The sequence below is a fragment of the Lissotriton vulgaris genome, chromosome 5 (assembly GCF_964263255.1).
Source record: "Lissotriton vulgaris chromosome 5, aLisVul1.2, whole genome shotgun sequence".
NCBI lineage: Eukaryota > Metazoa > Chordata > Amphibia > Caudata > Salamandridae > Lissotriton > Lissotriton vulgaris.
In genome coordinates, this window is record NC_141693.1 from 76,603,873 (window position 1) to 77,180,588 (window position 576,716).

A 576,716-nucleotide genomic window follows, 5' to 3' on the forward strand; every position below is an offset into this window, starting at 1 on the left:
CAGTAATCTGTGTTCATATAATGCATGGCTAAACACTTATCCCAAAGGCAAGACCGATTGCATTGCAAATGCTTGTTTAAATCTACTCGTGTCTTTTCCCTTTCTCACTGTTTGTTTTAAGTCTTCCTCCTTCCTATTATGTTTTATTTCTCAAGCAGCAAAGAACACAACGTGAAGTAATGAACTATGGCCCATTTGTGCGGGAAATTTGAGACGATATTTCCATATTCACTATCAAACAATGGGGACCAGAAGATTGTCAACCAACCCGAGCCTTCGCTGCCCTCAGCAGCAAATAATAGGAATAGAGAGGCTGTCAGCAAATCCGAGTCTGCACTGAGCTTAACCAACCAAATGAAACTCAGCAAACTCTCAACTAATTATAGTCTAGAACTCGATTGTCCTCAGCAGAGTCTAGCAGATTCAGCCAATCCACACTGGTGCTGTCCATCGCGACAACCAATCGGAGCATGCAGACTGTCAGCTACCCAGCCTACAGTGCGTCGTCACACCCACTTTTCAAAAAGGAAGAGAAACAGTTTAACTGTTATATTTCTGAATCATGGCGGCAGCAGCTCAGCTCGGGAACCTCCAGGAAGAGGCCACTTGTTCCATCTGTTTAGAATATTTTACTGATCCGGTGATGATTATTGATTGTGGACACAACTACTGCCGCTCCTGCATCACCCAGAGCTGGGAGGGAAGAGATGAAAACTTCCCCTGTCCACAGTGCAGAGCAACATCTTCTGGGAAAAACCTCCGGCCCAACGGACTTTTGGGGGACGTGGTGGAAATGTTAAAACAGCTTCATCTGTCTTCAGTGAAGCCCAAAGGGGAGAATCTGTGTGGGAAACATAACCAGGCACAGCTGCTGTTCTGTGCAGAGGATCACAGGATGATATGCTGGGTCTGCCGGGAGTCCAAGGAGCATAAAACTCACTCAGCAAGTCCTATAGAGGAGGCTGCAGAGGAGCACACGGTACGTCTCTGGGTGTGCTGGAATCACAAAGTCAGACTGTGAGGAACCAGCAGAGGAGTAGAAGGTTTGTGAGTGTTCTTCTGTAACCACAAGCGAAGAGCACAAGGTGTCTCTGAGGAAATTAAAGGTCATTAAGCCACCCGGCGAGCCACATCAATGTGCAGCCGGAGAGCACCAGCTGTGTGTGCAGATGCTCAGAGGTCACCTCGTGCGTCCCATAGAAGAGTGGAGCAGAGCACAAGCAATGCTTGTGCATTTCAAGGGGTCACAAGGCACCCCTTAGGAGTTTAGGTCCACATAGGCGGCTGCTGAAGGGCATTATGTATGTATGTGTGTGTGTCGATGTTTCCGGATCATAGTGCACCCCGTGGGCCCCAAAGAGAAGGCTGTAAAATGTATGTGTATTCTACAGAGGAAGAAGCTGCAGAGGAGCACAATGTATATGTGTAGGAGTTCAGGGTTCAAAGGTGAATTCACTTGTTAAGTCTTTAAAAGGATACAGAGAATGGGATTTTAATTTCACCCTGCGGGTCCCATAGAGAAGGGTGCCTAAGAGCACATGGTGTGTGTGTGGGGGGGGGGGGGGGGGGGGGGGGGGGAGGGGGTCAGGATTCCGAAGTTTAGACACCGAGACTCACAGAGGCAAACGGCACATGTATGTCCACTTTCATGGATATCCGGTTGTTCACTATGAGCCCATAGAAGAGGCAGCACAGAAGCGCAAGATGTCTAGGTATCCATGGTTCACGACGAAGCCTGTGGATCTCCGAGAGAAGACTGCCCTAAAGCACAAGGCATGCTTGGGGGTGTTTAGGGATCGTAAGTGAATACACCCTGTGAGAGCTATATACGAAGGTGCAAAAGAGCACAACATGTGGGTGTCCGAGCGCTGAGACCACAGGAGTATACCAAGAGCCACAGAGGCGGCTGCAAGAGATCATAAGGGAGGTGTGTGTGGGGGTGTTTTGGAATCTCAAGATATACACAAAGGATTCAGTGTGGCAGGGCAGTGTGTAGTTCATGAGCTCAAACATTCCGTGTCAGAAGACTTGATGTCACAATTCAGGGTGTAGCACGCAGGCTCATGTGGTCACCGGACATAGTGGAAGAGGTGCAGAAAAGCAGGTTGTGGCACATGGGTTGACATGGACATGGTACAGATCAGAAGAGCTGCAGGCAAGGAGGGGCAGACATGCTGCATGTAGCACATGGCTCTCATTGTGATTGGACACAGCAGAAGATGTAGCAATGCAGGTTGTGGCACATGGGCTCACATGGACTTGGTACGCAGCAGAAGAGGCGCTGACAAAAATGTGCAGCGACCGTGCATGTGGCACATCGGTTCACATAGTCATCGGACAAGACAACGTGGTGCTGCAACAAAGGGTGTGGAGCACACATTCATATGGTTGTGGTACACAGCAGAAGAGGTGCAGTGATGCAGAGTGTTGTCCCAGGTTCACATGGTCCCTGGTGACCGCAGCAGACGTAGCCATGCAGGGTATATCACACCGGTTCACATGGCCATTGTACAAGGCAAAGTGGTGCTGCAACAAAGGGTGTGGAACACACATTCATATGGTTGTGGTACACAGCAGAAGAGGGCAGTGATGCAGAGTGTTGTCCCAGGTTCACATGGTCCCTGGTGATAGCAGCAGACGTGTAACAATGGAGGGTGTAGCACACAAGCTCAAATGGGCTTTGGTGCATATGACTCACCAACATTGCACAGTGCCTCAGATACAAAGGGAAGTACAGGGTACATGTGCTACAGATACACATCTTCTTTACTGGGCAGAGTGAAGTTCTCCTGTAACATTTTCTACATGAGTTACGCTGACTCCTGTGGACTTGTTCACAGGAGGAATGAACGTTGGGTTGTGTGTGCTATTCCATGTTGGAATTGTTATTGTACATCCTCACTGTAACATTCTCTGTGTGCCAGTGAATACAGGCTCCTGAAGCTCGGAGTCTCTGGTCCTCTTACCTCCAGTTGCTGTACACTGAACTTGAGCTCTGTGAGAGAATCCTCTCGTGACAGGCAGGCCAGCTCATTGGCCCTTTAGCAGCAGGACAGAGTTTATTCTTCTGTCCTGGGATCTAGCGCTTACCTGTAGAAGTGAGACAGCCAAGAGTCACATCTTTGGCATTTGCCTTCTCTCCAGTGTCGTACAGAGCTCCTTTGAGTAAAAAGGGTGAGCACTAAATTTGCACAGGGGTTCAGCCTATGTCCAGTTTAAGGTAGATGGCTTCAGTGTAGTTTTCCAGTCAGATTCATATTTTACCCCAGACTTTTGGAGGGAAATAGTGAAATTTCTAGTGAACCACAAATAATCTCTCCTTCCATCAAGATAAATATTCACGACAGAATGCTGTACTTGGCCCTAAACACATTCTAACGAGAGGGGGTGAGAGGAGCAGTGAAGGCCGTGTGCAAAGAGCAGGGAGTCATTTGGCACTGACTGCAACTAAGAATCTGAAACACTACAAAACAAGGGGATCCACACACACTGAGGCACCATCCCCACTCTTAAGGGGTGCCTCGCATGTTCCCAAGCAGTGACTACAACTAAGAATCTGAAACACTACAAAACAAGGGGATCTAGATATACTAGGGCACCATCACCACATGCCCTCACCTCGCATGTTCCCAAGCACGGACTACTACAAAGAATCTGAAACACACATAACAAGGGGATCCACACACGCTGAGACACCATCACCACTCTTAAGGGGTGCCTCACCTCGCATGTTCCCAAGCACTCACTACAACGAAGAATCTAAAACACTACAAAACAAGGGGATCCACTGAAACTGAGGCACCATCACCACACACGGGAGCCTCGCTGGTTCCCAAGCACTGACTACAACTAAGAATCTGGAACACTACAAAACAAGGGGATCTAGATATCCAGGGGCACCATCACAACACGCCCTCACCTCTCATGTTCCCAAGCACAGACTAAACCGAATAATCTGAAACACTACAAAACCAGGGGATCCACAGAAACTGAGGCACCATCACCACACACGGGAGCCTCGCATGTTCCCAAGCACGGACTACAACTAAGAATCTAAAAACCCTCTACAACAAGCATTGGCATAGCCGAAAGGTCTCGCTTTCGGGACCTTATAAGGTTTTAGTTATGCAGCACAATATCCTTGGTGCAACAACATCAACTGTTGCATGGCTAAACACTTATAAGGTCCCAAAGGCGAGACTTATTGGCTATGCCAATGCATGTTTATCCATGCTTCTACGTTTTGTCCTTCCTTTTCACCAGTCATAACTCCATTCCCTACTCTTTTCCTTCCTTCTCCCCTCCATTAACAGAATGCAGAACATTGTAAAGAGTTGCTGCTTTTAAAACATTTAAGCCCACTACAAAGATCCGTCAGTCATCAGAGACTGGGGCTCAAACCCCATTTAAGTCATACTGATCTTGTGCGCCTGTTAAAAAGTAAAAGTAGGGCCAGGCATAATATATATTTTAGTGTGCACATAAAGCAAAGGCATGTGTGTTCTTAAAACTACACGAAGCCAACGGTAGAGTGTGATATTTTACAATTTGAGGAATCTTCAACTAAAACCATCCCCCGTATGTTTGGAAAGGAAGACTAGATGGAGGGTCGTCTTTCTTCAGCGTCATTATAAAAAGTAGCTTCCATTAGGAACCTTATAGCCCAAAATGTGCCTCTAGGTTTCTCAAAACGTGCCTCTTTGATAACAGATGTACATATGTTGCACAAATAGCACTTGCTTTAGGTAGAAATCTCAAAACTCAAGCCCAACAGTTGTCATCTAGTCCTGAAGACTTTGCATTATCACTTCATGACATTTGTGCTACATTGCCCAAAAGCAAAGGAGTTCAACAGCATCTTTTCTAATTGATAGGTCATTACATTTCAAACAGACAAGAGGCGGTTTCTTGGCAGTTAAAGTGAAACAAACACGCCAATGCGAACAACACACTTGACAATCTGTAAATGAAAAGCACTGGGCTGCAAACGTGGTGTGCTACCCACAAGCATCATCTAGTAATAGCAATACATAAAATCAAGAAACTGTTTGCCCCTGACAGGAGGGCACACATAAAAAGCACCCCATAACAAAATCTGAGAAAACACGCTTTGGCAAAAGTTAGCAGAGAACTTTTGCCGGATGAACTTTTCCTCAGTCATACATATAAAGAAGCATACATGTATCTAGAAAACATCATTTGGAGTTGACACAACAGGGTCGCCTCCGGTCGCATGCTCACTGCTGTCCACGTGACTCTTGTCATGGTGAGCGCGCAATGCTTTGATCTTGGTCTGCTGGTCTAAGAGAAACCTCTCGAGCTTGCCCTGTACCCCTTTGGGTAACTTGGCGAGCTCTACGCGATCCAGGACCTGCTGCAGCACAGCCGCCATTTTTGCTTGAAACCGGACAGGAAGTAAATTGCAGTGAGTGGGAGGAACAGAAATAAGCTAGTACGCTGCATGTCAGGGATGTTTGGGTGCATCGCTGTACCATGTTCCTATCGATGCATGATGCTTACTGTTGTGTTTAATGAAATCTGCATTTTGCGTTTTGTGCATGTTTCTACTGTCTCAGGCCGGTCAAAAGCAGCTGTCGTTTGGCATGTTTGCACTATACAGATGCATAACCAAATAAAAAGCACGAGGTAATTTAGTGATCAGACATAGGTGGGAGGTAGATAGGTGTGTAGTCGGTTAATGGATCAGCAGGCTGCAGTTGATTAATGCTTCATTTTTGTTGGCACTAATGCCCGTTCTCTAGAATGCAAACACGAAGCACTTTCTCTGCAAGCTTGTTCTAAAGCAGACACCTATGTATTCCCCCAGTGAGAAACCTGTGATGACACCTACGCAAAACTTATAAGAAAATCAAGTTATGCTGTTCCTCAGTGATACGATGTCTGTGCAAGGGAAATGACACCAACCTGACCATTTGGTTCAGAGTTGAAAATCCATTTGTTGGATTGTAATGCCCTCACACACCCGATTGGATATCATGCTTCATCATATGGGCTGCTACTCGTTGGGTCAACGGTGGAAAACCCAACGGGCTCCCTGTAGTAGGGGCACTTTAGTGGAGATCTTTTTCCAACTGCCGTATGGGGAAGTGCGGGAGTGGGGCCAGAACTGTGTAGATGTGTGATTTTAAAATAAGGCTCGGAGTACCCATGTGAACAAATTTTTATCAATGAGTCTCCGACCCTAGCTAAAATGAACAATGCGGCCCTTAGCCAAGTATAATGTCTCGGATCAAAGCGTCTCTATTAATGTAATGTGGTCAACATGTTTCTTGCTCAACGTAAAATTCTACATGCGATTCATCAGGACCTCTATCGTGAAGACATCTACACTCTATGGTTGGCGACATGGCAACACACTCACATCAGCCAAACAAATACCTATATGTGTACTTGTAAGACCTGGAACTACCCAATGTTGTGAGTTAACCAGGCGTCCTCAGCACCAGGTAGGTCAAACGAGAGGAGTTCTTCTAGTATTGGACAAGCTTGATGCAATGTTGTCATGTTCCTAATCGACCTACCCATGTCTACCGGGTCCGGGAGGTCAAAACTGTTGCAAACAGAGTGAGGTCATTACGGCTTTAGAACTTGTCAGCAAAAACTCGATGTCTCAAAAGAAACAATGAATATTCAGTTCTAAAGCATACACCTACACATTCCCCCAGTGAGAAACCAGTGATGACACCTATGCAAAACTGTTGCAAACAGAGTGAGGTCATTACAGCTTTAGAACCCATCAGCAAAAACTCGAGGGCTCGAAAGGAACAACGAATATTCAGCAATCACAACATTGCCAGCTGTAGGTTTCATAACAAAAAGGGCAAAGTATAGGCGAGATTTGAAGTCTCTGGGACAAATGACGCAATTGGCGTTGGCTCATGAGCTTGATTGATAAACCAAGCAGTTGTTTTGTGCTCAGCTTGGCATCAATAATGGACCCAATAAACAGACTACTGTGTAAGCAGGGTGTGGAACCGGATGGATGACTACGAAAAATATCAGGGAGGAGGAGGAGAAGGCGGCATCTGTTTGCAAGTTAATTACAAACAGATGGTTTTGAAAGCTCGCTCCCTCAAGGGAATCGCCAAACGTGCACCGTTGCCATTGATCGCCAAATGTGCACGCATTGCCATTGAAGGCAATGCAACGCGTGCACGTTTTGGGGCAAAAAAGCGAACCGATTACTAAAGGTCTCTCCTAAGCAGCGCATGCGGGATGCGTAGGCGAGACCTAAAAAGGGGATCTACACATACTGAGGCATCCAGTGGCAGCTGTTATTTAGCGGTGGTAGGAGGGCGGTCTGCGGGGCTGAGTGAATGAAGAAAAAAAATACTCTCCTGTCTGCCGCCTCCTCTCCTCTTCGCCTGTTTCCAGGGCACGAAGGACCTGGCTCCCAGCCTCCCGAAAGCCAATTACAACGTTGTAGTGCAGCGTGGTGATTGGTCTGAGCGCCGTGGATCAGCACTAAGCCAAAGAATAGGAGGCTGGGCATGTTCTCCATGCAGGCTGTAATGTGGCCTGCTCCGAAAACATGCAAAGTGCGCATGGTGGTTTGACCGGCCCGAGAAGGCAGGCCAAAGCGTCCTGTGCACTTAGAGTGGGCAAACCGCTTCTGCCCTGCTGTGTGAGCAGAGTAGCCCCGCCCCTAATTGGCTGAGCAAGGGGAAAAATAAAATAATAACAATGTTATCATTTTATTTTTTCCTCTTTAACCTGCTCAGTGGGGTGACACTCTTTTGCCTAGTGGAGGAGCTGCCACTGGAGGCATCATCACCACCCACGGGAGCCTCACCTGGCATGTTCATAAGCACGGACTACAACTCAGAATCTGAAACACTACAAAACAAGGGAATGCACACATACTGAGGCACCATCACTACCAGTCCTAATCTCGCATGTTCCCAAGCACTGACTACATCAAATAATCTGAAACACTACAAAACAAGGAGATCCACACCACCAAGCACTGAATCCAAAATACCTGGGCCTGAAGGTACCTGAGCCTGATAGCTCATAAGACCATGCTGTTGGCAATACAAAATTTTTACAAATCTGTCAAAAACACATGGGCTGCACATACAACCAGGGAAAAAATGGAGCCCAGATATGACGTACACAGATTCAGAAGGTAGTGTGATTCTCTTTGCTGTCTGGGTCTCTGGTAACAACTACCCCACTACTACAATGAACCATCCCAAACCGTTAGTAGTGCCATTGGTAGGTCATGTTAAAAGCAGTACCACTGTGGGTGGACCTCAATTCCCCAACCTTGTCTTGCGCTCTGCTGGGACCCAACCCACCATATACAAAGTACTTCAAGCACGAGTTGAAGCCCAGCTTCCTTGGTCTTTTCAAAGTGTTCCTGAATGAGAGGTCTGTGTCAAAGGTAGGGGTAAAGCCTGATAGGTTTAGGTTGGAGAGCCAGCCCTGCAGTGGGATTGGTGTGAGCTGTTGGCATACAGGAGGAATTGAGTCTTTGGGCGGTTTAGCTTTAGTACATTAGTTGACATCTGTGGTGGGCTGAAGGGCTCTTGAAATTTCTTGATTTTTTTTCAGATGGATGGTTAATGATATGGATGGTTATTTTTCCAATTTTCAGCTGTACTTGATGTCGAGGTGTAGAATATTCGATGGTGAAGGGGGTGGCGAGGTGCTCAGTCCAGCCGAGATCCGTAGGAGTCCAGCAGCAGATATGAGGAGATGCTGATAGAATGAGTTCTCGTGTGTGGTCATTGGAGGAGGGAGTGAACCAGGCTTCAGTGATGGAGAGTGATCCTAGGTTGTGTTGGGTGAAGACATCAGTGATGTTTGAAGTGTGTGTAACTGCACAGTGTGCATTGATGAGCATCAACCGAGTATGAGGTTATGATGCTAACACAGTATGAACTGACAAATTCACTGACAGTGTTCCCTTGTTCATGCTTACTGTCCCAAAATATTCTCTGTTTATTGTTGGTATGGGCAGCATACATGGTTATTACACTTATAAAACCTGTGTTGTGTGTATAAGTTGCTGGTCAAGTGAGCTTTGGATTGCAGTATTCAGAGTAACGACAGTGCTTTGCAGGCTCTTGTTTCCTGCGGAAAGGATGAGTAGTGTGCTTTTCAAATAGGGTGCACGCGGATGTAGGTTAATTTATTAGCAAGTGTAGGTTGTGTCCGTCCACCGACAGTGTCCAAGTCTATACAGATGCCACCGGGGAATACATCTCCTTTCTTAGTTTCCCCAACCCTCTTTTTAGGCTTTGGACTGGCCGTAGCACTGCAAAGCAGTGCTCCGCCCAGGGCGAAATCTAATGTGAGAGACAGTATGGGGCTTCGTCCCGCCTCTGTCTTCCATTGGCTAGCTCCATAAATGGAGGCAAGCCATTGGAAGAGAGTGGCTGTCAATCATTCTTTCCCCGTCGGAACGCGATTCAGGGGCGTTTCCGTGTCTTTTTTTAAGTCCCGCCCTCTCCTCTTCCCATTGGCTGGAATTTTACCTTCCAGCCAATGGGAAGGGGAGAGCACGAAAAACACGCCCCCGAATCTGCCGGCCCGGGACACCTCCGTGACGTCATTCCCCGCTAATGTACTTTGAGCTTTATAATTACCGAGCATGTTTGTCAGAAGGGAACAACTCTTGTTAAGTGCTAATCGGGACGGCAGACAAGTCTAGCGACCTCCCAAGAAAGAATTTACTTAACTGATGTTAACTAGAAGAACATCTTCGGCAAGGGTTAATGGTTTGCGTGGCCTGTAATGGTTCAGCAGGGAGCAGTTTGCTGATTCAGCCCCATTACATCAGGCACTTTAAAAATGTCTGTGGTAAACTAGAGAATCAGGCCTGGATCCCGTCAAACACTAATCATTGTGCAGGCACGTGACTCATTCTCCCTCAAGCGGAACTTCCGCCTGACGTCCAACGCAGCGAGCTCCTTTTCGGCCGCTGTTTATAAGGGGTTTCTTTCTTGGGGAGGGGGCACTTTGGGAAATGTGCAAGGTTTCTAACCTTACGAATGAGCCTGCATGTCTGCCAAGTTGTGAACAGCAGGCAGACGACGGATTGAGTTAAATAGGTACTTGTCTTCACACCGCAGAAGTGTGGCAAATCGTCTGAGTTAGGCAACGGGCAGGATTTAGAATATCGGATGCTCTTCACATAAAATGTAAACTGAAACAATGTGCATTCTTTGCCATTCTACTTTATATTTCCAAGGAGAGTATGTTACATTAAATCTCCAGACAGACTATATAGCAAATGCTCGGATCAGAAATGGATTTATTTGCCAACCTCTGATTTTGTTCACAGATATCTCCACCCAATCAGAACGTTGCACCCGGGTTCATTCTTTGCAATGCGGAATAACTCATGCCCTTCAACGTGGCTTAACAAGACCTCGCTGTTGCACTAGTGGCAGCTACCATGGGCCAGGGTCACGAGGCGGGTTAATAACAGCCAGTCTATGGTATATCAGTACAATGGCATTATTGTACCTCTCCCTCAGGAAATTGGCGCCAACGAAAACTCGAAAAGTAATGCGATTCCGGTTTACTTTCTGGGTCACTAACAAATGGCATTTTAAGGTAGCTTAGGGGTTGAGGTACCTGCTGTAAACATCTACGTCACATAGTCTACGTGTATACAGCTCATCTCATAGTTTACTATGAGTGGGGTAGTTCAGCTGGGAAATGCACTTGCTACAGAGATCTGTGCGCGGTCGCAGGTCTGAATCATCATAAAATAACTGAGTGGCAATGCACCAGGACACTGCATGTAACCTGCAGTAGTCCATGCAAGACCGATCAGTGGGTTAGTGTGATACTTGCAGAGACCCTTGCGTTAAGCCCAGATCACAAGTTTCCGGTTGGTAAAATAATTCATGGATTTAAGCGGGGCCTGCAAATAGCCCTACCTTTCAGTCACAGAATGTTTTTAACGAGTCGTTATTTAACAGTTGATCACATTGGTGCAGGTACCATAGACGTGATGCTTCAACAGGCCCAGCCCAGAACCCAGCTCCCGCATAAGAAAAGCTAATGGAACCCGGGTTCTGACGGTTCCCACTCTAAGCCAGTATTAACAGTAAGACCCTTCGTTGCGTCTTGTTTTGAGAGTCGCTTGGATTAATGTTCGTGTTAATATCGCAACAACAACAAAAAAAACATTTAAATTAACACGCTCATGGTTGCGTGGTTAATGCACAGATCATAGCTCCCTGCTGACATCTGCTGTCACAAGTAAAAAATCGCAGCAAGCTGCTTAGCTTTCTATTATTCCGACGCTGGGAACTTAGAACCTCTAAGTTAGATAATAGATCACCCATGGTGGTGTCTGCAGCAAATACAAACTGCAAAAGCCACGTCAGAGAGTGCTGTCTAAAAACCGGTATTATCAAGTTTGCAAAGGTTTTAATCTAATATTCTACAAAACCTGCATCATTTTTCCTCAAAGTGGACACCACAAATACAATTATAGGAATAGCGGACATTTAGGACTAGCTCACGATCTGGGCCAGCTCCACTTCTATGACAGTGAAGACAGATAATAGGTGCATAACATGACAGGCAGCATGCAAACCCTGGGCGGTTATTTTATGTGCTTCTATTCGTTGTACAGTTTAGGACTAACCATATTAGAAGTGAAAACAATGACTCCTCTTGGTGAGCAAAAGAAAGGCACTTTATTTGACATCATTTCTACAGTATGGGATACCGGATGTATATCAATCAATCAATCAAGCGTTTGTTGAGCGCGACTACTCACCTGTAAGGGTCTCAAGGCGCTGGGGGTGCAGGTTCCAGTTCATCAAGGAGGGGATCTGTCGAAGAGCCAGCGTTTGAGGTTATTGGGAAGATGGGGAGCGATGTCTGTCTGGGGTGGAGCGGAAGGGCGTTTCAGGCTCTGGCCGCGAGGAAGAAGGAGCGTCCTCCCGAACTGGTCTTTCTGGTGCGGGGAACCACAGAGTAGGGGAGCTGGGCTGATCATAGGGTCCTTTGGGGTGCGTGGAATTTGAGTTGGCTGTTCAGGTATGCTGGTCTGGTGTCGTGGAGGGCCTTGTGTACGTGGGTGAGCATCTTGAAGGTGACTCTAACATCCATGGGGAGCCAGTGGAGCGTGCGCAGATGCTGGGAGATGTGGCAGTGTCCTGGCAGGTTAAGGACCAGTCGCAGCGGCGTTCTGGATGTTCTGTAGCTTGCGGTGAGGTTTTTGTTTATTCCGGCGTAGTGTGTTGCTATAGCCGAGTCTACTGGTGACCAGGGTGTGAGTGACAGTCTTTCTGTGTTCGAGGGGGATCCATTTGAAGGTCTTACGTAGGAGGCGGAGGGTGTGGAAGCAGGAGGACGAGACGGAGTTGATCTGGCGGTCCATTTTAAGCTCTGAGTCCAGTATGATTCCCAGGCTGCGTGCGTGGTCCGTGGGGTTTGGCGGGCTTCCGAAGGCAGGGGGCCACCCTGCAGAGTGCTAGGGAGTGCAGAGTGACTAGGGAGTGCAGAGTGACTAGGGAGTGCTAGGGAGTGCAGAGTGACTAGGGAGTGCTAGGGAGTGCAGAGTGACTGCAGAGTGCTAGGGAATGGTAGGGAGTGCAGAGTGACTAGGGAGTACTAGGGAGTGCAGAGTGACTAGGGAGTGCTAGGGAGTGCAGAGTGACTAGGGAGTGCAGAGTGCTAGAGAGTGACTAGAGAGTGCAGAGTGACTAGGGAGTGCAGAGTGACTAGGGAGTGCAGAGTGCTAGGGAGTGCAGAGTGACTAGGGAGTGCTAGGGAGTGCAGAGTGACTAGGGAGAGCTAGGGGGTGCTGAGTGACTAGGGAGTGCTAGGGAGTGCTAGGGACTGCAGAGTGACTGCAGAGTGCTAGGGTGTGCTAGGGAGTGCAGAGTGACTGTAGAGTGCTAGGGAGTGCAGAGTGACTGTAGAGTGCTAGGGAGTGCTAGGGAGTGCAGAGTGACTGCAGAGTGCTAGGGAGTGCAGAGTGACTGCAGAGTGCTAGGGAGTGCAGAGTGACTAGGGAGTGCTAGAGAGTGCAGAGTGACTGCAGAGTGCTAGGGAGTGCAGAGTGACTAGGGAGTGCTAGGGAGTGCAGAGTGACTAGGGAGTGCAGAGTGACTAGGGAGTGCAGAGTGACTAGGGAGTGCAGAGTGACTAGGGAGTGCAGAGTGACTAGAGAGTGCAGAGTGACTAGGGAGTGCTAGGGAGTGCAGAGTGACTAGGGAATGGAAAGTGACTAGAGAGTGCTAGGGAGTGGAGAGTGACTGGGGAGTGCTAGGGAGTGACTAGGGAGTGCAGAGTGACTAGGGAGTGCAGAGTGACTAGGGAGTGCAGAGTGACTAGGGAGTGCAGAGTGACTAGGGAGTGCAGAGTGACTAGGGTGTGCAGAGTGACTAGGCAGTGCTAGGGAGTGCAGAGTGACTAGGGAGTGCTAGGGAGTGCAGAGTGACTAGGGAGTGCAGAGTGACTAGGGAGTGCAGAGTGACTAGGGAGTGCAGAGTGCTAGTGAGTGCAGAGTGAGTAGGGAGAGCTAGGGAGTGCTGAGTGACTAGGGGGTGCTAGGGACTGCAGAGTGACTGCAGAGTGCTAGGGTGTGCAGAGTGACTAGAGTGCTAGGGAGGGCTGGGGAGTGCAGAGTGACTGCAGAGTGCTAGGGAGTGCAGAGTGATTGCAGAGTGCTAGGGAGTGCAGAGTGACTAGGGAGTGCTAGAGAGTGCAGAGTGACACCAGAGTGACTAGGGAGTGCAGAGTGACTAGGGAGTGCAGAGTGACTAGGGAGTGCTAGGGAGTGCAGAGTGACTAGGGAGTGCAGAGTGACTGGGGAGTGCTAGGGAGTGGAGAGTGACTGCAGAGTGCTAGGGACTGCAGAGTGACTGCTAGGGAGTGCTAGGGAGTGCAGAGTGACTGCAGAATGCTAGGGAGTGCTAGGGAGTGCAGAGTGACTAGGGAGTGCAGAGTGACTAGGGACTGCTAGGGAGTGCGAGGGAGTGCAGAGTGACTAGTGAGTGCTAGGGAGTGCAGAGTGACTAGGGAGTGCAGAGTGACTAGGGAGTGCTAGGGAGTGCAGAGTGACTAGGGAGTGCTAGGGAGTGCAGAGTGACTAGGGAGTGCTAGGGAGTGCAGAGTGACTGCAGAGGCTAATGGCAATGTAAATGACAATGCCATGTATTTATCTGTTTTCAAAACCAACACATAAATACAAATGTTGTCATTTACAATGCCAATAGCTCTAACTTTTCCAAAGGCGAAACCATTGCGTTGTAAATACTTGTTCTTTTGAGGGTCTGCCTGTCCGCCGTGAGTGAGTAAAGCAGGTGGTAAGACTGGGATTGATCTGCGGCACACAGTTCAGGGAAGGCTGAGCGTTTTCTGATGCACTTCCAGGACCGTTGTTGTGCTCTTGAGTGAGTTCATTTCAGTAGGGCCCCATCAAATGTGCCCTCCCAGTCGGGGCACTCAAGGGTATTGTATGGGTTGTGTCTCTCTCTTTATTGCTAAGTGTACCATATATGGCAGGGGGTGTCTCCAATAGTGTGTATGCTGTGCCCGTGCACAGTACAGGTCAAAGTCTGGTGCTTCTAATTCCCCTCGTCATACGGCAAAGTGAGTGTTTCCCAGTTTATTCTGGGCTGACCTCCCGCCCAGGCTAGGGTGATAGGTACTCCCACTTAGTGTTTTGAAAATGTCACTAGGACAAAGTTTATTCTTTAAAGTAGGGCAACACTTAATGTTATTATGGGTTTAGTTGTGAAAGACGAATGTCTTTATCGAGTAGAAGTAAGTGCCAGTGATGAAGCTAGTTTACTTTGAGCAGGAATTCTGGCCTAGTCCTACCAGATTCAAAAAGGTCCAAATAGGTGACACCCCTGTCTGTGTCCTTGTTTGTGATACTTGGGGCTGGTACTTAGGGGCTAATTATGCTTGCGGTTTTCCCGCATCCTCCGGGCCGGCGGAAGCCACCGCCGGCCCGGATGATGCGGGGAAACCGCTGCGGAGCCTCCACAGACCCACTGCAGACCCACCTATGGTACCCCCCTGCATTTGCGTGCACAGAGCAGCAGGCACCGCGCGGTGCCTGCCGCTTTCTGCACGCAAATGCTGTGCATGGATTTTTAACATTGCGGCGGGTGCAGCTTGAAGCTGCACCCGCCGCAATATTAAAGATAGAGGATGTGACCGCCACCCTGGCGGTCACATCCTAATCTGCACTTGAGTCCGTCCGCGATCATAATGACCTCCTGAGTCTGGATATGTACAACTGATATATACCATCTGTGTGGTTGGTACTTATAGTCTTGATTTGTGGGGCTGGTACTTAGTCTGGATATGTGGGGCTGGTACTTACAGTCTGGAAATGTACAACTCAGGGGTCTAAAAGTCTTAAAAGTTTTACTAGACCTGCAGGTCTAGTAACTTGAAAAATCTACTCGACCTAACTGTAATGTACTTGACCTCTGTCTCTGAAAGCTGAGTAAATGTGACCAGAAAACAAGATTTAAAGGCATCTTTATTGCTCATTCACTTTGTGACCAATAAAGATGCCTTTAATTCTTATTTTGTCACATTTGCTCCGCTTTCAGATACACAGGTCAAAATCAGTGTGTCTTCCTTCTCAACAGAAAGGGCGAGTAGGCCCTAGAAGTAGCTTGTTATGATTAAATTTTGCTCGCCATAGCGAGCAGGCGAGTGGACTTCGAGCCCTGCAACTGATGAACACAATCTGTGTAATTGTGGCTGGCACTTACTGTCTGGGCAGCTATGTTTGGTAATGTAATGATTTTGTTTTGTAAGTAAGACTTCACTCTACGGATCTACACTTATTTCTTGTACTTTCGTCTCTGCAGGTAAAGCTTCAAGAGTGGCTGCGTCTTCTGAAGAAAGAGGAGGAATATATTCTGGAGTCTAAAGTCAAGGAAGAGGAGCAATATAAAGCCATGAGGGTGAGTGGCTGCAGTCAGTACTGTGTGTCTGTATTTGCCTATGTCTTTGTGTGTACCTTTTTAAAGTTTAAGACACACAGAAGCTGATATAACACCAATAGATTGATTTGTGGTACACACTGGGTAACCAAAATCACTGTTGTTGGACATTGGAGCTGAAATCAGCCAAGGATGCGCCTTAACATAAACAGGTTATGTAAGAAAAGGGTTAACCCAATAGAGTCGCTGGGACCTGGGTAGCTATCGTTAAGAGTAAAGGGGTCCCAGTGAAGGAGAGAGCATGTTATTTAAGAATCATTAGAATAATTCTAGTCAACAAAAAAGTACGTCTATAATGTTTTAATCACATTATAGGAAAAGAGCAATGTTAAGCATTCACAAAGCATATACAATTGTAATGGTACAGGTGCCCCTGGGGATGGAAGGGAAGCGATATAGTGAAGGTAAGGTGGGGGGGTATTTTGTGACAGTAAAAACACGATATTGATCGAATAATATTATGATTCCAATGTTCAATAGTAAGCAAAATAAACGATTAATCAATGCCAAAGTTTCAAAGAACATGCCCCAATGTCCATCATATACACGAATGGTGGGTTGAACGGGGCTGTTGGAGGGACGTATGTCGACGTTTCGACCCTAAGGAAGCAGGATTGGTAAGATTCCTTGCACGTGGGTCTTCTTCAGGACGGGCGGTATAGTAGGGGCAGCCAACCTGAGTACATCAGTTTGGGGATGAAATTAATCCAGAAAAGGGTCCATGACATTAGTTCAAAGCCTAATGAAGTAAAGTCCGGATTTCCCGGGGTGGATCCAACTGCTGGACGGGGAGCCACTCGAACAATCGAGTGGGTTGAAAGTCCGCTGGTATATTCTGTGATTGAGGAGAGTTGCTGATTAAATCAGGCGCGGTTTCGGTCGGCAAGCAGCTCGGCGTCTAACTCGGGTTCCCGAGTTAGACGCCGAGCTGCTTGCCGACCGAAACCGCGCCTGATTTAATCAGCAACTCTCCTCAATCACAGAATATACCAGCGGACTTTCAACCCACTCGATTGTTCGAGTGGCTCCCCGTCCAGCAGTTGGATCCACCCCGGGAAATCCGGACTTTACTTCATTAGGCTTTGAACTAATGTCATTGACCCTTTTCTGGATTAATTTCATCCCCAAACTGATGTACTCAGGTTGGCTGCCCCTACTATACCGCCCGTCCTGAAGAAGACCCACGTGCAAGGAATTTTACCAATCCTGCTTCCTTAGGGTCGAAACGTCGACATACGTCCCTCCAACAGCCCCGTTCAACCCACCATTCGTGTATATGATGGACATTGGGGCATGTTCTTTGAAACTTTGGCATTGATTAATCGTTTATTTTGCTTACTATTGAACATTGGAATCATAATATTATACGATCAATTTCGTGTTTTTATTGTCACAAAATACCCCCCCCCACCTTACCTTCACTATATCGCTTCCCTTCCATCCCCAGGGGCACCTGTACCATTACAATTGTATATGCTTTGTGAATGCTTAACATTGCTCTTTTCCTATAATGTGATTAAAACATTATAGAGGTACTTTTTTGTTGACTAGAATTATTCTAATGATTCTTAAATAACATGCTCTCTCCTTCACTGGGACCCCTTTACTCTTAACCTTAACATAAACAAACATAAAAATGTCTCTGCTCACCCGAACGTAATACTTACATTCTTAAATAGTGTGCATTAGTGTACGTATGTACATGTGTGGCATTATCTGCCAATGAGTATATACCAGTCTGTTTTTACATATTCACACGTATGTGTTAAAGTATGTGTTTATGTATGGATGCTTCTGGAGCGCATGCATGCCTGTGTATCTCTATAGTTGTGTATTTTTGTGGGCTTTGTTGAGTGTTTGTGTGTGTCTTTGTATGTATGTATTTTGAGCCACAGAATCTGCCAACACGTGAACGTGTGTTTGGGGGATCTGTATGCTTTAGTCAGAATGTATTGGCTGCAAGTTTCTACTTCCATATGTGAATGTCTGTGAATTTGCATATCACAAGGTCTGGTGGTATTTGTAGGTGTGCAAATACGTGTGTTTGGGGGGGGGGGAGCCTTGGTGAGTTTGTCTATGCAGAGGTTTGGAGTTGTACATCTTTGAGATTATAAGTGTGCATCTGTTTGTGAATATGTGTATGCATGGGTGCACCTGGAAAGGGGACATTTGCAAGATTGTGTATGCACTTCTGGAGATATCTGCAAGTTTGTACAAACATATACATATATATATGTGTGTGTGTGTGTGCACATTAATGTGTGCGTCTGTATAAATGTGTACCTCATTGGAGTTGTGTATGTATGGATCTGCAGCTATCTTTCCATCCATCAGACTGACCCTTCCTAAAGGTGTTAGTAATGTAATCATGTCCTCCTGCATTGCATATACATAATTGAACCACATAACATTCGATAGAGTTCATCTAGATCAGCGGTTCTTAACCTGTGCCCCGGGGACCCTTTGAGGTCTGCAACATTTACTGAAAGGGGGGAGGGGCGGGGGGGTCAGTGAAAGTATAGAAATTAAAAAATATATATAATATTAATAAATTGAGCATGAAGCAGAATATGTATTTGTTTAATGAATGCATGTTTCCATATTTGTGTATAATTTTGCACAAATCTTCGAAATTGCTTAGGCTGGGGTCCCTTGATTTCAGTGATTGTAACGGGGGTCCCTGGATTCCAGGACTCCCCCCTTATGTTTGAAAGGCTCCCTTGAGCTAATGAGCTGAAGAGCTCATCTGGGATGCACCTGTGTTCCTGTGGAGCGGTACGGTGATCTGTGAAGACTTGGGCACAATTTCAGCAACTCCCAGAGACTTTTCTCTGCTCTCTACTTCTTTTGATCTCTACTTATGAAGGGCTAAGCCCAGTAACACATGTCTAGAGATAACTGCACTACCTGCACTAACTTTGGTGAACAACTACAGCAACTTTGAAAGTAAGTGGACAGCATTTACCAGGATGCAATGGGGGTAATTGATCTGGGAGTAGAGGCGGTGTGCTCCCTCCTCCCTTGTGTTTGAAAGGCTCTCCTTGAGCTGACGAGCTCTCCTGGGATGCTCCTTGTGTGCTCCCTCCCCCCTTGTGTTTGAAAGGCTCTCTTCAGCCAATGAGCTGACGAGCTCTCCTGGGATGCGCCATGTGTGCTCCCTCCCCCCTTGTGTTTGAAAGGCTCTCTTGAGCCAATGAGCTGTGAAGCTCTCCTGGGATGCGCCATGTGTGCTCCCTCCCCCTTGTGTTTGAAAGGCTCTCTTGAGCCAATGAGCTGTCCAGCTCTCCTGTGATGCCCCATGTGTGCTTCCTCCCCCTTGGGTCCCTGGATTCCAGTAATGGTTAACTGGAGGTACGCAGAAATTAAAAGGTTAAGAACCATTGATCTATATTCTAAATTGAGCACGGATGCTCTAGCATTGTGTTGGTGATCCCTGACCTTGTCATATGAGTGGCATGTCCAACCCCATGACTTCTGACAAACCCGTGGGTACTGAGAAACTGACATGTCATGGACATATTTTAGCTTCTAGAGTGCACACATTCCACATAATCTTCTGTTTCAAAGCAAAGGCCTTTTTATAGTGAATTGTAACCCACAAATTGTTTATTAGTTTTAAATTGAATGCCCTTTAATCTTGACAAGATTAGGGACATGGACATTCCCTTCTTCAGGACATATGCATTTCTAAGCCTGGAAACAACAAGGGACAACTCCGCTTTAGCCACGGATCTCAGACATTCTCTGTTCAGCTCTATCCTCGTTGCAAGCTTTTCTTCAACAGTCTCATATATGGGCCAGAGTTCCATGTGTCATATTTTATGCGTACACTAAACTGCTGTTACAAGGATGGGGCATACCTGAACGTAGCACCCCAAGACAACTAGAACCCATGGCCCTGACTCAGAATGGAAGTAAGGACTTTCCTGTAACGCAACATGGCTGTCCAGAAATGGATCGGCAATAGCGCACATTTACACCAAACAGAAACCACGGTTGTGATATTTAAGAGTTCATCAGGTGTGTCTGTGGTGATTAAGTTAAAGAAGGTATCATTGGCATACACAGCTCATGGTATTTGCTAAGCTCTCCCACTATTTTCGTGAAGTGTTTTTCCTAATGTACACTCTTTGTTCTGTAGTGGTTGTTACCTCACTTGTGGCTATGCTGCATGATTGTATTCTCACCTGAGTACCAAGTTATTGCTGTAAGACACCAGATTACAGCTCTGCACAGTCAGACCGCGTTGGGGGAGGGGGAGGGAGGAGGGTTGGGGAACAGGACAGAGAGAGGCGAGTGATCCCCCAATCGTGGCGGTTGAGGCTATTTGCTTCTTGTGTCCAGGGGTCTGTCCTTATGGCTTTGTAGGGTGGGCCAAAGATGTCCTTTTCTGCACTTGACTCGCAGGACAGCGAGATCGAGCAGTCAAAAGCTTCTCATAAAGATAGAAAGCGGGGCAAGCACTCAGAACTCAACAGTCAACCAACTGGCACAATAATTTTATGTCTGGCCTGTAGGAGAGTAGGGTCTGCAATCCCATGATCACCCGGATTTTTCGCTTTTGTTTCACTGGTTTACGACTTTCTCTGGCTGTGGGCCTGCCAATCAGACCCACAGCCTGGCTGTTCTCTCTCTAAATTACAAGATGTACCCTAGGTGCATATACCAATTGGTACTGGGCCACCTTATCAGACCCTGTAACCCAGGGCGTAGGTGTATCCAGGGCCGCCAGGGGCTGCAGCATGTATTATGCCACCCCTGACTGGCCTCCTAAATTTGACACAACTGGCTGCATGACAGCTGGGGCAAAGTCGTGTAATCACCCTTTGCTGTAGATATAGTAGCCCTATATCTAACCCTCCAATGGACACCCGAGTCCCTATCAGTCACTCCTATGGCAGGCCTTGACAATCCTGAAGGCAGAGTGCATGGGCTCGCGTGAACTAAGCTCTGGCCCGAGCCGAGCCCGGTTGCAGCTTGCGGAATCAAGACCCAATGGCTGTTCCATGATAACGCGTACCATATCGGTAACTTCGGTGTCGCGTTATCAAGACATGTCGAGTAAGGTGTCATACGAATCGGGATGCTGTCCTCTCACCAACTCTGGCGACGAGGTTAGCATTCCGCCCTTCTAGAGGGACACGACATGTACGTAACTGTGAACCCCGGTTAAAGTTAACGAAGGCCTCAGTTCCACAAAATGGATGCTGCCACCACAGACACAAGTCTGACCTCCTGCTGCTGGGAGTCCTTCCAGCGAGGAGCACTTGGACAAAGGGTTTCCTGTCGAGGGCGGTGTTCGCACCGTCCCAGACAGGGTTTGTGTATTCTGGGTAGGTAGGGCTTTTGCGAGAAGGTGACTGCGGAGTGGCACCCCGGTGCTCACTACGCATCTGCCGGTTAGAACCAGTTCCAGGGGCGACAGCCCTGGCCTGGGGAAAGTCCGGCAGGGGAGAGGGGTGTAACTACCCCCCTTCCTGGTCCCACCCTTAGGGCAGGACCTAGTCATGTTCCCACCCCTTTCTTTAGGATAAAAGCCGGAGCGGGGACCCTTCCAAATTAGATCATCTTTGAATCAAGAATACTTTCTACGAAAGGACTTCAAGACTCTTCTTAAGATTTCTCCCTTGTGACTAAGGAGTAGTCACCCTGCATCAGCGGGCACCATCTAAGAACTCTGCGGTTTGCTGTAAGTCCTTCCTCAAGGAATCCGACGGCCCAGCTCGACGAGAACCGGCTTCCCTGGCACCTCTGACCTCTACCCACGTCATCAGCTCAGCTGTGATCTGTGGGTGCGACGAGACCTCGAGGGACCGGCCATCATCAGAACCTGCACGCTCTTAAAAACCAGCACGACCATCGAGATAACTCTCTGGTGAGTGCTCTGGGGTCCGAGAAGCCCCGACCCTGAGCCGCTCTAGCACCGAAGTGCAGCCTCCCCGTATCTCCACGATCTGCGTGGGGCCCTTCTGCTCGCTGCTCAGCACGTTGTCTGGTCACTAGCCGCTGGCTTGTGCCCTTCTGTGACGACGACCAAGAATCAACACTGCCGGTCTGGTTGCTCCAGACTGGCCCTTGCTTCCATCTTTTGAGAAGCACCCCGGACCCTCCTGGTCCACTCAAGACGCCGACAGCGACATCCGTCGTGGGACAGCTCGCACCTCCACCGTGGTCGCCGACAACGCCTCCTGGTCCGTGAGACTGCAGAGCCTAGCGTCGCCCACTCACCTGGTCGAGGTGACGGCCAACTGGTGCCTTCCTGGTACCCTCTGACTACTGGCTAGTAGTACGAACTTGGTCCCCTCTGCTTTCAGGTTTCATCGATCTCCGATCCAGGCTTGGATCTCTACGAACTATTCATCACTGGTCGCCGGCCAGCAACTCCTTTTCTTCCGGCTCCTGGCTCGTCAGCGAAGACCCCGACGCCTGTAAGACTTGTGCAGCCGCAGCCCTCGTGGCTAGGTAACTCGGCATTTCGGTGCCTGCATAGCCTCCTTACTCTAGGGTCCCGAGTCCCTCGCTTCCGACTTGCCTTAACCTTTCCGTGTCCTCGGACACTTGTCTTTAAACTGTGCACTTGAAGTATTTGCTAAAGAGATTTGGTTTGTGCTTAGTACCCTGTCCTCATAAAGAGTACAGGGCTGTTGTGATTCTTAATAAATATACTGTTTATTTTCATAACACTTGTGTGGTGTCCTTTCACTGGGTGTTCAAGGGGTACATGTGTGGTAAACAGCTGGCTTAACGCGCCCTCTCGAGTCTTTAGCCTTAGACTGCTCGTATCCACGCTACTAGGATAGCTGGTCTATAGGTTGACTTACAACCAAACACCATAAGGGTCGTTGGAACGATACATAGCGGTCGCTAGAATAGCGAACGTTGCATATCGGGCCAACTTCTCACATTGGTGAGCAGCGGTTGGGATTTGAGCTTGCTGTTGTTTTACCACACGTATCCTAAGAATATCTTGTTGAAAGATCGCACAAGTACTGTTAGTACATATAACTAAAGCTTAGAATACTCTGAGTTCTACTGAACCAGCTGTTGTAGCTCCTCAAGGCTTAGCACACCTTGGCTACAGCTCTTAGCAAGGGAAAAGTAGGAAAACACGTAGTGTAGGTAGGTGCATCACTTACACCACACTAGAAACAGTATGTCGGGCCAAGGAGGAAACCCCGAGTCTCCCCTTGTGTCAGTTGACCCTCCACAGGTCATCCCTTCAGGATATACTGTGCTGAGCTTCAAGGAGTTAAGACGATTGTGTCACTCCCGGAAGATTCAGCAGGGGTCTAACCCCACAACGTCCTTTCTGATTGGTCTCTTGGAGACTTATGATGCCAGGAGAGCTGAGAAACTTCGTAGCTCTTCTAATCCAGAAGGAGACATGCCTCCCCTCGAGGGAACCCGGGACGATCCTGACCTCATTCACCTCGCAACCGAGAACGAGGATGTGGAGGAGGATGAGGATGAGGATCTCTCAGGGGACGAGGCAGATAAGGGACAGGTAGAAGTCGGCAGACTAAGCAGGTCCAACTTAAGCAGACATGATAGCGGTACTGGGGGACCCCTGGGGCCACTATCAGGTCAGCTTAACATGGGGAATGGACGAGCCAGATCTCTATCAAGAGGCTCTGGCAGATCCCTTCATACCAACGGCTCTCACAACTCTTCTCAAAGAGGGATGACGTCCCCTCAGAGGAGAGTGTACGAAGCGAAAGAAAGGGCAGCTAATCTGCGGATCGAAAGGGAAGAACTTGCCCTGGCCAAGGAAAAGCTTGCTTTCGCTAGAGAGCAACAGTTAAGTGGGACAGTCCCCACTGGTGGCAGCAATGTACCTAGTAATAGGGAAAAGAGTTTCGATACGAAACACCTTGGGAAGATAGTGCCCCCCTTTAAACAAGGGGACGACATCCACAAATGGATTACTGCTTTGGAGAGGGCCTGCACTGTGCAAGGCGTTCCCCAGAGTCAGTGGGCAGCTATCTTGTGGCTCTCCTTTGAAGGTAAAGGAAGAGACAAGCTCCTCACCACAAGGGTAGAGGACGCCAACAATTACCAAGTCTTGAAGAATACACTCGTTGAAGGGTTCGGCCTAACCACTGAACAGTACAGGGTGCTGTTCAGGGATACCCAGAAAACGCAGTCTCAAGATTGGTCTGATTTTGTCGATTGTGCCACTAAGGCTTTTGAGGGCTGGTTGCTGGGCAGTAAGGTTACTGATTACAAAGGATTGTATAATTTGATGATGAGAGAACAAATTTTAAACAATTGTCAGAACCAGTTGTTGCATCAGCATCTTGTCGACTCGGATCTGACCTCTCCTCAAGAATTGGGGCAGAAGGCAGACAAATGGGTTCGTACGAGAGTTAAACAGAACCAGGGCCAGAATCAAGGTGGTCAGAAGAAAGCAGACCAGAAGGGTAAAGATTCTAAGGGGGAACAAAATGACCAGAAGTCTTCGACAGGTCCCCAACAACCCAAAGAGGGTGGGGGTCAGGCTCCCCAAAAGAAGAAAGAAGGCCAATCCAAACGATGGTGCCAGTACTGTAAAAGTAAGTCTCACTGGTTTAGTGAGTGCACCAAGAAAGGAGGAGGGCAGACTCCTGCCACTGCAGCCCCTAAGGCACCTGTGCCCCCTAGTACAGTCAGCAGTGGTAGTGCGCCTCCCAAGGGTTTAGTAGGGTTAACCCTGGGTTCTGAGGGGCGTGACAACTTAGTTGGCACACTCACTCAGGCTGTCCTTGTCAGTACCGGGGACGCGGACGTGTCCCCTGACGTAAGCCCCAATACGTTGGGCAAATACAGACAGACGCCTTTTATCAATGGAAAGATGGCTCAGGCCTATAGGGACACTTGTGCCAGCGTCACCATGGTGACGCCTAACTTCGTGGACCCTGGACAGATCATGCCAGGTACAGAATTCCTGGTGACCAATGCAAGCAATGTCACTACCAATCACAGTATGGCAATTGTAGCTTTCTCCTGGGGAGGGGTAACTGGCCAAAAGAAGGTTGTAGTTAGTCCAGACCTCCCAGTGGATTGTTTGTTGGGCAATGATTTGGAGTCGTCACAATGGTCAGAAGTGGAGCACCGGACTCACATGGAAATGTTAGGTTTGCCAGCACATGCGTTCGCTGTGACTAGGTCACAGGTCAGGAAATGCCCCACTGAACAGGTGCTGGATCCTGGAACAACGGACCAGACACCTCCCAAGAAAAAGAGCAGTAGGGTTAAGGCTGCGCCTTCCCCCTTGCCCCAGGTCGAGGATCAAGTCTCAGAGGAGGCTGACCTACAGGAATTGAGGGAAACTGAGCCGAGAGAGTTCGAACTTGATCAAGTTGAATTCTTGGGCTCAGGGGGACCCTCAAGGGAAGATCTGGGGAAGGACCAATTAGACTGCCCTTCTCTTGAACCCCTCAGACAGCAGGCTGCTGCTGAGGCTGCTGGGAACGCCACAGGTACCCACAAGGTATACTGGGAAGATGGACTCCTGTACACTGAGGCAAGAGACCCCAAGCCTGGCATGACCAGGAGGCTGGTCGTCCCCTTGTCTCAGCGTGGTTTCCTACTTACCTTGGCCCACGAGATTCCCTTAGCAGGTCACTTAGGCCAGACGAAAACGTGGGACAGGCTTGTCTCGCACTTTCACTGGCCGCACATGAACGAAGATACCAAGGAGTTTTGCCGCTCCTGTGTCACTTGCCAAGCCAGTGGTAAGTCAGGTGGCACGACAAAGGCCCCCCTTATACCAATGCCTGTGGTGGGGGTGCCCTTTGAACGGGTGGGGATCGACATCGTCGGTCCCATGGAACCACCGACAGCATCAGGGCACAAGTTTATACTGGTGGTAGTGGATCATGCCACCAGGTATCCTGAAGCTATTCCCCTTAGGACCACTACAGCACCTGTTGTGGCAAGAGCCCTAGTTGGAGTATTCTCCAGAGTGGGCTTCCCTAAGGAGGTCGTCTCCGACAGAGGTGCAAACTTTATGTCGAGCTATTTAACTGCTATGTGGAAGGAATGTGGTGTAAACTACAAGTTCACCACACCCTATCATCCACAATGCAATGGGCTTGTTGAGAGATTCAACAGGACCCTAAAAGGGATGATTCATGGACTACCGGAAAAGCTTCGGCGTAGATGGGACGTCCTGATCCCCTGCCTCTTGTTCGCCTACAGAGAAGTCCCACAGAAGGGGGTTGGCTACAGCCCTTTTGAACTTTTGTACGGGCATCCTGTAAGAGGACCCCTGTGTTTGGTGAAGGAAGGATGGGAGAGACCTCTCAAAAAGCCTGCAACCAACATAGTGGACTATGTGCTTGGCCTCCGCTCGCGGATGGCTGAGTACATGGAAAAGGCATCTGAAAACCTTAAGGCCAGCCAAGAACTCCAAAAAGCTTGGCATGACCAAAAGGCTGTCTTGACTGTTTACCAGCCCGGACAGAAGGTGTGGGTGTTGGAGCCAGTGGCCCCAGCAGCACTCAAGGACAAATGGTCCGGGCCCCACACAATCCTGGAGAAAAAGGGAGAGGTCACCTACCTGGTCGACCTAGGAACTCCCCGGAGCCCCCGCAGGGTGCTTCATGTCAACAGGCTAAAAGCATATGTCGACAGGAAGGACATGAGTTTGCTCATGGCCATAGATGAGGGACAGGAGGAGGAGAGTGACCCTCTCCCCGACCTGCTCTCTCAGAATCCTGACGATGGCTCGGTAGATGGTGTTGTCTTTTGCGGCAGCCTCTCCGACCATCAACAGAGCGACTGTAAACAGGTTCTTCAGTCGTTCCGACATCTGTTTTCTCTGACACCCAGTCAGACCGATTGGTGCACCCACGAGGTCGACACTGGTGACAGCCTGCCCGTAAAGAGTAAAATCTACAGGCAGCCTGATCACGTCAGAGACTGCATCAAAAGTGAGGTGCAGAAAATGTTGGAGCTGGGAGTCATTGAACCCTCGGATAGCCCTTGGGCTAGTCCCGTAGTTCTAGTGCCGAAACCTCACACCCAGGGTGGTAAGAGAGAGATGAGGTTTTGCGTAGACTACAGGGGTCTCAATGCAGTCACTAAGACTGACGCCCACCCAATACCAAGGGCAGACGAGCTTATTGATAGGCTGGCTTCGGCCAACTACTTAAGTACGTTTGACCTGACAGCTGGGTATTGGCAAATCAGGTTAGCTGAGGACGCCAAGCCTAAAACAGCATTTTCAACCCCTGGTGGGCATTATCAGTTCGTGGTGATGCCCTTTGGTCTGAAAAATGCACCTGCCACCTTCCAACGGTTGGTGAATCATGTCCTTACTGGGCTGGATGACTTCTGTGCGGCGTATCTTGACGATATCGCTGTCTTTAGCTCCACCTGGGAGGATCACCTGGTCCACCTGCGGAAGACATTAGAGGCACTGCAAGCAGCAGGTCTCACTATCAAGGCCACCAAGTGCCAGATAGGGCAGACACAGGTTGTGTACCTGGGCCACCTTGTCGGTGGAGGTCAGGTTCAGCCACTGGAGAGCAAGATACAGTCAATCAGGGACTGGGCTCCTCCAACCACCCAGACTCAGGTTCGAGCTTTCTTGGGCCTGACTGGATACTACAGGAAGTTTGTCAGGAACTATGGGTCCATTGTGACACCATTAAATGAACTGACAAGTAAGAAAATGCCAAAAAAGGTTCAGTGGACAGCGAGCTGTCAAAAAGCATTCGATGACCTAAAGCAGGCCATGTGCACGGCGCCTATCCTCAAGAGTCCGGACTACTCCAAACCATTCATTGTCCAAACAGATGCTTCTGAGTTGGGTGTGGGAGCTGTTCTTTCTCAACTGAATTTTGATGGTCAAGACCAGCCCATTGCTTTTATAAGTAGACGGCTGACCCCTAGAGAGAAGAATTGGTCAGCTATTGAGAGGGAGGCCTTTGCTGTGGTTTGGGCCCTGAAGAAGCTGAGGCCATACTTGTTTGGCACTCACTTCAAGATTCAGACCGACCATAAGCCCCTCTTGTGGCTAAATCAGATGAAGGGTGAAAACCCCAAACTGCTTAGGTGGTCCATTTCCCTACAGGGGATGGACTTCACAGTGGAACATAGACCTGGTACTGATCACGGCAATGCCGATGGGCTCTCCAGATATTTCCACTTAGAACAAGAAGACTTACCTGGTCAAGGTTAGTTAGTTGTTCCGACGTTTGGGGGGGGGTCATGTAGGAGAGTAGGGTCTGCAATCCCATGATCACCCGGATTTTTCGCTTTTGTTTCACTGGTTTACGACTTTCTCTGGCTGTGGGCCTGCCAATCAGACCCACAGCCTGGCTGTTCTCTCTCTAAATTACAAGATGTACCCTAGGTGCATATACCAATTGGTACTGGGCCACCTTATCAGACCCTGTAACCCAGGGCGTAGGTGTATCCAGGGCCGCCAGGGGCTGCAGCATGTATTATGCCACCCCTGACTGGCCTCCTAAATTTGACACAACTGGCTGCATGACAGCTGGGGCAAAGTCGTGTAATCACCCTTTGCTGTAGATATAGTAGCCCTATATCTAACCCTCCAATGGACACCCGAGTCCCTATCAGTCACTCCTATGGCAGGCCTTGACAATCCTGAAGGCAGAGTGCATGGGCTCGCGTGAACTAAGCTCTGGCCCGAGCCGAGCCCGGTTGCAGCTTGCGGAATCAAGACCCAATGGCTGTTCCATGATAACGCGTACCATATCGGTAACTTCGGTGTCGCGTTATCAAGACATGTCGAGTAAGGTGTCATACGAATCGGGATGCTGTCCTCTCACCAACTCTGGCGACGAGGTTAGCATTCCGCCCTTCTAGAGGGACACGACATGTACGTAACTGTGAACCCCGGTTAAAGTTAACGAAGGCCTCAGTTCCACAAAATGGATGCTGCCACCACAGACACAAGTCTGACCTCCTGCTGCTGGGAGTCCTTCCAGCGAGGAGCACTTGGACAAAGGGTTTCCTGTCGAGGGCGGTGTTCGCACCGTCCCAGACAGGGTTTGTGTATTCTGGGTAGGTAGGGCTTTTGCGAGAAGGTGACTGCGGAGTGGCACCCCGGTGCTCACTACGCATCTGCCGGTTAGAACCAGTTCCAGGGGCGACAGCCCTGGCCTGGGGAAAGTCCGGCAGGGGAGAGGGGTGTAACTACCCCCCTTCCTGGTCCCACCCTTAGGGCAGGACCTAGTCATGTTCCCACCCCTTTCTTTAGGATAAAAGCCGGAGCGGGGACCCTTCCAAATTAGATCATCTTTGAATCAAGAATACTTTCTACGAAAGGACTTCAAGACTCTTCTTAAGATTTCTCCCTTGTGACTAAGGAGTAGTCACCCTGCATCAGCGGGCACCATCTAAGAACTCTGCGGTTTGCTGTAAGTCCTTCCTCAAGGAATCCGACGGCCCAGCTCGACGAGAACCGGCTTCCCTGGCACCTCTGACCTCTACCCACGTCATCAGCTCAGCTGTGATCTGTGGGTGCGACGAGACCTCGAGGGACCGGCCATCATCAGAACCTGCACGCTCTTAAAAACCAGCACGACCATCGAGATAACTCTCTGGTGAGTGCTCTGGGGTCCGAGAAGCCCCGACCCTGAGCCGCTCTAGCACCGAAGTGCAGCCTCCCCGTATCTCCACGATCTGCGTGGGGCCCTTCTGCTCGCTGCTCAGCACGTTGTCTGGTCACTAGCCGCTGGCTTGTGCCCTTCTGTGACGACGACCAAGAATCAACACTGCCGGTCTGGTTGCTCCAGACTGGCCCTTGCTTCCATCTTTTGAGAAGCACCCCGGACCCTCCTGGTCCACTCAAGACGCCGACAGCGACATCCGTCGTGGGACAGCTCGCACCTCCACCGTGGTCGCCGACAACGCCTCCTGGTCCGTGAGACTGCAGAGCCTAGCGTCGCCCACTCACCTGGTCGAGGTGACGGCCAACTGGTGCCTTCCTGGTACCCTCTGACTACTGGCTAGTAGTACGAACTTGGTCCCCTCTGCTTTCAGGTTTCATCGATCTCCGATCCAGGCTTGGATCTCTACGAACTATTCATCACTGGTCGCCGGCCAGCAACTCCTTTTCTTCCGGCTCCTGGCTCGTCAGCGAAGACCCCGACGCCTGTAAGACTTGTGCAGCCGCAGCCCTCGTGGCTAGGTAACTCGGCATTTCGGTGCCTGCATAGCCTCCTTACTCTAGGGTCCCGAGTCCCTCGCTTCCGACTTGCCTTAACCTTTCCGTGTCCTCGGACACTTGTCTTTAAACTGTGCACTTGAAGTATTTGCTAAAGAGATTTGGTTTGTGCTTAGTACCCTGTCCTCATAAAGAGTACAGGGCTGTTGTGATTCTTAATAAATATACTGTTTATTTTCATAACACTTGTGTGGTGTCCTTTCACTGGGTGTTCAAGGGGTACATGTGTGGTAAACAGCTGGCTTAACGCGCCCTCTCGAGTCTTTAGCCTTAGACTGCTCGTATCCACGCTACTAGGATAGCTGGTCTATAGGTTGACTTACAACCAAACACCATAAGGGTCGTTGGAACGATACATAGCGGTCGCTAGAATAGCGAACGTTGCATATCGGGCCAACTTCTCACATGGCCCATTCCTTGATTTTAGTTAGAAAGAAAGACCTTTAAGCTCACAGAAAAATTAAATATCAAATAGTTCAATAAGGGGGCAATTACATAGTGGCATTGTACGAACTCCGGAAAGGCGCAACACCCCCTCTGGTTCCCATTTCCCCCTCTAGGGCTTTTAATGTATATGGGCCACGGGATGTCATATGGGCGTGGAGCTTATTCGAGCATAGGTGCCGTTTGCTCTAGATAACCAAACAGGCTCATGTCGAGATTTTTGGGCGATCCTTCTCTGGAAATGTGCCTAAAATCTGGAAATCCATCCCAGTTCATATCCGGACCAACCCTTCCTTTCCTAAGTTCAAAAGGCAGCTCAAAGAGCTCTTCCTCAAGAGCACTCTCCCAAATGGATAGAATGCCACTAAAACTCATGAGCGTGCACACTCTGGCACAATGACACTTTGAAACTAAGTCCTCTGCCTCCAGCCTAGCCTGACTCCTTCCCACTATCCCGTTGTTCGGAAGGATGTGAGGATTGAAATACTGTGCTTTCTATTACGGGACTATGCAACTTCACTCAGTCGTGCTAAATCCCCCTCTGCACTTTGAGGGTTTGTTGTGTGACCACCGCTATAACATTTGTTTGTTTAAATAAATAGATCGGTTCAGTCGCTTTTGCCTCTGAGTTTACGTGGACTAACTGCTCAGATTGTAGATTTGTCTCTGCCTTTTGTTATGTTATGTTATGTAAAAGCTTTTGTAAAGCGCAGCTAACACCTGACGGTTTTAAGAAGAGACCTAAAGTGGGTGTAGGAAACAGTAAGCCTAAATTCTGGGGGGAGTACATTCCAGAAGGACGGGGCTAGGAAGGAAAATCTGAGCCCTCCGTGTTTCTTGCGTTTAAAAACAGGGATCTTAAGTAGGGGTAAGTCAGAGGAACTAAGATTGCGGGAGGGAGCATAATGGTGAAGTAAAGAAGAGATGAATAACGGGCCAAGGCCAGCTAGGGCTTTAAAGATGGTGTAGCCTGGTTTAAAATAGCAGCATTCCGTTACAGGGAGCCAGTGGAGGGTCTTCAACAGGGGACGCACATGCTGGTGCCTGGGCTGGTGGAAAATTAAACGTGCAGCCTGATTCTGGACCAACTGTAGTCGGTTCAGTTGATAGACAGGAATACCAACATAACGGGAGTTGGCGTAGTCTATTCTAGAAATGACCAAAGCCAATAGGGTCAAGGTGAGGGCGTCAGTAGTAAGGAAATGGGCAATTTTACGTAAATGAAAAAAACTGGAAGAAACTACAGCATTAATCTGGGGCTTCATCGAAAGATCGTTACTGATGATCACCCCAAGACTTTTAGCTGAGTTAGTAGGGAGAGGGGGAAGACACAAACTTGTAGGCCAAAAATTAGGCCTCCACGGGTTGGTTGCACCCCGATAAGAACCAACTCGGTCTTATCGGGGTTAAGTTTGAGGTGGTTTGCCCCCATCCAGTCACTGATGTGACACAGGGTAGACTGAAAATTATAAATAGATTGGTCTGATGAATCGATGTCAAAGACCAGCTGAATGTCATCCGCATAATTAAATGCGGTGACCTTGCTGCTTCGTAAAGACCAGATGAGGGGGGTAAGGTACAAATTAAAAAGAAGAGGGGAAAGGGAAGAGCCCTGTGGGACACCACATGTCATCCCAACTTTCTCAGCAGAGAACTGGGAGAGAACTGGTTACGGTTGCTCAAAAAAGAGCAAACCCAATTAAGGGCAGATCCCTGGATGCCGGCCTCCCTGACACGGCTGACCAAAATATCATGGTCGACCGTGTCAAAGGCGGCCGACAGATCCAGGAGCACCAAGGCCTGACTGATGTTAGAGTCTGCTCCCTTCCGCAGCTCCTCCATCACTGAGAGAATGACCGACTCAGTTGAATGGGCGGGTCTAAAACCGGCCTGTTGGGAGTCGAGGAACTGCGAACGCCCGATAAAAGAGTTCAGAGAGTTGGTGACGTGGGACTCAAGGACTTTACTGAGATAGGGAAGTAAGGAGATGGGGCGAAAATTGCTCATAACAGACGGATCAGCGTTGGGCTTTTTAAGAATAGGCACCACCTTGGCGACTTTAAAAGAGCTGGGAACCAGACCAATTTTAAGTGAGTTATTCAGAAGTGTCAAAGCCTCACGCAGGACGTGGGGGGGGGGGCAACAGTCAGTGGGGGAACCAGAAGCAACCTTGTTCAATAGAGCCGGGAACTCATCCTCTGAGATCGGGGGTATCTGAGTAATCAGCTGAGGGTTGGGAGTAACCAGAGTAACAACAGGAGCGATAGGGTCGGGGATGTCAGAAGAGCAAATACTGTTTTTAATTTTTATGATTTTGTCGATGAAAAACTGATTGAGGGAATCACAGAGCTCCTGGGAGGGGAGGGGTTTAATAGTAACCCTATCTGGGTGTGACAGTTCCTCAACAATGGAGATGTCTTTGGCTTTAGAGGCTGAGTCTACAATCTTCTTAGAGAAATAAGAGTGTGATCCGGTCCCTGTATCACCCCCGCCCGGACTGTGCCCCCCTGAAGTCTTACCGCTGTCAAGAACTCCACGCTCAAGCACTTTTAGACAACCCCCTCGGGTCCGTAACGTTGACAGAGCGAAAACCATGACCCACAGTGCCCCGCCCCTCTCTCTATTCCAGGAACCTATCACCGGTCCTCAGGCACCGGAAGTCCGTCACCGTGAACCCGGAAGTCCCACCCCGGAGGCAGCGACAGCACCAGTGAAAAGCGAACGCCACTGTGAGGACGAGGTCGGAGCATTGTGGCAGGATACTCAGACTGGCGTTGGAGAGCGAGAGGAAGAGCAAGCCGAAGAAGACGAGTGGTCGGAGGACTGGTGGAGCCCTTGAGGAGGTGGCTGAAGAGCGGCCGTGGCTCACTGGAGAGCTACGGCGGACCGCGTGAGTAGCGTAAACCTCCCCGTGAGCACGCTAGGTGCTCTGTGTATATATTGTATAGTTCTCTTACCTTTAGACACTTGTTGCACGTTAAGAGCACTGTGAATATTGTAAAGCACTTCACCTTGAAACCCCCACCTTCCCGTCACCGTCACCCCGACACCCTTTCCTTTGATCTACTTCCCTAACTTTCGGTACGTTCCTCTTCCCCATAGAACCCTCCCTCACTAGTCATTTCTTTTCCTCCCACGCACGCCCCGGTGTCGGTGTCAGCATACGTTTGGAGACCCTGTTCGGTCTAACGGTCCCTTCTTTCTCTTATTGCCCTCCGAGGTACCTCCCCAGCAACGGAGCCAGAGCACATCCCTGGACCCTGCGAGAGGAAGATAGTCGACCAGGAAGAAACACCCGACCTTGCCGGACTACCTTTACCATCCTGTCTGTTGACTCTTGTACCAATAAAACCCAAGTATAGCCCACTACATTCGGCCTCCTTGCCTGATTTTCCGGCCCGCGACACCCCCACGATCACATCTGGTGTCAGAAGTGGGATCCGCTGGAAGCATGGAGGCCGTCATGAAGAGAATGGCCGACTCCCAAGAACAACTGGGGAAACTTATGGAGCAGTTCATGAAAACCGCCGAGGACGACAGAGGGCAGCTACATGACGTTTTGAAGGGTCAAGGAACCGCGCATGACCAAGCCATGGGCAAATTGACTGACGTCTTAGGACAACCACGAGCCATGGCTTCTCTCCCCTCCGTGGTTTTGCAGAAGTATGTCCCGGGGGAAGACCCGGACTACTTCTTTACTAACTTTGAAAGATTGGCTCAAGCGGCGAACTGGCCCGTGGATCGGTGGGGCCAATACCTGGGTCCCCTACTCACCGGAGACCTTCAGGCGGCCTATCAGCAAGCCAACATCCAGGGCAACAACCCCTATGCAGACATAAAGAAATGCATCCTAGAGCGTCTGGGGGTGGACGATGACACGTACCGAATGAAGCTTAGACAAGCTAAGGAAGGGCCGCAAGAAAATCCGCGTGCTCTATCCTTCCGCATCAAGGACCTCGCCAACCGGTGGCTCAGACCGGAAAACTCCACCAAAGACGAGATATTAGAGAAAATCTATCTTGAACAATTTTTGAACTCTTTGCATCCCGCCACTCAAAGGTGGGTCCGACAACATACCAGACTGACTTTGGAGACCGCAGTAGAAATAGCTTGTGCGTATGGCCGAGCTCAAGAGCTGCAACGCGGTAAGGAAGAAAACCCGCACCGACCACACAACCCCACAGCCAACCGGCCAACTCGGCCCTTGCTCTCTCGAAGACCAGAACCTCCTCCTCTCTTACACTCTCCAGTCCTGTATCGTCCCCCCAATCCCGGACCCCAGTGCTACCATTGTGGGAACTTTGGACACATAGCCCGCATGTGTCCTCAGAAGGAGGTACCCATGGAAATTGGACTGGTTCGGAACTATGTTTGCAACACGCCGAGGGACACTCCCCCTCCGTTTCATTGTCCCGTGTCCATTGAAGGACAGGAAGTGCTGGCCCTCGCAGATACTGGGTGCCGACAAAGCGTCCTTCGCCCTCAAGACTTGGCTCTCTCCCAGGGTTCGCCAACAGGAGTAGTGGCCATCCAGTGTGTACATGGCGATACCAAACACTACCCCACCACTCAAGTCTGGGTACAACATCCCGGGGATCCGGGAACCCACCTCACGGTCGGTCTGGTACCGGCATTGCCCGAACAAGCCATTCTAGGAAGCGATTATCCCGGACTCCCTGCTCTTCTCCAGGACACCACGGACTCCCTGACCCAATGGTGGAAAGAAGCCCCTTACCCTCAGGGTCCGTCCTCCCCTTCTAAAGCACCGAAACCTCACAAATCGAAGAACCAGAAAAGACAGGAGAAGAAACACCCTACCTTTGCTTATCCAGTGAATGTGGATGACCCACCCTGGCAAACCGACCAGGAGTTCCGAGCAGCCCAACAGGAGGACCCGCTCCTGCAAGAAGCATGGGGAAGGGCCTTAGAACAGGAAGACCCCACACAAGTAGGTCCTTATTTCTTTAAGAAGCGGGGGTTGTTATACCGAAAGGGAGGCCCCTTACAACCCGCACAACTATTGATTCCCGGTCCCTTCCAGGATAAAGTCCTCTTTCTAGCCCACAGTCACCTGTTAGGGGGTCACTTTGGGGACGAAAAAACGAGTCAGACCGTCCTTGACAAATTCTACTGGCCCGGGGTCCATCAGCGCGTCAAAACTTACTGTCGCGAATGCGTTGTATGCCAAAAACACAGCCGATACCGACCCCCTAAGGTACCTCTACAACCTCTTCCTCTCATAGATATTCCATTCAGTCGGGTGGGGATGGATATAATAGGGCCCCTGTTACCCTCCCGAACAGGTTGCCGTTACGCCCTTGTCATAGTAGACTATGCTACCCGCTTCCCTGAGGCCTTCCCCTTACGCCAGCCCACAGCGCAGAACATAGCCAAGGCGCTAATCACACTTTTCTCCCGAGTAGGCTTTCCCCGGGAAATCCTTACGGATCAGGGCACCCCATTTGTTTCCTCCCTGCTTAAACAAGTCTGCTCTATGTTAGGAATAAAACAAATCCGTACTTCGGCATACCATCCCCAGACGGATGGGCTGGTCGAGTGTTATAACGCCACCTTGAAACAGACACTGAAAAAACTGTTAGGCCTGGAGGCCAAACGGTGGGAGGAAATCCTGCCTTTTGGCTCTGTTTGCCATACGATGTAAGCCCCAGAGCAGTACGGGCTACTCCCCGTATGAGTTGCTGTATGGGAGACCCCCGCGCACCTTACTGGATATGGCCCAGGAAGCCTGGGAAGCCGAGCCTGACCGCACCCGCCCTTTACCAGAGTACATCAACAACCTAAAAACTCATCTAGCAGAGATAAGGGAGATAGTGAAACAGAATATGGAAAAGGCCCAAAACACCCAGAAAAGACAATATGACAAGGGTACCAATGACAGGGTGTTCGCCGTGGGCGACCTGGTCCTCTTGATGATGCCCTCCTCCGACCAAAAACTCTTGGGCCAGTGGCAAGGGCCCTATGCCATCCAACGTCAGGTAACCCCAGTTACTTATGAGATAGAACTCGACCCCACAAGAGGCACGTCCCAGATCTATCATGTAAATCACTTAAAAAAATGGGAGGGACCCCGTCCTGTCCTCATGGGGAGCCGACCCCCTTCTTCCTTTCCCTTCGACCCCTGCCTGGACCCTGCTTTGACTCGGGTACAAGTCCAGGCCCTCCAAGCAGCCCTGACCCCTGTAATGAAGGTCTTTTCCTCCTGTCCGGGACGTACTACTGTCACCGAACACTCGATTGAAACAGAACCTGGGAAAGTGGTTAGACTGCGTCCCTATAGAGTCCCTGAGGCTCGCAGAGCAGTTATTAAGAGGGAGACCGAGGACATGTTAAAGATGGGAATTATAGAGCCCTCGGTCAGTGAGTGGAACTCCCCTATAGTCCTGGTGCCGAAACCCGACGGGTCTGTCTGCTTTTGTATAGACTTCCGAGAGGTAAACAAGGTGTCCCGATTCGATACATATCCTCTACCCCGAGTAGACGAAATGGTCGAAAGGATAGGGAAGGCCAAATATATTTCAACGCTTGATCTCTGCAAGGGTTATTGGCAGATCCCCCTCCGAGAACAAGATAAGAAGAAGACCGCCTTCTCTACCCCTGAGGGTTTGTTTCAGTTCATTGTCATGGCCTTTGGGTTACACGGTGCCCCTGCAACCTTCCAGCGGGCCATGAATCAGGTACTACGTCCCCACACAGCATATGCAGGTGCCTATTTGGATGATATAGTCATCTACAGCGATAGCTGGGAACAACACCTAGTCCATTTGCATGCGGTTGTCTCTTCCTTGGGCTCCTTTGGGTTTTCCATAAATCCCGCCAAAATCACCCTGGCCGCCCAAACCGTCCAATACCTCGGTTTCCTCTTGGGCGAAGGGCTAATCAGACCCCAGGAATCCAAAACTAAAGCCATTGAGACCCTTCCGTTCCCCCGGACAAAGAAAGATCTCCGGGCGTTTCTAGGGCTCCTTGGTTATTATAGGAGATTTGTCCCCAACTTTTCTCAAAGAGCAGCCCCTCTTACATACCTGTTAAAAAAGGCTACACACACAGAGCTTGCCCTAAAACACCCCAGTCCCCTTGTATGGCAGGCATTCAACGACCTGAAAGACGCCCTAACCTCCAGTCCTGTCCTTGTAAGCCCTGATTATTCCCGGCCTTTTGTACTCCAAACGGATGCATCCGATCAGGGTTTGGGAGCAGGTTGCAAGTTGACTTACAAGGAAACGAAAAGCCAATATTGTATCTCAGTCGAAAACTCTTTCCCAGAGAACTTAACTATGCTGTTGTTGAGAAAGAAGCCCTCGCCATCAAGTGGGCAATCGAAAGCCTGAGATACTACCTAGAGGGTAGAGACTTCACCATTTACACCGACCATGCCCCCTTGGAATGGATGGCCCGGAATAAGGGGCATAACGACCGGGTCCTCCGGTGGTTCCTGTCTCTCCAACCCTTTCGGTTCCATACACGTCACCGAAAAGGATCTGAACAAGGCAATGCAGACTTTCTATCCCGTTACCCCAGTTCTCCCACCTGTACAAGAAAGACAGCCAGGGGAAGGGAATGTGATCCGGTCCCTGTATCACCCCCGCCCGGACTGTGCCCCCCTGAAGTCTTACCGCTGTCAAGAACTCCACGCTCACGCACTTTTAGACAACCCCCTCGGGTCCGTAACGTTGACAGAGCGAAAACCATGACCCACAGTGCCCCGCCCCTCTCTCTATTCCAGGAACCTATCACCGGTCCTCAGGCACCGGAAGTACGTCACCGTGAACCCGGAAGTCCCACCCCGGAGGCAGCGACAGCACCAGTGAAAAGCGAACGCCACTGTGAGGACGAGGTCAGAGCATTGTGGCAGGATACTCAGACTGGCGTTGGAGAGCGAGAGGAAGAGCAAGCCGAAGAAGACGAGTGGTCGGAGGACTGGTGGAGCCCTTGAGGAGGTGGCTGAAGAGCGGCCGTGGCTCACTGGAGAGCTACGGCGGACCGCGTGAGTAGCGTAAACCTCCCCGTGAGCACGCTAGGTGCTCTGTGTATATATTGTATAGTTCTCTTACCTTTAGACACTTGTTGCACGTTAAGAGCACTGTGAATATTGTAAAGCACTTCACCTTGAAACCCCCACCTTCCCGTCACCGTCACCCCGACACCCTTTCCTTTGATCTACTTCCCTAACTTTCGGTACGTTCCTCTTCCCCATAGAACCCTCCCTCACTAGTCATTTCTTTTCCTCCCAGGCACGCCCCGGTGTCGGTGTCAGCATACGTTTGGAGACCCTGTTCGGTCTAACGGTCCCTTCTTTCTCTTATTGCCCTCCGAGGTACCTCCCCAGCAACGGAGCCAGAGCACATCCCTGGACCCTGCGAGAGGAAGATAGTCGACCAGGAAGAACCACCCGACCTTGCCGGACTACCTTTACCATCCTGTCTGTTGACTCTTGTACCAATAAAACCCAAGTATAGCCCACTACATTCGGCCTCCTTGCCTGATTTTCCGGCCCGCGACACCCCCACGATCACAAAGAGGTTTTAGCTTACAGAATGGCTAGCTTATACTCTTTGAACTGAGTCGTAAATACCAACTTTTTATCAAATGCGTAATCTCGTCGCCAGCAGCGCTCAGCCTGCCTAAGTCTAAGCTTCTTGCCTTTGAGTTCCTCAGAGAACCATCTTTGTGCGTCGTGAGGGCGTTTTAGTCTGACCTGTTTGAGGGGAGCTACGATATCGCAAGCTGATTCAAACCAACTATTTAGGCCTAAGGCTTGAGTGTCTAAAGAATCATAGTCGGGAGGAGGAGAGGCTCTGAGTAAAGATACAAATTCGCTAAGGTCGGCTCTGTTCCAGTTCCTGGCTGGAAGATTACCCTCCAGCGTCCGACTGGTATGAGGAATACCAATAAAAGAAAAAGTGATGATAAAATGATCCGACCAAGGACAGAGGAGGATAAGAGGAGTAGAAATATCTAGATTAACAGTCCATACCTGATCCAGGATTTGGCCTTTCACATGGGTTGCCGATTTGACATGTTGGGAGCAATTCATGCCCGTTAAAAAGTCAGAAAAAGTCAAAGAGCACACACTCTCTCTATCATCGGAGGGCCAATAATTAAAATTCCCTAAGATTAGTATTTTAGAATTATTAATGACCAACTGAGAGAGCATGTCACCAAACATGGACGGAAAGTTGGGCATGTGCTGATGGGGTTATGGCTTTGATATCACTTGCACGCATGCTCGACGGACCTGTTACCTTTTAGCAGCAGCTTCAGTTGTGTGGAGCTGTAGGGACAGCTTCACCCAGGCCAAGGACTGCTGGCAATAATAAGTTCAGGAGGCCTGCATTGCGAAGCTCTTCTTTGATAGTTGTGGTCTCCTAGGGCGGATCAGTGATTTCACAGCAACATTGATGGCGGTTCTTCTTGGGGCTGTTCTGATGTCAGGCAGCAGCCAACACATATCAGGGAACCAGACAACACAATGTTGGTTCTCTCCTGAATGGTTTGGCACCGCTCTTAATGGGAACTACTGAGAGAGACTGGAAGACCTTGCAAAGCACAGATTTCTCCTGGCTGTTCTCCGAATGGCAGTCTGCTTTCTCTGAGTGTTTCTCAGACTGACATATTCTGGGCTTCTGTCCTGGGCAGGATGCATTACTATTGTGCCTGGCACTCTCGTTCCCTCTGGCTCTAGGTGCTAGGCACATTAGCTCTCCTATCAAGAAGTATAGACTTCAGGTGATGTTTCCTCGCGTCTGGGAGCCTGTCTGTTATGCAGACTCCATCGATGGGGATGCAGCAGTCTTTCGTATACTATATGTAGCATTCCTAGGTCAAGAAGAACTTGGAATTGGAAGAAAGTGGGAGGTTTGAGTCCTACTTTTATTTATATTATTTTTGCAAAGAGGGGGTGCAGATCGGCTCTCTCAGGCCTTAAAACTTGTTTGGTTTGATTCTCTTGACATGTTCTGGATGTCTCTCAGGCACAGCCTTTACACAAGGTGATGGTACTCTCAGGAGGCAGCAATGATGCTGCCTTCAGCAGGAGTGTCCAAAACAGGGGAACAAGGAAGTGTAAGACCCCTGCACCTGGCTGTCATCAGCCTTCCTGAAGCAGTAATGAGGGACAGACAAAATGAGACTGGGCCCCAAATCTTCCTCTCCTTCTAATAACAGAAACTGCCCTGCCACCCATCAATCCTGCCATCAACTAAAGGGAAGTGTTTTGAAAGGACTAATCAGCAGCCCTCTGCTGAGAAGGACATATCTGAATTTCTATGGGTAGCCCTGTCTCCATACTCACTCACTTTAGTGTCTGGGTCTCCAACCCTCCAGTTTTGGAATTCAGTCAATACACTTCCATTGGGAAGCTGTATCCACTCTCAATCTTGTGCCATGCTAAAATGGGCCATCTAACATGGATCCCACTGTCCTAGAACTAAAATCCTCACCATACGGAGTGTTCTTAACACATCTGTGCTACACATCTTCAGTACATATATGCACTGGACATTCACCCAAAAGGTTAGCGCAAGAGATTGGGGCTCACATTAAACCAGAATTTTACAGTAGACTACACTCTGATCTCCCACAGGAAATAGGTCTGGTCTTCACTAATGATATACAATACTTGTTGCACAGCCACTACCACTTTAGTAAGTGTAATCTCATTATGAGGGCACGCTTCATCTGCCTCTCCAGCTTTCACAACAGGTTCTGAGCTTTGCGTTACCAGGGGTAGGACTAGGCCTCTGTTCCACGTTATATTAGCATGATTACCTGGCCACACAAAAGGTCAGATCAGTTTCTCGTGCAATACAACACTCAGTGCAGGAATATACACCTGCTTACCATTCTCAAGACATTTTCATCACAACATACTCTGTTATACAGTTCATTGACTACCTTCTGTGCTTTTGCCCTGGCACAGGACATAAGTTACCCAATCACTCTCTGCCAGGCAGAGGGTAGATGTTTCACATTGTCAACATGTCCCTGAAACTAGGAACCCTGTCCTGATGAAGACCACTACAGAGGGCAGAAACACACTGTATTGACTACACAAAGGAGAACTATGAATTCAATTTTGAATATGAAAGGGGTTTCCTTTACATCATTCCAATCAGTGAAGCATATTTTTCATAACCCCATGCTGTCCGTTTTGAAAAGCTACCTTGATCGGCCCGACCGTATGGTCTGGAGCCGTTTGACGAGGTGGGTTGTGATCCGGGTGTAGAGTGCATTTCTGTAATCCAGTCGGTTGGGGAGAAGGGCTTGGGTGACTGTCTTCTTGGTGCTGACGGGGATCCAACCGGAAATCGTACAAAGCATGCAGAGGGTGTGGAAGCAGGAGGAAGCTACTGTGTTGACCTTTCTTTTCATGGAGAATTGGTTATCCAGGATGATTCAGAGGTTGCGGGCGTGGTAACACGATAAAGTGCAGGGGGCCAATATGTGTCGTCCCAAGGGCAGGTGTTGTTTCTAAAGATCAGAACCTCTGTCTTGTCTGTGTTGAGTTTCAGGCAGTTGGATTTCATCCAGTTGGCGACTTTGGTCATGGCAGGTCAAGTTGTGTCTGGTGGTGACTTTGTCCTCCATGAGGGAGAGGATGAGTTTGGTGTTGTCAGCGTTTGGAATTGATGTTGATTCTGTGCGGTCGATGTCAGCCAAAGGGGTCATGTAGGCATTGAGGAGGGTGGGTCTCGGGGATGATCTCTGGGAGACTCCGCAGAGGATGATCTTCGGTCCGGAGGTGAACAGTGGGAGGTGGATTCTTTGTGTGTCCTGTGAGGAAGGAGGAGATTCACTTGAGGGTGTTTCCTCTGATACCAATGTGGTGGAGTCTGGTGATGAGGGTGTGGTAGGATACAGTCTCCAACGCTGTTTAGAGGTCGAGGAGGATCAGGGCACCTGACTTGCCACAGTCAAGGTGGCTTTGATATCGTTGGTTGTGGCAGTTTCTATAATGTGGTTGGAGCGGAAGTCTGACTTAGTGGGATCAAATAGGTTGTTACCTTCCAGGTCGTCGGTCAGTTGGCGGTTGATGGCTCTTTCCAGGACCTTGGATGGAAAGAGAGCAGTGCAGTGGGCCAGTACTTCTTCAGGTCGTTGGGGTTGGCGGAAGGCTTCTCTAGGAGAGTTTCACCTCTGTGTGTTTTCAGGCATCTGGAAAGTTGGTGGTAGTGAAGGAGGAGTTCAGGGTGATGGTGAGTATGTCGCAGATTTCCTTCTCTGCTAGGTTGAAGATGTGGTGGGGCAGGGGTCAGTCAGTGCTCTGGAGTGAGTGGAGGTCATGATCGCTGTGTTGGTGGTCATGGTGAGAGGGGTCCATGTGGTGAGATGGCTGTGGTTGTCTGTGAAGAGGTGGTTGAGGTTGGAGGGTTGATCGTAGAAGTTGCTGTAGATGTCTGTTATCTTGTTGTGGGAGTGGTCAGCCAGGGAGTCACAGAGGGCTTGGGTCTGGGAGATTGCAGTCTCTGTGGCAGCAGGGCAGGTGAATTATTTGATGCTAAAGTTATTTCATGTAGAGGATGTCGGAGGTGTGGGTTCTGTGGGCAGCGAGGGCGGCTGTCCAGGTTGGTTTGGTAACATTGTTCCAATTGCGGTGAGTAGGAGTGGGAGCAATGTCTTGTGGTGGGACTGCTATGGTAAAGTAGGTGATGCTGTGATCTGACCAGGTGAGTTCAGTGACTGAATTTGATTCTGTCGCTTCCTGTAAAGATGGGGTCGAGTATGTATCCTGTGCAGTGTGTGGGGTTGGTGGCTCGTTGCGTGAGTCCGATGTTGTTGGCACTCTCGCAGAGGTTAGCGGAGTTGGGCTCGTTGGTGTAATTTAGGTGCAAGTTCAGGTCACTGAGGAAGATATCATTTCTGGAGTCGCTAGCTAGGGGGGTGGATGATCTCGGCGAGGGTGTTGCAAAAGCTGTGGCGGCGACCCAGTGGTCTATATGTGAGGGTTCCTCTGATGTTAGTGTTTGCGTCAGCCTTGATCTGAAAGTTTAGGTGTTCCATGATCGATGAGATGTCGTCTTCGGTGGTGGTGCAGCGGAGGGTCTCCTTGTGAGTGATGGTGACGTACCCTCCTTGTTTATTTTTCACGGGTCTTGTGTAACATCTTGTTGCCGTGGTGCTTTGCGATGTCGGGGGCTGAGGAAGATGTGAGCCAGGTCTTGATGAATAGTACATCGGGACTGAGGGCGGAGGTGGGGTCCCAGATTTTGGTGGCATGTTTGCTGTGGGATCTGTCGTTGAGCAGCATGCACTGTAGCAGTTATGTAGGGCTAGATGTTGGCTGAGTGGGTGCGGGGGTGTCGGTGCCGCAGGAGAATCGGCAGCGAAGGGTCACTCTGCGCATCTAGGTGAGGAAGTGCAGCAGTTGTTAGCTTGGTGCTTTGTACCAGGGCGAGGAGATCTGCGGCGGTGTAGTGACGTATGGTTCCTGGAGCTGGGTGCGGATGGGCGCAGGAGGCCTTGCCCTTGGCACGCGAATCGGCCTGCATAAGTAGTAGTCCTGAAAGGAGACAGGTCTGTGGGGGAGGCGGGAGGTTGGGCGAAATGGCGGGAAGCACAGGGAAGGCGCAGAAGATGCACAGAATGCCTAAGATTTATAATAGTAATTAGTAGCAGTACAATGAAGTAACAATAAGCTATCCATCTGAACTAAAACTGAAAACTAACCAAAATAGCGAGAGCACAGTAGGATTGTACCCAGGTCTCGGGGACTTTCAGCGACTGGAGCGCTAGGCAGAGGCTGCAAAAAGTGGTGCGCAGACCAGAAGGTCAGGGGCTGAATCGCAGAGGCCATGAAGCGGCCTGCATAAGTAGTAGTTCTGGGAAGGGGTGGGTCTGTGGGGGAGGCGGAGTCTGGGTAAAACGGCGGAAGGGATTGAGTGAGCTCACAAGGTTCACAGAATGCCAAGGCGTTATAATAATAATAATTAGTAGCAGTGCAATGATTTTCAAATGGGGGGGAAAAATCTGTGCATTTCACTCCTGCAAAGTATTAACATTGTGGTCAATGAGGAAAATGGGCTAGTGTGAAATGGTCACTTGAAGGTTCAATTTCATGGAAAACACTGGGGGTTATGGTGAGGCGGGTCATAGGAAAAAGCTCAGGCAGTCGGTTGAATTATACCTGACTCAAAGGGCCCGGGTGCAGAGCAGTCCTGGATGTCGTGGGTGCTGAAGAACAGAATTGCGGGTGCTGCCTTATTATTTATTTATTTAATTTCTTATGTCTTCCATGGATGCTGACTTTGCCGCTTAGACAGTGCTGTGAGAATGGGGATGGAATCTCTCGACAGCTGGGGCATAGAGTTGAAGATGCTGCAGTGTTCCCTCGAAGCATGGCATCCGGTAAAGGTTGTTGTAGCCTACCTGGCCACTAACAAGCCTTGATAAAAGCAAGGACATCTTTTGGTTGTTTCGAGATCCTAGAGTCTGAGGGAAAATGGTAGCCACCTGAATGTTGCTGGAGGTCAGCACTGGTTCCAACCATGCTCTAGACCATTTGCCTTTGGCCGATTACCTTGACAGGTCCGATGGCCAGTGATTCTTTGGATCCAGAAGTGCGGTTCTTGCCTGCAGGCTGCAGTGGTCTAGTACCGTTGGGGCCAAGGAGGTTCTGGAGTTGCCTTTGGCTTGCAGAGGGTTTCCTCTCTCCTTTGGTATTTGTGTCTGCTGTGGGACCAGTCACAGGTGTGCAGTTGCAGGGTGGTTGCCACTGGTGCAGTCTTTGGCGCCTTTTCTTTCTGCAGGTCCTGAAGTCGCAGACTCGGGTCTCTTCTTTCTCCTTTGTTGCAAGTCTATCAGACCTGAAGTATTAGTGCCTGGGGAGCTCCGTAAATCCACAAATGTAGGGATGTGGGAGCTAGTTGCCAATGGTCTCTAGCCGCAGTGGCTTTTCTGCCCCTGAAGTGACCATTTCTGAGGAAGTGTGGCACCTTTTCCACCCAGATGCCTCTATTCTGCCACTTTTAAAAATGTCGGGATTCTACTTTGTCTGTACAGTCCAGGTAGCCCACTCTAGGGGTGTGGGTAACCTACTGGGAGTGTACACCTCCTGACTACCCAATTTTCCTGCCTGTCCGGGTTGTAAGTGTGCCTTGGGCAGGTGGTTGGCTTTTTCTCCTCTGGGAGGAAGCCTTCTTGCATTTTTGAGGTGGTGAGAGCTTTGAAGCTCATAGCCTTGACATGCCACGTCACTAGCTATCCAGCTATGGGGGTGACACCTCCTGCCCAGGCAGGTCTTTGTTTTCGGCTCCTCTGAGCCTTCACACCTCCTGGCAGGGGTTCAGGTTCCTGTCTTCAGCAGCTGCAGTCTGTCAGCAATGGCACAGGATAGACAGGGGCAACCAGGAGGGCAACCTATTAAGGTAGCCACCTGGGTGCATGTTACAATAAATCCTACCTTAGGAAAAAGACTGGTTTGATGACACCAGTTGTTTGATACCAAATGTGGCGCTTTTCAGTGGAGCTTGTAACCTATGAATGCCCATGTTATCCTATGCCCCCCCCTTAACACCTATAGTAGCCTCTAATGGAGGGAGGCTACTTCAGGGTCATATAAGCTTGAACTTACATATCCACACCTTTAATATAATGCACGGTTCCTCCTGGGCCTAGGAGCCATGCATTAAGGGTGACTGGCATATATTAAAAATAGTGATGTGACCTTGCCACTCCTGGTGAGGGCAAAGTCGAGGTGGAGGATTTGGCACTGCTAATGCAGCCTGCAATGGCAAGATGCCTGTCATCTGTTTACTGTTTTTGCGCTAGCTGAGCGCGCTGCGCTGTTGTTATCCATATAGCTGCCTGATCGTAGGCTTTTAATTAACCCCGTTTTTGTATCTTTGTTGGATTTTGCTTTTTATTCGACCCCTTTTCAATACCAGCTATTCTGTAGCTCACCTTGCATTGCCCACTTACCTGCAATCTAATCGGATAAATACACCGCTGTTTGGCGGGTCCCTTTCCCTTTCCCGGCTCTCCCGACGTGGTTGCTATTTGGCGGCCATCTTGGGTGGGTAAAGTCAAGCCCGGCGGCGGAAACGGTCTAGTTGTCACTAGGACACTAGGGGCTACTTAAGCAGGGTAAATTGAGGTAAAAAGTTGTTTGCGCTAGCTGAGCCCGCTGCGCTGTTGTTATCCATATAGCTGCCTGATCGTAGGCTTTTAATTAACCCCGTTTTTGTATCTTTGTTGGATTTTGCTTTTTATTCGACCCCTTTTTAATACCAGCTATTCTGTAGCTCACCTTGCCCACTTACCTGCAATCTAATTGGATAAATACACCGCTGTTTGGCGGGTCCCTTTCCCGGCTCTCCCGACGTGGTTGCTATTTGGCGGCCATCTTGGGTGGGTAAAGGCAAGCCCGGCGGCGGAAACGGTCTAGCTGTCACTAGGACGCTAGGCGGCTACTTAAGCAGGGTAAATTGAGGTAAAAAGTTGTTTGCGCTAGCTGAGCGCGCTGCGCTGGTATTCATATAGCTGCCTGATCGTAGGCTTTTAATTAACCCCGTTTTTGTATCTTTGTTGGATTTTGCTTTTTATTCGACCCCTTTTTAATACCAGCTATCCTGTAGCTCACCTTAGATTGCCCACTTACCTGCAATCTAATCGGATAAATACACCACTGTTTGGCGGGTCCCTCTCCCGACGTGGTTGCTATTTGGCGGCCATCTTGGGTGGGTAAAGGCAAGCCTGGCGGCGGAAACAGTCTAGTTGTCACTAGGACGCTAGGCGGCTACTTAAGCAGGGTAAATTGAGGTAAAAAGTTGTTTGCGCTAGCTGAGCGCACTGCGCTGTTGTTATCCATATAGCTGCCTGATCGTAGGCTTTTAATTAACCCCGTTTTTGTATCTTTGTTGGATTTTGCTTTTTATTCGACCCCTTTTTAATACCAGCTATTCTGTAGCTCACTTTGCATTGCCCACTTACCTGCAATCTAATCGGATAAATCCACCGCTGTTTGGTGGGTCCCTTTCCCTTTCTCAGCTCTCCCGACGTGGTTGCTATTTGGCGGCCATCTTGGGTGGGTAAAGGCAAGCCCGGCGGCGGAAACGGTCTAGTTGTCACTAGGACGCTAGGCGGCCACTTAAGCAGGTCACTCTGACGCGCAGCGGAATCGTGCAGCGGGGTAGCCGGACCTCTGCCGGAGTTATGCCAGAGTTCTGCCCGTCTGCGCCCGTCCGCGCTGAGGACGCGATGCAGGACCAGCCCAGTGGTATTGTAGAAGTTTCTTCGGTACCTAGTCAGGTAACTCGTTTCTACTCCTTTGGTGATTTGACTAGTTTGAAACCATCTTTCCTATCATGCCATTACAAATGTACCCCTGAGAACCTGGTAGGTTATATCCTTTGTCGTTCCTGCCATACAGATCCCTCTTCTATTACTGCACTAGGAAATTTTTCAGTCCCCTCCTTGGATCGGGCTCCCTCTCATGCGGAAGGGTTTTTTAAATTAATGCACGCTCGCTTATCAAGAATAATATCTCCTTCCATGACTTTGTTACGGCTAGAAATCCGTCTTGGGTTTTCGTAACTGAAACGTGGGCTTCGGACTCATCGGGTCCAGACCTCCTCCTCGCCATCCCGGTAGGTTATGCGTTACACAGATTGGACAGAGTGAAACGTAGGGTAGGAGGATTGGCGATTCTTTATAAAACTTCTTTCTCATGTCACATAAAAGCTCTCTCTGGGCCGTCTGATTCATTTCAGGCTTTATATTTCGTTATTTCTTCTTCTCCTTTGTCTTCCTTTACCAGCCTTCTTATTTATAGACCCCCGGGCCCTAGATCAAGTTTTTGTCATGATTTATTTAGAATCATGGAGCCCTACTTCGGTAAACCCTATCTCACTATTCTAGGAGACCTAAATTTCCATCTTGATGATTTGAGCTCTAAAGACACTCTCTCTTTAACTGACCCTCTCACGGCATGTGGTTTCCCCCAGTTGGTGTCCAGCCCCACCCATCAGGCAGGACACATCCTGGACGGGGTGTTCTCAAATGACCCTAGGTTATCCTCTGGTCCCCCCGTACCTCTAACCTGGTCTGATCATCTAGCTGTGCCTTTGGAGTTGATCACCCCTTTGGGTCCCATGACTTCCCAACCTTCCGCCAATAGAATTCTCAAGTGATGCCTTAGGAATATTACCAACGAGGCTCTTGCCCCTATAATAGGTTCTATGGCCGATCTGGCTTCCAGAGATGCCGGTGCTGCTGCACTTGAATTTGACACCTCCATCGCGAGAGCTGTTGATGTATTAGCCCCAGCCTCGCTTTGTTATTCAGCTAGGGCAAAACCCTTGGCTCCCTGGTTCTCAGAGCCCTTGAGACTCTTGAGACAGAAGTGCAGGAGTCAGGAGAGGAAATGGCGGAAATCTTGGGAGCCTACAGACAGAGATTGCCATAAACGGCTACTGGGAGAATACAAGGCCGCGATCATTAAGGAAAAACAGGAGTTTGTCTCTAAACGCACAATGTCCCTTACCTCTCCCAGGGAGCTCCTCAAGATCGTCGATACTCTGTGCACTCTACAGGAACCGGATCCAGTCGTAGCTTCTCAAGATCTCTGCGACAGGATCTCTGATTTCTTCCACTCTAAAATAGTGGATATTTACACCATGTTAGAAGCACAGAAAAAGACTCTGGACGACGATCCTAGCCTTACCCAAGACAGCCCAGAGCCCTGGTTTAGGGACTCAGTTAAGGATCTTACAGTCTTCCCCCTCCTCTCTCTTGAAGGCCTGGACTCTTTGCTGAATGAAATGAAGTCGGGCTCTCCTCTGGACCCTTGCCCCTTAAAGACTCTGAGGGAGTGTAAGGATACATTACTACCACCATTATTGGAGATAATGAATGGTGCTATCCTTCAGGGCACTTTTCCGGTAGCCTGGAAAAAGGCCATTGTTAAGCCCCTTTTAAAAAAACCTACCCTGGACCCAGATAATCTTAAAAACTTCAGTCCCATTTCCCTGTTCCCAGCTCCCGCTACCACTTTTCTTGATTCCTCTTGCTACCTGGACCAATCCCAACATGGGTTCAGGAAATCACACAGCACGGAATCTGCACTTACCGTGGTGATGAACAATATCCGAACTAAGGTTGACCAAGGACAGACCACCCTGCTAGTCCTTTTAGATCTGACAGCAGCATTTGATACCCTGTCCCCCTCGACTTTAACAACTCGTCTGAGGGAAGTAGGACTGCAGGGCCCAGCGTTGAGCTTGCTGTCTTCCTTCTTAGAACTTAGGGAGCAGAGGGTTAAGCTTGGAAAGTTCCTCTCCCCTGCTAAACCGATGCAATGTGGGGTCCAACAAGGGTCAGCGTTAAGTCCGACCCTGTTCAATATCTATGTGGCCCCCCTTGCTAGGTTAGTTAAATCGCAGGGGATGGAGGTTGTATCATATGCAGATGATACACAGATTATGGTGTCCTTGACCCACTCGGTCAGCACCACCGCGGCCAGCTTCAGGGAGTGCATGCAATCAGTTGCAGAATGGATGATCCGCAACTCCCTGAAGCTGAATGGCGATAAAACCGAGGTGCTGATCTTTGGCAAGGACAAAGATGTCTGGTCCAGTGAGTGGTGGCCTCCATCATTGGGAGCCTGTCCTACAACTTCGCTTTCTGCCAGGAACCTTGGAGTCATCTTCGATACTTCCTTGGCTATGAACCTGCAGGTAAATCGAACGGTGGCTACCTGTTGGGGAGTCATTAGGACTCTAGGGAGAATCGCTCACTACCTCTCCCCTCAGGCACGTAAACAGACTGTAGTCGCGTTGGTATCTTCACGTTTAGACTACTGCAACGCTCTGTACGCAGACATGTAAATGTAAATGTAAATGTATTTGAGCTTATATAGCGCACAGCTACCCACAAAGGGTTTCCCGGCGCTTGCTTAGGGAACCCGTCCTGGTATTCCCCTGTGAGATAACCCCCGGCAGGGTATCCACAAGGTGAAAGCCAGGCATCCCGCCGCGAGGGGCCGTTGTGGAGATTAAGCAAGCTATTGCCCAGAGTCGCAGAGTGTGAACCAGTGAGTCGAGAAGGCACCAGAGCGAGAATTATCGAGTCCGTGGAATTTTTGAGCCCAAGACCCGCCGAGGCGGGGAATTGAACCCTGGTCCAGGGCCGATCTCAGCTTCCGGGTCTGCCGCCTCTAACCCCTGAGCCACACTTCTCCACAGAGCCTTATTCAACGCCTCCAGAGCGTGCAGAATGCTGCGGCGAGATTTGTGTTGGATGCTCCTAGGTCCTTTTCTGCTACCTTAGCCAGGAAGAACCTCCATTGGCTCCCGATCCAGCAGAGAATTGTGTTCAAAATTCTCTGCTTGGTTTTTGGAGCACTTGCGGTAGGACCATCTGATGCCCTAGGATCTCTATTAACCTCCTACTCTCCAAGTAGGATCCTTCGGTCCTCGAACAAGAATCTTCTGTACATCCCGCGTAGCAAGAAAGTCAGATGGGGAAGCAGGGCCTTTGCTACTGTGGCCCCCGTCTGTGGAATACCCTCCCCTCAGACATAAAGATTCAGCCTTCGTTGCCTCTTTTTAGGAAAGCTTTAAAAACATGGTGCTTTATTGAGGCCTATCAATAAGCTTGTTATGTGGATCTCTCCTTTAATTAGGCGCCTTGACGCCCCTTGGGCTAAGTAGCGCAGTATAAGATGAAATTCATTCATTCATTCATACTTGGGCCACTCAGTATAGCACAATCAATGCTTCAGGCCCTGATGACCCCTTTAATTCCCATTTCCTGGGTACCAATGGTACCACTTACCAAGGACTTATAAGGGGAGTTAAAGTTCTTGCCAATTGGGGTTACCAATTCACATGCGTCATATTTTTGGGAGAGAACACTGGCACTGGGGCCTGATTAGCAGGTTCCAGTGCACTTTCAGCATCAAAACCATCAGCATTGGAGGAAAGTGTGGGGGTGACCACACAAAAAGGGCATTTTCTTACAAACCGTCTACCAGCATGCTAGATGGAGCACAGCCCTTTACCTGTATACTACTGACACATTACAGGAGCACAACCCTCTCCCCTTGTATACTAGTGACTCAGCAGAGGTGACCCACTTTCGTTCTGCATATTAGTGACACATCACGAGAGCACACCCCTCTACCTGAATACTAGTACCCAGAACAGGAGCACAGCCCTCTATCTGTAAACTAATGACGCATCACAGGAGTGCGCACCCGTATTCTAGTGACACATCACAGGAGCACAACCTCCCACCTGTATATTAGTGACGCATCACAGGAGGAAAACCTTACCTGGAGCGACCCTTGACCCTACCTGGTAGGTCGCACCCCCTCCGCACAGCACCGCCTGTGTCTCCCTGCCCCAGCAGCCGCCGCTGAGGAAGTTCGAGGCCCTTGATGAAGCAAGGTGAAGAGCAAAATTTTGTTCAAACTTGCGAAGTTAATCTCCTATAATTATAATAAAACTAATAGTCTGTGGTGAAAATTACTAATCAACTTAGTTTAAAAGTGCATCCATCAGTACACACGCGGGATAAACTAATGTGCTTTATGTTGCAAACGCAAAGAAAAATTATAAATTAACTTTGTCCTGGGAGTGGGCGATGTACCTGGTGCCTTTCTCTAGGTCCTGCCAGGCTCCGCTTTGCTTCATCAACTCCCTCATCTGGTGACCAAACAATACCCAAAATTTATAAATTTTCAACCTTTGAACATGTTTTGGACTTTCTTAATGTTAGTACTTCTAAACTTTAGTTTCATCTGTTTTTCTGCAACTTTCATATTGAATTCTTCAAAACTCTTCTAATTCTATTTCCTTTTCTTTTTCTTTTCTCAGCTTGTAAATTCTTTTCTTTTCTATAAGATGTTTTCTTCTCCTGTGTAACATACAACTAATTTTTAACAAAAGTATCACCATAGCTATGACTATTAAGGAAAAACTATTTTACCTATGATTGAACTACCAATCTCTAAAAACCAGTGTTTGATTGCTGAAAATCTTTTTCTTAAACGTTCTGAAAAACTTTCATCTTCTAAAGGTTCAATCTCACTATGTAATTCAGTAATATTCTTAATATACATTTCTATATTCTGATTTTTGACAGGTATATATGTAGAGCAAGGATCTATGACGTTACAACGCGTTATTTTACAACGCAGACCGTCACAACGCAATTTTTACAACGCAGGTACCATTACAATGCATGCCATTACAACGCATGGCATTACATAGCAGATACTATTACAACGCATGCCATTACATCGTAAGTATAGGTAAGTATATCTTTTTAAAAAAAATGTAATAAAGTTAATTTAATTAATTTAAATTAATAAATATAATTAAAAAAAATTTAAAACAGTAATTAATTTAATTATAGTAATTTAATTAATATTAAAATTGTAATTAATTTAATATATTTAATATAATATAATTAATGAAATATAATAAATGTATAAATAGTAAATAATATAATGTAATTTATTACAATAAATATAATTTAATTAAATTTAAAATAATACTTAATATAATTTAATTTAATATAATTAAAGAAATTAAATTAATTTAAAAATTGTAAATAATATTATTTAATTATAATAAATTAAATAAATAAAAAAGTAATTAATTTAATTAATTTTATAATTGTAAATATTGTAATTAATTTAATTACATGTAATTAAATTAATTTAATTTATTTAGTCGTAATACCCCTGTACCCCAAAAACCAAACCTAGCCCTAAAACCTAAAAATACCCCTGTACCCCAAAAACCAAACCCAGCCCTAAAACCTAAAAATACCCCTGTACCCCAAAAACCAAAAGCAGCCCTAAAACCTAAAAATACCCCTTTACCCCAAAAACCAAACCCAGCCCTAAAACCTAAAAATACCCCTGTACCCCAAAAACCAAACCCAGCCCTAAAACCTAAAAATACCCCTGTACCCCAAAAACCAAACCTAGCCCTAAAACCTAAAAATACCCCTGTACCCCAAAAACCAAACCTAGCCCTAAAACCTAAAAATTCTCCTGTACCCCAAAAACCAAACACAGCCCTAAAACCTAAAAATACCCCTGTACCCCAAAAACCAAACCTAGCCCTAAAACCTAAAAATACCCCTGTACCCCAAAAACCAAACCTAGCCCTAAAACCTAAAAATACCCCTGTACCCCAAAAACCAAACCCAGCCCTAAAACCTAAAAATACCCCTGTACCCCAAAAACCAAACCCAGCCCTAAAACCTAAAAATACCCCTGTACCCCAAAAACCAAACCTAGCCCTAAAACCTAAAAATACCCCTGTACCCCAAAAAGCAAACCCAGCCCTAAAACCTAAAAATACCCCTGTACCCCAAAAAGCAAACCCAGCCCTAAAACCTAAAAATACCCCTGTACCCCAAAAACCAAACCCAGCCCTAAAACCTAAAAATACCCCTGTACCCCAAAAACCAAACCCAGCCCTAAAACCTAAAAATACCCCTGTACCCCAAAAACCAAACCTAGCCCTAAAACCTAAAAATACCACTGTACCCCAAAAACCAAACCTAGCCCTAAAACCTAAAAATACCCCTGTACCCCAAAAACCAAACCCAGCCCTAAAACCTAAAAATACCCCTGTACCCCAAAAACTAAACCTAGCCCTAAAACCTAAAAATACCCCTGTACCCCAAAAACCAAACCCAGCCCTAAAACCTAATACCCCTGTACCCCAAAAACCAAACCCAGCCCTAAAACCTAAAAATACCCCTGTACCCCAAAAACCAAACCTAGCCCTAAAACCTAAAAATACCCCAAAATTACTTAAATTAATATAATATTTTATTTTAATTTTAATATTAAATTAATAAAATAATGTAAAATAAAATTAAATAAAAATTATATACTTACCTATACTTACGATGTAATGGCATGCGTTGTAATAGTATCTGCTATGTAATGACATGCGTTGTAATGGCATGCATTGTAATGGTATTTGCGTTGTAAAAGTTGCGATGTAATGGTAGTGCGTTGTAAAAGTTGCGTTGTAACGGTGCAATACCGTAGAGCAATGTTGAACATGTAAGATTCCACAAACTCCTCCCTCCTTAGCTAGCAAGACGATTCTGCATCACCATATTTCTCATAGCAGTAAGCTCTGTGTTCACTAATTGAAATCCACTAGCAGTGTCTGACAGTCTATCAACAATTGTAGACATTTTTCTGATTTTGTTTGCATTCAGGGTTATTCCTACCATAGGTATTATTGCACCAAATATGTCTCCCATTATATCTGAAAAGCTTTCCCTTCTAAATCTACTCAGATGATTGCCAATTTCAAATGAACCCTTTACATTTCTATCTACATGAAAAATCTTTGGAAAAACTAAACCTACATAACAGGTCCCATACCAGTGGTCGGGAAGTTTATAATAAGCTTTATTCCCACAAATAAAATAAATTCCAGGAAAAATTGTATCTCTGCCTCCTTTAAATCCCCAACCTCCTAAAATTCGATAAGTGTCTTCACATTGACTTGCACCTACAAAATAATTGTCAAATAAAGTATTATCTCTTCTTATACAGAATTTTCCACTAACAGGATTATCTATAAGAATTGCATCATTCTCATTTCTGCCATTAAGCTTTTCATCTTCAATTTGCCAAAATTTAGACTTGGTATGTTTCAGCATTTCATTTTGCTTGTAAATTGCTCTTATCTCTTCCACCATAATTAAGAATGTTTTCTCTTCTGTTCTCAATTTACATGTTAAATTATTTCTAAAAGCATACTCATAAGTGAGTTCACTAGTCACTAAAAAAATCCCTCATCTGTTTAGCATGTTTCAATTTATTCAAGCTATTTACAACTTTTAAATTTGCAAAAATCTCATCAAAATCAGAATAGTAATATTCTAAACGACCTGTTTGATAGAACAAACTAGCTATTACACTACAGGTTATGCCATAAGTAAGAGGAAGCATGTTATAGGTCATTCCTTCAGACACAGAAGTCAGTAATTTCACACAAATGTAGCAATCTTTTACATCCATCACCTTAACATATTCAGATAAAAGTCTTGAAAAAGTATTACCAGAAAAATCACCTACAGATCTATCTTGATGAATCTCTGGTTTATGTACAATGATTTTATTTGACTCACCAACTTTATCATTAACCACAACTTTACTAGTCATGTTAGTCTTATACATCTCTTTATCTATTCCAAAAGGAACAAGCATTTACAATCCAACGGTTTCGCCTTTGGAAAAGTTTGAGCTATTGGCATTGTGAATGACAAACTTTTTATTTATGTGTTGGTTTTGAAAACAGATAAATAAATGGCATTGTCATTTACAATGGCAATAGGTTAATCTCTTGCAAATGCAATTTGTATTGCATTTTCAATGCAATAGGTCACGTATTTACGCAAGTTTGTGCTATTGACATTGCAAATAATTCGTTTTATTTATGTTTCAAAAACCAAAACCTAAATAAAAAGTCTCACACTGCTGTCTCTCTCACACTGCTGACTCTGCCTTGAACACACCCACTGCTGTCTCTCACACACACTGCTGTTTCTCACACACTGCTGTCTTTCTTACACACACTGCTGTCTCTCATACACACTGTCTCTCACACTGCAGGTGTGGGCTGTTTCCAGCTCATCCCGGCTCTCACAGGCACCGCCTCTGGGGATTGATAAACATGCAGGGACGCGCCTGCTTCGTGGGAGAGCAGACCAGTGGGATGTGCTAGCGCTGAGAAGTCATGTGACGAAAGATGCGCCTACCATGTAATCAAAGGTCGAAGTGCATTAAAAAGAACGGGAAGTGTGGGGGGGTGGGGGGGTGGGTGCAGGGTCAAAGGCGTGGGTAAAAACACAAACTAGTGGGACCCTCGTGCAAAAAAAGGACAGTCTCCGCCACGGTGCCACTGAACCTGCCGCACATTAATAGCTTCGCTCCTGAACACAGGACTTGTGATGCTGGTATAAAACACATAGAATGAAGTGGAGGCGAAAGCAGGCCGTGGGCTTGTATTTACGAAAAATGGGGCCGTGATGTGTTTGCAGGGATGTGTCAGTGTCATTAACAACAAACAACCAGAACCCGGTCTGCCAAATTGACATAAAAGATGGATAACACTTTCCGTAATGACCACAGAATATGACAGGGTTCCTGGGGGCCTGCTGCTGCCACAGACGCTTTCTTTGACTGCCTGATGAAGACATCACAGGCCAAGGAGAACATTAGCACGCTTTGCATCACTTAGTCTGCGTGCTACTCCCTCCAGCTCATCTGTTCTGCTTTTAATATGAGGTTTAAAGATCCTGCGCAGTGACAGAACTTGTATACCAAAAACCCTTATGACCACAAAATGCCAATACCTTCTTCACCAAAACAGTGTTTTCGACTCGAGCCCGGCAGATTTGCATATCCACAAATGCTGCATGTTTCTAATCTGGGATGAATGTTTTTACGTGAATGGATACTGGAATGCTTTGTGGTTCAGATTGCATCGGCAGTGTGCACATTTTACTTTTTAAATATATGTGAAATTAATAAATATCATTACAATAAAATAATCAATACCTTTAACATTTTGGGTGTCACACATTTTCAAAAAAAAGCCAGAGGAGTCTGCCTTAATGTTCAACGACTTTATTTAAAATACACTTCGTAGACGTAATTGAGAGTATGTTTGTGCTGCTGAGCAGTTGGTGGCTTGCACATTGCACGGGGGAGTTTTTCTATAATTACTTGTAAGCCATCCAGCTTCACTAATCTATCGCATCATACAGATGAACCCCATATAGGGCAAACCCCAACTGTGGTTACAGAACATCGTTTATTCACGTTTGTCTCCGTGTGATAGCATAGTTTCCTGTTCATCATGATGCTGTCTCGTACAGAGGTGCAAGCCCCTCGACCCCAGCTGCCGCCGCTGATAGACAAAGGCTAACCTGTGAGTTAGAAATAACATCTTGGCGGCCAGGAGGGGAGCGCGCGGGGACATGAATGCTTGCCTTTGAGAGCAGGCCGCGAGCAACAGTCTGAGTGCTCAATGTGTGCAGTATGCATAGACGGAGACAAAGAAAGAAACAATCTTTAATCCTGTCATCACATCCTAACAGGGGTATTTACTTGCATGTAGTGGGGGCATCCACCCCCGGAGTCGGTGCTGTGCAAGGGGCGCAAGAGCGCGTCAATAAACCCACATTCTCCTCCCGACACTGAGCAATGGTAATAAACAAATTTTAACAGGAGGGGGGAGAGAGAGAGTCAGTGGATTCAGTCTCCCTAGTCATACGCATAAACAAAGTGGAATCCACTCAAAGTGATAGTGATCCCTAGAGTGATGGGGAACACACAGTGTTGTTTAAATGCCCCTCACACACCAACAGGCCCCTTGGTGTCATGCTTCATCATCGGGGCCTTCGCACCCCTCTACGGGATGCGGCGTGCTACGACTCGCGAATACGCAGGAGCACTTGAAGTGAACTATGTGTGGGGGGTGTGTGTTTATTACAAAAGTGTGAGTGAGGTGAGGTGAAAAAGTGAGTGGTTAAAAAATACCTGGCACGTGGGAGAAAAAAACTTTATTAAATCCCCGGCTGGTATTATTAAAATAAAAGTGCAGGGCGTGGTTATGATAGATACGTGTTAGGGTATCAAACCACTGTCTTAAAAGTCAACATGTTTCGGAGGTCAAAGCCCCCTTCTTCAGGACAAGGGTTAATGCACTTACCCTCCCCTTACTCACATGTAAAATGTAAAAGTGTAAATAAAAATTACCACAATGTGTAATGTTCCTCACAGTGTTAAATGTTAGTGAGTGTCGTTGCGCCCAATTGGCGTAAGAACCTGTGGAGACAAAATCATAGATAAACATACAGATCTATATGACACAGGTTAAAGGAGAAGAATCATGCTTCTCTGAAAAAACATCAGGTAGAACCAAAAAAATAATTGGACCCTGGGAAGGAAAAAGAAAAAAGAGACACTACAAACATACATACACACAACACCACAATTACTCTCTGCTCAGATGGAAGGAGAGCAAACCAGAAAGGAATAGAAATCTTACTTAAAGTTCCCAAATACAGGACTTCATGAGCCTTTAGCGTATATTGGGGAATCCTTCCTTTCTATTCAGAAAACCTAAGAAATCAATATCAGGGGTTCAGTAGGAAGACTATGTCATCAATGCGCCACAAGTACAGTGAACAACTGCTTCTCTTGGATGGTCTAAAACTCACAGTTACTGCAACAGCTAATCGCCTGCCTTCCCTCAACGCGGCTCCGATGAAGTGAGCTACGAAGGAATCGAGGCCCTTATATATCGTGCCTGTAGGTAATTAAAGATGATTAATTGAATAATGTAACCGGGGGATGCCCAAATACGGAGATAACAACCTCCGAGCGTCCGGTAATGCGCAGCGCCTTTCACTCCTCTGTCGCGCATGCGTATTAACGCTCCAGGGGAACGCATGCGCGGTAGGCGAGGCTACCGCGCATGCGTCAAGGGAGACACTCCGTTCAGACACGGAGCAATCGGCTTTGCAGGTAAATGCCGGTTGGTGAATGGCATTTCAACTGCAAAAGGATGATGAAATATGCGCATATAAGGCAGAGCATTTAAGGCAATTGTTATAGCTAGAGGCCAAGCAATATATAATAAGTAACCATGACAGTAGTGGTAAATTAAACTGCTTCTTAGGAGGATATACGAATCAGCAATTAGTTGGACTGCCTCCCAATTCGGATTCAACAGACGGTGATTCTTATTTTGAACTTAGTTGTGAAGAGGGGAAACTCATAAAACATGGTCCCTATCAAAAAGGGATACATCCTCAATCACAATTTAACCCAAATGAGCCCCGCAGATACAATTGTTGAATGTAACCACACGTATACAACAACAAATTGTGATGGATAGTCAGATTGAGTTTTTATCTGAGAAGGTTCCAAGGAATGGAATCGTTCAGCCCAGTGGTGTCGGTTCCCAACCGAAACACCCACCGTTGCTCTTTTTCTAGGAGACCTATCTCTGAGGGCAGTTGTTCAATTATTGTCCACTGTATCTCATTCACACAATGTTGGTATTCAATATAATGGGTTGACATCTTAGTCGTTAGTTTCTTGCACCTGATGTTGCTTTTGTGTTCATTTAACCTGACCCTTACAGGTCTGGTGGTCATCCCCACATATTCCTTTCCACATGGGCAGGTAATTAGGTAAACAACATTTTTACTGTTGCAGTTCGTAAAAGCACGTTGTTCCCATGTTGTCCCATTGGTAAAGGTTAGATTCTGGCTCTTTTTTGTGAGGTGGCAGTTATTGCAGTTGCCACACGGGTAGTGCCCATGTACGCCTTGTAACCTCGTCTGATCCTTGGCAGGAGGGGGTGGTCTAGTATGAACGAGTATATCTCTAAGGTTCCTACCCCTTCTGTGTGCAAAGAGAGGTTTCTCCAGAGTCAAGCCACCACTCGTTAAGGTGCGCCAATGTTTGTGGACCAATTTTGTCACTTGGTTGCTGACCGGACTGTATGTGGTAACACAAACCGTCCTGTTTGCGGCATCCTCCCTACGTGGATTGTCCTCCAGAAGGGTGTCACGGTTATTATTTCGTGCTCTTGTAAAAGCTTTTTTGATCACAGTTTCCGGATATTTCCTTTGTCTTAGTTTTGCACTAAGATCCTTGGCCTGAGTTTTGTATCTAGCCACATCGCTACAGTTCCGCCGGAGGCGTAGGAACTGTCCATAGGGCAGGTTCTCTCTCAGATGACGAGGGTGAAAACTGTCAAATCTGAGGAGACAGTTCCTCGCCGTTGGTTTGAAATGTGTTTCAGTTTTTAACATGCTGGCTTCATGGTAGATATTCAAATCTAAGAAAACCATGTTGGTATTAGATGTCTGGTGAGTGAATTTCAAAAAAGCATTTTGATTGTTCAGCCAGTCGATGAATTCAGTTATCATGGTTACATCTCCATCCCAGATGACCAGGATATCATCAATGTACCTCCGCCAGGTGCGAATCCTCGCCCTGTAAGGATTGTCTGGGTGCAGGATTTTCGTAGACTCCAAATGGTGGACATATAGTCCAGCCAGACTTGGGGCAAATGTGCTGCCCATACTGGTCCCATGCCTCTGCCAGAAAAGAGTGCCCTCATATTCGAAAAAGTTTTTCGTGAGTGCCAAAGAGATGCACTCCATCACTACATTCCGTGGGGTGTGGTATTCCCAATTCGTAGAATGTAGTACCTCCTCAATAATTTGGATGGTCTCATCATGGGGGAGACTCGTATAGAGGCTCTCCACATCCAGACTTAGCAGCATCTGTGAAGTTGGATCAAAAGTTTGATTATTCAACAGTTGTAGTACTGCTTTGGTATCCCGTAGATAGGTATCAGTAGCCTGTACAAGTGGCCTCAAGAAAGCATCCGCAAACTTGGATAATGGTTCCAGGATGGATGAGATTCCAGAAACTATGGGGCGACCAGGGGGGTTATCCAGGTTCTTGTGCACCTTAGGAATAGTATAGAAGTAAGGGATGCGAGGGATCCTCTGTGTCAGGAACTCAGACTCCTTTTTAGTAATCCAGTCATGTGCAAGTGCCTCTTCCACCATACCACCTATCTGGACTCTTAAAGATTCAGTGGGATCTTCCGTAAGTATTTGATAGTTCCTGTTATCAGAAAGAAGCCGTCTGCATTCTTTATCATAGGCTGTGGTTGTCTGAATTACCACTGCACCACCCTTGTCTGCTGGTAATAAACAGCATGCGTGTTTAGTGCGCACGTCTAGAAAGAGGTTGTAGGCGCGCGGCTCGCCAGAGGTTGTGACTTGTGAGCGGCATTTATAGGCGAGAAAATAGCAGATGGGAATGGCTTTAAAATAATCGAGATTGCTCGAACTGTATTTGCTACGTTACCCATGTACTGCGTCTTTGTTTCCGTCCAAGAATCCCAGTCATGAGAGCGAAAAAAAATCGCCAGAACGCAGACGAATCTGCTCCGACAATGACGGACAGATCTCTCTTCCAATGGCTAGCCTCCATTTATGGAGCTAGCCAATGGAAGAGAGGCGGGACAAAGCCCCGTACTAGTAAACATAAGATTTTGCCTGCGCGAGCACTGCTGCACAGTGCTACGCCAGGCGAAACCTAAAAATGACAGCTAAAATTAACCAAACTAAAATTATCAAAATTACACATATAGAAGACAATTTACAATATCTTCTGAGAATTGAGCATCTCGAATTATTATTAGTAGATGGCATCTTTACTAGAAATAAAAATAAAAAATTGAAAAATTACAATAAATATACTCCCCTCTTTTTTTTTTTTAACAGATCACTATATTTTCTAACAGTTTTTCTTCGACCTCATGTCATACATCAATGTGTCTTTATCAGCTAACAGTTTCTTGGACCTTGTGTTACCTAACACAATTTCTTCAACCTTGTGTCATCTAACATACAAAATCAATCATTATCATTATCACTGGTATCATCTAAATTTATTTGACTACTATTCACTTCTACTACTGGTGGGATAATAATATAAGTCCACTCAGGTGACTTATACTTTTGATTTGGCTTTATTATTCTTTTTGCTCTACTGTTTATCACTTCAATTTTCTTTCCTGCCTGCTTTCGCTTATCTGAGTCTTCTTCTTTTTGACTTGAAATCTCATTAACCTGCTCTTTTGCTTTATTTACTAATTTAAATTTTAGGCCTTCATTTTCATCTGGCCAATTATCTCCTTTGCTTGATAATTTCCTTCTTGGTTCAGCTAGATTAAACTCCACTCTCCAAACTCGTTTTCTTGATCTTTTCACTTTTGATTCATCTCCACTTTCATCTGTTTCACTTTCTGTGTTATCAGTTTTAGATCCAGGTACTTCTTTACTCAGCAGTTTCACTCTGTTAGGAACATCATCTTTATAGCTGGTACTTGGAATTTCTTTTTCTTCTTCTTCTTCTTCTTCAATTACGTCCAATTCACCAGTTTCGGAATTTTCGTTCCTTCTTCCAGAGCTTCCAATCTGCTTTTCAATACTCTCCTGATCTTGATTTTGAATCACTCCTTGTTCAGTTTCTTTTTCTGCTACTTGATCTAGCAGATCGTCATCAGAATCTTGCATTACAATTTCTTCATTTTCTTCATTCAATGCCTCATTTGCATTTGAATTTTCCAGATGTCGACTTTCTTGTTGATCTTCAGGATCTGGATTTCTTTCAGGTTCTTCTTCTGAATCTGAATCAGCTGTTGTATCACCTTCGTCAGGATTTTCAGGTGCTGGCACACGTATGGTGTGGCTAGCATGAATCCATCTCTTCAATCCCCTACACTTTACTGCATTTGTTGTGATTAATATCACTTGTCGTGCCTTTTGCCACCTTGGTACTAGGCAATTTCTTCTTCGATGTACTTTTGTTCTTACCCAGCCTCCTGGTAACAGATCATGAGCTTGTTCTTTCTCTTTTGTAATTACTTCAGTTCCCACCTGATGGAACACAGAAGTTACCACATCAGATAGATTTTTGCAGTAATCCATAATGACGCTATCATTAATGCTCAACAGTTTATCAACTGGAACAAATGCTTGCCTCATCACCCTGCCGATAAGGATCTCATGAGGGCTCAAACCTGTTTTTCTATCTGGAGTGCTTCTTAAAGACATCAAAACAAGTGGAAGTGCATCAGTCCACTTCATTCCTGTCGTTATTCTGTTTTTTATCGTACTGTTCACTTGCTCAACAACACCTGATGCTTCTGGTCTGTAAGCACAATGTAATTTTTTTTAGTTATTCTGTTTTTTATCGTACTATTCACTTGCTCAACAACACCTGATGCTTCTGGTCTGTAAGCACAATGTAATTTTTGCTTTATAGCCAGTGCTTCACAAATCAATTTTTGGAATCTGTTTTCAAAATGTGTACCCCGATCAGTCTCAACCGTCACTGGACATAGCCCTAACAATCTATGGCTGCATCTCCACAAAGCCTAGGCACAATCATGGCGCCATCCCATATCCTTGAACCAGCATAATGGTTCAGTTGTCCGATGCAAGTGCAGCCACTGTGAAGGTAATCAGTGACCATCCTCAGTGCCATTATTTTTTTATTTAAAGTATTTGTATAGCGCGGCTAACACCTTGCAGGTTTCCTGGCGCTGGAGAATACTCTTTAACTGAGGAGACTGAGAGCAAGTAGCAGGCGAATATAGTTAAGGAAATAACCAGGTTTTGATACGTTTCCTAAAGGGGAGGAGTTGTGATATTTGGCGGATGTCGAAGGGCAGACTGTTCCACAATTTAGCCGCTGCGACTCTAAAGGATCTGCCCCCAGTTCTGACTTTGTTGTATCTAGGAACTGTTACCAGACAGGCTGAGGCAGAGCAAAGGGTTCTGTTGGGGATGTACCAGGAGAACAAGGCTTGCAGAGGTCTGGGCCCGACTCCATGCAGAGCCTTAAAGACAAGGCAAAGGGCCTTGAATGCCACACGCTGCTTCAGAGGGAGCCAGTGTAGCTCGGCTAAGGCCGCTGTGGCAGAGTATCTCCTGGTCCAGCCAAGAGCTAGCTTGGCGGCGGCCGACTGAATTCTTTGGAGTCGATCCAGCAGCATGATGCCATGGAGCCATGAACCCCGAATGCATTTCTTGATTCTGTGACAAGTCATGGGTGACAGACGGTGTAAGCCTTCTAGGAAACAGTTGTTACCTGAAGAACACTTTATAAGAGAGAAATCATGGTATATGAGAGTTTTTAAGAGGGCATAGCCAATAGGTCTAGCCTTTGGGACCTTATAAGTGTTTAGACATGCAACAGTTAATGTTGTTGCAGTTAGGATATTGTGCTGCATAACTAAATACTTAAAGGTCCCAAAGGCGAGACCTATTGGCTATGCCAATGCTTTTTTTATCTGAGCTGTGCTCGGTGCCTGTGGTGTACTGTAACATAGGCCCGTATCTCAGAGCATTACGTTTTATGGCCGATTAAGTAAAACGTGCATTCTATTCCTCATAGTTATAGACTTTCATGCAGGTTTTCCAATATAGAACGCTTACTCCCTGCAATGTGACAGATACGCAGGTAAACCTCGTAGCTGCAGCACGGCCATGGCCATGGCCCAGGCAACCTTGGCCAGCGGAAAATACACAGAGATGAATGTTATTGGGCCCAGACGGCTACATTGTGACTAAAGTTACTTCATTTTCTTCTTAGTTGAACAAGTCCCACGTTAGCACTTGACCTTATCTTTAGTATACTAGTTAGAATATATTTTAATAATTGCCCTATCTTATCTACGCAGATTTGCCACATTAAAAACATTTTAGAAACGTGATCAGATTCGGTGCTGTGTGCTGATTGCAGCATCGTGTATTAATTATGAATGTTTTCTGTTCTAATACTTATGTTTGATTACACGGAATTGATGGTTACCAAGAAACCGTGCTTTTTTCTGCTTTTTATTAGCCTTTAATTATTTGACTTCTGCTCGTTGTAGACAGACAGACACAGACAGACAGATAGATACTAAACCTGTAACTTTTGTGGAGAAAATGCAAATGTCAGATTTCATACTCCCACATTGGTGATATTGTAATACTGCTGAATATTCTGTTAGTGTATCAGGGGCCTCTTGTAGATCTGACCCTGTACATAGGCCATTGTGATAGGTAAGGTTGATGCTGAACCCCAGATTACCGTTTGTGTTGTGGTGTTTTTAAGAGGTACGGCGGTGTGGATACCTAATTTCCATGTCCTAAAAATCCCCATCTGTCGTACACAAGGCCCACTCACCACTGCCTCCCTTTCTAATTTGTCCTCTGTCACCTTCTACTGATATGTTCTACTCTTCCCCTTACGCAGATCTTCTACGCACAAAGCCCCATTAGGTGACTGCATCTGATTATTTGACAAGCGCTTACACAGTGATACATTTATAGCCACGAAGATCTACCTTGCACTAATGTGCGATAAAATGCTACATCACTAAATTCTTATAAAGGTCCCAAAGGCGAGACCGATTTGCATTGCAAATGCTTGTTCCTTCTGTTACCTTTGTTGTCACTCACAGCCCTCGCTGCTGCGCCCCCTGCGGTCCTGCCCCCCTGACTGCCCACTGCCCCCCGACTGCACATTCGCTGCTCCTGCCTTCCAGCTGCTCCTCCCTCCCACCTCTCCATAAATGCCGGCCGCGCAGCGGACATGCCTAAGTCAAGCCTGTCTGCGCCCGTCTGCTCCTGGACCGCACCCAGCGCCAGAACCCCTGGCCCCGCAACCACCACGACGACCGCCGGCACTACGACGCCAGCACTCTGCACGCTCTCAACTCTAAACGGAGCCACACCTGCTTCAAAGCCGCCCCGAAATGCGCACATGGCACCTTCACCTGCCGGAACTGCAGCTACACCAGCCTCAGAGCCGACGAACCACACGCCAAGAAAGACCCCAACCACCTCCGATGCATTGTGCGAACCTAACGAGCCATCTGCATCTGATATGCTGTTATATTACCAACTCAGAGCATCATGTAAGGCACGCTACCCACAGTTTCGGCCACGCTGCCAGCCTTAGCGGCCGTACTCTCTAATAACTCCCCCTGTAATTTGATCTCACGGATTTATAATGCCACACAGAGCACATCACCGGCAGAAACATGTAGGTCTAAAAGCGAGTGGGAACGGGAAGCAGGCTTAACTATAACTGACAAGCAATGGGAATTTCGTTGCACACAACTTGAGAAACTGTCACCTAACTATAGACTGAGGCTAATACACTTCAACTATTTACACAGGACTTATCGCATACCTAAACTGCTGCAGCGAATGGGACTTCAACCGGATGCTAACTGTTGGAGGTGTGGTGCACGGGAAGCGAACTTCTTCCATTTGACCTGGGAATGTAGACAGGTGGCAAAATATTGGGGAGAAATACTAGGATACATAGGGCGCATGATTGAAGTGGAGTTGAGAGCTGACCCGCTACTAGCGCTTCTGGGGTTTGTCATGGAAGTGCCTACTAATTCACGCAAGTTGGTTGCGATGTTGCTATTATTGGCCTAACGCCAGATTGCGCTACACTGGAAGAAAGTGGCACCACCCCCAATAGCGGAATGGGTTAGATCGGCCGTTTATTGTAAAGACCAACTAACACACTATTGGGACCTTTTGCCGAGTAGATCTAGACCACTTGATATTTGGGAACCATTTACACTATGGTTAGGCCGAACTGGCGCCGATTCAGGTAACCGCTAGTCTGATGCACGCGGTAGAGAGAATTTCTGTTTTTTTAAATGGGAGTGGGGAAGTGAGGGTGGTGTGCGGGCGCTGATGCAGAAGGGATGTGAAATGTGACTTTACTGCTTCTAGGCGAGATGCATGTGACACGTGTGGAATAGATTGGGCATTGAGGTGTGGCATTCACAGGTATAAGTTAGTCAAAAGGGGGAATCCCTGGAGTCAACTGGTCGACCAATAACTATTGGCCTTTCCTATTTGAGAAGAAAAGGTCACTAAGTGCAGTGGGTATTTAAACGAATATAAAAATAGGTTTCCACAAAGAAATAGAATCGTTAACAATCTATATTTATTAAAAGTACAATCAATCAAGCAATAAAAAGCAAAGCAAATTCATACAATTTTTGCAATACAGTTTAAAATCCAAGGAAAAGGTACCTTGGAGGGATAAAAATTAAATATTCAACAATGTTACACAAACACAATATTACGGTACACGATAAATAGAGACACAGTTAAAGCATATTGACAGTAAATAGACGGCAAACTACATATAAACACAAAAACCCCTAATACATATGTGGCTGTAATGGCTGACCTTTTCTGGCTCCTTTAAGAGGGAGAATGATGGAGAGTGACTCCAGTCTATCAACCTTATAGTATAGGGATTAGGACTATAGATAGGATCTCTGCCTTTTATATAGTAGAGTATTTTCGTGTCCCTTTCTTTAGAGTAGGGCTTATGAATTCAAGCTAGGGGATAGATATATAAGTATTAATCATGATTTGCCCTTTTTGCTAACGTGTTAGGATATTTTCCATGGAGTTATGCGTATTGTGGGTCCTGTAGGCCTTAAACGAGACAGACTCCATCTTGCTCTCTGCCTGGTAGCTCGAGAGGCCTTCTAGGTCAAGTGTAATGTTTTAGTTTCAAGCTGTTGTTCGCTTGGGGAGAACCGGCTCAGGCTGGCCCTTATCGAAGGAATGTATTTTTCTCCACTCCGAAGACACAACTTCAGGCCGGCCGGCTGGGAACGTGTCCTTGGTACGGGGAGGTACAAGAATTTGGTGGGCGGCAGGTTACTGGCCGTAGCTTTCCATGAAGGAACAGGCTTTGATATTAGCGAAGGTGTTAGTCGACAGTCAGTCCGTAGGCGGCATCTAGCCGTTAGCATCTCTGCCATTAATCATTTCATGGCGGACAGTCGCCATCTTTGAAGTCCAAGAAAGATTTAAGACCGAAACTCTCTGAGAAGGACCGAAGGAGAATTGGCGTGGAGCGCACTGAAACAGAGAGAGAGAGAGATACGGTAGCTAATAACCAGCAAGGTTCCAGTGGCCTGGAGGGAAGCAGACGAGGTTGAGCCTAGCGGTGCAGACGTGTACTTGTGACGGCTGGGGTGTGACTGCAAGACGAGCCAGGACACAGAGACGAGAAGGGAACCTAGATGACTGCCGAGTCCCGACTTCACATTAATAAGGTGATATCCGCCCTCTTTATAATAAGCGCGCATTCTAATCTTTACCTTTTCTTTGCATAATCCATGTTGCATAGTATTGTGTTATATGTTTATTGACAATAAATACCCTAGTTCTTAGTGAACGGATGTGTGCCGAGTATTCTTGTTCAATCTTGGTAAACGTGGCTTCTAGGTGGTTGTTGTTTATGTGAATGGATGAGTAACCCCAATCAGGTAAGTGGTATTTGTATTTGTATTTATTTATTTGTAAAGCGCTAACATTCATCCTGAAAGGACATCACGGCGCTGAAGAAAGTTGCAAGTGATTTGACATCAGCTCTGATTGAACATTATTGATCTAGCCTGGGAAAAAGGAATTTTTCAGTTGTTTCTTAAATGAGACAAAGCAGTCATTTGTTCTAATTTTAGGGGGTAGCTCGTTCCACTTTGTTTCCGCAATGTGAGAGAAGGCCCGCTCTCCCATCCTGACAGTACGAGCTCGGGTGATAACTGCTCTTCCTAACGTCATAGATCGTAGGTGTCTAGAGGGTTTATGAAATCTGACCCTGTCGTGTAGGATGGTGGGGCCTGAGCCGTGGAGTACCTTATGAGAAATACACAACAGCTTAAAAATGGCTCGTTGCCGCATTGGGAGCCAATGAAGCTCACGCATGCAACTTTTAGCTGAATCATATTTTCTTTTATTGCAGATGGCTTTGGCAGCGGCATTCTGAACCAACTGTAATTTAGAAAAGAGATAATCCGCCATTCCTACAAACAGAGAGTTACCGTAGTCCAGCCTACTCATCAGTAGTGACTGGACTAAGGTTTTCCTGCAATCCGTTGGCACCCAGGGGAAGACACGTCTAAGCAACTTCAAAAGTCCAAAGCTCCTTCCACAAGTTATAGAAACATGGGATTTCATGGATAAGTCCCTATCCAGTGTTATTCCTAAGTTTTTTGCTTTAGCAGTGGGATTGGGAGGCAAACCCAAGTCACTTGGCCACCAGCTGTTGTCCCAGGCCTGTGTACCTCTGCCGAACAGTAGGATTTCGGATTTGTCGGCGTTTAGTCTAAGACAGTGGTCCTGCATCCAAGTTGCCAATTCAGTCAAACAGTTCGTCAATCTAGTTTTGGAGTCATCATTTCCATCAATGGTGACCATCAGCTGAGTGTCATCAGCATAGGAGCACATTTCGACACCCCACTTTTTGCCAATGGTTGCCAGCGAGGAGACGAATACATTAAACAAAGTTGGGCTCAATAACACCCCCTGGGGAACTCCGTATTTTATGAGTCGTGGAGGGGATGTGTAGTCACCCAAACGTACTGATTGGGTTCGATCCGCTAGGAACGATTGTAGCCATCCTAATGCTTTGCCCAGTATTCCTTTCTCTGCCAGGATGTTCAATAGTTGATTGTGGGGTACGGTATCAAAAGCCGCTGATAGATCAAGGAGTATCAGTGCGACTGTTCTACCCTGAGTAGTGATCACATAAATAGGGAGCGAAGTGGACCTTTGATGCCAAGGATAAGGGGCACATTATACTATTTGGAAACCGTACTAAATTCTATTATTATAGTTTTATCCCAAGTAGACAAAGGAGAAATTGTTCCGATAGGTGCTCATAGGAATGTGGTCGTCGTTGATATACGGCGTTAGTGAGAGCGCTGGGGTGGATTACCAGCGTGTATACCCACAGGATTGTGGCTTGTGTAAGTGAGAGCGCTGGGGTGGATTACCAGCGTGTAGGTTTGCCGGATTGTAAACTGTTTGGAAAAGAGAGCATTGGGTTCTGCAGGCCCATGTGTAGACACACCGGATTGTGTGTCATATCTGCCCTGGGGTAGATCAGTCTGGGTCGGAGTGGCCGCGAGACTAACTGATGTGAATAAGATATGGTAGAAAACCTATGCATGTTTATTGCTATTTCCCCATCCTTAGGTACGACTTATATATATATATATATATATATATATATATATATATATATATATATATATATATCCATATCCATTGTGAATACGCTCTAAGGAGGGAGGTGAGTACGTTCTGGCTGGGTTATAGGGGCCCCTAGGGGCTGATCCCATCTAAGCGGAAAATCCGGCCATTACATCTGGCGTCACGAACTGTTTACGAAGCCTGTGTGCGCTGTATTGTTTTGATCTTGTTGGTTTGCGCTCGGTTCGTACGTATAATATTTTGTGTATAATTGTGTATATAATTTTTGTGTGTCAATATGTTTGCGAAAAAATCTCCGTCGGTTTTTAAGCTGCCTATTCAGATTCCCGGCTGGGAGTCTACGCCTTACGAGGCTTTGGCCCGTGAGTGGGCCGATTCTACTGGTTTGAGTGAAAATTGGTCTTCTTGTTTGGAGCAGGCGGAGCCTGCTGATGTGGTATCGTGCTTGCAGAAAGTGCCAGTAGTGAAAGGTGATGAGCTTCCTATTTTAGGACGCAGAGGTTGGATTGTTCTTAATGCATACAGAATTCTTCATGAGAAGTTTGTTCAGCTGCAGAAGCAGTTCAAGGACATGGAAGGACAGTCTGTTGAGTTGCAAAATGCGCATACTCTTTTGCGCTGTCAAAATAAATTGCTTGCCGACAAACTTGAAACATATCGGACCATAGCCGAAAGAGCTGCGGTCTGCATTGCACGATATAAGTACAAACATCGCCGTGGTCGTGTATCTACACGGAAAGTGCGTCTGGTCGTAGCAAAGGCCGGAATGGACTGGAACCCTGATGAGTGGGATGGTAATATCTGGGATTCAAATGCTTCAGACTCCTCGGCTGAGGAGGGTGATAAGCGTGAATCTTCTCGCTCCGGACGTGATTGTAAATCTGCTTTTTATACTGATACTGTTATTCACAGCGACTGTGCTCGCTCTTCCCATTCGGATGATATATCTTGCCCCGATTGTTCTGCTAAATCTAAGATGCGGGCTTCCTCGGAAGCTCTTCCTGAGGTTTCTGCTCATCCCGTGTTTCGTCGCAAATTACAACAAGCTCCTGGTAATCCGGGTGGTGTTGCTCTGGATAGTATTGAAGACTTTACTCAACAGGAGGTTAGTGACATTTTACAACGATTTCGTCAACGACCTGGTGAGCCCTTGCTTACTTGGATGGTGCGCCTTTATGAACTCGGCGCTGCCGGTATTTTGCTTGATGCTGTTGATTGCTTGCGCTTTTGCTCTTTGAGTTCTGATTCCACTATTCTAGATCATTTTCGGAACTATAATGGTGCTGGTCAAATTACTTTGCTCCAGCTTGCGTCTGACGGCTGTAATCATAAATATCCTACTGAATCGGATTGGCCTGTTAATGACAAGCCATGGTACACTTTGCGCGATGCGTCGCAACGTTTGAAGGAGGAAGTCATGAAAACTGCTATCTTTCTTAGTACTTCTGACAGATTGCTGGATGGTCTTTTAACATCTTCGGTGCGTAATCGCATTATCCGTTCTTCGCCTGTTGCTTATAACCAGGTCATGATGACTTTGTTGATTAATCAAACTGGCAATCCTTTGTCTACTGTGCTTGAATCTGTTCGTCAGCTTGGTGAGCTGGGTGAGTGGTTTAAACCTGAAAGACAATCTCGACCTGAGGGTCGTGCTGCTGGGGACTATAAGTTCTCTAGACGTGACATGTTTCTTGCTCTTATTGCTGATGGTGTCAAAAGGGAGGACATTGACGGTGAGCCTAACAATCGCTTATGGGATATGTTTCGTAAGCGTGGCTTAGATCGGAAGGAGGGTGCCCGTCGTGTGCGAAAGAATGATTATGACCGTGGTTCTGATGACAGTGGTGATGAGACGACGTGTGGATTCTGATCGCCGTGATGATCGGCGTTATGAACGTGATGTATCTCCTCATCGTAATTGCGAGAGAGGGAGAGAGGGTGACCATGAAAGGGGGAGAGATGATCGTGTTTCCAACCGACATAGAGAGGAGAGGAGTTATTCCCCTGAAGTGAGGAGAAGGGAGGATCGTAACAGACTTTCTGACCGTAATTCACAGTATTTTGAAAATGACAAAAATCCGTTTCGTAATGGAGACGGATATGAACATGACATTTTGATACCTAAGAAGACAGAGAGCATTTACCCTGATTTGTCCTGGTTGACAGAACGCAGGAAAAATGACTAGGAAATAGGTCAAGCTCCAGTACACAAGTGGGCTCACAGAGACAACAGACCCTATGTAGATATTGAGATTTTTTGGAAACATCGTAATATCCAAAGGGCCCGAGCACTAGTTGATACGGGAGCGGAGGCCGCTTTAATTCATGGAAAATCAAAGAAATTTAAAGGACAGTTTTTCACAATTACTGGTTTAGGTGGAAAAGAAACCCCCGCAGTACAAACTACACTTGAAATTCAAATTGGTAGGATTCCTCGTAGAGAATACTCTGTGTTGGTTGTACCACTTTTGGAGTATATAATTGGAATTGATATTTTAAAAGGAATGACTTTGCATCTGGATGATGGTTGTTATCAATTTGGAACTAGACAATACATTTCGACCAGACCTTACGGGTTGGCCGTTTACGGATGCCCCCTATTAAAATTCCTTTAGCCACGAAAGTGGTTTCTCAGAAGCAGTATCGTATCCCAGGTGGTCATGAAGAAATTAATGCTACAATTCAGGATTTGGTTGACGCAGGAGTTATTACTCCGGTCACGTCTGCTTGGAATAACCCTGTCTGGCCCGTGCGCAAAAGTGATAATTCTTGGCGCATGACTGTTGATTATCGAGAATTGAATAGACATACACCTAAATTGGCTGTTGCAGTACCAGATATTGTCACTTTGATTCAGAGAATTCAAAAGCATCCGGGTACATGGTATGCTTCTATTGATATTGCTAATGCTTTCTTTTCAATTCCGATTGCCCCCGAGTGTCAGGAACAATTCAGTTTTACATGGAATGGACGTCAAATGACGTTCCGGAGTCTTCCTCAAGGTTATGTACATAGTCCCAAGATCTGTCACCGGCTGGTGGCAGAGCATTTGTCTGAAGTGCCCGCTAATCCACAAATACAGGTGTGTCATTATATTGATGACATTTTGATTCAAGGTGAGACGCAAGATCAGGTACAGTCCCATTTAGATCAGATCCTTGATTGTTTGCGAGCAAAAGGTTGGGAAATCAATCTTGATAAACTACAAGGTCCATCCCAAAATGTAAAATTTTTAGGAATTAATTGGCATGAAGGTCACAGAGAAGTGATCCCGCAGGTGAAGCGAAAAATCCTAGATTTTGCAGTTCCGAAGAACAGGAAAGAGGCTCAGTGTTTCATTGGTTTGTTTGGCTTTTGGCGTCAGCATATTCCCCATTTGAGTCAGATTTTAGCTCCGTTATATCGAGTCACTCGTAAGAAGAATGAATGGGGTGAACCACAACAGAATGCTTTTAATTTGGCGAAAGAAGCAATTCAGTATGCTTTGGATTTGTGGCCGGTGGGTGAAGGTGATGTGGACTTGAATGTGTCCGTGGAAGGTCTGTATGCCAATTGGAGTCTGTGGCAACAGCAGGGCAGACAAAAAGTGCCATTAGGTTTTTGGACTAAAAAGTTACCTGAGGCTGGTGAGCGTTACTCACCTTTTGAGAAACAATTACTTGCATGTTACTGGGCTCTGGTGGATACCGAGCAATTAACCCTAGGCCATGCTGTTGTTTTGAGACCTGAAATTCCTATTATGCAGTGGGTTTTGAGTTCGCCGAAATCTCATCGAATTGGACATGCTCAAGAGGCGAGCGTGATTAAATGGAAGTGGTACATTCAGGACAGGGCACGTGTGGGTCCGAAAGGTGTGGCAGTTTTACATGAGCGAGTGGCGCAGAAGCCCTCCAATGAGACTGGAAGTGATTGTTCCGTACCCGTACTGCAGGAATCTCCCGTCAAGTGGGGTAAATCATTTGATGATCTGTCCGTGGAGGATAGAAATGGTGATGGTAAGAGTAGTCAATATGCTGAACTTTATGCAGTTTACCAAGTTTTGAAACAAGAATTGCCTGGCACATGTCATATTTTTACTGATTCCTGGTCCACTGCTAATGGACTGGCGGTGTGGTTACCAACATGGCATTCTCATAATTAGGAATTGCATTCAAAAGAACTGTGGGGAAAAGAATTATGGCAAGAAATTTGGGGGTTGCTCCCACAGAGTACTGTAACGATCTTTCACGTGGATGCTCATACTCCGATAGACTCCCTTGATAAGTTCTTTCATAATATTGCAGATGAGAAATCTAAAATTGCTGAGGCAGTGGTGGACATGCAAGATTCTGATTTGGCGGGACTGGCGAAATGGGCCCACCAGAAAGCAGGACATTTTGGAGAGAAAGCCACTAGCAGGTGGGCTGCCGATCGAGGAATTCATATTCCTTTTTCTTTGATTAAAGATGTCATTATGCATTGTCCCATTTGCCAGCATTCTAGAAAGAAGCAGGTGCCTCAAATTGTTCGAGGCCAGTTACATCGAGGAAAATTGCCCGCTCAAATTTGGCAGATTGATTATATTGGCCCGCTCCCTATGAGCAAAAATTGTCAATATGTCTGTACAGTTGTTGATACTTATAGTGGCCTTTTGGTCGCTTTCCCTTGCAAGAACGCTACCCAAGTGAATACCATTAAGACCCTGGAGTTGCTTATTTTGTATTATGGTGTTCCATTCCAAATTCAATCTGATAACGCATCCCACTTTCGTGGAAGATTGGTACAGGAATTCTGTGTGGAAAATAACATTGATTGGGTGTTTCACATTCCATATTATCCACAGGCTTCGGGACTGATTGAGAGAATGAATGGTTTGTTAAAAGAACAATTGCGTAAATTGACGGATGACCATTATAAAAATTGGAGAGATGTGTTGTTTCAGGCATTATTAATTTTAAATAATCGCCCTTTGTTACATGCTGAATCCCCTTTGATGCGTTTGTTTCCTCCAAATGTTGATGTGAAGCCTAATTCCTTGTCCAACACTGTCATGTATTGGGAAATTACCCCCGGTGCTTTGGCTCCATGTAGAGCGACCCCAGGTTCCGCAGGCCTAGACCTGCATGCTTTAAATGATGCAAAATTACATGGAAGAGACCGAATCATTGTTGAAACTGGCATTGGTGTCTGTATACCTGCCGGTAGTTTTGGATTAATTGCCCCCAGATCAGGCCTTGCCCTGAAAGGTATTCAAGTACTCGGAGGAGTAATTGACAGTGACTATCAGGGAGAGATTAAGGTTCTCTTGCTTAATAGCAGTGAGACTGACTTATTGATCAAAAAGTCTGACCGTGTTGCTCAGTTACTGATTATGCCTGTCTTCAGTGGTGAGATCAAGAAAGGCTCTGCCCCAACGTTGCTAACTGTGCGAGGACAAAAAGGCTTCGGATCGTCTGATCTTCCTGGAGCTAAAATATGGGTGCAATCGCCTAAAAATTACCCCTGAACAGGCTGATATTATTGCGACCGGTCATGACAACACCGTTTTGGTGATGAAGCCAGGGAAAGATAGCTGGGAAGCTGTCCCAGCTGATAAATGTTACCTACGAGAATGATTAAGGCCTGTGTTTGTGTTTTTTCAGATCATTCTCTGGACTGCTGCTGCAGGATGTGTCGCCGTTGGACTCCTTTTGGCCTGCTACGCCGGGAGAGGAGAGGATCCACCGACTTCGGTTGATTGGAAATCCCGAGTTCCGCGTTCTTTTTCTGCATGGTCCTCCTCTTCCAATTTCTGGATAACTTTGGCTAAGAGAGTGACGAACTCCTTCTGTCTTACCCCCATGAGGTCTGTGACTGACATTTTGGCGGCCTGCCTGGTTGCCGTCCCAGCGTCTACTGAGACTTTACGGCATATTTTTAATATTTCGAATGCCCGACCAAATGTTATTCTGGGCGATTTCGCGGCCCATGAATTTTGTCCCTTATGTACTGTTCTTCCTGACCTCGATACCCCTATTCATTCCCGAATTACTACTTTCAATATCACACCAGGTGATTTATGTTTTATGATGACATATGATCCCAAAGCCATCACCGAATGCCTTAGGTTAAAGATACAGGCTGCAACTTCTTTTTCAGCTCAACAACAATTGCTGTGTTTAAAAAGACTTCCTAATTCGTGTGTTTCTGTTAAGAATAATATGACCTGTAAACGTTTATTGGTTGCCCCTAGTTATTATCGTTCCCTGTTATTACCTTCTGGCTGGCTCTTCTCCTGCGGGAATTCGTCTTGGCCATATATTCCTGCAAATATTTCCGGTGGTCCTTGTGCCATCACTAGATTGAGTTTATTAATGTTTTCTTCACATCCTAGTTCACATTCCCGTATGGTACGAGATTCAATGTCATTACATGAGGACTGTGATTCCTCCGTTCACCTTTACTCCAAATCGGAATACCTTGGTTTAGCTTTTTCTATTATTGGAGTCCCTGCATTGGCTGTTTATAATGCCAAAACAATTGGCAAGATGGCCTGCTGGATGGTTCAATCCATCAACCAAACCTCTACTGTTTTGTCTGATCTGTTATTAGATGCCCAGGGTGAACGTAGAGCTATTTTACAGAATCGCGCAGCTATTGATTATCTTTTGTTAAAACATGGACATGAATGTTCTGATTTTGAGGGCCTATGCTGTTTTAATTTGTCCGACCATTCCAAATCAATCCAAGCCCATATTGACAAACTCCACGACTTGACTGCAGAAATTAGACAACACATTGATCAGGGCTTATTTGACTGGCTCTTTAATTGGTTACCTGACTTGCATTCTTTACAACAGATTTTAGGGGGAGTTATTCTTGCCATTTGTGTTTTAATAGCTGTTTGTTGCTTTATTCAGTGCATTCCTTCCCTGCTCCAGTTTTGTAGACTTGACAAGAGACATAGGTCAGTTAATTTTGTTTCCTATTATTCTTCTACTGATGTGAGTTCTATATAGATTGTAGTTAATAGACTGGAGTCAAGGGGTGTAATGTAATGGCTGACCTTTTCTGGCTCCTTTAAGAGGGAGAATGATGGAGAGTGACTCCAGTCTATCAACCTTATAGTATAGGGATTAGGACTATAGATAGGATCTCTGCCTTTTATATAGTAGAGTATTTTCGTGTCCCTTTCTTTAGAGTAGGGCTTATGAATTCAAGCTAGGGGATAGATATATAAGTATTAATCATGATTTGCCCTTTTTGCTAACGTGTTAGGATATTTTCCATGGAGTTATGCGTATTGTGGGTCCTGTAGGCCTTAAACGAGACAGACTCCATCTTGCTCTCTGCCTGGTAGCTCGAGAGGCCTTCTAGGTCAAGTGTAATGTTTTAGTTTCAAGCTGTTGTTCGCTTGGGGAGAACCGGCTCAGGCTGGCCCTTATCGAAGGAATGTATTTTTCTCCACTCCGAAGACACAACTTCAGGCCGGCCGGCTGGGAACGTGTCCTTGGTACGGGGAGGTACAAGAATTTGGTGGGCGGCAGGTTACTGGCCGTAGCTTTCCATGAAGGAACAGGCTTTGATATTAGCGAAGGTGTTAGTTAGTCGACAGTCAGTCCGTAGGCGGCATCTAGCCGTTAGCATCTCTGCCATTAATCATTTCATGGCGGACAGTCGCCATCTTTGAAGTCCAAGAAAGATTTAAGACCGAAACTCTCTGAGAAGGACTGAAGGAGAATTGGCGCGGAGCGCACTGAAACAGAGAGAGAGAGAGAGATACGGTAGCTAATAACCAGCAAGGTTCCAGTGGCCTGGAGGGAAGCAGACGAGGTTGAGCCTAGCGGTGCAGACGTGTACTTGTGACGGCTGGGGTGTGACTGCAAGACGAGCCAGGACACAGAGACGAGAAGGGAACCTAGATGACTGCCGAGTCCCGACTTCACATTAATAAGGTGATATCCGCCCTCTTTATAATAAGCGCGCATTCTAATCTTTACCTTTTCTTTGCATAATCCATGTTGCATAGTATTGTGTTATATGTTTATTGACAATAAATACCCTAGTTCTTAGTGAACGGATGTGTGCCGAGTATTCTTGTTCAATCTTGGTAAACGTGGCTTCTAGGTGGTTGTTGTTTATGTGAATGGATGAGTAACCCCAATCAGGTAAGTGGTGATCACATAAATAGGGAGCGAAGTGGACCTTTGATGCCAAGGATAAGGGGCACATTATACTATTTGGAAACCGTACTAAATTCTATTATTATAGTTTTATCCCAAGTAGACAAAGGAGAAATTGTTCCGATAGGTGCTCATAGGAATGTGGTCGTCGTTGATATACGGCGTTAGTGAGAGCGCTGGGGTGGATTACCAGCGTGTATACCCACAGGATTGTGGCTTGTGTAAGTGAGAGCGCTGGGGTAGATTACCAGCGTGTAGGTTTGCCGGATTGTAAACCGTTTGGAAAAGAGAGCATTGGGTTCTGCAGGCCCATGTGTAGACACACCGGATTGTGTGTCATATCTGCCCTGGGGTAGATCAGTCTGGGTCGGAGTGGCCGCGAGACTAACTGATGTGAATAAGATATGGTAGAAAACCTATGCATGTTTATTGCTATTTCCCCATCCTTAGGTACGACTTATATATATATATACTAGCAGCCCGCCCCGGCTTTGCCCGGGGCAGAAGGGGGCTGGGGGCAGCATTTGAAGCCTCTGTGCACCCCCCACTCCCCACCCCCCGAACTTTGCCCAGACCGCATCCCTCCCGCTTCCGCCCCGACATTGGCCATGCCGCCTCCCGCCTTGAGCCTTCAGTCTTGAGCCTCCCGCCCGCCGCCCGCCCCGAGATTGGCCATACCGCCTCGCGCCTTGCGCCTTGAGCCGCCCGCCTCCCGCCTCCCGCCTGCATTTGCCTTACCGCAACTCCTCGCCGCAAGTCCACTCTTCGCCGCAAGTCCACTCCTTGCCGCAAGTCTCCGATCCTACCCGCATATCGTCATTACGTTACGTGTCGGTTGCGATCAGCGCTACGTCGCGGCCGGCGCTTGTTTTAGGGGACTACTTTGTTTACAAATTAAATTTGTTTAATTTACGTTTTTCTTTTAATTTAATGTCTCCTATGTCCATCTACACACCCTGACATTTTCATAGATGTATCGGGTGTGTAGATTGGCGCTGTGGTTCCCGAGTTTACCTGGCCAAAAGGTGGAAGTTCTCTCTTTATAATAGTAGTATAGATTAATTATTTAAAAAAATTAAAAGCCATTGTTATTTGTAATATCAATACATCTAAGTCACGTAAATACAAAACATGTTGCATTACAAATGCTATAGGTGTCACATTTGCAAAAGATAAAAGTATTGGCATTGGAAATGACAAAGCTATTAATTTCGCTATTTTTAAAACCAACACATAAATAAACAAATTGTCATTTACAAGACCAATAGCTCAAACTTTCCTAATGCTAGACCTATTGCATTGCAAATGCTTGTTTGTTTAAAAGATGACATTTTATTTTCCACCCACGGGTTGTTTCTTGCAGTGCATTATGGCATCTTGAGGTCACCTAAACGCGCTGGGAGTTCTGGGGTTAGTTTTCATGGTAGAGTGCTTCTTCCGTATGGGAGGGTGCTCGTGCCCTGCTCTCCACAAGCGGCCTAAGCAGCATATTGCTTGTGAGTCTTGAAACAGACGCTTTAATTAAGCACCAGGCTCGGGCTATGTAGGAAATGCCTCGGGCTATTTCTCAGGTCTTTTCGTGAAGCTCAGCAGGTATGAGGAGGGTGCTGTGTTGCTAAAACAATACATATCCTTGCTGTTCCGATAAATCATTCTTTAAATATAAGCATGTCCGCCGTGATGCGGTTCTTCTGTTTGCAAGTACTACATACTATGTGGGCTGTAGCAGGGATTAGCCCGTCCGACTCTTTAAAAAAAAAAAAACGTTCTAGAGGAGGCAAGCACTGAAATATTCTAGTAGATACCATTTTCGAAATCTTTACCCCACCTCTTCTGCATTTTTTTACACCCCCTCATCACAGCTGCTATTGTGCTTTCACTCCTCATCTTTGTTTTTTCTCTTCGCTGTTCACTCTACCGCCAACTCTCGACTATTTCTCTTACAAAGTTCTCCTTTCCTCCTTATCTCTTCTCCTTCACCCTCACCCCCTTCATCTGATTCTTCTTTCAACACTCACAAGCCTTTGTACCTCTCTGCCGTTTTACCCCTTGCACTCTTCCGTTCCTCTTTATCTCTCCTGCTTTTTGCTTTCACTTATTTCGAACACCTTTTTGCGTCTCTTAACTTCATTTCAATCTTTTCTTCCTTCTTCTACTCTTCACCTCCTCCTTTCCCAAATCACTTTCTCCCTTTCTTTCATCTTCCCCGCACCCTGCAGCCCCTTAACCTTTACCCCATATTTCTTGCCACCCTGTTCGCTCCTCTTCTGCCTACCCCCTCCCTCTCCCCGTATCCTGGAAATCACCAAATTGAGGGACGATTTCCAGCCTCTCATGCTAGAGGAAGAGGAGGCTAAGGGGCTGGGTAGCCCCCGCTGCCCCCTCAGTAGTATTAGCTGCGTCCCCACCCTCACCTCCAATCAGGCGCGCAGCACCCATTGGACTGAAAGGGCTATGAAAGATCTATGCACAAGGAAGGGACTGACATCACGAGCCGGCAGAACTACAAAAATGGCCGCTGTGATGTCATTTTGTAGTCCCGCGGGCCGTTTTTTCACCGGTGGTCAGTGTTGCCAGCTCCAAGGGCAGTGAGCTATAAAATACGAATAAACAGACTCTCGCTAGTAAGAGCGATAGTTTCCTTGCAGGCCTCAGCCATTACCTTATAAAAACGGGGCAGATATAAAACGAAGAAAAAGTAGTCCCCTTTGCTGAAACGCCCAGGTTCTTTCCCGATGTCATCACGCAGACGTCGCGGCCGGCGCTACTTGCAAGGGACTACTTTATTTTTATTCCTAATTTTTTAAACAAAGTATATTTTTTATTTTTATATAGCCTATGTCCTTCTGCTTGCCCTGAGGTTTTCAAAGATGTCTTGGGTGTTTGGATTGGTGGTATACTTTTCGAGTTTACCTGGCTCAAAGGACACAGTTCTCTCTTTATAATAGTAGTATAGATATATATATATATATATATATATATATATATATATATATATATATATATATCCATATCCATTGTGAATACGCTCTAAGGAGGGAGGTGAGTACGTTCTGGCTGGGTTATAGGGGCCCCTAGGGGCTGATCCCATCTAAGCGGAAAATCCGGCCATTACAGTGGCTCACCAGATATCTCTGCCACTGAATTCAACCAGATCCAATGGCCTGAACCAATTCTATTACTATAAAGATTTAGTGGAAAAATGAAATACCCATCTAAAGTTTTACCCGGCCCTGACTGGATTCTTTTAAACAAAAAACAGTGCGTCGACGCGTTTCGGTGCTGTACAGTTGATTTTGTGGCACCTTCCTCAGGACTTCTCTTTTCTGGGGTTTCGAGGAACGGATGGTTACACCGTATCCTTAGAGTCGTGTGGGAGACGTTCCAGGATGGGGTCTGCTTAATATCGCACTTTGCTTCTGCAAATTTTGTTCTTGAAGCCTTCTCTCTCCTGACCTAGGAGCTCCTTGTCTTGGGGTTTCTTACTTTGAAGTTGTCAGGCGTCCTCCCGATTTTCGTGTATCTCATATAGTTTTAAAACGTTCTTTGAACGGGCATGCAATGTCGCTGGTCTATTCCAGAACTGGATATGTTCAGAATTACGCTGTGGTCGTGCTTCTGCCTCGTTCCTTCACTCGCTCATCTGGGTTAGATCGGCCGTTTATTGTAAAGACCAACTAACACACTATTGGGACCTTTTGCTGAGTAGATCTAGACCACTTGATATTTGGGAACCATTTACACTATGGTTAGGCCGAACTGGCGCCGATTCAGGTAACCGCTAGTCTGATGCACGGGGTAGAGAGAATTTCTGGTTTTTTAAATGGGAGTGGGGAAGTGAGGGTGGTGGGAGGGCGCTGATGCAGAAGGGGTGTGAAATGTGACTTTACTGCTTCTAGGCGAGATGCATGTGACACGTGTGGAATAGATTGGGCATTGAGGTGTGGCATTCACAGGTATAATACAGTCTGGGGCAGGGGCAGGGAGTTGGGTTAGGGTACTGTTGATATGGTTTCAGAGACAATAAGGTAAGAGTTTTATAAATGTGACTGGATACGACTCACACAGATATAGATCACTACTGTTCGAGTATCAAAAACGCCGCTGGACCTATGGGATGTCGGCTAACCGGCTGTGTTATTCCAACTGAAATGTTGTTATGAAGCGCTGCCGGCCTCCGAGTTGTGGAATCACAGCTGTGTACTCTGTGTGATGTGGAATAAAGGTTTTTGAAATTTAAAAAAATAAAAACACCTCCGATGCATAATACTGAACACCCGCTCCGCACGCAAGCATGCTGCCTATCTATGGGAGCTGCTCGACACAACCTCCCCGGACGTCGTCTTCCTGACAGACCTGGTTTAACGACTCCTCCGCATCCGACATCGCCATAGCCATCCCAGACGGCTACAAGATCACCCGCAGAGACCGCACCAACGGAGTCGGAGGAGGAATTGCCATCGTCCACAAGAACAGCATCAGGGTCTCGACTAGCACTGACGACCCGCTCAGCACCGCCGAACACATGCATTTCCAGATCCACACAGACCCTAACTCCACCCTCAGAGGCACCCTCATCTACTGACCCCCCGTACCCCACCCCCAGTTCAGCGACTCCATGGCCAACTTGATCAGCACGCACGCCCGACCTCCATCGACTTCACCTTAAGAACAACGACAACAACTCCACAATCCTGATCGATAACCTCGCCAACCTCGGACTGAAGCAACTCGTCACAACAACGCCCACCCACTCCGCCGGCCACACGATCACCCCCGTCTTCTCCTCAAGCCTGAACGTCTCCGTCAGCCACACCACTAAACTCCTCTGGACCGACCACCGCTGCATCCACTTCGTCTTCCAGAATCCCACCACACACCACCGCACCCAACAAATCCCCTGCCGCTGCTGGAGCAAAATCACTGAAGACCAACTACATGCAAACCTCGCTCTCAGACCACCCACTGAACCCTCAACACAGACGACGCTGCCCACAGCCTTAGACGCTGGATCGAGGACTGCGCCAACACCCTCGCCCCGCTGAAGAAACACCCCCTCCCACAGAGACACCAGCAAGAGAGCCAGCTGGTTCACCCCAGAACTCCTCCTCCAAGCAAGCCTGCCAGAAACTAGAGAAGAAATGGCACAGTGAACAAACTCCGGACAGCCACACAGCACACAAGGACGCTATCCACCACCACCACCACCTCATCAGGGCGGCCAAGAGGACCTCCTTCAACGACTGCCTCGACAACAACGCACACAATAGCAAGGAGCTCTCCAACATCGTGAAGTAACTCTCCAAACCCAGCTCCAACACCAACGGCATCCCACCTTCACAAGCCCTGTGCGACTCCCTCGCCACCTTCTTCCACCGCAAGATAGCAGACATCTACGGCGGCTTCAACACCCAGACAGCCCCAACAGTCCGCAACACAACAGACCCTTCGCACACCATCGACCACGACCCCCTGCTAGCCTGGGCCAGCTTGAGCATCGATGACACCATCAAGACCATGCGCACAATCCACTCTGGCTCTCCGTCAGACCCGTTCCCGCACCAAGTCTTCAACAGAGCAAGCAGCTCCATCGCACCCCACCTGCGCAACGTCCTCAATCTCTCCTTCGAAACCGCGACCTTCCCAGAGATCTGGAAACACGCAGAGATCAACTCCCTACTCAAAAAACCTAAGGCAGACCCATGAGACCTCAAGAACTTCCGGCCCATCTCTCTGCTCCCCTTCCCGGCCAATGTCATCGAGAAAACTGTCAACAGACAGCTAACCCAATACCTCAAAGAAAACATAGTCCTGGACCCTTCCCAGTCAGGGTTCCGCAGCAACCACAGCACTGAGACTGCCCTCATCGCCGCCACGACGACATCAGGACTCTGCTGGACAACGGTGAGACCGCAACACTCATCCTCCTAGACCTCTCCGCCACCTTAGACACCGTCTGCCACCGCACACTACGTGCACGCCTCCACGCCGCAGGGATCCGAGACAAGGCTCTGGATTGGACCACCTCCTTCCTCTCCGGCAGAACCCAGAGCTTCCGCCTCCCCCTATTCCGTTCCAAAGACTCCGAGATCATCTGCGGCGTACCCCAGGGATCCTCCCTCAGCCCGACGCTGTTCAACATTCACATAGCCCGCTCGCACACGCAGCCCGACAGCACGACCTCAACATAATCTCCTATGCCGACGACACTCTTCTGATCCTCTTCCTCACCAAGGACCCCCATCACCGCCAAAGCCAACCTCCACAAAGGAATGAAGGCTGTCGCCGACTGGATGAAGACCAGCCGCCTGAAGCTGAACTAGGACAAGACGGAGGTCCTCATCCTCGGCTCCAACCCTTTAGCCTGGGACGACTCCTGGTGGCCGACAGCACTGGGGACAGCCCCGACACCCACCGACCACGCACGCAACCTGGGAATCATCCTCGACTCAACGCTCTCAATGACCAAGCAAGTCAACGCCATCTCCTCCTCCTGCTTCAACAGCCTCCACATGCTCCGCAAGATCTACAGATGAATCCCGACAGCTACAAGAAAGACAGTCACCCAGGCCCTTGTCACCAGCAGACTCGATTACGGAAATGCCCTCTACGCGGGAGCCCCGACCAAACTCATCATACGACTACAGCGTATCCAAAACCCCTCTGCACGACTGATCCTCGACGTACCACGCCACGGCCACATCACCCCCCACCTGAGAAACCTGCTCTGGCTCCCCATCAACAAGAGGATATCCTTCAAGCTCCTCATCCACGCACACAAGGCACTTCACAAGACTGGCCTAGCCTACCTCAACAGATGGCTCTCCTACAACCACAACCGCCAGCTACACCGACCTCTCACTCGCCACCGTCCCGCGCATCCAAAGAACAACCACCGGTGGGAGATCCTTCTCCTACCTCACCGCCAAGACATGGAACACACTCCCACTGAGCCTACGACAGACCCAAGACCTGCTGACCTCCAAGAGGATACTCAAGACCTGGCTGTTCGATCAGTAGCGCCTCCCGCGCCTTGAAACCCTCGCGGGTATGTAGTGCGCTTTAAAAATGATTGAGTGATTGATTGAGCCTCCCACCTGTATATTAGTGACACATCACAGGAACACAACCTCTCAACTGTAAATTAGTGATACACCACAGGAGCGCAACCTCCCACCTGTATACTAGTGACACATCACTGGAGCAGAACCCTCCAACTGTATTCTAATGACACATACAGGAGCACAACCCTCTACCAGGAGTGGAGACATACCTACTCCACAGTATTTCTGAGTCCAGCTCTTCATGGTGTAGCCAGAGAGACATACTATGGAGTCTTCTCAATAGTAAGGAGTTAAGGAGTGCAGGGTTGTGGAATGTATTAAAATATCCACTTGTCCATGGGGCAGATGCTTCATGAATGTACTTGTCTTGTAACAAAATCCACTTGTCCCTCTGAAGCCAAGTAGACATATTTTATACTTGACCCAGTGTCACTAGTGCAATCAGAACTTACATTTACTTAGAGCGCTCACCATAATAATAAAGGCTTTCAATTAATGAACCATGAATACAAGTTTGAACAGCATTAATGTATGCACACAAGCATTAACTTAACTGCAGGCAGTGCCCTTCCCTGACCCTTAATGTGGTTCTGCAAACTGGCAGCCAAAGGGTTTGTGCGGCAGGGGGTCGGGCCTACTTGTCCCAAGGACAAACTACACATTAAAACTTGTTGCCCTTGACCCCAAACAATATGTCCTGGGCGTCGGGCTATAGGAATTTCACATCCCTGGAGTGCTATGCGTGCGCAAGAAGTGGTAAAACAAAGATTGTAAGGCAACCTCCCCTTGCATGTGTGAAGTTTACCAAGCATCCATTGGAAAGGGTGGCAATTGATTTTGTTGGTCCTCTTTCCAAACTTGGTTCGCGTAGTACGTTTTTGATGGTTCCTGTGGACTACCACATTAAATGGTTTGTTGTTGAAACTACTGACTGCATTGAAACTGGAAAAGAAATCGGGTTCATGGAAAGACGGTTCATGAATGAAGGAATACCTAAGACACTTGTCGGAAATGGAGTTCAACTAGTCTCCAAAAGAATGAAAGAGTTTCTCTGTAAATTGGGAGGTAATCTGGGTTACCATGTTCAAGCCTCAGGCTAATAGTTTGGTTGAAAGAATTAACCGCCTGATAGAGGAAAATATTCAGCTCTCAATTTCTAATGCCCTTTCCTGGTCTGAGGAACTTAAAAAATGGGTGTGGTTGTATGGTGACGCCACATTCAGTGACTGGAGTATCCCCATTCGTCTCTCGTGGGCGTGAAGCTGGTGTAAAAGAAGTCCCTGGATGGCTTAAAAACAAGGAGTGTGTGTGGGTTAATCGTGCTGCAGTGGAGGATGATGTTGTAAAACAGAAAGAGGCCGCTACAAACTATTACAATACTAAACAAGCATTGGCATAGCCAATAGGTCTCGCTTTTAAGACCCTGGAAGTATTTAGTTATGCAGCAGAATATCCTTAGGGTGACCAACCGTCCATAAATTTCACGGACAGTCCGTAATTTGGACCTCACGTCCGTTGTCCGTGAGGATACCTTTTACGGACGCCTTTTGTCTGTAATTTTGGCCATCACACAGAGCAGCACTGCTCCCCTGTGAGAGTTCTCACCTTCCTGATGGGGCCGCCTCGCGCTCCTCCTGGAGCACAAGAGCAGCCCCTCCCCGCACATTATCATTCTGTGTGCGGCTGATTGCCACATACAGAATGACAATGGGGCAGTCTGGGCTGGTAAAGCATGTGGCTGCCTCCTCCTGCCTCAGTGTACAGCAGGACATTCTGTAAAATGAAAGGTAAAACGCTAATACTGCAACATTAGAAAACAGTTTATATAAAGAAGCCTATAAAATAAGTTAAAAAGAACGGGTTATCGTTCTTTCACTGTCTCGTCATTTTTAACGGAAGTATTTTCAATATTACATTCAACAAAGCCATGGTTGCTGCTTTTTTATTTTAAGCAACTAGCAACCATTGACAAAGCCAATAGTCCTGTTTTTTGTTGGTGTAATGATACTTGCTGCTGTATTAAATATATATCTGGATGCAATGACAAACAACATAATACCAGTCGGGTGGAACACTATGCTAGCGCTGATTTTTAGCCTAGGTGTTTTAAACTACGCCCTTAATTACATCAAACACCCCTTTGAAGAGACCCCCCAGTTTTTTTACACCACTTAAAGCCCTGGAAACAACACCATGTCACAGTCACCTCACATCCTGGCACTGTGCACCATGCATGACTCATGACTTCTACGTTTTCAGACTGCCTATGTGCAGGGGCATAGTGAACTTTCCCCCACCGCTCCCTACCCCTTGCTTTAGGAACTATAGCTAGGTGAATTTCTTGATGGGCCTCTTCTGTCTGCAACTCTGCAGACAAAGGCTCAGCTCATAATGTGAAAAGGTGGGTGAGTAAATTAGTGAAGGAATGTGTGAATGGCTAGATGGATTACTGAAAGGATGAATGGACGAATGAAAGGGTGAATGGATAGATAAAAGAAAGGATGGATGGATGAGTGGAGGTATGGATGAGGGAAAAGGTAAATGGATGGATGTATGGGTGGAAGGGTAGATGGATGGGTAAAAGGGTGGTTGGGTGTATGAAAGGATGGATGGATGAGTCAAAGCTTAGATGATGGGCGAGTGAATGGGTGGATAGATTGACTTGATAAGTGAAAGGGTGAATGGATGGATGAGTGATAGGGGTAGATGGACAAAGGGATGAATGGATGAGTGAAGAATTGAAAGGGTGGATGGATGAGAGAACGGATGGATGGATGAGTCAAAGGATGGATGAGTAATCGGATCAATGGATGGAATAAATGAATGGATGAGTAGATGGATGGGTGGATGATGGATGGACGGATAAGTGAAAGTGGGATGGAGAGAGAAAGGGAGGATAAATGACTGAAAGGGTGAATGGGTGGAAGGATAAGTGATTGAGTGGATGGATGAGTAAGTGAATGAATGAATGTCTGGATGGGTGAAAGGGTAAATGGCTGGATGGATGAGTGAATAGATGGATGGGTAAAAGAGTGGATGGATGACTGCAAGGATGGATGGAGGGATGGATGAGTGAAATGATGGATGGAAGGATATATGGTGGATAGGTTTACAAATTGTTGAATATGTTTGGATATACATGGGCACATAGATGGAAGGACAGAATAAATGGTGAAAGACTGAATAATAGATAAAAGAATGATTACACCTTGTAGCACCCATTAGCTTAAGTAACATTTCCTATACGTTGACTTTCACGTTAATATGAGTCATTGTCTCTATATAATGTGTGTGAAGTAACGCACGCTGACACCCTGCCCTACATAATTGGGATGAGTAACACTATAAGAGAAATTAAATACACATGAGAGACGGTCTAAGACAAGTGAAGATGAGGGGCACCATTGAAGTGTGGTAGCAAGGCAGGACTGGCCGGACCAGGCATCGGGTGTTTCCCTGGGAGGCTGGAAAGGAGGTGGGGGGTGAGGGGGGGTTATTACTGGGGGCTGGCATTGCAAAGTTCCTTTTATATCCAGTAGTTTTCAATCAACAATAAAAGCGGCCTCACTTATATTCAGGTGTGGTTCACCATTGTCTGGTGACTAATGTACCTGCTGGAACGAGATGCAAATTTTGAATTGTCTAAGGCAGCAAGCTGCGGCCATACTGAAAAACCATGAAATGCATGATTGTCTCAACCTAATATAAACTTATTTTGACTTGTACTTAGATGGTTGTCTATTTACTGACTTATATACTATTGTGCGACCACCTCTGACGTTTCTGTAAAACTTACCTTTTGTCCCAAAGTTTTGTCCTGAATTTTGACCTTTTGTCCTGAATTTTTGTCCTGAATTTTGACCCTTTGTCCTGAATTTTTACACTCACCATCCTGAACTTGCACCTATGCCAGTTGGTCACCCTAAATATCCTTGGTGCAACAACACCAACTGTTGCATGGCTAAACACTTATAAGGTCTCAATTGCGAGACCTATTAGCTATGCCAGTGCTTGTTTATCTTTTTTTGTTAGGCGCAAAGAGATTTACCCAGGATCACAGGATGTTTCGGTCGATGCAGAGACTTTAACATGGTTCTGCAGCTCCAACGTTGGGAGCTCTGGCTGTTATGCCACTTCCTCTCCTGCTGCACACTTTAGAATGTAGGTACCAATTATGAGATATGACAGGCCCAGCGTTGAGTCATAGCTCTTAAATAGCTCATTTTAACTTATTTATACCCACTCCCAGTTTAATCTTTCCTCCCACCCGCCCTCCTGCTTTTGCTGCTCTGTGCATTCCTCGAAGTTGACTGAACTTTTGTTTAATTTTATGTTCCCTCCTTTATCTCCTGTTGCTACACATATACTGTGAAAACGTGGTAAATTGTGCAGCTTCCCATACTTTCAGCAGCATGACCATCTGCGTTACAGTTTTAACGTCGATTGTGCTGAAACATGGGGAATATGTTATTTACAGATGTTTGTGATCAGTATTAAGATCAGACTGAGTGGGTGCTCGCTATGGTTGTACAGGTTTCCTAACACCATTAATCTCACACAACCCCGGGAAGGCACATTTGTATACCTGAAGCAAAAATTGGACCTGTGGCACCTTCTGCTACTCTGCTTATGATTTCAGCTTGGAAATATATTAATTTAAAAATAGTTCACTTCTGTGCGGACGACAAGGTTACTCGCCGACCCAACACTTTGGAAAAATATCAAAAGTTATTCTACTTAATTAAATCTTTGCAACTTTTCTCCCAGAGGGAGGATGTGTGTCACATATCTTGAGATGCCACTGCTGTGATGACACGTGGTTGAAAGAGCTGGTAATGCCTTACTTCACAAACTCTGCGCCTATCCTTTTTTGCAGTTTTATATTGTATTTATATAGGTTTTACTACCCCTGGCAAGGCGCTGAAATAGAGCAAGCGTGACCCAAAAGTATTGTAACACTTTATATGAGCAGCATTTACAGCACACACAGAAACATACATCTTTTTGGCAAAGGGAGATTAAGTGATTGGCACAGAATCACAGGATGCTGAGGCGAAGCAGAGACTGGAACTCTGTTCTCCAGGTCCGAAGTCAGCAGCTCTGGTCGTTATGCTACATCCTCCCAAGTTAAATAGTAGCGTAAGCAGTAGCCACTGGCATGTTGGTTTAACTAAGGGGAAAACAAAATGCACAATTCTTTAAGGGCAAGCAAACTGGTATTGAGCCACATCATTTCTGTAGGAGGCCTGAAGCACCAGAGCAATAAATAGTATGTCGCTTATGGACTTGCCTACAGAAAGCATACCCACAGTTCGCTGCTTGTAGGCACACTGCAGCCTTTCTCACCTTTAGGAAAAGCTGCTTGTATGCAGATTCTTTGATTTTCAAGAACTTCTGTCTCTGATAAAGTTGTACATGATAAGCAGCAAAATGACACGGATCACACTTGCTCCACTACAGAGTCTGAGGTGCAGCAGTCTTTGCCGGAACATCCTATATTGGGCTTGTAGGTCAGCGGCAGCTTTCTTCAATCATGCATTTGTTTCCTGCTCAAATGTAGCCTGCAAGTGAATAAAAGCTTCCCGCTTGTGTCTTAGTTTATGGTGCACTTCTTTCAACTGTATGTCTGAACAAAGCGCACAGCTTTCTTCAGACTCTGCGATTATGCCATCCTTGCCTCATCCTCACATTGGCCAGCACTTTTGTGATGGCACGTGTCAACTGTTGGAACTTTTGCCTGGTTACGTAGGTACATTCAAAGGACTGAATTGTTACTGCAGATTTTAACATACGCGCTTCTTTCTTGGAGCGCATACTTCTGTAAGCAGTTTGTCAGCACCACAACAGCAGAATATGTTCTGTTGTAAACTAGCACTGCTTGTTTCGCAGCAAGGTGCCCTTTGTATCGAGCTTGGGTCACTGGCAGCATTTCTACATTTCCTGGTTGCGCGCTGCTGCCACTTCCTTCCATGGGCCAGTAATGAGAAACCGCAGGTAAGGAGCATTGCCTTGCTCGCGACTTCCGCCATAGTGACTCAAGTGGACAGGCTGCTCTGCTTGCTTTTGCTGTTGGCGTGCTTCATTGCTCTCCGTTCCGAAAGCAAACCAGTGAGCACATCAGGCCCGACCTTCTTTGACCGATCTGGGAAATTGGCGTTCGCCATGATCTGTAAATATTTGTCTCTCCAAGCAGCGCGGCAGCGAAGCAAACCAGGAATCAATGCGCTTTTTAAAGAGGTTGGATTTAATTCAGCCTGCGTGGGATTCAAATAATGCCTGGGGCCTTTGATTAAAAACTGAAATTGCCTCTTGAAATAATTTAAATGGAAAAGATATTGATGAAAAAAGAAAGGCATCTGTCAAGGGACCCTGGCGAGCCCGCAGTTTACAGCTTCCGTGCCTGTCCGATCGACTGCTTCTATTTCAGGAGTCAAAATAAGCTCGCGCTGCAGCAGGAGGAGGGGCGGCAGCAGGTGGGAGGAGAGAGGCTGCGAGATTCACTTGCGGGAGTGATAATTGCCATCATATGGTAGCGCGCGCTCCCGCAAGTGAATCTCCTGACGTGCATGCGTTGCCATTAAAGGCCATGGAACGCGTGCACGTGCTTGGCTGAAAAGCCAAAGCGATCCCAAAAGGTCTTTTTGCCTTTGCAACGCATGCGCGCTGCACAGGCAATACCTGAAAAGGAGTCAAGATTTCAGACATAAAAGAGGGGGATTGGGATGTTTTAAGGCGAGGAGGAATTGTCATCAAAGGTGGGAGCAAATTTACACAACCTATACAAGTTAAGGCGATGAAGAACATTCTCATTTTAATGGATGGGTCTGCTTGGAGCACTAGGAATGTTTCTAAATGCCATGCTCCTTAGGTGGTCATACATGATTAATGTTACTTCTGTACATTTATGTCTTCCAGCACTATTAAGTAGCAATGTTTTGTATTATGATGTTCTTTTTTTTTCTTATTTATTTTATTGTTACTACATGTAAGGGGGAAGATATGTGGAGTCTACTCAATGATAGAATGTAAGGCTTGTTGCTATGATGGAAAGTTGCTCTTTAAAGTAAGAGTAGTTGGTGCTGGAAGAGTAAGCTGGAGGTACATGTACCTGCATACTACCAATAAAGACAACCCACTTTACTTCTGTGTTGGAGTGGATCTTTACACACCTCTCTCAACAGCTGAAACCCTCCTGTACCAGGCTGAGGTGAAACGTAACTCACCTGATAACTCTCATCGTCCTATCCTAGGATAGGACGGGATATCTGACCAGCCTTTTCACCCATCTTCTATATGAATTTGTGAACCACCTGCAGAAATTGGTGCAATAACGGTGATGTATATAGTAATTCTCCATTGTACAGCAGAATACTTGTATGTCGGGTATAATTGTAGATGTCAAATTACCCCAATATAATTCTAATTGAGGGACATAGTAGTAGGTTAATAGTGTCTTCTTCTGTACATCCAGTGACCTGGCAATATGGCTTATTCCCCAGCCCCTCAAATCTCCTATCTTCCATCCCAAGCACTGAATGTTCTGGCTCCACCTCATTTACATGTTAACGTGTCACTCACACTCACTCACACTTGACTTCAGTCAGTCTCTCCACTCAGTATGTCTCTGGGTCTTTAACAGCCTCTGCCTGCAGTGGGTTCTCTCCCTTGTGCCTTCTCCATGGATCGAACTTCCCCACAGGTCTACAACTTCTGACCTCTCTGCGGTTATGATGGGTCTATGGGGAGATGGCATGAGTTTGAGAAAGACGTAAAATTGTAGAATGGAAGATACTTAGATAGACTGCCTTTCAGAAATGAGTTTAAAAGCATGTTAGTGTTCTGAAATTTAAAAGAACCTCAGCCCTCCCCTCAAGACTCCACCCAAAGGATGTCCGTGCTAGTTCAATCAATCAATGCATTTATAGAGCGTGCTATTCACTCGTGAGGGTCTCAAGGCGCTGATGGGGGGTGGTGCTCGAATAGCCAGGTCTTGAGGTGTTTCCTGAAGGTGAGGTGGTCCTTGGTCAGTCGTAGGTGTGCAGGGAGGGAGTTCCATGTTTTGGCTGCCAGGTAGGAGAACGATCTTCCTCCGGTGGTGGATCTGCGAATCCGTGGGACGGTGGCGAGGGCGAGGCTGGCAGAGCGAAACTGGCGGGTGGGAGTGTGGAACGAGAGGCAGTTGTTGAGGTATTCGGGGCGCATGTCGTGGAGCGCTTTGTGTGCGTGGGTGAGTAGCCTGAACGTGATCCTCTTGCTGACGGGGAGCCAGTGCAGGTTTCTCAGGTGGGCGGATATGTGGCTGTGGCGAGGGATGCCGAAGATGAGTCATGCAGAGGCGTTCTGAATGCGTTGTCGTTGTTTCTGGAGTTTGGCGGTGGTTCCTGCATATAGGGCGTTTCCGTAGTCCAGTCGGCTGGTGGCGAGGGCCTGGGTGACGGTCTTTCTGGTTTCGGTGGGGATCCACTTGAAGATTTTTCGGAGCATGCGCAGGGTGTTAAAGCAAGAGGACGAGATGGCGTTGACTTGCTTGGTCTTTGAGAGGGAGGAGTCCAGGATGAATCCCAGGTTGCGAGCGTGGTCCGAGGGTGTCGGCGCGGAGCCCAGCGCCGTGGGCCACCAGGAGTCGTCCCAGGCGGATGGGGATTGTCCGAGGATGAGGACTTCCGTCTTGTCTGAGTTCAGCTTCAGGCGGCTGAGCTTCATCCTTTCTGTGACGTCTTTCATTCCTTCCTGGAGGTTGTTTTTGGCGGTGACTGGGTCTTTGGTGAGAGAGAGTATCAGCTGGGTGTCGTCGGGGTAGGAGATGATGTTCATGTTGTGTTTGCGTGCAATGGCGTCGAGGGGGGTCATGTAGATATTGAAGAGGGTTGGGCTGAGTGAGGAGCCTTGGGGGACGCCGCAGATGATCTCGGTGGCCTCTGAGCAGAAGGGAGGGAGGCGGACTCTCTGGGTTATGCCGGAGCGGAATGAGGTGATCCAGTCCAGGGTCTTTCCTTGGACCCCAGTCTTGAAGAGGCGGGTTATTAGCGTGCGGTGGCATACGATATCAAAGGCTGCCGAGAGGTCCAGGAGGATGAGAGCGGTTGTTTCTCCGTTGTCCATCATGGTCCTGATGTCATCGGTGGCCGCGATGAGGGCAGTCTCGGTGCTGTGGTTGGCTCGAAATCCAGACTGGGACGGGTCGAGCGAGTTGTTTGCCTCGAGGAATGCAGTCAGCTCTTTATTGACAGTCTTCTCGAGGACTTTAGCCGGGAAGGGAAGAAGAGAAATGGGGCAGAAGTTTTTGAGGTCTTTGGGGTCTGCCGTGGGTTTCTTCAGAAGGGGGTTGATTTCTGCGTGCTTCCAGCTCTCTGGGAAGGTGGCTGACGTGAAGGAGTTGTTAATGACGTTCCGGAGGTGGGGTGCGATGATGATGTAGGGGGAGCCGGAGTGGATGGTGTTCATAACGTGGGTGGTGTCTTCGGTGCTGATGGGGGTCCTGCGCTGAGGGTGATGGCGGAGTCGGGGGTCCGAAGCTGTCGTGTATAACTGTGATCTTGCGGTGAAAGAATGTGACGAGGGAGTTGCATAGGTCTTGTGATGGTGTGATGTCGCTGTTGCTGGCCCTGGGGTTGGAGAGCTCTTTGACGATGCTGAAGAGTTCCTTACTGTTGTGGGTGTTGTTGTCTAGTCGCTCTTTGAGCAATGCCATTTTGGTGCTGCAGATCAGCTGGTGGTGTTCGCGAGTGGCGTTCTTGAGGGCTGTCAGGTTTTCTGTTGTCTGTTCGTGGCGCCAGGTTTTTTCGAGGGTTCGGCAGGATTTCTTTGATTCTTTGAGGGCGTCTATGAACCATGATGTTTTCCTGTTGCCGGTCTTGTTTGGGGAGTTCTTTAGTGGGGCGAGGTCGTCGGCGCAGTAGGTGATCCACCATGCGAGGTTGTGGGCTGCTTCGTTGGTGTTCGTGGTGTCGGGTTCTGGTTTAGTGATGAGGAGCTGGTCTGTGTTGATTTTGCTCTAGCATCTTCGGGGGATTTGTCGTGTGCAGTGGTGCGATGTATTCTTTTCGAAGGTGAAGTGGATGCATCTGTGGTCGGTCCAGTGTAGTATGGTGGAGTGGGTAAAGGAGACGTGGTTGCTGGCGGTGAAGGTGGGTGGGGGTGTTCACCAGTTGTTTGAGTCCGAGGTTGGCAAGGTTGTCGACCATGGTGGAGGTGCTGCTGTCGTTGTTTTTCTCCAGGTGGAAGTTCAGGTCCCCTAGGAGGATGTATTTTGGTGAGGCTAGGGCGTGCGGGCTGATGAATGGGCGATGGTTTCGCTGAATTGTGTGCGCGGGCCCGGGGGTCTGTAGATGAGCGTTCCTCTAATGGTGGTCTTGGGGTCGGTGTGAATCTGGAAGTGTAGGTGTTCGGCGGTGGAGAGTGTGTCTTCGATGTTGGTCGTGATGTTGATTGTGTTCCTGTAGACAATGGCGATTCCTCCTCCGGATTGGTTGACGCGGTCCTTCCGGGTGATTTTGTAGCCGTCCGGGATAGCTATGGCGATGTCGGGGGCCGAGGAAGCGTTCATCCAAGTTTCCGTGAGGAAGGCGACGTTCGGTGCTGTTGTGTCGAGGAGGTCCCAGAGTTCGACGGCGTGTTTGTGGACGGAGCGGGTGTTGAGGAGGATGCATTTGAGGTTTTTGTTGCTTTTGCTGCTGTTTGGTTGGCGGGGGCAGGTTCGAAGGTATGTAAATTTGCAGGCTTTGCAGATGAAGGGTCCGTGGGTTTGTTTCGGGGTGGCAGGCGGGTGGGTGTCCGGTGTTGAGTGCGTTGAGGGTGGCGGAGTCATATCTCAGTCGGGTACTCTGGGTGCGGTGGGGGTCAGGGGTTCTGGCGTTGGGCATGTTCCAGGCGCGGATGGGCGCAGACGGGCTTGCCTTTGGCGCGCCCTCCATATGAGGGGCTGTGGGAGGGTGGAGCAGCTGGGAGGCGGGAGCGGGGTGGCGAATCGGACAGCGGGGGGCAGGGACGCAGCGGCGGGAAAAGGAGGCACGGAGGGGTAGGGGGCAGGGAGGCACAGAAAAACGAAGGGGGACAACAGTGATCAGGGGCATAGAATGCAAAAAACGGGGGAGATGGCGCACAAGGGCACAGAAAACCGAAGGGAAACAAGTGATCAGGGGCACAGAATGCAAAAAACGGGGGAGATGGGGCACAAGGGCACAGAAAAACGAAGGGAAACAAGTGATCAGGGGCACAGAATGCAAAAAACGGGGGAGATGGGGCACAGGGGCACAGAAAAACGAAGGGAAACAGTGATCAGGGGCACAGAATGCAAAAAACGGGGGAGATGGGGCACAAGGGCACAGAAAAATGAAGGGAGACAACAGTGATCAGGCACAGAAGGACTTACTCAGGCAGCAGCAAGAGCACTTGCGGGGCAGCGCCACAGGAGGACCGTGTGGCGGCTGGGGGGGCGACCTACCTGCTGGCAGGGTTAAGGGTCACTCCCTTCAGCGCTGTGCGGCCTCCATATGAGGCGCTGTTGGAGGGAGGAGCAGCTGGGAGGCGGGAGCAGGGTGGCGAATGGGACAGCGTGGGCAGGGCTGCAGGGACGCGGCGGCAGGAAAAGGTGGCACGGAGGGGAAACGGGGGAGGGGGGCAGGGAGGCACAGAAAAACGAAGGGGGACAACAGTGATCAGGGGCACAGAATGCAAAAAACGGGGGAGATGGGGCACAAGGGCACAGAAAAACGAAGGGAAACAACAGTGATATGGGGCACAGAATGCAAAAAACGGGGGAGATGGGCTACAAGGGCACAGAAAAACGAAGGGAGACAACAGTGATATGGGGCACAGAATGCAAAAAACGGGGGAGATGGGCTACAAGGGTACAGAAAAACGAAGGGAGACAACAGTGATATGGGGCACAGAATGCAAAAAACGGGGGAGATGGGCTACAAGGGCACAGAAAAACGAAGGGAGACAACAGTGATCAGGCACAGAAGGACTTACTCAGGCAGCAGCGAGAGCACTAGAGGGGCAGCGCCTCAGGAGGACCGTGTGGCGTCTGGGGGGCGACCTACCTGCTGGCAGGGTCAAGTTGGAAGCTTCATAATATCTAACCAGCATTTCTTTGCTTCGAACAGGACAAGTTAAGAACCGAGAAGCAGAAAATTGAATCTGAGTTTGAAAAACTGCGGCAGCTGCTGGGAGAAAATGAGCAAACACTGCACAGAAGACTGGAGGAGATGGAGAAGAAACTCAACATGGTAGAAAATGCAAATATCACCAAATTGTCCAATCAAATCACCTCTCTCAGTGTCCTGAGAACAGAGATAGAAAAAAAGTGTGAGGAGCCAGCGTGGGAACTCCTGAAGGTGAGGTATATTTTGATGAATTCAAGGATGAGAAGAAATATTCATACTTTGCATGTAGGGTTAAATGTGTGAGGGTAACACAAACGATCTCCTGATAGGGTCAATGCACAGTGACGCCATACACTATGACAGCCGCCTTAAACAAACCGATGGGGGGTTATTAACACTGCCCCCTTTTTTGTAAGCCCAATACAATATACAGAAAGGGGGAAATTAATGTGACTTCCTACAGTGTCGCACATTGTCTTTAACCCATTGTTACACCCTCCTATGTTTCATGGGTTACGTCGCCGTTGGACACAACAGTAACATACCGCACTCGGTTCCAGTGGTTTGTCCCTGACTTTGGAATGCTGACCCCGCTGTGACTAACACCCGTTGGTTGGATCGCCGGCAGATGTTCCTGGATGAATATAAAGACTACTTATTTTTATGCATTTTTTTTTTGTTAGGGAGGTTGCAACATACCAAGCAATTATAGTGACAGTAATTAACACGTGGAGACTAAAGAGCAAATCGTGATAGAACAAGATAAAAATAGATAACCTAATGAGATAATGAGAGGCGTAATCCTGAGTGACAGGGAAAGAACCATCTTACTCACTTGTCTCAGAAGTTTGAAAACATTTCTGCGCCACAGCACTAAGTTTACTCCGAATGAAGGTGGCCAAATATTTTCTCTTACACCAACCTTTTGTAACGGTTAACAGTGAGCTATATAATTGGCCATTTAGAACGGGTAAGCTCACTGGGGTTTTTTGTGCCCTTCGATTAAGATAAAGATTGGTGCATAAAGAACAAAGTGGTCATAAATTGGGCAAGTAACTGAAAGGTGTATACATTTGCATAAATATATAATACTTACCATGTGGGACCACAAAGTGAATGAAACAAGAACATCCTGGTAGCATCTGTACGACCCTAGTTTGAAGGACAGTGACTGGCCAGGACTAGAGTCACCCTCAGATATATTACTGAATGTGCGAAGTGAATTCCCCAAATTGCTGCCTGGAAGCAAGAAAAAAATCATTTATAACTGTTTATTCTCGAGATCCTGTAGTGTAACCAAATTCTTCACCAATATGGCCTAGGATGGACTTAGAGAAATAAACGTTCTTATCATGGTCATACGCTGTCCCTTTAACAGTGATGATCTGCGCAAGGGGGATAATTAGTTCCAAAGCCAATGAGCTTCCTGAGAAATAGCCACGTGCAAAGGGCACTAGGTGAGGGCGAAGGGAGCATCCCTATCTGGTTCCACAGACAATTCTGAAAAAGTCTAAGTTGAATTTGTTGATAATGACCATGGCCTGTCAATGTTTGTACAGAAATCTACTTCACCTACTAATTTTACCCTAAACACAGATTCAGGTGCCATTTCTGTTTCCAGGAAAATGATAGAGAAGTGTTTGTACAGCCCTTGAGCCCACTCGAGGAGGGGCTTTCCCAAGTTATAGTGCAACTTGGGCCCTTCCCAAAAAATAAATCCATTTTGCCCCAGATCACCAGTTTGGGGCTCAAGCCACCACCCATACGGATACAAATTTAGAATTTTGTTGCATGTCAAAATTTGCAAGACAAAATGGGGCAGAACGACCTACAATCCGAGAGGTTTTTGCTTTTTAAAGAAGAGGCCCTCTTCTGCCTCGTGTTAGAATGACGAACTCTGATCTCTTGATATGACCTTGTGTCACTCTAGAGTGAATACTCCTGACTTGTTGATGTGACCTCTCGTGTCATTCTAGGTTGATGGACCAGGCCTTATGATGTGACCTCTTGAAGAAAGTTTATAAACACTGGATCAAACGCACTGGCAGTTTCTTGCACTGCTTTCCCGGAAGGCCACCTGGCCCAGCAGCCTGAACATTCCAAAGGGACCTCGCAGCCTTATTGTATATCTTTAATTTTGAATCTGAATTTAAGATACAAGACGGTGTCTGGATCCAGGACCACAAGATTAACACCCATAAAAAGCAAAGATTTTGGTATCCGATTTGTAGGCTATAATTTCTAGCTGAGTTTTAATGCTTTTAATAATAATGCACAAATGCCACTCCTGGCCAAAAGTGAGTTTTATCTCCAAGTTCAGTTGGGCGCATCCTTGCAGGTTAGTTCTGCCTACAGGACTCCTTCAGGCTAATGACACTTTCACAATATCCTGATGTATTCTGCTTACAGTGTCACAGGGACACCACTCACCCATCCCAATATGCAGGTTAGTTCTTCCAGCAGTGTTGCATGCACGTTAGTTACCCATCCCATAATAAAAGTCAGTTTTTCCTGCAGTGTTGCATGTATGCCAGTAAAAATAATAGTAGTAATAGTAATAGAACAGAATGCAGAACAATGTCACACATTCACCCCAGTACAGAGATCTGGGCCTAAATCCATAGTTTTTTGCTCCCCATGCCATTCCAGTTTGAACCCAGCCATATGCAAATCAGTCTTGACCCTGCGCCCATGGCATTAACACATCCCAGAATAAAGGTCAGTTCAGCCTCCGGTGTTGCTTACATGTAGTTCAGCCTATGGTGTTGCATGAATGCCAGTAGCCCATCCCAGAATAATGGTCAGTTCTGCCTCCGGTGTTGCTTGCAAGCCAGTAACCCATCCCAGTATAAAGGTCAGTTCACCCTATGGTATGCATGCCCAAGTAACCCATCCCAATATAAAGGTCACTTCAACCTAGGGAGTTGAACGCATGTCAGTAACCCATCCCAGAATAAAGGTCCGTTCACCCTACGATATGCATGCCAGTAACTCGTTCCAGAATAAAGGTCAGTTCAGCCTATGGTGGTTCATGCATGCCACTAACCCATCCCATTATAAAGGTCCTTTCTGCCTACGGTGTTGCATGCATGTGACTCACCAATCCCATTATAAAGGTCCTTTCTGCCTACGGTGTTGCATGCATGTGACTCACCCATCCCATTATAAAGGTCCTTTCTGCCTACGGTGTTGCATGCATGTGACTCACCCATCCCATTATAAAGGTCCTTTCTGCCTACGGTGTTGCATGCATGTGACTCACCCATCCCATTATAAAGGTCCTTTCTGCCTACGGTGTTGCATGCATGCCACCAACCCATCCCAGTATAAAGTTCAGTTCACCCTACGGTATGCATGAATGCCAGTAACCCATCCCAGAATAATGGTCAGTTCTGCCTCCGGTGTTGCATGCCAGTAACCCATCCCAGTATAAAGGTCAGTTCAGCCTATGGTGTTTTATTTATGCCAGTAAAAGCATCAAATGATGGAGAGAATGCAGAACAATGTCATACTTTCACCCCAGTACTGAGATCTGGGCCTAAATCCATTGTTTTTGTTGCTCCCCATGCCATTTCAGCTTGAACCCAGCCATATGCAAATCAGTCTTGACCCTGCGCCCTTAGCATTAACACATCCCAATATAAAGGTCAGTTCATCCTATGGTGTGGCATGCATGATCGTAACCTATAGCAGTATAAAGGTCCGTTCAGCCTACGGTGTAGTATGCTTGACATTAACCCATCCCAATATAAAGGTCAGTTCCGACTACAGTGTAGCATACACACCAGAAAACCACCCAATCTAAAGTTCAGTTTACCCTACGGTATGCATGCCAGTAACCCATCCCAGAATAAAGGTCTGTTTAGCCTGCGGTGTTGCATTCATGTTAGTAACCCATCCCAGTATAAAGGTCACTTCAACCTACGGAGTTGCAGGCATGCCAGTACCCTTCCCAGTATAAAGGTCAGTTCAGCCTATGGTGTTGCATGTATGCCAGTAAAAGCAACAAATGATGGAAAGAATGCAGAACAATGTCATACATTCACCCCAGTACTGAGATCTGGACCTAAATCCATTGTTTATGTTGCTCCCCATACCATACCAGTTTGAACCCAGCCATATTGTATTGTATTGTAATTGCATTTATATAGCGCTTACTACCCACTGACAAGGCGTCAAAGAGCTTTTTCGGCGAGTAGCTCGCTACTCCGGGACCCATAGAGAATTAGTATAGTAAAACATGCAAGTACATTTTAAGTGGTGGATAGGTTAGTCAGTTATTTAGATTTGGAATGATAGCAGAAGGATAAAGGAGGAAAAAAGGTTTGTATTTATATAGCACTTGTTAGCCCAGATGGGGTGTTGAAGCATGCTACCCCGGAAGCTCATAAAGGATTAGTGGTGAATTAATATGGTGAAATATGAAAGTAATAATAGGTGGTGGATATTAGTCAGTTATTTGGAGTGAGAAGGCTAGTGGAGGGATAAAAAGGGAAGAAAGGTTTGCATTCATATAGTACTTGTTACCCCTGATGGGTGTTGAAGCGCTTTTCTGGCGAGTAGCACGCCACTCCGGAACCCATAAAGGATTAGTGTTGAAAATTAGTATAGTAAAATATGAAGTCATTTGAGTAGTGGCTATGTTATTCAGTTATTTTGGTAGAGAAGGGTAGGTGGCGGGATAAAAGAGGGAAAGAGGTTTGTACTTGTATAGCGCTTGCTACCCCTGATGGGGTTTTGAAGTGCAAGTAGCATGCTACTCTGGAACCCATAAGTATTTTTTTTTATTTTTTAAAATTTTTGAAAACCTTTATTGTGCATCGAATCAGAACAAATACGGGCCTACAACCTGCCAGCCGGCCACGAAAACAGTGAAGCACCAATGCAGCGTTACGGCGACACAGTAATATCTCTCATTGAAGCAAGCATTAAAAAGGTTACTCTGTAATTACCATATTACCATGTCCCAGAATCAGTGAAGGTTAATTTTTAAAAGTTTTCATCGCAACCATTAAGAGCAGGTCGTATTACTCCGTACTTATACAAATAAGAGAAAAGAAACTAGGTCCATGTAGGTGGGACTCGACAATAGACACCCTTACCAATCAGTACAGTTCGCAACATGCAGGTTCCAGCCAGAGGATGGCCACAAATTATGCACACCTCTGGAGAGGGCGCAACATCCCAACTAATACCGCGCTATCACCCATCCCCCAATATGCCTAACACGGGCCAAGAAAAAAGGAAGAAATTATATAATAGCAAAAAGGCACCATAGAAAGAAACACGAACAAAAATTTACCCCCCCACCCTACACACATGCAGAGGCTACGGCCTACCCCCCCCCCCCCCTAGCAGAGTGTTTGTCACCCCATAACCCGAAATATAGCGAGAGAAGAGAAAATTGAGAAGGAGAAAAAGAAAAGGAAAAAGGGAGAGAGAAGAAAGAATACAATTCACTTGGAGAAAGAGTTCCGTTAGGAAAGAAAAAGAAGGAGTATGAATCACATAAGACCGGGGGAGGGCCGTAAGAACATGTCCAAAACCGCCAAAGTACGTTATTCCGGCCACCCTTACCCCGACCCCACCACCAATACAGTACCAACATATGAAATCCACCGGCAGTCCATCAGTGTCCCAGCATTACAAGGAAGACAGCTCCGAAGGGAAAGGGGACACCCTCAACCTTGCCCCTTACGGTAAAATGCAGCGACGCAGTCCAACTGGATCGAAAACGGAGCAGATGAAATAAGGGGATGAGAAGACCTCGTCAGGATAGGAGAATGGTCACAAACGTTCATCCAGTCCGCTGCCGAGAAGACGTTAATGATACAGGAAGAGGCATCGCAAGGTAATGGTCCAACGAGTGCAGCCAGTCCCAACATTCGCCACCGCCCCAAGAAAGGGAAGTGCATTCCGCTAGCCGCCCGATGCCGTCTCTCCAGCCGTAAAACAGTCCCAGACATTCCGGTTCTACCCAGGGGTGTTCCCGCCAGTTCACATGTAGGATTGGAGTCCCGCGCCGCCTCCACTTCAGCGGCGACCGGGGCAGAGGAGCCACGAGGATGCATCACCGGGTGTGGCGTAGCGGCCAGATGCTGCGGACTTTCACGGACAGATAGGGGGGCCGCGGACAGTATCGCGTCCATCCGATCCCCCAATTCCCCAGCGACGGTACGCAGGTCAGCCCTCAAGGCAGACAGGGCGCTCAGGATGTCACATAGCCGCATTGGCTCCATGGGGAGAGAGGGCGCAGCATTGTCCTCCAGTTGGGGCAGATGTGCACAGAGCCGCTCTGTCGGTCGATAGCCTTTATTGCCAGCATTCCCTAATAACTCCAGCTGGTTCATAGCAAAGCGAGGCCGGACGGGGGGCGCAGGGGCAACAGTCTCTATCACCCACGCCGCAAAGCTTTCCCAGACCCAGTCCCGGGTGTTCACCTTCGGAGGATGAAGGCAGGCGAGAAGATGGCGCCCGTCCCTGCACTGCAGTGAAACAAAGTAGCGGCGGAGCCGATTCGGGTCCGAGGGAGTGCTACAGTGTAGCTTCTGCAGCTTCGGTGCACAGGTCAGAGGGAGCGGCAGGCAGGGCTCCAGGATCGAACCACAGCTTCGGTGACACGGCAGCCAGCCCCGTCCAGCAGTCCCAGGCGATCGTCGTTTCACACGGGGCTGGGCTCACACTGAGGACAAAGACCCCGAGCCAGCCTCGCCGAGTCCGGAGAAGGTGAGGGCGTCGCGGCGCTTCCACTGCCGGGAGCAGGCTTCAAAGCACAGCGGCAGGATCAGGCTCTCCTCCCGGTTCCGCCAGCGCCATGTAGTCCGAGGAGTGCGTGCAGGATATCGCGGAAACCGGGAAAGCAGTAAGAAGGCGAGCGGAGCCGAGGAGTCAGGCGGCCATCATGGTTGCTGGCCAGGCTCCTCCCCCCCGAGCCCATAAGTATTAGTGTTGAATTAGTATGGTGAAACATGAAAGTAATTTTAGTGGTGGATATGTTAGTCAGTTGTTTGGCTTGAGAAGGCTTGGGGAGGGGTAGAAAAGGGAAAAGGTTTGCACATATATAGCGCTTGTAACCCTGATTGGGTGTTGAGACGCTTTATTGGCGAGTAGCACGCTACTCTGGAACCCATGAAGGAATAGTGGTGAATTAATATAGTTCAACATGGAATTTGAGATGTGAACATGTTAGTCTGTTAATTTTTATTGAAAAGGCTAGTGGAGGGATAAAAGAATGAAGGATGACAAAAATGATTTTTAAGGTCTTAGCAGTAGGAGGAAGCTTTTGGATGAGTAAAAAGGAGTTTTGGGGGGGGGGGGGAGTCGGAGGGAAGAGTTTAGAAAGGTTTGTTTTAGGGGACCGATATAGTAAGAGGTGTCAGATGATGCAAGGAGGGGTAGAGTAGGAGATAGTCTAGAAAGGGTTATTTTGGGAATCAGTGGTATGGCGTTTGGGATAAACGAGAGAGTGGATGTAGAGGATATATTGATAAATGTATAGGATGAGAGATAGGGTAGTGCATTGGAAAGAGTAGTAGAAAGAAGTTTGAGATGAATCAGAAGGTTGGGTTTGAAGATATATTGAGAGAAGTATAGGCTGAGAAATGGGGTCGTGCTTTGGAAATGCTAAATTAGAAGAAAGTGATAACTATATAGATCCATAAGTACATTGAAAGTATATAGATACATAAAGGAGGTAAGTATATGTAGATTAAAGATATTGATAGAGGCACAAGATGAGAAATAGGCTAGTGCATTGGATATGCTTTTTCAGGAGAAAAGTAACAGACACACATATCCAAGTACATGGAAGGTATAGATGCAAAATGGAAGTAAGTACATGTAGACCAAAGATTATTAATTTTTTTTCTCTTAACATAATTATTCTACATGTTTATACAAAGCAATGCACAAAGATAGGTACATATCTATAGTGAAAACAAATGCTTATATACAGACAGATATGCTGTAAATTTCTGTTTGCGTATGATGCTTATGTGGGGAAGAGCCATTCTTGAGCAGTTTTCTGAAGATAAGGTGGTTGTCGGTGGATCTTATAAGTTGGGGGGTAAAGAGTTCCATAGTTTGGCTGCTTGAACAGAGAAGGATGTGCCACCCATGGTTTTTTCTTGTATCTTATGATTTTGAGGCGGGATGCTCCTTTATAGCGGAGGTTCCTCTGTTGAATGTGTTTGGTGATTTTATTTGTGATGAACAACGGTCCCATTCCATGTATTGCTCTGTGGGTGATACAAAGCAGCTTGAACGTGGATCTTCTGGCAACCGGTAACCAATGCAGGGCTTTCAAGGCAGGGGAGATGTGGTCTTGCTGTTTGATATGCAAGAGTAGTCTGGCAGCCGAGTTCTGAATCCGTTGTAGTCTTTTGATGGTCGTTAAAGGTGATCCGTGGTAGAGGCTATTGGTGTAATCTAGTTTGGACAGAACAATGGAGATGGTAGCTTGGACCTTGTGCGGAAATCCCAAATGAGGGGAAATTAGTCGCAGCGTTTTTATAGTGACAAAGCTTGCTCTTGCTAGTTTGTCCACTTGGGCATGCATCGACAGCTTGGAGTTCTTGGTCATTCCGAGGTTTTTTACTTCCTTCGATCCTAAAGGCGGTGATTCCAGTTCATTAGGCCATGCAGCATTGTAATGTTTTCAATCACCACACGTGAGTATTTCTGTTTTTGAAGCATTCAATTTGAGATGGCTCCAAGTCATCCACTGATCCACGGCTCTGAGACAGCTGAAAATTAGTGATTTTCCTATGTCTTTGGGGCATTCCAGTTGAAGGAGTAGTTGCATATCATCTGTATAGTTATCAAGGCTGCATCTCACTCCTGTGAGGATGTTCCCCTCGGCACAATCCGGGTCACATGACCTAAATTCCAATTTTATACTTTACTTAGGTTCATGCAAACTTTTCAAAAGTAGACTTCATCAGTGTATCATTGATTTTATTGTGAGCAAGTTCAATTCACTTATCCATAATCATTCAGTTCTTCAATTTGTTGCTAAATCCCATTCCAATAATCTAATGCATTTCGGGTTTTGCAACCCTTTGTCAGGGAAAATCTACAATAACAATAGTATTTGTAAGAGAACATAAACATCTTGAACATACTCAAATATAGGTGCGATCTGTGCCAGCATGCTATGTCTGTGAATCTAGAGATGTCAGAAATTAAGTTTACACAAGGTGGTTGTGCATACCTGTTTTAATGACTGCAAGCGGTAATATTCATGCGAGATTGGTGGCTCATAGAGGTAATATTCATGCTGGGTTTGTTGAGTGCTATTGAACCAGTAAATAATTGTGTGCAGTTCGGAAAAAACGGTTTGTAGTGTAAAGTTAGTAACCATGTGTGATTTAAAGAGCGATCCGTTGTAGGTCTTAGGCTTCAACACTCACTGGACTATTTTTAAAGGTGGCAAACACTCATATGCAGCGCCTACAGAATTGAAACAAGAAAATGCGCAACCGGTCGATTTACAAGGTTGCCAATAGATTAACATGTATGAAAATATATGCATGGTGTTAGCTTACTGTTTGCAAGTTTATGCGGTTGAGAATACGATGCAACGTCGTGCGCTGTGTCTGGAAAGTGAAGATGAAAAATGGGCAACAGGTTGGTATATGAGTTACCGATACATTGAATGCGCTTGAAAACACGTGTAGGCTGTTAACTTACTTGTGGTACTTCTGTATGATGTTGTGCCGATGTTCCAAATGTCAGTGCTCCAAGGTTTGTGTTGTGAATGATTGGCGAACTCGATAAAGTTTATGTGTACTGAAAATAAATGACGGACTGGCTTGCAGTGTAATTGCAGCCATATTGTAATGGTGATATGTACGCGAATTAGAAAGGACCTGTGCTAGTAAGGACATCAATGCACTTATAGTGCGATAGTTAATCAGAAAGTTGAATGTTGAAATGCTAAACCTAATTCGTCACGTTGCGTTTGATGCTATATCAACATATTAGGATAATTCAATGCTAGTGTATTAAATGCAACAGAAATAAGGTAAAAAAAGTACAAGAATATGACAAACAGTCTAGTACAGTGGGCAAGATATTATAGGTAACATTGATATTCGATTCGATCGTTCATGCCATATGGTTTGAGTGATTCCATGCGTTTGATCCAGTAGTTTTCTCTTTGCAATAGGTACTTGTGGTTGTCTCTGCCTTCTGTCTTCTGTACAGTTTCAGAAACTTGAGCTGACTGATATTATGTTGGTGTTCTTGAAAGTGAGTTGTGACTGTGGATTTGGTATTCCTCATTCGTATATTAGACTTGTGTTCATTGATTCTTGTCTTCATTTTGCATTCGCTCTTACCAATGTATACCTGTCCGCATGGGCATTTTAATAAGTAGATTACATTCATGGTATCGCATGTGGCGGTCACTTGTAGTCTTATTTGAAATCCTTTACGTGGGTGTGTAACGGTTGTCCCTGTGATTATGTTGATGTGTTGATGCTACACCTTTATCCTATCCTTAATAAACCTGATGCAGTCCTTTTGCGAGAGCAGAAAAAGGCATAAGACGCAGCTGCACAAACATCTCAGACCGGCGTGGCACAAGCTTCTATCTTCGGAACAGGGAAGCCGCACCTTTGTATGTTCCTCCTCTGCTTCAATTCAGGAAGAATTTGAAGACTTGGCTTTTTAATCATTCTGTTTAGGTGGGTTTTCTTTCCGTCTTTTTTTCTCTGGGGTTCTGTCTTATTTGTTATGTTGATTTGACACTGTAAGTTGCCTGTTGAAAGCGCCGGGACACTCTTTTAGAGTAGCCGTGCGCTATAAAAATGCACTGTAACATAACATAACATAACATAAAGGAGCAGGTACGGATGATAAGGCTTCCACTGATGCAAAGGGTTATTTTATTTATAATTGGGTTTACACTCCTTGGAATAGAGCGGATGTTATGGCTCTTAAAAATGATTTACCTGATCCAGCAGCTTTTTATGAGGAAGTTGAGGGTGCTATTAGCTCTTGTACTATGACTCTGCCTAATATTGACCTGTTTTTCGGATTGATATTACCCCTTGATATGTGGAGAACTGTTCGTAAGGTTGATGATCGTGCAACTTTTGGGGCATTATAGAAAGATTTAGAACAAATGGACGTAGAGAGGGAACCCGCTCAGAAACCATGTCAGTTAATTTTAGATCTTCCCGCAGCTATATTAGTTAAGTTAAAGACAAATATTCCTCCTAAAAAGATAGATTGGACTATGTTAGCTGTAGGAAGGTGGATATCTGACTACATGGTTACCCCAACTTTTTGTCTAGTGTTTAGCTGGTTTTCGACTTATTTGGCCTGGGATCCTGCTAGTCAGGGCTCCAGGCTATCTGCTCTCAATGTAAAATGGACACTATGTACTTTAGGTACATACCTATTTGGAAAGTGGGTCACCTTTGTGAGCCCCTGTACAGTGTACCTTAGGTACCCAGGGCATAGGTGCATCCAAGGCCTACCAGGGGCTGAAGCATGTATTATGCCACCCCTGGCTCGCCCTCCAAACTGACGCCACTGGCTGATCACTCAGCTGGGGTAAGATGGTGTAATCACCCCCTACTTAGATATAGTATACCTATATCTACCTTATAATCTTGGTTTTATGTGAGATGGTGCTCTAGCATGAGCTGAGCCTGTCTGCAGCTTTCGGAATCATGTCCTGATAGCTGTTCTATGATATAGCCATACCATATACTCTTAAGTGCATTATAATCCTCGCGGTTAATGCTAACTTTGGTTTGGCTTTATCGAAACATGTCGTGTAAGGTATCAAACACTTTGGAATACTACCCCCTTGCTAGTTCTGGCGACGGGGGTAGCATTCCACCCTTCTAGAGGGAGAAGACATGTAGTAACTGCTATCCCGGTTAAAGTTAAATAGAGCCTCAGCATCACAAAATGGATGCTGCTGCCACAGACACAAGTCTGACCTCCTGCTGCTGGTAGCCCTTCCAGTGAGGGAGTCCTGGACAATAGGTTTCCTGCCTTGGGAGGTGCTAGCACCTCCCCAGTCAGGCTATAGTGTATTGGGGCAGGGTGGGTTGAAAGAAATGAGACACTGCCTGGGGCACACAAGGTGCTCCACCCCCTTCCCAGGTTCCACCCATAGGAGGGACCTAGCTGGTAATCCAGCCCCTTCAATCAGTATAAAGCTAGGAGCTGAGTCTAGAGACTTTAGATTATCCTGAACTGAAACTCTGAAACGAAACTCTGGACCTTCGACATTCTAGTGCAACTAGAAGACTGAAGAATCTTCCTTGTGGTCAAGGAGTGACCAACCTGTGCAACAGGCACCATCAGTGACATGCCGGTTTGCTTTGTCAACACTCCCTCCGGAACCTGAAGACTGAGCGACGCAGCCTCTGGACTTCCAGACTTCTCTGCCTCCTGTCCACATCCACAGCAAAGCTGAGACCCGTGGAGGACACGAGAGACGTGGGACCGGATACCCTGCAGTACCTGCTTTTTGTTAACGGTGCAGCTTCTGAGGCGTCCTCGACGTTGTGCATTGGGGATTGAGAAACCCCAACCCCGAGCAGTAAGTGCACCGAAGCTCAGCCCTCCACACTCCATGAGTGCCGCGTGGGGCCTGTGCCTGCATTTCTCCTCGATGCGTTTTCGCGGTTGCTAGCCCGTTGGCTAGTGGCCCTCCTGAAGACATCCTTTTGAAACAACATTGCTTGCCTGGTTTCTCTGGGCTTGCTCTGGCTTTACTGTAAAGGGGAAGCTCCACAGACCTTGCTGGTCTAAACAAGAAGCCGATCTGCCATTCCTTCGTAGGTTGCCTTTGCCAAGGCTTGTTGACTCCAATCCGGAAGCAGATGCCGCCAACAGCAAGATCCTTCGTGAGACAGTCGGTATCCAGCTCCTGGTCGTCGTCAACGCCTCCTGGTCCACGTGGCTGCAGAGACAAGCTTCACCTCTTCACCTGGTTGCATCCCGACATCAATATCTGCTACATATATAATGTCATGCAATACAATTATCGAGCTAGCAGAAAACAAGGATTTTCTTATATCATGCGACGTTTTCCATTTGTGACGAAATTCACTTTTATCATTCAGAACACACAGGTTACCCCGTAGCTTGTATTCTGCTTGTTCTGATACTGCCACCATTGAAATAGAGCTGCACGCGCATGCGCACTGTGGTCTAATGAGGGACACTACCATGCATTGCTCGGCATTGAACGTCTCGGCGAGACGCGGCCGCTTTTAATTAAGAAATGCATTACGTTCGACACATACTACTTGTTGTGCTGATTTTGTAACATTTTAGCCTGATGCTTGAACAGAATAGCGCGTTGAGTCTAGATTTGCCGATTTCTTTTGAGTAAGACGCTACTCTATGAGTAGAACATTAGCTTTCTACTATGTCTATGAACAAACATGCCGAGGCCACAATTTAACATCGCGGCTGCATATTGACCCACTAATTAATGAGGCCTTGTTAAGCCAATCTGGGTCACTATAAATAGAGACACTTCCCTTCCTCAGTACCTCCCACACTGCTTGCAGACTGCAAGGGGGTACCGATGGACAGGTAAGGGAACTTCATGTTCTGGCTCTATTTTTTCACTGTTTTTTTTCACTAGCCTTTGTTTTCCTGTTGAGATCTCTTGTTGTAGGTAATTCTCATGACATGGGCCATCAGGAGACCACTGTTTTCATTTTGAGAAATGCCTCAGTATCATACCAGGCTTTAACTTTTTTTTACAAAATGCATGGAATGAGATTGTTTCCAGGCTTATTTATAATTTTTTACCCAATAAATATAAGACCTAGCACATTATTGAGTATTATTTGTCTAGCCACAGAGTATAGGGATCCTGTATTAAACATTTAATATCAATAAAATACAGGTCAAACTATACTCTATTAAAGATAGACTATGTTAATTGAACCAACCTCGTCTTGATGTAGGGACCAGCCTGCAGCCCCTCATGGTAAAAATGCAATGATTCTACGTTTATGATTTAGGTTTTAAATTCATTTGTGATTCTATAAGTAAAACGGTGGGAATAAGATGGATAATGACATTACCTTCTGCTCCCTTGTTTTACTTACAAATAGAGCTGGGGACTCAACCACCGAGCAGTTGCCGGGTGAGGTGAGGCATACTCCCACAGCAAGTTGGGCGAGTACTAAAGTGTTCTAGAAACTTCACATTGCCTAGTGGAAGCCACGTAATGGGCTGGCTAGGTCGATTTAATAATTATAATCGATTATTTGACTTTTTTAAACCTCTATGTTTGGAGTATTTTGTTTCACCATTATAAGTTTGACCCCCTTTTTTTGTTCACAAAATCTTTTTTGTTCTAGGAAAGAAGAGATCGATCCTACCTACATTCACACAGGATTCATGTCTGGTAGGGTGGTAATACACCACTGATCTCCTCATTCTTCTATGTGAATCGTTTTCATATAGTATATATTTCACTAATAATATTTTTACTGCAGTAGCACATTACATCAACTAGGTCCTGAAGAAAGCCAGGCTAGTTAGCCTTAAACGGCTGAAACATGTCGACCTCACCTTTTGCCAGGAGATAGTAAATTCGTTCCACACTATCAGGCGGTTTTTTATTTATGGCATTTGGACAATATTTAATAACATATTTTTTGTCCTTTTAGTCATTTTTATCTCACACTTTCACTAGCACTGCACTCCATTGGTTGTACTATATTTTGACAAGCATTCTAGCTGAGATCATCGGGAGTATGAGATCAAGTATTTCATCTTGATAGCCGTTGAGCAACATTGGCTACTTTGACTCTACCCCTGTAGATTTCCAGATAACGAGGCTCCGCCAAATGGGTGGGCTGATGGAGATCACACTCATGCTAGAGGCTGGGCAAACTATTTGCACCTGGTGAACATTTTTCTTTTGAGCATATAGAGGTTTATTTGTCTTATTCATAGACTGACTATCTCCCAGTAGTTGTTCATGCATCCTGACATCGCCTGGTTCCTTCCTGGTACCTACCTGGACACTGGCTAGTGACCCAGACTCTGTACCCTCTGCTTTCAGGTTCTCCTCTTCTCTGATCCACACTTGGATCCACCCGGACATCTTCATCCTGGTCACCTGCAGCATCTTCTTGCAGCTCTCCGTAGGATTCAACGACGAAACCCGACACGAAAGAAGATCTATGCACCTGGCTTCCCTGGGTGAGGTAATCCGAGTACTCCGGTGGATATTAACTATCCAATTGTCCTACTTTAACTGGGTTTTCTCTTAGTGCACCCGGAAGTGTCCGAAAACAAGTACTTTGTAAACTTTACATTCCCATTGAAAGTCTATGGGAACCCACGTGTGTGTTTAGACACTGCACACGCCTCCTGTGGGACTCCTATTTTCTAACCTGTGGTTTAGTGTAGCCCCACCGATTTCCAAGGCCCTAGGCCTACTCACCTTTTCTGAAGTGGTTCTTATACCACTTAGTATATGGTTCGCAAGGCCCTTAGGGCAGAATTGTATTTGTGCAACTTATAGTATGCTAATTAAGTAACATGTGCTGTATCTCAAACTCTGACCTCATAAAGAGCGCAGAGGGGTTCTGTTAGAAATAAATACATATATATTTTATATATACCTTGCGTGGTGTCCTTTCATCTGGTATTCAAGGGATTATTATTGGTAAAACAATTGGCTTCACATGCTCTCCGAAGTATTAGCCTAAGACTGCTTTGTCCATGCTACCACTAGGATAGCTGGTCTATAAGGTTGACTTTACAACCATCACCATAAGGGTTGTTTGGACTGATACAGGGTGCCCACTAGAATAGTGGACATCACATATCAGGCCAACTTCTCACATTAGCGTCTTGTAAGCAAAAAGCAGATGAATCGGTTTCTGACTTCTTTACACGTTTTGAGGAGGCATTCCACGATTTTAGTGGCCAGTCATTGACAGATGACACAGGCAGGCATCTGTTCGTCGATAAATATATCGCAAACCTGTGGCCAGGAATAGCTAGTCACCTAAAGGCCAGTGAGAGTTCATGGACTACCTTTTCTCCGGTTTCCCTTTTGATTATGGCTCAGTATTATGAACGGCAGGAATTAGAAGCGAAGGATAATGAGAATAAGAAGACTGAGGAGTTAAAAACGAAGGTTATGTTGGCTCAGGCTTATGGTCCGCCTTCTAGAGGTAGTGATAGAGGTGAACGTGGATCTTATGGTTCGTCTTTTCCTTCTACTCGTTCGAATTTGTCTGTTGACCAGTGTGCGTACTGTAGGAAATTTGGACATTGGGCTTCTGATTGTCCAGCATTGTGTGTTCAGCAGTATCCGCATGGACGGGGACAAATGAGAAATCGTTCAGGATATTCAGGGCCTAGAGGAAGCACGGATGATCGTTCTAGGTTTGATTCTAATACACGTGGACAGGATGAGTTTAACACTTTTGATAGACAAAATCAATATCAAATGTCTGATTATGTGCCGTCTGATTTGAAAGATTCTGCTTATGCATAGGATTGCCTAGGATGGGGTAAGGAATCAGTTGAAGTTCTAGTAGATCAGAAGGGTCCCTATGTTACAGCACATGTTTTGGGTTCTACTGATCAGTTTCTGGTTGATACAGGAGCTACTCGTAGCGCCTTATCTAAACAATTTGTTCCAAGTGCTCCCCTGTCTGGCTTAACCATTACATCGATAGGTTTCGATGGAACAACTTCCCTTAGCCCACTGTCGCAACCGCTTGCATTCCATGTTGATAAATTTACTGCTCCTTGTCCGTTTTTGCTTTCTCCGAACACACCAGACAATATTGTGGTTCTTGATATGCTCAAATATTTCAGGGCTACGATACGATGTTTTCCTGAAGGGGTACGTGTTATTTTAAATGATAACTACCCCGTGATTGAGAGATCTTGTCTTGTTAAAGAGGACATTGCATTAGCTACACTCCCTAGTACTTTGTGGGCTACTTTGGACACAGATGTAGGGCAAATGGTTATTCCACCAGTACCAATTAGTGTCAAGGAGGGTGCTTCATTGCAACGATTGCCTCAATATAACATTTCTCAAGAAGGCGAAGAAGCACTTATACGCATTGTCCATGATTTGATTAAAGTGGGAGTTGTGGAAGAAGTTCCTTACAATATTTGTAACAGTCCTATTCTTCCTATTTTGAAAAAAGACACTGACACTAGGATTTACAGATTTATCATGTATTTGCGAGAAGTTAACAAGATTGTAGTACCACAATACCCTGTGGTTTCTGATAACACTTCTTACTCTGGTTCCTCCGACAGCGACCACATTTGCTGTGATTGACCTGAAGAACGCTTTCTTTTCGATTCCTATTCATCCTGATAGCGATATTTGTTTGGCTTCACTTTGAATAATAAATCGTCTGGATTTTGTAGAATTCCTCACTGAGAGTCCTAGCATTTACAGTCAAGCCTTGAAAAGACAACTTGATTCTTTCATTTTTCCTAAAGGAGTGGTTCTCATACAATATGTCGATGACATCTTGTTGGCAGCCGATACGCCCGAACAATGTGAAAAATGTACTTTGTCTTTACTTTCTTTTCTTGCTACACTCCAACACAAAGTGTCACAGAAGAAATTTCAATATTGTATATCGAAGGCTACCTACTTAGGTCACCTTTTGGCTAAGGATGGCGGTGCACTTACACCAGATTGTATTCAAGCTATTTTTAGACACACCAATGCCTTCTACTCAGAAAGATGTCCGTGCAGTCATTGGTTTGACTTCGTTTTGCAGGCAATGGATATTAGGGTTTTCACACATTGTTAAACTCCTGCTAGCGCTTTTGACAAAAGACACTCCAATGCCCCTTCCATGGACAGATGAATGCCAGAAGGCTTTTCATCAGTTACGTCGAGCTCTTTGTTCTGCACCAGAGTTAGGCACTCCAGATTACACAAAGGCTTTTGCACTCTATGTACATGAGAAAGATGAGTGTGCATTGTCAGTTTTAGTACAGACACATGGTGACAAACAGCGCCCCTGTGCATATTTTTTTGCGGTTCTTGATCCTGTTGCTCGTGCATTGCCTGGGTGCTTCGGTTCAGTTGCAGCCGCAGCTGTTTCCATACGCCAGAGTTAAGGGATAGTTTTGTCACGTAAACTGTTGGTGCTAGATCCCCATGCAGTAGATGCCCTTTTGAACCAGACTAAAACGCAGCACTTGACTAGTGCTCGCCTGACAGATACGAATTTACACTTTTGGCCCCTCACATTACCTTGAAGAGGTGTGCGACTTTAAACCCAGCTACTTTGTTACCATATCCAGTGACTCCGACTCAATCATAGAAGTCTCATGATTGTATATTCCTTACTGAAGAATAGACAAAGGGTCGCGTTGATTTGCAAGATACGCCCCTTTCAGATGTAGATCGGGAACTGTGGGTTGATCGGTCCTGTTTGAAGTTACTAGATGGCACGACATCAGCTGCATATGCAATTACAACACTTCAGACAGTAGTGGAGACAGCTCGTATACCTCAGACCGAAAACCCGGTTATGCCATACTTTTACACACTTCCAAAAGTGCATAAACAACAGAGGCCACCACCTGGAAGACCTATCATTTCAGGCATCGGATCGATCCTGGAACCACTATCTACGTTTGTAGATCATTTCTTGAGGCCGATTGTCCAAAAGATCCCGACATACCTTCAGGACACTAAAGATGTCCTTAGAGCTCTCCCAGAAATCGACTTCGACTCAGAAATAGACCTCTTGGTATCATTCGACGTAGAGTCTCTCTACACGTCCATCCCCCAGGATGAGACTCTGGAAGTGGTTACCTCTATTCTTGAAGAGAGCAATTTAGACACTATAACACCAGTGCCCTTCATTATGGCTTGGCCATGAAGGAAATTACTTTTTCGCTATGAAGAGACTATCTACTTGCAGAGGGGCGTGGCTTGGATGCCGAGGAGGTAGGCAGCGTGAGCTCGGAGCTCCGTGCCCGATCCCGGAAAATATCCTGAAAATCCATTCGAACCCCAAGATAAAGGACATAATCCGGTACTGGACGGTACTGCGGAAGGTCCGGGACCCGCGGAGGACGACACCGAGCATTCCCGCAGCAGTATAGTAACTTCGAAAGCTGAACTCGGCCGAGAAGTCGCGGACCCCAAAATGGCGGCGATGGCATGAGATCGCTGGTGACGGAGACATCTGCCCGGAGACCCACTGAAGATCGTTCCGGACACGCAAGAGGTGCTGGCGGCCGCGTCGCGCCTCTCCCCCGGCACTGGCAGAACTTTGGGCACACCCTTGGGCGGTGGTTGAGGACCGTCCCCTGACTGGGGCGACAACGGAGCGACAGTGACTCGGAGACGAGAACCCCGGATCTCAGGTGCAACTGGCGCTGGCCGGGCCACGACTGCTCGGTGCTTCCTGCCTCTTGGTGATACTTCTGGACCTAAGGACCCGACCGGAGGAAGGTGCCCGGCGACGCTTGGAGGACGACCAGGAACATATTCTGAGGACCACCGCCCATCCCGGCCCAGATGGGGAAACCGAAGGGGAAGGGAGATGGCGCGACCGACACTGAGGCGGCGGAAGGAGCGGAGAGAGACCAGGCGGCGTTACAACGGATGCAGGATCGTATCCTGGAAGCCATCGCCACCACAAAGGATGCCCTGCAGCAAGATATAGCTCAGGTGGCGACGGGCTTGGGCCTCCTGAAGGCCGACCACGACAAACTGAAGGACAGGGTGAAATCCGTGGAGACCACGGTTAAGGATTTAGCCCCGGCCCAGGCAACGGTGAAGGCCCAGATGGCAGATGTGATGGACCGTCTGAAGGTGCTGGAAAGGAGGGCCGAGGATGCAGAAAACAGGAATAGGCGCAACAACGTACGCCTAGTGGGCCTGCCGGAGAAAATTGAAGGCGACGACATGGTGGGCTACTTGGATAACTGGCTGCGGACGGAGGTGGCACCTGAAGGTCTGTCCCCCTTCTTCTCACTGGAACGAGCGCATAGAGTTCCGGCGCGTCCGCCAGCCTTGGGCCTTCCTCCTCGCCCGGTGGTGTTCAAGTTGCTCCATTACCGGGACAGAGACTGGCTTTTGCAGAGGGCGAGAGAGGCAGGGCCCTTCCAAGTTGAAAACAACAGAGTCACCATGTTCCCGGACTACACGTTTGAGACTCAGCGGCTTCGGGCAAACTTCTTGTCCCTCAAGCGTGAGCTCCGCCAGGAAGGCATCAAGTACTCCCTGTTGTTTCCTGCCAAACTGCGAGTGGTGATGGACGAAAAGTCTTTATTCTTCACGACCTCCGCGGAAGCATGGGACTGGTGGGACACTTATAAGGCAGGAACGGACGGTGCCAAGGTCAGGGAGGAAGAGGCCAGGGCGGAGAGGCCGATCAGACAGTCCCAACGGATCAGGAAGAATCGCAGGAGGACCGGGAAACCCTCGATGTCACAGACGGAGGCGGAGAGGCAGGCGGCCCTACAGGCGGTGGTGGACTTATCTAGAGCCGCCAGGACTCAATCTGGGAAGGGCACGGACTCGGAGGCCCCGGGAACGGGCTCAGAGACAGGACAATCGGAGTTTGGTGGAGCCCGGGGCCCTATTGTGACGCCGCAGACCTCGGGAGAGATACTGGAGGCGTGCTGAACTGGTTTGGCGGAATGGACTCGCTGGTTGGCCACCGGGGCGATGGACCCACAGCAGTGGAAAGACATTGATTGAGGTTTTGGGGAACTGTAATGTGGGGATTGTGGGGTGGAGCACGCGGGGCTGATTTGTTGGAGGTCTTATAGCATTGAGCCGCGCCTTACTGGCCCCTAAGGTCATCGCAGTGGGGACTGCGTATATTACCACCTTTCCTTGAGGGGTGGTCGGGAGTGTTGGTTTGGATGGGGGTACTTCCAGTTGCGGGGGGGCCTGTCCTGGGGGGGTGGGTGTTGTGGGCCGTTGGGGTTGTTCGAGGGGTTGTAGTTGCTGGAGGGGTTTGGCTTCCTGTTTGGAGTGGGTGGGGGGGAGGGCCCGTGGTCGCGGGACTTAGGCGAACACTGTTCTTTGTTGTATGGTCCGGTTGTGTAGGGGGGAATGGATAGTACTGGAGCTTTGAAATGTGTTACCTGGAATGTGCGGGGCATGCAGTCCATGACGCGCAGACATAAGGTTCAGGCATACCTCAAGCGAAGGGGGGTTCACATAGCGTTCCTGCAGGAGACGCACCTAAATAAGCAGGAAGGGGCGGCTCTACAAAGGCGCTGGAGGGGGCAGTTATTCTACACGACGTTTTCGGCATTTGCGAGGGGGACATTGATTTGGATACGGGCGGGGGTCCCCTTCCAAGTCTCGAAATCGTCGATAGACCCAGAGGGCAGATATGTGGCTGTGGAAGGAAGGCTGAGAGGCAGGATGATATCGCTATGCAATGTGTATGCTCCTAATGTAGACCTGCCCGCTTTCTTATCTAACGTTTCGGGCAAATTGGCGGGTTACTTGGCAGGGCCGGTCCTCCTGGGGGGGGACTTCAACTCGGTTGAGGATGTACTACTAGATAGGTCCCATCCCCCGCTTCGCGCATCCCCAGCACATAGGATCGCCAAGCGTAGATTAGAGTGGCAGGAGAGTTGGGCCCTCACGGATGCATGGAGGGTGTTGCACCCCACCACTAGGGATTACTCTTTTCACTCGCACCTGCATGATTTACATGTGAGACTGGATGCGTTTCTTTGTTCGGAATGTGTGCTCCCTGCGGTGGGTGGGGCGGAATACTTGGCAAGGACGATATCGGACCACAACCCCTTGTTGATGTCTCTGGAATGGATGGTGACTGTTAACAGCGTACCGACATGGCGCCTGCAACCTGACACCCTGGACGACTTGTTGTTCAGGGAGGCCCTGAGTGACCGTATTGAGAGATATTTTGAAGAGAACAGTGGCTCGGCTTCCACGAGGGCGGTTGAATGGGATGCTTTCAAGGTGGTGGTGCGGGGACACTGTATTGGGCACACGGCAGGGGCACGGAAGACTTTGTTGGATGACTTAGATAAGGCTGAGACACGGCTGAGGGATCTTGAGCAGAGGCGCCCAAATCACCCAGAATTGCAGGAGGGGCTTAGCGGGGCGCGGGAGGGGCTGGCGGTAGAGCTAGAGCGGCTGCGTAGCTTCGACCACAAGGCGTACGTGACGAGGGCGCATGCGGAAGGTGATAAGGCGGGGGCGATGTTGGCTTGGCTTGCTAATCCTATCCGGGGGGGAGGGCCGATCATGAGGATCCAGGTGCCAGGGGAGGAGCCTTGCCACTCCCAACCCGGGATCCTGAACAAGTTCCGAGCCTATTATGAAGGGCTCTATCTGAGTGGTGATACTGGAGGGACGGAGGAGCTTGAGGAGTTCTTGGACGGGCTGGAGTTGCCGCGAGTGGAGGACTCGGAGGCAGAGGAGTTAGGGCGGCCCATCTCCCTTGGAGAAATAGGTTGCGCTGTAAAACAGATGGCTAGGAACAAGACCCCGGGCCTTGACGGTCTCCCGATCGAATTTTATGGCAAATACCTGGAGCATCTTGCTCCGCGGCTGCGCGAGGTGTACAATGAGGCGCAGGAGAAGGGCCGACTCCCGGGCTCCATGTGCGAGGCCCTTATGATTCCACTCTTAAAGCCGGGCAGGGAGGGTACGGCGCTGTCCTCGTACCGTCCGTTGTCTATGTTGACGACGGATTACAAAATCCTCAGTAAGATTCTAGCCAACAGATTGCTAGTGCATATGACGAGCCTGGTTCATGGTGACCAGTGCGGTTTTATACCGACACGCAACACCACTCATAACATCCGCAGACTCACGAGATTGATGGGTGTGGACTGGCCAGACACCACCTCCCCATTTGTCCTGTCCATCGACATTGAAAAGGCGTTTGACAGCCTCGAATGGGGATACCTGTATGAGGTGATGCGTCGCTTTGGACTGGGAGACGGTTACATACAGTGGACCAAGGTCCTCTATACTGGGGCGGTAGCAAGGGTCCGGGTGGGTGCGCTGATCTCGAGACAATACCCGATCAGGCGTGGCACTAGACAGGGTTGTTCCCTATCCCCGCTACTGTTTGCGTTAGCAATGGAACCCTTCGCTGCGGTAGCCAGACTGGGCCGCCACTACGCAGGTTTGCCCTTTAGGGGGAGGCCACACATCATCTCCCTTTATGCGGATGACCTGTTAATGTTTTTGGCTGATGCCGGCGCTGAACTCCAGGGGGCACGGAGGCTACTGGAGCAGTTCGGTAGGTTATCGGGCCTGAGGGTCAACTGGCCCAAATCCTGTCTGTTCCCCCTGAGGCCGGGAGAGCCGTGCCCACTCACTGCTCAGGAACTCCGGTGGGAACCGCGCTGCCTACATTATCTAGGGGTTTATGTTTACCACACCCCATCCGACCTGCTAGATGGCAACGTAACTCGTTGTATTAACGCTCTGCGTGGATCCATGGACTTCTGGGCGACTCTGCCGCTATCTCTGGCTGGCAGAATTTCCCTGCTGAAAATGATAGCCCTGCCCAGGCTTTTGTACTATTTTAGGACACTGCCGGTATGGATCCCGAGTTCGATTTTCAAACGCCTAAGGTCACTGATCATAATGTTCCTGTGGGGCACGGGCAGGAGACGCATAGCGCTCGACACGCTGTTGCGCCCCAAAGATGAGGGAGGTATGGCAGTGCCGGACTTCGAAGGATATTACCTCGCTGCCCAGCTGCAGACTTTTACTCAGGAGGTGGCGAGAGTATATAGAGGTCCCGAGGATGCGAGAATCGAAGGCACCCCGCGACACGTTCTGGCGTATGTCACGCTGCACCAGAAACTCCGAGTGGGAGACCTGACGGTCGAGGAGCAGACTTTCCGTCTGTGCTGGGACCGGGCCCGTAAGCGGGCGGGTGTCCGCCTTATGTACGCCCCCGAAATACCGCTGGGAATGATCACTGCCCTCCCACATGGAGGTGACTGGTCGCGCTTGCTCGGGTGGGAGGAGGCAGGAGTACAGGTGCTGGGTGACCTCTACGAAGATGGGGTGTTGCTGCCGTTTCGGGACCTACAAGAGAGATTTGACCTACCGAGGGGTGACTATCTGTTGCACGCGGCAGTCACAGGCGCCATGCGAGCCCATTGGGGGGAAGGGCAGCAGGAACCAGGTACCTCAATGGCATGCCAATACGCCATGATGGCGGCGGGAACCTTTAAGGCCGTCACGTGCTTGTACTCGAGAATGCAGCGGGAGGCCCTGCAACCTTTGGCAGCCCTGAAGGCCAAGTGGGAGTTGGACCTCCAGGTGGAGATACCAGACACGACCTGGGGCCAACTGCTGAGGAGGGCGCGGAAGAGCTCGAGGAACGCCAGGTTCCAACTGATCCACTTTTATGTTGTCCACAGGGCGTACCTCACGCCCGGGAAAATCCAACAATACTTTGGGGCGGCCGACGCTGCTTGCCCCAGATGTAGTACAGCGGGGGCGGATCTATGTCACATGCTGTGGGATTGCCCCTCTCTGGGCGACTATTGGCAGGAAGTTGGGCGGGCCCTTAACGAGGCGACGGATAGAGATATTCAGTACACTAAGGCAGTTGGCATCCTTCACTGGTTCCCACATACACCTAGAAATACGATGTCAAGTAAATTTATAGATTTAGGGCTTATCTTGGCCAAGCGGGAGATCACACGAAACTGGAAGTCCAGAGTGGGGCCCACGTATAAGAGATGGTATGGGGAGTGTCTGAGGTGGGCCGCGTGTGATAGCACCCTGCGATACCAGATGGCCTGGAGGTCGAATGACGAGAAAGCACTGGAAAGGGCGACTGCATGGGAGGTGATGGTGCAGGCGCTCAGGGATGTGGGCGATGAGGAGCAGGAAGGCGAGAGCGAACTAGCAGGAGCAGACCCTCACACTATACAGGTGAACACGCCGTAGCGATTGTTTGCTTCCTCCTGCAACACACCAGGCACTGACACATGGTTACTCAAGCGCAGCGCGACCACGGGGGAGGGTGGGTAGGAAGCTGATTTGGAGGGATGTTGGGGCACCAAAATTTGGGGAGGGGGAGGGGCGTAAACTACAAAAGCATTCCAAGGTTATGGGCACAATAAAGCGGTCAGACACTGTGAGAAGCACGAGACCAAGACGGAAGATGAAACAGCCCGCATCACAAGCGGGGAGAGCCCCCCGGAAGGAAGATGTGACATTCCTCAATCGAATTGGTCTATGTTTATACTGATGTTGATGAATATCTTGCCTGTACTTTTATATTGGTGATGCAATAAAAATGATGTTAAAAAAAAAAAGAGACTATCTACTTGCAAACGTCGAGCACCAGCATGGGCAGCGTTTTCGCGCCCAGCTTGGCATGCTTATATGTCCACCAATTTGAACAGCAACACGTGCTCACCCCGGAAAATCCATTATACTCATCTATCAGATGGTGGAAAAGATACATCGATTATGTATTAGTGGTGTGGAGAGGCGATAAGAACTCAGTTGTGCCTTTTCATGAATGGCTCAATGGCAAGAATGAATTCCTGAAGTTCACTTTCGAGTGTGACAAAGAAAGATTGTCCTTTTTAGATCTCTCGATATATGCCACTCCTGCAGGCTTGCAGAGCGAACTCTATAGAAAGCCAATGGCAAGGAATTCGTTACTCTTGTATGACAGCCATCATCCTAAGGCTTTGCTAGACAATTTGCCCTACGGGCAGTTTCTCTGGATACGGAGAAACTGCTCGAGTAAGAGGGATTTTGAGACACATGCCAGTAAATTGACCACACAATTGCTTGATAGACATTATCCACGATCATTGATCAAGCGTTCACGAAAAAGACCGAGTAATAACAATCGAGACTCGCTTCTGGACCCCTCGGCAGAAAAAGCCCCCCTAGAAAGACTCACACTGGTAAGCACATTTAACACCAGGAGTAACCAGATCCAGAAGATTATCCGCTACCACTGGCAGATCTTGAATCATACGACAGAGAAGATTGCTCAACCATTATTCGCCTTCAGAAAATCTAGTAGCATCCGAGATCGCCTGGTGCATACTCGCCGGAAAGACTCTATGAGAAGGACAGTCGGGACTCTATGGGATCTGCCACCAGTTGTGGGGCATCACCCTTGTGGAAATTGCACTGTTTTCTCGCAAACAAAACATTCTGACCAAATAGACATTGGCACTAACCGCCCTTGGGTACAGACTCATTTCACAAACTGTAACAGTGACCATCTTATTTATCTTCTGAGATGCCCGTGTTCCACCCGATACGTTGGCATGACCACGCGAAAAGTGAGAGTACGCATGGTGGAGCATAAAAGCTCATTCCGATGTAGGAAATCGTTAACCAGATTGACCAAACATTATCTGGAGAAGCAACATGAAGCAGATGAATTCTATTGGACAGTCCTTGAGAAACCTCGGATCCCATCGCATAACAGCGATGTCTCAAGTTATCTATTCAGGAAAGAACAGAAATGGATCTATAAACTTCGAACGAACATAGACGGACTCAACGACAAAATACCGTGGGTCTCACTGTGAAGTCTCAAATTGTTATTGGTACTTACATCTCAGTAAACCAACTAGAATCCTCATTCTTTGAATGAGCACTTAGACAACGGAATGGTAATCTGATTTGGAGGTGTACGGCGGCCTTGTAATGACCATAAAATCTGAGGCGATAGGAAAGGACTGTCATTCCTTCGCATGTATACACATGTATCAAGTCAGAGGTAAGCAGGGCCTTCTTAGCCTAACAAGTGCTGATCTTACATAATGTACATTAAATGTAGTCACTCCATTTGGCATGAATGCGATATGTTGATCAAGACGTATCACACTGCTATGAGTTACACCATTGCCATGATAACGAACAGTACGGGTATTCCCGGGTACTGATGCATTGTGTGGGAGCAAAGATACTTAGACACCCAGTCTTTGCCATCCTGTTAGAATAGCGATTTTTAGATCGGTACTATTAGGACTACGGCACAATTTAGATCAAGTTTCAGGGACTTCCAGTCTAACAAGTGCTGATTTGATATAATGAACATTAAATACAATCACTTCATCTGGCATGGAGGCGATATGTTGATCAAGCGTATCACACTACTATGAGCTACATCATTGCCATTATAACGAACCGTACGGGTATTTCCTGGTACTGATGCACTCTGTGGGCGCAAAGATACTGAAACACTGTCATTGTTATCCTGTTAGTATAACGATTGATGGATCGGTACTATTAGGACTACGGCATAATTCAGATAATTTTTCAAACCCCTGTATGACTTGATCCAGTGTGCATTACTAATGAACCTTTTGAACTACCTTTTATGACGTTATGACGTCAGTTCGTAGTTCTATACACGTGTAGTCCAATTCAATTGGATGAACACGACGTTTGAACTACTCATTATGACGCTATGACGTCATCCTGTAGTTTCAAACGCGAACAGCTTTCCAGGCATAATGGCGATTACGAAGGATATCTACCAACAAAAAGTAGCAATGGGTCAAAGAGAACAAACAAACTAACTATGTATCTGTAAGAACGTGACCTCAACTGTAGATATAAAACAGCGAAATCAAACCTAGGGTACTTTCTCATTGACCCAATATCTATTTTAGTAGTCATTTGTTTACACTACTATTTGCACTGTTTTTATTAACTTGGGAGTGAATAGGTACTCAATAAAATACATTTTTACCCCTTCACTACCCAATTTTATGTGGTTTCACATCATTCACTTATTATTTTCACTTTTTCAGCACTGCTAGTCAATTGCCACTTGACACCTAGATGCATCACACCAATACTGGGACATATATGTGAGATTAGGCTGAGTTTTGCCAAATCTACTGAGGGTACAACAATCTACCTTCATGGTGAAGGATCCCATATGATTTAGGGTGGTACAGGTAGGTAATGTGATGGGAATATTTTTCTCAATGAGAACGTACCCTAGGTTTGATTTCACTGTTTTATATCTACAGTTGAGGTCACGTTCTTACAGATATATAGTTAGTTTGTTGGTTCTCTTTGACCCATTGCTACTTTTTGTTGGTAGATATATATGTATAGGGCTAGTAGCAATGCCTGGTCGGTAAACATCCCCTAGGACCCCCTTTCCCTCCTTTTTGTATTTATGATTACGAAGGATAGCCACCTCTCAGTGATGTATTCTATGAAAGGGTTCTTTGAAGAAGGAGTGGACCTAGACGACACTGTTTTGGGTAAGGCTAGCCACTTAGAGCTTCTGAAATGGGTCTGTCTGAGCGCCAATCGCGCGTGAGAAATCAAAATAGTGCTTAACACGGTAGTCCTTAAATAAGCCCGTCCCCTTCCGTCGGGGCCTCCCCCTAAAGACTCACGCTTGAGCTTTGAGGCACCGACGGACAGGTAAGACTGGGATGTTTGGGACAATGGGAAGGTCGCTTAAAGACATTCTAGGTGTAGAAGCACTGATATGGACATACTTTTGGGATACACTATCTATAAGATGCTGTGCACATAGCATGTGACTCTCAAATATTCCGTGCTAGCAACTTGGTAGTGAAACAGAGGATGCCAGACTTATTTTGTATTTGACCTCTGATGTAAAAGGATCAATTATTTTGCTGGCTTGCAATAAAAGTTAAAAAAAACAAATTGTAAATAAATACATAACACTAAATTTTATAGGATGTGTGTTGGGATTGAGAGAGGGACGCCTTATGGGCATACTCGAATATAGTCAAGGGACTAACATGGTTAATCATGAGGGGCTCTGATGCAGTCACTAGCATGAATATCACAGTCTCTCTGGTTATTGCCTCTTGATTTTTAGAGCGGGGCCTCGGTATACCTGAGCACGGACCAGGTGAGGTGAGGTCCAGTCCCCGGTCAAGCTGGGTGAGATAAAATTATTTTACTTTCTATTAATGTGGTAGGGGAATGGTGCATGATTGGATTGTACATATAGTAGAATTATCACATGAATGTTTATAGTTTGTTATTGTTTCTTTGCATCTCTTTCTAGATGCGCCTGAGCATCCACTGGCTTGGAGGATTAGCTTGTCACAGGTTGTATCTGTTCCAACCTATCTTGTGCTATATTATTATTCACTTTACACTTCAGCAGTAGCAATACACCTAGAACAGAGGCCCTGATGAAAGCCGGGGGACTATATGCCCCGTTAGGCAATAACATGTTGGCCTTGTTTTACGACAGATATTTGTTTTCACTGTCGCCTGCACTGTTCTGTTTTTAATTTAGGGGATGTGTCCTTTGTCGAATAAAGTTTTTTTCAGGACATGCCACTCTATTTTACTATCACCACCTATCTTGCTTTGCACTGCACCTTTGAGACATTATTTGTAACCATCCTTGATCAGCTGTAGCATGGTCGTCCAAGAGTGCCTATGGACTCGATCTTGCTCCACTAGCATATTCGTGGTCAAATGGTCTCGATGATCAAGGGACCGATCACCTGTTATGGGAGAACCAAATGATAGGACCGATCACTAAGTTCATATTTGATGGTTATCCACTTTTGAGCAATTGGGATTGAGTACTGTGGTACTGTATGTACGTGTTTTTCATGCACACTGACCCGTCACATTTTTTCACACTTTTTGTATTTTTCTTAGCTACCCAGGGTAACTATGGTACCCCCTTACATACTAGTATTGAATGTAGGATAATCAGCCACATTTAGTGTTGCCTTAGACCCCGTGTTTTCTCTTTGTGTATTACGTATACCTCAGATGTCAGCTCAAGCAGCTGAGCTAATAGCTTTGTCACGAGCATCTGAACTTAGTACTGGCTTGTGTGTGAACTTTTATACAGATAGCCGCTATGCTTTTGGAGTGGCCCATGATTTTGGCCTGCTTTGAAAGGAAAAAGGCTTTCTTACATCCCACGGGATGCAGATAATGCTTGGAGAACTAGTGCATAATCTTTTGACTGCATTGACATACCCGAAGAAAATAGCTATTGTTAAGTGTAGCGCACCCAAGAAAGTGACTGACAAGACAGGACAAGGCAATGCCTTTGCAGATCACGTAGCTCATGAGACTGCGATGCAACGAAGCACTACGTCTATGTATGAAGTAAAATCACAAGCTGAACGTTGGCATGATGCTAGACAAGAAGTACTAGACATACAAAGATCTGCTTCTGTGGATGAACTTGAGCATTGGGCTAAAGAGGGAATATTGGATGATGAGGGATGTTGGCGCAATAAAGAGATGAATAAATGGAATTTGCCCATAGCTCATTTACAGCCTAAGGTTCAGATGGCACATGGTGTGGTACTGAAAATTCTGGACCCTGCTATTGTATGGTACCGAGGCTCTACACTCGTGTCAGAAAATATCATCGTATCATGACGAATTTGGTATTGGCAGACCGGTAATGATTGATGGGGTGGTTCTGGGAACTGATATCTGCCTGGGGATGGAAAATTCTGATATTCATTGGAATGATCTTAGCCATTCTGTTCCTGTTCTGCCTGTGTGTACAGTGCGCTCCTGCAATATGTGGCCTCTGTGCTACATCATGTGTAAGGAAGCCTGTGTCAAGGGACGAACTAAGTAACAGGATGATGCTACAGCAGCATCTCAATGACTTCATGAATACAGATTTGGACTCAGATTAGCATGACTATAAGTTATTGCGTATATAAGGGCAAAAGGAGGGCCTGTGGTACTGAAAATTCTGGACCCTGCTATTGTATGGTACCAAGGCTCTACACTCGTGTCAGAAAATATCATCGTATCATGACGAATTTGGTATCGGCAGACCGGTAATGATTGAGATATAATCCCTGTGCATTTGCGTCATGATTGAGTGACGAAATCACCCTTAATCGTAGTTTCTGTCTTGAACCCTCGGGTTCCAGTTTGTGAGCGGCATCCATCTTGTGGTTGCCCTTACATAGTCAATTGACCAAGGCCGAATTCGAGCTGAAAGGACACGTACACCTTTGCTGACTTCTCTGTGACCTGGGCGAGCTGACTCCACTGCCTCAAGCCAAACCTGTTCAGGCAGTCCCCATCCCAATGGCCGAGCGAGATTAGCATCAAGGCACAACATGTCATAAACCGTTTACCGCATACAAGCTACGCCTAATCACACACACACACACACACACACACACACCTGTCCCTGTTTCTTCTTTATGGCTAGTTTTACAAGGAGGAGGTGCCCGATTTTATTCGGGTTTCATCAATATCTGATGGAAGTTCTGGACCTTGCTGGGTAATCTATCACAAACTGGACAAACCAAAATATGGGCTTGCCATCATGACTCTGCTTTTTCTTTGTTGTAAAAATATGTATATGGTTGAACCGTAAAACAAAGAATTCTTGCCTGAAGCTTATATTTTTGTATAAAAAGGGAAGGCTGGTTCTGTAAAAACGAGCAGTCTCCTGAAAACATACATGCGCTCTATGCTGTTGTACTTCTAGGACACCTGTTACTGGTTGCAGCCAATGAACTCGATCCTTGACATCACCTAGAAGACTCTGTGTTTCTGTGGTCCAAAACAGGAAGAACTCAAGAGGTCTTTGGGTGTCCCCCTGGCACCGCCGGGTCCCTAAAAACCCGGTACCTCAGCCGCCACATGTTGGAGCTTCTGCAATAACAAAATTGCTTAGGCAAGTTTGGGAGCATCCTGAAATTGCCAGTACAGCTAAACGAGTAGTACAGTCCGGTTTGATTTGTTGGCAGTATAATCCTGATAAAGGGACACTAACTCCTACAGGAGGGTTTGACACACCAACCGGACCTTTTGAAGTTTTGCAGATGGATTACATCCAACTTGAACGCTGCAACAACTTAAAGTATGTTTTCGTGGTGGTGTGTGCCTTCAGTAAATGGATAGAGGCATACCCTATGAAGGATAATACGGCTCTCACCACAGCAAAGGTGCTTTTAAAAGAATTCTTGCCTAGATTTAGTGTTTGTAAACTTTTGTGGAGTGACAACGGACCTCATTTTATTGGGCAAGTTGTTGAGTTTGTCCTGAAAGGATTAGGGATCAAACAGAAATTCCATGCAGTTTTCTACCCACAATCAGCAGGATTAGTGGAGAGATATAACGCTACTTTGAAATTGAAATAAGAGAAAATACTGCCTTCCACGCCTTTCAAATGGCCTGATGCGTTACCTTTGGCATTGTTGTCTATAAGATCGGTGCCACATTAATGATCTGGGCATACACCACATGAAGTGGTATTTGGGAGACCGATGAACATTTGGGGAGTTCCTAAGCCACGCCCCATACATGATGTACCATGTGTTCTGATGAGTGACTATCTATCACAGTTGACTGGCAGTTTGATTTCTATTCATCAGCAGGTTCGAGAAGCTCTTCCTGGCAGATCCACAGGTGAGGCCCACAAACTCCAGCCTGGTGACCATGTGATGGTCAAGATATTCGAGAGGTCGAACAGCTTGGAACCCAGGTGGTGAGGACCGGAACAAGTGCTCCTAGCCACGAGGACAGCAGTTCGAGTGACGAACAGGAAGAACTGGATCCACAGCACTCACTGTAAGCGAGTGTCGTCTGCTTTGGTGGAACCTGCTGTGCTGACCGACCATCGAGAGATCTTGGATACTGAGAAAAAACAAGCCATATCACCTGACGAATCTGAGGAAGTCTTCCAGGAGCACACAATCACTGGTGTATCCTGATACCAACTGAGGCCACGGAAAGTATCTGCTGTGTTGAAAAAGACTGGTTAGCTAATGTCTTCTGTTAGTGAAACGGAGTGCAGATGTGGCGGGGGGGGGTCAGTCCTGCGTAGTGATACCCGTCTTGACACTCAGTGAAGAAATCTACGACTGCCCAGGGCAAAGAGATCCAACGATAGTTTCAACGACAAACTGATCATGTCTGTAGAGAGATCAACTGTTGCTAAGATCTGTAATAAGACCATTTGTGCTGTAGGATTTGTTGTTGCTATGGTGGCTATAGCAGTAATAACCTGGTTTGTTGAAATAGTGGCTCCTGCTCGACAGCTTTTGAACGCCACTACTCCAGTACTAGCTGAGCATCATTATTTACGCCTCCCTATCATGAGCAGAAGCATTGACAATTCTACTTGAACAACACGTTCATTCAGATGCTGCATCACACTCACAATGCCACAAATACTACAGACTGTTGGGTGTGTGGGATGATACCTGCTCACCAAAAGAAAGGAGGAACACCTTTTATTCCTCTTCCTTTCTTGCGTAATGGATCTTGCCAAGCCTGGTTTGCGCTTTTGTTTGCTTCTGAAAGGGCTAATTTCACAAGGATGACAGTAGGATGGATTAATTATCACCTCCATAAAGTGTGTTATCCCGATGAACATGGTTACCCTCAAGCTAAAGGGACTAAATGGGAATGGGAGGAGTACTAACCTGACAATATTTCTGCACCATATGTTTTTACAAATACGAGGACTATAAAGAACAATGGACCTTTTGTGATTTCAGTTACCAGGGCTAAAGAAGATTTATGTATAAGTAGTATTGGGAGAATTGCAGTAGGAAGGAGTGAGTGTACTGTAATTCTGACCATTGAAGGTGCTAAAAACAGTTTACGTCTTCCCATAGAACCTATTTTGTATGCCGTAACAAGGGATATTACCAACTCCCGGTTGGTTGGTTGGTCGGTCAGGACTATGTTATGTGTCCTTTCTGTTGCCCCCTGTGTTTCTGGCACCTGCATCATATCATTGTGATTTTAAGCTCTATTATGATGTTTCCAAGAACAGAAATAAGAGGACAATAAGTATGGTGAAGTGGACCAGACTGACACCACTTTGCAACAATATGTTGATTTCAATTTGGGCTTGTTTTTCTTTGTGGGTGCTGCATTAAACAGCCGAAAGATAAGACGGTTGACTCGTGTTGTAGAAGCTGTTACCAATCCGACAGCTATGGCACTTGGGAACATTACAGAAGAACTGCAAGTTGCAAGGATTGTGGCACTCCAAAATCGTATGGTTCTAGATGTGATTTTGGCTGATCGAGGTGGTGCATGTTGCATCATCGGTAGCAGCTGTTCTGTTTACATTCCGGATCACTCTCCTTCAGTATCTGATGTAATCTCTAAACTGCATAAGATTGCTGCAGAGATTCAACCAGAGACTGGCACCTGGACTTTTCCAAGTTGGATGTGGACACTCTTTGTCACTTTGGGCTTGAAGCTGTTGACTATCCTGTGTATAGTACTAGAGATACTATTTACATGTTGTGTATGTCTACAATGTGGTCCTATGCTTTGCTCCATTTGCATCACTGTTGTGCACCTGCTAAGAGAAATGTTGCAGAGTTAAGAGCCCAACAAATGATAAATAAAGACGTCACTGAGATGATGAACATCAATGTACAGGATGCATATTTAGATTATCCTAACTGAACGAATGTCTTCAGCTTATGCTAAAAAGGTCATCTGTTGTAATTTGGTAGCGATCGGGGTTAGCATCGGCTGAAGCCATCTTGTATTTTGACAGCCATCTTGCCTGCCATGTGCTACCACGTGCTCCCCATGTGCTCAGTCCTACCTTTCTGTTGTCTGCTCTTGTATTCTGCCTAGGAACAAAACTATATTTAGCTTCTTCCACTTTGCACATGCTCAGTTGAGCTGGCAGCTGTCCATGCAGCTGTTGTTAGTTTGTAACTGTCAGGATGTGTTAACTAGAATTAGCAACTGTTAGCTCCTTCCACTTGTTGACTGTACATTTTCTGTATGACCTTATATATACCTAAAACCTTCTTCTTGTACTTGTACAGCCTTCTTTTGAGCCCCTGTGTGGGTTTAAAAGGACCATGCTCCTTCTGTTCAGTGTGCTACTTCATACATTACCGAAGGGTGTTGTGTGAATGTAGTTCCACCTCATGAGGTAAATGAACTTTATATTTTATATTCCAGTTTCCGTGCCAACTTCTTTCCAATTGGTCTGAGGATTTGTGCAGAGAAGGACGAACCCCTAGCACTAGTTGGCCTTGCTGAGGCCCACCACCACAGGGGGACATACTCTGGAGTGAGATGCAGCCTTGATTCTTACGGAATGTAGTTGACCCCTATACGTTACCCCAGGAGCACGTCTTTACACAATCACCCTTTGAAACCTCCATAGAAACACAGGTTGTAGCACGTACTACAATACCTTATTAGTAATGTGCATAGTTATAGCACGTGAGGTGAAATCTATTGATCAGTACTGGTAATTACTTCATGGTAATGTTGAAAAGCATGGGCGAGATGATAGAACTTTGAGGGACCTCTGCTTTTGTGGAGTACGGTTTGGACGAGAAAGGTGGGGTATGGATGACATTAGTTCTGTTTCGAAGGTAGAACGCAATCCAGTCTAGAGAAGTTCCCTCTATGCCGGCTTCATAGAGTCTTTGTTTCAGAGTGTCATGCTCAACGATATCAAAGGCAGCTGTGCGGTGCAAGAGGAGTAGCGCAGCAACCCTGTTGCAGTCAACTGTATTCTTCAGGTCATCCCAGATGGCAAGGAGGACAGATTCAGTGCCTCTTTCCGGACGGAATCCTGTTTGGAAGTTTGAAAGTATGTCATTGTCTTAAATGAATTGTCATCTGGGCGAATGCTGCTCTTTTCTATCAGTTTGGCCAGGAAAGGTCTATTTGTAATGGGTCTGTTGTTGTCAGGGTTCAGCTGGACCAAGTTTGTTTTCTTCAGTAAAGGGCGTATGTGTGATTTTTTTTTTTAGTTCTTCAGGAAATATTCCGGTAGTGAAGGAATAGTTTATGATTCTACTTACTGGTGTGGCAGCAGAGGTTGTTAAAAGAATTGTCTTGCAAGTTTGTGGTGGACAAGGGTCCGAAGGGCTGGCGGCAGGCCTACTTGCTTTTGACCAGGCCCATGAATGAGAATTTGCCTAGCTTTAGTGCTGGTAAGTTCCAATTCTATTAAGGACTTGGAGGCGAGGATTATGCCTTACTTTCTTCACTTTATTTTTACAGCAGCAAGAAAAAACGTATAAAACTACTTTTCCCATGAACACTTGAGAAAGAAACAGGAAACTGAACCATAAGTCCTTCGTTAGTCTCTATACTCCAGCAGCACCCATCATGCTTTGTAGCTGCTTCCTCTTCCTTCGCACAAAGCCCATGTTCCGGTAGTCTCACGCATCCTGTTTAGGAACATTAGTCCCTGCAAGATTCCTCACAGTCAGACTCCGATCGACTTAAGAATAACAAGGTACGTAACATCGAATCAATACAGATCAATAGCATTTTCAACATCTTGAATTCCGTGAACAGGTTACTTACATTCTGTACGGGGAGGGTCCACTTCGAGGAAGTCCTTGGGGGGATAATCCTCGCCTCCGAGTCCTTAATAGAATTGGAACTTACCAGCACTAAAGCTAGGCAAATTCTCATTCTATGGCAGGACCGGAGGCTTCAGATTACGCCAGTTCAAAGCTTATCGACGACTAGCCGAGCCACTTCTGTTACTGGCTTGAAATAGAACCTCTTAAATGTGGAGTCCGCGGACCAATCTGCGGCCCTCATCAGGTCCTCCAACTGAGCTCCTAGGGCAAAAGCTTTCGAGGCCGTAGCTCCCCATGCTGAGTGAGCACCACATTTCTTTGTATCAATCCCCGCCTCCTGCATCACCCAACGCACCCATCTGGCGATTGTTGGGGATGAAACAGCCTTGTACGGTTTCCGTAGGGCAATAAGAAGTTGTCTCTCACCCGGAGGGCAAGTGTCATCAGTCATTTCCTCATATGCACGGAGGCACTGCACTACACACAGCTTGGGGGAATCTGGGAAGGCCGGATATGAAATAACCCTTGTAAGAGTCTAAGTTCTCCTGCTCACTGTAAAGGACACCCCTTCCGGCGAAAACACCCTGGCCGTAACATCATGAGCTCGTACATCCGAGACCTGCCTGCAGGAAATCAACACTGTAGCATCGCTCATTAAGCCGTAAGCTCTTTTTGAGACACAAACCTGTTCGGCTGCCAAGAAAGAAACAAATTCAGAACCCTGTTCACGTCCCACAGGACGGAATACCGCGGCTCGGGTGGCAGCGAGAGGCGAATCCCCCTCAAAAGCTTGCAAACCAAAGGGTGCTCTCCAATCAGGGAACCCTGCACCAGGTCATGCCCCGCCGAGATGGCCGAGCGGAAGGTATTGACCGACCGATAGGCTAAGCCCTCTTCCGCCAAGGAAGCCAGGAAGTTGAGGACATGGATTACATCCGCTCCCACGGGATTGAAACTCCGCCGCACACACCAGCGACGCCATCTGTGCCACGCTGAACGGTATCTCCTGGTGGTGCTATCCGCCCAGGCCTTAGAGAGCAGGTCTTCTGCTTTTCCCGAAAGGTCTGGGAGAGACCAGCGACGCCACAGATCCTCCATGCCATCAGTCTCAACGAGCCCTCCTGAACCAACCGGTGGGGATTCCCGTCGGATTCAGGAGAATGTGAGGAGAGTGAGGGAGTAGGATTGGAAAATTCCAGGAAAGTTCCAGAAGAACCGGAAACCAAACTTGAGACCTCCACCATGGCGTGATCATCACCACCTGCGCCGATTGGCGGCGCAGCAACGCTGATACCCGCGTTATCATTGAAAATGGTGGAAACGCATAACCTTGCTCGCCCGACCAGTCCTGGAGGAACGCATCCGTCGCCTCCGCCGACGGGTCTGGGCGCCAACTGAAGTACCTCCGTAACTGGTGGTCCAGCCGGGAGGCGAACAGGTCCACCGAAAACGGACCCCAACGGTCCATCGGCTGGGAGAACACTAGCGGATCCAGCTTTCATACGCTGGCATCCAGGAGGTGCCGGGAGTGCCAGTCGGCCACCTCGTTCTGACGGCCCGGCAAATACTCCGCCGTGACTGAAACCTGACGGTCCAGGCAGAAGTGCCAAAATTCCCTCGCAAGATCCGCCAACCTCTTGGATCTGGTGCCGCCCAGATGGTTGATGTAGCGGACCGGGGATACGTTGTCTATCTGCAGGAGGACACACGACTGGACACGATCCTTGGTCCAACACTGGATCGCAAAGGAACCCGCCAGCAACTCCAAGCAGTTGATAAGTAACGACTGCTCGAGGGCAGACCAGGCGCCGCCCGTGGAGAACTCTCCGCACCTGGCTCCCCAACCCGAACGACTGGCGTCCGACTCTTTCACGATGTCTGGGGTGGAGCCAAATATCGCACGACCATTCCAGGCCTCCATGTGCGTCAGCCACCAACGCATTTCGTCCCTCACTTCTTCCGACAGCGGAATCAGCTGAGAGTACGTCAGACCTTTCCTGAGATGATACGCTTTTAAGCGTTGCATAGCCCGGTAGTGTAGCGGGCCCGGGAAGATGGCCTGAATCGAGGAAGACAACAGGCCCACCAACCTCGCCAGATGATGCAGCGATATCAGCGGTTTCGCCAGGGTTTGGGGCAACTCGTGCCGAATTTTCGACATCTTCCTGGCTGGAAGACTTAATTAGGCTGAGACCGAGTCGATGCTGAACCCGAGAAAGGTTGCGCACTGAGTCGGAAGTAGGAGAGACTTCTTCTCGTTGATAACCAATTTTAGACCCTGCAACAGCTTCACCGCAATCTGCAGCTGGGATGCTAGGCGCTTCGGACACTGGTCCATGAAGAGCATATCGTCCAAGTACACTATCATTCGGTCACCGCGCGCCCGCAAAGCCTCCACTGCCGGGCGCAGCACCTTTGTGAAACACCACGGCGCTGAGGAGAGCCCGTAGGGCAGCGTGGTGAACTCGTATACTTGCCCGTCCCACCTGAACTGGAGGAAACGACTGTGCGGAGGGAAGATCGGGACTGCCAGATAGGCGTCTTTTAAGTCGAGCCTGGCCATCCAGTCGGACGGTCTTAGCACATCCCTCAGGAGATGAATTCCCTCCATCTTGAAGTGGCGGTAAACCAGCCACTCATTGAATTCCTTCAGATTGCTAACCGGACGGCGGCCTCCGTCGACCTTGTCGACCAAAAAGATATTGCTGAGGAAGCCGTCTGGATGCTCGCATGCGCAACAAATCGCCCCTCTGTGAAGGAGGGCGGAAACCTCTTCGCGCACCAATTCTGCATCGCGCTGGGAGAACGTAATGGGATGCGGACGCTGGGGCTGCTGCGGACGGCCATGGAACTCCAGCTGGAAGCCCTGAACCGTCTGTAGTACCCAGGCGTCGTTGGTAAGGGAAATCCATGCTGGGAGAAACTGCGCCAGGTGCCCTCCTACCCGCAAACTCGCAGAGGGTAACACACTCACCTCGTCCACCCTGTTGCTGACCTCGGTGTCCCCCACGGCCTCGGAACTTCTGACCTCTCGTGGGGTAGAAATTATTGAAGCAGGAGTTGTCCTGTCCATGCCCGCGTCCGGAGCCTTGTCCTCTGTCGGAGGGGTTGCCTCGACTGAACGAGCGGCCCCTGCCTCGTCCGGCCCCTTCAAAAACCCGAGGGGCAAAAACTTTCTTAATATTGGACTGTGCCCTGTCCCAGGACGTGAACGTTGCCACAAATTTACGGAGCTCCTTAATAAAAGGATCCCCGAATAAACCGCCCTGCGCCACCGCGCCAACCTCCGAAGAGGCGAGGTCACCCAATTTAGGATCAATTTTAATTAGCAGTGACCTCCTTCTCTCCATTGAGAGGGCACAGTTGGCGTTGCCTAGGAAGATAATGGCGCGCTGCGCCCAGTTAGACAAGACTTCCGGGGAAATTAGGTCCCCCGACACCTTGGCCTCCGCCATGTCGAGGATTTTGGTCATGGGGCCCACTGCGTCCAAAAGTTTGTCCTGGCAAGTGCGCCAGGACCGATCTATACCCTTTCGGGTATCTTTAAAAAACTTAGCTAGGAAAGTGGCCATTTTCGGGTCAATGTCTGGGGTCATCGCCACCTTCCCTTCCAGGGAGGGGCGGGGGCACTCCGCCCTAAGGCGGCTACACGCGTCCTTGTCCACCGGTCTCCGGAGACGGTTCGCCACATAGAGGGCCACCTTATCTCCCGGGACCCATTCTGAGGACCGGGGGTGGACAATGTCATCCGGGTCCAAAATGTCCGAAGGACCCGCGGAGGTGGAAGGCTGGGACGGAAGCCACGACCTAGGAGAGCAGGCCTCTTCCTCCGAATCCGGCGAGTCGTCATCCTGCTGTGGCTCCGGGGACATAGTGCGGGAGTAGGAGGTGGGACTCCTCCAGGGAGGGCGGGAGCTGGTAAAGGTTCCTCAATCGCCTTAAAGGGGTGCCTAACCCTATCAAAGGCCACCGGGTCAATCCCCTCAGTACATGGTTTCTTAGGTGGGGGGGACCGCTGACGGGGAAGGATCCGAGGCCGGGGCAGGCGCTGGAATAAGGGCCGCGATCTTTGTGTACGCCTCCTCCAAATGCGCCGAGAGGCGTTGCTCCAGGGGCGCTAGCGCCTGATCCACCGCCTTGTAGATGGAATCATCCACCGCCTGGTAGAAATCGTCATCCCAGGAGGCATAATTTAGAGGATCCTCCTCCGTGTACTGGCCTGACTCCCCCTGCATACTGAGGTAAGTTGGGCTCTACAGGTAAGGGAGGTACAGCACAGCACAGCCGTTTGCAAAAACCCCAAGGGGTACACTGTGGGACTGGGGCAACCCAGAGGATATGGTGGCACAGAGGCATTAATGTCGGGACTAGCCCAGGAGACGCAGCAGCCCTCTATGTACTAGGGCACCACCCGGTCAAGCGTCCCCTTGCGCCACACACCAGCGCTTATTTCGACCCCTTCGGGGTGTTCGCCACGTAATACAACCCACTCTGGGCGTCACACAAAATGGGGAAACCTAAATTACGACCCCGCAGGGTGTCAACACCGGGTGGCCAGGGTCAGTGTTCAAAACTGCGCAAACGCAGTAAAAAACGCGTTTAAAAACGCGAATTCTAGCGCACCTACAGACAGAGATAACACTGCCCCCTTGCGGCGCCAGAGGCACACCGCACTCTGCTGGGTCAAAAATTGCGTTAGGATCGCAAAAGCGTCCCGCGATTATCAGGGGAACCTGTAGGGGTGTAAAATCACCAGTGCTAAACAGCAATGCCAAACGCTACCCACAGACACCCCCAAAACACAGGAGAGAATGGAAAAAAGCACTTAACTTGCTGCTGAGCAGCGAAGGAAGAGGAAGCAGCTGCAAAGCATGATGGGTGCTGCCGGAGTATAGAGACTAACGAAGGACTTATGGTTCAGTTTCCTGTTTCTTTCCCAAGTGTTCATGGGAAAAGTAGTTTTATACGTTTTTTCTTGCTGCTGTAAAAATAAAGTGAAGAAAGTAAGGCATAATCTGAAGCCTCCGGTCCTGCCGTAGAATTCCATGTGAGCGATGTGTTGAAAGTAATGGACAGGCTTGTTGGAGTATTCTTGGATTGTTTTGTACAAGAGTTAGTGCTGGTGCTTTGTTTCTGTGTTAAGTACGAGTCCAATGTGTCTGCTTTGTCCGTGTAATGATTTGCCAGTTTGTCTGTGAAATCTTGAGTAACAGGATGAGTTCCTTCTAGGCAATTTGGTTTGCGAAATTCATTGAGTATTTTATAGAATTCTTTATTTGCACATTTAGCGTTTTGAATTCTGTCTGAATAGTACCTTTGCTTTGATTTATTTATTTTTTTACATTTTTAAAACCTTTATTTTGAAAAAGTGCACACAGCTATTCAGCCTGACATCCCGGAGACAAGGCAGCAGAATCGAACAGGAGAATAATAGTGCAAGAATCAATGTTACAGTACAATGAAGGTTGATTTTATTGTTTTATAGAGTTATAAAGGAACATAAAGAAAAAGGAAAAAAGAGGCGCCAGAAGGCGCAGATTGAGTGGCAGTGGAATAGAAGAAACCAGAGAAGCGTTGGTGTTGGGCAGGGGGGGAACATAGGGACCACAAGCATGAAGACAGGAGAATAGATCAGGAAATAGGAAGGGGGAGAGGAGAAAACAGGATAAAATGCATAACGTGGTACAGTTGGTGTCACAGGCTATGGCGACAAGTGTTCCAAAAGGGAGACAGGTTCCGGGGGCACACAAATGTCTCCCCTGTACGCATTCCAGGCCCCCCACACCTTCAGCCACTTTTTGGGCTTACCCCTGGCAACATAGACCGTCTTCTCCCTGAACATGCACCAGTCCATGTTAGCTTTCCATTGCACCACCATGGGAGCTACCGAGGCCCCCCACTTCTGAGCGATATCACGTTTAGCCACCATGTTGCCAAGGGTCACCCACTGTGTCTGAGCCACATTGTGGTCCGTCTGTCCCCAAATGTTGAGGAGGCATCTCCTAGCTTCCGCATCCACCACCACCCCAGTCACCTCGCCCATAATCAGATGCACTCGTCTCCAGTAGGAGGCTATGGCGGGGCATTCCCAGAGAATGTGCATAAAAGTGGCAAGGGCACCACAGCCGCGGCGACAGAGCCCATCGACCGAGTAGCCCATATGCACTACACCCTATGCAGGATCTTAAGCTGTACCAGCCGGAGACGGGAAGAGATGGCGACCTCCTTAGGGGAGGAAACCGCACTCTGCCAGTCTTCGTCATCTATTTCCAACCCGTCACGTAACCACTGATCACGTACGCCCAGGAGGAGGTCAGTGCGAACATTAATAAGCTTCTTATAAGACAGCGAAATGGCGCTGTCTGGCATATGGCCATCCAGCACCCTGTCTTCCAACGGGGAGCTTTCCGGGATCGCCCCCTCCTCAGGCTTAGCAGAAAGTAGTGCGTGTCGCAACTGGGCATACCGGAAAAATTCCGAGGAACCCAGCTGGTATTCAGTCTGCAGTTGGGAGAAGGTCTTCAACTCGCCTCTCGACAACATGTCATCAACCCTGGAGATACCTATGAGGTCCCACTTATGAAAACCTTTGGTGTGCCACAACTTGCCCAGGATGTCCGAGTCGTATAATGGGGTGAATCTAGTCAGCCTGCCCTGCCAGCCCTGCGCCTTGGTGATTGCCCTCCAAATGTGGACCGCCGTTTTCGTTGGGCCCAACATCCGTCTGTCCAGAGACCTCGAGTAGAGCGCTCTGTAGTAATTACCGCCACTCAAGAGCCACTTGTCCATTGCGTATCCAGGGTTATTTTCCGGACCATAGAAACCATGATTAATGGCCGCCAATTGGGAGGCCCAGTAATATCTACGCACGTCCGGTAGCGCTATACCCCCATCGTACCACGGGAGCGAGAGCTTCGTGATAGCGATGCGGGGCCGGCCATCCCAAAGCAGGGCACGTTGAAGGCCTTCAATCTCCCGGAAATATCGGGCAGGAACCGCATCTTGGGTATTCTGCAGGGCGTACAAGAACCTAGGCAAGGACATCATCTTAAATAATGCCGCGCGCCCGAGTAAAGAAAGCGGTAGCTTGCGCCAACCCTCCACATCCCGCCGGAGGCGGAGAAGAGGGGGAAGCAGGTTGTGTTCATAGCGCGCCTTCGCATTACAGGAGATATAGATCCCCAAGTATTTAAAGCCCTGTCTGGCCACCTGAATGCCACAGCCTCTGGGGAGGCGCGGTGTGTCCCCTTTCAGTACATACAGAGAAGATTTGGCCCAGTTAATAACAAGGCCAGAGTAACGACCAAAAAGTCTCAGTACATCGCATGCCACAATAAGTGACGCGCTGGGGGAAGTGAGGTAAAGCAGAATATCATCCGCGTAAAGGGAGACTCTGTCCTCGAAGCCAGGGGCCCAGCTGATGCCATGTAGATCCGGGTGAGTCCGTAACAAGGCTGCGAGCGGCTCGAGTGCGAGCGCAAACAAAAGAGGCGACAAGGGGCAGCCCTGCCTGGTGCCCCTGTGAAGAGCGAAGGTCGCCGAGACACGGCCATTGACGGCAACGTTAGCCAGCGGGCCAGCGTACAAGAGCTTCACCCATCCCACAAACACCGGGCCGAAACCGAGCTTCGCCAACACCGCCCAAAGGTAACTCCATTCGAGAGAGTCAAAAGCCATCGTGGCGTCTAGGGACGCAAGAACAGCCGGCTCTTCAAGGGTGTGGGCCCTGGCCAGGGCGCCGTGGAGTCTACGCAAGTTAAGGGCAGTGTTGCGGTGTGGAATAAAGCCCGACTGGTCCGGATGCACCAAGTCGCCGATGACACCAACCAGGCGATTGGCGAGAATCTTGGGCTCAGCATTTAGGAGGGAAATGGGACGGTACGACCGACACAAGTCCCTCGGCTTCCCTTCCTTATGGATGACCACAATGGTGGCCAACCTCTGGTCAAGGGGAAGTAGGCCATTCTCCCGCGCCTCCAGAAACATGTTACGCAGGTGTGGGGAAACCACATCCGGCCGGATCTTATACAACTCAACTGGGATACCATTGGGACCAGGTGCCTTGCCCGATCGCAAGGAACGGATCGCAAGTGCAACCTCATCTACAGAGATGTCCCTGTCTAAGTCATTGCGTTCCTCGTCCGACAGGCACGGGAGATCAACTGCTGAAAGGAACACAGTCGAATCGGTCTCAGACCGGTCCGAGACAGAGGTGTAGACGCCTCGAAAGTAGTCAGCGAAGGACTCAGCGATGGCACTTGGATCAGTGACAACAACTCCGTCCTCTCCCAGTATCTCAGGTACAACACGGCTAGCCATCTCTCTCCTATCCAGCCAGGCCAGCAATTTCCCAGCCTTATCGCCGACGTCGTATATCCGACCCTGCTGTTCTTTAGCTAGGGCGAGGGCCGCATTAGTGGCAAGATCACGGTATTCCGATTGCTTGAGTGAGAGATCATGTAGGAGAGCGGGATCGGGCTCAGCATCCAGCTGGGAGTCAATCTCCACGATCTCTGCCTCAATGCTCTCCAAAGCAGCATCTCTAACCCTACGAGCTTCCGCTATAAGAGCAAAAGCCTCGCCCCTCAAAACTGTCTTAAACGCCTCCCATAAAGTGGAGGCCGACCCAACCGACCCCTCATTTTCAGTAAAATAGAGTTCAATGGCCTTGGCTAGGAGATTACGAGTTTTGGGAGTACGGAAATACCACGGGTTAACATTCGCTGGTCGTTCCGACATAACAATATCAAAGTCAAAGGAGACCCACAGCAGGGAATGATCGGAAACACCCCGTGCCAGAAAACGAGCCTCAGAAACAGCAGGCGCATGGGCCGCCAGTGTAAGAACGTAGTCGATCCTAGAAAGACTACCATGGGCGCCAGAGTGGAAGGAGTAATGACATTGTGTGGGATGCAGAAGTCGTCAACTATCTACCAGCCCCAGCGTCTCGAGAAAAGTTGGCAGCCACAATTGGGAGCTACGGAGGTCTCTAGGCGGATGACGGTCCAAGGAGCCGGAACAAACCGAGTTGAAATCACCCCCCACTATCAACAACCCAGCAGGCAAGTTCAAAATGGCGCCACCAAGATCCTGGAAAGTGCTAGACTGTAGGCCTGGGGGAATGTAAACTGAAAGTAATGTCAGGGCACGCCCTTCCCATCGTCCCGCCACGGCGGCGTACCGCCCCCTCTCATCGATCACAGTGTTGTCAATCTCAAGCGGAAGGGATGCACGAATAAGAACACCCGCCCCACGAGACCCAGAAGAGAACCCTGAATGAGCCACCATTTTGTACCCTTTTCGGTTAAGCGCTTTACATGTATTTCCCACCAGATGCGTCTCCTGTAGGAGAACGACATCTGGCATGTGACGTTTAATCAAGTGAAGCACAACCCCTCTCTTAATACGGTCACCCAACCCGTTAACATTCCAACTGAGAACACGTAGTTTCCTACCCCCCATCATCGTGACCCAGGCCCCACCCCACCCCAGCAAGCCTCAACAACAAGTGAAACAGAGCAGTATACACAACCCATTGCCTAAGAGATAGAACAATAGAGTAAAGAAAGAACAAACAACCTCCCCCACCACCACCCCCCACCCTGCACCCCTGCAGCAGACTAAAAAGCCCCCCCAACCAGCAGTGTGCCTGTCGCCCCATAAACTAATCTACAAAAAGACCCTAGAGGAGTAAGGAATCTCTGCAATCCCCTCCCGCCACCCTCCATGGAAAGACAGAAGAAACATCAAAAACGGAAAAGCATTGGTATCAGCAGTCGCAGACATCAGGGACACCAACCGCCATATTCGGCACAGCAGAGCCTAGTCCTAGAGATCAGAACCACCAGTCGCGCCACCGGATTGTTCATCATGTTCTTCTCGACGTTGCGGCAAAGTGTCCAACCAATCGCTCACGTTCTCTGGCACATCGAAGAACAGAGCTCGGCCCTCATGTTCAATCCGTAGTTTAGCAGGAAACAGCATAGAGTACTTAAAGCCCATGTCCCTCAGGCGCTGTTTCACCCCTGTAAAGCTCTGACGTTGTCTCTGAACGGCCCTAGTAAAGTCCGGGTAGAAGTTCACCTCGGAGTTCTGAAATTTAAGTGGCCCATGTCTCCTGGAGGCTTGAAGGATCACGTCACGGTCTCTAAAGTTGAAGAGCCGGGCAATGATAGGCCTAGGTGCGACACCCGACTTCGGAGGGCCGCCAGATATCCGATGAGCCCGCTCCACAGAAAAGAAAGAACTCAGTCCAGATGGCGCGAGATGTGTCTGCACCAAGTCTTCCACAAAAAGGTCCACCGCCACCTCCTCCGCACCCTCCAGCACACCAATGATGCGAACGTTCTGTCGCCTTGCACGCCCTTCGAAATCCTCCAGCCGTTTAGAGAATTGGTCATTGACCGATCGCAGAGTCCGGACCTCCGCTTGCAGGTCCGAGACATCGGTAGTCAAACTGGAGGTCTTAATATCAAGGGATTTCACCCGATCATTGGTCTTTCCCAGGTCTGCCCTGATCAGGTTGAGATCCACTGCCAGGGTGTCTACCTTATGAGTTAGGACCTCATGCTGCTTTTGCATTTCAGTTCGAATGCCCGCGATGGCCCCCATGATATCACTTAAGGTGGGCTCAGAGCCATCAGGCGAGCCCGCACGTTGCGAGTCTTTAGAAGAGGCCACCACAGAGGGCGAGGTCCGCTGCTGGGCATAGCGGTCGATCTTGTTCAACTGCGTCTGAGTAGTCCTTCGAACGCCTCTGTTCGACGTCTTGTCGGGGTCCCCTCTTCCGGCCATGATGGATCCAGGGAGAACAAAGGCTACACCGCCCGGACAAGGAAGGCAGATGCGCAGAACAGAGGCGAGGCCAACAATTAGAACAGGCCAACAACAGGCGACTTCGCAGTGGCACGCACTCCACCAGCAGGGATCGGATTTCCACTTCGCACTCCAATCGTACGGAGCGGTGGCACGATCATCGGCCACCCATGAGACAATGGCGCATCCCTGGCACGAAGTTTAGCTCGACATAACTTCGCCTAGGAGCAATGGATTTGAAAGCGGAAAGCAGTTCCTGTGTCCGCGACCTCTCACCAATCGATATCCACTGACGTGTAGCAGGATAGTCAGCAGTATATTTGCGGAGGGTCCACGGAGCTCCGAGCTTACGCGGCCATCTTGGTCGCCCGCGAAGCTCCTCCCCTTGATTTTTTTTTTTTGATAGCCGACTTGTATAATCTGTTAATTTTTTTGTAGGTAAAGTTTGTCTTGTTTGGTGTTCGTTTTGAGCCAGATACAGTGCAGCTTTCTAATTTGTTGTTTTATGTCTTTTATTTCTATGTTTCTCCAAAGAGCTTTTTAGGTCTCAGCCTGATCCAGCACATGCGCTGGTCTCGGCTGAGACATTTAGTAGGGCTCTGAGAAATGCTACTTTGCCACCGATCAGCTTGCTAGAACGCGCACAAGAGCGCGCGCGTGCATGCGCGTTATAGCAAGCTGATCGCCGGCAAGGTGCACTTGCGGTGACGCACATGCACACCACGCGTGTCACCCCTCGCTTTTTTTTTATTTCAATTTGCGGCAGCTGCATATTGTGTTCCTCACCATTTTGTCTCCTTGCTTACAAAGACGCCGTACATGTCATTTACTTCTTTTCTGTGTCTGTGCTGAAGAGACAACATGTTATGCCTATGGCCCTTTTTGTGCCCTTCGCGAGAAAGAAGCAGTATGTTGTATAATTCTTCTTGTGCACTTCTTTAGGCAGCACCAGTATTTTATTGACCTCACTTTGTTTTCTGCCCATCCCAAGGAAAATGGGATATGTTGTTTCACCCTTACTCTGACTGTGCTGAGCCAATGTTATGTTGTGCCTCTTGGCTTTCTTGAGCCCGGGTCGAGGAGACACTAGTGTATTTTGAGCCTATCACTGCCATTTGCAAGAATCTTGAAATGCATTTCACCAGACAAGCAAGTTCCTGGTTGCTGACCTCTCAAGGATTGTTTTAAATAGTTTGGATCCTTAAAGTCTATTTTGTAATGTTTACGTTTGAATGAATAAATAAAATAAACATGCACGAACAACTCCTATTTTTCTTCAGACAGTAAGCCGTATATTTTGGTAAATTTGACCACATGGTGGCGTTAGTACATGTTTACATCCCTAACTCCGTTTTGCAGTGGGCTACATTTTTTAAATCAATTTTATATAGCGCCAACTCGACTCGACCCGATTGGTGCGCTCTTCATGAGCACCGTTTACATTACACAAGGACACGTTCGTTTTGGTTGATAGCGGGAAATTAAGTGATTTACCCAGAATCACAGGATGTTGAGCTGACGCCGAGACACGAATCTGGTTCGCCAGTGCCTACATCCGCCGCTCTGGCCGTTAAGCCATATCCATGCTTAGCATTGTTTTAGAACTGGGCAAAGTGCCAATGGCTTTTTAGGTAACAGAGGAGCAAAAAACATTTTTACTCGCCTTCAAAACTCCCGAAACGCACTGGAGAAAAGGCAGGCCTGGCTGCAGCTCTTGCTTGCTGGTGTAGTATGGGGAAGTAAGCAATTTGTTTTTTACCAGGGAGGATCCGAGCCTTGAACGGCCCATTGAACGCTGATAATTTCTATGTATTTTACTGCTTGAACCAGGGCCCATGACATCCTTACGCTATGCCACTAACAGGGAGCTTGTCCAGCTGTGACCTGCGGCATCTTGAGCGCCTGCTGCTTGGGTTGTGCCTATATATCACCCCGCAGCTGTGGGTGGCAGGACACAGAGGATCGATTCGCTCGGTGAGTGCACTGGAGCGCTTCTTGACTCGCACAAGTGAATTATTGACATATTTCACAGGCAGCGAGAACAGCAATCCACCTGTTGCCCTCACAGAAGGATCACAGGCACTATGCGCCTGCCGGCCTCCCTTCTCTTGTTTGACATGAGGCATTTTTATTTATTTGACTGTCCAAGTGGCCCCAAGTCTTGACAAATGAGGATTCTTTTCCACTTTGTATGTCACTGCTTTTGCACAAATCGACACATTACAGCGTAAAACAAACACACACTTTTCTTGCAGTTATCAACCTTTTAGCATACATGCAATTTCTTGTCATTTATTCCACCAGTACGCCCCGTGTCCATTAACGTGAATCGTTCTTATTAAGACACTTACACGAACCACACTACTTCAATGAAAAATATTTCATTTGTATTTACATTTAAAGATTGTATTTCTTTCGAGTTCAAGTGCACTCACATAGTATGACAATAAAATTGTTTGTAGGTTCCCAGATTTACCATATTTTAATACACTCCTGTCACTATTAAAATGATTTATTGCAAGATAATGGTATATTAAGTTAGACCCACATTGACAATAACATTATAGGCTATTGGTAGGTCATTCAACGCCCCCACAAGTTATACCCCCGAGTTGTAGGCATAGGCATGTTATGTTAACTGTTTTTTGCAGAGTGCACATACACCCCAGGGTCTCTTGGCGCTAAGACAAGTGAGACTTTGCTAAGGGAGACTTTTTTTGTAATTAATGGTATAGCCTGAGGCAGGATTGGACACTAATTCCATTAGAACATGGTCCCAATTGAGAATAAAATGTTTTAAAAGAAATGTTGGAATGTTGGAGCAGAAGGCTGGTGTAGCCATTATAGGCCACTCCTGAGTGTTTAGTCCATTGTTAACTGCCCTCTCCCAAAGCCGTTAGTGCAAGACTAAAGGTCAGAGCTGCGGACTTGGAGCTGGGGAATGGGGTTTGAGCCTCGGCATTGGCTCAGCATCCTGTGATTATGGGCAAATCACGTAATCTCCCCTTGCCTACTAACAAATGTGTCCTTGTGTAACTGGTGCTCATGTATGGCGCTTCAATGCCTTCGGGTCGAGTTTGCGCTATATAAAATCTGCAACAACAAATACAAGCATTGGCATAGCCAATAGGTCTCGCCTTAGGGACCTTATACGATTTTAGCCATGCAATAGTTAATGTTGTTGCAGTAAGGATATTGTGCTGCATAACTAAATACTTATAAGGTCCCAAAGGCGAGACCTATTGGCTATGCCAATGCTTGTTTTCTTTTGTTCTGTTGTGTTGTTTTGAGTGGTAAAAGCTTCCTGTAGCCACTCATATAGATTTTGAATAGAATTTATTGATTCCAGATTTGTACTTGATGTTGTTTGTGTTTCTAAGTGTTCTAAATTGAGTTTGTTTCACGGCCGATAGGTGGATGGATGTAAGGTAGTTTTAGGTGAGTCGCTTAGTGTTGTTTTATGTTGGAAATCAAGCAAGTGGTGGTCTGACCATGTGACTAGAGTTATAGTTTGAAAGGTAACTAGATCAGTATTAGCAAAAATTACATCTAGGATATGTCCAGCGGTGTCTGTGGGTTTGTGGAAATATTGATGCAGGTTCAGTGCGTTGAGGCCAGTGATTGTTTTTGGATGGGTCATATTGGGTTTTTGAAACCAAATGTTGAGGTCACTCAGAACGCATAGGTTGGAGTGTATTGTTATCAGGTTTGAAACTGTCTAGAAGTGCCTCTAGGAATGCCTCCTTGCTAGGTGGAGGTCTGTAAAGGAGCAGGAAGTTACAGGAGGAAGACGGTGTAGGATTGCATCTTGTTAGAAGAGCCTCACAATTCTTTATGGAGATGTTGTCAATTTTATTGATATGTATTGTTTGCCTGAATACAACAGCTAGACCACCTCTTTTTTTTGGGTGATTGTTTTATAGCCTAGAGGAATGACTTCATGCAGGACTGGATCCATATCCTCTCCCAAACATGATTAGGTTATGAATAGTATGTCTGGTTTTGCATCTGTGAGAAGGTCGTAGATGTGATGCTTGTGTTTAGAGAGGGATAGAGCTTTTATTAGTAGAAGGTTTAGAGAGTGGTCTTTGGTGACAGTGAGACTTTGTTTTGTAGAAGAGTGATCAGTATTGTGTGGGTTTGTAGTAGGTGTGTTTTTAGAGCTGACATTAGCTGTATTAGGATAGCAATCTTGTAGCTGTTCCTCATCCAGCATGCTAAGAACGCATGTTGAGGGGTCTGCGTGTGTATGTGTTGGAGATGATGTTTGAGAGTGAGTTGGAGTGCTGTGTTTTCGTGGTGTAACATTGTTGTGAAGTAGACATGGGGAAGCGAAGTTGTGAGGTATGGCCTGTTGCTGATATTGTTTGCATGTGTTTAATGCGGAAGGTGTACGAGTCAGGGGTGGTGGTGGTGGTGCAGCATGTGGGTCATGTAGTAAGGTTCAACATTGTCCAATGGATGAGCGCGGTTAGAAGAGAGCTGCTGTGTTGCTGTATCTGTGTTAGGTTTGGTGGAAGAGAGAAAGCTTGGCATTGGAGTTTGTTCCTTTTTGTGGTTTGATAGGTGGTTGTATGTTTGTATTTTGTGATGGTAAGTATTATGAGGTGTTTGTTGCACTTTGAAGATCTTGTGCTGGTGTGTGGGATATGTTTTGTTTTTGAGGAGTAGTGAAAAGGGGTGCTCGTGTACTTGTTTCATTCAATGGATTTGGTTGTATAGTATTGTTTGTGGGAGGAGGTTGTACGGTAGAGGGGGTAGTGATGTGTTTATGAGTAGAGTGTATGTTGTGTGTAGGAAGAAATGAAGTAGAGGTAAGAGAGTTTGTCTTAGACTGGTTTGTTGCAAGAGTTACAAAGTGTGGTGGTCTGCAGTGTGTGTGTTGTGTGTTAGTGTTATTATGGTAGAAGGGAGAAGAGGGTGTTTGCTGGGCAAATGATGGAAGGCTGATTATAAGTTTTTTAGTAATAAAAGGTGGTCTGTTAAGTGTAATTACAGCAGGCAGCGTGTGTCTGGATGGGATGTAGTTATATGTGGTGTTGGTTGACGTTGTATTAGTGATGAGTGTATTGATTAGTGGTATAGGATAGAGTTGTGTACTGTTTGTAGGTGATGGTGGATATGTGTGGTAGTTGGGATATTAGGGTGTATAGATGGGGTTTTGTTGGGTTTGTAGTGCATGCTGGTACATTCATCTGTGCATAGTGTTGTGTGTGGTGTACATTTGGTGTTAGTGTGTTGCTCTGTTTGTTGATGTGGATGGTGTGGGCTGGGTATTGCTAATGGGAAAATGGGCATTTCTGGCCCTGGCCCTGGTCAGTCTCGAACAGGCTCAAACAGGCAACTGCCCTTGCCCTCTCCGCCCTTGCCCTCTCTGCGGTTGCCCTCTCTGCCCTTGCCCTCTCCACCCAGGCTGAGACACCCTAACACTGGCCTTTCATAGCCCTAGTAATAAGTTGTGACCCCGTCAGCCAATGGATACCCTAACCCTAACATATCCAATCACACTAGCCCTAAAAATCTATAACCAATAGGAGACCAGGATACTACAGCCAATCGTAACCCTAGTCCAAGCAGCCAATGAGTTCAAAAACCTTGGTCTCTACGTCCAATAGAGGCCCTAGCCCTACTAGTAGTCCCAATCCAAGTCCAAGCTACCAATGGGACAGGAAGCCCTAGTCTCTATTTCCAATAGAAAGCCTAACCCTAGTCCAGCAACCAATCACACCAGAAGCCCTAATTGCCGCTTCCAATTAAAGGCCTAACCCTACCCCTAGTTCCACCCTAGTCCCAATAACACAGGAAGCTCTAGTCCCTACTTCCAATTGAAAACATAACCCTAGTCCCAACCCGACATTGATTGAATCACAGACCCAGAAACCAATCAGAACATTCAAATACCCAACCAATGAGGACACTAACCCAATCCAATAGAAACATCAGGTACAACCACCAATCAGTGTATACATGTACCAACCACTAGAAGACTATATAAGGTCCCAGCAACCTCAGACAAGGTTTGCTATCCAGGGAGTTGGAAGCTGCTTCTCCTGTTCAGAATCTCCTAGGAGACAGACAGGCTCAATCCACACTTTGAACTTCTGCAGGTAAAGGCCTCACAAACTTCCTGTACAGAATCTCCTAGGAGACAGACAGGCTCATTCCACGCTTTGGACTTCTGCAGGTAAAGACCTCACAAACTTGAACTCTAACAATACTGTTTGAATAAAACTATACTCCCTCTCCTGGCCAAAAAACGAAGTGCATAGTCCCTATAAAACACAGTAGGTCACAGAAGCCCCCTCTGATGTAGAATATCCCTGTTGCTGGGGGGAGGGGGGAGGAAGGGAGGCTGGTTTCACTGGTTTATTAACACAAAATGGTGGCTGGGGGTGCACTGTTTAACATACAGTTCTTAGCACAGAGCTAATGAGAAATTTGGAGGCAAAACTGAATAGTCAACAGGAATGAGAGGGAAAAACTACAGAGTTTGGACTGCAAATCCCACAATTCATCACGTTAAATGGAAGCAATCATGGGCAGGAAAACCATAAGTTTAAAACCCAAAACAGGTGATAAAATATGCAATCACAGGCAGGTTAAAACTACAATTTTAAACGGTAACAACCACAGGCAAAGACAGTAATCACAGAAAGGGAAAATCGTTTTTTAATAAACTTTTTTTGGGGGAAGAGACAGCACTAGTCTGCCACTTCCTGGACTCTGCTCACTGCAATCTGGGGCACAGGTAGGCTGCAACTCACAAGATGGATGATCTGCAAATAAGTCTTGACCCTGCGCCCATGGCATTAACATATCCCAGTATAAAGGTCAGTGCAGCCTACGGTGTTGTATGCATGACATAACCCATCCCAGTATAAAGGTCAGTTCAGCCAATGGTGTTGCATGCATGCCATTAACCCATCTCAGTATAAAGGTCAATTCACCCTACGGTATGCATGCATGCCATTAACCCATACCAGAATAAAGGTCAGTTCTTCCTGCAGTGTTGCGTGCATGCCAGTAACCCATCCCAGAATAGAGGTCTGTTCATGCATGCCAGTAATCCATAGCAGAATAAAGGTCAGTTCTTCCTGCAGTGTTGCATGCATGTCAGTAACCCATCTCAATAAAAAGGTCAGTTCAGCCTACGGTGTTGCATGTATGCCAGTAACCCATCCCAGTATAAAGGGAAGTTCTTTTTTTTTCTTTTTTTTGCAGGTTTTTTTTGTTTTTGTTTTATTTATCGTTTTGTAACCACAACAAAGTACAGCAGTCACAGGTGCATATATTCAATAAAGTACACATTACATCAGGTGTGAGATTGTTACATTACATATACCAGTGCATAGTCAAAGTGCAAAAAAGGAGACACATCCAGTAGATCCAGACAATACTTTCTTAACAATATAATAATAATAATAATAATACGGCGTTTTATAAAGCGCGATCAGCTACCTCACGAGGAGGTGTCCCGGCGCTGTAGGAACAATGCTGTGACCGTGGGGAGAAAGCTGGGGAGGGTGACATCTAGCGTGGCTGGGCAAACAGCCAGGTTTTCAGCAAACGCTTGAAGCAGGCTTCAGATGGGGCCTGTTGGAGAGCAGGGGGCAGCGAGTTCCATAATGTCGCCACATTGGCCGAGAAAGTTTGTCCACCTAACCTGGCTCTTTTCGCTCTAGGGACTGCAATACGGACGCAGTTGTTGGATCTAAGGGAGCGGGCTTGAGTGTACCTTGGTAGTCGGGCTTTCAAGTAATTTGGGCAGTTACCGAATAGCGATCTAAAGGCCAAGGTGAGTGCTTTAAATTTTATTCTGCTTGCAACTGGTAACCAGTAAAGGGAGAGGAGGTGCGGAGAGACTGAGTGCTTGAAGGGAATCCTCATTAAGAGTCTCGCAGCCGCATTTTGGACCAGTTGCTGTTGTTGTATAAGATACTTCGGTAAGCCCAAATACGAACCGTTAGTGTAATCCAGCCTAGATGTAACTGTGGCGTGGATTACAGTTTTACCGCAGCTGGCTGGTAAAAGTCAAAGAATCTTACGAAGATTCCTCAACTTACTCATGCAGCAACCAGCCACTTGCTGAATGTGTGATACAAAGGACAGCTTGTCGTCCCACCGTACCCTTAGATTTCTTGCTGAATGGCTGGGCGAGGGGGCTTGTCCCATCTCTGCCGGCCACCATAGATCAGATGGTGGAGGGGGGCCTTTGCCGAAAAAGATCACCTCTGTCTTGCTAGCATTAAGTTTTAGTTTATTGGTGTTCATCCAGCAGGCCACATCTTGTAGGCACCCCTTAAAGCTCATAAAGGATGCCTCTGACACTTCTGAGTATGGGAACACCAACTGGGTGTCATCGGCGTATGAGATTGCCTTGATCCCCCAGTTGGCAATCAGCGTGAAGAGTGGAGCAAGGTAAACATTAAATAAGAGTGGGCTCAGGGCCGAGCCCTGGGGGACACCACAGCTAAGGGCTTTAGGTGAAGAAGAGACATCCCTTAGCGCCACCTTCTGAGTCTTTTGGGTCAGGTACGATTGTAGCCACTCCAAAGCCTGGCCCTGGATGCCTATCTCCGCCAATCGTAACAGCAGTATATCGTGGTCGACCGTATCAAAGGCGGCCGACAGATCCAGGAGCACCAGCATAGCTGAATCTCCCGAATCCATCGACCACCTCACTGACTCGGCCACCTGAATTAGTGCTGTTTCAGTGCTAAATCCGGGTCTAAAGCCTGATTGCGTCTCGTGTAATATTTTGTTGTGCTCGATAAATTGATTTAATTGGCGCTGGATAACTTTCTCAAGCATTTTGCCTGGTGCTGCCAAGAGAGAGATCGGTCGGAGATTATTGAGGTCCATGGGGTCCCCATTAGGTTTTTTCTTTAAGGGGAGGAGAGTAGCATGCTTCCAGATATTCGGGAACCTCCCAGAAGAAATGGACAGATTCCATATATGCTGAATAGTGGGGGCCACAAAGTCAGCTATGCAACTCCAAATCAGGTACTATGCATTTATTCATCCTCAGAATGGAACAACATATATGTAGTGTAAGGGCCCCATATATCTTGTGGTCTAGTTGCCCTTGGTAACTCCTCAGCGTAACATGTGAGTGGATCCCTACAATAAGCTAGATCATGGAGCCATTGCTTCAACAAAGGTGCCGGTCTGCCATCCCAACTCATCGCAACACGAAGTTTAGCTAGCTGCATAGCCAACACTACCAGTTTGCGAACACCTGCTGGCACTGTAGAAACAATTCTTCATAAGCATATCTTTACATCCTGCATGATCTGTACTTCTGTCATTTCCATCAGTGCGTCAGTCACGTCGGCCCAAAAGGTAGATACATTTGGACAGTCCCATGCCAGATGAACAAACTCAGCATTGTCAGCCCCACATCTCCTACAACAGTGGGATTCTTGCAGGCCATATTTATGAAATTGGGCAGGGGTATAATACGTTTGATGAATGTACTTATAATGAATAAGTTTAAAATTGCCATTTACCGCAAAGCTCCCAGTCATGCCACAACTCTCTTCCCATTCCACGCCAGTCAGCGGTTGCCTCAAACATGTATCCGACTTGGCCCTAGAGCTGCTTGGCACCGCACCCTCATCCAATTGGGAGGCAGGATACATTCGCGAAACTAATTTAGCCTTATTCTGCGTGGTATATAGCAACTGCAATGCCCCCAGCGTGGGAGGTTCCTCAGGAAAGTCAGAATACAAGCTGTGCATGGCCGCGCGGAGTCTAGTGTATATGAATGTGGCCATTTCTTCGCTCGCCCCCTCCTTCACAAACTCCTGCACTGAAATAAATGTCCCATGTATAAAAGCATCTCCCATTGTGCGTATCCCAGCAGCATGTAAAACCTTGAGTGCCCCTGTGTCCCCTGACACCGATATCACCGCAAGATGCAGCAAAGGCATAGCCGGTGCATACAGTGGGAGACGTCGCGCCCTCCTCCCAAGTTCTTCCAGGCTCGCGCCGTACATTTAACCGTATCAACCTCTCCACACTCATATACAGAAAATGGAATAACAATCATCGCTTTCAGGGGCAATGGGTGAACCGCGCCAGCCTCCACCGCCACATGCGGCGTAAACGGCGCGCATTCTACCAATAATATGCAAACTGCGCCTGAGCACATAAATAATATAAGTGCATGTCAGGCACCGTAAAAGCACCCATAGCATAAGGCTTAGTCAGGGTTTCCCAGCCTACAGGGGACTTCCTGGCCCCCCATGTAAGTGTGATTAACAAGGTGCGTAGCGTATTAAAAAACTGCTGAGTCAGCTTGACAGGTACATTGACAAACAAATACAAAAATTTTGGAAGTACCACCATTTTAAATATCGCCACCCTGTCCGCAAAAGTGAGTGGTAACTGAATCCACCGAGCCACCTGGTCTTAAAGCTTCAAGATTGCCACCCCATAATTGGCCCTGATAACCTCCTGCCGGTCCCCATGTATCCAAATACCAAGATATTTTATGGGGTCCTCAGCCCAAGGGTAATTTAGCACAAAGGGGACCGTACTCTGCGTAGTATGATAGATTTGTTCCAATTAATAGCTAGTCCCGAGTACCATTCAAAACGTATGTACTCTCTAATAACCTGCTCTAGGTATTGTGCAGGTTCCCTCACGTACAGAACCATGTCATCAGCGTACATGGATACTGCAAATGGACGCTGATAGAACCTCAAGGCTGAGTCAGCATGCCTCTGCCTCAGCACGCAAACCAGGGGCTCCAACTTAAGTGCAAAAACCAAGGGGGAAAGCGGACATCCCTATTGTGTACCCCGTTCAATCGGGAACAAATCAGAGACATGTCCATTCATACACACCCTAGCCACCAAGTCCGTATACAGCAACCTGATCCAATTTGTAAAAAAGAATGTCACTCCCATATGATGGAGTACAGTAAACATGTAAGTCCAGGCATCTGAATCAAACGCTTTAGCGGCGTCTAATAAAACTGCCACTGCTGGTAAGTCCGGTTTTAAAAGATGCAGGACGGCAAACAATGCCCTCAGATTATGCACCGAGGAGCGAGTAGGGACAAAGCCTGACTGGTCTGGGAGAACCATCACATTTAACAGTAGGCGTAATCGTGTCGCAATGATGACTTTTGCTAGAATCTTAACATCAGTGTTCATAAGTGATAACGGCCTATACGAGTCACAGCGATCAAGCGGCTTGTCCGGTTTCAATAACACGACAATCAAGGCTTCCCTAAGAGAGTCAGGCAGGCGCTGCTGCTCAAACGCCTCTGCATACATGGCTGTTAAATGAGGCAATATTATATCAGCGTATTCTTTATAAAATTCAGATGTAAGTCCGTTTGACCCCGCAGCTTTCCCGTTAGGCAGTGCAGCGACAGCTTCCCTGAGCTCCTCAGCAGTGAGTGAGTGCATCAGGAAATCCTGTTGTCCCTTAGACAGCCATACAAGGGCCACATCATCCAAATACTGTGCTATTTCGTCTTCACTAGGCATCTGCCTGTTCCCATACATCTCCTTATAATGTCTGACAAATTGCTCCAGTATCCTAGCAGTGTCAGAGAAAGTCTCATCCCCCTCTGTAATACTCTGTACAGTACAATGCCTAGCCCATGGCTCCGCTATCCTCTCAGCCAACACCCGTCCCGGCCGGCCACCCTCCCCGTAATATCAGGCCCTACATCTAAGCGACAGTTGCCTTACCTCCTGATTCGTTAGTTCGTTATACTCCGACATCTGCGCCCTTATAGCAGCCAGTGTTGCCACATCAGGTGCCTCCTCATAGGTCCGTTCCAGTCTTATCAATTCACGCTCTATTTTCCCCATGAAGTCGCGCAGGGTCTGGAGCACACCTGCCTGCAGGCCAATACAGGCCCCTCGAATAGTTACTTTGAACACCTCCCAGATGGAACCCATACTTTGCACCGATCCAAGATTTTCGGCAAAGTAGTTTTCAATAGCCTCTCTTAGACCTTCTTTAAAAACAGGGTTCAACAAAGCCGACGGCTGCAGCTTCCATTGAAACGGGGCTGGCGCATAGGCAGGCAGTTGCATCTCAAGCAACACAGGAGCATGATTGGACAATGTTCGAGGGAGATGGGCCACCCGTGACAACCCAAGTGTTGACATCATGTGTCGCCAACCATTAGTCCAAGCAAGACTATGTGTTTTGTGTATATGAGTAGCATGTTCCCTCCCGCAACCCAGGATGTCGCAGGCTCCAAACATCATCCAGCCCCAAATCTGACATTCCATCATGTACTGCCTGCAACACCCTCTTCACAGTAGTGTTTGTGTTTGAATGCCTTTCCATGTCATGATCCAACATCACATTAAAATCCCCTCCACAGATTATAGCCGACATCGGCAGCTTATAACCTTTATTCCACAACAGGTTATAGAACTCCGGATCATCTATGTACGGACCATAGACATTCACCAAGCGTGATCATGGTGCCACAGATCCTTCCCTGCACTATGATATACCGTCCGTCGGTATCGATTTCTTCATGTGTACTCTCAAATGGGACACCTTTTTAATTGATACCATCACCCTCCTCGCATAGGATGAGTATGAAGAGGCAAGACGAACACTAGCCCACCTTTTGCCTACGCATGACGCAGTACACTCTATAAGACGTGTCTCTCGGAGAAGCGAAATTTGGACACTATGACGGTCCAGATACGCCAGCACCTGTCTTGTTTTTTTTGGGCTATTCAACCCTCTGACATTCCAAGTGATCCACTTAATTTTACCTGTCCCCTCCATCACGTACCAAAGTTAGGCAGCCCACAATCCAATTGACCAGCCCCGTCCCTGGCAACTGAATGCAACCTTGTAGTGACAAGGAAATACACATTGCTGTACATAAAAAACAATTCAACAACATTCCCCCCTCTCCCATCCCATCCCAACCCCACAACCTAACCCAGACACACCCTGAGCTCCCCTCCCCCCCCCCCCACTCAAACAGATGAGAAGACCCCACAAGTGGTCGCATACTGGGTAGCACCCTACAGTGTTCACTGCCAAACAGAGCAATGATACTCCTCAACAGGCCCCAAGGACAGTCCCCACTTCCCTCTTCAAACGCCCCCAACCCCCCTCCCACTTTAGCACCCCAATCATGCCAAAGCCATCCCGACACCCAACCAAACATCCCCCCCCCCGCATAGCAGAACCCAACATATTTGGAGAACACCCATATTTTGGGGGGTGCGGAGCCGAAACACTCCCACATAGTAGGAGTTGACCGGGCACTATAAAGTACCACAACACATCATAGAACCATTGTCTCACATATATCAGTACGATGATGGTGGTCTTACCATAAGAGTAAGCAATAAGTTTAAGTGCATTGCCACATGTTCATACCACAGATCCAGAAGAAAAACAGAATCTTGTGCATTAAAGTGAGCAGAACTCACAACAGCAAAACACGGTATCAAGCAAACAAAATGGCTTAGAGGGTACATAGCCGATCTGGCTACCTGTGATCAGGCAAATGGGTAATGTCCTCAGTCCGGGCATCTTAATGCTAATAATAAGAAAACATACCAACAGTGTGACCCCTCAGGTAACCTGTGATTGCAACACAAGAGGATAAAAATGCCAACAATAGTGCAACTGTACTGAGTTCCTCCCTACTCAGCCTCATCAGACATTGCCAGAGTGTCTCGCTTCTTGAGCTTCAAAGCTTTAGCATGGTCCATTGCGGCCTTAGGAGAGTTGAAAATCGTGCCATCACCCATCGCACCCACTCAAAGCTGTGCTGGATATAACAAGGCGTATCGGACCCCCTCTGCCCTCAGAATCTGCTTCACTGCACCAAATTCCCTTCTCGCAGCTTGTTCAGCAACCGTGAAGTCAGGAAAAAAAGCCAAAGCATTGCCCTGATGCACTTTACTGCATTTCTCTCTGGCTAGGCGCAAAATAGTATCACGGTCCCTATAATTCAACAGTTTGGCAATAATAGGCCGTGGGGGTGGTACCGGCCAGGCAGCCAGGGAGCGATGGGCGCGTTCCACAATTAATACATTGGACAATTGTTCTGATGGATACATCTGCCAGTGGATTCCTCACCTTGTGAATATCCCCTGCGCAGCAGCCAATTCGGATATTTTTTTGTAGCTCTCCACGCCGGCGAGGTCATGGACGACGTAACAGAGGGTACGACTCCGCTCGCGACCCCACTGACATCACTGGATCCATAATAGGGCCTCGTCCGCGTGATGACCTCAGTTCCCTTTTTTTCAAGCAGTCGACACCAACGGTTTCTTTGGGACTCTCCGTAGTTACTTCGTATTTCTGGCTGTTTTGCTGTGTTTCGCTTGTTTCCTTCAAAGATGTCTGCAAGGAAATCTGGTTTTAAGCCCTGCAGGGAGTGACGAAAACAGATGTCCATCACTGACCCGCACGAAGATTGTGTTTGGTGTTTGTCTTCTCAACATGACGTCGATGGATGTCCATGCTGCAGGAAGATGAATCCGAAGGCTTTAAAAGAGAGAGAGGCGAAGCTTTTTATGGCCAAAATGAGAAAGGAAAAGGAGAGGTAGGAGGTGGTCGAGGTCGGGCTCGAAGTCGACGTCGGGACATTCGAAGTCGAAGAGACATAAGAAGAAGAAGCACTCTTCCAAGCATCGTTCGGATAAAGAAGCGGCGCCGAGATCGACCTCGCCTCGACGTCGCAGAAAAGATGTGTATCCTGTGTTATCGAATCCAGCTTCGCCAGAAAGGTCGGCTTCGCATGAAGCCTCTCCACGTCTTTCGCCGACGCCGGCTCCGTCCCCGGATTCGATTCATTCTCCGGTTCCAGGTTAAGAACACCTTGTGCTCGAAGAGCAGGTAACTCCGGAAGATGTTTCGACGTTGGCGCTGTATGGCCTGAATTCAGGAACTCCTGCTTCGGAGTCAGTCCCGGGAGCTTATCCTCCATTTCCAGCTCCAGGACAAGACCCAACGCATTATCTCAATGCTATGTTTGGTGTCTTTCACAGAGCTATAAACCCCTCTGGTGCACCTGCGGGTCCCATGGGTCCATTAGCTTTCAATTTGGGGGTTCCTCAGGCCTATGCCCAGGCCCCTTTCGTGCCCTTTCTTCCGACGGCGCCGTCTTGGAGTTTCCCGGCGCTGAGGGCTCCAACGCCATTTCCATCTTCCACGGCACCTTCTATTTGGCCTCGTTCGGCGCAGGCGGCGCCGTCTGATTCGTGCAGGACGCCGGCTCAGAATCAGAGTGTGGATCCATCGACGAAGGTGCCACGGATAAGATCCAGGAGAAGATCCAGGAGAAGAGCCCAGAGGGTCTTGGAAGAGGAGAGGTATCGTGAAGAAATGGAGGAAGGTGAACTGCATGATTCAGATGAGTGCTTTGCTGAATTGAGGGAGGCCAGTTGCCTAGGCATTTCTCCTGAATATGAGTTTTCCCCTGATTCTGATACACCTTCTAAAGATGTTGCACCATATCATGTGGTATTTAGGAAAGCAGCTGAGTTATTGGACATTCAACTACCTACTACTGAGTTTAAATCAAATCTGTTAACGGAGGTTCTCCATTCACCTTCATCAGTTGTTGAGCCTCTATTGCCTTTCAATGAGGCAATTCTTGAGCCTGTGCTGGAGGTTTGGCAAAAACCTTTGTCTGCGCCTGCAGTTTCCAGGTTTATGCGAGAAGATACAGGGTGGCTCCTGGGGACCCAGAGTTTTTATCGGCTCATCCTTCTCCAGAGAGCTTGGTAGTTCAAGCTGCATGTTCAAAGAGATCTTCTGGAGCATTCCCTCAGGTTCCAGCTGACAGGAAGTCAAAGAGGCTTGATCAATCTGCCAAAAAGGTGTTCTCCTCTGCAAGCATGGCATTTAAATCAACGAATGCTACATGTCTGATGGGTAGATACATCCATGCTTTGATGGACTCATCTAAACAATTGCTGCCTAAGCTGTCTGAGGGGGACCGTAAGAATTTTGAGGAGGGTTTACATGAAACCCAGGCTTCTGCATGTCAAGTCATTCAGAGTGGATTAGACACGGCTGACACGGTAGCGAGGATCAAGGTTCTACTGTGGGTTCCATGATGAAATATCGATTACAAAAACATCGACCTACAAAAATATCATCACAAATACATCGTCTACAAAAATATCGTCACCATATACTTAAACAAGGATTTACACAAATATCGATTTTTTTTATCGACTACTCTAATATCGTTAACAATTATATCGACTACATAAATATCGACGACTACATTATCGACAATCTTTAAAATAACATTACCTTCTACACTAATATCGACAACACTAATATCGACTATCTCTCTACTTACATAAAAATATACAAAAATTATCGTCAATTTGTTTATAACCTTATATACACAAAACCTTTCAGTTATTCACTTTTTCATAGTTATTTAAATGAAAAAAAAGCTTTTCTAACATATATGTATATACAATATGTATTATTTATTTATATATAATAATAAAAAATACATTAGTAATATAAACATTACCAAACACTATCATACACTCTTATCGGGTTACTTTAAAATCACATTTCACTAATTTTAACATTGCAATAATTATTTACCATTAAACTAAAACACATATAATACATTTTGTAATATAAAATCGAAAACGATTACTGATGCTACAAACTCTTTACAAAATCACGGCTTTCAAATTCAAACTAATGTTCTCAGCCAATGAATTTAAAAAATATTTATTTGAACCAATCAAATACAACCATTAATTAACTCACTACTTTAAATACAATTACAGACTTACCTTAAATTACCATGTTTGGCCCAAAACTTGGAGAAAAACGGTTACCTTGCTGAAGAGAAGAGAATACACACCTACTACAACGACTACAACACAGCATACTACAACTCAAGTAAGTGAAGTCCCATTTCATATATCATACAAACCTGTTGAAAACTAGCTAAACTCCCTAAACTAAAAACATGGTCTTTATTTTTTTTTTAAATATAACTACAACATCCTATCAACAACCACCACAAGATAATAATTAAATGAAATTATGAACTGCCTTTCCATGTCTACTTAGAAAGCTTTTAAATATTTAAAAAAGTAGCAAAGTAAAGTTGCAAAAGACTTGATATGTTATTACCTACTAATATATCGTAATACAATAAATAACACAAATTAACTTTCTTTTACAGAATATACAAAATTCATCTACCAATCTACAAATACACTAACAACATCTTCTACTACATTAAGTAAGTATACCCATTGTGTCTATTAATAATCAGAAAGTAAAAACAAACTACTATAAAACTAAATAATTTTTTTGTATTATTCTTTACCACAACTACAGAACATTAAAGAGTGAAACTCTACATAGAAGAACAGAAATCATATAATTAGCAGGAAAACAACATTGTAAGTACGTTTTTGCACTTTTTCCTTTTAACGTAGACATCTCAAGAAATGTTTATCACTTTTACTAAAAAAACATATTCACAGATCTACCTTAGACATGGCAACAGGAGCTACTTTTATTACTTCTCAAAAAGGGAAAATAATGCTGAGCTACATGGGTTACACCTACACCCAAGAAAGAATCAAAGGGAATAAAACCCATTGGAAATGTAGTAAATATTACTCAACTGCATGCTATGGTAGAGCAACTACTGTTGATAACAATGTTGTAAATGTACGTGAGCATAACCACCTACCCAATGTAACAGAAGTCGAAGTACGAGAAGCACCAGAGACATTGAGAGAAGCTAGTACAGGCTCACAAGAAACAAGCACCAGTATTTTGAAAAATGTTTTAAGCAAGGTGCCAGAACATGTAACAGGACAGTTACCTTCAATCCCCAACTTGAAAAGATTAATAGCTAAAACAAAACGAGCTTCTGATCCAACTCTACCAGCACCTGAAACTTTTCAAGACATTAAAATATATCCTGAATATATTATTACACACAATGAAGATAAATTCTTAATGTATGATAACCACAGTCATGATAAAAGAATTTTACTTTTTGCAACAAATAGCAATTTGCAAAACCTAAAATCGTGTGAAACCTGGATGATGGACGGAACTTTTAAAGTATGTCCCAAACCTTTCTATCAACTTTACACCATCCATGGTGAATACCAAGAAACAAATATCCCTTTAATTTATACACTGCTGCCAAATAAAACAAATGCTACCTACGTAGAAATTTTAACAACTATCAAAGATTTTACTGATAATTACTATCCATAAAGAATCATAATAGACTTTGAAATAGCCATGATTCAAGCTATACCTAAAATATATCCTCATACCTCAATACAAGGGTGTTATTATCACTACAACCAAAGTATATGGAGGCACTTACAAAAATCTACTTTAAGCATTGGATATTCAACAAACAGTAACTTTGCTTATCAGATTAAAAAGTTAATTTCATTGGCATGTGTGCCAACAACAGAAGTTGCTAACTATTACAATTTACTACTTGACAGTCCTTTCTACCGCACCAATGAGAAAAAATTAACTCCCTTCTTAGACTATTTTGAAGATACTTGGGTGGGAAGATTTCATCGTTCTGGCCACCGCAGACAACCTAAATTCCAAATTCCATGGTGGAATGTGTATGCTAGTACTATAGCACAGAAAGCCAAAACCAACAACGCGGTCGAAGGATGGCATAATGCCTTCCAAGCCACAACAGGAAGAACACAACCCACACTTCATAAACTAATTCAAAGCATCAAAAAAGAGCAAAGCTACCAAGAACTATGAATAGAGCAATCTCTATCTAAAATCGGCCCTAAACTAAGTAAACAAACATTAAATATGTACGAATGCCTACAGCAAAAAAACAGAATGTACCCAAGTATCGAAGGTCTTGAATACTTAGACCTAATAGCAAAATCTATCCTTTAACAAGCAACACATAAAAACGTTTCAAACAATAAATTAAACAGACCTTTTTTGTTAATGTAGTTAAATTATGTCATGTAAAAATAAATGTAATCTATTATTACAAGACATAATAAAACGACATTGAACAAAATTGCACAATATAGCACAATCCACCCCAAACTAAAAAATAATAATAACTTACAGTTCTGCAGCTGTAGAATGTGTTCCAAGAAGATGGTTTCCACACCAATAGAACCAAAATCAATCCACATGGTTTAAAAAAATCCCCCCAAAATGCAACAAATACAACTGTTTTATAAGGGTCCCATGTAGCAATCGTCTGGAGAACAAAACCATAAAAAACCCGAAAATTTATCACGATAAAAACACTCCAAAATCCCGAAAAATCAGGAAATGTAGTTAAACATTTACCTGTATTTTACAAAAAATACGAGATAAAATCCATCTGCTCACCAAAACGAACACCTGTAAATAAATACAAACAAAACCCACCCACAATAAATACGAAACCCACAAAACCTAAACATAACATATAAAACATAGGAAAACACCTGAACTAATTCATTTATACAATACATAAACCTTAATTTCATAAGAAATATCTAACAAAGTACGTTATCAATAACGACCTTAAATAACACGTACTTTTCACATAAACTGTAAAGTACAACACATAGCAACACGTACACACTACAACTAGCTCTATAATGTCTTAAAATGTAGTGAAAATTAATGTAAAATAAACTTACCTTCACCAACACGAAGCAGCTCCCAACCGCGAGGTTCCGTTTTCTGAAATGACCCAAACAACGATGCCGATAGACTAAAAAGTGAAGTTCCAAAAACAAAATGGCAGCAGAATAAAAACAAAAATAGGACTAAATCCCCATTAATAAAAATAAAAAATTGTGATAAATAGCATTTTTTTCCCCATGTTTTGTAATAATGCTCTTATTGTTTTGAAGAAACATCTGATTAATGTAAAATATACAATAATATTTTTAATATAATTATATATTAATTATTGTATATTAAAAATATGTTTTTGATTGTTAAATAATTTTTTTATATGTATAAAAATAAGCACTATTTTATGTACATACTTTAAAAAAATACAATTACATGTAAATTAATTAACATTAAAAAATACAATTACATGTAAATTAATTAACATATTAAATTTTAATAAATAAATGTAAAATGTAATATACTAATTAATGTAATATAACAATGTATATATGACTAAAATTGCAATGTAAAATGTGAACAAATAATTGTAAATTGTGTATTAAAATTATGTAAACGTTTGTATCAACAAATGAAAGTATGAATAAAAAAAGTGGACAAAACTATATTACTATTTACTTAATAAATGTTGAAACTTGTGATATGTTTGTAAAAATGTTGAAAATATTCATATATGTTTATTTATAAAAATAATATTGCAACATTATATATAATACTATTTCAAAAATATAAAAAACATTTTTTATTATAAATTATTTTTTTAATTAAAAACAATTTATAAAAACAAAAAAAATATAAAACATAACTCATAGAAAATACTTAACAGTAAGCAACAATAAATCTCCAATCCAACATAACTCAGAGAAAGTGCTGGACATTAAACCATAATAATTTACTATTCTAACTCCAAATCTAACATTATTCAGGGAAAGTGCTGGACAGTAAATCATAATAATTTACTATTCTAACTCCAAATATAACATAACTCTGAGAAAGTGCTGGACAGTAAACCATAATAATTTACTATTCTAACTCCAATCCAACATAAGTCAGGGAAAGTGCTGGACAGTAAACCATAATAATTTACTATTCTAACTCCAATCCAACATAAGTCAGGGAAAGTGCTGGACAGTAAACCATAATAAATTACTATTCTAACTCCAATCCAACAAAACTCAGGGAAAGTGCTGGACAGTAAACCATAATATTTTACTATTCTAACTCCAATCCAACATAAGTCAGGAAAGTGCTGGACAGTAAACCATAATAATTACTATTCTAACTCCAATCCAACATAAGTCAGGGAAAGTGCTGGACAGTAAAACATAATAATTTACTATTCTAACTCTAAATATAACATTACTTGGGGAAAATGCTGGACAGTAAACCATAATAAATTACTATTCTAACTCCAATCCAACATAACTCAGGGAAAGTGCTGGACAGTAAACCATAATAATTTACTATTCTAACTCCAATCCAACATAAGTCAGGGAAAGTGCTGGACAGTAAACCATAATAATTTACTATTCTAACTCCATTCCAACATAAGTCAGGGAAAGTGCTGGACAGTAAACCATAATAATTTACTATTCTAACTCCAAATATAACATTACTCAGGGAAAATGCTGGACAGTAAACCATAATAATTTACTATTCCAACTCCAAATATAACATTACTCATGGAAAGTGCTGGACAGTAAACCATAATACATTACTATTGTATCTCCAATCCAACAAAACTCAAGGAAAGTGCTGGACAGTACACCATAATAATTTACTATTCTAAATCCAATCCAACATAAGTCAGGGAAAGTGCTGGACAGTAAACCATAATAAATTACTATTCTAACTCCAAATATAACATTACTCAGGGAAAATGCTGGACAGTAAACCATAATAATTTACTATTCTAACTCCAATCCAACATTACTCAGGGAAAGTGCTGGACAGTAAACCCTAATAATTTACTATTCTAACTCCAAATATAGCATTACTCAGGGAAAGTGCTGGACATTAAACCATAATAATTTACTATTCTAACTCCAAATCTAACATTATTCAGGGAAAGTGCTGGACAGTAAATCATAATAATTTACTATTCTAACTCCAAATATAACATAACTCTGAGAAAGTGCTGGACAGTAAACCGTAATAATTTACTATTCTAACTCCAATCCAACATAAGTCAGGGAAAGTGCTGGACAGTAAACCATAATAATTTACTATTCTAACTCCAATCCAACATAAGTCAGGGAAAGTGCTGGACAGTAAACCATAATAAATTACTATTCTAACTCCAATCCAACAAAACTCAGGGAAAGTGCTGGACAGTAAACCATAATATTTTACTGTTCTAACTCCAATCCAACATAAGTCAGGAAAGTGCTGGACAGTAAACCATAATAATTACTATTCTAACTCCAATCCAACATAAGTCAGGGAAAGTGCTGGACAGTAAAACATAATAATTTACTATTCTAACTCTAAATATAACATTACTTGGGGAAAATGCTGGACAGTAAACCATAATAAATTACTATTCTAACTCCAATCCAACATAACTCAGGGAAAGTGCTGGACAGTAAACCATAATAATTTACTATTCTAACTCCAATCCAACATAAGTCAGGGAAAGTGCTGGACAGTAAACCATAATAATTTACTATTCTAACTCCATTCCAACATAAGTCAGGGAAAGTGCTGGACAGTAAACCATAATCATTTACTATTCTAACTCCAAATATAACATTACTCAGGGAAAATGCTGGACAGTAAACCGTAATAATTTACTATTCTAACTCCAATCCAACATAAGTCAGGGAAAGTGCTGGACAGTAAACCATAATAATTTACTATTCTAACTCCAATCCAACATAAGTCAGGGAAAGTGCTGGACAGTAAACCATAATAAATTACTATTCTAACTCCAATCCAACAAAACTCAGGGAAAGTGCTGGACAGTAAACCATAATATTTTACTGTTCTAACTCCAATCCAACATAAGTCAGGAAAGTGCTGGACAGTAAACCATAATAATTACTATTCTAACTCCAATCCAACATAAGTCAGGGAAAGTGCTGGACAGTAAAACATAATAATTTACTATTCTAACTCTAAATATAACATTACTTGGGGAAAATGCTGGACAGTAAACCATAATAAATTACTATTCTAACTCCAATCCAACATAACTCAGGGAAAGTGCTGGACAGTAAACCATAATAATTTACTATTCTAACTCCAATCCAACATAAGTCAGGGAAAGTGCTGGACAGTAAACCATAATAATTTACTATTCTAACTCCATTCCAACATAAGTCAGGGAAAGTGCTGGACAGTAAACCATAATCATTTACTATTCTAACTCCAAATATAACATTACTCAGGGAAAATGCTGGACAGTAAACCATAATAATTTACTATTCCAACTCCAAATATAACATTACTCATGGAAAGTGCTGGACAGTAAACCATAATACATTACTATTGTATCTCCAATCCAACAAAACTCAAGGAAAGTGCTGGACAGTAAACCATAATAATTTACTATTCTAACTCCAATCCAACATAAGTCAGGGAAAGTGCTTGACTGTAAACCATAATAATTTACTATTCTAACTCCAATCCAACATAAGTCAGGGAAAGTGCTTGACTGTAAACCATAATAATTTACTATTCTAACTCCAATCCAACATAAGTCAGGAAAAGTGCTGGACAGTAAACCATAATAAATTACTATTCTAACTCCAATCCAACAAAACTCAGGGAAAGTGCTGGACAGTAAACCATAATAATTTACTATCCTAACTCTAAATATAACATTACTCGGGGAAAATGCTGGACAGTAAACCATAATAATTTACTATTCTAACTCCAATCCAACATAAGTCAGGAAAGTGCTGGACAGTAAACCATAATAATTACTATTCTAACTCCAATCCAACATAAGTCAGGGAAAGTGCTGGACAGTAAACCATAATACATTACTATTCTAACTCCAATCCAACAAAACTCAGGGAAAGTGCTGGACATTAAACCATAATAATTTACTATTCTAACTCGAAATTTAACATTATTCAGGGAAAGTGCTGGACAGTAAACCATAATAATTTACTATTCTAACTCCAAATATACCATAACTCTGAGTAAGTGCTGGACAGTAAACCATAATAATTTACTATTCTAACTCCAATCCAACATAAATCAGGGAAAGTGCTGGACAGTAAACCATAATAATTTACTATTCTAACTCCAATCCAACATAAGTCAGGGAAAGTGCTGGACAGTAAACCATAATCATTTACTATTCTAACTCCAATCCAACATAAGTCAGGGAAAGTGCTGGACAGTAAACCATAATAATTTACTATTCCAACTCCAAATATAACATACTCATGGAAAGTGCTGGACAGTAAACCATAATAAATTACTATTCTAACTCGAATCCAACAAAACTCAGGGAAAGTGCTGGACAGTAAACCATAATAATTTACTATTCTAACTCCAATCCAACATAAGTCAGGGAAAGTGCTGGACAGTAAACCATAATAATTTACTATTCTAACTCCAATCCAACATAAGTCAGGGAAAGCATAATAATTTACTATTCTAACTCCAAATATAACATTACTCAGGGAAAATGCTGGACAGTAAACCATAATAATTTACTATTCTAACTCCAATCCAACATTACTCAGAGAAAGTGCTGGACAGTAAACCATAATAATTTACTATTCTAACTCCAGTCCAACATAAGTCAGGGAAAGTGCTGGACAGTAAACCATAATAATTTACTATTCGAACTCCAAATATAACATTACTCAGGGAAAATGCTGGACAGTAAACCATAATAATTTACTATTCTAACTCCAATCCAACATTACTCAGGGAAAGTGCTGGACAGTAAACCCTAATAATTTACTATTCTAACTCCAAATATAGCATTACTCAGGGAAAGTGCTGGACATTAAACCATAATAATTTACTATTCTAACTCGAAATTTAACATTATTCAGGGAAAGTGCTGGACAGTAAACCATCATAATTTACTATTTTAACTCCAAATATAACATAACTCTGAGTAAGTGCTCGACAGTAAACCATAATAATTTACTATTCTAACTCCAATCCAACATTACTCAGGGAAAGTGCTGGACAGTAAACCCTAATAATTTACTATTCTAACTCCAAATATAGCATTACTCAGGGAAAGTGCTGGACATTAAACCATAATAATTTACTATTCTAACTCGAAATTTAACATTATTCAGGGAAAGTGCTGGACAGTAAACCATAATAATTTACTATTCTAACTCCAAATATACCATAACTCTGAGTAAGTGCTGGACAGTAAACCATAATAATTTACTATTCCAACTCCAAATATAACATACTCATGGAAAGTGCTGGACAGTAAACCATAATAAATTACTATTCTAACTCGAATCCAACAAAACTCAGGGAAAGTGCTGGACAGTAAACCATAATAATTTACTATTCTAACTCCAATCCAACATAAGTCAGGGAAAGTGCTGGACAGTAAACCATAATAATTTACTATTCTAACTCCAATCCAACATAAGTCAGGGAAAGCATAATAATTTACTATTCTAACTCCAAATATAACATTACTCAGGGAAAATGCTGGACAGTAAACCATAATAATTTACTATTCTAACTCCAATCCAACATTACTCAGAGAAAGTGCTGGACAGTAAACCATAATAATTTACTATTCTAACTCCAGTCCAACATAAGTCAGGGAAAGTGCTGGACAGTAAACCATAATAATTTACTATTCGAACTCCAAATATAACATTACTCAGGGAAAATGCTGGACAGTAAACCATAATAATTTACTATTCTAACTCCAATCCAACATTACTCAGGGAAAGTGCTGGACAGTAAACCCTAATAATTTACTATTCTAACTCCAAATATAGCATTACTCAGGGAAAGTGCTGGACATTAAACCATAATAATTTACTATTCTAACTCGAAATTTAACATTATTCAGGGAAAGTGCTGGACAGTAAACCATCATAATTTACTATTCTAACTCCAAATATAACATAACTCTGAGTAAGTGCTCGACAGTAAACCATAATAATTTACTATTCTAACTCCAATCCAACATTACTCAGGGAAAGTGCTGGACAGTAAACCCTAATAATTTACTATTCTAACTCCAAATATAGCATTACTCAGGGAAAGTGCTGGACATTAAACCATAATAATTTACTATTCTAACTCGAAATTTAACATTATTCAGGGAAAGTGCTGGACAGTAAACCATAATAATTTACTATTCTAACTCCAAATATACCATAACTCTGAGTAAGTGCTGGACAGTAAACCATAATAATTTACTATTCTAACTCCAATCCAACATAAATCAGGGAAAGTGCTGGACAGTAAACCATAATAATTTACTATTCTAACTCCAATCCAACATAAGTCAGGGAAAGTGCTGGACAGTAAACCATAATAATTTACTATTCTAACTCCAATCCAACATAAGTCAGGGAAAGTGCTGGACAGTAAACCATAATAATTTACTATTCCAACTCCAAATATAACATACTCATGGAAAGTGCTGGACAGTAAACCATAATAAATTACTATTCTAACTCGAATCCAACAAAACTCAGGGAAAGTGCTGGACAGTAAACCATAATAATTTACTATTCTAACTCCAATCCAACATAAGTCAGGGAAAGTGCTGGACAGTAAACCATAATAATTTACTATTCTAACTCCAATCCAACATAAGTCAGGGAAAGCATAATAATTTACTATTCGAACTCCAAATATAACATTACTCAGGGAAAATGCTGGACAGTAAACCATAATAATTTACTATTCTAACTCCAATCCAACATTACTCAGAGAAAGTGCTGGACAGTATACCATAATAATTTACTATTCTAACTCCAGTCCAACATAAGTCAGGGAAAGTGCTGCACAGTAAACCATAATAATTTACTATTCTAACTCCAAATATAACATTACTCAGGGAAAATGCTGGACAGTAAACCATAATAATTTACTATTCTAACTCCAATCCAACATTACTCAGGGAAAGTGCTGGACAGTAAACCCTAATAATTTACTATTCTAACTCCAAATATAGCATTACTCAGGGAAAGTCCTGGACATTAAACCATAATAATTTACTATTCTAACTCGAAATTTAACATTATTCAGGGAAAGTGCTGGACAGTAAACCATCATAATTTACTATTCTAACTCCAAATATAACATAACTCTGAGTAAGTGCTCGACAGTAAACCATAATAATTTACTATTCTAACTCCAATCCAACATAAGTCAGGGAAAGTGCTTGACTGTAAACCATAATAATTTACTATTCTAACTCCAATCCAACATAAGTCAGGAAAAGTGCTGGACAGTAAACCATAATAAATTACTATTCTAACTCCAATCCAACAAAACTCAGGGAAAGTGCTGGACAGTAAACCATAATAATTTACTATCCTAACTCTAAATATAACATTACTCGGGGAAAATGCTGGACAGTAAACCATAATAATTTACTATTCTAACTCCAATCCAACATAAGTCAGGAAAGTGCTGGACAGTAAACCATAATAATTACTATTCTAACTCCAATCCAACATAAGTCAGGGAAAGTGCTGGACAGTAAACCATAATACATTACTATTCTAACTCCAATCCAACAAAACTCAGGGAAAGTGCTGGACATTAAACCATAATAATTTACTATTCTAACTCGAAATTTAACATTATTCAGGGAAAGTGCTGGACAGTAAACCATAATAATTTACTATTCTAACTCCAAATATACCATAACTCTGAGTAAGTGCTGGACAGTAAACCATAATAATTTACTATTCTAACTCCAATCCAACATAAATCAGGGAAAGTGCTGGACAGTAAACCATAATAATTTACTATTCTAACTCCAATCCAACATAAGTCAGGGAAAGTGCTGGACAGTAAACCATAATAATTTACTATTCTAACTCCAATCCAACATAAGTCAGGGAAAGTGCTGGACAGTAAACCATAATAATTTACTATTCCAACTCCAAATATAACATACTCATGGAAAGTGCTGGACAGTAAACCATAATAAATTACTATTCTAACTCGAATCCAACAAAACTCAGGGAAAGTGCTGGACAGTAAACCATAATAATTTACTATTCTAACTCCAATCCAACATAAGTCAGGGAAAGTGCTGGACAGTAAACCATAATAATTTACTATTCTAACTCCAATCCAACATAAGTCAGGGAAAGCATAATAATTTACTATTCTAACTCCAAATATAACATTACTCAGGGAAAATGCTGGACAGTAAACCATAATAATTTACTATTCTAACTCCAATCCAACATTACTCAGAGAAAGTGCTGGACAGTAAACCATAATAATTTACTATTCTAACTCCAGTCCAACATAAGTCAGGGAAAGTGCTGGACAGTAAACCATAATAATTTACTATTCTAACTCCAAATATAACATTACTCAGGGAAAATGCTGGACAGTAAACCATAATAATTTACTATTCTAACTCCAATCCAACATTACTCAGGGAAAGTGCTGGACAGTAAACCCTAATAATTTACTATTCTAACTCCAAATATAGCATTACTCCGGGAAAGTGCTGGACATTAAACCATAATAATTTACTATTCTAACTCGAAATTTAACATTATTCAGGGAAAGTGCTGGACAGTAAACCATCATAATTTACTATTCTAACTCCAAATATAACATAACTCTGAGTAAGTGCTCGACAGTAAACCATAATAATTTACTATTCTAACTCCAATCCAACATAAGTCAGGGAAAGTGCTTGACTGTAAACCATAATAATTTACTATTCTAACTCCAATCCAACATAAGTCAGGGAAAGTGCTTGACTGTAAACCATAATAATTTACTATTCTAACTCCAATCCAACATAAGTCAGGAAAAGTGCTGGACAGTAAACCATAATAAATTACTATTCTAACTCCAATCCAACAAAACTCAGGGAAAGTGCTGGACAGTAAACCATAATAATTTACTATTCTAACTCTAAATATAACATTACTCGGGGAAAATGCTGGACAGTAAACCATAATAATTTACTATTCTAACTCCAATCCAACATAAGTCAGGAAAGTGCTGGACAGTAAACCATAATAAATACTATTCTAACTCCAATCCAACATAAGTCAGGGAAAGTGCTGGACAGTAAACCATAATACATTACTATTCTAACTCCAATCCAACAAAACTCAGGGAAAGTGCTGGACAGTAAACCATAATAAATTACTATTTTAACACCAATCCAACAAAACTCAGGGAAAGTGCTGGACAGTAAACAATAATAATTCACTATTCTAACTCCAATCCAACATAAGTCAGGGAAAGTGCTGGACAGTAATCCATAATATTTGTTATATTATAATACATAAACATATATATTAATAACCACTCTTATCTATGATACTACAAAATAGACTATTAAATTACAATCACACAATATAATATGTGTAACATAACAATAACAACATTTTTAACCAAAATTTTATTTTCAAATTTCGATTTTTCCCCAAAAAATTTTACATATTTTTCACAAATTTATAGTTATTAACAAAAATTTTGGAATTCTTTTTTAGTCATTCTTAGCATATATTATAACAAAAACACAGACATAAAATATTACACACTTGAGTTATTCTAATGTGATTTAAACATTTAATTTCTAATTTGAAATTTCGAATTTCGTTTTTTAATAGCAATTTTTTATGTTTTTTAAACACTATATAAAATAAATCACACACTTAATTACAACATTAAATTTCTATTAAATATACATTTTTTTCCAATTTAATTTTATAATTATTTTAAATTAAATTTAAATTTTATTAAACATATTTTAGCATACTACCCACCCTTATCCCCTATATCACCAACAACCCGCTACTAAATATTTTTAAAAAATCATTAAATAAATTATTCTATAATTTAAACAAAATTCTAATTTCGCCATTCAAATTAAAAAATGTCTTTAAATTTCTGTTTTTTTAACATTCTATTCAAATTATTTACACTACTTTTTTAAATTACTACCCACCCTTATCCCCTATAATACCAATAACCCGCTCCTAAAATATTTACTAATATTTAATTTTTTAAACATTTTGATCCATATAATAATAAAAGTAATCCTTTAATTAATCATATTTAAAAATAAAACATAATTTTCTACACTTATATAACACATTAAATTATTTTGTCGATATTATATACAGCGATATTTCTCTTAACGATATTCTATACAACGATATTTTATTTTGACGATATTTTTGTCATTCTACAAAATCGATATTTACAACGATATTTACTTCAACTATATGTTTTTTAAGTCGATATTCTTACCTCGATATTTATGCTAGTCGATATTATCCCGTCGATATTCCTGCTTTATACCCTACTGTGGCTACTAGAAGGAGTGCATGACTGAAGTCCATAGATTTCTATGCAGATGTTCAGGCCACATTGTTAGACCTTCCCTTTGACGGTTCAGGACTCTGGTGAGAAGGTGGACACTGCCTTAGAGAGATTCAAAGACAGCAAGGCGACAGCTAAATCTCTTGGCTTGCAAGCTCAACCTAGAGGCTCTTTCAGAAAATACAGAGGATTTGGGAGGTCGTTCTTTCGTTCATATGGCCAGCCTCGCCAGCAGCAACAACAACAGAATACTCTATACAAATTGTTTAGAGGACGTCCCCAAGGCCGTCAACCCTCCTCCTCCTCCTCTTCCTCTACCTCCCCTCCTATCACCGCAGCAAAGTAGCCCGAGATTCCCCATTCCGGATCATGTTGGTCCTGTAGGGGGTCGGCTTGCTCATTTTATGCAAGATTGGGAATCGGTCACTACAGACCTATGGGTTCTCAATCTTGTAGAGAATGGGTATGCTCTTCACTTTCGAGAATTCCCACCAAATTATCCTCCTTGCCAAGGTGCTTGCTCGGAAGAACATCTTTCTTCTGCAGGAGGAGGTTCTGACTTTGCTTAAAAAAAAGGTGCGATAGAGGTGGTTTCAGAGCAGGAAAGGGGTCAGGGATGCTACTCCCGGTATTTCCAAGTAGGATGGCAGACTTCATCCAATCCTGGATCTCAGGGTCTTGAATCTTTATCTGAAGCAAGAGAAGTTCAAGATGCTTACCCTGGCGCAGGTTCTTCAGGCCCTGCTGGAAGAAGACTGGATGGTGTCTATCGACTTGCAGGATGCATATTTTCACATCCCCATCCTGAAGTCTCACAGGAAGTATCTCCGTTTCACGGTGGGATAGCAACATTATCATTTTGCGGTCCTTCCGTTTGGTCTTACTACTGCACCTCAGGTCTTCACCAAGGTGACGGCGGTGGTGGCAGCCCATCACAGAAGATCGGGATTCCAGTTTTCCCCTATCTGGACGACTGGCTGATCAAAGCAGAGTCGCCGGAGAAGGTTTGTCATCATCTGCAAGTGACAACCCAGCTGTTGTACAAATTGGGGTTTTCGATAAACGTTCCCAAATTGCACCTGGTACCCTCACAGCGCAACCTGTTTATAGGGGCGGTACTGGACACTACTGTATGTCGAGCATTCCCTCCACCTCAAAGGATTCTCGACATTCAGGAAAGGATTCCCTGTTTTACAATGGAGCGGTTGTTCCAGTCCTGAAGGTCCTTCGTCTGCTCGGTCTGTTTGCTTCCTGCATTCTGTTGGTCAACAATGGACGCTGGCACATGAGGGCACTCCAGTGGTGCCTCCGCATGCAGTGGTATCAGCACAACGGAGATCTCAGGAAGCCAGTCAGGATCTCCAGAGAAACTGCGGCGGACCTGTCTTGGTGGAGCGTAGAGGGCAATCTGTCTCAAGGAAAGTCCTTCCATCTGCCTCCATCGGTTGCCACAGTGATTTTGGATGCATCCACTCTAGGGTGGGGTGCTCATCTGGGAGATCCGGAGATCAAGTGTCTTTGGTCTCCAGAGGAAAGGTTGCTTCACATCAACCTTCTAGAGTTACGGGCGATCCGTCTAGCGCTCAAGGCCTTTCTCCCTTCCCTTCGCGGTCAGTCGGTTCAAGTCCTAAAGGACAATGCGACCGCGATGTGGTATGTCAACAAGCAGGGAGGAGTAGGGTTGCATTGTCTCTGCAGAGGATCTGCGTCTTTGGTCCTGGGTTCAGGACCATCAGATTTGTCTTGTGGCAAATCATCTGGCCGGAGTTATGAACGTGCGTGCAGACAGTCTCAGTCGGCAATTCTTTGCCGACCACGAGTGGAGGCTTCATCCGGAGGTGGTTCGTCATGTCTTTCGGATGTGGGGAACTCCTCAGGTGGACCTGTTTGCCACTCACAAGAATGCGCACTGCCCGTCATTCTGCAGTCTCCAGTATCCGGTGCAGGGAGCTTTAGGGGACACGTTTCAGTTGAGTTGGGGCTCACAACTCCTTTACCTATTTCCTCCCATACCCTTGATTCCTCAGGTTCTGAGGAAGATTTGGCAAGACCGGGCCCAAGTCATATTGATCGCCCCGGATTGGCCGAGAAGGGTGTGGTACACGGATCTTCTCCACCTCTCCTCGTGCCCTCCGCTCCGTCTCCCTCTCAGGGCAGACATCCTCTCTCAGATGGAGGGGCAGGTTCTACACCCCCACCTCCAGAGCTTACACCTTCATGCCTGGAGATTGAACGGGGCAACCTGAATTCTTTTTCTCTCCCACCTGACATGGTGGATGTTATTCTTTCAGCCAGGCGGCCTTCCACCAAGTCAATTTATTCATATAGATGGTCCAAATTTGTTTCGTATGTTGGAGAGAAATTTATTGACCCTTTAAGGGCCCGTTAATCCAACATACTCCAGTTTGCTCTTTCTCTGGCCCAGTAAGGTTTTGCTGCGGCAACTGTAAAAGGTTATTTGTCGGCATTCCTTTGCTTGCCGGACCAGCTGTCTTTCTTTAAGTCACCTATTGTATTACGTTTCATTCACTTTCGCGAAGCATTACTGCTTAGATTCCGAAGTGAGGAGGGATGGTCACTTTGCGCGTTCTGTCCCACAAGATTTTCAGGTACAGAAGAGTGGACACCCTCCAGGAGTGGGGACTGCTGTGGGATTCTATTCACAGGTGAGGAATCCACTGGCAGATGTATCCAGGGGTGGAACTGATGTCATCACGCCGACGAGGCCCTATTATGGATCCAGTGACGTCAGTGGGGTCGCGAGCAGAGTCGTACCCTCTGTGACGTTGTCCATGACCTCGCCGGTGTGAAGAGCTACAAAAAAAAAATCGGATTGGCTGCTGCGCAGGGGATATTCACAAGGTGAGGAATCCACAGGCAGATACTGTATCCACCAGAAAACGTGTTACCGAAGGTAAGTAACTTGTTCTTCTGTTCCAAAAAGATCCGTGATCAGGCGTTCGATAAAGGTCTCCATGCGGCCCACATTGGTCGACTCCGGCAGTCCCGTAATACGTATATTATTGCGCCAGGACCGCACTTCTAAATCCTCATTTTTAGCTTGTATTACTGAGAGGACCTTTTCGATGCCTGTGGTTCTGTCCGAGACTGTTGTCAATCCGTCTTCAGCCGCAGAGACCCTTTGTTCCACCTCCCCCATACGCGCATTTTGCTTCTCCAATTGAGAGGACATATGGTCAAGACGATGTTTGATCGCCGCCATCGCTTCCTCAATTGACTGTAGCATGCGTTGCATTGCCACCAAGGTGGATTCCAGCGTGGGAAGAGTGTCGGTATGTGCCTCCGCTTCAGAATCAGAGGCAGCTTTCTGTGGTGTCTTGGGGGCCCTTTTTGATTCAAAGGTAAGGCGAGGTTGAGAATTATCCGTCCTACCCATAATGATGACTGCAACTCAATTTTATCAAAGGAAAATGTACCACAGTTGTAACTAGGCAAACCGCTTTCACTCAGGTGAAAATGTAATGAGGGGTCATCTAAAAGCGCCAGGCTTAGGTATCTGGTATCTGTCCTTTATCAAGGTGCCCCCCCCCCCCCCCCAGGGTCACCTTACAAGTCAAGCAACTATCACGTCTCACAGGCCCTGGAACAATTCATCAGGACTATAAAGCCTGACCCAGTGTATCACAGCCAACTATGATAGGAGAGGATGTCAGTCTATTCGCCTCCAAATTAATAGCCCAAGAGCAGAAGACCCACAGCTCACATTTGGGGAAGGGTCTGCAGCAGGACACAAAATGCGCAGAGAAGCAGGTATTCCCTCAGTGGCCTGTTGAACACAAGCCAGTGGACACCTTCACCAGAACGTCGATAATATAATTTGCCTCTCAGCTCCTTCATAGCCTCAGCATTCTGTCAAGAGCAGGCCCACTGCGCACTATACCTCGGCAGTCTTCCTCACAGTCCATTAGAAGCAAGCAGGCACAGCTCGCACCCTCAATTCAGCCCTCCAGTTTCCCAGGCCGGTAGCAGCAACATGAAAGCGCCCACAGCGCAATCCAGACTTAGCAAAGACCACCAGTGGACCCAGTGCTCCCCCTCCAGCCTCCGGACCTCTTCTAGGCCCCGCGCCAGCCACAGCAAGCGGGACACAGGCTCAGCTCGCGGCCCGATCCTGCCTCCTCGGCCCATACCGAGAAAAAAACGTTGCCCCACCTACTGCCACCAGCGCAGACGGGCACCAGCTCTTCAAGAAGATCTTCACGGGAGGCACGGGCTGCCACTTAAAAAGGCACCGCTCGAGACCGCAGCTGTCAGTGCTTCGCCCCGTCACCACGCAGAATCAGCCGCACACACGGCGGTACTTCAAGCAGGCCGCTCCACAGCATCAGCAGCCTCCGTCAGCCGCTCGACGTTTCAGGCAGGTCACCCTGTATCCACCACACTGCGCGGCCCCCAGGTGCAACGGGGGTCGCGTACGATGATGTATCGGGCCCAGGTCCGGCCAGCAGACAATCTGCTTAACACGCCATCTCAGCTGCCATTTACCTCAACGTCTTCCCAGTGCAATGGAGTCCGTTTCGTCCGTTCTTGCAACCTAAAGTCGATCTCCACTGCCACCAATGGACGCTGGCACATGAGGGCACTCCAGTGGTGCCTCCGCATGCAGTGGTATCAGCACAACGGAGATCTCAGGAAGCCAGTCAGGATCTCCAGAGAAACTGCGGCGGACCTGTCTTGGTGGAGCGTAGAGGGCAATCTGTCTCAAGGAAAGTCCTTCCATCTGCCTCCATCGGTTGCCACAGTGATTTTGGATGCATCCACTCTAGGGTGGGGTGCTCATCTGGGAGATCCGGAGATCAAGTGTCTTTGGTCTCCAGAGGAAAGGTTGCTTCACATCAACCTTCTAGAGTTACGGGCGATGCGTCTAGCGCTCAAGGCCTTTCTCCCTTCCCTTCGCGGTCAGTCGGTTCAAGTCCTAAAGGACAATGCGACCGCGATGTGGTATGTCAACAAGCAGGGAGGAGTAGGGTTGCATTGTCTCTGCAGAGGATCTGCGTCTTTGGTCCTGGGTTCAGGACCATCAGATTTGTCTTGTGGCAAATCATCTGGCCGGAGTTATGAACGTGCGTGCAGACAGTCTCAGTCGGCAATTCTTTGCCGACCACGAGTGGAGGCTTCATCCGGAGGTGGTTCGTCATGTCTTTCGGATGTGGGGAACTCCTCAGGTGGACCTGTTTGCCACTCAAAAGAATGCGCACTGCCCGTCATTCTGCAGTCTCCAGTATCCGGTGCAGGGAGCTTTAGGGGACACGTTTCAGTTGAGTTGGGGCTCACAACTCCTTTACCTATTTCCTCCCATACCCTTGATTCCTCAGGTTCTGAGGAAGATTTGGCAAGACCGGGCCCAAGTCATATTGATCGCCCCGGATTGGCCAAGAAGGGTGTGGTACACGGATCTTCTCCACCTCTCCTCGTGCCCTCCGCTCCGTCTCCCTCTCAGGGCAGACATCCTCTCTCAGATGGAGGGGCAGGTTCTACACCCCCACCTCCAGAGCTTACACCTTCATGCCTGGAGATTGAACGGGGCAACCTGAATTCTTTTTCTCTCCCACCTGACATGGTGGATGTTATTCTTTCAGCCAGGCGGCCTTCCACCAAGTCAATTTATTCATATAGATGGTCCAAATTTGTTTTGTATGTTGGAGAGAAATTTATTGACCCTTTAAGGGCCCGTTAATCCAACATACTCCAGTTTGCTCTTTCTCTGGCCCAGTAAGGTTTTGCTGCGGCAACTGTAAAAGGTTATTTGTCGGCATTCCTTTGCTTGCCGGACCAGCTGTCTTTCTTTAAGTCACCTATTGTATTACGTTTCATTAAGGGTCTTACCAATAAATTCCCTCCTACTCCATTTATTGTGCCTCAGTGGGACTTAAATCTTGTCTTAACTTACCTGATGGGTTCCCCCTTTGAACCTTTGCACAAGATTCCATGAGACTACTGTCTTACAAGACTGTTTTTCTTGTGGCAATTACCTCGGCAAGGAGGGTAAGTGAGCTTCAAGCTCTTAGTCAAAAGCCCCATTCTTGACATTCATGCTGCAAGAATGGTACTCAGGACCAGGGCTGCTTTTCTGCCTAAGGTGGTAACTCCTTTCCATCTGGGGCAGTCCATTACCCTTCCTACCTTCTATCCTCCCCCTCACCCTTCCAAGGAGGAGGAGCGGCTTCACCGTCTGGATCCTAAGAGGGCGGTGAGTTTTTATCTCGATAGAACTAAAGACTATCGTGTGGACGACCAGCTCTTTGTGGGGTTTGCTGGCTGCAGGTAAGGAAAAGCGGTGCACAAGCGCACACTTTCCAGATGGATCATCTTGTGTATCAAGATTTGCTATGCCCTGGTTGGTAAAGAACTTCCAGAGGGTATAAGAGCTCACTCTACTAGAGCAAAGTCTTCTACATCTGCTTTGTCTAGGGGTGTATCTGTAGAGTACATTTGTAGAGCTGCAACTTGGGCCTCCCTCCACACTTTCGCGAAGCATTACTGCTTAGATTCCGAAGTGAGGAGGGATGGTCACTTTGCGCGTTCTGTCCCACAAGATTTTCAGGTACAGAAGAGTGGACACCCTCCAGGAGTGGGGACTGCTGTGGGATTCTATTCACAGGTGAGGAATCCACTGGCAGATGTATCCATCAGAAGAACAAGTTACTTACCTTCGGTAACGCTTTTTCTGGTGGATACAGTATCTGCCTGTGGATTCCTCACATGCCCACCCGCCTCCCCGTTGTCCACTCTTCTATACCTGCAAATGTTTGTTTGTATTTTCAATGGAAAGGTTTAATTGTTTTTACCTTTTTAATTGTTGTCACACTGTGTGTGGGTTAAAATATTGTGTACTGTGTATACTGCACTTGTTTATGTTGGTCCGTCCGTAGGCATCGGGGGCACGGAAAAAAGGGGTGGAACTGATGTCATCACGCCGACGAGGCCCTATTATGGATCCAGTGACGTCAGTGGGGTCGCGAGCAGAGTCGTACCCTCTGTGACGTTGTCCATGACCTCGCCGGTGTGAAGAGCTACAAAAAAAAAATCGGATTGGCTGCTGCGCAGGGGATATTCACAAGGTGAGGAATCCACAGGCAGATACTGTATCCACCAGAAAACGTGTTACCGAAGGTAAGTAACTTGTTCTTCTGTTCCAAAAAGATCCGTGATCAGGCGTTCGATAAAGGTCTCCATGCGGCCCACATTGGTCGACTCCGGCAGTCCCGTAATACGTATATTATTGCGCCAGGACCGCACTTCTAAATCCTCATTTTAGCTTGTATTACTGAGAGGACCTTTTCGATGCCTGTGGTTCTGTCCGAGACTGTTGTCAATCCGTCTTCAGCCGCAGAGACCCTTTGTTCCACCTCCCCCATACGCGCATTTTGCTTCTCCAATTGAGAGGACATATGGTCAAGACGATGTTTGATCGCCGCCATCGCTTCCTCAATTGACTGTAGCATGCGTTGCATTGCCACCAAGGTGGATTCCAGCGTGGGAAGAGTGTCGGTATGTGCCTCCGCTTCAGAATCAGAGGCAGCTTTCTGTGGTGTCTTGGGGGCCCTTTTTGATTCACAGGTAAGGCGAGGTTGAGAATTATCCGTCCTACCCATAATGATGACTGCAACTCAATTTTATCAAAGGAAAATGTACCACAGTTGTAACTAGGCAAACCGCTTTCACTCAGGTGAAAATGTAATGAGGGGTCATCTAAAAGCGCCAGGCTTAGGTATCTGGTATCTGTCCTTTATCAAGGTGCCCCCCCCCCCCAGGGTCACCTTACAAGTCAAGCAACTATCACGTCTCACAGGCCCTGGAACAATTCATCAGGACTATAAAGCCTGACCCAGTGTATCACAGCCAACTATGATAGGAGAGGATGTCAGTCTATTCGCCTCCAAATTAATAGCCCAAGAGCAGAAGACCCACAGCTCACATTTGGGGAAGGGTCTGCAGCAGGACACAAAATGCGCAGAGAAGCAGGTATTCCCTCAGTGGCCTGTTGAACACAAGCCAGTGGACACCTTCACCAGAACGTCGATAATATAATTTGCCTCTCAGCTCCTTCATAGCCTCAGCATTCTGTCAAGAGCAGGCCCACTGCGCACTATACCTCGGCAGTCTTCCTCACAGTCCATTAGAAGCAAGCAGGCACAGCTCGCACCCTCAATTCAGCCCTCCAGTTTCCCAGGCCGGTAGCAGCAACATGAAAGCGCCCACAGCGCAATCCAGACTTAGCAAAGACCACCAGTGGACCCAGTGCTCCCCCTCCAGCCTCCGGACCTCTTCTAGGCCCCGCGCCAGCCACAGCAAGCGGGACACAGGCTCAGCTCGCGGCCCGATCCTGCCTCCTCGGCCCATACCGAGAAAAAACCGTTGCCCCACCTACTGCGACCAGCGCAGACGGGCACCAGCTCTTCAAGAAGATCTTCACGGGAGGCACGGGCTGCCACTTAAAAAGGCACCGCCCGAGACCGCAGCTGTCAGTGCTTCGCCCCGTCACCACGCAGAATCAGCCGCACACACGGCGGTACTTCAAGCAGGCCGCTCCACAGCATCAGCAGCCTCCGTCAGCCGCTCGACGTTTCAGGTAGGTCGCCCTGTATCCACCACACTGCGCGGCCCCCAGGTGCAACGGGGGTCGCGTACGATGATGTATCGGGCCCAGGTCCGGCCAGCAGACAATCTGCTTAACACGCCATCTCAGCTGCCATTTACCTCAACGTCTTCCCAGTGCAATGGAGTCCGTTTCGTCCGTTCTTGCAACCTAAAGTCGATCTCCACTGCCACCAATGTGAATGAATGAATTTATTGTATAGTTAATAAAAACCATTACAAAAATAAAAATGCATTAGTTTAAAATTGGTCAGTATACATGCCTGTTTTAAAAAAAACATTAATAACTATTTATATTCATAAAATATCAGATGTAAGAATATTACTGAACTACATTATACAATTTCCTATTCGTTCTATACAAAATAGCTCTTATTTCAGGAGCTCAATATCAAATTACATCGATCCATTTGCTAGTGTAAAACGGATCGCACAGCTCTTCCTACTCAAGATCAAAGTTGATTTGGGTCGATCTACTGCGAGTTATGTGAAGCCATTGAATGGCGTGTGACGGCGGGTGCAATTACTTGCGTGAGAGTAGCAAAAGTTCTTATAGCCTCTTAACGTTACGCCTTGATCTGAATTTTTAACGACCCTTTACAATGACACCTCTTTTGCTCTCAAAGTTCATAACAAACTTGACTGATCTGCAGATAAATTGTGGATCCGCTGTACACAAAACTTGTATAATGGCAGTTCGACAAGTTCACTGCCACCAATGGATTCAGCAGATACGTGCTGTTTCATTCAGCCTCCTATCATGGTAAAGGATGTTGTGATGCACCAGATTTTTGGCGGATTGTGTCCCGGTCAGGCAGAGCCTTACGTTAGTGCGGCCATCTTGCCAAGCGCCCTCTAGCGCCCCCCAGTATAAAGGTAAGTTCAGCCTACGGTGTTGCATGCATGCCAGTAACCCATCCCAGAATAAAGGTCAGTTCTTCCTGCGGTGTTGCATGCATGTCACTAACCCATCCCTGTATAAAGGTCAGTTCAGCTCACGGTGTTGCATGTGTGCCAGTAATTCACATAAATATGCAGGTTATTTCAGCCTACAGTAACTCTCCTTCCCAGCACCAAGGACGCCTTCAAAAACGCCACCCGCATTCACCACCAACTAATCCGAAAGGCCAAAAGAACAGCATTCAAGGATCGACTTGACAACAACGCTCACAACAGCAAGGAACTTTTCAACATCGTCAAGGAATTTTCCAATCCCTCGGCCAACTCCAACGACATCACCCCCTCTCAAACCCTCTGCGACTCCCTAGCCTCATTTTTCCACAACAAAATTGCAGACATCCACAACAGCTTTGACAACCAACCCGGAAACCAACCCACCCTACCAGTTGCTGATCATCCTCCCCCGGCGAACACCCTTAACGATTGGAACCCAATCTCCACTGAAGACACCATCCGCCTAATGAACTCCATCCACTCAGGATCTCCCACAGACCCATGTCCTCACCACATCTTCAACAAAGCAGACTCCGTCATAGCACCGCACCTCCGAGACGTCATCAACTGCTCCTTCATCTCCGCCACCTTTCCGGCAGACTGGAAACACGCTGAACTCACCGCCCTTCTGAAAAAACCCACAGCGGACCCCACCGAACTCAAAAACTACCGCCCCATCTCGCTCCTACCTTTCCCGGCCAAAGTCATCGAGAAAGCTGTCAACAACCAGCTCGCCGCCTTCCTCGAAGCCAACAAATCCCTCGACCCCTCACAATCCGGATTCAGAGCAAAACACAGCACTGAGACCGCCCTCATCGCAGCTACAGACGACATTCGAACTCTACTGGACAATGGTGACACCGTCGCCCTCATCCTCCTTGACCTCTCTGCAGCATTCGACACAGTTTGCCACAAAACACTGTTACAACGCCTCAATAACATCGGAATCCAAGGAAAAGCACTTGAATGGATCACCTCATTCCTCACCGGAAGATCCCAGAGAGTCCGTCTTCCACCATTCACGTCAGAGGCCTCTGAAGTCATCTGCGGCGTACCACAAGGATCCTCTCTCAGTCCCACCCTCTTCAACGTATACATGAGCCCCCTCGCGGCCATCGCACGCCAACACAACCTCAACATCATCTCCTACGCGGATGACACGCAACTGATCCTTTCTCTCACCAATGACCCCAGCACCGCCAAAACTAACCTACACGAAGGAATGAAAGAAGTTGCCGAATGGATGAAACTAAGCCGTCTGAAACTGAACTCAGACAAAACAGAAGTCCTCATCTTAGGTACTTCCCCCTCTGCATGGGACAACTCTTGGTGGCCGGAAGCCCTTGGAAAAGCACCCATCCCGACAGACCACGCACGGAACCTAGGCGTCATCCTGGATTCTTCACTTTCAATGAACAGACAAGTCAGCGCCGTATCCTCTTCCTGCTTCAACATTCTTCGCATGCTCAAAAAAACTTTTCGCTGGATCCCCTCCGACACAAGGAAAACAGTCACCCACGCTCTGGTCACGAGCCGACTGGACTATGGAAACACCCTCTACGCAGGTACTACCGCAAAACTCCAGAAGAAACTCCAACGAATCCAAAACGCCTCAGCCAGACTCATATTAGACATCCCACGCAACGAACACATCTCTGGCCACCTTAAAGACCTCCACTGGCTTCCCGTCAATAAGAGAATCACTTTCAGACTGCTTACCCACGCACACAAATCACTCTACGACACCGGTCCAGAAGGCCTCAACTCACGACTGTCCTTCTACACCCCCTCCCGCCAACTACGCTCTTCCAACCAAGCCCTCGCCACTGTACCTCGCATCAACAAGACCACCATGGGAGGCAGATCCTTTTCATACCTAGCTGCTAGAACATGGAACTCACTCCCCGCATACCTTCGCCTTACCCAGAACCACCTAGCATTCAGAAAGCAACTTAAAACTTGGATATTTGACAAGTAATCCCCCCCCTTCCTAAGCGCCTTGAAACCCTCTGGGTATGTAGTGCGCTATACAAATTCTTTGACTTGACTTGACTTGACTAGTGATGGATTTATAATATACTGACCAGTGCTGCTGAGAATGCCCTATGTGTGCTAGTGATGGATTCATAATATACTGACCAGTGCTCAGACTTCCCTGTGTGTGCTAGTGATGGATTCATAATCTACTGACTAGTGCTGCTGAGACTGCCCTATGTGTGCTAGTGATGGATTCATAATATATCGACCAGTGCTGCTAAGACTGCCCTATGTGTACTAGTGATGGATTCATAAGATTCCGATAAATGCTGCTTAGACTGCCCTGTGTGTGCTATTGATGGATTCATAATATACTGACCAGTGCTCAGACTTCCCTGTGTGTGCTAGTGATGGATTCATAATCTACTGACTAGTGCTGCTGAGACTGCCCTATGTGTGCTAGTGATGGATTCATAATATACTGACCAGTGCTCAGACTTCCCTGTGTGTGCTAGTGATGGATTCATAATCTACTGACTAGTGCTGCTGAGACTGCCCTATGTGTGCTAGTGATGGGTTCATAATATACTGGCAGTGCTGCTGAGACTGCCCTATGTGTGCTAGTGATGGATTCATAAGATTCCGATAAATGCTGCTTAGACTGCCCTGTGTGTGCTAGTGATGGATTCATAATATACCAGCAAGTTCTGCGGAGACTGCCCTATGTGTGCTAGTTATGGATTCATAATATATCGACCAGTGCTGCTAAGACTGCCCTATGTGTGCTAGTGATGGATTCATAATATACTTACAAGTGCTGCAGAGACTGCCCTGTGTGTGTTAGGGATGGATTCATAATAATACTGACCAGTGATGCTGAGACTGCTCTATGTGTGCTAGTGATAAATTCATAATATACTAACAAGTGCTGCTGAGACTGCCCTATGTGTGCTAGTGATGGATTCATAACATACGGACAAGTGCTGCTGAGACTGCCCTATGTGTGCTGGCGATGGATTCAAAATAAACTGACCAGTGCTACTGAGACTGCCCTATGTGTGCTGGTGATGGACTCCTAATATACTGACTGGTGCTGCTGAGACTGCCCTATGTGTGCTAGGGATGGATTCATAATATACTGACCAGTGCTGTTGAGACTGTCCTATGTGTGCTAGTAATGGGTTCATAATATACCGACTAGTGCAGGCGAGAGTGCTCTAGGTCTGCTAGTGATGGACTCATAATATACCGACGAGTGCTACTGAGACTGCCCTGTGTGTGCTAGGGATGGATTCATAATAAACTGACCAGTGCTGCTAAGACTGCCCTATGTGTGCTGGTGGGTATACAACGTTTAGCACGCATTTTGTACCACGCACTACCATTACAACGCAGGCATTACCACGCATACGCTGGAGGGCGCTCTAGGATAGGGAATAAGTTTAATTTTATATCCAACACCTTCCCTAGTGTCCACGGGGACTGGAGTTGGAATATAAAATTATACTTACCACTATCCAGCACCTCAAAGCGCTATGTGTTGTAACGGTATTCGTTGTAAATACCGCGTTGTAAAGGTATGCGTGGTAATAGTATGCGTGCTAACGTCATACATCCGTGCTGGTGATGGACTCCTAATATACTGACTGGTGCTGCTGAGACTGCCCTATGTGTGCTAGGGATGGATTCATAATATACTGACCAGTGCTGTTGAGACTGCCCTTTGTGTGCTAATGAATATACCATCTGAAAGAGACACGTTTGTGATAGATTCCTTACCTTAGAATATCCCCAGGCATCAGACTGGATCCGGAAGGTTTTGCTTAGCAGTACTCCTGCGCGTCAGTAGGTGGCGTCCTGCGGCTCCACGTCCATCACTGGCGTCGTCAGTGTCGAGATGACGTCACGGAGAGTACTTAGGCGCCACCATACGCGCTGACGTCAGTTCTTTCTTTTCCGCGACAGCAAGCGCAGATCCGGATTGAGCACCTACCTTATTCACTTTTTGACTTTTATTTTGAGACTTTGTCTCCCCCTTTTTAGGTCTCGCCTGATCCAGCGCAGGTGGTGCTCTGCGAGACCACAGTAAGCAGCTTTTGAAAATGCCACCACAGGCTTTTGGTGGCCTAAAGCTTGTGTTCACGCGTGCTTGCACGCATGCAGCCGCCATCTGTTTTTTTCTCCGTCACACAACTCCCGCTTCTCCCCCACCCCAGATCGCTTCTCGTGGCCGCGCGCGGCCAATGCTTGTTTTCTCTTCTTCTTGCGTGCTTGTTCCGGCTTGCTGCCTGCATATTACATGGCTGCTGATGTCAGCCTTGTGCAGGCTCCGGCTCCCTCGGCACTCTGTACCGTAACCCAGCTCCTCTGTCTCTCTGACTCGCTCTATAGTCCGTGACTAAATGACTTTATCCTTCGCCCTGCAGCACGTGCCATCACGTGATCGGAGAACCTCGCAAGCAATTGGTTCAGGTTTGTTTGGAATTGTAATTGTTTCATTGCTTCGTGAATTTCTGTTCGGTGGGACTCAATGGTACGCCGTGTGGGTAACACGTTTCAAATATAACTCCATGTCCTGTAAGCATTCTACATTAGAACATCGACTGTAATGTTTAGATTTTTGGCTTAACTTTGTGTAATCGTACCCCGGTTCTTACATTATTTATTTTTAACAAAAAATTCAGTACTCCTGTTAGTCAAGGCATTATGTATTTTAACGACTTTTTAAGGACTCTTGCCTAATTGGATTACTGTTAATCAACCATTGACAAAGCTGCTGGCTTTTAGTTTGTTAAAGAAAGTGGTGTTGCACAAAAACGCACTTCTTAATAGGCGCCATCTAGTGCTTAAGAAAATTCAGTGGTTTATGGCTGTTGCTCCTAGGGCTCCAAGTATTCGCCTTTGGATCTCGGTAAGCGACGCCATAAAAAGAAGTCGAAGAAGCGTGTTCACTCTCCGACGCCCCCGTCGCTCCTCTGAGGCGGACGAGGGGGACAAGGGCTCTGCCCCAGCGGCTTCTCTGGAGCCTGGGAGTTACGCGGCCTACCCGCCATACCCGGGTCCGTCGACTACTCCCGAACAGAAGAGTTCCTTGCTGCCATGGACCGCCTTTTTAGGCCTCGGGCTCCCGCTGGCATGCCTTCGGGCCCCGCGGTCCCGTTTCCAGATCCTGTTGCCCCGGCGCCTCCTCCACCGGCTCCAGCCCCGGCGCCACAGGATCCTACGCCGTTGGCTCTGGCCCCGGCGCCACTAGGGGCAGCGCTGCCAGCTCCGGCCCCGGCGCAGCCCTCGGCTCCGCCACCGCACTGGGTGGCGTTTATCCCACCCTTGCCCTGGTTCCAGGACTATTTTGTTCCAACCTGGGATCTGCATTGGGAGGTGGCGCCGGTCCGGCCCAGGCCGGCGCCGTTCACGGTGCTGTTCCCGGCGCCGTTCGTCCGTTCTCCGGCTTGGGCTCTTCCGCCGCGACCGGCCCCCTCTACACCAGAGGCGGGCGAAGACTGGGAAGGGTCCGAGGACCCTCTTGCCTGGCAATGTGACTCCGAACAAGATTGGGTGGACGACCTGGAGGATGCAGGCGACCTCGATGTCTCCTCTGACCCGGGGTTCGCCTCTCTCTCACCTACGATGGAGGAGGGTGCCTCCTACACAATGGTACTCTGTCGGGCTGCTGAGGCCCTCAACCTTGACCTCCTGCTCCAGACGGCGTCTACTTCTTTGGAGCCATTGCTTCCCTTCAATGACGCCCTTACAGAGGTCCTCTTGGGCACTTGATCGAGGCCAGCCTCGGGTGCGCCTGTGGATAAAAACGTCACCAGACGCCGGTGACCCCGCCTTCTTGACCACTCACCCTACGCCTGAGAGTCGACGAGACCTACTATCAGAAGAGATAAAAGTCCATTCTCCACTAACTGATATTCAGCCACTTGGAATAACTGTAAATATAGATGATATCTCGGACTCTATAGACATATCAAATAGTTTTTAATGTTATTTGCTATTTTTTTACAACAATCTGCAAAACACGTGACCGCATTGCTTATATAATTATGGTACCAAATAGGATACCTTTAAAGACATAGGGATATATGAAAGAACTTTGGCAATACCTATTTTCTTTTTCTTGTAATTACAGATACTACAGATCTGATTTAACAATGTCGGCGGTAAGGTAACCACGATAATTAAGGGCTGTAATAAGCTATTTAAGCACTTTGGTCCTGAAGAAAGCTTCTTGAATTTACAAGAAGGCTGAAACATATTGACCCAATAGTGCGGAAGACTAGTAACTGGGTCAATAACCGCACCACAACCGTTTTTACTTTCTCACTTCACTACTTTTGGAATAAAATTACGGCGCTGTATAGTGAAGTAGAACATTTTGACTCACTGCACATGGCGTTGGACTTGCAGGATGCTTATTTTCACATCCCTGTCCTGCCAGCCCATCGGCGCTACCTGCGGTACACGGTACGCCTGGAGCATTTTCAGTTTGCCATGCTCCCTTTTGGCCTTACCAGTGCCCCTCGGGTGTTCACGAAGGTGATGGCGGTGGTTGCAGCTGATCTGCGCAGGTCTGGGGTGTCAGTCTTCCCCTACCTCAACGACTGGTTGTTGAAGGCGGGCTCGCCCCAGGCAGTCGTCAGCCACCTCCAGACTACAGCCGACCTCCTGCACTTGCTGGGGTTTTCCATCAACATGCCAAAGTCGCACCTGAGTCCCTCTCAGAAGCTCCCCTTCATCGGAGCCGTTCTGGATTCGGCATTGTTTCGTGTTTATCCTACTGAACAAGGAGTCCAAGACATTCAGGCAATGATTCCGATCTTTCAGCCTCTATCGGTTTCGGTCAGGATGATCCTCCGGCTTCTGGGTCTGAAGGCCTCCGGCATCCTGCTGGTGACACATGCTAGATGGCATATGCAGGCTCTGCAGTGGGACCTGAAGTTCCTGTGGGCGCAACATCAGGGCAACCTGTCTGATCATGTTCAGATCTCGGAGGGCACTGCACAACAGTTGCAGTGGTGGCTCACGAATCGCGATTGGGTCAATGGCAGAACCCTCTCCCTCCCCCAACCGGACCACACGTTGGTGATGGATGCGTCACTCCTGGGGTGGGGAGGCCACTTGGGAGAGGCCGAGATCAGAGGCCTCTGGTCTCCGGCGGAGTTCCGGCTCCATATCAACCTTTTGGAGCTGCGGGCGATCCGGCTTGCACTGAAGGCATTCCTTCCCTCTGTCCGGGGAAGTGTAGTGCAGGTGGTCACGGACAACACCACCGCCATGTGGTATTGCAACAAACAGGGTGTGGTGGGGGTCCTGGACCCTCTGCCAGGAGGCTCTGTGACTCTGGACATGGCTGGAACATCAAGGCGTTACCTTGGTGGTTCAACACCTGGCAGGTTCTCTGAACGCCAGGGCGGACAAACTCTGCTGCAGGTGCTTGATTACGAATGGCGTCTGAACTCTGAAGTGGCGCAAGGTCTCTTTCTGCAGTGGAGAGTGCCTTGCTTAGATCTATAGTAGCCACCGAAGAGAACGCGCAATGTCATCAGTTCTGCGCTGTGGAATTTCCAAGGCGGGACTCGCTCGGAGGCGCTTTTCGTCACGATTGGAGCTACAGTCTGTTGTACGCCTTTCTGCCTACACCACTTTTGCCAGGAGTGCTGAAGAAGATTAGGGGCGACCAGGCCCAAGTCATTCTGGTGGCTCAGGACTGGGCTTGAAGAGTATGTTATGCCTAGCTACTAAGTATGAGCATCGATCACCCGATCCATCTGCCTCTTTGGGAAGATCATCTGTCGCAGCAGCAGGGGACGGTCCTGCACCTGAACCTGTCCAGCCTCCACCTCCATGCGTGGAGATTGAGCGGCGACAGTTGACGGCTTTCGACCTTCCTCCTGAAGTCTGTAGTGTCATTCTGATAGCCAGGCGTCCCTCCACTAAAACGGTACTCGCCTGCCGATGGAACACATTTGTGGTATGGTGCTCAGCAAAGGCTGTGGATCCCCTTTCTGCCCCTCTTTCTGAGGTTCTTCTGTTTCTTTTGTCTTTTGCCCAGCAGGGCTCTGCTCTGGGTACTCTCAAAGGTTATCTTTCTGCCATCTCTGCCTTTTTACGACTTCCTGATCAGCCTTCTCTTTTTAAGTCCCCGGTTGTTAACCATTTCCTCAAAGGCATTTCACACACATTTCCTCCCGTGCCTTTCATAATACCTCAGTGGGACTTGAATCTTGTCTTGACTTATTTGATGTGCGCTCTCTTTGAGCCCCTTCATAACTGTCTCTTATGTCTTTTCACTTTAAAGACAGCTTTCCTGGTAGCTATCACCTCTGCCAGAAGAGTGAGTGAGCTCCAGGCTCTTTCTTCCAAGCCTCCTTTCCTTTTAGTTCATCCGGACAAGGTTCTAAGGACTCGTCCATCTTTCTTGACAAAGTTTGTTACGCCCTTCCACATCGGGCACCCCATCACTTTGCCCACCTTCTTTCTGCCTCCGCATCCTTCCCGGAAGGAGGAGAGGCTCCACCGTCTGGCCCTAAAACGTGCGCTCTCCTTCTAATCTGCAGCGTACACAACAGTTCTCGGTGGATGACCAGCTCTTTGTTGGCTACATGGGTGCACAAACGGACCATCTCCCAGTGGGTCGTTCTGTGCATCAAAGCATGTTACACCTTGGCCAAGAAGGAGCCTCCTGTGGGGCTGCGTGCCCATTCGACCAGGGCAACTGCAGCCACTACTGCCTTGAGAAGCAGTGTTCCCTTGCAGGACATTTGCTACGTGGGCCTTGCTGCACATGTTTACAAAGCACTACTGCCTTCACAGTCCGGTCCGGAGAGACAGCTTCTTTGGCCGTTCTGTGCTCCATGACTTTCTGGTGTGATCCTGTTCGCAGACCCACCTCCGGGGTTGGTATGGCTAGGGTATCTTTTCTAAGGTAAAAAATCTATCACTAACGTGTCTCTTTCAGATGCACAAGTTACTACTTGTGTAACAATATATCTGTAAGAGACATTAGTTAGTGATAGATTCCTTACCGCCCCACCCATCCTCCCCGTTCTGCGAACTGATTACTAGGGTTAAGGTCATCCCCTTGTAGGGCCCTAGTTTTATGCACCAATGGTCAGTATCTTGCATGGCTCTGCGTTCCTGGCTCAGAAAGTCGTGTACAGAACTGACGTCAGCGCGCATGGGTGGCGCCTAAGTACTCTCCGTGACGTCATCTCGGTGCTGACGACGCCAGTGACTGATGCAGAGCCGCAGGACGCCACCTACTGACGTGCAGGGGTACTGGTAAGCAAAACTTTCTGCACCCAGTCTGACGCCTGGGAATATTCTAAGGTAAGGAATCTATCACTAATTAATGTCTCTTACTGATATATCGTTACACAAGTAGTAACCTGTGCAACAAGTGCTGCTGAGACTGCTATGTGTGTGCTAGGGATGGATTCATAACATACAGACAAGTGCTGCTGAGACAGCCCGTTGTGTGCTTTTGAATATACCAACAAGTGCTGCTGAGACTGCCCTATGTGTGCTAATGATGGATTCATAACATACCGACAAGTGCTGCAGAGACTGCCTTATGTGTGCAAGTACCTGTTGTATTAATCGGGTATCAGCGCTCCTGCGTGTGTTGGAGACAACCAGCGTAGGGGCTCCAAAGCGTGGCTTTAGAAAAATCTGCAAATTGCCTATGGCGCGAAAAGAAAACAACTAATGCGCTCCTGCGCGTACGTGATGTGGCCTTAACAAAATCAGCAAGGTAAGTTAAACAAAACAATGCGCTCTGGCACGTAGGTTATGTGGCTTTAACAAAATCAGCAAGGTAAGGTAAACAAAACAATGCGCTCCTGCGCGTAGGTGATGTGGCCTTAACAAAATCAGCAAGGTAAGGTAAAACAAACAATGCGCTCCGGCGCGTAGTGGTAAACACAGAATAATGTTTACACAGGTGAGTGTAGCAGAATCAGCAGGGCGCATTTAGCGTGGAATGTAAACAAAAACAGGCGCTCCAGTGAGCTACAGTGTCACAGGAACACCGGTAGGGGTAGAGTGTTCTAATTGGGCTGTAAATCCAAGAAAAGCTGTCTAGCACGAGAGCAACTCAGAGCAGTCGGGTACTCACGCTTCTTATGATGAAGAGTCCAAGAAAGCCAGGCGCAACAGCGCTAGAGACATCAGAAAGGTATCCGGCCACGAATGGCAGAATACAGGCAGGAACACTCGCTTCGGGACTCAGACGCAGAGGAATCCAGAATCCAAAGAGCAGAGCGGGCGGAAACCACGGGTCTTAAGTGGTTTCCCCCGGAAGCGCTTCGGTGATGCTGGCAGCCTCCGGAGTACAGCTAGACTGCTGACTCCCTCAAACTGGAAGTGAGGAAAGCGTACATCGCCCAAAGTAAGGAGTAGCGTCCTCTCTATATGTACGCTGGAAACGCTGCCTGAAGGTAATGTCACCCACGCGAAACATGACAGTCTGCTAGCGATGGACTCATAATATACTGACAGGTGCTGCTGAGACTGCCCTATGTGTGCTAGGGATGGATTATTAACATACCGACAAGTGCTGCTGAGACTGCCCAATGTGTGCTAGTGATGGATTCATAATATACTGACCAGTGCTTCTGAAACTGCCCTATGTATGCTAGGGATGGATTCATAATGTACAGACAAGTGCTGCTGAGACTGCCCTATGTGTGCTAGGGTTGGATTCATAATATACTGACAGGTGCTGCTGAGACTCCAATGTGTGCTAGCGATGGATTCATAATATACCAACCAGTGCTGCCAAGACTGCCCTTTGTGTGCTAGTGATGGATTAATAATATACCAACAAGTGAAGCTGAGACTGCCCTATGTGTGCTAGTGATGGACTCATAATATACTGACAGGTGCTGGTGAGACTGCCATTTGTGTGCTAGTGATGGATTCATAACATACCGACAAGTGTTGCTGAGACTGCCCTATGTGTGCTAGCGAATGATTAAAAATACACAGACCAGTGCTGCTGAGACTGCCCTATGTGTGCTAGGGATGGATTTATAACATACCAACAAATGTTGCTGAGACTGCCCTATGTGTGCTAGTGATGGACTCATAATATACTGACAGGTGCTGCTGAGACTGCCCTTTGTGTGCTAGTGATGGATTCATAACATACCGACAAGTGTTGCTGAGACTGCCCTATGTGTGATAGCGAATGATTAAAAATACACAGACCAGTGCTGCTGAGACTGCCCTATGTGTGCTAGTGATGGACTCATAATATACTGACCGGTGCTGCTGAGACTGCCCTATGGGTGCTAGGGATGGATTCATAATATACTGACCAGTTCTGCTGAGACTGCCCTTTTTGTGCTAGTGAGTATGCCAACAAGTGCTGCTGAGACTGCTCTGTGTGCTAGTGATGGATTCATAACATACAGACAAGTGCTGCAGAGACTGGCCTACATGTGCTAGCGATGGATTCATCATATACTGACCAGTGCTGCTGAGACTGCCCTATGTGTGCTAGTGATGGATTCATAACATACCGACAAGTGCTGCTGAGACTGCCCTATATGTGCAAGTGATTGATTCATAACATACCGACAAGTGTTGCTGAGACTGCCCTATGTGTGCTAGCGGTGGATTCAAAATGAACTGACCAGTGCTACTGAGACTGCCCTCTGTGTGCTAGTGATGGATTCATGACATACCGACAAGTACTGCTGAGACTGCCCTATGTGTGCTAGGGATGGATTCTTAATATACTGATCAGTGCTGAGACTGCCCTGTTAAAAATGAGGGTCTCTAGTTGGTAAAATAGGTACCTTTGTCCAAATAGGGACCATTGCTTCTAGTCAGGATAAGGGGATACACTCCTAAAATAACCCCTGCTCACCTCCTAGGTAGCTTGGCACGAGCAGACAGGCTTATCTCAGAGGCAGTGTGATAAGCATTTGTGAACACATACAATAATACAGTGTAAACACAACAAATGGACACCACACCAGTTTAGAAAAATAAATAATCTTTATCTAAACCAAAACAAGACCAAACGATAAAAATCCACAATACAGTATCAAAAATAAGGCTCTTAAATGGTAGAAATTGTTCGGTTCAATGCAAGTTGTAAATGCAACACTTTTCCCACAAAGTACCTTAGATGTGTCACGCCAAACAAACAAAAGGGTCGCAGGGAAGGTTATGCGTCAGTTCCTTGCTTCGGGGGAGGCGATGCGTGGGTTCCTTACTTCAGCGGAGGTGATGGGTCTGTTCCTTACCGGAGAGGAGGGGATGCGTCTGTTTCATACTACGTTCCGGTTACGATGCAACAAGATGACGCCTCGATGCGTGGTGATGATCCGGTGCGATGCGACAAAATGGCGACTCGATTTGGTAGTACGATGCATGAACGTTTGCAGCCGCACTGTAGGTGCTGAGACAGTTTTCTCTGCGATGCATCGGCACCCTATGTGGATGCGACACACTTCCTCTCCGTGGCTCAGCAATGAGTCTGGACCAGCTGCGGGACGCGTCTTCTCCGTAGCTCAGCGATTCGTCCGGAATCGGTACAGATGTAACACACTTCTTCCTCCTTGTGACAGTCTTCCAGCTCTAAGCAAACAAACAGTCTCTAGAGGTCATAAACAGCAGCAGGCACCTCTTTGCAGGTTGGAATTCCCAGCAAGGAAATTCAGGGGAGGTGTGGGTGAAGTCTTTGTGTCCCTGAGACTTCAGAACAGGAGGCAAGCTCAGTTTCAAGCCCTTGGAGATCTTTTCTTCTAGCAGGTGACAAAGCAAACAGGAAAGTCCTTTTTCTCCTTTCCTTGGCAACAAGTAATCGCTGCAGGCCAACCCCAAAGAGCAAACAGCATAGGAGCAGTAATCTTCCTCCGCTTCTCCGGTTCTTCACCTTGGCAAAGGTTCCTCTTGATTTCCCCGAAGAGATCTAAAGTTCTGGGGTCTATGTCCCACTGTTTATAAACCCAAATCCTTTGTTCTCTGGAGGGAGAGAGGGTCTGTACCCAGCGAAAACCAGTTATTTGCTCTCTGGTGCAGCTTCCTGTCAGGATGTTGAGACCGCATTATTGAAAGCAGACCTGGCCCAGGCAGGTGAAAGGAAATCTCCTCCCCCTACTCTAAATTCAACCCAGGTCCATTCAGCCCTGCCTTGACTCATCAGACTGCAAGAGCCGCTACCCTCTCCCAGCCACTGTCACTTACAAGCCAGATATGCAATACAAAAACCTAGCAGAGGCACACTAGATGTTTAGGCATGAAAATACCTACTTTCTAAAAGTGGTATTTTTAAACACAGAATGTAAAAATCAACCACGCTAAAAGATGCACTTAAAAATTCTGAGTTCAGGCATACTAAACTTTATTTTCCCATCTTGTTTCCAGGGTCAGTTATGTTTATAGGATGTTGTAAGCAAACTGCCCAGTCTGGCGTATGGGAACAGATAGCCTTGCAATAGTGAAAAACAAAATTGGCAGTATTTCACTATCAGGACATGTCACACACATGAGCGCATGTCCTACTTTCGCATACAATGTACCCTGCCCACAGTGGTACCTTGGGCCTACCTTAGGGTTTACTAATATGCAGAAAAGGAAAGGTTTGGGGACTGGGAAGTGTGTGAACTTGCCACGTGGACATGGCAGTCCCAGACTGCACACAGGCTTTGCAATGGCAGGCCTGAACCACATTTTACAAGCTGCTTCTGTGGGTGGCACAATCAGTGCTGCAGCCCACCAGCAGCATTTGATTTACAGGCCATGGGGCCCCACGGTGCACTATACTAGAGTCTCATAAGTAAATCAAATAACCAGTCATGGTTATTCCCTAGAACAGAACACATATCACACCATCTGGATACCTTACATTGGCTCCCACTGGCAAAACAAATACGGTTCAAATCTCTATGTCTAACATATAAGGCACTCCAGGGTAAGGGACCCTTGTTTCTCAGAACCCACCTAAAGTCTTATACCCCCTAAAGAGAACTAAGATCAAGCCAGGCCAAACTGGTACATGTCCCTAGGTTCAAACAGGCAAGATGGGGGGGGGGGGGCAGAAGCTTTATACTGCATGCTGCTAAAGACTGGAATCGTCTTCCCCTTGCTATCAAGAACTGCACCTCCCTGATGTCATTTAGGAAATCAGTAAAGACATGGCTCTTCAACCTCCGCTAAATCCAGCTCCCGCGACACCAGGACTAGGTCTCTTTCTTCAGCGCCAAGACGCCCAAGGGCATACGCGCGCTTTACAAAACCACAAATCAAATCAAATCAAATCAAATGGAATCACTAATCCATAACAACAATTTACAAAAGGGAGCACTTGCACTTTCGCACTGAACAGCAGTGGCAAAGTGTCCAAAGCATCTAGACCAGCAAAAACACAGAAGGCAACAGCAAAAAATGTAAGGGCATCCCACACCAATGGTGCCAAGTCTAACACTCCCTATGTGTGCTAGTGATGGATTAATATTATACTGCCAGTGCTGCTGAGACTGATATGTGTGCTAGTGATGGATTCATAATATAGGGCCAGATGTAGGTGGCTAAATGCCGGTCGGTAATGCAGACATTCGCTGAATGTCTGCGTTACCGACTGGTATTTAGCCATGTACAATGTAGGTAACACCAAACGCCATCGCAAAAAGGGAATCTGTGAAAATAAAGAAAACCAGTTACTGATTCCTTAATTTGCGATTAGCAGGCACCGAAACCCCAAATACTGAATCAGTAAATAAGAATTCCTTAAAAACTCGCAAATTGATGTACCAAAATTCGTTAATACAGATTTTTCCATTTTTCGGTATTTAGGAGTTGCTAATTACCACTGACTCAAAGCAGGTGGTAATCAGGTGCGCTGCATTTAAACAGCTCCAAAAAGCAACAGTGTGAATACAATGGCGGCCCTCTACGTCATTGCAAGGCGGCTTCACATGCAAGCAGCAGGACTGAGGATCTGGAGACGGGAGGAACACGTGTACAGACTGCGCGTTACACTGTTCCAACTGACTGAGGCTGAAATCCATGAGAGGTAAAGGCTAGACCCCCAAACCATCCTAGACCTGATACGGGACCTGCACCCACTCCTGGAGCATCAGACACCAAGGGCGGACGCTATAACAACAAATGTTCAGGTGCACTGTAGCCTGCACCTACTTGCATCAGGTAGTTACCAAGGGGTGATAGCTGTGGCAGGTGGTATGTCACAGAGTTACCTGTCCCGTTTCTTCAACACCTTTGTGGATGCCTTGATGCAAAGAATGCATCACTACATATGCTTCCCTAGCACACAGGTGGAACTGCAGAAAACCAAGATGGATTTTCTATCAAAAGGCACAGGTCCCACATGTTATAAGGTGCATTGATGGGACACACATACCAATCTGCCCACCTGCAGCTACAGAGTACATATATCGGAACCGCAAATCAACACATTCTATCAACGTGCAGGTAATATGCGATGCGGACCACATCATCACTGACATTGAAGCCAAATTTCCAGGGAATACCCATGACTCCTACATATTCAGGATCAGTGGGATCTACACACGTCTGACTGGGGGCGAATTTGGAGAAGGATATCTGCTAGGTAAATCAATGTGACACACCCTGATGTACACCTTGGATGTATGTGTTGGTGACTGTTTTTAATGGCACTTCCTTTCTCACGCAGGTGATAGCGCATATGCCTTGCGGACATTTATCCTGACTCCATATCTCAACCCATCCACCCCAAGTGAGAGAAGATACAATGTGGCACATAGATCTTTGCACAGTGTTATCAAGCGCTGTAAGACCTGGCACCATTGGCGTGGGTCTCCCTTCCATTTTTTGCTAATGCCTCATGTGTTTTAGCTGGTGTTAGATGCTTTGGGCACTATGCCACTGCTATCCAGTGACACAGTGCAAGTGCTCCCTACTGTAAATGAATGTATTGATTGGTAATTTCATGTTTGGCTATTTGGTTTACTTGTCAGACCCTAGTCTAGTGCACTGAGTGTGCCAGGGCGTGTAAATCCAAATCCTGCTGGTGGGCCTGCAGCACTGGTTGTGCCACCCACAGAAGCGGTCTTGTAAAGTGTGTCTAAGGTCTGCCATTGCATAGCCTGATTGCAGTCTGGTACTGTCATGCTGACTGAGCAAGTGCACCCACTTGCCAGTCCCTAAATCTTCCCTTTTCTTCATATCAGTCACCCCTATGGTAGGCACAAGGGCAGGGTGCATTGTAAGTATAAGGTAGGACAAGCCATGATGTGTGTGGCATGTCCTAATAGTGAATTACAGCCATTTTCATATTTCACTATTGCAAGGCTACCTGTTCTCCATAGGCCAGAATGGACTGTTAGAATTGTTACATTTTATAATCCTAACAGGCTCAGAGAACATGGTAGAAATTCGAGTTTAGTATGCCTGAACTCAGAATAATAAAATACATCTTTTAGTGAAGTTTATTTTAATAATCTGTGTTTGCAAATAACACTTCTAGAAAGTAGGTATTTGCTTGCCTAACCTTTCAAACCTGCCTCTGCTAGGTTGTGTATTCCTATGTCTGGTTTCTGTGAGTGACAGTCTGGGGAATTCCAGGAGACAGGCCGGGTCGCCCAGTGGTGAATAGAGAGAGCTGCATCTTCATGGGAGGGAGGAGTGCACCTGAACTCTGAATAGGGCTGTGCCTGCCTTCCACAATGCTGGCTCCACCTCATGGGGAGTGACTGATGTCTCTGCCCTGCACACTGAAAGAAGCGAAGGAAGACTGTCAACAGAGTGCTCCAGGACTGTACTTGCCTTCCCCAATGCTGGCTCCGACTCCTCTGGGGCGTCTGATGTTTCTGCCTTGCACTGTGAAAGGAGAGGAGCAGTCTGGAAAACAAAGTGCTCAGGAACTGGTTTGGACTAGGCAAAGGCCCCTCTCCCCTACAAGAACAAAGGATTTCTGGGTATAAATATTGGGACCCTGCTCCCATGAAAATAGATCACTCTGAACAACAAGAAGAAACCTTGACTGAGGAGAGGAACCTGAAGAAACTGAGGAGAGGATATTCCCAAGCTGAAGTGCTGCTTGGGGGATTGGCCTGCAGTGGTTGCCTTACTGCCAAAGGAAGGAGAAAGGAATTTTTGAGTAACTTTGCTTTCAACTTGTGAAGGATTTCCAAGGGCTTGGAAAAGAGCTTGCCTCCTGCTGAAATCTCAGGGACAACAGACTTCACCCCCCAGCTCCCCAGAGTTCTTGTGGAAGTGCCTGCTGCCAAGCGCGACTCAACGAGAAGAAGCGTGTCGCCGTCACTGTGCCTGCCGTCGCAACTCCGGAGAAAGGAGAGTGTCGCCGCTGGAACTGTCGCACTGCACCGCATTGGAGAGAAGCGTGCCGCAACGAACAGGAAGTGCGTCGCCGTCGCTGCTGCTGCCGTCGCAACTCCGAAGGAGGGTGTCGCCACTGTGGGTGTCACACTGCACCGCATCAGAAGAAGAATCTCGCAATGAGGTCGGAGCGTGTCGCCATCGCTGTGCCTGCTGTCGCTACTCTGAAGGAGGATGTCGCCGCTGGAACTGTCGCTTTGCACTGCATCGACCACGAGCATCTCGCATCCGGCGAGAAGCGCGCCGCCGTCGGAGCTGCTGCCGTCGCATCTTGGATGTCGCCGCTGTAGTTGTCGCATCGTGCAGAAGCTTCACGCATCGTGGGAGAAGAGCGTCTCCGCTGGAGCTGCAGCCATCGCATCTTGGATGTCGCAGCTGTAGTCCACGCATCGAACCGAGAACTTCTCGCATCCCCGAGAAGCGTGCCGCATCTAGAAGATCTTCACGTCTTTATTTCTTTGCACCTGAACTTTGCCGCATTCCCCATCGCTGCGGCATTGCTTGTCGTGGAAGTGCAGCGCACCTTAAGGTACATTGACGCAGAGTGTCGCATCTAAGAACTGAACTGAACTAAGCTTAAATCTACCATCTTAAAGTAATCATAGTGTGTAGTTTTGTCGTTTATGGTCTTGTGGTAACTCTATATAAAGTCTACTTATTTTTTATATAAAACCTGTGTGGTGTCCATTTGTAGTGTTGTCACTGGGTTACTGTATGTGGTCACAACTGCTTAACTTACACCGCCTCGCACGTCAGTACCGCCCCATCATCTGCTGTAAAATATTAGCAACATGTGCCATGCTGCATAACCTTGCCACAAAGAAAGGAACAGCAGTGGAACTGACGGACTCGGAGGATGAGGGTGAGGATTGTCCACAGCCAGAGCACAGTGCAGCAGGTGTGGCAGCAGCACCAGATGGGAGACACAGACGGCCTGAGATCACACGCACCTTTTTCTGAGTAAGTAAGGAGACGCATCCAGTTACTGTAATTGAGTAACGGTGTTTTATTAGCATAGCACACCACCACAACACGAAGGCCTCAACATGCCAGGCCAAGATGCAATGGACTTTCAAAAGGCGAAATGGGTTACATCACCCATTTCGCAATACCAGGTGATGGCTGGCATTACTTCCTGCGCCCACGAGCAGCACTGCTGTGTTCCCTGGGAACACTGTCCTCACTGGCATTCTGTCCTGTGGCAGTGCTATGCCGCTGCGCCTCCTGGACTCGGCTATCGGGGGCGTGATGCTACTGCGGCTAGTTGCCTCTTCACTATCCCCCCATCACATGCACTTGTGGTGGCTATCTGGTTTGTTTGTAGCACTTCCAGTTAACTGGTCACTGTGACCAGCCCCCTTGCCACATCACGACTGCAGTGGCTCATTTCCTCTTGCATGGCCACCGAGCGCCTGCAGAGCAGAGTGGTGGCAGTGGAGAGGCGGTTCACCGCCTTAGTGTAGTTGTCCAATTTCTGCCTGTCCCTGCGCATCACCAAACGATCCTCATCCATTTTTCTGCACAGCAGCCTCACTGCCTCTGACATGTCCCTCATGCCCTCAGCCACAGTATTGTTTATGCTGTTAATGGCCTCCTTGATTTGCAGCATGTGTCTATTCATGTGTGACATCCGCCATTGGACTGACCTGATTGCTTTGCCTTGCAGGCGCTGCACCGTGAGCATGTTCCCCTCAAGACTCGTAAATACACTTAAATCCTCGCCCTGTGAAACTGGACTGGCTGCCCTTGCTCTGCGGCGTCTGACATCATTGTTGGCACGCTCTGTGGGGGACTGTGTGCCTGCACTGTTGTCATCCTCTGCCACCGTGGACTGTTGGCCTCCCATGCTGTCCTCCTCGGACACCTCCATCTGCTGGAGGCTAGCCACTGTATGCCTCCTGGCTCTCTGTGGTGGTGGCGGTGATGGTGGAGGTGATGATGGTGGTGGTGGTGGTGGTGTGGTGTGGTGTGCTCTGCAGGCAACAAGACCTCCTCCTCCTGTGTTCTTTCTCTCCTGGCTGCCTTTCCCTTGTCCCCTTCTGCAGCCCTGCGCAATTGCTTGCATGTGGAGACAGAATGTACAGTTGCTCACTTGTCTGGCAGCATTTGCGTAATAATAGATTCCATGACTGCCAATCCAACTGACTGTCCTCTGCCTGCTAATTGCTGATGTGTGTCACATGCCTTTGGGTTCAGTGGACTGACTGTTATGATTTTACTTCTGACAACATCTCCCATAATGCATTGCTGGTTTTGAGTAAAACATGTACTGGAGTGGGAATCATACTGCCTCATTGGGGATTGGGGTTAGGGAGTGGAGGCACATCATGCTGTGCATGCATCTTACCTTGCCTGTTGCCAGCTCTGGCTGAGCTGTCTGCATCCCCAATCCCACTCAAACTCTCCGGATGGAGGGTGGACTCCACCAGGAGAATGGGCATTTAGTGCAGGTGCTGTGTTTCTCCCTCCACCTGTCTGCTTGGATTGCTTCATTTTCTCTGCCAACCTCTCCTTTGCACACTTCCTGAAGTCATACCAGCATTTTTTCAGTTCTTCAATGGAGTGCTGGGTTACACGAATGGCATTAATCCTTTCCTGGATAACCAGCCATATCTGCCTCTTCTGTGATTCAGGCACGTGCAGGGAATTTCTCCCAAACAGTTTGTCATGGTCCTTTGTAACCTCCTCAATAAGGACCTCCAGCTCCCTCTCACTAAATTTGTTTCCTTTTGCACTCTCCTGCCTCCTTTTCCATCTCCTGGTTCTCCATATCTGCTCTGGGATGTCAACAAAAACTTGGAAAAGTTGCTCTTGGGTTGTTTGCTGTGCTCCCTGCCTCTCAAACAGCTTCAGGATCAGTGCAGCAGCATGGGTGTGGCCATTTCCTGGGTGTGAGGTCATGAAGAAGCACATGATTGGCTGATTCAACAATTTGCGATTTATTTAAAATACCGATTCGGTAATTACCGAATCTGTATTAAGCTATCGGTGATACTGAATCGGTAATGGGGAATCGGAAATTTTTTTTGCGCTTTTTTACCTAGTCGCTAAATATTACCGATCTTTACTGATTTGGTCATTTTTACAGATTTCTTTTTTTTTTTTAAATTCAAATCGGTAAAATGCACTGTTAAGGACTCAGTATTTTGGATTTACCTACATCTGGCCCATAGTGACGTGCTGCTTAGACTGCCGAATGTGTGCTAGTGATGCAGTCATAGTATACCGAAGGGCGCTGCTGAGAATGCCTATGTGTGCTAGTGATGTATTCATAAGATAATGACATGTGCTGCTGAAACTTCCTTATGTGTGCTATTGATGGATTCAGAATATACCAACGAGTGCGGCTGAGACTGCCCTACGTGTGCTAGTGATGGATCCATAATACACTGCCAGTACTGCTGAGACTGATATATGTGTGCTAGTGATGGAATATAGTGACAAGTGCTGCTGAGACTGCAGTATTTGTGCTAGTGATGGATTCATAATATGCCTGCTGGCATGGCCAGAATATTCACACAGTACAAGAAAGTCCTACTGCTCTTGACAAGAATGTATCAATCATTGAGCCTAGGCCACCGTGCTTTGTCATACATGCAGGCATAAATCAGTAGCTAAAAGTCGTTCATCAGTATTAGACCCTGTGTGGGGGTTCAGAGGCAGACAGGGGCCACTCGGGCACAACTGTTGTGGTTGAGGTCATTTGCCGCTGGTGTCCTTGGATCCTTCCTGATACAACTCTGCAGACTGGACCAAGTTCACACTTTCCGTACTTTCTCTTGAGGGCAGCGAGCTTGAGCACTCTAAGGCTACCCGGGGAGGTAGTGTGGATCAACATACAGCCACAATAACTTATTGTTCAACCCAGTTAACATGTTTAGGGAAAAAAGTACTTTAGTCCAGCAGCTGTTCCTTTATTGAGTGTGGGGCATTGCCCCCCTTTCTATTTTGATGCCCCTGGACCCTGTAATAAATGTTTCCTATCACAGCAGTTCAGCGCGCAGTGTGTGCACATTGCTCTGCAAAGTTTGCCTTTGAAGGCGGACGTCGATGGGGAGCTTGTGATAGACCGGTTTAGCTGCCAGCCTGCATGGGGTGAAATGTGCATGTCAGGTCAGACGGGTGCCGTTCTGACCATCCTGACATGCCAACTTGAACCCCCCCTTCCTGTGCAATGCAGGAGCCCAGGAGGTTACAGGCACAGCATTCATGTCTCCAAAGGAGAGGTGGCAGTGCCTGACCGAGCCAATCCTCATGATGCTTTCTCATGCTGTTTAACAGCAAGTGAGCAGCGTCTACATTGGCTCAGAGGCTGGAATGAGCTGGTCACAATCTCGGAGAGAGAGAGAGATTTAGAGAGAGGGAGAGATTTAGAGAGAGATATTGAGAGAGAGCCTGAGAGAGATATTGATTTAGAGAGAGAGAGCAAGGGAGATATTGATTTAGAGAGAGAGAGATTGACTTAGAGAGATTGACTTAGAGAGAGAGATTGACTGACTGACTCCCTGCCTTCCAGCACATCCCAGGCAGAAAATGCAATGATCGGGTTTCTTCTCCCTGAAGCTCCCCCCCACCTCCCCCACCCCCAGGCGTGAGTTTGTGCTTCAACTCGCCGTGGTGGGGCCCTGAGAACAGTGCAGACCTCCTGGCGCAGTGGTCGAAGTGGGGGGAAAAAAGTAGGGGAACTGTGGGTGGAGAATCAGGGGACGGGAATAACCGAAGAATGAATCATTGGGCGGAGTCAGGGGTGTGGCTAGAAATAGCAAAACATACCAATTTTTTGTACGTTTAGCATTTCACTGACCAGTTACAGCTTATAACGTTATTTAATTAAAACAATGGATAAACATGTTTACTTTTTTTTTTTTTGGTGTAAGACGTTTATTAAGTACTGTCAGGTGTACACTGCGTCACGCCAACAACCCGGAGGCAGGCCGCTATTCGAGTATTTCATCAGGCAATTACAGGACATCAAATATAGCTATACACATGCAAACTCACAGCTGCAAAGGATAACATCATGACAGTACGCTGATTCAGTTATCAAATCTAAGCGTCTCACTTTCTAAAAAATTTTTTGAGTGTGTTAACTTCAATTTGTGCGGTATCTGAACTGTATATGGGGTGTTTGTCCATCTGTCAGTTCTGAGCCTATATCAAGCCTGGTGCGCCACACATAAGACACTGCCGTGTTGCTTAGCTGACCTGGAACAAGCCATGGTGTCTGGAAATGGGAACAGTCTGGTCCAGCATATGCTCAGCCTTCAAGAACAGCCACATAGCGCCCCTTCAAAACAATAGAGTCTCACGTTGATGGCCATGTTGGCCCATATAGGGACAAAAGGAGGACATCAATACCAGCAACTGAGGCCACATCCATTGTCCCCCTCCCCTGACCCGTGGGCACAATAACTTGCATTAGTACAACAGCAATGTGAAGTGCATACCATCAATCTCAGGGCCCTTCAGCGGGCATCTCTAGCAGATAACATTGTAGTGGAGCCCATATAACAGTGGGTCTGGAGGCGACAGGCAACAGCTCCGAGTAGGTATGCAATTGTTCCTGGCAGTAAACGAAATCATTCACCCAATCCTTGAACTTGGGGGCTCTCCCTCTCCCCCATCTGCATGCCACTCTTCGCTTAGCCAACAACATAGCTAGTGCTACATATTTGCGATGGGCCGCCTGAAGCGGTTCCACATAACCCAGCAGTGCCATCACCGGAGACGGTTCCACCAGTGTATGTATCATTTTGGAGATGGCTGTAAAAACCTGTACCCAATAGCGGTGAACCTGGTCACAACCCCATGCAAGGTGTAAGAAATCCGCTTCCGGAGCCCCACATCTGTCAGTCAGCAGTAGCTCGCAATTGAAATCTGTGCAGCCTTGCAGGTGTGTAATAAAGCCTGTGTATAAATTTGTAGTGAATGATCCTGTATCGACTACTAGATGATATGCGCTCCGTCTGCTGCAAACAGAAAGTCCACTGTCTGTCTGTGAGGGTCGTGTCTAACTCCTGATCCCACCTCTCCCTGGCAGGTAAGTCTGCATATTCTACATTGGCACGGACGGATCTGTAAAGCGTGGAAACCAATTTGCTGGGATTGTCATTGAGGAGAATGTGTTGTAGCGGGGCAAGGGCAGGTGGTTCGTGTGGAAAGTCAGGTGTTACCGCCTGCAAACTGCACCGGAGTCTGAGATAATAAAAGACATCTAATGGTGTGGGATGGAGGCCATCGTAGAGCTGGTCCCTTGAGCGAAATTTGCCATCATGATACAGATCCCCCCCATGTACTAACATGTATTTTCTTTAGCAGTTTCTGAAAGCCTGGTTCTTGTAAAAGCGGCATTTGTGGGTGATAAACTAACGGCAATAGGGGGGCGTATAGCATCTTCAGGTCTAGTTTTGAGCTGATATACTGCCATGCAGTAACAGTGCTTAACACAGTGTTGGGGGTTTTATCTCTGCCTTCCACAGCGGAGTAAAGCACACCCTCGATTGGAATAGGATGTGCCAGCCAGTGTTCAGCCGCTAATTGGGGCATATATCTAGGCTGCCGTATCCAAAAATAAGCAAAATGGGCCTGGGCTGCGCGGTAATACAGCTCAAAATCTGGGATTCCAAAGCCCCCCAGCGAGTAAGGCCGAATGAGGACTTCCCATTTGAGTCTCTGTGACTTCCCGCCCCACACTAGTCGCAGTAATTCAGTACGTAACAGTCAAAAAAAATAACTCCCCGGGTGGAACGGTATGTTTAAAAAGAGATATAGTAATTGAGGGAGTATCACCATCTTAATAAGCGATACCCTGCCAGCCAGGGACAGCGGAAGGGTAATCCATGTTATCACTGATCTTGTCCATGACAGTGCCATAATTGGCACGCATCAGTGCCTCCCTGTCTTTCTCAATTCGTATCCCCAAGTACTTGAAATCTCCCTCACACCAGGCAAGCGGGTAGTCCAAGGCGAACTTTTGCGTTGAAGCTGTAAGTGGGAATATACATGACTTGCTCCAGTTAATCTGGACACCGGAGAGGACCCCAAAGCGCACAAACTCTCTAAGGATAGGATTCAAGTTCCCACCAGGGTGACGGACATAGAGCGTGATGTCGTCGGCATACATTGAAACTAGTATTTGCCTCTGAAAGCACCGCAATGCACTATCTCGGTGATGTTGACGCAATTTGGCTGCTAGGGGCTCGGTGGCTATGGCAAATAGTAGCGGGGAAAGGGGGCAGCCTTGCCTAGTTTTTCTGGAAATAGTAAATTCGGAGGACAGTTTGCCGTTAATGAGGACCTTGGCCACCGGATCCGTATACAATAATCTAATCCAGGATATGGAGATTAGTGGAAACCCCATACGTCCAAGGACCCGGAAGACATAGTCCCACTCCAGCGAATCAAACGCCTTTGTGGCATCCAGAAAAATGGCAAGTCTTCATGAACCGAATCATAGATTGAAAAAAAGGTGCAGAGGTTATGTGATGTCGCCCTACCCGGAACAAACCCAGCCTGATCCGGGAGTATCAAATCAGGCAACAGAAGGCTAATGCGCGCAGCTATTAATTTGGCGAGAATTTTCACATCACAATTCAATAGTGACAGGGTCCTATACGAATCACATCGGGTAGCTGGTTTCCCAGGCTTGAGAAGGGAGGGTATTAGGGCGATCCTCATGGATGCGGGCAGGTGACCAACCTCCAGAGCGTCCTCATACACTTCGCGCAAAACCAGTGCCATGAAGTCTATATATGTCTTGTAGAATTCAATAGGAATGCCATCCAGGCCAGTGGCCTTTCCGGAGCTCATATGTATAATAGCCTCCCTCACTTCGTCGAGTTCAAATGGGGCACTAAGGAAGGCACGCTGTGAATCACTCAGCCATCCCAGCGACACATCCTCCAGGTAGTCGTCCAGTGATAGTTCTCCCGACCGGGTTGAGGAGTACAAAGCACTATAATGCCCTACGAATTCGTTTAATATGTGTGTGGTGTCCCTGAGGAGAACCCCCTCTGCCGTTTCCAATTCAAGAATGATATTGGGCGAGCGCATAAATTTAATCGTCGCAGCCAAGGCCCTCCCTGGTCTCTCGCCCTCCCCATACCTCCTGGCCACCCAGTGCTTGTTCCTGAATTTCATTTCCCGCGCAGCTTCATCAGCGTATTCCGACAGTTTATCTCGTATGGCAGCTAGTGTGTCGCTCCCAGGTTCTACACGAAGAGTAGCCTCCTCCACTCTAAGTTCTGACTCTAGAGTTTTCAGCCTGCTCCTTATAGCCTTAAGTACCCCTGACCCTTCCGAGATGCAAAGACCCCTGAGTGTAACTTTAAACGCATCCCAAATGGTCTCAACATTATTTACAGAGTCTTTATTGCGCTGAAAAAAATCCAGACATTCGCTTCTAAGCTCTTCCTGAAATTCAGTGTCTAGCAGCATCTTGGGTTGCATACGCCATGCCGTGACAGGGGGGCCCAATTCAGCACCTCGCAATGTGATGAGGACAGGGGAGTGGTCTGAATACGTTCTGGGGAGATGCGCTGAGCATAGCAGTGATGTGTAAAGCTGCGGTGTTAAGAGAATGTAATCCAATCTAGCCCATGACCTCGCCTGCGCAGTAAAATGTGTACCTTCCCCTGTCGACCCATGCATAGCTCTCCATGCATCTAAAAGGTTATAGTCTTCAATCGTGGCCCGGAGAAATTCCCTCCCAGTAGTATAGTGATGGGGGGCCGGATGCGAGCTGTCTAAGGCGGGATTCAGGGTGATGTTGAAATCTCCCCCCCAAATTAAGTGTTGTGGCCCAGTTTCCACAATTGCCGCCCATAGATCAGCGAAATATTGCGGATCATCCACATTAGGCCCGTAACAACAGGCCAGAGTTACAGCCATGCGCCCCAGTCTACCCCACATTAAGCAAAATCTCCCTTGTGTGTCTGCCTTCGTGCCCGCCAAATGGAAGGGCGTGTTTCTTTTTACTAAAATAGCCGTACCCCGTGCATATGACGAGTATGAGGAGAAGACTGTGTGTGAGGCCCATTTCTTTCCAAAGGGGTGCAATCCATGCGGTTTGAAATGTGTCTCCTGGAGAAAGGCAATATGTATCTTATGGCGGTCAAGGTAGCCCAGAATCTGCCTCTTCTTCCTAGGATCGCCCAGCCCTCTCACGTTCCACGTAAGTACATTCAAGTCAGTGTCCCCCATACAGGCAGTTGGAAATATGGACTATAGGCCGCAGCCCATGTCTTGGCACCTCTGATACCGACAGGCCGCAGAGTACATTCGTGTTGTGAACATATCATCTCCCCCATGAAGAGTAAAGGACCAGACCTACAGAAGACGGTGCTGCCCCCCGTAGCAAACTGTTGTAAGGTAGTGCCTACAAAGCGCTCACAGGCTAAGTCACAGATCCGGTGTAATCCAAAACGCCCAAATCAAAGCGTAAAAGTAGCTCGCCGATACCTATCGCACATGTAACAAACATAAACCAAACCATTCCCCAACGTATGCAATCATCCCACCCTACCCAAAGAGCCCACAGCAGGCACATATTTGGCACTATAGCACCAGCAAAAAACACTCTCCCTCCCACCATTGGTACTCCAACCAAAGCTGCAAAGAGGGTCCATGTCCCGTTACCTGCATACATCCCATATCGTACAACTTCCCCACCTCCCCCCGCCCACTGAAGCATCCCCAACTTGCCAGCACCTGAAGCCCTCCCCCCTCCCATAGTTCTACCCAAACATTCCAACATGAATAGAAACGATTTCAAGTCACATGGGGTACACCCATTAGGAGACATCTGAGGTGCACTTTCTTCCACCCCCATTTCTCCCGCTCCGTGCAAGCACGCCCCATATGTCACTGTCCGGAGGGGAAGGGGAAGAGGGGGGTGGGTGCCTGGCATACGTTACCACCTGTAGTCCGTGCCCGTCCGTGACATCCCCTGGAATCGTTGAAGTCTTCATAGTCAGTAGTGACACCGGGTGTGGCCCCGGGGCAGAGACAATGACGCAGTGGCATGTATAAATCCATGTAGCAAAAACAAATCAGTTATCTGTCTATTCGGTGCTTGAGTCTTTCTGGTTCTCAGCGCCCGCAGCTGGCCTTCCTCGGTTCGGCAACGTTTTGATGTAATCCTCGACCTGTTGTGGGTTGACAAAAAAGTATTGCGTACCTTGGTGTGTCACTCGCAGTCTGGCAGGGTACAAAAGGGCATAGTCAATTTGTAGGTCTCTAAGCTTCTTTTTTACTACCAGAAATTTCCGTCTTTGTTCTTGCACCACCCGGGGTGAAATCAGGATAGATGGAAAACGTCACTCCATCATGCGTGAGGGTCTGAAATCGCCCGAGCTGCTCGCAAGGCCGCATCACGATCTCTATAGTTGAGTAAGCGTGCTATGATGGGTCTCGGCGTGGCTCCAGGTTTGGGCCGGGGCCCAAGGGATCGATGAGCACGTTCCACTATGAATTGGTTGGAAAAGGCCTCCGCCCCCACCGCAGCGATAAGTATCTTTTCAATGTAGAGCTCCATCTTTCCTGTGTTGGTCGTCTCCGGTATGCCCGTGACGCGAATGTTGTTCCGTCGGCTCCTCGCTTCCAATTCCTCATCTTGGCGGCAATTACTCTCAGCACGTTATCCATACGCGACAGTCTCGATGTGTGAGATGCAGTGGTGTCATCACTATCAGATATTCGGCGCTCCACTTCAGTGAGACGCTCCTCGTGAACATCCATTCTCTGGACAATGCCATCCATCCTGGCCGTGAGCCTGTCCACTTTGTACACAACTGTGGCGAATCCCTGGCGCATCTCCTGTAGCATATTGGCAATGTCTGGCGCCGCCTGGGCCGGCGTGGATATCTCCGCAGACGGGCTCCGAGGTAGTCCGCTATCCACCGTGTGCCGCGTGCTCTTTTTTTGCACTGCAGGTTCAAACTGTAGTTTGGGCTGCCTGCCGTCAGGTTTCCCCATTGCGCCACAAGTATGTCCTGGCCAAGCTGAGTGCTGGCCTTGGCAGTCGCAGCCTTCAGTGGGTGACGTCCCTTCTTGCAAAACACGGCCACTCTCTGCTTATCCAGCCCTCGCCTTGCCACGAGCCAGCAAGTAGGGGCTTGATAGTAGTAAAAGCGGTATCAGGCAGGGGAGAATGGTCACTATTCCCAGCAGGTGTGTAGAAAAGCCCTTGAATCACTGGCGCCACCACAGCCGTGTGCTGCCTCGTGGTGCAATGCAGCCGGCAGTGTCCCAGGCCCGCTTCGGCCCCGTGGAGAGTGGCAGAGCCCCACGCTCTCAACTCGGTCCCGGCGTTGCACAGGAAGGGGAGTCCACGGCTCAGGCCTCTGCCCAGCAGGGGTGCCGTAGGCCGGGGGGGTGAGGCGCCCAATCCGCCCAAGAATACGCGCGTCGCTGCAGTTCTCTCAAACACCGCCGCAGAGTCAATGGCGGATCAGAGCGCCTCCCGCCAGCAAGCCCGCGTCAATCTTCCACACCCTCCGTTCTCGTTACGGGCAGTCTCCTTACCAGAGGCAGGAACTCGGGAAATAGGTTCCGGGAGGCAGCGGGAGGAGCCGCGGTCCGCCCTCGCAGATGCACCTGGGAGCGCCGCCCGTGAACGGCGCCCAGGCCTATGTACCTCGTGGTGCGCCCCGGTGTCAAGTGTCCTCAAGCGCCGCCTCAGGGCTCCGCAGCGGCCAGGCGTCTTCAGGGCGAAAACTTCAACTCGCTCCAATTTCGAAGCCACCAAACTCCGAAGCACCAAACTTTCACCGAGTGCGTAGCAGCACTCACTCAGCAATCGCAGGGGGTTTTCGGACGGGCCGGTTCAGGTCAACCAGGATAAATAACGGATTTCAGCGCCAGGCTGCTGGAGCCTCACGGGAGTGCGGCCATTCAGCTCGTGCGCCCTCTAGCGCCCCCATAAATAAACATGTTTACTTGAGGTTTAATTAAGGAAAAAGCAAACACTCATAGGGAATACAGATTTATGTAAAGCGTGTGAAATATGAGCAGGAAGAACATGTTACCTTAATTCTTTTACTCTCATAATCCATGATTATTTTTTGTCTCCAAAATTGAAGTCATGAATACAGGGCTTCTCCTGTACACATGTGTTAAGCAGGGCTCAGAAGAGAAAGGGACTCTTCAGGAAAATCTAGACTCACGGAAACCCACAAAAGCTCCTTCATATTCATGTCAGCCAGCTAGCTGCTCAATCATAATATAGCAAAAAGAACAACTGGTAGACAGAATGCAGAACAATATCATACATTCACCCCAGTACAGAGATCTGGGCCTAAATCCATTGTTTCTTTGCTCACCATGCCATTCCAGTTTGGACCCAGCCATATGCAAATCAGTCTTGATCTTGCACCCAATGGTAACAGTCCAGCCCGAAGTGCCAGGCCAGGTCCTCCCTGCCTGGACTGGAAACAAGTATCCTAGGACCGGTTTCGGCCCTCATCAGCCAGGATAGCTTGACTCCAGTGGCATGGAGAGCACAGGACTCATGTCTGAGCATACCCGTCCCACTTGGGGTGAAAAATGCAAAAAGAACAATTGATGGACAGAATGCAGAACAATGTCATACATTCACCCCAGTTCAGAGATCTGGGCTTAAATCCATCGTTTTTTGCTCACCATGCCATTCCAGTTTGGACCCAGCCGTATGCAAATCAGTTTAGATCCTGCGCCCAATGTGAACAGTCCAGCCCGAACTGCCAGGCCATATGTATTCAAGTGTCCTTTCATTCGGGAAGTGAAAACAATGCAGTACCCACTGAACTATGCACATAACATATTGCTCTTTGATATGCATGGTACATGTTCTTTGCAGCAGGCATATTACCCCTCTGCACTACCTTAGATGAGTAAAACAGCCACTAGACAAAACATGCTCCCATCTCTCTCCAGCAGGTACATTGATCACCAAAGTTATCTTGGCACTTGTAGTGTTGACAAAACCTGCTGAATATACAAAGAACTTTAAAGTGTTTTTAAAACTCCGGCACTTGTACAAAACCGGTCCCCCAAACTACACAGCCCCCCTATCCTTCCATTTGCCCTGGGAAACGCCTGCTCCTGCCCTTTCACTGCTCCTGTCCAGTCAGTACTCCTGCTCATGCTCGAGCAACACTCCTGCTTCGTCAATTCTCCTGCCCCGTCACTTCTCCTGCCCGTCACTGCTCCTGCCCTGTTCACTGCTCCTTCCCTGTTCACTGCTCCTGCCCTGTTCAATGCTCCTGCCCTGTTCACTGCTCCTGCCCTGTTCACCGCTCCTGCCCTGTTCACCGCTCCTGCCCCGTTCACTGCTCCTGCCCCGTTTACTGCTCCTGCCCCGTTCACTGCTCCTGCCCCGTTCACTGCTCCTGCCCAGTTCACTGCTCCTGCCCCATTCACTGCTCCTGCCCCGTTCACTGCTCCTGCCCTGTTTACTGCTCCTGCCCCGTTTACTGCTCCTGCCCCGTTCACCATTCCTGTCCTTTCATCGCTCCTGTCCTTTCACCGCTCCCGCCCGGTTACCGCTCTAGCTCATGCCCCGTCACCTCTCCTGCCCTGTCACCTCTCCTGCCCTGTCACCTCTCCTGCTATGTCACCTCTCCTGCCCGTCACCTCTCCTGCCCCGTCACCTCTCCTGCCCCGTCACCTCTCCTGCCCCGTCACCTCTCCTGCCCCGTCACCTCTCCTGCCCCGTCACCTCTCCTGCCCCGTCACTTCTCTTGCCCCGTCACTTCTCTTGCCCCGTCACTTCTCCTGTCCCGTCACTTCTCCTGCCCCGTCACTTCTCCTGCCCCGTCACTTCTCCTGCCCGGTCACCTCTCCTGCCCGGTCACCTCTCCTTCCCCCTCTCCTTTCCCAATCACTGCTCCTGACCCGTCACAGCTCCTGACCCGTCACTTGGCCAGTCTTGGCCGGGTATGCACTGCATCCACGTTATCCAACAGTCCCTATAGCTGAGTTACGACTACTCTATACCTCCATTGCTGGGGTACATAGGGCTTTAGTGCAATACGTTTCACAAAACATCCAGGTGGGGGCACCTGGTGCTGCGGGGCAACCAGTTGGGCTGGCCGGGATGAAAATTTGTCCGGTCATGGTTAATTCGGTAATGGGCAAGCGCCACCCCCCAGGATAAGGAAGAGATGCCTTTTTGGCTTGCTGATAAATTTGACCAACTGAAAGCAGTTTTTCCTACGACTCCTGTGGAAAAACACAGGATTCTGACCATTAATGCCTGAGGCAACCGATTGTGAGAACTGGGGTACAGTATTTGCGGCAGTCTATGCGAAGTGCTTCAGCACACCGTCAATGACTATTCTACCCTCCGTGATCAACCGTGTTCAGGATTAACACGGTCCGGAGGTGGCTGTCGAGTTGGGAATGGGGCTTGTCGGAGTGTTTGACGTAGTTCATCTTTACTAACTTCAAGGGAGAAGCGGTTAACTTTCAGGTGTCCAATGCTTTGCGTCTGGTCCCCGAAACCGATAAGCCCCGGCAGTTGCCGAAAATTATTGCGGAGACTTATAAGACCATTGGCCAAAATAGTTTAGGTGTTAAGCCTTTTGCTAGAACAGCAGCTCAACCGCAAACTCAGACAGCTAAGTCTAATAAGGACAACGGCCCAGTTTTTTCAAAGCAGAATTGGAAAAATAAAAAACAGGGGAAGCAGCAGCAGAAACAAGGGTCGTGCATTGCTTCACCGTTACCTGTGTCTACTGAGCGCACATATAATTTGCGCGACAGCGTGAGAATTAGGTCTCCTGATAGATTTCAGGTTCCTGATCAACGTTCTCCTCGTTCTTCACAGGAAACATCGGTCTCACAAGCCGGTGGAGGAGAACACAGCAGAGTTCGGGGTGCCCCACAAGGACATAAGCAGCCTCGCGCGGCTGAAAGTAAAGGCAAGCAGGATGACTTTCGACGTCAACGCCCTCAGACATGGACACTAATCTGCTAGACAGCGCAGCGGAGATTACAGTAGTGCGGCAAGCACTGGGTCCGTATCTGAAGGCAACAGCAACTGACACGTTCATCACCGTTGAGACAGCTGACACTAGAGTGGCTCCCCCTGACAGACTATATGAAATGGTCCTTTTAATTGAAGGTGACATACAACGTAAAATAAAAGTTTTTTTGGGGGGGGGAAAATCTGACTCCCACATATGGCATTTTGTTAGCGGAGGCAGACTGGCCCCCACCTTTCATTTTGGCCGCTCCGAGAGGGGAGGAGGTAATCCTCCCTAGTTCCGCGCACACAGTGCCCAGGGAGCAGGTGCAGAACTTTGCAGAAGTGTGGGCTCTGGCGCCAGCTTTGTACCATACTCCGGTTAGTTGGGATAAGCTTTCGCCCAGACATGAGATACCATTGCGGTCTGTGCCACAGCCACAACCCCAATATCCCATGCGTCGAGAAGCCAAAGCTTCCATTGCGGAAATCCTTGAATAATCCTTGAACAATTGGAATATCAATGTGTAATTGAAACATGTGTGTCTACCATGAATAATCCTCTGTTCCCTGTGACCAAGCCTGATAGGTCGTCCCGCCTAGTTTTGGATTATCGACATTTGAACTCTCATTGTCGGACGTGTGCAGTACCGAATACCCACAGTTCTGCCCTGGTCGATAGTCTCGTGAGAAAAAGGTTTAAAACCGCACTTGACATTCCAATGGCTTTTATAGTCATAATATGTCCTCGATTACTTGTCAATGGAGAGCATTTACTTCGGGCGGAAAGCAAAAACAGTTCAAGAGATTAGCCATGAGCTACAAAAACAGCCCGGGCATCTTTGCCACTGGTGTAGTCTCTGTTAGAGAAACTTGACCCTGATGAGTACTCGTACATTGATGATATATATCTCACTGACGATGAATTATGGCGGCATCTGTGTCACGTTGACCGCATAATTTTCATGTTTGCGGACTTCGGTTACAAATTTTACTTTGCGAAATCACACACTGCAGCATACATAGTGTTGTTTTTGGGCTATGAGCTCAACAATGAAGGGCGAGGTTTAGCTCTTCACTTTCTGGAGAAATGCACATGTTTGCGAGCTCCATCAACCCTGAAAAAGCTACAATTTTTGCTGGGTTTTTTGAATTCCGGGCATACTTACATTCCCGATTATGCCCAGCGTATCAAGCCACTGAGCATACAGCTATACTGCAATCTTTGCAGGCTGTTCTTCTTGAATCTAAGTTCTTACTGACACATGATAACCACACAAACCTGGTGATAAGAATTGTGCCAGGCCAGTGGATTTCATGTACTTGACGTTTAATGAAAGAGACGCTGTCCCTATTGCTTACAAGTCACACTTGAAATGCGATTTTCTACTTTCGAGAAAGTTTTGACAGCTGTGCAGATGGCAATTCTTAAAGAGAGCGCTGTCGCTAGGGAAGGCATGTTGGTTGTTACCCCGTATTCTGCCCTTGAGGCAGTGACAAAAGCCAGCGTACCCAATTCTAAAGCTTTACATCCACGTTGGATAGAATGGGCCACTTCACTGACGTCTCCGGATGTCACGTTTATATTTGACCCCTCATTGCAGACACAGGAGTTCTTACAGTATGAATATGTTCATCCTGCTCCTTTGTCCTTGCGCCCGCTTGAGGATTACCATTGTATCATTTACCCTGACGGTTCGTTGCAACCGGCGACGGGATCTAAGCATGCTTATTCAGCGGCCTGCGCAATAGTGGTTGGTACCATGGTGAATGGAGAATTCAAGTCCGATGTTGTGCACACGCAGACATTCGGGGACTGTACTGCCCAGTTGGCAGAGCTGCGCGCTCTGGTGCTTACACTAGAGTTTGCTGATCACTGTGTGACTCATACTACTGTGTTCAGTCTTTCAATGACCATTTGTTCTTTAGGACTCACAATGACTAGTGTGATTCCAAAGGTAGCACAATCAAACACAAAATGCCTTGGGTTCGAGTTGCAGAACTTAAAGAGTGTCTGCCTCTCGTGAATGTAATTCATACTTTTGGTCACCAGCGTGTAGGAGTACACTCTGTTGGTAACAGTCTAGTTGACGAAGCAGCAAAGACAGCAGTGGCAACATGTTTAGTAGCAGCAGGTACAAGATCCTAATGTTTTTTTTTTTTTTTGGAAGACCTTTATTATCTGAATTACAGTTACACAGCTCCTGGCCTACAACCCAACGGGCCGGCCGCAATCGTTGAATTCAGAAGCACACATGGGTCATAGTACACAGCCAGAGTACCGGCCCGGTGGCGTACCAAGCAGCATCTAGCAATACAGAGCTCGGAGTCGAATATGGGGAGCATTTAGGAATCCATCTGAGGTCTCATTTTTGCTTTTTCTTTAAGAAACAATAGAAAACAACAGTAACCCCCCCCAACCCTCCCCCCGGGTGTAGTACAGCAATTGTGCAAACATCGCATGGGACACCAGACACGATGCGAGGGGACCGCCCTCCACTGGAGAGTGTCACAGCAGGATGATAGCCAAGCCAGACATTAAGGGAACCGAGGAAGTGCAATAATATGGAAGGGTCAACCACAGGCAGAAGCTACGCAATCAACGGCAGGACACCGGCCAGGCGACCAGCGTCAGTCCAGAGGCATCAATACAAAGCAGCAGTTAAGAGAACAGGAATGGCCTGCAGCATGCCATCTCCAATTTGGCATCCCCCCTTACAACAACTCTCACACAGAGATATGGGCAGAGCTAGTCATCATCAGACAATTGCGCCAACATATAGGTGGTGTACGGTCCCCAGATGTCGCGGGGGCGGGAGCCCGCTGGTAGTTCCTCATAATAGCATGTCAATTGATCTCGACAATATGCCATGTCCTTCAGCCAAGTCTTTACCTCCGGCGCCCGTCTCCCCCCCCCCCCCCCAGCAGGTCGCCACTCGGCGCTTGGCCAGCTGCAGCGCCAGTGCCAGCAACAACTTCACGCCCAAAGGAACTACAGACACCATACCCAGCAAACATACACGTGGTGTTGCCTCAATGGTCACCGAGGTCATAGCAGACAATGCCTCAATCACTGCTATCCAGAATCTAGACACACGCGGGCACGTCCAAGCCAGATGTAAAAAATCAGCCACAGGGGGCGTGGCCAAGATGGCGGCGGAGTAGGACATGTTTCGGGTCCCCTCCGGCGCCAGGCCCTGTAAAGCTTCGTACAGCATCGGCCCCGGGGGTCCCCTTGGGCTACCGGCTGCTCCGGAAACATTTGGAGGCTGTGGTCGGCGGTGGCGAGCTTTCCGGCGGCATCAGAGCCGTTCCTAGCCGCGTCGCGGCTGACGAGGGGACCTGAGGCCGGACGGGCCGCTACGCGAGGCGGCGGCTCTGAGGGCCCTGCGGAGGACGGAGCGAGATCTTTGGTGCGCCCGCCAGGGCACAGTGGCTGGGGTTACCGGGGGCTGCCGGTGTAGGAGCGGAGCCGATTTGCTGCGGCAGCCTCCGCGACTCGGGCGGAGGAGGAGCCTGGAGTGTGGGAGCGCCGGATGTCGCGGCGCGGCCAACTGCCTACTCGAGGCCGGGGTCTGCGGCCTGGTCGAAGTGCGGATAGAGCGGCCCCGGGACCAGCATAACTGCCTGGAGCTCTGAGGCGGGGACAGCACAAGCAGGTGCACGCAGCGACCGGGGCGCAACAGTGAGTGCGGCGGCTCCCGTTGGGGCCCGAACACGCTTGGTGAGCTCCCTTGGTTCTGGGCGAGGCCACAGGGCGAAGAGAACGGCCGAAGTGGGCCACTTTTGGGGAGGCCCCAGGACAGGACTCAGGGGTTCGTGCTCTTGCCAAGGACTTGGAGGGGGCTGCGAGGGCCTGGTGGCAGGATAGTTGCCCAGGAGGGCTGCATTGGACACATTTGGCCACATAGCGGGGACTCCCGACGCGGGTTGGGTCTTCCCCTCCCCCATCCGTGGCGGGAGCAGAGCGCATGTTGGCATTCTGGACTGACCGGTACGGTCTGCAGGAAGGACGGCCGAGGAGTGGACGCCGAGGCCCGAGGAGCCTGCAGGTTTCGCAGGGATTGGGGGACAGATGATCACCAGCCCTGGTAGTATTCACGCAGCCCTCCGAAGCCCTTCTAGGAGGACTGGACCTGTGGTGCGACCCCCACTGTAAGCAATCTACCTGCACCACTGACCTTGGGCCTCCAGCAACAGTGGAGCGCCGGACAGTAGTGGCGGAATTGGACCGGGTGTGTGCTGCCTCTGCAGGGACGCAGTATTGACTGGTGACGGTGCGCTTCCTGGTGAGAAAGCCCGCAGCGCCATTTTGATCGGGGTGCTCGGCTGGCCCTGCGGCCCGACCTCGCTCATCCGTGAACTGGGCTGCTAAAGAAGGGGGCCCTGCATTGCCTTTGCACTCGCTAGCTTGCCCTGGCTGGGTAGTGGGGATTGCCTCCGCCACGTGCTACGAACGAAGCTTAGTGATGTCTAACACATTGCGCAAGGGGCGGCCGGGGAAGGACGGTGCACCTAAATCTTCACAGCAGCCGGCCTCTCCGGGAGCCAGTGGCTCGTCAAAGCAATCGGATGATGAGGCGCCTGCCACCAAGGCCTTTATGTCCGAGCTCTTCGCCTCCATTAAAGAGGACATCTCTGAACTACGGGTGCAATTGGCTTCCGATTTACGGGAGGTGCGGAGAGACGTGGATGGACTTGGGGAGCGGGTGGCGACTCTGGAAGATCATGATCTGAGTGTGGCGAACGATGTGCACCAACTACAACAAGACATCATCCGCCTCACGGAACAGAACCTGGATTTGCAGACCCACACGGAGGACTTGGAGAATCGTTCCCGGAGGAACAACATTCGTATCCGAGCTGTGTCATGGGATGGAGAAGCGGGGGATTTGCGTGGATATGTCCAGGCCCTGTTTCTGCAGATTCTGGACGAAGAGGACCTGCAGGAAATAAGAATGGACAGAGTGCATAGGGTGGGGTTGCCCAGGCGAGGGGGTCCCCCGCCAGACATCCTTGTATGTGTCCACGATTTTCAAGTGAAGGAGCGCATCCTGCGGAAGGCCAGAGCTATCTCATCTCTACAATTCAGGGACCATCGTCCACAGCTCTTCCAGGATCTTGCGGCCTCCACACTCCAGAAGAGACGAGAGTTCCGCCCGGTGACCTCCTTCCTGCGGGAACGCAATATTTCCTATTCATGGGGGCATCCCTTCCGCGTCATCTTTCGCTGGCAGAACAGGCTGGCAGAGATACGCTCCCTCCAGGTGGCAAAGGACCTTTTGGGCATAGAGGATGTCGCGCCTTCCCAGGGAGCAAACGCCTCGCCATCGAGGAGGCTTCATCGTTCGTCCTCCTGGCACAGAGTTGGTTCGTCTCCGGGCCGGCGGCGGCCGGACCGTACTGCTAGCCTACAGGAAAGGGGAGATGCGGTGGCCTCAGCAACACTAGCAGATTCTCAGCAAAGCTCTGGAGCGGCCTGATTCCTGACTCATTGATGGTCTGGCGTCGGAGGGGCACTGGCCTAAAGGTGCCGGGGGTTTGGTTGTAGTTTTGGAGAAGACACCCCGGTTCCTGGCCAAGGGGATCGCCGAGATGGTACCCCTGCCCCGTTTTCAGTCCAGATGGGGCCTCACGAACTACGGTCTGCTGTAACTGCTGGGTACTCTGTTCAGGTTCAGTGCTCTGAGTTTTTTTTTCTCTATTGTTCCTTTGGTTGTGGGGGGGTTGGGGGGAGGGGGATCCTGGGTTGGGGGTTCATGAGGGGTCAATGGTGGCGCACGGTATGTACTGAGGCATGTGTGGCTGGGATGTGTGCAGTCAGTTGGGATGGGTGTGGGGCGAGAGGGGATGTCTCCAAGGTGCGGGATGGCTTGTGGTTTGGCGGGTAGCGTCCGGGGGGTATCATGGGTGGTTCCTAGGCGTTCCTACTGACTGGTGGGGTCTCGGGCGCGGGAGGGGGGATTCATGAGATGACTGTAGAGGGGGTAGGTGTGGTATTCCATTATGCCGGTTAGTATAGGGACTTGGAATGTTAAAGGCCTCAACTCCCCGCAGAAGCGGCAGAAGGTGTGGAAATACGTGACGGATCACCAGCTGGATGTTGTGGGACTTCAAGAGACACATCTAGCGCGCAAGGATGAGATGCGCCTCAGGCACAGGGCGTATCCCCTTATATATAGGTCTTCTGCATCTACGAAACATAGAGGGGTGGCTCTCCTTTTCCGCGCTGCGTTGCACTTCCAGCCTATGGAGGTGCGCAATGACAAGGATGGCCGCTGGCTGATGGTAAAAGGGCTCGTTCAGGGACGACTGTGTACTTTTGTAGTAGTGTATCTCCCTAATGCTGGTCAAAATAAGTATTTACAAGACATACTACAGAAGGTGGGTGACTTTGCTGATGGGCATTTGTTCCTCTTAGGGGATTTCAATTTGGTGTGGGATAAGACAGTGGATAGCTCTGGGGCCCACAGGGCTGATACGGGTGTGTTTTTGGCATCAACGCATCAGATAGTGGGGGATTTAGGATTGGTTGATGGCTGGCACTTTTATCACCCTACCTCCCGGGATTACACATATTTCTCTCACGTACACCACTCTTACTCCCGATTGGATCACATTTTCGTCAGTCAGGCTCTTAGGGGAGATGTCCTCGATTCCAGCATTCTTCCGCTTTCAGTCTCCGACCACAGTTTGCTGGTGCTTAGCCTCCGTTGGTCATCGACCGGCGGTGGGCAGAGGAAGTGGTTCTTCCCGGCCTCGGTGGTCAGGGACGATAACTCCAACAAGACACTGTGGGCAGCCATTAGGGAGTTTTTCGAGCTTAATCCAGCATCCGATACCTCGGTCGCCAACACCTGGGATGCCTTTAAGGCGTCCATCAGGGGCACGTGCCTGGGTCTAAATGCTCATCTTAATATGTTGTGGCGAAAGGACCGGGAGGCCCTGGAGGCCGAGGTGACACGCCTCGAACAGGCCCACAAACTCAATCCCTCGAGAGTGACCCTTCGACCACTAACAGCGGTACGGGGGAAATTGAGAGCTCACAACAATAATAGGGCCAAGCTTACGATGCTGAGGTTGGGGCGACAGTCTTACTCCTGTGGGAATAAGGTGGGTAGGCACTTGGCGCGTCAACTACGTGACAGGAGAGAACGCAAATATATCGGGGGATTCATGATGAGACAGGTGAGGTGCAACATAGGGACGAAGCTAAAGCGGCCATTTTTGGCCGCTTTTATGCAGATCTCTACGCGGGGGACAGGCTCGATATCGGAGCCCAGAGAGAGTACTTGAGGCGCCTGCCCCTCCCCCAGATATCTAAAGAGTGGAATGGGCTGTTGGAGGCTCCGATTACCAGGGAGGAGGTGCTCGAAGCCATTAAGAATCTGAAACTACACAAGGCTCCTGGGCCGGATGGATATACGGCGGTCTTTTACAAATCCTACGCCACGGAACTTTGTGATTTCCTAACATCCCTCTTTAATGACATGGCCGTGTCCGGCTCCTCGGCCGGCTCCTTGGTGGAGGCGGTGATTACGGTTCTGCCGAAGCCCAGAAAGGACCTCTCCCAGTGTGCCTCATTCCGCCCCATAGCGCTACTTAACATCGACGTTAAATTATACTTGGCGATCTTGGCACATAGATTGCAAGATTTGTTGCCTGCCTTCATACACCCGGATCAATCCGGATTCATCAAGGGGCGCCAGACTCATCATAATACGCGCAGGGTGGTTCATCTAATTGAAAAAGCTGATAGGTTCCGCATCCCGGCGGTACTGGTGGGGTTGGACGCCGAAAAGGCTTTCGATCGAGTAGATTGGAGCTTCCTGTTTAATACGATGTCAGCCTTTGGTTTTTCGGAAAAATTTATTACCATGGTGAAGGCCAACTTTTGCAGTCCCAGATCCCGAGTAGCGGTGAATGGCCATCTGTCGGCATTCTTCCCACACTCCAGGGGCACCAGGCAGGGATGCCCCCTTTCCCCGCTCCTGTTCGCACTGAGTATTGAGCCCTTGGCGACGGCGGTGCGAGAACATGAAGGGGTTCGGGGTGTACCGTTCACGGGAGAGCAACACAAAATCACGCTCTTCGCGGCCGATATTTTACTATCGGTGGCGGAACCGGAGCACTCACTGCCTTGCGTCGAGGAGGTCTTGCTGCAGTATGAAGCGGTGGCAGGATTCAGGATCAATTACAGCAAGTCGTATATCTTGAATCTTACGCTCTCGCAGGAGGGGGTAGAACGCGTGAGGCCCTTGACACCTTTGGCCTGGGCAGCTGGTTCACTGGTCTACCTGGGGGTCCATCTAACTCCAACAGTGGGCAAGCTGTTTTCGGCCAACTTCCCGCCCTTACTAGCTAAGACTCGAGCTGAACTGGATAGGTGGAAACCTAAATGTATATCGTGGCTGGGCAGAATCCATGCTGTAAAGATGGTTCTCCTTCCTAAATACTTATATTTCTTTCAAGCCCTGCCCATTCCCCTAGACAGCGAATTTTTTTGACGTTTCAGAACTCAAATACTGCGATTTGTGTGGCAGGGGGGCCGGGCACGGTTTTCGTTTGCAGTCTTGCGTCGGCCGAAATCCGAGGGCGGAGTGGGTCTTCCTGACTTGCAGCTTTATTACAAAGCGGCGCAACTGAGGGTGCTGGTGGAGTGGTCGCAGCAGATGTCGGAAAAACACTGGCTGCACATGGACCGGAGCGTTGCTGGCAGATCGGTCTGGGACCTGGCGTGGAAACCCAAAAAGGACCGCCCGCTGAACGCCTACATCAGTACCCCTACGGGTACCACACTGAAGGTGTGGGACACCTTAGCTACGGATGAGCGTTGGACAACGTTCCCTTCCCCGTTTACGCCCTTGCACTTCAATCCGGCTTTCCCGCCGGCGCCTCGAGAGGGGGCCTTTGATGCTTGGAGGTAGGGAGGCTGCAGGGCTTTGACTCATCTCTTTCATGGGCAGGATCTCCTCACCTTTGCTAACTGTATGAGGGACTACGGGATCCCCCATTCCAAACGATATCGTCATGTACAACTGCTTCATTTGGGCCACAAAAGTACTGGAGGCAGCAACGAGACCTCCGTCACCATTCGAGGCTTTCATATTGCGGACGTCTGCCGTGAAGGGAGTCATTTCCTTTTTATACCAGCTTTTGCTTAAATCAGCGGTGACGCCTAGACCGCGTTACATGGAGCAATGGGAGGTAATGATAGGGAGAGATATCTCCGATTCTGAGTGGCCGGCAATGTGGCGGGACCTGACGGCATTTACTCATTTGCTGCACCTAAGGGAAGCTCATCTCAAGACGCTCATGCAATGGTATCTCTGCCCAACTAGGCTCCACCGCATCTATCCGGCCACCTCCGACCAATGTTGGAGGGGGTGTGGGCTCCTCGGGGACTTCCGCCACATCTGGTGGGACTGTCCAGTAATCCGACCATATTGGGAGAAGATTCTCTCACATATCAGGGATATACTTCATTATCCTATAGAGGACTCTATTGCCTCTGTTCTGTTGGGCTTGCGTGAATCAGGTCTTGAACACCAGACCCGGGCTGACAAGAAGATCCTATGGCTATGCTTGGGTGCAGCCAAACTTACGTTGGCCGCTGCTTGGATACGGAAGGAGGCTCCGGCAATCTCTCTGTGGCACGCACGGCTCTGGAAGCTTCTAAGCTTGGAAAGAATGGCGGACATCTTCCTTGGTAAATTCAAGAACTTTCAGTTCCAATGGGGTCCTTTGGTAGCCTTCCTCTCTAAAGGGCTGCCCTCCGCTGTCTGTCATGCATCCTTACGATCACTGCACCTCTTTCAAGTCTAGTCTGGATGATTGAATGTATGTGAGTATGTCTGGAGTCGCCACCATAGGGGGGGGGGGAGTTTTACTTTCTTGTTCTGGGCGTACTGGGGTGCTTATACTGGACCCGTAGCCATCTGGCTTGGATGTGAAGGAACATGGGTTTGACGGCCCCTCTACTCAGCTTCCACATCATACAATGCCGTTAATAGATTTAACGAACTGTTACTCTAAAGACTTATGGCTTCGCTCGCGTAGCTTCGGACTTGATGTGCCTATGTTCCGTTAAGATGACATTGCACCTGATTTTGATTGTGCCCCCTGCGTGGGGAAATGAGCAACACCTCAGTAGCCTTTCTTGTGTTACCTGTTTTACTCAAACTGCAAAATAAAAAAAATAAAAAAAAAAAAATCAGCCACAGCAGCCCCGCAGCGCACACACATAGATGAGTCACGCAGACCAAATTTAAAGAGTTGCTCCGGAGAGTTATACCATTGTTGCAAGAATTTATAATGCAAGAGCCTAAAATTCCCATTAGCAGCGAATTTCCTGGTCATAGCACAGCACTCCACCCATTCATCCTCCAGAAGCGGCTCCAGCAAACACGCATCCCACCTAGCCATCGCAGCCACATCCATACCACACTCCTCATCTTGTGAAATTTTGTATAGCCTCGAAACCATTTTAACTCTAGAAGTAGCTGTATACATGAACTGCAGCGCAGCCAGCGCGGGCGGTTCCAACGGAAAGGTCGGAAAATGATCCTGCACTGCGGCTCTCAACCGGACATACATGAAGGTAGCCATAGTGACATTGTTTGTTTGGTCCAATATTGACGGTAAAGCCAGAAAGCGGCCTGCCGGGAAGATATCCCCCATTGTAGTTATACCAACATCCTGTAGTAGGTGGAGAGCCCCTATCTCGCTCGAGACTGAGATATGCTCATGATGAAGCAGTGGCATGGCCGGCGCATAGAGCGGCAAGGAACCAGCGCCTGCCCAACTCCCGCCACGCTCTCACCGCGCTCTGCACCGTGTCCACCTCGCCCCTTTCATATACAGAGTGTGAGTTTACAATCATCGCTTTCAATGGCAATGGATGCGTTGCCGCCGCCTCGATCGCCACGTGCGGCGTATATGGCGCCGCCGAAATCCAGTACGAGGCAAAATGCGCCTGCACACATAGATAGTATAGTTTCACGTCAGGCACCGCAAAGCCGCCTCTGTCATATGGTTTGGTCAGGGTTTCCCATTTCACTCGCGGTTTCTTCACTCCCCAAGCCAAGGTAATTAGCAGGGACTGCAACGTTGTGAAAAAACTAGATGTCAAGCGGAGCGGGATGTTGACGAAATAATATAAAAATTTGGGAAGCACCACCATTTTGATCAAAGCTACGCGGTCCGCGAACGAAAGTGGCAACCGAATCCAGCGCGCTACTTGGTCTTCTAATTTGGAAATGGCCACCCCGTAGTTAGCCCGAATCATTTCTTGGGTATCTCGATGTATCCATATGCCCAAATAGCGGACAGGTTCCTCAGCCCATTCCAAAGGAAATTCTAACGGAAATGGGCACGTAATATCTGTCAGTGGCAGCACTACGGACTTCCCCCAATTTATCGACAAGCCGGAGAAATGTTCAAACCGCACATATTCCCTGAGCACCCCATCTAGGTATCTGTCTGGCTCTCGAATATAAAGCACCATGTCATCCGCGTACATGGACACCGCCAGGGAGCGGAGACGGAAACACAGAGCCGAAGATGGGTGCCATTGACGCAAAATAGAGGCTAGCGGTTCCAGAATGATGGCAAACAATAAAGGCGATAGTGGGCACCCCTGTCTCGTGCCCCTCTGTATTGCAAACGGTTCCGACGCCCGCCCGTTCACTCGCACTCGAGCCACAGGATTAGTGTACAACAGAGCTATCAACGACGTGAAAAAGAACGGCACCCCCATGCGATGCAGTATGGCCATCATGTATCTCCAGGCCACAGAGTCGAATGCTTTGGCAGCGTCCAATAGGACCGCCACCGCAGCTAAGTCAGGTTTGAGTAGGTGTAGGACAGCGAAAAGTGCTCTTAGGTTATGCGTGGTGGAGCGCGCCGGTACAAATCCAGATTGGTCCGGCAACACCATTACCGGTAATAATAGTTGCAATCGCGTGGCTAACACCTTGGCAATGATCTTAACATCTGTGTTCATTAACGACAACGGCCGGTATGACTCACAGCTGTCCAAAGGTTTACCCGGTTTCGGGAGTACCACCAGCAGAGCCTCCCTCAACGTCGCAGGTAGTTGCCCACTGTCAAAGGCCTCTTCCAGCACCATCGCCAGATGCGGCAGCAATAAATCCACATACTCCTTATAGAATTCAGGCGGTAGGCCATCCGTACCGGCAGCCTTGCCGTTGGGCAGAGCCGCAATCGCATCTCTCAGTTCACCCTCCATGACATGATGCATCAGAAAGTCCTGCTGCCCCTTCGAGAGCCAGACTAGCGCGATGTCTTCTAGATATTCGGAGATTTCCCCTTCGTCTGCCGTGTCTTTATGTGCATGCATGTTAGTATAGTACCGAGTGAAACAATCCAAGATACCCTCCGCATCGGTCACAGTCCTATCGCCCTCCCTGATCTCCTGTACTGCACAATGTTTAGCCCAGTGGTCCTTTAGCTTATCCGCCAGTCCCCGCCCAGGCCTGCCACCCTCTCCATAGTGCCGAGCTCTAGCTCGCTTGGATAGATATTGAACTTCCTGATCTGCAAGTTCATTGTACTCAGAGACCTTCAAGCGTACGTCGGCCAGTAGGCGATCAGAGGGCTGCTGCTCGCATTGTCGCTCCAGACATAACACCTCACGCTCTAGCCGCTCCATAGAGTCCCTGAGCGATTTAAGTACCCCAGCCTGCATACCGATACATGTGCCCCGCATTGTCACCTTAAACGCCTCCCAAATTACGCCCGCACTGGACACTGATCCAACATTCTTATCGAAAAACAATTCAATCGCTTCACGCAAACTCTCTCGCAGTACCTGATCTTTCAACACACCAGGAGGCAACCACCATGCAAACGGTACATGCGCATGCGTCGGGAGCTGAACTGCCATCAGCACTGGGGCATGATCGGATAATGTGCGAGCCAAATGCGCAGTCCTCGCTACCCAGCCACTCACATCTTTCGTCACCAGCCAGTAATCCAATCTCGACCAAGTGTCATGGGCGGAAGTATAGCAGGTGCCCTCCCTCACTCCAGGATGTCCCAGCCTCCACATATCCACCAGCACCAGCACCTCCATCCCATCCCTGACAGCTCCACACGCACGCTTCATGGATGATTGACGCATTTCATTTTTATCCAACCCTTGATCCAGCGTCACATTCAGACCCCCCGCAAATAATCGCCGAGGGAGGCAGCTGACAAACCTTATTCCACAACGTGACATAAAAATCCGGATCGTCAATGTTGGGCCCATATACATTAACCATCGTGACTAGCGTACCACACAGTTTTCCATGTAAAATGATATAGCGACCTTCCTGATCAATCTCCTCATGCAAACTCACAAATGGGACATCTTTTTTAATGAGGATCATGACACCTCGGGCATAGGAGGAGTACGAGGTGGCCACTCTGGTACCAGCCCAACGGCATGCAACCGCGTCAGCTGCCTGCCCGCTGAGATGCGTCTCCTGCAGGAAGGCCACCTGCACTGCATGCCTATTCAAATACGCAAGCATCTGCCTAGTCTTTGTGGTCTGTTAAGACCCCGCACATTCCACGTTATCCAATTCAGCGTTCCCCCCCCCTAGAAAGAATGATAGTTAATATATATACCTATCCGTCTGGTCTTGAATGTACGTTCCGGCAGTAAACATTGACAATTGCGTTCATTCCCATGTCCCACCCGAGGCAGCCCCCAACACCACATAACAGACCCTCCTTGCGTGTACCCCAAGAGTCAAACTCCCTCCCCAGAACTGAAACCCCTGGTAACCAGATCCCCACCCCCGCCCACTTCAGCACCCCCAACCTGCCAAAGCCATCCCAAACCCCTCAGTGCCCAAACCCCGAACTTTGAACAAAACAAATTGTGGGGAGCTCCGATACGTGGGGGCGTAGAGGTGCCCAACTCCCACTAGCGAGCTAAGCAGGAGAGGATCGCGCAAACCGTCTAATCGTCCATCCCCGTCCTCCCCGCGCTGCGTCATATACCAGAACATTCCAGCAGCACCCAGTGGAGGAGGCAGCAGTACATCTATCAGCATGTGCCAGCATACAACTTTGAACAGGCAAATCAACAGTGCAACATAAACATTCCCAGAAAATAGCTATCCCCTAGACCTCATCTGTAAGTCTGGTGCATCCCTTTCATATAAGACAGCACAGAGGTCTAGGAGCCAAACCTCAATAGACAATATATCAAACAGTAGTGCAGCATGAATCCCACTCCAGGGCTGCGGCGTCACCATTGTATCTGCATAGGTGTCCCGGCCCACCACCCGACAGCAACCGTGAAAGGGGTCCGTGCGCCGAACCCCAACATATAGGAAATAAACAGCACATTAGTCACAGATCCTTAGCCAGGTCACTGGCAGTATCGTTGAGAATGCAAAGTCGCATAGACCCATCAACCTTCAGCAGTAATGAAAAAGCACTAACTAGTCAGCTATAAGAGTGGAGCGTTATCGTGCAGAAATGCCCTAACGAGTATGACCAGGATCAACGATCATATTGAATAAGTACGTAGATCTATGCAACCTCATCACGCATCTCCTCCTCCCTGTCCTGCTCTGCATTAGAGTCTCGTTCCCTTTTTTTCTGCTTCTTCGCATAATCCATGGCTGCCTTGGGAGATGTAAAGATTTTATTATCTGCCGGTGGCCCAATCCGGAGGCGGGCCGGGTAGAGCATGGCATATGGAATGTCCTCTGCCCTGAGCAGTTACTTAACCACATGAAATTCCTTCCTCGCTGTTTGCATCGCCACTGTGAAATCAGGATAGAATTCGAGTTTGTTGCCCTGGTAGTCTATGGTGCCCTTCTCCCGGGCCAGGCGCAGAATCACATCCCTGTCTTTATAATTGAGTATGCGGGCGATGATGGGACGGGGCGCCGCTCCAGGCACTGGACGTTTCGCCAATGAGCGGTGTGCCCGCTCCGCGATGAACACTCGGGATAACTGATCCGCTCCAAAAATATCAAGCAACAAGCGTTCCATGAAATCTTCCATCCGACCCACATTGGTAGACTCCGGCAGCCCCGTGACGCGGATGTTGTTGCGTCGGGACCGCCCTTCCAACTCCTCATTCTTAGCCTGGATGACCTCCAAAACACGCTCCATGTTGAATACCTTGGTGGATACGGTAGCCAGACCATCCTCAGTGGCAGACACTCTCTGTTCAACCTCTCCCATCCGTTCATTCTGTCTCTCAAATTGCGTAGTCATATGGTCCAGTCTGTGATTCACTGCCTCCATGGTGCCTTCTATGGACTGCAATGTTTTTTGCATCGCCACCAGCACAGCCTCTAAATTCGGCGTACCCCCAGACGCCCCAGCGGGCTCCGTGTCTGGCGGCGCCTGCGAGGTCGACATCGCAGACTTCCTAGCGTCAAAAGTTAATTTGGGCTGATTCCTTTCAGGCCTGCCCATAGTACCGGTAAACCGTCACCACCAGCCCACAAAGTCGCAGTAGTTACCACCAGCTGATCGGGGCAGTATTCACAATTATAAGGATGGGCAAGCAAGTTCAACATCCAGGGAGAAGGAACTCCAGAAGTCAAACAGGCAGCACTACGAGCCTGAGATGCACGATCAAGCAAGGCCCAGCTTGTGTCCCTCTCGGTGCCAATTCCACCTCCATAGGCCTCCAGCAGACCGAATCACCAAATCAGTTCACAGGCACCTCAAAGCCTCCTGGCGCTGGTACGTGCAGTCACAAAGCAATGCAGCAATGTCGGTAGAGCAGCACCGCGGCCCCATGGGACGCCGATGGCCGGTAAAACAGAGCAGCAGGAGCCCGGGAGGCCCCACCACCTGGTAGCAAACTATAGGGCAGTCAGTCCTCAGCCACTTTCCCACGGCTAGTGCTCAGCCGCAAACCCGGGCAGTACACTTCAACATTCCTCCAGGCACCGCGGAGCGGTCACTGACCCGATCGGCCCCCGCAGCCGCGCCTGAGCGCACCCTGCCCTCACCAGCCGCAGCTCGCGCGGAGCGGTCCAGTGCAGCCTTGCGCCACCTCCGCAGCCCCAGGCTTTCCCAGGCCGCCTCCCCACTCACCGCAACCAGCAGAAGCCGGGACCGGCCCAGGCAACGACCGATCGCCTCCGCCGCTGTACAGAGCCTCTCCCTTGGCCTCGACAAGGCCGTCCAGCCGCTCGAGCCGCTCCCGGCAGCCACGCCAGGCGCCGCAGGATTCCCCCACAGTAGGCAGGTCTCGGACGCGGGGCCGTCCCGGATTGCCACGTTGTCAGGGCCCAGCCGGCAGTTCAAACGGCGGCAGTCACCACCGGAGTCGGCTAGAAAGCTAAAAGCAGAGCCAATCGACGCCGCCTCGCTCCTTGCAGGTATGTCCGCAACGCTGGGGAGTTACAAGGACAGGATATTAAGGATTTTAAAAAGGATTATGGCTCGATCTGGCGGAGCCTCACATTCGTGCGGCCATCTTGCCTGGCGCCCTCTAGCGCCCCCTGTACAAGATCCTAATGTAAGATTGATGATGACATCTTGGCAGTTATTGCTGCAACAGAGAAGGGAGGTAATTACCCTACAGGTTTCCCTTCTAATTACTCTTATCATTTAAGTCCTGATAAAGTTTCCTATGTGAGAATTAACGACGTTGGTGACAGATTGATTACCAACACGGACCGCAGGCTTTCCTTCATTCATTCATAACTCTTTATTGCGATTCTTCATCATAAAAGACAATAAATAACAGGATAGTACATTATTACATATTTCATCCATTAAGAATACTCCAAAGTATGAAAGTCTAAAATTCACAAATATTGCAACGACACAAATAATACATATACATTAACATTATTAAAACCAATTCTAAAAAAGTATTAAATATTTAACCCAGGAAAAGACTTAGATCATATATTAAGTATCATAGATATAAATTCTATAAAAAGGCGCTATGAATTACAATATCAAAATAGAGACCGGAGCCATACATGATTATTTTGCCCCCCCCCCTATTTTTGGCACGCAACACCCATGCCCAGCTCAAGAACTTAGCTTCTCCTATAACAGCAAAATTGGAGGAGTCAGATTTCAACAATCTCTTTGCCACCATTGCTGATCTAGTTCCCATGAGCATACAGACAGGTCTCAACCAGGTACTCGACATATCCGTCTGGACTTCCATTCCGACCTTGAAAGCAGAGTTCAACAAGATGAGTAGAATAAGGATTCTATTGTCCCGAAGAGAAGTCGTCCTTACTTCTTCCCGAGAAACATTTGTCCTTCACGTGGCAAACACCCGCACTGAGGCGCATGCTTTTTTATATACTGATCTCTCACTTCATTTTGGTGCTTTGATTCACACAATATTCAATGCCTCGTCAACAACTGGCTTGGTGCATTTTTCAAAGTTGTGAGCTCCGGCCTTGTGACCTCATTCCAAACAGTATTTAGTGTGATACCGGCATTTTTTCATTCTATTTTTTCCAGCATCTTTGGCGGGTTACCATTAATTCTTGCCTTGGCTGCCGGTGTGCTGCTGTTGATTTGCTTGCTCAGAAATGGCTGCACAATCTGTGTGACAAGACAGCCTGCCCCGGGTGCATCAGCTTTGCAAACGGATGCTTGAATATTATGGAACAGTACCTCTGGCCACCTTGAGTGTAGCCTTTGGATTATCCTTCTGATTCTCATACTTTACTTACATGCAACCCGTTTTCCATTGCCTGGATTGCTGTTTTGAATGGTCTTTGGATTTGTGTCTCTGCAATACAGTGTCTCCTGGCCCGGATTATGATCGACTGATGAGTCCCTTAGTGGCTCATGAGTTGGACTGTTCTGGCATCGGGATTATGGCCTGCCTGCGAAGCGGCGCATGTAGTTCTAGGGAATTGGAATATATGCGCGGCTGCACATGACTTCCTGACACAAAGTTATCTCGAAGAACACACAAGTTGTCCTCTGATGGTGCTAGAGGCTCCAGCTATGAAAGAACATGTATGTTCATTCTCTTTATTAAATTGGATGGATGAATTGTTGGCTGATGATAACAAGGACTTCCTTTTAAATGCAGTTGCAACGTACTGTGCCTATATGCTGATCGATTGAATTGGCACTTGTCCATCACAAAAACGTACTGTCATCAACATTTTTTTAAACAATTTTTCCTCTCCATGATGGGTAGTATACCGCCCCTTCTTGTTTTTTTGCTTTTTACCTAACAATTTCGAACTTATCACTTCCAATTATCCAATATGTCAAATTATGAACTTGGTTCTGTCTCACGTGAACTTGAACTCTGCATTCCTAAATTGCTTCCCTTTTTTGTTCGTGGTCCGATCAGAGGAGGGTGTAGTGAAGACCGGGTTCTGCTTGCACACATTGCTATGCTAGCAGAAGCGAATTATAAGTTTAAACGCCATTTTACCACTTTGCAGCTTTTGCAGACGACAATATATTTAACTGTTGTTGTAAGTTAGCCTGCTTGATTTTCTTCGCATGAGAACCGTCTGTTTTTCACATCTCTAGACTTACACTGCGACCTTAGTCTGTACACTGCGTGCAGAACTCTTCAAGGTCATAATAACAATGTATTCTGTGATTCAGGTTGATCGGCCCATGCTCTAGACACAACACACACACAGCTGCAACCAACTGAAATTCTAGTGCATTTAATATTGCATTGCATGCATGATTCGGGCACTTAGAGAAAAAAACCCTTCCAGAGACCGAGAGCTTTGCTGATCCTGAGAAGTGATTCACCTCTGCTGATCTTGGAGGTATGGGGTTTCCTGTTTAAGCCTAGAGACCTTCTATTATTATAAAACTAGCTATTAGCCAGGGGAGGGTGGTTCACAAGGCGCTATATGACCTGTTTCCACTATCATTGTAACATGATTTCTCCCTTTGTGTTTTATGGAAGTGTAACAATGCTGATTGTTTTATTTCTAATCATATGCCTGCTTATGTTAGCCAAAATACTGCATCTTAAAGCAAGTAGTTAAAAATAAACATTTTAAACTTTTCCATGTCTCTGATTACTCACGTTGTGAACTGGTACGAGAATATAAACAAAAGAGTGTTCTTGATTCCCACTATTCCTGAGAGTACCCTAAGTCGCATGTTCTGGGTTGTCTAATCATTGGTAGCTTCGCTGTAGGACGGGGAGTTAATGAGACACTGATGCTAGTCGGATAGGGGTTCTGAAGTGAGTTTTTGGTACACCACAATTCACTGAGGTCCTGGTTTCCTGTGCATAGTTCTGTGCATGAGCAGAATCCCCGCAACAGGTGTGCCTTGATGGAATCTGAGACACATAAGAGGGAGAGGCCTTACAACTCCGCTGCTGCACAAACCTGTCCACAGCAACTCTTCTGGAGAAGAAAGAAGCAGGAAGGGGTCAGGGACTGCCCCTGTACTTCAAAGTGGCTCCTGTCTCCCTCCTTCATTTCAGAGGAGCCTGGTCAGCTTCAAAGGACTTTAATATACTCATAAACTACCTTCTTGTTTGGCGGGCTCTTTCCATCTTCCATCTTGGGTTGCATTGACACTCAGCAGATACAAAATGATGTCCCCTTAGGTTAATGCACAACAGACACGTTCCACCCCCACCCTATTCCACACATGCAAAATGCACAGTACACACATAGTCTTTATACATGTCGTCTGCAACTTACTCAGAGACCCTTGCACTAACTGCTCAACTAGAGCTGGCCATATATTAAAAAGCAGCTCTATAGTTAGCAGCTCATAATTCCATTGTAACAGCGATTACAGTGGGTGAGATGTCTTTTGGAAGGCTTATATCACTGGAGAAGTCCAAATACCAGTGGTGGAAAAGTGAAAACTTGGGGGTTTCAGGGGGTAGAGACTCTTCTTAAATTACTCCTAGAGCTGCGCTCTTAGTTTTTGTGTTATCGCCGATGAGGTCTTGTTAAATGGCACGTTTATGGGAGGAGGTTATTTATCATTTGTAATATTATGTGAGAGTCTCCATGTGCTGAGTCATGTGATACAGACTAGAATGTAACAAACAATTCAGTTTCATGTGACCCATGCCAAAATATCACAGACTGTCCTGGTTCATATATTACCATTCCGAATATTGCAGCCATGTGACAGTTTCAGAATATCAGACTGTGTAATATGAACTCATTCATAGCATATATCACAAAACGGAAGAGGGATGAAGATAAATCTTAAAAAGTTTCTAAGAGTAAGTGGAGGAAAAAGCACCTTATTTTTTAAAACTGCCCTCATACACAGCAAGCTGTGTCATGCTTCATCATGGGGCTGCTAACACACCTCCGTGTTCACCCAACACTGGAGGTCGAGCAATAGGGAGGGGAAGACAATACAACATACAGTGAGAGGTTAGTGAAAACTCAAAAGGTGAAAAAGTGGTGCAGAATCAGTAGTGGTGAAAACTGGTACCCTGGGATGCTAGGTAGAGGAACTATTTATGAAATTCCACCTGCTCCACACTGCATCTATTATGCAGGAAGGATCGCTAAGGCTAACAATAATAGCAAAGAAAATGTTTCCATCGTTAAGAGTTTTCTCTCTCCGTGTGCTGAGCAACCTCTGTTGCCTTCCTCTGAACAGTGGTGCGAGGATCTGTCCTCTTTCTTTACAGATAAAATTGTGAAGATTCAGGACAGCCTGCGCATTGCATGTCATAATCAGAGGACCTTGCCTTCTTAGCCTTCCCCTAAAGTCTCCAATTGTCAGTTTGGGGAATTTTCTCCCTCTGCTGAAGCGGACATACTGGCCGTTCTGAGGTCCATGACATCTGGGTCTCCTACCGATCCGTGTCCGGCTCGTGTGCTAGGAGGGGTGGCAGTAACGGTATGTGCAGAGGTTACCCAGATTGTTAACCTCTCCTTTACAACTGCTACAGTTCCGATTTGCTGGAAGCAAGCTAAATTATTGCCGCTCCTAAAGAAATCAGGCCTGGATCCATCTGCTCCGTCTAGCTATCGACCTATTTCCTTGCTACCGGTACTAATGGCGTTTTGTCAGCTGGACCCTTTTGTGGAGGCCTCCAATGTCCTGCACCCGGCTCAGTCAGGGTTCCATGCTGCTTATAGCACTGAAGCAGCACTGGTAGAGATGTCAGAGGCTATTCGGAAATGCCTGGACGGAGGCGGCAGAGCGGCACTGGTCTTTTTAGATTTATCTGCCGCCTTCGACACGGTGCCCCATCAGCTTCTTCTTGCCAGGCTGTCTGGTATCGGCATTACTGGTTCCGCTTTAGAGTGGATGACGTAATTCCGGAATAATCAGACCCAGCAGGTGTGGATGCCGCCGCATGCGTCCTCTGCCAGGACACTTTCTACTGGGGTGCCTCAGGGGTCCACCCTTAGCCCCCTGTTGTTTAATATTTACTTGACCCCTTTGATTTTCCTGGCCGAGCAATTAGGTGCAAAAATAATTGCCTATGCTGATGACACCCAGCTTTTGTTTACATGGCCAGATGATAATCTGGGCACTTCTGCTGTACAGCTCTGTCTCTCATCTGTCTTCCGTTGGCTCGCACTTGCCCAACTGAAGTGCAATGACAACTACTATGGCCACCGGACGATCCCTGCCCCAATTCAATGGGCAGCCCGGCAAAAAACTTGGGAGTGTGGTTTAGTGAAAATCTCAAATTTGATGACCACATAAAAAAATTAACAGGCATCTGCTTTGGCACTCTCAAAGCCCTACGCAGATTCTTTCCTTTGCTCCCAAGGGAAGCCAAAAAGACAGTGTCACGTGCCCTTATTCTCTCTCGGTTAGACTACGTGAACACTTTGTTCATTGGTATTCCAGCTTACCTGATCAAGCGACTTCAGATCATCCAGAATGTTGTGGCTAGACTGCTTTTTAACATCTCGAGGAAGTCTAGCGTTCGGCATCATTTGCGTAGTGTACACTGGCTGCCTGTGACACAACGGATTCTGTTCAAATCTCTGGTTCTCTCCTTCAGAGCCACGCATGGTCAAGGGCCTCATTACCTGAGAAAGCGTTTTTCAATGTATGTTTCTAACCACTGCCTTAGGTCGGCCAACCAGTGTCGGATGGTCCTCCCACGATTTCAGCGCGCTTGGCTAGGCGGACGGTCTTTCTCCGTAAAAGCAGCTAGAGCTTGGAACGCACTTCCCCTGCAACTCCGCGCTATTCAAGATATTCTTTCCTTTAAAAAACCATTAAAAACACATCTCTTCAACATAACAATCTGATTTCCATCTCCCCCCATTCTGCCTCTCTGCACGAGCTCGCGCCAGGATACTCTAGAGTAATTGAGCGCGCTACAAAACTCTCTATAACATAACATAACATAAGTGCCGACATGTTTCAGCCGGCTATTGACAGTGCCCGGCTTTCTTCAGGACTCTCACCTCTGTGACCCTGAGTGACAACCCTTATCTTTCAACCAATACAGAAGTGAAAAAGGGAAATATCACCTTATAATAAGAGCCCTTTGCTTTGTGAAGGGGAACCGACTTTATTATAATCAAAAACTCGAAATGGCGGGGAGGGGAACAGCTTCCTATTAGCAATCTTGCTTGCAAGGTAAGCTGTACACAGACCTGGTAGGCTCTCCTTACCGCCGCGAAGTACCATTCATAGCATCACAGACTGCTGAGTCATGAAACCTTGTTCAGAATGTAACAGTGTGTTATGTGAACCCATTCCGAATATCAGAATGTGCCATGTCATGAGAGTCCCATTCAGAATATCACAGCCTCTGCCTTGTCATGTGACCCCATTCAGAATATTACAGATTATGCTGTGTCATGGGATTTCCATCCAGGATATCACCGCCTGTGCCGACAGAATATCAGAGTTTGTACGAGGATGTGGGGGCAGCTCCCGTCCCAATGTCATCTAACTAGAGATAGTTATTAGTGTTCAATGAAACTTATTGTTCAAAACACATTTAACTCCTAAATTTAATGTCAACATTTATTCTCTTTTGTGGAAACTAATGTTATTACATTTCTTTCTCTGTTTTGCAGGATATCAGAAGCACCCTGAGCAGGTAAGGCTGGGTTATTATCCTCCTCTCAGTGTGTAAGGAGCAGGTCTCACTGCTGCAGTGTGTAAAGGCCACTGCTGAGTTCACTCAAGTCCCTATCCTGCAAAAGAAATATGTCTAAGGATCTCAGATTGTAAAAAATACAACACACCTGTGGCCCACTTAAACTTATGCCCAGTACTTTGAAAGGTCCAAACTGTACCGGCTCTATTCTCCTTAGTCTCAAAATCCACAATATATTCACAAGTTCTTTCAAACCGTTGATTTTGAGATCCTCATAAAACTTAATTGAGGAAGCTTGTTTCCGGTCCAGGGAAGCCATGGCTTGGCAGTTCGGGCTGGACTGTTCCCATGAGGCACGGGGTCAGACTGATTTGCATATGGCCATAGTGGTGGAGTGAGATAAAGAATGGTGATGGTTTAAACCCAGATCAGTTGACTGGGGGTGAGTGTTTCATTTGCTCAAGCGCTCCGTCCATCATCCCCTTTGGTATCGTCATCATAAACAAGCCTAATACTACGAAAGGAGAGAGGCAGACAGAGAAGGAGAGTGAGAGTGATAGAGAGGGTGATGGAAGTTCCAAAGTACAGACAGAAATGGAGGGAATTAGCCATAAGAAGACAGAGAAACTGTGATGGAGAGAAATACAGAAAGTGAGAGTGGAAAGACACCGAAATAGACATAAAGGGACAGAGAGAAAACGAGAGATAGGGAGAACAGAGTGGAAGAATAAGAGGGTGGGTGTGTGGAGTAAAGACAAACCAGGGGAGATAGAGCAGGGGGTTGTGGGTGAGTGAGAGATGTGTATAGAGGGATAGGTAAAGTACATGGCCAAATAGAGAGGGAAGAGAATTCTGGGAGAGATAGAGTGAGGCAGAAAAACAGCAAAGGAAAGGGTTAGGCAGAACTAAAGGGAGCAGGAAATATGTAGGGTGAAATGGAGGGAACAAGAGAAAGAGTCCGGGCCAAAGATGAGAGTGAAGGAGGGAAGGAAAAAGGGAGACAGAGTGATAGAGAGAGAGAGAGATGGAAAAGATACAGCAAGCAAGACAATGAAAGATGTAAAGCGAGATCAAGAGTAAGATTTAGAGAGCGAGATACAGAGGAGAGAATAAGATACTCCCTCTTGTATGGCGCTATAGTTGGGTGGATAGCTGCTTGTCGATTGAGAGTCATCTGTAAGTAGTTGCCGGTTACAGCAGAGGGGTCACCTACCCCGTATTACGTCATAGGAGAGTGAATGGGAGGAGTTTGTTGCTTCATGTTAGAATGCTTGCAAATGGGAAAGAAAAAGTCAAGGAATTACTGGATTGAGGTATTAGACAAAGCATCGAGGAAGTCAGATGGATCGAGGCCAAATTACAAAACTTGTAATGAGATAACCAGAAAATAATTACTACTCAGCAGAGAAATCAGAACAGAAAAATGCAGATATTATAGTAAGCACCACCTCATGGATTCCAGGTGCAGAACTTCAGATATTCTGTGTACAGTGACATGTACCAGACCATATGATTAACTCCAGGTCAGCACCCTGACATTTAGAGCAGGCATTCAGGGACTCAAAAGTGCAGGAAAACACAGATTTCAAGCATCAGGACTTGGGAGATTCCCAGGTGCAGGACTACAGAGATGCCAAGGTCCAGTACCACAGAGGTTCCAATATGCAGTACTTGAGCCATTCCAAGGTGCATGACTTTGAAAAAACTCCAGGGACTCCAAGGTGCAAGGATTTAGAGATTCCCAGGTGCCGGAAACTAGAGATTAATAACAAGATACACAATTAAAGATATTTAAAAGTACTACTAGTATATTCCCCAGTGATGTGAACTTTCTTTTCATCTTTCCTTTTCTTTCGTCTGCCGCATGCACTGGACATAGTCTCAGGAAGCCTTCCAGTGCACCGAGGCAACTTTCTCTCCAACTCAGACCAGTATGTCTGTTCTGAAGGACAGTGCCACCTCATACTCATAAAGTCAGCTGTTTCATGGCATCTTGGGTATTGTAGAGAACTCCCTGTATCCTCCTCGTTTATTTTAAGTGGAGTCAGGCGGTCATGTGGCAGTAATGAACTTGGACCACTTTAAATCGAGAGTTGTTGAATGGTCTTTTTATCCATTGACAGGATGTATTGGGACCCACTCTGTGTCCCTTCATCATTGGAAGCAGCGTGGCCTTGGTTTATGGTGTCTTGCACTTTTAGTTGGTTTTTCACCTGTTATCCTCACCCAGTCACTGCCCAGCAGGTTGTAACTGGGTTCCCATGTATCGCTGGTGCTTCAATTGTTGTGTGTAATAGTAACACACGCTGTGCTCTGGTCCATAGGACTGCCTATGATTACAGCATTTCTAATAACTGGGTGTAAGTGGGGCTCCTTATATTATCCTGTAAACAGTGTGTTTTGTTAGACCAACGTAATTTGTGTGTTTCAGGTGTAATGATGTGAAGCCTCACTGCCCAGAGGTGGTCAAGATTCATAAAGGTAAATACATTTGGGTTTATTATGGATATTTGATACTATTTGATGAAAATGACATTGTTTGTTATAGTTATGCTTGCTATACTGCTCACACATGCTAACAGTTTCTAAAACTTATAAGGGAGGTCTAAGGCTCCCCTACAAAACACCCATGGGGTCAAGGTAGTCCAACCCTGACCCCTTCTATGCTGTCAAACATTTAAAACATTTCCCCATACCTGCTCCACTTCATGAAATGGCGGGAGCAACATTTTGCCGCAGCTTGAGGCCTGCCAATTGGAGCACTCCTCCTGCTGCTTGGGGTTGCTTAGCTCCACATCAGAGAATCGTCCCTCTGCATCCCTATATACACAATTGAAAACATTTTTAAACAAATCTGCAACTATTGAACAGATTTACTCCAAATTACAAAAAGGTCGCTTTCTAACCAATAGCTACATTTCTGCCAAATTTGTTGTAATTCCGTGCAGCAGTTCGAGGTGTAGCCGTGCCTACAGTTCCTACGGAAATTAATATGGGAAAAACACATTTTGAGACCCATCCTATTTCTCAGCTTCACTTGACAGATCCCCCTGAAACTGTCAAAACAGTAGCTGAGGTGAGTGGCAAATTCGTTTTGAAAATGTCATTAGGATACATAAAAAATGGCAAAGGTATTGGCATCTGAAAAACACTCTTCCTGTGGAAACTGCATCCTAACTATAATTCCCTACTGATAAGCGCCAGTATATTATTTATTTGAATCTACCTATATATATCGTGCCCAAAGATTGCCACCGCTGTTGCCACCTACTTCCACCACTAGTGGCACCCCAGTGCTGGACTGACATTCAATGGAGAGCACTGGCAGTGCCTTTTGTCATTGGCTGTTAGTAGCCAACACTTTAGGGGAGGGGTCGCTTGCAGATGTTCCTGCAACCAGTGATGACTGGTAATCTTTTAAAGTGGAGTCTCAAGGTTGAGGTGGGTGCATTCACAAAACTAATGTGATATAATAATGCATTTTAAAGTATATTTTGCTATAAAGCCATCTAGTCACAGTACATCCTGTTTGCTGACAAAAATGACTATCAGTGCATGGCCTGCAGTACCAATGCAGTTCCATTGTATGCTGTGCACTACCAATGCAGTGCATGCCCTGCAGTAGATCTGTTACTTTGTACCAGATTGCAGTGTACTGACTAGTACTGTATACCTTCTAGTAGCCTGGTTACTCTGCACCATCTAATGCATTGTACCTACTAGTACTGCATACCTTGGAGTAGCTCTGTTACTTTGTACCTTCAAATATAGTGTACTGACTAGTACAGTATCTTTCTAGTAGCTCTGTCACTTTGTATAATCTAATACAGTGTAGGGGAGGGGGATTGGGATGGGGAGAGGGAGAGGGGGAGTGAAGGGGAGGGAAAGGGGAAGGGGGAGGAGAGGGAAAGGGGGAGGGGAAGAGAGGGGGAAGGAGAGAGAGGGAAAGAGGGAGAAAGTGAAAGAGGGAGGGGGAGAGAGGGGGAGGGGAGAGAGGGAAAGGGGGAGAGATGGAAAGGGGGAGAGAGGGAAAGGGGGAGGGAGAGAGAGGGTGAGGGGGAGAGAGGGCAAGGGGGAGGGGGAGAGGGAGCAAGGGAGAGATATCCGAAGCTGTGGCGCCAGGATCACGTAAGGGACTACAAGCCCTGCATCAGCCTGTAGCTGTCAATAGTGGCCAGTGGGGAGCGCAAAGGTGCATGTGGTGTGAACCGCCCGGCCCATTGGTCCAAGATTCACTGCCCCTGTGGGGAGGCAGATGTTAGCGGACACCCCTGAGACTGCTGGGAGCTCCACCCCCCCTCACACCCCACCTCGATGTTCACTGCCTCCGCAGCCACACTAGGCTGTGGCAGACAACGAGCAACAACCAGTTCTCTTCCAGGAGATCCTCATCAAAGTCACAAGCATTAGAATATTCTCGCCCATGCGTGGGACCCCGGAAACACTATATTTTATGTGCCCCACATATATATATATATATACATATAAAAATAAGCAATAGCAGCCTACTAAACACCAGAGCTGAATCATGCTGTAAAGAATTTCCACCATACATGAAAAAACATGCATTAGAAACAAGAGAAACAACAATAAAGCTTGTTTTAGAACTGTTTTAATGCTCAGAAAGCAGTAGAAATTCTTATAAAACACTGAAAGCATAGGAAGCTCCCAGGCTGCATTGCAAATCCCCAGTCTAAAAAGACTGAAAAGCTAACCTGCAGCTGAATGCAATAAACTGACACTGCCTCAAGGTCTAGAAGCCCTGCCCGCAATTCACCTTTGCGAGACCCTTCTTCTGCAGATGTGAGGTTGTCCCCTAGATGGAATCTGCCATTAGATCATTGGCGAGATTCAGGGGCTACGAGGCGGATGCAAGATTACGCCAGTCCTACACATAGGTCTCCGCTTCAGAGACTAGTTGAAGAAGTGGACCCTCCCAGGCACAGAGTTGAAGCTGAAAGATCGCCTGTGAGGAGGCCTACTAGATCTTGTTCCCCCAGAAGGGAGGAACGTTCAGGAAGATCACGAGAAAGAAGGCACAGTGCTCATCGCAGGAGTAGGAGGACGCCATCGACTTCTTCTACCTCCTCTACCCAATCTTCTAAGAGGGATTATTCTCCCACACTTTCGGATAGCCCTATCTCTAGGGTCTCACCGGTTGATGACATCAACACTTTCCATGATGTCCTGCAAAGAGGAGCTCAGAAGCTCAACATTGAACTGTCTATTCCACAAGTCAGTACGACAGTGATTTTTGAGACACTTCACCAGAAGTCTGCTTCACGTCCGTTGCTGCCATTGGTTCCATGGATTATGGACCCTGTCAAAGACATATTCCTGGCTCCTGCGACCATTAAAGCGGTACCGGCTCGCATCCAGAAAAAGTACAAGCCAGCTACCTCTGACCCAGTCTTTGTCAAGACTGACCCTCCTGCAGACTCAGTGATCGTAGCAGCAGCACGAAAAACACACTTGGTCACTGCTACCTCCTCGGTCCCTCCAGATAAGGACAGCAGATCACAGGACTCGTGGGGTCGTAAGGTCTGCAACTCTGCCTCTTCTACACTGAAGGTCTCCAGTGCAGCTGCACTGTTGGGTAGATATGATAGAGCCTTATGGGACTCCATGGAGCATTTCAAGTCCAAACTGCCGAAAGAAGATCAGAAGGACTTTGAAGAGACAATGACGGAAGGCTGTCTGGTGGCGAACCAGATGATTAGCACAGCTGCAGACGGCGCAGCTCTTGCGGCGCATTCTTATGCCCATGGAATTTGTGCCAGAAGGTCGTCTTGGTTGCACCTGACAGGCCTCAAGCCCGATGCACAACAACACATCCTGAATCTTCCTTTTTCTGGTTCCTCTCTCTTCGGTGAACACACTGACGAAGAGATGAGTAGAATGAAAGCCGAGCAAGAAACAGTCAAAGCAGTCGGTTTGGAAAAGAAAAAGGAGTTCAAGCGCCGTTTTAAGACCAACAAGGGCAGAGGGGCCCAACAGATGGTTCAAACCCCTCAGTGGTCCCAAAACAAGAATCAGGGCAAGACCCAGTTTCGTGGTGGAAAACAACAACAGCAATCCTCTACATCAACGAGAGGGGGGAAGTCATGAGCAGTGGCTTCCTCCGGCGCCGTTGCCCACTCCAGTGGGAGGAAGTGCTTCACAACATCTGGCAGAGTGGTGCAGCATCACAAAAGATCGTTGGGTGCTGAATATACTCCGCAATGGATACACGCTTCGTTTCGGTGCGCCCCCAAAGAACATTCCTCCAAAGAAATCTCATCCTCACCAGTTAGATCTGCTCCGAAGAGAGGTGAAGGTTCTTCTTCAAAAACAAGCTATAGTAGAAGTAGCTCCCTCGCAAAGAGGAAAGGGAGTCTACTCCAGATATTGTCTTGTTCCCAAAAAGGATCAGGAGAACAAGTTCCGTCCCATCCTAGACCTTCGTCTGCTAAACAAGGTCATAGTCAACGAAAAGTTCCGCATGTTGGCTCTTCACCAAATATGTCCACATCTGCAGGAAGGCATTGGATGTGTTTGGTGGATCTGCAAGATGCATACTTTCATATTCCAATTGCAATGCATCATCGCAAGTATCTGAGGTTTGTGGTCGGCAACAAACACTACAAGTACAAGGTGCTACCCTTCGGGCTCAAATCAGCACCGCAAGTCTTCACCAAATGCATGGCAGTGGTGTCAGCTTTTCTTCACAAAAAAGGGATCTTCGTCTATCCGTACCTAGACAACTGGCTCATAAAAGGTCCATCTCCTCTTCAAGTAGAGAGAGACCTGCAGCAATTGCACAATCTCGGCCTCCATGTCAACATGGAAAAGTCAGTCCAGCAGCCAACCCAGTCCATCCACTACCTAGGCTCCGTTCTTGACACAAGTTTGGGAAGAGTGTTTACTTCGGAGGAGAGACTTTTTTCGATGCAGCAGAAGTGCAGGATTCTGCTCGAGACCCGAAGTCCAACAGTCCGTCAGGTAGCCTCCCTGCTGGGTTCCATGGCGTCCTGCATCTTTCTCATACCGCACGCCAGGCTGAGGATGCGTCCTTTGCAACAGTCTCTGGAGGACCAGTGGGACCAATCGACAGGACGCTGGGAAGACCGGATCAGTCTTTCCCAGGCAGCGAAGATTTCCATCAAGTGGTGGACTCGACCTCAAAATCTGTTGGTGGGAGTTCCTTTTCACCAACCTCTCCCGACTCAGTCAATAGTGACGGACGCGTCTCTTCAAGGCTGGGGGGCACACATGGGGTGCCTTCAAATACAAGGTCGGTGGTCAGTTCAAGAACAGACCTACCACATCAACATGCTGGAGCTCCGAGCGGTGCATCTCGCTCTCAAAGCCTTTCTCCCTGCAATCAAAGCCAACTCGGTCTTGGTGCAGACAGACAACTCGACCACCATGTTCTACCTGAACAAACAAGGCGGGACACGATCACACCCTCTCTCTCTGGAGTCCCAGGCGATCTGGCACTGGCTTCTCGCTCGGAACCTCTCGCTGGTAGCAGTGCACCTTCCAGGCGAGCTAAACTTCAAGGCAGACGCACTCAGCAGGCACTTCGAAGATCAACAAGACTGGGTGCTCAACGACGAGGTAGTGTTTGAGAAGAAAAAGTGCCCCCCACTTGTATTTCAAAAATGCTCTTAATTACGAGCAACACATCCACTCGGATTAGATATGTTCGGTATGTTTATTTATACCATGGATTCAACAATTAATTTAGAAAATTCTGTACATTTCATGTCAGACAAAGAACACCAAAGAATTAACTCAATTTTTAAACGTACAAAAAGAAAAAATCACAGATACATCTACTGTACACAACAAAGCATGACATTAATTTTAGAAAAAGTCACAAAAATCAAAGAATGAAAACTTCTTTCCACAGTAATAAACAAAGTCACAAATGAAAGGAGATATCACGATGCATCAATTGTTGCACAACACTCGTTTTTTTTAAGGTCGTGTTAGTTATATGTTATGAATGCCTGTTATTTCTATCCCCTTTCTTGCCGACGCGTTTCGAACTTCGTACATCAGTTACGAGTTCTCTTCAGGGCCTTGTTATTACTATATGCCTGTGTGTAAAAAGGAAACGCTATTTAAAATCCAATCTTGGGTCTCATCTCCTAAGATCACTTAGGGTCTACTGCAGTATTTAAAAGAAGCCGATTTACCTGGGCAGTGGCCGGGTTTATCCTATGTCTTGTTCTGGGTCATTGAAATTTCAGTCTACAGGACGTTAAAAAACCAGTTTTAGAGTCAAATACCAGTATTCACCCTGCAATCACATCGCGCAGACGTTACAAGACATACCTTTAAAGTAGTTTTTGGTACGGCGGGGCATCTCCCTATGGCTCGGGGAAGCTTCGATCACCTGGGGGATGGGCGAGGATGGAGTCAGTACAGACAGAGTGAATCTATGCGGAAGCCAAAGCAAGTGGTTACGAGGCTTCTCTTACCTCGTAAGGTGCCCCCTGGGCTTCGGGAGTATTTCACTTTGTGCCTTAGTGGATCGGTTGGTTTTCGTCACTGATCAACCGTGCCGCGTAATGACTCACAATTATTCTCCGGTCACATAAGCTGTTGGGAAGAGGAAGGGTTGGTTTTACATATTGTTCCCTCTGCAAAGCAACCCGTCTCAGTTGGGCATGTAGTATCTTCGCTCACCTCTCGCTCAGCGGTTCGCTTTTCAAATGACCCAATGTCGAGGGCGGCGGTGAGACTGCCCCGAGACTAAATATGGTCACATGACCTTGAGTATTCTGGGAGTTGTAGTTCTAGTTACTCGCGTGTATCATCCTCTAATCCCCTTTCTTCAAGGTGGGACCATGTGGCCTCATGGAGTCCTATTCAACTTGTGCTTCATAATCTGGACACCTCGGACAGAGTGTTCAATCCGTTTTGAGCGCTATTGAATTTTAAGATCAGATACGCCTCTTTTCTTAACAGGGTCTCTTCTATGTCAATTGGGCCTTTGTTGCCTGATGGCGCTACTGTACAAAGTACGGTCCATTTGAAATCCGTTTCACTGTGCTCTAGGTCGAGAAAGTGTTGGACCATGGGGGCACTTAACACCTTCTTTTTGATGCGTGACCTGTGTTGGGTAATGCGACTATTGATCTGTTGTGTCGTTTTCCCTATGTAGAGTTTCTGGCAAGCGCAGGTGATAGCATATATCACGTTGCGTGTCCTGCAGTTAGAGAATCCATTGTTTTGATATTTGACACCCCTATGTTCGAATTCAGACCCTTCGATTGTGGACTCACATGATATACAATTTCCACATCTATGGTGGCCTACTATTGGCTGGAGGCCCCATATTGAAATGAGATCGCTTTTGGGCTTGGGGGTCAATACATCGGCTCTAATGATACTTTGGCCAATACTCTTGTTCTTCTTATAGGCGAATAACGGTCGCGGAAACGGACATTCAAGTCCCTCCAATAGATGCCAATTTTTCAATACCATTTGCCTTACTCTATGTGTGTCTGGCCCGAAGGTTGACACACATACCAGTTTATCCATCTCTGGCTTAACTGTTCGTTCAAGTAAGCACTCCCTAGGAGTATGGCGTGCCCTTTTCTTTGAGTTATTCAGTAATTTCTTTGGGTACCCTCTGTTCTTCATTTCTTCACAAAACCTGGTTGCATGTCTCTCGTACTCGCCCACTTCCGAGCAATTTCTTCGAATCCGAAGAAGTTGCCCGTAGGGCAAGTTGTCCCTCAGGCTTCTTGGGTGTGCACTTCGGTGGTGAAGAATGGTATTGGTGTCTGTCTTTTTTCGAAAAAGGCTAGATCTCAGGTGTCCATCCACACATGTTATTTCTAAATCTAGAAACGTCATTCTTTGATTGCTGGACTCCAGTGAGAACTTAATGTCACGGTGTTTTTCATTAATCCACGTGTGGAAGGACATCAACTCTGTGTGGCTCCCCTGCCACAGGAGCCACACGTCGTCGATGTATCTCCACCATTGTTTGATGTGTTTGTCGTATGGATTATTAGAGTAGATAAATTTGTTCTCATACTCCGCCATGTAGAGTATGGCCATCTCCGGCGCATAGGGACAGCCCATGGCCGTACCTTTAACCTGCATGTAGAATCGATCATTGAACCTAAAGTAGTTCTTTTTGAGAGTGATTTCTGCCAGTTTCAAGATGAACGAGGTTGGGACCTGGTGTGGCCTGTCCCTCTTATCAAGATATAGTTCCAACACTTCAAGAGCCTCATCTTGAGGTATCTGGGTGTACAAAGACGTAACGTCCATTGTCACCATTAGTTCTGTTAGTGGGTTGAACGGTGTATCCTCAATTTTCACCAAAAAGTCAGTGGTGTCTTTCAAATATGATTTGACACCACTGATAAACGGCTTCAAGAAGAAGTCAATATACTTCGAGAGTGATTCCAAACAAGATTCACAACCGGAGACGATTGGTCGTCCTGGGGGTTCTTTCGGGTTTTTGTGGATTTTGGGCAAAAAATAGAGAATAGGGGTTCTTGGAAATTTCTTTACCAAGAACTCACCTTCTTTCTGGCCCACAAATCCTTCATCCACACCGCTTTTTATTATTTCACAGATTTGGCCCTGAATCGCCCGGACCGGGTCCTCAGGGAGTTGTCTGTACCATTCTGTATTGTTCACCTGTGTTAGTCCTTCTTTCAGATAATTTTCTTTTGACCAAACCACGACTGCTCCGCCTTTATCCGCGGGTTTAATGACGACCGATGGATCATTCGTCAGATTTTTAATTGCTAGCCTTTGGCCTTTGGTAATGTTTGGTTTGACATATTTTTTACTCTTTTCAAGTTTGTTAATTGACGATAGCATGATTTGCTCAAACGCCACAACCTGTTTTGGGATGTTTTGATATGGAATAAAAGTGGATTTGTTTCTTAATCCTGTTACTTCAATGTCAGGGGCTGGTGGTTTATTGGCAAAAAATGCTCGTAGGCGGATTTTCCTACAAAAGGCAATAGTTTCCATTTTCAATCTGGTGAATTCAGTTTGTTGGCTTGGGACAAATTTTAGACCTAAGTTGAGGACGGATTCCTCTTCCTTGGTTAGTATTTTAGTGGAAAGATTCACTATTGTGGACGGAGTGGGCTCTAGGACTTGTAAAAGTTTCTGCGCGTGCGCATTTCCCATTGGGGTTTGAGCCGGGTTTTGGGCTGTTGACCTTTCTCTAAAAAAGGCCCTTTCTTGTTTGGATTGTTGCCTCTGTCCTCGGGTCCAGATGAATTAGAGGAGGACGATGTATCAGAAAAGGTTTTAAAACGATTCCTGGAGCGTCCCTGAAAGTTGTATAGGGCTCCACGCGACTCTGTCTGAGTGTAATAGTCCTCCTTGAGGAATGTGTAGGCCCTCTCTAATGTAAATGATTTGGAGTCTCTTTCGTATTGGGCAGATTTGGAATTGATCGTAATGTCTCTAAAGGTTTGAATGTCTTTTTCGATTTTTTCAAGTAACGTCTTAGCGTCTGTGATTGCTGGGCTCTCCTGAAGACTCTTTGTTAAGACCTCAATTTCTTCCAGTTCTTTTACACATAGTCGTTGAGCTGTTTCAATGGTGTGGACCATTAGGTCCCGGCTACACTTAGTATTTATGCAGCTGAAGCCTTTTTTGTACTCACTATCCTCCGTAAATATCACAGGGACATTTTTAACCTGAAGCCCCCATGGGATGGTACCACCCCTGAGGTGTCTCAGGAGGAAATGCCCGTGGAGTTCAGTCCGGATGTGTTTTTTCTTTAGTCTAATGAGTTTATCCGACTCGTTCTGTTGTTGTGCGGAGTTACTGAGAGTGATGTTGTCAAAGGCAGATGAGGCACATAGGTTTTGGATATGTGCTTCTGAGAAGGAAAGTGTATCTTTCTCTGCCATTAGCTCGGGAGGACCTAAGGACCCCCCGCGTTTATGATGATAGGTAGTTGGGGCTCAATTTACAATGCCCGTGTTCTACTCTCGCGAGTATGTACTCGCCCTGAAACTTGTTAAAGTGAAGGAGTTAGGTCCTTAGAAAGTGGAGAGGCTGGACCTTAATTGTAATGTTTGAGAAGAAAAAGTGCCCCCCACTTGTATTTCAAAAATGCTCTTAATTACGAGCAACACATCCACTCGGATTAGATATGTTCGGTATGTTTATTTATACCATGGATTCAACAATTAATTTAGAAAATTCTGTACATTTCATGTCAGACAAAGAACACCAAAGAATTAACTCAATTTTTAAACGTACAAAAAGAAAAAATCACAGATACATCTACTGTACACAACAAAGCATGACATTAATTTTAGAAAAAGTCACAAAAATCAAAGAATGAAAACTTCTTTCCACAGTAATAAACAAAGTCACAAATGAAAGGAGATATCACGATGCATCAATTGTTGCACAACACTCGTTTTTTTTAAGGTCGTGTTAGTTATATGTTATGAATGCCTGTTATTTCTATCCCCTTTCTTGCCGACGCGTTTCGAACTTCGTACATCAGTTACGAGTTCTCTTCAGGGCCTTGTTATTACTATATGCCTGTGTGTAAAAAGGAAACGCTATTTAAAATCCAATCTTGGGTCTCATCTCCTAAGATCACTTAGGGTCTACTGCAGTATTTAAAAGAAGCCGATTTACCTGGGCAGTGGCCGGGTTTATCCTATGTCTTGTTCTGGGTCATTGAAATTTCAGTCTACAGGACGTTAAAAAAACAGTTTTAGAGTCAAATACCAGTATTCACCCTGCAATCACATCGCGCAGACGTTACAAGACATACCTTTAAAGTAGTTTTTGGTACGGCGGGGCATCTCCCTATGGCTCGGGGAAGCTTCGATCACCTGGGGGATGGGCGAGGATGGAGTCAGTACAGACAGAGTGAATCTATGCGGAAGCCAAAGCAAGTGGTTACGAGGCTTCTCTTACCTCGTAAGGTGCCCCCTGGGCTTCGGGAGTATTTCACTTTGTGCCTTAGTGGATCGGTTGGTTTTCGTCACTGATCAACCGTGCCGCGTAATGACTCACAATTATTCTCCGGTCACGTAAGCTGTTGGGAAGAGGAAGGGTTGGTTTTACATATTGTTCCCTCTGCAAAGCAACCCGTCTCAGTTGGGCATGTAGTATCTTCGCTCACCTCTCGCTCAGCGGTTTGCTTTCCAAATGACTCAATGTCGAGGGCGGCGGTGAGACTGCCCCGAGACTAAATATGGTCACATGACCTTGAGTATTCTGGGAGTTGTAGTTCTAGTTACTCGCGTGTATCATCCTCTAATCCCCTTTCTTCAAGGTGGGACCATGTGGCCTCATGGAGTCCTATTCAACTTGTGCTTCATAATCTGGACACCTCGGACAGAGTGTTCAATCCGTTTTGAGCGCTATTGAATTTTAAGATCAGATACGCCTCTTTTCTTAACAGGGTCTCTTCTATGTCAATTGGGCCTTTGTTGCCTGATGGCGCTACTGTACAAAGTACGGTCCATTTGAAATCCGTTTCACTGTGCTCTAGGTCGAGAAAGTGTTGGACCATGGGGGCACTTAACACCTTCTTTTTGATGCGTGACCTGTGTTGGGTAATGCGACTATTGATCTGTTGTGTCGTTTTCCCTATGTAGAGTTTCTGGCAAGCGCAGGTGATAGCATATATCACGTTGCGTGTCCTGCAGTTAGAGAATCCATTGTTTTGATATTTGACACCCCTATGTTCGAATTCAGACCCTTCGATTGTGGACTCACATGATATACAATTTCCACATCTATGGTGGCCTACTATTGGCTGGAGGCCCCATATTGAAATGAGATCGCTTTTGGGCTTGGGGGTCAATACATCGGCTCTAATGATACTTTGGCCAATACTCTTGTTCTTCTTATAGGCGAATAACGGTCGCGGAAACGGACATTCAAGTCCCTCCAATAGATGCCAATTTTTCAATACCATTTGCCTTACTCTATGTGTGTCTGGCCCGAAGGTTGACACACATACCAGTTTATCCATCTCTGGCTTAACTGTTCGTTCAAGTAAGCACTCCCTAGGAGTATGGCGTGCCCTTTTCTTTGAGTTATTCAGTAATTTCTTTGGGTACCCTCTGTTCTTCATTTCTTCACAAAACCTGGTTGCATGTCTCTCGTACTCGCCCACTTCCGAGCAATTTCTTCGAATCCGAAGAAGTTGCCCGTAGGGCAAGTTGTCCCTCAGGCTTCTTGGGTGTGCACTTCGGTGGTGAAGAATGGTATTGGTGTCTGTCTTTTTTCGAAAAAGGCTAGATCTCAGGTGTCCATCCACACATGTTATTTCTAAATCTAGAAACGTCATTCTTTGATTGCTGGACTCCAGTGAGAACTTAATGTCACTGTGTTTTTCATTAATCCACGTGTGGAAGGACATCAACTCTGTGTGGCTCCCCTGCCACAGGAGCCACACGTCGTCGATGTATCTCCACCATTGTTTGATGTGTTTGTCGTATGGATTATTAGAGTAGATTATGAAGCACAAGTTGAATAGGACTCCATGAGGCCACATGGTCCCACCTTGAAGAAAGGGGATTAGAGGATGATACACGCGATTAACTAGAACTACAACTCCCAGAATACTCAAGGTCATGTGATCATATTTAGTCTCGGGGCAGTCTCACCGCCGCCCTCGACATTGAGTCATTTGGAAAGCGAACCGCTGAGCGAGAGGTGAGCGAAGATACTACATGCCCAACTGAGACGGGTTGCTTTGCAGAGAGAACAATATGTAAAACCAACCCTTCCTCTTCCCAACAGCTTACGTGACCGGAGAATAATTGTGAGTCATTACGCGGCACGGTTGATCAGTGACGAAAACCAACCGATCCACTAAGGCACAAAGTGAAATACTCCCGAAGCCCAGGGGGCACCTTACGAGGTAAGAGAAGCCTCGTAACCACTTGCTTTGGCTTCCGCATAGATTCACTCTGTCTGTACTGACTCCATCCTCGCCCATCCCCCAGGTGATCGAAGCTTCCCCGAGCCATAGGGAGATGCCCCGCCGTACCAAAAACTACTTTAAAGGTATGTCTTGTAACGTCTGCGCGATGTGATTGCAGGGTGAATACTGGTATTTGACTCTAAAACTGTTTTTTTAACGTCCTGTAGACTGAAATTTCAATGACCCAGAACAAGACATAGGATAAACCCGGCCACTGCCCAGGTAAATCGGCTTCTTTTAAATACTGCAGTAGACCCTAAGTGATCTTAGGAGATGAGACCCAAGATTGGATTTTAAATAGCGTTTCCTTTTTACACACAGGCATATAGTAATAACAAGGCCCTGAAGAGAACTCGTAACTGATGTACGAAGTTCGAAACGCGTCGGCAAGAAAGGGGATAGAAATAACAGGCATTCATAATATATAACTAACACGACCTTAAAAAAAACGAGTGTTGTGCAACAATTGATGCATCGTGATATCTCCTTTCATTTGTGACTTTGTTTATTACTGTGGAAAGAAGTTTTCATTCTTTGATTTTTGTGACTTTTTCTAAAATTAATGTCATGCTTTGTTGTGTACAGTAGATGTATCTGTGATTTTTTTCTTTTTGTACGTTTAAAAATTGAGTTAATTCTTTGGTGTTCTTTGTCTGACATGAAATGTACAGAATTTTCTAAATTAATTGTTGAATCCATGGTATAAATAAACATACCGAACATATCTAATCCGAGTGGATGTGTTGCTCGTAATTAAGAGCATTTTTGAAATACAAGTGGGGGGCACTTTTTCTTCTCAAACATTACAATTAAGGTCCAGCCTCTCCACTTTCTAAGGACCTAACTCCTTCACTTTAACAAGTTTCAGGGCGAGTACATACTCGCGAGAGTAGAACACGGGCATTGTAAATTGAGCCCCAACTACCTATCATCATAAACGCGGGGGGTCCTTAGGTCCTCCCGAGCTAATGGCAGAGAAAGATACACTTTCCTTCTCAGAAGCACATATCCAAAACCTATGTGCCTCATCTGCCTTTGACAACATCACTCTCAGTAACTCCGCACAACAACAGAACGAGTCGGATAAACTCATTAGACTAAAGAAAAAACACATCCGGACTGAACTCCACGGGCATTTCCTCCTGAGACACCTCAGGGGTGGTACCATCCCATGGGGGCTTCAGGTTAAAAATGTCCCTGTGATATTTACGGAGGATAGTGAGTACAAAAAAGGCTTCAGCTGCATAAATACTAAGTGTAGCCGGGACCTAATGGTCCACACCATTGAAACAGCTCAACGACTATGTGTAAAAGAACTGGAAGAAATTGAGGTCTTAACAAAGAGTCTTCAGGAGAGCCCAGCAATCACAGACGCTAAGACGTTACTTGAAAAAATCGAAAAAGACATTCAAACCTTTAGAGACATTACGATCAATTCCAAATCTGCCCAATACGAAAGAGACTCCAAATCATTTACATTAGAGAGGGCCTACACATTCCTCAAGGAGGACTATTACACTCAGACAGAGTCGCGTGGAGCCCTATACAACTTTCAGGGACGCTCCAGGAATCGTTTTAAAACCTTTTCTGATACATCGTCCTCCTCTAATTCATCTGGACCCGAGGACAGAGGCAACAATCCAAACAAGAAAGGGCCTTTTTTAGAGAAAGGTCAACAGCCCAAAACCCGGTTCAAACCCCAATGGGAAATGCGCACACGCAGAAACTTTTACAAGTCCTAGAGCCCACTCCGTCCACAATAGTGAATCTTTCCACTAAAATACTAACCAAGGAAGAGGAATCCGTCCTCAACTTAGGTCTAAAATTTGTCCCAAGCCAACGAACTGATTTCACCAGATTGAAAATGGAAACTATTGCCTTTTGTAGGAAAATCCGCCTACGAGCATTTTTTGCCAATAAACCACCAGCCCCTGACATTGAAGTAACAGGATTAAGAAACAAATCCACTTTTATTCCATATCAAAACATCCCAAAACAGGTTGTGGCGTTTGAGCAAATCATGCTATCGTCAATTAACAAACTTGAAAAGAGTAAAAAATATGTCAAACCAAACATTACCAAAGGCCAAAGGCTAGCAATTAAAAATCTGACGAATGATCCATCGGTCGTCATTAAACCCGCGGATAAAGGCGGAGCAGTCGTGGTTTGGTCAAAAGAAAATTATCTGAAAGAAGGACTAACACAGGTGAACAATACAGAATGGTACAGACAACTCCCTGAGGACCCGGTCCGGGCGATTCAGGGCCAAATCCGTGAAATAATAAAAAGCGGTGTGGATGAAGGATTTGTGGGCCAGAAAGAAGGTGAGTTCTTGGTAAAGAAATTTCCAAGAACCCCTATTCTCTATTTTTTGCCCAAAATCCACAAAAACCCGAAAGAACCCCCAGGACGACCAATCGTCTCCGGTTGTGAATCTTGTTTGGAATCACTCTCGAAGTATATTGGCTTCTTCTTGAAGCCGTTTATCAGTGGTGTCAAATCATATTTGAAAGACACCACTGACTTTTTGGTGAAAATTGAGGATACACCGTTCAACCCACTAACAGAACTAATGGTGACAATGGACGTTACGTCTTTGTACACCCAGATACCTCAAGATGAGGCTCTTGAAGTGTTGGAACTATATCTTGATAAGAGGGACAGGCCACACCAGGTCCCAACCTCGTTCATCTTGAAACTGGCAGAAATCACTCTCAAAAAGAACTACTTTAGGTTCAATGATCGATTCTACATGCAGGTTAAAGGTACGGCCATGGGCTGTCCCTATGCGCCGGAGATGGCCATACTCTACATGGCGGAGTATGAGAACAAATTTATCTACTCTAATAATCCATACGACAAACACATCAAACAATGGTGGAGATACATCGACGACGTGTGGCTCCTGTGGCAGGGGAGCCACACAGAGTTGATGTCCTTCCACACGTGGATTAATGAAAAACACTGTGACATTAAGTTCTCACTGGAGTCCAGCAATCAAAGAATGACGTTTCTAGATTTAGAAATAACATGTGTGGATGGACACCTGAGATCTAGCCTTTTTCGAAAAAAGACAGACACCAATACCATTCTTCACCACCGAAGTGCACACCCAAGAAGCCTGAGGGACAACTTGCCCTACGGGCAACTTCTTCGGATTCGAAGAAATTGCTCGGAAGTGGGCGAGTACGAGAGACATGCAACCAGGTTTTGTGAAGAAATGAAGAACAGAGGGTACCCAAAGAAATTACTGAATAACTCAAAGAAAAGGGCACGCCATACTCCTAGGGAGTGCTTACTTGAACGAACAGTTAAGCCAGAGATGGATAAACTGGTATGTGTGTCAACCTTCGGGCCAGACACACATAGAGTAAGGCAAATGGTATTGAAAAATTGGCATCTATTGGAGGGACTTGAATGTCCGTTTCCGCGACCGTTATTCGCCTATAAGAAGAACAAGAGTATTGGCCAAAGTATCATTAGAGCCAATGTATTGACCCCCAAGCCCAAAAGCGATCTCATTTCAATATGGGGCCTCCAGCCAATAGTAGGCCACCATAGATGTGGAAATTGTATATCATGTGAGTCCACAATCGAAGGGTCTGAATTCGAACATAGGGGTGTCAAATATCAAAACAATGGATTCTCAAACTGCAGGACACGCAACGTGATATATGCTATCACCTGCGCTTGCCAGAAACTCTACATAGGGAAAACGACACAACAGATCAATAGTCGCATTACCCAACACAGGTCACGCATCAAAACGAAGGTGTTAACTGCCCCCATGGTCCAACACTTTCTCGACCTAGAGCACAGTGAAACGGATTTCAAATGGACCGTACTTTGTACAGTAGCGCCATCAGGCAACAAAGGCCCAATTGACATAGAAGAGACCCTGTTAAGAAAAGAGGCGTATCTGATCTTAAAATTCAATAGCGCTCAAAACGGATTGAACACTCTGTCCGAGGTGTCCAGATTATGAAGCACAAGTTGAATAGGACTCCATGAGGCCACATGGTCCCACCTTGAAGAAAGGGGATTAGAGGATGATACACGCGAGTAACTAGAACTACAACTCCCAGAATACTCAAGGTCATGTGACCATATTTAGTCTCGGGGCAGTCTCACCGCCGCCCTCGACATTGAGTCATTTGGAAAGCGAACCGCTGAGCGAGAGGTGAGCGAAGATACTACATGCCCAACTGAGACGGGTTGCTTTGCAGAGGGAACAATATGTAAAACCAACCCTTCCTCTTCCCAACAGCTTACGTGACCGGAGAATAATTGTGAGTCATTACGCGGCACGGTTGATCAGTGACGAAAACCAACCGATCCACTAAGGCACAAAGTGAAATACTCCCGAAGCCCAGGGGGCACCTTACGAGGTAAGAGAAGCCTCGTAACCACTTGCTTTGGCTTCCGCATAGATTCACTCTGTCTGTACTGACTCCATCCTCGCCCATCCCCCAGGTGATCGAAGCTTCCCCGAGCCATAGGGAGATGCCCCGCCGTACCAAAAACTACTTTAAAGGTATGTCTTGTAACGTCTGCGCGATGTGATTGCAGGGTGAATACTGGTATTTGACTCTAAAACTGGTTTTTTAACGTCCTGTAGACTGAAATTTCAATGACCCAGAACAAGACATAGGATAAACCCGGCCACTGCCCAGGTAAATCGGCTTCTTTTAAATACTGCAGTAGACCCTAAGTGATCTTAGGAGATGAGACCCAAGATTGGATTTTAAATAGCGTTTCCTTTTTACACACAGGCATATAGTAATAACAAGGCCCTGAAGAGAACTCGTAACTGATGTACGAAGTTCGAAACGCGTCGGCAAGAAAGGGGATAGAAATAACAGGCATTCATAACATATAACTAACACGACCTTAAAAAAAACGAGTGTTGTGCAACTATTGATGCATCGTGATATCTCCTTTCATTTGTGACTTTGTTTATTACTGTGGAAAGAAGTTTTCATTCTTTGATTTTTGTGACTTTTTCTAAAATTAATGTCATGCTTTGTTGTGTACAGTAGATGTATCTGTGATTTTTTATTTTTGTACGTTTAAAAATTGAGTTAATTCTTTGGTGTTCTTTGTCTGACATGAAATGTACAGAATTTTCTAAATTAATTGTTGAATCCATGGTATAAATAAACATACCGAACATATCTAATCCGAGTGGATGTGTTGCTCGTAATTAAGAGCATTTTTGAAATACAAGTGGGGGGCACTTTTTCTTCTCAAACATTACAATTAAGGTCCAGCCTCTCCACTTTCTAAGGACCTAACTCCTTCACTTTAACAACGACGAGGTAGTGGCAGAACTTTTTAGTTGCTGGGGTCGTCCAAATATAGACTTGTTTGCAGGCGACGAAAACTGAAAATGCCACGCCTACGCATCCAGATTCCACCGCCCAGGGACGCAGGGGAATGCTCTCTTGATGGATTGGTCAGGGACATTTGCCTACGCATTTCCTCCCCTGTCTCTGATTCCGAAGGTGGTTTCCAAGCTCCTCAGATCGGACATGGAGATGATCCTAATAGCTCCGGACTGGCCGCGGCAGTGGTGGTACCCGGATCTTCTTCATCTGTCTGTGTGTCCACACAGACATCTACCTTGCAGGCCAGACCTGTTGAGCGGGAGGATTCTACATCCCAACCTCCCCTCTCTGAACTTGACGGCATGGCTCCTAAAGTCCTGCAGTATGGACATCTGAATTTGCCTCCTGATTGTATGCGCATTTTAAAGGAAGCTAAGAGGCCCTCCACAAGAGCGTCATATGCGTTCAAGTGGAAGAGGTTCTATATTTGGTGTTAGGAGCATCATCTTGACCTTATTAAAGGGCAGGAGGATGTTATTCTTCCATACCTTCTTTTCTTAGCAACATCTGGTTTGAAGTATGCTTCCATTAGAGTGCACTTGTCAGCCATTGTGGCGTATAGGAAATCGCCAATCCAAAAGTCTTTCTTCCATATGCAAGTGGTCAAGGACTTCCTTCAGGGGTTAAAGAAAGTCTATCTCCCTGTTCGAAATCCTTCTCCTCCCTGGGAGTTGAACCTTGTATTATCCAAGTTGATGGGAGCTCCTTTTGAGCCCATCCACAAAGCAACGTTACAACATTTATCTTGGAAGACCGCTTTCTTTTTTTTTTAACCTTTATTTGCATCACATGTAGTTACAAGTATGGGCCTACAACCATCCTGGCCGGCCGCTAAACAAAACAAGAATACTGCAAGCAATATGCATAGTTATAGCATTTCGAAACCCGGGGTCAGAAAATAACGGTACATAACTTGTAATCAGACACAACAGACAGAAATCAGGATTTAAGAGGTTCATTTTCAAATAAGAAACTAAGGAAGAAGTGTCGCACAGTCGTACACAGTCCCACAATAGTGTGCAAATCAGGATATCTACAAACAGTACTAATACGAAGGAATATCGGGGGTAAGATATACAAAGCACAAGAAATGCAGGCGCAACCCCAGCGTGTAGCAAATCTAACTCCCGCCCCCCATCACCAAACATACCGCAAAGAGCCTGAGCGACGACGACACGAAAAGAGAAGAAAGACTAAAGGGCCACAGAAACAAATATCGCTCAACCACCCATCCCGCAACCCCCCACCCTGCACACCCGCAGAAGGCCATGGCCTACCCCCCCAGCCGCGTGCCTGTCGCCCTAATAGAACCCGAAATATAGAAAGATACAGAAAGGAGGAAAAGAAAATAAGCGGAGGAGGGCCCTCGTCTTGCCGCCCGGCCCCGCCCTTCGCCCCCACACCTTGGAAATCCCTGAAAGGAAGTAACACTGTAATGAAGAATAACAAATCCCAAGCACATTAGCGATGAAATATCGATCGAAAATGCCCACTTCACCGTCTGTCAACAATAAAGCCAATAGACCATAAACCCCGTCATCCCTGACCCTGTCTGGCAGGAGCACCACCAGAAGTCCATTAGTTATTCAATTTAAAGCACAGTCCTGAGGGTCCAAACAATATGGGCGGATCCGGGTGGGGTGCAGACCCAGAAAAGCACAACAGTCCAAGTCCATCTGAGTACCGACAGCAAAGATCAGACAGTATCAACTCCGGTCTCGGGAACCTCCAAAAGCTCACAGATAATAACACCATCCAGGAGAGGAGAGTCACACAAGTTGGCCACCGCTGCGACATAACCAGGCCAGTCCAAAAGGGAAAACAGCGTTCCATCCCCAGCCGCCAGTTAGACATGTGTCCCAAGGAGACATCCATACGAGCAATCAGGTCGGTCCGCGCGGGCATGAGAGCCCGGACCTCGAGCTGCTCCCGGTGCCTCTGCGGAGCTGGAACTTCCTCCATGGTCTCAACTGCGAGTTCCTCGGCAGCTCTCTGGAGTCGGATCGTGTCCATTAGAGACGGCGAGACCGCAATGACGTCCATTCTTTCACCCAGGTCCCAGGTCCCAGGCATGGCAAATCATGGTCTCATGCAAAACTGTTAGGGCAGCCAACACGTCCCAGGATGTAAACTCCTGCGTATGTTGCGAGCATCCCGGCCCCGTACGTGCAACAGCCACCGGACGTGGACGCGGGCTGTAGGGGAGAGCGCCAGCCGCCATCTAAATCCAGTCGGCCCGTCCCTCTTCACCACTGTCAGGGACCAGCCCTCACCTCAAGGGCGCCACGGGATGCGACCCCGGGGCAAAAGGCTGTGCGGCAGGCTCCTGAAAGGAGAGCCACCAAAAGGCTAAAATCCCTGCCGGGCCCCGGGAGCCGCCTGCCTATGTCAGGGGCAGTCCTTGGCTATACCCGGGCAACAAAGTTTGGGGAGGGGGCAGAGGCATGCACCCCTTCCGATCCTGTGCCACCACACTGCCCCTCAAGGGTCACCGCCCAGCGGACCGGGCCTTCCCCGCTAGCAGCGGTCCATCGTGTCAACGGCTCTCACCGACCGGCTCCAACCGCCGTCGACGGCCGCCGATGCTGCAGCTTCGGCCGGAGGCCCCACCAAATCAACGCTCCGGTCTCATCGCCTCGTGAGCAGTCGGGGACGATTCTCAGGATCTGCTGCACGCAGGAGCTTCAGGAGCAAACGGTAGGTGCTCATTTTCTTTCTCCTATTAAAGTATGCCTTCGTGGCTCAGGATAGACGTCAGGATAGGCGTGTGGGGCGAAAGGGCTCACAGAGCCGAGCGACTATGCGGCCATTTTGAATGCCTGCTTGGCTCCTCCCCCGAAGACCGCTTTCTTAGTTGCTATCACATCAGCACGCAGAGTAAGCGAAAGCCAAGCGTTATGTACAAAAGAGCCTTACACTGTTTTCCACCACAATAGAGTAGTATTAAGGACTCATCCATCCTTTCTACCAAAGGTTGTGTCTGATTTTCATATTAATCAGTCTATTTCTCTTCCATCCTTTTTTCCAAACCCTGCGACCCCTGCTGAGCTGTCGCTGCATTCTTTAGATCTCAAAAGAGTGCTTAAATTCTATTTGGAAAATACTAAGAGTATTAGGAAGATGGATCAGCTTTTTGTCAATTATGGTTTCATGAGAACGGGTTTTACAGCTGCCAAACGATCCATCTCCAGATGGATCGTCTCCTGTATCAAATTGGCTTATCAGCTAGCGGGCAAGCCCTTGCTGTTGACACCTAAGGCACACTCTACTAGTGGGAAAGCGGCCACAGTAGCTTTCCTACATGATGTCCCTATGTCAGAGATTTGCAAGGCTGCAACCTGGAGATCAGTTCATATACCTTTACAAGGCATTACTGCCTAGAATATGATTCCAGGACTGATACTCAAGTAGGGCAGGCCTCTTTGAGGAATCTATTTGGGTAGCCTGCGGCCTGTTCGAGCTTATTTTTGTCTAGGCTTATAAATGATATACTGTTTTATTGATCCTTTGCCCGCAGGGAGATGAGGTGAGGCTCGCTATTCTATTCTAATGCTTATGACTATTGATGAGGATCCCCTGGAAGAGAAGGATTAGTTACTTACCTGTAATCCTAGTTCTCTTCCAGGGGTATCCTCATCAAAGTCATAAGCAATCCTCCCGCCTCCCCGTGCAAAGGACTACTTTAACTTGGAGATATTGTTAACCTATTGTTTCATGGTTTTTTTCAGTCACCGCAAAGAACAACTGACCTAACTGTCACCCCTGAGGCATGCTGGGAAGCTGGGGTCATGGGTGCCATAAAGGCACAGTGTCAGTTTATTGCATTCAGCTGCAGGTTAGCTTTTCAGTCTTTTTAGTCTGGGGATTTGCAATGCAGCCTGGGAGCTTCCTATGCTTTCAGTGTTTTATAAGAATTTCTACTGCTTTCTTGTTGTTCTAAAACAAGCTTTATTGTTGTTTCTCATGTGTCTAATGCATGTTTTTTCATGTATGGTGGAAATTCTTTACAGCATGATTCAGCTCTGGTGTTTAGTAGGCTGCTGTAGCTTATTTATTTTATATATATATCAATTCAAGTTCTCTTCCATTTAGAAGTGACTGTGAGACGCACACTGGTATTCAGGTTGCAGACAGCAGTTTATTCACAGTGTGAGGCACCTGACGTGTTTAGTTTCTGGCTCAAAACTTTTTCAAAGGTATTGCCTCTGACAACAAGCTCTCTTTCTCCACTCAGGCCACCAGGCTGTCTGCCACCTGTTTTGGCTTACTTAGATCACTAAGGAAGGTTCTTCCACTTCTGCCCCTTGATGCCAAGAAGGTGGCAGTACAAGGCCTCATTCAGTCCCGTCTGGACTCAAATAATGCTCTTTACCTAGGGGCACCCGAGATGACTCTTCGGAAGCTTCAGGTGGTACAAAATTGCGCGGCACGTACCATACTCCAGATTCCACGATCCCAGTCGGCCAGACATGGCCTGAAAAGCTTACACTGGTTGCCAGTAAGGCAGAGAGTGGCCTTCAAGGCACTGTGCATTACGCACCGGGCCTTTTGGAAGACTGGTTCAGCAATTAACAACAGTCTGGTCACCCCCTACCACCCTAACAGGAACCTGCGGTCCACGGGTGCCTTTCTGGCAGTTGTCCCTAGAGTGAAGAGAGCTAGGTCGGGGGGCAGGCTGTTCTCGCTGAACGCCGCCAAGCTCTGGAATGCCCTCCCCCTCACTCTTCGATCTACATCCGACCTGCTCTCATTCCGTAAGAAGCTGAAAACAGCCTTATTTGCCAAATCCCTCTAAGTTCCTGCACCCTCGGCCCTGTCAGATCTCTGTTTAATCTCAGCGCTTGGACGCCTCTGGGCAGCAATCGCGCTCAACAAATCGATAATAATATATATATATATATATATATATATATATATATATATATATATATATATATATATATATATATATATTATATTTATATATATATATATATATATATATATATATATATATATATATATATATTATATATATATATATATATATATATATATATATATATATATATATATATATATATATATATATATATATATATATATATATATTGCAAGAAAACACCTCCATTTTGCTGGGGGCCCCCGGTCCTGCAGGGCGAGCTCAAAGACAGGAATGGAGATCCTGGAACCATGCGGTTTAGCCACTTGCACAAAAAAGAGCCCAACATCGAACTTAGGAAGCAACTGACTTTTATTCGTCACGTCATTGGCAGTGCGCGCTCAAAGTCCTTACGCGTTTCGGCGTCCTCACGCCTTGATCACAGGTGAGCGTAAATGTACTCCTAGTGGTCACATGCCAGCAATATAGTCCTACTGGCCCCAGAATGCACCACCACAGTCATTGTGAATATGCCATGAAATTTTCATCTTTGCTTAATAGCGTGATATTTTTCATATTTGCAGTGTTATTCATTGGCGATGCATCCTTTGTTACATACTGCGAGTGCAGGATACTGTGCAACAACGTTATTGGTGTGGCTTCTGCGATGTTACCCGAGAGAGGGATCTGCCTCTCTCATCTCCCTTTCACTCCGTGATAGCCATATTGCCGCGGAAGTCCTAACAGCTGGCAAACAACGGAGAGCGGTCCATGCCCCCTCGATAAGTATTGCAAGAAAACACCTCCATTTTGCTGGGGGCCCCCGGTCCTGCAGGGCGAGCTCAAAGACAGGAATGGAGATCCTGGAACCATGCGGTTTAGCCACTTGCACAAAAAAGAGCCCAACATCGAACTTAGGAAGCAACTGACTTTTATTCGTCACGTCATTGGCAGTGCGCGCTCAAAGTCCTTACGCGTTTCGGCGTCCTCACGCCTTGATCACAGGTGAGCGTAAATGTACTCCTAGTGGTCACATGCCAGCAATATAGTCCTACTGGCCCCAGAATGCACCACCACAGTCATTGTGAATATGCCATGAAATTTTCATCTTTGCTTAATAGCGTGATATTTTTCATATTTGCAGTGTTATTCATTGGCGATGCATCCTTTGTTACATACTGCGAGTGCAGGATACTGTGCAACAACGTTATTGGTGTGGCTTCTGCGATGTTACCCGAGAGAGGGATCTGCCTCTCTCATCTCCCTTTCACTCCGTGATAGCCATATTGCCGCGGAAGTCCTAACAGCTGGCAAACAACGGAGAGCGGTCCATGCCCCCTCGATAAGTATTGCAAGAAAACACCTCCATTTTGCTGGGGGCCCCCGGTCCTGCAGGGCGAGCTCAAAGACAGGAATGGAGATCCTGGAACCATGCGGTTTAGCCACTTGCACAAAAAAGAGCCCAACATCGAACTTAGGAAGCAACTGACTTTTATTCGTCACGTCATTGGCAGTGCGCGCTCAAAGTCCATACGCGTTTCGGCGTCCTCACGCCTTGATCACAGGTGAGCGTAAATGTACTCCTAGTGGTCACATGCCAGCAATATAGTCCTACTGGCCCCAGAATGCACCACCACAGTCATTGTGAATATGCCATGAAATTTTCATCTTTGCTTAATAGCGTGATATTTTTCATATTTGCAGTGTTATTCATTGGCGATGCATCCTTTGTTACATACTGCGAGTGCAGGATACTGTGCAACGACGTTATTGGTGTGGCTTCTGCGATGTTACCCGAGAGAGGGATCTGCCTCTCTCATCTCCCTTTCACTCCGTGATAGCCATATTGCCGCGGAAGTCCTAACAGCTGGCAAACAACGGAGAGCGGTCCATGCCCCCTCGATAAGTATTGCAAGAAAACACCTCCATTTTGCTGGGGGCCCCCGGTCCTGCAGGGCGAGCTCAAAGACAGGAATGGAGATCCTGGAACCATGCGGTTTAGCCACTTGCACAAAAAAGAGCCCAACATCGAACTTAGGAAGCAACTGACTTTTATTCGTCACGTCATTGGCAGTGCGCGCTCAAAGTCCTTACGCGTTTCGGCGTCCTCACGCCTTGATCACAGGTGAGCGTAAATGTACTCCTAGTGGTCACATGCCAGCAATATAGTCCTACTGGCCCCAGAATGCACCACCACAGTCATTGTGAATATGCCATGAAATTTTCATCTTTGCTTAATAGCGTGATATTTTTCATATTTGCAGTGTTATTCATTGGCGATGCATCCTTTGTTACATACTGCGAGTGCAGGATACTGTGCAACGACGTTATTGGTGTGGCTTCTGCGATGTTACCCGAGAGAGGGATCTGCCTCTCTCATCTCCCTTTCACTCCGTGATAGCCATATTGCCGCGGAAGTCCTAACAGCTGGCAAACAACGGAGAGCGGTCCATGCCCCCTCAATAAGTATTGCAAGAAAACACCTCCATTTTGCTGGGGGCCCCCGGTCCTGCAGGGCGAGCTCAAAGACAGGAATGGAGATCCTGGAACCATGCGGTTTAGCCACTTGCACAAAAAGGAGCCCAACATCGAACTTAGGAAGCAACTGACTTTTATTCGTCACGTCATTGGCAGTGCGCGCTCAAAGTCCTTACGCGTTTCGGCGTCCTCACGCCTTGATCACAGGTGAGCGTAAATGTACTCCTAGTGGTCACATGCCAGCAATATAGTCCTACTGGCCCCAGAATGCACCACCACAGTCATTGTGAATATGCCATGAAATTTTCATCTTTGCTTAATAGCGTGATATTTTTCATATTTGCAGTGTTATTCATTGGCGATGCATCCTTTGTTACATATATAAATATATATAAAAGGCCCTACAGGTTCTGATGAACGACACAAAAATCATAATAAAACCCTCGGATAAGGGAGGTAATGCCGTCCTGCTATCTAGAGAATACTGCCAACAAGAGGCCTTAGGCAACTCTCAGACAATAAATACTATACCATCACTACAAGGGAAGCCTATGAATCCAGCATCAGGGAATATGATGACCTGATTCGGAAATGGTATAATCTTAGCATGTTAGGTAAGGACAAACATTTCTTTCTACGCAGCAGTAATCCAATGACGCCGACATTCTACCATTTGCCCAAGCTGCACAAGGACAGTATTTCTCCGCCAGGCCGTTCCATCGTTGCCTCGAATGATAAATTAACCGAGTACATGTCCAGATTTATTGACATTATCATTTTCCCCTTGGTCATGAACTTGGAATCTTATATTCAAGACACTAAAGACTTCCTGAATAAAGTGGCAGATATGGGCTGGAAGTCGGATTATCTATTCTTGGTGATGGATATCACCAGCCTATACACACCATCACAGACCACAAACACGGCTTAGCTGCCGTTAAACATTACTTGGACAACCGTCAGATCCGCTTTGCACAACATAATGTGATGATCCTTGAGTTTATACAATTCTGTTTAACTCACAACATATTCCTCTTTGAGGACAAACTTTACAGGCAGACCTCTGGCACGGCGATGGGCACCTGCTTTGCCCCCAGCTACGCGAACTTGTTTGTTGGCTGGTGGGAGGAGCAGGTGCCCAGGAGCTGTAAGATTGACCTCGAGAACATGAGGGTGGTACACTGGTACCTCTACATTGATGACTTATTCATCGTGTGGCAGGGTACTAGGGACACGGCAGAGAAGTATTTTGAATGCCTTAACAACCATTTCAATGTGAACCTATCAGGGACAATTAGTGGGGTGGCAGTCAACTACTTGGACCTACGGGTGTACATTGAAAATGGACAAGTCCACACTTCGCTGTACAGGAAGGAGACAGCGGGCAACTCCATCCTTTTCGCTAAAAGCGGTCACCCACCCAAGCTCATCAAGAGCATTCCCTATGGGGAACTCGTAAGGATCAAAAGAAACAGCACACAGGACCGGGAATTCGAGGCGGCTGCCTCAGAATGCCTGGCCCGTTTCTGCCTCAGAGGCTATGAGGAACCACTTCTGCAGAATACTTTGAGGAGAGTTAAGAGGATCCCAAGGGTGGACCTACTTAAAAAGAAGCTTGTCGTTACCAACACTGAAGAGGAGGGCAAATTTCGAATGATAACACCATACTCTCTGGGAGCCAGCAACCTAAAGGCAATGATGTGCAAAAATTGGCACATCTTGCTGACGGATGGTGTGCTCAGAGAAGACCTGCCACCATACCCGCTAGTGACCTTTAGCAAGGCTAGATCACTGGGGGATATGCTGGGACGGAGCCACCTAGAGGTACCTACGTCCAAGCCTAAAAATCTTAAGGAAATGAGTGGGTTTCATCCCTGTGGGAACTGTAAGGCGTGTGCAACTAGCCGGAGGGTATTGCATTATGACATCCCAGATGCAGGGAGGACCAATAAAATACTCAAATTCATCACATGCAGTACCACCTATGCAGTGTATTGTCTAGTGTGCCCATGTGGTCTGCGCTACATTGGTAGTACCATCAACCAGCTCAAGCTGAGATTGTTAGAACATCTCCGGGCCATAGATAGGGTAGACCCCTCTTACCCAGTAGCCTGGCACTTCGCAGAACACCACAAGAAAGATAGGAACAAACTACAATTCTTTGGGCTGGATCATGTTCCACACAATCCATGAGGTGGTGACAGATTAAGGCTGTTGAGACGCCTAGAATCTAGGTATATCATTGATTTATCCACCAAGTACCCGAAGGGTCTAAATAGTGAGGAGGATATGGCAGCCCACTTAGGAAAATGAATTCCATTTACTACACTAGGTCTAGACCACTGCCTACTCAGCCCTGTGATCTGACTTATCACTGTGATTCATTACTGTGACTTTTTACTGTGATTTATTGCTTTGATTAATTACTCGGATTGATTATGTCTTAAAAAAGTGCTTTTATGATTACTCTTAGGATTACTCCGTATTTACTGTATGAACTCTCTCCCTACTCTGATTTGCCTGTTTTAGTTTATTGTATTCTAATTTCTACTTTTCTTGTGGCAGGGGCGAAGTTGCTTTGCTAACGTGGTTTCTCTTTTTGCAATCGATGCTGGGAAACATGTAATTATGTATCGCATCTATATAGCGCTTTCCTGTTTATGATTATAACACCAGCATGCATGTTGGTATCCTTCGCATGGCACATGTTTTCCAAGGGATATATGCCGATCCATGGCTTTATGTCATGAAATTGCACATTTTATTTAGGAATGCCCAATTTATTTTCGCCATTTCACCGATCCACGGTATCATTTTGGGAACCTGTGCGAAGATGCCGTCATTATTAGCTATGGTAGGGCTGGTCCCTTGTCCATGATTACCATCGTAACACAACTTTATTAGAAGTTCTGTGTTTGTGTGGTCAGTAACACTGACGAAGGCTAACGCCGAAACGCGTCTTGTTTATTTGTAATAAAACCGTTTTCACTGCTACCCCCGGAGTGCTGTGTTCCTTTCCGACGGAGAGGATTTTGAGCATCATATATATATATATATATATATATATATATATATATATATATATATATATATATATATATATATAGTTATATATATGGTTATATATATGTGGGGCACATATAATATAGAGTTTCTGGGGTCCCGCGCATGGGCGGGAATATTCTAGTGCTTATGACTTTGATGAGGATACCCCTGGAAGAGAACTAGGATTACAGGTGAGTAACTAATCCTTCAGAGCCCTCACCAGTGTGAGTAGCCAGCCCCAGCATCAAGTGCAGCCTCTGGTGGCAGTAATAGGTAGGCATGGGCGCTAAATTCCGTTCCGCTCGCGGAATTTGCGGATTTTGAGTAATTTCACGTTTCGCGGAGAACGCGAAATTGCCCAAAATTGTGTTTGTAAGATATTTCCCCCCGAGCGCGCAAACAGCGATCGCGAACAGGAAAAAACATTGCGAACAAGCACTACCGCGTGTTTGCAGAATATCAGCGTGTTCGCGGAGATTTCTTACCGTTTCACGGAGCTTTGCGTAGCACGACTACACAAATTCCGCCCACCCCTAGTAATAGGAAGGACCCAAAGGCCCTAAAGATCCTCTGGCGGCCCGAGGAAGATCCCAGAAACACAAGTGACTTCCCGGAGATGAGACAAGCGGAGGCAGCCCAGAGAAAGAAGGTTGCAGGACCGGCTGGTGGAAGCTAGGGTCCCAAGGCTCCAATATAAAGAGAGTAGAGGGAGAGTCTCCAAGGCCGTCGCATCAAAGTTGCTAAATTAAAGGTAACCCTCCTGACATCCTGGACTTGGAGGCCAAAATAGAGCTAAGGGCCACGAATTAGCACAGAGCAAGCCGAAGGTGGAAGGAAACGCCTGTAGAGGTTCCCCCAGCCACTCACAACTTAAGACCTCCTAATTGAAGGATTACCAAAAAGAAGCAACCCCTGCGCCCTAAAATTGACGAGGGCAAAACTCCTGCGACCCAAGTGCCATATAAGAAGTACACGAAAAGTAGCCCAGGGATCCCCTGCCCCAAAGTCGTATCAAAGACTTCTACAGCAGGCCTCATAACTCAGTTTCTACTCAAATACTCTCCTAATGGTGGGAATCCTCACATCTCTACAGTATCATTATCATTAGTACGTGCCAAGACCAGCAACGCGTAGGAGCCCCTCTCATGTAGCTTCCCCAACTGCAAAACTTACGCAACACTATACCCTCAATCACAGACAGGGAGACGTCCGCCTCAATCCTGCCCCAGGCAGAGCAGCCCCCCTAGTAAAAAAAAAAAAGCACACACACACACCACCAAAACAGATTTTATGTGTCACAGGTCACATATATTGCATAGCTCCGCAACCCGGAGACTGTTGCACACATCAATGGATCAACAATAATGCAGTTGACTTTTTATAACAAAACAAAACCCCCTCCCGCCCTCCCCCGATTGCGTTTATGCCACCACAAACAAAGGATTACATTTCCGAAATCGCACAGTGAGTCCATCCAACTTACTGCAAATCCCAGACTCCATCTCCCTATCAGACTGGCACGAGAGCGACCCCTTCCGGCGGCGGATCAAGCTCCAGCCCCCGGTAGTCCGCCCATCTTTTCCAAATCTAAAAATGTTTACGGGGGCATCCCCTGGCAATAAAGAATGGCAGCTTGAGCCCCATAAAAAGTCCATCCCATTCCACCATGCAGCCAATGGCGGAGCCCGGGGCGCCTTCCATGCCCTATCTATGTCCCTCTTTGCCAGCGTGAGGCCTAGCAACAAAAGATGACGTTTATATCTATTGCCCCCAATACCCTCCATCACATGCAGCAAGGCCAATCGCGGCGTGCGTGGAAGCTCCCATGCCAACACCTCCAACAGACAGGAGAACACCCCCTCTCCAAAATCTATGAAGCGCAAGGCAATCCCAGATTGTATGTATGTGTGCCCTCGTCTGTCCCACAACGGAGACACTCAGGGAAGCCGATCATTCATGCCCTCCACAGTCGCACTCTAGTAAAATATACACGATGTAAGTATTTCAATTGTACCAGTCGTAGGCATGTGGATATTGCTGCCCCTGGCGGACTTGTCAGTGCCTTCGCCCAGTCCTCTTCCTCCAGGTCGCCCACGTCCCCTTCCCATGCCGTCCCGAGCCACTGTAGGTCAGTGGAACAATGATGAACTAGCGTCTGAAAATGCGAGCGATCTTGTGATCAGGTAGTTCCCCCATAAACACCTTCACCTCTATTGGACTAAAGTCGGGAAGGGACCCCAGACCTTCCAGGTGAGGTGTCAGCGCGTGTCTAAACTGCAAGTATTTGAAGAACTGGGACCGCGGCATCTCATATTCGTTTCGAAAATCTTGAAAGGAGTTGAGTGTCAGGTCTCTGATCACGTCTCCTAGGGATGAGATTCCTATAGAGTCCCAACCCTGGAAGCCCTGTAGCTCTGCTAGATGGGGCAACCGCCCATTTCCCCAAAGAGGAGTCTCCCGGGTCAGAACATTCCACCACCCCATCCTACTCTGAGCCCGCCTTCAGACGTGGAACACCACCTGTGTGGCCGAGGGAAGGCACTTTCGTAATGGCGCGGAGTACAGTAGCATGTGTAAGGACCTAGTACCCATCAGGTGCCGCTCAACCGCATAAGCCGGGTCCCCTCTACGTACCACCACTCGTTAAGAACAAGCAAGTGTGCCGCTTGATAGTAGGAGAGGACATCCGACGTACCAAGCCCCCCAGTGTACGTGGATATGAAACAGGTGCACAGGGCCACCTGAACTGCACCCCCTCCCATAGAAACCCACCCAGTGCCGAATCAACCTGCTGAAACCAGCGGGGCGAAATCTGGTAGGGGTGGTTCTGCGATTGGTAAAGAAGACTGGGAAGCGCCACCATTTTGAAAATGGCCGATCTGCCATAAATCGTATGGGGCATGCGGGACCACGCCTTGAGATCATCCTGTGTGCGTTACGATCTCTAGATAAGACTGTTGTATCAAATAGATAGACCCCCAGGTATTTCAGCCCCCCGGACGCCAGTTGAAGGGCCGAGGCCCAGTCTCCCACCCTCTATCCACCGCCCAGGACCCACAGTGTGGATTTGCCAGGATTCATGTAGAGCCCGGAGGTCTCACCGAAAATCTGCAAGATACGTAATAATCTCGGCCCAACCTATCTAGATCCATAAGAAAGAACAAGACATTGTCCGCATAGAGTGCTATCTTATCAGTGAGGCCCAGTGTCCATCTGAACCCCCTGAGCTGAGCATCAATGCTCACCCATGCCGCCAATGGCTCCATGGCGAGAGGGAAAAGGTAGGGGGAGAGGGCGCAGGCCTGATGCGTGCCCCGCTGGATCCGGAAGGAGTGAGAAATCGCCCCACCCTCACCGACGCTGTAAGATCCGTATATAACAGCTGCAGATAGGCCAAAAACGCGGGCCGAGGTTAAAGCGCTGCAGCAAAGCGAACAGGTACACCCAACTCAGGGAATCGAAAGTCCTATCTATGTTCGCTAACAATAATGCTGCCGGCTCCCCAAGCTGCCGCCATGCCGATATCGCCAAGTGCGTAGTCTAATGTTATGGCGGGTCGCCCTCTGAGGCATGAATCCGGCCTGATCCGGATGTACCAGGTCGGTAATATGCATCTTGAGCCGGTTGGCCAAAGCCTTGGCCAGAACCTTGGCCTCTATATTGAGAAGGGATATAGGACGGTACAACACATGCCTCTCTGGAGGTCTGCCCGGCTTGAGAAACACTACCACCTCTGCGTGTCTCCAGTCCGGGGGAAGCGAGCTGCTCTCACGCGCCGCCTCCACCACCGGTCGAAAGTTGGGGCCCAGCTGCACAAAAAACCGGTAAAAAATTTTGCAAGGTAAGCCATTCGGGCCTGGAGTCTTCCCGGGATTCAGCTCCCCTAGGGCCGTACCCAATTCATCATCTGGCTGGGGTCTATCTAACTGCTCACGCACGTCATCCGAGACAGTCCAGGGGGAAGGTCATCTATAAACGTTTGAATAGTCTCCTCTGCGAGACATTCCTTGGGTGCATACAAATCCCCATAATACGCCACAAAACTCTGCGCAAGTGCTGGGGGCTCAAGAATAGGCGCCCCCTCCGGGTCAAGGACTCGGGGCAATGGCTGGGCGTGCTGGGTACCTTGGCACAAGCGGTGGAGCATCTTGCTTGATTTAAGCCCCCATTGAAATACCAGACTACGTGTAGCAAGCCAGGCCTGACGTGCCTCATCCATCAGTATAGCAGTGTATTACTGCTGAGCCAGCACTAGCTGTCTTCTTGCTGAGCCACCGTCTGCCTCTCGACCCCTGCGTTCCAATGCCTCCATGTCGGCCTCCCGACGCAGCAAGTCCTGTTGCTGCTCCTTCCACGCTGCAAAGCACCAAGAGATATCAATGCCCCGCAGCGTAGGTTTTAAAGCCTCCCAACGAGTCCCTGGAGAGTCTTCTGACCCTACGTTAGTCACTAGGTAGTTATCTATTTTCTTAGTCAAGTGCTCCCTGTACTCCTCCCTCTGAAGTTGCCACCCCGACATTCGCCACCTGTGGCTGCCGACCCGGGCCTATCCGGATTGTAAGAGCCACAGGCGAGTGATCTGACAAAGCTCTGAGCAGAATAGTTGCCGACCTTATCCTGTGTGTGAGTCCCCTGGGAACAAAGATGTAGTCCAACCTAGAAAAGAAATCATGCACTCTAGAGAAGTAAGTGTATTCCCGACGAGGTCCATGCATGTGTCTCCACACATCTATCCAATCAAGGCCCATAACCAGGGTGTGAAGTTTTGTAGATGGGCCACCCACCTCCGTAACCTCCCCACTCCTCCACCTGTCCTGTCCAAGCTCCATCACATCGTTCCAGTCCCCTCCCACCACGAAAAGAGTATCCGGCATGTCTCCCCAGAGCGTTGACTTGTACCACCAGGGACCACTGTAGAGGCGGTGGAGCATAAACACTGCCCAGTGTCAAGATGTCGCCCCCAACCCTACCTTGTACAATATTATATCTACCTTGTGTATCCGACCAGAGTTTCTCATGTACGTATGGGACCCTACGATGAATCAGGATCGCCCCGCGAGCCCCATGTAAGCCCCAAATGGAACACTTGGTGATACTCAAACCGCTGCAGACATAAAGCTTTCGTACCCAGTAAATGTGTTTCCTGGAGCAGAAGCGCATCAGCCCCGGCCCTCTTGGAATACTGAAGGATGGCCCCTCGCTTCACTTTATCCAGTGCCGTGCACATTCCAACTGACCACGCGCAGGGAGCCAGGGGCTATATCGCCACACCCCAACCCCCCCCCCCCTCTGTGCCAGGCATATTAAAGAAACTCTGCCCTCCCCACGAGTGCCTCCATGTCCCAGCGTGCGCAAATCTTGGCAAGGAGCCAGCATAAGTACGCAATCAAACAAACTCCCCAACCTCCGTCCCCCCGCCACAACTCCCCCCACCCCACCCACCCCATACCTCACAAACATGGAAGTACCTGTTGCGGTCGGGTTGTAGCCAAGTCCCCAACCGGGGGACAAGAACCACCCCCTCCAATGGATCCCCAAGTAAATACCCACAACTTTTGGGACCTCACCTCTTCCCGTCGACCACTGCGTGACCGGGTTCCCAGCCCTGAGAAAGAACAAGCCTAACTAGACATCCAGTCACAAAATTGAGAGTCCCATATTCCGTTGGGCCCATGAGTCATTCTGCCAAGTACAGCCTCCCCGGCGACGGGCCCTTCTGCCGGAGAGCGGAGCCAGACCGAGATCTACGCCAGGACCGTGACCTCCTATTGCCTCCTCGCTGGCCCCGGAGGCCCCCTCGGGCCACCTCACTCGATGAGGAATCAGAATCTCTGCCCGATGGCGTGTGGGGTCGCACCCTCACAGTTTCATCTGTCTATTTAAATACTTCCTCTGAAGACTCAAAGAACAGTGTACGAGACCGGTAGATAACCCTCAGCCGGGCCGGATCGCATACTGAAGCTTAAGGTCCCGGAGGCGCGACTTGGCCGCCAGAAAGGATTGTCGCTGCTGCTGCACCAGGCGTGTGTAATCCGGGAAGATAAGGATATTCGCATTATCACAGGTGAGGCAAGTCTTGGCCCTGGCCTGCTCCAATATGGTGTCGCGGTCCATATAGTTCAGGAATTTGACGATGATTGGCCGTGGGCGAGCTCCCTGGGGAGGTTTCTGAATAAGAGCTCTGTGGGCCCGCTCCACCACAAAACAGCGAGAGAGCGCATCCGGGGGGAGCCAACCCTCCAGCCACTGAGTCAGGAATCGCTCCACGTTGTCTCCCTCGCATCCCTCCGGGAATCCCACGAAGCGTAGGTTGTTTCGCCGAGCCCGCCCTTCGGCATCCTCGACATGCATTGCCAGACCTTTCTGTATCTTCTCCATGGCTGCGAATTTCTTTTTTAGGGTCGTGACGTCGTCTTCTACCTCCAAGATGCGGGTCTCCATCCCTGTGATACGCTCAACCGCATTCCACAAGTCCTGTCACAACAACATGACATCGGTTTCCACGGCCTCGATCTTGGCGTCCAGCATGTCCCTGGACTGGGTAATGGCTGCCATGAGCGCCGCATTGTCAAGGACCTGGCTCTATGACCCCGCTGTCCCGGCTGCAGCCCGCGCCCCTATAAACTTATCAATAGTGCCCTGCTTGGTGTTACCTCCACCTCCTTTGTCTCGCGTCACCTTAAAGCAGTGGGTGTCCCCGAGCTCTGAGGCCAACAACCCAGTGGGCCAAACGTGAAAAGCAGCGCAGGGACCAAGCGGCATGTCCTCCAGACCAGTAGTCTCTTCCTTGAGGGCCTCAGATGGGCTGTGTCTTTCACGGGGAGCCCCAGGTAACCACCAGATCACTTCTACCTCAGTTCCGGAGGGCCGCACCTCACTCTGCTATGGCCCGATCTGACCACTGACGTGTGTGGATGACCCCAGCAAGGACCATGCACAGCCCGCTGCCCCAAGCTCTCCGTCTAAAGGCTTGACTGCAACCAATAGCTGGGCCCCTTCCTCCTCGGCCACCACCAGAGTTGCTGTCACACAGTAGGCACCACTATAACCTGGGGCCGACCGACCATAGGACCCTGGGGCCCCTTCGCTCCCCACCACCACCACGGCCCAAACTGGCCGCCGAGCTCATATAGGTCAGGGGCTGATGCTGTCTAGGAGAGGAAGTTACCGTGGGGGGGGGCTCCCTCTCCGCACTGGCTCCCCCCTGCCCACACCAGGGTCCAGTAGACTCACAGTGGCCGCCCGAAACTCCACAAAATGGCTGGCGCTTCCCCCAAGGCCTCCTTGTTGTATTTCTATCTAGGACCCTAATTCGATATTCCCGATTCATGCCCTTATGCGGTTATAATCAATAATATCCTTATAAAGGCATACGAATCATATCCATATTCAGTAATAGCCCATGCAGTCCAAAGCACAGCACGGCTACTCCTATCAACTCCTAGAAAGCACAACACGTTCTTTAAACAAACCAAGCCTCCAGCAGCCCGGGAAATCCCCCCCTGCTTTTGTTTTGATTTGAACAAGAACTCCTGGAGTCCAGCAAGAACTGTTAGTTCTTAGTGACGTCTTGTGTCCAACCTTACGTCAAACCCGGCACCTTTCAGGTATAAAATACCAACAGTTGCCTTAAGCAAACACGGTGGTTTGGAGCAGAGCGGCTATCTACTTGCCCGAGAGCTCAGCTGATGCGAGAGCCCACGGAAGCCACCCCTCCTCTTTGACGCGCTGGAGAAGCTACTTTTTCTCACGCCGAGAAAATCCAGCTCCGGTGTTCCCGAGTCCCCCTTGCGGGTTACTGGGAGATCGAGTCCTGAAGAAAGAGATACCAGACCTCCCACATTCTATTACCAAGGTACGGAGCTGACTAAACCCTTAAGAGAATTCTTGATTCAGATTCTTGGCAAAACCAACTTAACCAACTTAACTTAAACTGCTACTTATGTACTCCTTCCCAAGTATTAGGCTTAGGTCAGGTACACTGGGGTAGGCGTAGTTAGAAGCACCAGTTGAGTACGTTAGTCAAAGTTTTTATGTATGTATATATTTTATCTATTTTAAAGTATCACATGGCTAAGAAACCATATAAATGCTTTTACAGTAATATTTCATAATACTACTTTTACTGTACGCACTTTACTTCATGATAAGTACTGCAATTGTGGCAATTCATTTCCCTTGCATGATAAAGAAGACTGTTCAATAAATACCACCTTTTTATTGAAAATGCCCGTCTCTATTTCTCTGCACTCTGGTGAAACTAAGTATGCACGATTGACTGAGTGAAATAGCTGCCTATTGTTTTCACACGACTCTAGAGATACACTCTATTCTGAGGGAGCAAAGTTGTCATGTTTATATGGTTGTCAGAAGCTAATCCCTTCTTGTCTAAATCCGGAGAGTTAACTCTTTCCTGAACATTTGAGAAAGTTTCTAATGACCTCTGAGCTAGCTGGCAAAACTATTTAAGTCTAATATAGTCAGTAGAGACCTAGTCGACCTCAGTCCTACGTCTACACTACTGTTTATATTATTCCAATGCGCAGAGCCTATTGGGAATATAGGAACTACACTACATGGTGCCCAACGTTTGGTAAGGCGATAATCTAACGGAAGACACTAGAGTAACTCAGTCGTGCTTTTTCACACAGAACCCTTTTTCTGTAAAAACTCCAAAAGACGTCTGGAGTGGATGAAAGGTTAATATCCGCCGGAACTTAGTAGGAAGAGATTCCTATGTATTAGTTTTGGTTTAGTCAACGTTGAAGGATACAGTGTTCCAAAATATTGTGCACCTAATCTTTGTTTCCTTGAAACTTGATCTGCAACAAAAGCTTTCTGTCAGTAAAAATGGTGGAAAGTGACGATGAAGCAGAGAGAGCTAGAATAGCAGCTCAACTCATAGAGGATGACACAACCACCCAAGACAAGTGGAGAAGTGTGGCTCAATGGTTAGAGCGGCAGACCCTGAAGCAGAGGTCTAGCCCGGGACCAGGGTTCGATTCCCCGCCTTGGCGGGTCTTGGGCTCAAAATTCCACGGACCTGATAATTCTCGCCTCGGTGCCTATTCCAATCATGGAGTCCCACTCTGCAACTCTGGGCAATAGCTTGCTTAATCTCCACAACGGCCCCCACAACGCTAAGGATGCCTGGCCTCCACCTTGGGGGTGCCCAGGAGTGGACACCTCACAGGGAAAGCCAGGATGGGTTCCACAGCGGTATTCGTACAAGCGCCTTGAGACCCTTGCGGGTGAGTAGTGCGCTATACAAGTATCAATTTACATTTACATTTACAATGACCCGAATGCTATAATCATTCCAGTAAATGTAAGAAGAACTATAACTCTTAAACTTATAGAGAATGGACTATCACCAAGAGGTGGTACAGTCATATTCGTGGTAGAAGCCCATGAATATCGGCAGACAGAGGTATTCTATCTATGGATACATTTTCCAGCAGCACACGCTGTAACAAAAGAATTCCACTATTACAAAATAGAGGAACCTCCGGATGAATACACTCCTTTCGAGGACGTTGAAATCCCACTAAATTACCAAGAGCACCTGCTCTGGTTTAAAGACGCCCTAAAACAACAAAATCACACCACAGAACATACAATCATGTCTTGGTAAAGTACCCACAAAACGGGAACAAATTCCATTCTGGTTGGCACAGAAAATTACTCAAATAGAAGCAGTATTTCCAGATACTACTACTACTGAAAAACACAGAATTCTGACTATCTGTCTTCCAATGGGGATCACACCACATGTGGAAGACTGTGACACTTGGGGCACAGTCTTTGCTTCAATATGCACAAAAACACATGGTGTTCCGTCTATGGCGGTTATACCGGATGTACTAAGACAGATTCAAAATGAATACGGTCCAGAACCTGCTTTAACTCTGGGTATGAAATTACTGAAAGATTTCAAGCAGGTCTCGGCTATATTATTAGCCAACATAAAAGGAGAAGCAGCATCTGTGGCGATCCGCCAGAAATTGAAAGAAACGGATATAGCAGACCAACCATTTGAACTTGCCAGAATCATAGAAAAATCCTATGAGGAACTAGGAAGAGATAGTTTGGGTGGCAAACCAGTAAAACCCCATCTAACTGAAAATCCTGAAAAAACCTTTATTAAAAATAATCTAATTACTCCAAAAAAGAGCTGGGAGGGTAATAAACAGTCCACTCCCAGGGAAAAACGATTCCAGTCCAGAGGAAGGTCTCATGAACGGAGAGAAAAATCTCCAGACCGAGGAAACAAGTCTCCCCAAAGGGTGCCCTCTGAAAAAAGATACAACCTTAGAAATAGGGATAAATTAAGAAAACCTGATAGATATCAAGATATTGATACACGTCCCTCTCGATCCCTCTCACTCAATCTTTCTCGATCTCCCTCACAGAAATCGGAAAGGAGAGGACGATCAGAACACAAAGAAGAGCGCGTCAAGTCCAAAGACAAGGAACCTGCTCATCAAAGTAAAAAATTACAATATCCAAGAAAGAAGGTAGCTAGTATTAAAATTAAACATGCAGAGGATACTGAGGACACAACTGAAAAACGGAGAGTGGGCCCAGACAATGCTAGACAGCGCAGCAGAAGTGACCATAGCTCGCAAGATCCTGATGAATCATCTGGAGACAGTGGACACGAATGAATACATTCAGGAGGAAACTGCAGATACCAGAGTTAGCAAACCTCATGAAATATACGAAATAACATTGCGTATAGAGGGGAACAAGACGAGGAAAGTAAGGGGTCTCTTTTGGGATAACCTTTCGAAAGGCTATGACATCCTGTTAGCCACCAGAGTTTGTCAGGGAGTGCCCTCATGGCGAAGAAATAATTATGCCTGTTTTCTCTAATCATATTCCAATTCATAACAAATATACACTTGCAAGAAAGTGGGCAGTAGCCCAAGCTCCTGCATTATATAAAAATCATGTAGGATGGGATGAGGATTCGCCTCACCACAAAATCCAGTTAAAAAATCAGCCCACTGCACAGAGGCAGTACCCAGTTAAACAAGAAGCTAAAAAGCAAGTCAGGGAGATCTTAGATCAACTTGAATATCAAGGGGTGATTGAATGAACAATCCTTTGTTTCCTGTCTCCAAACCAGATGATTCATATCGTCTAGTTTTGCACTACAGACACCTAAACTCCTGTTGTAAAACATTTGCAGTTCCAAACTCACACAGTGCAGCACAAATCAATAACATTGTGCGCAAAAAATATAAAACAACATTAGACATCGCTAATGGATTCTTTTGTCAAAACATTGCACCTGAAAGCAGGTATTTGACCGCTTTCTCAATAATGGGGTCACAAAAACACTTCTGTCGACTCCCACAGGGATTCAAGAATAGCCCAGGATTATTCTCAGCAAGAGTAACAGAGTTACTACAAATATATGATGATGAGGCATTATCATATGTCGATGACATCTATCTCACAGATGATGACCTGGAGACTCACTTGAAAAGAGTGAACACCATAATACTTGGGTTCGCTACAGAGGGTTACAAATTCAACTTTAAAAAATCGCGAATTGCCCATCAAACTGTCCTGTTTTTAGGATATGAGTTATCAAGTGAAGGCAAGAGCCTTGCAGACAATTTCTTAGAGAAATGTGCTGTTCTCCAAGCACCAAAAACGCTGAAGAATTTACAATCAATACTAGGTTTCCTGAATTTCAGAAGAACATACATACTAAATTATGCAGAGAGAGTTAAACTTCTCTATGAATTAGTAAGATCTGATTTCAAACCAATAAATTGGACTCAGAAACACGCAGAGATCTTGAGATCTTTGCAAACAGACATGTTAACTAAAACAAAATTGCAAACACGCGAAAACACCCGCAATCTTGTAATCCGAGTCATCCCAGGAAGATGCGGATTCACATACCTAATCTCTAATGAGGGAGAAACGGTACCTATAGCTTACAAATCTCATTTGTACACACAAGCTGAAATGAAATTCAGTTCATCAGAAAAAATTCTAATAGCGATTCAAACTGCTGTAGCAAAAGAAAGAGCCCACGCCCAAGGCAGAAGGATAACTATTTTAACAGCAGAATCAGCCCTTGAGGCATTAACAAGCCCACGCAATTTAAATGCTGTGGCATTACATCCGAAATGGATACAATGGGAAAATTCTCTTGCTGCAGAAGACGTGAAATACTATTTTGATCCGAAACTGAAAAAACAAGATGATCTAGAATACGAACAAGAATATCCTCTGCCAATCGAAATTCTGCCTCTAGAACAGTACACATGTGTAATCTACATGGACAGATTTGCACAACACTACGATGTAGAGAAAAAATCCTACAACGCTGCGTGCGCGATTGTTAAAGGTTGCTGGCGCTTTGGTAAATTCAGACCAAAAATAACCAAAACTGAATCACTCAGAAACTGTTCAGCTCAGCGAGCTGAAATAAGATCTTTAAAGATGGCTCTTGAAAATGCCAATCGTGAATTCCCAACACTAATAGTGTGCGATTTGCATTTCTGCATCAAGTCTTACAATAATGACTTGTAGAACTGGGTTCAAAACAATTACAAAGATGACACAGGTGCCACAATAAAGCATAAAACGCTTTGGGAACAAGTAGTTCTTCTAAAAAGAGAACTACAGAAGACTCACGTGATACACGCACTGAGTCATCAACGTGATGGCGTTTCCGGTTGCAGGGAATTCATTGGCTAACACAGCCTCAGCGGAAGCGGTTCAACCGGCTTCAGTAGCCACTGAAAAGCGTTCAGAAAAACACATAGATGGGGAAACCATGCTGGCGGTAAAAGCCTCATTAAAAGGCAATTACGCAGCATTACCTCTCAACTATCCACTCAGTAATACATACATAATTGATGCAAACTCCGTTCCTTTTGCTCAAATCCCTGGAGTGGGGGATAGAGTAATTCCAAACACGAACAGGAGAGTCTTCTTGATTGTAGACGCACACATGGGACTGGGCCCGAGGCACCAACAGATCTTGACATCTTTAATAGAATTACAATCAGAGTACTGGTGGCCGGGAATGAGCGTGCAAATTTACAAATTTGCAAGGGATTGTCCAGACTGCAACAAAGATCGCAGCTGTGAACCGGACCAGACTATTTCCCGGACATCTTTGTTAGAAAGCTTCAGGCTATCTATAATACAGAAAACCAACCAGAGAAATGCGTCCCAATAAGTATTAAGACTAGATTCACTTAAAATGTGGCCCCAGCGCTCGGCTGACGCCAGAACTGTTATAAAAGATTTGCGAGTCTTTATCGGCACATACGCAATTGGCATGCTACATTCTGATCAGGGTCCTGCGTTTAGCTCTAGGGCTTACAAGGAGGCCATGAACAGCATGGAAATTGCATTGCAGTACTCTTCTCCCTTCCATCGTGACGGAAATGCAGTAGTGGAAAGAAAAAACCGGGACATAAAGCAATCTATAACGGCGAGGGTATTAGGTTCGGGTGATGGGTGGGTCAAACATTTAACAAGTGTCCAACGTAGTCTTAACAATCTGCCAAGAAATTCTCTAAAAGGTTTCACTCCCTACGAACTATTGTTCGGTACTAGAATGAACATTCAGGATCTTGATAGTCACACTTCAGTGGTAGAAGAAAAAGCCTTTGATATCAAAGACTGTTTGGCTGTTTTACAGGACTTAAATTCAAACAAGAAAAAGCCTGAGTAACATAAAATTGAATCAACAGCCGACAACCACTGAAGAAAAACCACCTGTCCCAGCAAGACCTGTCTGGATTCCAAAGATTGGGGGTCTGGTCAGAGAGAAGATCGCGGTGAAGAAGGAATTTGGGCCTTCTTTCAGAAAAGCAGTACCTGTCTTAGCCATCAGCGGAACGAGATCAGTTGTACTACCGCCCCTTGCTGGTAAAAAGGAGAACCGAGTTGTATCCATCGACCTGGTAAAACCACAATCATGTGGCCAATAATAAGTAGTAGGCCCAGTGGACTCCCAAGAAATAGCAGAATACCGAAATTTGCTACAATCCAAGAGGTTCAAACTGAGAGACTAATCACATTTGATAAACCTGCAGTGGATAAAAAAGGACTATGCGATAATGCCATGGAACTTGTGCCTCTTGAAACCCAAATTACAACAGTTCGTCAAGAAACACCAATCTACAATGATGTAGCATCTGACTATTCTAATGAAACAAAGAAAAATGCAAAAGCAAATGAAAATGAAAATCTGGAACAAATTCCAACAATTGACAGAACTGCATCTGGCTACTTCATCAATTTCGATGACTTTTCTGAAGATCCAAGCGAGCATGAAGAAACGCCAGCAAAAAAAACTTTCAAAGACAAAGTAATTGAACTCTTTCACCAACTAAAAGAAACATCTGATTTCACCATGGATTGAATTTTGGATTGTGTTAGGTGTACTTTTCCTCCTGCTTTGGCTCATCATGGTTCTATGTTTGGGAAAATTCATTGATGGAAAATATAGTACAATGGACACAGCAAGTCAGAACATCAACTTGGGCCTAAAGCCTCACACATCCTCTCACATCGAGAAAAGAGAACTGTCGTCAGTGAACATCACAGCCAATCCAATACCTGGTGGGGTAGCATGGGACAGAACTGATTATGACATTTTTGGCCCGGTTGAGCTCTTGAAATATCCACACCAGTTCAAGGTTTCATTAAGTGACTTTGTGACACCAAGTACTTTCTCTGATGATTGGGACTTTGAGGACATTAATAATATGATGTCAGATTTAGTAATGTCAGCAAAATGTACTGAACATGATTACTTACAGGGTTCATCGAATTATGAAGAGTTATACTGTTATAACCACTTTGGTGATCACTATTTGCATAAAACTGCACAGCCTAGAAATGTTTTATCTTATAACCAATGGGAACACTGTCCGACACCACCAAAAGGCAGCTCGAAAACATTTTATGAGAAATTCCAGTACTTCTCAGGGTTTAACAACAGTGATCCAAAGACGTTTTATTTTAAAATGTTAAATAGGACAGGTATGAAAAGAATGTTGACAAATACTAAATTGATTTATTCTGAAACTTTTTATGACAAAATGTCTACATTTGGTTTCGAATTTTGGAAAAACAACATTGAAACAAAAACGATCTGGGGTACCAAAGAATGGCAAGTACAAGGCCTAGAAGCATTATTTTGGGCCTGCATGATCCCAGAACAAATGATATTCTTGAATGACACAATTCAACAAACTACTTGTCTTGGCCTAGCTAAGATAAAAGACTTAAATACACCGTCTATTCCAAAACCCATAACTGATAGTAATAGCACTATAGATATGGAGATAGAGGTATCCCATATTTTTCATCAAAACAGAACACATCCTGATTGGAAAAAGTGGTTGATCTGGCCAACAGACACAAATAACTGTCAAGATAGATTCCTGGAAAAAACACAGGGGTTCAAAATGACCAGGCCAGACCCAAGATACTCCCAGAGACAACATCCAGGGATAGTTACAATATACAGTGTAGGTAAACTATGCCTTGAATGGCTACAAAAATTAAGCAACACTTGACTTTACTTAAACACGGTGCTGACTTGCGCGATTTCATACTGGGACCACGCAAACAGCGTCAGAAACGTTTCATAGCCGCCGGTATATACGCTGCATACAACGAAGCTTGGAAAGTAATGCAAATTGAAACAGCAGAAAAAATACGAGAAATTGATTGTATAAATTTGGAAAAATCAGTTTCTGTAGTGGACAATGGGTTAACGACTCTGTCCTCCAGAATATATTCACTGGACAGCATAGTATTGCTATTGATATAATAGAGCAAGACTTACTAATGTTACAACATGGTCAGTCCCAATTACGTTCTATTGTACAGCTTGGCTGGACGTTGCAAAATCTGCGTTCAGGCTACGTGCCATGGCGTTTAATCAACACAACGTCATTATTCTGTATCTTTAACCTTACTAATAAACAAATCAGTTTGGCACAACAAGGAGCAGACTATACGATTCTGAGCATTGAAAAACTTGAGAGATTACCATTGACAATGTCAGAAAGACCTGTCATTGAATGGATAATACACGGAACAATTTCAATTCCAATAACAACTTTCCAGTTTAAATACTGCCAAGAGTATATACCTGCGGGCCAGTATTAAAGGTTGGGTAAAGAATACATCAAATCAACCTGGGATTTACCTTATACACATAAACGTTATAGTGAAGGGAAAAGGAGGTATTCCTTAGTGGTAAAAATTGCAAAAAATCACTAAGCGGTACACTTCTGTGTCAAGGTATTAACTTGCATGGAGCCTGCGAAGGGTCTTCAAATAACCTTTCATGTCACCTGCATGGCACGCCTGCAAAACAGATAGAGCAATTTTTCAGACAACTTTCTAACGGGAGTTACTTTCTAATAAGTGACCACAGCTGTTGTGACAACTTTCTAACGGGAGTTACTTTCTAATAAGTGACCACAGCTGTTGTGGAATGGTGCCAGGAAAAGCCTATCTCGTGACCGATACTTCCATGGTTGTTTGCTGTATGCAAGTATTGTATCCACACAGCAATCCAGATATGGGGGCTGTGTTATGGCCTTCGTTGAATATCTCTTCTATTCAAATTGATACTTTAAGCAGAATGAAGTCTATTCTTTTACAGACAACTGTGCCTCTAACGTCATCCAAAGAAACGTATGATCTGCAAGTGGCAAGGACATCGGCAGAGATACATTCTCTTTTATCGACAAATTGCCCCGTACATTTCATATAAATGTTAAGCCAAATCTTAAACATGTCTGATACCAGTGGCCTCGCACATGTATTTAAGACAATTTTTTCGGGACTGTTAGCACCCTTTGAAACAGTTCTGTATTTTGGGGTGGGTTGGAAAACACACATGCATCGTTATATGTTTACTATTGCTTAGTTTTTAGTAATGATGGACATTAACCCGTGGAGTGGGTGTTGTATTTCTATCTAGGACCCTAATTCGATATTCCCGATTCATGACCTTATGCGGTTTTAAGCCTAAAAAAACAAAAATTGTGTGATATTTACTTTTGAATGGCTCAGAAAGATATGAATGTTCTATAGGCTTCTTTGTAAATCAAAGTGATTACATTGTAGAAGCAATTTATATATTCTTTTGTATTGTTTGTATATATGTAAATAGTGTGGTATGAGAGTGGTATGATTGAATGTATGTACTATATGTTGTTGAAAAAAGTCTAAAACGTTTTTCTATCTGCGAAAAAAAGTTTTGTTCCTTCTGAGTAATGATCATTTGTTTGTTGTACATAAGGTCTTAAATTTTTTATTGAAAATCTTTAAATTGTTCTTTGAGATTCAAAAAATAAGAAAGAATCATGTTTCAAAATAAAATATAAATAAAACGACACATTTTGGTCACCAGTAACATTTGTTCCATGGTCAGATGTTAAAACTCAAAATAAGAGGGTAAAAGAATTGGCAGCACAAGCAATCTCTTTTGTTGTTCCTTATGCGGTTATAATCAATAATATCCTTATAAAGGCATACGAATCATATCCATATTCAGTAATAGCCCATGCAGTCCAAAACACAGCACGGCTACTCCCATCGACTGCTAGAAAGCACAACGGGTTCTTTAAAGAAACCAAGCCTCCAGCAGCCCGGGAAATCCCCCCCTGCTTTTGTTTTGATTTGAACAAGAACTCCTGGAGTCCAGCAAGAACTGTTAGTTCTTAGTGACGTCTTATGTCCAACCTTACGTCAAACCCGGCACCTTTCACGTATAAAATACCAACAGTTGCCTTAAGCAAACACACGGCGGGTTTGGAGCACGCCGAGAAAATCCAGCTCCGGTGTTCCCGAGTCACCTTTGCGGGTTACTGGGAGATCGAGTCCTGAAGAAAGAGATTCCAGACCTCACACATTCTATTACCAAGGTACGGAGCTGACTAAACCCTTAAGAGAATTCTTGATTCAGATTCTTGGCAAAGCCAACTTAACCAACTTAACTTAAACTGCTACTTACGTACTCCTTCCCAAGTATTAGGCTTAGGTCAGGTACACCGGGGTAGGCGTAGTTAGAAGCACCAGTTGAGTACGTTAGTCAATGTTTTTATGTATGTATATATTTTATCTATTTTAATGTATCATATGGCTAAGAAACCATATAAATGCTTTTACAGTCTTATTTCATAATACTACTTTTACTGTACGCTCTTTACTTCATGATAAGTATTGCAATTTTGGCAATTCATTTCTCTTGCATGGGAAAGAAGACTGTTCAATAAATACCACCTTTTTATTGAAAACGCCCGTCTCTCTATTTCTCTGCACTCTGGTGAAACTAGGTATGCACGATTGACTGAGTGAAATAGCTGCCTATTGTTTTCACACAACTCTAGAGATACACTCTATTCTGAGGGAGCAAAGTTGTCATGCTTATATGGTTGTCAGAAGCTAATCCCTTCTTGTCTAAATCCGGAGAGTTAACTCTTTCCTGAACATTCGAGAAAGTTTCTAGTGACATCTGAGCTAGCTGGCAAAACTAATTAAGTCTAATATAGTCAGTAGAGACCTAGTCGACCTCAGTCCTACGTCTACACTACTGTTTATATTATTCCAATGCGCAGAGCCTATTGGGAATATAGGAACTACACTACAGAGAAGCAGTCACTGCTGCCTGGCCGTCACCAGTCCACTTGTCCTCGGCCCTCCGGCGGCCGCAGCACAGCCCCCTCCAGCGCGCCGCCGTCTCGGGAGGGGGGGAGAAAACCAACTCCGGTGCTCGAAAATAGAGAGCTCCGCCCTCAACTGCCGCACCTTCCAAGGTGCGCCGACCGCAAGGCACACGTTGCCGGCCAGGCAAAGTATGGGAGGCCCCGGCTCTATCACTGCCGTCTCCCGCTAGGCCGCCTCTCCGCAGCTGGCTTCACCAGCGCCTAGCTGCACTCTTCGGGCTCCAAGCGTTGTCGGAGAACCACCTAGATGATCGGTGGTCTCTCCAGTGGTGGCCCGCTGATCAGGATGTCTAGAGGCGGGATAAATGCAGAGGATATTAGATGGCTGGTCGGAGCGCACCTACAACGCAACCGCCATCATCGCTGGCCAAGCCACGACCCTATCACCATTATTTTTACAAAATCTGGAGACCAAAATAGAAAGAACACTGCAGCTTACCACAAAGCAATTTAGATTGGCCTGGGAAATTAGGTCTACACCCTACTTAGCCAAAGATCTCAAAACATTAACCCTTCCAACGACCCGTGATTAACATCAACCAGTGAAATAAATCACTCTACGGCAAGGGCACTACTCTGGCAATCAATCAAAATGGAGCTGCAAATTGACCTCTTATCAACCATTGCACAATGCCTAGTAGAACTGAGCATCAAGGTGGACTATATCTAAAACAATCTTAGCAAAATGAAGGATACCTGGTCCTGCACCTGTTCATGCACAGCAATCATTGACAAATGGGCAAGTCTTCCTAATTTTTTTTACGGATTTGGTAGCCTGGTTCAAGGGGTCAACAGGGAGTACCATTAATCCGCTGTTTAATAGTAGCTCCAAGCTAACCACAACACAAGCTGGCTCCCAAACCAACTCCACAGCAACCCATCCCGGCAGCCCTACATTGAAGCCCGGAATTCATGTCCACTTGGCCATTAACCCTTTCACCGGCCCATCGAGACAAAAACTCAGCCCTTGCATTCTACAACTAAGTGAGGAAATCGAGGACAATTCCCCCTAACCAAAACAACCAAGAGGAACCCCTCTCGAGGAGGGCCAAGAGAAATCTTATACTGCAGAAAAAGGCCAAAGCTCTCAAAAGAGTTGCCTTCCTACAAATAACCCAGAATCAAACATCACAAGCTAACAATGATAAAGCTCGGACCTACCCAATTTTTGCCAAAAAGACCGTCCCAAACAAACCAACCTTAACAGTACCAACTACAACCGATGTAAAAGATGTGACATACACCTTATCTTACCCAATACCCCGAAAAGGGGAATTGGACAGCCTAAAATGTCAGGCAACAGAAATCCAACTAGCTTCTTCACCAACTAACACGAAGCCTGAGCAAACCATTCAATTAAATTCAGACAAACTTTATTCAGTTTTCACATATGAAAACATAAAAGTGCTCTAAAAAAGACATACATGGTATAAAAAGGCTAAAATATGTATACAGACATCGCACAGGAAATAAAGCTACCCTAAAAATCTCATACAATACTAGTAATCCATTATAAAATGCATATATCCTACATCATAAAAAGTGAAAAGACAGTTAAAAAGATAATTCCGAGGTCCTCCTCTAGACTGTATGTGTCATCTGGGTAGCTAGAGTAAAATAAACATACCTTTATAACTACACTCATTCACTGCAGATTTTTGGAAATTGAGGACAAAGAAAATAGAATCTCCATACAACAATTGTAGGTGAATAAATGCTGAATGCACCGGCTTGAATTTCAAACTCCTTAAAATAGAGCCATTAAAGGTTTTCTGGGAGGTTGTATAATGATTACAAAATATTTAAAAATTAAGCATATCCTGTGAAGACATAGCCACAGGATTCTAAAATCTGACCTCTACTGCTTCCCTATGGCACATGAGGTGAAACAGATCTAATCAGAACCTTGTCAATAAAAAAGTTCATAGCTGCTAAAAGGTGCCAGTGGATATGGCTCAGTTATTGAAGGTGTTTTCAAAATGACAAATTTGCAGACACGGAGATTCCTCAGTTCCAGCTCTTCCCTCTCCAGTTTCCTTTGGCTGCAAAAGAACTCCCTGACCCACCCCAGATCATTCTTAGTCACTGATTCTGGGTTTGTTAATAGTTCCACTCTTCCCAAGCTTTCAAAGCTGCTTTTGATATATCTGATGCAAAAACAACAGTTGATGGACAGAATGCAGAACAATGTCATACATTCACCCCAGTACAGAGATCTGGGTCTAAATCCATTGTTTTTTTACTCACCATGCCATTCCAGTTTGAACCCAGCCATATGCAAATCAGTCTTGACCCTGTGCCCCCTGGGAACAGTCCAGCCCGAACTGCCAAGCCAGGTCCTCCCTGGACTGGAAACAAGCATCCTAGGACCGTTAAGAAGGATTAAACCCAGATCTGTGACTGGGGGTGAATGTTTTGCCAATGTGCAACATTTCGTCCATCCTCTTGTGTGTATTGCTGTTCGCCCTATGTGGGAAGGGTATGCCCAGGCTTGGGTCCCGTGCTCACTACGACACTGGAGTCAAGCTATCCCGGCTGATGACGGCTGATAGCCTGAAACCGGTCCTAGGATGCTTGATTCCGGTCCAGGGAAGACATGGCTTGGCAGTTCGGGCTGGACTGTTCCCATGAGGCAGAGGGTCAAGACTGATTTGCATATGGCCATGTCTGAACTGGGGTGGAGTGGTGAGCAAAATTACAATGGATTAAACCCAGATCTGTGACTGGGGGTGAATGTTTTGCCAATGTGCAACATTCCGTCCATCTTCTTGTGTGTTTTGCTGTTCGCCCTATGTGGGAATGGTATGCCCAGACGTGGGTCCCTTGCTCACTACGCCACTGGAGTCAAGCTATCCTAGCTGATGACGGCTGATAGCCAGAAACCGGTCCTAGGATGCTTGATTCCGGTCCAGGAAAGACATGGCTTGGCAGTTCGGGCTGGACTGTTCCCATGAGGCACAGGGTCAAGACTGATTTGCATATGGCTATGTCTGAACTGGGGTGGGGTGGTGAGCAAAATAACCATGGATTAAACCCATATCTGTGACTGGGGGTGAATGTTTTGCCAATGTGCAACATTCCGTCCATCATCTTGTTTGTTTTGCTTTGATATATCTGAGCCAAGGAATATAATGGGCATAATCAAGGGACATGCACTCCTTCAGGATCGCACTACTCAAAGTCGATCCTTCATTCAGCCAAATCTTTTGCCAAAATAATAGTGGGTGTAATGCCAATAAATCACAGAAATTGGGCACCCCCAGTTCTTCGCATACCACCAAATTCGATGTTTCCCGTGGCACACCTAACAGGCGCTTTAGGAATGAGTTCTCAGTTACTTGTAACTCATTCATGGGGAAATAGGTCTCCTACCTAGTTTGGAGGCAAAGTTTAAAACAGCCGTATTTGCACACACTAGATCTCCCCTTTTCCTCTGTTTTAGTGAGGCCCATTTTATTTTCTCGTCCATTAGGACCCCCAGGTACGAGAAGACATTGGTGCGGGCATCTTGAGCAGATCCTACCATAAATTGAAAGAGCTTTCTCGGGCGAGGACTCACCTGCATCATATTAGATTTGGAGTTCCTTATTGACACGTCCAGATTCGCCATAAAAGAGGAGGAGTCAAGTAGTGGTTGTAACGCGTCATCTGCATATAATAAGACAAGCAGGACATGTCTGGATAATCAACCCTGGTCTCCGTTAAAACGTTATCCAAATTAATAATGTATAAATTAAACAGAAAGAGGGCTAAAATTCACCCTTGACGTACTCCTTTTCTTATTACAAACTTAAGAGAAACCCTCAGATCTTGGGAAAATCTAACCTGCGCCTTGGTTAATAGGCGATGGTCTTCCAGAAAACGAACAATGTTGCCATCTACCTCAATAGTCAACATCACGCGATCGAACGCGGATGATAGGTCCATGAAAGCTAGATAAATGGTTCTGGGGCTGGCCACTGTATATTTATTCAGAATCATAGGTAGATTAAGGCACTGGGCCACAGTGGACCACCCAAGGTGAAACCCGTACCGGAAGTCCGATAGGATAGCGGGTTCCTCTGCCCAGCTAGTCAATCTTTCCAAAAGTACTCAGTCTGCCACCTTTACTACAGAGTCCAGCAGTGAGATTGGTCTACAGTAATGGGTGCTATCCCAGTTGCCCTTTATAAAATTAGGCACTATTGTGGAAATGGTCCATGACTCAGGGCAACTGTTTTTACAGCAGCATTCACAACTTCTGTAAGGACCGGTGCCCAAAAGGTTGGATCTGATTTGTAAAGATCCGACGTGATGCCATCGGGACCCAGGGCTTTGTTGCTTGACAGTCCAACTACGCCACCTTTGACCTCATCGATGTTAAGAACCAAATCAGTGGTATCTGCGTTGCGACCAGAGGGGCAGTTTGTCAGGGGGACACTGGAACATGGCTTCAAAATGAAGCACCCACTCCTCTTCAATAATATGAGCACCCACCACACTTCCTTCCTCATGGTTCAAGAAGGGACTATTAATTATACTCCAGGTCCTGGAACTGTCCCTCAGAGTTCTGGCCCCAGTTAACTCCCTCCAAGCTTCCTCCTTTAAAATGGACTTGTGTCTTGCCAGTTCCAACTTATACTCCCTTTGGCAGGTTCTAACTCATGTCGAATATCTTGGGCTCTTATTCAAAGCTTCCCTCAACTTCCTGGCTGCCCATGAACAATGAGAATCAAACCATCTGGGTGCCCTAGTAGACAATCGCCGAGCCAGGGCACTTTAAAAAAATCACTTATTTTCGCAGAAATATTTACAAAGGCACTAATGACCTCGCCCGGGGGCGTTGACGGAGTAATGCACAGGGCTAATTCATTAGTACACTTGTCAGTTGGTTCATAAAATACATCTGGGGATATCTGGGCCATGGTAGCCACCTTCCACCATCTGTTGGCCTCACCACCCAACTCTGCATTCCCCCCACCTCTATGTGTCAGTAGAGGCCTGCTAAGGTATACACAGTGGGTTGTGGTCACTGTATGCTCTAGCTTGAATAATGAATCCCCTAAATGCCTCAAGTAGAGGCATAGAAACCAGTATGAAGTCAATAAATGACCCACCGTACCGGATGGTATGAGGACCTTGCTACGGGGATCAATTAAGCACATAAGGGAAGATAGATAAAATTCATGTAAAAAAAAAACGTTCAGCGTGTCACTTTGTGAGGTGTGTTCAAGATGGATTCCTCACATGTGGACAACCCAAATCTGCCAGGCTATAGGTCCTAGGGTCACCACATGGGTGAATATTAAAATCCCCGGCAATCATAAAACTATTAAAAAGCAACGTTAAGATGTTTCCTTTGAAAGGATCCCAACAAGGAGATATTGCATGCACCTTTTGCACCAGACACTGAATTGTAAAAGTTTATAATACCAATTTATGGCACCCCTTACTCAATACCAGGGACTGTAAACATGGATTCTCTGTCAACAGGGCCAATAGCTTAGACTCTACTGTCAAAGAGATATAAATAGCAAGACCTCCTCTTGATCTTCCTGCAGGTGAGGGGGAGACCGGAACAAAAAAAGGACTTCTAGCCCTCCAGTGGTAAACTGCTTTCAGACCACCATGTTTCCTGCAAGCAAATCACACTAAACTGCTTTATAAATAAAATCCATAAGAGGCCAATAAGCTTGTTAGTTAAGCCCGCTATGTTCCAGGATATAAAATTACAGTCAATATCGCCCAAGGTCCCATTGTTTTGCCGTGAAGTTTCCTGCTGAGTATTAAGAGTCACAGAAGCCACAGGGGCTGGCCCGCTAAGTAAGTCACTCATATTAATGGCGTCCAGGGCTGCAAAGCAGTTTAATAGATCATTTAAGGGTAAAACTGGCTACTGCCCACCTTGTGGGAACCAATGCGTATGATGATTTAAATTAGAGTTTGAGTTTATGTACCAGGGGGTAGATAGGCTGGATATAATGAAGTCTGCCTTTTCAATGGGGCTCTGATGGTATTAGGTAGATGATTCTGCTCAAATATGTTCAAGCCTGTAAAAAAATCCTTTCTGCAATATGAGGTCTGTTAAAATTAATAATAATGCAATCACCTTTGCAGAACTTGGGGGAGCTGCCAAACCAGTAAACTCTTCGCATTTGGCGTGGTCTCCGATGGAAGATGTATAACAGGGAGATTCCACATAAAGCCCTCCCCTTCCCCCTGTTGTGGTTCTCTAGCTGTATATTTTCAGAGTTGGGTTGATCACGTGTAGAAGGTCTATCCTCAAGGCCCCTGTTCGAACCAGGGGTTAACACTGTGTGATTCAAAAACGGTTGTGGAGGGCCCATTAATAGCTTTGAAGAAGAAAGTGAGTTTTCCTAGTGTTTGAGGGAGGGGCTGTCAAGGTGGATCCTTTTGTTGCTATGGCGTCAATAGGACACATTGGTTTAAAGGTAACAGTTTCCCACTTGCGGGCATACAGCATTTAAAATCAAAAAGTCTCATTTTGATTGACAACAAACATTGGAATAAGGACCCCAGTTGAGAGTCCATCATGGCCTTCAAAGAGACCTGGAAGGATTCTAATACGGAGATCATATCTGCCTTTTGTAATCGCTTTAGGGTTTCTGGGTTCTCAGCTCGGCTCTCAGTCTTGTGGCCTTTCCCCAGGCAGTTGCCCCTTTCTTTTTGTGCCTGACCCTTGCCCGACCAACTCTACTCCTCCCGGTCTCCCTCGCGTGGCCAATCCAGTAATTGGCAGTTGCTTAACCTGATACTTTGTAGGTGTGCACCCCACATGCCCTTGGCTAAGAGGTACAACAACCCCCGTAGAATTATTGAGCAGAATAATGGGTGTAGCTTATGGCCCGTTGTGCGACTGTCCAGACCATCCAATCTTTGCGGCTAGGAGTTGTTTAATGATCTATCAGCACTGACCATGGCCATAAGGGCCCCTGATGACATGGGGGGGATGGAGTTTTCACAGTGGACCTGGAGAGATGCCATATCGCCAGCTCTAGCTTCCTTGTCAAGCACTCCTGCTGCCCGCTGGAGATCAGAGTCCATAGTCACTACTGTGCCAGGCATGGCTCTCCCAAGATCCGTGGTCACCTTGCGTTTTCCCATTGCAAACTCTGACCAGTATGCCTTAGCACGTTTCAGCACAAATAAAAGCAGTCTCTGGCTCTACTTGCATACACAGGATGTTAGCTTTGCAGACCCCGATATCCAAAACACAATGTCCATGAACACCCAAACACCTCAGCCCTCTAACCGACCTCAGATAGATATTTACCACTGATACCAACTAACCCTGGGCGTAGGACTACGCTACGCTTGCATAGTTTGCGTAACTACGCGATATTGCACGTAGCATAAGTGCAAAAGCGCTTAACGTAGCAGGCATTTTTTGCTTGCTCGCGGTCCTCAACGTCAAGTTGGCGACCGCGAGTGAGCAAAATGACATCCCAGCAAGACTTTTTCCTCGTTCGCGATCAGCAGAATCAAGTTGCCGATCGAGAGCGTGGAAAGTAAACCTCCCGGCAAGGTCAGCCTTCTCATTGCGGGCGGCCGCGTATGCTCGCGACCTCTCGTGATGAGAAACTACCACTCTGCGTTGAAAAAGCTGCAGCTAGAGTACAAATCTACTCAAGCGACAGAAAATGACCGCTTGCACTGTGCAAGATGCCATTTGCAATGATTGCACAGTGCGGACAAGCATCCAGCACTGTGCAATTAGTGCAAACAGCATTTTCCCTTCCGCACTACGCAGTTCGCGTAACTACGCAGTGTGAAGTGCACTTCGTATAGCTACGCGTAGCGTGACTACGCGAACTACGCCCAGGGTTAATACCAACAATTACAAGGAGTGCTGCCTCCAACATCCTTCTCTACCACTACCACCGGAGCTGAAGGATGACCAGACTTGTTGTGACGAGGTCCCAAAGGTGGAAATAGAGGGAGCCAAGAGGGTAGGCCCAGCCTCCACCTGTCTCGGACAGGCGCAGACTGGTCCGCTCTTGGCCCGTGCTTCACCCGCGCGCTTCCCGCGGGAGACCTGCCACTGTTTTAAGTGCCTCCTGGCGCTCTGTGATGGAGTGCTTGGCCCCAAAGGATCCTGGGCGCTATAGTCCGAGCCCGGTTGCTGCAGTGGTGATGCTGGTAAACAAAACTCCAATCGGGCGTCTTGCGCTGCGGGAGCCCTGCCGCTGTTTTAAGCGCCTCCTGGTGCTCTGTGATGGCGTGTTTGGCCCCAAAGGATCCTGGGCACTATAGTCTGAGCCCGGCTGCTGTAGTGGTGATGCCGGTAAATAAAACTCCAATCGAGCATCCCATTCAATCATGCCTGTCCCGGGAACAAGATCTAAATATTAGGACACGCATTAATCGGAGTCCATCATCTCCAACCTCCCAGCTGCTCTGCGATGCAACTGGCCTACCATGTCAAAGCCCCACTCGCAGCCCAGGAATCAGTTATCAAGACATTGGTTCGAGTCCCAACTCACGTTTTGCTCAGAATGGACCCAGAGCTACACTCAAGAAGAATCAAGCAAGCAAACCTGCTCACGAGGTAATCTTCACCCCCAGATATCGCATCAAGGGCCGCTATGACATTTTAAACTGGGCAGTATACTTTGCTTATTTAAGCATAGCCCCACATTAGCCCAAATACAATCTGATAATCTAGCATGGGTCAAGTTCCCGAGCCTACTTGGCTATACCCATGGGGAATCGACCTCTTAGAATCAAATCAAATCATAGAATATTTATTAAGCGCGCAAATCACTCGAAAGTCTCATTGTGCTGGTGGATGACTCTGAGATGAACTTGATTTGGTGCATTAGATGTCAAACAGCCATGTCTTTAAGTTCTTACGAAAACAGGTGAGGTCACTAGTGGTGCGAAGAGATAAGGGCAGTTCTGTAGTAGGGGATCTCTGTGTATAGTCATAATCTTGTGAATAGTCCCGACCATGTGCGGGGACCCCGGAGCAATCGAAATAGTCTCTTAAGTTGTCTTCTTCTGCAGTCCTGCATAGACACTTAAGAGAAAATCAAAGACAAATAATGCAGCCTAAAATTACAAGGCTACATTGGCCAGCACTTCATCTTGAAGTGAAAAGGATAGCCAAATAATGTCAAAATTGATTCATTTTGCCAAGTTTCACACATAGAGAAACTCCTCTTCACAAAAATCCTTTGAAATGATAGAGAGGAAGGGTTGGACAGACAAGCCCCCATAGGCTGCCATTATGTGTCTGGAAAAAGGATCCCATGCCTTTAAGGAACTCTCCAGAGGCCCTCGGTATCCCAGGATGCACAGCCAAAGGCCTTTTACTTTCAGTTCTTTTTTCCGGCTCCTGCTAGCAGGACCCTGGAGCATTGAGACCTCCTTTTTGGGTATTACTGCAATTTTGGGCACTTTTCCAGTGTTTTGAGTGTTTCACTCAACGTCTCGGGTCTTCCTCTTCCAGTTGCTATGACTTTTAGCCAGTTTTGCCACCTCTTTCTGTCGAAAATGCCAGCTTTATTTGACAAGTGCCCTGAGTGTGGTAGGAAGAAGGCTAAATCTGACCCCTACAGAATATGCATACTCTGTCTCCCTTCTACCCATGTCCCTGACTCCTGTGATATCTGTCACTCTTTCTCCAGGAGGACCCTGTGTGACAGGGAGAAGATTCGTCTCCAAGGCCTGGAGCAGAGGAGACATCAAGGACCAGGTGGGACTTCTGGGCATGGAGGGACTCTGCCATCGTCCTATGCCCGTGCATCAGCCTCTGGGGGGCTCCCCAGTTAAGAAAAGGCCCAGAAACGGCGCCGGTCCCGGTTGACGTCGATAGAGTCGACGTCGGCGTGGAGCGGTATGACCACCATAGGCTCCCCGTTGACCCAGGGCTCTGGTCCAAGCGGCGTTGCTGTTTGATGTCGAGGGGGAGGACGTCAAGACCTCGGACAAGGTCGACGTCGAGGACTTCACCGGTGTCGACACACCATCGACGTTGTGATGTGTCCCGGAGGCGAAGGCGCTCGCCGTCGAGGCGACATCGCCGTTCGCCTTCAACGTCGACGTGAAGGTCGACGTCAAGGAGAGACAAGTCGCCATCGAGGAGAAGGCATTTGACGTCGAGGAGTTCGTCGCCCTCTGGAAGATCCCTGCAACAGTTCTTTGAGCTTCTTCCGAGGGACAGGCGAGAAGACTTTCAGGAGATATTGAACGAGGGAATGATGGTCTCCAATCAAGTCATCAGCTCGGCGGCGGACGCCTCTCTCCTGTCTGTCCATGGGCACTGCCATGGCATCAACTTGAGACGTCATGCATGGTTGCGCCTTACCTCTCTTAAGCCAGAGGCGCAACTGAGGGTCGCAAACTTACCATTTTCGGGATCGACCCTCTTTGGGACACATGCGGATGAAGAAATGGCCCGCATGAAGGCGGAAGTAGAGATGCTGAAGGCTGTTGGTTTGGAGAAACCAAAGAAGCAGCGGAAGTCCTTCCGTCCTTTCCAGAGACGGTTCTCTTCTCAGAGGTGAGGGTAAGGTCGTCAAACTGGTCAGCAGCAACAACAGCAGCAGCAGCACCAGCGACAACCCTTCCAGAGGCGTCAGAGGGGCAGAGGCGGCCAGCAGTCCTCCTTGGCGTACAAGGGTCCGGCCGGGTCTAAGCCCTGAGAAGTTACTTCCCCCTCGTCCGTTACCCGCTTCGGTGGGGGGAAACATATAAAATTACTTGGCAGAGTGGAGAAAAATTACTCCGGACAAGTGGGTGCTGAATATTGTTTGCAACGGATACAGTCTTTGTTTTGTCAGCCCTCCTCCAGCATTTCCACCGGTTTGTTCGCAGTACTAGCTGCGCGAACTTCAAGCGGAGGCCAAAACCCTGTTACGAAAAAGGGCGATAGAAGACATCCCTCTGTCTCAAAGGGGAAAGGGTCTATACTCAAGGTTCTTTCTGGTACGCAAGAAGGACAAACACGAGTTCAGGCCCATTCTGGATTTGCGACAAGCAAACAAATGGATTCGCAGGGAGAAATTTCACATGCTGTCCTTGCACCAGATTTATCCTTAGCTGCAACGAGGAGACTGGCTTTGCGCAATAGATCTGCAAGATGCGTACTTCCATGTGCCCATTGCACTGAAACACTGGAAGTTCCTGCGCTTCCTAGTAGTCACCAATCACTATCAATACACCGTACTACCGTTTGGACTGAAGTCTGCCCCCAGGACATTTTCAAAATTCATGGCAGTGGTGGCAGCGTACCTGAGAAAGATCAAGGAATTTGTCTAACCGTACCTAGACGACTGGTTGATCAAAGCCTCCACCTTCCAGGAAGCGCGATTGCATTTCAGCAGGACGGCCGTTCTGCTGAACCAGCTGGGGTTGCACATCAACATGTCCAAGTCTGTCCCTACTCCTGTTCAGTGCCAGCAGTACTTGGGAGCCTCCATCAATACTCTCTTAGCAAGCGTGTCCCCTTCATAGGAGCGCCGCTTGTCGATCCTTCGGAAGGCTCAGGCTCCCATGTCCCTTCCATCTACGACAGTGAAGACTGTGTCTTCTCTTCTGGAGTCGATGGCCTCTTGCATCTTCCTCACTCCGCATGAGTGCCTCCACATGAAGCCGCTGCAGGAATGTCTGGAGGATCAGTGGGACCAGAAATGAGGGAACTGGGGCGACAAGATCTGTCTGTCTCTACACGCTCAACAGTCCCTGAGATGGTGGTGCTCAGCAGAGAATCTCCTCAAGGGTGTTCCATTCCACAAGGACATTCCAATTCAGACTATCGTGATGGATGCTTCTCTCTGCGGCTGGGCAGCGCATACGGAACATTTACAGATTCAAGGAACGTGGTCCACGTATCACATCAATTTTCTGGAGCTCAGAGCTGTTCACTTGACACTGAAGGCCTTTCATCCATCCTTCCAGACCAACTCCTTGCTTGTACAGACGGACAATACGACCACAGTGTATTACCTCAACAAGCAGGGGGGCTCAAGATCGCGCACACTGTCACGGGAAGCGCAGGTGATCTGGCACTTGTTGCTAGCAGAGGACTGACAATAACGGCTACCCATCTGCCAGGTGTGCAAAATGCTCAGGCGGACGCACTCAGCGGGCTGGTCCAAGAAAACCACGAGTGGGTTCTAAACGACGAGGTGCTAAGAAGCATCTTTGGCAGATGGGGCACTCCAGAAATAGAGCTGTTTGCCACTGCCAAAAACAGAAAATGCCGAGACTTCTCCTCCAGGTCTACCAACCGGGGACTCTGGGGAATGCGTTATGGATAAGCTGGTCGAACAGCTTTCTGTACGTTTTTCCACCCATTCCCCTCATTCCAGCAGTAATCATCAAGCTGTCTGTCCAGCGCACAAATGATCCTCATTGCTCCGGAGTGGCCTCAACAGTGGTGGTTCACGGACCTGCTCCCCGGTCTCTCCAACCCCACCTGCGACTGCCGTGTCGGCCGGACCTTCTTACGATATTCGGGGGGCAGATGGTGCACCCCAACCTCTCATCGTTGAGTTTGGCGGCATGGCTCCTGAGATAGTGCAATATGGACACCTGAATTTGCCTGACAATTGCATGGAAATACTCAAGAAGGCTAAGAGACCTTCCACAAGGACTTCCTATGCCTACAAGTGGAAGAGGTTCTGCATCTAGTGCACGTCCAAGAACTATGATCCTACTACCTGCAAGGAATATGTCATTCTTCCATACCTCTTGCATTTGGCTCAATCTGGCCTTAATTTTCATTCTATTAAGGTTCACCTCGCAGCATTAACTGCGTATAGGAAATGCCCTTCACAAACATCCTTCTTCCAGATTCCTGTGATTAAAGATTTTTTGGAGGGATTGAAGAAAGTGTTTACCCCTGTCCAGGTTAATGAAGGAACCTTTTGAACCTATTCATAAGGCTTCACTACAGCACTTGTCCCGGAAGGCGGCCTTCTTTGTGGCTATCACATCGGCCCTCAGGGTGAGGGAAATCCAGGCATTGTGTTGCCAAGAACCTTATACTGTATTTCATGCTTCTAAGGTTGTGATTTCCATGTTAATCAGACGATAACTTTGCCTACGTTTTTTCAACAACCTTCCACTGCAGCGGAGAGGTCTCTTCATTCCCTGGATGTCAGAAGAGTGTTGAAATTTTACTTGGATAAGACCAAGGACATTCATAGGTCAGACCAATTGTTTGTCAACTACGGATCAGTCAGGACTGGTCTTGCCTTCTCAAAACAGTCCATTTCTAGGTGGATTGTGTCCTGTATTCAGTTATGTAACCAGAAGGTTAACAAAACCTTAGGGGGTAGGCCTAAGGCTCATTCTACCAGGGGCAAAGCGGCTACAACGGCTTTGCTACGTAATGTTCCCATTGCAGATATCTGTAGGGCTGCCACTTGGAAGTCGGTCCATACCTTTGCTAAACACTACTGTCTGGACTCTGATGCCAGAGCAGACGCTCAGGTTGGGCAGGCTTTGTTGAGATATCTGTTTGCACAGTAGTGGTGTTGTCTGTTTTCCTCCACCGCCGGTTGGTTTGTTGGGATGGGCTTTCCATTCTATTCACAACATTATGACTATATACAGAGATCCCCTACTACAGAAGGAGTAGTTTCTTACCTGTAACTCCAGTTCTGTAGTAGGGGTATCTCTGTTATAGTCATAAGCGCCCGCCCTCCTCCCCGGTGGAGAAAATGATAATGTACTGTATGCTACAGGCCTGGCTTTATACGCCTTCAAAAAGAACTGAAAGTAAAAGGCCTTTGGCTGTGCATCCTGGGATACCGAGGGTCTCTGGAGAGTTACTTCAAGGCACGGTATCACTTTTCCAGTAACATAATGGCAGCCTATGGGGGTTTGTCTGTCCAACCCTTCCTCTCTATCATTTCATAGGATTTTTGTGAAGGGGAGTTTCTCTATGTGTGAAACTTGGCAAAATGTATACATTTTGACATTATTTGGCTATCCTTTTCACTTCAAGATGAAGTACTGGCCAATGTAGCCTTGTCGTTTTAGGCTGCATTATTTGTCTTTGATTTTCTCTTAAGTGTCTATGCAGGAGAAGACAACTTAAGAGACTATTTTGATTGCTCCGGGGTCCCCGCACATGGGTGGGACTATTCACAAGATTATGTCTATAACAGAGATACCCCTACTACAGAACTGGAGTTACAGGTAAGAAACTACTCCTTTGTTCCAAAGGGACGCATCAAGGAACGAGAACGATTTCCCTCCACAAGTGGTGGTACGAATTCTGGGAGATGAGAGGAGTGCTTGGTTGCAGGATCTGGTTGATATCAGCTTAACTTTTTGGCCCAAAAATCAGGACAAAAATCTGACAGAGCCGCAATATCTGGGAAGGGCTAACACCAGAAGAGAGACCCCTCATGGTGAAATGAGCCATAGACCCCACACTCACCGCACCAGAGAAATATTCTTATGTGTTAAAAGTACTCCTGCCAGCGAACGTAGTTTACTCAGTTCTAAGGAGGACAGCCGGTAGCTATCAAGGGAACAATTTGACAGCAACGGGAACATCCTACAACGGATACAGGATAACAAGCACACATGATTATAGGACAGTTTCTTCCCATGAGCCAACACAAACTCTTGGACAGTGAACTCTGACCCAACCTCAAGGCCTGCTCTCACGACAGTAACATTAAAATCACAAAGGCCAACTGCATCTGGATCAGCACCAGATCTCTCGGAATCAAATCACAACTATCAGTCATATCCTGGAACGTAGCTGGTCTTAAAAAAACTCCTCCGTACCAACTCAGCAATTAAATACCTTAAAAAAAAACAACATCCTTTGTTTACAAGAGACCTGGGCTACTGAATTTTTAATTCTTCTAGGTTTTTTTTAACTTCACACCGCAGCCATGAAGCGCAATATCTTTGGGCGAGCATCTGGCTGCCTTTCACTTTACATAAACCAAGCTTGCAGAATAGATTCTACTTCAATTGCAACCAACTCTATAGATCTGCAAGCAACCCTAATCAGCTGGCTAAAAAGCAACAACAACTCAATCCATCTCCTGTTAATTAACTGTTATGTGAACCCTGCCACTCATTAAAAAAACAGGCATTGGCAAAAAAAATTGATCACTTGTTAAACAAATACCTTTCACATTTCCCAGTTATTGTCATTGACCTTAATACTCTGGAGCTGGGGAACGCGTAAACCCACCCCCTATCTTCCACAGAGGCTTCCGTCTTGCAGCGCCTCTTTCAAAGTAAGAGATTGGTCTCTGTGCATGCCGTTAAAGCGGTTGAGGATCCCCTCTAGCTCCCACTCACCTCTTTCAGGGGCAAGTCACAATTGATTATATCTTCATTTCAGATCGCTTGGCATCTTTCCTCAACTATTTTGAAGTGGACAACAGGGACGAGAGTGACCACAGACTGCTGCGGGCCTCCAATTAGAAGGGAAAGTCACTTCACAACTGCAAATTTTAGGGGCTCCAACCAGGGAAGAGCGCCCCAAAGTACAGAGTAGAATAAAATGGTCTGCTGAGCTCAGCCTAAAACTCGCAGAGTGAATTACATCCAAAGAGTTGAACTCAACAGAAATATGTACAGTCCCCCTCCCAGGGCATTGGGAAGCACTCCTAGCGGATCTAAAGCAAGTCCTACGGGGCGGACCTGGAATCATCCACACGCAGGCCGCCCACTAACATACATATCAAACCAAGGGTATTATACCTAAACAAACATAGCCTTTTAAAGGCCCGGAAGGGAATGAAAAAAGGGAACAAAAACTAGCAAATCCACACAATCTCAGCTCTCTGTGCGGAGCACAGAAAGAAAGTTTGGCAGAAAAAATCCAAGAAGGCAGAATGGCTGAAAATCATCTCTCCTCAAAGAAAGGGGACATATTCAATGTTGGAAATGAGGGGGGAGGAGCCAAGCAGGCATTCGAAATGGCCGCATAGTCGCTCGGCTCCGCGAGCCCTTTCGCCCCACACGTCTATCCTGACGTCTATCCTGAGCCACGAAGGCATACTTTGATAGGAGAAAGGAAACGAGCACCTACCGTTTGCTCCTGGAGCTCCCGCGTGCAGCGGATCCTGAGAACTGGCCCAGACTGCTCCGCGGCCCACGCGGTGATGAGACAGGGGCGTTGATTCGGCGGGGCCTCCGGCCGCAGCTGCAGCACCAACGGCCGTTGATGGCGGTAAGGGGCCTGCCGGTGGGTGCCGTTGACATGAAAGACCGCTGCTAGCGGTGAAGACCCGGTCCGCTTGTCGGCGACCCTTGAGGGGCAGTGTGGTGGCACAGGATCGGAGGGGGCGCATGACTCCTTCCCCCTCCCCAAACTTTGTTGCCCGGGCATAGCCAAGGACTGCCCCCGACATAGGCGGGCGACTCCCGGGGCCCGGCAGGGACTTTAGCCTTTTGGTGGCTTTCCTTTCTGGAACCTGCCCCACAGTTTGTTTGCCCTGGAGACGCATCCCGTGGCGCCCTCACGGTGAGGCCCGGTCCCTGAATGTGGTGAAGAGGGACGGGGCCGACTGGATCAAGATGGCGGCTGGTGCCCTCCTCTACGGCCCGCGTCCAAGTCGGACGGCTGTTGCACGTATGGGGCCGGGATGCTCGCAACACACGAAGGAGTTCACATCCCGGGACGTGTTGGCTGCCCTAACAGTTTTGCACGAGACTATGCTTTGCCATGCCCGAGACCTGGGCGAAAGAATGGACGCCATTGCTTTTTCGCCGTCTCTAGCGGCCACGGTCCGATTCCAGGGGACTGCCGGTGAACTTGCTGCTGAGCCCAAGGAGGAAGTTTCGGCTCCGCGGGGGTGCCGGGGACCGCTTGAGGAACGGGCTCCCGTGCCCGCGCGGGCCGACTCGATTGCTCGTATGGATGTCTCCTTGGGACACATGTCCAGCTGGCGGCTGAGGGTGGAGCGCTGTTTTCCCTCTTGGACTGGCCTGGTTGTGTCGCGGCGGTGGCCGGACTGTGTGACTTTCCTCTCCTGGATGGTGTTATTATTTGTGAGCTTTGAGAAGTTCCCGGGACCGGCGTTGATATTGCCTGATCTTTGCTGTCTATACTTAGATGGACTTGGATTATTGTGCTCTTCTATGGCTGCGCCCCAGCCGGACCCGCCCATACAGTTTGGACCCTCAGGACTGTGCTTTAAATTGATTAACGAGAGGACTTCTGGCGGTACCATTGCCAGACAGGGTCAGGGATGATGTGGTTAATGGTCTATTGGTTTTATTATTGACAGACGGTGCAGTGGGTATGTTCGATCGATATTTCATCGTTCTTGTGCTCGGGATTTATTATTCTTCATTACAGTATTACTTCCTTTCTGGGATTTCCGTGGTGTAGGGGTGAAGGGCGGGGCCGGGCGGCACGATGAGGGCCCTCCTCCGCTTAATTTCTTTTCTTCTTTCTCCTATCTTTCTATATTTCGGGTCTCTATTAGGGCGACAGGCACGCTGCTGGGGGGGTAGGCCATGGCTTCTGCGGGTGTGCAGGGTGGGGGGTTGTGGGATGGGTGTTTGATCGGTATTTGTTTCTATGGCCCTTTAGTCTTTCTTTCCTTTTTAGTGTCGTCGTCGCTCATGCTCTTTGCGGTATGTTTGGTGTTGAGGGGCGGGGGTTAGGCTTGCTACCCGATGGGGTTGTGCCTGCATTTCTCCTGCTTTGTATATCTTACCCCCGATATTTCCTTCGTATTATTATTGTTTGCAGATATCCTGATTCGCACATTATTGCGGGACCGTGTACGATTGTGCGACACCTCTCCTTAGTTCCTTATTTGAAAACGAACCTCTCAAATCCTGATTTTAAGCTGTTGTGTCTGATTACAAGCTACGTACTGTTCTTTTATTACCCCGGGTTTCGAACTGCTATAACTATGCATATTGCTTGCTTTACTCTAGCTCTGTTTAGCGGCCGGCCGGGATGGTTGTAGGCCCATACCTGTAACTGCATGTACTACAAATAAAGGTTCAAAAAAAAAAAAACATTTTGGAAATGCATCAATTAATACAGCAACGCCGGTCCGACAAAAGAGATTGGAGTGGCAGCCGATGAGTGGGTCAAATACACAAAAAAGCTATCCTTTAAAAATCAGGTTACATCCTACACCAACCCACAACAATCTTCCTCAGTAACACGCCAGGTCCCCAAAACACCTAACTGATTTAATTAAAAAAATGAGGACAGATGGAGCCCCAGGACCTAACTGGGTTCCTGCATCAGTGTTCAATGCCTCACATGAATACTGGTCGGGACAGCTTACACCATTCTTCAAGCACGCCTACACCACCTCAATAATTCCATCATCATGAAAAGATTCCATCCTATTCCTAATTCATAAAAAAGGGGACTGCACGAAACCAGGAAACTAGTGCTTTATCAGACCTAGAAGCTAAAGCGCATGCAAGAATACAACTGAAAGAACTAGAAGCCTGGGCAAATGATAACCTCATCCTTCCCCTCTTTCATTCAGGATTTAGGCCCGAAAGTTTTACCCAGGATAACCTCCTGGCACTGGGTACCCGGCACATCGAGCTACACAACTGACGCAACCACCTCTTTTTTGCTGTTTTGTGGACTACAGTGCAGCATTTGACCGGGTGGATCGAGGGAAACTGGGAAAACCTAGACTCCTGAGGAATCCCCCAACCGTTACTAAAGGCAATAACAGCACTACATCAGGGAACCAGACAATCTACTGCAACAGAAAGGTGCTAATCAACAATGGTCTGAAACAAGGCTGTTCCTACGTTTTAATCTTTATACAGCAGACTTTGGCAAAGCCCTGGAAAGTGCATGTCTACTAACACCAACGTTAGGGAAAATGCAGCTCCAAATTCTCCATCATGCCGATAACATCGTAATAACGGACCATACGCGGACCGGCCTACAAAAAGCCCTTAATGCACTCCACAGGTACAACAAAAGAAAAATCTCATGGTGAACCAGGAGAAGACTAAGATAGTCATCTTTGGGAAGAACCCTCGAAGTAAACTGCCCAATGGCGCCTAGGTGATCAGCAAATAAAAACATGCACAAGTTACAACTATCTTGGCGGCAGGCTATCAGACTGGGCAAAACCAGTGGCCCATCTAATGCATCTAAGAAGCAAGTGGGCCGGCATCATTTGCAGCTTAAAACGTCTAAACTAGCTGTTATAAAGTCCAACTGCAGTACCCATCCTGAAAATCTTAAAAGCCAAACTCGTCCCCTCCCTTAACTATGGTCATCTAGCATTTCCCGGCGCACTCAACAGGTTCTCCATGTATTTCCATATTGCAGCTTACAATAAGATTCTAATTCTCCCCCGACAGGCCAGGAGAGCCAGAGTGAGACTGGAACTGGGACTCGCTCGTACGGATCTTATAAGTTTAGGGGATTCAATAAAACTTTACATCAGCACTTCGCATGCCTCAGCACCCTCATTGAAAGCTCAAAACAATCTTCGAAGAGGCAGGCTCCCAATGTCAGGCCCAATTGGCAGCAGCCACAAGTTTACTTGAAATAAAAGATCAAAACCTGCAAAACCAGGACATCCTCATCACAGCCTGGAAAATTCAGTGAATGCACAGGTTGAGAAAATGTAGTTAAAAAGGGACCTGGAAAGCTTACGCTGCCAAACCAATTTCTCTAAACTGGATGCCTCCTATATCCTGCGAAAACCCCTGCCTTATTTTGAGCTAGCCCTGGCAGTTCAAGCTCAAAAGAGAATCTCATACATGAGACTTCTTGCACTACCAATCGTGGACTTCAGCCCATCCTGGTCCCGATGGGACAACTCCATCGCCTGTCGTCTATGTAGCTACCAAAGCGAATCCTGGCTTCACCTACTGTGCTGTTCTCCAAAAATGGCTAGTGAGCGACATTGCTTGGTAATCCCAATTTGAAGGACTTATGGCCTTAGACACTACAGAGAAGTCTCAGACCTGTGTTTCTCTGCCAACACAGCACTAACCATGGCCTGACTAGAGAAATTCACTAACGCAATTATGGTCGCTCTTACAAATACTACTAAAACCACCAGCACAACTAGCTTGCCTCCAAGCCAGAGCTACAACGATTTAATGGCCTTCACAGCAAAGAAGGAAACCCAATCGACCAAGACTAGAAGACCAACAGTGCACATCAAACTAGCCAACTCATGCATCCCATACCGAATCGAGGAAAATACCTGAAAATGCTGTTTTTAACTGTTTTTACTCACAATTAATGCTGGGACAGTAACACAAAGTTTTTACCCTAGCACCGTAAAGGAACATTAATCTACTGGGTTAAAGGGCTCACTCAAAGGATGAGAAAATTGGGTCCATAGAGGCAGTTGTATTCCCTATGCAATAGCACTTTAGAGTCAGCCTGGACTGTTGCTTTTATGATTTCATAGATTTTATTTTGTGAACCCAGATATTCCAGCTAGAACACCTACTTTGTCTACGAACTTAAAATCTTAATTTTATCCTCCTTTTCCTCTTTTCATTTTTCTTACTCGATACATGAAACTGAAGCATATTGTAAAGATCTTAACTAAACAATAAAGAACCACTAAGTTACTGGCTAGTACAGTTTGCCTTTGTGTAGCTCTGTGACTCTGTACCATCTAATGCAGTGTACTACTAGTTTCTATATATCTTATAGCATTGCCGTTACTTTGTACTATATAATACAGTGTACTGACTAGTGCAGTATACCTTCTAGTAGCTCTGTGACTCCTTACAATCTAATATAGTGTACTGACTATTACAGGATACATTCCAGTAGCTCTGTCAAGCTCTTTGATTCTCTTCCAGGGGATCCTCATCAATAGTCATAAGCATTAGAATATTCCCGCCCATGTGCGGGACCCCGGAAACACTATATTATATGTGCCCCACATATATTTATCCATATATATATATATATATATATATATATATATATATATATATATATATATATATATATATATATATATATATATATATATATTATTTATATATAGATATATAGATATATATATATAGATATATAAGCAATTGCAGCCTAATAAACACCAGAGCTGAATCATGCTGTAAGGAATTTCCACCGTACATGACAAACATGCATTAGAAATATAGATGTTGTGCTCACCACCTAGTAGTGAGAGCATCCCCTGACGCATAACTGAAAGTTCTCCTGGGATTACCAGAATTCCTCCTCAAATAATCCACAAGCGAGATTTAACTTTTCAACTGACTTATTTTACTTCATAAATCCTTCAAAGTTTTCATTTCAAATATTCTTAACGTTCTTAGTCATCATTTCATCTCAAATCAAAATCCATTAATCCAATGCATTTCGGCATTTCGGCCCTTCATCAGTGATAATTAACTGAAACAAGGTACAATAATAACATTGTCAATATCCGAACACGTTATGGTCCAATACATGATCAATTCATTGTTATAACAAATATAGTGAGCATGCGTGCTATATCCCAAGTGACTGTGTGTGATAATGATAATAAGAAAACGTTGTCTTGCGACACTCACATGAATTCATAACGGTTAAATGTGCAATTTCGCTCATCCTAAAAATATAAGATTATGATGCGTCTGCTCATAGCGGTATCAATGCGCAAAATCTACAAACTAGTATACACACTGATATATAAAGATTTATGAACTTACTGGTACGACGCGAAGCGTCTCCTTCAAATCATTCTCCATATGTTTGGCGTAAATCCGGCATTCGCGCACGGCCGCCTATCACATTATATGACTGTCAAACGGTCTATGCATTCAGTGTGTCGCATGTTTCGATAGGCCCATCTCCCGATCACGTGATTGGGGGTTCGGACAATCGGATCAGTCACACGATTGTGATAACGCTCAATGTTCAAAAGAATAAAACAAACAAAAAGACTCCTAGAAGGAAGACTTCATGAAAAAAACTAAGCTTCAAGTTGCATATGATTAAGTAAACATAAATGTCAATAATGAATAAATTACTGTGCAATGCGAAAAGACCTCATACCGACTGGCATAGGTTCAAGGCTAGCCAAATGTAATAATATTCCAAAGTTCAAAAAACAGTCAGTTATATAGTTCATAGGTAACATGGAAATTCAGTCCGGTCATTCAGACCAAATGGCTTATGTGAATTTAACAAGTATATCCAGTTGTTCTCTCTTTGTAATAGAAAACAGTTATTGTCCCTTCCTTCTTTTTTTTCAATCACTTCGAGGATCAAAAATTGCAACTGAGATACGTTGTGATGAAATTCTTTAAAGTGCATTACTATGGAAGATTTTTCATTACCTGTTCTGATATTGGGACTTGTGTTCATTCAATCTTATTTTTATTTTTCGTGTTATTTTGCCAACATATACCTTACCACACAGGCACTTTAGCATGTATACGGCATTCATGGTGTCATAGGTGGCATTAACTCGTAGTTTGATTTGATGTCCTTTCATCGGATGTGTCAAACGATTTCCTCTGATGATAATAATACAATGACCACACTGTAGCCATGGTCTAGTTCCATGAAAAGTTTCCTCCGTGGTCGCTTTCATCTTTAGTAGTTCCCCTAGATTTTTGCCTCTAGTGAAAGCAAAGATAGGTTGCTCATCGAATGCATTCTTGAAATCCTGTTCTGCTTTAAGAATTTTCCAATGGCTTCTAATGATTTTCTTGAATCTGTAACTCACAGTGGAGTATTTGGACACAATGGTCATGCTATTTTCTTTATCTTTTGTGCGTGTTTTTAATAAATCTGCTCTCTGTAAATTGATGACTTTGTCTTCTTATTGTTTGATTAAAGAGTCAGGATAGCCTCTATTCAGGAACCTGTCTCCCATTTCTTTGAGCTTGATTTTTGTTTTCTCCGGATCAGAAATGATTCTTTTAGCCCTCATCATTTGGGATTTTGGTAAGTGAAGTTTCAATGGCTCTTGGTGGAAACTCTGAAAATGTAGAGTGTTATTCCTGTCTGTATCTTTCCTGTACATTTCGGTTTCTATCCCCCCTGGGCCTAGTTTAACTCGTACGTCCAGGAAGGTAATGGTCGTATCTGATATTTCCCATGTTAGTTGTCCGCATGGACAGACAACCTAAAAATGTTGGTTCGTTATATTGACGACATTTTTATCCTACGGAAAGACACCAAGGAATCATTAGAAATTGCACTTACAATATTGAACACAAGAAATGAACGGATACAACTAACATGGGAAATGTACAGGAAAGATACAGACAGGAATAACACTCTACATTTTCAGAGTTTCCACCAAGAGCCATTGAAACATCACTTACCAACATCCCAAATGATGAGGGCTAAAAGAATCATTTCTGATCCGGAGAAAACAAAAATCAAGCTCAAAGAAATGGGAGACAGGTTCCTGAACAAAGGCTATCCTGACTCTTTAATCAAACAATCAGAAGATAAAGTCATCAATTTACAGAGAGCAGATTTATTAAAAACACGAACAAAAGATAAAGAAAATAGAATGACCATTGTGTCCAAATACTCCACTGTGAGTTACAGATTCAAGAAAATCATTAGAAGCCATTGAAAAATTCTTAAAGCAGAACCGGATTTCAAGAATGCATTCGATGAGCAACCTATCTTTGCTTTCACTAGAAGCAAAAATCTAGCGGAACTACTAAAGATGAAAGCGACCACGGAGGAAACTTTTCGTGGAACTAGACCATGCCTACAGTGTGGTCATTGTAATAATATCATCAGAGGAAATCGTTTGACTCATCCAATGAAAGAACATCAAATCAAACTACGAGTTAATGCCACCTGTGACACCATGAATGCCATATACATGCTAAAGTGCCCGTGTGGTAAGGTATATGTTGGCAAAACTACACGAAAAATAAAAATAAGATTGAATGAACACAAGTCCAATATCAGAACAGGTAATGAAAAATCTTCCATAGCAATGCACTTTAAAGAATTTCATCACAACGTATCTCAGTTGCAATTTTTGATCCTCGAAGTGATTGAAAATAAAATAAGGAAGGGACAATAACTGTTTTCTATTACAAAGAGAGAACAATTGGATATACTTGTTAAATTCACATAAGCCGTTTGGTCTGAATGACCGGACTGAATTTACATGTTACCTATGAACTATATAACTGACTGTTTTTTGAACTTTGGAATATTATTACATTTGCCTAGCCTTGAACCTATGCCAGTGGGTATGAGGTCTTTTCGCATTGCAAAGTAATTTATTCATTTTTGACATTTATATTTTCTTAATCATATGCAACTTGAAGCTTAGTTTCTTACATGAAGTCTTCCTTTTAGGAGTCTTTTTGTTTGTTTTATTCTTTTGAACATTGAGCGTTATCACGATCGTGTGACTGATCCAATTGGCCGAACCCCCGATCACGTGATCGGGAGATGGGCCAATCGAAACATGCGACACACTGAATGCATAGACCGTTTGACAGTCATATAATGGGATAGGCGGCCGTGCGCGAATGCCGGATTTACGCCAAACATATGGAGAATGATTTGAAGGAGACGCTTCTCGTCGTACCAGTAAGTTCATAAATCTTTATATATCATGTGAATTGGCCAGTTTGTAGATTATGTGCATTGATACTGCTATGAGCAGACGCTCATCATAATCTTTTATTTTTAGGATCAGCGAAATTGCACATTTAACCGTTATGAATTCATGTGAGTGTCGTAAGACAACGTTTTCTTATTGTCATTATCACACACAGTCACTTGGGATATAGCACGCATGCTCACTATATTTGTTATAACAATGAATTGATCATGTATTGGACCATAACGTGTTCGGATATTGACAATGTTATTATTGTACCTTGTTTCAGTTAATCATCCCTGATGAAGGGCCGAAATGCATTGGATTAATTGATTTTGATTTGACATGAAATGATGACTAAGAACGTTAAGAATATTTGAAAGGAAAACTTTGAAGGATTTATGAAGTAAAATGAGTCCGTTGAAAAGTTAAATCTCGCTTGTGGATTATTTGAGGAGGAATTCTGGTAATCCCAGGAGAACTTACAGTTGTGTGTCAGGGGATGCTCTCACTACTAGTTGGTGAGCACAACATCTATATTTCTAAACTAGATGCCTAAGACAAGAGGCAGAAAAGGAGGTGGTGATGGACAGAGTATCTGAATTAAGCAGAACACTCCTACCCAGTCCAAAGATTAGGGCTTGATCCATCACCGTTTTTTAGCTCACTGCACCATCCCAGCTCAGAACCTGGCTACATGCAAATTAGTCCGTCCCTGGCCGTGTGCATCATGGGAACAGGGCAGACCAAACTACCAAGCCAATTCTTTTACTGGAAAGGAAACAAGCTTCCGAGGACCGGTTTCTGGCATTACAGCCGTCTTCGGCCCGGCTTGCTTGAATCCTGATGGTGCAGTGAGCAAGGGACTCACATCTGAGCATACCCTTCCACGCTTATGGTGGACAAAACGATTCAGAAAAGGGGGTGGTGATGGACAGAGTATCTGAATTAAGCAGAACACTCCTACCCAGTCCAAAGATCAGGGCTTGATCCATCACCGTTTTTTAGCTCACTGCACCATCCCAGCTCAGAACCTGGCTACATGCAAATTAGTCTGTCCCTGGCCCAGTGCATCATGGGAACAGGGCAGATCAAACTACCAAGCCAATTCTTTTACTGGAAAGGAAACAAGCTTCCGGGGACCAGTTTCTGGCATTACAGCCGTCTTCGGCCCGGCTTGCTTGAATCCTGATGGTGCAGTGAGCAAGGGACTCACATCTGAGCATACCCTTCCACGCTTATGGTGGACAAAACGATTCAGAAAAGGGGGTGGTGATGGACAGAGTATCTGAATTAAGCAGAACACTCCTACCCAGTCCAAAGATCAGGGCTTGATCCATCACCGTTCTTTAGCTCACTGCACAATCCCAGCTCAGAACCTGGCTACATGCATATTAGTCTGTCCCTGGCCCAGTGCATCATGGGAACAGGGCAGACCAAACTACCAAGCCAATTCTTTTACTGTAAAGGAAACAAGCTTCGGGGGACCGGTTTCTGGCATTACAGCCGTCTTCGGCCCGGCTTGCTTGAATCCTGATGGTGCAGTGAGCAAGGGACTCACATCTGAGCATACCCTTCCACGCTTATGGTGGACAAAACGATTCAGAAAAGGCGGTGGTGATGGACAGATTATCTGAATTAAGCAGAACACTCCTACCCAGTACAAAGATCAGGGCTTGATCCATCACCGTTTTTTAGCTCACTGCACCATCCCAGCTCAGAACCTGGCTACATGCAAATTAGTCTGTCCCTGGCCCAGTGCATCATGGGAACAGGGCAGGCCAAACTACCAAGCCAATTCTTTTACTGGAAAGGAAACAAGCTTCCGGGGACCGGTTTCTGGCATTACAGCCGTCTTCGGCCCGGCTTGCTTGAATCCTGATGGTGCAGTGAGCGAGGGACTCATGTCTGAGCATACCCTTCCACGCTTATGGTGGACAAAACGATTCAGAAAAGGGGGTGGTGATGGACAGAGTATCTGAATTAAGCAGAACACTCCTACCCAGTCTAAAGATCAGGGCTTGATCCATCACCGTTTTTTGGCTCACTGCACCATCCCAGCTCAGAACCTGGCTACATGCAAATTAGGCTGTCCCTGGCCCAGTGCATCATGGGAACAGGGCAGACCAAACTACCAAGCGAATTCTTTTACTGGAAAGGAAACAAGCTTCCGGGGACCGATTTCTGGCATTACAGCCGTCTTTGGCCCGGCTTGCTTGAATCCTGATGGTGCAGTGAGCGAGGGACTCATGTCTGAGCATACCCTTCCACGCTTATGGTGGACAAAACGATTCAGAAAAGGGGGTAGTGATGGACAGAGCATCTGAATTAAACAGAATACTCGTACCCAGTCAACAGATCAGGGCTGGATCCAGCACCGTTTTTTAGCTCACTGCACCATCCCAGCTCAGAACCTGGCTACATGCAAATTAGTTTGTCCTTGACCTAGTGCATCATGGGAACAGGGCAGACCAAACTACCAAGCCAATTCTTTTACTGGAAAGGAAACAAGCTTCCGGGGACCGGTTTCTGGCATTACAGCCGTCTTCGGCCCGGCTTGCTTCAATCATGATGGTGCAGTGAGCGAGGGACTCATGTCTGAGCATACCCTTCCACGCTTATGGTGCACAAAACGATTCAGAAAAGGGGGTAGTGATGGACAAAGCATCTGAATTAAACAGAATACTTGTACCCAGTCAACAGATCAGGGCTTGATCCATCACCGTTTTTTAGCTCACTGCACCATCCCAGCTCAGAACCTGGCTACATGCCCGGTCCACCACGGTAAATTAATTACCGATTGAGTGGAGGGACGTGATTCTGCCCCTGATCCGCCGACACCCATCTTGCATTGTCAGCTGACCCAGCCACTCTACTTTAGCGCCATGTGTGAGCGGGCGCGCTTCCGGTGCGCCAAAGGCAAGCCCATCTGCCCCCATCCACGGCCATCCTGGGGCCACTTACTATGCCCGTTTAAAACCTGCACAGACCTTGAGGTATTCTAGCAGCGCCCTCCGTATTATGGAGAGGTCTCTGGCTATTCAGTGCTACAGTGCAAGTGTTCCCTATATTAAATTGATGTTTTGATTAGTGACTCCACAATTGACTTATTTGGATTACTGTCAGACCTTCGTATTGTGCACCGCGTGTCCCCGGGGCTTGTAACTCAAATGTGACTGGTGGACTTGCAGCACCGATTGTGCCACCTACCGAAGCCGCCCGTAAAGAGAAACTCTTGCCTGCCACTGCAGAGCACCGCACGCAGTCTGGGACTGCCATGTCGACTTTGCGAGTGTATTCACTTGCCAGTCCTTGAATCTTCCATTTTCCACATATCAGTCACCGCTACAGTAGGTCTACGGGCAGGGTGCGTTAAAAGTAAAAGGTAGGTCATGCCCTGGTGTGTGTGGCATGACCTGATAGTGAATTACAACCTATTTCGTTTTTCACTACTGCAAGGCTACCTGTTCCCATAGGCCAGAATGGGCAGTTTGATTACAACATCTTATGATTATAACATCTTATAATCCTAACTGACTCAGGGAACTAGGTAGAGTTTCGAGTGTAGTATGTCTGAACTCAGAATGATAAAATGCATCCGTTAGTGAAGTTTCTTTTACTATTCTGTGTTTGAAAATACCACTTTTAGAAAGTTGGTATTTTCTTATCTAACCATCCAGCCTGCCTCTGCTAGAGTGTGTATTGTATGTCTGGTTTTGTGAGTGACAGGGACTGGGGGGCTCTAGGAGACAGGGTGAGTCAGCGCTAGGTTGAATAGGCCGATCTACCTGAGAAGTGGTGGGCGGAGTAGCACCTGGGCCTGAATAGAGCTGTGCCTGACTTCCACAATGCTGGCTCCACCTCCTGTGGTGCGTCTGATGACCATGACCTACTCTGACAAAGGAAGAAGTTGTGCACTGGGAGAATGCACCCTGAACTGGTTTGGACTAGGTACAGGACCCTCTGCCTTCAGAGGACAAAGGATTTCGGAGTATTAATACAGGGGCCCAGACCTCAAGAATTTAGCTAATTTCTGGGAACACACAAAGACCCTCTGCAGAGGAGAGGCACTGAAGGAAGCTGTAGGAGTTGTACTGCCCCTCTGCCAGTGTGCTGTAGTTGGTTGGCCTGCAGTGGTGCCTTTATTGCCGAGGAGAAGAATCCACTTAAAAGGAACTTCATTATCTTGCAGAATATTACTCCAAGGGCTTGAATCAAGCTTGCCTCCTGTCTGAAGTCCCAGGACTACAAAAGACTTCACCCCTTCTGTTTGCGTGCTGCTGGAACTTGCTGTTTCAGTCGCTACGGAAGAACTCTGCAACACCAAGAGCCAGCGTACGTCGCGGCCATCTTCATCGAAGTCGTGAGCGCTGGTCTGACTTGAACTGTAGACCGACACCTGCTGCTATGCCATAACGACTCCAGGACCGACATCTGTACAGAGCCGATCATCGACAAAGGTGACCAAGAACCCATCGACCTAGCGACATCGTAAGGAACCGTGGGGCCAGCGCCGCCGCAGCGTCACCTCCTCTCCGGTCAGGACCGACGCCTCCCCTGCCTGCCTGCACAAGCATCCAGGACAAGGACTGATCGCTTCACCTCTCCCTCCCCCCTCTACATTCCCGCCCCCCCCCCCCCCCCCCCCCGAAGCATGGAACCGATGCGGCAACGCACCAATGGCATCGCATCTCCCCGATGCCGTGAACGGCCTTTCTTTCTTTTCTTCAGGTACTGTTCTGTGGGGGCCTAGTTTGACTCCGGGTCCGACGCTTCGCACCTTGCAGTCGGTGCCGTACCTTGCGGACACTTTTGCTTTGTTGGGGCACAACCCCAGTTGGGGTTATCTGTTGCTAGAGACTATTGAATTGAAGAACCTATTTTTGAATTACTTCTACCATCATGAAGTATTACTTGTAAGTACAGTTTCGTGGATTTTTGTCATTTATGGTCTTGTGATAAGTCTATATAAAGAATACTTATTTGTATACATCCCGGTGTGGTGTCTGTTTGTAGTGTTTTCACTGTATTACTGTATGTGTTCACAAATGCTTAACACACTGCCTCTGAGATAAGCAGCCTGTCTGCTCGAGCCAAGCTACCAAGGGGGTGAGCAGGGGTTATCCAGTAGTGTAATCCCTTTTCCCTGACTTAGACGCAAGAGTCCCTATTTGGACAAAGGTGCATAACATTGCCAACTAGAGACCCCAAGTTGTAACAGGTGCCAATTGTTGAAACTAAAGGTACAGTTTAGGGAAGGAGATTGGCACAGGGGAACTGGTTGGCAGGGACCATGTGCACTTCCAGTTGACACTGCATGATTTTCCAGGCAAAAAGTGGGGGCTAACCATATCTAAAAGAGCCACTTTTCTACGCTTGGAGTAGGTCTGTCACTCTGTACCCTTCGATGTAGTGTATTGACCAGTACTGTATACCTTATAGTAAGTCTGTCATCTAATGCTGTGTACTGACTAGTACTGTATCTTTTCTAGTAACTATCACTCTGTATCATCCTGCCCTCTCACTCTTTATCATCTAACCTTGTCACTCTGTACCTTCTATTGCAGTGTACTGACTAGTAATGTATACCTTATAGTGGCTCCGTCACTCTGTACCATCTAATACAGTGTACTGACTGGTACATTATACGTTCTAGTATCTGTTACTCTGTACCATGCAATGTAGTGTACAGACTAGTAAAGTATGCCTTCTTATAACTCAGTCATTCTGTACGTCTAATTCAGTGTACTGACTAGTGCAGTATACTTTGCAGTAGCCCTGTCACTCTGTACTATCCAATGCAGCGTACTGATGTCCTGTCTATGTAGTGCAGTGTGCTCTTTGGTGTAGTGTGCGCTTTAGATGAATGCACGCTTTAGTGTAGTGAGCAGTCTAGTGCAGTGTGCTCTCTAGCACAGCGTCCTCCTGCCAGATGTGGTGTAAATTAATCAAATATAAAACAGGAAGCAGTAATTACATTCTTTATTTGTGTCATTAAATCTCTAACTCTGAATCTCTTCTCTGCAGTGATGGTGACTCTGGATCCTGACACAGCTCATCCTTGGCTCCTCCTGTCTGAGGGGGGGAGACGTGTGAGAGGCACATACACAGCACAGCCACTGCTGGACACCCCCAAGAGATTCACCTTCTACCGCTGTGTGCTGGGGAGTGAGGGGTTCACCTCCGGCAGACATTACTGGGAGGTGCAGCTGCTGCAGGAGGGAGAAGGGTTTCATGTGGGGGTCGCAGCAGAGTCTGTGAACAGGAAGGGAGAGATCACACGGTCACCTGAGAGGGGAGTCTGGGCTGTGCGTGGGTTTAGTGGTCAGTACAAGGCTCTCACCTCTCCAGAGACCTCTCTATCACCGCGTGAGAAGCCCCAGAAGCTGGGAGTGTTTCTGGACTACGAGGGGGGCCTGCTGTCCCTGTACAATGCTGACTCCATGGAGCTTCTCTACACCTTCTCGCAGGCCCCCTTCATGGAGAGGCTCTTCCCATACTTTGGTCTCTGGAGTAGAATGGAGCTGAGGCTGGTGTGAGCTGCAGGGAGCTTTAGCCCCTCATCCTTCCCTCCCACCCCCCTACAGTGGAGGAGCGGAGCTGAGGCTGGTGTGAGAGCTGCAGGGAGCTTCAGCCCCTCATCCTCCCCCCCCTACAGGGGAGAAGCGGAGCTGAGGCTGGTGTGAGAGTTGCAGGAAGCTTCAGCCCCTCATCCTTCTCTCGCACCCCCCCCCCTCCACAGGGGAGGAGCGGTGCTGAGGCTGGTGTGAGAGCTGCAGGGAGCTTCAGCCCCTCATCCTTCCCTCGCACCCCCCCCCTCTACAGGGGAGGAACGGTGCTGAGGCTGGTGTGAGAGCTGCAGTGAGCTTCAGCCCCTCATCCATCCCTCACACCCCCATACAGGGGAGAAGCGGAGCTGAGGCTGGTGTGAGAGTTGCAGGAAGCTTCAGCCCCTCATCCTTCCCTCGCACCCCCCCCCCCTCCACAGGGGAGGAGCGGAGCTGAGGCTGGTGTGAGAGCTGCAGGGAGCTTCAGCCCCTCATCCTTCCCTCGCACCCCCCCCCCCCTACAGGGGAGAAGCGGAGCTGAGGCTGGTGTGAGAGTTGCAGGAAGCTTCAGCCCCTCATCCTTCTCTCGCACCCCCCCCCTCCACAGGGGAGGAGCGGTGCTGAGGCTGGTGTGAGAGCTGCAGGGAGCTTCAGCCCCTCATCCTTCCCTCGCACCCCCCCCCCCCTCTACAGGGGAGGAACGGTGCTGAGGCTGGTGTGAGAGCTGCAGTGAGCTTCAGACCCTCATCCTTCTCTTGCACCCGCCCACAGGGGAGGAGCGGAGCTGAGGCTGGTATGAAAGCTACAGGGAGCTTCAACCCCTCATCCTTCCCTCACACCCCCTACAGGGGAGGAACGGACCGGAGCTGAGGCTTGTGTGAGAGCTGCAGGGAGCTTCAGCCCCTCATCCTCCTCCCCCCCCCCAACCCTCCCGCGCAGTGATAACAATGTGACCAGGAGTACAAGCAGAGGCGCTTTTAAATAATAAAACACTCCCTTTGGCGATAATTCTCTTTGGAGGGGGTAGTAATTCAAGTTTCTGGAAAAGGTTTCTTTCATGTAGATTTATTCATGTATAGATGTCAGCCCACCCAATGTGAAGAGCCCACGCCTCGACTGTTGATCCCTAGTTTAAACACCAACTTTCCAAAGAATCTTCTTCACAATTATGGTATTTTAGTACCAGCACCTTGGTAACATGAGGCCACCTGTTCTAGAATGGAATGGGATCTGGGAGCAACAGTTGGAATGTTGTTTGTTTGTGTGATTACACCATACAGTTGGTTCTAATAAATGCCTATCACCCAAATACCTGCTTGTGTCCTCTTTTACAAGCTGGCGACGACCCAGAGCCTGCAATTTCATTCCTATTCTGGACGCCCTGGATGCCTGCAGCATTGAGCGTTGAGGGTAAGCAGTATTGAGACATTGCGGGTATCAGAAAAGAGGACCCCTCTGTGCGTTCCGGTTGGGAACATCCTTGGCATAGTGTAGCAGGACATCTACAAGCAGGAAAAGTTCACATGGTGCATAATTGAAGGAGTGCAGGAACAGAGTGAAGACTCGTGCAGCTCAATGGTGCATGCTCTGTGCACGTGGCACTGAACTGCTGCCTCCGTAGTGCAGTTTGCGGGCGAGTCAATGACGCACGTGCTGCGTGCGCACGCACGGTCCATTAATGCATCATGATCTTGGGAAGGCCTGATGCTGAGGAGGCGGCGGCGGCAGCTGAGCCATGAGTAAAGAAGTGTGCATCATCACTGATTCGCACTTTGTGAACTACCAGCGGCATGTTTTGAAAAGTGTGTACACCATGCGGGTCAGAGATATATGCTAAAGTGCGCGTCACAGTGATTTGCACACCTTTTGACTGCATAATTACAGTGCCATAGTTAGATTCCAGCATACGGCTAGTGCGCATCCAAGGTGTCTTGCACACCTTGTTAGATGTTATAAGTTAACTGGATTGCATATAATAACTGGATTTTTTAAGTCATTGGGGAACATTAACCCTCTCATTCCTCAGCTCTGCTATATTATTAGGTAGTAGTAAGTGTCTGGCTGGGAGTCACTTTGAAGGTTACACTGCAGGAGTATTTTAGTGCAGTGTTTCCCAAACTGTGGTCCGCGGACCCCCAGGGGTCCGTGACACATTCCCAGGGGGTCCGTAGGCAACAGTTTTAAAAGCACAGAAACATTTCATGTACAATTAGCAGCTTTCCAGCAACAATAAAAGTGTCAAGAGAATGCCTGTGATTAATGTACCTGCTGGAGTAGAGGAAAGTTTTGTGCAGTTGCAGCTTTGATTGAACTAATGTAGCACAGAGGGTTAATATGCCTACTGCAAAGAACGTGTATCATGCATCTTAATAAGCAGTATTTTATGTGCATAGGTTCGTGGTTACTGCTTTTATCACAGAGATTATTTTGTTACTGTGTACTTCATAAGTGACAATCGTAATCTAGCAGAGGGACCTATAAACTGTCATCAAAGAGCTGCTTGCAAACAGCATGGACCAGTTAGTAACTTATTTTTTTTCACAGGTATTCATTATCCTGGTGCTGCTAAAAAGATTTATTTGGGTGGAAATACATTTTTAATGTTAAAGTCCGTGCTAGCCACTTTGTTATGTTCTGAACCCTGAGTTTGTGCTTTTCCAGACCGGGCACTCTTTAAACATTTTATATACACACTGATTTACTTGTATGATTCAAAGTCTCTATATGTGTGTGTGATGTAAAGTGCTCTGACATCCTACAATGGTATGAGAGATACATGTGACAGAGGGGCTATTACTTCAATATAAAATACTAAGCGCCAGATGTACGATCTGTTTTTATATGTGCAAACGGGTTCGCGAACCCGTTTCTGCATGCAAAAACCTATTGAGCCATGTACATAGCCTATTTCGCGAGTCGCACTTTGTTTGCGACTCGCTAAATAGGTTTTGCAACTTGCTATTTGGAAGGGGCATTCCCTTCCAAATAGGGAGTCTCAAAACCATGTACAAATGTTATGCGGTCGCAAACCAATCGCAATTACCACCTACTTCAAGTAGATGGTAATGCATTCGCAAATGGGAAGGGGTCCCCAGGGGACCCCTTCCCCTTTGCAAATGCATGTAAAATTATTTTTTAAGGGCAGGCAGTGGTCCAAGGGACCTCTGCCTGCCCTTAGAAAATGAAACGAAAACGTTTCATTCTCTCTTTTTTTTTTATGTATGGTAAACAGGCTGCATTTTTTTTAACTGCTTTATTTAAAAGCAGTCCTAAACATGGTGGCCTGCATAGCCCAGCAGGCCACCATCCCTGGGAGGGCTGGCATTCCCAATGGGCTCGAAAATTGAGAGGCTCATTAATATTAATGAACCTCGCAATTTGCGACCCCATTGGGAATCCCAAACAGTGTTAAACACAATGTTGCACACTTCATTTAGCGACTCGCAATTTGCCACCGCAATGTGTCGCCAATTGCGAGGCGCTAAATTAAATGGCCGTACATCTACCCCCAAAATCCTTAGTACTTTGAGCTTTGAGTATTTGTTTTGTGTGCACACGTGTGTATGTTTTTCGAATTACTGTTTTAATTTTGAAATTTAACTCATACAAATTGCTTGGGGGGTCCCCGGCTTCTAGTGGTGACTCAATGGGGGTCCTCAGGAGTCAAAAGTTTGGGAACCACTGTTTTAGTGCATTTAGTTGTAAGCGGGAATTTCTTGCTCCTAATAAATAACTATCACCAATACCTGCATGTGACATCTATAACAATGACCCTCCAACATATTGCCATGACAACCAGAAGCCTCTTGTGAAACTGACCCCTACATATCTTTCCCTATACCATTTTTTATAGAAGCCCAGAAAATATGTGCCATGTGAATCACACACCAAATGTCATGTAGGATATAATAAAGTCTCTGCAGAATTAAAAAATGTGTATTTCTTTCAAACGTGGAGCTTTGACATTAATATGTCACATTATTGCACTGCATTGAGAAGTACTTACTAAAAGTGATTGTTTGTATACATGACTTTAGAAACCATTCCTGCCCCTGTGACATTGCTATTATTAGTGAACTAAGAGACAAGACAGTTGTTAAATGAACCATGTATGTAACCCAGATTCAGGGCAGCTTTAGGACAGTGCGACCAGTGCAGTCGCACCTACGCTGACCCGAGAGAAGCGGTGTGTTCAGAAATAACTTTCTATTTTAAAAGCATCTGCTCTTTCCTTGTGTCCAGCAGGTTCCATGCAACAAAAACAATACAAGATAACGCAGGTGATTAATGTTTCTACTGGAGAGAGATGGGAGTTTTGTCTTGTCATAGTTTTGACTCATCATAAAGTAACACAGATGGTTTAAATACCTGCTGCAAAGAAAGTGTACATGCTGATCACAGAACAGTAATCCTCATTGGTTTGTGTAACATTTCCTGTAGACTGATTTTTTCACAAGATTCATTGCCTCTCTTGGACTTGGCCCTTTTTGCAGGGTCATCCCTGAACTTTTTGCCTTCCTCCTTTATTTTGTCTGACCGGTTGTTATTGGTTTTATGACTCTAGGCACTTTACCACTGCTGATCAGTGCTAAAGTGCATATGCTCTCCCTATTGTAAATTGATGTATTGTTTAGTGATTCCATGATTGGCTGATTTGGTTTACTTGTCAGACCCTAGTACAGTGCACTGAGTGTACCCAGGGCTTGTATATCAAATGCTGCTGGTGGGCTTGCAGCACTGGTTGTGCCACCCACAGAAGCAGCCTGTAAAAGTGTGTCTCAGGTCTGCCATTGCAGAGCCTGTGTGCAGTCTGGTACTGCCATGCTGACTGGGCAAGTGCACCCACTTGCCAGTCCCTAAACTTCCCCTTTTCTGCATATTAATCACCTCTATGGTAGGCCCAGGGGCAGGGTGCATGGTAGGTAAAAGGTAGGACATGCCCTGGTGTGTGTGTGTGTCATGTCCTAATAGTAAATTACAGCCGTATTCGTTTTTCACTATTGCAAGGCTATCTGTTCCCCATAGGCCAGAATGGGCAGTTTTGATTATTACATTTATAATCCTAACTGACGCAGGAAACTAGGTAGAAATTCGAGTTAAGTATGTCTGAATGATAAGATACATGTTAATGAAGTTTTGAACATTATGGGCCCCATTCCGATATCGGGCGAATTGCCTCCGCCAGGGTGGCGGTGGCCACCGCCACCCAGGCGGAGGCAATCCGCCCGACAACCACTCTCGTGTTCCCCTCCGCCTGATTAGGATGGCGGAGGGGACAGCGGCGGACGGAAAGACCGTCCGCCACTTTACCGCCGCGGTCGGCTTGCGACCACGGCGGTAACAGATTAATATGGTGGTGGTGTCCAATGGACACCGCCAGCCATATTACAATGGCATAAAGCAGAGGCCTTTCCGCGGCGGCAATGCCGCCACAGAAAGGCATGCGGTGATTGCTGCGGGGCCCCCTGCAGGGCCCCCAGGTTGGCGCCACTGTCTGGGGGGCATATGGGGGGTACCTATGGTACCCCCCACATTTGCATATGCAAAGCTGCAGGCACCGCGCGGTGCTTGCCGCTTTGCATATGCAAATGCAAAACAGCATTTTTTACATTGTGGCGGGCGGTGCAGAGTCCACCGCCCGCCACAATGCAAAAACTACAGGATGTGCCTGCCACTGTGGCGGGCACATCCTAATTCCCCCCACGGGACCCCCGCCCTTATGGCGGACGGTCCTGTTCTACGATAGGGTGGCGGGCGGACAATCTAATGGGGCCCTAAGTGTTTGAAAATACCAATTTTTTAAAAAAATTAGGTATTTTCTTGCCTGACTATCCAAGCCTGCCTCTGCTAGGTTGTGTATTCCTGGTCTGGCGTTTGAGTGACAGGGGCTGGGGGATTCCAGGAGAAAGGGTGAGTCAGCACAGGGCTGAATAGAGAGATCTGCACGTAGATGGGTGCGGGGAGTTGCACCTGGGACCTGAATATGGCCTTCACAATGCTGGCTCCACCTCCTGTGGTGCGTCTGATGTCCCTGGCCTACACTGTGAAAAGAAAGAAGGAATCTTGTCAACAAAGTGTTCCAGGACTGACCAGAACTGGTTTGGACTAGGCAAAGGCCTCTCCGCCTTCAGAGAACAAAGGGAAAATGAGTATAAAAGACCCAAACCCCAGAACTTTAGATCACTTTTGGGAAACAAGAAGAACCTTTGCTGAGGAGAGGATCCAGAGAAACTAGGAGTAGACTATCCCTAAGCTGAGTACTGTTTGGGGGATTGGCTTGCAGTGGTTGCCTGACTGCCAAAGAAAGGAGAAAGGACTTGGTGCTACTTTCAAAACAACTTGTAAAGGACCTACAAGGGCTTGAGATAGCTTACCTCCTGCTGAAGTCTCAGGGACAACAGACTTCACCAACCAGCTCCCCAGATTTCTTTTGAAGTGCCTGCTGTTGTGCTGGGATTTCTGAGGGACTGTATGTCGCAAGGAGCTGGAAGCGCGACTCATGAAAAACACGCGTGTCTCCGCCACAGCCGCTGTTGTTCCATCACTAAATAAGGGTGTCGCCACTGTCGCTTTGCCTCGCTGAAGCGCCTCGCATCTCCGGAGAAGAGTGTTGCCATCGCAGCAGACGCCGTTGCAGCACCGGAGAAGCGTGTCGCCGCCGCAGCCGCTGTTGTTGCATCACTGAAGAAGGGTGTCGCCGCTGTTGCATCGCCGAAGCACCTCGCATCACCGGAGAAAAGTTTAGCCGTCACAGCAAACGCCGTCGCATCACCGGAGAAGCGTGTCGCAGGGCCTTTCCGGCTCAGAAGAATCGTTGAGTCGCTGCACGGCCATCGGGCTTGCACGCATCGTGTCACATCAAGAAGACGCCATTTTTGTTTAATTGCACCGGATCTTCACCGCATCACTGTGTTGCTTGCTGCATCGCCACAGAAATGCAGTATGAAACAGACGCATCACCTCCCCTTGCAGAGAAGAACCGACGCATCCCCTACGCAGCAGTAGGGACCTGACGCATAACAGTTCTTGCGTGTACGGAACCGACGCATCACCTTCCCTGCAACACTTTCGTTGTATGGCGTTACGCATCCAAAGGTACATTGAACTCAGTGTTGCATTTACCATCTTAAGCGAACCAACCTATTTCTACCATTTTTAAAGTACAGTATTGTGAATTTTTGTCGTTTTTTGTGTCTTGTATTAAGTCTATATAAAAATACTTATTTTCATACTACATCTTGTGTGATGTTCATCTGTAGTGTTGTCACTGCGTTACTGTATGTGTTCACAAATGCTGTACACACTGAGATGAGCCTGCCTGCTCTTGCCAAGCTACCAAGGGGGTGAGCTGGGGTTATTTTAGGAGTGTACCCCCTTACCCTGACTAAACGCAAATGTCCCTATTTATACAAAGGTACCTACCTCTGCCAACTAGAGACCCCCAAATCTAACATCCTCTGTATAATATGTGAGTGATGTAAAGTGCTTGGACACCCTAGCGATGGCATGAGTAGCGCTATAAAACAAAAGCAATGTGTGTGAGACCAGGGCTGTGTAGAGAGGAGTGCCTCTGTTGGAAGGTGATCGCGAGTGAATATTTCGAGAAGGCAGTCATGGAAGGGAGGGGCACCAAAAACATCTATCTCTGTCTTATCCTTATTAAGCTTATAGCCTGATACTTCTGCAAAGTCTGTAATGGAGGACATCAAAGCCGGGATTGCTAGGTCTGCGTTCTCCGAAACCACCAAAACGTCGTCAGCATACGCCGAAATGTTGACATTGAGATTTTCAAAACAAATACCTTTGATTGAATCATTATTCCGTAGAGAATAAAGTAAGGGTTCAGTTGCTAAGAGAAAAAGGGAGGGAGAGAGGGGACAGCCCTGTCTCGTGCCTTGTTTCAGCTCGAATGAAGCCGACAGACATCCGCCTGCTCTTACTCTCGCCGATGGGTTAGAGTATAAGGCCACCACCATACGAATGTAATTGGTCCCCAAGTTGAATTTCTGTAAAGTGGCTTCCAAGTAAGACCAGTCGACCTTGTCAAAGGCCTTCTCGGCATCTAAGGTCACAGCCACCGTAGGGGAGGTAGGCAACTTCTCTTTTTCTAATAAGTGCGCAAGTGTTGGTGTGTTATCGCTGGATAATCTATTTTTGAGGAACCCTACCTGCGATGGATGAACAAGTTGGGGCAAGACCTTTTGAATCATCTTGGCCAGTATCATGGTATAAATCTTACAGTTGAGGTTGATCAAAGATATCGGTCTGTAGTACTTCAGGGACGTCGAGTCTTTCCCGTCTTTAGAGAGAACTGCAATGATAGCCTCTGCACGGGTGCCTTTAACTTGGGCACTTAATGTGAAGTGTTCATATAGGTCCTTAAGAGGCTCCTTCAGGGCAAAGGACACGTTTTTATAGAATGTAGCGCTGAACCCGTCAGGGCCAGGTGCTTTCCCGGTTTTTAGAGATTTAATGGCTTGGTCGATGTCATCAGAAGATATGGGACGGTTGAGTTCGATCTGATCTTCCGTCGAGAGAGAAGGGAGCTCACAGGTGTCTAAATATTTCCCTAGTTTGGAACTATCGATCTCCGGCTATAAGCTTAATAAGGATAAGACAGAGGTTAAACTACTTAATAATATAGGTGACAAGAGCGTCTTAGGGAGTTCGGGCTTATGCTGGCAACCGAAGAGTTTTAAATACCTAGGTATAGAGTTTGAGAAAGATTTAATTAGCACTCTCAAAATCAATGAGCTTTCCCTCCATAAAAAGATATCTTCCCTATTGGATGGCTGGTCCCCAAAATTTCTATCTTGGTGGGGCAGAGTGGAAACTCTGAAAATGATGATCACGCCCCTTGTCAATTATTTGATAAGTATGCTACCTATGTTACTTTCCGATGGTTTCCTCACCAACATATATAAACTTTTTAATACCTTTTTGTGGAAGGGAAAGAAACCAAGAATCTCCTTGGGGAAACTCCAACTTCCAAAAGACAAAGGGGGGTGTGGGTCTACCAAATTTCAGATGCTATCAGACGGCTTACCTATGTAAGCAAGGGGCAAACTGGTTCCAAGCACAACAGGACTACACTCCTATATGGGTCCAAGTCGAGAAATCCATTATTGACAATCTTCCGCTCTCCGACATCATGTCTATGGATGTCATGGTGTTCCCTCACTCCAAGTATATCTTTCTTAACACTAAACGGGCTCTTCTTAACCTAGAGAGGCATTGCAAAGTTAAAACCAAATTCTCCAAGTCCAACTTAACTTCGTTTTGTTTAATCCGGCCTTTAAGGATGAAGGCAAGTATCTCTTCTGGGAGGAGTGGTCTAAGAAAGGGCTGAACTTGTTGAAGGATATTTACGATGGGTCTTCACCTCTAACTTTTGCCTCCTTACAGACACAGTTTGATCTCCAGCCACTTGATTTTTATAGGTTTCTACGTCTCAAAGCCCTTGTCTCTGCCAGAGCCATCTTGCCACACGCACCTACACTCTGCAGTAAACTATCACTGCTCATGTCTCTAGGTCATATGGTATTGATAGTTTATAAAATTCTTTCCCCCATGCCTCAGAAAGCTCATAGGAAGTGCGAACTAGACTGGGAGAATGAAACTAACTCCCCTAATATTGTGTTCGATTGGGACAGGATTCACCTCACACCTTTTACCAGCAAAATATCCCTGATACTCTCCCAAACCAAATTTATGCTGATCAATAGATCGTATTGGACCCCGGCCAAACTTTTTAAGCTTAAACTCCTTGATAGCCTTCTTTGCTGGAATTGCAAATCCCATTCTGGTAACCTGGCCCACATGTTCTTTCATTGTCCAATTCTCCAAACGTTCTGGGATAAGATCTTTAACTATATTCAACGAATATTCCACTATCGGCCGCCCAGAGATTTCGCATATGTTCTACTGGGGGCTATTGATCCGAGAATACCAAGTGAACACAATAGACACCTACTAGGTCTCATGCTCACACTTGTGTGTAAAATCATTTTGAGCAAATGGAAAAGTGCTCTGATGTCTCTTTCAAAATATGGCAGGAATGGCTGACCTCCTTGAGAGGTGCGGATAATGACGTCCTCCACTCTTCACCTTGGCGAAAACCTCACACCAAACTCTGGAGTTCACTTGACTCAAGGAAGACATGTTACGATCCGCCCTGAACTCGTTTTGGGTATATCCCCTGAATCACACCTCGTCTATGTCCATTATTGGTATTTTGTCTTGGCTCTGTATTCTGTTAATTTGACCCAAGTTTATTGTAGTCCGTTATGCTGATGCTGTTTAACGTAATGTAATATTCCTTTTCCTTTCCTCTCTTTCTTCCTTTCCTTTCCTTCTTTCTTTCTTTCTCTTTCTTTTTCACAGGAGTAACATTTAACACATGGATAACCTGTTCATTGTATATCGAATGTGTGTTTTGCTGACCATGACTTGTTATATTTTATTTCCCCATGATATGTAATTCAGGCCAGATTAACCTCACGTAGGTATCCTTTGTGTACATCTGTACATTATTCCATGTCTCCTTCTTGTTTATTTTTGTACTCTTTGCATTCTTTAATAAAAAAGTTTTGAAATAAAAAAACAGCTATCTCTATATTACAAGAGCGCAAAGTGATTGACTGATGCTGCTCGTCCTCCTCATGACCGCATTACACGTGTGAAGTCGTTGCACTCTTGTGATCAGAAGGAAGAGACACCGCATCACATTCAAAGTGATTGAAAGTGATCCTAGCGCTGCTTTTGTTCTATTCCCTGTTAGACCCGTGTAGAAAAGCAGCTTCTTGCCTCCACTGTCCTGCCTTTTCCATAATAACGTTTCCAGTGGTGCCCTTTTGCACAGTTACATGCGTGACAAATGTCGATTACTTTCTCCGAAACTAGCCTTATTTATTATGCATGAGGATTCTTGCAACCCTGTCTTAATCCTCCTCTGTACATGACGTACAAGAATTACCATCCAATGTACACGTCATCACTATCTTCATCCCCAAGCGGCAGGGCTGTGTGCCCGGGGATGAAGACAGCGATGTTTATAGAAGCAACAGAATCACCACAGCCAGAATAATCCTTGAGCACAGACTGTGTCACCTTTTCAGAGCTGCCAAGCATCTGAATGTCATGGGCTCCACCATCAGACGCCTCTCACTGTTTAGGCAACAGTGAGGCTCATTCTGAGACTTTGTTAAAATTAGAAAGTTAAAAATGTTATCAATCTCAGCATGCAAAGTTCACAACTGATAGGTCCACAAGTGTCATCAGTGACACCTTGAGCCAACGTCCTATCTGCCTTTTTACCCACCAGGACTTTGCATGGTAGCATTTTTTGACAAAAGCAACATCGAAAAAAGAAAACTACGTGTCCCACAAAGCACTTTGCTTTCCTAAGGAGAATACTGATTACCACAGAGATATATTCCTAGCAGTTATTATTATTATTATTAAAACAGTTTTGTATAGCGCATGGTTACCCTGGAGCATCCCAGAGCTTCACCAAACAAAGTAACAAATTAAGATAGAGATAGACACAGTGGTTTAACAAAAGAGAAAAGTTTTCAGTTGTTTACGAAAACACAGAAGGCATTGCTCTGAGCGCAAACCTAGGGGGAGAGAGTTCCAGGGGGTTGCAACCTTTACGGAAAAAAGTGATGATTGGCCTGAGCACAGCAAGGATTCGGGTAAGACATGAAGACAAAGGAAGCCCTGGAACTCTGGAGCCCTAGACTCAGTCTGAATGCATCATCACAGTGTCTTTCTCAGTATCCCCATCCTCAGTGATGCTCATAAATCCTTTTGTCTACGTTGTCCATATCACTCATCGACAAACAAGTAGTACTGTGTGTCTTATAAATGTAATTACTCATTTACTTACTAATAGATCTCATGTTGTCACCTGGGAGGTGATACAAGTATTGAGTCCAAAGTTCACTCCGAGGCATCTTAGCCCAAATGAAGTCACGGGAAGTGGAGAATAGAAGAAAAGTGAACGGACTTATTAAGCCAGCATTAGCACTGCCAATAGGTCACTAATGCCTGTAGACCCAATAATTCACCATACATGCACTCTGTTGCTATTCTTTGCACTCAAGCATCCATCCATCAATCCACGGACTCATCCTTCCATCCACCCTATTACACAACCACAAACTCAAGAACATCTGATATACAAGATAAATTAAAAGAATAAAAGTAGAAACAATAAAACGAAATGCCTTCTATATACGGTGGGCGTATGTTTGTAATAGCAAAAGTAAACATAGCAACAGGTGTCCATCCTGAAAAGGTATTGTGAATAGTATTTCATTGTTTTAAAGTTTATGCGTGGCTGTCACACTTAGAACCGATACATTGGCCACATTGGAATGTTAAAATAATATGATGTAGGCAGCATCATTCCATAATGAACTAGTTTAGTAAAGGTGGTTGCGTGGAATGTGGCGCTCAGCATATAAAATGAGCGGCAAACAAGCAACTTGTTAGCACTGCCCGGAGAGCTGTAATGTCCTCTTAAGAAACAATGAAATGAAAAGAGGGAAAGTAAAGAAGTGAACATTAAACTATAAAAGGAAAACATTCAAAACCAAAGGACTGAACAACCAGCCCTGATACTGATGGGCACTCATTTCCAGGCGGATGTGTACGCATGATAACCAAATACCATCAGTCACAGGACAAAAGAGCCAATGACTGAAACCGGCCAATCCATTACCCCATGCAGTACGCTGTCATGGATGGAAGCAGAGTCTAAATGACTGACAGACCAGCGGCAGAACAGAGCTGACCCAATGTATCTATATGGATATATATTTATATTAATGGATGTATTATGTAATGTCTTTTTATTGTAAGATCCTGTCAGACATCTAAGAAGAGATTATAGCAAGAATTATTACAGTGCAAATCTTCTCCCCCTAGCGTTTGTCAGAGGTAGTAACCAGCAGCAAAATCATCCCTGTAAAATTAATCTGACATATTGATTGTCAAAATCCCTGTCTGTAGCTTTAATACAGAGAAATAGCAGTCCACTCTTGAATGCCTTTTGATTTCAATGTATGCTTTGTACAATCAGTATGTCAGGCCTATTGTGTTTATCTTAACTTTTCATAATACACAGATAATACCTGTGGTGGCCAATTTTTTTTTACCTAGTGAACCAATCCGGCCAATAGCGGTTATCAATGAATTATCACCGTAAACAACTGAGGCCTTCTTCAGAGCAGAGGTTTTCCCACCAGGCAACCATCGGACGTACAGTCCTAAAATGACATCCTTAGCTCCTAAGAGAGCCTCATAAGGATTATTCTTAAAGTGCATATCTTCTATCCCCATTGTTTGTCCATGTAGATCACTAGCACAAGTCCTTGCCTACTACAGTAACCTCTGAATTACATATAACAAGTACTTGCCTACAGGCTTGAGCGCAATGTAATAACAATCCATCCTTAAAAGCCTATTGTCTTTAACTGATGCTTTCTACAATAAGTAGGTCAGTCCTACTGGCTTTCTCATAACGCTATCTCAGAAAATGGGAAACCCAATAGACCCTTGGAGGCTAGGGCATTCAAGTGAGCGGGTAAGTGTGCCTACAAGGGATTTGTTCAAATGTATATTTTTGACATATACAAAATTACATTCAGGTAAGCTCTATGAAAGACTCTTCCAGTTGGAGTAATCCAAAAACAATTCTGTTAATTAATCAATGAATCAACCATTTGTGTAAGGATATAAAAGTTAGAGAACAGATAAGCGAAACATAGGTGTGTATGTTCAAAAAATCTGATTTTTTATATTGATTAAAAATCATTGATTATCAAGGGTACAAACTTGAAAATCAACACAATGTAACCAGAAGTAAAACTTACACAAGATTAGATAGTCTTCATGGTTACAATGGTAAACACCTTTTTTCGCAAAATATTTGTAGGCAATCTGAAAAGTTTACACAAAGCCAAAATTGCCTGTGGTACAATCATTCGGAAAATAGGTGTAATAGTCGACCGAAATGTCAAGCCAAACCTGAAAATCCATGTAGGTTAATGACAGCCCTCCTCCAGCCTGTGCTGCTGCCAGAGAAAAACACCACAAATTATCTAGTTATCTAAGACACTTGAATAGCATTACAGTGTCATGTGTGTACCCCTCAAAAGTTCAAGTCTAAGCAGATTTATTTATTTATTTATTTATTTATTTATTTATTTATTTAGTGTGTCTTGTATAACGCACGGCTACCCCAACGGGGTGTCCCGGCGCTCGTTGTGTGGGAGTATGCTGATTTTATGGCTCTTAATGGAGTTTAACAGAATAGGAATGATTTCAAGGTTTTTCGGAATGGAAGTTCTTCTTGAATCAGTCGAATGGATTGATGGAGTTTGTTCCAGAGGGTAGTGGCACCTACTTGAAACGTTCTGCCTCTTGAGCGTACTTTTTTGAATTTAGGGATAACAAGGAATTTTTGGGAACTGGAGTGGAGGAGTCTGGTGTTGCTGTAGGGGCGGAGGGAGGAGGAGAGATATGTAGAACCCTTGCCCCTAACAGCTCGATGGGTCAAGGTTAAAGCCTTGAATTCTGCTCTTTGTTTAATCGGAAGCCAGTGAAGACGTCGTCTATGAGGGGAAATGTGATCACGCAAGGAGATGCCGCAGACCAGGCGGACTGCAGCATTTTGTACCATCTGAAGTCGCTAGCAAAGACCGGAGGCGAGTCCAATATAGAGGCCGTTGGCATAGTCCAAATGGGACATAATCAGTGCTTGGATGATTGTTCTTCTGGTGTTATTGGGTAGAAAATTAATGAATTTTTTGATCATTCTGATTTTAGAAAAGCATGCAGCAGATACCATTTGTATTTGTTTATGAAATGAAAGACTGGTGTCCCATCTAACTTCAAGATTTTTCACGGATTCTTTTGGCAAGGGGGGTGTATTTAATTCGGGGGGCCACCAAAGGTTGGAGTCAAGGGGGGAGGATTGGTAGAAGAAGAGGACCTCAGTTTTATCGGCGTTAAGCCGTAGGAAGTTGTCATCCATCCAACGGGCTATGTTGTTGAGGCAGTTCTTTAAGGGGTCGAAGGTGGACTGATTAGGGTTATTGTAAGCAAACAGTAGCTGAATATCGTCAGCATAAGAAGTAGATTTTATACCTGATTGGGCGATGATCTCAGCCAAAGGGGAGAAGTAGACATTAAATAGGAGGGGGCTAAGTGAGGAGCTCTGTGGAACGCCCCACTTCCAAGGGTTGTTAGCCGAGGTGTAAGGGGGGGTGAATACCGCTTGAGTCCGGTTTTTTAAAAAGGAGGTAAGCCATTCCAGTGCCTTACCTTGAATGCCCTTAGATCGAAGTCGGTCGAGAAGGACTGGGTGGGAGACGATGTCGAATGCTGCCGACAAGTCGAGCAGCACCAACACCGCTCTAGATCCTTCATCCAGTCTCCATCTTACAGAGTCGGCCATTTCTATTAATGCTGACTCGGTACTGTAACCGGTTCTGAACCCATGTTGGGAGTCGTGAAAAGTGTATGACAAAAAACAACCTAGGCAACTCACATCTAAACATTATATTATATTGATGGACAACATGGCTACAATTACTTAGGAAAATATATGTCTTTTTATTATAAATCATGTAAAAACACAACATACAGATAATTTAAAACAAGGTGAACATTAAACATCAGTAAAATCTTGTCTTATCTATTGAATGTAAGACACACATATATTTGTGACAATAAATGACAACACATATGAAAACAATTAAAAAACTGGAAGTGGCAATTAGTGTCTCTACGCGCGTTTCGGCGAACCAGCGCCTTCTTCTGGAGTAGCCACACAAGCTAACTACTATTCAAGATTATGACATCATAGTTGATTAGACGCTTAGTTGATGCCCAGATGAGTTCTGGTTAGGTGATGTTATCCTTATATTCTATAGAAATGGGTTAATAAATCCCGCCTGCCGGATAGCTCATATAGATCAGTATTTGGTGGGTCTTCAACTTTCTTCGTTATTCCTAGATTTTTCGATGTATTTAAAAGATCTCTCTGCCCAAAATTATTTAGCAGAGCTCTTTAGCGGTGAAAAATTGATAAGGAAAATTCCCTTAAATTTTAAGGGGATGTTCAGATAAAGATGGTTGGTTTTTTGAATACTCCAAAGATGATTGGTAGTATGGTTAAAAGATCTCCCTGCCCGAAAGGTTCGGCAGGGCTCGTTGTAGATAGTAGGGTAAACGTCCCTATCGATGAAACATTAAAAGATCTCCCTGCCCGAAAAATACAGCAGGGCGCATAGTAAATGATGAAATGAAATCGGCGTCCCTGTCTAAATAGTCCAGCAGGGCGCGTTGTAAATGATGAAATGAGAAGGGCGTCCCTGTCTTGATGTAGACAGGGGACTCAGGACGTCCAGAGGCGGGATGGCGGCTCAGCAGCAGCGAGTGGCGTCTTGCTCGTAGGATAGCTATCCTACGAGCAAGACGCTCGGGCAGGTTAAAAGATCTCCCTGCCCGAAAGGTTCGGCAGGGCTCGTTGTAGATAGTAGGGTAAACGTCCCTATCGATGAAACATTAAAAGATCTCCCTGCCCGAAAAATACAGCAGGGCGCGTAGTAAATGATGAAATGAAATCGGCGTCCCTGTCTAAATAGTCCAGCAGGGCGCGTTGTAAATGATGAAATGAGAAGGGCGTCCCTGTCTTGATGTAGACAGGGGACTCAGGACGTCCAGAGGCGGGATGGCGGCTCAGCAGCAGCGAGTGGCGTCTTGCTCGTAGGATAGCTATCCTACGAGCAAGACGCCACTCGCTGCTGCTGAGCCGCCATCCCGCCTCTGGACGTCCTGAGTCCCCTGTCTACATCAAGACAGGGACGCCCTTCTCATTTCATCATTTACAACGCGCCCTGCTGGACTATTTAGACAGGGACGCCGATTTCATTTCATCATTTACTACGCGCCCTGCTGTATTTTTCGGGCAGGGAGATCTTTTAATGTTTCATCGATAGGGACGTTTACCCTACTATCTACAACGAGCCCTGCCGAACCTTTCGGGCAGGGAGATCTTTTAACCATACTACCAATCATCTTTGGAGTATTCAAAAAACCAACCATCTTTATCTGAACATCCCCTTAAAATTTAAGGGAATTTTCCTTATCAATTTTTCACCGCTAAAGAGCTCTGCTAAATAATTTTGGGCAGAGAGATCTTTTAAATACATCGAAAAATCTAGGAATAACGAAGAAAGTTGAAGACCCACCAAATACTGATCTATATGAGCTATCCGGCAGGCGGGATTTATTAACCCATTTCTATAGAATATAAGGATAACATCACCTAACCAGAACTCATCTGGGCATCAACTAAGCGTCTAATCAACTATGATGTCATAATCTTGAATAGTAGTTAGCTTGTGTGGCTACTCCAGAAGAAGGCGCTGGTTCGCCGAAACGCGCGTAGAGACACTAATTGCCACTTCCAGTTTTTTAATTGTTTTCATATGTGTTGTCATTTATTGTCACAAATATATGTGTGTCTTACATTCAATAGATAAGACAAGATTTTACTGATGTTTAATGTTCACCTTGTTTTAAATTATCTGTATGTTGTGTTTTTACATGATTTATAATAAAAAGACATATATTTTCCTAAGTAATTGTAGCCATGTTGTCCATCAATATAATATAATGTTTAGATGTGAGTTGCCTAGGTTGTTTTTTGTCATACAGTTTATTTCCCTGGCCTAGGAACTATTGTATCCGAATCTTCAGGGGGTCCTTGTTGAATACACGTGGGAGTCGTGAAAAGCGCAGTTGGAGCAGATGGTAAACAAAATGATCACTCATCCTCTGTCTTTCCAAACGGGACCAGCCCCCCCACCCCCTCCACCTCCCACCCCCAACTCAAGAAACTCCACTGGATCCCCATTCAGAAGGGATACTAATTGAAGATGCTGATCCACACCCACAATGCCCTTCACAAACAAGGACCAATGTACATCAGCCACTGCATGAACTTCCACCACCCTCCAGACACCTGTGTTCCCCATCCCTCTCCCTCGCACACACCTCCCCCATCCGCCAAAGCAACAGTAAACAGCCTTTACCCTGATGGCCAAACCACACGTCGCAGTTACAATGCGGACGTTACAATGAATGTGTCTTTACCACACATTCCTTTATGGCGCATATCGTTAAAATGACATGCCTTAGGGAATGCGATGTTGGACTGCAAAGTCCAACGCTTTCCCTATTGTTGCGCAGACTGGAGTCGTAATAGTAAATTATACCGCTCCAAAGTCCAGAATTTTACCTAAGTATGCCGCTGTAATGAAATGCATGGTTAAGGAATGTGTGGCAAAGACTCATTTGTTGTAAAGACTACGGAGTAATGGCATGGGTGGTAAAAGCATGCCTTGTTCTGCCATACAACCCCTCACTGCTAAGTCCTGGAACAACGTACCTTTTCACCTCGGAAGAAGAAATTATTTTATTTGATTTGTTAAAATCATAAAATTGTGGAACATACCACCGTGTGGTAAACAACAACATATAGAGTAAAACATGCCCCCCACGTGCTGGTCAGCATTGCACAAATGTACATGGGTAAAAACAGGAAAAGCACTTTTTAAATGTACAAGATGAGTAAAAACAGGAAAAGCACTTTAAAAAGGCGAGACATGCCTACGTGTGCAGGACAGCATTACGCAGGTGTACATGCTAGGTAAAAACCAGAAAAACAGTTCTAAAAAGGGGAAGGATGGCCCTCACATTAGAAGATTGGGGCCAACCAATGACTGTTATAACAAGGATGCAGCACGCGTTAGAACTTGTGCTTGATTAAGTGTGTTGGTCCCCCCTGTCTCAAAGCACTGAAAGTGACTTAGAATAAAAGGGAAGAGGGAGGAGATGAGGCTGCAAGGAGCATCAAGAAAGATCTGGGTCCGGCTGCAAAATATCCACATGTCCCTGGGACTCTAACTTTGGTCTGAAGCATCTAGGACGGAGCCTTTCATCCACAGCACTTGAAGCCCTCATCCCTTCCTACTTCTTGCGGAACCCGCTCCGCGGGTCCCGCTGCGTGTGGGGGATCTTACCTGCGTTGGAAGAACTTTCACCGGGAGCAACAGCAGGCGAGTGACAGGCGGGGCTGCGAGCGAGTGCAGGCGCTGCGCAGGGACTACGGTTCCCAGGAGCGCCTGCCAGACCCAATTGTGAACACCTGGGCCGCTCTCCCTGTCTGCTCCTCCCCCTCCCTTGCGCACAAGACTCGTGTGCTGGAGGCAGCATTTGGGACTCTAACTTTGGTCTGAAGCATCTAGGACGGAGCCTTTCATCCACAGCACTTGAAGCCCTCATCCCTTCCTACTTCTTGCGGAACCCGCTCCGCGGGTCCCGCTGCGTGTGGGGGGATCTTACCGGCGTTGGAAGAACTTTCACCGGGAGCAACAGCAGGCGAGTGACAGGCGGGGCTGCGAGCGAGTGCAGGCGCTGCGCAGGGACTACGGTTCCCAGGAGCGCCTGCCAGACCCAATTGTGAACACCTGGGCCGCTCTCCCTGTCTGCTCCTCCCCCTCCCTTGCGCACAAGACTCGTGTGCTGGAGGCAGCATTTGGGACTCTAACTTTGGTCTGAAGCATCTAGGACGGAGCCTTTCATCCACAGCACTTGAAGCCCTCATCCCTTCCTACTTCTTGCGGAACCCGCTCCGCGGGTCCCGCTGCGTGTGGGGGGATCTTACCGGCGTTGGAAGAACTTTCACCGGGAGCAACAGCAGGCGAGTGACAGGCGGGGCTGCGAGCGAGTGCAGGCGCTGCGCAGGGACTACGGTTCCCAGGAGCGCCTGCCAGACCCAATTGTGAACACCTGGGCCGCTCTCCCTGTCTGCTCCTCCCCCTCCCTTGCGCACAAGACTCGTGTGCTGGAGGCAGCATTTGGGACTCTAACTTTGGTCTGAAGCATCTAGGACGGAGCCTTTCATCCACAGCACTTGAAGCCCTCATCCCTTCCTACTTCTTGCGGAACCCGCTCCGCGGGTCCCGCTGCGTGTGGGGGGATCTTACCGGCGTTGGAAGAACTTTCACCGGGAGCAACAGCAGGCGAGTGACAGGCGGGGCTGCGAGCGAGTGCAGGCGCTGCGCAGGGACTACGGTTCCCAGGAGCGCCTGCCAGACCCAATTGTGAACACCTGGGCCGCTCTCCCTGTCTGCTCCTCCCCCTTCCCTATAGTCAGATAAAGCGACACTGCTATTACCGCTGCGCGGTAGCGCCGGGAGAAGCCCGGGACAAGGGCGGGACCGTTTGAGGCCGTTCGAGGCCTAAGAGGACTGGACTGGCCTACCCCTCTTGGTTCAATATTGTTAGTTCGTATGGGTAGATAAATCACTATTTGAGGGTAAATAGATCTATCTTTGCGACAGCGCTCTAATATCATGGATCCAAGGGTAACTCGTAGTAAATCTTCTAAACGTGGTTCACTAGTCAGTGGCCCCATGGATGACTTTATAACCCGCACTAATATAGCTATAGACAAGGAAATATCTAAGCTTCAGTCCCGGGTCTCATTAGAACTAGATGCCGCAAGAAGAGTGTCTCAGGTAATTGCACTTTCCAAAAAATCCTCCCTTGGTCACATAGCCACCTCTGTTACCCCTGAGTGACCAGCCCGCCCTAATTGTATAGTCGCCCAGGTAGACATCCACAATTCACCTACCCCGGCCATCCCCACACTTGATACAGGAAGCAAGGTTGAGGATACCCCATTAACACCTCGTAGTGTGCCCATCCCTGCTCCCATTGTATCTCTCCCGAATTTGACTCACAATATCCCTAGTGGCAAACAGCCAAAGAGGAAACGCAATTCTCGCTCAGCTTATTCTCGTAAGAAAGCGAAAATTGCAGTTCCAAAAAATCTGCCCACGAATAACATCACAGATTTTAATGCGGGAGCTGAGTTTACCATTAATACTCAGCCATGTAGTGAGGGACAGGGAGAAAATCCATCTATTTCCCTCCTGAATACCACAACAGACGAGGTCCCTGAAGCAGACGGGCTAACCAAGAACAATAAAGAATTTATAGAGGTGGTTTGGGACACACTCAAAAAACTTTTGTCTCCTTTGGACCTCAGATTATCAAGGATAGAAAACAGCTTGTTAGAAATGGAGAAGAGCATTATTGCGCTGGCCACTCTTGGGTTGAAAAGTCTGGAAAACCAGGGCATTATTGCAGCTGACCCAATTCCACAACCCACCGCACTACAAACTAATCCAGCTTCCTCCTTAGTACCACTTACAATAAAACCTGTTCCTAAACCAAGGACAGTTACGGTGGAACAAGCTCGTGTCAAACCAAAGCCTTCCACACGAGGCTCCACCTGTAACTCGCAACGTCCTAAACACGAAACAGTAATTAGACCGGTTCCTATTGAAACTCAGGCCCTCCCAGCCAAAGACAACTTTAGAGGTGGCTACATTGACCTTCCCCCAGAGGCAAACGACTATGTTGTTGTCTTGACGGGTGTTCCTACGTTAGGCAACGGCCAATTCGAAAATCACTGGTCGCTTAAAAATAAAATAATGCACTGGTTGAATGTCAATAGACCAATCCCCAATGGTAGAAGAAGTAGGGTATTGATGGTTCGCAGAACCCCCTGGGTAGGGCCTACGCTGAAATCCAGTCCGGGGGACTGTATAGTAGTGACTTTCGAGGATCCCCACACGGCGCATCACATTTGCAGTTGGCCCAGCAATGATGACTCTTTAGTCAAACCTAAGCAACTATCCTTTTTCTATCCTCCCCGACCTAGCTATAACCAGGGGGACAATTGGACATTGGTTCAGCATCACCAACGGCCGAATAACTCCAGGGGCCACAGGGAGACCCTGCTACATTGGAATGGCCTCTCCACTTATAACAGATTCGGCGGTCTGGAGGAGGTGGATTGACTCCCTGTGCAAGTAGCCAAGCAAACGCGAAGGGTATCCCTAACTTCGCAAAGGCATTATTCCACCGATTGTACTGCTCCTGATTCTGCATCAAGCGAAACAGGACGATTTAACAACGCAAGGGTTGATGGGGTGGAAATGTCATTGGATTTAACAGCAAATTGCAAAAGGGAAGATCGGCCAACCCCGCCTTGTGTGACCCTTTCTGTACCTACTACTCCTGAGCAGTCGGATATCACCTGCCTCGCCCCTTATGTGTCTTTCGATCTCCCTAAAATTGAGCCACTTGTGATGCCTTCAAAACCAGGGGGTGCTATTGTTTCCCCATTGCCTATGCCTACTGACCCCACCAGAGTCTTCGCACCATCCGACTCTGTCCTAAAAATTTTATCTTGGAATGTGGCTGGACTTGGCCGCAATTTCGACATCCCCGAATGGAACGACTTTCTAGCACCCTTCCATATCTGCCTTCTACAGGAGACCTGGTGCTTGGAGCCAAGACACCGAGTGGGATTTACTACCTTTTTTATCCCCGCAGTCCAGGAACAAGGGTCCAAAGGTCGCCCGTCAGGTGGACTTATTATATGGATCAGTATTGCTTTAGGCTACAGGGTAAAAGAAAGAAACACCCAATCCTCGGACCTCCAGTGGCTAACGGTAATACACAAAGGGGGAAGAAGTATGGAAATCTTCAACATCTACTTGAGGGGTGCCAAAGGCGGTGCATCCCATTTACCATCTACAGGTTTAAACGGCAACCTGGCTGCCTGCGATGCAGATTCCCATATAATGCTTGCAGGGGATTTCAACTGCTGTTTTGAGCCTTTGGCTAGCGAAGACATCTTGGACACTTTTGAGGAGGATAACAGGAGAGGTATTCCGATTCTGAATCTTGACCCGATTCCCAAATGGTCGCAAAACGCAATAGAGATCAATGCCTTGTGCATGGAGCACAACTTGCGACCGACAAATGGCCGATCCAAATCTGACCATATGGGTGCCCACACTTATAATAGACAAGACCACACGTCTAGGATTGATTACATCATGCTCAATTACAATCTTTGGCAATACCATCTAGATATGGAGGTTATAGTGTCGGTCGATAGCGATCACAACCCCTTATCGCTATCTATTCTATCCCCTTGGCAGGCTGGAAAGCAAGGATTAACCGGCCACAAGTGGAAATCCTCTCATGAAGTGGTCCCCACAAATTGTAGCAGGCGCTTAAAATGGGCAAAAGTTTCAGCCGACGAGACAAGGATGGCCCATGCCGGGGCAATCTTGGAAGAGGTGGAGCCCCGGATGAGCCCTTCAAGCCAAAACGATAATAAGATCCTACCTCTATTCACTGAAACTGTACTGGCACTAAGTGACTTATTTATTGTTCCCCAAACCACTCGAAGGGGTCCCCCAAAATCTTTGCCTAAACAGTCAGAGAAATGGTACACTCAAAAATGTCGTGAGGCCAAGAAGGATCTTGTTGAGACATTAAAGACTAAAGATGCGGTTGCTATTAGAGCTGCCAGGAAACTTTATAAAAAAATCATAACTGAAGCTAAACAGACTTATGATTTTAACTTCTGGGGAGATCTAGTAGAGGCCAGTACCAGGAAGGATGCCAAGAGGTTTTGGGACCTACTAAGATCTAGGGAAAAGCCCATTGACCAGCAGCTAACTTGTAATATTGCAGGGGGGGCATGGTTTGACCACTTTTCGCAATTGTACTCTGCTCCCTCGGGTCCATCCAAGGTAGCTTGCCCGCCCACGGGCTTTACAATTAACCCCCCATGCTATGATGGCCTATTTACTAACTCAGAAGTAGTAAGAGCAATCCAATCCATTGTCCCGAACAAGGCAGCAGGACCAGACGGAATCCCAGGAGACCTAATTAAAAACTATCCATCTCCTTGGAGTAGATTAATTTCCTCGCTTTTGAACGAAGTGATGTTGGGTGGAGTCTTTCCCGACTCATGGAGGGGCGCTGAGGTCGTACCTATTTTTAAAAAAGGCTCCAGGGACGACCCAGCAAACTACCGCCCAATTAGTTTACTAGATTCTTCTCAAAAGGTAGCAGGAAAGGTGGTATTGGGTAGGATCATCGAGTGGGCAGACGATAACCATATCCTATCAGATCTCCAAGCAGGTTTCAGAACAGGTACGGGTACAATCGAGCAGACGTTCCGCCTTCTAATGATCTATTGGAAAGTGGTGGTGCTGGGAGGGGGCAGTCTGTATTTAGTCTTCATTGACCTGCGGACTGCCTTCGACCTGGTACCACGCACGCTTCTATGGAACGTCCTCGATGGGTTAGGCCTCCCCCCCTATCTGCTGTCACTGCTTGTAAAATTCCATGATAGGAACTTCGCCCAAATTAGATGGGGTGCACAGGGAGAGAAAACATCTCGTATCCCCGTGGACAGAGGCGTCCGCCAGGGATGTGTGCTTGCCCCCACTCTGTTCTCTCTCTATATCAACGGAGTGGTGGAGCATCTTTTGCAACAACCATCAGATGCACCCACCCTGGCTGGTAGGAAGATCCCAACGCTTCTGTTCGCGGACGATACCCTCCTAATTTCGAAATCACCAATGGGCATCCAATCGTTGCTCTCCAGCTTTCAAACCTTCTGCAATGAAAGGGGCTTGGCCATAAATATAGGTAAAACTAAGTTCTTAGTTCTTAACCCGCCAAAAAAATCTGTTTATCCCCCGGTCCTGGATTCTGTCCCACTTGATCGTGTGAAAGAATTTGATTATCTGGGCATACGCATCAGTGATACCATGAGCTGGAAGGCACACCATCAAAAAGTCTTCCTTACCCACAAAAGGGTGGTAGGTGCGCTGCTCAAGGAGCAGCGAGCATCACCATCAAAACCTATTGGGGCTCCCCTAGATATCTATAGGGCAAGGGTTGTAAGCGCGGCACTCTACGGTGCTGAGTTGTGGGGCACTCAAAAAGTTGACACTCTGGCCCATCTTGAGAACAACTTCCATAAAGACCTAATGGGTTTGCCCCACAGCACGCCAACAATCCCATTACTGATAGATGCAGGTACCCGGGCAATCTGCGACCAAGCGAAACTACGCCCACTCCTGTTATGGTCCAGAATTTGGAACAAGCAGGAATTAAGTAGTTACGCAGACGCCTTGAATGACATTTTGTCATTATCAGGTTCCCATAAGATCATCTGGCTCAGGGAGGTCAAAAAGCTGCTATACAATCTGGGCCTAGGCGAGGCTTGGTCCAACAAATCTGCACCCTCAAAACAATATCTAAAGAAGGTTTATTGGGCATGGGTGGACGGTGAGAGGGCCCGAAGTACAAACCATTGTAAATCTGTAGCCCTGTTTCTGTCAGTCAAGGAGTTGCCGTTAAGGGAACCTTATCTAGACACCATTCAGAGCCCAAGGGACAGAGCATTGTACATCAAGTTTAGGTTGGGGGTACTTCCACTATGTGAGTTCACGTCCACTTGGAAACTGCCCGCTCAAACTGTACCCTATTGCCCCTTTTGCGATTTAAGGGTAGAGTCTGTGCCCCATATGTTGTTCGAATGTAGTGTCTATGTAGCCCCGAGATGTAGGTGGTTGAAGCCTATTTGCAGAAGCTTGGGAGCTCGCTCTCACTTAGAAGCCCTGCGTATTCTACGTACAGATCCTAGACCCCTCTTTTCAACCTGTATGGCAAAATTTTTGGGTTGGGCTTGGCGCCTAAGAACTGCAAGAAAAATGTTAATCCAGTGACCGAGTGTAGCCACCCAATTTGCTGTTTTGTATATGAAATGTTTTTATGTGATGATTGTCGTCAAAAATGTTTTTTAAAGATGTGTAAATGCTTTTATGATATGTTTTTATCGAATAAAGCTATTACTTACTTACACATGTCCCTGTTCCTGTTTTGCTGCAGGCTTTTTTTCGAGCTCTTGAGCTGCAAATGTCAGGAATGTTATCGTTTTGCAGGAAAGTTGGATCGAAGACCTACTGAGGCATTTTATCACGGCAGCTCTGCATGTCCTGACTTGTGTTTCCCTTAAGACTGGCCTCAGGGGATCTTCCTTAAATTGTGTAAGGCCGGGCAGATACATAATAGGTGTAATAGCGACTTTTCTCCCTTGTCACAGTATCGACAATCCAGAGATGGCCAAGTCTGTAACCATTTTGGGGTGAGGACTTTGATTGGAACCACCCCAATCTCAGTAAACTTAGTTTCCTCTTATAGTGATCTCTGAAGCATTCTTGTAAATAGGATTGTTATTTCAGTTGTTTGTACGTTGGCATCACAATCCAGGCATGATTTTTGCCAGCCACTAATGCTTTATCTGTTTGCAACGATGTTTGTTTAATGGCTTTGCTAGTAATTTGTTTAAAAGCGAGGTATGACATTGGTGAAGGCCAAGTTTCCTCCAGATCTAGCGATAGAAGCGCTTGCCTAAGAGTCTTACATGTGGAATTGGTCTGCCTAACTCGTTTTTCGACCTCCTCCAAACAGTCATGGGATAGCGTGTTGTCTTCAGCTGCCCTCATTCGCCAGTAATATTTGGCCAAGACATCTTGTCTGTCCTGTATCTGGTTTGTTAATCCGTATTCCAGGTGTATTTGCGCTTGGGAAATATGGCGCGGAATTAAGAACAGTTTTTTTAAGAATCTTGATTGGGCGAGATTTATTATTTTAGAATCCTTGGTGTTCATCATTTCCGAGCCATATGTAATAGAGAGCAGACATTTTGCTGCTACCACCTTTAGTAGGTGAATGGTTGAACTTCCACTTCGTTTTTTTTCTGTATGGTTTTGAAGGCGAATTGTAGTTGTTTTGATTTAGTTTTACCGAGATCTAAATGATGTTTTACTTTAATGCCGATCTAGTAGAACACCCAAGTATTTATATTCATCCACCTATTTAGAGTACAGGAATTTATCCTCCAAACAAATTTTGGTTGTTTTTTACGAGTGCTGGAGAAGCATAGGACATTGGATTTTTTTAGGTTTATTGTTAAATTAGCATGCGAGATATACAGCGCGAGTTGGGAAATCAGCCGTTGTAAGCCAAGTGGAGTTTGAGAAAGAAGCATCATATGGTCCGCATATTGCAGGCTCGCTATAGATGTTTTTCCCAATTTCGGTGGGTCACCGTGGATTATACGTAGGTTGTTCTCTAGGTTGGCAGTATAGATGTTGAACAGGCTTGGAGCCAACACACATCCTTGTTGTAACCCATTTACTGCTGGAAATTTCTTTGTTAGGCGCTGACCGTCCCTTTTTTTAATTTGGACCCAGGTATGCGAATCAAAGTTTATGATTGCTCCCAATAGGTTAGGGGGCACCCCAAGCTTTCATTTTGGCCCATAGTTTGGCTCTTGGCACCTTATCAAAAGCTGCTGTAAGATCTAGAAAGCATGTATAGAGGATGTTAGAGTTGTCAAAATCTAGAAGTGTTAGTGCTGATAAATTTGTTAGGGTGGCCATGCGGGCACGGAATCCTGTTTGTATCTTTGGAATCAGGTTTTTGCTCTTGACCCAGGTCTCCAGGTCTACCAGTAGGTTGAATGCATAGATCTTGGCCTCAACGTCTATTAGGGCTATTAACCTTTAATTGTTTGGGTCTGAGCGTGTCCCTGATTTGTGAATCGGTTGAAGGATGCTACCCCTCCAGGAATCGGGGATATTCCCGGTCCTTAAGCTGTTGCAAAACAAGGCGGATAAGAAGCTAAACCAAAACGTGTGATCTTGCCTAAACAAAGCGTTCTGTAGACCCGTCTGATCTCAAGTGGTTTATTGTGGTTAGAACCTGCTTTGGAGTTATCTGCTCTGTTTCATCTATTTGCTCCAGAATAGCTAGCTCACTTTTTTCTTTATAGGTTTCTCTGTTTGTAAGTTGTGGTTTAATTTGTGATGGCTTTTTAGGATCCACGGCTGAGGCTTCCACTGAGGCAGACTGAAGGTGGGAGGTGATCCTTTTTTCTTGCTAGGACTCCCGGCTTCTGGTATTGTTCTCCAACTGAAAGTCAGTTTGAGCTCTGTTGAGATGTCAGTTATACTATCTGTGCGCAGGTCCATTTTGGTGTTGTATGTTGCATCAATGTGGGCACTCCAGGTTTGATCTGTCATATCGGAGTTAAACTGCAGATGTTTGCCTTTTAGCATGAGATTTATTTTTGCCCAAAACGGTTTAGGATTTTTCAGCTTAATAGCATGGAGTATGATGGTCTAAAGGTATTCCTTATATATTTGCTTGGCCACCCTGATTTCATGTTTTAGGTCCTTTTTAAAATGTTCTAATATGAGAGTCTGTTGCGACAGTTGGGGGTCCTTTGTTCGAAACTGACCTTAAATGAGTGTTAAGCCGCGTTTTTATTGCCCTTAATTTTTGGCATATACCACATCCCTCTTCCCTTTTTTTTTTTTTGTGGCCTCTGTACTTGATTTGGTATGTTTTGTTGATGTTGTCTACGAAGGACTCCCAAGCCTTTTCTGTGTATTAAACTTCTACTGGCTGTGCTAGCAGTGAGCGGCATGTCTCCATTAAATTGGTGATGTTTTTTTCGTTCCAATTTAATCATTGTAAGTTGAAGAGTTATGTTATGTTATGTTATGTTATGTTATGTTATGTTATTTTATGTTATGTTAATAATGATTTATTAAGCGCACTGACACCGATTAGTTTCCTGGCGCTATCGAAGGACAGAGGGCGTGACCAGGGTTTTAAAGCGTGCAGGATTGTTAGTATGCTTGTTGATAAAGCCAGGTCTTTAGAGCTTTCCTGAATGATATAAGATCCGGGCAAAACCAGATCTCGAGAGGGATTCCACAACCGTGGGGCCAACGTTCCGAATCTGCAGCCGCAGAGCGCTTGCGTTTAAAAGATGGTGTCTGTAAGAGGCCTTGGTGGGCTGAGCGCAGATTACGGGATTGGACATGCTTCGTAATTAGTTTTTCGATAAATTTGGGGCTTTTGCAGTGCAACGCTTTAAATATCTTGCAACCCGTTTTGAAGATGCAGCGCTGAGCTACAGGGAGCCAAAATTCGTGTTCAATTTTAGAGGATTTGCCTGCTCCAACTCTTTTGGGGGGATAGATAATGTGAAGATCTGGGGGTAATAATCGCTTTCAACCCATTCCAGGGTGTGGAAATCTGTTATGTGGGGAAACAGATCGGGGTCTGCTAACGTAAAGTCTATCGTGAGCCTGTATTCCTGGTGACACTCGTAAAAGCTGCTGGTCTGTCCAAGGGGCCCCTGCCGCTTAACGTGTGCAGAAAGAGGTCTTCCAATGTTGCTGTGCATTTCTTCCCCATGGTATCTTCTCTGCTTCGATTGTCATGTCTGGGCTGTATAAAGCTCACTAAGTTTCCCTCCTGTCCTTGGATTACGTTCATACTGAAGTCACCTGTTATTATCATGTTGTCACTTGGGTAGGTGCTTTTCAGCATTGTAATTGCTGATATTAGTTGCTTAATTCTTTGCCCCTTATGTTTTCCAGCTGGATGCATATATAGATTCAGAATTAATAGGCCCATGGAAGGTGAAATATCGACTTCAATACATTGCATCCATGTGGAGTCTAAGTCGATGTCAATATCTCTCCAAAGAAAGCCAGTAGATATAAAGGTCGATAGCCCTCCTTTTGCCTACCATGCTGTGCCTCCTTTTGAGCTGGAATAAAATGTTCTTCATAACCCACGAGTGACAAGTTTTTTGCCTGCCAGGTTTCCTGAAAGAGAAGTATGTTGTGTTGTGTAATGAACTCTATGAAATCATCTTCTTGTAGCTTTGAGCTTAGCCCGTTGACATTCCAAGAGCAGATCTTACAACCCTGCACTTATCCTGATGTTTGTCTTGGATTAATTCACCCCTCTGTTTTGATGCCAAGGTGCTTGTAGGTGCCCCTCAAATGTGACTTCTTCGTGTTGGGCAATTGTGATTGTAATTTGCCTGGACCTCACGAGTTACACCTTGCTCTTCATGCCATCCAGGTCAACAATCAGTTACCACCACTGGAATCTTCCCCAGACTCATCTGTGATTTCAGTAGCATTTCTTTACTCCCTTCGTGTGCCTGCGAATTGCCGGGAAATCCAACTCTGCATGGGGAGACATATGCCAATGCAATACAGGCCCATGCAGAGGAGCCTGACGAGCGTTCTACTTTGCAGGTGTTTCGACCCTGTCCCCGACTACAATTTTAATTATCTTTAATTAATTAAATGGAATTTTCAATGTTAATAGTATCTGTTTTTATTGATTTGTAGTAAGAGAAGCTGCACTTTCACCCCTGGACAGGAATTCTGCATCTAGGTGATAGATACATTTTTATTGCACAATTAATTAAAATCATTGCAATTTATACAAAAAAGCTTAAAAGCAATTTCCGTTCTATATTAAAATAGGAGTTCATATTAAAAGAGGGTTCATGACTGGCATGGCTGAATTCATGGCGGTCGTCTACTGATAAAATAGATTTAATCTCAGAAATGTATTTTACAAAACGGAAGCCCATCTGAGCTGAGTCACTCTTCTTACACTCCTCTAGGGCCTCTTGACATGTCTCCACATTGAGGATCCGCCAAATTGGACGCAACCAAAATGTTCGCAAGGGGAGTAAGATCCTGCAAACGCACACAACTTGAATTCAATTTTCTTACCCAGTGCCGCAAAAACGGCATTGAGAGGGCATATCTACCTTATACCTCTGGCCATACTTGTAGGCCATTAGGGGGATTAGGCCAAAACGTAATCTCATTAGGAGATGTTTCACTGATGGTTTCATGGGGGTTGACAGTGTGGTAGAGTTTCATGATCATGGAGTTTTTACACCCAGCTAACATGAGAGAGATTTTTCACGGCATGTGCATCATGTTCCGCTGACAAGATTTTAGCTTGTTTGGTCCGTACTTTTGCGACCACCCCTGTGGGCAGCGAACGAGCCCATATATCATGAGCTTCTAGTGATTCCAAGCAGTATGTTAAAAATTGACCCCAAGAGGTCTAGGGTTGTTTAGCAGGGACCAGATACAACTCTTTAGGGTAAGATCACAGGCCTTTTTAGTTTTTGAGCAGTAGGCAATACATCTTGCTTTCATAAATCAGTGTTGGGATGACAAGCTAAAGTCCATACGGATTTGGGCTTGAGAGGTCGAGTTAGGTAGATGGAACAATCTGCGAAAACAGGCTGATTGCGCTCTGTCTATCCAGGTGAACATTTTATCTTTGAAGGTTATGGCGCCAAAGGCTAAGGTCCGTAAATGTTTGGCACCTATAACTCTGACTAACAGCGAGAAATCTGGAGAAAAGAGGGCTTTTGTGGTTCTTAAGAAGGCCCCATCCAGGCAGCGAGCCACTCCTTGCATTACAGCAACGTGCGGAGCCGGTCTTCCTCTGTGATCTATCCAGACTCCCAGGTACTTGTATGCGGCAACTACCTCTATTGATTTCCCTTCAATATACCAGGAACACTTTCTTGCTCATTGTCTCGAGACTATCATCACCTTGGCTTTGGCGGTGTTAATCTCTAAAACGTTTGTTTTGCAGTACAATTTCAAGGAATTGAAGAGTCTTTGGAAGCCCGCCTGGGTTTGATCGAGGAGAATCGTATCGTCTGCATTTTGCATTGATTGAATTTTAATATATGCGGTTCTAGGCAGAAATGCTAGAGGGAGAGCTAGCTACTTGGGCAGGTCTGCTAGGTACAAACTAAAGAGTAGAGGGGCCAATATGCATCTCTGCTTTAACACTCTGTTGGTCATGATTTTTTTGGTTGTTGACCATCCAGAGGAGACTCTTATTTCTACCCAGGTGTCAGTGTACAGGTCGATGAGAGCATTCAGTAGGGATTGCGCAATGCCCCATTTAATTATTTTTTGTCAGAGTGAGGGACGAACAACGCTATGAAAAGATTTTTGGAGATTGAGGAACCCCAAATATAGGGATTTTCCTTTTGTAGCGAGTGTGCCCTCAATCATGAGGGCGAGACAGATCAAATTGTCTTCAATGGGGCAGTCCTTTTGGAAGCAAATTTGCGTAAAGGGTATTAATTTATGGTCTTCCACCCACGTATTCAGTTCTTGAAGTAGAGCATTTGCATAGGCCTTCCCTTTAACATCGAGGAGGGCATTCATCCGGTATTTATCAGGACTGGCCCCGGGGCCTTTTATATGGATGGTACGAGGAGAGAGCCTCGCCAGGAGTCAGGATTAGGCCCACCCATTCTGCTTGCCTCAAACAGGGTGGCCAAGAGTGTGGCCCACTTGTGAGTAGATGCTTTGTACACCTTTGTTGGTATGCCAGTTGGTCCTGGCGCCCCTCTGGGGTGCATTTGTTTCGTATAATGAGTGTGACTTGGGTAGGTGTGAACTTGATGGTGGGCTCTGGTTCGATGTAGGAGTTAATATGGCTAGAGCTGGGATGGATAGGCCAGTTGTTTCTATTGGGCTCTACGTAGAGTGCTACAATGTGGGCCTCCCATTCGGCAGGAGAGATGTTTGTTACGGTAGGTGGTTGGACAGGTCTGGCACCCTTGTTTACACGAGCCTCCATATCATGATTATGGAATGAATGGAGTCCATGTCACCCGTGGCGGCCTTGAACTATCACAATATCATGCTTCCAAAGATTGGTTGTCTGCAGTCGTCTGTGGGGGTTTCATGGCTGTCTGCGCTCATCTGTGGGGTTCTCATGGCTGTCTCTGCTCTTCTGTGGTGGTCTCATGGCTGTCTGCACTTATCCATTGTGGTCTTATAGCTGTCTGCACTCCTCTGTGAGGTCTCATGGTTGTCTGCACTCATCTGTGGGATCTCATGGCTCTCTGCAGTCATGTGTAGGGGTCTCATTGGTGTCTGTAATCATCTGTGGTGGTCTCATAGCTGTTGGCACTCATCTGTGGGGTCTCACGGCTGTCCACACTCTTTTATGGGGGTCTCGGGGCTGTCCGCATTCGTCTGTGGGTGTCTAATGGCAGTCTGCACACATCTGTGAGGGTCTCGTGGCTGTCTGCACTGATCTGTGGGGGTATGCGCTCATCTGTGGGAGTCTCATTGCTGTCTGCACTCTTCTGTGGGGGTCTCATTGTCATTGCTGTCCTCACTCTTCTGTGGGGGTCTCACTGCTGTCTACATTAATCAGTGGGGTTCTCAATGCTGTCTGCAGTCATCTCTGGGGGTCTCATGGTTGTCTGCACTCATCTGGGGGGGGGGTCGCATGGTTGTCTGCACTTCTCTGTAGGGGTCCCATAGCTGGCTGCACTCATCTGTGGGGATGCCATGGCTATCTGCATTCACTCATCTTGGGGGTGTCATGGCTATCTGCATTCACTCATCTTGGGGGTGTCATGGCTGTCTGCACTCATGTGTGGAGGTCTCATGGTTGTCTATACTAATCTGTGGGGGTCTCATGGAGGCCCGTACTCATTTGTGGGGGTCTCTTTGCTGTCTGCATTCACTCATCTGTGGGCGGGGGGGAATGGCTGTCTGCACTCATGTGTGGGGGTTTCAATGCTGTCTGCATTCTTCTGTGGTTGGTCTCATAGTTGTCGTCCACTGTTCAGGGCTCTGATGGTGGTGTTCAGCCCTGTAAGCGATTCTCCATCCCTCTTGCCAGAGAGCAGCAAACAAGACAGACATTCTTCAGGCACATATTGTAATTTCATGGTAAACAACAAAGTTTAATTTGCCATTAACGCTAAGTTTTCTCAAAGCACTAGGTGGTCAGGTGGGGACGCAAAGCAGCATCTTTCATTCCTCTTTTACTCCTGTGGCACTCTAGTGTATACACGTGTTCCTTCTCTCCATTGGGGTTCACAAGTGCCCTTAGCAGCCAGCTTCTCACATACTCAAACCTTTGTATATAACTGATCACTCAGTGCTGGAAGAAAGAACTGCTGGTCAGTCAGTGCTGAAAGGAGCGCTGCTAGTCACTCTGCTAGAAGAAAGCACTGCTGGTCACTCAGTGCTGTAAGGAAGCACTGCTGGTCACTCAGTGCTGTAAGGAAGCACTGCTGGTCGCTCAGTGCTGAAGAGAGTACAGCTGGTCACTCACTGCTTGAAGAAATCACTGTTGGTCACTAAGTGCTGAAGAAAGCACCGCTGGTCACTCACTGCTTGAAGAAATCACTGTTGGTCACTAAGTGCTGAAGAAAGCACCGCTGGTCACTCAGTGCTGTAAGAAAGCACAGTTGATCACAGTACTGAGGAAAGCACTGCTGTTGACTCAGTGCTGGGAGAAAGCACTGCTGGTCACTCGTTGCTAGAAGAAAGCACTGATGGTCACCCAGTGATTAAGAAAGCACTGATGGTCACCCAGTGATTAAGAAAGCACTTCTGGTCACTCGGTGCTAGAGGATGTACTACTGGTCACTTAGTGCTAGAAGAAAGCACTGTTGGTCCTTCACTGCTAGAATGAAATTAAATGAAATTAAGAATTTGTATAGCGCTGCATATGCCCGGAGGTGTCTAGGCGCTTAATGAGGCTGAGGTATTACATTAAAGGTGCCTTAGTATAGCCAGGTTTTTAAACCCTTCCTGTATTTAAGCAAATTGGATACTATTTTTAGGGATACAGGAAGGGAATTCCAGAGTTTGGTGGTGGTGTAGGCAAAGCTTTTTTCTCCCCATTTTACTTTGTGTGCCTTAGGGATAATCTAATTACCACTATCTGACGATCTGAGTGCTCTGCCTGGAGTTTATGATTTGAAAAATGGTGACAGTTGCCACGGACCAAGGCCATGTCTAGCTTTAAACGCTGTGCATAACGCTTTGAATTGAATGCGTTTGCTGATGGGCAACCAGTGTAGCTCTGTGAGAGCCCTGGAGACCGAATCATAGCGAGAGAGCCCAATCAGGACTCTTGCTGCAGCATTTTGAGTCATCTGAAGTTTGTGTTTGCTGCGCTTGCTAGCACTGGTAAATAGGGCATTACAGTAGTCCAGCCTAGATGCAATTAACCCTGTGACCAATGTTTTCCTTAACTCAAATGGAATAAACGGAAGTACTTGTTTGAGGCATATGGGCTGCAGATCACACACTAGTGTATAGATCGAAATCTGGTGGTGGGCCCGAATGATTACACTTTGTTGTTGTCTTGGAAGTGTCTTTGTTTGGTAGAGGACTCCTCCTGTGGAGCATAGTGTGTATGGGCATCGACTCAATCTTCAGATTGTTTTTTTCCGCCATCAGGCTCGGATGTGCTCATCATTCGGTCCTGTTACTGATTTCCTTTCGACTTCCAGTCCTTCATCATACCATCGATATCGTCTTCGATTGCGATTTCCCTGTTACTCACATCAAAAAACTTTGCGCTTCTCGATTCTAGCACTAGTCGGCCGTTGAGCACAACTGCGCCACTGGGCCTTTGGCTCATGGAAAGAACACCCTTCAAGAAATCCCCTCAGTGTGGACACAAATTTCCCCACACTGATCTACATGAGGTGTGCAATCTGTGCTTGTCCCCCGAGCATGAGAACCGAGATTGCCAGGCCTGCGCTTCATTCCGGTCCAAGAAGACTATCAGAGACCGTCGAGCTCGAATAGTCATGGTGCAGTCCTCATCATCTACACCAGATCTCATCATAGATGAAGCTCCAATCGATCTAGAGTCCAAAGAACAACAGAAGGACGACGTTGTCTCCGAAGCAGAGGATTCAGCTTCCAGAGCGGAAGGACAATCAGACAATGACTGTCTTCTACCAGCTGATCAACAGTTCGTGAGTACAAGCGTCAACCCTGTTCACACCCCCATACCGGGACAGGCTTTGGTTCCACCCCCACCCCCACCTCCAGGTCCAGGTGGACACCGACCAAAAACGTCCAACACCTTCCTGCTCGGCAAGTAAGAATACCAAAAAGCCTCTAGGCGACTCCAGCTCGATTCAGCCTCTCGGTCCCGACAAACAAAAAGAGCTTAAACTGCTCCATACCGAGAAATATCGAACCAAAGCCAAATCCAGTACTGAAAAAGGTCGACTCTAAGTCCACTTCAGCACCTAAAGTTGTGGACCTCAAACATGGTTCGGAACCAAAAATTACGGATCCGAAAACATCCGATCCGAACACAAGACACAACACCAAGAAGGATTCTGACCGCAAGTCTTCGGAACCGAAACCAAAATCCACTCAAAGGACACTGCTAAACCTTCTAAACCACAAGACACGTTGGTGCAGGGGAGGGATACTTCCACAGAAGAGCTTTTCAGGCCGGATCCAAAACAAAAGACCCTTCTTATCAATCCAAACACTGGACATGTCATTGCAGTGCCTGAAAAAAGGGAGCTGGACCCTCCCAAAAGACATCCAGTTCCTCTTAAAAAACATGCTCAAACTTCTCCTATAAGAATACCTTCACCATTGAAACTACCAGATTTAGACATTTCCAATCCACACTCACCATCCACCACACACAGCCCTGCACCAGCAAATGATGGTGGGGATGAAGATGATTATTCAAGCGGGATAGAGGATGAGCAACATATTAATGACCCAGATGATATTCCTGGTCCATCAGATAATCCCTGGGAAGGTTATAATGCGCCAGATGCCCCAGATCTGCCACAAGATGACGCATAACCTTCTAGGCCATCTCCTCCAGATGACACTATAGGGTTTACGCAACTCATTCATAGGGCAGCCACCTTTCATGGGGTAGGTCTACACACAGATCCAGCAGAAGAAGACTTCCTTATGGACACACTATTGCCATCACATAAAACCACAACCATATTACCAATGCTTAAAGGAGTGGTAAAACATACACCAGAGGTATTCAAATACCCTGTTAGAGCCAGGGTAATTAATCCCAGACTGGAGAAAAAGTATAAAGCAGCTCCAACTGACCCAGCATACATCAAAGGCCAGTTGCCATTAGACTCATTAGTAGTCTCAGATGCCAGGAAAAGAGCTAATTCACAGACAACAGGGGATGCTCCACCCCCTGCTAAGGAATCCAAACTTTTAGATGCTTCAGGCAAACGCACCATCTCGCAAGCAGCCAATGTTTGGAGAATTGCTAATATTCAAGCCCTATTAGCAAGGTATGATCGAGCTCACTACGATGAGCTTGAAACCCTTATACAACATTTGCCAGACAAATATAAGACCAGGGCTTCTGATTTAATACAAGAGGGTAAGGTCATTACTAATACCTCAATACGTTGTGCCTTAGATACTGCTGACACAGACTCAAGAGCAGAGATAGATCTGTTTGCCACACACCTCATCTCCAAATGCCCAAGCTTCGCCGCCAGGTATCTACACCCACTGTCCAAAGGCAATGCGATATGGATGAGTTGATCAAACAACACTCCCTCACATTGATTCTCATTGCACCAACGTAGGCAAGACAACCGTGGTACACCACGCCACTGGAGCTCTCAGTAGTACCACATCAAAAATGAAAACTCTTTCAATCAATCAATCAAGAAATTTGTATAGCGCACTACTCACCCGGAGGGTCTCAAGGCGCTTGGGGGGGGTGGGGGAGGGTCCGCTACTGCTCGAACAGCCAGGTCTTGAGTTGCTTCCTGAAGGAGAGGTGGTCTTGGGTAAGCCGGAGGTGGATGGGGAGGGAGTTCCACGTGCCAGGTAGGAGAAGGATCTTCCTCCCATGGTGGCTCTGCGAATGCGAGGAACGGCGGCGAGGGCGTGGCTGGTTGATCGTAGCTGACGGGTGGGAGTGTAGGTCAGGCGGTTGTTGAGGTATCTTGGGCCCAGGTCGTGGAGGGCCTTGTGTGCGTGGGTAAGGAGGCGGAACGTGATTCTCTTGCTGACGGGGAGCCAGTGCAGGTCTCTCAGGTATCCGGAGATGTGGCTGTGTCGGGGGATGTCCAAGATGAGTCGTGCGGAGGCGTTCTGGATGCGTTGGAGTCTTTTCTGCAGTTTGGCTGTGGTTCCAGTGTAGAGGGTGTTTCCGTAGTCCAGTCGGCTGGTGACGAGTGCCTGGGTGACCGTCTTCCTGGTTTCGGTGAGGATCCAACGGAAGATATTTCGGAGCATGCGTAGGATGTTGAAACACAATGATGAGACGGCGTTGACTTGTCTGGTCATCGAGAGGGAAGAGTCCAGGATGAATCCCAGTTTGCGTGCGGGGTCCGTTGGTTTGGGTGCGCTGCCCAGGGCTGGGGGCCACCAGGAGTCGTCCCAGGCAGAGGGTGATGATCCCAGGATGAGGACTTCCGTCTTGTCTGAGTTCAGTTTCAGGCGGCTGTTCTTCATCCATTCGGTTACGTCTTTCATCCCTTCGTGTAGGTTGGTTCTGACTGTGGCGGGGTCGTTGGTGAGGGAGAGGATCAGCTGGGTGTCGAAGGCGTAGGAGATGATGTTGAGGTTGTGTGGGCGTGCGATGGCCGCGAGGGGGCTCATGTAGACGTTGAAGAGGGTGGGGCTGAGTGATGATCCCTGTGGTATGCCGCAGATGACTTCGGTGGCCTCGGATCTGAACGGGGGAGGCGGACTCTCTGGGTTCTTCCGGCGAGGAGCGAGATGATCCACTTCAGTGCTTTCTCTTGGATTCCGACGTTGCTGAGGCGTTGTACTAGGGTGCGGTGGCAGACAGTATCAAACGCTGCGGAGAGGTGCAGGAGGATGAGGGCCGCTGTTTCTCCGTTGTCGAGCAGGGCTCGGATGTCGTCAGTGGCTGCGATGAGGGCGGTTTCGGTGCTGTGGTTGGCTCGGAAGCCGGACTGTGAGTGGTCGAGGGATCCGTTCGTCTCGAGGAAGGCAGCAAGCTGTCTGTTGACGGTCTTCTCGATGACTTTGGCAGGGAACGGGAGGAGCGAGATGGGTCGGTAGTTCTTGAGGTCGGTGGGGTCTGCTGATGGTTTCTTCAGGAGGGCGCTCAGTTCGGCATGCTTCCAGCTCTCCGGGAAGGTGGCGGTGTTGAAGGAGCAGTTGATGATGTCCCGGAGTTGGGGTGCGATGACGGAGTCGGCTTTGTTGAAGACGTGGTGGGGGCATGCATCCCAACCCCATGCAGCTCAACCTCGCGATTTGGCTCCTGAGGTCTTAGAATTTGGATATCTCAATCTGCCGCCTGATTGCATGAATGATATAAAAGAAGCTAGGCGTCCCACCACTAGGACATGTTATGCGGCCAAGTGGAAAAGGTTTGTTGTGTATTGCACGAATAACAACATTAACCCACTACACGTTTCCATCCAAAACACCTTCTCCATTGACAAAGATGTAGTTTGGCATACTCCTCAATCAGGTTACATCTTGCTGCTATAGCAGCTTACCTTCAAAACAGACAACATTTGTCATTATTCAGAGTACCTGCCATTAAAGCCTTCATGGAAGGATGAAAAAGAATAATTCCTCCCAGTGTACCACTCTCCCCTGTATGGAATCTAAACATTGTTCTCACTAGACTTATGGGTCCTCCATTTAAACCCCTGCATAAGTGTGAATTACAGTTCCTTTCATGGAAAGTTGCCTTTTTAATTGCTATTACCTCACTCAGAAGAGTAAGTGAGATCCAGGCATTAACAATTCAAGAGCCAATCTTAGAACTCCATCATAACAAAGTGGTTCTAAAGACAAACCACAAATTCCTTCCAAAATTCATTTCCCCGTTTCATCTCAGTCTATTGAGTTGAAAGTATTCTTTTCTCAACCCCAGACAGTTGCTGAAAGAGCTCTCCATAGGTTGGATGTGAAAATAACTATTCTCTACTATATTGATAGGACAAAGCCATTTCATAAGTCAAAACAATTGTTTGTGTCCTTTTCTCCTCCACATAAAGGTAATCCTATGTCAAAAACTGTGTGTGGGCGGGATTTAGGGCGGGCCGGAATAACAGGCGTGGAGGCCGTATGAAGTGCGCTATGATTAGCGAAAACTTTATTGTTCACATAAACGAAACATAGGTCGTGGAATGAAAGGGTCCGGGGTCGTAGAGATGAGGTATCCGGGGTCCGGGAGGGTTCCGTGGGGATGGTTACGGCTGGGCTGTGGTCGTCTTTTCGTCGTCGTGTAGAAGTGGTGCGTTCCTCGGAGGAAAAAGAGAACGAAAACAGGGCGGTTAGTTCAGAGGTAACAAAACTTCTCTCAGTTCTATCACCAGCACCTGGGTCGTGAATGGAAGGGATTGGATAGGACGTGACGGGGTTGGGGTTGCGGGAAGAGGTGAAAGGGTAGGGGTGAGCGTAGGCGTGAACGAGACGGGAAATAGTGCGAAGTACTATACAGGGTCGGTGCACGTTTATACAGTGAAAGTGCTTCAGGGCGCTATTTACACTATGTACACCTCTACCAGTGGAAATAGGGGAAAATGGTAACGAGTTACTCACATGCCCCGCCGTAACTCTCCTGTGAGTTACGGCCGCTCTCCAGCCACCTCCTGAGGACGCCACCAGTCCTCACACCAAACGTCTTCCTCGTCTGCTTCTTCGTTCCGGTCCTTCGGTCCTTCCGCTGCTGGTTCTCCGGGGTCTGCTAACTCCTGCCACGAGCTCGCTGTTGGGAACCCCGAGTCGTTTGGGTCGTCGGCTTTTCTACTCTCTTGCCTGTATCCGGTTGAAGGACTTCCGGGGTTAGGCGGGTTCACTTCCGGTCCTTCGCTAGTGACCCAACTTCCGGGGTCATGGAGGGACGTTTCCAATCTGTCCCGATTCGGAGTTATCGGTGGAGCCTGTGGGAAGACAGAGAGAGGAGTAGTTCCGGAGGGGTAAGAGTCCATAGCGCTCCGTTGTGCCCCCGATGTAGGGACCAACCCTTCACATTCCCTTCCCCTAGGAGTGTTTCTTGTAGGGCTGGTAGGTGACAAATAGTCTGCGTTGCCCTGTTCCAGGCCTTTCCGGTGTAGTGTTCGGAAACGAAAAGGCTGGAGGGAAAGAAACCAACGAAGCACTCGGTCATTGTGTCCTCTATTGCGAGCCATCCATTCAAGGGGAGCGTGATCAGTATACAAAATGAATTCTCTACCATCAAGGTAGTAGCGAAGGCTTTCCACGGCCCACTTGATAGCGAGTGCTTCCTTTTCGACAACGGAGTAGTTGATTTCTCTGGGAAATAGCTTTCTGCTAAGATACAGAATGGGTTTCTCTGCACCTTCTGAGTCCTTTTGGGACAGACAGCCCCTAAACCTTGGTCCGATGCATCAGTTTGCAAAATAAAAGGCTGACTATAGTCGGGGCTCATCAATACAGGCTCAGAAGTCAAAGCATTCTTTAGAACATTGAAGGCTTGCTGAAGTACAGGAGACGGTTGTTGGAGGATTTCTTCTGTTTTTGCAGTCTTTTTGAGGAGGTCTGTAAGGGGAGCTGCTACTTGGGAAAAGTTGGGGATAAACCTCCTGTAATAGCCCAACATACCCAAGAAGGCACGGAGATCTTTTCGTGTTTTTGGAAATGGTATAGCCTGTATTGTTTTGACTTTGCTCTCTTGGGGCCGAATATGTCCTTCACCCAACAAATAACCAAGATATTTAACACTCTGTGCTGCTAATGTGGTTTTGGCTGGGTTAATGGTAAACCCGTACTTGCCCAAAGAGGAGACCACTGAATATAAGTGAGAAAGGTGTTGCTCCCAAGTGTCACTATAAATGACGATGTCATCAAGATAGGCGCCCGCATACGCAACATGAGGACGTAGGACTTGATTCATGGCCCTTTGAAAGGTCGCCGGGGCGCCGTGTAAGCCGAAGGGCATTACTTTGAACTGAAACAAGCCTTCAGGGGTGGAGAAGGCGGTCTTGTGCTTGTCCTCAGCTTTCAGTGGGATCTGCCGATAGCCTTTGCAGAGGTCAAGAGTGCTAATGTACTTTGCTTTGCCTATACGCTCAATCATCTCGTCCACACGGGGAAGAGGATAGGAATCAAAGGCGGAGATCTTATTCACCTCCCGGAAATCAATGCAAAATCGTGTAGAACCATCGGGTTTAGGGACCAAAACAATGGGCGAATTCCAGCTACTACTCGATGGTTCAATGATATTCATTTTAAGCATTTGATTCGTTTCTTCTTTGATGACAGCCCTACGGGCTTCTGGAATACGGTACGGTCGTTGTCGGACCGTTTTCCCTGGCTCAGTGTGAATGGCGTGTTCCACCACAGTGGTATGCCCCGGCAGGGTTGAAAAGACTGATTGTAGGGGTACAAGTGAATGACAAAGTTCCCGTTTTTGGCGTTCCATCAAACCAGTATCGAAACAACCTTCAAACAGGAAGGGTTCGTGACCCGCTAAAACAGGGCGCGGTCCCTCCCACTTCTTGAGGAGGTTGATGTGATAGATTTGATTGATTCCCCTAGTGGCATCTGTTTCCACCTCGTAAGTGACTGGGGTCACTTGTCTCAGTACCGTAAACGGACCCTGCCACTGACCTAATAGCTTATGGTCTGAAGAGGGAATTAGTAGGAGTACCTGGTCTCCTGGGACAAACGTTCTGGGTTTGGTCCCCTTATCGTACTGGGTTTTCTGAGTGGACTGTGCGGCTACAAGATTCTGTTTGACAATTTCACGGATCTCACCCAAATGAGTCTTTAAATTTTCAATGTACTCGGGAAGAGGGCGGGTCCGATCCGGCTCGGCTTCCCAAGCTTCACGAGCCATGTCCAATAGCGTTCGGGGCGCCCTGCCATACAAGAGTTCATATGGGGAGTAGCCTGTACTACTTTGTACTTTACAGCGAATAGCGAAAAGAGCAAGGGGCAGCATTTCCTCCCATCGTTTACTCTCCAAGCCCAACAGTTTTTTTAGAGTGGTTTTTAAGGTGGCATTATAACGCTCGACTAAACCGTCGGTTTGTGGATGGTAAGCCGAAGTTCTTATCTGCTTGATTCCCAAGGTAGAACAGACCTGGCGCATTAGCGAGGAAACAAAGGGGGTGCCCTGGTCGGTTAAAATCTCTCGGGGAAAACCTACTCTAGAAAAAATGGCAATAAGGGCTTTGGCTATATTCTGTGTTGTGGGTTGTCTGAGGGGAACTGCTTCGGGAAAGCGAGTGGCGTAGTCCACTAGCACTAGAGCGTACCTGCACCCACTTTTGGACGGCAACAGGGGTCCTATAAGATCCATTCCCACTCTAGAGAAAGGAACATCAATCAATGGTAGGGGTTAGAGAGGAACTCTTGGGGGTCGATACCGACTAGTCTTTTGGCATACCGGGCATTCCCTACAGTATCTTTTAATTTCGGCATATACTCCAGGCCAATAAAACTTCTCTAGAATAGCTTCCCCCGTTTTCTCGTCACTGAAGTGCCCTCCCAGTAAATGACTATGGGCCAAAAAGAGTACCTTCTCTCTAAATAGTCCTGGAATGATTAACTGGGCATTTTTCTGAGGACCCCCTTTTCTATACAGCAGTCCATTCTTTATGAAAAAATAAGGACCTACTTGTAATGGATCCTCGTTGGGAAGAGCCCGACCCCATGCATCTTGGAGAACCGGATCTTCCTGTTGAGCGGCCCGGAATTCTCTGTCGGTCTCCCAGGGGTGGGTTTCCGGTTGTGCAGGACAAGCCAAGGAATATTCCCTTCTCTCTTTTTAGGTCTCGCCTAGACGAAAGCAAAAGCGAAGCTTTTGCTGTCTATGCGAGACAACTTATGTTGCCACTTTTCTGGGAATATTGTGGACATCAGACTGTTACGAGCTTTTTCTGCTGTAGTCAGGCTGTCACGAGCTTCTCCTTTGGAGATTTGACCTCGTGAGCGCGCCTTGACTGCTTCTAATGGGCCGTGCGCTTCCTTTAGTCAGTTTCACTTTGACGCCTGCACTTTCAAAGTGAAATGAAACAATGTGTCTGGTAGTTGTTCATGTGGAGTGCCTTCTGACCTCGTGAGCTGACTGCATCTAATGTGTGTGGCTTTTTTTTTTCAACGTGGCCCTGGCGCTTGCTTCAGTCAGTTTCACTTTTAAGGTGCAGGCGTCAATGGGTCTGGTACTTGTTTTATTTCCATTTAATGCTCTTTGGAACAACAATTTTATATTACTTCTGTGTATTACCACTGGCCAGAATTTCAAAGACTTATATTCACGCAGGTGAAATAATACTATTGTGATTAGGGCCGATTTTTGGAGTCTGACCGTTCAGAGTGGAGCTTCAGAGTGGAGCTTCAGAGTGCAGAGTGGAGCTTCAGAGTTGAGCTTCAGAGAGCAGAGTGGAGCTTCAGAGTGGAGCTTCAGAGTGCAGAGTGGAGCTTCAGAGTGCAGAGTGGAGCTTCAGAGTGGAGCTTCAGAGTGGAGCTTCAGAGTGCAGAGTGGAGCTTCAGAGTGGAGCTTCAGAGTGGAGCTTCAGAGTGGAGCTTCCGAGTGGAGCTTCCGAGTGCAGAGTGGAGCTTCAGAGTGGAGCTTCCGAGTGCAGAGTGGAGCTTCAGAGTGGAGCTTCAGAGTGGAGCTTCAGAGTGGAGCTTCCGAGTGGAGCTTCAGAGTGCAGAGTGGAGCTTCCGAGTGGAGCTTCCGAGTGGAGCTTCTGAGTGGAGCTTCCGAGTGGAGCTTCCGAGTGCAGAGTGGAGCTTCAGAGTGGAGCTTCAGAGTGGAGCTTCAGAGTGGAGCTTCAGAGTGGAGCTTCAGAGTGGAGCTTCAGAGTGGAGCTTCAGAGTGCAGAGTGGAGCTTCAGAGTGGAGCTTCAGAGTGCAGAGTGGAGCTTCAGAGTAGAGCTTCAGAGTGGAGCTTCAGAGTGCAGAGTGGAGCTTCAGAGTAGAGCTTCAGAGTGGAGCTTCAGAGTGCAGAGTGGAGCTTCAGAGTAGAGCTTCAGAGTGGAGCTTCAGAGTGCAGAGTGGAGCTTCAGAGTAGAGCTTCAGAGTGGAGCTTCAGAGTGCAGAGTGGAGCTTCAGGGTGGAGCTTCAGGGTGGAGCTTCAGAGTGGAGCTTCAGAGTGGAGCTTCAGAGTGGAGCTTCAGAGTGGAGCTTCAGAGTGCAGAGTGGAGCTTCAGAGTGGAGCTTCAGAGTGGAGCTTCAGAGTGGAGCTTCAGAGTGCAGAGTGGAGCTTCAGAGTGCAGAGTGGAGCTTCAGAGTGGAGCTTCAGAGTGGAGCTTCAGAGTGGAGCTTCAGAGTGGAGCTTCCGAGTGGAGCTTCCGAGTGGAGCTTCAGAGTGGAGCTTCAGAGTGGAGCTTCCGAGTGGAGCTTCAGAGTGGAGCTTCAGAGTGGAGCTTCCGAGTGGAGCTTCCGAGTGGAGCTTCAGAGTGGAGCTTCCGAGTGGAGCTTCAGAGTGGAGCTTCAGAGTGGAGCTTCAGAGTGGAGCTTCCGAGTGGAGCTTCAGAGTGCAGAGTGGAGCTTCAGAGTGGAGCTTCAGAGTGGAGCTTCAGAGTGGAGCTTCCGAGTGGAGCTTCCGAGTGGAGCTTCAGAGTGGAGCTTCAGAGTGGAGCTTCCGAGTGGAGCTTCCGAGTGGAGCTTCAGAGTGCAGAGTGGAGCTTCAGAGTGGAGCTTCAGAGTGGAGCTTCAGAGTGGAGCTTCAGAGTGGAGCTTCCGAATGGAGCTTCCGAGTGGAGCTTCAGAGTGCAGAGTGGAGCTTCAGAGTGGAGCTTCAGAGTGGAGCTTCAGAGTGGAGCTTCCGAGTGGAGCTTCCGAGTGGAGCTTCAGAGTGGAGCTTCAGAGTGGAGCTTCAGAGTGGAGCTTCCGAGTGGAGCTTCCGAGTGGAGCTTCCGAGTGGAGCTTCCGAGTGCAGAGTGGAGCTTCCGAGTGGAGCTTCAGAGTGCAGAGTGGAGCTTCAGAGAAGAGCTTCAGAGTGGAGCTTCAGAGTGCAGAGTGGAGCTTCAGAGTAGAGCTTCAGAGTGGAGCTTCAGAGTGCAGAGTGGAGCTTCAGAGTGGAGCTTCAGAGTGCAGAGTGGAGCTTCAGAGTGGAGCTTCAGAGTGCAGAGTGGAGCTTCAGAGTAGAGCTTCAGAGTGCAGAGTGGAGCTTCAGAGTAGAGCTTCAGAGTGCAGAGTGGAGCTTCAGAGTGGAGCTTCAGAGTGGAGCTTCAGAGTGGAGCTTCAGAGTGGAGCTTCAGAGTGGAGCTTCAGAGTGGAGCTTCAGAGTGGAGCTTCAGAGTGCAGAGTGGAGCTTCAGAGTGCAGAGTGGAGCTTCAGAGTGGAGCTTCAGAGTGCAGAGTGGAGCTTCAGAGTGCAGCTTCAGAGTGCAGAGTGGAGCTTCAGAGTAGAGCTTCAGAGTGCAGAGTGGAGCTTCAGAGTAGAGCTTCAGAGTGCAGAGTGGAGCTTCAGAGTGGAGCTTCAGAGTGGAGCTTCAGAGTGGAGCTTCAGAGTGGAGCTTCAGAGTGGAGCTTCAGAGTGGAGCTTCAGAGTGGAGCTTCAGAGTGCAGAGTGGAGCTTCAGAGTGCAGCTTCAGAGTGCAGAGTGGAGCTTCAGAGTGGAGCTTCAGAGTGCAGAGTGGAGCTTCAGAGTGCAGCTTCAGAGTGGAGCTTCAGAGTGGAGCTTCAGAGTGGAGCTTCAGAGTGGAGCTTCAGAGTGGAGCTTCAGAGTGGAGCTTCCGAGTGGAGCTTCAGAGTGGAGCTTCAGAGTGGAGCTTCCGAGTGGAGCTTCCGAGTGGAGCTTCAGAGTGGAGCTTCAGAGTGGAGCTTCAGAGTGGAGCTTCCGAGTGGAGCTTCAGAGTGCAGAGTGGAGCTTCAGAGTGGAGCTTCAGAGTGGAGCTTCAGAGTGGAGCTTCCGAGTGGAGCTTCCGAGTGGAGCTTCAGAGTGGAGCTTCAGAGTGGAGCTTCCGAGTGGAGCTTCCGAGTGGAGCTTCAGAGTGCAGAGTGGAGCTTCAGAGTGGAGCTTCAGAGTGGAGCTTCAGAGTGGAGCTTCCGAGTGGAGCTTCCGAGTGGAGCTTCAGAGTGGAGCTTCAGAGTGGAGCTTCAGAGTGGAGCTTCCGAGTGGAGCTTCCGAGTGGAGCTTCCGAGTGCAGAGTGGAGCTTCCGAGTGGAGCTTCAGAGTGGAGCTTCAGAGTGGAGCTTCCGAGTGGAGCTTCAGAGTGGAGCTTCAGAGTGGAGCTTCCGAGTGGAGCTTCCGAGTGGAGCTTCAGAGTGGAGCTTCAGAGTGGAGCTTCAGAGTGGAGCTTCCGAGTGGAGCTTCAGAGTGCAGAGTGGAGCTTCAGAGTGGAGCTTCAGAGTGGAGCTTCAGAGTGGAGCTTCCGAGTGGAGCTTCCGAGTGGAGCTTCAGAGTGGAGCTTCAGAGTGGAGCTTCCGAGTGGAGCTTCCGAGTGGAGCTTCAGAGTGCAGAGTGGAGCTTCAGAGTGGAGCTTCAGAGTGGAGCTTCAGAGTGGAGCTTCCGAGTGGAGCTTCCGAGTGGAGCTTCAGAGTGGAGCTTCAGAGTGGAGCTTCAGAGTGGAGCTTCCGAGTGGAGCTTCCGAGTGGAGCTTCCGAGTGCAGAGTGGAGCTTCCGAGTGGAGCTTCAGAGTGCAGAGTGGAGCTTCAGAGAAGAGCTTCAGAGTGGAGCTTCAGAGTGCAGAGTGGAGCTTCAGAGTAGAGCTTCAGAGTGGAGCTTCAGAGTGCAGAGTGGAGCTTCAGAGTGGAGCTTCAGAGTGCAGAGTGGAGCTTCAGAGTGGAGCTTCAGAGTGCAGAGTGGAGCTTCAGAGTAGAGCTTCAGAGTGCAGAGTGGAGCTTCAGAGTAGAGCTTCAGAGTGCAGAGTGGAGCTTCAGAGTGGAGCTTCAGAGTGGAGCTTCAGAGTGGAGCTTCAGAGTGGAGCTTCAGAGTGGAGCTTCAGAGTGGAGCTTCAGAGTGCAGAGTGGAGCTTCAGAGTGCAGCTTCAGAGTGCAGAGTGGAGCTTCAGAGTGGAGCTTCAGAGTGCAGAGTGGAGCTTCAGAGTGCAGCTTCAGAGTGCAGAGTGGAGCTTCAGAGTAGAGCTTCAGAGTGCAGAGTGGAGCTTCAGAGTAGAGCTTCAGAGTGCAGAGTGGAGCTTCAGAGTGGAGCTTCAGAGTGGAGCTTCAGAGTGGAGCTTCAGAGTGGAGCTTCAGAGTGGAGCTTCAGAGTGGAGCTTCAGAGTGGAGCTTCAGAGTGCAGAGTGGAGCTTCAGAGTGCAGCTTCAGAGTGCAGAGTGGAGCTTCAGAGTGGAGCTTCAGAGTGCAGAGTGGAGCTTCAGAGTGCAGCTTCAGAGTGGAGCTTCAGAGTGGAGCTTCAGAGTGGAGCTTCAGAGTGGAGCTTCAGAGTGGAGCTTCAGAGTGGAGAGTGGAGCTTCAGAGTGGAGATTCAGAGTGGAGAGTGGAGCTTCAGAGTAGAGCTTCAGAGTGGAGCTTCAGAGTGCAGAGTGGAGCTTCAGAGTGGAGCTTCAGAGTGCAGCTTCAGAGTGCAGCTTCAGAGTGCAGCTTCAGAGTGCAGCTTCAGAGTGGAGCTTCAGAGTGGAGCTTCAGAGTGGAGCTTCAGAGTGCAGCTTCAGAGTGGAGCTTCAGAGTGGAGCTTCAGAGTGGAGCTTCAGAGTGGAGCTTCCGAGTGGAGCTTCCGAGTGGAGCTTCCGAGTGGAGCTTCAGAGTGCAGAGTGGAGCTTCCGAGTGGAGCTTCAGAGTGCAGAGTGGAGCTTCAGAGAAGAGCTTCAGAGTGGAGCTTCAGAGTGCAGAGTGGAGCTTCAGAGTAGAGCTTCAGAGTGGAGCTTCAGAGTGCAGAGTGGAGCTTCAGAGTGGAGCTTCAGAGTGGAGCTTCAGAGTGCAGCTTCAGAGTGCAGCTTCAGAGTGCAGCTTCAGAGTGCAGCTTCAGAGTGGAGCTTCAGAGTGGAGCTTCAGAGTGGAGCTTCAGAGTGGAGCTTCAGAGTGGAGCTTCAGAGTGGAGCTTCCGAGTGGAGCTTCCGAGTGGAGCTTCCGAGTGGAGCTTCAGAGTGCAGAGTGGAGCTTCCGAGTGGAGCTTCAGAGTGCAGAGTGGAGCTTCAGAGAAGAGCTTCAGAGTGGAGCTTCAGAGTGCAGAGTGGAGCTTCAGAGTAGAGCTTCAGAGTGGAGCTTCAGAGTGCAGAGTGGAGCTTCAGAGTGGAGCTTCAGAGTGCAGAGTGGAGCTTCAGAGTGGAGCTTCAGAGTGCAGAGTGGAGCTTCAGAGTAGAGCTTCAGAGTGCAGAGTGGAGCTTCAGAGTAGAGCTTCAGAGTGCAGAGTGGAGCTTCAGAGTGGAGCTTCAGAGTGGAGCTTCAGAGTGGAGCTTCAGAGTGGAGCTTCAGAGTGGAGCTTCAGAGTAGAGCTTCAGAGTGGAGCTTCAGAGTGGAGCTTCAGAGTGGAGCTTCAGAGTGGAGCTTCAGAGTGCAGAGTGGAGCTTCAGAGTGCAGCTTCAGAGTGCAGAGTGGAGCTTCAGAGTGGAGCTTCAGAGTGCAGAGTGGAGCTTCAGAGTGGAGCTTCAGAGTGCAGAGTGGAGCTTCAGAGTAGAGCTTCAGAGTGCAGAGTGGAGCTTCAGAGTAGAGCTTCAGAGTGCAGAGTGGAGCTTCAGAGTGGAGCTTCAGAGTGGAGCTTCAGAGAGGAGCTTCAGAGTGGAGCTTCAGAGTGGAGCTTCAGAGTAGAGCTTCAGAGAGGAGCTTCAGAGTGGAGCTTCAGAGTGGAGCTTCAGAGTGGAGCTTCAGAGTGCAGAGTGGAGCTTCAGAGTGCAGCTTCAGAGTGCAGAGTGGAGCTTCAGAGTGGAGCTTCAGAGTGCAGAGTGGAGCTTCAGAGTGCAGCTTCAGAGTGCAGAGTGGAGCTTCAGAGTGCAGAGTGGAGCTTCAGAGTGCAGAGTGGAGCTTCAGAGTGCAGAGTGGAGCTTCAGAGTGCAGAGTGGAGCTTCAGAGTGGAGCTTCAGAGTGGAGCTTCAGAGTGCAGCTTCAGAGTGCAGCTTCAGAGTGCAGCTTCAGGGTGCAGCTTCAGAGTGCAGCTTCAGAGTGGAGCTTCAGAGTGGAGCTTCAGAGTGCAGAGTGGAGCTTCAGAGTGCAGAGTGGAGCTTCAGAGTGCAGAGTGGAGCTTCAGAGTGCAGAGTGGAGCTTCAGAATGCAGAGTGGAGCTTCAGAGTGTCAAGAGCAATGCCAATAGCTCTAACTTTAACAAAGGCAAAACCATTGCATTGTAAATGCTTGTTATTTTACCGAATCACATGCTCATGCTGCTGCCTGGTTTGTCTACATGCACACAGGCAGAATCACTCGGTACAAAATGGCTCCTGTTCACTCGTCAGTACGGTCTTGCGCCGCCCCACCTTCCCCCTGCCAAATACATTCATTCCAAATACTGCTTATTTTCATATCAGACTGACTTCTCACATCTGGGATAGCAGGGGCACCTTCCACAGTGATTAGTGCTTCACAAAAAATAATTCTCGGCTAGCGCTCAGAAGCCTTGAAGCTTTGATTGAATGACACTGCAGTTTGATGCCCCGCTCGTTTTTTGATGCTATGCGTTCCAGACACTGATTTTATTAAGACTCACTTGGAGCTCTAAACTGTCACTTGATCTTTCTTTGGGTCATTTCGTTTGCCCGGAAGGACTAACATATCTGTGAAACCCTCTTCTTTTATAGTTTGAGCATCGTCTTCGTTTAGCAGGATAACATTATACATTTGAAAATACAAATATCCGGGAAGAGCAGAGAGCAAATCTCCGCGATGTTGGGCATTCTCCTATCATAAAGGAAGCGTGTTGGTGGGACCTGTGGCATCTAACGCATCATTTAACCCTATATGCGTGGGCACCTACCACAATAATGTATAGGATGAGTTTGTTCCGTTCCCGTTTTTAATTTGATGTAAAACTCAAATCACTGCACACTCTCTACTACACACTCTCTACTACACACTCTCTACTACAGTCACTACTCTCTACTACACACTCCCTACTACAGTCACTACTCTACTACACATTCTGCTACACACTCTCTACTACAGTCACTACTCTCTGCTACGCACTCTACTCTCTACTACACTCTACTACACACTCTCTACTACACACTCTACTACACACTCTCTACTACAGTCACTACTCTCTGCTACGCACTCTACTCTCTACTACACACTCTACTATACACTCTCTACTACACACTCTCTACTACAGTCGCTACTCTCTACTACACACTGTACTACACACTCTACTACAGTCACTACTCTCTACTACACACTACTACACACTCTCTACTACAGTCACTACTCTCTACTACACACTCACTACACACTCACTACTACAGCCACTACTCTCTTCGACACACTCTATACTAGACACTCTCTACTACACACTATCTACTACAGTCACTACTCTCTACTACACACTGTACTACACACTCTACTACAGTCACTACTCTCTACTACACACTACTACACACTCTCTACTACAGTCACTACTCTCTACTACACACTCTACTACACACTCACTACACACTCACTACTACAGCCACTACTCTCTTCGACACACTCTATACTACACACTATCTACTACAGTCACTACTTACTACACTCTCTACTACACTCTCTACTACACACTCTACATTACACACTCTACATTACACACTCTACATTACACACTCTACATTACACTCTACATTACACACTCTACATTACACACTCTACATTACACACTCTCTACTACACACTCTACACTACACACTCTACTACACTCTACTACACACTCTGCTACACACACGCTCTACTACACACTCTACTACACACCCTCTACTACTCTCTACTACTCTACTACACATTCTCTACTACTCTACTACACACTCACTACTTTCTACTACACTCTACTACAGACTCTCCACTCTCTACTCCACACTCTCTACTTCAATCTCTCTACCTCAATCTCTCTAATTCAATCTCTCTACCTCAATCTCTCTACTTCAATCTCTCTACTTCAATCTCTCTACTTCACATTCTGTATTACACACTCTCTACTACACACTCACTACTCTCTAGTACACACTCTCTACTACACACTCTACTACACTCCCTACTACACATTCTCCTACACACTCTACTACACACTCTACTACACACTCACCACTCTACTACACACTCACCACTCTACTACACACTCACTAGTCTCTACTGCTCACTCTCTACTACACACTCTCTACTACACACTCTCTACTACACACTCTCTACTACACACTCACTACTCTCTACTACACACTCACTACTCTCTACTACACACTCTACTACTCACTTACTACTCTCTACTCTCTACTACTCACTACTACTCTCTCTCTACTACTCACTACTACTCTCTCTACTACTCTCTCTACTACTCACTCTCTACTACTCACTCTCTACTGCTCATGACAATGCCATTTATTTATCTGTTTCCAAAACCAACACATAAATAAAACATTTGTCATTTACAATGCCAAAAGCGCTAACTTTTGCAAAGGCGAGACCGTTGCATTGTAAATGCTTGTTTCTTTTGGGTTTTGGACTTCAAAGGTTTTCCTGACTGTTCGATAGCAGGGGAGACTCCGGAAAAAGGTGCTTCAGCCCACCACTTCTTTAGGGAGTCCGTGGTATCCTGTAACAGGTGAGGCAGACCACTATAATCACTGCCTAATATCGCTTCCTCAGGAAGATTTGGAACCAGACCAACAGTCAAAGAGCTACCACTATTACTGGGGTGTTGTACATATACTTTGGCGGTTGGATAGCATTTCGTGTCTCCGTGGACACACTTGATGGCTACAGTTCCTGTCACCGGTTCCGGGGAGTGAGGGAGATCTTGAGGTCTTAATACGCTATGTCTGCATCCTGTATCAGCAAGTGCCATCATTTTGTGTCCATTGATTTGTACAGGACAATGAAAGGGCGGGGGAGCGGAATCAGCACTGAAACACACATAGTTTTTAGCCACACCTATTTCCATCGGCTCTTCTTTTTGGGGGCATATACGAGCAATATGACCGTACCCTCCACAATGATAACACTGTGGACCGGGAGGTGGCGCTCTCGGCATCACGGGATATGGCATTGGAGGTATCGTCTCCGGTTTACGAGTTACAGGTGAAGGTCTTGGTGGCCGTACATGGTTGCCATGACTCGGCCTGGCAGGATGTTCTTCTTTTGCTCGTTGAGATTCTTGTGCTCGGTTGTACGCACTAGCAATTTCGACTGCGGTGTCCAGGGTAAGTCGGGCGTGTTGCCGAACCCACTTTTGTGTAGCAGGGTGTAGGGAGGTAAGGAACTGTTCCAAATAAATTTTGGCCATTATCTCGTCTTTACTGGACGTGGCTGGTTTTAGCCAACGGTTAGCCAAATCTTTTATTCGGAAAGACAACGCCCGGGGATTCTCTTGTGGACCTTCCTTAGCTTGACGAAGACGAAGTCTATACGTCTCATCGTCAATTCCAAGCCGTTCTAGTATACAAGTCTTAATATCGTCGTATGGGGTCGCACCCTGAACGTTTGCCTGTTGATACGCTGCTTGTAACTCCCCAGTGAGCAGGGGACCAAGGTAATGACCCCACCGGTCAGCGGGCCATGCGGCGGCCAGAGCCAAGCGTTCAAAGTTTGTGAAGAAGAAGTCTGGGTCTTCTCCAGCTACGTATTTCTGTAGTACAACAGAGGGAAGAGAGGCTAGTGGTTTTTGTTGGCCCATGACTGTTGCAAGTTTTTCAAGAGTCTTATCCTGAGCAGTACCCTGGCCTTTTAGAACATCATACAATTGTCCTCGTCGTCTTCGGCGGTTTTCAGGAATTGTTCCATCAGTTTTCCTAGGTGTTCCTGGCCCTCCGCCAGTTGTTTGACCGCGGCCTCCATGCTTCCGGACAATCCCACTTCTGACACCACCTGTGGAGCGGGATTTAGGGCGGGCCGGAATAACAGGCGTGGAGGCCGTATGAAGTGCGCTATGATTAGCGAAAACTTTATTGTTCACATAAACGAAACATAGGTCGTGGAATGAAAGGGTCCGGGGTCGTAGAGATGAGGTATCCGGGGTCCGGGAGGGTTCCGTGGGGATGGTTACGGCTGGGCTGTGGTCGTCTTTTCGTCGTCGTGTAGAAGTGGTGCGTTCCTCGGAGGAAAAAGAGAACGAAAACAGGGCGGTTAGTTCAGAGGTAACAAAACTTCTCTCAGTTCTATCACCAGCACCTGGGTCGTGAATGGAAGGGATTGGATAGGACGTGACGGGGTTGGGGTTGCGGGAAGAGGTGAAAGGGTAGGGGTGAGCGTAGGCGTGAACGAGACGGGAAATAGTGCGAAGTACTATACAGGGTCGGTGCACGTTTATACAGTGAAAGTGCTTCAGGGCGCTATTTACACTATGTACACCTCTACCAGTGGAAATAGGGGAAAATGGTAACGAGTTACTCACATGCCCCGCCGTAACTCTCCTGTGAGTTACGGCCGCTCTCCAGCCACCTCCTGAGGACGCCACCAGTCCTCACACCAAACGTCTTCCTCGTCTGCTTCTTCGTTCCGGTCCTTCGGTCCTTCCGCTGCTGGTTCTCCGGGGTCTGCTAACTCCTGCCACGAGCTCGCTGTTGGGAACCCCGAGTCGGTTGGGTCGTCGGCTTTTCTACTCTCTTGCCTGTATCCGGTTGAAGGACTTCCGAGGTTAGGCGGGTTCACTTCCGGTCCTTCGCTAGTGACCCAACTTCCGGGGTCATGGAGGGACGTTTCCAATCTGTCCCGATTCGGAGTTATCGGTGGAGCCTGTGGGAAGACAGAGAGAGGAGTAGTTCCGGAGGGGTAAGAGTCCATAGCGCTCCGTTGTGCCCCCGATGTAGGGACCAACCCTTCACACTGTGATTGCAAGGTGGATCGTAAAGTGCATTCAAATTTGTTACCAAAAAGCAAAACGCACTCCATCCATTCCCCCTAGGGCTCATTCCACCTGTAAACTAGGGTCATCTATGGCATTTTTAGGAAATATTCCCTTAGATGGTATATGCAAAGCAGCTACATGGTCTACACCGCACACATTCACAAATCACTACTGTGTAGATGTGCAAGCAAAACAACAAGCTAGTGTGGGCCAGGCTGTACTCAAAACACTATTTCAAACTACTGCAACAGATATTGGTGGTCGCCGCTAAGGAAGAGAAATGCTATGCAATCAATGCACAAGTGTGTGATCTGCAGCCCATATGCCTCAAACAGAAAATGCTACTTACCAGTATGCATCTGTTTTTGGCTTGTAGGGCTGCAGAGTCACACACGCCCACCCGCCTCCCCGGCTACCTTTATCTGTTCCAGTAATATCTTAATTAGATACACTAAACATGGACATCTTTTTCTGTTCTCATAACTCCATCATTTTCCCAATGGCGAAAAACAATCTGAAGATGGAGTCGATGCCCATGCGCACTATGCTCCACGGGAGGAGCCATCTACCAAACAAAGACTCTTCCAAGACAACAACAAAGTGTAATCATCCGGGCCCGCCACCAGATGGCGATCTATGCACTAGTGTGTGACTCTGCAGCCCTACATGCCAAGAACAGATGCATACTGGTACGTAGCATTTTCCTTTTCAATATTTTGAGAATAAAAAAGCATGCCGCTGTAGTATGATTGATCTGAGTTTTAAAGGACAGCTGCTTAGTGTCGAAGAAAACCCCGAGATGTTTTACTATGTTAGCCGATGTCGGAAGAGGCCCATGTGATTGGGCCACCAACTATCTGACCAAATCAGGGATGGGTTGCCAAAGAGCATAACTTCCGTTTTGGATGAATTAAGTTTTAAACAGTTATCCTGAATCCATTTCCCTATGTGGCCCATGCAGTCTTTGAAGCTGGACGCAGTATCAGTGGACGAGCTGTTGATTGATACAATGATCTGCATGTCATCCGCATAAAACACCAGGGTGAAACCGTTGTTTCTTATTAGCTTAGCCGGGGAGTGACATACAGGTTACAAAGCGTGGGGCTTAACGATGAACCCTGCGGGACTCCACATGGGAGTGAAAAAGGGGGGGGAAACAAATGCATTGTGAGCCACCATTTGAAACCTTTTAGACGAGGAGCACTGCATCCCTGAATCCCAGCGAAGCGAGGCGGTCAACCTACACATCGTGGTTGACTGTGTCAAAAGACGCTGAGAGATCTAACAGGATAAGTGCGGCGCTCCCCCCGGCCCCCTTATCAAGCTTTTCTGTGGCCGTTATTAGTGCTAGTTCGGTGCTGTGATGGGCCCGGAATCCATATTGTGAAGGGTCCAAGATGCCACCATTCAAAAGAAAAGTGGATAATTCTTCATTTAGAAACCTTTCTATTATCTTTGCTGAGAAAGGCAACCTAGAGATGTGTCTATAATTAAAGTGGTCCTTAGGATCCAGATTGGATTTCTTCCAAAGTGTCAGAATGGGAGCTTTCTTGCATTCAGTGGGGGAGTGCCCTAAGAAGACCATAAGATTAAAGATAGGCCAGAGTGAAGAGGCTATGAACTCTGGGACTGAATGAAGAATTTTCGGTGGGCAGGGGTGGAGGGGAGATAAGGATTATACTAAGAGAATTAGTTCGGTAATCTGGTCAAGAGTGAGTGATCGGCATGAAAGGATGAGAAAGTAGGTATGGAGAAGCTAACCCAGTTTGAGTGGGATCCAAAACTGTCACCTGAGTTCTTATGGGGAAATGAGGATTGGTTTGATTGGGGCAAAAATGCATCGAAGACCTGTTTAACCTTTTGTTGTTAAGAGTCTGCTGGCTTATTGCCAAATTGTTGGCTTCTTTTATGATCTAGGGATTCTGTTTTTAATAGTAGAAACTAGTATTTTAGAACAGCCATTGGCTGCTTCTATTTTTTCCTTGTAGTAAGCTTACATTGCCTTCAGGATAATTTTTTTTATGTTTTTGGGTGGCTAGTCTGTAGTCTGTTTTGGTCTGAGCTGTTGGTCGCTCAGTACTAGAAGAAAGCTTGGTTGGTCATTCAGTGCTGGAAGAAAGTACTGCTGGTCTACCAGGGCTGGAGAAAGCATTGCTGGTCACTCAGTGCTGGAGAAAGCATTGCTGGTCACTCAGTGTTAGAAGAAAGCACTGCTGGTCACTCAATGCTGGAGAAAGCACTGCTGGTCAATCAGTGCTGGAGAAAGCACTGCTGGTCACTCAGTGCTGGAAGAAAGCACTGCTGGTCACTCAGTGCTGGAGAAAGCATTGCTGGTCACTCAGTGCTGGAAGAAAGCGCTCCTGGTCACTCAGTGCTGGAGAAAGCACTGTTTGTCACTCGGTGCTGGAGAAAACGCTGCTGGTCACTCAGTGCTGGAGAAAGCACTGCTGGTCACTCAGTGCTGAATAAAGCACTGCTTGTCACTCAGTGCTGGAGAAAGCATTGCTGGTCACTCAGTGCTGGAAGAAAGGACTGTTGGTCACTCAGTGCTGGAGAAAGCATTGCTGGTCACTCAGTGCTGGAGAAAGCATTGCTGGTCACTCAGTGCTGGAGAAAGCATTGCTGGTCACTCAGTGCTGGAGAAAGCACTGCTGGTCACTCAGTGCTGGAGAAAACACTGCTGGTCACTCAGTGCTGGAGAAAGCACTGCTGGTCACTCAGTGCTGGAGAAAGCACTGCTGGTCACTCAGTGCTGGAGAAAGCACTGCTGGTCACTCAGTGCTGGAGAAAGCACTGCTGGTCACTCAGTGCTGGAGAAAGCAGTGCTGATCACTCAGTGCTGGAGAAAGCAGTGATGGTCACTCAGTGCTGGAGAAAGCACTGCTGGTCACTCAGTGCTGAATAAAGCACTGCTGGTCACTCAGTGCTGAATAAAGCACTGCTGGTCACTCAGTGCTGGAGAAAGCATTGCTGGTCACTCAGTGCTGGAGAAAGCATTGCTGGTCACTCAGTGCTGGAGAAAGCATTCCTGGTCACTCAGTGCTGGAAGAAAGCACTGTTGCCGCTATTCCAGACTACAAATCCTGTGATCCTTTGCGGACCCGGAACTACACATTACTCGTGTCCAAACCATGAAATATCGGGAAAGCTACAGACAAATGACACATTAACTATCAGGATGCGTTCTTTTCAACCAAATACACGTTCTATGGATATTAATACCGAAGAAAATATGTTGCTTTGCGGATCAATATGTGACCATAACCTCTGAATACCAAGGATTATTAAACCAAATTTAACAACACCACACATAAGAGACTGGACAGAGGGCAATATGTACACCCATAGTTCAAAAAGAGCGAGCTCATAGCATATAACGGGCTACAGTTACTCCAAACTACAACTCCCGTGATCCTTTGCGGACCCAGAAGCTCGCCACTATCATTGTATACGCGGCGGCTTTGACGAAGGAAAGCACTACGGGCTCCCTGCCAAGAATCAAACAGGTAAACACTCGGGAACTGCTAAGGAAACAACCTTGATTCGGTAGCAATAGAAGAGGATCTTTGAGTAACAGACGTCCCCTTGGTCTCTTTCAGGCAGCAGCGCGTGAATTTTGCATGCAACAACCTGAGCCTGCGAGGCAGGTAAGATTAGTCATTACCTCTACGTCCCTCGTCCTCGACCCAGTCATCACACATGAGGTATTCCACACGACAGGAAACAAAACAGGAAACGCTTTCTGACTCCACCCACCCTCCTGTCAGGTGCTATAACACACCTCACCACCAGAAGCAAATCCTGTTTTGTTTCCTGTCGGTTGGACTTCTGATGGGTGACGCTTGGGTGAGTGCCGGGCACTTACCGGCTACGACTGTCCTGTGGTTTCCTCCTTTGCTGGGGCTTGAGGGTGCTCGTGGACCTTCGTGGGACTTTGGTAGACGGGCTGCTGGGCTTCCTGTGCTTTCCTCGTGGCGGGGACCCTGGGTTGCGGGGCTTCTCGGGTCCCTGTGATTTCTGCGTGCTCCTGGATTCCTGGACTCTTTGCTGGTTTGAGCGCTGGTGGGGCGCCCCGGGGCTTTATGTTTGTTTTGCTGTCACTGTTTTGGTGGCTTGCCCCAGTGGCCTGGCTGCTGCTTGGACGAGCGCGCTGCTGCCCCACGCGTCCTGCCCTTGCCGGTTCTGGTTGGCGGGGCGCACTCACCTCCGTGGCTCCGGGGACGTCCTCCCTTCCGTTTTGGTTGCCCCTGGTTTTCGGGTGCCGTTTCTTCAGTGGTTCCCGGGGGCTGTGTTGTCGGACGTCGGCAGGATGCCGTTCCCGGCTTCAGTTCCTCATTTTTGCCTGTGCGGGCACCCGGGTGGACTCCGGGTTCCCTGCCTTCCTCTCCTGATTGGCTGGCCGGCTCGTGGCGATGACGTCATCATCTTCTTTCAGCATTGGTGACTCGAGGTGTTTCCTTCGACGGCTGCTCCTGGGAGGCTCGTTTTCTGCCCCTCCTTCATCCTGATTGGTTTCGAGGGGCTGCAGCTGTGGGGTGAGTGTTTTCCTTATATATATGGCGGGAATCAGGTGTTCTTCGCTCCTGTGTCTCTTGTGGAGTTGCTGTGCGTACCGTGTTGCTTTGCTGGTTTGCTGTGTCTGGATTGCTGTTCGTAATGGGGAAACACCACAGGAAGAGAAAGCATGTCTCTCCTGTTGGGTCGTCCTCCTCCTCTTCCGACAGTAGTGATTCTGCCCCTGCTGGTCGGAGTGCTGGTCTGGGTGGCTCTAAGCGGCTGAAGCGCCTGCTTTTGGAGACGCTGTCCAGTCTCAAGGCTTCCAAGAAGGGTGCGGGGGTCGCTCTGAGTCGGCTGCCCCCCTATATTCGGATATTTCTTCCGCCGCTTCCTCTGATGAATCCACTTTGGGTGCGGTGGATCTGCAGGGCAAGTACATTTCGAGGGACCTGATGCCTGATCTTCTTTGCCATGTTCGGGAGAATATGGGTTTCCCTGTGGATTCTGTGCCCAGTACCTCCCAGGACACTGTTCTGCCGCAGTTTCGGAAGCCTGTGTCTTCTTCCATGCCCATCCACCCCTTTGTCATGGATGTCCTCCTCAAGGAGTGGAAGGACCCGGACCATATTTCTATGCCCAGGTTTATGTCTAAACTGTATCCCTTACAGGATATGGAGGTTTCCCTGCCTGATTCGGTGCAGGTGGATTCTGTGGTTGCTTCTCTGGTTGGTAGGACTTCCGTGGCGGATGTTAATATCCTGAGGGATGGAGTTGATAAAAAGATTGGCTCTGAAGAAATCTTATGCGGGCTCTCACCTCGCTCTGTGGTCTGGGGTGTATGGTGCGTATGTTGCTCAGTCCTTACTGGCAAACTTCAAGACTCTATTTTCTACTATGCAGGAGGGGGGCTCTTGTCCTGAGTTGCTGGAGTCTATGGAACGTCAATCGGAGTTCCTTTCGGACATTGCCTTTGACTCCGTCAGGGCTTCAGCTCTTTCTGGTGGTTCCTCTGTTGCTGCTTGTCGGAACTTGCTGCTGCGGGGTTGGAAGACGGATGCTGCACAGCGTTCTATGGCCTTGCGGTTGCCGTTTTCTGGTACTCATCTTTTTGGGGACGTCCTGGAGGACAAGCTCCATAAAGTCTTCAAGGAGAGGAAGCATTCAATGTCTTTCCGTCATACTGCTGCTGTTAAGGGGTCCTCCTTCTCGACTGCCAGGTCCTTTCGCCAGGTTCCAGCAGTCCTCGTTTAAGGGCCAGCGTGGTGCACGTGGGTCCTTTTCTGGGAGATTCCAGAAGAAGCCCCAGCCGGATGGTGGTTCGGGCGCTCCTCGTTCCTGACTACGCCATTCCAGTACCCGGTCTCGCTGGTGGTCAGCCTGCGGTTGGTGGGAGACTGAGGCTGTTCCTCCCTGCTTGGCTGCTGACGACCTCCGACCAGTGGGTGCTCGATGTTGTTTCCAGGGGATGTACGGCTTCACGTTGCGTACTTTTACACCGCCGTGCCGTTACAACGTGGTTTTTTCAACGCAAGTCGTTACCATGACCTGCGTTGGAGGGGGTGCGGACTTAGGAATTTTTTAATTTACTATTCCAACACCAGCCTACGTACAGTAGGGAAGGTGTTGGATAGTAAATTAAAAAATTCCTTGTCCTGCAGCGCCCTCCAGCGCAAGTCGTGGTAACCACTTGCATTGAAAAGACCGCGTTGTAACGGCTGTTCCCCTTTCCAGGGGTTACCGGATAGAGTTCCTGTCTCCTCCGCCTCCCTCAGGTGTTGTGGTGACCCCTTTGCCTTCGGACCCGTCTCGACGTCTGGCGTTGTTGGAGGGTGTTCAAGTTCTGTTCAGCAAGCTGGCGATTGTCCCGGTACCCCCCTGGAACGTCGGCTGGGGAATTATTCCATTGTCTTTGTGGTCCCGAAGATCACGAAAGGTTTCCGTGTTGTCATCAATCTTCGGGCCCTGAACTTATTTGTGCGCAAAATCACTTTCAAGATGGATACTTTGCAGAAGGTGATCCCATTGATCCAGGAGGGCTGGGTGTTCACCTCTCTGGATCTCCAGGATGCGTACCTCCATGTTCCGATGGCGTTGGGGGATCAGCAGTTCCTGCGCTTCTGCCTGGGCGGTCTTCACTGACAGTTCTGCGTCCTCCCCTTTGGTCTCCGTTCCGCCCCCAGGGTGTTCACCAAGGTGGCGGCTCCCTTGGTGGCTCGTCTTCATCTCCTGGGGGTGTCTGTCTTTCCTTACTTGGATGACTGGCTGCTGCAAGCTCCATCTCCGGGGGTCATGTCTCGCCACCTTTCCTTGACCCTGCGTACGCTCGAGGATCATGGGTTCCTGGTCAATCTACCGAAGAGTCACCTGGAGCCTGCAACTCGGCGGACTTTCATTGGGGCTGTGTTCGACTCGATTCTGGACAAGGTCTTTCTCCCGGAGTCCAGGATTCTGCGTCTTCAGTTGTTGCTGAGGAGATTACTTTCCCGGGATTCGGCTCCTCTCCTGCAGTAGCTGGTGGTTCGGGGCCACATGTCTGTCACTGTGTTCACGGTGCCCTGGGCCAGGGCTCATCTTCGGCCTCTGTTGTGGCATGTTCAGAGTTGGGTGCCCTTTCCTGTCCAGGACTTCTCGATTCCTGTGCCTGTGTCTCCAGAGTTGGTGTCTGCTCTCCAGTGGTGGCTGGATTCTTCGAATCTGTCACGGGGCATGTGGTTCCATCCTCCGGCCCCCTTGGTGTTGACGACGGATGCCAGCGCTTTCGGATGGGGTGCGACTGGGTCCTTGGGCGGTTCAGGCGCGTTGGCTTCCTTCGGAGTCGCACCGTTCTTCGAATTGGAGGGAACTGTCTGCAGTGGAGAGGGCTCTTTGCCTTTTCAAGGATCGTCTTCTGGGGTGCAACGTGTTGGTGAGGTCGGACAACACTGTGACCGTGGCCTACATCAACCACCAGGGCAGTACCCGCTGCCTTTCCCTAAAACTTGGTGGCGTGCACGATTGTGAGTTGGGCCGAGTGTCATATGGTGGCCCTCTCTGCTCTGCACATTCGGGGTGTGGACAACGTGGTTGCGGATTCCTTGAGTCGAAGGTTCCCGTCCTCTCTCTCCCTGTGTCTGGCCCCTTGGATTTTCCGGTTGCTCTGCCGGAGGTTCGGGACTCCGGTGCTGGACCTGTTTGCCTCCCGGACCGATGCCCTGCTTCCCCTGTTCTGTTCCAGGACTCCGGAGTCGGGGGCTTGGGGAGTGGATGCCTTGTCTGTCCTTTGGCCTCCTTGGTTACTCTGTGTGTTTCCCCCCTTTCCTCTAATCCCTACTTTCTTTTTTTTTTGGAAAACCTTTATTTGTAGGAAAAAGTACACCGCTATTCAGCCATACATCCCGGAGGCCAGGCAGCATTAAGGCAACAGGATAGGTCATGTACCATACCAGAAGCAGGAGCAATCAGGTTTAATTTTTAAATAACATCAAAATCTGAAACAAGTAAACCATAGGGTAAAAGGGCCCAGAAGGCCAAGAAAAAGAAGTGTGCAATAAGCACGGGAGAAAAAGAAGGGAAGAGAGGGTAGGCTGAGGACAATACAGATACAGCGGACTTGCGTGGCGGTAGGAGGTCTGGGGCTGCACACCCAAGGTAACACACTGACAATGGCAACAATGAGGCATGTGGGAAGTAGTGCCGCAGGATAGACAATCTGGAACCACAGGTAGGGGGCACTACGGGGAAAGCTGGATCTCGGGATCAAGTTCAACGGGGGGGTCGCAAATATCACCTCTATAAGAGTTCCAGGCACCCCAAACAGATCTCCACATTTTAGGTTTACCCCTGGCTACATACACCGTCTTTTCACGCAGCATGCACCAGTCCATATTAGTTTCCCATAGGCTGAGCGAGGGAGGAGCAGGCGCACCCCATTTCTGGGCGATGTCTCTCTTAGCCACCATATTGCCCAGGGTGATCCAACGGGTCTGTGCAACATTGTAATCGGTCGGGCCCCAGATGTTGAGGAGGCATCTCCGGGCCTCTGCCGGCAGGGCCACACCAGTCACTTCTTCCATAACCTCATGCACACGCTTCCAATAGCGGGCCACATCCGGACACTCCCATATGATGTGCAGGAAGGTCCCAAGCATACCACACCCCCGCCGGCACATAATCCCTACTTTCTTGCTGAAAGTTCAGAGGGTGGGGGCTCAGGTGGTGGCTGTTCTCCCTTATTGGCCTCGCCGCTCCTGGTTTCCTTTGCTGCTGAGTCTGGCGGTTGGCCCTCTGTGGATCCTGCCCCGCTACCCGTCCCCTCTGGGTTCCCCGTCTTCCTCCCTGCTGGTTCCTCTCACCTTGGCGGTCTGGAGGTTGAACGGCTGTCTCTTGGAGTCCGGGGTTTGCCCGACCACCTCATCACTGTGATGCAGGCTTCTCGTCGGAAGTCGACTCTTTCCTCCTATTCCAAGCACTGGGTTTCCTTTTCTTCTTGGTGTGTTGCCCTGGGCTGTCCCCTGCCTCCTGTGAAGTTTCTTCTGTTCTTCAGTTTTTTTTGGATGGCTTTCAAAAACACTATGCTTTGTCCACTTTGAAGGGTCAGTGGTCTGCTATCCGGGCCTTTCGGGATCCGGCTTCTCTTCTGCCTTCGGATGGGTTATTGGTTTCCCGTCTGTTTCGGAGTTTCTCTCTTTCTGCTCCTTCTGTCCGTTCTCCGGTTCCTCCTTGGGATCTTTCTTTGGTTTTGGGTGCCTTGCAGTCCCCTCCATTTGAGCCTTTGGAGTCCGTGGAATTGAAATTCCTGTCTTTCAAGGTGGCCTTTTTGGTGGCTGTTACTTCTGCTCGGAGGTTGGGCGAGCTTACGGCATTGCGCTGTTCTCCCCCCTTTTTGAGGTTTATGGATGACGCTGTGGTCCTTTCTTTTGACCCCGGGTTTTTGCCTAAAGTTCGTTCCCGTTTCCATTCCTCCCAGGAATTGATTCTTCCTTCTCTCTGTCCTTCTCCTTCCTCGCCTTCTGACATCTTGCTCCATTCTTTGGATGTGAGGCGTGCTTTGTCTGTTTATGTTGCACATTCTGCTGGGTTTTGATCTTCTGACTCCCTCTTCGTGATATTTGGTTTGGCTGGTAGGGGTAAAGCTGCCTCTCGCCTTACTTTGGATCGTTGGATCAAGGCTGTGATCTCTTTGGCTTACCAGGGCTCTGGTTTGCCTTGCCCGTCTGGTGTTCAGGCGAGATCTACCGGGGGTGTGTCTGCTTCTTGGGCTGCTTTCCATGGTGTTCCCCTTGCGGAGATTTGTAGGGCGGGGACCTGGGCGTCCGAGTCCACTTTTGTGCGACATTACCGCTTGAATTGTGCTGTGTCTGGCCGCCCTAATTTTGGTTTTGGAGTGTTGCAAGCTGTGGGGGTCCCCGCCCCTGTTTGATTCTGTTTGTTTCTGTTTATTATTAAACTCTGTCTTGCTGCACTCCTTGGTGTCTGATCTGTTTTGTTTGTGGTGTGCCAAAGGCCTTTGTGGGGTTGCTTTGGTATACCTCATGTGTGATGACTGGGTCGAGGACGAGGGACGTAGCGGTAATGCTTTGATTACTGGGGGTAATACCCATTACTCTTAGTCCTACTCGTCCTCGACCCAGTCATACATCCCGCCCGCCCTCCCTTTCCAGGCCTTTGGTGCTTGGTACATCAGGATTTGCTTCTGGTGGTGAGGTGTGTTATAGCACCTGACAGGAGGGTGAGTGGAGTCAGAAAGTGTTTCCTGTTTTGTTTCCTGTCGTGTGGAATACCTCATGTGTGATGACTGGGTCGAGGACGAGTAGGACTAAGAGTAATGGGGATTACCCCCAGTAATCAAAGCATTCCATAACACACCGACCATTATGGCAATCTTAAAATGATAAGAGAATTCAAACAAATGGTCTCTTCCTTCCCATAGAGCCAGGCCGTCCATGGGGTAGCTGACCAACTAGAGCACATATAAAAGTAAGTGCATCAGATTGAAGCATTAGATAGAGCATGTCAGTGGAGTATCTGAATATTAATGAGTCCTTGTACATGTTTTTCTTGCAATTAGAGTTGATTGTTCGTCGGGGACAATTTATTGAAAACCACCAGAAGAGCTCTGAGAACCAGAGGTAAGATAAGGTAGCTAGTAGTGATGGAGGTAGTAGCTAGAACACACAATAATGAGATAAATCTCCTAAAGAATGGTTTCTTTCCTTACTTCACAGATTTTGGTCCTGATGAGAACTCCTTAACAACGTGAGTTCGAAACGCGTAGACTATCAGTGCCATAAGAGTGAAAGAAGTTACACATAATTGAAACAAACTAATTTTTTTTTTAAAACATGGCTTTTCTGTGAATAAAGTTATTCCAGTGTAAATGTATGATTATATGTTGTCTGTGATTGTATGAGATGTGAATGACTGAATGATGTTTGAAAATGTATATAATGTCTTGAAAATTGTTGTTGTGATTAATGTAATTATCGTGTACATAAGGTCTTAGAAAATGTAAATTTGGTGTAATAATAAACCAAACCCATGAATAAAAAAATCATTGGATAAAAATAAAAAGATTGAATTCAAAACATAGACGTGAGTTCAAAGCATATTGTTTAGTTCAGATGTTTTGAGAAAATAGTTTTTTTCAATCTCAATGTACGGCGGCATTCCCACAACACGCTGCACTATGCTGATATCTCCGGGCAGACCTGCGCAGCTCCTCGTCAGTGCCCCTGGCAGTGTCAGCAGACGCCCTCGCCTGGACCCGGTGTCCCAGCCGCTTCGATCTGCCCATTCTCAGCAGCCCAGGGAATGAACGCGGGTGTCTATGTCGGCTCTCAGGCCCCGCATTACATCACCGTCTCCTCGCTCAGGGCTGCAGGTAATATTTGCGATGCGAGGCTGCGCCCGCATCGCGACCGCCAGGCACCTTACCTCCGATGGTATCTCCAGTTGGTATGGCTTCTAATGTGTAACCTCACGGTCCGGCACAGTATTGCGCCGCGTTCGCCAGTTGAAGGTCTTGCTCCAGCCATCATAGGTCTGCTCCGTGGGACGATTGCACAGAGATATTGAGCCTCAGCAACGGTTGGTACCTTCTTCTATGGCGGCGATGCCAGATTTAGCTCTGGGGTCAGGATATATGGCGGATGTTGGCTAGGGCGGACTGAGCTTCTCTATGGCACGTCTGCCATGTTAGGCTACCAAGCCACGCCCTATGATGTAGAGTTTTGATCTTGGTGCCATCACTACTTTGGCAAAATTGCCTTATCTTTCTGTAGATCAGGACAAGAGGACTCAGACTGTGCAAAATGGTGTGAGACTCAATGAGAGAGACCAAGACATGAAACTCGCACCCAGCGATCAAAACAGTACTTTAGAATGTAAAAAAACACATTCAGTGAGTGACATTGTGCTCTGTGAAGTGAAACTGAAATCCAGTGAATGAGACTGTCCTCAAGGAAGTGAGACTCACGCACCAGGAGGGAGTTTAGGCGTCTGAGTACAGGACGCACAGCAGATGAGTGAAACTATTCACTTTGCCATGGGAATTACTTCAGATGGTTGAGGCTGTTCTCCAGGAAGTGAGAGGTGCAATTACTAAGCTCGAAGATGTGAAACTATAACCGAATGATCGTGTCAGTCAGTCCTCCAAGGCATTTTGTGAGCCCGGCTCCCAGTTTGGGAGATGGTGCAGCAAGGTGTGGCTTGCACCGAGTGAGAGTGAGACAGACTATGCCCTAAGCTATGGGCTCACACCAAGTGAGTGAGGCTGTTCCAGAACAAGCACGTTCATTAGAAAAAGGTCCCTCTCTCTCAAAATACACTAACAAGGTAGTTTGGGTCATTCGATGCCTGTGAATGTGAGCGCCATCTTTCAATGCGAGGCCCTCGGTTCACAGGAGAAGCGGTGCTTGGAAATCTAGACCTTTCTATCAATTCAAATAGAACACTTTTTTAAATCACAATCTGAAAATAAGCAGATTAATTTGAAACTAACCTTTCATTGTATTTGAAGCTAACATACAGTGCAGTGCAACTCATTTCATATTTCTCGATTTTCTTTTCTACATTCGATATTTATTTTTTGCTAATGCAAATGTAAGTGGCATTTTTTGGCACACTTCCGTCAATTCTTTTAATAAACCGCACAGTCCAACAGAGCTCTTCATGTATTTCCACAAGGGACAACGCAGTCAGTTTTGGGACATATGGCATCGCCAAAATAGGAGATGTACTTGAGAATGGCACACTCATGCCGTTCCCCTTAATACAAACGGAATACCAACTACAACCTACCCAATTTTGGAGATATGTGCAACTAATAATGCCTCCTGAGGGTGTAGAGGAGGAGGGACCTTGTGGCAGTCGGAGGGACTGGATAATGAGGATATCCCTGAATCCGCTCCTCTTGAGGGACGTTCCAAAAGGAAGCACTAGAGATGGGCACCATATCTCAAACATACAGGAACATAAACAAGAGTATGCCAGACACACTAATATATCTGCGGGAAAGATGGGTATGAGCTCTGGGTATGTTAGAGGGCATAGATTGGGAGGCAGGGTAGATGCATCCCCAGAAGTTGCTATTAAATCACGCTTATGCCTTATTTCAATCAATCAGGGGATTGGAAGCACCCTACTCACCCGTGAGAGTCTCAAGGTGCTGATGGGGGGTGGGGGGTGGGGAGGCAGATCTGTTAGCTGAAGAGCCAGGTCTTGAGGGTCTTCCTGAAGGTGTTCAGGGAGGGGTCGCGTCTGATGTCTGCCGGGAGCACGTTCCAGGTTTTGGCCGCGATGTGCGAGAAGGATCTTCTGCCTGTCCTGGCTCTGTGGATGCACAGGGTTTCAGCAAGTGCGAGGTTGGAGGATCAGAGGTTTCTTTTGGGTATGTGGAAGTGGATTCTTTCATTAAGATATTTCGATCCGGTGTTGTGTAGGCATATGTAGGTGTAGGTGAGGATTTTGAAGGTGACTCTTTTCTCCACAGCGAGCCAGTGGAGCCTTTGTAGGGTGTTGGCTGATGTGCTTGTGCGGGGGGATGCTGAGGACGAGTCTGGCGGTGGTGTTCTGTATCATCTGGAGTTTACGGAGTAGGGACTTGTTTATGCGGGCCTCGAGTGTGTTTCCATACTCCAGTCTGCTGGTGATGAATGGGTGAGTGATCGACTTCTTTGACTCTGGGGAGGGCGAGGGGATCCATTTGAATGTCTTGCGGAGAATGCAGAGGGTGTTGAAGCAGCTAGAGGAGACAGTATTGACATGTCGGTTCATGGTGAGAGATGAGTCGAGTTCGATGCTGAGGTTTCTGGCGTGGTCCGATTGGACCGTGGACTTCCGGGGGTGGTCGGCCACCAGGTGTTGCCCCATGCTGATGGGGTGGTTCTGAGGACGAGGACTTCTGTCTTCTTGGCATTGAGCTTTAGGCAGCTATTGGTCATCCAGACTGCAACGTCCTGCATTCCTTTATGGAAGTTCAGTCTGGCGGTGGTGGGGTCTCTGGTGAGGGACAGGATGAGCTGGGTGTCGTCAGCGTAGGATAATGTGTTGAGACCACTGTTCCCAGGAACTCACGCGTGCACTTCCCTGCCCCCGAGCGCGCAGTCCCAAGTGGAGCGCGCACAGAGGGCACATCCCGCGGAAGTATTCACGCCGCCGCCGCTTTTAAAAGGCGCGCGCCGCGAAAAAATGGACCTTTCCTGATTGTGACCACTTTGGAGTGACTGAATACTCGGGAGCGGAGGTATGTGTTCTAATGTGGCCACTTGCTGGCCTTTTGTTTTTGCTGGGTTTGCTTTTGTTTTGCCACCCTGTAGTGCGCGCACTGTTGGTTTTATATTATTTTATTTGTAAAGCGAGGCTGCGGGCAGATTGAGTACTTTTGTTAAAGTATCCATGTTAATCGCAGCCCCTTCACGAGCTGCGATTAACATGGATACTTTAACAAAAGCACTCAATCTGCCCGCAGCCTATCAGCAACAGACCGCACTGCGGTCAGTGGCTCTACTACACTGAAGGTAATCTATCAAGAAGAAACCAGTAGGGATGGACTAAGGGCCAGACTGGCTACTAAACAAATGCAAGGTGCGATAAGGAGTGTTTTGAAAGCCTGTACTGTTATTGGAGAGAGTATCACAGCTGTTGAAAGTAGGACTGTGACGCTAGAGACAGACCTTGGGGAGCTGTTAGGTCAAGCAGAAACTCAAGTCTACCAAATCTCAGATATCCAATGGAAATTAGAGGGCGTTGAGAACAGACAGAGGCACAATGATCAGAATGCCAGTATTTTTTTCACGTATCTTTAAGAAAGCCACTGTTCTGACATGACCCCAAAAAGACATAAACCCATCATGTTACCACGACAGAAGTGCAACAACTGGAAGTGCAACAAAAGTTTGTGAAAAGTACTCACTTAAAGAGAAGCTAAATTATCCAAACTGTAAGCACTTATCTCTCTCTCTCTCTCTCTCTCTCTCTCTCTCTTTTTTAAGATGTACACCGTGCGTGTTTGTGACGATGAAGTAGGCAATAACTAATTGTTGCAATTAACAGCGTGTATCCTCAATTTACCATTGAGTGACTTAAATAATCTACTCTACCTAACTATAATGCTCTTGACCCATAAACTAGTTTCAAATGATGAGATCATTGGCAAATATTTTTTAATTTACTGAGCCACCTTTTTCTCTATATCAAATATGAGAGCTCCTTCAAATACACAAGTGCAGCGTGCCTGCTGTCAAAAAACAAGACTAACTCATGTTTGATTTTTATTAGACTAAACGTTTGCCCCATATATAATACAAATCTAATCACATAAACGTTACACAACAGCTGACTTGCCTCTTAGTTTATTAACCTCATTGTCATCGGAGCAGGAATGTTTCTCATATGTTTAAAAAAATATCACTTTTAAACATACTGAAGGATAAAGTTGAAGCACTCTTATTCGCAATCAGCAGATTTTCCATTGACATGGCCATAACATTTCCCACTGACGTGGTTTTACTAATAAAACTATATAGTGTTTCATGTTAATTGCAGCTCATGAAGGGCGCTGCCATTAACATGAAAACGTTAACAAAGGCGCACAATAACCCCGCAGCCCAGCTCTTTTAAGGGAAGAAAAACAGCAAGCATACAAACACATCATTTGCTTCCAGGGACCAGGTGACATATTCGCAGACCAACAACCTGGGCAATGTACATGTAAATAGAAATAAAGTGATTATCGTGATGCGCAGTGTGCCCCTATCGGCAAATTGTGGCGTGAGCCTCGAACTTGACATCTGTGTTTTGTAGTTGCTTGATCTTGCAACCTGCCTGAGGAAGACATGGCCCTCACTAGGAGCACAAGACGAGGGGGTAACCAATGCATCCTGATATCTGGCATGGTGCTTGAAGAGGAGAGCGGAGGAGGCTCTAGTCTAGTGGCAACAGGTGCGCCGAAGCTCGGATCCCGATGTGGCTCTTGCCACTCCTACGCCCTTCAGGGAGGACCTATCAGCCACCAATGAGTTCCCCTAGCCCGTCGCCGCACCCTCCCGTGGAAAGAGGTGGCCAGCGAGACTACTGTCACTGTTAATACAACTAACACCAATGTCGATAGTTTGAAGTAAGTATTCATTGAATTAATAAGGCCCGTCAGCAGCGGGAGGGAAAGGATATAAAGAGGATGAACAGCTGACAAAATGACATGAGCGTCATGTGACGTGCACTAAATAGTGTGAACATTCCATATGACGTAAGGGATAGGAGTTAGGATGACACTGCGATGGCAAGCCTTCTGCAACCAAGCTTATAAATGACATCAATTACAACATGTTGCTTGATACTTGTGGCTGGTCTGGCCTTCATTCTGAGCTGCCGTCCGAGAAGACAAAGAATGAAGATAGAATGGAAACTCATTTGTTGGGCTTCTGGAGTCTGCTGGTGCTGACAGCCTGACTCATGTTGCAGCTTCTCTGGGACCTTTGAGCCCGGAATGTTTCCACCAACACCTCTGTCGCTGGCAAGGTTCAGGCAAATGACAGGACATTCTTTTCACATGGGCTATAGCATGGCACTTCTCAATGGCATCGTGGCAGCTCTTACAGTAGTATGGAGTTTGATATGATTCTGTGCTTTGCGATTTGTGGGACATTCCAAGGAAATACTCAAGGATTTGACCGGAAACTGCAGTATGGACTGTTTTTTGTCCCGCTTTGGAACGGTATTTAGTCTTTCACATAAGAATGTGAATTCTTCACACAACTTGCAACTTATCGTGAAACTTGTTAGGAGGAGGGTGTTGTTGCAACTCGTTTCCCAAACCACCTAATTTGACTCTTTAATGGACGAGTGACCGTTGACTCTTTTGTTACCCATAATTTTACAAAATAAAAATTCATAGAAAAGTTGTAACCAAGATCCACAATGTTAGTATAGGGGTGTTTGCGCTTTTGTCATTGGGAATGTATTCAAACTGTTTGAAAAAATGGACATAGCCTTTAAGAAATAGTTTAGTTTGAATGAGGACGGATGGCTTGGTATTGGGAAGGGAGGAAGCGCCACTCTCCCCGCAGCAAGAAAAGTGGAAAATGACAGAGCCTCTGGATATTGTATTACTCCTGCCCAGCCCTGTTTCCAATCCGGGGGAGGGGGGTGTATTCACCTGTGTAGACATTTATACTGAGGAAGAACTGTGCCCTGTGTTATGCAAGCAGCATAACGGGGCCGGGGGAGGAATGTGCACATCATCAAGAACTCCATTCAAGAGAAAATGTGCACGGCTGTAAAATGCTAACACTGGGAAGAAAGGCACACCTCTAACTATTACATACTGAGATAGACAATCATGAATCCGATAGCAATACTGCACACAAATTGGGCAGCTCTCTAAGACAGCACTAATGGGGAGACAAGCATATCTGTAGAACAGTAAAAATGGAGATAACGTGCACTGCTGTCAAATTAATGCCGAAAAACATATCGACATCTGTAAGACATACTGGGAGAGAAATAGGCTCACTGGAAAGACAGATACTGAAGGACATTTGCAGATCTGTAAAACATTGATATTATGGGGGAAATGAGCATAGCCGTGTAAAGTTAATGATGGCACACATTTGTGCACAACTATCATTCACAAACAAGTGAGTCAAGTGATATGCCCTAGAATAGATAGTTAAAGCCTTGCTTTTACTTCCTCCCCTTATCTCCAAAGGCTCAGGATCCTGCCGTGTCAGAAGGGAAGGGAGGCATCCAGTTTGCAGGAGATATGCATTCTCTACCCCTTAACTTGCACTTCTGAGGAGTAGCCATCAGCGTGGACTCCCAAACTCCTGCAACCCAAATGTTCCTCTGAGGGCCTACACAACAACAACCCTTACCAACACACCACAGGAAGAGCACTTGGCTGGACTGGAGCTACAACCTTGGGGCCTCTGTGTGCGTGCAGGGTGAATATAGAGTAATGTGACTATGAATGCAGGGTGAGTGAAGTGCCTGTGTGACTGCAAAGTAAGATATGTGACGGTACGAGTGAAGGGTGAGTTGTGTGCTTTTGTGCCTGCAGAGTGAATTATGCAAGTCCACTGTATGAGCGCAAGGCGAAGGATTTCCCTTTGTGAGTGAGTGTGTGGAGGTTCATTAGTGTGCCTCTGTAAGAGCTGGGGTGAGTGCTGGGGTGCATGGTGAGCGATGTGTCTGTGTGAGTGTACAGTGAGTTGTGTTACTATGAGTATACTGTACGAGGGATGTGAATGCACTCAGTGAATGGTGTACACTAGTGAGAGCAGGGAGAAGGGTATGCTTATGTGAGTGTAGGCTAAGCAAAGCGTTGTGCATCTGTGAACACAGGGTGAGAGGAGCGATGTGTCTGCACTTTGTGAAGTCATTTGCATATTTTTAATACATTTTTGCAAGATTTCGTGAAATATATGGGGAAAATGCACCATTTGCACCCATTTTTTCTATATTTTTCTTGTGAAATAGTACCAAACTAATAATTAGTCTCATTGTAACCCCGTCTCCATAGTTGTTTCAAGTTCAATCGGTGCGCTCTCGCACTTTTTCACACTTTAAATTCAACTCAAAGTTTTCTGCCTCACCAATTATTAAAAGCACCAGCCGCCATTGTATAAGCTTAAAAGTGGAAGCACAAACCATTTGTCTCCGAGCCCTAGATTTTCTGTCATCAGCACTTGTCCTTCGTATTTCAACAAGAGCAGTTCAAGCATGAATGGCAAATGTTTTCTACGTAATTCTGGTTCTGCAATATTTACTGCATAATGCATCATCTGCTGCATAAATTGATTATTTTAACAAAAAAATTGTTTGTAGCTCAAACGGATCAAATGTTACTAAAACATTTGACTAGTGTTTCTGCGAAGTGGACAGCCCTTTGCAAAGGTTGACTGATCACCTTGCCACTGCTGGATTAGTATGTCATTGGTGTAGCTACCACCCACCGGTGTGTCCAATCTTCAAGCATGTGTATGCTTCTGGTCACCAAAAGGGTGGTGTGGTTGTGGGGAAAAAGCAGGCAAGACCCGCTCCATGGATCACCCACGTGATGGCTGGTAACCCCTAGTAGACTCACAGGAAGGCTGGTTGGGGAATGGCTAATTGATCTGTTAAATTCTGGCCTGCCTGCTCCGCGCTGTCCATGAATATTCTGTCTCTGATGTATAGCATTTTAAATTTGATGGCGCCGTTGCATGCTCATATATGTTAGACAATTTTAACCTGCTGGTGCTGCCTCATTGGCAGTGTGCCTCAATTGGAGTATTGTCAAGAGGGGCGCGAGAATGCCTGACTAATGCATTTTAATGCGGTGATGCGGACACTAGCATTAAAATGCGTTAGTCGAGAGCCTGATGCAGCGCTATCCTAACCCAGCCCTGAAACTGCGAAAAGCAAAATTGTAATAACATTATTATAACTTTATTTTTCCTGCTCAAAGAGAGCATTTGTTAAAGTTTTCATGTTAATCGCAGCACCCATCATGAGCTGAAATTAACATGTAAACTTGAAAAAATGCACACAATCACCCCGTAGCCAAGCTCTATTAAGAAAAGAAATGAAGCAACATAGCTGCCAAGATTTCAAATTGCTATTTGGGATGGTTTCAAACCTGCCTTAACACCATTCACGTGGATCTGTATGTGTGGAAATGCAGTCTTTTCACTTTTTTAAGCAAAAGTTTGGAGTTATATTTGGCACTGCACCCACACGCACGTCTGGTTATTGGGGTACATAGCCTTGGTTGCAGCGCACATAGACCTTACACTGCCGCACACAGAGGAAAGAAATTAGAGGGAACATTTGTTGAGACCATGTTGTCGGACGATGGCGGTGAGGGGGGCCATGTAGATGTTGAAGAGGGTCGGGCTTAATGATGACCCCTGTGAGACTCCGTAGGTGATATCTGTGGGATCGGAGAAGAAGGGTGGTAGGCTTATTCTTAGGCTTCTTCCGGTGAGGAATGATCGCATCCAGTCTAGGCCTGTTCCTTGTATGCCGGCGTCGTGTAGTCTGGCGACGAGTGTGTGGTGGGAGACAGTGTGGAAGGTCGAGTAGGATGAGTGCTGCGGAGTGGCCTTGGTCCAGGAGGGTGCGGACGTCATCTTTGGCGGCGAGTAGGGCCGTCTCGGTGCTCTGGTTGCTTTGCAATCTGAATTGGGATGGGTTGAGGACGGCGTTGTCTTTGATGAATCGTGTCAGTTCTCTATTGACTGTTTTCTCTGCAACTTTGGCCGTGTAGGGAAGGAGCGAGATGGGCCGATAGTTCTTGAGGTCAGTGGGGTCAGCTGTGGGCTTCTTGAGCAGGGGCCTGACTTGTGTGCATTTCCAGTCATCTGGGAAGGTGCAAGTTTCAAAGATGGTGTTGATGGTGCGTTGTAGTTCGGTTGCGATGGCAGCTCTGTGGATGATGTGTGGAGGGCAGGGGTCGGTGGGGGCCCCTGAGGGTATGCCTTTCATGGTCAAGGTGGTGTCTTTGGCCATGATTGGCGTTCATGTGGAGATGGTGGGCTGGCTGGTTTGTCTGGGGGGGGCGGACCGGCTGTGGCATCTGGTGGATGGTCGACGACGTTGTCGTAGAGGTTTTTGATCTTGAGGTGGAAGTAGGTTACGAGCTAATCTCAGAGGTCTTGGGACGGGTTGATGTCTGTGGCTTTGCTGCGGGGGTTGGTGAATTCCTGAATGACACTGAAAAGTTCCTTGGAGTTGGTGAGGATTTTGTTGTGGATGAAAGTCCTCTTGGTGGTTCTAATTCAGTTGTGGTAGTCCGTCATGGCGTCCTTGTAGGTGGTTTCGGGTGTCTTGGTGTTTCTCCATATCTTCAGGCGTCTGCAGGTGCGTCTGGCTTCTTGGATATCGGTGGTGAACCAGGCGGCTTTCCTGGGGCGCTGTTTGTCGGGGTTGGACAGCGGGCGAGCTCGTCTGTGCAGTTGGAGATCCAGGTGTGGAGTTCCCTGGTTGCTGTGTTGGCATAGGATGCCGAGGTGTGGTTGTCTCGGGTGAGTGTGGAGTTCAGATGCTCGTCTGTGATCTTACTCCATTTGCTTTGTGGTGGGCGTGGGCAGGTTTGGTTGTCTTGGGTTTGTGGACGGTGAAGTGTACGTATTGGTGGTCGGTCCATGGGGGTTGCGTTGTGTGGCTGAAGTGTACGCTGTTTCCTCTTGCGAAGATGGAGTTGAGGGTGTGCCCTTCCCTATGGGTTGGTGTGGTGACGAGTTGTTTAAGTCCGATGTTGGCGAGGTTGTCACAAAGGGTGGTGGAGTTGGGGTCAAGGTGGAAGTTCAGGTCTCCGATGAGTATGTAGTTTATTGAGGCGATGGCATGGGGTGCGATGAGGTCGGTGAGGGCGGCGGCAAAGAGGGGCCGAGGGGTCTGCGGAGTGTGGAGCTTGGCCTGCTCTGGATCTGGAAGTGCAGGTGTTCGGCGGAGGTGCTGAGGCAGAGGGTGGTCTTTTGGGTGATGATGAGGCCCCCTCCCAGGTGGTTGGGGTGGTCCTTCCTCTAGATCTTCTATCCGTCCGGGATGGTGTTGTTGATGTCGGGGGCGGAGGAGGCGTTGGTCCAGGTGTCCGTGAAGACGGCGATGTTGAGCGAGAGGGAGTCGAGTAGCGTACAAATCTCCATGGTGTGTTTGTGCATGGAGCGCACATTGAAGAGGATGCATCTTAGGGTGTCGCCTGTGTTGGCGTCGGCGGTGTTGAAGACCGGGGTGGTGGTGAGAGTCTGGGGGCAGTGGAAGCAGGAGAACTGGCCGTTGGTCGTGTTTGGCGCGGCCTGTTGGCAGTCTCTGAGTCTTCCGCGGTTGAGTGCGTGGAGGGCAGCTGTGCTGCAGTGGTGGGTGGATCGAGATGCAGGGTCCCTGGCCCTGCTTGCGTCGCAGACGGGCTAGCTTTAGGCTTGCCTTCAGTGGTGGCACAGGTGGAGCGGAGCTGCTGGGGATAGAGTAGGCTTACTTATCTAGTTTTCAGTAATTCACAGGGCATACTATGACCACCAAAAACTACATACAATAGGTAAGGCCCCCACATTCACATGTCTGCGATGCATTGTGGATGTCGGCTCCTTTCTGCACACCATCAATTTAGCTCATTGGAACTGGTTGTGGCCAAAAGAGATATTGCAAGGTACTGGGCTGAAGCGTAGACCCCCTCTCTGCAGGAATGGCATATTTATTTATTTATTTAGTAGTTTGTAGAGTGCACAGCTACCTCCAACGGACGTGTCCCGGCGCTGAAGACAATACCTCGAAGGTGCAGAGGATGAGAGGGAATGCATTAGGGAGTGGGTAGGTTAAATGAGAGAAAATAGTGGAATGGATCTTTATATGATGGCAGAGAAGGTGATGTGTCATAGTAGGAGGTGCCCACGTAAATTCCATATGATCTGAGGATAGTGGAGAGCATACCTATGGATTGAATGATGTAGCAATAGCGCTGCCCCCTCAACAGTTCTTGGGGGGATGGAACCCAGGTGACTGGGTGTTTAGATGGGCTGGTTCTTCACCATCACATTTACATTATATTTCTGTGCTGGCATTGACTGTTATGGAGTTGGGTGAACTGTTTTCTATTAATTTGATACACAATTGCCCTTGTACATCGGTGATGCATAATAGCTGTAAAGGGTGCATGTTGCACGGACTTGTAGAATGTTTTCTATTTGTTGTCCTGTACATAAACAAATGAAAATACATTAAAAAAATATGAGTGAAGCTGAGGAATACGTAAGGACAGAGGAGTGTAAAAGAGAATGAAAACACAAGTGAAAGAAAACAGATATATAAATATCATCAAAGAAGACGGGGAGGTGTTGAGACCACATGAAAGAATGACACATCCAAGCTCCAGGAAGACGATATAAGGGGAAAAGGTGGATAATTTAGGAGACAGACTAGGGTGATCAGCTTTTCTGCTGATACCATCTTCTCTTCTAATCTAGACCACTTGTCATCTAAATTTTGGAGTATTGTATTGGTCTCCTTGATGCACAGGCAGTGCCCTAATCTCTTCCAAGTGAAGATCCATGGAGACTAAAGAAGTAGGTTTTGTACGCAAAGGAGGGTCTTCTTTCAATCGTTTAGTTGAAGCTTTTCCGGTTGCATGCAACAGAATAAAAACTCCTGAGGGTGTAGAGGAGGAGGGACTTCGAGAGGTCAAGGCATTTGCGTTCTCCATCACAATTTCTACTGACCAATAGGATTATGAAGCAACAGGTGGTCTAGAGAAGTCTGATGCTACTTTAGAGTGATGTCGAGCTTTTCTCAGCCTGTTCATACAGCAACGCGCAATACCTTAGTGGAGCACCGGTGAAGAAAAGAACGGTAGCATCTGCAATGACCAACGGACGGTGAATATAAACCTCTATTATGGCCACAGTACAATACCAACTGATCTCAGATGGGGTTCACGTTACATGTTCAATTATTAGCTGAATGACCAGTTTAAAATGTTTTTGTAAATTTTGACTCTTTACTGACAATGCAGAGAAAACTCCAAAGAGGAGGCAAAAATGAGAAGCGCAGTACGGTGTCAGAATGAAACCTTCACAATGGTTACAGTTGGACCCGGCCCTTTTGGCAGGTTCACCCCGAGACTTATTGCTTTTTCCTCGCCTGTTTCTGGAACCTGGTGGTGGTGATTTTAGGCCTTTGCGCACTTTTTCACTGTGGTACAGTGTAGAGTGCGTGAGCTCTCTGTGTATGTGTGGTGAGTGACCTGCCCTCCCATAGGAATGAATGGGGAATATGTATGCCCATGGTGGTTCCTGATGTGTGGGGAGTGCAGGGTCGAGTTTGGTATGTGCAAACTCGTGAGATTGAATGCTGCGTAATGGTATATGCGGCATGATTGTATCTAGTGTAGAAGTGCCACTTTTAGAAGTTGGCATATTTGTGTAATTTGTGTCTGGCGTGTGATTGGCTGAGGCTGGCTGGTGAGCCTGGCTCCAAGAGTCTAGGAGGGTCTGCCCCGGTGGTGAATGGAGTGTTTAGCATGCTGATGTGACAGGAGGAGTGAGCCTGGGCCTGCTTGTGGATTGACCGTCTGGTTTGAGGGTCCTGAATGAGGCTGGGTTTTCCCCACACAATGCTGGCTCCACCCCCTGGGGTGCGTCTGATGTCCTAGCCTGGCCAGTGAAAGGAATTCCCTATAACCAGTTCTAGCTGGTTCTCACACTGCCTGCACCCTTTAGACAAAGGATTTTGGGTATAAAAAGGGTGCTGTGACACTCTAAAAATGTTCTTGTTTCTGACTTGAATCTGCCAGGGGAGGGCTCTGCCCAGCCCCTGGATGCCTGGAGGATTTCTGGGGGACCCCTCTGCCTTGCCTGGGCTGATAGGGGGACTTTGCTTTGCCCTGGATACCTCCTGGATGCTGAAGAACATTGCCGGGGCTTATTATAGCCTAAAGCGCCTGGAAACGCTTTGTTTGCTGTTCTAGCGCTAGGAGCGCTGTGGATTGTCCTTTAGCGCTTGGGAGCGCTTTATGTGCGAGTGCCGGTGCCCACCCGGCGCCTTTATTTAATTATTTTTATTGATGGGTGTCACCCCATTTATTTGCTTGTTTAACGGGTGCTCACCCCGTTTCTACTTTAAATTTTGCAACCGAGTGTGCCCACCCCTCGTTGTGCCCCTTGGAATCACCGCCACTGGCCCGGAGATCGATACAGAGGCGCTGCGCCCGCATCCCTGCCAAGGGCCGCGCTGCCATTGGCGGCCCTCAGGACAGGAACCAGGCAGATTCTGTGGTGACGTGGGCGGGGAATGGCGAGCGTGATTTCCGCTTCCCCCTTGCCTGGGGGAAGCCTATGCCCGTTTTGCCGGTCTCCCGTGTGAAGAGGGAGACCGGAGATGCTGCCCGCCGCGCTTAGAGTGAAGAGTCCCCGAAAATAGGTGGGGGCTAGGCCGCGGGTTCCCGCGGGATCTGCCGCAGGCAGCACAGACTGAGAGAAGGAAGAAGACGAGAAGTGAGGCGGCCATTGCGGGCTCCTGGAAGCCGGGGAGAGCCCCGCAGCTGTGGTGAGCAGAGGCGAAGGGGGAGCGAGGCTGCCTCCACCGCGAGCAGCAGATGTCTGGCCGCCTACCCGGAGGAGCCACGCCGGAAGAGAACAGACCGGTGAGGGCGGAAGGGGGCTCCGATTGAAGAGCGGCCCCGGATGGCAGCAGGTCGCTCCTCTGCTAAATGGGGCATTGTGCTAATTAAAGCCCATGAGAGGCTCCTGAGCATTTTTGGCATTTTGAGTCCCCAGCGGAGGACTCCAGCAGCTAAGGAGCATTCCTTTTGAGCCCACGAGAGGCTCCAGTGATGGGGGCACGTATTATTTCTTTCAGAGCCTGGTGGCTCCCAGGGCACCTCGGGGCGTAGTGTCGATGCCCGTCCCTTCCGGGGCCAGTGTAGTTCTAGTGCCAGTGAAGGCACCATTGTCGTTTTGAGAGCCAGAGAGGCCCGAGCTCCTGCCCACGTGGGCCATCATGGTTCCTAGAGCCCCCCTATGTTATTTTGAGCTTCAGCCCTTACCTAAGTGGTTTCCAGAGCCTGTGTGGCTCCAACGATTGGGCGCAGTTCTGTTCTAGGGTCAGTGAGGACCCTGTTGAAGTTTTTGATTCCCAGCTACCCAGCAATTAGTGGGCAGCTGCACTGTTTAGGTCTTGTGATGTTCCCAGGTGCCCAGCAAGTAGTGGGCAGCTGCAACGTTTAGGTTTTGCGCCGGTGGCGCACCCCTGACTGGCGCTGCATTGGCAGCGCGCCCTGACATTCTGGACACAGGGCTCTTTAGTCCCTTTATTAGATGGGGGCTGGTATGTGATTTTATTTAGGCGCAATGTGATTATCTATGTGATGGTAATTGCCTAATGTGAGTTTTGTGCAATGTGATGTGGTGCTAGGAAATGTAATACATTTAATATGATTACGCACCTTGATCTTACACCTCTGAATGTTTTTATGCATCATGTGTCTTTCTTGATTTTACACCTCTGAATGTGTTGGTTTATGCATCATGTGTTTTTCTTTCCTTACACCTCTGAATGTTTTAGGCATCATGTGTTTTCTCAGGTACCTCTGAATATGTTTTGATGCATCATGTGCCTTGTTATTACACCACTGAATGTATGTTTTATGCATCATGTGTTTTTCCTTCCCTACACCTCTGAATGTTGTGATACATCATGTATAATGTGTTCTTGTTTATACCCCTAACTGTATTGTGATACTTAGGTGGTTGTTCTTTCCAGTACAGGTGGTCCTAGTGAGGTCCTGGTTCCCTGCGTGACATTTCTCCTAAGGTGTTTAGGGTTGTGTAGGTGGTACTTACCTGTTCCCAGTAGTTACTGGATGTGATCTATAACTGTTATTTTGTGCTATACTTATTCTAAGTTCTAGAAGTGTTGATTCTGACAGTGGCTCATGTGGCCCTGTCCTGTGATTAATCCCTTGTGAATATTGCCCGTGCCAGTTGGCACAATGTACATGTGTGATACTATCTGATGTGTGTTTACAATACAGAAGTTATTTGTATATAACCTTGTGTGGAGTTCCTTTTGTGGTGTGCCTAGGATGTTGTTGCTGTTGTGTGCTGGCGCAAATGCTTTACACATTGCCTCCGGGATAAGCCTGTCTGCTCGTGCCAAGCTACCAAGGGGGTGAGCAGGGGTTATCTTGGCGTGTGACTCCCTTTCCCTGACTAGAATGGTGGTTTCTGCCTAGCTTTGGCGTCAGCCTTAGCCAACCAGAAATAGCCATTTCTAACAGTTACACTAAAAGGTCAGAGTTATTTGCCTACAAGTAATCCTTTGCAGCTTTTGAAATCGGCAAAATTACAGGCTACCTGGATTAAAAGTACATAAATCACCAAAATGATGTTCGATGAGGTGATGTGAGAAGAAAAACGTACTGGGAATACTTGAAAAACATTAAAGGAAGGCTCTGTTTATCAGACGTTTAATGCAGGAACCAGCCCTTCACCAATGTACCATTGCCGCCGCCTCCTCCGATGGATGTGCGCTGCAGGCAGGAGAAACGTGTTGTCTTGAAGAAATAGATTAACATAACCTAGAGAAGTCACGAAACCAATCCCAGGAAGGCTATCATGCCTTACATTGTCTATGGATCAGTAAATGGCCGGCGGTGTGAAGGAGAATTGCCTTCGTATGATTAATATCTCCCATCGCTGTGCAGAGAGCTAGAAGGGTGCCACCTGTCACGTCGTCCTCACAATGACGAGTCCGACACTGGTGATGGTTCCAACAGAGCTTTATTCATTCACACCCTTCTTCTACTCGTCCCTACACTAACTGCCCCTCTATCTTGTCCCAGGCTCCTCCTCTTCCTGTTCCCCTGGTTAAAATGGCAGCATTGTACCAGACTTTGCAACCTTGTAATGAAGTTTGGTAATGATTCTCCTGGTTCCTGCCGTGCTGCGTTGAAGATGATGAGTTCATGATCCACGTCTTCCTTTGTGTTGAAATGGGCTCGTAGTGTCTCCTTAAGTTTTTCATATGTCTCTGTGTCCTTCGCTGAAAATTTTCTGATTAGGCGTCGGCCTTCATGACCCACCAGCTGAAGTAGTAATAGCAGACGGTTTCCATTTCTTCGCTCACCGGTTGTTGCAAGAAATTCATCCAGTGACGCCAGCCACCGGTTCCATTTGGGATCCAAACTCTGGATGCCGGTCTGTGTCACTGGGGGTGGCACTTCAATGCAGGGGTTAGATTTTTGTGTTTCTTTTCCCACCAACATGATGGAGGAAAGTTCTAGTATGATAATGTCACAGGACTGCTCACTTTGCTTTCTGTATTATTCGCTGGCCCTCTTCTGTCGAGATCTTGCGTATCGTTGTTTTCCTTTGATTTTGGGAAAACTCACTCACAGGTGACCACTGTGTTTTATCCGCCAGTTTCACCTTTCCTTATAAAGATGTTCCAGCTTTTATGTCGGTCTCAGTAGGCTTCAGTGAGTTAGGCTTGGATTGCCTGAGTTCAAAATGGTTGCCACTCAGCTGCAGGTGATTTATGCTTCCTCAGCACTGGTACTTGGCGATGTCGACATCTTGTTCTTTTTATCAAGGCTTATGCGGGTTACTAGCCACTGTGGTTGATGAAAGAAAGCTTCCCTGACACTTGTGTACTCGAGTTTCCAGATCATTTATTTTCTTTCTCCCTTTAGTTTCAGTTACTTATCTTCACTTGGTGCTGAAAATTTATTTTGGGACTTGCACTTGCTCGTGCTTGTTACACTCGGGATTTGCATTTGCTTGTGCTTGTCGCATTTGAGACTTGCATTTGCTTGTGTTTGTTGCACTCAAAACTTGCATTTACTTGTGCTTGTATTTAGAACTTGCACCTGCTTGTGCTTATTGCACTCGAAACTTGCATTTGCTTGTGCTTGTTGCATTCAGGTCTTGAATTTACTCGTGCTTGTTGCATTCGTGACTTGCATTTGCTTGTGCTTGTTGCATTTGAGACTTGTATTTGCTTGTACGTGTTGCCTTCAGGTCTTGTCTCTACTCGTGCTTATTGCTTTCACGATTTATATTTGCTCGTGCTTGTTGCGTTCAGGATTTGCATTTCCTGATGCTTGTTGTATTTAAACTTTGCATTTGCCTGTGAGTATTGCATTCGGAATTTGCATTTGCTTATGCTTGTTGAATTTGGCTCCTGCATTTGCTTGTGCTTGTTGACTTTATCTCTTGTATTTGCTTGTTTGTTGACTTTTGCCACTGCCTGACTTCAAAATGGCAGCTCAGTATTTTTAACATGGGATGGAGCAGAATGCCTGACTCCAAGATGGCCGCCGCTGTGGAAATCTAGTTTTCGACGAGATTTTGGCTCAGTATTACCTGCAGTTTATTTCCATGCCGGTGCTCACTCACCACCGGGTTGCAGGCAGCAGGACACTTCGAAGGCCAGGACCACTGCACCTCCACGCTGGCAGACCCCAGAAACCTGTCAGATACAGGTAGGATCGGGGCGGGCTCCCGTCCTCGGTGTCTTCGCGCCGACCCCTTTTGGAGCTGGGGTGGGCACCCAGGCTTCAGCGCACACGCAGCGCTCACAGGGCCACGCTCGACATGACCTCCAGGTCGCGGAGCTTCGGCCAGAGACACGCTACCGGGGCTCCTCGCTCACACGGCCCGCGCTCTCAGAGACGGAAAGGGGGGGGCACGCTCGTCGCGACGGCGACTTTAGTCAATTATGCCCCCACTCAGGAACCGGATCACCGCTCAGGGAGTAGCGCACGTGCACAGCGCTACCATCCCACCCTCATCGCCTGTTGTCACGCAGCGGCTGGTGACATTTGAAAGTGGTAAGGCGTAAAAGTTCAGGATGAGCGGCATGTAGCGAGCGAGCGGAGCATACCTTCTAATTACACTTCCACCACATCCATCCATCCTGAATCCATGACATTCATCCATCCTGCATCAATTACATTCATCCATCCATCCTGCATCCATGATTCATCCATCCATCCTTCATCTATGACATTCATCCATCCATCCTGAATCAATGATTCATCCATCCATCCTGCATCAATGACATTCATCCATTCATCCTGAATCCATGACATCCATCCATCCAGCATCAATGACATTCCTCCATCCATGATTCATCCATCCATCCTGCATCCATGATTCATCCATCCATCCTGCATCAATGACATTCATCCATCCATCCTGAATCCATGTTTCATCCATCCATCCATCCATCCTGCATCAATGACATTCATCCATCCATCCTGAATCCATGTTTCATCCTTCCATCCGTCCATCCTGCATCAATGACATTCATCCATCCATCCATCCATCCTGAATCCATGATTCATCCATCCATCTATCTATCCATCCTGAATCAATGACATTCATCCATCCATCCTGAATCCATGACATTCATCCATCCTGCATCAATGACATTCATCCATCCATCCTGCATCATTGACATTCATTCATCCATCCATCCTGCATCCATGATTCATCCATCCATCTATCCATCCTGAATCAATGACATTCATCCATCCATCCTGAATCCATGATTCATCCATCCATCCATCCTGCATCAATGGCATTCATTCATCCATCCATCCCGCATCCATGATTCATCCATCCATCCATCCATCCATCCTGAATCAATGAAATTCATCCATCCATCCATCCATCCTGCATCAATGACATTCATCCATCCATCCTGCATCAATGACATTCATTCATCCATCCATCCTGCATCCATGATTCATCCATCCATCTATCCATCCTGAATCAATGAAATTCATCCATCCATCCATCCATCCTGCATCAATGACATTCATCCATCCATCCTGCATCAATGACATTCATTCATCCATCCATCCTGCATCTATGATCCATTTATCAATCTATCCATCCTGAATCAATCACATTCATCCATCCATCCATCCATCCTGCATCAATGACATTTATCCATCCATCCTGCATCCATGATTCATCCATCCATCCTGAATCAATGTATTTTTCATGTCATAAAAATAAGCTATGGTCACTTTAAAACCAAACAGTGGCCCTAACATTCCGTGCCCCCACCTTCCTACTTGCCCCAATGTATCATTATATTTGAGACTACTCGCTTTGCATATCACTGCTTTCATTATGTAAAGCGATTCGCCGCACATCAGGCCAGGTTTATGTCCTGCAAATGCCTAAAAGATACTTATTGTATAGGTGGACACTTCAGTTCGTGGATTTATTACTGAAACAATAGCCCTGGTACCAGCCAATCAAACCGCACAGAGAACAGCTCGCCAGCTGTGAAACCCTAGGTGCAGATAGTTCTTGCCAGTACAGAAACACAGCCTTCCGCGCTCTGATGTTAAGGCAATAAACAATTATGGTTATACATGAACCTTCTTTACCCTTAACCCTCCTCCTCGCAGTGGGACATTTTGTGTGATGAGGGAGCGCAGCGCCTCCACACACAGACGGGAGGCAGGATCACCACCAAAGGTACAGCCCCTCTAAGCCAATCCTGGCAGCGCCAGGGCATGGCTATTCTTCGCCCGTAGCACGCCCATTAGGAGCCCAAAGGGCTCCTAATGGGCATGCGCAAACAGGTCAAAACAGGTCAAAACACAAGTGCGCATGCGTGGGCACGGTGCCCTCCGTCCCTACTCATGCGCACTTTTGTTGTGCTGATGCCTGTTGCCCCCCACTGGTCTGACAATCATGTTAGTCAACATGACGCGGACCGGGCGGTCCGGCGTCATGTTGACTGACATGATTGTCAGTTCAACCTCGGCGTCTTTAAACTTAAGTAAACTGAGAGTTTACTTAAGTTCAAAGACGCCGAGGGAGCTGCGGGCGGGGGGGCTACGCCCCCACGCCCCAATGGACGCACCGCGCCTGTTGTCACGTCATCCTCGCAATGACGAGTCTGACACTGGTGATGGTTCCAACAGAGTTTTATTCATTCACACCCTTCTTCTACTCGTCCCTACACTAACTGCCCCTCCATCTCGTCCCTGGCTCCTCCTCTTCCTGTTCCTCCCCCATCTCCTCCCACCAACCACTAGAGTGCTAAGTCACATTCTTACACCGCCATCTTCCTTGGGTGCAAACCACTCCCCCATGACCTCCATTCCTTTCAAGTTGTAAATGGTATATGTTACACTTTCATATCATTCTGAAGAAATTCTTCCATTGTTTAGTGATTAGCACTTAAGTGGCCTGTAAAACTGTGTTGGAATGTCTGATATGTAGTGCTTTATCAACGGCGTTACCTTTTTTGTTCAATGATATACACAAGTTATTTTTCTTTCTGTTGTTGTATTGATTTCCCATTAGTTTAAACCGACATGTAAAAATGCAATTTGAACTTAACTTGCAATAGGTGCAAGTATAAACATGGACATGAAATAGTGTGTTCCTCTTTTTCCACTTTGGTCAGCTTCTATAATAAATCTTTGTTTTCACAAAGCTATCACAGCATGCAAGCCTACATTGACAAAGGGAAGTTGGTAAACGGTAAATGCTGGATTTTACTTGCATATTATTTTGGTGCATAAATGATAATTTTACAGAGCTACAATGGGGAAGGACCAAAAACCGGTGTGGCTTGCTCCTCTCTAGACATACCTGCCTCCCTGCCTCAACTAGTCTAGGCACAGTTTACCCCAACTCACAATATGGAGTCCGGTAAAACGAGAGGCCCTCCGGCGATGCGAGTCAAAAGGAAAATCACTCTTGCCCGTGAGGCAGCACTCACCGAGCCGACCTCTTTCAGAAACCTGGCGGTCCCACGCTTTGCCTCAACTTCAGATGCAGCTAACTCTATAAGCCCCATTACCAATGACATTGTTCCAATCTGGTGCAAAAGGGTCCCCTTTTGTTAAGGAGGATATATCAACAAAAAAGAGTCAACCTAAAATCCACAGTAAATTCTTCTACCTCAAGGATCAAGCAGCGGCAATTTTTACTTCTAATTCAAATATCCCTGGACTACCATCCCTCTTGGAGCCTACTGTCCTTAATCTAGTCGCTTCATACGGTCTTTTACAAGGTTTTCCAGACAGGCCAGCTGCTCCGTTTGCCAAACCCAACGCTACAATTAATGAGGTTGTGGCACCCCACGGCCCTGTCTCGACCTCGACCTCGACCCACCTACCATCACCAATGCCAAAGAGGAGAAGGGTGCAATCACCTCCAATCGCGTCCAGCAGGTATGGGGAGATACACCCATGATCACTGATAAACACTGCGCAAGTAGAGAGTAAGAAACTCAGGGCCTCATTTATGAGGAATTGGCATAGGGCAGCGCCACAAGTCTTCCTGCTGCACTGCCCTACTCCAATGTGAAAGGGCAGGAATGCACCATATTTATGAAATATGGCGTATTCCTGTCCTTTCTCAATGCGCTGGCTCAAAATGTGCTGCCTAGTTCGAACGTAGGCACCCTTGCACCATGGTGCAAGGTTGCCTCCATTGCAGAAAGGATTGTTTTTGAGTGGGAAGGGGCACCTTCCTGCACAAAAACAGTCCTCAGATTTGTTTTCCTCTTTCTATGTGGCTGCAGAATGCAGGACATATGGAAGGAGGAAAAAACAAGGAGAAATACAAATATTACTCCTCGTTTGCCTGCTCTGGGGAGGCATAAGGTTTTGGCCCTGCCCCAGTTTACGTGTATGAATAAATCTGGGGTAGGTCAAAATCCATGAGTGTTGCATGGAAAAATCCACCACAAATCCCATGGACCGCCTCTGACACAGAGTAAGGCAAGGTGGCGACTTGTGCTGCTTTGTCTTACTTCATATCGATGAGGCCATGCAAAGGCAAAGCCACGCAGAGTGGTCTACGCGTCAACTCATACATAATATTGAGAGGCTTGCACCGCAAGAGATTTAAAAAATAAAGTGACGCTCCCACAGGTGCAAGCCTCTCATAAATGCGCTCCTCTATCTGTATTCACCTTCTGTGCGCAAGTACACCTACGTGCAGACAAGATCGAGGCTTTCCCGAATGTATCTGAAAGTAAGGACGGCAGAGACCTCTCTCTTCTAATTGAAGCAATGGGACAAAGGGAATTGACCCTGCACTGATTCTTCACCCCCACAATTCCCCTACCACTGGCCCAGGGGTCAACCTCTTGCTACGGAAGAGGCTCCCATCTTAATATTAGCGTCAAAGCAATAGACAAGCAGCTTTATCCTGAGAAACACAGCACTGTGATGCACACTAACTACGCTTATCCAGGCAGCCTCATTAATCTGGAAACTCAGGAGACAAAACCTCTACACAATCCGTCTTTGTTCACCTCAACGGAATGGAAAGCCATGTGCCAATAGAGAAGGTGCACCAGAAAAAGATTCAGTATGGCCTGTGTCAGATCATCTTCTTTTATTAACGAAAGCTATTGATCATATACCCACAAACCTAATCACCTTGGCTCGACCGCAAAGCAAAACTACTCAGCAGACCTGTGGGCAATCTTGCCAAGAACATTGCAATTAACAGCAGACACCCTCAACTACCAATCCATGAAAATGGATCCTCAGATCAAGTTATTGAACACCCTGCCAGTGTTTACCTTAGGGATTGATACAAAGATTGACAGTCCTGATAGCCTCATAATCAAAGCTCAAAAAGCAGCTGAAGTTATGGAGCCGGCAGGACCCTGCACCTGCCCCCAATCATAGACAAACTGGAGACACTCTTTGCAACCCGGGGTGGCTTCCTCTGCGACCTCAAGCAAGCCACGAAGCCTGCAACCCCAGAAAGCGATCCCCACACTTCATGCCTCCAAGGGTCTCATTGTGCCCGCTCTGCACTTGGCTCTGGATGACTAAAAGGGTACGTCCAGCATACGCCAGGGCCAAGCGCCTCAGGCTCCTTCAAAGCCTAAAGGGACAACACCTCCTGAAGTGACAACCGTGGAAGCCTCACCACATCACCTGCCCACAGATGGACCCATCCGTGGACCCAGATACAACTCCCTTGGCATGAGCCAACAGTCACAGTCTGCCTCAGACAAATGTCAGGAGCCCCACGGAGGACAAAACATGAAAACACATGGAGAAAGCAGACGCGAGGAAGAGCTTCTGCCCCTGCTTCAGCAATACTATAAACTGCAAACTCACACAACAGAAGTATACCACAGGAACAAGATCAAAAACAAGCTGCGCCGACCACATGGCTCCTCAAGTAGCTAATTTAGACTCTGTAACTTCTCACAAAATCACCTTACGGGGGAGGGAATGGGAGACCGGAGTGAGTGTTGAAAGGTGGCGACCCAAGCAGACAGTGAACACCTCAGATGGGTGCACATGTACAAACAGGGCAGAAAGACGGCCCTGCCCAGGCCAGCGAGCCACCACCACCAGCAACAGGCCGCCCGCAGAAGCTGCCACAAGATCACAGCAGACCAGCTCGTCACCTCCCTGAGCCAGCACCCTCCTGCCAGCTCAGCGAACCCCAGCCAGGCCGCCGACAACCTCACGAAGTGGATCAGCAACTGCGCAGACGAACTCGCCCCGCTGAGGACCCCGCCCAGCAGACCCGGCAGCAAGAAAGCCCCGTGGTTCACCGACGAACTCAAGAGCTCCAAGAAGAACTGCCGAGCCCTCGAGAAAGTCTGGAGAAGGGAACCTACACCGGACAACAGGACCACCTTCAAGCTGGCCACCCGGAAGCACCACCAGCTGATCCGCGCCGTCAAGAAAACTGCATTCAAAGACCGGCTGGACTGAGGAAATATAAATTTTTGGTCAAGTTGTGTTCCCTATCGTGTACCCCACCGTCTCCATGTACCAGCTTAAAGTGCATGTAACTTCCCTCCTGTGCCAGCTATGAAGACGCAAATACATTTGCGTCCAACGTTAACATGTCCTCTTTCAGACCCACCCTGAATGGGTTGAATATTCAGTTCCTAAGTATGCCATGCCAACGTCTTTTTGTGGTGTACTTTACACGTTTTTTCAGCTCTGGCTAAGTAGGCCCTGAATTTCTGCCACCGAGCCTCTTTTCTGGCTTCTGACTCCGAAAGCCTCAGCCCAGGCTGCCTCTGTACCCGTGAACTCTGACTTACTTCCAGCGCGGCCCACCGTGCTCAGCTCAGCCTGCTTCCTGCCAAGACTGACTTCAACCTTCGAATTATCTGGTCTGCTCCTCGAAAATGCATTCCTGCCTACTAGTTTAAGTAAACATTCCCCAGCTGCAGAGCGAAAGGGCCCGGCCACACTGTCTCTATGCAAGTAATTCATAGCTCCTGTTACCATGCTACCATGGAAGGCCCATGCCCCCACGCTTCTCTTGTAGACACTTAGGCGCTTATACACGCACCCTCAGCCAGCATAGAATAGCTTCTGCCCCAGAGACCTTTCCGCCCAGATAACTCAGTTCCTAAAAACACCAGATATCAGATATGATAGAAGTACGAGTTGATCTGACATGCCAGACTTCTGTCTCTTTCCGCTAGTTCAAATGTCAAGTCCCCAGCACCCTCCAGCTTCACGTCAATCACACGTCATGCAGCTGCGCGCGCATCCAGGCCTCAGATTTCTGCTGACATTGCAAGATTCTGCTTATTGTTGCCACCCACTATGACACCTACCTGTGACGTTTCTAGCACACACCTCTATGTTCACGCCTAGTTCACGCCTCCTAATTACGTATATGTATCACGTGTGTGTTTTATCTCGTTTCTCTCAGCTGTTACGCCTACTGTATAAGTTTCTATAATGCAACTTAAGTATATAAGCTATGTATTGTCAATAAAATGTTGCTCTATCCCTTCCTGAACCCCTTGTGGTTGCAGGAACATGATATCCTGTTCCGGAACGATTCCTTTTTAAGGAATAAAACCCCTAAGAACTCTAACACCACGGACTCTGTCTTTTTTCTTCCGATTTGAGTTATTATTGATTAAGTACTTACCTGCATAGAAATTAAGACGGTAAATTAAATATTTACGACATTTTGGCGCCCGAATAGGGACCCCTCCCCCACCCCACGCGCCGGTTGGTGCGTTGCAAACTCTGTCCCCTGCCATCAGTTAGACGGAGCCTACGCGTACCGGCAGGATTTCCTGTATCTCCCTCTGGCCCACGGAGGTGACGAAGACTGCAATCAGCACCCAGACGAGGCGGTGAGGAGTGCGGAGGATCCCGACCAGAGCCTAGCCGAAAGAAGCAAGGTCCGAGGTGTCAAGAGGCCCACCAGTTTTTCCGAAGTACCCACGTGCCGAGTCGAGTTGAGTCCGGTCCAGTCCAGTCGAGTTTTCCGAGGCCTTCTGTTTTCCGTGCTTCCCGGTGAGTACCATTGCTGGGACGTATCTAGACGGGTTTGGGTACACAAGTCCGGTCTGCACTGTTTTAGACAGTGTATCTGTACTGTTTAGCAGTATATCCGATGATTCCAGTTCTTGCACTGTGCTCAGCAGTGTATCTGTGCTGTTTAGCAGTACATCTAGTATAGGGGGTAGTCATATGTGTTTTTAAATGTTTTTTCATGTGATTGATGTTGTTGTATGAGTGGCTGTTTTAATGTGCATTATTGTGTTCTTGTGTAACTAGCTGTGTCTAGATTTAAGCAGTAAGGATTAAGCTTTCAGTACTAAGTAAGCAAAATGCCGTTTTTTAACAAGTTAAAGCAGATAGGAACTAGGAAAGGGATACTAGAGGAAGAAATTCCTATTCCCCCTAGGGACACTCCTGGAAATTTCATGTACCATAAACATGGCATAGATGCCATATTGTATCTAGATTTATGGGCCGATTATACTAAGCATCTAGACGAAAGGCACAGATGGCCCGCTACCGGAACATGGGGTGCCGAGTGCATCATGAAAGTAGAAGAAGCATTATGGAAAAAGAAAGCCAGACAATCTCAGAAAGACGCCATAGAATTTTGGCGTAAGGAATCACATAAGCGTGCTGAAAAGGCACTCCGTAGAGAAGACAGACTTAAAGAATCAGATAAAGCTCAAGAAAACGAATTAGTTACTGAAGGGATCCGAGTAAAATCAGAGCAAGTAGACCGTGCGCGAAACAATCTCGTAAACGGTATGTATCTCGCGGCCGAGGGTTCGCCTGAGGCCATTTCAGAAATACCGAAAAATCTGCCGCCACCATTGGTCCCAACTAAAGTAATGCACAGGACCACTAAAGACATATTCCTGAATTCCTATCTAGAGGATGTAGCTCCCGCTTACACCAATCTGCCTGTCCGCGCCCTGCCTAACGACAGGGACGGGGGTGGTAACCCGCCCCAAGATCATATTCCGCCAGTACCACGACAGATTCCCCCTGTTCCACCACCTCCACCACTTCCTGCACCTAAAATTGATCTACCGAAACCACTTCTACCTGCCCCTACTAAAAGACAAACTCAAGTTCAGATACAGACCCCACAGAGAGATAATGTCCAAGCTTCCGCTTCAGGAGGTGCGACCGGGGGTTTTCGCACTCCGCCATTAACACACAGATTAAACCTTAGGGATATGCAGAGTCCTTTCACGTTCAAATCACCCCGCCTTGACATACTCAAAGAAAACCTTACAGTTTGCAGATATGATCCAGTACCCGGCAAAGACGATAGAATGATGATGGCATCACTACGGTTACGATCTGCTACTGATTTTCTGCTGTTATATGCAGGAATGAAGGAGCGCCTAGATAGAATATATAACTTTGTTCAGACTGGGAAAGACCCTGACAGTATTAAGGATGCCATGGAACATCAGAAAGTTGACACTCAAGCATATATACTACGTTTTTTTATAAATTGCCTAATAAGAGAACGAGACAGGCCTGAGACCGATCAGGATGAATTAGATGCACTAAGCAGGTGGGGTCAAAATATATCTGAAGGAAAACATGATAAGGGGACCTGCATAGCCAGTATGTACAGGAAAATAAGAAAAGCAGTGATAGATATACACGAAAAAGAGAAAGAAAAGGCTTCCTCCGAGGGGGAAGAAGAATCTGAAGAACCAGAAAAGACTACAGACACGATAGCGTATGTAGGTAAGGGAACTTACCTTAGGAAGGGCATTCGTCCAGAAAGCAAGAGAGTTTTTCTCTCTGGCCTAACCAATCCGAATTCTACTGAACATCAGTTCCAGGAGACCGATAAAAGGCTTCGAGACCGAATGGGGTACCATGTACTCAATTCTATGGATGAACAAGAATTAGCTCGGTCAGCAGTATTATGGGCTGACAATCCGGATATATATAATGATGACACAGTAGCGCAGACATTCCTGAACCTTTCCCCAGACGAACAGAAACTAGCAGGTGTATACATGATTCAGCACCTTCTCACGTTATACAGAAACCAACATTCTGATCCAGGTCCCTTACACGATACATTAGAAGCGCTACTTACTGATAGATGGAGAGGTTTAAGCACTAAATTAATTCAAATAATTCTAGAACAACGACACAGATATAACACTTTCGTAAGCTCTGAATATGTCCCCGCCCCGCCCCCAGAAAGAAAAATGTATCATATGGAACGTCTGCATGACATTGAAAGTCAGAACCCCTTACGAGAAGTACACCCAGTTATGGGTGAGGATCATAACTTGAAACGTGTGTATGTACACACGCCTCTGACCAAGTTAGAACTATTGGAAATGAAGAAACTAGTACCGTGTCATGATAAAGACCCTGCAGGTTTTCACAGAGAACTTAAAGACATGTTACTGATGGGGGATTACACATATGAAGATATCATGAAAATGTTAAAGGTACTGCTGCCCACGGGCATCTACGAGAAACTCAAGGAAAAAGAATGGGAGGTGGGAGAGAAAAAGATTGTATGGGCAGAAATAGAAGACGAAGAGAGCAAACGTGTCCCAGGGGTAGGCCTTGGGGAGAAAACTAAAGAATTACCCGGTTTGATAGTACAGGTTCTGCCAAGATTATTGACAACTAGAAAGGAAGATTGGGACGCCATCTCGTCCTGTAAACAGAAACATGATGAAGATACTAGTGATTTCTATTCAAGATTCGAGAAACGTTTCATTATTAATAGCGGCCTTAAACCAAGTAGCGAGTCATATCCGCATCTTTTTGTATCAAAATTAGTCGAGAATTCCCTGCCATTAGTTAAGAACCGCGTGTACAAAGTTGAAAGTACTTGGCAGGCAAATACGCCATCCCAGATGTTACAGATGCTCCAATACCATCAGAACAGAATTAGAGAAGAACAAGATCAGGAACAGAAACGTATGAAAGACACGAAAATGAAAATGTTAGTAGCTCAGACGGTTCCAACCGAAGGTCAGAGAAAGGGTGCGACTCAGACAGGTCACGCCACAGCTCCCGTTAAAGGGACATGCAATTATTGCAAGCAGCCAGGTCACTACGTACATGAATGCCCAGTTCTGAAACATAATATAGCAACAGGTAAAACTAAAGAAAGGCCGCATCCGCCTAGACAAGATCATGGTCATCAACAGACCTCACAGAACGAACAGCCCATGCAGAATACACAGCCTATGCATGCTTCATCACATGCTGCACAGACAGTAGCGGTACCACAGCCACAGCCCATTGCCGCAACTCAGCAAGTTTCGCAACAGATGTACCAGTATGCCCAGTCTGCATACCCCGATTACCCACGATACACATGAAACAGCCTAGAGAGGGAAGGTGGCTTGCCTCTTATTGAGATTCCTGTAGATCAAGAGGGTCCTTATGTACATAGTCAAGTATTGGGAAAAGACAGAAAGTTTTTAATAGACACAGGGGCAAGTCGCACCACAATCAGCCATGATGAAGTCCCAGGGGCACCCCTCTCAGGCTCACAGAATGTTTCCCTTGGTTTTTCAGGACAGCCTATCGTGAATGAGGTATCGCAACCCGTTCCCCTGGCTGTGGGTCCATTATCACGTGTTACAGACCTGTTACTTACGAAATCATGCCCAGAAAATCTGTTAGGAATAAAGACTTTGAAGGCTCTAGGAGCCATAATATGCTGTTCCCCGGAGGGAGTTAGACTCTTTCTGCGGGATTTCAAGGGTCACTATGTCTTGCGAGAATTTGATGTCAGATTGAAAAATGTACCAGATCACTTGTGGGCAAAAGGCCCAACTGATGTAGGTTGTATGCATATCACACCATACCGTGTTACACTCAAAGCAGGTGTTGTTTTACCCAGAATCAGACAATACAAGTTACCACCCGATGCTGTAGTGGCTTTACTGGAAATCATTGAAGAGCTTATTGCCCAAGGAGTGGTCGTAGAAACCGACTCCAATATCTGTAATTCACCCATCATTCCGATTCTTAAACGTACTGATCCCAATGCATCGCCAGTATATCGGCTGGTGATTGACCTAAGAGAACTGAATAAATGCATTATTCCACAGTATCCTGTGGTTCCTGACATCTCTTCCCTATTGACTGCTATTGATTCAGAGGCAACGTTCTTCACTGTAATTGACCTCAAGAACGCCTTCTTCAGTGTACCTATTGATCCAGAGAGCCAATATCTCTTCGGATTCAGTTTAAATGGACGAAGTTTCAAATTTTCCCGCGCACCTCAAGGATTCACAGAAAGCCCCAGCATCTATAGTCAAGCACTGAAAAGACAACTAGATTGTATTCAAATGCCAGTTAATACCGCTTTACTGCAATACGTCGATGATCTGCTGATCACCGCACGAAGTGAGCCCGAATGTGAACAAGCATCACTGACAGTTTTACATTTTCTGGCCGACAAGGGACACAAGGTGTCTCCTTCGAAGCTACAATTCTGTGTTCAGCAAGTTGTGTACTTGGGTCACTTGCTGTCCAAAGTGGGGAGACAGCTCACTCCCGATCGCATTCAGTTAATTATAAATATGCCACAGCCCCAGACACAAAAGGAAGTGCGGGCCTTCATAGGCCTCACCTCGTACTGCAGACAATGGATTCCCCAGTATGCATTTCTAGCTAAACCACTCATTCAGTTAACGACACAGGAGGCAGCGACTTCGACTGTCCTCCCTTGGACTCAGGAACACACACAAGCCTTTGAAGAATTAAAGAAAGCCTTATGTCAAGCACCAGTTCTAGCGACACCATGTTACAGCAAACCGTTTACACTTTTTTGTTACAGAACGTGATGGCACAGCATTGTCTGTCCTCACTCAAGATCAAGCAGGTTCACATAAGCCTTGCGCTTATTTTTCAAGTACATTGGATTCAGTAGCCCAGGCACTCCCTGCGTGCTTGAAGTCAGTAGCAGCAACAGCATTAGCAATCAGACAGAGCGATTCAATTGTTTTAGGACATCCATTAACAGTTCAAGTTCCACATTCTGTAGAGGTTCTTTTAAACAGAACCCAGACTCAGCACTTAACCATAGCACGACTGACAGGTTATGAATTGACGCTCTTCCAGCCACACATAGAAATCAGACGCTGCAGCATTCTGAACCCCGCAACATTGTTACCTACAATTATGACAGATCCAGCCCCGCATGATTGCATAGAGATCATTAATGCAGTAACAAAACCTAGACGAGATTTAACAGATGTTCCACTGACAAATCCAGACCTGACACTTTATGTGGATGGTTCATGTATGAGAACAAGTACAGGAGAATTAGTGGCCGCCTATGCCGTGACCACAGAAACTGAAGTTAAAGAAACACATTGTATTGACACATTGTCCGCTCAAGCGGCAGAGCTTATTGCTCTGACCCGAGCCTGTATACTAGCCAAGAACAGAAATGTCAACATATATACTGATTCCCGTTATGCGTTCGGAGTCGTACACGACTTCGGCATGTTATGGCAAGAAAGAGGTTTCTTGACCTCTCACGGTGCCAAGATCCAACACGGTCCCCTCATTCAAGCACTGTTAGAAGCAATACATCTGCCTTCAGGCATATCCGTTATGAAGTGTAAAGCACATACTAAAGTTACAGATTCTGTTTCCCAGGGAAATGACCTGGCAGACCAGACAGCAAAACATACAGCATTGACCCACACCCAGACTACTGATGTGACAAAGACAATAGTACCGACACAGTGTATGTCAGTCAGGGATCCCACCCTAGATGTAATCGATATCCAGACGCATGCTACTCCAGAGGAAATAAAGAAATGGACTGAACTAGGAGGGATTCAGACAGATCAAGGATGGGTCACGAAAGAAAAATCTACATGGTTTCTCCCTGACTCTATGGTTCAAGTCATAATAAATACAGCACATAGTCCAGCACATCTAGGAGAAAAAGCGATGTTAGACAGTTTACAAAATCTCTGGAGCAATAAACACTTACGAGCAGCAGCAAAACAGAAAGTGCGTACTTGCATGATCTGTTGTCAGTTCAATCCAGGTAAGAGCGTCCCTGTAGAGCAAGGTGGATTTCATCCTCCCGATCACCCTTTTGAAGTCCTCCAGATGGATTATATCCAGATGGACCGTTGTCGAGGATTCAAATATGTCCTTGTAGTTGTTTGTGCACTTTCCCGTTGGACCGAAGCATATCCAGTCCCAGACTACACTGCCCCGACCACTGCCAAGCAGCTGGTTCGAGAATTCTTCCCACAGTACGGCTTGCCTCGTGTCGTGTACTCAGATAACGGACAGCCATTCTCATCCGAGTTAATGAAACAGGTTTCTTTGCTGCTAGGATATCAGTGGAAATTCCATTGTGTCCGACATCCCGAAGCCGCAGGCCTTGTAGAGAGGCATAATCAGACACTAAAGACCCGCCTTGCCAAAATATGTCAGGAGAAAGGGGTCGACTGGATAGTCGCCCTGCCCGTTGCACTGTTCTACATGAGAATGGTTGCACACTCGAGATCAGGACTATCCCCGTACGAAGTGGTCTTTGGCAGACCACCGAATATGTGGGGGACGCCCATTCCTAAAAAAATTACTGATGTTGATTGTAACATGTTGACAGATTACCTTGCCTCCTTGATGTCTGCACTCCAATCATGTCGTTCACAGGTTGCCGCAGCCTTCCCTGACAACACTGATGTAAAGCCGCATGATGTCCGTCCTGGCGATCTGATTTTAATTAGGAACTTCGACAGGAAAAGTCCGCTGGAACCCCGCTGGAAATCACCGAAGACCGTCCTCCTCACCACCAGGACTGCAGTGAAGGTTGAAGGCAGAAAGGGGTGGGTACATACGAGTCATGTTAAGAAATGCAACGAACTGAAACCAGACCCAGACTCGTCCACCCCCACCAAAGACTGTGTTGAACCTAGAGACTTTAAAGTTTCCGAACGAGAGAAAACTCCCCAAGAGGAGTACAAGTTGAAGCTCCGATCTAGCAAGTCAGACAGTTTAATTGTTTAAGTCCTCCCCTAGGTGAATCGGTTAAATAGTTTCTGACATGTATCCCCTAGATCGAGATAGAGAGAGAGAGAGACGATTCAAGAAACGTGCATATCGCAAATCACTCCGCAGCCACTGTATAATGACATTAGTGGTTATGTTTTTTCTAAGTCTTCTGATTATTGTTGCAAGTATACTGCTTTCCATCTATTACCCTCTTTTCAAGCGTGAACAATCTGCTTACAATGTTTCTGCTGAACATTCTTTTAGTGAGTTACCTCCACATGAGCTTTCTTACAGACTTGCGCTGCGCAACAACACATTCATTAGTATGTTACATCACTCCCATCAGACTAGCAATGCTACCAATTGCTGGGTATGTGGCCGACTCCCTCCCCATCAGAAATACCAGGGAGCTCTGCCTCTTTTTCCGTATCCATTCTCTCACAATGGCTCCTGCGGTGCATGGAGTAGATTGATAAATTCTATAGATTCTGATATTGCCGTTACCCTCGAAGGGGGCTGGATTTGGGGAGACCTGAATTTAGTTCTATTTTACGCCTGTTACCCTGACAGTGAAGGTCAATCTGTTACAGTAGGAACTGATCTAGAAAATGAAGTATATGGGTTAGGCAATTACACAGTTAACCTTATGATTCTTACTATTGAGTCCGAAGCTGCACCCGCACTCCCCGCCATGTCAGTATTACCAGTCACTGGTCATTTTTGTGTTAGAAAAAAGGGTTCAGTACACTTAGGTCATAGTAAATGTACTACTGTGGTCGAATTCACTGATGAGGGTAGGTCCTCATTTCGAGCTAGACGTCATTCCTACTTTGTGTGTGGTCACACCGCATACATAAGTCTACCTCCAGATTGGGATGGTACCTGTTACATTGCCTTCCTTCTGCCCCCTGTTTTCTTAGCTCCTCCTGATTATCATAGAAATTCAAATTTAGTAAACAATAGACTCCGAAGAGACCTCCCGCTTGTCGACTATACTGAAACGGCATGGGAGCAATACACAGATTTCAATAAAGGATTCTTTTTCTTCGTAGGCCCCGTCCAAAATAGTAAAGCAATACGTAGATTAACAAGAACACTTGAAGCAGTAGTACATGAAACTGCCTCCGCCCTAGGTAACTTAACAGAGGAACAGTCTGCTATGCGGATTGTTGTCCTTCAGAATCGTCTTGTTATTGACGTCATCTTGGCAGATCGAGGTGGAGCTTGTAAGGTCATCGGGTCAAGTTGCTGTGTTTTCATTCCAGAAAACGCGCCATCTGTATACAAAGCTATTACCCGTCTTCATAAAATTGCAAATCTGATACATCAGAATCCAGGCACCTGGACTTGGTCCGGTTGGTTCTGGACAACGTTAACTGCTTGGGGATGGAAGATCCTATCCTTCCTAGGTATTGGCCTAGTCATAGTATTCAGTTGCTGCCTGTGCCTACAGTGTGGGCCAGCATTTTGTGGACTGTGTGCCACATCATGCATTGGACACTCCAGTTTCCTCTCAAACCGTCAAAGAAAGAAAGATGAGCAAATGATGTTACAAGAACAGACTGATCGATTCATGAGGATCGAGATATCATGAAGGGTCCGTAGGGAACAAGGAGGGAATGAGGAAATATAAATTTTTGGTCAAGTTGTGTTCCCTATCGTGTACCCCACCGTCTCCATGTACCAGCTTAAAGTGCATGTAACTTCCCTCCTGTGCCAGCTATGAAGACGCAAATACATTTGCGTCCAACGTTAACATGTCCTCTTTCAGACCCACCCTGAATGGGTTGAATATTCAGTTCCTAAGTATGCCATGCCAACGTCTTTTTGTGGTGTACTTTACACGTTTTTTCAGCTCTGGCTAAGTAGGCCCTGAATTTCTGCCACCGAGCCTCTTTTCTGGCTTCTGACTCCGAAAGCCTCAGCCCAGGCTGCCTCTGTACCCGTGAACTCTGACTTACTTCCAGCGCGGCCCACCGTGCTCAGCTCAGCCTGCTTCCTGCCAAGACTGACTTCAACCTTCGAATTATCTGGTCTGCTCCTCGAAAATGCATTCCTGCCTACTAGTTTAAGTAAACATTCCCCAGCTGCAGAGCGAAAGGGCCCGGCCACACTGTCTCTATGCAAGTAATTCATAGCTCCTGTTACCATGCTACCATGGAAGGCCCATGCCCCCACGCTTCTCTTGTAGACACTTAGGCGCTTATACACGCACCCTCAGCCAGCATAGAATAGCTTCTGCCCCAGAGACCTTTCCGCTCAGATAAGTCAGTTCCTAAAAACACCAGATATCAGATATGATAGAAGTACGAGTTGATCTGACATGCCAGACTTCTGTCTCTTTCCGCTAGTTCAAATGTCAAGTCCCCAGCACCCTCCAGCTTCACGTCAATCACACGTCATGCAGCTGCGCGCGCATCCAGGCCTCAGATTTCTGCTGACATTGCAAGATTCTGCTTATTGTTGCCACCCACTATGACACCTACCTGTGACGTTTCTAGCACACACCTCTATGTTCACGCCTAGTTCACGCCTCCTAATTACGTATATGTATCACATGTGTGTTTTATCTCGTTTCTCTCAGCTGTTACGCCTACTGTATAAGTTTCTATAATGCAACTTAAGTATATAAGCTATGTATTGTCAATAAAATGTTGCTCTATCCCTTCCTGAACCCCTTGTGGTTGCAGGAACATGATATCCTGTTCCGGAACGATTCCTTTTTAAGGAATAAAACCCCTAAGAACTCTAACACCACGGACTCTGTCTTTTTTCTTCCGATTTGAGTTATTATTGATTAAGTACTTACCTGCATAGAAATTAAGACGGTAAATTAAATATTTACGACAGGACAACAACGCACACAACTGCAAGGAACTCTTCAACATCGTGAAAGAGCTATCCAACCCCAGCGCAGGAAACAACGACATCACCCCATCGCAAGACCTCTGCAACTCCCTCGTTTCATACTTCCACAACAAGATCGCGGACATACACAACAGCTTCAACAACCAACCAACGCACACCAAGACCGAACAACCACCCCCCACCACCACCCTCCACGCCTGGACCCCGATCAGCACCGAAGACACCATCCGCACGATGAACTCCATCCACTCCGGATCACCGACCGACCCCTGCCCTCACCACGTCTTCAACAAGGCTGACGCTGTCATCGCACCCCACCTGCGAGACATCATCAACACATCCTTCGACACCGCCACCTTCCCTGAGAGCTGGAAGCACGCCGAACTCAGCGCTCTACTCAAGAAACCCACAGCGGACCCCACCGAACTCAAGAATTACCGCCCCATCTCGCTCCTCCCGTTTCCAGCCAAAGTCATCGAGAAGACCGTCAACAAGCAGATGGCCGCCTTCCTCGAGACGAATGGATCCCTCGACCCCTCACAGTCCGGCTTCCGAGCCAATCACAGCACCGAGACCGCCCTCATCGCCGCCACCGATGACATTCGAGCCCTGATGGACAACGGAGAAACAGCGGCCCTCATCCTCCTAGACCTCTCCGCGGCATTCAACACTGTCTGCCACCGCACCCTAGTACAGCGCCTCAGCAACGTCGGAATCCAGGACAAGGCGCTGGAATGGATCATCTCCTTCCTCGACGGAAGAACACAGAGAGTCCGCCTACCACCGTACAAGTCAGAGGCCACCGAAGTCATCTGCGGCGTCCCTCAAGGATCCTCTCTGAGCCCCACCCTCTTCAATGTCTACATGAGCCCCCTCGCGGCCATCGCACGCCAACACAACCTCAACATAATCTCCTACGCCGACGACACCCAGCTGATCCTCTCCCTGACCAACGACCCCGCCGCCGCCAGAGCCAACCTGCACGAAGGGATGAAAGAGGTAGCCGAGTGGATGACGACCAGCCGCCTGAAACTGAACTCGGACAAGACGGAGGTCCTCATCCTGGGCTCCTCACCCTCCGCCTGGGACGACTCCTGGTGGCCTCCCGCCCTGGGCACCGCACCCAAACCGACAGACCATGCACGCAACCTGGGCTTCATCCTGGACTCCTCCCTCTCCATGACCAGGCAAGTCAACAACGTCTCCTCGGCGTGCTTCAACATCCTACGCATGCTACGGAAGATCTTCTGGTGGATCCCCATCAAGACCAGGAAGACCGTCACCCAGGCCCTCGTCACTAGCCGACTGGACTACGGCAACGCCCTCTACGCCGGTACCACCGCCAAGCTCCAGAAGAGACTCCAGCGGATCCAGAACGCCTCAGCCAGACTCATCCTCAACATCCCACGAACCAGCCACATCTCCGGACATCTGAGAGACCTTCACTGGCTCCCCGTCAACAAAAGAATCACCTTCCGCCTCCTCACCCACGCACACAAAGCCCTACACGACCAAGGCCCGAGCTACCTCAACAGCCGAATCAACTTCTACACTCCCAAACGCCACCTCCGATCAGCCAACCACGCCCTCGCCGCCGTCCCCCGCATCCGAAGAGCGACTACAGGAGGAAGGTCCTTCTCCTACCTGGCCGCCAAGACCTGGAACTCCCTCCCTCCCGACCTGCACCTGACCCAAGACCACCTCTCCTTCAGGAAGAAGCTGAAGACCTGGCTGTTCGAGCAGTAGCGCCCCCCCCCCCCCCCCCCAGCGCCTTGAGACCCTACGGGTATGTAGTGCGCTCTATAAATGTCATTGATTGATTGATTGATTGATTATCCAACGGATACCCCTACAACAGGCCGTGTCACGTACAAGGAAGCACCCCTCTAGCGCTGACTTTGGCCACTGACCAGGCAACAATATTGTGCACCATCAAAATTACACAACCCCGGTCAACTCAGGACACCATCAAACTAGATTGTCCCATACCTTTCGTAGACAGGTTCACAAATCCATCAGCAATTAGGGCACCACCTCCCAGACTTGAGGCTCAGCAGCCGGGCACCACTGGAAAAAACATCACTGACTCTGGGCTCATATCTTCCACTGTAACAAACAGCCAGGTAAAACTAATGTATCCTATTTCCAAAGACTGTGGGTGTGCTCTGTGATCTGCACATCTATATACAACAGGAATTCGTCCTAACCGTGTCTTTGTTGCTACAATGTTTTAGGCTGCTCTTGTGGTGTCACAATACACACCCACCAGGGTATACATCAACTAGGACTGGAGACAGCCTAGAACAGTATCCAACAAAAAACACCAAAGCACACCAAATTAATGTTACTATCATCCAAGTTCAAAATTCTATGAATCAACCAGTCACAGTAAATGTCCTTTAGAAGAATTCCACCACAATTGTTGTGTCAGGTCCTTTGGTTTGGTTTATTCCTCATCATTACATATAGTTTTCAGCTGCAGCCGACGTACGTTTCGCCTCCTTGGGCTTTCTCAAGCCTGCCAAATTATATTTACACACTGTTTGTATACTGTATTCTATTATACAGTTTTTCATATATTTTTCCTTTTCTTTTCTACTTTCACATTGCTGTTTTTTTAATGCACAATAATAAGGGCATTTGTTTACTTTGTCTATTATATATGAAAAACTGTATAATATAATCCTGACTATCAAAGGGGCATTTCGACCTTTTCATTCATGGAAACATCCTTCGTTTATTTTGCCAAATCCCAGAAGCAGTGAATCCGACCATGGCTGATATTGCCTCGGTGAATTCCTGTCTCCTAAACCATGATGAACTAACGAGACCACCAAGGTGACCTGGTCACCCTCTGCAGCTGCTGATCGGGGTCACTGCGACCTTTAAAAACGGGGGGACAGAGGTGTCTTCTAATGTAGATCCAGCGTACCCCATGTTTTACTAACGCACAGGAAGAACCAGGCACCCAGCACTGGCAGTGTTTACCTCTGGGATTGATACAAAGATTGACAGTCCTGATAGCCTCATAATCAAAGCTCAAAAAGCAGCTGAAGTTTTGGAGCCGGCAGGACCCTGCACCTGCCCCCAATCATAGACAAACTGGAGACACTCTTTGCAACCCGGGGTGGCTTCCTCTGCGACCTCAAGCAAGCCACGAAGCCTGCAACCCCAGCAAGCGACCCCCACACTTCATGCCTCCAAGGGTCTCATTGTGCCCGCTCTGCACTTGGCTCTGGATGACTAAAAGGGTACGTCCAGCATATGCCAGGGCCAAGCGCCTCAGGCTCCTTCAAAGCCTAAAGGGACAACACCTCCTGAAGTGACAACCGTGGAAGCCTCACCACATCACCTGCCCACAGATGGACCCATCCGTGAACCCAGATACAACTCCCTTGGCATGAGCCAACAGTCACAGTCTGCCTCGGACAAATGTCAGGAGCCCCACGGAGGACAAAACATGAAAACACATGGAGAAAGCAGGCGCGAGGAAAAGCTTCTGCCCCTGCTTCAGCAGTACTATAAACTGCAAACTCACACAACAGAAGTATACCACAGGAACAAGATCAAAAACAAGCTGCGCCGACCACATGGCTCCTCAAGTAGCTAATTTAGACTCTGCAACTTCTCACAAAATCACAATACGGGGGAGGGAATGGGAGACCGCAGTGAGCGTTGAAAGGTGGCGACCCAAGCAGACAGTGAACACCTCAGATGGGTGCACGTGTAAAAACAGGGCAGAAAGACGGCCCTGCCCAGGCCAGCGAGCCGCCAGTGCCCCTTATCCAACGGATACCCCTACAACAGGCCGTGTCACGTACAAGGAAGCACCCCTCTAGCGCTGACTTTGGCCACTGACCAGGCAACAATATTGTGCACCATCAAAATTACACAACCCCGGTCAACTCAGGACACCATCAAACTAGATCGTCCCATACCTATCGTAGACAGGTTCACAAATCCATCAGCAATTAGGGCACCACCTCCCAGACTTGAGGCTCAGCAGCCGGGCACCACTGGAAAAAACATCACTGACTCTGGGCTCATATCTTCCACTGTAACAAACAGCCAGGTAAAACTAATGTATCCTATTTCCAAAGACTGTGGGTGTGCTCTGTGATCTGCACATCTATATACAACAGGAATTCGTCCTAACCGTGTCTTTGTTGCTACAATGTTTTAGGCTGCTCTTGTGGTGTCACAATACCCACCCACCAGGGTATACATCAACTAGGACTGGAGACAGCCTAGAACAGTATCCAACAAAAAACACCAAAGCACACCAAATTAATGTTACTATCATCCAAGTTCAAAATTCTATGAATCAACCAGTCACAGTAAATGTCCTTTAGAAGAATCCCACCACAATTGTTGTGTCAGGTCCTTTGGTTTGGTTTATTCCTCATCATTACATATAGTTTTCAGCTGCAGCCGACGTACGTTTCGCCTCCTTGGGCTTTCTCAAGCCTGCCAAATTATATTTACACACTGTTTGTATACTGTATTCTATTATACAGTTTTTCATATATTTTTCCTTTTCTTTTCTACTTTCACATTGCTGTTTTTTAATGCACAATAATAAGGGCATTTGTTTACTTTGTCTATTATATATGAAAAACTGTATAATATAATCCTGACTATCAAAGGGGCATTTCGACCTTTTCATTCATGGAAACATCTTCCGTTTATTTTGCCAAATCCCAGAAGCAGTGAATCCGACCATGGCTGATATTGCCTCGGTTGAATTCCTGTCTCCTAAACAGGCCCGGCTCCAGGAATTTTTACTTGGGTGGGCCAAGGGTGCCTTTGGGTGGGCCTCTGCGGGCTCGATTTGTCGCATATATGTCTGGGCAGGCTTGCTTCAGGGCCCTCCTTTATCTTTTCTTAGTCTTACAAGGCCCAGTAAAGCGCACTCTTTTCCAAATCTCTTTCTAAATATTATCACTCTCAAAAAGTGTTTTTTCCATGTAATGTTCCTTTGAGGGAAGAGGAGGTTTCTGAGGTGGGAGTATCAGGCAAGTGACACTTCTCGAGCTCCCTCTGCGAGCCTTCATGGAGAATTCCTCTTCATTACTTCATCCACCTGACCCCAGACTCTGCAGCGCACTCCCTTACAGACTTGATTATCCACTACTCCTCTCCAGTGCACCTTATCTCACAGCTGACCTTGGGCCCCAGCCCCATGACAGGCACCATCGGACTCCACTTTCATTTTTCCCGGTAAAAATATTAGTAAAATCACCTTCAAACTTAAAACATTGAATATGTAGCAGTAAATATAATTAGCACACACTTTAAAGTATGATCCACGGTAGCCCTTATGACCGAACTGTTAATTAAATAAACAAAAAAACTGAAATTCCATGACAGGGCCGGCTTCAGCGCTGATGCAAAAGTCTTTTTTTTGTGCTGCACCAATAACCTCTTTCTCCGTAAATACCTTTACTACCACCTTCCAACAGTGCCCCTCATCCCTCCATGGCCCCCCCTATTGACCTCCTCCTCGGATTCCCTCACTGCCACATGCCCCAAGTGCCCCCATCTCCCCACAGCCCCTCCCCTTATGACCTCTTCTTCGAATTCCCTCCCTGCCACCCTCCACCAGTGCCCTTCATCTCTCTCTAGCCCCTCCCCCTCATGACCTCCTCCTCAGCCTCCCTCAATGTCAGCCTCCACCAGTGCTCCTCATCTCTCCCTAGCTCCCCCCTCCACCCATGACCTCTTCCTCTGATTCCCTCCTCCTTCCTCCCTCCAACACCGTCCCTCATCTTTAAGTAGCCCCTCTCTCATATGCATTTCATTTGTTGTATAGCCCTACTCATATCAGTGTAGGGTGTCACAGTACTTCACACCACGCACACATTATACAGAGACAATGAACCATACAAGTATGTAAATCAGTCTACAGGGAATGTCACATAAAACAATGAGGATTACAAGGTGTAGGAATCACATGTCATCCATACTGGTGGGCAGTATATTTTAAGAGGGTTTGGTCTGTGGAAACACACCCTTAGGATTTAAAGAGTATCTAATGGGGGTCAGCTTTACTGCTAAAAATGTATACCTACCCAAACATACTCATTTTGGCAACATTAGAATAACGAAAGACTGGGGAAGTTACAACTATATCACAAAACTAAAAAAGCGAAGTTCTAACTATACCATTCATGTTTGTATGCAGCTCTTTGATGACAGTTCATTGGTCACTGTCCTATGTTAGGATTGTAACTTCTGAACTCCAAGTAACACAGGGTTCTCTGTGACAAAGGCAGGAACCACTGAGCTATCCACATAAAACACAGTTCATCTGCATTTAAAAACGAGTAACATACCAATGATTGCTCTCCAGCAGGATCATTAATCACCAGTGTTAACTGGACATTTTGTATTGTCTTATTATTGTCCTGCATCGGCCATTGATAATGATAACAAGAATTGGCCTAGCCAATAGGTCTCGCCTTTGGGACCTTATAAGTGCTTAGTTATCCAGCACAATATCCTTGGTGCAACAACATCAACTGTTGCATGGTTAAACACTTATAAGGTCCCAAAGGCAAGACCTATTGGCTATGCCAATGTTTGTTTCTTCTGCTTTGTTTTTCTAGATGAACAGTGATATGCAGAAGGATGATATTATGGCAACATGCTTATTTTTTATGCACTTTATGTAATTAAAGAGCGTTATTTTAAAAATTACTTATGTTAAACTGACATAAATATATTTTGCAACAAATATCTAACTGCTTTTTAGTGCGTTTAATTTTACAATACCGATTCAACTTTTATTCTCCATACCTGCACCCATCCTATCTATTTCATATGAAAAAGCAAAATACCAAGGATATTTGAGTATTGTGGGAAGGCAAGCGTGTGACCATGTATTATAAAGTATAAAGTACACCCTAGCATACATTAATGCGATATTGCAAGTTACCGCCACAACCTTATAAAGGAACTTTGCCTTCAGCCTCATTCTTTTATATAGTCATGGAACTTGTCTGTAACTTGCTAAATCCTTAATATGTACAGTAGGATTATTTAAGCCATATGTAATATACCTACATGCAGGTTTGGGCGTTATGATGAGCTAAAAGGTAGTGCCTTCCTTCTTGGGTGCTTTTACCGTTTTAGCACAATTCATTTAGCGCTTTTCATGAGCACTTGTAACATAAACACAAGGCCCCAGTCATTTTTAAGCACAGAGCGTATAGGTGATTTGCCCAAAGTCACAGGACGTTAAGCGACACCGAGACTTGAACCAGGTTACCAAGGTCCAAAGTCAGCACTTCTGGTCATAATGCCTCATCCTCCCCCCATATTCTGTTAAAACTTTTTTTTTTAAACGCCAAGATGGGTCTTTTAGACAGAGCTGCTAAAGGCAGTGTGTTCCTGTTGGTGTTTTTAGGGTTGCAACACAATGCTGCTTTTCATTGCTTGTGAAGACCAGCAAGCTGGCTCAACTTTAAAAATACACCAACACAGGCGCAGAGCCTATCGGTAAAAGATGGCACTAGGCAATGTGTTAGTGTTGGTGTTGGTGTTTCTTGCCTCAAGAAGGGTCTGGGCTCTGACCGTGTTAGGCTCAAGGGTCCATGAGGACCCCGAGTCAGAGCCAGGCATCGGTCTCGAACCAATCCCGAGCTTTAAGGGGTCGTCCACCAGTATGAAAATACTGGCGTGATGGGCGCCTGATGACCAAAATTCACTTTGACTTGTTTTGTTCACTAATGAACAGACACCTACGTCTGTTTATAACAATCGCTGCTCCAGCACACACATCACCACCCTGATATACTCTAAATAAAAAGCTGTGCATTCAGTGACCCCATGCGACCATGTGAGGAGTGGGATCCTAGCATTGAACAGACAACTTGGGTTTGATGCAGTTTACTGAAATGTACAGTGCATTCTGAAAGTGCTTCAGTGCAGGCACAGCGCAAGCATAATGTGCTGTAATAGGCCCTTTGGTTCCCAGCTCATCTAGGAGTAACCAGATTTTTAGCATCAAAATCAGGGACGTTCCACAACAAAGCAGGAGGACACCTGCGCTTCGTTCGAGGGGCACAGAGTGCAGATGGCAGCCCCCATACCCACGGAAAGCACACACAACGGAGCACCGCGTAATGACATTTAACTTTCACACAGCTGCATCTCTTAACTGAACTGCTTTCTGATCAGGGCTTCCACCTAATCCTCCCCAGGAACTTATGAAAACTTGCCGCCCTCGCTATTGCGTCGACCTTCTCCCAAAAAAAATGACGTGTTACATTTACTGAAATTTGCTGAGACAAAATGGTGAAAACCAGTGGTGAAAACGGGGAGTGTCCTTCTACACTGGAGACTCCTTGTTTACCTTTGTTCCACCTCTAAGTGGAAAACGAAGCCTCATTAACATGTAAATGACCCGTGAAGGGTTACTAGCCACTGTGGTTGATGAGAGATAGCTTCCCTGACACTTGTTTACTCGTGTTTCTAGATCATTTATTTTCTTTCTCCCTTTAGTTTCAGTTACTTATCTTCACTTGGTGCTGAAAAATTATTTCGGGACTTGCACTTGCTCATGCTTGTTACACTCAAAACTTGCATTTACTTGTGCTTGTATTTAGAACTTGCATCTGCTTGTGCTTATTGCACTCAAAACTTGCTTATCGTTGTTTTCCTTTGATTTTGGGAAAACTCACTCACAGGTGACCACTGTGTTTTATCCGCCAGTTTCACCTTTCCTTTTAAAGATGTTACAGCTTTTATGTCGGTCTCAGTAGGCTTCAGTGAGTTAGGCTTGGATTGCCTGAGTTCAAAATGGTCGCCACTCAGCTGCAGGTGATTTATGCTTCCTCAGCACTGGTACTTGGCGATGTCGACATCTTGTTCTTTTTATCAAGGCTTATGCGGGTTACTAGCCACTGTGGTTGATGAGAGAAAGCTTCCCTGACACTTGTTTACTCGTGTTTCTAGATCATTTATTTTCTTTCTCCCTTTAGTTTCAGTTACTTATCTTCACTTGGTGCTGAAAAATTATTTCGGGACTTGCACTTGCTCGTGCTTGTTACACTCAAAACTTGCATTTACTTGTGCTTGTATTTAGAACTTGCATCTGCTTGTGCTTATTGCACTCAAAACTTGCTTGTGCTTGTTGCATTGAGGACTTGTATTTACTCATGCTTGTTGCATTCAGGACTTGCATTTTCTTGTGCTTGTTGCATTTGAGACTTGTATTTGCTTGTGCTTGTTGCCTTCAGGTCTTTTCTCTACTCGTGCTTATTGCTTTCACGATTTATATTTGCTCGTGCTTGTTGCGTTCAGGATTTGCATTTCCTAGTGCTTGTTGTATTTAAACTTTGCATTTGCCTGTGATGCATTCACAATTTGCATTTGCTTATGCTTGTTGAATTTGGCTCCTGCATTTGCTTGTGCTTGTTGACGTTATCTCTTGTATTTGCTTGTTTGTTGACTTTTGCCACTGCCTGACTTCAAAATGGCCGCTCAGTATCTTTAACATGGGATGGGAGCAGAATGCCGGACTACAAGATGGCCACCGCGGTAGAAATCTCGTTTTCGACGAGATTTTGGCTCAGTATTGCTTGCAGTTTATTTCCATGCCGGTGCTCACTCATCACCGGGTTGCAGGCAGCAGGACACTTGCGAAGGCCAGGACCACTGCACCTCCAAGCTGGCAGACCCCAGAAACCTCTCAGATACAGGTAGGATCGGGGTGGGCTCCCGTCCTCGGTGTCTTCGCGCCGACCCCTTTTGGAGCTGGGGTGGGCACCCAGGCTTCAGCGCACACGCAGCGCTCACAGGGCCACGCTCGACATGACCTCCAGGTCGTGGAGCCTCGGCCAGAGACACGCTACCGTGGCTCCTCGCTCACACGGCCCGTGCTCTCAGAGACGGAAAGGGGGGGGCACGCTCGTCGCGACGGCGACTTTAGCCAATAATGCCCCCACTCAGGAACCGGATCACCGCTCAAGGACTAGCTCACTTGCAAAGCGCTACCATACCACCCTCGTCACCAGTTGTCACGTCGTCCTCACAATGACGAGTCCAACACTGGTAATGGTTCCAACAGAGCTTTATTCATTCACACCCTTCTTCTACTCGTCCCTACACTAACTGTCCCTCTATCTCGTCCCTGGCTCCTCCTCTTCCTGTTCCGCCCGTTAGATCCTTCCTTCATTTATGCACACCTGTAGGATATGCAGGTGAGGGAACGTGTGGTATACTGTTTAGCAGGTCTTCCCGCTTAGGGTTATAATTGCACTTATCCCTTGCTTCTGTAATTACAGGTTGCGGTTCCAGTTGCCCAGCTGTTCCCCTCCGGACACATATTTTTCCCCCGCTTGATCTCCTTAACAGTCTGTGACATTGACAGTCAGACTTGGGATGATCTAGAGGTGGGCCCCTTTATAGCATCGATCCAATCCTGAGGAGCAACCACGACAGACCTGACAGAATAATCGGCCCAAAAGTTTTGCTCCTCCCGGTTGGGTTGATCCAAGGGATGGCCACCTTAGAGGAGGTACTGACCGCATTAGGCTTAGTACAGGTGGAACTAGCCGCCTCCCGCCAGGAAACGGCTGCGTTACAGGCACGGATGGATGCCATGCAGCGGAACCCGTTTGATGCAGGGAACCCTGCCCCTCAGCCTGCCTCAGTGGTGGTAGAAATGCCCTCCCCTGTACCCTTAGCTCCCCCGGAAAGGTTTATGGGAGATAGAAAGAAGGTGCAGGTGTTCATGACCCAGGTGATGATGCATTTCACCTGTAAGCCTAAACGTTTTCTTACCAATCAATCACGGGTTTCCTTTCTGATTTCCTATTTGGGTGGAGAGGCAGCTCAGTGGGCGGTCCCTATTGTCAGGAATAACGATGGGATCCTGTATGATTGGGACTTGTTTCGTGCCGAATTTGAAAAAACTTTTGATAGGAGAGCTGAAACCTTCTCCGCAGATAAGGAGTTGCTTGTTCTTAAGCAAGGCAATTCCGATATAGTGACATATCTGAACCATTTCAGGAGATTAATTGCTGAAACCGATTGGCCTGAAGCCAAACCGATGGTTCTGTTCTACCAAGGGCTCACAGACAACTTAAAAGACGTCATAGCACAAGTTGAACCCCAGCCTACCACATGTGCGGCCTTTATTGATTTGGCCTTGCGCTTGGACCACCGGTTGAGAGAGAGAAAAGGAGAGATGGGAAGAAAGGACAGACCTTTGTTGTTCGGGGAGAAACCAACTAGTGGGGATAAAGCCGAGGGAAAATCGGAACCCATGGACATTGGAGTGGTGAGAGCATCCCTCACAACAAGTGAAAGAGAACATCGCCGCAAATTTGGGCTGTGTCTTTACTGTGGGAAAAAAGGTCATTTTCTACGCGAATGTCCTGTGAAACCAAAGGGAGGACGCTATCGTGTAGGACAAGGAGTAGCATCCACAGTGGACAAGGGGTCGGAAAACTCCAACGCTTGAGTCCAAAGGAAGGGAGGGACGCGAGTGCACATTTCATCCCTTCAATAACAGAGGAGGACTTAGTGGGAAACCAGCTGTTCTTTGTGGACATAGAATTATGGATTGATCAAAACCCTAAGCAGGTCCGTGCCATGGTAGACTCAGGTGCTACAGGTTGCTTTATGGATTTGGCAGAAGCTCGGAAGTTGGGAGTAACTCCGGTAGATAAAACTGTCTCGGAAGACGTATTTGCAGTAGACGGTCATGTGTTAGAATCCGGTCCTATCACTCAGCACACCCCGGAGTACGAAATGTAGTATGGGGGTTATCATATGGAGCAGCTTTCGTTTAACCTCATCCAGGCCCCTACCTATGGAATAATATTGGGACTCCCTTGGCTGAAGAAACATGAACCTACCATAAAATGGAAGGAACAGACGTTGGAATTCTCCTCCTCGTATTGCCAAGACCACTGTATCAAGGAGAATCCCCGACCCTCAAGGGTACTGGCGGTTACTCATACGATCTCTACAGCCGCTGAAAAAGAGGTGGAGCTACCTCGATGTTACCAAGAGTATGAGGAGGTTTTCAGTAAAGTGAAAGCTGAAGTACTTCCTCCGCATAGTGAATATGACTGCCGCATTGATTTAACACCAGGGTCAGTGGTTCCGTGTGGCCGAATCTATGCGTTGTCACAACCCGAAACAAAACATCTTCGGGAATATTTGGATAACCTCCTTGCCTTGGGATTCATCCGACCATCAAGATCTCCAGCAGCTTCCCCGCTTTTCTTCATTCCAAAGGCCAATGGGGAATTGCGCTGCTGTATTGACTACAGGGCGTTAAACGCCATAACAACAAAGAATCAATACCCACTCCCATTGATACCGGTGTTATTGGAGCAAGTGAGATCGGCCAGGATCTATACGAAATTGGACCTGAGGGGAGCCTACCATTTAGTGCGCATACGATCAGGCGATGAATGGAAAACAGCGTTTAAAACGAGGTATGGGCTCTTCGAGTACCTGGTGATGCCCTTTGGGCTATGCAACGCCCCTGCTCCTTCCAATTTTTCCTTAACGAGGTGTTGAGAGACTACTTGGATATCTTTTTAGTAGTATACATAGATGACATTTTACTATACTCGAATGATGAACCAGAACATAAAAAAAATGTGAGTCAGGTGCTTGAGGCCCTAAAGCAAAACCAACTGTACTGCAAGCTAACGAAATGTGAGTTTCATGTCACTACGGTGGAATTCTTGGGAGTCATGCTCACTCCATCTGGGCAGATAATGGCCGAAAGGAAGGTGCGGGCCATCGTGGAGTGGCCCCGACCCAACACTGTTAAAGATATCCAAAAACTCCTTGGATTTGCAAACTTCTATCGTAGGTTTATCTCGCACTTTTCGGATCTGGTAACACCACTCACAAAATTAACTCGGAAGAACAACCCCTTTGTATGGGGGATCGAAGAGCAGACCGCATTTGATCGGTTGAAAACCGCGTTCACGTCGGCACCGATATTGGTCCATGCTGACCCGAACCTCCCCTTCGTGGTAGAGGCTGATGCGTCAGAACTAGCGGTGGGAGCCGTTCTCTCGCAAAGGAGTGAGAGTACCGGTCATCTTCACCCAATCGCCTTCATGTCTCGCAAGTTAAATCCTGCAGAACGCAACTATACCATCGCTGAGAAGGAACTGCTAGCAATTAAAGACGCCTTCACGGAATGGAGGCATTGGCTGATGGGCGCCTCACATCAAATCACTGTGTATACCGACCACCGTAATCTGCAGTTTATGCGAGCAGCTCGACATCTCACCCCCAGACAATTAAGATGGATGCTCTTCTTTTCTGAATTCCGTTTCGTGGTTACCTTTCGTCCGGGTTTTGACAACCGGAAAGCTGATGCTCTCACGCGCCAAGAAAGTCACCCCGCATTGATGGCGTCCCCAGAGACCAGCATCATCGAACCCCGACAAGTGGTAGGGGTTATCCACACGGAAGACTTTCTTCGCAAAGTCAAGAGAGGTATCCAGACCTTTGCTTGGAAAGCATGGATTCGCCTACACCCGGAATGGAGAATCCGGCAAGGGTTGCCGAGAAAGGGATCTCAGTTGCTTCTCCCCACACTCGCCTTGAGACAACAAGTCTTTAAGTGGTGCCACAATCTGCCATGTGCAGGACACACTGGAGGGAAGAAAACTTTGGAAAAATTGCTACGCACCTATTGGTGGCCAACCATCCGGCCGGATGTGTATGCTTGGGTTCAGCGATGTGACGTCTGTTCGCAAGCCAAAAGCGATCATCGACCAGCACAAGGGCTGTTACAAACTATGCCCACTCCTGTGAGTCCTTGGGAGAGCTTTTCAGTAGATTTCCTGGTGGGACTCCCTAAAGATCACGGGATGACAGCTATAGTAGTAGTTGTGGACTACTTAACCAAGATGGGCCACTTCATCGCCTGTAAAGGGGTTCCCACAGCTAGCCAATTAGCCCATTACCTGCTCGTTCATGTAATCCGGTTGCATGGCCTTCCCAAGGTGATCGTTTCAGATAGGGGAGCACAATTCACCGCAAACTTTTGGAGGGTCTGGTGTGACCGATTAGGCATTGCCTCTTCTTTGTCCACCAGCTTTCATCCGCAAACGGATGGGCAGACCGAAAGGTTGAACCAGACCCTCAAACAATACCTGAGGGGTTTTGTTGATACCACTACTGAGGCATGGGTGGAATGGTTGTGGTCTGCTGAGGAGGCATATAATGACGCAGTTCATTCCTCTACTTTGTATACCCCGTTTTTCTGTACATATGGGTTTCATCCCAGATTTGCCCCCTTGAGTGTGCCGGTCGCTGAAGCTCCCATTCCACAGTTACAGTCCAGACTAGTGCAGTTGCGGAAGACAGTATTGCATGCTAGACGGAATCTTGAAAAGGCGAAACTGAGATACAAAACTCAGGCTGATAGACACCGTAGGCATTGTCCTGGGTACAAGAAGGGGGATTGGGTGTGGCTGTCCACTCGGAACATCCGTTTCAAAAGGTACAGCGTTTTCAACCCTAGGTTCATTGGTCCTTACCAGGTGATTCGACATGTCAACCCAGTGGCGGTGAAATTGAAACTCCCCTCACATTTCCGGATACACCCGGTGTTCCATGTCTCGCTGCTCAAGCCTTCTCGGGGTCCGGGTCCTGCTGCCCCTGCGCCTGTGAGGGTTGAGCAGGATGTGGAGTACGAGGTGCGGCGCATTCTGGATGCTCGTAGGGTGAGAGGGAAGCTCCAGTACTTGGTATCTTGGAAGGGATATGGTCCGGAGGAGGACTCTTGGGAGCCGGTTGGTGCTATTCATGCTCCTAGACTGGTGCGGAGGTTCCATATATCTCATCCTGGGAAACCTGGTGGCAGTCAGTGAATGTTGTGAGAGGGGGTGTACTGTCACGATTCTCCCGGCCGCTGGTAAATCACTGCCTGCTCTTTGATACTGAATGGGTTGGGAAACTACATATCCCATGATCCTTTGCGCGGCGCGTTCCTATGACGCTGTGCGACTAAAGTGGATAACATGGCGTCTCACGGTGGACGCGCTGCCGATTATTCCTGCTTGGCGAGGAGAGTTCTGAGCGTGTATCCTGATTCCTAGTGGAAGGTTCTCTGGATATCGGCGGCGGTAAGCGTTGGTTCGCTTTGACCGTTAACGCGGATTACTGAGGTGGGGCTTAGGAAGCGCCCGCTACTAGCGCTGTGATTCAGCGTTATTTGCTTGGTTCATTTGGATTACCCTGGTGGGGCTTAGGAAGCGCCTACATCAGAAAGGTCCCCAGGATTCTTTGCACGTGATCCCTGGATTACCCTGGTGGGGCTTAGGAAGCGCCCGTATGGTCCACTGTCCTCGGAGTATCAGGTTTTCCATGATTGAGTGGGGTGCTTGAGTTTGTGTAACTCTCTGGTGGAACCTGGTGTTCATGTACTTGTTATACTAATTACATTTCAGGGAGCGTATTGCTCCGGTTCTTGCAGGACACCTGGGCTTAGGTGCCGCAATACCATTCATCGCACAGTACTTACTCATTAGCGCTTACAGAGAAGGATCTGTAGAGACGCTTTGTTTATACTTTAAGCTGGGCATATGATTTTGTTCCTTGTTTATTTGAACAACAAACGAGATAGGGAATGTATGCAATATAAATGGGGTTGACTCTTCTTGCATTACCCCGTGAACATTCGTTTCCTACATTTCCTCGGAGGAGGAACCTTTTGTTGTGAACTTACCGTTAAGGAATGTGATCATCCTTCATTTTTGTTCTGGGCATTGTTTTGGTTATCTTCATCCCAAGTTCTGGTAGAACAAACCAGGGGATTTAGAAGCCGCCCGTTAGATCCTTCCTTCATTTATGCACACCTGTAGGATATGCAGGTGAGGGAACGTGCGGTATACTGTTTAGCAGGTCTTCCCGCTTAGGGTTATAATTGCTGTTGTTTGAATATCTTTATTCGGCAAATTAATCACCATAAAAGAATACATATACATATACATTTCAAAAAATTACCAATAAAAGATTATAAAATACAGTAAAAGCATGGACACCTCATTCATTAGTTTGCTGGCAGTGAATTCGTCCTCAGCTTGTAGGACCCCCCGGATGCAGTTTCAGTAAGCGGGAACGTGTCATCCATGCACTTCCCAAAAATTTAGCCACCCCACAAATCATACTGGCAGATGAAGAATCTGTAGAGAGGACACGTAGTGCCTGGCTATGGCACCTCAACCCTAATTCCCTACAGACGGGTTTCAACCAGAATTTCCGCGCCCCTTTGTAGGCTGGGCAGGCGAAAAACAAGTGAGCCACCGATTCCTTTGGGGCCGCACAGCCAGGGCATGCACGCAAGCGGGCATCTGTATTCGACCATCTCACCGTAAAGTCATGCACCGGGAGCGTCCCATATCGCAATTTTAGGTACAGCGCTCGATCCAACGGTTTAGTTATCAAGTCGAGAAAGGGTTCCAATTTTCTCACACACTTGATTGACAAAAATTGATCAGTAAGTGAGCCCACATTCGTAAGCCTCGTAGCGTTGCTCTGTACCCAGTCCCAGTATAGTTTTTTAATAACATCTTTGGGTGGCGGTGATTGCGACTCCCATGCCGCTCTTAGACCCAAGCTGAAAGCCAGTTCTTTCAGTTTATTTAGCCATCCTATTTTTTTACATGTGTCCAGTAAAAGTAGATCGTCCAGCCCTTCTGCATACTTTGCGAGCTCCTCAGTTCTTCTTAGACGGGACCAGAAGAGCAACGGGCGTAGCCTCACCAAGTCCTTTAATGTTTTTCTGCCCAGATCTAATCTTAGTGGGATCATTGGGGTGGAAGCGGGAAGAGCTACCACTTTCCTAAAAATTTGTTTTCCGCTATCATCAAATCTGAAACCCCTTCAAACCCCCAAAGTTCGGAGCCATAAAGTGCTGCAGGAAGAATCTGTCCCTCATAGATGGCCATAGCTGGGGAGACCGGTTTACTAGTTGATTCACGGAGCTCCTTCAGCGTCACCCCGGATACTCTACGATGACTTAGTAACATTTTGGAAAGATGATCCTTCCAGGTCATGCGGCTGTTTATCCGGACACCAAGATAGTCAAAAGATTCGACCAGCTCGAGGGGAGCGTTATTGAGCACAAAATTATTTTTAAATCTTTTTGAGGGTGCAAAAGCCATCAATTTGGTTTTCGATGTATTGATGGTTAAGCCTCGGGTGGTACAGAAGGAGCTAAACCGATTCAAGAGTTTTTGTAAGCCCACCGGGGATTTGGAAATTAATAGGGTGTCATCAGCGAAGAGAAGTGTGGGGATTCCCTCCCCCGCCAGGGATGGGGCATCCGACTCCTCCCCCTTCAGATGGTCCACCACTCCATTTACGAATAGGGAGAAGAGGGTCGGAGCCATGACACAGCCCTGACGTACTCCTCTCCGCACTGGGATCCTGTCTGTTAGTTGTCCCTGGGAACCCCATCTAACCCTCGCATAATTCCCCTCATGCAGCTTTACAATTAGGCTCAGAAGACCACTGGGAAAACCCATCTCTCCAAGTATTTCCCACAGTTTTGTACGAGGGACCAGGTCGAATGCAGTTTTGAGATCTATGAAGGCCATATACAAACTGCCTTTCTTGATGGTAACCGCCTTCCAATAGATGGCAAAAAAACGAAAGACCTGGTCCATCGTGCCTACCTTCCTTCTGAACCCCGCTTGTAAGTGGGAGAGGATACTGGCCTCCTCTATCCAGTCGCCTACTCTTGAGATGATGACCCTGCCGACCACTTTCTGGATTATGTCTATCAAACTGATGGGTCTGTAGTTCGCAGGGTCATCTCTAGCCCCCTTCTTATACACAGTAACTACCTCGGCCCCTTTCCAGGAGTCTGGTACCTGGTGTCCCCTCGTGATCAGATTCATTATTATAGCAATTAGTTTGGCCCAGGCCTCTGGCTCCGCCATCAACAGATCTCCAGGGATCACATCCTGCCCGGCGGCTTTCTTAGGGGTTAGGTGTCTAATCGCCATCACTACTTCTGCGGTTGAAAATAAAAGGACATTATCCTCTATGGGGTCCCCTTCACCCAGGCTATTCACCCCAGGTCTAGTTGTTTCCTCCAAGTCTCCATATAGGGATGAAAAATGAGTAAACCATTGCTGGCTAGTTATATGATCAGCCAATGGTTGCGATTTTCTCTGCCTCGTTCTATTAATCAAATCCCAGAAAAGGTTCGGGTTCCTACTGCTCACAGCCTTGGAAAGATCCTGCCAATGCTGTTCCTCCCACTCCCGTTTGGCCAATGATAATGCTTTCAGATAATACTTCCTGGCCGCTCTAACCAGTAAAGGGTCCCCTGAAAGCAGAGCTTTTGTCAGTTTTTTCCTTTTGCTCTTACAATGATCAGTATACCATGGTTTACAAAGAGTAGAGGGTATAGCGGGAGCCCTATTACTTTTCCCCTTCGAGATAAAAAATTGGCCAACTTGATCTATTGTGGCTTTATAGGCAGAGTCAAGGGAGGGGTGTTGGGGACTGGTGGTCCGATTTTCACCAACCCAGACCTCTAAGTTAGAAGACAAACCCTCAACCAGGGATTTAATGATTCCTATATCGCCCTCATTAAGGTTAGCCTTATCCCATTTCAGTCTACGGTTATTGTTATATGGGATAAGTTCTTTAGTTGTTTTTAAGGTGACATTCGCTCGCCTGTCATTCAGAACACCCCAATTGAACTTGCAACACAGGGGATTGTGGTCACTATCCTGGCTTGGGACGACCTCCATATCAATAAGGTCCGCCCAGAATCCAACATCCATTAGGATGTAATCGATTCGGGACGGCCCTGAGAGTCTATTAAAGGTCAATGCCCCTGTCTGATCGGATATAGTCCTGCCATTAAGGGCTCTTAGTTTGTGGTCCCTTGTCAGTGCATTCATTTGTATGGCCCTAGGTGACCACTTCCTAATAGGGGGCAGGGAAAGAGTTGGGATGGACCATTTTGAATCCTCCTCTTCAATTCCTAAGGGGTCATCTCCGAGAAGGGGTTCAAATGTACAATTAAAATCACCCCCCACAAGGATTTTAGCTGAGCAGGAGCAATTGGCTAAGGCCGAGTCCAAAGCTGTTAAGGTCAAAGAGGGAGAGTCACCCAGTGTCCCTCTCGCATAGACATTAAAAAGGTCAAGCCTGACGACATCCTCCCGTCCTCTTGCCGAAAGGTGGAGTATATCATTACACTCCACATTATGGCATGTGACCACCCAGTTCAGATCTATTTTTATCCAAACTATGAGACCACCCGCTGGTCTACCCTTTCCCTTGCTTACAGCGGGCACAGAGTGGGTGGTATACCCCGATTTATGTAGAGGAACTAGACTCCATGTTTCCTGAAACAGGCAAACGTCAAACTGCTCAATGAGTGTGTGCCACTCCGGGATTTCTAACTTCCTCTTTAGCCCAGCAATATTCCAAGAAAGGAGGTTTATTACCCGCCGTCCTCTGGGCATAGAAGTGTAACCCACCTCGGTCATACTCTCGTTAACCACCCTGGTCATAGGGCTCCCCCCCTCCTGGGCCAATGAAATGGAGGTTGCAAAGCAACCAACCATACTCGTCAAGGGCCCAGCTAGCCTAGAATCCTCAATAATGTCATTGGTGGTGGCCATATGGGCTGTGAATAGACTAACTTCTTCTGTATCTATGCTACCACAAAGTAGACGAGGGTCCTCATCCCCAGGGAGTTCATTTTCATTTCCCCCCCCCCCCCATGCCCCCAACTTCAATCACAGTCTTCCAGCCCTGACAGCTGGGAAAACCGATTGTAAGTATCCAACGGGGTAAAGGGTCTCAGGTGGTTCATCCTAGAGCCCTGGTTCAACATATGTCTATGGGGAACCATGGACCAGGCGGAGTGTAGATCAGGCACCCTAGTGAACTGATGCCCATACTGGGGATGATTATTAATATAGGGTAGTGTGAAAGGCGGCCTATAAGACTGTGGTCTGTTTGAATATTTAGAGGTAGTAACTTCTGACCTGGGATAGAAGTATGTTAAAGCCCGTGGGGTAATACAGGTTTCCCCATTCCCAGGTGGCCAGTTTAAGATATAGTCAACTGCCTGAGGGTCTCTAAAATTGACCACCACTAGGTCCCCCTCTATATCTTTAGTTCTACTCCCCAGCCAGTTGATCCGTCTAACATGAACTATGTCCCCATCTATATTAGGCGCTATCGGCCTGTGCAACCGCAACCAGTGGATAATTTTGTTCTTGAGATCAACATATCCCTCCTTCTTATTTTCTGTTAACTGAGGGACCCCCGTTAAAATCACCACATAGGGCACAGCTTCTGGAGGAATCTCTACTTGTGGGACCCTTTTATGAGGTATTCTGCTATTTCCACCATCCCCGTGTGCGTTCTGGTTGTTGCTCGTCGAGGCCTTTAAGGTTGGTTTGGTGGGGGCCGCACCCAATTCAGTGGCTGGTGCCTTTAGTTGTTTAGGCGGCGGTGTGTTGTGAGGTGGGGGCACAGCTCTACCCTGAGGCTGGCAAGTTTGCTTAGTCAGAGCAGGGGCAGAAGAAATTTTAGATTTCCTTTGAGGTGTGGTAGGAGGGGGCCCTGTCAAGGGTGTGGGATGCACCGCCACACTTCCTTTATTTTTGGTAAGAGTAGACATACTAGTTATGGCGGCTTCCAATATGGTTAATCTAATTTCCACCTTTTTAATAGACTCATTGATAGGTAGAAGGAGAGATCTCAACAAAAATTCCAAGTTCCCTGTCACTGTGGGGGGAAGTGGTGGTGTAGTAATGGTTGGGGTGGCTCTATCGTTGTTATCAGGAGCCTCATCTTGTGTGGTTGCTACAGATGGACAATGAACCGGTAGAACCACTACCTGTGGTGTATGATCCTGCTCTACTACTGGAGGAATCTCAGTTATAATCGGGGTTTTTGTCCCTTTACCGAAGTCAGTGTGCGATGTTTTGGCTTTACCTGTTACCACCCTTTGTTTCTTCCTTTTTTTACTAGGGGGAGGGCGGTGGGTCTGGGCTACAGGAAAAAACTTTACTTTCTTTTTTTTTTTTTTAAAGTGTTTTTTATTTGCATCAAAGAATCACATATACAATAATAAACAATTCATTTTTCCATATTAAAACAAAAGCAAAAATTAGAAGATGGCAATGTTCCATAATTACCCTTAAATAAGCATGAGAAATAACAATAGTAATACTTGTACAGTGCAAAGCCTACAATTAAAAATCGGCAAGATTATGTTTTGAAAGGAACCTATTAAGACATAAATAGGCCCCATATTCTATCAATTTTTCGCCTGGCCTGCCCTCCTCTTGAATCTGCAATAGCAGATTCCATACTATAGATTTCATTTACTAACCTCCACCATTCTAGAACTGTTGGTGGGTTTTTTTCAATCCAAGCTCTAGCAACCATTAACCTTCCACAAGTAATTAGAACATTCAGCAGGTCTTTAAACCTTTCCCCCCCACTAATGCCTACACAAACATCTATATTTGAGAATAAGAAAGGTTGCTCCAGCCTCTCAGTAATAACCTTAGTTATTCCTTCCCAATATTCCTTGAGGCAAGGGCAGTTAAAAAACATGTGAACAATGTCAGCCCCCCTCAAATCACATTTAGGGCATTTCGTTTTATCTGAATAAGTATTATTCGTTGACCATTTAAGTATCCTGTCAGGCGTGTAATATAGTTGACATATTGTTTTAAACATCTGCAGTTTTAAGCTGGAAGATATCACTGTTGTATTTAGACTAGTAAATGTTTTAGCAATCAAATCTGAAGAGATATTAATGGCTAGTTTCCTATTCCATTTCTCTGTTAAGGTGGTAACATCACTAATCTCGAGATCAGAAAAGAGTTTATAACCCACACTTATGATAGATTTATCATCATCCCTATAAATGCAGTCCCATATCTCAGATTCTAGGATTATAGTAAGTTCTATTTTATTCACAAGGTAATCTCTGATCTGATAGTACTTAAACCTAGCTATTTCTGGTAAGTTGAAGCATAGTTTCATTTTATCAAAAGCCATAAAACCACGATTGTCAAATAAATCCCCCAGAAGTCTAATACCAGAGTTTAAAAACACTTGACAAGCTGTATCATGAAAAATAACAGGAAAGCCGGGGTTGCCCCAAACAGGTGTTTGACTATGAAAAAGAGAGGTATTGCATTTAGCCATAATAGATCGCCAAATGCTCATAGTATCCTTTATGGTCTTGAATTTTACCCTTTTAAAATAATTGGGGTCGTTCATCCTATACACAAACATGTTGACATCTAGTCCTAGTAAAAACTTGTGAAAATATATGCAGTTATCCAGAACAGCTAAGCTGCGGATCCGAGACATAAATGCTGACCAATAGTATAATTTGAAGTCCGGAAATAGCAATCCTCCTTGACAAAAGGGAAGTTTAAGTAATGACAAAGCACGCCGGGCCTTTTTGTACCCCCATACAAAGCTGCCAATCATACCTTCTAATCTGGAAAAGAAGGAATTATTGACCCGCAGAGGGATAGTGCGAAATAGATATAGAAATTTAGGCAAGATTTTCATTTTTATTAAATTTATTCGACCAATGATATTGATAGGAAGTTTATGCCATTTCTTAAGTTGCATAGCTGTTTCTTTTAATAAGGGTTCATAATTCAATCCTATTATGGAGTCAATATCTGCACAAATTTTAACACCTAAGTAGGTGGCTATATTGCTAATTCCAGGGACAGGGGGAGTGGCTTGATAGTTCATAACAACTTGGGTTTTGGTAGTATTTAGTTTGTAGCCAGAGACTGAGCCATAGATGCCAGCTTCTTTTAATATACCTTTCATAGTCTTAGCAACGTCTGGGGTGAAGACAGCTATATCGTCAGCATATACAGTGATATCTAATTTCTCTAATCCATTAAAAAAAGGGCAAATTGAAGTTTGTTGTTGCAGAGCAATTAAAAAGGGCTCTATTGCAAGAGCAAAAAGTAATGGTGACAAAGGGCACCCTTGCCTTGTCCCTCTTTTAATGGGAAACAAAGAGGAGCATTTCCCCATATATGAAACCTTACCCATAGAGTTATCATATAAAGATTGTATCCATCGTAAGTGTTTTCCTTTAATCCCGAATGCTTGTAGTACGGCCCACAAAAAACCCCACCCCACCCGGTCAAATGCTTTTTCAGCGTCTAGTAAAATCATACCGAGTGGGGTGTGTTTAATCCGCGCCGCATCAAAGGCTGATATAGCCATGTTAATGTGTGCTGTGGTGTCGCGTTTAGGAATGAATCCATGTTGTTGGGGAGAGACAAGTTGGGACATAAATGGAGCTAATCTAGTAGCCAATATTTTAGCGAAGATTTTGGCATCGCTGTTAATAAGGGAAATAGGCCTATAAGATCCCCTCTCTTGTGGTGCTTTTCCTTTTTTTAAAAAGAAAATAATTTGGGTCAAATTCCATGATCTGGGTGCTTGTTGCCCATTACCAATAGCGCTGATCACGTCGACAAATAGTGGTAATAGTTCGTCAATGCAATATTTATACATTTCCAAGGGGATAAGATCTTCCCCGACCGCTTTACCCATTGCCAGAGATTTAATTGCACCCCTCACTTCTAAAGGCGTGATCTCGGCCTCTAATTGAGCCGATTGGTCTAGATCTAAGTTCTTAACTTTATTAACATCAATGTAATTCTTAATACAATCGTCTAAAATAGCATCTTCCGGTGTATAGAGAGTTTGATAGAAAGAAGCAAACTGTTGTAGAATTGATTTTGGATCACAAAATAATTGATTATTGTCCCCTTTAATTTCTTTAACCATATTAATGGAGCGATCTTCCGCAACTTTGTAAGCCAGCAATTTCCCACTTTTATCTCCATTTTCATACTGTTCCATATGATACTTTCTAAGTTTATTAATACTTTTATCCCTCAAAAGGTTTTTAATTGCTGCTTTAAGCTCGATTAATTTGAGGTTCAGAACTTCTAGGTTTGGAGCATTGTTACATATGGCCTCAGATATCTGAAGTTCGATATCCCTTATTTCATTTAACCTTTGCTGATTAATAGTTCGAAGTGCTTTGTTTTGCCGCCATATGTATTGTTGGGTAAATCCCCGTACACTAGCTTTACATGCATCCCAGACTATCCATGGTAAGCTTGATTGTCTGTTGATATCAATAAATTCTTTTATATGCTCCCTAAGCTGATTTATAAACATGGTGTCAGAAAATAAGTAGCGTGGGAAGGAGAATGAACGAATAGAATTTTCCTCAGTTATAAGTGTAAATGTTATGGAGATCGGATTTACTTTCTGCTTCCTAGATTTAGATGTGTCAGTCACACGACTACAACTAGGAGTGGGTGAAACAATTATAATATTATCCGAGGGCAAACAAGGAGTGGCTACAAAGTCACGAAACAGTAGAGGGACTCCGTCTTGACTTACGTTATCCTCACTCAGGACATTCGAATCACCCTCCCGGTTCAATTCAAGTAGACTATCAGTGAGGGGTCTATGTTTCATATTCTCAACTGAGCGACGCCGCTCTGCCATACGCTCTGCTAGGATAGAATCCTTTTCTCCCTCACTCCTCTTAGGAAAGTAATTCTCCAGAGAACCATTACGTAATCTGGATTTTTTACCCGGAGTTACTTCTTCTGTTGCCATATCCATCTTGTAATGAAACAATGTCCTCCGGACTACAAATGAAAGAGGTCAGGCCCAGCCCGGCCTCCTCCGGCCCCGGACGGCCACAGACGGTCCCGCCCTTGTCCCGGGCTTCTCCCGGCGCCCTCCCGCGCGCTCCCGCGCAGCGGGAAAGACTGCTCCTTTTAAAGATGTACAAGGGTGACCTAGGGGGCGTGGCCGGCAGGGAGAGGAGCCCAGCTGACACGGGCGCGCGGGGACTCCTGGAACTTAGAGTCCACCCGCTCTACCCTCGCAGCCCTGCCGGTGTCCCAACAAGCCCCAGGCAAATTCCCCACAGCTGCTAAGTCCGCGAAGCGGGACCCGCGCAGCGGGTCCGGCGAGCAGCAGCGGCTTAGCAGGCAGGTTTCAGAGAACGGAGGTCCGTGGCGTTGCGAGAGTCCAGGTCAGTTTCCCGCTGCTGTGAGGGCTGAAGGTGATTAAGTGCTGCTGTGTTGGGGGCGCGGCCGGCAGGGAGAGGAGCCCAGCTGACACGGGCGCGCGGGGACTCCTGGAACTTAGAGTCCACCTGCTCTACCCTCGCAGCCCTGCCGGTGTCCCAACAAGCCCCAGGCAAATTCCCCACAGCTGCTAAGTCCGCGAAGCGGGACCCGCGCAGCGGGTCCGGCGAGCAGCAGCGGCTTAGCAGGCAGGTTTCAGAGAACGGAGGTCCGTGGCGTGGCGAGAGTCCAGGTCAGTTTCCCGCTGCTGTGAGGGCTGAAGGTGATTAAGTGCTGCTGTGTTGGGGGCGCGGCCGGCAGGGAGAGGAGCCCAGCTGACACGGGCGCGCGGGGACTCCTGGAACTTAGAGTCCACCCGCTCTACCCTCGCAGCCCTGCCGGTGTCCCAACAAGCCCCAGGCAAATTCCCCATAGCTGCTAAGTCCGCGAAGCGGGACCCGCGCAGCGGGTCCGGGAGCAGCAGCGGCTTAGCAGGCAGGTTTCAGAGAACGGAGGTCCGTGGCGTGGCGAGAGTCCAGGTCAGTTTCCCTTGCTTCTGTAATTACAGGTTGCGGTTCCAGTTGCCCAGCTGTTCCCCTCCGGACACATATTTTTCCCCCGCTTGATCTCTTTAACAGTCTGTGACATTGACAGTCAGACTTGGGATGATCTAGAGGTGGGCCCCTTTATAGCATCGATCCAATCCTGAGGAGCAACCACGACAGACCTGACACCTACATTGACAAAGGGAAGTTGGTAAACAGTAAATGCTGGATTTTACTTGCATACTATTTTGGTGCATAAATGCTAATTTTACAGAGCTACTATGGGGAAGGAGCAAAAACCGGTGTGGCTTGCTCCTCTCTAGACATACCTGCCTCCCTGCCTCAACTAGTCTAGGCACAGTTTACCCCAACTCACAATATGGAGTCCGGTAAAACGAGAGGCCCTCCGGTGATGCGAGTCAAAAGGAAAATCACTCTTGCCCGTGAGGCAGCACTCACCGAGCCGACCTCTTTCAGAAACCTGGCGGTCCCACGCTTTGCCTCAACTTCAGATGCAGCTAACTCTACAGCCCCATTACCAATGACATTGTTCCAATCTGGTGCAAAAGGGTCCCCTTTTGTTAAGGAGGATATATCAACAAAAAAGAGTCAACCTAAAATCCACAGTAAATTCTTCTACCTCAAGGATCAAGCAGCGGCAATTTTTACTTCTAATTCAAATATCCCTGGACTACCATCCCTCTTGGAGCCTACTGTCCTTAATCTAGTCGCTTCATACGGTCTTTTACAAGGTTTTCCAGACAGGCCAGCTGCTCCGTTTGCCAAACCCAACGCTACAATTAATGAGGTTGTGGCACCCCACGGCCCTGTCTCGACCTCGACCTCGACCCACCTACCATCACCAATGCCAAAGAGGAGAAGGGTGCAATCACCTCCAATCGCGTCCAGCAGGTATGGGGAGATACACCCATGATCACTGATAAACACTGCGCAAGTAGAGAGTAAGAAACTCAGGGCCTCATTTATGAGGAATTGGCGTAGGGCAGCGCCACAAGTCTTCCTGCTGCACTGCCCTACTCCAATGTGAAAGGGCAGGAATGCACCATATTTATGAAATATGGCGCATTCCTGTCCTTTCTCAATGCGCTGGCGCAAAATGTGCTGCCTAGTTCGAATGTAGGCAGTGCAAGGTTGCCTTCATTGCAGAAAGGATTGTTTTTGAGCGGGAAGGGGCACCTTCCTGCACAAAAACAGTCCAAAGATTTGTTTTCCTCTTTCTATGTGGCTTGAGAATGCAGGACATATGGAAGGAGGAAAAAACAAGGAGAAATACAAAATATTACTCCTCGTTATGCCTGCTCTGGGGAGGCATAATGTTTTGGCACATCCCCAGTTTACGTGTATGAATAAATCTGGGGTAGGTCAAAATCCATGAGTGTTGCATGGAAAAATCCACCACAAATCCCATGGACCGCCTCTTTGACACAGAGTAAGGCAAGGTGGCGACTTGTGCTGCTTTGTCTTACTTCATATCGATGAGGCCATGCAAAGGCAAAGCCACGCAGAGTGGTCTACGCGTCACCTCATAGATAATATTGAGAGGCTTGCACCGCAAGAGATTTAAAAAATAAAGTGATGCTCCCACAGGTGCAAGCCTCTCATAAATGCGCTCCTCTATCTGTATTCACCTTCTGTGCGCAAGTACACCTACGTGCAGACAAGATCGAGGCTTTCCCGAATGTATCTGAAAGTAAGGACGGCAGAGACCTCTCTCTTCTAATTGAAGCAATGGGACAAATGGAATTGACCCTGCACCCATTCTTCACCCCCGCAATTCCCCTACCACTGGCCCAGGGGTCAACCTCTTGCTACGGAAGAGGCTCCCAGCTTAATAACAGCATCAAAGCAATAGGCAAGCAACCTTATCCTGAGAAACACAGCAATGTGATGCACAATAACTATGCTTATCCAGGCAGCCTAATTAATCTGGAAACTCAGGAGACAAAACCTCTACACAATCCGTCTTTGTTCACCTCAACGGAATGGAAAGCCATGTGCCAATAGAGAAGGTGCACCAGAAAAAGATTCAGTATGGCCTGTGTCAGATCATCTTCTTTTATTAACGAAAGCTATTGATCATATACCCACAAACCTAATCACCTTGGCTCGACCGCAAAGCAAAACTACTCAGCAGACCTGTGGGCAATCTTGCCAAGAACATTGCAATTTTCAGCAGACACCCTCAACTACCAATCCATGAAAATGGATCCTCAGATCAAGTTATTGAACACCCTGGCAGTGTTTACCTCTGGGATTGATACAAAGATTGACAGTCCTGATAGCCTCATAATCAAAGCTCAAAAAGCAGCTGAAGTTTTGGAGCCGGCAGGACCCTGCACCTGCCCCCAATCATAGACAAACTGGAGACACTCTTTGCAACCCGGGGTGGCTTCCTATGCGACCTCAAGCAAGCCGCGAAGCCTGCAACCCCAGCAAGCGACCCCCACACTTCATGCCTCCAAGGGTCTCATTGTGCCCGCTCTGCACTTGGCTCTGGATGACTAAAAGGGTACGTCCAGCATATGCCAGGGCCAAGCGCCTCAGGCTCCTTCAAAGCCTAAAGGGACAACACCTCCTAAAGTGACAACCGTGGAAGCCTCACCACATCACCTGCCCACAGATGGACCCATCCGTGAACCCAGATACAACTCCCTTGGCATGAGCCCACAGTCCCAGTCTGCCTCGGACAAATGTCAGGAGCCCCACGGAGGACAAAACATGAAAACACATGGAGAAAGCAGGCGCGAGGAAAAGCTTCTGCCCCTGCTTCAGCAGTACTATAAACTGCAAACTCACACAACAGAAGTATACCACAGGAACAAGATCAAAAACAAGCTGCGCCGACCACATGGCTCCTCAAGTAGCTAATTTAGACTCTGCAACTTCTCACAAAATCACAATACGGGGGAGGGAATGGGAGACCGCAGTGAGCGTTGAAAGGTGGCGACCCAAGCAGACAGTGAACACCTCAGATGGGTGCACGTGTAAAAACAGGGCAGAAAGACGGCCCTGCCCAGGCCAGCGAGCCGCCAGTGCCCCTTATCCAACGGATACCCCTACAACAGGCCGTGTCACGTACAAGGAAGCACCCCTCTAGCGCTGACTTTGGCCACTGACCAGGCAACAATATTGTGCACCATCAAAATTACACAACCCCGGTCAACTCAGGACACCATCAAACTAGATCGTCCCATACCTATCGTAGACAGGTTCACAAATCCATCAGCAATTAGGGCACCACCTCCCAGACTTGAGGCTCAGCAGCCGGGCACCACTGGAAAAAACATCACTGACTCTGGGCTCATATCTTCCACTGTAACAAACAGCCAGGTAAAACTAATGTATCCTATTTCCAAAGACTGTGGGTGTGCTCTGTGATCTGCACATCTATATACAACAGGAATTCGTCCTAACCGTGTCTTTGTTGCTACAATGTTTTAATTATGTAAAGAAGGTGGTCCTAGATATAAGTTTTAGACGCGACTAGTCAAGTAGATGTTATTAGCTAGAGGTGTACCGCCCAACTGATCTGGAATCGTGACACCGTTCCAATTTTAATTGGTGCTTCCCTGTCCCCTGCCCCCACTACCGTCCTGAAGAAGACCTGCAGCAGAGGTCGTGACTTCCCCCTATTGCGCCAGGGTCGAAACGTCGACGATCCCCCCCGTCATTTCATCAAAGCCTACACCTGCCCCTCCCTGTCCCCTTGTATAAAATTGTATATAGATTGTAAATGGGTAGGCTTTACGTGTGCAATGTATAAATAATCCTTCTGTTGCACTCAATCACCCTTAAATCTATCCTTTACTTTCCTTCACTTGAGCACCAACTTCCTTTCCTTTCAATTTTTTGCCTTTGCTCAATTTTATGAATTTGTAAATAAACTGCAGCAGCATCTGTTGAATTTATTGTTGTGTTGGGTCACTTGCATTTATTGCAATTTTTGCATTGATTTAAGCTTGCAATACATCTCCATGTGTTTGTTTTCAGATTCATTCTGCTTGTTTTCAGATTCATTCTGATTATTTGCTGATTATGAAGTAATAACATCTACTTGACTAGTCGCGTCTAAAACTTATATCTAGGACCACCTTCTTTACATAATTACTGTTACCCAGGTCCTATTGATTATTTGGGTTTACCCCATTGTTTTCAATGGGCTACAATGTTTTAGGCTGCTCTTGTGGTGTCACAATACACACCCACCAGGGTATACATCAACTAGGACTGGAGACAGCCTAGAACAGTATCCAACAAAAAACACCAAAGCACACCAAATTAATGTTACTATCATCCAAGTTCAAAATTCTATGAATCAACCAGTCACAGTAAATGTCCTTTAGAAGAATTCCACCACAATTGTTGTGTCAGGTCCTTTGGTTTGGTTTATTCCTCATCATTACATATAGTTTTCAGCTGCAGCCTCCTTGGGCTTTCTCAAGCCTGCCAAAACATATTTACACACTGTTTGTATACTGTATTCTATTATACAGTTTTTCATATATTTTTCCTTTTCTTTTCTACTTTCACATTGCTGTTTTTTTAATGCACAATAATAAGGGCATTTGTTTACTTTGTCTATTATATATGAAAAACTGTATAATATAATCCTGACTATCAAAGGGGCATTTCGACCTTTTCATTCATGGAAACATCCTTCGTTTATTTTGCCAAATCCCAGAAGCAGTGAATCCGACCATGGCTGATATTGCCTCGGTGAATTCCTGTCTCCTAAACCATGATGAACTAACGAGACCACCAAGGTGACCTGGTCACCCTCTGCAGCTGCTGATCGGGGTCACTGTGACCTTTAAAAACGGGGGGACAGAGGTGTCTTCTAATGTAGATCCAGCGTACCCCATGTTTTACTAACGCACAGGAAGAACCAGGCACCCAGCACCCCATATAACAGCCCTAGCGATCTTAAGGAGAGCATAGAGCAAGTCTCCAATGCCCCCATCTCTCAAACTCAGTCACCCAACCTTGATCCGGACTCCCTCTGTGTGGGACCCGAGAACTATCTTGCCGGGATATCATTTGCATGGGCTGGTACCAGAAGTGGTGAGATATTACTGCATGTTGGTTATTTGGTGGCAAAGAGAGACATTTCTGAGCGCTGTTGCGCAGTTGCGCAGCCACCAGTGGTGGTCCACCACCGACAAACAGTGGCGTAACGAAATTTGAGGAGGCCCCCCTGCAAGTTGCATGGAGGGCCCCCGCTCCGAATTTTATCTCGGGCAAAAGTACTGTGCTGAGGGGGCCCCCTGCATCTGGGGGCGGCGTGGCCTGTGTTATGCCCCTGTATCAATAGCCTATATTGAACCATAAGTAAACGTGTATCCATTGGTTTATTTAATAAATACTGTAATATCTGTAACTTGTTAGTGAAATGCCAAGCAAATACTAAACAAGCATTGGCATTGCTAATAGGGCTCGCCTTTAGGACCTTATAAGTATTTAATTATTCAGCACAATATGCTTGATGCAACATCAACTGTTGTATGGCTAAACACATAATATTTCGGAATACTCTCCCCTCCTGATTTATTTTGTTAGACACCTTCCACACTATTTCTTGGTTAGCATGTAATCTCACCTGATTTCCTTCAGTCCTACCAGTCGCTTGCTTATGTTATTGCTCATTGTTAATGTATACATAAAGTTACAGTGATGCTTTATTCTTTTTTGCCTCGTAGAGTAATCCCTTGACAAAGGGCACCCGCCCGAAATGCATCGGGATGTTTGATGATTATGTTTGTTGCAACTTGACTCACTAAAAGACTTATTTTCTGATGATCAATATTGGATGATAAATATTCACGGACTGGAATGTCCATTGACTTTATCTTTTGGAATAAACCTTTTTGATGGTTAATATTTGACCTCATTTAATTTTTGATGATGGAATGAGACCACGGTCCTTAACGTTGTGCACAGAGTTATTCTTCCCCGAGAAGGGGGAGCCCAGGACAATTTTCATAAACACATAATTTCCCAAAGGCGAGACCTATTGGCTATTCCAATGCTTGTCTTTTTGGGTCAATTTCACAGGGAAGCAACTAAATGAAAGAAGGAAAGAACGGTTGTGAACCGTTTCTTCAAGTCACGGTTTTCAGTAAGCGAGGGGAATAGTAGGAATAGATTGGGGGGCACAGCTGCCGTGCCCTTCCGATCCCACCCACTGCGTTAAGGGAAACTTGCCATTTAACAATCCTTAAATTTGCTTAAAAAAACAGGACGGTTTCTTGCTCCTGCTCTTTTCCTTTCCCCTCCTCATTGTCACTGCTTACCCAGTTATCTGCATTATAGTGTTATTTATTATGTTTTCTTCTTCCTGGGATCTGAATTTTCTTCTTTCATTCTTCGCCCCTTAGCTTATTTGAAGTCCACGCGTGTATTTTCTCTTTCCCAGTATTTTCGTTTACGTGTCGAGGAGCAATCAACAACACACCCTGACTTACAGGTGTTTGAGAGGCTTCAGTATCTTCAGTAGCTTCAGTATATATTCACATCTTCAGTATCAACCAAAGGGAGTCTGCAGGCTGTTAACTAATCAGAGACTGTGCTGTCCTCAAGATCAACCAATGGAAACACGCAGGCTGTCAACCAATCCAAGACTGGGCAATTCTCAGCAGTAACCAATGAAATCAAAGAAGGCTTTCAACCAACCCGAGCCTGCGCTGAGTTCAAGAGGAAAAGAAACGAAATTTACCTTCACTTCCTGCGTTACTGAATCATGGCGGCAGCAGCTCAGCTCGGGAACCTCAAGGAAGAGGCCACTTGTTCCATCTGTTTGGAATATTTCACTGACCCTGTGATGATTATTGAGTGTGGACACAACTTCTGCCGCTCCTGCATCACCCAGAGCTGGGAGGGGAGAGAGGAAAACTTGCCCTGTCCACAGTGCAGGGAAATATCTCCTAGGAAAAAATTCCGACCCAACAGACAACTGGGGAACATGGTGGAAATTGCAAAACAGCTTCATCTGCCCGCCGTGAAGCCCCTGGGGGACAATCTGTGTGAAATACATGATGAGAAACTGAGGCTGTTCTGTGCAGAGGATCAGAGGATGATATGCTGGGTCTGCCGGGAGTCCAAAGAGCATAAAACTCACCCAGCAAGTACTATAGAGGAGGCTTCAGAGGAGCACAAGGTATATCTGGGTTTTCAGGGATTACACAGTCACCTTATGAGTAATCTGTAGAGGAGTACACGGCGTGTGTTTTTTTCTATAACCACAAGTGAAGAGCACAAGGTGTGTCTGTGGAAATTCATAGGACACTAAGTCACCTGGTGCTCCACATCAATGTGCAGCCGGAGAGCACCAGCTGTGTGTGCAGATGCTCAGAAATCACATCATCCTGTGCGTCCCATAGCAGAGGCTGCAGAAAAGCACATACAATGTTTGTGGATTTCCAAGGTTCACAAGGCACCCTGTAGGGACATATAGGAGACTGCTCAAAGGCATTATGAACGTGGGCTGCCCAACGTCCACGAAGGCCCCTTTAGTGCCTCAGGATGGCACAAGAACAGCCCAGCGTTGCGAGACCCCTCTGGGGTCCGGGAGGGGAGAGGTGTAAGTCTTCCCCCACCCCCGCCCACCTAGCGGCAGTGTTGCCAAATTGGGCTAGATCAGACACAATTGGGCTATATTTTTCCCAGTTGTGCGGTGAAATTTTGGTTTGTGCGGGTTGCTATATTTTGGGCTACTTTATAAATTATTTTGTACTTATTGTGCTAGAAATGTGTTAGTAATATGATCAGTCTTTCGTCTATTTTATTTGTTCTCCTTTGACTGCCACTGCCTGCTGTTGAGGACAGCAGAGATACATTTTAAAGGTATGTTCCCAGGGAGAGAGTCATGGCTTCTCCCTAATATGGGAATTGGTTTGGGGAGGTGGGGGCGTGGTCGCCCTCCGTGACCCTTTTCATTACCAATGCTAATTTTCTGCACAATCAGCGAACCACTAGACTAAACCAGCCTGATAGTTAAGCTGCTGGGCATTAATCTTTTGACATACAAATTATTTCCAAATTAACAATTCCTGTCAAACGTTCTCAGAGAAAATCGTTCACCTTTCTATACAGAGGCATTTGTAACAGTGGTGCTCAGTGTCTGTTATCTGCAAATAGGGAGAATTTTTGCACAAGCTAGTCCACTTTTATCTGAGAAAAGAAGCTTTAAAACGTACTGTCTGTGTTGGAAATGGCTAAATGTGCATGTTTGTAACAGTTTCTAAAGAAATCAATGACCGATTTCTGAATGACCTTGTTGCATCGCTCATGTTTCAAAGCACCGCTCATGGAAGGTGCACTGCAAGCACTGGGAGAAAGGTGCAGATAATGACAATTATAAACGGAGGGTTGCCTGTTTACCCGAGGCCTCCACCCTCTCCCTGTATGCCCAACTGATCCAGAGTACGGGGTAGGTGGTGCAAGGGTAGAACAGATGCACAGATTAATACAAAGGACACTCCTCTGAGACAATGACAGTTGCTCAATTAAAAAAGTAGGTGCTGTCGTACAGGATTAATCTTAAAAGCGTACCACCTGTGATGCCAAATGCTGGGCATTCCAAAACCTAAGGAAGCCTAATGTTGATCGTCATGCCTTTTCCTCCATCACCTCTAAATCCTTTCTCTTATTCTTGCAGGGTATTTTTCACCATTTGTCATTTGTTTCGTATATTTCTGCTCCTACCCCATTACTCCTTTTGGATTTCTTGGGTCTTGTTCGAAGTATGCAGATAAAAAAATAAGTTCTGCTCTCCAGAAATAATGTCGATGACCAACACTTACAAGCACTATGTGACCTTTGGGAATCAGGATAAGTTGTATGGCCTTGTGGGCGCAAAATAATTGCAGAGAGGGTCTTTTAGGTGCAGGTCAGGAGGATTTATTGATGGGAAGGACAACAACAAATCTAATGATAATAATAAGCATAAGAGTCTGACTGGACACTTCCTCTTGTCCTGGGAATGGGATTCCAGTAAGAGAATACAACAGTCCGGGGAAAATGAAGAAAGTCAGTCCAAGTTCACAGGGTTGCTTCTTGTGTTCAGCAGTCTCTCATTAACCTCCCTCTGTGCGTTTTAGATGGCAGAGACGAACAGCGGATCCCACGGAGAATAGAACATATAAAAAAAAGAAAAGAAAACCACTCAGAGCTTCGCTCCTAATGTCAGGGGGGAAGATAGGGGTATAAATGCACCCGTCACCGCTTCTCTTCTTGTGCAGTGCCTATTGTGCTCTGGGATTACTTAGTGGTGACTTGTGATCCCTGCCCACCAACACCTTGGCGTAACCAACCCAGCCCTGGACACTTGCCTTAGCCCACGCCCCTCCTGAGTCGTGGGTGTAGGAGTCTCAGTCTCACCTCCAACCGGTGGAGTGCTGGACTCAAACGCGCCGCTCCAAGAGCGGCTACTCTAACATGCTTCCCTTCCTCGAGTGGCTGCGTGTCTCTGGACGCAGTCTCCTCCGCTGTGCTCTTTTCTTCTTCTTTGGTCTTCTCCTCCGTCTCCTTACTCACCTCCTCTTCTCCCGGATTCCACAGCTTTCCCGGTTCCGCTTCCTTATCCCCCTCAGCTTCCTCCTGACGGCCCGTGATTGGTGCACCACCTGTGACGTCAGTTTAGGTCGCTGGACCGCTAACCCGACTTCCTGCTTGGTCGGTGGCGGCCTCTATGTTATGTAGATTGGATGCCCTGTCGCCGCAAAATAGAGAACTCCGATATTGCCTCCTCTCCTGGAATGGACGTACGGGCCATTCAGAAAAGGGATGTCGTGAGAGGAAATCAACGTTTGTTTGCAGTCCTGGGGTATGCATGGTGTGGAAGGAAAAAGGCCGTAATGCAAGGAACCAACGCAAACTTTTAGGGTTGGAATCTTTATTTTGAGATAACCAGGCCAATGGGGCATGGTCAGTTAACAGAATGAAATGCCGTCCTAGTAAATAGTACTGGAGGGCTTCGATAGCCCACTTGATAGCTAAACATTCCTGCTCTATTGTGTCATAACGTGTCTCCCTAGGGAATAACTTGTGACTCAGAAACAGGATAGGACGGAGACATCCGTCCGTATCAGGTTGGGAAAATACTGCACCTAGACCCCTACCTGAGGCATCTGTTTGAAGCACAAATCTTTTCTGATAATTGGGGCATACAAGACTGGTGCATTGCTTATGGCCTTTTGTAATTGGGTAAAACTAAATGGATGACCAGTGAAGAGGTTTTGCCCGACATAGTGGTAGTAAGAAGATCAGTGAGAGGGCTTGCCATGGTTGAAAAGTGAGGGATGAATCGGCGGTAGTACCCTATAAGGCCAAGGAAAGAATGGACTTCTTTTTATTGTGGTGGGACGGGGTATAATATTTATGGCTTCTAAATTATTTACTGGAGGCCTGATTTGTCCAGCCTGGATATCTTATCCGAGATATTGGATGTGGTCTGTACCAAGAGTGTTTTTTTTAGGGTTGATGGTGAGTCCGGCGTTTTTTAGTGTGTAGTACGTTTTGTAGGTGTATGAGGTGTATTTCCCAATCTGGACTATGAACAACAATGTCGTCTAGGTATGCTATTCATACGTATGGTGTGCTCGTAGTAGGACATCCTTAAGTCTCTGAAATGTTGCCGAGGGCTCCGTGAAGCCCAAAGGGAAGGACCTTCAAGTGGAATAGACCAAAAGGGGTAGAGAAAGCTGTCTTTTCCTGAGACTCTGGGGACATTGGAATCTGACAATAGCCCTTAATGAGGTCAATTGTTTACATAATCTTGGCATCCCAGAGGCGGTCTATTAGCTCATCCACTCTGGGCATAGGGTAGGCGTCAAATTTTGATATGGAGTTCAGTTGTCTAAAGTCTATGCAGAATCTGATGCTCCCATCAGGTTTGGGAACTAAAACGATTGGGGAGGACTAAGCGCTGTGGGAGGGTTCGATTATATCTGCTGCTAGCATTGCTTGTATCTCTTGTTCTACACCCTGTCTTCTGGCAGCAGGTATGGGGTATGGTCGTAACCTGATAGGTTTGGCGTTTGCTTATCAATGTGGTGTGTGATTAAGTTTGTACGCCCTGGTATGCCTGACATAACGTCGGAAAAAGAGGAACATAAAGATAATAGTTGTTTTTGTTTCTCTTCGAGTTGGGGGCCTATGTGGACTGTTTCTGCTTGGTTTGGGACTTGAGTTAACGGAAGGGATGTCAAGGTGGTTATTCACGGAGATGTGGTGTATGGCGGTGTTATGTGCTTCTGTTGGTGGGGGTCCTTTCCAGGCTTTTAGAAGATTAACATGATACGTTTGTCCTGTGCGTGTCTTGTGTGTCACTGCCACTCGGTAGGATACAGGCATGACCTTGTCTAGAATTTTATAAAGTCCTTGCCATGTGGCTAACACTTTTTTCCAGTGAATGGTAGCACTAACAATACAAGGTCTCCTTCTTTAAATTCCCTTATTTTTGTATTCCTGTCATAAGAGTGTTTTTGTTGTGACTGGGCTTTCTCCATATTTGCATGGACCTTTTCCCATAGGGATATTAGTGTATCTCTTAAAGTTGTACTGTATTGTAGTAATGGTTTACTCTCATCTTCCTCTTCGACCCATTGTTTTACTGCCATGTCCAGGTGTGTACAGGGTGGTCGTCCGAACAGTAACTCGTAAGGGGAGAATCCCATAGACTTTTGTTCATGGGCACTGATAGCGAATAATACCAGGGGTAATTGCCGGTCCCTGTCCCTTCCTGTCCTCTCTACGGTTTTCCTTAACATGGTCTTGATGGTCCTGTTATACCTCTCGACCAAGCCGTCAGTTTGTGGATGATATACGGCTGTTCGGATCTGTTTAATACCGAGCAATGCACACACCTGTTTCATAAGTCGAGACATAAATGGCGTACCTTGATCGGTTAGGAGTTCCAGATTAAACCCCACACGGGAAAAGAAGGAGATCATGGCTTGGGCGACTACTGTGGTGGTTGTGCTGGTGAGAGGTATAGCCTTGGGGTATCTAGTGGCGTAACCCACTAAAACTAAAATATACCGGTGGCCCAGCGCGGAGGGAAGTAATGGCCCCACAAGATCATTCCCACTCGTTGAAATGGGCCCGAGGAAGGGCATGGTTATTGGTTAACTAACATCGGACACAGGATGTACAAGATCTTGCCACTTCCTGGTATATTCCGGGCCCAGATAACCTATGGAGTAGATACTTTAGGGTGTGTTCTTTCCCATAGTGACCACCCCCTGCCTGATTGTGTGCAAGATTTGGAACATATTCACAGAAAGCTTTGGGTACTAATATTTGCTCTTTCGTATCTCCTTTTTCTCTTGTTACTCGATATAATAAACCTTTCTTTACGCAAAAAAGGGGGCCTACCTTTCCCGGGTCGTCCTCTTGTGCTTGGCTCAAGGCAGGTTGTAATGTGGCGTAATCCCTCTGCAGTGCGGAAGTTTCGGCTTGGTACCTGGGGTTCTTTCCGGGAGACAAAAATAGGAGCGGACAATATGTCACAGTACTAACAATATTTTTGTCTTTCTGCCCTTTTTTCTCTACATGATTTTATTCTTTTAAGGACCTCCCTCTATTGCGGTTTGTGCAAATGGAGCGCTTTACAACCAATCCGAACTGACTGAAGGAGGGGAAAGGGATGAGAGGTACTCATGAAAACGGGGAAGGTCAGTCCCTAGGAGCACTGTTTCTGGATGGAGGGTACGACTCCTACTTTCCTCAGAAGGGGTTCCCCGTCTATGGTTAACAGGGCCTCTACCAATGGGTATAGCTTCTTTTCCCCGTGTACACAGGTAAACTGTATATACTCTTGTTCTGGGGTTTAGGTGTTCGATAGTAGTTCTTTACTGATCACAGTATGGTGACATCTAGTATCCAAAAAAGCCATAACTAGTTTCCATTTACTAATATCTTTTTTTTAATATCTTTGTGGGGTTCCCCTGATAAGTATATGCGGCCTTTAGTGTACCCTACATCCATAGGCTCCTGGATTGGGGTTCGGGACGGACAGTTTCGGGCTATGTGCCCCCACTCTGCACAGTGGAAACACTGTGGGCCTTGTAAAGGTGGAGCTCCCACAAGTGGTTTGGTTGTTTGTTTCACAGGGGTAGGGAGGGAGCGGTTCTCTGGGGTCGTCTTGGCTTGGGGTCGTAGGAGGTTGGGGGAAGGTCGTTGAGGCTGGGCTTTAAAGTCAGGGGATCTGTGGTAGGTACAGGCTAAATCGACAGCAACAGTTACCGTGAGATGTGGATTTTGTTTAACCTATGACCTAGTTTGTGGAGGGAGAGCCTCTAGATACTGTTCCAGATATTTTTTCTCAGTTACATAGTCTATGGAAGCAGTGAAGGGTTGGAGCCAACGATTCCCTATATATATATATATATATATATATATATATATATATATATATATATATATATATATATATATATACTACTATTATAAAGTAAGAACTGGGAACCTTTGAGGCGGGTAAACTCGGGAACCACAGCGCCAATCCAAACACCCAATACATCATTGTAATTGGCAGGGTCTGCAGAGTGACATAGGCTATATACCCCCAAAAAATATACGTTGTTTAAAAAATATACCTTACAAAAAAAAGTAGTCCCTTGGAAGTAGCGCCGGCCGTGTGCGCTAACGTGCTGACATCATCAGGAGCGCGAGGAGGATACTACCATTGCTGTTGTTTTGTGTTGTCCTCTGGGTGTGGGCGCTGCTTGCTGACCCCCCTCGGCGCTTTACAATGGATGTACTCTCTGACTTGTATCCCCTGACTGGATGGAAAGTTTTACGGTAGGCGTCCACTGTCATATTCCTGTTTCTGTTTACGCGCAAGCCCCCTTAAAAACGGCGTTTAAGTTTCTGCTCGGACGTGAAACTGAGCGTTTGGTGCCACGGCAAACAGCTCGCCAAATACATCGCCGATGGGAGGAAGGCGAGGGTTACATAGCTGCCAAGGTTTCAGATAGCCATGTGTGACATTTTTAAAATGTCAGTGAAATTATAAGTGACATTCTAACGACTATGAGTGACCTAAGATGCGGTCCAAGGGGAAGCAGCATGGTAAAACCATGCGGCATTGCTGATCAGGAACATTGTTTCCACCGAGGCAATACCGCCCCCCCATGAGACCATGATGTGCCATTTTGCACCAACAAATGTTCACCACTGAACAAAAGCAACGCGTGTACCAAGTTGGAACAGCGTCAATCACTGTAAATATTTTTTCGCACTAATTCAATCTTTGAATCCTAAGTCTAGGTTTTTTAGGAGTGGTATTATACAGGGCTGGTCCCTGTATGGTCCTGACGAAACGCTAGGGGTAGCGTGAAACATGTTGACCAGATACTGAACCAACCCACATCACAGGTTGGTCCTCAGTACAAACCCCACTTTTAACATACCGGTCTAGGAGCAGAATAAAACATTGAGGCCCACTAGCACGGTATTTTTAACACTCACACACACATCCACTCCACTTACTCTCACCACACATAGTCCTTCACTTCACAGTGCTCCTTCGTAGCTCGAGAGTCTCAGCACGCCCCTTTTCGTAGAGAACTGGGATGACCCCGATGATGAAGCATGTCACCGTGAGGAAACTCCGGTGAGTGAGGGGATAACAAGAAAGAAAAATTCTTTTCTTTCTGAACGGCTACACCCACACACTGCTGGTAGATAGCCCACACACAAGACAGGTCCCTGAACCCAGACACTGGCTTCATTTTTGCAAAGGTTTCAGATAGCCATGTGTGACATTTTTAAAATGTCAGTGAAATTATAAGTGACATTCTAACGACTATGAGTGACACTTTTCTGCGAGCATAAATCATGCAATGAAGACTAGGGAAACTTTTAAATTTTGAAATTACAGCGATTTGAGCAACAAGAAACTGCAAGAACTTCTTGAAATTGCTTCGGAGCACCAGAAATGGAAGGACACTAACCTTAGTTGTAACGGACCCCCGTCCCCCCCCCACCCCTCCCCCCCCACTCCCACTTAAGTGCCGAGAGAACTCAGCGAGAGCCAGCCTGGCTGGTAAAACTGACACGCACTGACCCCCAATCTGTGAAGATAAAAGTTAGTCAGGGGCGCCCATGATAAGGATGAGGAGACAGAGCAGCCCTGCGGCCGGGCCTACAGATTTACTGTGATTAAATCAGATCTGCACTTGCAGATAAACCAGGCTTACTCAGAAGGGCGGATAAGACAGAGCTGCTCTGCCTGCAGATTTTAAACAATATTGATTGTATGTGACTGAAATAATGTATTCAAAGATGATCTACTGTGCGTGCTTCTGAGGTTCCGTGACAATTGTAAGTGGTGCATTCGACTCGCACGAATATGATCGAGTCTGATATCTATGAACCGCAAATAACGAGTTTAGTGGGTGTGCGCAGTTTCGCTGTGATAACTTAAACCGTTCGTTTATTACATGGGTATTTCTATCTGTACCCACGGGTTCCATCTTAGATACGGCATCCATTTTGTCTCTTGCCCTCAAGTAGCCAGCGAACGGACGTTGTCCGCTTCGCGACCCTGGGACTCCCAAGATATTTGCGGAAGACACATGTTCTTTGTAAGTGTCTTTATGACGAGGGGGATGCTACTGTAAAGCAGATGGCGCCGCTCGAGGCTCATCTTGCCGCACGGACTTATTGTCTCAGCCGTGCATCTCATTAGGCACGTCCCTTTGATGCCTGTATCTCGTGTTTCCCGATACCTCCCCTTTTACACCCTTTCCGATCTCCCCACTGTTTCCCTCTTCCTCTGCACCTGTCCCTGTTCCTATTTCGATCTGTTTTACCACTGATTGGAATTCGCTAATGGTGGGAAGATGGGTTTTTACAGTTGGGAACCGCCAAATGTTTCCGCACTTATGTTCCGGATCTCATGTGTATCAAAGTGACCAAAGCGACCCCTCTGGGGGATGATGGTGGGAACCGGGTCATAAACTTTGTGTTCAATGTAACTGTATGGGAGAATTGTGTATAAAAGGAGCGATCCACAGAACCAATTTGAAGCAGTCTCCCCGAACTACACACGTTGTACTTCCTGTGATTTCTGTGTTCCCTGCAGCAAATAAACCTTGAATCTTTGACGCCGAAGGAAGTGTCCCGTGTCTCTGTGATTCGTACGCCGGAGCAGGTTACCCACGAAGGTTTCAGGTGTTGTGCCCTGGCACCGCTGGGTTCTAAATAACCCAGTCCTTCAGTTGGCGCCCAACGTGGGTCTGCATCAGTGGTACCGGTCCAAGCCCGACGATCGTGAGGAACTTCGTGTGAAATCTCCGAGGGAAGGTGCACTCCGCTTCATCGATCCTGTTGTCGAAATAAGTGGCCCGAAGACTTTTCCCGCGAAGATTCCCGCCTCCTGACGGCTGCGACGGACTGCTGCCCTGACTGTAGACCTGTTTTGGCGCCTGGCGTAGACCTTGGTAGAGCTAGACGATTGACGGGCCTTCCTGGTGACGCCATCGATCTTTGAGTTAAGTATTTGTGGGTCGCTCCCAGAGTTCTTGGTTGTGGTTACTTAGTGGTTGCATGGTTACATTGCATTTGTAGTACTTGGTACTTTGTTGTGTTGTTTGACGACTGCAGCCGCCAAAAACCGAGGGTTTTTGTTCTTTGCTGGGACTTGGTAAATCCCGTAACCCTTGAAGTTTGTGAAACTCGGCTAGTGTGCAAGATGCCTGGTCGCAGTACTTTGTTTAGTTGTTTCAGACCTTGTGGTACGGATTCCCGACTGGAGGACTCGTGTCCGATACCTCCGGTTGGAACTCCCACTTATGAGCTCTACAGTAAGCATGGGCTAGGCCCGATTACTTTTAATGATTACTGGATCAAATACACGAAGAAGGACGGTGACCTTCGTTGGCCACCTCACGGTAGCTTCGAGGCCCCGATCTTAGATAATCTAGAGATTAAATTGTTCGAAAGAAAGTCAAGGCCGGCCATGTTTGATGCCTTTCGGTTGTGGCGAAAAGAAGCCCGACAGAAAGAAATCAGACAGACTAAACGTAATCAGCGAGATAATGTTGCTACCATAGTGAAGAAAGCAGAGCAATTTCAGCGTGACAAGGAGGTTAAGGATAAGGAAGTGTTTGACAGACTACAGCGTATGACCGTAGATAAATGTTATCCCGCTTTGCCTACGGAGTTGGAAAAGAAGGAAGAGCCAGTTGAGGATCCTTTAATGTCTTATCTTATGAAGTCGCCACCTCCGTACGTACAGGGTACCACAGCTCCTGTGGTCCCTGCCGTACCTATTCTCCCGCCTATTCTTCCTCCGCCTGTTCCTCAACCTGCACCCGCTCTTCCGACTGTTCCTGCTCCTTTGCCTGTTGCAATCCCTACTGCTCCTCCGCTTCCACATACTCCTGTTCCCGCTACTGCTCCTGTTTTGTTAACTCCTGCTGTTGCTACTGTTTCCACTCCTTCACTTGTTAGTCCTGTGTCCTATACTTCTCCCTCTACTCGTTCTCGTACTACTCCTCTTGCGGCTAGCTTCTTTCATTCGCTCGGACCTGTTCATGGGTCCGCTGGTTCTGATGGTCCTCAGAGACGTAGTCAGCTTCCTGGTAACAGAGAATGTGTTGCGCTATATAATATGGTGATGGGTTGGATGGTAAACCCTCTTAGAAATCCGCCCCGTGTTGTACTTGACACATTTTGTCAATTCAATATACCAACCCAAAGATATGTGTTTAATGAAATGTGTAAGTTCCTTCACGATCAGATATCGGCCGATGCGCCTGACGAGGTGCTGACCGCTTTGTCTGATCTTCAGCTTCAGTTCTCGAATGGACTGATAGTGGATACCAACGTTCGACGTGCTGTTGAGCGGTTGCTATCTTTCCGTCCCGCTCCGATACCTCATGCATTGTTTGTCGAGGATATTGAAAAACAGCCAGACGAGTCTGGTCAATTTCCTATGCGAGAAGTCCAACCGGTTTGGATACCACCTAATCCTAATGCCGCTCCTCCGACGACGGTGGGGCATTTCCAGAGAATATGGATACATCTCCCATGGAAACGTTCGGAAGTATTACAGGTGAAGCAGTCTTTGCCTGATCCACGCAAAAATCCTACAAAATCCTACAGGGTATTACAGGGTATTACAAAGAATTATCGCAGCTCGTAGATGCTACGGTAATGAATCTTGCCGATATCGATATGTTGTTTGGCAATGTCGTACCGCAACCGGTATGGGCTAAGATTCGTCATGAAAATCATCCGAATGAATTAGGTGGTGCTTGGGCTGCCATTGTATTTACAACAAGGGGTGGTGAGGGACAGAGTCTCTGAATTAAGCAGAAAGCTCTCACCCAGTCAAGAGATCAGGGCTAGATCCAACACCGTTTTTTAGCTCACTGCACCATCCCAGTTTCAGAACCTGGCTGTATGCAAATTAGTCTGTTCCTGTCCCAGTGCATGATGGGAACAGGGCAAACCAAACTACAAAAGCCAATTCTTACACTGGGATTTTTTTTTTTTTTTTTTTTATGGTGCAATGAGCAAGGGTCTCACATCTGAGAATACCCTTCCACGCTTAGGGTGGACAAAAATATTTACAACAAGGGGTGGTGAGGGACAGAGTCTCTGAATTAAGCAGAAATTTATAGCCAGGTTCTGAGCTGGGATGGGGCAGTGAGATAAATAACGGTGATGGATCAAGCCCTGATCTTTGGACTTGGTAAGAGTCGTCTGTTTAACTCAGACACTCTGTTCATCACCACCCCCTTTTTGTAAATCGTTTTTGCCCACTATAGGTGTGGCAGGGTATACTCAGACATGAGTCCCTTTCTCACTGCTCCATCAGGATTCAAGCAAGCCGGGCCGAAGAAGGCTGAAATGCCAGAAACCGGTCCCCGGTAGCTTGTCTCCTTTCTGGTGAAGAATTGGCTTGGTAGTTTAGTCTGCCCTGTTCCCATGATGCACTGGGCCAGGGACAGACTGATTTGCATATAGCCAGGTTCTGAGCTGGGATGGGGCAGTGAGATAAATAACGGTGATGGATCAAGCCCTGATCTTTGGACTGGGTAAGAGTGGTCTGTTTAACTCAGACACTCTGTTCATCACCACCCCCTTTTTGTAAATCGTTTTTGGCCACTATAGGTGTGGCAGGGTATACTCAGACATGAGTCCCTTTCTCACTGCTCCATCAGGATTCAAGCAAGCCGGGCCGAAGAAGGCTGAAATGCCAGAAACCGGTCCCCGGTAGCTTGTCTCCTTTCTGGTGAAGAATTGGCTTGGTAGTTTAGTCTGCCCTGTTCCCATGATGCACTGGGCCAGGGACAGACTGATTTGCATATAGCCAGGTTCTGAGCTGGGATGGGGCAGTGAGATAAATAACGGTGATGGATCAAGCCCTGATCTTTGGACTGGGTAAGAGTGGTCTGTTTAACTCAGACACTCTGTTCATCACCACCCCCTTTTTGTAAATTGTTTTTGGCCACTATAGGTGTGGCAGGGTATACTCAGACATGAGTCCCTTTCTCACTGCTCCATCAGGATTCAAGCAAGCCGGGCCGAAGAAGGCTGAAATGCCAGAAACCGGTCCCCGGTAGCTTGTCTCCTTTCTGGTGAAGAATTGGCTTGGTAGTTTAGTCTGCCCTGTTCCCATGATGCACTGGGCCAGGGACAGACTGATTTGCATATAGCCAGGTTCTGAGCTGGGATGGGGCAGTGAGATAAATAACGGTGATGGATCAAGCCCTGATCTTTGGACTGGGTAAGAGTGGTCTGTTTAACTCAGACACTCTGTTCATCACCACCCCCTTTTTGTAAATCGTTTTTGGCCACTATAGGTGTGGCAGGGTATACTCAGACATGAGTCCCTTTCTCACTGCTCCATCAGGATTCAAGCAAGCCGGGCCGAAGAAGGCTGAAATGCCAGAAACCGGTCCCCGGTAGCTTGTCTCCTTTCTGGTGAAGAATTGGCTTGGTAGTTTAGTCTGCCCTGTTCCCATGATGCACTGGGCCAGGGACAGACTGATTTGCATATAGCCAGGTTCTGAGCTGGGATGGGGCAGTGAGATAAATAACGGTGATGGATCAAGCCCTGATCTTTGGACTGGGTAAGAGTGGTCTGTTTAACTCAGACACTCTGTTCATCACCACCCCCTTTTTGTAAATCGTTTTTGGCCACTATAGGTGTGGCAGGGTATACTCAGACATGAGTCCCTTTCTCACTGCTCCATCAGGATTCAAGCAAGCCGGGCCGAAGAAGGCTGAAATGCCAGAAACCGGTCCCCGGTAGCTTGTCTCCTTTCTGGTGAAGAATTGGCTTGGTAGTTTAGTCTGCCCTGTTCCCATGATGCACTGGGCCAGGGACAGACTGATTTGCATATAGCCACGTTCTGAGCTGGGATGGGGCAGTGAGATAAATAACGGTGATGGATCAAGCCCTGATCTTTGGACTGGGTAAGAGTGGTCTGTTTAACTCAGACACTCTGTTCATCACCACCCCCTTTTTGTAAATGGGCTGCCATTGTAGCGGCGGATGCCGGACAAACGGCTGCTGCTAAACCCGATCAGCTGATTGTTGACCTTCCTCAAAGAATTATAACATTAATGAAAACTCTTATGCCAGCTATGAGGGTGAACTGGGACAAATTGTCAGCTTGTAAGCAGAAGAAGGACGAGAGTGTTTCCGACTTCTTTACGAGGTTTGAGGAAGCATTCATTGACCATAGTGGACAGGATATAAGTACCGAGGGTGGCCAGCGATTGTTTGTGGATAAATTTGTTTCGAACTTACTGCCCGATTTGAGCAATAAATTAAAGAATTCGGAAAGTGCATGGGCCGTTTCTACCTCAGCTCAGATATTGGCTACAGCACAATATTATGAGAATAGGGAGAAGGAGGAGAACGACCGTGCTGACAAAAAGACGAAAGAACTAAAGACTAAAGTGTTGTTGCAACAAGCGTATCCTCCGCGTTCAAATCAGAATGCATCCCAACAGAATAGATCGCAGTCGCAATCGAATCGATCGCAGCCGCGTAATGATTCCTCCTCCCAAAGATCATCGTTAGGGTACAATCAATGCGCTTATTGTAGACAGGAGGGACACATTAAATTCAATTGCCCTGTTCTGAATGACCGAAATAGTGGTAATTCGTCCAAAGGAGGTCGTGGTGGCGCACATCAGGTATCACGTGGTAGGGGTCGTGGTGCTCAGAATGATCGTTCTGATAATTCCTCTAATTCCAATAATTGTTTCGATCAACGTGGATCATCGCAAGGACGATCTGCGCAGTACAATGTAGACGATTATTACGTCGATCAGGGAACTGACGACAGTAATTACTAGGACAGCCAAAGACAAGGAGAGGGAGTGGTATGAGTTCCGGTTGATCAGAGAGGGCCTTACGTCGCAGTTGCTACATCGGGCGTCGTTGAGCCTTTTCTGTTGGACACTGGTGCAGCGAAAAGTTCTATCATGCATTCGAAACTCCCTGGCGCACCTTTGTCTGGCTTAACAAATGTTTCCGTTGGATTCTCTGGCGCCCCCGTTAGCAATCCAGTTTCGCGCCCTTTGCCCCTTACAATTGGGCCACGTGAGCTTCAAGCTCCGTTGATTTTGACTACTGGTTGTGGTGAAAATCTTTTGGGCCTGGATTTGCTTAAACGTTTGTATGCAACTTTGTATTGTTCTCCTGCGGGTGTAAAGCTTACGTTAGGAGAGAGGGTTGTCTCTCCTATGTATTTGTCTCTCGATAAGCTTCCACCGGAATTGAGTTCTCTTCCTGCGTCTTTGTGGGCAACAGGTCCAAATGACGTGGGCCTGCTTGACATCTCCCCTTATGTTGTTCAGTTGAAATCTAATGTGCGATTGCCACGTATTCCCCAGTATCGTATCTCTCTTGATGGTGAACGAGCGTTGTTAGCGATCATTTATGATCTGATCGAGAAAGATGTTATTGAAGAGACTCGGGGAAACGTGTGCAACAGCCCTGTACTGCCCATTCTTAAACGTACTGATCCTTCAAAACCGCCTGTTTATCGCTTTGTTATCGATTTACGGGAGGTGAATAAAATTGTGGTTCCTCAATTTCCTGTTGTGCCTGACATCACGGCGCTACTGACTCTGATTCCAGCTTCTGCATCATGGTTTTCGGTGATTGACTTGAAAAATGCGTTTTTCAGCATCCCGATTGCCGAGGAGAGCAGAGACCTTTTCGGTTTCTCTCTTGGTGGACGCAGCTTCCGGTTCAAACGCGTTCCTCAGGGCTACTGTGAAAGTCCATCGATTTACAGTCAAGCCTTGAAGGGTCAACTGGATGCGTTTAGGTTGCCGGTTGGTGCGGCCTTAATCCAATACGTCGATGACTTATTGGTGGCTGCTGATACTCAGGACATTTGCAAAATTGCTACGGTGTCGTTGCTGCAACATCTCTGTGAGTTGAATCATAAGGTGTCCCCTTCTAAACTCCAATATTGTTGTCAAGAAGTAACCTATCTAGGTCACTTATTGTCAAAGGAGGGAAGGAGGTTGACCCCAGAGAGGATTGCAGCGATTGCGCGAATGGCTGTGCCAAAAACCCAAAGAGATGTGCGTGCCTTTCTAGGTATCACGTCCTACTGCAGGCAATGGATTCCTAATTTTTCATTGCTAGCTAAACCATTGGTGGCTCTTACGTGCAAGGATGTTTCAACTCCTTTACCATGGACGGAAGAATGTCAGAAAAGTTTTTCTGAATTGCGTGATTCATTGTGTTCGGCTCCTGTGTTGGGTACTCCTGACTACAGTAAGCCGTTTACATTATATGTTCACGAGAGGGAAGGTTGTGCTTTGAGTGTCTTGACGCAACCTTTTGGTGGTAAGCAGCGTCCATGTGCATATTTTTCCTCGACCTTGGACCCAGTAGCTAGAGCATTGCCGAGTTGTTTGAGAGCAACTGCGGCAGCTGCGGTCTCCATCCGACAATCAGCAGGATTGGTTATGGATAATATGCTTACGGTGATGGTTCCGCATGCAGTCGACACTCTTTTAAATCGTACGAAAACTCAGCACTTGACGAGTGCGAGGTTGTCTGGGTACGAGTTGACGCTACTGGCAAGTCGTATTCAAATAAAACGTTGTAATGTTCTGAACCCGGCAACTTTGTTACCAATTAGCGCAGAGTCAGATGAGGTAGCAGAACATGATTGCTACTTGAGGACAGAGGAGGAAACAAAAGGTCGAGTGGACCTTAAAAACACCCCATTGGAAGACCCGGACGGTACATTGTATGTGGATGGGTCATGTTTTAAGTTGCCGAATGGCGATGTGACTACTGCTTATGCTGTTGTAACGTTGAATACTGTTGTTGAGACTGCAAGGTTGAATCAGAATTCTGCCCAAGCTGCAGAATTGATCGCTCTCACTAGAGCATGTGTGTTAGCAAAAGGGAAACGTGTGAATGTGTTTACCGACAGCCAATATGCGTTTGGCGTCGCACATAGTTTTGGACGATTGTGGAGAGAGAGAGGTTTCTTGACGTCGCATGGTACGAAGATTCAGCATGGCCAGCTTGTGAATGATCTTTTGGATGCACTGACGTTGCCTAAACAAGTAGCGATTGTTAAATGTAGTGCGCATCGTAAGGTGACGGATGATGTTGGTCGTGGTAATGCGTTTGCGGACGAGATTGCTAAGGAGACTGCCCGGAACCTTAGCACTCGAATGTATGTGACGAATTCGGTTAGGTGGCCTACAGAATCAAGCATGTGTGAAGACACTATTGAAAGCGTGAAAGAAATTCAGAATGAGGCCACCGAGACTGAAAAGGCGAAGTGGAAAGAAAGCACAGGAAAGTTGGATGTGAATGGTTGTTGGATTGATTTGTCGGATCAGAAAAGATGGTTGTTGCCCGATGCGTATGTGCTGGCCGTTGTGACAATGGCGCATGGGTTAGCACATATTAGCGCGAAAGGTATTTGCAAATTGCTGTCTCCTGTGTGGAAGAATGATGGTATCACGAAATGTGCTGAACGTCTGGTGAAGAATTGTATGGTGTGCATGATGTACAATCCTGGCAAAGGAACCCCAACTCCTCCTGGCAGTTTTGCTCCCCCTTCGTGTCCCTTTGAGGTGATCCAATTGGACTTCATCCATATGGAGAGATGCAATAACCTGAAATACGTTTTAGTTGTGGTTTGTGCATTCTCCCGATGGATCGAGGCCTATCCTCTCAAAGACAATACTGCTTTGTCTACTGCGAAAATCCTACTGAAGGAATATTTTCCTCGGTATGGAATGCCTAGAGTCGTGTGGTCAGATAACGGAAGTGAGTTTGTTGGAAGTGTGATGAAGAGTGTGTGTAAGGGCCTTGGAATTAATCAGAAATTCCACAGCGCCAATCATCCCCAGTCAGCTGGATTGGTTGAGGGGTACAACGGCACCCTTAAACTAAAGCTAGCGAAGATTCAGGCTACGACCGGTCTTTCGTGGCCTGACGCTTTACCTTTAGCATTACTGTCAACTAGGGCGACTGTACACTCCCGAATAGGGCTTAGTCCCTATGAAATAGTGTTCGGCCGTCCTGCGAATGTGTGGGGGGTTCCTAGGCCAGGAATGTTCTCTGATCTTGAGTACCCAATGTTGATCGATTATCTTCATGACTTGACTGCTAAACTGAGGTTAATTCACCAACAGGTTTACGACGCATTGCCGACGCAGACGGAGGGTCCAGGCCACCAGCTCCAGCCCGGAGATTGGGTGGTGACGCGAAATTTTTCACGCAAGAATAACCTGGACCCGAGGTTTACTGGACCCTACCAGGTGCTCCTGGCCACGAGGACTGCTGTTCGTCTCGAGGGACGCAAGAATTGGGTGCATGCCACCCATACCAAAAAGGTCCCTATCCCTTTGCCGGCAGACCCGTGGGTAAGGAGAGGCATTGCATCAACTGAAACCGAAGGATTGCCAGCGTTTGTACCTTTCAGCGACGCACAGCCTGTTGGAGAATTCTCAGCGCAGCAGAAAGACACTGTTGAACAATTGTCATCAAAAGACTCAAGACCAGAACACTCAACTGATCAGCAGGACGCTGTCTCTTCAACGGATCCTTTGTTTGACGAGCAGACACGTCCTGGGAAAACCCGATACTTTTTGCGATCTAGCACTAAAGACTAATAAAAGATCCTGCTTTTCTGTATTGACAACTGCATTATCCCGTTTTCCGTGATCAGTGTTGAACATTCATATTATTGTGATTATTCCTGTATATATACATTGAGCTTCATTCCTTATACTTTTTGCTTCCACAGCTGAGAGACTTTGTTTTTGCATATATACACATGGTGCATTGAAGGCCGTAGGGCCGCGCGCGTACTTCCTTCTGGATAGTAGGTCTTGACGCTAGGTTAAAGGCCGTCGGTTCCTGGGAACTCCTAGGGATTGACTATTGCTACACAGAACGAAGTGCGTCAAGAAACGTTGCGGACGGTCGTAGGGAATGGCATTCTCGAAGCTGAATGATTTGGAAGGAGCTCAGGCTCATAGATTCAAGCTGCAGCAACTCAGTCGTACCAAATGTTTTATATTCCAACTGTTTGTATTGTTTCTGACTGCTTCTGCATTATTGGCGGGTGGGGTGTATTACACGATGTCTTACTTCTTATCTTCTGCTACACCTACTCCTGACCCTAAACTTACCTCCACTGTTTCTCCTCATTCCTTTCATATGTTACCCGAACACGAGCAGGCTAGACGTGTAGAGTTCCGCAACAATTCCTTTATTCAGCTCCTTCATCAGCATCAGTTAGTGGTTAACACTACTAATTGTTGGGTGTGTGGGTTGATGCTACATACTACGGATAAGGGAATCCCATATCTGGTGTTACCGTATAGTTCCCAAGGGTCAGCTCGAGCATTTCAGACAATGTTTCGAAGCGCACTGGGTTTCCACCCCATTCGAGAACCACGTTCCCCCTACTCTGGTCCTACCTCGTATCAAAAACCTTTGTCGATAGCAATAGAGGATTTAGATAGCGATATCTATGATCCCTCGCTTATTCCCGAAGAAGAGGTACAAGCCTATAGGGTCCTAAGTAGAGGTGAATATAGTGCGTTCAGCAGCGAAAAGCAGCTTAAAAGCTCGCCTCCAATATGGGTCGTACCCCACACTGGTAATTTTTGTCTGATGGGTCGTGGCCGAAGATCAAAAGCTCGACTTGGAGAGAGTGCTTGCACTGAAAATTACATGCTGCCGATGGTCTCGTCCCCTGTGTTTCTGGCTGCCAAGGGTACATACTTTATCTGCCATGATCGTGCATACGCATGGTTGCCCGCTGACTTCATGGGCTCATGTTTCATTGCAAATCTGTTGCCTCCAACGTTCACTGTAGATGCCGATTATCATAAGACTAGAGTTGTGCGAGGCGTAATTAGCGAAGAGGATACTGCCGGTCAAGAGGCAGGAGACTTTTTCAAGGGTTTCCTCCCGTTTTGGGGACCTATGGTTAATAGTAGGAACCTGAGACAGTTGACTCGAGTGGTAGAATCGACAGCTAATATTACTGCCAGTGCCCTTGGTAATATCACCACAGAACTTCAGGCGGATAGACTTATGACGTTACAAAACCGTATGGTTTTAGATGTCATCTTAGCAGATCGAGGTGGGGTATGTAAGGTGATCCATTCGAGCTGCTGCATTTTCATTCCAGATAACGCTCCGACTGTCTATCAAGCCATCTCGAGGTTGCATAAAATCTCCGAATCCATACACGTGGATGTAGGGGATTGGACGCTACTTGGATGGTTTTGGGGCCTGATGTCGACCTGGGGTTGGAAAATTCTGATGATTATCGGAGTCGTTGTGGTGTTCCTGTTCACATGTTGCCTTTGTGTGCAGTGTGGTCCTGCCTTATGTGGCCTCTGTGCTACAACGTGTATGAGACAGCCACCTGTTACCAAGGGGACTCGGTTGGACAGAGCTATTCTACAGCAACATCTCGATGGTCTGATGAATATCGAATATGATTCCGACTAGTGCTTGCCTACATGAGGGCAAAAGGAGCGTCTGAGGTTCCGTGACAATTGTAAGTGGTGCATTCGACTCGCACGAATATGATCGAGTCTGGTATCTATGAACCGCAAATAACGAGTTTAGTGGGTGTGCGCAGTTTCGCTGTGCTAACTTAAACCGTTCGTTTATTACATGGGTATTTCTATCTGTACCCACGGGTTCCATCTTAGATACAGCATCCATTTTGTCTCTTGCCCTCAAGTAGCCAGCGAACGGACGTTGTCCGCTTCGCGACCCTGGGACTCCCAAGATATTTGCGGAAGACACATGTTCTTTGTAAGTGTCTTTATGACGAGGGGGATGCTACTGTAAAGCAGATGGCGCCGCTCGAGGCTCATCTTGCCGCACGGACTTATTGTCTCAGCCGTGCATCTCATTAGGCACGTCCCTTTGATGCCTGTATCTCGTGTTTCCCGATACCTCCCCTTTTACACCCTTTCCGATCTCCCCACTGTTTCCCTCTTCCTCTGCACCTGTCCCTGTTCTTATTTCGATCTGTTTTACCACTGATTGGAATTCGCTAATGGTGGGAAGATGGGTTTTTACAGTTGGGAACCGCCAAATGTTTCCGCACTTATGTTCCGGATCTCATGTGTATCAAAGTGACCAAAGCGACCCCTCTGGGGGATGATGGTGGGAACCGGGTCATAAACTTTTGTGTTCAATGTAACTCTATGGGAGAATTGTGTATAAAAGGAGCGATCCACAGAACCAATTTGAAGCAGTCTCCCCGAACTACACACGTTGTACTTCCTGTGATTTCTGTGTTCCCTGCAGCAAATAAACCTTGAATCTTTGACGCCGAAGGAAGTGTCCCGTGCCTCTGTGATTCGTACGCCGGAGCAGGTTACCCACGAAGGTTTCAGGTGTTGTGCCCTGGCACCGCTGGGTTCTAAATAACCCAGTCCTTCACTGCAAGTAAGTTCTGTTCCGGACAGGGACTCTGAGGAATGACGCTAACCTACCCACCCACCCCCCCACTCCTCCCCCGCACCGGGCCCCAGTGCGGACGCAGAGAGAACCCTGCCCTGCCTGGTAAAACTGTCACTGATTCAGGAAGGATGACAGAGCAGCCCTGCCTGCGGATGCTAACTCTGAACATGAGAAGGGACAGGGAGGGGGCCTCTGAGGAATCACGCTACCCCCTCCCCCGCCCTCCAAGTGTCCACTTGGATATCTGATGAGCTCCATTTCCACCCCCAGATCTTTTATTTAATTTTAGGTCCACAGATGCGAACCACAGGAGGGGCAGGCTGGTTATAGTCACCCCGGGGCCAACCTGGAGGAACGCATGTAAATCAGGGCAGAATGTTCTTTAAGGGCAGCCACACCCTGACCCACAAATAATCACTTACGCCCGCACACACTTTACACCCAGTGCCCAGAGCAGAGAGAGCCCTGCCTGGTAAAACTGTCACGCAGTGACCCGGCCTTTAATATAATACCTTACTACTGCCCTAAGATCAATGATGTGAGTCAGACAGAGCAGCCCTGCGGCCCGCCTGCATTTACTGTGATAAATCACGGTGATCAGACTGCAGATAAACCAGGAGGCTCGCTGACTCAGGAAGGATTATGAGACAGATCAGCCCTGCAGATGCTATTGTGTGTTAAAGCATTTTTTTCAGATTACTCATCGTGTAGTATAAAACACTTACTAGACGAGTTCAGAGACTCTGCGACCTGCCGCACAGCGCTGCAGCACTGTGACTGCACTGCTGCATGATGCACTCTGCAGCCGCACTTGCAGTCTTCATCTTCTTCTCCCCCCAGACACTGCAGGCTGCTGACTCACTCGTCCCCCGCTTGGCCGCAGTAACTTGCGCCACCCATGATCAGCGATGCCCCTGTGTCGGCGGTGAGTGAAATTAATTCACTTTTTCACTGGGTCCGGTCGGTCAGTCGATCTTACACTCGGCGAGGAGGATTCGACTGATTCAGATTGAATCCCCCGTCGTTCTGCCTCACTTCCTCTTCCTCAGACATGAGGGCACTGGGGGTCACATCCGGATTTAAAAAACCTGGGCGCCCTGGTAGGCCATAATGACTGACAACCAGTAGCATCGTGGACTGAGAGGGCAGGACCTGCCTCCCCCCCCACCCCTGTCGGTAATTGGCAGCAGTGTGAGTCAAAGGAAAGCGGCGCCAGCCAGGCGCACGCACAGGTTGGGAAGATTTGTTTCTTTATAGCGCTCTCCAGAGCTGAGAAGCCCAGCAAGCAAGCTGTTGGCAGCACGTCTCTCTGAGCACTAGAGCCGGTGCACAGGTGCTGCTGGTGGCGCGCGCTGGCCAGCGGCAAAATGCGTGACAATGCATTTTAGTGCGGTGATGCGGATCACCGCACTGAAATGCGTGAGTGTCACACCTGTTGCGTGATACTTGGCAGGACTGGGGTTATTATTTATGTCTTCCATGACAGCCCATGGGCTGCAGTCAGGGCTCGGAGCATGATGTTCTGTTGCTCCCTTGAAAACATGTTTGCAAGAAAGAGCAACTTTCCAACCTTCCGAACAGAGGAAGTGCTAATGCAGAGCAGTCCCGCTGCCTTTGTTACAAGGTGGAAAGTTATAGTTTGTCTCTGGAGTAGCGCTGACCTCGTGCGTCCGTAAATGCCGCTCTGTTGGTTGTGTTAGTACTGTATCATGGCAGGTGTGAGTAGATTACCATTTCTGTTTGTTTCCTGGCTTTCTTATAGTTGTGGTTTTGCATGTCCTAAGGTGAAACGGGAACGGGAACTACAACCCCCATAATACAACTTTTAACGAAATGACCTAAATACTCACGTGCCCCAGGTGAAAACATGGGCTCCGTCTGCGTAATAATTTACATTTTGTGGTATTTTTCATTGTTTGGGACAGTTATGCTGTGCATATTGCTTTCTGTCGATGGTTCAAAGGCTGCCATCCAGAGGCGCAACTAGAGCCAAATTTCGGAGGGGGGGGGGGGGGCTAAAAAAACTTTTGGGGAGGAAAAGTAACGCGGCGTTCAGCGGGAGGAGCGTGGAAGAGAGCAGCGGCGACAGTGGGGCCGTGGGGCTGAGACGGCCCCCGAGGAAGACACGAGGTAAGCGACGCCCCTCGTGTAAAAAGGCTATTTTGACCGAGCTACACAAACCCGACAGCAGAGACCATAAATAACTGAGTACACATATTCGAGGGCAGTTTGCCGTGTGTGGTGCACGTTTATTAATACTCCAAGTCGCCGTCTGCTGCAGGCCAGAGTGGAGGATGCAGCCTCATTGGGGATTGAATGCAGTGACGTTTAGAGTTGTGCTGTGCGACCCAGGCGCGAATTACTCTCGAGATTATGTGTTGTCCTGACAGCAGAGACCATAAATAACTGAGTACACATATTCGAGGGCAGTTTGTCATGTGTGGTGCACGTTTATTAATACTCCAAGTCGCCGTCTGCTGCAGGCCAGAGTAGAGGATGCAGCCTCGTTGAAGATTGGTAACTCCTAACGTGGTATCAGAGAGAGTGAGGAACCAATAGTTGGCCTTCCGTTCGTGCCTTCTATGAGCCGACAAGCACACAGTAGGATGACGTGAGGTAAGGAAGTTCCTGCTACCTGGAAGCCTCATTGCCCCCGGACAACGTCTGGACGGGTTGCTAGTATATATATATATATATATATATATATATATATATATATATATATATCCCTCGGATGGTCTCCGGTTGTCCATTTTTCTTTTTGAAAGCGGGCTAGATAATACTCTAGGTAGTACCCTAATATTTATAATATGGCCTGCTTGACCTCGGTATAAGGGGTTGTTCCTGTGGGTTTGGCAGCTTGAAAGGTGGCTTGTAGTTCGCCGGATGATAGGGGAGCGATGTATTGCCCCCACCTCTCTGGGGGCCAGCCAGCTGTGAATGCCACCCTTTCGAAATTTACAACAAAAAAAAATCAGGGTCATCCCCTTCCTGGTATTTTTGTAAGACCGTACTGAGAACATTGGGGTGTACTCGGGCACTTGTGATGGCGCCAGTAAGGCGCAAAATAGCTGTGCCTTGAACTTGCTTGGCCAATCTCCTAAGGACATATGGGTTTATTCCCATATCATATGCCGACGATACACAGCTCCTATTCCCATTCAACAATCTTACGGCTGCAGTCCAGTTGGCCTTCTCCAATGGGATGAGGGCCATATCACAATGGATGGTAAAACATTTCTTACAATGCAACCTGGAGAAAACTGAGGTAATGCTCTTTGTAGAGGCCCCCCTCTTATGGACGCCTGACTGGTGGCCATCTGATTTGGGCTCCTAACCTCCTCCCAAGCTTGTAGTTAAAAATCTGGGCATCTGCTCAGATCGGGCTCTTAGCCTGAAGGAGCATGTTACCCAAACATCCGGATCTTGCTTCCATGTAATAGATCTACTCCGACGAGTCTTCCCGTTACTTCCGGATTCTACCCACAAAACTCTGGTTCAGGCCTTTGTACTAAGCTGCCTGGACTATTGTAATGGTCGGCTGATCTCGGCCAATGACTCCCTACTCAGCAGACTACAGGTAGTCCAAAATTCAGCTGCACGGCTGGTCCTGAGTGCTCCACCGAGGACTCCTTCCCATCCCCTTCTTGTAAGGCTCCATTGTCTTCCCATTCGCCAACAGATTAAGTTTAAAACCTGTTGCATTATCCATAAGGCACTCCAGAACCTGGGTCCTTCCTATCTTTCGGAGAAAATTCTACCTTATGCACCCTTGCGATCTCTCCGTTCTAGTGGTAAACATATTCTGGAAGTACCTTGCATAAGAAGGGCTAGATTAGGAGGGAAAGCTCTTTCCTATCTTGGACCGCGCCTTTGGAATGAGCTCCTCGTCTCTCTTAGACAGTGTCAGAATACTTGATATTCAGGAAACTGCTTAAAACCTTCTTGTACTGTGTCTGTTAAATTAGCCAGGAACCACTGCCTCTCCTCATAGTCCGCTTAAGCGCAGAGATACCCCTCCGGGGGTCGATTCTAGCGCTATACAAACAAACAAACAAATAAATAAATAAATTGGACACATCAGAAGACCTGTAGCAATGCAGGGTATAGCACACAGGTTCACATGGCCATCGGACATGGCAAAAGTGGTGCTGCAACAAAGGGTGTGGAGCACACATTCATATGGTTATGGTACACAGCAGAAGAGGTGCTGTGATGCAGAGTGTAGTACCCAGGTTCACATGGTCCTTGGTGATAGCAGCAGACGTGTAGTAATGGAGGGTGTAGCACACAAGCTCAAATGGGCTTGGGTGCATATGACTCTCCAACATTGCACAGTGCCTCAGATACAAAGGGAAGTACAGGGTACATGTGCTACAGATACACATCTTCTTTACTGGGCAGAGTGAAGTTCTCCTGTAGCATTTTCTACATGAGTTACGCTGACTCCTGTGGACTTGTTCACAGGAGGAATGAACGTTGGGCATGGTAGTGAATACAGGCTCCTGAAGCTCGTAGTCTCTGGCCCTCTTACCTCCAGTTGCTGTACACTTGACTTGAGCTCTGTGAAGAAAGTCTTCTCGTGACGGGAAGTCCAGCTCATGGGTCCTTTAGCAGCAGGACAGAGGAGAGCCCTACAGAAGCTCTCCCCGGTGAGGGTAACTGGGGCTGCGAGCTGTGTGCACCTCATAACGTGGTGTTTTAAACGTGTCACTAATTTTATCTGTTCTGCACTTGGAGCGCTTTTTAAAAACTGTTTACCTTTTCACCACATTGATATGCTTATGTTTGGGGGGCTTTGAAAGAGCTAAGGGGAATTTATAATCGAGGTACTCTGACACTCTTACATTCTTATTAGTTTTCGACCGCCCTCACTCGGCACAGCCGCTTTTGCCGATATTCGGCGGCGGTGGGCGCCATCTTGAGTCAGGCGGGGACAGCGTTCTAGTCGCGCCGTCCTCCCGCCCTTTTCTCTTTCCATAAGATGTGTAAGACGGCCAGACGGTGCAGCGGGCGCGCCGGATGCGCGCCGAAGCCGCGCCTAAGCCGCGCCTAAGCCAAGCCCGTCTGCGCCCGTCTGCGACCGGACCGCGCCGGGCGCAGGGCATGCTGCCCAACTATCCCACACAATCAGGTACGATAGCAAAACTCTATCTGCTCTACGTTATAAAACAGTCAACCATCACACTGATTGCCCCCCCATGCTCCCCCTATCCAGTCCCTTTTTTTGCTTACACTGTAAATGGGAACCCCCTATATTAACCACTGAAGTGTTCGATTCGTTACCCCCCTTAAAGACAACCCCCATTGATTTTAAGGGAGGTCTAATTAACGCTAGATCTTTAGCCTGTCATAGCCAAGACATCTATGATCTAATATCAGACTACGATCTAGGTGCTCTTTTCATTACCGAAACCTGGCTTACTGACTCATCTAATCCTGACCTAGCCACTGCCCTTCCTTCTGATTTAACTGTTTTTAGGCGCGACAGACCAATTGGGCGCGGTGGTGGGGTAGCACTTGCCATCAAAAAAACCCTCCCCTGCAATATATTTGATCTAGACCACCTCAAAGACAGTGAGGGCATGGGTTTTTCAATTAAAATTAATGCCTCTACCTCCTTTTCGGGGGGTCTTATATATCGTCCCCCTGGCAACGCTTCTTCCTTCCTTGACTCTCTAGATGAGGTCCTGGGAGCACTTACATTACAGTACTCCAACTTCACCTTATTAGGAGACATGAACTTGCATTTAGAGTCCAGTGTTGACCCCTACGCCACTTCCTTTCAACATTCATTAAATATTTTTGGACTATCCCAACGTGTCACTGCTGCAACCCATCTTGCGGGACATACCCTCGATGGCATTTGTTCCAACCTTACAACTTTGACTACGTCCCTCCGTTACCCCAAATCTGGACTGATCACTTTTTCATCCCTTTCGACATTGAAATCCAAGTCCCTGCTGTACTCGGCAAGAAACGCTCACACCCCTCCTTCACAGTTAACTGGAGGCAAGTTATGCAACGCATCACGCAGTACCCTCAACCCTTACCTAAATCCCCAAAACCAACCGGAGATGTGATAATTGACTCCTATAATTTCCATGCTTGGATGGATCAAACTGTTTTGGCTAACTCCGAACCCAAAAGCCAACGTACGAAACACAAAAGTAAACTTAACGCACCCTGGTTCTCCCAGGCCCTATCTGATAGTCATCTTCTCTGTCGAAGGCTAGAAAGAAAATGGAGAAAAACATATGATGAGGCTGCAAGAGCACTTAATGTTCAACAAAGGAAAACATATCTTTCCAACATAAAAGTGGCAAAAAAAGGAATTTTTCACTAAAGCTATAAATGATGCCCAGCAAAAACAAAAAACTATTTTTACTATAGTTGTCTTTCACCCATCCCAAATCTCTTGCACCTGAAATTCCACCATCTGTAAGCCTGTGCAATCAAATCGCAGACTTTTTTGTAGATAAGATTGCTAATATCCCGAAAGACTTCCCTTCTCCTCCGACCACCCCTAATGAGGTAACAGATAATTATCTTCCGCTTTCTAGTTTCAAACCCGTTTCCCTCCAACAAACACATAAGGCAATTTTGGCATGCAAATCAGGAGCCCCCACCGACTCCTGCCCTCCCAGTATCCTTCACTACTTGATTGATACTGTTAATCCCCTTATTAACACCATCATTAATGAATCTCTTGAATCTGGGATAGTGCCCAATGACTGGAAGAAGGCCATTGTGAAGCCTCTGATGAAGAAGCAAAACAAATCCCCTACTGATCTCACCAACATGCGCCCCATCTCGCTACTACCTGTCCTGGGTAAGATCACGGAACAGTTAGTACACGAAGAGTTAAAAACTTTTGTAGAAGCACGTAACATTCTGCATCCTCAACAGTCGGGATTTCGTTCCGGTCATTCGACCGAAACAGCTTTGATCGAACTAGCTGACTCCATCAAGTTCCTGCAGGATGAGGGCAATCAGGCCGTCCTCATCCTGCTTGACCTAACAGCAGCATTCAACACTATCTCACATGCCATCTTGATCAATAGACAGCGAGAGATCGGCGTGACAGACACAGCTTTGGCATGGGTTAAATCCTTCCTATCTAACAGGTCCCAAACTGTGTCCTTGGGTCCCTTTCTATCCCGCGAGAAACCAATAACATCAGGTGTTCCCCAGGGGTCCATATTAAGTCCTCTCTTCTTCAACATCTATATGGCTCCCCTTCTCGCTGTGATAGAATCTCATGGGATCCTTGTCACGTCATACGCCGACGACACACAACTTGTCGTCACGATTGACAAAAAGTGTGCGGGCGCAGAGTTGCGTTTCCAAAATTGTCTCTCGGATGTTTTCCAGTGGCTTAACAAAAACCACTTAAAATGTAACAGTGCCAAGACCAAAATCATTCCGCTGAGCAGAGACCTATCTTTCTGCCCGATAGAGTGGTGGCCCGTAGGATCTGAGGCCCCCCCCCCCCAGCGCAGTGCCTTCAGCACGGAACCTGGGCGTGCAATTCGATTCATCTCTTTCTTTCGATGTCCACGTCAGGATCACTGCTGGACGTTGTTTCGCACTTATAAAATCCCTAAAAAAATTCTTTGCTCTCCTCCCCATTGCAGCTCGAAAATCAGTCACGGTAGCTGTAATACTCTCCCGCTTTGACTACTGCAACGGATTAATGGCAGGAGTGAAAAAGTCCATCCTAAAAAAACTGCAAAGCATACAACATGCAGCTGCCAGACTGGTGCTGGGACTTCCCAGAAGGTCATCAGCTTCAGCGGCGCTGAATACCCTCCACTGGCTAACTCTACACAAAAGGATTCTTTTTAAACTTCTCCTCACTGTCTTTAAAACCCTGAAAAATACAGGACCCCATTATTTTGCAAAGCGTTTTACACGTTACAACCCCTCGCGATGCCTGAGATCCTCCGGTACAAATCTTATCATTATTCCAAGATTTAAGTACAAAACCCGGGGTGTGAAAACCTTCACCGTACTGGCAGCAAGGGCATGGAACAACCTTCCAATCAATCTTAGACTAACTGATAAGGAGGGCCTTTTTAGAAAACTCCTAAAGACATGGGTGTACAAACAACCAGACACCTCTGTATTGGCAGCCATCTAGTCTCAGTTTCTTCATCACGTTTCATCTTCTACGCAATCACCCCCTGCACGTCAGCCTAGCGCCAAGATGCTCCCTTGGAGCGAATGTCTGCGCTCTATAAATATCCATAAATATCAAATATCAAATATTTTTCTGTCCTGGGATCTAGCGCTTAACTGTAGAAGTGAGACAGCCAAGATTCGCATCTCTGGCCTTTGCCTTTCTCTTCAGTGGTATGCAGAGCTCCTTTGAGTTAAAAGGGGAGCGCTAGATATGCACAGGGGTTCAGCCTTTATCCAGTTTACGGGAGAAGGCTTCAGTGTAGTTGTCGCATGTTCCCAAACACTGGCTACAACAAAGAATCTGAAATACTACAAAACAAGGGGATCCAGACATACCGGGGCACCATCACCACACATGAGAGCCTAACCTTGCATGTTCCCCAGTACTACCTACAACAAAGAATCTGAAACACTACAAAACGAGGGTATCCAGACATAGCGGGGCACCATCATCACACACAAGAGCCTAACCTCGCATATTCCCAAGCACTGAATCCAACGAAGACTCTGAAATACACTACAAAACAAGGGATTATAGACACACTGAGGCACCATCACTACACACGGGAGCCTCACCTCGCATGTTTTAAGCACTAACTACAACAAAGAATTTGACCTGGGCCTGACTGTACCTGAGCCTAATACCTCTGTAAGGCCATGCTTACAAATCTCTGTCAAAAATATATGGGCAGCACCTACAAACGGTGGAATGATGGAGCCCAGATATGACCTACACAGATTCAGAAGGTAGTGTGATTCTCTTTGCTCTCTGGGTCTCGGGTAACAACCACCCCACTACTACAATGAACCATCTCAAACCGTTAGTGGTGCCATGGGCAGGTCATGTTAAAAGTAGTACCACTCTGGGTGGACCTCAATCCCTGAACCTAGTCTTAAACTCTGCTTGGATACAATCGATACATAGTGCTTGTGAGGAGACTTGCACAAGAAGATATTCCAGTCCTGCCAGAATAGTAAAATGTTAAGTTTGTCACATGGTTTCTGCGCCAGACTCTTCCTTGTTTCTATCTGACTGCTGCGACCATGCCATAGACCCTGCTTGAAGTCAATACCTGCTCTCTTGATTTGTCTCTGTTCCTTATTGCAGATCTGCACCAGTTTGTTCCTATGCTTGGCCGAGGGCTGGCTGCTTCAGCCATGTATAACTCAGGGTATGGCTGATGGCCGGGTCACTGGCCAAGACCAGTTCCCAAACCCCACATTCAACCAACCCCTTCTCGTGCACTGTATTCCGCCACGTGAGGTTGGGGACATGGCCTGACCACTGCGCACGACACTCGGCCATCCCCCACATCTTCCTCCGTGCAGAGCACCGGTAGGCTACATAGCCTGGCTTGTGGCTGGACCCTGTGCCCAACTTTGCTGGGGCAGCCAATCTCCCTTTTCCTCTACCAGCTCCTCAACCATTTTCTCTTTTACCTATAACAGCCCCTCACCATTGCCTCCTTTACTCCTACCTTCCCCTGAACCATAAAAACACCTTTCTTCCCATTATCTGGCCATTTGTGGGTTAGGTCCTGTTCTCTTGCTTTCTGTTCTCTGTGGCAGACCCTGTACAGACCTGACTCCGGCTCTCTCTTGCTGTATCTCTCTGTTCTCTGTGGCAGACCCTGTATAGATCTGGCTCCGGCTCTCACGCTGTGTCTCTCTGTTGCTGGCCCTGTATAGATCTGGGTCCCGCTTTCTCAATGTTGCTGTCTGTTGTCTGTGGCAGACATGGTATAAATCTAGCTCCTTTTCTCACTCCTTGTCTGCTCTCTGTCACAGATCCTGCATGATGCTTGTACCTGCTCTGTCGAAGTGTCTGTGACATAGACCGTGCTGGGTTTGATGCCTTCTATATTCCTGGGCTTGTTTCCTGTCATTGATCATGGCTGGTGCCTGATCATGATCTTTGTTACAGCAAACAAATGGTGGACGGAAAGCGGACAATGCAAACATTCTCCCCCAGTCAAAAGATCTGGGTTAAATCCATCGTTCTTTTGCCCACTATGCCACCCCAGTTTGGACCCAGCCATATGCAAATCAGTCTTGACCCTGTACCCCATGGGAACAGTCCAGACCGAACTGCCAGGCCAGGTCCTCCCTGGACCGTAAACAAGCATTCTAGGACCAGTTTCAGGGCATGTCGCCCTTCTTCAGGCAGGCTAGCTTGAATCCTGTGGCACAGTGAGCAAGGGACCCATATCTGGGCATACCCATCCCACTTAGAGCGAAAAGTGTTACAGCAAACAAATGATTGGCGGAATGCTGACAATGCAAACATTCTCCCCCAGTCAAAAGATCTGGGATAAATCTATCGTTCTTTTGCCCACTATGCCACCCCAGTTTGGACCCAGCCATATGCAAGTCAGCCTTGACCATGTGCCCCATTGGAACAGTCCAGACCGAACTGCCAGGCCAGGTCCTCCCTGGACCAGAAACCAGCATCCTGGGACCGGTTTCATCAGCCAGGCTAGCTTGAATCCAGTGGCACAGTGAGCAAGGGACCCACGTCTGGGCATACCCTCTCTTGATCTTTGGCTGCTTGATCTCTGTCACTGACCCTGGTTGTTGTCTGCACTGTTCCTGTGGCTGTTCTATGTCACAGGCTGTGATCATGGCTGGTGCCAGCCTTTGATTTTTGGTTGTTTGCTCTCTGTCACACACCCTGATTGGAGATCTGCACTCTTCCTGTGTTCTGTCACAGACTATGGTTGGAGTCTGCACTCTTCCTATGACTGTTCTATGTCACAGACTGTGATCATGGCTGGTGCCTGCTCTTGATCTTTGGTTGTCTGTTCTCTGTCACAGACCCTGATTGGGTTTGGGGTCTGCGCTCTTCCTGTGTCTGTTTTCTGTCACATACCCTGGTTGGGGTTGGGGTCTGCTCTCTTCCTATGCTGCTTCCCCTTCGTAGCCCGTGATTATGGCTGGTGCCTGCTCTTGATCGTTGGATATTTGCTCTGTCACAGACCCTGATTGGGGTTGGGGTCTGCACTCTTCATGTGGCAGTTCTTTGTCACAGACCGTGATCATGGCTGGTGCCTGCTCTTGATCTTTGGTTGTCTCTTCTCTGTCACAGACCCTGCATGTGGCTGGCACCTGTATAGGACAAAGTACTCGCATGGTTAATGAGTCAAGAGGGTGGGGGTATTTAATGTAACCTATTCAAGCATAATATGGATATGTGTGGCCATAATTTTCAATCTGGATATCTGTTATTTGGACTTACACTCTTAATATATATGAAGAGTACGTACAATCTGGATACAGACCACTAAACTGTGAGCATGGCCCCAGGGAAGATACAATTGTTGGTGGAAGGTCATGGGTAGGCTGTCAAGTCAGGGGTAGTAATCCTTGATCTGTGTCTTTTGCAATTCAGAAAAAATTTGGAGAGTTTGAGCAGATGTTATATCTATAGGGATGCAGGGCCAGATTATGGGACCATGAAGAGAGTAGGCTGGCCTCCTGAGTTTTTTTATTCATATGTGCTTTGTCTCCAGTCTGGTGATCTGTCTTCCTGGTCTGACATTGTTCTCTATATTTGGTTAGTTTGTTTGACAGGCAAGCTGGCGTCCTCTTGTTGTTCGCTTTACAACTGATGCAGTTGGTCTCAAGAATGAATCTGGACTAGGAGGAGGAGCCAGTGTGAGTCTTTTAATGTGGAGATGATTTGATCAAATTTCTTTCAGACCTTGATGAGCTGTGCCGCTTCGTGTATGCTACCTTTGATTGGCGATTGGGTGATACTAGGGGGACCGTTCAACAAGAACAAGGCCTTGCCTCTGCCTCCAACGGAGAGGACTTAAATGGTTGTTTGGAAGTCATTTATCATGAAAAAAAGCTTCCTGTTCTTCAAGCGTGAGTTGAAGTCCAGCTTCCTTGGTCTTTTCAAAGTGTTCCTTGAATGAGAGCTTTGTGTCGAGGGTAGGGTTAAAGCCTGATAGGTTTAATTTGGAAAGCCAACCCTGCAATGGGATTGTTTTCAGCTGTTGGCGTACAGGAAGAATTCAGTCTTTGTGCGGTTTGGCTTTTTGTACATTAGATGACATCTGTGGTGGGCTGAAGTGTTCTGGAAACTTCTTGAATTCTTTCAGATGGTTGTCTTTGATGACATGGAGGTTATTTTCAGTTGTGCTTGATGCTGAGGTGTAGAATATTTGATGGTGAAGGGGTTGGCAAGGTGGTTGGTCCAGTCGAGGTCTGTAGGAGTCTAGCAGCAGATATGAGCAGATGCTGATAGAATGCTTCTATCTAGTGTGTGGTCTTTGGACAAGGGCGTGAACCAGGTTTCAGTGATGGAGAGTGACATTAGGTTGAGTTGGATGAAGACATCGGTGATGTCTGAAGCGCGTGCATTGATTAGCATCAGTCGATTATGAGGTTATGATAAAAACACAGAATGAACTGACCTATTCGTTGGCAATGTATGTTATGTTATTCAAGCTTATAACGCGCAAGGATACTCCAAGGATTGTCCCGGCGCGAACCTTGAAGAGTGCAAGAGAAAAATTAAATGAAAAGGAATGTTTTCAATCTTTTTTTTATAAGATTGGGGTCCTGGATGCTGCGCAGAGTAAATGGGAGCAGATTCCATGCAGGCGCAGCCCTAAAAGCAAGAGAGCTGCCACCCATCCTCTGCAAACGAAAGCGAGGAATGTGTGCTAGAAGCTGGGAGGCTGAACAAAGCTTTCTAGCTGGCGTGTAGGACATAACGCGCTTCCTTAGTCTATTAAGCAAGTAGTCTGGTTGGCCAACATGCAGGGCATTGGCATAATTGATATGTGAAAATATCAAAGCACGAGTAACTGTTTCCTTTGCATCACTAGGGAGAAGCAGAAGAAATTTCCTGAGGGATTTAAGGAACCCAAAACAGCACCCAGCAAGTCTCTTAATCTGGGTAGAGAAAGACGAATTCTCTTCAAACCCGACACCAAGATTCTTGGCGGGTTGCCCTGTTGAGGCCGGCATAGGATAGCCAACCGGCCAAAGTGCTTCCTTAAACTGAGGCGGGAAGCTGCAGTAGAGGAGGATTTCTGAGTTGTCCTCATTGCAGTTGAGTGTGCAGAGGAGAGCCAATGGAAAACAGCTGACAGACCGTTTTTAGCAGATGAAGTGGAGCACTCCGCTGTTTTCCAAGTAAACAGGACCTGCATGTCGGCATAAGCAGTGATTTTGGCGCCAAGGTCCTCGGCAAGCTGAATTTGAGTAGTCCCATAAATGTTAAAAAGAAGGGGACTCAGAGAGAGGATCCCTGAGGCACCCCGGTGGCCACCCTCTGGGATGAAGTGAACGGGGGGGGGGGCCATAATCTGCTGTGAGCGACCCTCTAAAAATGATTTCCGCCAGCACCAGGCAGTGCCCGTTATTCCTATGTCCGTAAGTTGAGCCAGCAACAGGGAGTGGGGAACGGTATTGAATGCTTTTGAAAGGTCCAGCAAGATCAAAGCTGCCCTTCCGTCACAATCCAGACACTCCTGAATGGCTTCCGAGATTTCCACAATGGCTAATTCGATGCTATAGGAGGTTCTAAATCCAGATTGGGCTGGGTGAAGTAATCCCGAGCATTCGATAAAGTCAGTAAGTTGTTTATTGACAACTTTTTCGCTGACTTTTGCCATGCTAGGTAAGAGGGAGATGGTACGGTAGCTCGCCGGGATCAATGGGTCGAACAACAGCTTTTTTTTAAAGGGGGTAGGATCTTAGCCTGTTTCCACATTGCTGGGACAAGGGCTTCTTGAAGGGACAGATTGAGCCTGTTAATTTCTGGGTTAATTGTCTCAACGACCGAAGCCAGAAGTCGGGCAGCACAAGGATCGGAAGGAGAGCCTGACCTCCGTGCCTTGAGGACACTGAGTGAGTCATCCAGATTGATAGAGGCAAAGGCCGCCAAAGGAGGAGATGGAACAGGCGGATCCATCAAAGGTGGAATCCTTACAGATGCCTGATTGCATATGGTGAGCGATGCCTGAATAGTACTAATCTTATCCTTAAAGGTACTAGAGAGCTTTTCACACCAAGCGTCTGAGGAAAGCATTGTAGCCGATTCAGCTTTTGGGGCCAGAAAGCTCTGGACAATGGAAAAAATCTCCTTGTAGTTATTTCTGGCAAGATCAATACGAGCCGTAAAGTAAAGATTTTTGACACGGACGATAGTGGTGTAATAACCTTTCTGGGCTTTATTAGGCATCCGCTTCACCAAAGGACAGAAGTCCTTCCGCCAACAGCGCTCTAATTGTTTACATTGCTGCTTCAGTCCTTTAAGTTCCGGTGTAAACCAAGGTTTTGAGAGAGAGTCCCTTGAACGCCTATAAAGGGTGCAAGGGGGGAAAGGAGAAGCACTGCTTGCATGATACACCTGGTGAAGCTGGCAAGCGCTCCCTCTAGGTCATTAGAGCGAGCAGGTCTTGACTCTTCCAGAACATGGCTAAAAATTAGGGGGTCAATTTTAGCAACTGGCCAACTAGGTAAAATATTGCCATCCGACAACAAAGAGAAGTAGGACAGGAAATGGTCGATCAAGGCACCGACAAAGGATCTTCAACAGAGATGGGAAAGTTGGAGCAAATGGGGTCCAGAATATGACCACCTTGATGAGTAGATAGCTTAACCCTTTGAGTGAGCTGGGCAAGGTTCAATAGATCAAAAAAATCCCTAGTGTACCCGGCACCAGCTGAATGTTAAGATCCCCAAGCAGGAGAAGGTTGAAATATCGTAGTGCACGGGGGACAATCGCCTCCTCCAGAACACGCAGTTGAACTCTGGGACCTCCTCGACTCAACCTCCGCAGACATCGCTTTCCTTACAGAGACCTGGCTGAACCCAGCCTCAGCTCCCGACATCACCATAGCCATCCCGGAAGGCTACAAGATCACCCGCAAGGACCGCACCAACGGCATAGGAGGAGGAATCGCCATTGTCCACAGGCGACCGACACCGACGACACCCTCAGCACCGCCGAACACCTGCACTTCCAGATCCACACTGACCCCAACACCACCCTCAGAGGAACCCTTATCTACAGACCCCCCGGACCCTGACCACAGTTCAGGGACTCCATCGCCGACTTCATCAGCACACACGCCCTCGCCGCCACGGACTACATCCTCCACGGGGACCTGAACTTCCACCTCGAGAACAACCACACCACCAACTCCGCCACCCTGATCGACAACCTCCCCAACCTCGGACTCAGACAGCTCGTGACCACACCCACCCACGACGCCGGCCACACGCTCGACCCCCATCTTCACTGTGAGCCCCCACGTCTCCTTCAACCACACCACCAAACCCCACTGGACCGACCACCACTGCATCCACTTCACCTTTAGGAAGTCCACCACCGCACCCAACAGATGCCTCTACGCTGCTGGAGCAAAGTCACTGAAGACCAGCTTACCACCACCCTCGCCCAGAGCCCACCCGCCGACTCCACCGACCCCCGACAACACCGCCTGCAACCTCAGACAATGGATCGACAACTGCGCCAACACAGGCACCCGACTCAAGACACCCTCCAACAGCTACACCAGCAAGAAAGCCACCTGGTGTACCGAAGACCTCTAGACCTCCAAACGGACATGCCGAGAACTGGAGAAGAACTGGTTCCGCGAACGAACACCGGACAGCTACGCAGTCCACAAGAACGCCACCCACAGACATCATCAACTCATCAGAGCCGCCAAGAGGGCCTCGTTCAAAGACCACCTAGATAACAACGCATACAACAGCAAAGAGCTCTTAAACATTGTGAAGGAACTCTCCAACCCCAACGACATCCCGCCCTCTCAAGATCTGTGCGACTCGCTGGCCACCTTGTTCCACCGCAAGATCACAGACATTCACAACGACTTCAACGCCACGACCACCCCGGCAACCACCGCCCCCACGACCACCACCTGTAACAGCCGCCTACTCTCCTGGACCAGCATAAACGGCGAGGACACCAGTGAGATCATAAACACCACCCACTCCGGATCTCCGTTTGACCCATGCCCTCACCACATCTTCAACAAAGCCTGCACAGCCATTGCACCCCTTCTCTGGAAAGTAATCAACATCTCCTTCGAGACGGCAACCATCCCGGAAAGCTGGAAGCACGCCGAGATCAACGCCTTACTCAAGAAACCCAAGGTGGACCCCAAGGACCTCAAGAACTTGGGACTCATCTCCCTGTTCCCGGCAAAGGTCACAGAGAAAATCGTCAACAAACTGACCCGCTACCTCGAGGAAAACAGCATCCTGGACCGGTCCCAGTCCGGGTTCCGCAGCAACCACAGCACCGAAACCACCCTCATTGCCGCCACCGATGACATCGGGACCCTGCTTGACAACAGAGAAACAGCGGCCCTCATCCTCCTGGGCCTGTCAGCCACCTTCGACACAGTCTGCCACCGCACACTACGAACACGCCTGCACGACTCTGGGATCCAAGAGAAGGCCCAAGACTGGACCACATCCTTCCTCTCCGGCAGAACTCGGAGCATCCACCACCCCCCCTCTTACGCTCAGAAGCCACCGAGATCATCTGCGGGGTACCTCAGCCCGACACTATTCAACATCTACATGGCACCCCTCTCCCGCTTCGCCCGACAGCATGACCTCAACATCCTCTCCTACCCTGACGACACCCAGCTGATGATCTCCCTCACCAAAGACCCTCACACTGCCAAAACCAACCTCCACGAAGGAATGAAGGGCGTCGCTGTGTGGATGAGAAACAGCCGACTGAAGATGAAGTTGGACAAGACGGAGGTCCTCCTCCTCGGCTCCACCCCCTCAGCTTGGGATGACTTTTGGTGGCCGATAACACTAGGAACAGCCCCGACACCCACCGACCACGCTCGCAACCTAGGGGTCATCCTCGACTCCACCCTCTCCATGACCAAGCAGGTCAACGCCGTCTCTTCATCCTGCTTCAATACCCTCCGAATGCTCCGCAGGATCTTAAAGTGGATCCCCATTGAAACAAGAACAGACACCCAGGCCCTCGTCACCAGCAGGTTGGACTACAGAAACGCCCTCTACGCAGAAACTTCGGCCAAACTCCTGAGACGACTGCAACGCATCCAGAACGCCTCGGCACGTCTGATCCTCTGCATCCCCCGCCGCAGCCACATCTCATCCCACGAGAGACCTGCACTGGCTCCCCATCAAAAAGAGGATACCCTTCTAGCTCCTAACCCACGCACACAAGGCTCTCCACAACACCGGCCCAGCATACCTCTACAGACGACTCACCTTCTACACACCCGCCAGCTCCGCTCCACCGGCCTCGCACTCGCCCTAGTCCCCCGCATCCGAAGAATGACCGCCGGTGGCAGATCCTTCTCCCGCCTCGCTACCAAGACCTGGAACACCCTCCCCACCAACCTAGGGCAGACCCAAGACCTACTGGCCTTCAGTCGACTCCTCAAGACCTGGCTCTTCTATCGGTAACAGCGCCCCCCAACGCCTTGAGACCCTCACAGGTATGTAGCGTGCTTTACAAGTGTATTGATTGATTGAAGGCCCCTGCCTACCCCGGGGGCCTATAAGTGCCCCCCAACATGGAGTGAGGGGGGATGCCAATGCTGAAGTCTAGAGCTTCGCACTCTGCCAACAACAGCTCCTCGCCACGAAGGAAGGTCCAGTTATCCCTATAGATGACCGGAACACCTCCCCCTCTGCCCGTTTTGCGGTCCAGACGAGAGATCTTATTTCCCCCTCGGTATGGCCATTGCAACTATAGGATTAGAAGACTCATTCAGCCAGGTTTCAGTAATAAAGAAAAGATCCACCGGCTTATCGGAGAGAAGATCATAGATATCCTGATAAGATCTCCTAATTGATCGGGTATTAATCATAGCTGCGTGAATCCAGGGTTCCTTCTTACTGAGGCTCAGATTGGAATCTGGCTGGGAGAGACCATCAAGGCCTAAGCCCAGTCCGTAGGGCATATACTGGAGGGGTGAGCAGAGACCTCCCATCTGTTAAAAAGAAAACAGGGTTACAGACTGAGCAGAAGCAGTTCATTGCAGCTGTAGGTCCATAATGTCTCAGGATGGGGAAGGAAACGGGCAGCGTGGCGGGCACTGGCTGCATCTGGGAGGCTGACGGGCACAGACGGTCTTGTCTTAGGTGCGTCAGCGGCGCGTCCGCTCAGCGCGCATATTTATGGGGATGTCCCTCTGACAGCTAGAGAGCGTACTGACCAAAATGGCGTCTCTAGGTGTCGACCGGGAAACCAGGAAGTGGCAGCCCCTCAGAGCAAGTTAACAGCAAATTCATCAAATTCATACAATGCAATACTACAGACTTCCAACAGTGAGTAAAAATGATTTAAAATTAGTTAAAAATCGGTTAAGAGACTAGGAGCGATTTCTGTGTGCAAATGGGCCAAGGTTAAGTTAGCAAATAAGTGAAAGAAATGCAGAACAAACCCCTCAAGGCATTTTCATGCTTACATTCCCAAAATATTCTCTGTTTATTGTTGGTATGGGTAGTATGCATGGTTATTACACTTATTAAAACTTGTTGGATTAGTTATTTATTAAACTTTTGTATTTATACCAAAGTTTCCAACAATACACCAACATACCAGACAATGTATAAGTTGCTGTATCAGCCCCCAATAGTCGCCCGTCTCTGACGCATTCCGGATTGCAACTTGTTGTTGTCCCCCCTCCCGCCCCCCCCCCTTTCCAGGTAGATGACGCGCTCTTGTCATAGGTCCAGTTTGTCTCAATTATAGTGCTTGACCAGTTCACACTCAAACCAGATCCTGCCCTAGGCAGCAGGACATCAGACACCTGAGTTGATGAACCGTGTGATCTTGGGGCTCTAGGGGCTTGGCTCCATCAGCCTCCCACATTGCTCCAGCCAATGACATAGCTCATGTAGCTGTTTCACAGGTCCTGGGGAGGTGCACTGGCTTTCGCCAGCAGCTGTGCTAGTGGGCCAAATCTGATTGTTGCAGGTAATCATCAGCGGGTGTGTCCTGAAAGGGCCATTTCAGGGGTTGGGGATACTTGTATGTTTGTCGTTGCAGATACACGCTCAAAGATCTGCACCCAGTATGCTGCAATTTAGGAACCGTGCCAGGTAAAATGGAGGGAATTTGCATTCGGTGCAGAGCAGTGCACACAGTTGGTTTTAGCTGCTGCACCATGTTTGGCTTGTTTAGGTGTGGTGCTGTAGGCTTCATGCGAAACTTTGAAGAGAAGGAGTCTTAGTCCGCCGTATGAAGCTAATATGCCCATTTGTTTGCAGCAACAAAGCCATTATTACTCCGTAAATGTGTGGTCTAGGGCTGTTTCCCATTTAGATTTAGCGGTTGGGACAATCCTGTGTAGTGTATAAGTTGCTGGTCGAGTGAGCTTTGGATTGTGCATTAAGAGAAACAAGAGTGTTTTACACGATCATGGTTCCTGCGGAAAGATGAGTAGTTGCTTTACAAATAGCGTGCACGCGTATGTAGGTGAATTTATCAGCAAGAGTAGGTTTTGTCCGTCCACCGATGGTGTCCTAGTCTATAAAAGCACCAGCGTGGGATACATCTCATATCTTAGTTTCCCCCACACTCTTATTCTGTTGAGGGTCTGCCTGGTGGCTGTGAGTGAGTAAAGCGGGTGGTGGGTCTGGGTCTGGGACTGTTCCGGGGGGCTGAGCGTCTTCCGAGGCCCTCTTAGGCCTGTCGCGCGCTCTTGGCAGAGTTCAACTCATTCTGGCCTCATTGAGGTGCCCTCCCAGTCAGGGCACTCGAGGGGATTGATGTGCTGTGTCTCACTGAATTGCTAAGTGGGCAAATATGGCGGTGGGTGTATCCAGTGGTGTGTGCTGTGCCTGTGCACAGGACAGCTCCAAGTCTGATGCTGCTAATCCCCTTCGTCATATAACAAAGTGAGTGTTTCCCAGTTTATTTTAGGCTGAACTCCCGCCGAGCCTATGGTGATAGATACATTCACTTAGTGCTTTGAAAATGTCAGTAGGACATTGTTTATTGTTTAAAGTAGCGCCACATCTTTGTTATTAAGGGTTAAAGACTAATGTCTTTATTGAGTAGGGGTAAGTGCCAGTGTTGAAGCTAGTTTACCCGGCACAGGAATTCTGGCCTAGTCCTTCCAGATCAGAAAAGGTCCAAATAGATGACACCCCTGGTCTGTGTCCTTGACTGTCATACTTAGGGCTGGTACTTACAGATATTTACAACTGATGTATACAGTCTGTATATGTGTGGCTGGTGAGTACAGCCTTGATATGTGGGGCTGGTACTTACAGTCTGGACAGGTATGTTTGGTACTTTAATGAGTTTGTTTAGTTAGTTAGACCATACTCTACCAATCTACACTCATTTCGTGCACTCTCACCCCTGCAGGCAAAACTTCAAGAGTGGCTGCCTTTTCTGAAGAAAGAGGAGGAATATATTCTGGAGTCTAAAGTTAAGGACGAGCAACAATGTAGAACCATGAGGGTGAGTGGCTGCAGTCAGTGCTGTTTGTCTGTATTTGCCCATGTCTTTGTGTGTACCTTTTTAAAGTTTTCGACACACAGAAGCTGATAAGACGCCCTCAGACTGGGTCGTGATACACACAGGGTAACCAGAGTCACTGCTGTTGGGCACTGGGGCTGAAATCAGCCAAGGGTGTCTTAATAAACACAATTAAAAATACTATGTTCACTCGAACGTAATACTTACATACTTAAATAGTGTACATTAGTGTATGTATGTACGTGTGTGGCATTATCTGGCAGCGAGTATATACCAGTCTTTGTGTACTTGTTCATACTTACGTGGTAAAGTATGCGTTTTATGTATGTATGGATGGTTCTGGAGTAATCTGTGGAGTGCATGCATGCCTGTATCTCTATAGTTGTGTATTTTCGTGGGCGTGGTGAGTGTTTGTGTGTGTCTTTGTATGTATTTTGAGCCAGATAATATGCCAATTCAATATCTTTATTCAAATACAAATATATATCCATAAAAATACAAATGGGCAACAACATATACAGTAAAAATTAACTGGCAGCAGGGGAGACATTAAAAAAAATTCCAATTTAAAAACTGATCCCCCAGTAGTACAGTGTGCATAAAAGAAAATATAATAAGAACAATTTCATCAGAATGTTAATATACTAAAAATGTACATTTAATAATTAAAAAGAAAGGTGAATTAAGCGAAATTCACGGGGGCACATAGACTTACGAGTACGGACAGCCGCTTTCAGGAAAGAGCCCACCTGCAAAATTAGCTCATCATCTTCCAAAGCAATAACCTTCCCATGGGCTGCCTTATAATCAGTCCCAAATCTTTCCTTAAAATAAGGTATCGTACAGCGTACAAAAGCTTTATTCGAGGATTAGACTCATAAAAGCACAGACATACATTTAAAATACATCGTTAAAATTGTTTCATCATTGAATACAGTAATTTTAAGAAAAATTGTGCAGACATAAACAATTCATCAGAGCAAAGAAGCAATGTAAAACTTTGGTACATAACTGCACAGATGCCACATTGGATACCCCAACTGGTGTACTCTAGAGAAGAGCCCTCCGTCTAATAGACCATGCCCACCCCAGGTACTTGGCTGTTGCTAGAGCTACAGGCATATGGGTGGAAGTACAAATGATTCGTAAGGCCTCAACACCCCTGGATGTCCCTAAATTTTTACAAACCGGGACTAACCAGACTTTTCTCGGGGTGGCATAAGCTTTACAAGAGAATAAGAAGTGGCCTATATTTTCATTTGATGTACCACAAACTGGACAATATGAGGTGGAGGAACTCCTCCACCTACCTGTCAGTGATCTCAATGGAAGAGCACCTGATCTTAACTGGAAAAAAAGCTTCCTGTCCCCAGTATTAGTTATGCTGTCCCAATAAGGTTCCAAGACTGGATACAGTTTAACTACCACAAAGTGCCCCGTCATAGAGTCGGTTTTAGTGTTATTCCAAACTCTTTCAGCAACCCGATCCCAATATAGATCTTCAATCGCTTTTATGCTTGAAAAGAGTTCCCCGGTTGGATTATCCCATAAATTTGAGAGACCAAGGTCGCGTAAAGCAGACCTGAGATTTTTTAGCCAAACTATCTTGTGAAAGGTATCAGCATTTATTGTGGCTAAAAACCTCTCTGCATAGTGCCGGATCTCCGGGGTAGTCCAGAGGCGTCTCCAATAGCGAATCGGCGCAACCTCGCTAGGTCACTAACTGCTCTTCTCCCCAGGTCCAGACCAAGGGGAATCAGTGGAGTACTCTGCGGTAGTCCAGTGATTCCCTTTAGAAACCTGTTCTCAGAGGTCTGCAAGAGGAGGAGCTTCCCAAAACCCCACATCTCTGCCCCATAGAGGGCAGACCCAAGAGACTTGGCGTCATATACTGCCAAAGCGGGTTTTATTGGTTTATAAGGTATCAGAAATCTTTTAGTGAGTATCAGGTAATAGCTACAGAAAAATAAAAAAATGCAGCAAAGATTGATTATGTTGGCTATTGCAAGGACAACGGAGGAGATTGAGGTTAGAATTATAGCCCAATGGAAAACAAAGCATACATTTCATAGTGTAAATCTTTAAGCGGAAAAGTAGACCCCTTTCCCAACGGCTAATGGGTTTTAAAAGGTAGCCAATGCATGTGCACGTTTGTGTGCATGTGTGTTTGGGGGATGTATATGCTTTAGTCTGAATTTTTTGGGTGCAAGTTTGTACTTCCATATGTGAATGTCTGTCTGTACGTTTGCATATCACAAGGTCTGGTGCTATTTGTAAGTGTACAAATACATGAGTGCATCTGTGTGTGTGCGCCTCTGTACGTTTGTGTTTGCATGGGTCTGGAGTTGTACATCTCTGAGATTATTGAGGTGCATCTGGGTGTGCATGTGTAGTATTGTGTACTTCTGGAGACATCCATCTGCAAGTTTGTACAAGCATCTATACATATGTGTGTGTGTGTGCGCATCTGTACAGTAATGGTTAATTGGGGGTCCACAGAAGTTAAAATGTTAAGAGCCACTGATCTAGATACTAAATTGAGCACGGAAGGTCCAACATTGTGTTGATGAGTTTCTTTCTTGGGTGTGGAGCTGGTGACGATTGACCTAGCCATATGAATGGTATATCCAACGCCACCACTTCTGACAAACCTGTGGGTACTGAGAAACTGACGGGTCATGGAAATATTTTACCTTTTAGAGTGCACACGTTCCACGGAATCTTCTGTTTCAAAGTAAAGGCATTTTTATAGTGAATCTTACCTACAAATAGTTCATTCGTTTTTAAATCAAATGCCTTTTAAATTTTGACATGTTTTGTGCCCAAGACATTTCCCTTCTTCAGGGCTTATGCCTTTCTAACTCTGGAAACATGGGCACAACCCTGCTTTGGCCACTGATCTCGGACTTATCTGTTGAGCTAAATCCTTGTTATAAGGTTTTTCTGAAACTGGATTCAATATAGGCTACAGTTCCAGGTGTCCTGTTTTATGCCTACATTAAACTGCTGTTTCAAGATGGCTCATAGCTAAACATACCCTGGAAGAAAGGGCTATCCTGCAATGGATCGTCAATAGTGCACATTGATCACCACTCGGACACCACGGTTGTGATATTTATGAGTTCATCAGGTTTGTCTCTGGTGATAAAGTTAAAGAAGGTGTCATTGTCATACACATCTCATGGTATTTGCTAAGCTCTTACTCAATTTTTGTGAAGTGTGTTTCCTAATGTACACTCTTCGTTCTGTAGTGGTTGTTACCTCACTTGTCGCTATGCTGCCTGATTGTATTCTCACTGAGTACCCAGTTATTGCTGTAAAACACCAGATCACAGCTCTGCACTCCTTTTGCACAGTCAGACCGCATTGGGGGGAGGGGCCGTGAACAGGCTAGAAAGAGACGAGTGATCCCCAATCGTGGCGGTTGAGGCTATTTGCTTCTTGTGTCCAGGGGTCTGTCCTTTTGGCTTTGGAGGGTCGGCCAAAGACTTCCCTTTCTGCAATTGACTCGCCGGATCGTGAGATCGAGCAGTCAAACGCTTCTCATAAAGAGAGTGCGGGCAAGCACTCGGAACTCAACAGTCAACCAACAGGCACAATAATTTTATGTCTGGCCCATTGCTTAATTTTAGTTAGAAAGAAAGACCTTTGAGTTCGCAGAAAGACGAAACATCAAACCGTTCTATAAAGGTAAAATTACATAGCGGCATTGTATAATCTTCAATAAGGCAATACACGCCCTCTTCCCTCTGAGTTTTAATGTCTACGGTCCACGGGATGTCACGTGGGCGTAGGCCTTATTCAAGCACAGGTGCAGTTTACTCTAGATCACTGAACCGGATCATGTGTAGATCAGTTCAATCACTTTTGCCTCAACAAGTTTACGGGGACAAACTGCTTAGATAGTAGATTTGTCCCTGCCTCTTTGGTGGAGTTATGGCTTTGATGGCATTGGCACACAGGCTTGACTGACCTGTTCCTTTGGCAGCAGCTCCAGTTGTGTGGAGCTGTAGCGCCAGCTTCACTCAGGCCAAGGACTGCTGGTGATAATCAATTCAGGAGGCCTGCACAGCTAATCTGTGATGGTTGTGGTCTTACAGGTCGGATCAGTGCTTTCACAGCAACGTTGATGGCGGTTCTTCTTGGGGCAGTTCTGATGTTAGGCAGCGGCAGGTACGTGTGAGGGCACTAGGTGGGGGGTGACACCTCCCGCTTAGGCAGGTTCACGTTTCTGACTCCTGGGAACATTCACATCTTATGGCAGGGGGTCAGATTCCTGTCTTCGGCAGTAGTAGCTGCAGTCTGTCAGCCAGGGCACAGGAGAGGATGGAGCAACCAGGAGGGCAACCTCTAAGGTAGCCATCTGAGTGCATGTTACATTAAACCCTACTTTAGGAAAAAGTCTGGTTTGATGAGACAAGTTGTATGATACCAAACATGACTCTTTTCAATGGTACTATAATGGAGCTGACGTCATTGGAATGCCCATGTGCCAGCCCATGTTATCCTGAATCTTAAAGTAGCCCCTAATGGAAGGAGGCTACTTTAGGGACATATAAGCTTGCTCTTACATATTCACCACACCTTTGATATAATGCACTCTTCCTCCTGGACTTAGGTGGCTTACATTAGGACTGTCTGGCATATATTACAAATAGTGCTGTGACCTTGCCACTCATGGTAAGGGCAAAATCGAGGTAGAGATGATGGCTCTGCTCATGCAGTCTGCAATGGCAAGACTCCTGTCATCTGTTTACTTGGGCCACTCTGGGCAGCACACTCGGTGCTTCAAGCCCTGGTGACCCCTTTAATTCCCATGTCCAGTGTACTTAGGGTACCACTTACCTATGACTTATAAGGGGGTTAAAGTTCTTGCTAATCAGGGTTACCAATTCACATGCATCATATTTTAGAGAGAGGGCACTGGGGCCTGATTAGCAGGTTCCAGTGAACTTTCAGAGTCAAAACCAACGGCATTGGAGGAACAAGTGTGGGGGTGGCCGTACAGAAAGGGCCTTATCATACAAACCTTCTACCAGCATACTAGACAGAGCACATCCTTTTACCTGTATACTTATGACAATCCATAGGAGCACAACCCTCCCCCTGTATAATAGTGACACAGCACAGTAGAACCCCTTTCTCCATGTGTATTAGTGACACAGCACAAGAGGACAATCCCTGTATAATAGTGACGCATCAGAGGAGCACAATCCTCCACCTGTTTGCTAGTGACACATAGAGGACATAACCCTCTACCAGAAGTGGATACATATCTTACTCCGCAGTATTACATGGTGACGCCAGAGAGACATACCTCTCTCCAATGCTGAAACCCTCCTATTCCTGCTGAGGTGAATGTACCTCACCTGAAAACTCAGATCCTCCTATCCTAGAATAGGATGAGAGGTCTAACAAACCTCCTCGCCCATCTTCTATAGGAAATTGCGATCTACCTACAGAAACTGTTGCAGTAACTTTGATATATCTGGTAATTCCCAATTGCACATCGGAATACTTGATACTGGTATAATTTTGAGTGTGAAATTACCCACCTCATCACTCTAAATGAGGTTAATGTCACAATTTCTTCTGCATATTCAGTGTCCCGGCAACATGGGGTTATTCCTCACATTCCCAAATCTTCTGTCGTCCATCCCAAGTGCTGAATGTTCCTGGCTCCAACTCATTTACATGTTCACGTGTCAGTCACACTTGACTTCAGCCAGTCTCTCTGCTCAGCCTTTCTCTGGGTCTTTGACTGTCTCTGTCTGCGGTGGGTTCTTTCCCTTGGCCCTCTCCATGGATCGAGCTTCTCTGCAGCTTCACAAATTCTGAGCTCTCTGAGGTCCGTGAGGTGTCTGTGGGGAGAGGGAAAGAGTGTGAGAAGGACGTAAGATGGTAGAAGTGAAGGTACTTAGAGAGACTGCCGTTCAGAAGTGAGGAAAAGCATGTTAGTGTTCTGAAGTTTGAAAGAACCTGAGCCGTCCCCCTCAACACTCCCAACCTAAGGATGGCAGGGCCTGAATGAAGCTTCTTAATATCTAACCAGCATTTCTTTGCTCCTGACAGGAGAAGTTAAGAACTGAGAAGCAGAAAATTGAATCTGAGTACGAGAAACTGTGGCAGCTGCTGAAAGAAAATGAGCAAACACTTCACAGAAGACTGGAGGAGATGGAGAAGAAAATCACCATGGTGGAAAATGCAAATACCACCAGACTCTCCAATCAAATCACCTCTCTCAATGCCCTGATAACAGAGATAGAAAAGAAGTGTGAGGAGCCAGCGTGGGAACTCCTGAAGGTGAGATATAGTTTGATGAATTCAAGGATGAGTAGATATATTCATACTTTGCATGCAGGGTTATATGCTTAGGTGTAACATACGATCTCCTGACCCGTTCAATGCACAGTGACCCCATGCACTATGACAGCCACCCAAAAGATACAGATGGAGGGTTATTTACACTGCCCCCTTTTGTTTGTGAGCCCAATACAATATACAGATTGGGGAATTTAACGTGACTTCCTACAGTGTCACTTACGTTTCTATAACCCATTGTTACATTCACTTTCCATGTTGAATGTGTTATTTCACCCTTGGACACTGCAGTAACACCCCCCGCTCTATACCAGTGGTTCCTCCCTGACTTTGGAACGCCGAGCCTCAGGTGGCTAACGCCCGTTGGGTGGATCATTGCCGGCAGATGTTCCTGTCTAGTGGAGAGCTTTGGTGTTGGTGATGCATTAACCTAGTTGATGACGGGAGATTCCGGTGACTTTTAACACACCCATCTCAATAGAAAGACTAGTTATTTTTTTATTTTCTTCTGTTAGGGAGGTTGCAATACACCAAGCAATTCTAGTGACAGTAATTTACATATGGAGACCAAGGAGCAAAATGTGATCAAACAAGATAAAAATAGATAACATTATGAGAAGCAAAATCTGAGAGACTGGGAGGGAAACCACCTTTCTCCCTTGTTTCAGAGGTTTGACAACATTTCTGCTCTTCAGCGCTTAATTTTCTCCTAATGAAGGTGCCACATATTTTTTCACTTACACAAACCTCTTGTTAGGGTCAACAGCGAGCTACATAATTAGGCATTTAGAATGGGTAACAGTAAGCTCACTGGGGTTTTTGCCCCCAGATTAAGGCAGAGATTGCTGCATGAAAAACAAAGTGCTCACAAAAATGGGCAAGTAACTGAAAGGTGTATACGTTTGCAGAAAGATATAATATTTACCATGTGGTACCACAAAGTGAATGAAACCGGAAGATCCTCGTAGTATGTATGTATATATATACCTATACCTATGGTTTTTTCAGTGAATATATATATATATATATATATTCAATGAAAAAACCATAGGTTATAGGCCATATATAGTTAGGAATTAGCATTTACAAAACCTTATTTTACTCGCATAAAACCATTGAAATTCCATATATAGTTAGCTAACTATAAGCGCTAACTATATATCGCGCACCCGCAATCCACTGCTGATGATGTCACATATTACATCATTCATGACATGGTCAGTGACATCACTGATGACATCACTGATCACAACATCCAGTGATTGTATGTGTCTGTAAAGTTTAAATATGTTTCACATATTGAAGAATGAGTGGATGTATAAGTGTCTGGATGAAGAATTTAGTAGGTGCATGACTGACTGTATGAGTGAGTGATTAAATGTGTCTCACTGAGTACATGGGTTAGTGACTAAACTGTCTTAATTCGTGCATCAGTATGTTTGATGTTGTGTAAGCTGCTGCATGTGTTGATCAGTAGCTATAAGAGTGGCCATATGGGTTATTGATTGGTTGCCCAAATATTTGAATGGGAGGCTGAGTGTGTGTGTGGGTGGCTGAGAGGTGCGTGACTCTGTGCATAGATGTGTAAGCAGTTGATTCACTAGGAGTATGAGTTCAAGAGTGCATGTGGAAACAGCTATATGGGCGGTTGACTGTGCATGGGTGTGTTGGTGAGTGAATGGATTTCTCATTGCTACATGTGCAAGTAAGTACGTATGTAAAACACAATACATGTGAGAGTTGAGATATATAAATAACTGAACATAAGAGCCAGTGAATGTGTGAGTGGCTGTATCGATCACTGTGAGCTTGTATCAGGGATTATATAAGAGAGTAAATATGTGTTATTATATGTTTGAATAAGTAAGATGTGTATAACTGTATAGTTGAGGAAATGGAGGTGTGATTGATTCTTTGCATGACTGACTAGGTGTGTGAGTAACTCCATGGATGAGTGACAGTCTGTGAGTGTCTGTTTATACTGAGTGTATGTAAGGTTATATTAGAGTCTGAAGAGGTTCATTGTATTATCACATGAGTGATGTGATCAGTGATGACAAATGAGATGTCATCAGTGATGTCATTTGAGTTGTCATCAGTGATGTCATTTGAGATGTCATCATTGATATCATTTGAGTTGTCATCAGTGATGTCATTTGAGATGTCATCAGTGATGTCATCAGTGATGTCACTGACCATGTCATGAATGATGTAATATGTGACATCATCAGCAGTGGATTGCGGGTGCGCGATATATAGTTAGCGCTTATAGTTAGCTAACTATATATGGAATTTCAATGGTTTTATGCGAGTAAAATAAGGTTTTGTAAATGCTAATTCCTAACTATATATGGCCTATAACCTATGGTTTTTTCATTGAATTTTCAAGGTTTTGTAAATACAAATTCCTAACTATATATCCACTATAACCTATGGTTTTTTCTGTGAATTTCATTGGTTTTTTAATAGCAAATATGAAAAGCTTTAAAATGTCAAGTACGTGATAGATAAAAACATTTTCGTATTTATGCACGCTGATGTGCTTTGAACGCTGCCCCCCCCCCTCCCCTCCGTTGTAATCCGTCGTACCTCCTTGTCTCTCCATTTGATTGATTGTTGTCCAAGCATTTACTGTTTTAGAATTGGTTCTCTTTGGATCATTCTCTATTTACAAACAAGCACAAAGTCGCAATACTCTGTTTAGTCTTTGCAGATAGTGAAAAATCGTGTAAAAAAAATAAAAGTAATCGAGCAAAATCAGTAGGCCACTAATTGGATCTCTTTTTGACCTCGCTAAAATAGAAATATTAGGAACAACCCTTCTTGAGAAATACGAAAATAGTGAGATGAACTGAGCTCCACACCATGAGGGCTGCAAGACAGCTCGGCTCCATCACCCATCCCGCACAAAATAATGACAAACCCTATGCAAATATTAAAAATATAGACAACACACCAGCAAAGAAACAGGGTAAAACATTTTATTAAAAAACTATTTACATAACGTTGGTTTATAAGATGATGTCAGTAGTGGACCGATGTGTGAATAGATCGAAAACAGCACAAGGCTCCAAGATCCGGATACCAAGCTCCTGGATGTTGGGTGCCATAGTTTAGAGTTCTGAATTTCAGCCTTTTTCAATGCCTGTGCTTTGTTGAATCAAAATGGCGGCTTGACACAAAGCTGACTCAAGCGTTGCTACTGATGCTATGCAGACCAAAACTGGTTTTCAGTTTGTACATTTTTCTAGATTTTTCAATCCAAGTTTGGTTGACTTTGTAGAACGATGGCTTCAGATTTTCAACATACGGTGTGGTGGCGCTGACTGGGAGGGGGCGCTTCGCTCCTGCCCCCTCCCCAAGTAAGATTTTCATACGTGAAAGTACGTTAATGGTTTTGGTCCCTGAGATGCTTCGATGTCACTACCATTCTCAAATAGCATAAGTTCTAGATGTTGGGTGCCATAGTTAAGAGTTCTGAGCAGCGCTTGTAACACTGTCTGAAGCTTATTTCCACCTACTGCAGCTTCACTATTCTCAAAGTAAGTGAGTGTCGTTTGTGGACCTGACTGCATTAGAAAACAATGTGATATGTTACCTTCCTAAACAGCTTGACGGAGGCCCCTGAGGGACGCTGTGATGGCCATGGACTCGGAGAAGACGCTTGGCTCCGACACCCTCCCCAAGTCTTATAGCACTGGTGTAGCCTGAGATCGCCCCCGACATAGGCGGCCGGCTCCCGGGGTCCGGCGGTACTTTTTGCCTTTTGATGACTCTTCAATTCTGGACCTTGTCCCACAATCCGTTTGACCTGAAGACAAGCTGTAGTGGGGCGCCCCTTTATCGTTTTAGTTGCCATTCCGCCCGCTTTTGCTACACTGTGCCTCTTCCGCCATTCAGCTGTTTTCCGCCCGCTCTTGCGACTACAGCGTCTCGCTCACCATGTAGTTGAGATGCGCCCGCTCTTGCGGTGCAGCGATAGGCGGCTGCCACAGGACTCTCAAAATGGCGGCCGGCTCTTCGGTTTTGGGCCTGGTCCACTAAAATGGCCCTGGGACACCTTGGAACTCGGACGCTTGTCTGCTAGGGCTTGGGTCCCATTCTCGAAAAGCGTCCCCTCAGCCGTGAAGATTCTACAAAAGTCTTGGGGGCCTCCGACTCCCGCAGGCTTCTGGTGGGGAGCGGCTGCCATGATTGCTCGTGGAATGGCCACGACGGAGCTACGAGATGGTAGTGGTCTCATGCTGACGCCAGCTTTAGTCTGAAACATCCAGAAACACTGTAGACTACCAATTCGATCAGTTCCGGTAGCGCCCCAACATGACCCGGAAGAGAAGAACTTGCCCTCCCCTCTTTGACTGATGGTTCTTGTTGCCTGTCCCCTCTGTTGTCATTTAACAGAACTTTTTGGACTGCTGAAAGGGGTTGTGTTCTGAACGCTGGTTGGTGGAGACATTTAGACTATATTCTTGACCTACGTTGTCGCGTAATGCGTTTTATGACACGCCGCGTTAGCGCACCCGGAAGTGATCCGAGGCGCGGCGCGCAGCGCGTAACGTAAGCATAACAGGTCATGTGACTTGTTAATAAAACTTTTCATTGGTTCATTTTACTTTTGTTAATTTAATGATGAAAAGCTTGGTCTTATGACCTAAAAATTACGCTTTTTATTATTTTCGAACAATATTTTTTTTTCAAACATATGTTATAATATTCCAGGCTAATGTACTTTCCCGGAAAATTTACAACTGTCTGGCAAGTAAAATATATTCCTTTTTCGAGAAAAAGGGCGTTTCTTCCTTCCATGACGGAGCCGTTGAGTAAAAGAGATTCGGCCTGCTGTCTTAGTCGCCGATACGCCTGATTATCAGATTCTTATCGATCACTTTATGTTGCAGACATGAAAAACACAACTGCCCTTGACCATTTATCTTTACTGCGTTCCTACATATTATACCTTTTATCCGTCATGTAATTGGACTGCTTTATTTCACTTGCCTTGTACTGATTCGAAAACAGTCACTAAAAGTAAAAACTTTACAAATGAAAATACTACTACCGTGTTTTGTTTTAAAAACCTTTATTGGGAAAATGTCAGTATACAAATACGGGCCTATAACCACGTGGGCCGGCCACGGAGCAAACTCAAATCGTATATGATGAGGAGACATTTACACTGTAGAAGAACGTAACGAGCGGGCCATTAGGTGACAAGAACAAAGGTGTCTAACAGTTGCGGAATCGGTGGACGTACATTTTGTAATTAAAATACGACAGGGCCACTTACAATAACATTTTCTAGATATACATTTGCGGGCAAAGAGTTACGAGTCCCATTTATACCGGCGCCATTTTGGGCGAGGCCGGGCAGGTCCAAGATATAGTCAAAATGTCTCCACCAACCATCGGCCAGACCAGAACCCCTTTCGGCCCTTTATGTTACAAGATGGTGTCTTCTATTCAGAAAATATTGGTGGCAGCATTTTGAAAGGAAACAGAAACAGCCGTTCTCCTAGTGAGTTTCACATTGTTACATTTAGGAAGAATGTTGAAGAGTAGTATGTGGAAAATCTGAAGCCATTTTTCTACAAACTCTCAATCAGACTTGGATGGAAAAAAAAACCTGAAGAATGTACAAACTGAAAACCAATTTTTGTCTGTATAGCACCAACAGTAACGCTTGAGTCAGCTTTGTGTCAAGCCGCCATTTTCATTCAATCAATAGCGTCCCCCTGCACACATTCAGGGACCTGGTCGTGTCTTCAGATGAAACGCATTGTAGGAAAAGAAGCAGAAAGGAAAAGGAAAAAAGTTCCGCCGGACCTAGTGAAGCTGCAGCAGGTGCAAATAAGCTTCAGACAGTCTTACAAGCACTGCTCAGAACTCTCAACTGAGGCACTCAACATCCAGGACTTGCCATTCGGATCTTGGCGCCTTGTATTTTTGTTTTGTTTTTGATGGAGGGGAAAGAACAAAAAACAGACATTGAAAAAGGCTCAACAGTGCAGGGCGCCTTGTGCTGGTTCCGACCTATTCACACATCGGTCCGCTACTGACATCACCTCATAAACCAACGGGGCACCCCACGCCGACTTTCGGCGCAGCATTGTAGGATGGCCACACCAGTGCGGCAATTTGCTGGACACCACCTCGGTGCCATCCAGATCTCGGCGCGTTCATTCATTCAATAGCGTCCCCCTGCACACATTCAGGGACCTGGTCGTGTCTTCAGAAGAAACGCATTGTAGGAAAAGAAGCACAAGGGAAAAGGCAACAAGTTCCGCCGGACCTAGTGAAGCTGCAGCAGGTGCAAATAAGCTTCAGACAGTTCTACAAGCACTTCTCAGAAATCTCAACTGAGGCACTCAACATCCAGGACTTGCCATTCGGATCTTGGCGCCTTGTGCTGGTTCCGACCTATTGACACATCAGTCCACTACTGACATCACCTCATAAGCCAACGGGGCACCCCACGCCGACTTCCGGCGCAGCATTGTAGGATGGCCACACCAGTGCAGCCACTTGCTGGACACCACCTCGGTGCCATCCGGATCTCAGCGCGTTCGAGTCACTGTGCCGGAAGAGTAACCGGAACTCAGCTGAACACGCCGTCTTTCGGCGCAGCATTGTAGGATGGCCACACCAGTACGGCAATTTGCTGGACACCACCTCGGCGCCATCCGGATCTCGGCGCGTTCGAGTCACTGTACCGCAACAGTGACCGCAATTCAGCTGGACACGCCGTCTTTCGGCGCAGCATTGTAGGATGGCCACACCAGTGCGGCAATTTGCTGGACACCACCTCGGTGCCATCCGGATCTCGGCGCGTTGTGCTGCCTTCGGCCTATTCGCACATCGGTCCGCTACTGACGCCGCCTCACGTGCCAACGGATTTTCTACGCTTTTTGTAGCCCTATGTCGCATAACAGGTCATGTGACTTGTTTATAAAACTTTTCATTGGTTCATTTTACTTTTGGTTTCCTAAAGATGGAAGGCTTGGTCATATGACCTAAAAATAACACTTTTCATTGGTTTAGAACATTTTTTTTTCCCAAACGATGAAAGCCCCACCTTGTTTCTGGATCATTCAGACTGAAGCTGGCGTCAGCATGAGAGCACCACCATCTCGTGGCTCCGTCGTGGTCATTCCGCGAGCAATCATGGCAGCCGCTCCCCACCGGAAGCCTGCGGGAGTCGGGGGCCCCCAAGACTTTTATACAATCTTCACGGCTGAGGGGACGCTTTTCGAGAATGGAGCCCAAGCCCTAGCAGGCAAGCGTCCGACTTCCAAGGTGTCCCAGGGCCATTTCAGTGGACCAGGCCCAAAACCGAAGAGCCGTCCGCCATTTTGACAGCCATGTGGCAGCCGCCTATCGCTGCACTGCAAGAGTGGGAGCAACTCCACAACATGGTGAGCGAGACGCTGTGGCCGCAAGAGCGAGCGCAACTCAGCTAGATGGCCGCCACCTGGGGAGACCCGTTCACGCCGCCTCCCCCCCCCCCCCCCCCCGGGCCGCCGCACGCCAATTTTCGGAGCAGCATTGTAGGATACCAAAACCAGTGCGGCAGTTTACTGGACATCACCTGGGTGCCTGTCGTACATGTTGTGTCAGCCATGTGACACTGGACACAGACCGCTACTGACGAGGCCTCCCCCCGCACCACCCGGGACGCCCCACGTTGTTTTTCTGTGCTGCATTGTAGGATCCCTAAACCAGTGCGGCACCCAGGCGACATCACCTGGGTGCCGTCCAGAACTCTGCACGTTGTGCTGCCTTGGGACTATTCGCACAACAGACCGCTACTGACGAGGCCTCCCCCCGCCCCACCCGGGACGCCCCACGCCAATTTTCGGAGCAGCATTGTAGGATCCCTAAACCAGTGCGGCACCCAGGCGACATCACCTGGGTGCCGTCCAGAACTCTGCACGTTGTGCTGCCTTGGGACTATTCGCACAAAAGACAGCTTCTAACCATTGTTGCTTTTTGTGTTAATAAATGTTTAAATGTTTTTAGTTTTTGTTCTGTTCATTATCGTTAAAAGTTAATAAAGTTTTATAACCTTAATTTGTTGGAGTGTTATCTATTTTTTGAAAAACGGGTGAATGGGGCCTTGAATCGGGTTATTGTCATGTGTGGGCTTTGGGAGTGTGCTGCTGCAGGATCGGACATTTCAAACTCAAATGCACGTTCTTTTTCTTACCTTTCCGAAGCATGGAGCGCAATAGCAGGCAGAGAAAGAGTGATGCACGTGTTGAACACTACCTGACCTGGCAAGTTGCTGGCAGTGCCCCCCCGCCCGCTCCTGAAAGAGGGCACACACACACCGCCGCCCCGAGTACTTCACAAATCTTTAAAAGACCATGCGCTTGTTCATGAGGCTTAAATGGTTTATCACCTCTTCTAGAACCCCTACATCGACCCTCTGACGTTTCATGGAAAAATTACCATGTAACACAATACCAAGCCCTGTCAGCTGAAACCCCCAAGGAATCGTGGGGCATATTATCAAGGGGGTTTATCTCCGCTTTTTTGGCTTTAAAAACCATGAAAGCGGAGATAAAATTATTTCCCTATTATCAAGCTGTCGCTAACACCAGTTAGTGACACCTAAAAGGAGATAGCGACCATCTTGGGCCCGGCTTTGCATGTCAGTGATACTTATCACTAATGACATGCAAAGTGGCGTGCCAAGATGTTAGCGACTGGAAACAGTCCCTAACATCGCTACCTTCTATTACCAACTTTTGGAGATATTCGCGCTAAGCGCGAATATCTCCAAAATCTAACACCTGCCCTGAGCAGTTCTTAGCCATGTTATCCAATGGGAGGTGGATAACATGGCTAAGAGCATTAGGTCGATAATACATGAATATCGCTGACTTTTCTGCGATAATAGCAAGGTTTATCTGCGATAAAAATCGCCGATGTGCGGCGATAATTTTTGTCTCTAAACAAGTTATAGACAAAAATTATCGCTAGTTGTTAGTAATATGCCCCCGGGTTTTTGCTTGCAGAAATCGGGAGGCGGGAGACTAGCACTGAAATCAGTACTCACACGCCTGAATCAGGAGGATTGCCATGTCTGAATTCTCTACAGCTGGGGCCATAAACTACATCCGCAGGGGTAGGTGATAGCCTGGGACCAGCCTGGCATCTAAAATGGCTGCCGTGCACGACAAAATTGTGGCATTCGAAAAAAGGCAAGATGGAGCAGCCGCTGGAAGAGATATATCAACATATATCAGCCTCCTCAGCCACCCTCAGGAAACATAGGGGATTAGGATATGTCTCCCGCACCCCCTTATACCTAGTACTTTAATTAACGAAGCACAAAATGGCGAATTCCCGTTTCGCTACCAGTTTGCGGCCCAGTTCGCGGCCCGTGAAGCGCTTCTACCGTGAAAAAATCATTTTTTTTTTATTTTCCCCACGGGACCCTTTAATAACCCCAACAACATTCCTAGGGGGTCAAGAGAGGGATACCTTGCCCCCTTTCATTAAATTCCCCCTTAGTTTTTCACCTTTTCTTCTCTCTCGATCCTACCGAGAGACAAGATGGCGGCCGCTCCGGACTGTCACGCAGCAAAAAAAAAAAAAAAGCTCACGCACAGCCGCTGGAAGAGATGTATCAACATATATCAGCCTCCTCACCCACCCTCAGGAAACATAGGGGATTAGGATACGTCTCCCGTACCCACTTATAACTAGTAATTTAATTTACGAAGCACAAAATGGCGAATTCCCGTTTCGCTACCAGTTTGCGGCCCAGTTCGCGGCCCGTGAAGCGCTTCTACCGTGAAAAATCATTTTTTTTTTCTTTTCCCCACGGGTCCCTTTAATAACCCCAACAGCATTCCTAGGGGGTCAAAAGGGGGATACCTTGCCCCCTTTCATTAAATTCACCCTTCGTTTTTCACCTCTTCTTCTCTCTCGATCCTACCGAGAGACAAGATGGCGGCCGCTCCGGACTGTTTAGAATGTTGACAGACACCGGAGAGCCAATCAGCTTTCTGCGCGCAAAGTTCCGATAAGCGAAAAGTAAGCGGACCGGATCGCTGCCCAGAGCGCTGTTACAGATATATATCTTGATTTAAACGTTAATTTCTCAAAAACTACTGGAGCACATATATTGAGACCTAGCAAAGGCACATCGGGCTAACAGTCCCTACAATTTTGCCAAGTTTCGTGCAAATCCATTCAGCCGTTCGAGCTAAAAGTGAGTCCAACCGCCCTATGGAAAACTCAATGCAAAAAACGCGTTTTGGGACCCCCCTTTTTTCTCAGCCCCCCCTTGACGAAACCCCACCAAATTTTCAGGAGCTGCTCAGAAACAAAATGTGCCATTTTCCTGAAAATTTCAGCCGATTCCATCCACAAACGCCAAAGTTATTAGACATAGAATTTTCAAAAGTCCCATAGGGAATTTATCCTAACTATATATACCTACTGGCGAACGCCAGTAGGTAATATATATATATATATATATATATTCACTGAAAAAACCATAGGTTATAGACCATATATAGTTAGGAATTAGCACTTACAAAACCTTGAAAATTCACTGAAAAAACCATAGGTTATAGACCATATATAGTTAGGAATTCGCATTTACAAAACCTTATTTTACTCACACAAAACCATTGAAATTCCATATATAGTTAGTTGCACTAACTATATATCGCGCACCCGCAATCCACTGCTGATGATGTCACATATTACATCATTCATGACATGGTCAGTGACATCACTGATGACATCACTGATGACATCTCAAATGACATCACTGATGACATCTCATTTGACATTACTGATCACATCACTGATGATATCATTCATGTGATAATACGATTAACCTCTTCAGACTCTAAAATAACCTTAGATACAATCAGTGTAAACAGACACTCACAGACTGTCACTCATCCATGGAGTTACTCACACACCTAGTCAGTCATGCAAAGAATCAATCACACCTCCATTTCCTCAACTATACAGTTATACAAACTTTACTTATTCAAACATATACTAACACATATTTACTCTCTTATACAATCCCTGATACAAGTTCACAATGATCCATACAGCCACTCACACATTCACTGGCTCTTATGCACAGTTATTTATATATGTCAACTCTCACATGTACTGTATTTTACATATGTACTTACTTTGACATGTAGCACTGAGATATCCATTCACTCACCAATACACTCATGCACACAGTCAACCGCCCATACAGCTGTTTCCACATGCACTTTTGAAACCATACATCTAGTGAATCAACTGCTCACACATCTATGCATAGAGTCATACACCTCCCAGCCACCCACACACACACACTCAGTCTCCCATACAAATACTTGGGCAACCAATCAATAACCCATATAGTTACTCATATAGCTACTTATCAACACATGCAACAGTTTACAGAACAACAGACATAATGATGCACAAATTAAGACAGTTTAGTCACTAACCCATGCACTCAGTGAGACACATTTAATCACTCACTCATACAGTCAGTCATGCACCTACTAAATCCTTCATCCAGACACTTATACATCCACTCATTCTTCAATATGTAAGACATATTTTAACTTTACAGAAAAATACAGTCACTGGATGTTGTCATCAGTGATGTCATCAGTGATGTCATTTGAGATGTCATCAGTGATGTCATCAGTGATGTCACTGACCATGTCATGAATGATGTAATATGTGACACCATCAGCAGTGGATTGCGGGTGCGCGATATATAGTTAGTGCAACTAACTATATATGGAATTTCAATGGTTTTGTGGGAGTAAAATAAGGTTTTGTAAATGCGAATTCCCAACTATATATGGTCTATAACCTATGGTTTTTTCAGTGAATTTTCAAGGTTTTGTAAATGCTAATTCCTAACTATATATGGTCTATAACCTATGGTTTTTTCAGTGAATTTTCAAGGTTTTGTAAATGCTAATTCCTAACTATATATGGTCTATAGCCTATGGTTTTTTCAGTGAATATATATATATACATACATATATAAACATATATCATCTGTATATCTATATAAATACAAACATAAATGCATGCATACATATACTTATATGCATACAGATGCATGTTATTTACATGAAAGTTGAAAAAACACTAATAAAAGCAAAGCTAAAAAGCCACCTCATTACAAACAGAATGGCTTTAACTTAAACGAGGGCGAGATCTATTGCATTTTCAATGCTTGTTTACTTTGGTTCCATCAAGAAGGCATTCAGATGTGTCACACATTTGCCATAAATTCTGAATGTTAGCACTCTAGTTGCACATTAGATCACTGTAGTAAAGCTACTGCTCACCAGGGACGTCTGCTGCTGGTATTCAAAGTGCATGTTTCAGTCTGCATGTCAGAATTTTTTTAATGAAATAGAAGAGGATTTGAGAAGTCACTCAAAATGATCCCTAATTTTTCTTTCTGAAGCACTAATCATACTTTCTATTGCAAAATTAACCCCCTCATGTTGTTCCTTTTTAAATTTAGTGTTTTCAGACTTACCACTTCATTCCAATCAAGATGGCTTCTGGTGTGCCATACTTTTGTCACAAGTAAGACTGTTAGCGCTCTAGTTGTTCTTTAGAACACTCTGGGACATTCTGTCATTGGGCTATACTTGGGGTACATCTGGGTGATATTTGGGCTACATTTAGGCTCTTTTGTCTCTGGTGGCCATCTTGGGAGACTGTATGTCAGAATTATTTAATGAAATTGAAGAGGGTTTGAGAAGTCACTCAAAATGTGCCCTAATTTTTCTTTCTGCAGCACTAATCATAATTCATATGGCAAAATATACCCCCTCATTTTATTCCTTTTTAAATAAATGTTTTAAGAGTTACCACTTTATTCCAATCAAGATGGCTTCAGGTGTGCCATACCTTTGTAATAAGTAGGACTGTTAGCGCTCTAGTTGTTCTTTAGAACACTCTGGGACATTCTGTCATTGGGCTATACTTGGGCTACATCTGGGTGATATTTGGGCTTCATTTGGGCTCTTTTGTCTCTGGTGGCCATTTTGGGAGACTGCATGTCAGAATGTTTTAATGAAATACAAAAGGATTTGAGAAGTCACTCAAAATGTGCCCTAATTTTTCATTCTGCAGCACTAATCATACTTTCTATGGCAAAATATACCCCCTCATGTTGTTTCTTTTTAAATTAAATGTTTTAAGAGTTACCACTTTATTCCAACCAAGATGGCTTCAGGTGTGCCATACCTTTGTAATAAGTAGGACTGTTAGCGCTCTAGTTGTTCTTTAGAACACTCTGGGACATTCTGTCATTGGGCTATACTTGGGCTACATCTGGGTGATATTTGGGCTACATTTGGGCTCTTTTGTCTCTGGTGGCCATTTTGGGAGACTGCATGTCAGAATGTTTTCATGAAATAGAAAAGGATTTGAGAAGTCACTCAAAATGTGCCCTAATTTTTCATTCTGCAGCACTAATCATACTTTCTATGGCAAAATATACCCCCTCATGTTGTTTCTTTTTAAATTAAATGTTTTAAGAGTTACCACTTTATTCCAACCAAGATGGCTTCAGGTGTGCCATACCTTTGTAATATGTAGGACTGTTAGCGCTCTAGTTGTTCTTTAGAACACTCTGGGACATTCTGTCATTGGGCTATACTTGGGCTACATCTGGGTGATATTTGGGCTACATTTGGGCTCTTTTATCTCTGGTGGCCATTTTGGGAGACTGCATGTCAGAATGTTTTAATGAAATAGAAAAGGATTTGAGAAGTCACTCAAAATGTGCCCTAATTTTTCATTCTGCAGCACTAATCATACTTTCTATGGCAAAATATACCCCCTCATGTTTCTTTTTAAATTAAATGTTTTAAGAGTTACCACTTTATTCCAATCAAGATGGCTTCAGGTGTGCCATACCTTTGTAATAAGTAGGACTGTTAGCGCTCTAGTTATTCTTTAGAACACTCTAGGAGGCTGCAGTAGAACACAAAGGAATCAACTGACAGTCTCTGTCCTTGTTGGATGTACATGTTTTACTGAGAATGTCAGACTTCACTTTCACATGACTGAGAAAGATAATGTGAATTTACAGAAAATATGCTTTCAGTTTAGCTTATAGATCCCCTTCCAAACCACTGTGGGAAAATCATGAGATATTAGTTTTCTTTCAAACAATATTCATGATATCACAGCAGAAGGTTTTTTCACATGGTAAAATCACCTTAGAACCCACCACAATTCCTAAAACGAGTATGGTACCATCAACAAATGATTTATAATGTAACTAAAGTCCTAAAACCCTCTATTAACTACAATGCTTTTTAATGAGGTGCTATCATGTATATTGGTCCCAAGATGGCTGCCAACACTTCTTGGATGAAGTGCTGACAGCCAATCAGATCAGATGTGTGGTTAGGCTCCGCCCAGATATATATCTTTTTTTGAACCTAAATTACTCAAAATCCACTGGAGCACATATATTGAGACCTAGCAAAGGCACATCGGGCTAACAGTCCCTACAATTTCGCCAAGTTTCGTGCAAATCCATTCAGCCGTTCGAGCTAAAAGTGAGGCCAACCGCCCTATGCAAATTAACATGGGAAAAACGCGTTTTGGGACCCCCCTTTTTTCTCGGCCCCCCTTGATGAAACCCCCCAAATTGTCTGGGGCTGCTCAGAAACAAAATGTTCCATTTTCCTGAAAGTTTCAGCCAATTCCGTCCACAAACGCCAAAGTTATTAGACATAGAATTTTCAAAAATCCCATAGAGAAAAAATCCTAACTATATATACCTACTGGCGACCGCCAGTAGGTAATATATATATATATATATATATTCCTGAAGTGCATTGACTACCCATGTCTACGAGTTGCCATTGAACATATCGTTGAATGTGTGAAACTAATTTCCCCAAATTGCTGCCCATCGCAAGACAAATTTCATTCATAACTGGATTTTCTCAACACCCTGAACTACACCCAAAATCCTTACCAATATGGCGTAGCATGAGTCTTGAGATATCAACCCCTTTATCATGGTCATGCGCTGTCACTTTAACAGTGATGATCTCCTCAGATAGGTTGATTCGTTCACAGCCAAGAAGCTTCCTGAGAAATAGCTCCATGCAAAGGGTCTTAGGTGGCGATGATAGGGAGCATCCCTGTCTGGTTCCATCGCCCATTCTAAAAGAATCTAAATTGAATTTGTTGATCATGACCATGGCCTGTCAATGTTTGTACAGAAACCTACTTCACCTAATAAAGTTTACCCTAAACACATTTTCAGATGCCATTTCTGTTTCTAGGAAAATGATAGATGAGTGTTTGTCCAGCCCTTCTCACACAATGAATCCATGTTGCCTCTGGTCCCAGTTTGCCACCACCCATGCAGATAAAAATGTAAAATGTTTCATTTCAAAATTTACAGGGAAAATTGGGCAGAAATACCTATAATTCGAGAGGTTTTTGCTTCTTAAAGAAGAGGCCTAATTGTGTCATTAGATGGTGATGGCTCCTGACCTGTTGACGTGACCTCTCGTGTCATTCTAGGGCGATGATCCCAGACCTGATGATGTGACCTCTTGAAGAAAGTTTAGAAGATCTGGATCAAACGCACTGGGAGTTCCTTGCGCCGCTATCCCTGAAGGCCACCTGGCCCAGCAGCCTGGATGTTGCATAGGGACCTCGCAGCCTCTTTTATATCTTTAATTTTGAATCTGAATTTAAGATAAAGTCCGTGTCTTGATCTAGGACCACAAGATTAACACCCATAAAAAACAAGGATTTTGGTAGCAGATTTGTGGACTATTCCTTCCAGCTTAGTTGTAATCGTTTAAATAATGCACAAATGCCACTCCTGGCAAAAGTGCAAGTTTTATCTCCAAGTTCAGTTGATCGCATCCTTGCAGGTTCGTTCTGCCCACAGTACTCCTTCAGGCTAATGACACTTTCACAATATCCTGGTGTATTCTGCTTTCAGTGTCACAGGGACACCCCTCACCCATCCCATTATGCAGGTTAGTTCTTCCTGCAGTGTTGCATGCTTGTCAGTAACCGATCCCAGTATAAAGGTCAGTTCAGCCTGCGGTAATGCATGCATTTTTTTTTTCATATATTTTTATTGCAGGAATTAGCCAAAGTTACATGACAGATCGGCGATATTTCTGCAGTGGAAAGGAAAAGCAACCGATCCCCCGTGAGGAAACACCTTGAATACACAGCCATTCAGCCCACAACCCGAAGGTCGGGCGGCGTCTGTTTGTAAAATCGCAGGTGGGGATCCGGTATAATGTCGAGGCTGATCCGGATAAACCAGCGACCTTCGTCTGCTTTTCTAAATCGACCAAAAAGAACAAACCCGCCCCAACACCTACTCAGCCTAACCCCCTCCCCCCGCCCAACCCCGCCATCAGTGTGTTGTGTGTGTAAAAAGAGCCTGTGGGAAGAAACTTTAGGTAACTGCGTAGAGACCAGTGTTATGGACATCTAACAAGACTCAAGTTGTGCTGCGTCATCACTCTCGGAATCGCTGGAAGCACTGTAATCTCGCAGAGCCTGCACTAGTGTCTCCCATTCCAATGCTGTTTCCAGCGCCCTCTCATTCTGCTGTCGCCTCGCCAGCTGGTATTGCAAAGTGCTCTCCCCTGTGGCCCACTTCAGAAGTTCGTTGTGCCATTTAGCTCCCGTTGGACCAACTCTTGCCTTCCAATGCCTGGTTATCTCTCTTTTAGCGAGAATGAGCCCTAAGTCTATAAATTTGCTTGAGATTTTATTTTTAGGGGTATGCGGGAACCAATGTAGGATCCCCACCGCCGCGTCGAAAGTCAAGGTTCTCCCAGTGACCCCATTAAGAGTGTCCCCTATCAGAAGCCAGTATGAAGACAGCGCTGGGCAGGACCACAGCATGTGAATGAGGTCTGCCTCGGGTGCTCGGCATCTGGGACAATCTGCCGTGTCCGTGGCGAAGTATTGCTGGATTTTCGCCGGGGTCAGGTAGGCCCTGTGAAGTATATAAAAATGAACCAATTGAAACCGGGCGTGGCGCGCGCCCTTCCAAGCTCGAGGCATTAGTTGCGTCCATGCCATTTCCGGTATCTCTTTCCCTATCTCGGCTTCCCAGCGGTTCCGCAGTGTGGCGAGCGGGGCAGACCCTCATTAATTAATCTATTATATAAGCATGTGACTGCCTTGACCGTCCCCGAGGACATCATAACATACTGGCACACCGATGACGTTGGTGGCTCCTCCATACCTCTCCTCCAGTGCGTCTGAATTGCTCTAATTAGAGCTGTATGAAGGAGGAAGTCGCTTCGGGGAACGTCAAAACGGTCCAGAATCTCCTCGAAGGGCAGTAACACCCCGTCTTCATAAAGGTCCCCCACTAACTGCAATCCTGCATCCTCCCAATGCCTAAGGCGCGACCAGTCTCCTCCGTGCGGCAAGGCCGTTAACATCCCCAACGGAATCTCCGGTGCATATGGGAGTTTTAGCTCCCCCTGGGCGTGGGCGCGATTCCAGCACAACCTAATAGTCCGTTCCTCGAGCGTAAGGTCTTGCAGAGCTAAGCGCTGGCGTAGTGCAACGTAGGAAATAACATGTCTGGGCATTCCCCTGCCCCTCCCATCCTCCGGGCCTCGAAACTCTCTCGCTATCTCCTGGGTGAAGGTCTGCAACTGAGCCGCCAAATAGTATTTTTCAAAGTCCGCCACCGCTAGGCCGCCCTCCGATTTTGGTCTCATCAGGGTCTTGAGTGCCACCCTCCGGCGGCCCGACCCCCAGAGGAACCCCACCACCATGGATCTCAGGAGCCGGAAGGTGGCCGGCGGAACCCAAATTGGGAGCGCTCTAAAATAATATATCAGCCGGGGTAATGCCACCATTTTCAACAGTGCTATACGCCCCGCCACCGAAAGCAGCAGGGTAGCCCAGAAATCCATGCTGCCTCGCAGCGCGCGAATACAGCGGGCTATATTGCCATCTGGAAGATCGGCGGGGTCATGGTACACGTATACCCCCAGGTAATTGAGGCAGCTAGGTTCCCACCTAATCTCCCTGGTGGTGTCGGGTCTGGGCTCTCCCTTATGAACCGGAAATAGGCAAGTCTTGGCTCAATTCACCTTAAGGCCCGAGATCTCCCCGAAGGTTGTGAGAGCCTCTGCAGCCCCATCCAAAGCATTATCCGAGGTCTCAAGGCGGAGCAACAGGTCATCGGCATACAGAGAAATGTAGTGCTGGCCAGATAAGGTCCGCAGTCCGCCGAAAGAGGCTCCGGTCCGAACTGATAACGCTAGTGGTTCCACCGCCAGCGCAAAGAGCAGAGGGGATAACGAGCACCCTTGCCTCGTGCCTCGTTCCACCGGGTATTGTTGAGAGATCAGCGGGCCCGCCCGCACCCTGGCCGACGCAGAGGCATAGAGCACCATGGTCCATCTGACAAATCCCTCTCCCAGACCGAAGCTCAATAGTACTCTGCGCAAGTAGTCCCATTCCAGGCTGTCAAAAGCCTTTTCCAGGTCAACCGAAAGGACCAAGGGGCACAGGGCCTCCGAGTGCGGTTCCTCTAGGAGACGAAATAAGCGACGAATATTCATGGTCGTATTGCGTTTTGGGATAAATCCTGCCTGGTCTTCGTGCACCAAGGAGCGCATGTGTCCCAGCAGCCTCGATGCCAATATGCTGCTTAGAATCTTATAGTCGACCGTTAACATTGATAACGGTCGATAGGACGCCGGGTCAGCTGACTCCCTACCAGGCTTGAGAAGGGGAACTACCAAGGCCTCACACATCGAGGCGGGGGGGAGTCCCAAGCGTTTCGCTTCCTTGTAGACTACTAATAGTCGGGGTGCCAATAGGTCCACGTAGGTAGAGTAAAATTCGACCGGGAGCCCATCAAGGCCCGGGGTCTTATTTCTCGCCATCCCCTTTATGGCGCTACGGATTTCTCCAAGTTCTATATCGGTGCCCAGGGCCTCGCCACGTCGGGTTCCAATGCGGGAATCTCTAAGGATTGTAAATAATCATCGATCAGGGTAGGATCTCGGGTCAGGCCACTACGGTATAGCCGTTCGTAGTAGCGCAAGTAACAATCCAATATCTCCGGTTGGGTATGCACCTCAAGTCCCTCCGCGGTACACATGGACATCGTCAGGGAGGTCCGGCGCGCGGGATTGGCCAACCAAGCTAAAAGCGCGCCCGACTTATCCCCTTCCGTGAGCAATCTGGTGGTATAGGCCTTATAATCAAAACAGCGCAGTCGTTCGACCTCCGCTGCCACAGTCTCTCTCGTCGCAGCAGTATGTTCCTGAAGTTCTGGGTGGCCGGGGCGGCGAAGTTCCATCTCACGGAGCTTCCGGTCCACGGTGGCCAGGTCATCGAGGATGATACGACGCATTCCCACTTTCTTGGATATACAGTAACTCCTAATCACTACCTTGAAAGCATCCCACTCTGACGCCCTTGACCCAGCAGTGCCCCCATTGGTCGCAAAATATCTTCCAGGTCCACCCTGAAGACTATATCCTCTAACTTGGCGGCGCAGTATCCAAGTAGGTACGCTGGGGACCCCGGGAAACCAACTGAAATCCGCTAGGAGGGGGTTGTGATCCGAGATGGTCCTGGCCAAGTATTCAGATTGCACAGTCGCGGACACCAATTCCGCCGACTCCAGAAACCCATCTAGTCTCACATGTAATTCGTGCAGACCAGAAAAGTATGAATAATCTCTAGTGTCGGGGTGCTGCGCACGCCAAATATCGGTCAGCCCCCAATGCGCCTGCCATTCCTTCCTGCCTTTAGCTACTCGTCGGACCGGGGAGTCCGGAAGGGGGGGATGCGAACGGTCAATGTCGACATCCACCACCGAATTAAAATCTCCACCCAGCAGGAGGGTTCCCGACAGAAAATGGGCCAAGGAGCCCGACAACCCGGAGAGGAAGGCAAGCTGGTCCACGTTAGGCGCATAAACGCATCAAATATTCAGTGCCCTACCCCCCAATGTGCCAGAGATAGCCACGTAGCGACCTTCCGGATCCACCACCGATTTGGAAACCTGCAGGGGAGTCCCAGCCCTTATCCATATCAGCACCCCTCTCGCGCAAGCTGAGTATGTAGTGTAGTAAACCTGCCCTCTCCATCTGTAGCGCCGCCCCTTCCGCCTTAGTGAGGTGTGTCTCCTGAAGCAACGCTATTTGCACCCCTCTACGCACTAGATAAGCGTGAATTTTGTGTCGTCTGGACATAGTGTGAAGTCCCCGCACATTCCAAGTGACGCATTTTACATTAGTGATCTCAGCCATTGTCCTGAATTGTCGCTCTCAGGCTCTCCCAACAACGCTCAGGCATGGAGCAGCCAATATTCAAGTCAACACCAATGGCGGCCGTCCCCCCCAACAACAACCAAACGTCCCCTTGAAACAAACCCCCTCCCACCCACCCCAGAATAGGACCCAAATAGCACCATCTAGTTCCCATCCAAACTGTACCCTCAGAAAACCCCCGTCCCCCGACTAATCCTGCGGTAGCCACCGCAGGTATGCCTTAAGGGCCGAGTGCGGGCCGGGCGCCAGCAATGGGCCACCGAGTCTCGGACTACCGAGACTAGACCGAGCACCAAATCATAGGTATCAGGTAGAGCAAGGCCCCCCAACCCCATCGGTGATTCATAGTCCAGCAGCAAGTCTTGCAACCTCCACACCTCCCGCGATAGACCCCCGCCCAAATGGAATCAGCTCACCCGAGTTCATCCCTGCCCATCCAGCATGCCCTCAGCCGAGTCCGGAGTAACCACTGGCAAGTGAACACCATCAGTCTCCGAATCCTCCGTGTCCGAGTGAGCCCCCTCTCCGCCCGGTTCCGATTCTTCGACGATGGGGCCGCCCTTGGAGCCAGATAGGTTGGAAACCATTTCCAACACTCCTCGCCGTTCAGCCATAGTCTCTACCGTCGAGGGTTTGCCCGGTTTACCGCGGCGGCTCCGAAGTCTCTTGGATCGCCGCTGTTGTCCGGGTTACGAAGTCGACTGGAAGGAGGACCCGAAGCCATCTTTGCCAGCCCTATACTGCTCAAGCCAAGTGCAGACGTCCTCCGGGGTATCAAAAATCTGGGTCTTATCGTCAAGGGTGATGCGGAGTCTCGCAGGAAAGAGGAGAGAGTATTGTATACCCTCGCTCCGCAGTTCACGTTTGACCGCTAGGAAGGAGGTCCGCTTTCTTTGGGTCTCATAGGTATAGTCTGGAAAAATGTTCACTTGGCTGTTCTCCACTTGGTAAGGGCCATTATGTCTGGCGGCGTTGAGGAGCAGATCCCTGTCTCGAAAATGCAATAAGCGCGCCACCACCGGGCGCGGGGAGCGGCCTTGTTGTGGCGGTCTTGCTGGCACTCTGTGTGCACGTTCCAGAGTGTAGAAGGAGGACAGACCCTCCGGCGCCACCACAGTTCGGAGCCAAGCTTCTAGATAGGCCACCATGTCCCCATTCTCGATTTTTTTCCGGTAGGCCCACCACGCGAATATTGTTCCTCCTGTTACGCCCTTCAGCGTCCTCCGCCCGTCTTTCCAAGTCACCGATTCGGGACAGGGCATCCTTCATCGTAGCCGCCAGAGTCTTCTGCGCCGGCTCCAGGACCTTCACCGAGCTCTCTACCTCTTTGACTCTGTCCGAGAGCTTACCATGGTCCGCCCTGAGGAGGCCCAGACTCGTCGCAACCTGGGCGATGTCTTGTTGTAGGGCAGATCGCGTATTTGCGATCGCCTCCAGGACCCGGTCGAATTGTTGCTGTAGGTGAGGGCTTCCAGAACTCTCCGGGTCACCTCGATCGTCCTTATCCGGCGCCTCCGTGTCCGAGGCGGCCGGGGTGGTTCCTTTAGGTCCCCTCTGCTTTCCCATGGCGGACGTGCCCTGCAGAATAAAACTCGGCGGGCTATCCACCAATTATGGGCGTCGGCTGTTGCTCTCCTGGTGTGCAACCGTGGTGAAGAGGGCCTTCGATCGTCTTCGACGTGGTGGTGCCAAGTCCTGTCACCACTCCGATCTCTCGGGATGAAGCACCGCTGAGTCCCCGCAGGCCACCAAGGGGGAAGTGGGGGCGATAAGCGCCAATCGGCGTGGTCCTGTCGGGTCAAGGGAGACCTCCGGTTGCAGTCACCAATGCGGCAGGGATTCCCGCAGGGCCAAGTCGTAGTGTCGCCTGTAAAGTTCCTTGGGACCAAGCGAATACAGGATCTCGGCGGGATACAGCTGATCGTCTCGGGTGGCTCTGCCTTCCTGGCCAAGGCCTCCGGCCGCCGGGGAGCAACCGGCGCCGAGAGAAAAACGACTATCAATCAGTCCAGAGATATCCACGGTGTCCGGACCCTCCCAGTCCGCAAGGTGGATGGTCGCTTTTCGGAAGGATGAGACGTGGATAAAGCACAAGCTGAGCTGGCAAACTTTTCTGGGCCGAGGGTCTCGGCAAGTCTATCGAGAGGGTCCGGGCGCCATCTTGAGCCCCGCTCCGCTTCCTCCGCAACTTCGCTTTTCGACCAGTACAGTCGATTTTCGGGTTCACTCAGGTGCCTCACCAAGTCGACCTCAACTTGATCTTCGATTTGTGGGGGTCGGGGCGCCCCAAAACCCTCGGAATTCAGGATAAATGCGGGCTCAGTCTCGGAGCCGAGCTCTCAGGCAACCATCACCATCGGCGTCCAAGCCACACCCCTGCGGTGATGCATGCATGTCAGTAACCCACCCCAATATAAAGGTCAGTTCAGAAATGCATACATGTCACTAGACCATCCTAATATAAATCAGTTCAGGCTACGGTATTGCACGTATGCCAGTATAAAGGTCAGTTCAGCCTACGGTGTTGCATGCACACCAGGAACCCATCGCAATGTAAAAGTCAGTTCAACATATGGTGATGCATGCATGTCAGTAACCCATATAAATATGATATAAAGGATTTTGTAGCGCGCTCTGTTACTAGACTAGTATCCTGGCGCGGACAGTGAGGACAGATTCCGAGATCCAAGGGAAGTTTAGCAGAGTTAGGGGTTGATATTAAACAGATGGGTTTTCAGCCCCTTTTTGAAGGCAGTAATGTTCGGGGCAGCTCTAAGATGGAAGGGGAGAGCATTCCAGGCCCTAGAGGAACTGACCTAGATGGACTGGCCACCCAAACGGAAACGCTTGAATCTGGGGACCGACATTTGACACTGATTAGCCGAGCGGAGACATCTGTTAGGGATGTACAGGGCAAACCTTTTTCTCAGGTAGACAGGGCCGGTCAGATGGACCGCACGGAAGGCCAGAACAAGAGTTTTGAACGTAATCCGGTGGGCAACCGGAAGCCAGTGGAGAGTCTTAAGATAGGAGCGGACACTAGAACTTATGGGGAGATTGAACAAAAGACTGGCGGCCGCATTTTGAATGACCTGTGGACGTTGGATCAGGAATGCTGGGAGACCACAAAACAGTCCGTTGGCATAGTCGAGCCTGGAAAGAATTAAGGCGCGCAAAACCGTCCCTTTAGCCTCTCTCGGAAGGAGGGGAAAAAACCTACGGAGTGCCTTGAAAGTGGCAAAACAGACCCCGTTTGTTTTTTAATGTGGTCTTCAAGCTTAAGGTAATTCCCGAACCAGACTCCAAGATTTTTTGCTGGGCCATCAATGGATTTTGGGCAGGGCAAGTCGCGGGGCCATAGGAGGTCGCTAAATTTATCGGGGAAGGAGCCATAGAAGATCACCTCAGACTTGTCTTTATTACATTTGAGCTGAGCAAATCAAAAACACACAACAACAATGGCACCCCATTGTCCATTTGTGCTGCCCGTACTATTGCAGGGACAGTTGCAGCCCGTGATCAAGGCCTTGTATATCTCTTGAAGCACTGAGACTCCCAGTGCCCCATCTGCTTGATGCGCTCGGCGGTCAAACCTGCAAGGAAGGCTGTGGTGCCTGGCCCGATCCTGAAGGAATGGCTACAGAACCTCTTGCCCACCCCTGCATGGCCTGACAGTTGTAAACAAGACTGCATGATGTAGCCTACTTGGAACTTCGTGACCGGAGACCCGTCCTCATGCATAAGGAGGTACCCTTCATCCCCAGGGCGAAGTGCTAAATAAGCGGAGACCAGGACCACTGGGCAATAGCTGCCTTGCCCAGACTCTGTAACGGGACCACTCTTCCCTTCCCCTGCCTGGTCCGTTTTCGACCACCTCGCCACAATTCTGAGGCAGGTCCTTGATGTCCGGTGCTGCCCGAGAAGTGTCCAACTTGGACCTATGGTAAATAGAGTGAGCAACCCAGTGAACCTTTGGGGGCTTGGGTAAAAGTATAATAGGAAGGGTAAAATTGCCTCCAAAGGAGTTTGTTATCTTTGGTTGAGTTGACTTAATTATAGAACTGAGTTAAATACAGGTAATTTAATTATCCTGAACAAAATTAATTCCAGTTGATTTGAAAAAACACATTCATACAGTTATAACTGATTAAACATGACAATACTTTACCGTGAGACAAAGACAAATAGACATGTGTATAGGCAAAAAAGTGAATTTTATCAAAATAAGGTCACATAGGGAAATATACAATGCAAAAGAAAATATGCAAAACAGGAATACAGGATATATGTTCTGAAAATAAATCAAGATCTCTGTAAGGCCTGTTAGCCGCCTATCCAAAATGCAGATTAAAAGAATTTCCTTTTGGATAAAGCTGAGAGTCGACGTTTCGGTCTTTATGGGCAACTCTTCAAGACCATCATCAGGACAGTAGATAGTAAATATTGTAACTCCCTTCAAACGATGGTTTAGTTCCGTGTATTAGGAGAGAAGCGCTATGTAGAGCAGAAGCGTTGTATCTATTTTAAGACATAAAGGTTCTGAGGTCGAATCTTGTACTCGCTTGCACGGGGGCTCGCAGGGAAAATTTTCAGAGCGTATAAATGAATCAATGGAACAATCTTAGGGCGCATTCAGAGTAGTTATCAAGGCTGTTATTCTGTAGGCTCGCTCCTCGCAAAAGTGTCAGAGGGGGCCTCAATCAATGGTGCATTCAGCAAAGACAAATCTGTTCAAAGCATCTGCTTGCAGAGTTACGGCGGATACATTCCTTATACGCGGATGCTTTGAACAGATTTGTCTTTGCTGAATGCACCATTGACTGAGGCCCCCTCTGACACTTTTGCGAGGAGCGAGCCTAAAGAATAACAGCCTTGATAACTACTCTGAATGCGCCCTAAGATTGTACCATTGATTCATTTATACGCTCTGAAAATTTTCCCTGCGAACCCCCGTGCAAGCGAGTACAAGATTCGACCTCAGAACCTTTATGTCTTAAAATAGATACAACGCTTCTGCTCTACATAGCGCTTCTCTCCTAATACACGGAACTAAACTATCGTTTGAAGGGAGTTACAATATTTACTATCTACTGTCCTGATGATGGTCTTGAAGAGTTGCCCATAAAGACCGAAACGTCGACTCTCAGCTTTATCCAAAAGGAAATTCTTTTAATCTGCATTTTGGATAGGCGGCTAACAGGCCTTACAGAGATCTTGATTTATTTTCAGAACATATATCCTGTATTCCTGTTTTGCATATTTTCTTTTGCATTGTATATTTCCCTTTGTGACCTTATTTTGATAAAATTCACTTTTTTGCCTATACACATGTCTATTTGTCTTTGTCTCACTGTAAAGTATTGTCATGTTTAATCAGTTATAACTGTATGAATGTGTTTTTTCAAATCAACTGGAATTAATTTTGTTCAGGATAATTAAATTACCTGTATTTAACTCCGTTCCATAATTAAGTCAACTCAACCAAAGATAACAAACTCCTTTGGAGGCAATTTTACAACTTGGACCTAGCCACTAGTTCCCCAATCCTAAAGGCCCCAAAGAAGGCCAGGGCAAAAGTGGCTGATAATAGGGATGCTTCAACACTGAGCGGGTGGCCCTGGGCAGGCAGTCCAGCATCCCCTGCAGGATAGAGAAGTAAATGGGGGACCTATTATCCGGGGCCCACAGCTCGCTCCTAGCCCATCCCTTGAGTGCTGCCCTGATCAAAAAGGATTTTTTGGGGTCGCCCTGTCCTCTTAACCTGGCGTGGTGGCTGATGGCCGACAGATGACCCAGGATCCACCGGTGGGGTTTCCTATTATCTCTGGCCCATACGATAAACTTTTGTACCCATTGTCGCACAAAATCAGCCCACACAAGCATTGTATCACTTCCTCGTGCTCGGTGCCAGGGACATCTCACCCATTCACCTTAGGCACTGCTTCACCTCAGAAGGAATCATAGATGCTGGGGGAAAGGGGTCCTCTCCTCTCTCGCTCTCGGCCACGCCTCTCGGAACCGGCACCACTGAAAACGAAAGAGGGCGTCAGCTGCGACGTTCTGCACCCCTTGAGTATGGCAAGCCATGCAGTCCACATTGTTCCTCAGGCATGCCCACACTAGCTCCTTCAACGGGCACAATACCAGCGCGCATTTAGCCGATTGTGAGTTGATTGCTTGAACAACTGCTAGGTTGTCTGCCCAGAGGAAGACTCTCATTGCCGCCAGTACACGAGGCCACAGGTGGAAGGCTACCACTATGGGGAATACTTCCAAAACAGTTACCTTGGACGTGATCTTCATTTTATGCCAAGAGTTGGGCCACCTCTCAGCATACCGCTCCCTGTCCAAGATCTCCCCGAACCCCTCCCTTCCTACACGTCTGTGAACAATGCCAACTCTGCGCTGTTTGCCCAAGGTGCTCGCCAGATGACTGCCCGTTGAAATTCTCCAGTAAGTCCGCCCACATACGCAGGTCATCTCTCATTCCCCTGCTCAGTTTCACCATGTGGTGCTTCCTTTTATCTGCTGCAGTGGCTCTGGCCAGTCTACGCACAAAGACCCTCCCTGCGGGGATGACCTTGACAGCAAAGTTGAGATTCCCTAGAAGGCTCCGACCGAATGCTAGACCTACAGCTAGCTGGATTTGCTGTCTTAGGTCCCGTACCTTGTCTTGAGGCAGCCTGGATTCCCCTGCTAGAGTGTCCAGTTCGATACCCATAAAAGTTAGCACCTGCGCAGGGCCCTCTGTCTCCCCTGGCGCCAATGGGACCCCCAGGTGATCCGCCAACATCTCAAAATCCGAGCAGGCATTTTTGCAATCCTGCGTGCCCTCCCGTCCGATGAAGAGGAAACGTCCAGGTAGTGGGTCACCCCTTTTACCTCAAACTTTTCCTGTAGAGCCCACTGCAGGAAGCAACTGAAGGCCTCAAAGTAGGCACATGAGACCGCTCACCCCATGGGCATGCACATGTCATAAAAGTACTCGCCGTCTAGACTGAAACCCAGAAGGTGTTGGCTGCTTGGGTGAACCGGTAGCAGGTGATGGATAAGTCTGAATGCCCAAGACACCACCCCCAAGGGGGACACTACAAAGTTGTCTAAAGGGGGCTCCTGGAAGGGCTCGCCATTCTCCCCAGTGCCAACTCCTTGTAGACTTTGGCCTGAACCACTGGCAGTAGTTCTCTAGCTGACTTCAGGTTTTCGGCCTCCCTGTTTACCAATGGGCCCACATAGGGGATCACAAATCCTTAGGTGACCCCCCCCCCCCCAGCAATAATGACCCATCTTCCTTGTTGGAGTAACGCCGAAGAAGGGGAATAATGTTGTTGATGATCACTGGGGATGGGCCTTTGACTCCACATACAGGGGTTGTACAGCGCAATGAGTCACGGGGGCAGGGGACTGGGTCCTGATTTATTTTTTATTTATTTATTTTTTAAACTTGTATGTCGCAGACAGCTACCCAAAAAGGGTTTCCCCGGCGCCTAAGAACACAACATCATGGATGTAATAATATAGCAGAGGTAGTTCAAGGTTACTGATCGAACAACCAGGTCTTTATCTCTTTACGGAACCTGGAGAGACTTCCCTCCTTTCGTATGTGAAGTAGTAGTGAGTTCCAGATAGTGGGACCCTGATGGGCAAAGGATCTTCCTCCCATCCTGGAAAGCTTGAATCTAGGTACACAGAATTTTCCAGCTGATTGAGACCGTAGGTTTCTTGTTTGGATATAGGGATGAGCTACTGTCTGAAGGTATTTAGGAGCGGTACCTGCTTTGATTTTAAACATGTAATTTAAGGCCTTAAATCTAATACGATTTTAATAGCTGGCGCCTGCCATGTCCTGCCTGCCATGTCCTGCCTGCCGGGACCAGCGAGTTTCCTTTCCTGCTTGGAATGACAGGAGGCCGAGGGGTGAAGGCCACCGCATTTGCTGCAGGCTTGCTGGAACCTGCACCTTTCCCCCCCAAGAGCGCGCATCTGCGTTGAAGAGAGTTGACCTGTTCCAGGAGGCGACCTCCCGAACCTACCTCTTCGCCCGCCCCTGCACGCCCCTCGAAAGGGCTGCCTGAAGGCCCTTGTTTTTGTCTGAAAGTAACCTGTGCCTGAGTGGGACCCCAACTGCGCCTTAGGCTGCGTCCTTATGCTCTGCGCAGTATGTGCCCCCTTATGATCCATCCATAACTGGACCTCCTTCTGGTCCCACCCCATCGCCAGGCACTTTGCCATCTTTTTCCTGAATTCACGTTCGTAGTTCATCCAACCCGACTCACCACTTCTGTGCCTCCCACGTGGATCAACCGTGTCTATTGAATCAGACCTGGCCCCTGCTCTGGGAATTTGTCCATAATCACTGATTGCATTATAGAGAAGGCCGCGAGCCAGTTCTCGATATTCTTCTCCGGCTACTTAATGTTATTGTCGTCCTCCTTCCCCCCACAACTCTATGAGCATCTAGGCCCTCCTGGCCTAGCATGAGCAGGGAGAACAAGTCTAGAAATTCCCACCTCCAAATGACCTCTTTGACTGCCGGAAGGACTTCCCAGCACAGGGAGCAGCGGCCTGACAGGAGCGGCGCATTGGTTACGGACTAGGATACTGCTGGTGCTGCAGGGAGGAAGCACTTGCCAAAATTAGTTAAGGTGTAGACGAGGGTGGTGCAACTGTCGGGCGCTGAGGACCGCTTGGGTGGGAATAGCAAGCGCACTGGAGACCAGAGCCCCCCCCCCCCCTCCTCCCCCCCGCCCTCTATGTGTTGCACACCTCTGGTGTCAGTTGCTGTTGTCGTGCCCTTGGGAGTAGCGATCTGGCTGCCTGGTCCATCTGAACCAGTACCCCCGCAGATCCCAGACCCATGCTGGTTCCACTAGGTCCTGCCCCTCCCTTAGACACTTCGCTGGATGCCCCTGGGAGGGACCTCTGTTTTCCCTGTGAGCCAACCCCTTGCAGGGCCCAAATGTTCACAGCCGCCACAGTCCCTCCATCCCCATTGTTAATGCTGGCCCCCCTGGCGACCGCGCTGGCCCCAGCGAAGCCTGATCTGACTTGTGCCATAACGCTCCTCAAAGTGTCTGTGAGCTTACCCAAGTCCTCTGTTGTGGCGTAGGTCACAGGGGGCGTACTGCTGGCCGGGGTGTTACTGGTCTCGGTGTTGGGCGGGGGAACAGGCAAAGGTATGGCGGCACTTCAGAGGGTGGCCACAGCACGACTCTTGGTTGGCAGTGGGTCTGCCGGGAAGTTCTTGACTGTGGGCCTGCGTATCCTCTTGGCTCTAGAAGGGTCTGCCTCCTCTCTGGGCTCCTGCTCCTTGGTCAGGACCACACGGGCGAAACCGGAGTCCTCCGGATTAGTGGCCTTCAAGAGTTCCGTGGCCTAAGCTAATCCCTTGGTCTTAGCCATCTCAATGAAGGCTGCGAGCTGAGCGTCGTGGGGGGGGGCTGGCTCAGTTTCCTCCACTTGGGACCTCTGAGAGAATAGAGGAAGGGATCCCTGGCAATCCATCCTGATTCCTGCGCTTCCTGGGTCAATCTGGAAGAGAAATACAACTGTAAGCTACTCCGACCGAACATTGAGCCAGGCGCGCGACCTTGCTCTGTCCAGGTGCTCTGCAGCAGCGTTCCTCCGCTAGATTTGTTCTTACTTTACGGTCTGTGGGCTATCTAGCTTTAAGCTGACGACGCTCGTAGGGTGCTTTGAGGAACTCTGCGTGCAAAGATGAAGAAAGAGGGTTAAGTAAGCTCTCCCCCATACCTCCCTTGCACCATGCCCCTTTAGCCCGCGTGACCCACCAGGCCCAGTGGAGTGACGAAAAGCCCCCCCCCCCCCCATTCTTACGAGTGCTACCCCAGCCATGAGTTCTGTGACTACTCGTAAAGGAAGAGGGCTGCTTCCTCTCCCTGTCTGCTAGGCCTTACTTACGTGCGGGTTTCACCCGTGCACCAGTACCTGATGTGGGTTTGAGTACCGGGAGGCAACCGATAGCCACGCTGAACGTCCGATCCTGACCTGCTCAGGGAGACAAAACATGAAAGAGGTGATGTGCAACATATCCCCCAAGTGACTCTGCGGTCGACTCCAAATCTCGCACCCTGTGGCATGAGGCAAAAAACAGCCCCCCATCACCAAATTCAAACATGTTACACCTAGCAAATTGCCACCTTGCCGCTGTGCTAAGTTGCTGCAACCTTCTGGTCCCTTCAGGCCCAATCCGCGCCATGTAAAACTGACGATAAACCCACCAACACGTAGTACCCCGGCACAAGGCCAGGCCACTGGGACTGTTGTGAATTTGAGCGCAGCAAGTCAGCTTGTGGCGCTGGCGACGGGCGTTCAATCTCCTTTGCTGTAAACTGGGAACACAAAACATAAATGAGTACTTAACCCCAGTATCGGGTAGCCCCTTAATGTTGCTAGGTAACCTAACCCTTTACCCCCACCGCTTCGGCCTGACCAGCCCAATGAATGCAGCCTTATGAACCAGGAAGTAACTGTGGCCGAAGCCGCAGTCCAGAACCCCGCCCTGGCTGTGCCCACCGCGTAATGCCTCGACTACACACCTCACAGCACAAACAGAGCTCACCACTGTGTCAACAGGCCTCGACCCCCCCTGACCTCGCAGATGCGCCACAACGCACCCTTGGTGGCTGCGTTGTACCGGGGCCCTGCTTGACTGTGAGTCCCAGAAGGCGTAACAGCTGCTATACTTGCACCTCCATGATGCTCCAATTGTGGGGAGCCAACCTCGACGGATCTGGCATTGGAACCTAACCTTTATTGTAAAGCACTGTGTGCCGAACCAAGTCGGGGAGTAGAAACGCACAAGGCCTCCCCCAGGGCAAAGCATACCTCAATCACAAACATTGCTGAGTACTCCACCCCATTTAAAAGACACCATATACCGAAAGCAGTGTTAACCCTCGGTGTTATTGTTTCTTTCCCCTGTAACAGTGTACTCCCTTATTCAAATGTAGATAATGGGTGCAGCTATGGGCGCGACTGAACCTCAAGTGATGGCGCTCTTTACCTGAAGACCAGTTACCTTGCACACAGACCCGGTCAAATTGTATACTTTTAGGACTGTGGGGATTGCAGGGTTTGCCCTTTGCGTACTACTGCAACGTTTTTAGTGAACTCCTGGACCTCACTGTCCTGTGCGAGACCCGGTCCAGGCAAGATATGAGGCCATATCCGCACTTTCCTGTTCGCCAAATTGTCGGGCGGGCCGGCAGGAATTTTGATTAAAGAACAATTACCCTTGTCAATCATTGCCCACACTAGGCCCTTCCCCCTGCTGCCGGCAGTCGATCAGGATGCTGCACATCATTCTAGCCCCGGGGCCCCTTCTGTCCAAGTGCTTCTCCATCCCTAGGCCAGCGAGAACCCTCTATGCCCCAGATGGAGGCGAGTCCGTGGCTTCCCAAACCCGTGGTAATCTCCCCTTGCAGGGGCACACTGCAGAGCCGCCCGGCCTGCCCTGTGCAGCGGGTGCACCAGGAGGCCCGAACCGCAACCGTGCAAGGCCTCCCCCACATAATGCCACTAATATCCCATGAGCAGCTCCCTTTGCACGGGTACCTACAATCAACGCGCGGGCTGCCATCCAAAAACAGGCTGGCGTATGTGGGAGTGGCGACGGACCCGCTGTGACCGGAAACCATGCAGAAAGTTTCCCCAACCATCTCTAAACAGTGGGGGCACGGTGCTACCAGGTGCCGCGGGCGTAACCTCGAGGCGATCATGCTGCATCTGCCACCATTATTTAAACTCGGACCTCCGGCTAAACATTACACCACAGGCGCCTACTCGACCCTGCAGCCCGCCCTTGGGCTGGCCCACGCGGGCCAAGCTCAACTGAGGGAACCGCCGCGTATGACTGCCCGCCGCCCTGGGTGCTGATATTCCCAACGGCGACGGATCCCCCGACGAGCTCCCCACACCCAATATGGCGAGGACTCGCTTGTGTGCCTTAGGGAGGAGGGAAGCCCGAGCGGGCGGAGAGCTAGCAACCGGGTGGTGGGGCGCCCCAAAAGTTCTGCCTGCTCCCTCCGCATCACTGAGCGCGAGCAAGCCCCCCACCACAACACGTCACCCCGGGGGAAAGATGGAGTCGCAATGGTTTGCTGTTTATTTTCTATTGAGTGTTCCTCACCCCAGAAACACACTGGGCTTCTCCTCCTGAACAATCCCTCCTCCTGCAGAGCCGGGCACTCTCATATACTTTCTGAGCGTACAGACCGGCTTCTAGGTACTAGACAGACCCTCATCTTCTCCAGCAGGCGATGTCACCTTCCATCTGGGAGAAAGGCTGTTATTCAGACAACAGCTCTGGTCACAGAGCAGCTCTTTCAGGACTCTGCGGAGCACTCCTGAGAAGAACTCCCCAAGAAGAACTTGAGATTTGAAGAAAGTGGGGCTGTTTTGGTGTCTTTTGAATACTCCAGGCTTGGGACATTGTTCCAGTGTTAAAGGTTTTGTAACTGTCTGCTCAAGGTATATGAGCTGTAGATCATATGCTGTGCATAGATAGGCATCTAATTTTGGGTCCGGATGTTTGCACTTTGTTTTTCTTCGAAGAAGTCTTTCCAGTCACGAGGTAGGTGACTCCTCCTTTCGTTGATAGTGCGCATGGGCATCGATTCCATGGCTAGATTGTTTTTTTCCGTCATCGGGTTCGGATGTGAATTGTTGCACTCCAGTTTGGCACTGTTTCGTTGGGCCCCCTTCAACGCGCAATCCACTACCCTCGACCGTATTGTTTATCGATCGCATTTCCCATTCTCCGCGTATCGTTTACACTCAAACCTTCGATCGGAAGATTCGTGGAAGGCTGTTGGGCCTACCCACGCCGGGGTCGGTAGCAGTTGATGGAACGGTCTCCATTGCAAGTTCTGTCCAGGGTGTCGTGGTTAGTTTGTGCGCACCGACTTGCACGAAGTGTGCAACCTTTGCCTATCACCGGAACACGACGAGAAGGACTGAACGCGTGTCGGTCATTTTCGATCTAAGAAGACGCTCTGTGACCGTCGGGCTCGACATTACGAAATGTTCCAGCAAAGTGGCTCCACGCCGGATCTCCTCGGAGACTAGTCCGAACACAAAGAATCGCAAGCGCAGGATGCTGAAATGGAGGAGGAACACATCCCCATGTCTGAAGCTGACTCTGATGCCAAAGACCTCACACCGGGACAACTGACCATGAGCAAAAATACTTCCTTCCCTAACCATCTCCTCCATAAAAAGGCTCCGGTTCTCCTCTGCCTTCGGGCCAAGGTCGGCACCGAGAAAAGGTTTTGAGCGATCCCGCCTTCGAGCTCGGCGCCAAAACATAAACAGCTTTCCGGTTCAGGGTCTACTCATCCCCACATCAGTGCAGACTCAAAACCTTTGGCGTCGAAATCCAAACACCTTCTGGTTTCCGTGCCACTAGTCTATAAAGCTAAATCTTGGGAGCAAAAAACTTTAGAGCCAAAACTTTCGACACCTAAACCGACGTCTAAAGAAAGTACTTCAACTAAAGAGCCTCGGACCGATATTCCACCTTCGGATCCGAAACTGAAGGAGAATGTGATTAATCCAGAAACTGGACAGATTCATGCCAAACTTCCTAAGAAGAGGAAAATGGGCTTACAAGAAGACCACCACATTCCTCTAAAAAGGAAAAATGTGGGTACTAACCCTTCTCCACCTTCATCAACCATTGATCCACATTTACTCATTACACCTACACATTCTCCTCCACCACCATCACCTGACCCACAGTATACAGGGGATGGGGATATAGATGACTACACACACGAGGATACTGACCCATGGGATAACTATAATGCTGGCCCTCAACCAGATAATAATCCCGACCTATATCCATCCCCACCTTCTCCTCCTGATGATAACATTGGATATGTTGAGCTCGCTAACAGAGCTGCACCATATCATGGAGTATAGCTTCATGAAGAGACTTTAGAGGAGGATTTGTTGTTTGATACCCTAAGTTAATTTCAAAGGGCTACACAAATAACACCAGTGTTAAAGGGTATGCTTAAACATACTGAAGTAATCTTTAAAGATCCTGTAAGAGATAGAATCATCACTCCCAGGGTAGAGAAGTACCAATCTGCACCTAATGACCCTGTATATATCAAAGGCCAGTTACCCTTTGACTCTCTAGTAGTTTCCAATGATCGTGAAAGAGCTAATTCGCAAATAACAGGGGAAGCCCCATCTCCCGATAAAGAGTCCAAATTAATGGACACTTCGGGCAAAAGAATAGCATCGCAAGCAGCTAATCAATGGTGCGTTGCTAATGCTGAAGCACTATCTGCAAGGTATGACTGAGCTCATTATTATGAGCTTGAAAAGCTCATTGACTTTCTTCCTGATGAGCATATGTCTAGAGCTAGTGCCCTGATTCAAGAGGGTAAATTAATAACTAATACCTCTATCAGGAGTGCTCTAGATGAGGCAGACACAGCAGCTCGAGCAGTAAACACTAGTGTACTGCTCCGTAGGCATGCTTGGTTAAGAATTTCAGGATTCAAGCCGGAGGTACAACCCTCTATTCTTCACCAACCCTTTGACAAAGAACACCTCTTTGGTCCAGCTGTCAATACATCACTGGAAAAGATCAAAAAGAATACTGAGGTTGCTAATTCCATGGGGTCCTTACAATCGCATTCCAAAAGAGGTTTCTTTTGTCGCTCATTTTACAGGGGCGGCTCCAAAAATGTGCCTACAGACAATTCCTCGGTTAACAATCAGTCACCCTCTTCAAGAGGTTATTTTAAAGGTGGATATAGAGGAAACAATGATAAGGGAAGAGGCAGAGATAACTCAACACGCACTTCGCCTGCAAACACCAAACAGTGACGTCCTGTCCATATCCCCCTGACCATTCCACTCCCGTCGGGGGACGTCTTTCCCAATTTCTACCCTTTTGGAATTTGATTACATCAGAGAAATGGGTTCTACAAATTATCCAATCTGGTTATTGCCTGGAGCTCACAAACAGTCCTCCGAACATTCCTCCAAGGTCACACCTCATGTCACAAGAACATCTCACACCTCTAAAGAAAGAGGTTCTCTCTTTGTTGCAGAAAGGTGCAATAGAACCAGTTCCTTTACCATACCAGGAAGCAGGGGTTTACTCCCTCTACTTTCTAATTCCCAAAAAGGATGGCTCTCACGTGCTTATAGAAGACCTCAGATAACTAAATTTATAAATTCAGTCGGACCATTTTCATATGGTAACCCTCTTAACAAGAGCTGCCCCTTCTTCAGCAAGGCGACTTTCTCTCCACTCTGGATTTAAAGGACGCTTACTTTCATATTCCAATGCACCCTGCAAATACATCAGGTTTTTGGTAGCCGGTCAGCACTATCAATTCAAAGTACCCCCATTCGGAGTAACCACTGCACCCAGGGTTTTCACAAAATGCTTGGCAGTAGTCGCAGCCCTTCTAAGAAGGCAACATATTCATGTCTTCCCATACTTAGATGACTGGCTCATAAAGGCCAGCTGGCACAACAGCTGTCTACGCCACACACAAAAAAGTGTGCAATTACTCCACGAGCTAGAATTCACAGTAAATCTGTCCAAATCCGATTTCCAGCCATCCGCGTCTCAAGTATATCTAGGAGCTACTACAAACACACAAAAAGCTTTAGCATACCAAACTCCAGCCAAGTCCAGAATATACAAACCCCGATGTCTCAGTTTCAGCCTCAACACTCCCTACCAGTGTTCATGCAGTTACTGGAAATGATGGCGTCTGGCATTTTTATAGTCTCCTATGCAAGACTTCAAATGCGTCCCCTACAGGAATGCTTAGCACGTCAGTGGAACCAAGCTCACAGTCAGTTATCAAATCTGATGTTGGTAGACAGCCGCACCCATTGCTCTCTGCAGTGATGGAACACACAAAACCTTTTAAAAGTTTGGCCCTTCAGCGACCCGGTTCCACAGATCGTACTGACAGCAGACACATCACTGACTGGTTGGGGAGCGCATCTCCAAACCCACACAATTCAAGGCATGTGGAGCTTGCAGCAGAAACAGCTTCATATAAGTTATCTAGAGCTGCTAATGATTTTTCTGGCACTGAAAGCATTTCAAGTTCAGCTAGTATGCAAGACTGTCCTAATTCGTACAAACATGACTGCCATGTACCACGTAAAAAACGGGGAGGGACACACCCTCTCCAGCTGCCACAGCTAGCAGAGATCATCTGGAAATGGGCCATACATCACCAAATATATCTCCTAGCAGAACACCATCCAGGAGTAAACAATAAGATTGCAGATTTGCTCAGTCATTAGACACAGCAAATCCACGAATGGCAAATACACCCTCAAGTTCTACTCCCATTCTTCCAAATGTGGGAACTCCCACACATAGACCTGTTCACCACACATCTAGATGCAAAATGGCCAAACTTTGCGTCCAGGTATCCACACCCATTATCCAAAGGCGATGCACTGTGGATGAATTGGTCAGGGATATTTGCTTATGCTTTTCGCCTCTCCACTCATTCCATTAGTGGTTCTGAAACTCAAACAAGCGTCACTGACACTAATCCTAGTTGCTCCCACATGGGCATGCAACCTTGGTTCACAACCCTATTGGAACTCTCAGTAGTTCCTCACTAAAAACTACATCTTGCACCTGGTCTCCTCACACAGAGCCATGGAGACATAAGACACCCAGACCCCAGTCAACTCAATCTGGTGATCTGACTCCTGAAGTTTTAGAGTTTGGCTATCTTAATCTACCGCCAGACTGCTTGAATAGTATCAAAGAGACTAGACGTCCTACCACAAGAGCCTGCTATGCAGTAAAGTGGATATACTGTAATAACAACAACATCAACCCGCATTATATGTTGTTTGTTACATCTACAATGCTCCAATTTAGCGTACACATCCATACGCTTACATCTGGCTGCAATAGCTGCATACCTCCAGAATAGACCACATCTATCTCTTTTTACAGTGCCTGTTATCATAGCACCAAAATAAAGAGGTTCTTCATACTAATCCTAAATTCCTTCCAAAAGTCATTCCTGCTTTTCATATCAATCAATCTGTTGAGTTACCTGTGGTTTTCCCTCAACCAGATTCAGTGACAGAATGTGCCCTAAACACATTAGATGTGAAGAGAGCATTGCTTTATTACATAGAAAGGACAAACCTTTCAGTAACACAAATTGACTTTTTGTCGCTTTTGCTAAACCACACAAAGGCAATCCCATCTCAAAATCGGGTATTGTTAAGTAGATAATCAAGTGCATTCAAATATGCTATGTAAAAGCAAAACTAACGTTAACAGTTCCCCTAGAGCACACTCTACACACAAACTGGGGGCTTCTATTGCATTCTGAGGAAATATACCTATAGATGACATATGCAAAGCTGCAACATGGTCTACACCTCACATATTCACAAAACACTATTGTGTAGATGTGTTAGCAAGACAGCAAGCTAGAGTGGGCCAGGCAGTTATACGTACACTATTTCAAACCACTGTAACAGATACAGGTTAGCCACCGCTTTGGGAGATAAATGTTATGTAATCAATGCACAGCATATGAGCTACAGCTCATTGTCTCAAACGGAAAATGCTACTTACCCAGTATGCATCTGTTCTTGGCATATAGAGCTGTAGAGTCGTATGCGGCCACCCGCCTGCCCGGGTACCTATACCTGTTGCAGTAACATCTTACTTAGATACATGCATTCATGGACATATCCTTTTACTACTTTTACTAACTCCATTATTACCCTCTGTGGGAAAACAATCTTACAATGGAGTCGATGCCCATGCGCACTATCACCGAAAGGAGGAGTCGCCTACCTCGTGACTGGAAAGACTTCTTTGAAGAAGAACAAAGTGCAAACAAGCGGACCCATCACTAGATGGCAGTCTATGCCGAGCATATGACTCTACAGCTCTATATGCCAAGAACAGATGCATACTGGGTAAGTAGCATTTTCCTTCCAATGGTTCCCTTTTGAATTTCATTTTCTGGATATTTGGCAGACAGTTTGTGTGCAAGGTGATTATTACTCAGAAGGTAGCAATGATGCTGGTTCCAAGCCGTAGTATCCAAAACAAAGAAACAATGAAGGGTGGATCACTACACTTGGCTGTCATCATCCTTCCCGAGGTAACAATCGACATACAAAAGGGCAAACCTGGTCTTGAAACTTCCTCATGTTGATTAACAGAAACTGCTGGCCCAACTCAACACTGGACGAATTAATCGGCCACTATTTGCTAACAAGAACTTTGTTGAATTTTTTTACAGGTAGCCCAGTCTACATCCTCCTTCATGTTAGTATCTGGGTGTCCACCCTCCAGCCAAAGAAACGTAGTCCATGCACTACCACTGTCCACTGCCTGAGGAAGCTTTATCTATCCTCCACCTTGTGCCGTGCTAAACCAGGCACCATCCAAATTGGATCCCACTGGTACAAGTATTGTGGTTCAGAAGACTTCAAGTTTGTCCACTGGACAAACATACATATATATGTGTACACTCAGCCTGCGTTGCCTCCACCCCCACCTTCCCATCAGCCCTCCCAGTGAGTGGGGCCAAGAGACTGTAATCTTGTCAGACATAGAAAAGTTACCTTTGAAGCCAAATGATTTAGAAATCTCAGAACGGTACCACCGCCTCTTTCTATAACTTACCTCAGATTGTCATGGAAAGGCCTAGGCTTCTGTGCACACAGAATGCCAGGATACCAGTTTCACATGCAGTTGGACACTCAGACATGGGTACATGCCAGCACACAATAAAACAAAACTGTAGCCAGATGCAAGATACTTTGTTACGGTAGTCCTGTTCCCTCAGCAACTCTTTGTTTTTACAGTTACCTGGAAACCCTTTTTGACCCACCACACATTGGTCACCTTCCTGCAGTGCCTTAACATATGTTACAGCCATAAGGATGGTTTTACACTGGTGCCTGCTCCTCCTGGGCATCTGCCTTTTCCCTTCTAGGATACGCGTTTGAGGGAACCTCTCCCTGACATGAGCTCGTCTCGAGCATTCACCTGCCTTTTTGCCTCAACTCTGAGTGACTTGTGCAGGAGCTATGGTCTCTGTCAGGAAATTAGCAAGAAACTAAATTCTCTCCTAATACGCCTTCTGCTCTTACCTCCTCATGCATGGTGCTCTTTTCGTACCCCTTCTGCTCGTACCTCCTCTTACAGAGCACTCTTATCATACCCAGTCTACTTCCTCATGCAGGGTGCTCTTCTCATACCCCATCTGCTTGTATCTCCTCTTGCAGATGCACTCCTCGTACCATTTCTGCTCGTTCCATTCTTTTGCAGAGCACTCCTCTCGTACCTCGTCTAGTAAGACTGTACCCTCAAGGTAGATGCAGCAGCTCCATCAAGATTAGGAGCCAAGTGCCTTGCACAGCACGTTATTCCCAGGCAGCTGTGCTGATGGATGCCTACTCAAAGTGGCTTTCTGTATGAATGCAGTCCACAAACCCCATATGTCCAGCAGATAGTTCCTGCTTTCTTTAGGCAGTCTACAGCTCTCCTTGTAGGGCTCCCACCCAGGAAGTCTGCAATCAGGTGTCCTGAGTCTGAGGCTGCAATATTGCACACCAGCCATGCTCTATGCTCCTGACGATGGTTAAAGAGAATCCTGGCACTGTTCCGTGTGTCTAGCCAATATTCATCCTAATTGAACAGACATAGATGTGGGCTCCAGAGATCCATCTCTGGAGCGAGTTTCAGGCATTTCCTGATAATGTATTTGTTGGACTTGGCCCTTTTTGCAGGGTCATCTCTGAACTTTTTGCCTTCCTCCTGTATTTGTCTGACCTGTTTTTGTTGGTTTTATGACTCTTGGCACTTTTTCACTGCCGATCAGTGCTAAAGTGCATATGCTCTCCCTATTATAAATTGATGTATGGATTAGTGATTCCATGATTGGTTGGTTTGGTTTACTTGTCAGACCCTAGTAAAGTGCACTTACTGTGCCCAGGGCTTGTAAACCAAATGCTGCTAGTGGGCTTGCAGCACTGGGTTTGCCACCCACAGAAGCAGCCTGTAAAAGTGGGTCTCAGGTCTGCCATTGCGGAGCCTGTGTGCAGTCTGGTACTGCCATGTTGACAGGACAAGTGCACCCACTTGCCAATCCCTAAACCTTCACTTTTCTGCATATTAGTCACCGCTATGGAGGGCCCAAGGGCAGGGTGCATTGTAGGTAAAAAGTAGGACAAGCCCTGATGTGTTTGGCATGTCCTAATAGTGAATTACAGCTAATTTCGTTTTTCACTATTGCAAGGCTACCTGTTCCCCATAGGCCAGAATGGGCAGTTTGACTATAACCTCTTATAATCATGAACTCAGAATGATAAAATGCATCTTTTAGTGAAGTTGGTTTTAACATTCTGTGTTTGAAAATACCACTTTTAGAAAGTAGGTATTTTCTTGTCTAACCATCCAAGCCCGCCTCTGCTAGGTTGTGTATTCCTTGTCTGGAGTTTGAGTGACAGGAGCTGGGGGATTCCAGGATACTGGGTGAGTCAGCACAGGGCTGAATATAGAGAACTGCATGCGGATGGAGGAGTTGCACCTGGGACCTGAATAGGGCTATGCCTTCCCTCCACAATGCTGGCTCTACCTCCTGTGGTGCGTCTGTTGTCCCTGCCCTGCACTATGAAAGGAAAGGAGTCGTGTAAACCGAGTGCTCCAGGACTGACCAAACTGGTTTGGACTAGGCAAAAGGCCTCTCTGCCTTCAGAGAACAAAGAGAAACTGTGTATAAAAGTGGGACCCAGACCCCAGAACTTTAGATCACGTTTGGGAAACAAGAAGAAACCTTTGCTGAAGAGAATAACCAGAGAGACTGAGGAGAGACTATCCCTAAGCAGAAGTGCTGCTTGGGGGATTGACCTGCAGTGGTTGCATGACTGCCAAAGAAAGGAGAGAGTAACTTTGTGTGTACTTTCATCAACTTGTGAAAGATCTACAAGGGCTTGAGAAAGAGCTTGCCTCCTGCTGAAGTCTCGGGGCCAACAGACTTCACCCACCAGCTCCCCAGGAGTTCTTTGGAACTGCCTGCAGTTGTGTTGGGCTTTCTGAGGGACTGCGTGGCGCAAGGAGCTGGAAGCGCGACTCACAAAGGAGAAGCGTGTCGCAGAACTGCTGCAGTCGCTTCACAACGCGAAAGCGCCTCGCATCGCCGGAGAAGAGGATCGACGTCGCACCAGATGCTGCCACCTCATCAGGGAAGTGTGCCGCAGCTGCTGTTGTCGCATCGCTGGGAAAGCGCGTCACCACTGTAAACTGTTGCATTGTTGCCGAAGCGCCTCGCGTCGCCGGAGAAGAGGATCGACGTCCCTTCAGATGCCGCGCATCACTGGTAAGCATGTCCCAGGGCCTGTCGCGGTCAGAAGAATCGTTGAGTTGCCGCACGGCAGTTGCGTGTGCACGCATTGTGTCGTATCCAAGAGAAGACGCCATCTTTGTTTCATTGCACTGAATCTTCATCGCATCACGGCGTTGCAGGCCACATCGCCACGGAAGCTCAGTAAGAAACTGACGCATCACCTTCCCTTGCAGAGAAAAACTGACGCAAAGCCTACGCATCAGTAGTGACCAGACGCATCACTGTTTTTGCGTGTAAGGAACCGATGCATCACCTTCCCTGCAACACTTTTGTTGTATAACGTTACCCATTCTAAGGTACATTGAACTCTTTGTCGTATTTTATATCTTAAAAGAACTAAGTTAATTCTACCATTTTTAAAGTACAGTATTGTGGATTGTTGTTGTTTGTGGTCTTGTGTTAAGTTTATATAAAATACTTATTTTTATACTACAATTTGTGTGGTGTCCATCTGTAGTGTCACTGGGTTAATGTATGTGTTCACAAATGCTTTACACACTGCCTCTGAGATAAGCATGTCTGCTCGTGCCAAGCTACCAATGGGGTGAGCAGGGGTTATTTTAGGAGTGTACCCCCCTTTCCCAGACTAGACGCAAGTGTCCTTATTTGTTCAAAGGTACCTACCTCTACCAACTAGAGACCCCTAAATGTAAAAGTATTTATTTGCCCAGAATGGTCAGGCCAAAGAGTTTGTTTGCTCAAACCTGGCAGTAAGTGGGTGTGGAAGTGGCTGTGCCTTGGTGGAATCTGAGACACAAAAGACGGAGTGGCCTTCCTCCGCTGCTAGTACACAAACCTGTCCACAGCAACTCTTCTGGAGGAGAATAAAGCTGGAAGGTGCACTTCAAAGTGGCACCTGTCGCCCTCCTTCCTTTCAGGGGAGCCTGGACACCTTCAAAGGACTTTAATATACTCCCAAACTACCTCTTTTTTTGGCAGGCTCTTTCCATCTTGGGTTGCATTGACGGACAATAGATACAAAATTCTGTGCCCTTAGATTAACACACAACAGACCCGTTGGGGCGTGGCTTGGACGCCGATCGGGATGGCGGCGTGAGCTCGCAGCTCCGCGCGGAATCCCGCTAATTCTCCTGTTTTTCGGGACCCTAGGCGACCCGGAGACGACGCTCCTGCCCTCTGAAGTGTAAGGGGACAGCCGGGCGTAATCGGAGAGTCGCTGGGGGACTGCTGGCCCCGAGGAGATCGAGGGAAGAGGCGGCCGAGGTGTAACCCAGGGTGTGAAGAAAATGGCGGCGAGGAGGTCGGACGGTCCCGAACTTCAGCCCTGAGTCCGGTTGTCGCCAAGTAGCAAGGGACCCTGCACCCGGCTGCCCGACACACTAGGATTGGCGGCGCGATGTCCTGAGACCAGGGGACGCTGACCCGACCCACCCGGAAGATCGGGGGCCCTTGCTGGCCGCCGCCCTAAGACCCATCCTTCCCCCCGCAGGCCAAAGAGGGGGGACGGAACGGAGCTCGTCCGCCTAGCCATTGTTCCTGAGAACGTCGGCGGGTACATAGCACTGCCCGGTGCCCGGTGGCAGGCACGGACCCACGGGTGTACCCGCAGCACGGGTGGCCGGACTTGTGACGCAGCGCCCTGACATGGCGGCGATCGGAGGGCCGATGCCCGGGAGCCGCGAGGGGGATTCGGCGACATCGACTCGGCTGAGTGAGAGTCCCTCCCCGGAGCTTGATCAGGAACAGCGCCTGAACTGGCGTTTGGATGCCATCCTTGAGGCGATTACCTCCACTAAGGAGGCATTGCACAATGACATTGCCCAAGTGGCCACGGGCCTGGGGCTGCTACGCGCGGATCACGCGAAGCTGGCGGATCGGGTCAAGGATCATGACCAACTGTTGCTGGACCTGAAGCCATCGGTGGTGACCGCGGAGCACAGGATCACGGACATTTTGGCCCGACTGGACACACTGGAGCGGAGGGCGGAGGATGCCGAAGGCCGCAATAGGCGGAACAACGTGCGGGTCATAGGCCTGCCGGAACGGATTGAGGGGGAGGATGCGGTGGCCTACATGGAGAACTGGTTCCGCACTGTGGTGGCGCCGGAGGGGCTTACTCCATTTTTCACTCTGGTGCGAGCTCACCAGGTGCCCGCTCGCCCGCCGGGACTTGGCCGCCCCCCCCGACCGATGGTGGTGCGGCTCCTCCACTACAAGGACCGAGATCTCCTCATCCAGCGGGCCAGGATGTCGTGCCCTTATGAGGTGGAGAACAGCAAGGTAACGATCTTTCCGGATTATACGCAGGCGGTCCAGAAGGACAGGGCATCGTTCCTTGCTGTGAAGAAGGAGCTCAGGGAGGAAGGCATCCAGTACTCCTTGCTCTACCCGGCCAAGCTGCGGATTATCATGGATGGCACCACGCACTTTTTCCAGACTCCGGACGAAGTCTGGCAATGGCTTGAGTCGTATAGAGCGGGGACGGACAGATCACACCAAAGTCGGCGAGACCAACCCAAGCAGCCCCGGGTGCGGCAGTCACAACGCATCAGATCCCGCAACAGGCGCCAGCGGGAGAAACGGGAGGCTCAAATGGCGGCGGAGAAGAGGGATGCACTCGCAGCGACGGCGGCCATTACAGGGTCGCAACAGAACAGTGAACGGGCCGAAACGGACTCGGGAGGGGAAGGCAGCAGAACAGGAGAGGAACTTTCGGAGGCGGAGAGCCAGAAGGGGCCGATAGTAACCCCACAGACTTCGGATGTTATTTTCTGCGGCTGAGATAGAACTGGGACTAGATCGGGACTTCATGGTAGGGTGATATCCTGTTGACGGGGGGCGGGTTGCCGGGAGGGGGAGCTGTGTGTTTTGGAGGGGATGAAGTGCGGGACGTGGGCTCCGCAAGCTGGGGTCGGCGACGACTCACCCCCCCTAGGCCCTTAAGGTCGACTGTGGTGGAGACCACAGGGTAAGGGTGTGAGAAGTTGGATCAAGGTTTGGATGGGGGCGGCCATTGGGTTCGTGTGCTCTGTCCTGGGGAGTGGGGTTTGGGGAATGTTTCAGTTTTGGGACTGTTTGGGGGGGGGCAACTGCATTGGGGGGGCCGTGGATCGTTGTTATTTGGTTCGGACTGTACGGAGTTGGAATGGGGACATTACCTAACTTGAAATGCCTAACGTGGAATGTCCGGGGGCTGCGGACTATGGTGAAATGTCACAAAGTACATGCATACCTGGTACGCAGGGGGGTTCAGATTGCTATGCTCCAGGAGACTCATCTCACCAAAAAAGAGTGCGCTGCCTTGCAGAAAAGATGGCGGGGCCAGGTCTTTGGCACCACTTACTCGGCGTATGCCAGGGGGGTATTGATCTGGGTGAGGGCGGGGATACCCTTTCAAGTGCTGAATCAAGTAGTAGATCCGGATGGCAGGTTTGTAGCGGTGGAGGGGAGATTATATGGACGGGATGTGGTTTTCTGTTGTGTTTATGCACCGAACACTGACCAAGGCCGATACTTTGATAGCCTCTCGGGGTCCTTGGCCTCTTTCCTGGCGGGTCCGATAGTGCTAGGGGGGGACTTCAACTCGATTACGGATGTTGCTCTGGATAGGTCCCATCCCCCCCTGGTAGACTCTCCTGTGCGCAGGCTGGCCGCGCACAGGAAGGACTGGCAAGAACGATGGGGGTTGCTGGATGTCTGGAGGGAGGGGCACAGGGGAACCAGGGATTATTCCTTTTATTCCGCTCTCCATGATCTACATGTCAGGATCGATTCGGTGCTTTGCGGGGGATCCCTAGCCCCATTGATTACCCACGCGGAGTACCTGGCTAGGACTATATCCGATCATAACCCCCTATTGGTGCATATTCAGTGGCAGAGGGAGCGCTCAGTGATACCAACATGGCGGCTTCGCCCGGAGACACTAGAGGATTCTGTGTTTGCCGATGCGGTCCGGCAGGGCATTGATAGTTATTTCAGTGTGAATGAAGGCACGGCTGCGAGTAGATCTACTGAATGGGATGCAATGAAAGTGGTGGTGAGAGGGGTGTGTTTGGGCAGGTTCTCGAATGCTCGTACGACTGTGCTGAATGACCTAATGAAAGCGGAGGAAACTTTGAGGGACTTGGAGCGCCGCAGGCCAGCTAGGCCAGGCCTACAGGCCCAGTTGTTGGAGGCGAAGGAAGTGGTAGCCGCGGAGACGGAACGGTTGAGATGTTATGACTATAGGCAGTACATTATCAGGGCACACGCAGAAAGGGACAAGGTGGGTACCCTCTTGGCCAGACTAGCTAACCCGGAACTTAGGGGCTGCCCGATTCTCAGCATTAATAATGCGCAGGGAGAGATGGTGTACTCCCAGGCGGCTGTATTGGACCGCTTCAGGGGCTACTATGAGGAACTGTACCGGAGCCAGCTGGGAGTGGGGGTTCAGGACATCGCGGAGTACTTGGGGGAGAGGCCGCTCCCGGTCCTGGACGAGGAGGACGCGAGGGAACTGGGTAGCCCGATCACGCTTACGGAAATTCGGGTGGCCATCAAACATATGGCCCGTAACAAGACGCCCGGGGTGGACGGACTGCCAATCGAGTTCTATCAACACTATGTGGACACCCTGGCGCCCAGGCTGCTGGTGGTGTATACGGAAGCATTCGAGAAGGGGGCATTGCCTGGGTCCATGCGGGAGGCCTTGATAGTACCGCTCCTCAAGCCTGGCCGGGATGCCGCGGACGTGAGGTCTTATCGCCCGCTGTCCATGCTGACGGTGGACTATAAAATCCTGAGTCGCATCCTAGCCACCAGACTGGCCCCGCATATGACGGGCCTGGTGCACAGGGACCAGGCCGGGTTTATACCCACGAGGAGCACGGCGATGAACATCCGCCGCCTGGTGGGAATAATGGACGCAATCTTGGATGGGGAGGGAGTGCCGGCGGTTCTGTCTGTGGACATCGAGAAGGCCTTTGATAGCTTGGAATGGCCTTTCCTGGATGGGGTGCTGGAGAGGTTTGGCATGGGTGACGGGTTTCGAAGGTGGACGAGGGTCTTATATACCTCGGCGACGGCGAGAGTACGATTGGGCGGCCTGGTGTCTGAGGCGTACCCGGTGGGCAGGGGAACACGACAGGGGTGCTCTCTCTCCCCTCTATTGTTTGCCCTGGCGATGGAACCCTTGGCGGTCCATGCGAGGTCAGGCGACCGATACGCGGGGATAGTGAGTGATGGGCAATGGCATTATATATCGCTCTATGCGGATGACTTGCTCCTGTACCTAGCTGACACCTCGGGGGCATTGGTTGGAGCGATGCATCTGCTGTCTGAGTTCGGCCGGCTGTCGGGCCTTAAGGTCAATCGGGCGAAGACTTGCGTGTTTCCGCTGAGAGCGGGATCGCCAGCCCCTAGCAGCGATTTGGGTTTGGTATGGGAACCCTCTTGCATCACCTACTTGGGCGTCCGCATTTACCACTCGGCCGCGGACCTTTTGGAGGGTAACATTGGCCGCTGTGTCCGGGCGCTACGGGGCAGCTTGACTTTCTGGTCGACCCTCCCGCTGACAGTCCTGGGCAGGATAGCACTGTTGAAAATGGTGGCGCTCCCCCGCTTCCTATATTATTTCCGGACGCTGCCTGTCTGGATTCCCCAGGGGGTATTTAAGGAACTGCGGTCAATGATAACTGGCTTTCTATGGGGGCATGGCCGCCGCAGAATAGCCCTGAGCACGCTACTTCGCCCCAAGCTGGAAGGGGGCATGGCCGTGCCCGACCTAGAGCTGTATTATCTAGCGGCGCAGTTGCAGGTCCTCACGCAGAACGTAGCCAGGGTGTTCCGGGGACCGGAGGAGGACCGGGATCGGGGAATACAGCGCCACGTGCTGTCCTACATCATCATGCAGCAGCGGCTCGAGCTACGGGCCCTCACCATGGAAGAGCGGACGCTCCGGCTGTGCTGGCAGAGGAGCCTTCGGAGAGCGAGGGCATCGCGGCCTTATGCCCCGGAGATCCCGATCGGGATGTTGACGGCATTGCCACACGGAGGAGATTGGTCCCCGTTGTTGGATTGGGAGGAGGCGGGGTTGCAGGTGGTGGGCGACTTGTACGTAGATGGGGCTTTGGCGCCGTTTGAAGTGCTCCGGGACCAGTTCGGACTGCCTGAGGGGGGTTTCCTCCTACATGCGGCAGTTGTGGCTGCCGTACAAAAGCACTGGAAAGAGGGGCTCTTGGAACCTGCGACGACTATGGCATGCCAATATGTGGTGATGGCGGCTGGTACATTCAAAGCTGTGACATGCCTCCATAATAGGATGCTGAACGAAGGGCTGGAACCACTCCACGGGCTCAAAGCTAAATGGGAGGTGAGCGTTGGCCGGCCCATACCGGATACGGCATGGGGCCATATCCTGCGACGCACGTGGAAGGGCACTAGGAACGCGCGCTTTCAGCAGGTCCATTTCTATGTGCTCCATAGGGCCTATTTAACTCCTGAGAAACTACAGCGGTACTTTCGGGTGCCGGATGCCTGTTGCCCCCGGTGTTCGTCCCTAGGGGCGGACATGGACCACTTGTTTTGGGGGTGTCCACAACTGGGGACCTATTGGGCGGAGGTAGGGGAGCTCCTGAATGAAGTGACTGACAGGGAGGTAGAATTCGACATGGCGGCGTGCCTACTGCTCTGGTTCCCGCATACTAAGCACACCAAGGTGACAAGTAAATTCATAGACCTGGGTCTGATATTGGCACAGAGGGAAATATCGTGGCACTGGAAGTCCAGGGGAGGCCCCTCACTGCGTAGATGGAAGAATGAGCTGCTGCGGTGGTCTGACTGCGAGAGTGTGCTCCGGATGAAGCAAGCAGTAAAGTTGGGGAATGAGAAGGCACTGGATGCGGCGCGTGCATGGGAGTTAGTGGTACAGGCTTTGCGTGATTCTTTGGTTGAGGATGAGGAAGGCGAGAACTAAGCCGCTGGACACCGCGGGGCGAACACAGAAGTATGGTACTACGTACTGTAGTGGACCCATCCAATTCGATAGGGCGAAGCACACACCTTAGCAGTTGCCAGGGGAGGGGGGGCTTTGGGGGGGTTGGTTGTAGGGGGTTTGGGGAGGGCCGGAAGCCATTGGAGGGTTGCTTGTTAGGGCCTTGGATCTACTGGGACGGTGGGCACTGAGTGGAGGGTAGACCGACTGGGTGGAACGGCCAGGTGCGAGGGTCCATATAGCCTAGGGCAGGCCCCGGTAAGGGCGATTTCATTGATTATCACGGAGATGGCTGACGGGAATGTTGTTATGGGTGGGAGGTAAAAGCAGATACACAAAACGACCTTCCAGCCAGGGTCCCAATGGGACGTACACTGTGGTGTGTTCATTTTTGAGCGATGTGATATGCCGCCCGGCCTCCGGGATGCGGGCTGAATGGCTGTGTACGACTGTGAACTATCATTGGATGGGGGGAGCCCACAAGTGTACTGGCTGTTTAATTGTATCCTGTGGTTTATAACTCTGCAATAAAAATATAATTAAAAAAAAAAAAAAAACACACAACAGACCTGTTCCACCCTCACCCTAATCAACTCATGCAAAACTCAGTGTACACATAGTCTTTATCAATGTCTTCTGCAACCTACCTAGAGACCCTTACCCTAACTGCTCAAGCAGAGCTGGCCATATATTAAAAAGCAGTTCATAATTCCATTGTAATAGCGATTACAGTGGATGAGATGTCTTTTGGACGGCTTGTATCACAGGAGAGGTCCAAGTACCAGTGGTCAAAAAGTGAAAAGTTGGGGTTTTCCGGGTTAGAGATCTTCCTAAACTACTTCTGGAGCTGTGCTGTTAGTTTGTGTGTTATCGCAAATGAGATCTTGTAAAATGGCACGTTTATGGGAGGAGGTTATTTATCAATTGTATTATTATGTGAAAGTCACCATGTGCTGAGTTATGTGATACAGACTAGAATATAACAAACAATGCAGTGTCATTTGACCCATTTCAAAATATTACAGATGTGTCTATCATGTGACCTCAATCAAAATATCACACACTGTCCTGGTTCATATGTTACCATAACAGAATATTGAAGTCGTGTGACAGTTTCAGAATATCAGACTGTGTAATATGAACTCATTCATAGCATCAAAGAGTGCTGACTCATGAGACCTTGTTCAGAACGTAACTGTGTTATGTGAACCCATCCAGAATATCCGAATGTGCCATGTCATGCTTCCCATTCAGAATATCACGGTCTCTGCTGTGTCGTGACCCCATTCAGAATATCACAGATTTTGCTATGTCATGGGATTTCCATTCAGGATATAACAACCTATGTTGACAGAATATCAGAGTTTGTACGAGGATGGAGGGGCAGCGCCCGCCCCAATGTCCTCTAAATAGAGCTAGTTATTAGTGTTCCATGAAACTTATGGTTCCAAATACATTTAACTCCTAAATTAATGCCAACATTCATTATCTTTTGTGAAAACTAATTCCATTACGTTTCTTTCTTTGTTTTGCAGGATGTCAGAAGCACCCTGAGCAGGTAAGGTTGGTTTATTATCCTCCTCTCAGTGTGTAAGGAGCAGGTCTTGCTGCTACAGTGTGTAAAGGCCATTGCTGAGTTCACACAAGTCCCTATCCTGCAAAAGAAATATGTCAAAGGATCTCAGATTGTAAACAATACAACCCACCTGTGTCCCTCATAAACTTAAGTCCAGTACTTTGAAAGATCCAAACTGTACCGGCTGTATTCTCATTGGTCTCAAAATCCACAATATATTCACAAGTTCTTTCAAACCGTTCATTTTGTTTGAAGAAATCTTGAGATCCTCATAAAACTTTGAGATCTCAGAAATCTTGGAGTCCCTTGAAAAGCATCCTTGAGTCCTGAAAATACTCGCTTGCATCCTCTGGATACTTGTTTGACTGATGAAATAATTGAATTAGTCCTCCACAAATATCTATCTTCATAAAACTTCTCCCCCTCAAGTTTTCTCTCAGGTTTAGGGGTCGTGCACAGCTGGTCTTCGATGCCAATCCTAAGCTTTTCCAGACTAATAGCTCAAAAATATCTATTAAAGGTTTCCAAGGATCTTTTCAAAAGGCGAAAGAGGGCCTAGGGTGGAGAGATGAAGATCCAAACAGGACTCGGTGCATCTCATAGGGAGAGTGTCACAACCGCAGAGTACTGATTAATGGTCAAGGCACAGACTCCTAGATCGGAAAGTAATCACACAGCAGACTGAGTACTGGGAAACGTACCCGACCATATGATTAACTTCAGATCAGCGCCCTTTCCACTTCAATGTATAAATGACTCAGTTTCTAGACCGTAGCTGATTATCCTCACTGTAGACGGTCTTGAGCCCAAGGGTTACCGGGATAATATGTGAACAACAGGTATAAAAACTAAATAAGACCAAGGAACCAAAATACAAATTAAACAAATGAGAGAGAGCAACGACTGGCATGGACTAGTCTGCCCAGCAACAACCTCGCACAACTCAAATGTTACTAGGCAAGTTGTTTCTGGCAAGTTGTTTCTGACTAAGTTAATATTAATAGAGTTTCATGAGACATGATACTTCTCAATGATGTCTTCTGTTGTGAAGCTAAGAATACCATCTCCTCAAAGCCTTAACGGATGTGCTACCTCTGGATCACTTAACAAAATAACCCAAGATGGAGACAGATGACACAAAGTAATTGCGTTTGTTTTGGGCATGGATTTGAGAATTCACTTTGATGTATAAAAAAGAATATAAATTATCGAGGTTGGTGGTAGATTCTTAGCCAAACGTGAAAATAAAGATGACCTTCCGCAGTCATCATAAACAAGTCTAATTCTACGAAAGGAGAGAGCGAAAGTGAGAGAGAGACAGACAGAGAGTGAGAGAGAGGGTGATGGAAGTACCAGAATACAGACATAAAGGGAGAGACTTAGCCATAAGAAGACAGAGAAACTGTGATGTAGAGTGTTGGTATGGGATTTCTGGTTTGCTAGGGCTTGCGCCTCAGCCAGGCAGAAACCACCACTCTAGTCAGGGCAAGGGAGTTACACGCTGAAGATGACCCCTGCTCAAACCCCTTGATAGCTTGGAATGAGCAGTCAGGCTTATCCCAGAGGCAATGTGTAAAGCGTTTGCCCAATACACCCACTAGGCACACCTCAAAAGAAACCCCACACAAGGTTATATAAACATAGCCCTTGTATTATCCAAAACACAGTAGATCATAGTCACACATATACACTTGCCAACTGGCACTAGGCATTATTTACAGGGGATTAAATACACAGGACGGGGCCAATTGATCCACTGTCAGAACCTTTAGAAAGCACTAGTAACACATGTAAAACACAACCAGTAAAGACTGGCAGAATACTGTACTCAGCAGTAGCATGGGCAACAAACACATTATGTCTGCATCACAATTAGGCATAAAACACATTGTGCATAAACCTCCTAAGCATAAACACATTACGCAGTAGGCATCACAAGCATGAAGAGTGCCCCACAGTAACACTGGAAAAGGGCACACAGCACCTTAGTCTACACACTGAAATGACTCCAGGCCAACTGGCCATTCACTGGGCTCAAAATGCCCTCTGTCCAGAAAAGTTGTGGTGCGAAGATAGGGCTGCAAAAGCAGCAAAGCCCAGGTGCACTGGCGGCGGGGGGATTGTATCTCCCTCCCTTCTCAAACGTCCCCCCGACCTCTCCCATGGCCGGCAATGTGCCTCGGCTGGTCCCGCTTTTGGCCTCTCCAGATTTCGCCGGGTCTCTCTCCTGGGGCACAGGACTTCTCTGTGGAGGCCGCGAGGCTCCGGACAGTCTGGGCTGCGTGGGGGCTCTCCTCACTAACACAGGAGCCGCGCCTCAATGCTGGCAGCCGTTTCCTGCATCACGCTCCTCTTTCTGGCGCCGGCCAGGGATTGGCTTCTTTGACGGTCCTGCCTCTGGTCAGGCAACAGACTCCTGACTTCCGGTTTCGCTTCTTGGGATTTCCCCAGCAGTCTTCGCAGCAACACGCTGCCAGGCACCAGCACTCCTTTTGGGCTGGCAATAAAAAGCGCTCACGAGGCCCTAGAGTCCTTAAAGGCAGGCCAGCACACAGGGCCCTCCAGCAAGGTGGCAGTCCCTCGTGGCGGTTCCTCATGGGAGCCATCAGCAGCAATCCTTCACCCTCCCCCCCCCCCCCCCCCCCCCCCACCTCACCCCCCAGTAAGCATAAAAATAGCACAACATTTTCATGGGGTCACAGCCCCAATATTTATACCAACATTTGCTTTGTCTGCCCTGGCACTAGGCTTGGGGGAACCAGCCTAAACTGGTTCTGTGGGGTTTTGGAGTACTTTGTTGACCAGGCTCCTCTTCCCCTTTGACAGGTTGGGGGCTTGTCATCAGTCACACTGCAGGGGGGGGCGGAGGGGGGGGGCAGAGCCAGCATTCACCTAGGCAGGCGCAGACCTATTCAGGGTCAGGGGACTACTCCTCCCACTACTCCAAATGCAGATCCTCTAGTCAGCCTAGCGCTGACTCATCCTGCCCTCCCTGGATCCACACACACACCTCACCAGCCCCTGTCACTCCAAAGCCAGACATACAATCCACATCAGGCAGGCAAACACATAGCACACAAATGCCAACTTCTGAAAGTGGCATTTCTAAAACTGTTATAATAGTTCTGTAGTAGGAGATCTCTGCGATAGTCATAATCTTGTAAATAGTGGCGCTCATGTGCGTGGACCCTGGAGCACTTCATTAGGTATATTCTCTTAAGTTGTCCTCTTCTGCAGTCCAACATTTATTTATTTATTTATGTGATTTTTAAAGCGCAACAAATACCCGTGGGTGTCTCGGCGCTGGGAGCTAGGTCTATTACCAGTGTTTCAGAGAACAGATGCCGAGCTCTATATCTGAAGTTGCTAGTTAGTTCATTGAGAAAACAGCCATGTTTTAAGTTGCTTTCTAAAAATAAGCAGTGTGGGGCTAGATTTAATGTTAAGAGGAAGAGAATTCCACAATCTTGCTGCTGCAATGCCAAAACGTCTGTCACCCCAATTGACTTTCCTTGCTCTAGAGATTTGAAGCAGGTGGGCGGTGTTGGAACGAAGCGTTCTGGGGGTTGATAGAGGCTTAAGGGAATTTCTAAGAAATTTGGGTCCCATGTTATTTATTGCCTTGTAAACAATACACAAGGACTTAAACTTAATGCGGCTCCTCACCGGGAGCCAATGCAGTTGAGCTAATTGTCTTGAGACAGAGGTAAATTTTGGGATACCAAGTAGAACTCTGGCGGAGGCGTTCTGAATCATTTGCAGTTTAGAGATTACTTTTTCCTGAGCGTTGAGGAAAAGGGCATTGCAATAATCAGAACGAGAAAACACTAGGGTTGAAATAAGAGTTTTGCCAGCGGTGGTAGGAAGATATGGCAAAAGCTTCTTAATTTTTCGCAAGATGTTGAATGACGATGAAACTACAGAATTCACATGGTGATGGAAATGGAGTTTATCATCGAATATAACACCCAGGTTTCTCACTTTGCTGACTGGTTCAGGTGGGGTGCCCATTTCCTCCGGCCACCATAAGGGAGACCAGGCCGGCTGAACCTTACCAAACAGCATAACTTCGGTCTTAGAAGAGTTCAATTTAAGACAGTTAGAGGCCATCCAGCAGCTGATGGCCCGCATGCCGTCTTTAAAGTTCGCCGCTATAGTGGGTCCATTTTTGTGAATAGATAATACCAGCTGGGTATCATCGGCGTAAGTGGTCAAATTAATATTGTACGCTTTTATTACCCTCGCCAAGTCCGACACATAAATGTTAAAAAGGGTCGGACTCAGCGAGGAGCCCTGTGGAACACCGCAAGGAAGGGCGAATGTCGGGGAAGTAAATGAGCGCAGCTTAACTGCCTGTTTACGGTCGGCCAGGAAAGATGCTATAAGGTCTTTGGCCTTGTGTTTGATACCGATGGCCTCGACACGGCCGATCAAGGTAGAGTGATCGACCGTGTCGAAAGCCGCCGACAAGTCCAGCAGAATCAGAACAGCCTGTCCATCGTTGTCCATAGTGGTTCTTATTTCGTCAGCGGCCTTAATCAGAGCCGTTTCTGTCCCATGTCCTTGACGAAAACCGAGACACTTAGGAGATAAAAGACAATAATGCAGCCTAAAAACAACTAGGCTACTCAGGCCATTACTTCCTCCTGAAGTGAAAAAGATATCCAGGTAACAGTTAAATGTAACTATATTACAGAGTTGCACACATAGGAAAACGCCTCTTCACAAAGATCCTTTTTTTTAATGATGGAGATGAAGGGTTGGACAGACAAATCCACATAGGCCTCCATTATGTGTCTGTAAATGGATACCGTTCCTTTAAGAATCCTTCCAGAGACCCTCGGTATCCCATGATGCACAGCCAAAAGCTAGTTACTTTCAGTTCTTTTTTCAGGCTCCTGCTAGCAGGACCCTGGAGCATTGAGCTCTACCTTTATTGGTATTTTTTCAATATTTCTAGCTTGAAAGTGAGTTTTTTAAACTTCACTCAACGTTTTTGATCTTTCTCTTGATTCTGCTGTACTTTTTGGGCAGAAATTCCACAATTTGATTGTTATAATATATAATATTCGACAAGTGTCCTGACTGTGGGAGGAAAAAGGCAAAGTCTGATTCACACAAGAGTATGTATTCTGCGTCTGCCTGCCTCTCATATCCCTGATACCTGCGTCATCTGCAAGACCTTTTCTAGGCGCACCCCGCGTGACAGGGAGAAGACTTGACTTCAAGGAATTGGAGCAGAGACAACCGGCATCTTCTACAGGGACCTCTGGGCAAGGAGAGTGTAAGTCCTCTTCTAAGACCCATGTGCCGCCCTCTGGGGGGCTCCCCAGTCAAACAGGCTGAAAAACGGTGCCGGTCCCCTTCGACGTCAAACTGCTACGACGATGTCGAGAGCAGGTATGGCGGCAATCTGCTCCCCGTCGACCCAAGGCCCTGGATCGAAGCGACGTTGACTCTACGCGTCGAGGGGAAGGACGGCGAAATCTCGGCTGAGGTCGCTGTTGAGGCATAGATCGACGTCCAAGCACGATAGCCGTCGATCAAGTTCAAGTCACTGGGGCTTGCTGTTGAGGTGACCACGCCGATCACGGTCGATGAGGTGTTCAGTGTCAAGGGGGCGTTCAGTGTCGAGGAGATGGTCAACGTCCAGGAGACGGTCGGCGTCAAGAAGGTCGAAGTCGACGAGAAGATAGACGTCGAGAAGCCATCAAAGAAGCTTGACGTTTAGGTATCACTCCCTGACGGGCTCAATTGTGAGCCGGTCATCTTCAGTAGGGAGTTCAAGACGATGCCGATGCTCGCTGTCGAGTGTTCCATCAAGGTTGAGGAGGAAGTCTAGGGCACAAAAAAGAAGGGTGGCTGTTTCTTTGGACTCAGATTACTCCCGTACTACTTCTCCTTCGAGGACGCCTCCTCGGCAGACTACGCCTCCTCCGCCATCTTCTCCTCTGCCTCATCCTCCAGTGTTACCTCCGTCTCCGCCTGCGCCTGGGCCAACAGCATCTTCGTCAGATCGAGACGTCGTCCAAGGCATCGTTCTCGTGAACGTCACCGTTCGTCCACGCGCTCTTGGCGGCGTAACAGTCATGGGAGACTACACTCCTTGTATACCTGCGACACGTCCTCCACGAGTACAGGCCAGTACTCTCCCACGCTAATGGACTCTCCTCCGCAAAGAGTGTCACCTTTTGATGATTTTGCCACTTTTCAGGAGGTTTTGGTCAGAGGGGCTACTAAACGTAATATTCCGTTGTCGGCTCCAGTACCTTCAACAGCTGTAATATTTGAAACACTCCAGCACAGACAGTTATCTCGCCCCTTACTTCTGCTGGTACTTGACTTGCTGGAATCCGCTATGGAGCGGTTCCTGACGCCATCTTTGATGAAATCTGCGCCTTCCCGGCTTCAGAAGAAGTACAGAGCTCCTGATTCGGATCCTGTCTTTCCCCGGATGCACCCCACCCCGGACTCTGTCATTGTGGTGGCAGCTAAAAAGCAGCATGCTATGGCCCCGGTGTCTTTGGTACCACCGGACAAGGAAAGCCGTAAGCTGGATTCAGTGGGGAGGAAAGTCTGCAGCGCGGCAGCCACATCAATGAAGGCGGCTAGTTTTGACTGCCCTTCTGGGGAGGTATGACTGCTCCCTGTGGGAATCGCTCAACCAATTTGTAGATCTCCTACCCAGGGACAAGCTGGAGGACTTTCAAGAAATACTGAAGGAGGGACTGATGATCTCTAACCAGATCATCAGTGCGGCGGCGGAAACGTCACTCTTGTCTGCCCACGAATATTGTCACGGTGTGGCTCTTCGAAGGGATTCCTGGCTCCGCCTTACTACTTTAAAACCAGAGACTCAGCAGTACATGGCGAACTTACCATTCTCTGGCTCGACTCTTTTCAGTTCGCAGGCAGATGATGAGATGGCACGTGTGAAATCTGAGATGGAAACCTTGAAGGCTGTTGGTTTGGAGAAACCCAAAGAGCAGCGTAAGACCTTCCGCCCGTTCCAACGGCGGTACTCCTCTCAGAGGTTCCAGCGTGGGCAAGGCCATCAGTATGGTCAACAGTAACCGTTTTAGCGACAACCATTTCATAAGCGACAGTCACGAGGACGGTCAAACAAGCAGTCTACAGGGAACAAGGCTCCCACTGGTCCTAAGCCCTGAAGGGTTACTCCCCCCTCGTCTGTTACCCACTCCGGTGGGGGAGAAGCATTCAAAATTACCTGGCAGAGTGGGAGAATATAACTCTAGACAATTGGGTGCTGAATATTGTTCGCAATCGATACCCTCTACGTTTCATCAGCCCTCCTCCGTCCATCCCTCCGACTCACTCCTGTTACATGCTACGCAAGTGACGTATAATTATCAAGGACCCCCTGAATACAGTTTGTGATTCCTAGGTCAGGGATTAATAGACAATCGACATAAAACAACCTAGGCAATCATAATTTTCCTTTTTTTTAAAAAAAAGGAAATATTAAAGGAAAGAGAGCTACCAGTAAATTCAGATTCTGATATTTATTAACATTTATATTAAAAGAAACATCAATTCCATATACATATAGAAATCATGAACAGATCAAATAATCACCGTACATTAAAAACAAATGAATACAACAACCCAATTTTTGACTTATCATAAAAAAATCATATATAAAAAGTGGCACAATAATTCTCAACGCGCGTTTCGGCGGCCAGCGCCTTCTTCTGGAGGAGCCACGTGTTTTCTATGAATAAATTTATAAAGAATACAAAGATAAGAAAAAATACATACAGTTATTAAGAGACTAATACAATCTTAAAGATATATATATATATATATATATATATATCTCGACGGGTAGCTTCGTATAGACCTCTTATCTTTAGAAACAAGTTCAGTAATAAACCAATTGCAACATTTATTTCAATTCCTTGTATATCTCAAAATAGAGACAATAGAGGGAGTAAATAAGGATGGGAAGGAAAAGAAAAGTGATAATACTCTGGGCTTCTGGACGGGATAAAAAGAAAAAGTTCTATCTATATACTCACAGACGAGTTTGCGAGATAGCCAAACCAACGAAACAAATCGAAATGGCTAATGGAAAAATTTGGAAGATCAAAGAACTAATCACCTGCAAAAGCCAGTATACAGTCTATTTAATTGAATGTCCGTGCAAGTTGCGCTATATAGGAAGCACGATCTGTGAACTCAAGAAGCGTATCTTGGAACACACTAGGGCCACAACCAACAAAGACAGAGGAAATGCAGTGGCCAAACACATGGAGACAAATCATGATGGCAATTGGCGACTTTTGAAATTTCTAGGATTGGAAACATTGGCCCCAACGGAACGGGGGGGACATCGAGAAAAACTGTTGCGCCAAAAGGAATCACGCCACATCTTGAACTTTCGAACAATGACCCCTTATGGTCTGAACCAGTCCGAAGAACTTTACGTACACATCTAATAACAATGAAAGCCTCTCTGAATGCACTCCATAACTAACTTTTCCCTCCACAAAACCACGGCATAATATACATGAAAACCAATCTCTGGGCGATTTTGTGACATTATAGAACACCCTATCTAATGTCAGCCCACCAGAGGGCTTTAAATAGGTCAAAGGGAAGAAGACCTGGACAGAAAATACCCTACTGTTTGTTTGTTTATTTTTTGAAAAATTATATGTTGAAAACATTGAATTTAAAGTGCTGGAAACGGTAACCATTTTTCCATGGGCGAGGAACAGAAAACCTTATGAAAATCATAAGCAATGTATTTATAAGGCACTATATGACGGAGTCAGCCCACTTGAGGGCTTTTATTATTTTTTCTGAAAAGTTGATTCTTATCTCAAATTACTTGGGATATAGAAAGAAATAATAATGATTGTGGTTCTCTGGCACAGAAGAAATCCTTAATGTAAATATCACGAAAGGAATTTATGGTTTAAAAACTGTATATCAGCAGGGAATGGGTGTATAATTTGTTTTTTCTGTGAAAATAACATGAAATAACATCTTGTAATGTAAAAACTACGAGTCCCAGAAGGCCATAGTGTCAAAAAAACACATGGTCGGAATCATGTGACCGATGGGGGGAGGGACTCCCTTTTTAAATTATTCTCAGCAAACAGTGTTTGTAACAACCGTGATCAAGTGAGTGGGGAGCTCACGAAACGCGTTGGTTTTCGCTGGGAAACATGCTGTAGAGGTTTGAACATTAAATCTACTGGTTTCTAAAAAAACGCATTGACTGCAGTGGCGGCTTCTTTTGTTTTGGACCCGGGAGGCCCTGGGGACAAACGCAGTTTGAATATATATATATATATATATATATATATATATATATATATATATATATATATATTTATTTATTTAAGATTGTATTAGTCTCCTAATAACTGTATGTATTTTTTCTTATCTTTGTATTCTTTATAAATTTATTCATAGAAAACACGTGGCTCCTCCAGAAGAAGGCGCTGCCCGTCGAAACGCGCGTCGAGAATTATTGTGCCACTTTTATATATGATTTTTTATGATCAGTCAAAAATTGGGTTGCTGTATTCATTTGTTTTTAATGTACGGTGATTAATTGATCTGTTCATGACTTCTCTATGTATATGGAATTGATGTTTCTTTTAATATAAATGTTAATAAATATCAGAATCTGAATTTACTGGTAGCTCTCTTTCCTTTAATATTTCCTTTTTTTTAAAAAGTTCAAATTATGATTCCCTAGGTTGTTTTATGTCGACATGCTACGCAAGTTACAGGCGGAGGCATACATCTTTTTGGAGAAAAGGGAAATAGAGACAGTTCCTCTTGCACAGAAAGGAACAGGGCTGTATTCAAGATTCTTGTCCGAAAGAAATGTGAGAACGAGTTAAGGCCCATCCTCGACTTGCAACAGGCAAACAAGTGGATTCGCAGAGAAGTTCTGCATGTTATCCTTACATCAAATCTACCCTCCGCTCCATCAGGGAGATTATTGATGCGCAATAGATCTGCAAGACGCATACATTCACGTGCCAATAGCGAATAACCATGGCAAGTTCCTGCAATTCACATTTGGAAACAATCATTATCAGTATGCAGTGCTTCCCTTCTGCCTGAATTCAGTGTCCAGGCCGATCTCCAAATGCATGGCTGTAGTAGTGGTGCACCTGCGGAGGGACAGGGTGTTTGTCTACCCATATCTGGACGACTGGCTGATCAAGGCAGCGACATTTCAGAAAGCGCAATGGCATTTCAAGCAAATTTCCGCTCTCCTTTGACGTTTAGGTCATCACATCAACAACACGAAGTCTATCTCAACTCCTGTACAGTGCCTTCAGTATCTGGGTGCCACCGGCGATACTCACAAGGCAAGCGTGTGTTCTTTAGAGGAAAGACGCTTATCAATCCTTCCGAAGGCTGAGGTTCTCATGACCATTCCCTCGCCGACGGTGAGGACGATGTCGTCTCTCCTGGGTTCTGTGGCGTCTTGTATCTTCCTCACTCCACATGCACGCCTCAACATGCGGCCTCTGTAGGAATGTCTGGAGGATCAGTGGGACCAGGGATGAGGGGATTGGGAAGACCAGATTCAGCTGTCGCAGAAAGCCCTCTATTCCCTCAAGTGGTGGTGTTTGCCTCAGTCTCCTCCAAGGGATTCTGTTCTACAAGGAGATAACGGCCTCAGACCATTGTGACAGATGCGTCTCTCCACGGCTGGGGAGCTTATTCAGACCACCTTCAGATTCAGGGCACGTGGTCCCAGAAGGAGGACACGTACCACATCAACTTCCTGGAACTCTGAGCGGTTAATTTGGAGCTGAAAGCCTTCCAGCCGTCCTTTTGCACCAGTTTCCTGCTTGTCCAGACAGACAAAACAACAACAATGTACAATCTCCACAAGCAGGTGGTTCAAGATCTCGCCCGTTGTCTTGGGAAGCACAGACAATCTGGGCTTTGCTGCTGGCCAGGGACCTGACCATAACAGCAACTTATCTGCCAGGTGTGCAGAATGCTCAGACAGATGCAATCAGCAGTCTATTTCAAGAAAATCACGAATGGGTCTTAAACGACTACATTGTACGAGACCTCTTCAGAAGATTGGGTACTGCAGAGGTCGATCCGTTTGCCACCGCAGAAAACTGCAAATGCCGAGACTTCGCCTCCAGGTTTTACCAACCAGGGACGCTGAGGAATGCACAGTGGATCAACTGGTCTACAGCTTTCTCTACGCTTTTCCACCCATTCCCCTGATCCTGACCGTGTTGATCAAACTTTCCCAACCACGGGCCAAGTAGATCCTCATTGCTCCGGAGTGGCCCCGTCAGTGGTGGTTAACCGATCTACTACACCGGTCTCTCCTGCCGCACCTTCGACTTCCGTGTCGGACGGACCTTCTCACGAATTTCGGAGGGCAGATGGTGCACCCCAACCTCTCGTCGCTGAATTTGGCAGCATGGCTCCTGAGCTAGTGCTGTATGGACATCTAAATCTCCCTCAGAACTGTATGGAGATATTAAAGGAAGCAAAAAGGCCATCCACACGGACGCATATGCATATAAATGGAAGAGATTTTGCATTTGGTGTGTCTCTAAGAATGCAGATCCTACCTCCTGCAAGGAGGATGTCATTCTTCCTTATTTGCTACATTTGCCTAAATCTGGCCTGAATTTATATTCCATTAAATTAAAGTAAAATTAAATGTCCTTCACAAACGTCCTTTTTCCAAATCCCAGCTATCAGAGATTTTCTGGAAGGTTTGAAGAAGGTGATCCTTCCATTAGGTATCCTTCACCTCCGCGGCCGCTTGATGTGTGTTGCTTTCTAGACTGATGAGGGAGCCTTTTGAGGCCATTCATAAGGCTTCTCTCAAGCACCTGTCCTGGAAGACAGCTTTCCTGGTAGCCATAACATTGGCTTGTAGGGTGAGTGAAATCCAGGCTCTCTGTTGTCAATGGCCTTACACTGTGTTTCATTCTTCTAAGGTAGTCCTGAGAACTCACCCTAGATTCCTTCCGAAAGTAGTGTCCGATTGTCATCTGAATCAAAATATTTCTTTACCCATGTTTTTTCAGCATCCTGCCTCTACTGCTGAAAGATCCCTTCATTCTCTCGATGTTAGAATGGTGTTGAAGTTCTACTTAGATAAGACTAAGGAGGTTCGTAGATCGGATCAGTTGTTTGTTTACTATGGCTCTGTTAGGACTGATCTTGCTACCTCGAAGCAATTCATCGCCAGGTGGATTGTGTCCTGTATTCAGTTGTGTTATCAGAAAGCCAACACGACTCTAGTTAGTAAGTCTAAGGCTCACTGTACCAGTGGTAAAGCTGCTACAGCGGCTTTACTTCATAACATCCCTATTGCAGAAATCTGTAAGGCTGCCACTTGGAAGTCAGTCCATACCTTTACTAAACACTACTGCCTGAACTCTGATGCCAGGGCAGATACTCAGGTTGGGCAGGCTTCACTGAGAAATCTATTTGCACAATAGTGAGTTTGTTTGTTTCTTCCACCGCTGGAGTTGATGTTTGGGGATGGGTTTGCTATTCTATTCACATGATTATGACTATACACAGAGATTCCATACTACAAGAGTAGTTTTTTTACCTGTAACTCCAGTTCTGTAGTAGGGGTAACTGTGATAGTTCTAAGCAACCCGCCCTCCTCCCCGGTGGATGAAACAGTAATATCCAGAATTAAGCAGGCCCTACTTTATATGCCTTCAAAAAGAATTGAAAGTAACTAGCCTTTGGCTGTGTGTCATGGGATACCAAGGGTCCCTTGAAGGATTCTTAAAGGCACGCTATCCATTTACAGACACATAATGGCAGCCTATGGGGCCTTGTCTGTCCAACCATTCATCTCTATCATAAAAAAAGGATCTTGGTGAAGGGGAGTTTTTCTATGTGTGAAACTCCATAAAATAGTTACATTTAACTGTTACCTGGCTATCTTATTCACTTCAGGATGAAGTAATGACCAGAGTAGCCTAGTTGTTTTTAGGCTGCATTATTGTCTTTTATCTCTTAAGTTGTCCGATTCTACGGTACTGCATAGACACTTAAGAGGACATATCTAATGAAGTGCTCCAGGGTCCACGCACATGGGCGGGACTAGTCACATGATTGACTATCACAGAGATACCCCTACTACAGAATTGGAGTAACAGAAACTACTCCATCTGTGCGCACCATTGCTTAGCATATATTATCACTATTCCAAATATACCAAACTTGGCCACGCAGCTCCTCTCATATCAGGAATTACCACTGAAACACTTATCAGGGAATCATCAATGTATTCCTCTAGGAGGGCAGCTTCACAGCAGTGAGAAACCAAAATGGCTGTTTGTCACTACCAGGACATGTCGCACACTTAAGGTACATGTACTACCTTTCACCTACAATGCACTCTGCACATAGGGCTAGCTAGGGCCTACCTTAGGGGGGACTGACATGCAGTAAAAGGGGGGCCACAGACATGGCACACACTTTAGGTGCCACGTCACAGCGGCAGTAACACTGCGCGCACAGGCCCTGCAATGGCAGAGTCCTGAGATGGGGTTGAAAGGCTACTTTGGTGGGTGGCTCAATCTGCACTGCGAGCCCACCAGTAGCATTTGATTTACCAGCCCCAGGTATCTGAGATACCAATTTACAAGGTACTGACAGGTAAATTAAATATGCTATACAGACATGGACGCATCTTACCTTGTTTATCACGTAGAGCTCACACACTTTACTCAGGACAGCAGTGCTAAAGTGCCCAGAGTCCTAGAACCACCAACACCATGTCAGGAAAAAAGGCTAGGAGGAAGGCAATAAGTTTAGGGATGACCCTGCAAAAAGGGCAAAGTCCAGCAGAGAGAAATACAGAAAGTGAGAGTGGAGGGGTACAAAAATAGACCTAAAGGGACAGAGAGAGAACGAGAGGAAGATAGAACATTGTGGAAGTGTGGGGGTTATGGGTGAAAGAAGTGGAGAGAGGGATATGTAAAGTACATGGCCAAATAGAGAGGGAGGAGAATTTGGGGAGAGACCAAGTGAGGGCGAAAGAGAGAGATGGAAAGGGTGCGGCAGAAGTAAAGGGAGAAAGAAATAGGTAGGGGGAGCTAGAGGGCTCGAGAAAAAGAGACTGGGCAAAAGATGAAGGAGGGAGAGCAAGAAAAAGGGAGGTGATAGAGAGAGGGAGAAGATACAGCAAGCAAGACAATGAAAGATGTAAAGAGCTATTGAGAGTGAAATTTAGAGAGAGATACAGAGAAGGAGAGATTCAGATACTCCCACTTGAGTTGCGCTATTGTTGAGTGGTTAAAAGCTTGTCATTTGAGTCATCTGTAAGCAGTTGCGGGTTACAGCAGAGGGGTCACCTATCCAGTATTACTTAATAGGACAGTGCCTGGGAGCAGTTTGTTGCTTAATGTGAGAATGCTTGCAAACAAGAAAGAAAAAAAGTCCAGTAATTACTGGATTAAAGTATTCGCAAAGACTCAAGGAAGTCAGATGGATCTAGGCCAAAGTACAAAATTTGTAATGAGATAACCAGAAAAAAAGACTTACTACTCAGCAGAGAAATCGGGACCAAGATATGCAGATATTTCAGTAAGTACAACTGTTACATGCTCGTGAGCGCACAAGTGTTCCTCGTGCGGTCACAAGTGTGTATTATTTTATGTCTACATGCAAAGGCTGGTGAGTTCAGACACGCGCCTTTCCAGTGTCTTTGTTTGCCTTTGAAAACCTAATGATGATGTGTACTCGCGGAGGGGTTTATCGTTGAATATGTATGTGGGTATATAGTGCAGTTCGTTATGCCGTTACGGCATTCAACTGTAACTGGTACTTGCATGATCCTGCACTTATGAAGCTCCTGTAAATAGAAGAAATCTTACTTTTACTACTTCCTGTGTTTCCTGAACTGCGACATGCAATTGATCCTCATTTTAACACTGGCGACGAGAGGCTGAGCTATGCTATTTCATAGAATTTTTGGTGTCTTACTATCGTCACGGTATTGGATCTTCAAGACGAGAGATTTCCTTTCATTGGTCTCGCCGCCCGGTACGTTTGCGAAGCAACCTTTTCCTTCGTTTCTCATGCGATGTTTACTGTTCACATACAAGGAATAAAATAAATTCGAGCTAACGCGCAAAGAATTTTCAATTCTATTAAGGACATGGAGGCAAGGATTATGGTTCTCTTAAATCTACTGGCAAACAGCAGCCAATGAACAACTTTAAACTCCGCATACCCGAAAGTACAATCCCCTCCATAGTATGCACCAATCATGATCAGTCCATTGTGTGTGTTTATATATAGTACCCGAAAAAACAAACGGGAGAGTAAGGGATTGTGTCCATAAAAGATGGACGAGAAATACTCCTGATCACGAATATTGAAAAACAAATGAAGGAGTATCCCCCGATGAGTAGGTTAAAGGTTTTCCAAACGTGGAATGGATATTCCTTGTAAAAAAAACCCTCACTCACCACCTAGTGGTGACATGCTTCATCATCGGGGTCCACCCTGGTGGCCTAGCGTCACCAGGGTGTGCTTCGACACCTGAAATGCAGTGGAGCAGGTTGTGAGGTGTAAGTGCAAAAAAATGATAGTGTTAAAAATTGTCCTGGTTTTAGCTTTGTGATAGCCGAGCAGCGGACGGTAGACGCAGGTGACAGGCCTATTGCCACGCAAGAAAACTAATACGTTGTACCGCGTGATGCACCTACCCCCTGCACGTTGAAGCCTAATAGGAAAACGCCTCAAGTTTTTACTGATGCTCCACATTTTTGTGAGCACCCCACCAATGGTACATTTTACCACTGGTTCATTAAGGATTTAGGACAGGGTGAGTCTTTTAGGGGACTCATACCTTCCATCTCCTTTGGTCCTGATGAATACCGGGGATTTTTCCCAGATGGTTGAAACATGTTGACCTATGCACTATGAACACATATTGAGATACGTAGGTCGTAACTCCCCTTCCGTATCTCACTCTTTATTATTTTAATATCGTCCAGTTGCTTTTTCATTAAAAGTTATTCACAAAGCTAAAACCAGGACAATTTTTAACACTATAATTTTTTTGCACTTACACCTCACAACCTGCTCCACTTTATATATAGTACGTCATGAATACATCACTTCCTCTTTCTTTGCAAACAAAACTTTTCAACACAGTCCTCAAACTTGACTGTCGAACACTGGACACCACTGATTATTCCATCGAGTTCAACTTTGATCACAGATTATCTTCGCCGGATGCAGAGCCGATGTCTCCTGAGCCTTTATGCCGGTTTGTTCTGTTCCCCTGACACAAGAATATATGTCGGAATATACCATTCACCGAATGTATGTTTCAACAAAATGGGCGGGAAGAAACCCTTAATAAATTACATAATACAGATACCATCCAGGGAGGGATAATCCTCGCCTCCGTGTCCTTAATAGAATTGAAAATTCTTGGTGCGTTAGCTAGAATTGTTTTTATTCTGTGTCAGTCTACAGAGCTCAGATTATGCTCGTTTAAAGTTGTCCCACCACATTAGTAGCCACATCAACAATAGGCTTATGATAAAACGTTTTAAATGTATTATCAGAAGACCAATCCGCCGCAGTCATCATATCCTCCAAACGAGAACCTGTAGCAAAGGCCTTGGAAGCCATAGCTCCTCTCACCGAATGAGCTCCAAAGGCCGAGGTATTAATACCTGCCAAATTCAACAACCAAGTGACCCACCTGGCTAAAGTTGCAGCAGTGACTGGGCAGAAAGGCCTCTGTAAAGAAATTAGCCATTGTCCTGCTACATCATTCCTAAATACACGTGTACAATCTTCATTACATTTTAAACATTGAACAACGCACAATTCGATATGATGCGGAAATGCAGGAAAGGAAATGCACTTAGAATTGGTTTTAGTTTGTTTTGAAATTGTGATTGAAACCGCCAAAGGAGTGAATATCCACCTGCTAAGTCCAGAGCCCGTACATCAGACACACGTCTACATGAAATCAAACGTAACAAAGTCAGTTTAGCTGATAATTGCTTACGGGTTAGACCCTCATTAGCTGGCCAATTCCTGAGAAAACGAAGTACTACGTCCACATCCCACAATTGTGAGGATCTTGGTTTTGGAGGGTTTACCAACCTGATACCTCACTACCTTACAAACCAGCGAATGCTCCCTCACTGGCTTACCATCCACGTAAGGGTGACCCGCTGAGATAGCAGATCTAAAATTGTTCACTGTCCTATAGGCTAACCCTGTACTTGCCATCTCCGACAGGAAATAACAATCCTATGGATTCCGGATCCCACGGGATCCCCTTGCCGTTCAGTACACCAACTAACCCACTTACGCCAAGCTGATTCATATCCCTTGTGTGTATCTGGGGCCCATGATTGGGATAAGAAAAACAGTGTGTTCTCCGAAACTCCCGGCACTTGCCAACGTCTCCGGAAAGTTTCCACGCCATGAGTGGCAACTGATCTTGAAGTACCAGAGGATGAGGTTGACCCAGAGGGTCCGTCAAGATCTCTGGAAACTATGGCAGACGTATTGGAGACGCACATGAAAGAGCCAACGCCACTTGGAACCACGCTTGTGCTCTCCAACACGGGGATATCTGCATCACCTCCACTCTGTCTGCGGATCTGCACTAACACTCTCAGAATCATGTCGAACTGAGGAAATGCATACAGCTTGCATGTCGTCCATAATTGAAGGAATGCGTCCGAGTTGCTCGCCAGAGGATCTGGTCTCCAACTGTAAAACAGAGGCAGTTGTGTATTGAGCCTGGACGTGAAGAGGTCTATCACACAAGGACCCCACTTGTCGTTCAGTTGTCGGAAAATCCTGGGTTGAAGACGCCAGTCGCTGCAATCTCGAAGAAAACGAGAATTCCAATCCACCACCACATTGGAGCTTCCCGGAATGTACTCCGCTGTCACTGAAATGTGGTGGAGAAGGTAGTAATTCCCAAATCCTTGGCTATTTCCACTAGTAACCGCGACCTGGCGCCCCCCAGTCGATTGATATATTGAACTGCCGGGACATTGTCCATTCTCAGGAGAATGCAACAGCTCGCTTTCTGCGGAGACCGCGTCCTGATTGCAAGCTAGCCCACCAGCAGCTCTCGACAATTTATGTGGAGTCTCCGCTCTCCTTGGGACCATCTGTCCCTCGTCTCCAGTGAACCACAGCGGGCTCCCCAGCCCCATCTGCTGGCATCCGGTTCTATCACTACTTCTCGGACTGACTCAAGAATGGCCTTGCCATTCCACGCATCCATGTGCTCCAACCACCTTGAGATTTCTGTCCTGGCCTCGTGACTCAACCAAATTTGTTCCGTGTAACTCAGGCCCCTAAGTAAGTGTAAGATTTTTAATCGCTGGAGTGCCCTGTAATGAAGGGAACCCGGGAAAATGGCCTGGATCGAAGAGTTTAACAGGCCCACTAACCTGGCAAAGTCCGTAAGGATATTGTGTGAGAGGACATCACTCACCTCAATTTCTTCTTGATGGAAATCCGTTTCTTCAGTGGAAGGAGAATCTGTGACGTCAGACCGAGCGGGAGTCATGATAAACCCCAACTCTTGTAGGAGTTGTGTCTTCCATGCCAGATGTTGAAGAACTGTGTTCACACTCTGAGCCATTACAGGATATCGTCTAGGTAGATAAGCCTGACCCCTCACTTCTTTAAAAATTAAATCACCGGTTTTAGGAGCTTGGTGAAACACCAAGGGGCGGACGACAGTCCGAATGGCAGAGCGGAGAATTCGTACCAGTCGTTTCCCCATTGGAACTGAAGGAATCGCATGTGGGGAGGAAATATAGGGACCGCTAAGTAAGCCGTACCATCCACTCCCCTTCCAAGATCAAGTCTCAAAGTAAGTGTATGCCCTCCATCTTGAAGTGGTGATACACTACCCAAGAATTGAACTCTTTGAGATTTAGTACAAGATGAAAGCCCTGATCTTTCTTCGGGACAAGAAACACTGTGCTGGTGAAACCGTGAGGGTGAGGTATAGTCTGTACAATTACCCTTTTCTGCATCAATGATGCCACTTCGCTATCTATAAAAGACCTCTCTAGTCAGGAAAAATGTTGTGCCCTGTCTGTTTGTCAAGGTGTGGCATAAAAATCTATCTGAAAACCTTGTACTGTCTGCAGTCCCCAAGGTTCTTAAGTCAAGGTTCTCCATTTGTGTAGAAACGAGGCAATCCAACCCCCCCATCTTGTCGTTCCCACACTGATGCAGAATTACCTGAATAGGAGGAGTCTGTCGCTTCCCTGTCCTCTGTAGCCTCCTTGCTGGTGTCTGCCTCTACCACCTCGATTTCTGGTGGGGTAAAAATTGGACCTCTGGGCTCCGCCATGGCCTCTCTGTTCGAAAGCTCTGGAGGCCTGATTGAATCTGCGACTGGGCGCCTGACCTTTGAGGCTACCGGCCCTAGTAAAAAGGCCAGTATGGAAGACCTTAATGTTGGCCTGGGCCTTATCCAACGCAGAGAAAGTTGAGACTTATTTGCCCAATTCTTTCACGAATCTGTCGCCAAACAAAAGTCAATTGGCAAGAGTGCCCGCTTCCATCGTGGCCATGTCTGCCAATTGAGGGTTGGTGCGCATTATGAATGACCGCCTATGCTCGGTTGAAATTGTGCGATTAGCGTTGCCTAAAAACAAAGTGCCTTCTGATCCCATTCCAGAATTTCCGTAACATCAAGAGGGGTATTAGTATCTTTGGTGTGTACCGCCGCATCCAGAATCTTAGTGATCGGTCTAGAGATATCTAATAACTTATCCTGCCACCCTCTCCAGGCTCTATCCAAACCTTTTTTCAGATCTTAGGAACATTTCTTCAGAAAAGAGGCCATATTGGGGTTCTGGAGTATTGGCCACTTTGCCTAGTAAGGCTGGTCTTGGGCATTCAGAGCGTAAAGTGGCGTGCACGTCACGCTCAAAACTCTTGCGGAGGTTCTCTTGCACGTAATGTGCGACTTCGACACAGGGCACCCATTTCGCGGAACGTGGGTGTACTATGTTCTTTGGGTCGAACAGGAGGTTTTTGGTAGGTGGAGCTGCGCTGATGTGGTGAGTCTTGCGCATCTTTTTGGCCGGTTTGGGAGGTTCCACCATGTTGTTGTCTGGCTTGGAGGTATCTAGTACCGCCGGAGACGACCCCTCCGTATCTCCTGCCAATAAAGTAGAATTTCTCTACGGGAGGGACCCGCCATAAGAAGCATGGTCCAGAACCGTAGACGCCACCTGCTCAAGGCTCTCCACAGAAGAGTGTCGAAGCTGCCTGCATTTGGCAATTTCTATAATTTTTTTAGGGGCTCAGCCTATGGTTGTAAAGGCTTTAATTGGCGCCCTGTTCACGGAGCCCTGGACATGGGTATCCAGGACTTCAACCAATTGTTCCTCCAATTAGTGCTCCTGAGGCACCTCTTCAGAGCCACCATAATCATAGTAGTCATAGTAATTAATCCTCTGTTCATCCTTCTCGGTGTAATACGTCATCATGGGATAGCAGGTGTGGAGGAACTTCAGGGGGGGGGAGGGGAGAGGTGAGCCCAAGGGTGTAATATATATATCTGCAGGAGAATAGATCAGAAATTTCGCTTACTAGACTGTCCCTGAAACTGAAAGAATAAGTCACTCTCCCTAATAATTACAAAAAAATTGTGCTGCAATTGTTTAAATATTATTGTGAAGGTAGCCACCCTTTCAATTCCCCTAGAGCAGAGCTCTGTAAACGTTTATGCGCCCCGTTGGGCGTTCCAAGGGCTGAGGATAGGTGCAGATGTGGTACGCGATGCTCGAGAAACTGATCGGTAGTGAAAGTTCTGATTCGGTTTTTCTCGCATGTGCGATTTTCGTTTCCTTAGAAAGAGGACTGCTGCTCCTCAAGCGCGTCTGCGCCGCTCCCGCCCCACACACTAGGGGGCCTTGAAAAGCACCAGAGCGTCAATCCATAAATAACTGACATCAATCACAGTTCAAAAGCATTACTATTACTGCGCGCACACAAGCATGAATGATTAAACCGGTCAAAAGAGCGCGCGAGACTCATTACGAAAGAAAAGGAAAACACTTAACTCGCTGCTGCAGCAGCAAAGAAAGAGGAAGTGATGTATTCTTGATGTACTATATATACACAATGGACTGATAGTGATTGGTGCATACTATAGAGGGGGTTGTACTTCCAGGTATGCGGAGTTTAAAGTTGTTCATTTGCTTCTGTTTGCCAGTAAAGTTAAGAGAAGCATAATCTGAGCCTCCGTGGACTGACATAGAATTTGTTTTCATTACCACAACAAGCAACTATTGGTCTACAGAAGTTGCTGCATCAAGGAAGTGGAGTGTCTCATTACTCTGCATTGGCTCACAGACTCTGTTGTATCGATGGAGATTGCCTCATGGCAAAGTAGTGTCGCAGGGATTCCGCTTCGACGCAGAACTGTGCGCAAAGACTTGGAACCTCAGTGAATTAGGGCGTACCAAAACTCACCTTAGTATCCAAAATCGCAAACCAGACTAGCAACCAGTGTCTTATTGGGTTTTACAGATCCCCAATACTTCGACAACCCTGAACATGGACTTAGTACACCTCAGGAAACGTGGAACACATGAACACTCTTTTGTTATACTCACTAATCAGCCCAAAACAAGGAATGAATGAGGACACGTGCTATTTGGAAACATTTATTTCTAATGCTGTGCTCTCAGGTACAGTATCTTAGATAATTCAAGCAAACATATTATCAGAAACAAGGTTATCAGCATAGTTACAATTCCATAGAATACAAAAGGAGAAAGCATGTTAAATGCTAATTGTCAGAAGGCTAAAGGCACCTACTTCTTACCCTCCCTTGCTAGTATATTGGATTAGATCTATAGAAGGTCTCTTGGGATTACAAGGGCGGCCCCATACCTTAGGTTCTAGTATAATGAGATCACATCATATTCTACACAAGCTCTCCGCATGCGAAGGTTCGTCAGACTGCTGCCGCATGCTCTACGCAATGCCATATCAAACGCGCTGAGAAGTCGAGCCACCCACAGCTGCATATGTGTTATGTCTAGAATGTGCGCTGATCAGAACGAAAATCAACTTCTGTGTTGAAGTAACCTTGAGGGCCGCAGCACTCACTGTGCAGACATAGCTTACCAAGCTAGACTGATACTATAGGAAAAACATATTAGTCCTCATTAATATTTGGTCCCTTAGTACTTGCTCATATGAAATATGTTCAAAATTGCTTGTGACATCAAGTGATCTGAACGCAGAGACACTTGTCAATGGACTCATTAGCCAACTGTTTCCTGGAATAGAATATAAATCTCTCCATAACAGTGTTGGTTTTCTTAAGATACCTCAAACTTAATTGTTTAGCTGCATACTGATATACATTAATGTTTCCAGGATTGACAAGAGCCGGATTTTAAATTCTTTTAAACCCATACCACCTGAACAATGTTTCAAAAGAGCCAATTTCCTTTCTCGTTCACACTCTTCCCCTTCAAGAACCTCAACAAATGCTAAAAACACAGGTTCCCATATGTCATAAGCCATGGGTGGTTCACCAGGAGACGATAGAAAAGATAGAGGTGGTACGATTCCTGACATACTAAGACTATTACTTGTAAAAGCACAAAAGAAAAAAAATGACAATAATAAAAAGTAGTCACCGTTGTCTGTTAACAGGAATGAATAGTGTGTATCACTGTGATAAGATACACATATAAACTGACAGCAGTACTCTTTCAAGGGCATCAAACCTCTTCTTGCATAAATATGCACCTGCGCCCCACAGTTATTCTGAATAAAGAAAATGTTACCATAAGTGAGAAATGTCTCATTACAATGCTCTCTGGGAAGAAATGCAGGCAAAGCACAAAGAGAAACAGCTTGTGTCAGTTTCACGCAGTGCCAAAGGGGTTAACCAAAGACGCTCCTTCAGTTTAAAAAAAAAAACTGCTTGGGTCGATTTCAAACTATGCTGAAGGGATTAGACCACACAATCGCTCGGTTTCTACTGTCATATGGAGTGCATTTGTCTTTATACTATGTTAAGTTAGCATGAGCTTTTTAAGAAGCTAAACCCCATTTTATTCTTCCTGTTGCTTTGCACACGGCACATGATATTATAAATGTTTAGAGTTTAGCAGAATATTTTGTTTCACGCGAGAATAATACGGAAATTCAGGAAAGGTTATGGACTACTCCTGATATGTCTCTTAGTGCAGCTATTGGAATTGACAAAGCAATTGAACATGCTGAGAAAAGTGCACGAGAAATAAGAAGTACAGAGAAATGTGAAGTGCAAGTTGTTTCCAAAGACTTTGATAAAACAGAAAAAATATACCTTCCAAATGTAGTAATAGTCAAAGGAATGACACACCCAAAGATGTAAGTCAAGACAATAAGAGGTCCTTCTGCATATTATAGATGTGGTAGCAGTGGGCATCTAGGGAACTCTAAAAATTGTCCAGCTATTGAAAGCTCTTGTTTCAAATGCGGGAAGAAAGGACCTTTCAGCAGAGTATGCAGATAGGCTCCCAGGAGAGTGTTGTTCATTTTGCTGATGATTATGACAGTATTTCTGAGAATGATGAACATGATGTGAATACTATGTTGAACTCAGAGGGAAGTGGCACAACCGATCCTTCTTGTAATGTCACAATCATTGGTGTGCACATTCATGTACTGGTAGATTCATGTGCTTGGTACACTATTTTGTCCCAGAATGTCAACAAAAACTGTCCCAAAGTAAAGTTACATAACCCAGATATCAGACCTGGTGTGGGTGTTCCGCTTCCTCACAAGTATCCCACAACTCCAAGTGCAGCAGCTCCAAGCCTACACATGTCACCAGAACAGGCCTCGTCATGGACCAACAAGGGACCCACCAACAAAACCTAATCCAGGACATCTCTCTGTTGTGGAGAGGCAGACATCCAAGGCCCAGTAGAAAGGGCACCAATGGCAATAGAACACAGGTTGCATGCAAGTAAAGTAGGCAAAACGAAAGGTGCGAAAGAAGCCCATTTTTAGCGTCGCAAGAGGCCCTCATCCAAAAACTAGTGGGAGTTTATCACGGTACAGACATAACTGTTTTGGTCTGTGCAGCACTACAGAATGGTCATCCATTGCGTAACAGAAGCAGGAGCACCAGCACACCTCACACCAGCAAGAGGATCAGTGGAAACCTTCAAATGCGCTGTAAAAAATAGAATGTATAAATGCCGGTATTACGCCAAAAATTGTCTGTAAAGACTAGACCTGGCCAGAGCCTACAAGCTTAAAAAATGTGCAAGGCCTTCCATATCAAACGCATTAAAAATGTGATGAATTAACTTCCCAAAATGCAGTGGGAGATTTGTATTTAAAAAGGAATGAATCTCACTAGAGGTGCTAGCCACTTGCAATTCGAAGGTCTCTCACGCTGATGTGAAAACCACTTCTTGTTGGAACAATAGCGCTTTGAGCCTACTTAATTTGTTGAAGTCTGTTTTCAAAGTGGGAATGGGAGGCCAGAGTACTATCTACAACCCCATGCGGAGGTGGAAATAGAACATTGCCACAACAAG

General features: G+C 47.2%; 2 protein-coding genes and 2 pseudogenes across 3 annotated transcripts in view; 3 read left to right on the plus strand and 1 right to left on the minus strand.

Annotated features, from left to right (window-relative positions):
* The first annotated feature begins 532 nt into the window (after nt 1–532).
* LOC147710234 (E3 ubiquitin-protein ligase TRIM39-like) lies at nt 533–321,449 on the plus strand. Of its 2 annotated transcripts, XM_086920905.1 has the most exons (6): nt 545–979; nt 15,834–15,929; nt 97,552–97,782; nt 239,641–239,663; nt 242,095–242,144; nt 319,637–321,449. In XM_086920905.1, exons 1-6 carry the CDS (start codon nt 563–565, stop codon nt 320,146–320,148), a joined length of 1,329 nt encoding a protein of 442 aa, XP_086777031.1. In that variant the 5' UTR covers nt 545–562; the 3' UTR covers nt 320,149–321,449. The 2 variants fall into 2 exon arrangements, with proteins under 2 accessions (XP_086777030.1, XP_086777031.1); XM_086920904.1 differs by lacking the exons at nt 97,552–97,782; nt 239,641–239,663; nt 242,095–242,144; nt 319,637–321,449 and adding an exon at nt 75,861–78,274 and having other exon boundaries at nt 533–979.
* LOC147710235 (uncharacterized) lies at nt 202,834–212,679 on the minus strand (annotated as a pseudogene).
* A 69,023-nt stretch (nt 321,450–390,472) lies between the features above and the next one.
* LOC147710236 (ADP-ribosylation factor-like protein 6-interacting protein 6) lies at nt 390,473–391,254 on the plus strand (annotated as a pseudogene).
* A 62,383-nt stretch (nt 391,255–453,637) lies between these two features.
* Nucleotides 453,638–576,716, plus strand: part of LOC147710237 (E3 ubiquitin-protein ligase TRIM39-like) — a 192,891-nt gene continuing 69,812 nt past the window's right edge. The window contains exons 1-4 of the mRNA XM_086920910.1: nt 453,638–454,100; nt 495,451–495,546; nt 501,637–501,867; nt 552,092–552,114. Of these exons, the coding sequence (XP_086777036.1) occupies nt 453,684–454,100; nt 495,451–495,546; nt 501,637–501,867; nt 552,092–552,114 (767 nt within the window). The 5' untranslated portion in view covers nt 453,638–453,683. The remainder of the gene's footprint in view (nt 454,101–495,450; nt 495,547–501,636; nt 501,868–552,091; nt 552,115–576,716) is intronic.

Coding starts and splice junctions, on each gene's coding strand:
- LOC147710234 (XM_086920904.1), top strand. CDS start 563: ATGGCGGCAGCAGCTCAGCTCGGGAACCTCCAGGAAGAGGCCACTTGT. Junction 980..15,833: donor AGGCTGCAGAGGAGCACACG/GTACGTCTCTGG, acceptor TCGTCTCTGCAG/GTAAAGCTTCAAGAGTGGCT. Junction 15,930..75,860: donor AGCAATATAAAGCCATGAGG/GTGAGTGGCTGC, acceptor GTGTTTTTTCAG/ATCATTCTCTGGACTGCTGC.